Here is a 517,431-nt window from a genome sequence, read left to right on the forward strand (position 1 = left end):
TTTTATCTCTAAAATTTCTTTTATAATTAATTATCTGATCTATAAACTGCTTAATATCCCAAACCAGAAAATATTAAATTGACTACATTCCTTGTGCTTCTCACACTGTCAAAATTTGTCTGTAGAGATTAATTCAAAGTTGACTACTTTCAGACTGAAAATTATAATAACCTTCATTTCTTTTTTAATTTCCCAAATGTTCTGCTAACTTTAGTCTTGTATAATATATTTTTACAAGTACTTTCCCAAACCAGTTGTACTAGTATAATATGTGTTTTTAAAAATAAAAGATGGCTAACTAATCTTGCAAATAATGATACTGGATATAAACATTTAAAGTGACATCAGCCCTGTGTCATGGTTGAAAATAGAAATAGTTCATTTCTGTGATTCAACATGACTTACACTTGTTTACTAGCAACATATATTAAAGCTTATTTTTAACCATCAAAGAGTATTTCCCAGCACATAACATAAGGGTTTGTCCAAGGGTAATGAAATTATTATAATAGGGTTCAATCAAGGATTATTTTGCTTCATATAAATGATGTATACTGATGAAGTGAATTAAACATTGAGCTGAGCTGTACTTTTGCATGACCTGCTACACCTTCCAGTGGTAAGAAAGGATATAAGGAAGATAAAATCAATCATATGTTATGCTTCACAAACTATCTCCATAGAAATACAGAGTTCATTTTCTTTCCTGGTCAAAAGTGTTTAAATAAGGTTCCCTACTGATTTGAAATTTAAATAAAAGTTTTCTCATGAATGAGAGGATTTTGTTAGTCATGCATGCATTGTGATTTTTTTTAATATAACTTCTGTTTTCAAATGAATGACTTATTTGTGTTCAAAAGTTGATGGATTCTGTGAAGGAGAAAAAAGCTACTATAGTTTTGAAAGACAACTATATGCCTTAAGTGCTTATTTCAATATTTTTTTATGTAAAAGCTAAGATGCATCAAAAACAATTTTCTGGTTTTATTGGCATCAGGTTTGCCATTTTGGAAGTGTATGAAGTATCAGGATTGTGGCTTCTCATGCAATTCTAAACATGGCTCTTAATTTAAACATACCAAAAATGTGGGTGTGTGAGACAAAAAGTAACATTGTTTTCCCTACATTATACTATATCGTGGGTCTCTATAGTTGTGCTACATGGCTGAGAAACAAAGCGAATATAACAGAACTTATATTGTATTATTGCCTCTTTTACAGTATGAAATTAATTAAATTCTTTGATTAACCCAATTTTAGCATCAAAAGAGACATAGCTTATTTTACTCTGTTTAAAAATGGTTCTAAATGCAAACTCCAATCCAATATATAAATACAGTTACCTAGGTACTAGATACACAACCTTCATGTAGCACAAGGAAATAGACTCATTTATTTTGTAAAATAACACTCTTTGATACTCTCTAGGGATCTGTGAGGTTTAAAAATTAACTCTGGATTTAACGCTAACATTTATTTTTGTTTATAGAAAATTATATTTACAGAGCAAAGACTGACCATTTTGATCAGTGTTGTTCTTAAGACTGTTTTCATTTTCAATTCGTATTTGCTATTATACTCAGATTATGTTATAACTCAGATAATTCAAAAGATAAGCATACATTTAAAAGCTTAACCAAGGTTTATTATTTTAAAACTAGAGGCCCAGTGCCTGAATTTGTACACAGGTGGGGTCCCTCGGCCTGGCCGGTGATCGGGGCCGATTGAGGTGGCTGGCCAGGGGGAAGGACTGTGGGAGATTGGCCGGCCCAGGGGAGGGACCGCGGGAGGTTGGCTGGCCACGAGAGGTTGGCTGTGGGAGCACACTGACCACCAGGGGGAAGCTCCTGCATTGACTGTCTGCCCCCTGGTGGTCATTGTGTGTCATAGCTACCAGCTGGTCATCTGGTCATCATAGTCAGGCTTTTATATATAGAGATTCTGTAACTATTTATGTACAATGGGTAAAACTATAAAACAAAAATTCGTTCTTGAAGAATAATTTATTGTTATTTTATTTAATCATTAAACACATATTAAGTGCCAACTCATTATATGCTGGCTACGGCATTAAGTCTGTAAGAAACAAAAAGAAATGTATGAGCACATTTAACCCACCTTTGTACTTATTTTAGGGTACAGTTTATAATCATAATTATATTCTCAATTTGATAGATGAACACACTGCTATTATCTTGATTTGATAGATGAACACACTAATGTTCAGCAATGTTATGTAATTTTCCCAGATTATACAACTGGAAACTGGAAAGTGGCAGAAAATGAAACTGAACTCATACTTTTGGCACTATATCATAAACACTTCTTTTTTTAATTGTATGCTTTGTTTGTTCATCTCCACTTGTCTCTAATCTTGAATTTTGAGATTATGTTTATACATTTTTCTCCTCTTGCAAATGCCTTATGGCCACACATTATCTGACATACAATAAATGTGGTACTCACAATAAATGTGTGAGCAATCTCAGTTAAAAAGTCATTTTATCAGTGGACTTTCCTGACCATCCCACTAAAAATTAAACCTCCACCCCACCCCATTCTACTTTTCCCTAAATTTCAACCCTCCTTGTTTTCCTCACTCTACTTATGACTATCCATCACATATATATTTTTACTGGTTTATTATTGTTTCTTCACTAGAATTTAAGTTCTATGAAATAAAGTGGTTTCATCTGTTTTGTTAACTTGTGTACTTGCTGGACAAAATAATGCCTGGAAACTACTAGACATTTAATAAATATTTGTTGAATGAATTAAATAATGATCAACCTATCATTAGAGTGCAGACTAGAAATCACAGAAAAACCAGCTTGGAAGTCAATGCAGTGGGAGTAAGCAATGACTCTAAGAAACATTTAACTAGATAGCAAGTTCAGATGTGCTTACCAAGCAGATAAATATTAGACACTTCTCTTTTAAATGTGCAAGGACTCATATAACTTCAAATGGATTCGTGGGATCTTAGAGCTGGGAAAGCTTTGATCCCAAAACCATCTCATTTATCTCCTTAATGTACAGAGTAAGAGATTGAGAGTCCAGTGGGTTAAGTCACATACAAAAGGCACACTAGTCTCAGAATTTTCCTTATATGACATGCTTCTGTGGTAGGCAGCAGCAACTAGACTTATAATTATCATTGTAATTTTTTAAAGTTAAAATGTAATGGGAAGCTTTGGTTAACATTGATGTGCACCAAAATCAATGTGAACTGATGACTCTTCCTAATTAAGTTTTACATAATAATAACCATTATTATAATAGCCACTCTTCTCTAAACCAAATATCAATATGTTGAATATAGAATTATAAAATAGCAAATTTCAGCCTTGAACAACATCCTTATTGGGTAATGAAAAAATAAAATTGTAAGCTATAAAATGCATTTTGTACTTGCAATATATCTATTAAATGTTAAGGATTGATTTTTAGAGCCAACTGAGTATGAAGGCTTTTTTAGTACTTAAAAATGTTACAAGAGAAAAAGTCTCATTTTAGCATGATTATAAATGAAATAAAAAGGTCACTTAATAGTACAAATTTAAAACACACTAGAGTAGAAACTCTAGCATTTTAAAAACATCTTCCTGTTCATAAAATTCAACTTGAAGAAGTGGTTGTAACAACATGCTCTTCCAATGTACGCAGTTGCTACACATTAAATAAAAAGCCACAGTGATGTTAAATGAGTCTTCACAAAATTTTTGTAGATAAAATTAAGCATACATTTAATCCACATCCTAAGAAGATAATCAACCAACAATAACCAACAATGAAGTGATGATGTTAACCAGGTCCCCTTCTATATGTTTTTTCTTAATTTTGCAATTAACATGGGTCCTGGAGAAATGACTAAATTGGGTCTAGAGAGATTAACCATAGAACCTATTAAAGGAAGAAGGTTTGTGGACGTTCTAAGATCTTAATTTTACCCAGAATTCATTTGGTTAACAGAATTTGTTGCTCCATTAAAATAGCACAGGAAAATCATAGCTTTAAATTTAATCTATTGTTCGCTATTTACATATTTTTCCCTATACTCCTCAGACTGTCCAATATCCCCATGCTTGTTTCCCACTAAATTTGACTGACTTCCGTGCATTGGGAGGGTTAGCAAATCAACAACCTGCCCAGAGCCAGAGGGTGTCACTCTCTTCAGAGTCCTTTCAAAATTAGAATAGGTGCTATTTTCTGCTATTAAATGAGGAAATCAGGTTGTTACATGTTTTCATGTTTGTATAGCCCACACTAGTTCATCCTGTAACATCTCCTGAATCTGAAGCTTAATGCAAGTCTGAACACTCATGGTAAGTATCACACCTTTGGGTTTCTGCTCTATATACATTGCTTGCAGGACCGGAACTCCATGAGCAACTACATAGACCTCTCTCCTGATCTGGCCCAGCCCCCAACCTGGCCATTACCTAGTTCACATGCATTCTATAATCACTCTTCAAGCCTGCAACATTTTTTTCACCTATCTTCTCTCTTGGCTGATGGCCCTGGTTCCTTTTACACGAAGAAAATAGAAGCAACCCAAAGAATTTTCACTCACTCTTGCCACCACTTTTTATGCCTAGCGGTATTTCTCCTTTTATCAGGATGCCTTTTCCATGATAACTCCTCTAATCTTTCAATATCATGCATTAAGATACACTATTTCTGCCATTGTCCTTTCCCCTTCCGCATTTTAAATACATCCTTCACAACTCATTCTCATCAGCATTCACATATGCTAAAATATTTCCCTTTACAAATGTTCCCTTAAATGTATATACCATCTAGTTGTTAGTCAAGTTCTCTTATTTTACTTTATAATAAAACCCCTTTAAAGAGGAGTTTACTCCCGAGAGTAATTGGTTTCATATTTCTTTCTCTCATTCTCTGTTAAACCTCCTCCATCATCCCCTGCTCTCCACCAAAGATTACTGATGGCCACTACATTGCTAAACCTAACGTTAACTTTACTCCATATTAGCAGAATTTGACAGAATTGACCATACCTTTCTTGACATATTCAATTTCCTTTCTTTCTTTCCTTCCTTCCTTCCTTCCTTCCTTCCTTCCTTCCTTCCTTTCTTTCTTTCTTTTTTTCTTTCTTTCTTTCTCTCTTTCTTGTTTTTTGTTGTTATTGTGTTGTTGTTAATCCTCACCCAAGGATATTTTTCCATTGATTTTCAGAGAGAGTGGGAGAGGAAAGACAGAGGGAAACATGCTGGTGAGGATGTGAAGAAAAGGGAACCCTAGTACACTGCTGGTGGAAATGCAAACTGGCTTCTCTTTCTCAGTCTCCCTTCATAGCTATAACCCAGAGCTCAGTTCTCAGACATCTACTCTTCTAAGCACACTGACTTCCTGGAGCAACTCATACCATTTCATGCCTGTAACAAATTAAAAAATGACAACCCCCAAATATATTTCTGCAGCCCAAACCTCTCTCTGAATTGTACATTCATCTGTGTCTTCCACATCTCCACTTAGATTTCCAGTGGAATTCTCAAAATTAAAAGACCAAACTTTTTATTTATCCTACATCTGCTTTTTCCACATTTTTCTTCATCTCAGCAAATGTCAACTTCACTTTCCATTTGATATGAACAAAATCTTTATAGTCATCTTTGAGCTTTTCTTTCTCTCATACCTTGCATCCAATCTATAAAAATTATAGGATATAGCTTCAAAATATAGTATGTTCTTAAAATAGTCATTTCTTACTACCTCTAATGTTACCACCCTGGTCTTGACCATCATCTTTTCTTAGATTATTGAAATGTCCTTCTAACTAAAACCCCAGAGTTTATCCTTGACCTTCCCGCTCAAATTGATTCTCGACAGAGTTAAGTCACAGTTATTTTTTTACTAGTAAAGTCTACGTCAGATCACTTCTGTCCTACACTAAAAGCCCCTGTGGCTTTCTATCTCATCTATAATAATAAAAGGGTAATATGCTAATTAGACCAGACGTCCTTCTGGGCATCACTCCGGATGTCCTCCCAGACAAACCTGGGGCCGGAGGGAAGCAGCCGGGTGCCAGCCGGCCAGAGGAGGGAAGCCCGGGTCCCAGGTGCTGGAGGGAAGTCGGTGCCAGCAGCTGGGGGAAGGAAGGCCTACTCTTGCAAGAATTTTTGTGCATTGGGCCTCTAGTTTTCAAATAGAAGGCAGTGATGTCCTCTAGATCTGGTTCCATGCTGCCTCTTTAACCTTGCCTTCTCCACTGTAGGAATCCCTTTCCACGTCCAGCATGGTCCAGGGTTCCGGTTCAGGGTTCGAGTTCTGAAGAAGGGCCGCACACAAATGAATGGAGACTTGAAGAGATTCAATTTGGCGAAATGGGGGGCCAGGCGGTAGTCCACCTCTAGTGGGAGAACTGACGACTGCTCTGGCTCTGCCATCCCTTTTATTTGAGGCTTTGGGGAAAACATCTTAGTCAAGATAAACAGAAATATACATGTAGCCCTTAGGCAGGAAATAACAAAAAACTTAATGGGACAAACCAAGGTGGAAGCTGCTTCAGCTAACAATATCTCAACTAAAGGGTGAGTGGTTAGAGTAATTAAAGTTGTTGACCAGCCTTCCTGGCTTCCTGTCAACATCTCTCTTTTAGTGAAACTGATTTGTTTCCGACATCTCCCCCGTTTTCTTTTCTTAAAAAATCTTGCATATGCAGACTAGAAATAAACATATAAGAACAAAAAAATGAGACAAGCAACAATGGCTATGCTGAGAGTTCAAATGAAATCAGTCTGCAGTAAGTTTCTTTCTGGGCCAATCAGTTTTTGAATCCCAGTTTCAATGTCCAACAGTTTTTTGAGAACATGTCAGCAGTGGTATCTGGATGGTGGACAGATGGTGGTAATGCAGGTCCGACCTCTGGTTTGGTCCTGGGCAACCTGCAGCGACGCACAGCTGCTGACTGCTAGCATGGCAAGGTGTCGTCAGCGTCTTCCATCTCTGGATTGTTTTTCCTCTTGTCTTCATGGCTGGAGCATTCCTGTCAATTCCTCTCTGTTGCAGGAATCCACATGGTCTTGGAGTTGTTTTCTGAAAATATACAAACATATTCTCGACCAAAAGTTAATAAAGGAATCTTTTCTATAATTTTTTACTTGGGATCCTTTTTATTTTTTGCCCAAACAATTTTCCTTTGGCTTATTCTGACACCATGTGTGTTTTTTCATAGGTGTCCTGCTCTTAGTATTACAAATGAAAATTAGTTTTCAAAGAAAAAAATTTTTTTTTTCTGGATATTTTTCCTTACATAATATTTTCCACTATCCCCCCTTTTTTGATATAATTATTAGGAGGCTTTTGGAAAATTTTTATAATACAGTCTTGATCACTTTAAATTTTAATTTTTTGTACAAAAATATGACTGTTTTAGGTTCATTACATATAAAGCAATTTTACCATGAAATGAACTACCAAAAGAATTTTTAGTTAATACTGTAGAAACAGCTTTTTGTCCAGTATAATTAAATTTTCTTGAATATTTACTTATTTCAATTAGCCAATTTAAATTAATCTGAAAATTTGACTATTTTACTGTCAAATTTAATACTCTAACAATAATCTTCATTTACCCTGTAAATATTAATGCAAAGGATTATTTGCATCCTTGAGAAGAATCTAAGCATTCCAGGTATTAGACTGGATTCAGATATAGGGCTGCTGCTGTCAGCCAAGTCTCTGTTGCCTGGGTCCTGATTTGAGCTGGACAAGTCTCTGTCGGCCACCTGGGTCCCGATCTGAGCTGGACAAGTCTCTGTTGGCCACCTGGGTCCCGATCAGAGCTGGACATGGGAAGCGCGAAGCAGCCATGGGGCAGGAGACCTCCCTCAGAAGGGGCGAGTGTTCAAGCCCCTGCAATGTTGGGGGGGTGAGGATCTGTGCCCCACCTCTGTTGACCCCCAAGTTCTCTCCTGATGGCCCCTCTGCGACTGTGCCTGTCTTAGGTTGTTCCTCCCTTGAGGAATCTTACCCGTCTTTGACTAACCAGCCATCCTCCGGGGCCAAGCAGGGTGATGTGAGGTTCAGTTCTGTCTCCTTGGTAGCCTATGCCCCTATGGCCTCCATGCCCAGCACCTGCCTTGGGATCCCCTCGCCTGCTGGCGGGGCCCTGGCATTGATCACATATCTTGGGGAACCCAGGTTTCTTCTCCAGGGAGGGCCCAGCTCACGCCATTGTGCGAGAGACAGATCCATGGTACCAGCCACCACGAGGCTTCAACCTCAGCAGGAACAGAGCGCTCAGGCAACAGCTGTGGGCAATTGGATGGTGAGAAGAGGGTCCCTCTTGGCAAAAAGAGCAAGAAGGGCCAATATAGAATACTCAAGTGCCTTCCCAGGGGGCCTTCCACACAGTGGAAGGAATTAAATCCTTTCATGTGCTTTAAATTGCTGCCAAAATATTCAAATAATTAGTTTATAAGTTTGTTTGGTATATGCTGTTATAAAATATCAAAAATTATAATGACATTGTAGAAAAATATCATGTAAGGATTTTCTTTGCTCTAGGCCATGGCAATTCAATTTTAAACTGGAAGAAATATTTAGTTACTTCGTTTTGCCCTTTTTGGGGCCAAAAACCTTCATAACATTTAAAGTATATTTATTAATTTTTATTTAATAAGGCTTTCCATGCAATTTCAAGTATATTAGATATGTTAAATTTAAAAAGATTTCCTTTAAGAAGAGAGGATAAATTTCTTGTATTACTCCGGGCCCTTGGAGCTTTCCAAGAATCATCTCTGTTAAAGCCTTGAAATTTTAACATGGAAAAAACCATCAAATATATATATATCCATATATGATTTACAGATTATAATATCTTTTATAATTATCCTAAGATATCAATTAGATTTTAAACTAGTTTTTGCATAGAAAAATTTTGGTTGGGATCACAGAATTAATCCTCTTTTTTAATTAGACCAATAATAAGCAACTTATTTTGAATTCCTAATTATTAGAGAAACCACAACATTTTTATTTTCTCAAAAATAAGTTCTTATACTTTAGGCATTTAAATTACCACAACTATATAATTTCTCCTAATTTAATTTGCACTTTGAACTTGTAAAGCTGGCAAGTCAAATATTTTTAGCATGTCCTAGATTAATAACACAATAACACTTTATATTTCTAAGAATAAATACAAGACATAATCAATTAAGAGCTTCAATTCTGTCCTCTAGGTTTTTTTATGAGGCAAATTTAAACTTTACTTTTCATTTGCCAGTGGCTCTGGAAAACCAGGTTTGGTTTATTCGAATGTAAATTACCACATTTCTTAGCATTCTGGGAGAGTGGGCTTCCATATAGGATCTCCACTTGTTTCCCTTCCTTCCCCACAACTTGCTTACTTGGGGGAAGCATTAGCAACAGATCTGGCCTGATTTCTTTTCATGCTTAAAAGATAAAGACAGATCTTAAATTTTTTCTTTCTTTTTCGCTTTCCGAAGTAATAACTAACACCCAGTTTGGCCAAGATATGCATTTCTCTGCGAGTTCTTTTATAATTTTTAAACAAAACTTTGAGTAACCTTACTGCGGGAAAGCAGCTAGCCTTGCCCTCTCCTGCCACTTTTGAATTTCTCCGCACCAGAGGCGGCTTCAGCAGTGGAGTCCCACTTCCCATTACAGACTTCAGACTCCAAATATCAATCAAGATTCCAATTTGAACAAGAAACCACATTCTTTAAGCATGCAAACCAAAAGTCTATAATAGAGTTTTCTTTATATTTATAACCTAATTCTTCCCCATTAGCCTGGCTGAAAAAGACTTTCCCACCCTACTTACAGTTCGCGACTCTGCAGCTGGCCGTGGGCTTTTGTGTGCGGTGAACTTCCCTCACCTTTTTCCGGTGAATTTTCCACACCTTTCCTCGGTGTACTTTTTCCTTCCTTCGCTCTTAGACGAAAAATACCTTCTCCTCCAGAAGTCCCTCGGTAGGCGCCAGAATGTAGGAATCCCTTTCCACGTCCAGCGTGGTCCAGGGTTCCGGTTCAGGGTTCGAGTTCTGGAGAAGGGCCGCACACAAATGAATGGAGACTTGAAGAGATTCAATTTGGCGAAATGGGGGGCCAGGCGGTAGTCCACCTCTAGTGGGAGAACTGACGACTGCTCTGGCTCTGCCATCCCTTTTATTTGAGGCTTTGGGGAAAACATCTTAGTCAAGATAAACAGAAATATACATGTAGCCCTTAGGCAGGAAATAACAAAAAACTTAATGGGACAAACCAAGGTGGAAGCTGCTTCAGCTAACAATATCTCAACTAAAGGGTGAGTGGTTAGAGCAATTAAAGTTGTTGACCAGCCTTCCTGGCTTCCTGTCAACATCTCTCTTTTAGTGAAACTGATTTGTTTCCGACACTCCACTCTCCCCTTCTTCCTCTGCTCAGTTGCAATGACTTATTTGCTATTCTTTGAACAGACAAACGGTGCCACTTTAGGGTCATGGCTCTTGCAATTCCTTCTTCATTAAATATTCCTGTTCCAATGTCAATTCTCCCATTCCTTCCTCTCTGATCTATTGTCATCTCATCAGCCAGACTGTCCTTATACTCTCCATGTGAAATAAGAACTCTTTGAGTCTTCTTATCTCCCATACTCTATTTTATTTACCTTGATGGAGCTTACCACCACTTGACATATACATACTAGTCTCCCACACTAAAGGGAAGGGTCAGAGTGGGGGCATTATTTTGCTCATCATTTCATTTCCAACACCTGGAACAGTGCTTAATAAATAGCAGATGTTCAGTGAATTGTTACTGAATAGATAAAGATCACTGCTCTTCTCAACCAAAAGAATATTTCTATGCTTTCTAAATGCAGTCAACTTTCCTTTCAGGCCTTTTAATCAAAATAACAGAAAATTCAGTGGAAGTTTCCACAGTTTTATATTTCTGCTGACTGTGCCTTGGCAAATTGCCTCCCTGGGTTTTATAATCCCCTGTCTTCCCACCTTGGCCCACCCTTCTCATATTTTCCAGCATGAATTCAGAAACTTATCTCAGTACTGTTTATTTATAAATGATCCTCTATGAACTCATAATAAATTGTTGCAAATAATTGCCACCAGACCTAAGGTTCAAAGAGCTAAGGTCACAAGCACTGTACTGGCAAGTCCAAAGTAGTACTCAAACTTTCTGCTCTGATTAGAAGAGCAGATATGATGCGTTTGGGGGTTTCATTAGTATTTGAAATGGCAAGTAAAACTTGTTCCCCAGATGTATGTAAGAAATCACTTTGAAAGAATAAATTCCTGGTACAGAAACCAAGGATAATAGAGCTAATTTCTTCTATAATTAGGTAAATAGCCTTCTTTGGAGGTTAACTAGCCATATCAGCGCAAGCTTTTGGCTGTCGGCTAGTGCACCTATGGGTGTTAGCACCACGGGAGCTGGATGGGTGATTTTAGAATAGGTTCAGCAATGTTTTTCTGCAAAGGGTGAGATAGTAAATATTTTAGGTTTTACTGGATACATACTGCCTCTATCCTATATTCTTTTTTTTAAAGAACTTGCATGCATATATATGCATAACCCATGGACACAGACAATAGTGTGGTGCAGACCTGGGGCAGGGAGCATTGGGTGGGGTTGGGCTAGAAGGGGTCAATGAGGGAAAAAAGGGGACATATGCAATACTTTAAACAATAAAGATTAATATATATATTTTAATTATACATATAATTTGCATATTATAGGTATAATTTGCATATTACCTCATATATATATAGATTATATATAATTTGCATATTACCTCATATATATATATATACATGTATGTATATATATGTATATATACATACATGTGTGTATATATATATATATGTATGAGGTAATATGCAAATTGGACCTAACCGTGTCACAGTAATGACCAATTTGCATATTGACAGACCAGCGGGAGGTTGCGTGCAGCAGGGGGACTTGCATGAGGCTCGCTTCCCTGCCCCTGGTGCTGGACTCCTCTTTTTCTCCTGAGGTGCATCAGCAGTGACCCCCAGGAGGGGCTGCACATGCAAATTGAGAGGGCGTGGACCCAACACAAAGGAAGGGCCCGGGCACAATGACAGAGAGTGGACATCGAGGTAAGGCACCAGACCTGGACGGGCCACCAGGTAAATAACACAGGGATACCACCGCCACAGACCCACAGGGTGGCTCTGCAACGCCTGGGACACGGGTTGATCCTCCCAAGTGCACAACCTCGAAGCCTCTTCCCGCCATGAAGACCCGGCCGGTGGACCCGGCCCCACCACCATGGAGACCACAGGCGACCCTCACACCACAGGGAAGCCACCGTGGATTTCTCCAGTCATCCATCCATTCATCTGCCTTGTCTGACCCAGATGGGGGCTCGCATCCTGGGCGGAATGGCCCCTGAGGACAAGCCAGGCCCGACCGTGCCTGCCCAAGCACGGCTGTCACCTGAAAATTCCCGAGGGGAGCAGATGGAAAGCTGCTCAAGGCTTAGAAGCCGGCATACCAGGGGGCGGGAAAGGCCTCCACAGCGCCCCCACTCCCCCACTTCAGCCCTCAATGGGAGAAAAGCCTCATGTGCACATGAATGCACATGCGCGCCCACGTAACGATGCGGTCCCTGCGATGGACACTGGCCCAACTCGGACAGGGGAGGCATGGCCACAGTAGGCAAGACACAGCTGTGTCATCGCCTGGCCCTTCAAAGCCAGTGCGAAAGGGGCCCAAGTGCCCAAACAGAGGCGCCTACAGGTCCCAGAGATGAAAGCAGTCAGTACTAATCACTTTGACAGGACTTTATAAATGAGCCAGTAGACAAACACCAGAGTTAAAGAAGGAAAGAGGATGTATGAGTGAACTGTAGGAGCTATAATGAAAATCAAGTATAGTTGTGTACTGGGGACAGGTTTTAAAAGTAGGAGTCAGAAAAGAAAAAAGATAAAGGATAGTGAATAATTAGGCAAGTAGATAGATATAAAAACAGTGGAAGTAAGTAGAGAAGAATGTATGGGAAGGGTAGGATGAGAGAGAAAGAGGGAGGGAAGGAAAGTTTTAAAGGGGAGTTGGTAGAACTTAAAAGGAGAATGGGAAGAAGGAAGAAATGGGGGAGGGAGCAAAGCAGGTCCGAGGGAGGAAGTGAAGGAAAAAATTAAGGTGGGAAGGAAGGAAAAGGGGAGGGAGGGCAGGGGAAAGATAAAGGAAAGAAGGAATGTGGGGAGGGAAGGAGGGTAGGAGAAAGATGGGAAGAAGGATGATGGAACAGAAGTAGGAAATAAGGAGGAAAGAAAAGTATATAAATGATGAGTCAGTAGAAGAAAGTGTTACATAAAGGAGAGAGAAAAATTGTGTGAGAGGGAGAAGCCAATAAGGAAGTGAAATACAATTGTGTGTGAAGGGGATAATATTAAAAAAAAAAAAAGTTAATAGGGGTGACCAGGCCAGCAGGGGAGGGCAGTTAGGGGTGACCAGGCCAGCAGGGGAAGGCAGTTAGGGGGATCAGTCCAGCAGGCAGGGTGGCTAGGGCAGGCAGGCAGGTGAGCGAGCATTTAGGAGCCAGAGGTCCCAGATTGGGAGAGGGATGTCCAACTACCCCGAGGGCTCCCGGATTGAAGAGGGTATAGGTCAGGCTGAGGGGACCCCCCTCCCCCATACATGAATTTTGTGTACTGGGCCTCTAGTCCTACCTAATAATAGACAAATATGCAAATTGACCGCACCTTTGCTACGCGCCAAGCCACGCCCACCAGCTAATCAGGGTGAGTATGCAAATTACCCAACCAAGATGGAGGTTAATTTGCATACACTGAGGGAGGGAGGTGTGAAGACTGAAGACAACTTAGAAGGAAGAGGGAGGAAAAGCAGAAAGCAAGGTGGCTGCCAGAGGGAAAGCCCGGGCGGGGCGGGGTGCAGCGGGCGGCAGTGGCGCGTGCGTGCAGGCGCTGCGGTCGCAATGGTGGCAGCAGCGGCAGCGCACGCGGCCGCAGCGGCCGCAGCGGCCGCTTGCAGGATTCTTCCTGCAAATGGGCTACTAGTATATATATAAAAGCCCAAGCGACTGGCGACTGACCGACCAGTAGCTATGAGACGCAATGACCACCAGGGGGCAGACGCTCATGCACTCCAGGACCCCTCAGGGGATGTCAGACTGCCGATTTTGGCCTGATCCCTGCAGGTCAGGCCGAGGGACCCTGCAGGCCCTGCCGGAGGGACCCCGCTCACTCTGCAGATGCCCTTTGAGCCTTGGCACTACCCCAGGTGTGGCCGGATAGGGAGGGACCGTGGGAGGTTGGCTCCAGGGCGTATCTGGCCCTTCTCACCCAGTTCCACCCTGCCAGCCACCTTCTAATTAATTTATTTTCAATGTGCATGAATCTGTGCACCGGGCCTCTAGTATATATATAATTCTTAATTCCAGGAATATGCCACATGCTGAATTTGACCCATTATCCATCATTTTCTGACCTCTGTTTTAGAGTTTGGCATTCTTTTATAATAAGTGAAATGGGTCAAGTGTATGAAACCCAGGACCTGGGAAAGGACAGTTTTATAGAGATGAGTTATTTAATAAAGGAAGCAATAATTAACAAGCAACTGAGGAATGTTCAAGCCAACTAACAATCAGTAGCAGACAAGGCAATGCAAATTATAAGTGTAGATCACAGTAAGTTATATGGAATTTATTTCAAGTGGTTCTACAAGCAGTATTGGATGAAGTTCTAAGCAGGTGGAGAATGTATATGGTATAAGATAGATCTTACATCAGGAAAAAAAGAAGATCTGAGAATGGGTGTTAAAAGCCTGAATCTTATTTCTGTCCTTATGAAAAGCCTGGTGCTCATAGATATTCCTGCTGGGAGATGCCAGATAAAGTAATTTACTAGGTATGTAGCTATCATTTATTGTGTTCATGTTTTTATTGAAGTCCTAGTATATGCCAGCTATTCTTCTAGGCACTGCAGATGTAGCAATAACCAGAGCAGACAGGGTTCCTAGAATCATGGAGCTTGTGTTCAAGTCAGTAAATTAGATCAATAAGTAAACAAGATAACTTCAAATAGTGACAAATCCTTCATGTGAAGAAATCATATATAGAGGTGGTCATTTTGGACAATGAGCCAAACTGAAAGTAGCAATCAAGCCAGTACTCACTGACTGCAACAGTTCAAGCAAGAAGCCTAAAGTACCAGCTCACCAATGTCCCATTTTTCCCCAAGGAACAGCACAAAAAGGGTCAGATGGGTGAAGCGCAGGTGGGGGAATCATCTCAATGAAGAGGAACCTCATACAAAAGGCTCCTTTATCTTTACAGACCCATGGGTTGGGCTGGGGGAGGGGGGAGGGCTAGGAGAAAGGAAAGGTACTGAGTCAAAGTATACACACCCCAGCCAAGGTCCTCTATAAGGAGGCCCTGGATGGAGAAGACTGGGCTAGAAGTGCAGGTGTGTATATGAGAGTATGAGCACAGTTGGCCTGGTCAGGGAAAGGAGGAACTGAGTCCTGACTGCAATTCCCTCTGGAAGCCTGCAGTGCACTAGCTGTGGGGTGCAGAGGGCAGTGAGGCCTGTCATGCAAAGCCTTGTGATTGCCCGTGGTTGGGACTGAGGGATCACACAGAGGATTTGGTCTTGAGATGGACTCTTCACTTAGAAGGACACTGTTTATATATAAATATTCCTGGGAAGGCCTCCACCAGAGGTAGACCATTAAGCTGGTACCCAAATGACATGAAGAAGGTCACCACATGAAGAGCTGTGGGACTAGCATTCCAGCCAAGGAAAGAGCAGTTTTAAAATGATGCAGTAATGAATTTGAATGATGCAAGGAAAAGTGGGAAGGCCAATGTGTCTGGTGCATTATGAATGAAGAGAGGCTGTAAGGACATGAGAAATCTCATTTCCTGAGCTCCTGCCATCTTCCTCCAGGCACTTTTCTAAGAGCTGGAGATATTGTCTGAAAGAAAACACAGCCGCTGCCACCACCACTCACACATTCAGACTCAGGTGCAGTTATTGCAGTTAAAAAGGGAAGGCAAAATAAAGAACAAACATTTAGTGAGCTTCATCATATCAGAGACTGTGCTGGGAGCATTATAATATTAAGTCGTCAAAGCAACCTTGTGAACTGGGCTTCATAATACATGATTTTGCCTATAAAGCAAATAAGTCTCAGAGAGGTTAGAAAAATTATCAAATACAACCACTTATTAACTGAAAAGACAGCCCATGTTCTTGCTTCTACACCACAAGTGACTGGGAGTTTGGAGACTGGTCATTATGAACTAGGGCTCAAAGCTGGACAAGGTCCAAGTACCAGGATGACTTGCTATTAAGCTTGTACCTTCTTTCCTGGGACTTTTTACCTACCTTTGTCTAAGGAATGATTTATTGGAGAGTCTTAGATGACACTGACTGTGGCTCATATTGCAAATGCTCAAAGCTGTTGAGACAAGTTGGCAAGCAGATCACAATTCCAGCGAACCCCACAGTACCCCACAAACAGCCCTGGACACCCTGGAGCCACCATATGCCTCATGCTGTGCTATGACAATTTTATGTCCACGTGGTTTCAGAAGCACCATCCCAGCTCACATCTTAAACTGGAACAGAGTCCTTTCAGAAGAACTGATGGCTCTTGAAGGAAAGAAGCAGTAGGACATGACAAAGCCTGAAACTCAAGAGCTCTGTGTTATTAGCCTGGTTCAGAAATTAATTTCACCTTCTCTCCCATTCGGGTTCTATATTACTAAGAATACTAATGTAAAATTACAGCAAAAAAAAAAGCATGTCTTATTGTTTTTATCTTTAAAATGGGAATATCATATGCCTACATTAGAGTATTGGAGTGGAACAGAGACAGCTTGTTGTATAAGTACAGAAGAGTCTGATTATACAATAATTAGAGTATTTTTCTGGTCTGAATATTTTCCCCCATTGCTTAGAACATTTCCCAAGGCTCTAGCGGAATGTCCCTATAATCACCTGCATTTGTTTCTTTATTTGCATACCATCTTCCAGATCTACAAAGAGAATGATTAATATTTTAAAGCAGCAGCACAGAGTGTTGTTAGGCTGTCATTCTAAGTAGGGCATTTTAATGCAATTGTACACTGTGACTGGAGTGGAGACCTCAGGTTAATGTCGCCTCTCTTTCACTTTCAATTTAAACAGTAGATTAAAGATCATTTGCTCTTTTTGAACATGACAGAGGCCTTTTGAAATGAAATGTCTTTGAGCCAATTTGGTTGCTGGAGTTGTTGAGCCCAAATCCCTGAGGGTAAACATTATGGCGACTGTTCAGAAGTACCTCTCAAGTTCTTCGAAATGACTGCTTTTCAACCACAGCAGTGACAGACAGGAATAGCAAAGCAAAACTCAGCAACAACTCCTTCACCAACATATCATCCATATCAAGCAAATATTTTCCTAAGGGAAAAGATTAGAGTTTCTCTCCATTCACTCTATCTTTTCCCTTGTATTGATTGAAGCATCAGCGGTTCTTTTTTTTTCCCCCCTGAAAATATGCTACACATTCCTATCTACCCTCGTTTTTAAAGGCTGCATCATCCAACTCTTAGTTTGTTTCCAATTAAATTCAGTGCTACCACAGGATGTCAAGCGTTTCTGATGCAAGCTTAAGCAATTAACCCCTCTTTTGTGCTGTATTTTTTCCAATTTTTGTGCTGTATTTTTTCCAATTCTTTCAGTGAGGTGAACCAATATAAATTAAAAAAAAAAAGTCTGATGCCACAAAGTGGATACATTCTGTGCTAGATAACCATAGGAAAAATTCATTATTCTAGTCATTCATATGCAGATTGATTTTTTTCCAACTTTTGCAAACTTTGCACATACTAAGTGCTCAAAATGTGGTTACTTTTGGCTTTATTTTGTTTTTGTTGTTTTAAGGAATATGAATGAAGAATGCATTTGTATTATAATTTCTCTCTGGATTAATTTTAACAAATCTCAGCATATTTGCTGGGAAGATCTGTGAGGTTTTAGTTATTGTTATCAGCATAATCCACTCAGTGACTAAGTCACATTTATAATCTAAAATCCTTTAGGAGTCTCAAGTTTCAGGAGACTCTCACTACAAAACAGCCTTCAAACAAAAATATTGACAGTGTTTAAAACAGCAAAGGACAGAAAACCACTTAAGAGAATGTACTCTAAAGAATTACAATGAAAGGGGGAAAACTAAATCCGTATAATATCTCAGACTAAGATAATCTCTTTTAATCTTTTCCAACTAATTCAGTGAGAAATGAGAAAGTTCAGCAGAACTTGATTACAAAAGATTCACTGAGGAAAAAAATAGTAAAATTGTGTCACATATTTGCATTCTATCTTAATTTCCTTCCCATAGTAAGTTTAATATGTTGTTTATTAAGTCATGAACATAACAAAATAAATTTATAAGTGCTTTTATACTTTTTTAATTTTGATTTTTAAAGATAACTTATTTAAAAAACTCAAATGTGGTTAAGAGCCCTAACATCAGAGGAAACTTAGACTAAGAAAAACAGGCAAAGGCTTAGTGTTCTGTTTGTCTTAAAGCAATAGATGACATCATTTCTCTTACTCCAGCCATTCAATCAGATGTACATCTTTCGCTCTTCCTGCTTCTAGTTTCAAAAGCATTAACTTCATCTCACACGTAAGCCGGGATGTTTTGCAGTGCACTTCCCAGATGGAGAGGATGCATAGCATTACTTCTTGACCATCTCTGCTGGGCGTGCTCCTCCTGCTGACTTGTCTGTATCACAAGTGAAGCAAAGGGCCCTGTGACCTTTTTGATCCCAGTTCCTTGAGATCAGAAAAGTAGGAAGGTCAGAGCAACAATCTCTGGAGCACAAAATTTCACACTTCACTTCAACTTGACTTTTAAAAAAGTTTTGTTTTGCTTTTTGAAAAGAGGTTGACAATACTTTTGTGACCTTACAATACACACTGTTGAATACTACAATACCTAAATATTGAGAAAAAAAATCTCTAAATTATCTATACTGTGACTTTCTTCCCCACATTTATTCTCCCCTTCCCACCCTCCTCCTTATCCCAACCCTCTTGAATTCCTAAAGTATGTAGAAGGCACACACAGCTGGACCTAAGAAAGTTGTATGCATATATGGGTTGTGGCTATTAAACTATTTACACTGGTGTGTAGGAGGAAGCGAGAGATTTTGTTGCTCGATAAAAAGCAAGGATAACACAGGAATGGGAATTGAGAATAAACGTTAAGAACCTCAGCAGCTGACATTAAAAATGTTTACAAACCACAAAAGTTCCATTAACATAAGTAGTGTTATTATAAAGCCATAAGAGGCAACATAAAAAGACACACAGACACAAATAATCTCTGTGTATTTTCTACATCAAAACAAATGGTACCAGATGACCTCTAAGATTCTTATGAAATGATGCTACCTTAGTTTTTGTTTAGTGTGGATACTGGTAGGTTTCAGAATAAGCATAAAGAATGAGGACATTTTCTTTTTAAATTGCAATTAATTTCTTCTACAGAACATTATGTCCCAGTGTTCCCTAATGGCATAGTCAACCCCTACTAAGTATCTATTTATATTAACAGATTAAGCTCTAATAATGTGTTTAAATTTTTTTCTTAGTTCTCAACAAAGTACATTAGTTCAATGAAGACTCCTTGATTTTTCTAATGATGTTTGCTAATCTGCAAAATTCAGTAATTTGCAATGGATCTCCCAGTCATTAGTGTCAATTAGGGAAACTCTCCCTTGTACCAGATGGTACTGAAGGAACAGAACGAGAGAGTGGGAATAAAATGTGTTTTCTGAAACCCTCCTACATGCTACTTTAAACCAAAACTGTGATTTTTTAAAGAAAAAAATATAGTAAGAGTTGAGAACATAATGCTTTGCACTTATGGAGCTTCTTAAACCCAGGGAATCCACACAAAAAAAGAATTCACTAATGACACTCTTAATGAACTGAGGGTAGAGAGTCCATATGGCAATGGTTTCCCTTTGCATATGTAACAAAAATGGTAGTCCATTCTGGCAGGGTCCTGTTTTATCTCTGCCCTTTGGTTATTTTTAAAATATCCATCATTTGTAGATGAAGAGTTAGCAAATCCTCCTTATCCCATCATGTCAATTGGGGGTTTGGTCCCAATGAGTGGAAGAAAAATAAATTGAAATAGTTTGTCCTTAAAAGGCCTGGTATTTCATTAACTATGAGCTCCCCATAAATAGAAACCAAGTATTGTTTATCGTTAAAAAGTCTACGTTAGTCATGAGTACATTGCAGGCTCACACCAAGTAAACGTAGAATGAACGAGTAGTAAATGAATGAATAACTGAATAAATGAATATGGTCTATCCTTATCCATAAGTTACTCTTTCTGACCATTCTAACCACAATGCTTCTGCATTCTTTCATGACTCTCTGTCTTAGGTTAGATTGCCTCCAGGAGAAGAGCTGAAGACAATGATTTGAGTGAAATGGTTTGTTTAGAAAGTGATCCCAAGAATCCTAAGTACTAGGGTGAGGGAATAAAACAGGACAGAAAGTTTATACAGAGCGTGACAATGAGTAGATTATCATGGTGTGATGTTTCAGTCCTGTTGGGGACTTCTGGGAGCTGAGCTCCAGAAAGTAAGCTGCATAGTCATCCCATCCAAGGGCATCAATGTCTGTCTATCATTGGTTAAGGTCTACTCCTAGAATTGTTAGCAACCAGGCACTTGCAGCTTAACCCACAAAAAGCTGAGAAAGACAAAACTCACAGGTGCTTATAATCAGAATCTGTTAGTATATACAAATGGTGAGTGCTGAGGAGATATTGGCAAGGCATCCATGGTACCTGGCACACTCCCCTATTTCAATAAACTTTTCAGCCTTTTTCCACTACTCCATGATAAAAATGGCATAGACGTAAGTATGGCAATCCAAGCCAATTATAACTTTACTGTCATTTTGAGGCAAATTACCTACACAGGTGCAAATATGCATGCAGGTACAGGTAGCATCTTTTTGCCTTAATAAGCAAGCAACTTAACTTCATAGCTTCTTTATTTTTTATTAAGACCAACTGAATCAAGGCCCATGTGTAAATATCAAAATGTCAAAATAGATTAAAAAAATATATAAAGGGAAGCCCATTCACCTTTGCCATCAGTCCTGTTAAAATCTGTGGAGTCTATAAAAAATAGGCAACTCATCACAATTAGTGCAAGAAAATCACATTCACAGATTCATCCAATATGGGTAACATTTTCCTAACCCTTTTAATTCTATCACTCCAGATGCCCCCAGCCGATTGTTATTACCCATCAGCCCAAAGACTTCAATACAATAGCTAATTAATATTTAAACGTGAGAAATTAACTAAGCCTTGGCAAACAACTGACCTCAGGACTTTCTGTCCCCATCCAAGCTTTTTATTAGAATAGCATCTGTAATACTTGATTTTCTCCCAGAATTATGTCATATATCTTCATACTTCACCTTCCTATTGAGAAAGTTTAGAGCTCTCAGCATGAAAAGACTTATGTGCTATGGTTTGAAGAAGGAATAGGCACCAAGTAGGAGTTTTTGGATGGAAGAAATACCCCAAGAAGGTTCTGAGCATGCTACTATACTTGTGCCTGCAGGCCCATATGGCTTCAACAGTCTGTGTCTCTGCCCACACAGGAGCTCCTGATGTGCTTCAGAAGATAATCAAATGTCCCACCCCCAAAAATACATAATTAGGGCATTTGTTAAAGTCCAAGCAGTGAGAACCACCACAGAAGGGCTTATTATTGTAGTTACTGAAAGATATAACAGCTTTTCTTAGTTATGACAGCAGCTGTTGACTCTTAAATCTGACCAAAATCCATGTCACTATTCTAAAACTCACTCCTTTTGCTAATTGTATTCAAGGTTATTGCTAGGAACACTGCTTTTTAAGATATACTAGTCTCCACTGTCTAGTCAAGGTAAATTTTGTGATTCCCCGTTTCCTATTTTCTTTCTTTCTTGCTCTATTCTAAATTGGAAAGCACACTTTAGAGATGAGAAAGGACTAAGGCTTACAAAGGTTAACCAAGTTTTCCTAGGACACACAGATGCTTGTGGCTGAGTCCGGAAGCTCACACATGACTGACACCCAGAGCTTGAGCCATTGTCACCATGCAGTCTGGCTCCGGCGTTACACCTGCAGCAGTGACATGACAGTGCCCAACAGAGATGCAGGAGGAGATTTATAGTGGAAGTAATAAGAAATTAATGGAGAACTCGTCAACAACTCAGAAGAAAAGATGACAGAAGTAAAATAATAGAGAAATAAGAAATGAGTCAGGGAGTTGCAATAATTTTTCCATGGAAATGACAATAACTTTTGCCTCAGTATTATCAAAGCATTTTGTACTTGTAAATTATTCAACATTCATACAATATTTGTTGGTATCTACTCTATTTCAGGAATTATTGTAGGTACTGCAAATATCCAAACAAAGCTCTAGGCTTCATAGATTTTCCATTGTACTGGGGCAGAGAAACAAGAGGGAAAGAAAAAAATGAATAGCTTAAGTAATATCAGGTAGTAAATGGATCATTGTCAGGGAAGAAGGGATATTGAATTATGCAAAACTATTGAATTAATTATGTAATTTATTTGACTATTGAATTAAAACTACTCATTTGATGACCTTAGTTCATTATTCTAATTCCAGTTCTAATTTAAGCATCTAGTTCAAGCATCTAGTTTAAGAATCTAGCTTATTGTTGAATTAATAAACTTGATGCTATGTCAGATAGGCAGGCTTCACTGAAGAAATAAACTTTTAATATCACTTTGTTGTTATTGCTATTCCAAACACTGTTTCTGCGAGGCAGTAGGAAGAGATTGTTCTCACTTTCCTAAGAGGAATTAAAGTCCCAGATAGTAAAGTGACTTCCCTACTCTGTCAGTATTATATAACTTGGACTGAAGTAGAGAAGTTCAGAGATTTAATTCACTGCTAATAATAGTTCTTTTTGTTTGTTAGTTCTGCAATCTCATTTGCCTCTGTTGGTTAGATGGGGCTTATATCATCATACCAATTTTTTAAAAACTGATGAGCAAACTGAGAAAAAGAATAAGTAACTTACACCAACATCAGAGAGAGAAGAGTCTGAGTCCAAGTAGAATTCCACCTTCACACCTCCGTTCCTATGTTCTTAGCACATACCCCAGTACCTTCCAATGGAGCAACAGGCTTCTAGGAAATACTGACTCAACCTTTCTCTTATACTAATTTAAGTAGTGGATATATTTCAATAAGTCTCACCCACTTACCAATCCAGGCTTCTTAAAAAGAGCAGTGCTATGTTTCAAAGGAATATGTGAACACAATTTCTTATTAGTTTGTCATGTTCATCACTCATGAATATTTATTGATTTTTCTGGAATCTTAGATGTTTAGAAAGCACAAATCCTTGTAAGATTTAATGAAGGCTATGAACACTTTCCCTAAATAAATGTATAAAGGTGCAGGATGTTCACAGGCTTTGGAGCATATTCTTGAACCCACTGGGGTCTTCCTTTTTGGTAAGGTCTGGAACCACACTTTCTTTCTTTAAAAAAATATTTTTATTGATTTTAGAGAGAGAGAAGGGGAGAGGGAGAGAGTGAGAGAAACATCAGTGAGAGAGAAACATGGGTCAGCTGCTTCTTGCATGTGCCCACAGGGGATAGAGCCTGAAGCCCAGGCATGTACCATGACCAGAATTGAACTGGCAACCTCTGGGTGTACTGGATGACACTCAACAAACTGAGCCACACTAGCCAGGGTGACCCATACCTTTCATAAAAGCATACAAATTAATCATCTCTTCTTAATTATACTTTCTATGTTTTTTAATCAATATAATGTCTATTAAGACAAATGTCTATCAAGGTTAAGAGGAAGACAGGCCAAGATACACATAATCTACAGTGGGGAAATAGAAGGCCAAAATCACACAGGTTTGGCTTGATTTTGTGAGCTTTATATCCTATCTAATAAAAGGGAAACATGCAAATTGACTGTACCTGCACTATACCCACAAGCCACGCCCACCAGCCAATCAGGAGCGAGTATGCAATTTAACCCAACAAAAAAGGCAGCAGCCATGGAGCTGGAGAGAGCAGGAGGCTTGGGTTGCCCCCAGCAATGGAGGAAGCCAAGCTTCCCACCATCCCTGGCTGGCCCTGGCCTCCACTCCAGGCTACAAAGTTTCAATTATAGAAGATAAATAAATCCCAACAAAAATGTCAGCAGCCATGGAGCTGAAGCCAGCCAGAGGTTTGGGTTGCCCCTGGCGATGGACAAAGTCAAGCTTCCCACCCGCCCTAGCCTGCCCTGGCCTCCGCTCAAGGTTACAAAGTTTCAATTATAGAAGATAAATAAATGCAAGATACCAGGGCCTCCGCTTGGGTTGCCGGGGGGCATGGCTGGCCTGCAAACCACCACAGGCCCCTCACCCAGGCCGCCCCACACCTCAAGAGAACCCCCACCCTGATCTGGGACACCCTTCAGGGCAAACCAGCCATCCCCCACCCATGCACCAGGCTTCTATCCTATCTAATGAAAGAGTAATATGCAAATTGATTGTCACTCCAACACACAAGATGGCTGCCCCCATGTGGACACAAGATGGCCACCACAAGATGGGAGGGCTTTTGGGAGGGACCAGGTCTGCAAGGGAGGGCAGTTGTGGGCGATCAGACCTGCAAGGGAGGGCAGTTGGGGGCAATCAAACCTGCAAGGGGGGGCAGTTAGGGGTGACCAGGCCAGCAGAGGAGGAAGTTGGGGGGGGACCAGGCCTGCAGGGAAGGGCAGTTGGGGGGACCCAGGCCTGCAGGGCAGGGCAGTTAGGGGTGACCAGGCCTGTAGGGGAGGGCACTTAAGGGTGATCAGGCCTTCAGGGGAAAGCAGTTAAGGGCAAACAGGCTGGCAGGGAAGCAGTTAGGCATCAATTAGGCTGGCAGGAGAATGGTTAGGGGTGATCAGGCTATCAGGCAGAAGCAGTTAGGGGCAATCAGGAAGGCAGGCAGGTGAGCAGTTGGGAGCTAGCAGTCCTGGATTATGAGAGGGATGTCCGACTGCCCGTTTAGGGATCGGGCCTAAATGGGCAGTCGGACATCCCTCAAGGGGTTCCAGATTGGAGAGGGTGCAGGCTGGGCTGAGGGACACCCACCCCTTGTGCACGAATTTTGTGCACCGGGCCTCTAGTTCTTCAATATAATGCTTACTACTTTTTAACGTAATTTCCTAATCACAGAAATATGAAAAAGATCACCAATCATTTTAAATTAGAAAATGTGTGTTAAGTACCAAGGTCAGTGCCAACACTTCTGTAAATAATCCATAATTAATCATTATTTGGTTTATTGCTATTGTTCCCATGGTCTTATGATTGTTAGTGAGTAGTAAATTAATACATTACTGTATCGACGGCCCCCACTTACGATGTTTGGACCTCTGATTTTTCAACTCTACGATGGTGGGAAAGCGATGCTCATTGAGTGGAAACTATACTTTGAAGTTTGAAATTTGATATTTTTCTGGGCTAGCAATATACAGTACAATGCTTTCTCATGATACTGGGAAGTGGTAGTGAGTCACAACTCCTAGTCAGGCACATGTTCATGAAGGCAAACAACTGATACTCTACAGTGTCCTGTGTTGTCTGCAATTTTTGAATATGGTGTTCTGAGCACATTTAAGGTAGGCTAGGCCAAGCTCTGATGTTTGGTAGGTTAGGTGTATTAAATGCATTTTTTACTTTGGATATTTTCAACTTAAGGTGGGTTTATCAGAATGTTGAAGAACATCCGTACTTCATTGTGATAAAGTTTTGAAAAAAGCTCCCATTTCATATGAGAAGTTATTAATAAACAGAAAGTTTTAACCTTACCCTAAATAATAAACAAAAGACATCATTAGAAGATGAACCTCTACATGCTGTATAGATATTTTGTACACCTAGGATACTTTTTAATTAAAATAAGTTCATAATATAAAACAAAAATAGTAGCTGATATTTTAGTATTTCACCTTTGTTGATATTTTAAAATTTTATTCTGAGAGCAAAACAGATTTATATAAATGAGTGTTTAGTTGGACACATTTTCCATTAGCAGGATTATATCTCCAAAATTTGAAACATCACGCAATGATAAAAAGGATTAGCAGAAAGGAAAGAACACTCCCAACATGTCTCCACTGCATCTGGGGATATGCTAAACAACATCTGAACAAAGAGATCTGACTTTTCACTGCCCCCTTGATATGTTTGAATTTATCTACAAGAAAGATGAGACACTCTGTGTTTATATATTAGGATATATTTGTCTTAAATATTTACACCGTGCAAACTGTTTAACATTTTGAGGATGTTTTGTGCCTTTCTTACCACAAAGTTTTAGTTCAAATGAAATTTGCTGAAAATGTCAGCATAAGTGAAACCATTTGTTGACCAGAATGAGCCTTACAATATTAGGGTGATAGGAAGTAAGGAAGTGTGTTGATATAGATTTTAATTCTAGCTGACCTCATTTTTCTCACTCATAAAATGAGATATAGTAGGGGGCACCTAATCAGAACTGAGTACTCAGGACTTCTAAGAAATGGCCCATATGTGCTTCATTCCTTCTATTTTCACTGTAAGCACCATATGGCAGAGAGCAATTGTCTCATACTCAGTCTCATTCTCCCCTTCTTTATTGATAACAGAATCCTAATTGTAGCTAGAAAACCATACTCCTGGCCCCATTGAAACTAGTTATGACCACTTAATATTTGGCCAACAAGATATAAAGAGGACTGTTTTATGTGGATTCCGGAAAATCTCCTTACAGAGAATGGTCATGCCCTATGCCTTTCACTCCTTATGCCTCCCATTCATCCTCCGCTGCCTGAGATGTGGACCTGTGGGTAGAATTTGTGTGGCCATCTTGGTTCCGGGGGTGGCATTCTTGGGAAAGCAGGGCAGTAAAATATATGCCATCCAGGAATCTGATGATTGGGGAGCTGCTGTGCCATTCTAGAATATGAAAGTGATACATTTCTATCGTTTTTTTTATAATTTACAACTGCAACAAATTTCAACTTTCATTATTTTCTTAATCATCAAGTTTTTAAACAATTTCTTTCATCAGACTTGATGCCTGGCTTTCATACATTAACTGTCATTCTTTTATTCACTTGCTCAACAAATATTTAAGAAGAATATACTGTGTGCCTATCACTGGCCTAGCAATTGGTTATTGATCAAAGAACAGAGAAGAATAAACTGTAAAATGTATAGTTATCAGGGAAGCCAAACATTAAACAAATAAGCAAAGGAAAGAAAAAAAAAAACATATCATTTCAAACTGCGATGTAAAAAAGGAAATGATGTCATGAAAGTTAAAACAAGATCTTTCTTGATGTGGATTGAGATTGAAAGCAGAAGTCTTTAGGAATGGTATTAATTGAAACCAAAGGATGATCAGTTACCAGAAAGAGAGTTGGAGGACAGGAACATTTGAAAATACCACCAGCCAGAAGAGAATTTAAGTCATTTCAGGAATTGGAAGAAAGTCAGTATGGCTGAGGATTAAAGGGTAAAGTAATGAGAGGCAAGATACACTCATAACAAACCTTTGCCACTGGAAAGGTTTGTTATGAGTGTATAATACAGTCTCTGCTGGTGATGTTGATTTCAGATTTCGTTTTAAAGGTCATAAGGAATGCCTAGCCAGCATGGCTCAATGGTTGAACATTGACCTATGAACCAGGAGGTTGAGGTTTGCTTCCCAGTCAGGGCACATGCCTGGGTTGCAGACTCGATCCCCAGTGTGGGACATGCAGGAGACAGCCAATGGATTTTTCTCTCTCATCATTGATGTTTCTATCTCTCTCTCCCTTTCCCTTCCTTTCTGAAGTCAATAAAAATATTTAAAAAATAAAAGTGATAAAGAGTGATGGAAGTAATCTAAGCATAGCATAAACTTACTTTTGTTTAGGAAATATTATTTTTGGTGTCGTGAAAAGGGTGGAGTGGGGGAAGCAAGAATGGAAGATGAGAAGAGTAGACTATTGCATTGATTTAGGTGAGGGAAATTGGTGACTTGAACTAGAAGTGGTAGCAGGGGAGATGAAGAGAAGCATGAACATTTGAAACCTGTTACACTAGCAGTATTGACAAAATAGGAAGAAAAGGCAAAAATAGAGAAGTAATGGAAACAAGGGCATTATGGCCTGTGCACCTAGGGCAGTGATGGCGAACCTATGACACGTGTGTCAGCACTGACACGCGTAGCCATTTCTGATGACACGCGGCCGCATGCCGTGGATGAAACATTTGCTGCTCCTGAGGATGAAACATTTGCGAAATAATGTTTTTTCCTCAAAGTGACACACTACCAGAGTTATGCTCAGTTTTTTGGCGAAGTTTGACACACCAAGCTCAAAAGGTTGCCCATCACTGACCTAGGGAAAAGGAAATACCATATCCTAGAATAGAGAAGCCAGGAAGATATTTGGAAGGAAGTCAATAATTTACCCTTAAAATGGTTCAGTCTTACCTGTCTTGTGACACATCTAAGTGGGAATGTCAAGTAGGGAGTTAGATAAAAAGGCATGGGACTTAAAAGAGAAACAAAATGTCAAGGAATTTATATCTCTTCCCTACTCAAAGTCTTTCAACAGCCTTTCATTGTCTACAAGTATGAAACATCAAAATTCATAGGAATAGTCTTCTTTTTATTTATCATTAACCACTAATCCATTTTTCCTATGTATCCTACTATGCCTCCAAAAGTCCTGTACCCTAGTTATACCGTTCCCTGAATACACCAATAATTTTCACAGCTATGTGCCTTCTTTGCTCATACTGTCTGCAGCTGGTATGCCGCTTCCACATCTGCCTCTCTCCCATATTTTTAGCCTAAAAATGATCCTCACATTTCAAGGCTCAACTCAGAACCCAAATCCTCTGAGAAGATTTCCCTACTTCCTCAATGTAGTATTCCTTTTTTTACTATGATGATGTTAGTTTACTTATTTGGGTCTGCAAGAAATATTTAACTGTTTTATGTTTTCTAACATGAACTATGATTCTATTTCAAGGTCCTCTTCTACTTGATGACAGAAAACTTAACTTAGTCAACGCCACAATTTTTCGTCATCAGGTTTAACTCAATCACCAAATTCTACACCCTTTCCTCATTTTTTTAATGTGACACATTTACTTTCCTAGGGTACTTACATGGTAACTGGGAAGTGGGTTATTTGTTATCCTATAACTTCCTCTCTAATTAACCAATCCTTCTTTATTTCTTCTGACATCTTTTTAGAACCACCCATCTTTCCTGGCCCATCGGGGTGATGCCCTTTCACTCTTATCCCTTATCCCTAACTCAAGTCTGCTCCAGAATTAAAGCTCCTCTTACCTAACTTCCACACTCTGGAACAGCACAGCAATGCAGTGTTCTTCCATGCTGACACAAACTCAGAAAAGTTGTTGAGTTTACCTCAAACTTTCTGGTTCTTCTGTGGAGGAATGTTTATTTTAGATATCCATTTCATAGATATACCCCTCCCATGAGGATCTTCTGAGAGGCTAACAATTCCTAAGGTTCCAGAAAAAAAAAAAGTTGACTCACATACGTGCTACACTTTAATTCCTTACAAGACTATCTGGGGCTTCTATCACTTTTCCCCTATTTCAGAACTTTCTGACCCAAGAGAATATATGTCCCTCTTATGAGGCTACAACTCTCTTGCTTCTTTTCCAACTCCTTTTCTCTGACCAGGCTACTCTATCTAATTTCTGAGTGGGGGTAAGCTTGTCTCTGTGTCTGCCCATTTAATTCCATCCTTAAGAACATAAACTTAGAACTTGTATGTAGCCCTGGCCGGTTTTGCTCAGTGGATAGGGTGTCAGCCTGTGGACTGAAGGGTCCCAGGTTCAATTCTGGCCAAGGGCACATGTCCGGATTGTGGGCTTGAAACCCAGTAGGGAATGTGCAGGAGGTAGCCGATCAATGATTCTCTCTAATTATTGATGTTTCTATCTCTCCCTTCCTCTCTGAAATCAATAAAGAAACATATTTTTTTAAAAAAATAACTTGTATGCATAACCCATGGACACAGACAATAGGGTGGTGAAGGCCTGGAATAGGGGGCGGGGGCGGGCTATAAGGGGCAAATGGGAGAAAAAAGGGGACATATGTAATACTTTCAACAATAAATATTTTTTAAAAGATATAAATATAAAGAGAAAGAGTACTGACAAAAAAAAGCAACACACAAAAAAACATATGAACTTTATTTCAATACTTCGAAGAACCTAACCATTTGAAATTCAAAAGCCCAGACTCTTACATATCAAACAATGTCCAGCTCAGAAGATTAATTACCTTGTCCTGGGTTTAAATGTGCAAAAGTCAAAATTTGGTCTCATTGTTCTTTGTATTCTATTATTCTTTATTTTCCTGAAGCAATGAAGCAATGCTCTTCTCTTAGGAATAAGAGGGTAGAGAGGGAAGAAATTACCAGATTTGAAATTTTCAAACTTGAATTCCACCACAGATTTTCATTATAGAATATTTTATTCTGCTTATATTGTAGCTCACTCTACAAATCTGTTCACTCTTTAAAGAGGTAGTCTTGTGAGACAGTTAAGAGAGCATCAGATTTTGTGTCAGATGGTCTAGGTTTAAATCTCAGCTTTCCCCCTGCCAACTGAGAGCCTTTGGGTATTTTAAGCATCCCTGTCTTTATCTGTACTATTATTTATACCAAAATGCAAAGGGTTGTTGTGAGGATTAAGTCATGTAATCCATATTAAGCACTTAAAATAGAGCCTTGACATGTAACTAAGAAGAGCTCAAAAAAGGTTAGTTTTAAAGGTTAGTGGCCCCTCCAAAAAAATTCCTTGAGTTATTAAATTATATGAGTCATCTAAAAGATATGATATAGCCCTGGCCCTGGTTAGAATGTTGGCACTCACACCCAAGGTCCCAGGTTTGATTCTGGGGAAAGGGCACATACCTGGATTTTGAGTTCACTCCCTGCCCCTGGCCAAGGCATGTGCAGGAGGCAACCAGTTGATGTGTCTCTCTCACATAAATGCTTCTCTCTCTCTCTCTCTCTCTCTCCCCCCTCCTTTCCTCCCCTCCTCTTCCTTCTCCTCCTCCTCCTCCGATGTCCATTCCACTCTCTCTGAGAAAGCAATAGAAAAAATATTCTCAATTGAAGATAAACAAAAAAATTAAAATAAAAGGGACTATATGGATCATGTAATCTAACACAGTCAACCTATAGAAAAGGAAAACAATGTTGCAAAGAGCACAAAGCCTGGACACATGCATTCTCCTCACTCCAGTGCTTTGATTTCTCTGCTCTACCTGTTACACCATATTAATCACTGCACTTAGTTGAGTGATCATGAAGTCTGATTTTATTTGAATGATTATATTATATTTGTTAGTGACAATCATAACCTAAAGATATATAAAGGGGTCATTGTACCACTGAACATTGATCATGAAAATATATAAGAATGTTTGGCTAGATCCTGAATATGCAAATCCATGAGCAGTCCTCTTTCTCCATATCCATGAGGAAGATCCACTCAAAAGACACTCAAGACAAGTAAATGCAGATTTATTGCTGACCCAACTTCAGAATTAATTCCCTACCTTGTTTTTATACCAAAATAATTCTTAAACTCCAGTCCCAGATTCAGAATCTAAGATTTCTCTGAATTTTAAATATATTTTTCTTTGATGGTAATCTAAGAATTACTATAAATATGTTCTGGGTCCATTTGATATTTACTTATAAGAGAATATGGCTTGTGTTTAGAATTTGCATATATAGTGCATAGAAAAAAGTTCGAGTCAAGAGATTACATTAATTGACATTGGTAATGCATAAGGCTTATTAATATGTTTAATTTTAACATGTCTGACGGAAGTAAAATGTGAATGATTTAAAAATTATAATAATCATCCTATCATCCTGTGCCTTTGTTTTAAATGGGAAATATTATATTACTAGAGGCCCGGTGCACAAAATTCGTGCACGGTGGGGGGTTGTCCCTCAGCCCAGCCTATACCCTCTCCAATATGGGACCCCTCGAGGGATGTCCGACTGCCTGGGATCGGGCCTAAACGGGCAGTCGGACATCCCTCTCACAATCCAGGACTGCTGGCTCCCAACTGCTTGCCTGCCTGCCTTCCTGATTGCCCCTAACCGCTTCTGTCTGCCAGCCTGATCACTCCCTGACCACACCGCTGTCAGTCTGTTTGCCCCCAATTTCCCTCCTCTGCCAGCCTGGTCACCCCTAACTGCCCTCTCCTGCAGGGTTGATCACCTCCAACTGCCCTCCCTTGCAGGCCTGGTCCTTCTCAACTGCCCTCCCTTGCAGGCCGGGTGCCTCCCAACTGCCCTCTCCTGCTGGCCATCTTGTGGTGGCCATCTTGTGTCCACACGGGGGCAGGATCTTTACCACATGGGGGCAGCTATATTGTGTGTTGCAGTGATGATCAATCTGCATAGTACTCTTTTATTAGATAGGATAGAGGCCTGGTACAGGGGTGGGTTGCCAGGTGGTTTGCCCTGAAGGGCGTCCCGGATCAGGTGGGGGTTCCCTTGGGGCATAGGGCAGCCTGAGCAAGGGGCCTGTGGTGGTTTGTAGGCTGGCCATACCCCCCGGCAACCCAAGCGGAGGCCCTGGTATCTGGAATTTATTTTCCTTCTACAATTGAAACTTTGTAGCCTGGAGCAGAGCCAAGCCTGGGGCTCCCTCCAAGGCAGGCAGCCATTTTTGTTGGGGTTATAATTGAAACTTTGTTGTCTTAAGAGGGTGGGCCTGGCCAGGGTTTGCGGAAAGCTTTGCTTCCCCTGTTGCCTCTGGCAACCCTGGCCTGCTCTCTCAAGCTCCATCCTGCCGCCATTTGTTTGAATTTGTTTACTTTCTATAATTGAAACTTTGTAGCTTGAGTGGAGGCTTAGGCCTGGCAAGGGCAGGCAGAAAGCTTGGCTTCCTCTGTTACCTAGGAAACCTTGCTCTCTGTGGCTGTAGCCATCTTGGTTTGGGTTAATTTGCATACTCACTCTGATTGAATGGTGGGCGTGGCTTGTGGTGTGTCGGAGGTATGGTCAATTTGCATATTTGTCTATTATTAGGTAGGATGTTTGTGTGCTAATGGGAATAATACATTAATATAAAAATTCCATGATGTAGAGAAAAGAGGTGACATATTTGCAGGAGCCAAAGTCCTTGAGTAGAAGAAAATGAATAGAATCTAAAACATAAGTATAGTCTCAATAAGAACAGGACTGCTGGATGCATTATAGCAGGAGGAAAGATAGTGTATACAGAGGTATATTTATATTGCACATTTTGTGGCAGGAAAATAAGTACGTTTTCTTCTCATTGCTTGTGGAACCATGTAGAAACTTAACTTTTTTTAATATGACCTTTTCTTCTTTCTTCCCTTTTGATTCAAACTGGCCTCATCCAGCACTCTGATGCACCTTCTTCCCGGTAGGACCACTCCTTTAAACATCAAGCCCTCAGAGCAATGAGGTTCTGATCAGCATCAAATAATCTTAAGAACAAAGCCTCAGGACTGGGGATCACAGAGACAGAGTTTCAGTCAAGCTTGAGATAATATCTAGACTTCAGTTGTATTTCAGCTCCAGACCCAGAAAAGCAGTAAAACCAGACAAAGCGACGCCATAGCTTACATCAGGACCAGATGCACTGCTCTAGCGCTGACCAATCAGTAGAGACCAGACCCCAATCACATCCTAACTCCGTTGGTCACTGTGGTTAATGATTTTCCCCCTATATAACCCATCCCCTGGAAGCTGGGGGCTAGGTCTTTAGCATTAGCTCACCTGTGTCTCCAGGCATGGTTCACTTCCTAAAAATAAACTCTTAGTTTCTTTGCTGCAAACTCCTGTTTTATTGGGCTGTGATGGTGCAGGCAAACAGACCCCTTTAGTGCAATAAAACTTTGCATATTCTTAGTGAAATAAAAAGCAAAGTCATCAGCGGACTTTACTTACTGGGAGAATGAATTGACAGGGAAATATAGTGAGTATCACCTGGAACTGCTGAGAACACACTGAAGTTTGAACTGATCCACAGAAAGGTTCTTATAAGAAAGAGAAGAAAAAAAATTGAAGAACTCATTGGAAGAAAAGAGAAAGCATGAATAAAAATGTAACCAGTCTGTTGGCACTAAAATATAAAAATGTTGGAAAAAATGATTTTTATATTTTTATATAGAAATGAGTAAAAAGATGGATGCAGAACAGCAAATATACTCAGATTGACACTAGCCTTGAAAAGGTTGTCTGTTGCAAGTTGATGATGTATTTGAGAAAAATGGGACAGCAAAATAATCCACTACAAGGCTCAAACAACTTGCAGGTATAGGAAGCTGCAGAAATGCCAAGCCAGACAATAAAGACAAATGCTTCCAGACATATACTAGAAGCATAAAAGCAAAATCAATGTTTGAAATAGTTGGCAGCAAGCAAAGAAAGACCTTGACATAATTGATATCCATGACATGTTTACTCAATTTCAGAAAAGAGAATACCAAAAGAAAGTGAAGCACTTGTTAGGGTAAAAATGAAAAGAGTGGATCTGACCACCTAAGGATAATTTTACAAATAATAACATGAGTGTGAACATTTAGGCGCTCTTACTTGCTATTTACTGTGTAAAATACAGGTTGTGAAAAAATTCTCTAAATAATTTTACAGCTGTAATTATTGGGGCCATTTGGTCTTTATGGTACCAAATTTATGCTCAAGAATAAGAATGAAATAGCAAAGACTCTATAATCTTTGTTTTGGCTTTTATTGAAAAGAATCTACTTAGAATATTCCAATCTCAAGTAATCTTTTCACAGACAAGTAAGAAGTAAAGGAAAATAGATAGAGACCCTGGTTGCTTTACATTAGTTGATGAACTAGATATAAGGAAAGCATAAAAACTGCATTTTCAACAAAAATTTTGGAAATGTGTAAGTATATATTTTATAAACCATGATTAATGTTTATGGCCTTTATTGTACAAATACCAACTTTCAGAGAAACAGAGGCTTGCCAAGGTGCATTCCAACTCTCAGAAAGTTTGCAGAAAAAGAAACAGATCACACTCAAATTAATTAGTCTTACCTCCATGGCAGGAAAGCATAGGTGTAGTGCTATTTTCAGAGATGCAACCTACTGAGATTCAGACAACATTAGTTCTCGCTAATCTAATAGAGTTATTTGAAAAAGACAAATAAAAAGTTAGAGAAGGAAGTTGCAGATACTTAGTTTTGACTGAAAGATTTTTCTAGATGTTAAGCCTATAATAAAATAGATTATACGATGGAATCAAATTATGTTGGCAAGGCAAGAAAGAAGGTGATTTTCCAAAAATTTATGTAAAATGGCCAGTTGAGCCCAAACTTCTTATTCACCTCACCTTCAACCTACTCCAGATCTGAAAGAAATCCTATATCATAAAGATGTAATATGCAAATGGTCGTTACGCCGTGAAGCATAATGACCGACTGTGTAACGACCGGAGCACTGATCAGCAGGAGGGTGGGGCAGTGAGCTACAAGCAGGTGGTGGCGAACTACAAGAGGAGGCAGGGCAACAAGCTATGAGGGGGTGGGGGGTGGGGGGGAGCTACAGGAGGGTGGGGCAGAGGGCGGAGAGCTACTGGAGCAGCAGCAAGCTACTGGTGAATTACTGGCACATGGATTCATGCACAGGGCTACTAGTTATAATTATAAAAATACTAGAGGCCCAGTGCACAAAATTCGTGCACGGGGGGGGGGGGCGGGTGGTCCTCAGCCCTGCCTGCAACGACGCCAGCGTCCAGCACCCTGGCCACTATGGGCGCCACCATCTTTGTGATGGAGTGATGGTTAATTTGCATATTACCCTTTAATTAGATAGGATTATAGCATAATATAAAAATAGGAATCAGTATTTGAAAATATCACCCATTAAAAAAAAAAGTAATGAGAAACAATTACTACATAAAGTGCAATTTGGTCCAAAAGGAGTCCTGACTCTTTTGCTTGAGAATGCAAGAAAGCAAGTAAAGGAGGTTTGGATTCCTCAAACTTGAAAATAAAGGGGCTGAAGTTGAGGGAAGATCCTAATACAAATTAGATGTACTTTTCTTGGTTCATTCTTCCCAAAGAAAGTCTACAACAGTGTGCTGGACAGCTTCACCCAGGGGAAGGACAGTAGGGTATTAACTAAAGAGACAGTGGGTTTCCTTCCACCCGACATAAGCATGAAAGCAACATTAATCAGGACGTCAGATATCATCATGCCACATATTTGTAAAAAAGGCCAGGCCAGGAGAAAGAGCAGAGACATTTGATCTTTCAGATAAAGGTTTGTTAAACATATATTCTCCTGGAATTATACACCCAGACTATGCTCCTTTCCCACACTAGCTCCCAGATCTCTCAACTAATAATATGAGCTTACATCAACCAGCCCTTCAAACCAAAAATAAGTAAAGAAATATATAAAGTTTAAAAATTTAATAAAATGTATACAAAAATAAAAACACAAACAGATACATATTTAAGATAACATTTCTAGATTTGGAGAAAACATGAAGTGTCAGCAACAGCCAGATAAACAAACAGACCTTTCTATTTGTATTTTTTGTGGGTTTTTCTATCATATATTACGCTGTTTTTGGAAAACAATAAAAAGTAACCAGAGAAGCAATTGTAACTAAAATGCAATCGTTTAATTTTCTTCCCTTAATAATGGTAAGAACAGTAAACCTCATCCTACAATCAGACTTTAATCATCAACATTTCCATGCCAGCATCAGCAGCTCATGCCTGTCTAAAGCTACCAAATCTGTTGACATTTAAATTCCAAAAATACCAGAGAAATAATTTTCATGTGATAGATAAGAGCTACTTGTATAACTTATTTATCACTAATCTGTCCAATAGACTGATTATATTTCAATAATAATTTGAGAAAAACCCTAAGCCATGCTGAGTGTCTAAATGTTTGTTTCAAAAACTTTATATTTTCTTGGACTTTCTTTCTAGATTATGAGTAGACTGTTAAAGAGAAAACCTTGAGCCCAAAATGACATTGCTTGTGTCAAAGCCCATGATACCAAACCTAGACTTCATACCTGACCTAACTGCAGTTTCAACCATAACTAGATATAATATTAATCAAACAGTCTGCAATTTTCTTGTCAACACCATCAAGATGATCTGTCACATGGGCCTTCTCAATCCCCTCCTCCCCACACAATACACACAAACACATAAGAAGGTGAGGCAATCTGCATGATAAAACCCTTGCTGTTTCATTCATAGATAACAGAGAACACACTTATGGATGTCAGAGGAGAGGTGGATTGGGGAACTGGGTGAAAAAGGTGAAGGAATTAAGAAGTACAAACTGGTAATTACAAAACAGTTATGGGGATAGAAAGTACAACATAGGAAATGTCATCGATAATGTGATAATAATCATGCATGGTGAGAAGTGATTACAGAAATATTGAGGAAAACCCTGTAAAGTATATGATTGTCTAACTACAATGCTGCTTAACCTGAAACTAATACAGAATCATCTTGAATGCAAACTATAATTGAAAAAGAAAAACAACCTTATTGTTCCCTTTCCTGCCCAAAAGATGCCCTGGCCTAAAAATAATCTTTTCTTTTCTTCCTGCTGATAGCTCCCTTCCCACCCTTCTTTGTATGAAAAACCTTTTATTTTGTACAACCCTTTAGCTCACCCTTCTTGTTGCTGGATGGGATGCTGCTTCATTCACGAGTCTCTTAATAAAGTCAATTAAAAGTTTACTGAATTTTATTTATTGACAGATTGATATGATCTACCTTTAAAATCTTCACAACTGCAGTGTATGCCTCCAGTCTTTATCTACCAAGATGTATAGAAATTTGCAATTTCCCAGGAGTGTCTATTTTGATTTCTACCCACTGTTCCAGTGATCATGTAAGTAGAATATAAAGGAAGTAGAGTACAGAACTATCTTCTTTCTATTATTCAAATGTTGTCCCATTTTCCCCTTGTGGCTCAATAAATAAGCTGAAGTCCTATGTTCTCTCATCAAATAACATATTCACTCTTCACAGCAGCCCCTAAAACTTTTGCACATTTCTCAATGTTGAATTTGAAACTTGGTGTTTTCTCCAGTAAAGGTCTCTTCTCTATGTCTCTCGTTGGCATTTAAAAATCTCAAACTATGCAATGAGCTGTAATTTAAAAGCTCTTTCCTACAAGATGTAAAATGCCAAAGTGTTATTTATAGAACTGTAAATATCTTCCTCATTGAATTTGGAACGGCAATATGTAAGGGCAAGAAGTCACTCCTTAGAAGTGCTGAGGAAAATCAGAACAAAGTCAAATAGGTAAATTTTCAGCCATAGTTCAATCTCTCAGCTGCAAATGTCTCCATTATGAAAAGTCAAATAAGTGAAATCATTCTTTGGCTGGCTGATTTCGCTTAGCATAATCTCCAAGTCCATCCATGCTGTCCAAAGGAGGTTTTATAAGGAAAGTTGAGAGCTCAGGTTCTGAAATAATAAGTTTGAAGTATGAGGACATCAGGTGATTTTGATGGGGAAAATAAGACATTTGGAGGGGGGGTGGGGCTAGCAATCTGAATCTGTGCCAGTAACCTAATGTACATTCTTGATAGCCTATAATTAAGTCACTGCCCCTTTCTCCACAATCTGGTCTTGCAAGACCTGTTTACCTAAGTACTCCCATTTTACAGAGGCCATAGACCATGAACAATACAGAACCCCTGAAGGGGGTTATCAGCGCTGGCACCAGGCCAGGCCTTTAGGTGTGGTCTTAAGGCTCCCACCCCAACACACGGGGCTTTTTGCAAAGCCCACGAAAGGTCCGGAAGTCCCATCCATATTTGGGGGACAAAGAAACCAAAGGGTATAAAGGGAGATCTTCCTCCATATTGGTTTGCTCACGATTTGGAGAGAAATGGTCTCCCCTGAGTCACTGTACTAGTACATGCGAAACATATGAAAATAAATGGGTTTTTCCTGTATCTCCAAGTACTCCTGTGTATTTTTCGGTCGCCTGGTAAATTCTGTAACAATTTTATTCAGTAGGTAGTCAAAAATAAGAATCTGGTATACAGGAGGGCCATCACGGTGAAGATGTAAATTTGAGAATGAATAAAGGAGAATGTTGAAGACCTAGATGTAGATGAGATCACAGAATATCATAGATTAAGAAGAAAGAGGATAAAAGAGCAGAAATTTCAGGAAATGTCTAGAGTTGCATGTAGAAGAAAAGTTATTTGAAGAGATATAATTAAAGAGTTCATGGGAGTAGGAAGAAAACCAGGATATAAAACAGTGCTATGAAATTGCATTGCATAGCATTTAAGAAATTAGCCCTGACAGGTAAGCTCAGTTTGTTAGAGCATGATCCCAATATGCCAAGGTCGTGGGTTTGGTCCTGGTCAGAGTACATAAAAGAGTGAACCAGAGGGTGCATAAATAGTTAGAATGACACATTGATGTTTCTCTCTCTTTCTAAAATTAATAAATAAGTAAAAATTTAAAATAAGAATTTAGAGAGATGAGGGTTCCAGTCCTGAATGTTTCTTCATCTGAATACTAATGGGGATAATAATGGTACATACCTGTAAAATTGTGTGAGATTAAATCCAATAACTCAAGACATCCATTTAGTAATGTGCTTGGTGCAGATTTAATACTTAATGGATTTTAATAATAAAATAATAAAGGGTAATTTTTTTTAAAAAATTACAATTGTGAAACTAATGACAAGTATCATTGTAGTCCCCATGTTACAGATGTGAAAAGAAGCCAGCAATGCCTTAACAGATGGCCCATGTTCTAACCCTGATGTGTCTGACTGGGTTATTTTCTTACCTGGTAGTAATTGCTCTTTAGTGAAGCAATTTGGGTTCAAATTCCTTGGGAAATTATTCTTAATTAAGTCTATTCAAGAGTGTGTCTTCCAGCTTACTTTCTGAAATTTCCTTTTTTTTTTTTTTTGTTCAAACTGAGTTTTGCTCAGAAGTCTGGAAAAAGTAATTTAAAATAACTTTATAATCAAATATAAGTTTTTGTATTATTAATGCATCAACTTGGCCTCTAGCACCCATACACTTAGCCTCTAAAAAGGTGCTTGGACAGCTTCAATTTGTTTCCTTGTACTGTTCCAAGGTTAATAAAAAAAAAAAACACACTGGAAAATTTGGCACTTTTAGTTTGTGAAACATTTATATTCAGAACTTTCATTTTGAGATTAAATTAGAAAATGAATTGACTAAACTAATACTATTAGCTCTACTTGACTAGACACCTGCTTTGCTGAGATATAAAAATATTCTCAGCAAAGGTGAGAACATCAACCATCCAAAAGAATCAAGCCTTTTTTATTATGTTGCCTATTGACAGCTTAAGCCAACATAGACCAGGCTAGAAAAACAAAGATAAGACAAATATAATCTCTACTTTTAAATTCTCTGAAAAGAAAATATGTTTTTTTCAAAATCTGATAAATACTAACCAATATGTTCTTTGTAAGAAATATACCTAAATGATAAGTAAAAGTATAGAAAAAGATATACATGCAAACACTAGTCAGAAAAAGATGGTACATAACTCTATTAATAGGAAATAAAATGGCTTTAAGGCAAAAAGTACTTCAAAAGATTTGGTTATTATATGAAAATAAAAGTTTCACGTAACCAGGAATCTAATAATTCTAAATGTATATGTCTTTAATGACATGGCTTTGAAATAGAAAAATCAACCACTATAGATGGAGATTTTTACAAATCTTTCCCAGTGGCTGATAGACTACGCAGGATAGAATCAGCAATGAAAATAAATTAATATCACTAGAATCAACATGGATAAATTTCAGAAACATATGATGGGTAAATTGAAAGTCACATAGAATAGAGATAGTGGCTGCATAGGGCAAGGGCCTCTGAGGAGGTAGAGAGAGAGAGAGTGGTTGCTAATGGATATAGGGTTTCTTCTGGGATTAATTAAACATTCTAGAATTAGGTTGTGTTAGTTTTCATAAGTCTGTGAATATACTAAAATATTTGAATTGTAGACTTTACACAATTTTATGTTATGTGAATTACATCCCAATAAAACATTTTTTAAAGTCACAGAAGAATGCCCCTGTGTGATATTACGTCTATGCATTTTAAAATATATTATTTGTGGTAATAAATATATGCCCAAGATAATGATAATTACAAATATCAAGATCATGCTACCTCTTATGGAGCCAGGGGAGTGTGATGGAGACAGGACATACGGGACGCTGCCACAGCAATGCTCTCTTTTTCTTGTTGGGTACTTCAACAACTTTATTATTACTACTTTATATAAGCAACATTATGTCCTTTAAATTGTGCACACTATTTCCTAATTTAAAAACACTGATAATATAACAGTTTCTTATCAATTCTAATTATTTTTCTACTTGCAACTAAATATGATGGATGTTGATACTTTTCAACATAACTTCACACATTATCTGAATACACTCACAAATAACTGATTAGGGACTCAAATATCTTCATCCAATTTTACAAATGAGGAAACAAACAGAAATTGTCCAGTGTAATTCATTTCTACAGAGTCATTGAATGAATCTATAACATCTTGGTAGAGTCAAGACTAGTGATTTATCTTCTGATTCTGGTTCAGTATATTTTCTAGTACACTGACATTCTGTTGTTTGTTTGTATTCTTTAATTTTCCTCTGTAGAAAATATAAAAATAATTACAACAAAAATAACTACCCCTCATTGAGACCTTACTATGAGCAAGAATCTCTACTCTCATTGTCTTATTTAATACTAAATAATCTAGTGATGCTGGTATTAGTATCCTGAATTTACAAGTCATGAAATGGAAAAATAGAGAAAAATTTACTTACCAAGGGTATAAAACTAATAATTTGTGATGATGCAATTCTGAAATCCAAGTTTACATTGCGTTAAAACTCACTTTTTATTCACTGCAATGTATTGTCTGCCTAAAATTCAATGTCAAAGTCTGCACTGCAAGTTAAGAGGGTGCAAAAAAAGATACGATTTTTTTTTGAGAATACATTACATGCAAATAATTGGCGGTCCATAACAATAATACAGGAAATAGTACTCAAGAATCTGAAAATTTTAACTTGTCTTCTGTTTACCTGTCCTTCAATTGAATAATTTAGGCCCGAAAGAGAACTCTGTCCACATCCATTCCCTGATACAGATGAGTATCATTCCTTAATGTTTAATTTTACATATTCTTTATCAGATAAACTTTCTAAACTTCATTTATATCAATTTAATCTTCAATACCTGGCATAGATAAAGGCCTGGGCTTAAATTAATTCATTTTAAGTTGTAGTTTAATTATTGTCCTCAGAGAAATGTCATGAATTAGAACATGAGAATGAGACAGGTGATGGGCTTTCAAAATAAGATAAAGCCATTGAGTTCAGACAATCAATGTATACATCAAGGGTTTGTTTAATCTGTAAAATTTGTAAAATGTGTTTGATTGTAAGTCATGCAAGAATGCTTTTTGCTATACAGGTGACTCTAATAGAATATCTGTCTTCTCCATAGGACTTACTGTCAATGAGAGACTATGATACCTGGCACTTCTAAGAGTCACCACTACCCCTATTACATGTCTTAATATCAAGTTCAAACTCAGGTGAAATTTATTTGAATATTAAGGTTCTTAATAGCATGTTCAAGCATTGCTTTCTAACAAATTTGTGCAGGGCACCAACCGAATTGCAACATCATCAGTCATTTTCAACTGCATTTGGGGATTTGGGTGAAAGGGAAAATTATGTATTCAAATGACACATGCCCTATACTCCCTTAAATTCTCACATACCTCTATGACAGTGATGGGCAACCTTTTGAGCTTGGTGTGTCAAACTTCGCCAAAAAACTGAGCATAACTCGGGTAGTGTGTCACTTTGAGGAAAAAACATTATTTCGCGATATTTATAGTTTAAATAACATAAATGTATAATTGTTATATATAATTGTATTTAATAAACCAAAAACTAAATATTTAACTTACCTGCTTAGTGACTTCTTTGTTCATCCGTCAGTCAGTTTCTTTTGTTGGTCTTGATATTATTTAGCTTGTGTGGGATGCCATGAACTAAGATAAGTGAGGGGGAGGGGGAATTCTTTAACTAACCTGCCTATTAGTGACTTTTTTGTTGCTGAATTACATTGGCTAAATCTTCAATTGAAGGTTGGTATTTTGTACACTTCAGGCCCAAGCAAGCGCTACTAACTTCATCAGTCAATCTATTTCTTTTGTTGGTTTTGATATTATTTAACCCTGAGAATCAGGTCTCACAAAAGTATGTAGAGGGAAAAATTGTGAGTAAACCCATTGCTATATTTTTTCAGGGTGCTAAAGTGTCTGGTAGTCGGTTCCAGGCACTCCAAATTTCCTGTTCGTAATGGCACTCCTCTTGATTCTCCAAGCGGCACCTTTCCAAATTCTCAAGCTTTGACCTCAAGTCGACAAACACCTGAGCCCAGATACTGTCTTGAAATTCTGAAAATTGCATCTCCAAATCATCAATTTGCATCCATTGGAAACCATTTAATTCCAAACTACTGTAGACTACTACATCAGGATACTTAATTATTTTCATGGTCTGTTCTAGACTTCTAAATTGACTAAATCTATCACTAAACTGGTCAAGTAACAAGTCTAAAACATGCTGGTACTTCATATGCAAGAGTTCCATTTCATTTTGTACAGCTGCACTGGCCTTCTCAAAATACTTTGTTACTCGAGGAAAATACTTATAAGTTTTAGTTTCTACATCTCGCTTGAAAATTTTAACTTTACTTTCAAAAGCTTTTATGTATCCAAACATAACGTCAATACTTTTGCCAAAACCTTGTAACTTTAAGTTCAGTTCATTAATATGAACAGAGAGATCTGTAAAAAACATCAGGGTGTTGACCCACTTATCATCATTAAGCTGAGGAAAGTTTCCCAGATCCTTATCATCAAGAAATACCTTAATTTCTTCAAAGTACTCCACAAAGCGCTCAAGAACTTTGCCTCGGCTCAGCCATCTTACATTATTGTACATCAGCAGTCCACTGTAGGTGGAATCAACCTCCAGTAAAAGTGCCAAAAATTCTCGCTTGTGAAGGGGGCGAGCAGCTATTAAATTAACTATTTTTGTAACAACTGACATTAAGTCATTTAAGTCGGTGAATCCTGCCTTGGCACATAAAGCCTCCTGATGGATAATACAATGAAAAGGCACAATCGGATGTCCAATAGCTTCTGTAAACAATTTGACAAATCCGACTTTTTCCCCCACCATATTTGGTGCCCCATCTGTTGTCACTGACACAACTTTAGAGATATCAATGCTTAGGTCACAAAATGTTTGTATAACAACCTTACATATTTCGCTTCCTGATTTACTTGTTGACACTGATACTAACTTTATCAACTCTTCTCTCATTGTGAGACCATCAGAATATCGACCAATAATGGCCAACTGATCATGTGATGTGACATCAGTAGTTTCATCAAGAGAGATTGAAAAATATTTACACTTCCTTATGTCTCTCTTTAATTGATGTTGTACGTTTGTGTTCAGTCTCATTATTCGGTCTTTTATGATATTTCTACTGAGTGGTAACTCAGATATTCTCTTAATGATTGCATCTTTATTTTGCATATTGTGAAATAGAACTGGTGCACATCTTAGGAGAGTTTCTTTAATAAATTCTCCCTCACTGAGTGCTTTTCCATGCTGAGCTATAGAGTGAGCAATGCTCAAACTTGCAGATGTTAAATTTGTAGAGCCTTTCATAAATTTAAGGATGGAATTAGATTGGCTCTTATAAAGGTGTAGCTGCCTGGAAATGTATTCCTTCCTTTCATCCTCACTTTTTTCCAAGAGCTGGGAATGATTAGTTTCAAAATGTCTATTTATATTCCACTTTCTGCTTACTACTGTTTCAGTACATAGAACGCAAAATGATCTGCCATTTTTTTCTATAAAGCCATACATCTCAGTCCATGTCTCTTGAAAGGGTCGGCCACTGCTACTACCACTTCCTTTACTTAACCTTAGTTTTTTATTTTTTGGGTTCTCCATCAGGGGGGCAGTGACAGAAGATAGAATTATAGATAGCTTGTTAGGCCTGCAGGAAATTAGGGGTTAACTAGCCTAACTAACCACAAAATGGTGCATATAAGTGTCTTTTAGGAAAGGGCAGGGTTAATAAGCAGAAATAGGGGTTAATAAGGATGCACAACAGTAATAGTGGTGAAATGGAGTCTGCACTATGGAGCAAGATGGTGTTCCTTATGTGAATTAAAATGGCTGTCACTATTTCTAATGGCGGGAAACAGCACCCATAGCACGCCACAAACCCTCGCCTCTCCCAGCCTCCCCCTCACTTATCTCAGTAATGATGGATTAGAAATCCATGACACCCCAGAACAGGAGATAATGGTTGCTGTGGTTAACTGTTATTTGGTTACTGGTAATGGCAGGGCCCCCAGAGATGCGTCCCCCGCTGCGTTCCGCTGCTCCCTGCTCTGCGGGCGGAAGTGAGGGCAAAGATCCCGGCTTAACCGGAAGTCCCAGAACTAGACGCTCTGTGCCGGACTTCTGTTGTTTTGGCCTACAGACCTCTGGCACAAAGTGTCTAATAGGGGAGGATGAAACATTTGCGACTAGAGTCTTGGAGTCTTAGACTCTAACTCCAAGACTCTAGTCGCAAATGTTTCATCCTCAGGAGCAGCAAATGTTTCATCCTCGGCATGAGGCCGCCTCAGAGGCCGCGTGTCATCAGAAATGGCTACGTGTGTCAGTGCTGACACGCGTCTCATAGGTTCGCCATCACTGCTCTATGAGGAAGTTGATTGATTATTCTATCTTGTGTATAAAGCTATATAGTATACTATAATACACATGCAAATAGTGTTTTGTCGACAAAAAGATTGTGAATTATACTTCACAATTATTCTGTGAAGATTTTAAGAAGGCTTCAGAAACATCAGGTTTATTTAATTACTATAGGCCGGGTGCATGAATTCGTGCACAGGTGGGGTCCCTCAGGGTGGCCTGCAGGGATTGGGCCCCAGCTCGCACTCCCAGCCTCACAGCCCCGCAGCCCCACTTGGCACCCTGCCTTGGCCAGATGCCACCCGCTCACCTGCTCCACCATTCCACCACGGTCCCACTGTCTTCGGGGCCCATCAGGGCCATCAGCACCTCCACTGCTGCCCGCTGCCAGTGCCCCATCGCCAATGTCCGCCATGTTCCACGCCACCACCTGGTGGTCAGCGCACATCAGAGCAAGCCATCGATCTCCAGGTTGAACAACCACCTGAGGTGACAATTTGCATATTAGGCTTTTATTATATAGGATTCTGGCATAATCAAATAGTAAAGAAAGTTCATGACCACACAAAAGTTCAAATATTCTTTTTTAAATATAAAACTCCAAAGGGAATGTTAGTATATTCTTCTTTAGTTGCCTATTACATTAGTAAGATGTTAAAATTTCTTTGGATGATTTCATTGCCTTCTACATTTATACAAAAAATAATCATTACTTTGGTAAAATGCCTGGAAAGTATTTATGTATATTTGCTCTAGTCTAATGTGTATGCTCAGTTTTCTAGTTTTGTTTCCTAATGTGTTTAATTTATTATAGTCTTTTAATCAATTAATGCATTTTAATTCTGTTTGAATAACCTAGAATATTAAATGTAGATGTATTAAAGGATTAGTGGTGAATAGATATTTATTTTGGAGTTCAGTAGATAATGAGAAAGTGAATAAAATATAAAAGTTTGAAACCAAAAATTATATTCAATTCTTTTAAATACTTTTATGTAAAATAAATGTATTTATGTAAAACAATTCTAGGACTAGAAGAATGTAGGGGTCAGAGAGTTCTGACAAGAAGTTCAACTTCCATTTAAACACTTGAGAATGTCTAAGACAGAAAGAAATGGCACCCTAACATCACAAGATGTGGTAATTAGGCCACACTCCCTTCCAGGACTTTTTGTCTGAGGGGTGGAAAAGAGATTCAGGTTTTTTTGTTTTGCTTTGTTTGTTTGTTTTTTAAATCCTTACCAGAAGATATTTTTTCCATTGATTTCTAAAGAGAGTGGAAGGGAGGGAGAAGGGGAATAGAGAAAAAGAGAGAGAAACATCCACATGAAAGAGACACATAAATTGGTTGCCTCCCTTTATGCACCCCTACTGAGGCTGGGGAACCTGCAACCCAGCTATTTGCCCTTGACTGAGAATTGAATCTGTGACCCTTTGGTCCTCGGGACAACGCTCTGACCACTGAGCTAAACCAATCAGAGCAAGAAATTCAGTTTTGCAGAAAAGATTCAAGGACTATATTTTGGCCATTTTATTAAATTGGATATTTGAGAATCAAGCTGCTTGCTTCTTGGTGCAAAAGCTCTCCATGAGGTGGGAATAAAGAGAATAGAAGGCTTATATGTGGATTTGCTTTATCTTCAGAGGCCACATGGCACACCAAGGCTAAGCTGAAGTGAGCAGGTACATTGGGTAATGGAGGTAATTGTGACTCTGATAATAGCAATAAGGCTAGGTTTTCATACTATAGGAGTAGACTCTTTTAACTCTTACATAATGAAAAGGACCTTGGGGGCCCCTAGTGAAATTTTAAAGTTTTACGTAAGACCAGTTATCAAAGGGAATATCATTGTACTGGCTGTTTTCAGAGGCTGTGAGTCTTAGAGCAAATTCATCAATTGTAATGGAGGCCCTTGAGGGAGATACAGATCCAGGTAAATAACAAGTGAGTATATTGCCAAGTGAGCTTTAGAATTGTGAAAACTGCAAACAAGTCATATGCTGCTTTGAAAAATGGGTCAGTGAAAGAGGACTAGAAGACCAGAATGAAGGGGACAACAAAAGACATCTAGCATTGGTTATGTCATAGAAATATGAAAAAATAAAACTCTCTGGGAAAGAGGAAAACTTCAAAAAGGATAGATTTTAGGAAAGAAATAAAGATTGATGGTTGGTAAAGAGAGGAGAGAAATAAAATAAAGACCAAAAAAATATGTTAAAAGTTTTACGGTCTTAAAAATAAAATCCAGTAAACACGGACGTATCTCACTACACTAACGTGACCTGCAATGTCCTCAGATCCCTAGAGGGAGGAGCTCTTCTCCAGTTCCCATGTTATGTCACACAGTCTCTCTCTCTCTCTCTCTCTCTCTCTCTCTCTCTCTCTCTCTCTCACACACACACACACACACACACACACACACACACAAACGCACGCACGCACGCACGCACACATGCACTGACATGGTATGACCAGTGAGAAACCACAAAAAATACTCCATGACTCTTGACCTCAAAACAGCTCCTTACGTAGTGCTGCCCTGAAGTCTGGGGAGCTGTACAGACACAGATGTAAGAGAACACAACTCCCAAGAGGGAAGGATTTGAGTTGTGACATTGTTCAAGTAAAAAAAAAAAAGATAAATTAATTTTTCTGTAAAATCTTTCCTCTCAGCATAAAGAAATGAATCCTCATTCAGTAAAGAATCAATCTCAGTAATGTGTGCATGTATTGTGTTGTTTTGCTCTGTTTTCCAAATGAGACCTCTGGATGTTCTCCTGACTTTGGTATTCACAACAGTTTTACAAGATGGCTGAGAACATTATACAACATTAGCAACTTATATTACTTTTAAATATGCATATGCCTAGTTCCAGACATAATTAGATATTTAATAAGTGCTAGAATTGATAATATTTTATAAAATTTTATTTTTAAATATAAAATCCTCAGAATACTTAAATAATTTTGATTTTATAATTTTCTAATTATTATATTTTTCTTTTAAAATGTTAATATAGCCCTGACCGGTTTGGCTCAGTGGATAAAGCGTCAGCCTGTGGACTGAAGGGTCCCAGGTTCGATTCCGGTCAAGGCCATGTACGTTGGTTGCGAGCACATCCCTAGTAGGGGGTGTGCTGGGGGCAGCTGATCGATGTTTCTCTCTCATCGATGTTTCTAACTCTCTATCCCTCTCCCTTCCTCTCTGAAAAAATCAATAAAATATATTTTTTAAATGTTTAAAAAAATAAAATGTTAATATATAATTAGAATACTTTCAGAGACTATATATTTATTTGTATTTACAGTTAATAGCATAGTAGGACCCAGTCAGGAAAACAGAATACATAACAGTTATTTTCACAGAAATAATTGAATATAAAAAATATGTTAAATAGTGTTAAGAGGACTAAGGTCAAAAATACAACACTGAGTAACATAGAGATAGTTACTGCTAACGTAAGTCAGTACTCCTTAGGGCTAAGGGAACAAAGAGAAGAGATTGAGTTTTTAGCACCTGGAAGTTTATATGAAGCCACACAGGGCTGGGACACAGAGCTCTGCGTGGGTATCTCAGGAGCTGGAAGAGTTCTTGTTGGAGTGGTGAATAAGATCTGAGGAACACACACTAGCTTTCTGCGGCTGGCATCTCTGAGGCAACACAGTGAGGTCTGTACTGGGATGTGAAACAAACAAATAAACAAATGAAAAGAAATAAGAACCTGAAACCAACAGCAACCACCAGGGTGGAGAACCAATGCCAGAGAGAAGCTGACAGAAACAGGAAGTAAAAGTAAAATAGACCCTAGTCCTCCTCCTCTCCTGCTTTTCAGTCTCCCTCTAGTGCCCCTATCTGAAGAACCCAAACAGGAACCAGTTTCCCTCCCCGCCACGCACCCCGCCCCAAAAAAAGAGAAGAAATGTGGATTGCCACGTTCTAGTCTCAGCAAAATAATGTAGTACAAAGAAGGGTGGTTTTGAAGCAGAGAACCAAAAATTTAGTAACCTACACAGCTTATACCCCTTGACTACTCAACATCTACCTTCTGCATGTATTTGAACTTCCATGTGATTATAAAAAATTCTTTTGCCTACCAAACTATGTCATTCTTAAACAAAACTCCCACTTTCTTTCCAAAAAGGTGAGGCATATATGTGAACAGTTACTGTTACAGTACAATCTATGGATGTACTGTGGTATACTTTGTGACAATCACAGTTTTCTTCTCTGGGAATTATTAATGCCTTCTTAGAAATCAGTCAAATTTCCACCTGTATATTCTCAAACCTCAGGATTCAACTGCAAAACAACCAGCTTTATATAAGGTGACATGCTTACATAAAAAGCAAGGGAAAATAAGTCCAGCGTTTAAATTCTCATTCCATAATTGCCCATGAGGCCTTAGTTATCTTTCGTTCACTATCCATTTTATGTTACCTTTGCCTCAGGCAGAACCTTGGATGATTAAGATTCATTACCTGTTGGAGATATCCAAAAAATACTTCCTAAAGAATCTAAAACCTCAGTGTTTTGTTTGGTATAGTTTTCCATTAACTTTCACTATTTGATGTATGAATACTAAAGGAACCTCAGGGAATCAACTTGGTTCCAGACATAGTCCTCCCAATTTCTTCATGATCATTTCAACATCCAACCTTGATTCTAAGATAAATTATTCTTGCTATAAGAGTAAATAATGTAATTAATTGGTCTCTGATTCAAGCTTCATTGTACCTTCTCCCAATTGCTGCAATAAAGTATTACAAAGTAATTTAATAACCAACACATATATGAAACATAATTTTAAATTTTTGACATTTTTGTTTATTTTATATTACTTTAATGTGTATTTTTATTAAAATATATTCAATTTTTATTTTTCAATGCAATTTCACTTAATTTTTGAAAAATTTTATATCATTGTGATTGATTACAATTTGAGATCATGATAGAAATAGAAGTTATGTAAATGCAACTCAAAAAGTGCTAAAAAGAAAAAAGAAACCTTTACAATTGATCTGCTTAAATTTTTAAATATATTAAGAATAAAAATGAGTTAACATCTATGAAATATGACATATTATATCCATAAATGGGACAGTACTAAATATTTAATGATGCTTTAGTTTCTAATCAAAATAATAAAAATAAACGTAAAATTATAAAAATTTATCATCTAATTTTCAGCTTAAATAGGTCAGATGAAATCAGACATATAATCTACTGGATGATTAATTGGTGATCAAAACAATGAAAATAGAAAGGAGAATTACTGATACCAAATTTGCATTTTATAACCAACAAATGCAACCCTGGACTGCTTGTTAGAATATTAAAAAATTATATTTATGAAGTTGGTAAATTAGACAAGAAAATACGAAAGTTCTTGATCATTGTTTATTGGATGGTAATTCTAGAAATGGTAATAATATCATTCTGAGAGCATGATAATATTTGTAACAAAACATAATCCTACTTAATTTTATTATTACAGTTATCTTTTCTATTATCCTAGCAGAATATTTATATTTAACTTTATGTCAAAATTATTTCAAATGGATAAAAACTGTAGAAATGGGCTTTCTAAAAATTGTGGTAAAATAAAACAAAATTTACCATTTTATTATCTTTGAGTATAGCTTAGAGTTATTAAATACATTTACATTATTGTAGAACCATTATTATCCATCTCTAAAATTTATATCATCCTAAACTGAAACTGTATACCAATTTAACAATAGCTACCCATTTTTTCCTCACCCCAGAAAATTAGGTTTTTAGATTCCAAATTCAAAAGCAAAGTATTTTGTTTCTACTTTAACATTTTCCACAACCAATCTTCAAGATCAACTTTGGAGCCTGATTTATGATTAAAAACATGTATAAACTGGCAAATAAAAGAATAAAATAGGAAATGTGACACAGAACACATATACAAGCAATTATTAGAAGGCGGGCAGAGAGAAGGAGGGAGATTGAATAAATAGTAAAGAATCAATAACATTTAATACAGACAAGTAATTACCAATATAGAACATAGCAATGCTGTTCTTAAAACATTACTAATGTTCCTTCAATATTGAGCTGAGCACAATAATGCTTTTATGGTAATAGCAGTGCATTATTTTTTAAAACAATGGAAAATCACTAGATTTAATAGAAGTGACTTACCAATATAATGGTAAAATAACCAAAAATGAAGACAGGTAAAAATATTAAACAGATAATTACTATCTAGAATAAACAATTCAGAATAATATCATTAATATACTAGTAAAGGCTATTAAAACCAGAAAATGTCATCATAGCCAAAATAAAAGAAGAAATGATACACAAGTGAACTAATTTGTAAGGAACAAAAATCATATTAAACAACTTATATTTATTACACAAACTATTAAAGTACCAGATAAAAATATAGAAATCAAAGTTAAAGATATTTTTATTGCTTTTCTACTTGATGTAAAAAGATTATGTTCTGAATGAAATGCAGAACTGAGAAAATAGCTTTCAATTTTAGGCATTGATTTCAAAGATATTTGCATAATGGTTCAAAGAAAAGGGTCTTCAAGCCAGAATTTTGGCTAAAACTCTAGGTTTCTGTGCCAAGCAAGGCTTATAGTGTGAAATAGTAACAAGGAAATACGGTCTCAGTGGTGCCGATAGCAATAATGATATTTGAAACAAAGATTATATGACATTTACGGATCGGCCCAAAGGTGAAACAGCTTAATAAAACATGTTCTCATTTGATTTTACAATGATGATGAGACACATTAGGGGATGCTGACTAAATTTTATTAATGTCATCATAATTAATGTAGACAAGACAAAATTCATTAGGAGAATTAAGGAAATAAGCTAAAGTTCCTCAAATCATGATTGAATCATGTTTTTTGGTAGAAATAAAATTAATTTTTAACTTGAGCTACAGACAGCTATTTGGTATGAACTATTAATAATATTGATCATGATATAGTTTACAAAACTAATTTAAACTTGATCACTTTAAATTTTTAAAATATTTTTTATTTAGGGAATTTTTCTCAATTGAAATAAATTTTACATGAGATATAACATTCTAATAAAATTAAGGAAATTATATCACATTTAAATCTTGAATTTAACTTCTATAGAGACTTTTCTGAATATTACAGATCAAGATTTAATCTTGAATTAAGGTATACATGGCCAAATTGAGCAATATATTATTAATTAATCATGCTACTGTCATAGCATTGAAATATTTAAAAGAAAACTATCTTAATAAATACTGTGTGTATTTATATATTGCTTAAGCAGTAAAAATTGTGATGGGCCAGTAAACTGCAAGATAAAAGTAAAATAGTTTGTAGTATTTTCTGTAACTATGATAATTTATATGAGATTCCATTACAGTATATAAACATAGTGTCACATTTATTATTTATGTTATATTTAAATATGGCTTTAAGGATTTTATTCCTTTCACTACTGCCTCAGCCAAGATAAAATTCTCTAACTTGAAATTAATAAATTAAAGAAATATAAGAATTATACGACTTCAACAAATGTTTAACAAAAAATATGAACATCTTGATTACAATAACCTAGTTGGTGATTATACTAAAATGAAGACAAGAAAATAAAATTTTATGAAATAAATACATGCAATATAAGAATTTTACATGAATTTATTACTTACGTAAACTTAACCAACCTATCATCAGACCACCCATCAGTAATAAACTATAATAACGGAATTCAACTGTCTTTGTGATTTTACTGTCTTTTATTGATTAAATAGCAGCAATAGCTCTACATTTGTTATCAACTTTGTCATTATAAAGGTACACTTGCTAAGGTTGGGGGAACTAAAAAGCATCCCGAAGAGTCCTCAGCTAGCATTGAAAAGTAAGGGACAGGCAGGAGGTGAAAGCAGACACAACCAGTGGACCAAACACAAAACATACAGGCCATTGAAGTCCAATTTGGGGGCATGGAGTATTCTCACCAGCTTTCAGATTATTGCTGGCACTGAAGCAAGCAAGTGCAAATGAAATAGCTCATGCTAATCACTTTCAGAAACTCGATGGGAAGCAACCTCATTGTGGCCCAGGAAAGATCTAAGGCCAAGGGCTGGGTAGCACACAGAACAAAGCCCTAGATGAATTCTTCTACAAGTAATTGATGGAGATTATTACAATTTTAAATTAATGAGAAATGTGAAAAAGGAAAGTGAGAAATAACATTACATCAGTATAAGGCTGATTATTAGATACATTTAGTCTGTGTGGCTCCAGTTTAGGACAGTTTTCTTTTTTTTAATCTTTATTGTCGAAAGTATTACATATGCCCCCTTTTCCCCCCATTGACCTCTTCTAACCCACCTCCAACCCCTGCCTCAGATAGATCAGTTTTCAAATAACTGTCACAACTCAGTAGAGATACATGAAATAGGATTAAACCTAGGCCCTTAGTAGGAGTCAAGGACATGGAATATGTCACCTGAGGCCAGACTCATCTGAGGGATAAACAGATACCTGGGTTTCTGAGCTTCATTCCTGTACTCTGGATACCTACAATCATGTCAACTTTTAAATTTTATTTCTAAATCATCTATACTAATAAAAGGGTAATATGCTAATTAGACCAGGAGACCTTCCGGGAGACTTTCCGGACATCCTTCCGAACAAAGCCATGGTGGCGGGGCCAAGGCAGAGGCGGATAGGGGTGATTATGCCAGGAGGGAAGGGCAGTTGGGGGTGATCAGGCTGGCGGGAGGGGGGAGGCCAGTTGGGGGCGAGCAGGCCAGCAGTGGGGGGCAGTTCTGGGTGATCTGGCCAGCAAGGGGGGGCAGTTGGGGGCAAGAAAGCTGGCAGGCAGAGTGGTTAGGGATGATCAGGCAGGCAGGCAGGCAGGTGAGCAGTTAGGAGCCAGTGGTCTCAGATTGTGAGAGGGATGTTCGACTGCTGGTCGGACATCCCCTGAGGGGTCCCAGATTGGAGAGGGTGCAGGCTGGTCTGAGGGACATCCCCTGCCCATGCATGAATTTCGTGCACCAGGCCACTAGTGTTTTATAAAACTGCTTGCATTTAATCACTTTTCTTTAGGATAAAATAAAGTCTCACTTAGAAACTTTACAGTTCATTTGAAAAGATATTAAGAAGATTATTCAGTATTCAGAAACTGCAGTTTAAAAAATGAAAAGGAGTCTTCATTTGGAAATTGAAAGTTTCATTGTTTAAGTTTGTGAAAGCCCTTCTCCTATGAGCATGTGTTTTGGAACAATTATGTGGCCTAGATCTTCCTCTGAGCACTCACCTATATTTGTTCTCCATTTCCCCCTTTTGCATGTGTCAAGAAAATACATTCAACAATGAAATCTTCCAGATGCTAGTAAAAATCACACAAGTTGGCACTCAGATTTGCTAGAGAAATATCTGGTTTTTGAGTAATTAAACCAAAGTTAGTTAACTCACATGCTTTGTTATTTTCTTTTCCTATTTTAGGTATGATTCCCCCATCTGGGAGAGCGTTAAGAAAATTTATGCATATGTTCTCTTTTATGAAATGTGGGTAAAGATATCTCTTTTAACATGTCCAAAAATTTTTCTTGTTTTATTTGAAGAATGGGCATTCTTTTTCCTCTTTAGGAGTAATTTCATTTCAATTTCATAGAAGAAATTTGCCAGCATCAAAACTACTGACTCAGTGAGGTGAAGTCAACTGCAGATAAAAATGCAAATATATTTGCCCAGCTAATGTGGCTCAGTAATTAAGCCTCAACCTATGAACCAGGAGGTCACCATTCCCAATTGGGGCACATGCCCAGGTTGCAGGCTCAATCCCCAGTGTGGGTGTGCAGGAGGCAGCCGAACAAGATTCCTTTTTCATCACTGATGTTTCTATCTCTCTCTCCCTCACCTTTCCTCTCTGAAATCAATAATATATATTGATTAAATATATATATGCAAATATATTTAAATGGCCATATGCCTTCAATGAGTTATTAGGTGGGAGATCTGAGCCTTAGAATTTTTTTTTAAATAAAAGAATCTTTAATCTATGAGCTTCTGGATATTGTTAATATCTATTCTTGAGCTTGTAACAGCAGAGAATTGTAACCCACCCTGCCATCTTTTTTTTTTTAATTTCTTTATTGATTAAGGTGTCACATATTTGTCCTCATCCCCCCATTCCCATCCCCCACCCCTCCCCACAGCTGCCCCCACCCCCCTGTTGTCCTTAACCATTGGTTAGGCTCGTATGCATGCGCACAAGTCCTTTGGTTGATCTCTCCCCCCTACCCCCACCCTCCCCTACCCTCCCTCTGAGGCCCGACAATCCGATCGATGCCTCCTTGTTTCTGGGTCTGTTCTTGTTAATCAGTCTATGTTGTTCATCATTTCCCCTAGATGAGTGAGATTATGTGTAACTAGAAATATGCTTATAAGAACCGAATGTGAGACAAGCAATAATAGTTATGCTGACAGGCAAATGAATCAGTCTGTAGTAAGTTTCTTTCTGGACCAAGAGTTCTTTTGAGACCCAATTTCAATGTCCACCTTATGTGTACATGTCGGCACTGACTTTTCAGCTCTGGATGGTGGATAAATGGTGGTAATGCAGGTCCGACTCCCTCTGGTTTGGTCTCGCCCGGACGCAGGGGCACGGCTTCACCCGGACTCAGGGGCGCGCGGCCTCACCCGGACCTGGGACCCAGCATCACCCAGGCTCCAGAGCGCGTGGCCTCACCCGGACCCAGGGGCGTGTGGCCTCTCCCGGAACCAGGGGAGCGGCCTCACCCGGACCTGGGACCCAGCCTCACCCAGATCCAGGGTGAGCCTTAGGATTTTTGTTATCTGAAGACATTTTTACTCTAAAAGAAAAGGGAAACAGAACAATAATTTTCCTCTTTTAGAGAATTCCAAATATAAAGTAATTTTTATAATTTATTATATTCTTTAAGGTTGCAAACGGATATGGCATAAAGAACTGAGAAGCATACCACTCCTCAGTTCAGTTTCTTTCTCAATGATCCCACCTGAGGTAAACCTTTCTGAGGTGAGAATGTGGTTCAGCTGTGTGATAACCTGTAACCAATACTGAACACAACATTCCAAGTAGGTATGTGACCTTTATAACTCACAAAAAAAGAAAAATCTGGAGATTTGCACCAAAATATTCAATGTTTGTCATACAACTCACTCTGAACATCTAGAGAAGTAGGAGGGAATAAAAGAAAGAAGGAAGGAGGAGGGTGGGTAGAGTTGAAATTGTGGAATTGTAATGTAAATATACCTTGTAATTAAGGCATTGGCAATTAGATTTTTTTTTTTTTTTTTGGTAGAGCTGAATGAGATTTAAAGTCTTATATGGAAACTAGAGGCCCGGTGCACAAAATTCATGCGGGGGGGGGGGGGGCGGGGACGGGGCCCCTCAGTTCAGCCTGCACCCTCTCCAATCCGGGACCCCTCGGGGAATGTCCGACTTCTGGTTTGTGCCTGCACTTTTAATAGATGACAGTTCCATTGTTGTTTCTTTTCTTTTCATGCTTAAGCCCATTGGAATTAGTAGGCATTCAAAGTGTGTATACATTTTGGGGGTGACACCCTGTATGTCTCTAGTCAGCGGTGAAAGGAACCAACGTCAGATTTGGAACCCCCAGACAGGGAACCTAGCTCACTCCCCGCATGTCTCCCCACTTCACTTTCCACCTTTGCGGGCAGCGGGAGAATCAATGTTTTCTCTCATTAACTCAGAAAAGCACGTCCTGTCACCCACTGCCCGGCAGGAGTGCACTAGGCCACAAGTGAGCGAGGCTCAGTCAGGGCAGCCTTCGCTCATGGGTGCCAGCACCCAAAGTGCACATTCCTCCTCTGCAGTCGCCCCGACTATCTCACTGTTTCACTGAGAGGACGGAACTCCTCGCCTCCTCTGGGTTCCTGATCTTGAACGCTGACCAAAGGCACCTCAGTGAGGGCTGCCTGCACCCAACAGGGGTGTCAGTTCACACCTGCTCCCACCTCAGCACCTGCATTAACCCCACGGAGGTGATCTTGTCGCTGCACTGGCCTCTGCGGGAACAGGGCATCACCTCTCCACCCTCTCACTGTCATCTCACAGGCGCCCACCCTCAGCACTCAGAACACCCAGACACTCTCCAAAGGACATGAGCATGCCGGAGGGAATGTGCGCATATCCTGTGCGGGACAAAGGCATGCTGGAGTTGATGGAAGTGTGGCAGAGGAGTGGGGGGGGGGGGGGGGAGAGGGAACTTGCATGCGCCATGGTCTGGGACTGTTGCAGGTGCGCATGTGTGACAGCACACTGGGGGACGTTTGCACGCCACGGGGGGAGGAGAGGATGCGCGCACCGGAGGCCTGCTGCTGCACAGATCCGCAAACCCCCATGGCGCAGCCAGGAGGACGTCAATCTGGCCCACCACAGTGGCTGTCTCTGCGACCAAGGAAGCCAAGTCCCCCCACATGCTCTGCTCCAGTCACCGCCATCTTTGTTGCATCCATTTGCATATTCCCTCCTTATTGGCTGTGGGCGCTGCCATATTTATCATGAAGTGATGGTCAATTTGCATATTACTATTTTATTAGATAGGACTAGTGACTTGGTGTACAGATTTGTGCACATTGAAAGGAAATTAATTAGAAGGTGGCCAGTGGGGCGAGTCTGGGAAGATGGGCTGGAGACACCCTGGAACTAACCTCCAGGTGCCTCCCCAGCATCTGCAGAGTGAGTGGGGTTACTCCAGCAGGTGGGGTCCCTCGGCCTGGCCTGCGGGATCAGACTGAAACTGGCTCTCCGATATCCCCTGAGGGGTCCCAGAGTGCGAGAGAGCACTCTGCAAAGTTGCTGTTATACAGGGTGTGGAATGCAAATGCAAGTGTGAAGTAAACCATATTTGGGGCCAACGGTGCCCCAGCAACAACATAACCCATGGCCAAAGGTGGAATTTCACAGCCCTGCAAGGAATCAGGCTCCCTCCTCTCTGGTTTCGGGGTGCGTCACCTGAGAACCGCAGCTGCCAAGTCACTGCAGCTCAGCAGTTCCTGCGTTGAACATCTGCCCCCTGGTGGTCAGTGCACATCATAGCAACCAGTCGGACAGTAGAAGGGACACTTAGCATATTAGCTTTTTATACATATAGATTGTTTCATGAGACATTTCTGGCTGAGAGTTTTTATGTGGTAGCACAAGTCGAAATTTTTCCCCACAAATTCTTTTTTAAATGTTTTTAATTTATTGGAGTGATATTGGTTAATAAAATTATATAGGTTTCAAGTATACAATTCTATAACACATCATCTCTATATTGCATTGTGTGTTTACCACCCAAAGTCAAATGTCTTTCTTCACCATGTATTTATATGATTTCAATTTTGTCCTCTAAGTGCTGATAAGCAACTGAGGTTAGGTACAAGTTCCATTGGGAAAACCTCAGTAGCTCAGATATTTTTGTCAACTGGAAAAATTAACTTAATTTTGTATAAAACAAAGTTTGCTTAGAATTTTTTTTTTTTCCTAGTAAGATTTGATGCTTTGGTCATGGGTAGGGAAGTTTTTAAATTTTGTTTTATTTTATTTTATTTTATTTTATTTTATTTTATTTTAGTCTAAGGTCAAACTACAAATCTTTAGAATACTCAGGAAAAAAGGGCACAGACCACAGCCATAACAAAAATTGAATGGACATTACCCGGGGAAGAATGGGAAGGGTGTTGTTTCTCAGTGATGCTAAAATGCACAAAGCTTTCAAAACGAGAAATAAGCATCTCTAAAGCTACTTGTGGAATAAGAAGAAGGGAGAAAGACCACCCCATACCGTCAACAGAATAGCAGAAGAGCAAAAAGCAGGGGGCTTTTTTGTCAGCCTAGGACTTTATTTCCTTATGCTTGGGGTCCAGGTTGAAAATGTCCTTCTTTCCAAGATACGGAACTCAACTCTGGTGTGGCTGACAAGAAATATCATGGAACATACACTTGCCTGGGCCACTTTCCAGATGCATAACTCAAGGTCAAAAAGGAGAGAAGAAAAAAACAAGGAAAAGCAGAAAAGCATTTTTATCACATATTCCCATAAAGGTTCTACTCATGCATTCTCTTTGTAAATCATATTAATCCTTGCAAAGCCAATAATAAAATAAAAAACACGCAGAAATGGTCCTTTATGGTGTAAGTGGATGATGCCTGAAATTAGACAGCACTATAATTTAAACACATAGCTTGGGAATCAGCTTCTAGCATTAAAATATTAAATTTAGCAGGAAAATTTATATATATATATATATATATATATATATATATATATATATATATATTAATTTAATTTATATATATATAAATTTATATAATTTATATATTTCCTGCTAAATTTATATATATATATATATATATATATATATATATATTGCCTTAATCAACCAATCATATTGAAGCAATAGTTAAAAAAAAGTACAGAGTTTTGTGCAAGTAGTTTGTAAACATCAACTCAAGTTTATTGTATTAAGGAATTTTCTTTTCTTCCCTCTCTACCAACGGTGGTCTTACTATCATTGTAATTAGTTAGTTATTAGTATTAATAATAGGAAAAAAGCAAGGAAAGGCCAGGCATTATAAGCATGTTCATTTGGGCAGCTTTACTAGGAAGCTACAAATTCACATTCCCTGGGGAACCATTGTCCACTCCATGCAGATCTCTGGGGAAGGGATGGAACAAAGAGGGAGATGGGTGCATGGGCAATAAGGTGTGTGTGTGCGGGGGTGGTGGGGCGGGGCGGGGGGTGTGTGCCATAGGGAAGGTGCTTGCTTGTTAGTCTAACCTGGGAGAAAGATAATTAGCTAGGGAGGGTGAAACCACTGGAAGTGCTCAAAATCTTGAAAGGTTAAGCTCCTGATTATAATCCCCAGACAAAGAGTTTTTTCCCTCTAGTCTACTTTTGCTCCCTTGCACTCTCTTTTTTAAAAAAAAAAAAAAATTTTATTGATTTTTTACAGAGAAGAAGGGAGAGGGATAGAGAGTTAGAAACATCAATCAGCTGCCGCCTGCACACCCCCACTGGGGATGTGCCCGCAACCAAGGTACATGCCCTTACCGGAATCGAACCTGGGACCCAAACTGGTTAGGGCTCCTTTGCACTCTCTTGATCCATGACCTGCACTCATTGTCTGCCATCGTAGCCATGTGGCCTCAAGCAGCTTCACACAGATAATGCTGGACTGGACTGTGCTTTAATATGGAGCAGGAACTCTGGCCAGTGGCCTTTATTCTAACCCCAATGAAGACAAAATTGGACTTTTTCCATGGAGGGACGGAGGGAAAGGGGACATTGGAAATCCAAGCTTTCAGTTCCATGGGAAAAAAGATCACTCATCCTCCCATGCCAGTCTCAGGAAATTCCTTTCCTTGCGACATCCCAAGAACTCCATTTCCACCAGTAACAGATGAGGATACAGAGGGCAGCCCACCGATAATAGCCACACCCAATCCCCAGTATGTCATGGCTAAAGAGGCCAGCTATAAACTCGTGTCACCTATACCCTGATCTTCCTTCCCGGCACCATTCTCCATTAAAATAAACTAAGTGTCTAGGAGGGTGATTGAACCAGAATTGGAGGTTAATAAAAGAGCAAGAAAAGGCAGAATAGTTTGGTTGCTTCAGACATATAAAAACATTATTTAAAAAAATGAGAATCCAGGCTAGAGTAACTCCCCTGGCAAGGCAGTGATATATTGTGAATTAAAAATAATAACAAAGTAATTATAATGCTGTAATAAATAGCATTTTTATTACTCATACTTTGTCAACAAGTAATTCACTAAAATTTATGTTTGGAAATGCTGAACTCTGATAAAAAGTTGTTCAGAGAGAAATGTATTTCATAAATGAGTTAAAATTTGCCCCCAGCTCAGCTCCACTTCACCTTAATTTTTCTACCTTTTTCATTCTGTTTGATATTGATAGATGCCTTGCTTATCTATGTTTCCCTTCTATCCTTTCTATTTCCCCCTAACTGCCCACTTATACCTCATTACTAATCTTAGGTAACATCTTCTTCCTCCCTTCTACATTCCTTTCCAGGCCTCATCCTGACCCCAGTTATTTGGACTTCTGTAATGCGATTTACATCTCTTGTTCATCTCCTCTTGCAAGTGGTTGTCTCTGAAGTGGGAGTTAGTTCTTTAATCCAACTTGCTTATCATTTTCTGAAGCAAAATTCCTAGTCAATTCCCAAAAGGTTTACCTCTCAAAGATAGGTTTCAGATCCTCTGATTCTGAGGAATTAAGCAGGAAGCATTTGGGTTAAACTCTCAATTAACATAACAAGGGGCACAGGTCCGGTCCTTAATCTTAAACCAGGCCCTACATGGCACCCCTCTGCCCTTCACATTCCCCTCCCCCTAGTGTGTGCTAAGTGCCTCCCTAGAAGCTCTCTAGGTTCTGTAACCAGACTGTCTGCATGGGAAATCCCGGCCTTGGAATTCTGGATCTGCTGCTCCCTAGATGTGTGACCCAGGGCAAGGCAGTCATCATCTCTGTGCCTCAGTTTCCTTACCTGTGGAAAGGAAACAGGAATAGCACCTTCTTCATATAGCTGCTGCGAGGACTGAGCATGGTAGTTAGTTACTGGCACCTAGAAAGCACTAAACCATTATTAGCTGTTATTTGATTTGAAGAATAGATAAACTAGAAATACCTCAAGGTTCCATTTCAGTTGAGCCCTCCAATTCCCCCTCTTGCCTCTCCTTTAAATCACTTATCCTTAATCTCAAGTACTACTTAGCCCTTTAACATGTTGCAATGCAGCTGCTCCCAGAAATCTTTTGTAATACCTAGTCTCCCTTTTATTACTTTGTTATTAGTCCTCAATTAGAATTGTATGTATATACTAGAGGCCCGGTGCACGAAATTCGTGCATGAGGGTGTGTGTCTCTCAGCCCAGCCTGCACCCTCTCCAACCTGAGATCCCTCTCACAATCCAGGACTGCTGGCTCCCAACTGCTCGCCTGCTTGCTTTCCTGATAGCCCCTAACCACTTCTGCCTGCCAGCCTGATCACCCCCTAATCACTCCCCTGCCAGCCTGTTTGCCCCTATCTGCCCTCCCCTGCAGGCCTGGTCACCCCTAACTGCCCTCCCCTGCAGGCCTGGGTCTCCCCCAACTGCCCTCCCCTGCAGGCCCGGTCACCCCCAACTTCCCTCCTCTGCTGGCCTGGTCACCCCTAACTGCCCTCCCCTGCAGGCTTGATCACCCCCAACTGCCCTCCCTCAGGCCTGCTCCCTCCCAACTGCCCTCCCCTGCTGGCCATCTTGTGACGGCCATCTTGTGTCCACATGGGGGCAGTCATCTTTGACTACATAGGGGCAGCCATCTTGTGTGTTGGAGTGATGGTCAATTTGCATATTATCCTTTTATTAGATAGGATTAGATAGGATAGAGGCCTGGTACACAGGTGGGGGCCAGCTGGTTTGCCCTGAAGGGTGTCCCAGATCAGGGTGGGGGTTCCCTTGGGCAATGGGGAAGCCTGTGCAAGGGGCCTGTGGTGGTTTTCAGGCCGGCCACGCCCCCTGGTGACCCAAGCGGAGGCCCTGGTATCTGGAATTTATTTATCTTCTATAATTGAAACTTTGTAGCCTTGAGCAGAGGCCTGGGCCCACCAGGGCAGGGGGAAAGCTTGGCTTCCTCCATTGCCAGGGCAACCCAAGCCTCCCACTCTCTCAGTGGCTGCAGCCATCTTGTTTGGGTGAATTTGTATACTTGCTCCTGATTGGCTGGTGGGCGTGGTTTGTGGGTGTAGCGGAGGTATGGTCAATTTGCATATTATTCTTTTATTAGATAGGATATATATACTAGAGGCCTGGTGCATGAAAATTCATGCACTGGAGAGGGGGCATCCCTCAGCCTGGCCTGCCCCCTCTCACAGTCTAGGAGCCCTCAGGGGTGGGTGGCGACCCGGCAATCAGGGGAAGGCAATGCCCCATCACACCTCTGCTGCTGCCACTGCCGGCATTGCAAGCTTGGCTGGCCTTGGTTACCTGAGCCTCAGGATGGCCCTGGGTGGCTGGGCAGCTGCCATCTGAGGCTTGCCTGCACCTCAGGCCAGCCCTGGGCGGCTAGTGGGCTGAGGGGACTGGGGGACTCCCAAGGCAGGTGTGTGGAGTGGCTGGGCCTGCCTAGGGGCAGGCTTGGCCTTGCCGCATGCCTGTCCCCCCAGGCAGGGCTGAGAGGAGTGGGCACCACCATCTTGTGGCTGTGGGCACTGCCTTCTTTGAGGGCAGGGCAGTCAATTAGCATATTTCCTCCTTATTGGCTGTGGGCACCACCATCTTTGTGATGGCATGAGGGTAAATTAGCATAGTCCCTCTTTATTAGATAGGAGATATATATAAATTTAAAATATATATGTTTTAATATATATTTTAAATCCTAATATGCAAATAGACCGAACAACTGAACAACCAAAAAACTGGTTGCTATGACATACGCTGACCATCAGGGGGAGCATGTGGAATATGGCTAGTATCAGCAGCAGGCGGCAGAGTGTGTAACATGGAAGGCATTGGCCTGGCGGGATGGTGGAACATGTGAGCAGGGACACCAGACCAAGGTGGGGCACGGGTCGCTGTCATCGGGGTGTATCCCTGCTGGTTACTGAAAATTATTTGCTCCCATGTGCCACGGTCCAGCCCAGCACATGTACCCGCTGCCAGTGCCCAGCGCTGGTCCTGATCGCTCGGCACCGTCAGCAGGTGTGAGCGACAGCTGCTAGCCCTGATCACCCCTGAGGGCTTCTTTACCTCCTCATGCTCCTGAGGTGCAATCAGGGCAACAGCCGCCACTCGCACCCACTGACAGCACTGGTCCCGCTTGCACCCACTGCTGGTTCTGGCCCCAATCGCTCTGTGCCATCAGCGAATGCGAGCAGGACCGGTGCCGTCAGTGCATGGGTGGCAGCGGGGGAAGCAGGGCTGCTGGCAGACAGGGAACTAGGGCCACGACAGGAGGGGCCGGGCGGGGGCGCGGAGGATGGGCTGAGACTCACCCCTGTCCCCACCATAGCCTTGCAGCCCACAGTTCCTTTCAAGGTGCACGAATTCATGCACTGGGCCCCTAGTATGTATGTATGTGTATATATATATATGTATGCATTACATACTTTAACATGCATTACAATTGTCCTATAATCATTTTATACATTTGTCCTTTGTCCCTCAATTATATTTTAACTTTTCTATTCACTCATCTTTCCCACCTGGCACAGATTCTGTCCCTAATAATAACATAATAATCCTTTCTAAAAACTCTTTCTCACTATGTGCCAGGTGCTATTATCCTAGACATCACACTGAATCTTCACAATGACCTATGAGATGAACATGATTACCCCACATTGATGAGTAAATGGAAACACAGAGACTTTAAGTACTTTGCACAAGCAGGACTTAAACCTTTCCTTAATCTTTTCTTCTCCTATAGTGAGTTCATCTAAGGTACTTAGAAAGTACTTCTAAACTAAAGGTGACTAATTTGAATGTTGTCATGAGCCAACATGATTTTCTCTTGGACAAAGTCTGGAGAATTAAATTTTAAAAGTTTGTGTACTTGTAGGAGTATAAGTTTTAGAGTCTGACTGACTTGAGGTTAATTCCTGGCTCCAACAATTTCTGATGCACAGGTTTGGGCAAGCAATCTAATCTCACTAAATCTCAATTTTCTCATTTATAAAACAGGATGCTTTCAACCTCAGAGTGTTTTTTAGGGAGTAAATGGAATAACATTTATACAGCACATAGCATGGTGCTTCAAGAGGGCTCAAGGTATGTGTGAAAAAAATCCATGGGAGACTTAAGGGTGAATTTATCTTTGAAATGAATAATAATTTTTTTAAAAAAGCAGAAGTTGAAAGGGCAGATGGGATGGGATGTGGATGGTAGGTTTAGGATAGGGGGCCAGTAAAGGACGTGAGAAAATTTGACGAAATTTAGTCTCAACCTCAAAAAACCAGTTTTGCTTCTGAATTAAAACATTAACACAATTTAGCATTTGTTTGGATGTTCTCAAGGAAACCTAATGATTCATTCCATAATTATGGTTGTGTAAAGTTGTCCTAGCAATACTCTATTTGATGTATCTTATTTATATATTCGTCCACTCAGTGTATACAAACAGTTTATCTCCAAGAACCAATAGGTTTCACAACTCAGACCAATAGTCCTCCTCACGCTTCCTGTCAGTTTTGAGCCTTGATTTCTATATGATGAGTCATACTGAATAAAGGAGTATGACCAAAATAACAACCTGAAAATCATGGAGAAGCAAAGAAATTTTGAGCTCCTAAGCAAATATAAACCTACTTCTGGTGATTCTCAGATGATGTTTTTCTCACCGAATTCATTCTAAATTTATGAGTCATTAATGTGGCAAAGTTTGAGAATACAAATTTCATAATTACATAATCTCATAACAATCTCATCCTGAGAATACAATTCTCATAATTACATCCTATATAATAAAGAGGTAATATGCAAATTGACTGTCACACCCTCGCACAAGATGGCCACCCCCATGTGGTCACGAGATTGCCACCACAAGATGGAGGGAAGTTGTGGGTGATCAGGCCAGCAGGGGAGGGCTGTTGGAGGGAACAGGCCTGCAGGGGAGGGCAGTTGGGGGCAACAAGGCCAACAGGGGAGGGCAGTTGTGGGTGATCGGGCAGGCAGGGGAGCAGTTAGGTATTGATCAGGCTGGCAGGGGAGTGGTTAGGGGGTGATCAGGCTGGCAGGCAGAAGTGATTAGGGGCAATCAGGCAGGCAGGCAGGCGAGTTGCTGGGAGCCAGAAGTCCTGGATTGTGAGAGGGATGTCCGACTGCCGGTTTAGGCCCGATCCCAGGGATCGGGCCTAAACCGGCAGTCGGACATCCCCCATGGAGTTCCAGATTGGAGAGGGTGCAGGCTGGGCTGAGGGACACCCCCCCCCTCCATTGCATGAATTTCGTGCACCGGGCCTCTAGTATCTCATAATAATCTCATCATCTTTCTCTTCCAGACTCATATTTAATTTCTTAATTATTTATATACTAGAGTCCCAACGCATGAAATTCATGTGCAGGTACAGTCCCTAGGCCTGACCTGCAATCAGGGCCATCTTCCCAGGCTGCCCACAACCACAACTGCCCCCCCCCCACTGCTACCACCCACCCCCGGTTCCACATTCGCCATCAAGTGATCGGTGCCTGATGGTCAGGGGAAGGGACAAAGAGGTTGGCTGTTCCCACCCGCTCGTAGGCCCCACCCCCACTGCAGATTGCCCTCTATGTGTGGGGCGACCAGTGGGGCAGGGGCCTTGGGCTGGTGCCACCCACATCCCCCGTCACCCACCCCTGTTCCCCGTTCACCATCAGGCAATTGGAGCCTGCTGGCAGGGGAAAGGGACTTAGAGGGGCAACCAGGTCAGTGCACCTCAATAGTGACTAGTCCAGTGGTTGTTCTGGTTGTTCCGCCTTTAGGGTCAATTTGCATATTACCCTTTTATTATATAGGAATAGAGGCCTGGTGTATGGGTAAAGACTGACTAGCCTGCCCTGATGGGGGCCCCAGATCTAGGTGGGTGGTCCCCACTGGGGGGCGAGGCTGGCCTGAGTGAGGCATGCCAGTGGTTTGCAGACCCCCATCAGGGTGGGGATCTCTGCTGGGGGTGGGGCTGGCGTTGGCAAGGGGCTGCGGGCAGTTTGGAGGCCGGCCATGCCCCAGATTGGTGGGGGTCCCCACTGGGGGGCGAGGCCAGCCTGGGCGAGAGGCTGTGGTGTTCTGGTCTCTGGTCATTCTGGTCGTGATGGTGTTAAGGTCCCTGGCTTTTTATATATATAGATACAGTATACACTGGACATAATTAAATCAAAAGATAATATCACTCTAGTGCCTTTCCAGGCAATTAGGCAAATGAACTTTCATATGTTTGCCATGAAAATAATGAAGATTACATGAATGAAAATCACAATCAACTGACTGATCTACATAATTATTAACATGTTTTATTTCAATCAATGGCAATATTATTACTTAGCTTATACAATATAGATCTTGGGCCTAACAGACTTGCATCGTCAGATCTATGCATTTTCACTTTTGTAAGAGTCTGGAGCATCTCCAAGGAGAAAAAGAAATTACTTTTGGTAAGAGTAATATGGTGCTCAAAAAAAGCTGAATGTTTGATACAAGTTGTTGATCATCTAAAATTACATATTAAATCATATTCTTATCAAAATATTAATACTGCTTCCTCAAACATAGATTTTTACTCACAAAGGGAAATTTATTTTTCTTTTTTTTCAAACCATAGTAGCAATACTGCTATTCTTAAAGATTGTATTAAATTTTGTAATATAATATTCTTATCTCCTTTCATCACACTGCAATATATTTTTTCATGTGGATAAGACTTATAGGAATATATCACTCTCTTTGTTGTAATATTCAGAATAAAGGGTGTTTAGATACATTTCAATATTCTAAAAGTTTATTGCAAGTGTCAAATTTAATGAAAATAAATGTACAAATAAAAGTTGTAAAAAAAATATCAGGCTGAATATATATTAACCCCAGATCTTAGAAATATGATTGTTGAATTAAAATAGGGGTGCTGTAAAACTTAATTTTCTGACATCAACTTATTTTCCTGGAATTTTTCTCCTTAAAAATGCAACATAAGTAAGAAGCTGATCAATAGAGTGCATTGTCATTGTATGCATTTGTGTGTATATATGTATAGGAGTCACTTAATAATTTTAAATAATTGAATTTGAATCCTTAGGATGTGGGAAGAGGAATTAAATAATGTTTTTATAATATAAAAAACTATTTGATTATACTGCTAAATTGGATTAAAATATCCTATAAATTCTACCTTGCTGATAGGACATTTTTTAAACATTATTTAAACTAGAAAACATTGTGTGTGTGGGGGGGGGAGTTTATACAACTCAAATACTTAGACAAATCTATAGAGTGAAACCTAAATAATTAAAGATAGCCTTATGAATATTTTATATGAAGCATGATGCAATAGATACTTTTTACTCTGATTTTTTTGTTTGCTTTTATTTTTGTATTGCTTGCTAACCCTACTTCATGCCTATACTAGATAAACATTGGTTATTCAGAAAGTTGTCTTGTGAATAGAGAGAGACTTTATAAAGCTGAACATTTATATAATCGATGTTTTATTCTTAATCTAGGCATTTTGGTATTATTTAAACATGAATTTAATGGTCAAAGCAAACAAAATATGCATCTATCTAGCATATGGTTGCCTCTCACAGATTAATGCTCTACAGCACTCACCTATCTTAACTCATATGAGACAACATTAGAAATAGATTTCACAACTCATACTACTCTTTTGGCCCTCAAACTTTCTTTATTAGAGTCACTTTATTACCACACAATTGTCCTATACAACCTATTTCGCAAAAGTCCGGAAATTGTCAAGAATGAACTACTTCAAATTAATATACTTCCTACAGCCACCTTCTCACCTTTATAAGTCTGTTACTTTCCCCTCCTCCTCCTCCTCCTTCTCTTTTTTTTCTTTTCTTTTTCTTTTTTCTTGTTAAGTCAACTAGATATCCCACTTTATTGATACTTTCATATGGTCAATGACACTTTCAAAAATACTTCTATTATATGGCACACTTTTTGAAATTCTATTTACATTTTAAGTCACATTTTTATTTGCTTCTTTCTTTTTATGAATTCATTGGAATAACCAGGGACAAAAATCATACAATTTGATCTATTGCTTCACTGGAGATTTAATTTTCTATGGTCCCTGCTTTTACATTTGGTTAAGGGTTAAGAGCTCAAAGTGTTATTTCTGACAACATGTTAAATGTTTGAGGTATGGATGTATAAAAAAACAATGCAATAAATGTCTTGTGTCCACATTGACTTTGTAGATGAATTTGCTTTAAAAATTCTGGCACCCAGCAGCCCAATATCACTTAACTATGGTAACCTTTTAGTTTTGTTAAAGAGTGTGGCACCTTCATACTTAGGTATAATCCCCAGGAGATTCTTAGTGACAGAAGGAGAATTGATCCTCGGCCTCTCATGCTACAAGGTCATTTCAAGGAATTAGGCTCTCAAGGACTGTACTTCCAGAAAAGCTAGCCAGTGCCAACAAGTTGAGAAACAATCTGATGTTTTCTACATAGTCTGGTATTATATTCTAAAAAAGCGTGTTCCTCAAAAATTAAGAAATTATTGAGGCATGTGGCTCTGAGACATGTGATAAACAGGAAGCAATAGGTCATACCTTGGCATTAGAATTATTACTATGAGATTTTTTATGATATCCTGATACACCTTAGAGAATTAGATAAACCTAATGAAATAATAAAAATACTTTCTGTTCAATAGAGTTAAATGAAGGTCCAAGAAAATGTGTAGAATCAAGGAAGGTATTTATTGTTCACACTCGATGCTTCTGGATTAGTGCAAAAGTGTCCTAGAAGAGAGAGACTGTGAAGGGGAATGAGCAAATGAAAGAAAATAGGGAAACTGTGTCTTTCAAGCTCTCCTTTATTTCCAAATTTCTGTACTTACCTGGACCATATCCTTAGCATCTGTTAAAGTGGGTAGCTCCACAAAATTACTTAGACCTATCCAAATCCCAGAGTAGATGTTTAAATCTTTTTCTATAGCTTCTTTTGTGTAAGGTTGGACAGGAAGGAAAGGAAAGAGGAAGAGAGGGAAGGGAAAGAAGCACAGGAAGAAGGAAGGAAGGAAGGAAGGAAGGAAGGAAGGAAGGAAGGAAGGAAGGAAGGAAGGAAGGAAGGAAGGAAGGAAGGAAGGAAGGGGCAAAATAATGAACAAACTGGTCTTTAGTGAAATATTTTGATGAAAGAATTGAAACCACCAACTATGTTATGCTGTAGTTTTGCTGTGGATTCACCACTTTCTTATTTCTGTCTTCTTCTGGTCATTTTTCCAACCAAAGAACAATTTGAACAATTTTCCAGAAATAAAAATAAGAAATGGTGTGCTCTTTTAAACTATTCCTATGATTGAAGGTACATAAGTAATTTTAAATTCATCTTTAGAGCAGTTTTAATATTTTATTACTCACTTTTTTCCTACAGAGCTTATGGTAGAAATTATTTGGGAGAATTAGAACATCTTCTATTCATATTGCATTATCAATTTGGCAAAACTTTGCTTTTACCATCCTGAACTCAATTTTACTGATAGTGTACCCAGAATGCTTTCATATTCAGAGTCATATTTTGCCTTTCTGTGGTCCTTTTCTTTTTAGAGACTTTACCCATTCATTCAACAAAATGTCTTGAGTATCTAAGGATCTGATGTATGCCCACAATTGTTCATCTCCTGGGGGCTCTAGCAATGAGTCAGACATCCCTGGTCTCGGAGACTTAAAAGACGAAGCCAATGGCACAAAGTGATTCAAGACATAAATATCTAATTTATATGAAATCTCTTCAATAACTCACCTAAATGGGAGTTAATCACATGTAATATGCTTTCTTTAAAAGCACCATAGGTAAGCAATTAAAAAAATAAGCCTGTCATTTTGTTAAAATAGGAAAAAATAATTTTTATAAACTTTTTAACTTTGTTTCCCATGTGAAATAAATTTTTGTTTGCTTTTCATTTTTCAACTTGGTAAAATGTCTATAATGTTAATTGGGCCATTTGTCAGTTGTCAGCATGTTAGTTTTTTTTCAAATTTAAATTCTGTTCTCAGCATTCATTTTTCATATTATTTAATATTACAGAGTGCACCCTTTTAAATGGTGTGCCCTACATACAAAACCATTTAGCATAAATAATAGCTGAAACCTGGAGTAACATTAAGTTGTTCAACTGATGGGACTGAGTCCTATGAAAACAAGATGTAGGCCAATGAACACAAGTTTGTTTTGGCCAATCCTGAAGCAAATAAAGATGTTTTTAGAGTATGAACATTATCAATATCATCTGCAGTAAAGATTGGTAATAGCTTTTTAAATTACCAGGTGCCCTTGGCCTAAATTTTATTGGATTAAGTAGCATTTAAGAAAAAAATGTATATATCTATTTTACATCCCTTTTATGGTATTTCACAACTGCTAGCAGTTTTTAAACTCTCAAGTGACCCAAAGGAAAAGCATTACAACTATGAAGGACTCAAAAGCAATTTGGGGGAAAATGTTATTTGAAGTCTCTGAGGCTGCTAAAGGTCAAACACATGGAAGTTTATTTTCTGTTTTTACTGACTGTAGTTTTATCCAGACCAATGGTCCTTTCATTTCATGGCATTTCCTCAATCCATTGCTCCAAGTTCTCAGCTCTTACCACAGTCAGGGTGATGGAAGAAAACTGAGCTGCAATTACCGCGAGATCCTATCTGGCAGTTGCCTGGACTGACACAGCTACTTTCCAAGCAGCTACAAATGTGTTAGACTGCCTTTGACCTTTCCCTCATCTCAGGGAGCTGCAAAGGAGAAACTCTTACTGAACTGTTATTTTTCTCTTAAGATCTATAGCTTGTAAAGCCTTCTAACTGATCATAAGAGAATACAATAACAATCAAATGTTTCCAGAAGCTTCCTGGAGACTCCAGATTGCTGCCTCTACATATTTTCTGAGTAGTACAAAACTCTAGTTAGCAGTTATTTCTCTACCGGAAATCACAGTCTTGCTAGTGAGTTTTATCTGATGCAACATAAATTCATGGCTGTACTGCTGTTATCTTGCTGAATAAGGAAGTGTATTGAAAATAATTGGGGTGAGGAAAAGTTTCCTTATTTTCTTTTTTTTTTAATTCACTTTTTACTATATTTTGTTGTACTTTGTGGCTATACTGCCTCATATTGTTTCATTTATGTTGTTTCTCTAGGTGGACTATAAATTCCTCAGACCAGTGAAGAGGATTCATAATTTGTTAAAGCCGCCCTTCATGCTCAACGCAATAAAATGTGATGAGTAAAGGCTTCCTGAAGTAACCAATTAGTTAGTTAATTAATGACCACTGGCTTTGAAAGAAGTAAACTTTATAATCAGTATCTATAAAATCATTAGTTTAATTTCCCAAATGTTATATCTAATTTTGAATGAATTCCTCAATACTGTCAAGGTAAAATACTAGTTTATATCCTTCTATGGAGACTAGTATAGAATCTACTTATGTTATCATACATAATTTACATATGCATTGTATATACTAATGCAGGGTGGGGCAAAAGTAGGTTTACAGTTGTGAGTACACAAAACACAGAGTTGATTCTTGTATTACTATTTATGAATTATTGCATTATTTTCCATATGAACCACTGTAAACCCACTTTTGTCCCACCATGTATACAAAGACATAAAATATACATGTACTCATACATATGCTAGAATGGTATCAACTTAGTTATGAAATCATAGGGCATGGAATGAGCTAAGTTCTCTATAAGTTGCAAATATAGAATAGTGTGTGTTGTTGTCAAAGAACCATCCTATATAATCCTATATAATAAAGAGGTAATATACAAATTGACTGTCACTCCAACACACAAGATGGCTGTCCCCATGTGGTCAAAGATGGCCACCCCCATGTGGACACAAGATGGCTGCCACAAGATAGCCAGAAGGGGAGGGCAATTGGGAGCAACCAGGACTGCAAGGGAGGGCAGTTGGGAGTGACCAGGCCTACAGGGGAGGACAGTTAGGGGCAATGGGGCTAGTAGGGGAGCAGTTAGGTGTCGATCAGGCTGGCAGGGGAGTGGTTAGGGGTGATCAGGATGGCAAACAGAAGTGGTTAGGAGCAATCAGGCAGGCAGGCAGGCAAGCAGTTGGGAGCCAGCAGTCCTGGATTGTGAGAGGGATGTCTGACTGTCCGGGATTGGGCCTAAATGGGCAGTCGGACATCCCTCGAGGGGTCCCATATTGGAGAGGGTGCAGGCTGGGCTGAGGGACACACCCCCCCACACCCCCGTGCATGAATTTTGTGCACCGGGCCTCCTGTTTTATATGTAGTCTTCTATCTAATCTTACATTTCTAGGAATTATTAGAAGCCCTAACATTGAAAAATCTGTGAGAATACATTTGTATATCCAATGAAATCAACTCTTTGATCTAAACAACTAGATAATGGCTTAACTGTCTAGATAGAGTGTAAATTATCAGGAATCTTTATTTATTCTCCCTCTATGGCAAGTGTCTCTGTTTTGTTTGTTCCTATAGTCCAAAGACATAGAATAATGCGTGGCCCATAATATGAACTCAATAAATATGTGTTAATTAAATAAGAGAAAGGCTTATGATTGTGTACAAGAAAGCAAAATGTGATTTGACATGTGATGGAGTTATCTAGGTGAAGGTAAATGGAATAAAGAACTTAGCAGGGAGAGCAGCATGTGCAACGGCCCAGTTGCAGAAGAAATAATGGTCCAGTGCTGGACATCCTCAGAGGGGCTGGAAAATAGAAAATGGGGAAAGTGATTTGTGATGCCTTGGAGATAGAAATGGACTACATTATAAAAATATTTTCAGGCCACATTGATAATGGTGGTCTTTATCTTTAGAGCAATCAGAAGCATTGCAGGATTTCAGGGAGGGTGGAGGCATGATATGATTTACATTTTGAGGAAATTATTCTTGTGAAGCTGAGAAAGGTTTAGAGGGCAGCATGAATAGAAACAGGGAGTCCAGTAAGTCAGCTGTGTGGTACGTCAGGTAAGAGATGATGCCGGTTGCACTAGATGGTAATGGTGAAATGGAAGAAAGCTTATAGTCATGATACAAGGTCACCGTACTGTGCATTTTCTCCATACCATTTAGCAGAGTTTGTAATTGCTCATTATTTTATGACTATTGGTAATGTCTGCCTCTATTAATCTCTGATCTTCATCAAGCTGACACTATGTCTAGTTTGGCTCTCTACTCTACCCCAGCACTCAACACCACCATTGGTACCTAGTAACTGCTCCATAAATATTTGTTGGTTGAATGAAAGTGTCTTCAAAATTAAAACTATCTTATTGCCATACATAAAAGTAAAGAGAGATTTTATTAATAAAACATGTGAAACACTGAATTTTAGAAGTTAAAATATTTCAAACTACTATAAGAACCTTAAATATATAGGAACCCTAGAGTTTAGTATGATTTACAGCATTTCTAAAAGAAGGTCAGCTTAGGTAATTCCACAATGAGTAGTTATCTCATGAGGCAATTTATCCCATAGCCAAATAGCTGTGCTTTATAATTAAGTCTTATAATCAGACAAAAATCTATATTCTTTTCACTTCTATTATTAAGCCAAGTTCTGAATTTTGGAACATGATAGAAAAATAGCTAATTCTTTCATTATTTCCAAAGTTGTTTAAATATTTAAAGATGGCTCTACTGAGTCTACTCTTTCAAGACTAGATGATCGCAGTGGCTTCCAAATGACATGCTTTCTGGACCTTTACAATCCTGAATGCCTTCTTCTAGAGGCATACTAGTTTGCCAATGCTCCTAAAATGTGTTCCTACATTTGCATCACATTGCACATGTTCATGTTTTAAATTTATGAGGCAAAGGTTCAACACAGTGCTGCAATTGTGATTTGACTACATTCTGTGCAATGGATTTAGTGGTTCCCATGATATAAACATCATCTTTAAACAATTTAAAAAACTACAACTGACTAAAGACAAGTCACATTCCTAAGTTGGAATCTTCTCATTCACAGCTCATGCTTCTATCTGTATAATTATCTTCTACTACATATGAATCTCAAGATTTTCACAGTGTAAGCATGATGATCAGAAAATTAAATGATCTTGCCATAATATATTTCCACTGATAATAATTATCAATATACTAGAGGCCCAGTGCATGATTGAATCCCCTACACGCTTTCGCTTTTGATCACAGGGGAGCTGGGTGCCTGTCCGCTGGTATACCAGGCCTTTCAGAAGCCTCCGGCGCGGCGGAGGCTTCTGAAACGCCTGGTGCCTGAGCGGAAAGGCACCCAGCTCCCACGCTTTTGCTTTTGATCGCTGGTGCACCAGACCTTTCAGAAGCCTCCAGCGCGGCGGAGGCTTCTGAAAGGCTTGGTGCCTGAGCGGACAGGCACCCAGCTCCCACGCTTTTGCTTTCGATCGCGGGGAAGCTGGGTGCCTGTCCGCTAGTGCACCAGGCCTTTCAGAAGCCTCCACCCTGCCAGAAGCTTCTGAAAGGCCTGGTGCCTGAGCGGACAGGCACCCAGCTCCCCCACTTTTGATGGTCCGCGGTGGGACATGAGCTCGCTGCCCCAGAGGCCCCTTCTGTGCCGCAGCACAGCCATGGCGCAGACTCTGAGCTTGAGCCGCCGCTGACGACTCGAGCTCAGCGTCCTGCCGGCCCAATTGGCCACCCTGGCCACCCCGAGTCCCGCCCCCCCATGCCTCCTGGCCAATCGCGGGCATAGCGAAGGTACGGTCAATTTGCATATTTGTCTATTATTAGGTAGGATTTCTAATTTCCAGGCAGAATCTGAGAACACTTTAAGTGCATTTGCACTTTTTAATAAATTAGACTGCTTGCCATATAAAAGCTTAGATAATGTCATTGCAAGTCAAGTCTTCTTTATGTAAAGCAGGGTTCATTTAAGGAATAAACATCTGTTTTCTGAAAAACAATTCCAAATTGAGAAACTTGTCAATTTTAGTTAGAATAATAATACAAACCACATTAGCATGGTTATTTTCTTTCATTTAATAACTACTTTTATAAAAATCTTAAAATATATTTAAAACACATAAAACAAAATTATTAAGGATAGCTACTATTTTCACCTGTTTGTAGTTTTTCAACCCAGATATAAATAATTTGTTTTAGTCATTATTTCTGATGTACTAAAATCCAATTACTGTAGGATAATTGAGTAGGTTGTTAATTGTGGAATCTAACTGAATCAGAATCCATTATAAACTATATTATCTATGACTAAATGATAATTACTGCTATAAGTATTACATTAGCATAATAAATATGAGAAAATGTTGAGTATCTTTAAATTTTGAAATGTATTACTTTGTATATTGTCTTATCAGCTCTTCTAATAGATAAAATAGGACTTGCATAATTTTGTAAAGGAACTGGTATGAATAAACAATGAAAAATTGAACCTGCATAAGAAAAATGTATGTCATATTATATAAAACAAACAATTATTTTAATCAACAATCTTTATTTAGTGAGTACCTACTAGATGTAGGTAATCTATATATATAAAAGCCTAATATGCTAAGTGTCTGTCTGACTGTTCGAATGTTCAACCAGTCTCTATAACGTGCACTGACCACCAGGGCACAGATGCTCCGACAGGTAGGTTAGCTTGCTGCTGGGGTCCGACCGATGGGGACTGGGCGAGACAGGCTGGACACCTCCTGGAGCCCTCCTGCGGTCCCTCCCTGGCTCCGATTGTGCACTGGTGGGGTCTCTCAGCCTGGCCTGTGCCGTCTCACAATCTGGGTCCTCTCGGGGGATGTCAGAAAGCCAGTTTTGGCCTGATCCCCACAAGCAAGGCTGAGGGATCCCACCTAATTCATGCACTGGGCCTCTAGTTTGTTAATAAGAAATTTAAGTTAACATCTAGTTTAGTTTATATTATATAATTTAATAATAACTAAAAATAATATTTACTAATATATATACATTTTATTTAACAATAGTATTTATTAGTATACTATATACAACTATATTATACATGTTTCCATAAGTGCATATGTTTCTGAATAGGATAGGCTGAGCAGTTATTAGTTTTTCAATAAATACTGAACTAATTAAATTTAGATTCATATTCAAAGCAGGTTTTTTCAGCATAATAAGTCCATGTGGTGTAATAATTATTGTTGTACAATAAATTATGTCTTAGTTCATAGAATTCAAGAAAAAAATACCATCTGGACAATCATCTAAAAACTAGACCAGATGATTGTTTGAGGTTCCATCCATTTATATTAATCTCCATTTCTGGGTAGAAATTTCTATTAGTTGAATAAATTTCCTTTGATTGTGGATAAGGAACAGCCTCTAAATACTTCAGAACTAGTCCAATGGTCTTCTAAGTTTTCCTTCAATACTTAGATACTATGAATTCTAAAAACCTATATACTCCTTCATACAATTTTTAGATGATGCTTACTGAGAGGAACATATTAGAGTCCTCAAAAATGGCGAGAAAGACAGTGAACTCAAAATAGGGTTCCTGATCACCACACCTGTTTCTTCATTCCTCCACCATGTGTTTGGGACATAAAGGAGGCAGGCTGTGGGGGTGGGGTGGGGGTGGGTATCACAGGCACATGCATTCTTCTCTGCCTTTACATAGACACTGCTAATGTAAGGCATCTAGATGATTTATCGTGTCCTTGTTTTAATTTCTTTTAAAGAAAATCATTTTTCTACTCTCTTCACTTTGAAAATATCTTTTTGACAAAAATGAAGCAAAATATTAATTTTATTAAATGAACTAGAATGTGCTGCACCTCCATACTAATTACAATATTAGAACTTTTAGTTTTAATCCATTTGAACAACAATATATTTGAATATGGCATTTTAAATATTGTATATTACCCACTTAAGCAGACACCCAAGCATGGATGATTAATGTGTGGACTGTAACACCCCATTTATATGAGCACTTAAGCCATTATTATGTATTCTGCTAAATGTATTCCACTGAGGCTGTTATTGTCCGAGCACATTACTTCCCTTAGGGGAGTTCTCACATTCTAATAATTGTCCTTATCATAGCAATTGTGGTAGGATTTTTTTCTTCTGTTATCTTCAATTTGATATCTCTTATTAAAACTTTACCTTAAAATGTTCTCCTAATGAAATCTTTTTAAAATAGAATTCACAAAATGATGTTAGTGTTTAACTCTAATAATTTTTGTATTGAATAGTTTTGTCAATGACCTAATATTCAATAATTCTATATATTTATGAATTCAGAATAGACTAAAGGTGAATTAAAATGTTTAAATTTCAGATTCTTAAAATTTAACATTTTCCATTTAGTTATTGAAGTAGTTCCGGGTTGTCTACTATGTGTCAGGCACTGTGAGAGGCACTGTGGACTCTGTGGAGAATAAGGTAGCTCACTGCCTTCCTGGTGCTTTCATTGAGTGGAGATGACAGAGAAGTCTCGGGGGGAAAGACATAAGAAGGGAAATGCAATGAAGAATGGAGATGGAGGTGGGCGCCCTCCTTGTGGAGCTGGTTATAGAGGACCTCTTTAGACACTGGGGCGTAAGAAGTGGTAATAGTGAAAGGAAGGGTACCTGCCAGTCCTTATTCACCTTTGATCTGCATGTTCGTCATCCTTTTAATTGAGTCCGTCTAATTTTACACATTTTCCTGCCCAGCCCTTTTTAAAGGAAAGGGAGACTATTTCTATTCTGTTTTTTTTTTTTTCCCTTCTGTTTCCTTTGGTTCTCCTTCTTCAGCCAGATTCTCATTTTTATCCCTGTGTTATATGGAGAAATATAGCAGTTTTATAACTCAAGATTTACCATGGGAGGCTGTAGAAATGGAAAGGCTGTCAAAAGTCAGAACCGGTTAACATTGACCAGTATATCTAATATAGAAATTCTCATGGGCAAAGAAGGGATCTCACACCAGAATTGTGGTTTTTACTGGGAAGGAGCATGAGAGTTGAAAGGCCAGAGTGAACACCAGATCCCAGGGATTGAAATGTCAGAACTACACAAATACTGGGTGAATTAGAGCACATGGTCCTTCTGTGCTTATATGTGTGCAGGTTTTGAATGGATGGATGTCAGGATAGGTACATCCCTAAACCAGCAATTTTCAAGCAGGGTGCTGCAAGGATGTTTAACACATGAATGCCTGACTATTTAGTCAGGGGCACTGATCTCTTTTCCCTTAGATTGTCAAATAAAAAAAAATGACAACAGCCAACACAGCAATAGCCACCCAGTGTGAATGAGTCAAAATTATACATAATTTTTGTCAGATCGGCAAAAAAGATATTTTTTGGTGCCCCACAGAATTTTGGCAATTAGTTTATGTGTGCGATGAGGTGAGAAAGGTTGAAAATTGTTACTCTAAACTGTTATCCAAGTCAATTGCTGTAGTATTTTGGGCAATCACTCTCTGGCAGGGACTGTGCTAGGATCTGGGGATATAAAGCTCAAAACCATGAAAGCAATTTTCAGTGTCTTTGCACTAAAGATGTCGGCACAGATATGCAAATACATAACAAGCCCAGGGCAGGGAGTGATTATCTCCTTCTCAGGGAAGGGCCAGTGCTTACTTCAGACAAGAACTACGTTGCTTTGATGGATGAGCAGCAATTTAACAGGAAACTCCAAAACAAGTGGACATTTCTCTTCTCCTCATGTGAGGTAAGAAGATGTCTTAGGAAGTAAATCAGGAATTTATGCAGGGCTGGGCCAAACAGAAAATCAGAAGAAGACTGAGTTCACACATTGCTTCATCCCCATTCCCCGCCCAGTCTAGCCACTGCCTATGCAAGACATAGTTTTGGGGATGGAGGTTTGCACAGAGTTAGAGGGTATAAAGAAGTTGGGGCAAAGCCTTCTACATTTGACCTTGAATGGCAAGAGACGTGCAGGTAGAAAAGTCAGGAGACATGGTGTCAACCATGAAATCTACCAGAGACCCAGGGGGGCATGGACTTAAATGAGATGCTTACAAAGGCAAAGCAGCACCATCTGGAAGGAACAGAAACCTACAGTTCTGAAACATGACTACTTACTTACTGTTCTGTATTATATTTTATACTTCCTTGTCATATAGCAAAACTACTTTTGAAAACGTCATGTTGTCTCAACTATTTTGAGGGAAATAGGCTGTCGTCCATGTCTAAGTCAAAATATTAACCCTAAGAGAGGATATAGATGGGAGCATGAAAAAAAAATCAAAAGTAAGTGGACTCTAGTAATATGTGCGGGCTGGGACTGAGAGTGGAAGATTCCGGAATCAGTGTTCAGTAATGTCTCTAAAAATATCACCCTGACTTGAAGTTGACAAGTGCCCTTGTAGAGAAATGATTAAACATTGATATCTTGGCTCTTCTATGAGGTAAACAGACTCAGGAAGGGCTGGAGAGGCCGCGGGCTCCATGATATTAAGAGATCCTGTGTGTGAAAGCCCTACACAGAGGAGTCCACCAGCCAATCACCAGGTGTAAGACACTCATTCCTGGAGGGGACGGGATAGGTACAAAGAGAAAAAGACTAAAGCAAATGAGACTCATACCAGAATCCATGGCAGTGCGGGGCGAGCTCATAACTGGTCAAGAAGGGCTCTGGCATCCACGGCCTTATCAAGGCAGAACTTCAAACACAACCTTGTCCGTGGCCCAGTCATCCAATTCCAGCAAATTCTTCTGTTTAGGTGTTCCAAATCCATTCAGTCCCAACACGTTCTAAACAAAGGTACCGGAGTGTATCCCAGGATGGGAGCCTTCCATGGGAACACAGCAAGGGTTCTTGAACCCTGTGGGAAACCAGGGCAACTTTCCAGCCCTGCTTCCTGGCCTCCCGCACTTCTTTGGATTCAAGCACCACCTGAAAGCCATGATGGTTTGAATGCTCAGATATCTACATATTGACTTTTTTCTCCTTTTCTTTAATTTAACAAGAAAGCTTCCAATTTTAGCATGCATAAGATTTGCTGGGCAAATTGACACACATAAAACATATACTATTCTCTATAATTGATTTAAAGGATTTTTTCACAGGTAAGTGTGGCTGTAATTATTTTAATTATTCTGACTCTCAAAACTTACTTTAATGGCTCCACTAATTGTATTTGTGCATGTGGTTGCTTTTATTATAATGCCACATAGAATGTGACCTATTTTTATTGTGACTTATGTATATGGAAACATAGCCAAAATAAGAATTATCTTTCAATGATCCTCTGGGACCTGCTATTTAACACCACAAAAGAAATGAAAATAATGTCATATTTGAACTAATCATTTTTACATGAGTCTATTTTAGTATGTGTTTGGGAGGTTCCGGCTTTGAAAACTATGACATAAAATGCAGAGAAATGCAATCAGACAAGTTTCTACCAGGAAAAGGGTTCATTTTTTACTCTGCAGCTCAAATCAGCTCCTACATGACATTTATGTATCCTTAAGCTTTAAATCAGCGCTGCACAGTGGGGCGAGGTGGGCAGCTATCAGAATCACCCAGGAAGCCTTTTCAAACAGCACCAGCCCTTCTCCCCGCATTGCCTCCTCCCCCTGAGATTCTGCCTAAGATGTGTCTCTGAACTTGAGGAATACCATCTGTTCACTTACAAATAGGCATTTTTATCTCCAAAAGGGCAGGTTTCTGCACATGAGCCTCTAACATGCATGGGGGGAGAGGGAGCTGAAACATACATCAGTGCCATAATTTTTCAATTGAATGCTGACAGGTTAAAAAATGGATATGTCTATATTTTCTGAGTGATATATTCAGGTGGTTAGCCCCTTGTACTAATGAGATAAATATTGCTACTCATAGAGGTCAATAAGCATCATTCTGTGAGACTTTCATAAATGCAAACATTTGTAGAATTAAGTAAAAAAGTGTGGCAGACTCAGCTCAAATTAACACTATTATAAAAGTGTGATGGGTGAGTAACATCAACTTTATATCACAAAGAGCATTAAAAGCCACTGCTATTATACGCACGTTTCCCGTTGTTTAAATTCCTGTGACGATTGTGTCACAGTCCCTGGGGTGTACTTTTTTCCATTTAAAAAACATTGTGAGGATTTGTAGATATTGTTCTGTTCTCCACAGAACTGACCTTCAAGGCCTCCTTTGATACAAGCTTTGTGAACATAAGGTACAAACGTAAACACTTTTGCTGCTCACATTTTATTTTTTATGTTGTAATCACATAATTGAATCATTTTGTGCTAGCATGCTTTTGCCAAATATCTGGAATACAAAATATGTTGAGTTTTTAAACTAAGTAGTCATTACTTACATTTTTCACTTCTGCCAATAAAAATGTTAGTATGAAAAGGGAGAGGGAGAGAGAGATAAGGTAAAACAAAAGTACTTATGGAATTATAATATTTAAATTATTACAAATATATTTAATCAGAGAAGTGTTTACTGTATATCTGTAAAATGACTAAAAGATTTCTCAAACCTCATTTTCAGGAAGATACTTATTTATTGAAATATGTTAATAACATTTTAAGATAGCTAACATTTATTAATGTTTACTCAATCCCATGCATGGTGAGTAGTGTTTTATGTGAATTAATTGGTTCAACTCTTATAACAGCATGCTAAGGTAGTTATTATCAGTATCTAAATTTAGACAAGAGTGCTGATGAAAAATTTATCATATTTTCTAATGTCACAAAGTAAGGGGTAGAGCAGGAATTAGAACCAGGCACTTTTAATTGTTTTGTTGTTAATCCTGACCTGAGGATATATTTTTTAAACACATTTTTATTGATTTCAGAGAGGAAGGGAGAGAGTTATAAATATCAATGATGAGAGAGAATCATTGATTGGCTGCATTCCCCACACTGGGGATCAAGCCCATAACCTGGGCATGTGCCCTGACCGGGAATCCATCCATGACCTCCTCCTGGTTCATAGGTCAACGCTCAACCACTGAGCCATGCTGGCTGGGCCCAAGGATATTTTTCCATTGATTTTTAGAGAGGGGAAGGGAGGGGGAGAGACACAGAGAAAGAAACACCAATGTGAGAGAGACACATTGATTGGTTGTCTCCTGCAAGTACCCCAACCAGGGGCCAGGGATTCAGCCTCCAATCAAGGTACATGCCCTTGAGTGTAATACAACCTGGGACCCTTCAGTCCTCAGGCCAGCGCTCTAATACTGAGCCAAACTGGCTAAGGCAAGAACCCAGCAATTTTGCAGTAGAGTGTGTGCTTCAAAACCCTTGATCACTGTCGAGGCCCACTGGTTCTCTGTGGCTTATCTGCTGAATGCTGCTTTCCCCACAGAACAGAATTCCTAGGCATTGTCAGTGGCCTCCCAGAGTGGATATTGTGGAAGTTCCCATAGCTTTCACATCAGTACTGCCCTGTTTGTGTTTTTTCATTATGGGCATTCTGGGTACCTCACTGACACAAAATTGCCTTCAGAATGTAGGGTAGTTCCCCTTTTTAAGTTGTTTTCCACCGAGGCCCATGGTGCTGATGTAAGGTGATCTTGCTGTTTCCTCCTTTTATCCCACAGGGTTTCTGTGTTCCCCTCCCTCACAAGTGGACCCCGTGGAAAACAATGGAAACAAGGCCCGACTTCCTTGCTCTTCTCTTTCTGCTTTTATGCCATAACTTTTAGAGATAGAGTGAGGTTTGCACTTCGGGGCTATTCACTTCCCCATATTTTAGCCTCTAAATCAGCAAGTTTAATGGCCTCAATCTTAATTACAAGTGGCATCTTTCTCTACACTATGCAGGCTAATTTTAAATTTTTATTGTTTTTTAAATTACAGTTGACATTAAATATTATATTAATTTATTTTTCCAGTAAATTGATATTTTTATTTTGCTAAACAGTCTTACCCTTTTTAGAAAATAAAAAAGCTTATAAACATTATCTCTTTATGTTCATTAAAGCAGTGATTTTCTTTTTTTTAAATATATTTTTATTGATTTCAGAGAGAAAGGGAGAGGGAGACAGAGATAGAAACATCAATGAGGAGAGAGAATCACCAATCAGCCAACTCCTGCACGCCTCCCACTGGGGATTGAGCCCACAACCCAGGCATGTGCCCTGACTGGGACTTGAACCGTTGGCCTCCTGGTTCACAGGCCGATGCCTGAGCCATGCCGGCCAGGGTCTTTTTTTAATATTATATTAAAGTGTACAGCCTTGTAGTTAGACATCGTTGTAAAAGTATTCACTTGGCAGCATACATATTTATTACAACATTATTGGTTATATTCCCCATGTGGTACTTTACATCTATGTGACTAATTTGTAACTACCAATCTGTACTTCTTAATCTTTTCACCTTTTTCATAGAGCCCCTCAATGCTCCTCCCATCTGACAACCGTCAGTCTGTTTTCTGTATCTGTGAGTTTGTTTGTACATTTATTTATTTAGATTCCACGTATCAGTAAAATCATATGGTATTTATCTTTCTCCGTTTGACTTATTTCACTTAGCATATACCCTCTATGTCTATGTTGCCACAAAAGGTTAGAGTTCATTCTTTTTTATGGCATATCTAAGCTAATTTTTAAAGCCATTGTTTGACTACAGACATAGAAATTCCATCTTGCAGTTCAGAAACTACATGTGAATTCTTTCTCTTATGCATTTCTGCTCAACTGAAACCATTATAATTAGCTAGTTATTAATAATAGAAAAAGAGTGATGGGAAGGCCAAACATTATAGGCATAACATTTGGGCAGCTTCACCAGGAAGCTGCAATTTCACATTCTCCAGGGAACCACCGGTCCATTCCCCACAGGTCACTGGGAGAAGGGGTCCAACAAAGGGGAGATAGATGGATGCTCGGTGAAGTTAGGATGACTAGGGAAGGTGTCTGTCAGCCACAGCTGGGAACAGAGAGCATTGGCCAGAATGGGTGTGGCCACTTCAAGCCAGTGAAAATTAGGGAGTACATACTTCCCTAAACAAAGGAATTATTGCTCTTGGCTCTTGGCTCTTGACTTTTGACTGTTGGCTTGTGGGGCTCTCTCCTTCCTGATTCTTTGCATTCATCCTTATGACCCAGAGCCATGGGGACCCACACACGATGGACTGATGGACTGCAGTGGGAAACACTAACTAAGCCAGCCAGATGATGTATTGGACTGGACACTGACTCTGATTCTGCTCCTATGAAAGCCACAGCTATACTGCTTTTATGGCAGGAATAAGGGAGAAAGGACCTTGGAAACTCAGGGACTTAATTCCATGCAAATAAAAATCACTTATTCTTCTGTGCGAATCTCAGAAAATTCTTTTTATTGGTATATTACAATAATTCCACTCCCATAAGCAACAGATGGGGACCTTTCCCCAGGGGTAACATAACCATAGGTGTGCCCATTTTCTGCACCTTTTCCTTTATTCCCACGTAGATGGGTGCCTTGCAATGGCTAGGAGAACTATTCTGTTTATGGAAAGGCAAAAGAGAAGAGCTCATTGATACATTTAAAAAACACTACTCATTTAGTATATGTTGACCAACAAGTTCACTGTTGTTACAGAGTCCAAGGTGTCTGAGACTCAAATTTGAATCACAAATGCCCTATAAATTAATAGAAGGAAACTATACATTTATCAGCATATCAATAGTAGGTGATATAAAAGCATGTGGACAACAGGAAAAGACTGAGCACTTCTAACTGTACGGTTCAGGGCAAACTTTATACTGGGATAGCACATTTGAACTAGATTTCAAAAAGTGGTTGGCCTACTTGTGAGGAAGGAAATTTCAGGTAGAGCAACTTTCATGAGAAAATGCAAAAAGACTTCAAGTTATCAATTTTCCAGGTAATAGGCTGTGACCAGACTAAAGACTTTATTCCTGGGAGAATGGAAGTTGGCAATGCTGAGGGCATGGAAGCAGAGGTAAAGTTCTAACACCAGTTTCCAGATGTCAACACCGTTCCTCAAATAACTTTTATTTTTTAAGGAGGGGAGCAAGGGGGAGGGAGGGAGGGAGAGAGAGAGAGAAAGAGAGAGAGAGAGAGAGAGAGAGAGAGAGAGAGAGAGAGAGAGAGGAAATGAGAGAGAGAAAGAGAAACATCAATGTGAGAGAGGTGAGAGAGAAACATTGACTGGTTGCCTCCCTCACGTGTCCTGATTGGAGGCGGGGAGTGAACCTCAACCCAGGCACCTGGAATCTAACCAGCCACCCTTCGGTGCTTGGGCCATTGCTCCAACCACCAAGCGACACTGGCCAGGGCTCAACAAACTTATTTTAAATATTCTTGGGATGTCTTAGCCTCTGCAGGTATTCAAATAGATTGTCTTTTAAGTTATTTGGTCCTATCTCCTACAATCACAAATTTGCTCAATAGACTCTTCTGAATCTATACCCAGCACAATTTGTGGCCTGTGGCTGGGATACTCAATAAGATGAAAAGTAAACCATTGCATGTAAATGGTCTCTGTGTTTTTAAAAAGCAACATGTCAGCAGACAAAAAAAAAATGGTTTTCTTTGACCTCACTAGTGTCAGAAATGTAAAGTGAAATATACCTTGGAGAATAATAATCATCAAGAGATTTTCCTGGCCCTAACATTAGATAAAATAGCAAATGACAACATAAAAAAATAATTGATTAAATTAAAATACACATTAGTGTATTATATCATTGACTCATTGACTTTTTTTTTCATTATGCAACCACTCTTTTTTTAAAAAAAAAAAATTTTTTTTGTTGATATCAGAGAAGAAGGGAGTTGGAGAGAGAGATTGAAACAGCAATGATGAGAGAGAATTATTGATCAGCTGCTACCTCCTGCACACACCCCAGCAGGGATCAGGCCTGCAACCCAGGCATGTGCTTTGAGCGGGAATCAAACTATGACTTCCTGGTTCATAGGTCAATGCTCAACCACCAAGCCATGTAGGCCAGGCTGTAACCACTATTAGGGTCTTGAGTTAGGCACTGAGGCAGATAATGCTAATGAATAAAATATTACTAGGGTAAAGTTAAAATCCTTCTTAAGAAGCTCAAAGTCTAGAGAATAATTACATATGAACAAGCAAGCCAAACATTGCATGGGCTTTCTCCTTGAAAGTACTTGAATTTTCATCTTCTCCTAAATCTTAATGCTAGCTAGCTCACTGAATGCTGCTGTATAATACCAGGCTGTTCTTGGCCAGTGGGGCCATCTGGTGGACAGTGGAGGATGTTGTAGATAATAAAAACGTTGCTTCCTCACTGTTCATTGCTTTCATCTCATTCTTTTTAGCTTTTGTTCCACACAGTTCTGGTTAAAATACTTCTGGGCAATTCTGACTTGAATTGTTTTGTTCTTTATTTCTTTTCTTAAATTTTTCATTTGTTTTCCTCAATGTTGTCAGAAATAAATGTGTTTCCTTTTCTATCTTCTTTGTTCTTTTTGATTCAATATATTAACCAAAACCCAACCATGATCAAGATAATGCTAATTAGTACTAGTGCAACATCTATGCTAAAGAAAACAAAATCCACTATTTCCATTTGAAATTAGGCATGAAGTTGAAGTGGCTCCATTGTTGAGTTATTGGAAATATCATGAAATGAGCTTAGAAATATCAATATTTTACATTTTCTTCTTTATTCTACTTTCTACCATAAGCACAAACATCATGTTTTTTATATTTGTTTGATTTGATTATAATTTATGGCTTCATTTCTTGATTGGATTATATGCTCTGCAATATTATTGTTTCCATACACCAGCTACATGATCAGCAGGATTTTTTAGGCTTATAATTTATGGCATGTTTCTATAATATAAAGCACAACACATTTCTAACAATGAACTTATAAATACATTTAGGAAAAACTGAAAATAAAATATTTTAATATGTAATAACTAATTTGTTTATATATTACAAAAAATTCTTATAAATTATTTCTTTACCTTTAAAATGGTTATTGATTAACTTTTTTGTGCCAGACACAAAGTGTTAAGGACTACAAAAAATAATCTGGTCATGTAACCAAAATGTTGGTGAATCATTATAATATATCAATATTGAACAAACCATTTGAAGTCCCGATTAACACCTGTCATCCCAAGAAATTTATGTGTCCCTCTCAACCTTTATATCTTATTTCTCATTATTTAATGCTTTTAATTAAGTTGAGGGTAGCTTACTGTTACAAGTAGCTTTTCAAGGTTTCATAGTTTATTCTTAATTATATCATGAATATTTAATGTTACAAATTTTTCATCCTGTGTTCTAGAATTAGTAGCCACCATCCCAGTTGAACATTGCGTATACTAGTACATCTCCTTCACTTTTTTTCTATTCCTCATTACATTTAAGCTCTCACTGTTTCTCATCTTGATTATTGAAATAGACTTCATGATTTTTCTTCCAGATTTAATCCACTTTGCACATTGATGCAAGACATGGTCATGATATAATTTCATTGCCCAAAACCCTTAGGTAGTTTTCTAGTATATACATAATGTGGGACAAGCCACCTAGCAAACCATGAAAGGCCTTTCAAAAATTAGTCCTATTTTCCTGTCTAAATTTACCTCTTGGTATTTGCCTGCATCCAGATAAACTTGAGTTCCGATCCCATTCTGACTATAATTTAGTGAGGGAAGTTATTTTACTCCTCTGAGCCTTAATTTTCTCATTCATGCTTAAAATGAAGATAATAATACCTACTTCAAACATAATGCTGTGTGTATTAAATGAATATATATATATATATATATATATATATATATATATATATATATATGGCTGACTAATGGTAGTTCAAAAATATTACCAGGTAGAATTGTTTGTAAATTACAATTAGTAATATTATTAAGTATAATGCTTTCTGGGCTTCAAAATAAGTCTTTTAATATTTGACATACATGTTCTACTCTTCTTTCCTGCTTTTGCCTCAGTGGTTTCTTCTGCCTGAAATTCTCTCCTCTCCAGCTCAGCAAACAGAAATTCTATTTATCCTTCAAGGACCAGGCTTAATGTAATCTCATTTAAGACTCTGATGATCAGTTCAATTTAAAATAAATTTAATTGAATTGAACACACCTCTCATAGCCATGTATCCATACTTCTCCCACTGCACTCCCCAGAGTCACCCAATTCAGTTCTGTAATCTGTTTTATTTTCTGCTAGCTTGTTAGCACTACAGGGGAGATTAGCATCTGATTTATCCTGAGCTTAATCTGAGGACATGATTTCTCACACTATGCATACCAGGCACTTCTTACTGTGATAATGCTACATTAAAAAATCACCCAGAACTCGGTATCTGAACACAACAAGCATTTTGATTTTACTCATGGGTCACTGGGTCTGCTGCAGTTCAGTTAAGCTGGGCTGGACCCAGGCTCTGGACTCCAGACAGCAGACACCAGGCTTCGGGCTGTACATCTCTCCATGTATGTCTCACTCACCTTGGACGGATGGCTCTTATAGCCTGTCATCTCATGTCTTCATAGCTTTCTCTTTGTAGCTTCCCCTTGTCCCTTCTCTAAGACAGAATTGTGTTCTCATGATTACTGGCAGGAGCACATGAAAACAGGTGCAGTGGAAGGAACTGGCACACTAGCATCTTCCCACATTCATTGACTAAAGCAACCATCAATGAGGCAGCGAACTCCATCCCACCTGTAGTGAGGAGGATTGCAATTGCAAAAAGCAATTCTATTAACAAGGAAAAAGTAAGGCCAGGCATCATGCAATCTAGCTCACTGTAGTTCCTTTGGTACTCCTTTCTGAAGACAGGAATTCCCTGTAATGGACTTTGAGAAAGGGGGCCTAAGACAGCAAGGATTTTGAACAGGATTTTAGGACAGTAAAATCACAGGATTTGTATATTGGAAGGTCATTCTGGGGTATGTGGAGAGTATGGATTGGAATGTGAGAGCAGACTGGCTACTAAGGAAGTAATTATGAGAAGCCATGTGGGACATGCCAATGTATTGTGTGTCTGTGGGTATGGAGATTATGGGGTAGATCCTGGAGATCTTTAAGAAGTAAAATTGCATGGGTTTAGTAATTGAATAGGTGATGTGAGCAAAAGTAAAGGAGATATGAAGAACAGCACCAAGTTTATGGTAGGATGGTATAATTCATTAATGTTATTCTTTAGATGATTATATAAATTAAGTAAAATGAGCAGTATAGAACATACTTCATCACAATAATGTCCTAAGTATTGACACATTATAAAGCATTTTCAGACACATTTCATTTTTAGGGCAACATTATGTGTTCATATTGTTCAGTGTAAAGAAGTTACAGGAATATCTGAGAAATAAATTAGATAAATTTAGACTTAAATCTATGTTTACTGATTCAGAATCACCCCACCATTGTATAGAGTCTTTTTTGTTCAATCTGTAACATGAGAAAAATGACTTTGGTCCAATTTGGCAATTAAATTTAAAATAAAATGAGGTATTTGAAAAGCTCTCATACATAATAATTATAATATCTATTCCCAGTAATTTTCTTCTAAATTACATATTCTATTATTTTGTTGAGCCTTTCATTGTTTTCTTCATCTTATAGCAATTACATCATCTTACACAAATGAAGAAATCACACTGAACTTTATTTCCTTCTTTTCATTTATTTCTTTTGTTTTTTGTTCTCTTTTCCCTTCTTTCCTTCCCTTGATCTTTCCTCCTTTCTTCCTTCTCAGTCCTTCATGTCATCTTTCCTTTCTTCCTTCTCAGTCTTTCATGTCATCTTTCATTATTTATGGCTTTCTTTCTATTTTGCAAATATTATCTCTATGCCCCAACTATAGAGAAGACCCTATCTCAGTGCTATACACTTCCCAAAAGTTCAATATACTTTAGTGAACTAAAGAATCTAGAGTCTACTCCATCCTTTCATTTTGCAATGAGATAGAAAAACACTCCTTCCTTTTACTCACGTGAAGAGAGAATTATTTTCCATCTACCACTCTCTGAATATATCCTGTCATCTCATGTCTTCATAGCTTTCTCTTTGTAGCTTCCTCTTGTCCCTTCTCTAAGACAGAATTGTGTCCAAAATACGTGCTCCAGCTAGTATTCACACACCCTTTACTTTATTCACCACAGGTGACTGGTCTAGGATGGCCATTTGACAGGCTATCAAGAAAATGGAAACGGCTTGGGTTGAGACCTCCCAGAAATGTTTTTGGAAGGTGCCTAAGGTGGCTGCAGCCCCTTGGGCCTGTTGCTCCTTCTTTCTGCCTGGGAAGTGCAACATGATGCCTGGAAGTGGAAAAGCCATCAAGCCACTGAGAGAATGAAAGCCATACGTTATGGGACAGGGAACCAAGGCATGAAAAGAGCATAAGTGAGCTGCTCTTGGTCCATAATGGCCCTGGACTGCCTACTTCTAGACGTCTTATTGTTAGAGATAAATACACCCTTGTGTGAAGCTTAGCATTACTAATACACAAGTGCTTAACTCTTACTCGTAGGTGATTTTCTTCTCAGATATTCTTTTTCAAACTTTTCTCTTATCCATGTGTTTCCATAACATGTTGGCCTTTATGTTTATCCATCTATATTGTTGTTAGTCTACAAGCCTTTGGAGCTCAAGGACTGTTACTCATGAGTACTCTTCCCCAGGGATTCTGGAATGTATCCATAATAGTAAAAGGGCTGAGTAAAAGTTTTGAAAATTAAATAGAATTGAGATAAGTTGAATTGAATTGAGTTGAGTTGAATTGAATGCATTCAATTCTCCCATGCATTGGACAAAATAATCTAATAGGGGCCATTCTTCAGTCCTCCTTAATCAATTCATTTGCTACAGTGATGTGCTGTTGCACAAAACTCAAGCCTGGAGAAGAACTCATTCTGCCTCAACACCATGGAATAAGCATATTTATTTTGGTTTCTATTCCTCCTTTTCACCATATTGATTTTACTTTGAGAGAAGCTGTTCTTCCCACTCTCAATTCCAGTTCCCACTTCCAGAATTGGGCACATGATCCAGGCCTTGCCATTGAGTATATTCCAACCATTTGGCCATGGGAAGGGTATGCAACCCAAGATAAGCCAAGAACATAATTCTGGAATTGTGATTGTTAGTTGGGAAAGAAAATGCTCTTTGTGCTGAGACTGATCATGGTAAAGACATCATAAATCTGAAAGTGCCAGGAATCCCAGTGTGGACACCACAGGTCTATGAATGAACTCCAAAGAGAAAGGGGCAGAACCAAAAGATTGAAGGGAATTGGAGGGAGGAACAAAGTGCTGTGAGTGGGGGTATTTCAGTTCTTGGGTCTAGAAAATGATCTCTGAAATTAGACTGGCATTCATAAATATTAACTGTGTGTGACTTGGGAAAAATTACTTAACCATTCTGTTTCCTTGTGTATAATATGAGGATGATTATAGCACTTCAAATTAATCTTCACTTTGAAGTTTAAGTGAGATATCACATGTAAAAAACTTAGAACAGTGTCTGACACAGAGCATGATCAATAAATATTAGCCTTTGTTAATATAGATATTTTAATATATGGCTTTGGAGTTATGTACAGCAGTAAGTTCTCTTTTTTGCTTACACTGGTTTGAGCTGGGGTTCTATCACTTTCAACCAAAAGGGTCTTGTCTAAAACAATTAATATAAAGCATAAAGCCCCAGAGTGTATAGGTTTATGGCAGGCCAAATTCCCTTCTGGGGACTGAGGCAGAGAAGGGGGATTGAACCAATTGACCCAAGACCATCTGGCTCTCCTTAGTTGATGTCTATCAGTAATTTTACCTCCAACTCGTAGTTTGGAAAAGAGTTTCTTCATCACCATCCTATTTATATTCACAAATATCCTCCTTCTATACTTCCTGCTATGATGATTCCTTTTAAAAATATATAAAATACGAAAAGTGTGAAATCAAACATGAGAGTGATAAAATGAAAGAAAATATTTCTATAATTAAAATATATTTTCTATTTCTTTTTATTTCTTAAATCTTAAGTTGGAAACTTTTCCCATACTGGTTTAGAGTAAATAATATCATAAGTAAGCAGCCTACATGCTAAATAGCATAATTTTTTTGGTGTCGATTACTGGAGGGATATGCAGGGGATTTGCATGCTTAATTCCCATTAGCACCTGTCACTGGGATTTATTATCCCAGAGTTAATTCTCCACTCACTGCAGCCAAGAAAAAGAAAGCCCTGGTACATGGATTAAAATTAAGCTTTTTTAAAAAAAAATTTCCAGAGCAAGATAAATTTCATGTCTGTTCCTTAAGCACCTACAGCATTCCAACCCTGAAAAATTAATAATTAAATTCATTTTTGGTAAATATTTACCCAAATTTGATTTTATTCAACAACTAGAAAAACATATTTCATAATTTGAAAGTCTGTCTTGGGGGTAAAATAAGTCTTATAAAGGGACTTAAATCAGTTTTCAAATCGATTGACTTTCATTCTTCCACTTAATATTGAATAAATGTTTATTGACCATCTATTATGTGCCAGGCAGTTTTCTAGGTTCTGGGGATAGAGCAGTGAAACTACTAGGAAAAAAATCCCTCTCCTTGAGAAGCATACTATGGGAGAGTACATACATATACATAGACACATATTTACACATATGTCTGCATACACCTATATGTAGATGTGTTGGATGGAAAATCAGACCAGGTGACTACAACTGAGCAAGGTGAGGTGAGTGCTATCGTAGGTAGTTGATCAGAGAAGGTCTCTCTAAGCAGTGACGACTGAACCCAGATCTATGGGAAGTGAGTTAGCAATTCTCCACTCAGAAGCCTAAGCAACACTGCCTTATATCTTTCATGAAGAAAAAAAAAAAAAGAAATCAAGGAAGGATGTGTCAAGGAAAGTTTTATGAGCGACGATTGATTATAGGAAACTCAGCTGCTTGGTAAAGCTGATCTGTTGGCTGGTCCTTTCCCTGTCCTAGTTCCTGTGCTGTCCCTCTCCCCCTCCCTTTTCCACTTCATCTCTACTCACCGTTCCCGGCCCCCTTGGGGCTGAGCTTCAGTGTTGAACTACTTCTCCTCTTCTTCTCTTCTACCTTTCTTTTAAAGGATTAATTTCATGCAGTATCAGTCATTGAGCACTTCAATGCCCCAAACAGGATTACGTGACAATTTAATTAATTTATTTTTTTTAACTAACTAGACTTTGAGGGTTCTTTCCTATTGAGCCGTTTTGGCATTCTATCAACCGATATTAATTGAACACCAACTATATATGGGGCTCTATGTTAGGATCTGGGGGTGAAATGATGAACAGGACAAGATCTCTGCCTTAAAAACAGTTTAATTCTAATTAGGAGAGATAGGCATTTGAATTGTAAACAAACCAAGGACTTTTAGATAGTGTTAATATGATAGTGATAAATGTGGGGGTTTCTTCCTTCCTGTTGCTGTCCTTCTTGGAAAAATTATAAAGACAAATATGGAATATAATTATAATCCTCTCTGGTGATGTCATCCTCAAAATAAATGACAGGTTATGAGTGGCCTAAATGCATTGCCCACCATGGTGGTCACTAGCCATGTGGCTATTTAAATTAAAATTAATTGCATAAAATTAAAATTCCCAGTCACACTAGCCACACTGCAAGTGCTCAGTAGCCATGTGTGTCAAATGACTACCATTTTGGAGAGCACAGATATGAACATATTCATCATTGCAGCATGCAGCTGATGGGAATCTGTATCAATGGTGAGAACAGCAGCTAACAATTTTATGTGTTAGACACTTCGCATACGTTTAACTCATTTATCTCTCACAAAACCATATGATAGTTATTGCTACCAGACTTACCTTACAGATTAGGAAACTGAGGTACTTAGTTTTATTGTTCAATATCTGTCAACTAGTAACAAGATATGCTAAGAATTAACCCAGCCAGTCTGGTGCTGGCAACTACACTCTTACCAAAATATCATGATCCCTTGGTGTGGGGAAACTACAGAGATTAAAGAGATTTTAGCATAGAAATGGGAAATGGCTAGATCTGTCAATGTCTTTGCCAAGGATGACCTGTTCAGATCTAGCAGACTCATCCAAGACACATTTTATTGAGTTGAGGTTTAGATGGAGGTTGGCAGGCAGCATCGTGGAATATTAGAATTGAAAAGAACTATGAAACCATCTAACAAAATATTTCACAGATGAAGAAACCGAGGCATGCAGTTTACCTGACTTGTCCAGAATGACAGAGCGAGTTATGAGCACAGCCAAGATTAGACAGGAAGCTTCCTTCCTCAGTGTGTGTTTGCACATTGCCTCCTTGGCACCCGAAGAGCTTAAATTTTCCTGATACATTATTTATTATTAGCTTAAAAATGTGCTAATTTGGGGAAGTGGTTTTCTTCTTCCCAGAATGTTAGCTGTGCAAGTGTGTATTAACCTTTAGAAAAAGCGATCATTTTCCTTTTGTCTAGCCTTCCTTATTTTATCCACCCATCTTACATTCTTGCTTAGCTGCCCAGCCAATTCTTCCCTGGAAAAAAAAAAGGGGGGGGAGGGGTAAAAATTCATAGCAGTTTGAGTCCTTACACACACCATCAAGAGTTTGGAAAACATGTCATAGGTTCCACCACCACTTTAAGTGGGTCCCTACAAATCGTGTGCATTGTTTCTGGGAGTTTCTCCTGGCATCGGTATCATCTGGCCAAGAGGCACGCAGGTAAAGCTCTGGTAAAGCATTAGTTTTCCTTGAGCTTTTAGTTTCTGTTCCACTACAGAGAGGTTATAGGCGCCTAGAGCATAAAGCAGGCTAAGTGGAGCGGACCATCCCCACACTGCAGCCGGTCGGGGCACTGCAAAAGCTTCCTGCCTTCTTCCCCGCCACGCAGGACTTCAGCTCCAGCCCGAGCCCGGCTTCATCAATCTCAAGACTGGAAGTGGTAGACCGAGTCCAGGCCCCGGGAGTCTGGCTCAGGCTTTGCTGGCTCCGTGGAGAAGCTGGCGGGCGGTGGGCTGGGCTCCACAAGACGCAGCCAAGTGGCTCGGGGCGCGCCGCTGCGCTCTCGGAGTCCGGTCTGGCGCCCCGCGGGAGGCAGGCGCGCTCCCACTCTCCGCAGCCGCCTCTTCCCGCAGGTCTCTCCCTCCCCGGCTGCCGCGGGGAAACCGACAGCCCGTCTCCACCTCCCGCACCGGGCGTGCATCCCCCCCGCAAGTCCTAGCTTACATAAGAAGGCCGGGCGCGCTCCCGCGCCGCTTACCCCCCAGTGGAGTTGGGCTGCGCCCTCCACGCCTCCTCGGCGAACGTCTCGGAGCATCCAGGCGCCCCACTCTGGGAGGTGACCCTCCCTGGCCGCACGGCAGCGGCAGTCGGGCCGTCTCCACGCGTCGTGAGAACACTGAGATTGGAGAGCGGAGCGCCTCACTGTGCCCAACTCTCTCTCCACTCCCTCCTCCTCCCAGTTCTCTCTTCCTCCTCCCCCTCCCCCTTCCCTCGCCCGCCGGTGCCGGAGAGTGTTCGGCGCGGGCGAGGGGACCCGGAGAGCAGTCGGGGCTGGGCGCGCGGTGGAGCTGCGGCTGCTCCTGCTGCTGGGGAGGAGCGCCGAGGTGGCCGCCCCGCGTCTCCCCGGACTTCCCCAGCGGGGGCAGAGCAGCCGTTCGCCGAGCCTCCAGTTAGAAGGCGCCGGGCAAGAGGGTCCTCCCAACTCCTCCTCGGCGTCTCCTCTCCACCCCCCTTGGCCCTTGCCCTTGGAGAAAGTGGAGTGTGCCTCTCGGTTATCATTATTTCTTCGGACTGCTTCGCGGGGCACGGATTCGGCTGCTGCCCAGTGGGGCTTTCCGCGGTTCGCGCGTCGGTGTGGTTCCCCGCTTGCCCACCTCGGTCGACGATGAGGAAAAGTCTGCGGGCGACAGCGGCCCGCTGCGGACTGGGACTGGGATACGTGCTGCCCATGCTGGTGCTACCTGCCCTGGCCCTGCTCAGCGCCAGCGGCACGGGCTCGGCCGCTCAAGGTAAGGGGGTTCGCCAGGCTCCAAGGCCACCTCCCTTCGCTTCTTCCTTCCCTCCTTCTCCCTCTCTTCCTCCCCAGTTCTCCGGGCTTCCTCAATGAGCCTCCGGTGCACTCCACGAGGCTCATTTAAATCACTTAAAATCCCGCTTTCCCAACTAGTCAAGAAGCTTTGGTGATTATGTTTAATTTGTCTTCCGAGATGGGCATGGATGGAGCAGGGACCCACGGGGTGTGGACATGCATCTGTCTCTGGGCATGCGGGCGCCTGGGGTGTCTTTTGCACTCCCTGCCCCACACGCACACGTTGTTGAATATTGTGCACGAGAGGTGTGGGCACTCTGGGTGTGCGTGCCGTGTGGCGTGCCTAGGGGCGCCCCGGTGCGCGGAGGCCCCCCGCGCTGGGCCACGTCTGGGGTTGCAGGATCTTCGGTGAGTCTCTGAGCGTGCCAGGCGCGGAAAGGCGCTCAGCCAAGGAAACGTGTCCATGAAGGCCGGGGACTCACAGCGCTGGTGCCCCTAGGCTGCTGCTCAGGGCGGCGTGGAGACACGTATCCCCCTCTGCCCACCCCCCCCCACCCCCCCAGACCCGCTCGACCCAGCCTGCTGCAGGCCAGGGGGTGCGCGCCTCCGCACCCACCGCCCCTCGGCGTCTCCCTCCCAGCTGGCGACGGAGAAACTTAGAACCTGTGAGCTCTGGGGAAACGGACTGCTCGCTCAAACCAAATCCGAAAGTCCCCGGGGTAACCGGCCGGTTTATAACTCTGACATTTTAATTTAACGCGTCTGAGCTTTAAAATAAATGTCCGGGGCCTTGGGCACCACTGGGAGAACAGCGGAGGGGAGTTGGCGGTGGGCAAGGGGGAGGGGAGGGAGGGGGCTGATCACCTAGCTCCCTCCTTGCCCCTGGAGTTTGCGTTGGTAGCGGCAGTTCCCAGCCTTCTGAGCCCAGGATGCCGCGTGGAAGAGAGACGGAGAGGAAAGAGCCCACGCTGCCCCCTCCGCGGTTTCTCTCGTGTCACCTGGGCTCCCAGCCTCCTGGCCAAGCAAAGCGCCAACCTGGGTCGTTTTGACTAGTTCTCGGATGGTCCGCTGGCTCTGAAGAGGCAGCTCAGCTTTTCCTCGGGGCGGCGGTGAGGTTGGGGGTGGGAATGGAGGAAGCTTGTGCAGCATTCGGAGATAATGCAGGCATCCCATCCTCTCGGTTACACATTTGAAACATCAGAGAGCAGAGAAGGTGCAGCGATAGCCTAACCGGCTGCTCGGACACTCTGGGGGGTCCCGACAGCAATCACTCTGTTCTGAGAGGGCGCTGGGGGCGAGGGCGTGGGAAGTCCAGGGCAGTGCTGAGCTTAGGCGGGCGAGGTCCGGGTAGCGAGGTGAGTGATTAGCGAGGCTTTGTGAATTAGCCATAGCTACTTCGGGAGTAAATTTTCCTGCTGCCGCCTTAAGTGGCCACGCTCATAAATCCTTTCCTCCTTGCCAGATGCCTCCCACCCCGAGGTTCTGCCCTGGTTTTCCTGTGCAAACTTCCAGAGCTCATCTGTCCATTGTACAAAGGAATCTCCATGGAGACTCCTATGAGCTTGTAGGTTTCTTGAAATTGGTTAAGAAGTTCTCAGAGTGTCAGCTAAGGGTGCTTAGAGGGGCTGTTTGGAAGTTTAAGTGGGCAACCTGATGAACAGTTGTGGAATCAACTGCGTGATTCCCTGTGGAATTCGCCTGCTGTTATTGGGTGCCCAAAGTCCTGGGGTGAGGGCTGGGAGAGGGACCTGGACCGTGAGAGAACTATTTGGAGAAAGGACAAGTTAAAGTCCCCAAGGATGCCAAGCAGGAGATCTGACATCCCTGCCCAGAGCTTACTACAGGCAAATTAAAAAGACTGCATAGGAAAAGGGATCGATAAAGATAAACTGGAGATGGTAAATGGATTACTATTGAAAGAAGAAAGAAGAGATGAAAATAAAAGATGCTCAGGATAGACAACTTTTGCCACTTGTGCTGTTTTTCTTCTTATAGACCAGAAGAGCCAGAGATTGAGAACTGAACCTGCTCTTCAGATCTTAAGTGGAAAAGTAAAATGTTTCCTATTGGATGTGTGTATTTCAGTACTGGTCTCCTCCATTTAGTTTATTTAGTTTTTTTTTTTTTCCCAGTTCCTGGTGAATAAACTGTGTTTGAATCTTGCGATCTTCGAAAGACATGATTTCACCTCTTTTATCTTTATTATCCTCCATGTTCGCTGATACCAGCTCCTCCTGCCTTGTCTGTTAGGTATCAAACATGTAGAAAGTGCCAAACTCTACTAGCAGCTATTATCAGCTGCTATCACCACCACTCTACTCCATCCCCCCAGCCTGCTTACTGTCAAAGCACCATGACAATGCCTTCCCAGAATCGGACTTTTATCATGGTCTTGTGGTCAGTTCTCCTTCTCCTTCTAATTTCTTGTCTTTTCTCGTCTTGGTGGACTACATGCTAGCGAAACACAAGATGTTGTTGTTCCCTGGAAGTATGATTTCCATGTGCTGGGCATTTAAGGATCAGAATGAACTATTTTATGAATGACAGTACATATGCAGTTATGATGAGAAAGTTAATTTAAGCATTTTACAATGTGGATGAGGTTTTTATTCTGTTCTTAGAGAAGTACTGGCAAATTAAAAGTTTTAGGAAATGTGTCTCTTCAGAGATAGCCAAGAAAACAACAGATGTTTAAGATGAAAAAGCATAGTGAGTGTTATTTGTGAGTGTACTGTGTTTTGTAACTGTGCTTTAAAGAAAGACAGCAGTCATTTTAAACAGGTCCTTGGGACATTCTCTAGGCTTTAGGCAACAACTTTCTCCTCTCCGGCTATGCCCTAATTGTTTCATTCAGGAATGCTGGGAACTCCTAGCTCTAGGGAATTTGTGGTGTTTCTGACTTTCAAGAATGAAAGATTTTAGTAGGAAAAGTGTGTGTGTGTGTGTGTGTGTGTGTGTGTGTGTGTGTGTGTGTGTGTGTTTGAATGGTGTGCCTCAGAATTAGTGTCCTGTTTCATAAATGCATTTTATTTCTGGACTATATACAGCATTGAAATTCTGCTTATCTAGCTCCAACTAGTGTTTCGAATGTTAACACCACCAAACTCAGGACAGAAAATTACTGAAGATTCTAATCATATTAGAATAATGCTCTACTGTCATAAACTGATTTATAATGTTTTTGATAAACAAGTAATATACTTCCCATAACATTGTAAAAATTGCTTTTGTGCATATATACATATTGGTATGGTACAATTGACATAAAAAAACACAACCTTGAATTTCATTACAATTATACTATATATTTTCCATTTTAGGAGCAGAGTAAATTCATAAATTCACATTTGGAATTTATAATAAAGAAAATTAGGCTAGCTTACCTTTGTGTAGACAAATAAGGTCATGCATTCTCACTTAGGGAATGCTTAAAAGGCTTCACAGTACAAACTTCTCAAGTACTTGCAAGGAGTAGGAATCATTATATTGTTCACATTTATTGACTCCTTGGTCTTTTGTGTTCCGGATACTGGGGATTCAGAGTTCAACAAGACAGGGTCCTCTAACATCTCCCCTTGCAGTCCTGATCAGAATCCATACTGATCTTTTTAAAGCAACCCCCAAGGACATGAACACGAATGAGGCATGAGCTCTACTAGGCAAACCCTCTTTGCTTATTTATAATTATTGTTGACACTTAAAAATAACTGTTCTCCAATGTGTGCTAAGTTCCCCAATTAGTGTGGACAGAACAGCTAGAGTGTGGTCTGTTCAGCCTTAACTGTGCCTAGCACTTTTCTGATTTAGGTCATGGCTTTGCTGGAGCAGCAGAGGGAGTCACTGGCAGAAGAAACACTAATGTTACAGGCTGCAGCCACTTCGGAAAGATAAAGGGGGGAAGTGTGGGGCAGGGACTAAGCCAGCACTCTTGCCTTCCGATTCTAGATTTCAGCCTACATCTTTTTCAGCCTGACTTTGTATTTGTGGCAGTTAAAAACAAACCTGCTCACGTTTCTTCACAAATAAAAAAACTTACCAGCTCATTTGGGTAGTGGTGGTATTCAAAGTCAAGTTCTTAACAAACAAGTATTGTACACTTAATCATGTCCCAGATTGTGTGCTGTTTGTTAGGGATGCAGAATTGAACGAGATAGTTTTTCAGCCTTTCAGAAAGACAGATTTATAAGCATATAGTGGAAATTCACATTCTGAAATATACCGTATTTTCTGGCGTATAAGACGACTTTTTAACACAGGAAAATCTTCTATATGCCCAGTCGTCTTATATGCCGGAAAATATGGTAACAGTGGGCACAGGTGTAGTACTTTCTGGACTCAAGCATCCAATGATAGTGAACATAGGTCAGGCTAGGGAATGGTGGTGGGGATTCTAAAATTTCTACACAGAGGAACTTGAGGGTGGCAGTTTGGTGGGAAGTTTGCATTGCAACTATCTTAAATCAAATCTTCCTTAGATTACATATATGTTTAGTCTGGTTTGGGGGAGGCAGTGGTGTGTGCCCATTCTGCCATATATCTTAGTGGTTACCACCTTCTCAAGATCCTGCCCCCACCCTGCCTCAGTGTTTGGCAATGAATGAGTTATTTAGTGTCCCTGTGCCTCAATGTCCTCTGATATAAAATGAGGATCATTACAAGTCATATTCGGATTGAATGAATTAATACACGCAAAGTATTTACAGCAGTATTCTTTGTCTTCCAACCGTGTAAACCATTGGCAAAGAAACCTAGAAGTTGAAGAAATTAAAGGTCAGTAATTTTGAACTCAGAGAGGGATGGCTGTAGCTGCTGCTTCCCCAAAAGCAGCACCGGGAGCCGTCTGAGGAGATGCTCCCAAGTGTATCGCTGCGAACTCCTGGGCAGTGCATGGAACCTTGAACAGCATGTGGAGCTCTCTCCTTTCATAGTCCCATTTCTTCCTTTCTGCTTTCTCTGCGAAAATTAACCCAATGCCAGTTCTAAAAATGCCATGTCAAGCCCTAGCAGGTTTGGCTCAGTGGATAGAGCGTCGGCCTGCGGACTGAAGGGTCCCAGGTTCGATTCTGGTCAAGATTCTGGTCAAGGGCGTGTACCTTGGTTGCGGGCACATCCCCAGTTGGGGGTGTGCATGAGGCAGCTGATAGATGTTTCTCTCATCAATGTTTCTAACTCTCTATCCCTCTCCCTTCCTCTCTGTAAAAACTCAATAAAATATATTTAAAAATAAATAAATAAAAGTGCCAGGTCAAGTCCCTGCCAGTTAGGTCCTGGCTACACACTCCACCCTTGACTTTCTTTCTTTACAATGAATATTGAAGGGGAAAAAAGACTTCCATACATAAATAAACACCTTTATTAAAAGAAAACACATGTCAAGTCCCATGTTTTCAGATAGGGTTTGGGGAAAACAGCCCTTTACAAAATGTCAGTAGGTTTTCTTAAAAAAAAAAAATGGATACAGGTGTACAGTCTGAAGAACATAATTGAATACATGTTATAACAACACAAACATATATAGAAAATTAGATTGATTTGAAGGCAAAGCATATTCACCAGGCCTTTTATATATTAAGATTATATTTGCAATAGAAAGTTTTAGTATCATAATTTAGAATAACATGAATAATCTAGATAGCATTTTTTGAATGTTTCACATTTAATTACTTCTACTTGGTTAGTGGTTATTGCTAATTTTTCACATTTGGTGCAAATTTTTTTGCCCAACTTTTATGATAAAACAAGATATTTGTTAGTTTGTTTTTTATGTTGGGACAAATCTTTCTCCTACAGTATTTTCATTCTGCTTTTAATGTCTGATTGCTTGGTGTGCTCTTACAGAGCCTGAACTTTCTCATTCTCTTTTTTTTAAACTATAATTTCTTAAAGCCATGTATGGACTCTTCTTGGACTTCATATTTTATTTGGATTTATAATTGCTTATGTATTTGTATAGGAAGGTACATGAATCTGAAGCCTTGGGTATTGCCCCAGTGGCACGTAGTTCAAGGACGTTTGAAATACAGCTCACAGAAACTCAGTGCTTTATTTCATGTAACTTTTTTTGAAGTGGAGTAAGTTTGGCTTGAGCACTGTTGCAATTCTACTATCTCTTTTATCCTAGTTCTTAAAAAGAAATCCAAAAAATTGAATAATTTATAGTTTCTCTTATTTTAAATATTTGTCATCTCCAATTTAGAGTTTTAAATAAAAAAAATTATAGTAATAACTATAAGCTATCAGGATCAGAGCTAGTAAGCTTTTTTATTCTTTCTAATTGATTAGAACTCTCAGAATTTCTGCCTTTTTACGAAAACCCAAAATATATTACGTTGCAAATATTTGGACTCTTTATAAACTAAATGTTGGAAAGTATTGTTCTATATTTGAGAAATTTAAAAAAAGTTTTGGGTTGAAGTTTAATATAGTTTCTAATTTTGACATTCCTGCCTCTAGAAAGTTGCTCCCTTAGGATTCTATATGAGGTTTTGAAATACACAGAAGATTGTATCTAGATTTTATAGTAACTTAAAACTTACTTCGCTTTCTACACGGAGTTGATAGTGTTAAAACAATTTCGACATTAATTAAATTGAAGTCATAATTTAAAAAGCAAACTATAGCTTTGAAAGTGCCAAATATGCAGATATTTGCCCTTATGTCAGTATACCTTTATTAGCCCTAAGCAGTGATTCAAAAGTGCTTGGTGTGGCAGAAGTGAAGTCTAACATCTGAAAACTCCAATCATTGGGGAATAGCCTCCTTTAATTAAATAACCAACCATATCTTTTGCCAATGTAGAAGGGCAATGTGAGAGTGACGGGAGCCAGGTGAGACTTCATTATATTGATGTGCCCGTTAGAGTTCTTATTTTAAATAGGAGGGCTCAATAGAATCATGCTAACAGATGATATTGATTAATCGAATTGAACTCCAGACTTACCAGTCTTATTTATTTAGAAATGTTGTGAGGATAGGGAGTTTTTAACCTTCATTAATCATTGTCATTTAGATCTTGTGGCTAGTTTCATTTCTCAGCAATTATGAGAGCCATAAAAATGCCTTAGGTAGATGAACATGTATTATCTCCTCTTCAAACTAAGGATGTTAAACAACAGAAACTCCCTTAGCACATTTAACAAGTTTATTGATGAATGCTAACATTTAGGAGTTTTAGTCAATGTCTTAATTGATTATTTAATCATGGACTGCCTGAACTCAACAATAATTTATTGTCTGCACTCTTTTTTGTTGTTGTTGTTCAAAAGAAAAACCTTGTATATGAACATTTTTTCTCAATAAAAAAAGGTTAGTACTTGCAGCCCAATTATAAGGGCATATATGTCCATGAATGGCAATGCAGGTGTTTTCTTTCAAAATTCAAGAAAATTGATGTTTATAATAATATAACATATAAAAGAGTAGTATAAAGAATATAATTTTTATAGAAAAATAATCATTTTAAATTAATTCATAATGTATACTCTATTAGACAATAGAAGTTTAGTGCAATATGATAGGGCATGTGGTATAATAATATTCACTTGTAATTATAGGCATAGTGAAATACATGCATGTATAAGATTAAAATTAAAGGGACCATTCTATTCTCTATGAATTCACAAATTTGTTACTTGTATTTAACTTGATATTTTATATAATTTTAATATCTTTTTGAAATTTCAAGAACCTAAAAAATCCTTTTAAGATCTAGGTGAAAGAATATCCTCTACCTTTTACAGGAACTAAAAGTGATAGTCAATAACAGAAGTTCTGTTGTTTTATTAAAAGTGTTTGTCAGAGACTTGTATTATCTCTAATCCATACCAAACCAAAAAAACAAACAAACAAAAAACCCCCACAAATTACTATCACAATAAAAACTTTGTGATTGGGAAGCTATAGTCAATAATGGCAATTTCACTTTGAACATTATGTCTGTGTGAAATTTGTTGACATTTGAATTTAGCTTTTGATAAAGGGAAAATGATATATTTTATCTTCCATTGACTAAAGAGTTTGCCAAATATGCACATCACAGCCACCAGTCGAAGTACACAGGTTTAGCAAGTAACAATCTAAAAGTCATTCTAAATAAAACAGTAATTATATTGCATGTCATTTTCTTTAGCAACTTTCCTTCTTTCTTCCGGATCTCCATATGATAATGAAAGAGTGTAAGCTATAAAATGTGTTATGGACCAAACCCAAGGATGCAAGGAGCCTAAGACATTTCCTTCCCAGCCACCAATGGCCATCACCAACACAGTATGCAGCTTGGTGGAAATCAGAAGCCCATTTTGGTAACCTCGCTCAGAAGCTGAGGAAAAACAGACATGTTCAACTCATTTATTTGTGCTATCCGGAAGAGAAACCTAAAACCAGTATTTCGTCATAATATTATCCAACAGGCCCTCTGACATGAAACTTTTATCTAAATAGAGTCTTCATCTGCACCTATCTCAATTAACAGAGCAAAAGACAGTATATAAAAGGCATATATTTGAAGAAAGTTACATTTGAATTATACTTGGACCTATTTGGGAAGGATGTGCTTGTTTGAGAAATCTAGACTTAAATCAGAGGTATGTTGATATAGAGTTAGAGTATATTCCTCTGAAATATATAATTAATCCTTTAGTTGTCATAATAGAATGCATTGCCAATTTCTGAGCTGCTCTGTTAAACATCCTATATGGTCAATATGCAAATTGACCATCACTCCAACACACAAGATGGCCGCCCCCATGTGGTCAAAGATAGCTGCTTCCATGTGGACACAAGATGGCTGCCACAAGATGGCTAGCAGGGGAGGGCAGTTGTGGACAATCAGGCCAGCAGGGGAGGGCAGTTGGGAGGGACTAGGCCTGCAAGGGAGGGCAGTTAAGGGTGACCAGGCCGGCAGGGGAGGGCAGTTAGGGGTGACCGGATCAGCAGGGGAGGGCAGTTAGGGGCAACCAGGCCTTCAGGGGAGGGCAGTTGGGAGGGACAAGGCCTGCAGGGGAGGGCAGTTGGGGATGACCAAACCTGTAGGGGAGGGCAGTTGAGAGGGATAAGGCCTGCTGCAGGGGAGGGCATTTGGGGGGGACCAGGCCTGTAGGGGAGGGCAGTTGGGGGTGACCAGGCCTGCAGGGGAGGACAGTTCAGGGTGACCAGGCCTGCAGGGGAGGACAGTTAGGGGCAATTGGGCCAGCAGGGGAGCAGTTAGGCATTGATTAGGCTGACAGGGGAGTGGTTAGAGGGTGATCAGGCTGGCAGGCAGAAGTAGTTAGGGACAATCAGGCAGGCAGGCAGGCAAGTGGTTGGGAGCCAGCAGTCCTGGATTTGAGAGGGATGTCCTACTGCCCGTTTAGGCCCAATCCCACCAAGGGGTCCCATATTGTAGAGGTGCAGGCTGGGCTGAGGGACAACCCCCCCATGACAAATTTTGTGCACCAGGCCTCTAGTTGTCATTAATAACAATACCAACATTGCATCTTAACTCTCACTCTTACATCAGAAATCGAATCACATTCTTTGTCCAGGGAAAGGTTTTAAGTGGAGTTTTATCTACTATTGCACACTTTTAAAAATGTTGCCAATATCTTTCTCTTATATACAGATTTATTTATTTTTGTTTATATTTACACATGCGTATATCTATATAGAATTAAAAGACCACAGTGAAGAAAGTTATGGTTTACTTACTATAACATGATGAAAAAAATAAAAGGATGACTAGGAAAAGTTTTAATGATAAGCATGTTTCCAGAGAGATGGGGGTAATCAGTTTATTGGATTTATTAGAAATGATGATCAGATGTAAGAGACACGTCATTTCTTATTGAATTAAATAACGGTGGAATTATTTCCTAGGAAGGTATTTCCAGGCAGTCTTAATGAAATGAAGAGTTATAAGGAGTGGACAAGTATAGTTCAATAATTCCTATGAGTATATATATATACTTGCACAAATTGTGTGTGTATGTGTGTGTCTGTGTAACCATTTTTATTTTAGAAATGAGAGCTCATTTTCAAATAAAATTGGCAATATCCTTAACAAAACAAAACAAACAAAATAGAACCTTTCAAGAAATGAAGACCAAACATTTTTACTTATAAAACGCATTCAAGAAGGTAGTCATTGAGTAGGAAATCAGATTTCATCAATGGGTCATGACTGAAAATCACACCCTACTTTTCTGCAAGAAGTGCCTCTTTCTCTTGCAGTCGCTAAGCCATTCTGTGCAGTGGAGATGCCTTTGCCGCCTTGGTGCAGTGGCTTATCTGATAGAATCACGTTTTCTCCTCTCCTCCAAGGACGGAGAGGGGATCTCCCTAATAACACCAGTCTATTACAGACCCCCGGAGGACTTCTGCTGTTTTCCTACAGAATGGACTAAATTTGTTGACCCCAGGAGAACTTGCACACATGCACAGGTAAAATCCTTCAGGGGCGAGCAGGACTCCCTGTCAGGGTGATCCCAGGAAACAGGATTTCCCTTGTATGTACCCCTCAGGAGGTGACCTCCTCTGTGGGCTGAGAAGGAAAGGCCCCTATGTTGTTCTTCCTGAATTCTGTGATAGTTTGTTTCAACTTATTAATCAAGTGGAGTTACACTCCCAGGCTGGGGGACATTTGGTTTTCTTGGACTCCCTCAAAGGCTGGATAGGTTTCTCCTATGCATTGAAAGCTTTATTTAATTGAGCAAAAAATGAAGTTAGTTGAGAGGGAAAGAAGTCGTTACTATTGAAAGAATATACAGAACTTCACTCCAGACAGAGGGATAATATGCTTCCTTGTTGAATTTAATATTGTATTGGAATGCAAGGTAATGTCTAAATATTTACAAGACACATCAATGTGAAAATATATATTAATAAGTACCACGTGTCCACATCACTTGGCATTTCTGAACTAGGATTTTAAAAGATGCAAATGCATTCTAAGGCTCAGTAAGAATTGTTTTGTATGTTCTTTTGCGTTTCCTACATTCATGGATGACACTGGGTTTTCATAGCAAAATGAGTAGTACTCTGCAAAGCCCAGCAAAGTAAGTAATAATGCCTCACAAAGTTTTGTGATCACAAGTCTAAATGCTAATGAGGGAGGTTGCCTGTTAAATGCTGAATGCAAGGTTAAGAAGAGGGTCTTCAAGATAACAGTGGATTCCAGAGTCCTTGAGTTTGTTTTCCATTCAGTGACAGTCACTAAATTAGGGAAAGGAATGTTCAAACAACACACTTGAGGAAAAGTGATTTTTATAGGAAGGAGCCATTTCTGCTAATAGCCAGTAACTGCACGTAACCCCACTGACATTAAAAGTCCATTAGCTAAGCCCAGTTTAAATAGCAGCTGATGCAGTGTCAGCTAAATGTACGTAGGAATTTTTTCCTATCATTCAGTAATAGCAGTTCTGTAATTTCTTCTAAAACTACATACATTAAGTGAAACAAATGTCATCCGATAGTAGTGGCAGGCTGCTACTAAACAGGCAGAGATTGGTGATGAAACAAAAGAAACAGTCTATATAACAAGGAGATAATGAGTGGTAACGATGGTTTAAAAGGGAGTCTTTGAGAAGAATCATATGGGGGAGCTTAAGCTGGTGTTCAGAGAGAGTTGTTTTCCTAGGGACACATAGTCATGTGCACGACTTTGAGATATTCACTTAAAGTGAACAGATATTTTACTATTAGCCTCAGCGTTTACTTTTTCAGTGCAATTTGAAACAACAGGAAGTCCCTTCCTTAGGCACTGCTATGTATATAAATAGTTGTGTGTAAAGGGTGGGAGACACAAGCTATTGAGAAAAGTGAAAACAGAGGTACAATTTCATATGTGTTCATATTTTTTTGAAAGTATAAGGATGTATTAGTACTGCCTGCAATGATATAAAAGGTGGAAATGTCCACCATTACGATCGTTTTTTATCTTTGAATATCTTTTACTTTCCTTTTAAAAAAAAAAAAAAAAAAGCAAAATATTTTTATTGATTCCAGAGAGGAAGAGTAAGGGAGAGAGAGATGGAAACATCAACGATGGGAATCATTGACCGGCTGCCTCCAGCACGCCCCCTACTGGGGATGTGCCCGCAACCCAGGCATGTGCCCTTGACCAGAACCGAACCTGGGACCCTTCAGTCCACAAGCCGACGCTCTATCCAGCTAGGGCTTTAATTTCCATTTTAATCATCTGAAAGACAAACACTTTTACTGCAAATATATGTTAGATTCCAAGAATTATTTTTTTGTCTTTTTAAATTTCATTTTATTTTTCCATCATGATTTATCCCCTCTGCTGTGGAAGTTGAAGAAGAATTCTTTAATAAGTCACCTTGAAGAATTCCCTATGACAGTGTTGTGTAACTCTGAGACCATTGTAGAGACACAGTGAGGGTTGCTCAGGAATCTGATGTGTGAGATGAGAACAGGGCAGTAATTAATCAACGGCTGCCATGCTCACCCCACTGTAAAGTATCATGAGAACCTCCCTGTCCAACCCCCACCCCTCATTATCAGACCATTAGTGAAGGCCTGGACAGGCAACAATGGGGAGTCCCGCTTAAGCTTCTGACCCCAGTCACTTGGGCATAAGCTTTGTGTACAGTTTCACAATCACACTTTCTAGTTCTCAGAATTATTCATCATTTCTAACCTGAGTACTATTTATAAGTCTGAAACATCACATCATTGATTTATTTACTTGTTTGTTTATTTATATTTTAAAATTAAGTCAATTTTTTTATTATGTTAAAAAAACCTCACATAACCATGTATTGCTTAAAAGGAGAAAAATGAAAATAAATAAATAAAAAGAAGAAAAGGACTACTATTTAATCATAATGGGGTGGCAAAAGCTTCCCTTTTATGTTCACAGATTTTCATACAAATGTTTCTTAATAAAATCAAGAAGTACTCTTTGGTGTTGTTAACTGTTTTAATTCAATTCAGGCCACTGTGAAGGTTTGTTTGGAATGAATTGGAAGCTTAGATGGACAGAGTTTATGCAATTACATTTCTAACCAAAATCCCGTTTACTAACTTATTATATGAGGGACTTGATGAATAATCTCATCTTTAATATGTAACTCAAACATTAATAACAGATGGAAATATGTCTCAGTTCAACCAGTGGGCTTTGATTTTTAATTCTAAACCAACTTTATTTTTTCCCCAGATTAAAACATCTGTTAAAAGTGACTATTTTCCATATGTTTTCCCTTTTCTATTGCATAAAACTTAATTCTATTACAACATGAAAAAAGAATGTCTTTGTATTTTGCCCCACAATAAATTAGTACACATCTATGAACTAGTATGATGAAATTGAATTATGTTGAAAATAACAAGATAATGCTAGACTGATTGAAATAGGACAATTATTACATTAGAGTTTGGAATAGGTTTTAGAAAAACTTACCCTGAAATATTAACATACTGTTACTTTCTTGGATAACTTTACAAGTGTATCTATTTTTTTGTATGAAGAATTATATTTCTTTAAAAATTAAGTTAATACAATATATCATGTAGTTTGGTTCAATTAAAATGTTTATGCTTAGAAAAATTTTCCTAAAATAATATATAATAATATCCATTTCATAGTGGGATTATCATGACTATTTAGAATAGTGAATGGTTTTAGGTTTCTTTTACTTTTTTAGAGAGAAGAAGGGGTGGGAAGAGAGAGAGTGAGAGGGAAAGAGAGAGAGAGAAACATTGATTTGTTGTTCCACTTATTTATGCATTCATTAGTCTGTTGTATTTGCCCTGATCAAGGATCGAATTGGAAAATTTGTCATATCTGGATGATGCACTAACCAACTGAGCTATCCTGCCAGTACCTTTCATTTTTTATTTTTGGAAGTTTAACATTTCCCTTTTCTTGACTGTTACGGAAGTAAAAATATATTAGATGTATGTATGCATGCAGATCTGATCATTTTTTTCTGTGCCAGATTTTGAATCTAGAATATATTCTGTTAAAAGTAGTACCTAATAAATGTCAATGGAAAAATCAGTTTATACTTTTCTCCACTATATTTTGGCTATACTCATAAAGACAAATATAAGTTAAAAGAATAGAAAAAACAATTAGCAAATTATTTACTTTTTGTTAATATTTAAATTCTTTCTAGAGGAATAGAGACAAATTCCTTAACTTATATCAGGAAATTTTAACACACTTAAGCATTTACTGATTCTAGGATAGACACAAAATTTATTAAACTGCTATTTCCAAGCAAGACCAGCATTGTTACATGTATAAGGGCCATATTATAATGTAGGCAAAAAGGGAAATTAGCTACCAAACTGTTAAATATATATGTTGTGACTGACATGTACTGCATTTAATAAAGTATTTTTCTAATGGATTAGTTTATGAACAAACTGTGCTGGACTCTATAGCTTTGCATTGGCTCACATGCATTATTTATGATATATAAAAATGAAAAGGGGAAAATATTCAAAGATCATAGTTCTGCTTGAAAAATGTTTTCCAACGTATATTTATAAAATGAAAGTGTATCATTGCTCAAATAACAACTTTATTTTGAAAAAAAAAAAAACGGGCATAGAAAATGCTTTTAGCTGCAAACAATATTCAGTGTTATAAATTTCAGTTCACTGTAACATCACATAATCAATCCTTTTTGTCCTTTTGTTCTTTAAAATGTTTCATTGTAAATTTAAAAATTAGACAAAACATAACATTTTCTCTCAAAATGTGTCAACGTAATAGAAGGACATAACCCCAAACATTTGTAACCCAAAATAATACAATAGATGCTTATTTATTTAATTACTACATTTATTACATTCTTTAGCCAACAGAATGTAGTAGATGCAGTAACTAAATAAACAAGGATAACTCACTTACCGCACCAAAATAATACCCAGACAGGAAACACTTTTAATTGGCCCATTGAACACTGACTCCTTTGTAATTTTCTTTGTCTAAAAAGCAAGTTTAACACTCTTTAAGGTTTTAACTCCAACCCTCCTCCCCCCGCTCCTCAAGTGCAGCGCTGTAGGAAATATCCCACTCTTTAAAGGCAAAATTAATAAGAACTCTGGAATCAGCAGTGTGGTTTAGTCCCTACATAATTATAAAACCTCTTATCTTTATAGGATCTTATTCTGTTTAAAGAACCCAACAGAAGCAACTTAGAATGATTTTGATGATTGATTAAACTGCTTATTTGGGGTTTTATGCTGTGTATAACATTTGGTTTGTAGTAGTTTTCTTTTGAAGATTTCCAAAGGGGGAAAAAACAACCACAACCACTAAAAAGATGAGACTATTTATAACCCCTTCTTCTAGGCTGTACCTGTTTTTTTCTTTCTTCTTGTTTTTGTTTTAATAAAGATAAGCTTCTTAAAACTTCAATTTTTTTCCTGGACATTGAACTGTCTGATACAGTCCTGTTGTGTGATTACTGAGGGTTTTGTGTGTTTTTCATTGATACGAACAATATTTATTTGTGCCAGAATGAATGTTTATTGCTTCGTATTTTCTTGAGGAGGGAGGGGAGCAATTTTAGAAAGCCACGCTGTTCAAACAAACAAAAAATTAAATTCTTTCATAGTCTCACATAATTATGTTTGCAACATTTAAACATATTCAACCCTTTAATGACATTCTCTTAGAAAAGGTGACCTATGTTACCTAGATATGTTTCAAATATGTCCATTTCTCCCAGATGGATCTCTGAAGAAGGTTCTTCCTGCTTCCTGCCTGGCCCCCAACTCTGTCCTCCACAGAAGAGGATCTGCCAGGCAAACCCTCACGGATGACATCAGTAGAGCTCTTTTGCTTAAAACCCTTTGATGTCTCTCTCTTTGCATCTAGAATCAGATCTAACTTTGTTAACTTGGCTTTCTGAGTCAACAGCCAACGTGGCTGACAGTGATATTTGTTCTCAGTCCTTAATTCCATTCCTTGACTCGGTGTGGGTATAGTCTCCTCAGTCCGGGGCACCTCCACCAGATCTCACATAGGGTGCTCCAGTGCAGCCTTCGGCGGGGACGTGCTTCAGGGTTTCCGGCCAGCTGTTAGTGAGTGAGCATGGCGGCCTACCCCTTTGCTGTGAACCAGTGTTCCTTCCTCACGTTCCATCCCTCCCTGCTGGCTGCCTTCCATCCCGTCCTTGTGATTGAGTTTGCGCCTTCATTCCTTCATAGGACTACCTTTGCCACGCAGTGGGGATACTCTTTTCTCTTCCCTCTGTCCCCAGCCAGCATGCAGGATGAGGAGGGCAGGAACCATGTTCATCGTAGTATCTCTAGAACAGGACGTGACAAGCTGCTTGACACACACAGTCAGCCTGTAATGTAGATCTTTTGAGTGATGTTGGATGAATGCATATTGTGTTCATGCATAAACAACATATCTTCCAGGGACTTGGGACTTGTCACGGCGGTGGTGGGGTTAGTGAGAACTTTCCAGGTTCTCTTCTGCACCCTTTTTTGAGAGCTCCTGGACAGAGTGAGCTGAATAGGAAGTTGTAGGCGGACCATGAAGAAAGTCTCAGGAATGAAAGTTCACTGTCCCTTACCTCTCCTTCAGAAATCCACTTCAGATGGTCTACCCTGTAATTTGGGGCTATTAAGTAATGAAGACCTGGGATTCTTTTGCAGTTGAAGGATATGAAGCTCAGACAATTGATGGGTAAGCAATATGGGCACAGTTGGACTCTAACTAGTTTGGTCAAGTTGCCTAAACACAGAATCAAGAGTTTAAAAGGTCTCCAAGTCAAACCAGTACCCTTTGACAGTCCTCAGAGAACCTTTTCTGTTTTCAGGTGTAGAATTCTAGCATGTAATAGTGCTAAAATAAACTGAGTTTCTACTGGTGGATGAAATTTTGTTTTATATAGATTATTCTTACATCCAAAATTGCTCTATAGAGTACTTCTTCTTATTTCTCTCCACTATAAACAAGCCTCTGGCAGGGTATGTGTCTTAGTCTATTCAGGCTGTTAGAACAAAATATCACAGACTAGGTAACTTAAAAACAACATACATTTATTTCTCATAGTTCTGGAGGCTGGGAGTCAGAAAGCGAGGCACCAGCATGGTCATGTGGGTAAGGGCCCCCTTCCTGGAACACAGACAGCCCCTTCTCTCTCTGGTAGGGGCAAGGGATCTCTATGGGATCTCTTTTACAAGAACACTAATCCCATTGATCAAGGCTCCACCCTAATGGCCTAAGACTCTCCCAAAGTCCCCATCTCCTAATAGCATCATATTTGGGCATTAGGTTTTCAACATATGAATTTGGGGACACAAGCATTTTCACCTTTTTCTAAAAGAAATGAAATATCATCAAAATACAAGGTCTATTTTAAGAATACACTTAGCTAAGTTGTTCTGAATATAAGGTTGGGGGCAGGAGTTTGTGATGGCGGGGACAGAGTAACCCAGAGTCAAGAACAATACATCTATTTGGAGCACATGTTAAACTCAGCTGTTCCCCTATAATTGACCATTGTCAGAAATATCATTTTTGCTAAGACCACAGCCTATGTTATCTTCGGGCAGGATAGTTTGTTGTTGTTGTTTTAGACTAGGAAATAGATAGTGAAATGCATCATTACAAAGCATTATTGAAGCAGATATTTTCATCGGTACTTTCAAGGTGACCAAAATAAGTTATGGATTATGCTACACTGCCAGCAAAGAGGAAATTATAACAAGTAACTGCTTCTTTTTTGTTAAGACTTCAGTAAACACAGACCCAGCTTGCCCTGAATAATTACCACAGAGAGCTACGCAGTGGTCTTTAACTGGTAGTTGTTTGTAATCATGCAGCCTGCACATTGCCTTGACATAAAGCAGAGGAAGTGGTTAGGACACAGACCTGTAATTATGGGCAGCAGGTGCCCATAATGGAATGCCAGAGAGATGTTTAAAGGGGCAAATATTACTTTGGGAAAGACTTCAAGACCTGTGTATACCAACAAACATCAAAATAAAAACTGGCTTGAGAGCAGTACTAAAAGAATATTTCTTTGGAAACAGAAGAAAATGTAATAAATTCCCTTTATGCACATTAACCACATTCTGCACATGCCTAAACATTGTCAAGGAATGAAGTCCGAAACAAGACGCGACTCCATTTTTAGAAAAGGTGATTTAGCAACATTAGATAATTTCTAGTTCTTAAAAGGTGTATTGATTGTGTAATCAACAGCTTTGCTCTTTATTTTAATGAGTATCACATGAACAAATTGAATGAATGGAAAACTTAGTTTTTTTCTAAAATGAATTTTCATGGCTTCAAAGGACACCAAATCATTGATTTTATTATCGCATATGACCAAAAGTTTTGATTTCAATTACATAAGTATTCTCTGTTATAACTTTTAAGTTGAAGAAGGAAAACAAAACAAACCCTGTATTTAATGGAACCCAAAACTTTCATACACATTTTAAATTTTACTAATTTACTGCATATTAATTTATTAGGTATTTGTTCATTGTTGCATAAAATTTCACCCTTCAGTGATACCATTTTTCAATTTTCCACCTTTTTCTAAAAGAATTAAATATCATCATCTTTTCTAAGTGGTACAGAGAAAGAATAATGATCTATAAAGTGTATACAATAAAAACTTCTAATCAAGTTATAAAAGAAATGTTAAACATGGATTTACAAAATACAAAGTCTACTTTAAGAATACACTTAGCTAAGTTGTTTTGATAGCACACTATTATTTTAATACTAGAGGCCCAGTGCACGAATTTGTGCATAGGTGGGGTCCCGCTGGCTGCCTCAATCAGGGCCATCAGGCCGGGCCAGCTGCGGGGAGGGGACACAGGAGGTTGGCCGCTGGCCCCACTGCCGATTGGGGTAATGAACTCCTTTACCTTTTTCTTCTGTGAAGCTCTTTATCTGGCCTTCAATTCTAAATGAGCTTTGCTGGGTAGAGAAGGGCGTGGCAAGAAATATTCAAAGTGATGAAAAGCAAGGACCTGCAGCCAGGGTGACCTTCCTTTTGAAAAGATGGGGCTGCTCCTGGCCAGGGGTTTAGCCTCCATGAAACCCAGGTCAGTCTTTGCATCGGGCAAGTGGAATCGCTGAGGCCTATTTGAGAGTTGCCAAGGCCGGGAGCCTGATCTCAGAACAGTTAAAAACACGTTCATGAAGGGATGTTATAGGTTCTCATAAAAAAGCCCACACATGTCTGTGTGACACCTACAGGGTTGCTTTAACACCGAAGCCTCCATCCGCAAGCCCACCTGCCTCCAGGAGCTGGGGGGAGGTTGAAAGTGGCCGGTGCCAGGCGACCTGGCAGGTGTCAGCAGTTTGGCCGTCTGAGTCCTGGGCTTGGGGAGACGTACTCTGACATCACCACCGCAGAGGATTTGACAGCATCGGCAGCGGCTTCAGAGCTTGTTGCTATTTTGTTTTATTTTTATCTCCTTTTCCCTTTAAACCTCTCCAGGTTGCATGTGTCAGGGAGAGGAGCAGCCGTTGCAGCCTCCTGGGTGGAGAGCAGGCCTTCGATCTGGGTTCACACCCAGCTGGACAGAGTCCTGTTTAGAAACACGTGTGGGTCTTGCATTATTTGTGCCATTACCGATAGAGAGGGTTTCAGATTCCCGCATGTAAATATGCTTCCTGCGTATCCACGAGGGCAGGAGGCCGAGCGCAGCCACAGGCACAGCCGCAGCTCTTCACTCACTCACAGCCCTCCCTCCGTCCAAGGGCGGCGAGGCAGGCACTTGGCACACGGAGGGGACCGGGGATCAGGGTCGGGTGGCAAACGCAGAACACGGCCCTGCTCTTCCCAGGCCTTCTGTCTCATCCTGATCTTCCCGCTCCGGGTCTGTAGCGTCTTCCTCTTGAGGCTGAGTCAGGCGTCTGCGGGACATGATGTTTATCACACACTGTTTCTCTGTGTGGGTGGTCAGCACAGGGTGTTCCTGAACCAGGCTTCCTTCGGCATTGTGGTGGTGGGTGGGGGGGGAGGGCAGCATGAAGGTGGGAACACAACCTGTGCAGACTCCTTGCTGAGCGCCTTCTGTATACCTTCTGTATACCTGGCGGCATCTCCCCTCAGAAGGGTGCCAACAGCTCCGTCGCATGCTCCTTGTGTCCGAGACCAGCAGGTTGGGCGTGGGGGGGCGATCAGGGGTAGGGCTGCCAGCAGTCGGGCCATGGGAGGTGGGCCGGGGGCTGATCTGGGTGGATCGGGTTGGTTGGCTGCTGCAGTGGCGTCATAGCCACTGGTCGTCCCAGTCGTTCTGTTCATTCCTCAATAAAGGTCACTGGGCTTTTATATATATAGATTTTTCTTTCACCTTAATGTATACACCAAAGGCTGGGGTTTACATTAACTTACAGGAAATGCTATTATATGAGGCATAGACAGACTAAAGCAAAAATCAACAAAACGAAAATGTAATTGCCTGGGTAGTCTTTTAAAATGGATAATTTTAAAATGGATCATTTTCTTTTTCTTTCTTTTCCAAGTAAGCATTACACTTTGGCTGTTTTTATGTCGTGGGATGAATGAACCTCATGAACTGGAACACCTTCTAATGGAGAGAGGATTTGTGCTGAATCTGTATGACCCCATTCATTCTCAGATGTGCTTAGCACGTATTTTGGGGAATATTTGTTTTCCTGCCTAATTCTAACCATATATTTATTACTATGAAAACAAGTGGAGAAGTCAGTCATCCACCGTTCTTGCCAGAAATTGCTTTAGCTCCCACAGTAGTTGTATGTCAAGATCTTGCCCTACTTAAAAGGAAGACGTAAGATTTATTCTGGAAATTTACCAGGACAGACCAGCCTTCAAACATGCTAAGGAAAAGATCTCTGTAGATAAATTTAAATAAACTTAAGTCAAGCTTGACACATTATGCTTAAGATAGCTCCATCTACAAATACATATGTAAGTTGTAGAGGGTCTCAGTCTTTCTTCAAAGTGGACACCAAATATGGAAGAGAGATTCAAGAATTATCCAAAAAAACACATGGGTAAGAAGAGGTGGGGATAATATATGTATTATTTGTAATTATCAGCATATTTTGACATTGGACAGTTGGGATTCTTTTGCTTCAGATTGTCAACAAATTAAACCATGCCTCATATAAGGCCGGCAATTTATACAGGTGAACCAAGCACCCAAGTAGTTGTGCGCATTCTCACTAGCGAAATTTTAAAAATTTACATGGAGGAGAGAGGTGTGATTGGAATTGGTAGCTGTGAAAGTTAGAATATATTTCTCATCATTTTAATATGTAGTATATCCTCTCAAACCACAGTTCGGTTTAACTTTTGTGATGGGAAAATAATTTGGTACAGCTGAGGTCAGTTCAATTCAGGAAGTATTAATTTCTGAATCCCATAGAGATAAATGAGGTAGAATAGTGTAGCTTCTTGTGCCTGTCTGTAAAAACCTTAAAATCATGTGAGGAAGATGAAATATTGCAGATACAATATATAAAACTTCAAGATGGGAAATTGACATACAAATAAATAAAAATATTTTGAAAGAGATTAAAGGAGAAGTCAATGTGATCTGGGGCTAGAACTTTTGGCAGGAACACACTCTTCAGCCAATTTTGAGGAAGGTATAAAGTACTGCAATCACTTAACTTAAAGGCCACTGTAATTGTTTTGTGATAGCTGGGCAAGATTCTATTCTCTCTTCACCTCTTCCCATTTTCTCCACCTTTCCACTTTGAGAGCAGTTCTGCCCTCCGGCTTTCTCCTATGAACACCTCTTGTCTTTGCCTTGAAGTGAGGCGGTACAGAGACCTGGTCTCTGATTTCTTCCGTCGCTCTTTGCCTTTGCTCTCCCAGGGCTACGTTCCGCTGGATGAGTGCAAAATGAGTCTCCAATCCAAATTTAGCTGTTTTATTACATACGCTGTAGCTAAGCTACTTTAGGCCAGACATTACCGCATCTGTCAGCAACAGTTTGAGTTTTTCAAGTTGTACAGGTTTGTTGTCTCCTTTTAAATACAGTTTTACATGTTTTAAAACTTATTTGGATTTTGAGTAATGGTCTCCTTAGTGGTCTGATGTTTGCAAAATGATGTCAGTGTTTGAAGGTAGAGGATTGCTGTGTTAGATATTTCCCCCTTCTCTCTAAAGGATGTATGAAGGGGAGGGAGGACCTGTTGCATGAATCTCCATGGGTGGGAAAGTGGATAGAGTTAAGCATAAGAACCCTGTAGAACTACTTCAAAGTCAATGGTAAACATTTCTATAATTAACTGAAATTATTCAGGTCATTTTAAATTGTAAGGGTTGAGGGATATATATGGATAATTCTGAAACTTAGATTCTAATTTCAAAACATAGGAATGTTTTGCCTAACATTGTTCACAAATGTTGGAAAAGATAGAAAGATAGTTGATAGATAATTACTTTTAGATTTGAAAGTGTAATAATTTTTAGAGCTGTAGTGCTCTTACTTCTTACTTTCCCTTTAGTAAAGGCTTTTTAAATGTTTCTTATGCCTTTTGTCATTTGGAGAAACTAAGAGTATTGCTAGGGTAAACAGTATCTGGGATGCCAATGAATATTTCTGAAGCTCTGGTATTTTCCAGGTTCAGAAATGTGAACATAACAATGTGGGAAGAATATGGGAAAAGAGTGTGACGTGATTTTGCAGTTTAGTGTCACCGCCATGCACCTGGTAGGATCTTATTAAAAGTTCCTGAACTCATTGTATTCAAACATACATATAAAGAAACTTTATATTTTAGATTAATAAGAAAATCACTCTGCATTCTCTCAAATGAAGTATTGATAATTTTTAACAAATGCTATGTTTCTCATTTGACCCACTAATCATAAGTCTATGAATAAAAATTTTATTTTTCCTAAAATATTTGAAAATAGTAATCTAAAATCAACCAAAGAACTTATATGCATATATGCATAACCCATGGACACAGACAAAAGTAGGGTGTAGGGCTGGGGAGGGGACAGGAGTGGGAGGGAGGGGCATCAATGGGAAAAAAGGGGACATCTGTATTACTTTCAACAATAGAAATAAATTTAAAAAATAATAATAATAAATAAAAATAATCATGAATGCTTTATTATGTTAAATGTATATATACAAAAATATATATTAATATTGATAACTCTATAGACCAGTGATTTTCAACCCTATGGCACACACAAACTAATTACTAAAATTCTGCTGCACACCAAATACCTATTTTTTGCCAATATGACAATAAAATTAGGTAAAATTTTGATTCATTCACACCAGATGGCTATTGTTGTGCTAGCTGTTGCAATTTTTTCATTTGACAGTATAAGGGAAAATAGGTCAGTGCTACTGATTAAATAGTCAGGTATTGCATGTTCTAAAAATTCTTGCAGCATGCCAGTGTGCTATGACATACTGTTGGAAATCTCTGCTATAGACTGCAAAGTTGAAGACCATGAAGTTACAGAGGCTGAGAACTACTCCAATATTTCAAATCTTAAGGTTGCAAAGCTTAACAAATAACAATCTGGACTAAAGAATATATATTTTTAAAAATTGAACATTATTAACTCAGTGGTAATACTAATCAGAAGCCCCAGATTTCAGTCATATACCGCTGTGATTAAAAGTGAGTTAACTATTATTTCTCAATAAATACTATTTATTAAGTAATTAGTATAAAACTGTAAAAGGCAAGAAAAAATATGACAAGTAGTGTAAAATTTGGGAAATACTGATATATGTTGTATATTAATGTGTGTTTTATTATTGGTTACTAAAATATTTAGAATTGAAATTGACCACATTGCTTAAGTTGAATTTAGTCAATCTTTGTAATTTTATTTTATTTATTTGAATTTATTTGTAGAGTTCTTATATTGATTTTTAATATTGTCACTTGACTCAAAACTTTACCCTAAAAAAGCTATGATGCCATGCTTTTTAGGATATCACAAAGACATGTTTTGGTTCCTATTATTGCTTTCTTCAGTGCTACATTTTTTTTTCAAAAAATTTAAAATTGAACTCTTAGCTACTTTTATTCAAGAGGGAATTAATGCAATAGTTATTCTTTTGGGGTTTTACTATTGGTTTGTAATGTTGGTAATATAACTACCTTAGGATCATTTCCAATCCACGTGAGTGGTTTCAGAGACCCTCAACATAGGGCAAAATTGACTTATTTTGAGAATATTATTTCAACTTTGAAAATGAGAGGCTCATTTAGGGCCTATATTCAACTTCGTTTTTAACTTGAATACATTTATTATACAGTGTTTGGAATATTGTTCTATTATGATTATTTAAATAGTTTGGGCTTTAGATTGTCAGACAGAAAGGTAAACCTTCATAGTTATTGCAAGTAATAGATTTGTTCTAATATTACTAGTTTAGTTACTTTAAATTATTTCTGACCATTCTTTATTAAAACTTGTTTTTCATTACCTAACTAACCTAAATTTAACCTTAACTTGACTATTGTGTAGAAATATATTTATTTGTATGGCAAACATTTTTTAGTGCATTTTTAAAAGCAAGTATAATTGGATCACTGAACCTACATATCTGTCTGCAGTGTGTTGAATGGACAACTTGATGCATTATAGTGACCTAGAGGTAGGGAGACCACATAATTATTGCTCAAATTAGGTCATGTTTGTGAGTGAAAAGGAAAGCTATTAAAGATTATTCCTGGACAACAAGCATAAACTGGGATTGTCCTGGAGAAATGGGGTGAATAATCACCCTACCAGGAAACTAACTGCAAAATCCTGCAATGCCTTTTCAGTCACTATGGAACAAGTTAGGTTATGTTCTTAGTGGCTTTAGAATTAAGTATACTTTATTCCATACTTTTGAACATTTATTTTATTTTCATGAAATTGAAGAGAATAATTGATTAACCAGAACAGCTAACTTTCTTGCCATGTCCAATAATAGACTATGCTTTACCTGTGTACCTTCACTCTTCATGACGCCTAGATGATGTTTTAAAAATAAAATGTGCTATGGAAAAGAAAATAGTTTGCTTCCAGTAATAGATTTTTTTTAAAGTAATAGACATTAAGATTTATTTTGAAAAACTAAAATATATTTTGCTCACTTTTCTTCCATTCTAGTTAGTTATCATTCTCCTACTGTGAGTTGTCACTAAATGGCCATCTGCTTTGAGAGGTTGTGTTAACATGTTGGTTTGGGGCAGCCCATGGCTACTCCACAGAAGAACACAAAGCAGAGAAAGCCGTGAGTAAGCGTCTATCAGTTGGTTTACTTGCCTTAGTTAATTTCTACTACAGAATATGTAGAAATCCAACTGTAAGGACTGAAATGGATTTTTGGACTGAAAAGAAGTAGTATTTCCAAACAATTACCTTGGGCAATAAGCAGATTATATTTGCTATTGTATGTCTTTGTTTTTAGAAATAGTCTCAGCTCATTGTTATGAAGATTACATAAGGTTATTTTTTTTCAAATGTACTTATTTTGGATGAGAATGTTGGTGACACATTTTGAGTTACATGTGTTTCACACCTTTTTGTCTTGTGAAATTACAGGTTATTTTATTAAAAAATTATAAAATGAAAAACACAGAAAGAATGAGTGATGATTAAATACCTCCTTTTAAAATGTAGTTCTGCAAAGTCAGTTTGGAATTTTGCCCAAGAAGAATTATCAAGCAGATCTAATGTGAACTAGTACTTGAACATTCATTGGTATTTTAGGAAGAAGAATAAACTTGGGGAAATAGTTATATTTATTCTAGAACTAATGCATAAGGCCAGCGACACAGGAAAGGGCATTCTCAAAATTGCTACTATTATGTATATTATGCTTCCTTTTGGCATTTGAGCTTCCAAATGTGATCCATCAACTCTGTGCAATGTTTCCTTTTTTGACAGGGCCATGTGGAGAGGGGGCTTTCTGTGATTTGGCCAGGCTTCAGTGACCCAGTAATTTGGCATCTTTTTCAAAAAAAAGAACACACTAGAAGCTGAAACCCAGATGGGGAGCTGACTTGCCTTGTGTTCAGAAACCTGACCTGCCCGGCACCTATATTTTATAGATGAGGAAACAGACCCCTATGGAGCCCAGAGCTCACACAGGTGTTAATGTGGAACTAGGGTGACAAGTCCTGCCCCTGGCTCCAAGATCCTGCCGCTTCCTACCACACAGCACTGCATCTTCAAAGGCCCTGTGCAAATTTCTGTTTCATGCCTCTGAGTCCTACTCTGCCTTAGCAAACTCAGGGGTCACCATCTACTGGAACCACTGAGGTTACCTGAGAAGGTGTGCTGAGTGGAGGATGACAGGCATGGCTGGGGACTATGACAAACCAGAGAGCACAGTCCTGCCTGGCTCAGGTCTTCACTGCAGGAGCATGGGCCCAATATGGTGACAGCTTCTAGTTTGTCAAGAAAATCCAGAAATATCGCTTTTTATTTGAAATTTCTCAGGCAAGCTATAGAAAACTTGCATGTAGGTGGACTTTTGCCAGCTGCCTGCCAGATTATGACCTCCACTTAAATGCATGTTGCTCATCTCCTAGCAGCAGCAGCAGCAGCAGCAGCAGCAATAACAGGCCCTGTTGCTTAAAACATGCAAGGTGCCATGTATGCATTATTTCTTCCAATCCTCTGAACAACACAAGGAAGTACTGAAGATGAGGAAACTGAGGCTCTGCTGTTTATAGTGATTTGTCCAAGTCCAACAGCTAAATTCAGGGCTAGGATTGAAGCCTAAACCTGTCTGATTTGCAGTTCTTAATCTTACCCTCAGACTCTGGCCTCCCTGGTGGCTCAGCCATCACTGGATTGAATTAAAGCTACTGGTGAATCTGTACAGTCTTCCAAAATCCATTTCAATTCAGCTTTTTGAACACCTTTTGAATTACCACCATGTCCCCGAAGATGAAGGGTAACATTGCACAGAGCAGGGTATTTGGCCTGCTGAACAAAATGGGCATGTAAACTAATAATTATTTTAAGCATGGGCCATGATAATTTCTAGAATTTAAATCACATCTCTGATGGAATAAGTTTCTAACTGCTTATTTAGCTGGCTCCTATTTAGGTTGACATATAGTTCTCCTCATTTTCTTTCTGGAAAAAAATCAATGCATTATTTGTATACCTTTAATAGAGGTGAAATTAAGGCTTTTAAAAATCTTATTAGGGTGTTGATACTTTTGACATTTATCCTGAAGGTAATGCTGTTTCGATTTAATTTATTGTATATTTGGAATTGGAAATCTAATTGACTCTTAAGTTTACATTTGATCTTTTATTGCATATCATATTAATTGCAACTACTGAAATTATTTTGGCCCTTGCTGATTTGGCTCAGAGTTTAAAGCGTTGGCCTGTGGGATGAAGGGTCCCAGGTTCAATTCCTGTCAAGGGCAAGTACCTGGTTTGCAGGCTCCTCCCCAGAGGCAACTAACCGATGTGTTTCTCTCACATTGATATTTCTCTTTGTCCTTCACTCTCTCTTCCATTCTCTCTAAAAATCAATGAAAAAATATCCTCTGGTGAGGATTTAAAATATTTTGTTATTAGTTATCCTGTTCTTTCAATTTTGAATACAGTAACATCCCTGCATCATTCTCAGTTTAGAGAGACTAGTACAGTAATGTTTTTGGATATTGCTTCTAATATTTTTATTCTCCCTCCCTCACTCTCTCTCTCTTTCTCATCGCCATACGTTCTTCCACAAATTATGCACCTAATCAGTTGCGCGCCCACATTCTATTCCAAATCACAATCATAACTTGCCTGTCCTAACGTCTGTTTCTGCTACATGAAGAAATAATCAGTTGTGTCAGAAGAGAGGTGATGGGAGGTCTCTGAGGAGCAGGACTACAGTGGATGCTGCTGGTCCACTGTTCTGATCTCCTTTACTGGCCCAGTGCAAACACCCCCAGCTGCTGTGATATTGGCGGCTAAAGGATCACAGCTGTCCCTTTCTTCAAAGAATTGCCTTTGGCTGAACTAGGAGCTGCCTTTCTTGGTAGGTTTCCTTAAGGGGAACAAAGCAACAGCTACCTGTTTTGTACCAGGGTACTTACGTTGTTGAAATACATTGTAATTTGCCTGAAAATGTAAGGGGGCCCTTAATTTCTTGTTCTTCGCCCTGGTCCCTGGTGTAGCTCAAAACCAGAAGACTTTGGAATCTTTTTGAATAGAATAATTCTGAGAACATATGGCTTGGAATACATGCAATTTTCCCCAGCAGTCTCTATTATAGGTACAAATTCACTATTAGGAGAAAAAGAAAGAAAAGGTTAAGATTAAAATACTGTAGTGATTTTAAGAATTCTTCTGTGGATGGCAATAGCCCTAGGCACTGAAAGTTAGTGGTGGTAACAAAATCCATTGTGATTTTGGCAGTCCACTCCCTATTCTGAACTTTAAAAGACTGCAAATACTGAACACTTTTCTTTCTCTAAGGGCTTAAAAAATTACATATTACATATTTTGTAGGTTATTTTTAAAAAATATATTTTATTGATTTTTTTTACAGGGAGGAAGGGGGAGGGACAGAGAGTCAGAAACATCGATGAGAGAGAAACACCGATCAGCTACCTCCTGCACACCCCCTACTGGGGATGTACCCGCAACCAAGGTACATGCCCTTGACCGGAATCGAACCTGGGACCCTTCAATCCACAGGCCGACGCTCTATCCACTGAGCCAAACCGGTCAGGGCTTGTAGGTTATTTTTTATGCTAATAATCTCCTCATAAAGATTAAATTGTTATTCCCTGGTGGGTGTGGCTCAGTTGGTTGGGCACTGTCCAGTGCACCAAAAGGTTGCTGGTTCCATTCCCGGTCAGGGCACATACCCAGGTTGTGGGTTCCATCCCTGGTCAGGGTGCATGTGGGAGGCAACTGGTCTCTTTCTCTCTCTCTCTCTCTCTCTCTCTCTCTCTCTCTTCCTGCCTCCCTTCTCCTCTCTCTGAAATATAAAAAAATATTAAATATAAAAACTTATAAAAATATAAAAATTTTTAAAGAAGATTAAATTGCTAAAATTTTAGTTCAAACTCTCCTTCTTTGCTTCCTCCTTTCTTTCCCCCAACCTTCCTACTCCCTCTCTGTTTCTCCTCCCTGCTTCCTTCCAGTTCTTCCCTCCCTCACCTCTCATTCACACTTGTGGGTGCTTTCATTCTCTTTCATACCTTCTTTCAAAATGGCTTTCCTCCAGTATTGACTGGTTTTACTGGGAAAAAAAATTAGCACCACACTTTCAAAATTGGATCATTTAAAGCTCCTGGTCATTCGTAGGGTACTAATATATGAACAAATGAGGGGTTTGGGATTTTAATTCTTTTATGGATAGGGTATTTTTCAAACATTGTTTTACATATAATTTAATATCTAGAAATCAAATATATAAACTAAACTTTTATAAAATGCTTCAATAATATATTTTTCACATGTAGCTATTCAGCCAGAGAAATATTTGTAGATGATCTAAGAAAATGGAGCATAATTAATATGTAATATGAAATTAAGCAAGAAATAAATTTGCTTATTTTTTCCCCAAACTCTTTGGATCAAGTATTTATATCAGAGTTCAGGTATAAACTTCTATCATGTTTTCACCATTCTGGATTATGGAGTTTGTTATAGTAACTAATATAACTGGACCAAATATGAGCCAGTCCATCATAAAAAATGAAAAAAGTAAGTATTGAAGTTTACTCTTGATTTGGGTTTAAATCTTACTTGAGACAAATCCCATCCTTTTGTCTTGGACTAACTGGATAATTGAAGAATCTTAGAACAATGACACAACAAAACATTGATACACGTACAAATATATTTCATTTTCTGTATGTGGAGGTAGTGTGAGCTGTAAAGAGATCTAAAGATCTTGTTCTAGGTTGAATATCTAGAGACCCAAGGAGCTCTGTGACTTTGAGAAAGAATCTACCTTTTTGGAGCTTCAATTTCTTCATGCATATCAACATTTTAGGGCGTTGATAGAGACCCCTGTGTATTCCAGCTTATTTGAAAGGCTAAGAATCTATCTTGGCATTGCTCATGGAACAGTATGTATGATTCCCAGTGGTTCAGGCACTTGTGATATTCCAGTTAATGACTGCTCTGGGAATAGACCTTCTTCATTAGGAAGTCAGCATGTTCCAAAATCTCTTTGTAAATCACTTCTACTAGTATTAAAGATGCAGGCATTTGCAGCTAGGAAAGACAAAAATACCTTCAGCTATGTTTGCAATTTAGGTTTGAAGGTAAGTAGGGCAGACAGTGGAAGAATTGGGAAATTAATAAAAAGTCTTTTCTTTCTGTTCCTTTATGCATTTGGACAATTAAAACATTTAATGAATGCTCCCACGATTAATTCCACCACTTGCATTGACATCAGAAAGTGTTTGCTGAGAAGCAGTTAGGCAGGTAGGTTGATCACTCCAGTGAGTTTCAATCAAAATGTTGCTTCAGTCAGCACTTGAAGGAGGAAAGGCTTAAAAAAGAAAACGGGGTGTGTGTGTGTGTGTGTGTGTGTGTGTGTGTGTGTGTGTGGTGTATTTATATTTGTTTTTCGGTGGAAGTTTTCTGAATTAATAAATGAAGCAATGTTTTGTGTCAATGGGTGTAAGTAATGGTGATGGTGCTGATGATGAAATAATCCGAAGTCTATTCTACGGTCTATAAAGGGGAGAAATCATTTAATCACTGTGGAATGATAGGGTGGTATGACGGCCTGAAGGGAGATCTCTGGTTTCTCCTTCCAAATGGATTCTCATTTCTCTGGGGGATTCAAACTCATTGCTCTAAAGTGGCACACCCAGTTCCATTTCTTAGTGCGTTCAGGTGTCAATTACCACACTCTTAACCAGCTGCTTGTAGCTTAACAATGTGCCCAAGCATCATCATAAAATTCTCTTTAATTCCCTTTTCTCTGTGTCCTGAAACAACATTTCCCCAGTGTTTATTTAAACTTAAAGCAACATTTCTGAAAGTGGGATTCATAGAAAATAGGGAACTGCTTCTCTAGTCAAATTTTCTCTTCCTCAACTTAAAAAAGAATTTCAAATAAGATACTTTTGGAAATAATACTGCTACCAATTCTCTAATACTCTAGCACTAAGACACCCACGTTAATATATTCTATGGGTGTTGCAATTATATTTTTAAATATTACATCATATATATATATATATATATATATATATATATATATATATATACATTTTTTTTTTACTGGAACTTCATCTATGCCTTGTTTTAAAAAATACATGTTTAGCTCTGGTGGTGTAGCTCAGTTGGTTGGAGTGTTGTCCTGTGTACCTCAGGGTCTCTGGTTTGATTCCTGGTCAGAGCACATACCCAAGTTTCGGTTTGATCTCCAGTCAGAGTGCATATGGGAGGCTGATGTTTCTCTCTCATATGGATATTTCTTCTCTCTCCCTCTCCCTTCCTCTTGCAAATCAATGGAAAACATGTTTGTAAGAACTTATATCTTAGAAAAGCAACCTCTTCGTCAAAGGAAGAGTCATATTTTACTTATTCTTTGAGCTCAGTCACCAAACACAAAGTGGGTTTGACCACTTTCCTCTAAAAAAAATAAAAATACAATTCTTGAAGACTAAATGGCTGAAAAGCACTTTTTGAAGTGAGATGATTGTTCTTGTGCATGTGGAATATGACAAATCTCCTCCAAGGTGAGCTATTAAACTTGTAGGTAATTTATTTGGCCTTTCTCCAGGTTTATGTATCTGATGTTGGATCTCCATATGGTTTTCCCTATAAATGTTTATATTTAAAGTCAACATTTAAAAATATTTTCACTCTGTTTTATGGCATAATTTCTAAGTCAGGTTTTCTCATGTATGTTATAGTTTATGGGATTAAAATTTTAACATTGTATATGGAGTCTTGTCTGCAGTGACCTCTTCTTTAGGTTATTCAATTAACAGATAAATGGAGTGTTGCTAGAAGAAAGGGAACAAGGATCATCTTCTTGTTCAATGTAAATATTGGGTGCTGTATAGCCTGTGATTTATTGGAGTGAGAAAATGGGCTTTGTTTTTTCAGACACTGTCACCATTGACACATAGGCCAAACATAAAGGCGATTGTGTGGCCTGAGTCCTGGAAATCTGGTGGGGTAAGGCCTTCTCTCTAGTGCTTTATCAGTTCTTGGACAAGAACTTCAGGGTTATGTTGAGTAACACATTCACTATCTCAGTTTTTTTCTCCTCATTAAGGAGAAAACATTCTGCCATCATGTGATCCATGATTAGAGTTAATGCAGTCTCTAACATGTCCCAGATGTTTTAACATCACTCTTGTCACTTGCAGAGTTTATAAATGTGATTTGTCTATTGGTTTATTCTTTTTGAAGCAAACATTATCTTTTTGCTTGAGGGAAAAAAAAGCTGTATCAGAGACTCAATGAGTTGCTTAACATAATTTACAGTATGTTTAGAAACAGTGCTAAAATGCAGAGTATGTAATCAATGACACATTCTCATAAAGAATTTATTTGCACTGAGTAACAGAAATGTGATCATGCCAAAATGACCAGATGTCCCTTCTTAATGGTATCCTTTTTTTTAATGCTGTGTCTCAATTCCAACTTTTCATGACCATAAAATATTTTCATTTTCCAGTATAGGAATAGAAATAGCATAATCCCAACCTGGAAGAATGTATCTCTGTGCTATTGAGTTAGTAACTTAATTCTTAAAATTGTATTTGTCATATGTATAGCAGCACTTTACTATGGTTATCCTTTTTCATTCTGTTTCAAGTTTCTGCATTGTTTTAGTTTTTAGTTGTGTGTGTGTGTGTGTGTGTGTGTGTGTGTGTGTGTGTGTTATGATATAGCTGCAACACCCTCTTTATCCTTTTTATTGTGTGTGCTAAGCATCCTACTTCAGGTAGTCATATATTTATATGTAATAATCTTGATTCCTTCATAAGGTCATTAGGCCTTGGAAACCTCCTAATTCTTAGATTAAACTATAAAAGAATAAGAAAATGAAGAAAGGGCAACTTTCAAAGAAGTAAAAAAGTAAAAATTTTATTTGGAGGAAGCAAGATATTTTGAGTTAGATTTAAGGAGCAAGATAATAGTGTCTTGCATTTGAATAACACATTAATATTTGTATTATTCATAGGTTTTGTATGTAGCTTTAAGTTTGATAAAGGAATGTCTATCTGTTATTACATTCGACCTTCAGAATCCATCTTTCAGTAAGGAGAAAAGGTGTTATGTCCCAATTCAGAGAAAAGAAAGCTGATCAGTGAGTGATTGAGCCATGAACACATGCTTTCCCTTCTTACTGTCTTCCATTATTTCATGCTTCATAGACCTCTATCCTGGGGTTCAGTTCTCCTTTTGTAGTGCTCTCTATGTGTATGTATCATGGGAAAACGTTAACTGGGCACTCGCTGTAGGTCCTTCAGGGCATGTAGGAAGTGTCATTTCAAGAAGAGATTTTTAAATGTGTAGTTGAAGTGATGCCTTCTGTTGCTTGGCTCTTCAACACTTAAAGAGACAGAGAACAAACTGACAGCTGTCAAAGGGGAGGGGTGTTGGGGGTGGTGGTGGGAAAGGTGAAGAGATTAAGAAAAGAAAAGAAAAACACCCCCAAAAACTCATAGACACAGACAACAGCTTGGTGATTACCAGAGGTAAAGGGGAGGGGAGATAGAAGAGGGTCAAAGTGGGGGCGGTAAATGGAAGTGGAAGGAGACTTGACTTGGGGTGGTGAGCACACAATAAAACATACAGATGATATATTAAATACCTGAAACCTATATAACTTTATTAACCAATGTAACCCCAATAAATTCATTTTTTTAAAAAGATGATAAACAGCAGATGCAGATGTTGATGTAAAAATGTTTATTCGAGTTGATGATCATGTTACTTTGATTGCAAGGGCAGTGGACTTAGAGACAGCAACTGGGGAACACCTGGGAGCAGTGGGAGATTTTGTAAATCTATCATGCCATCCACTCTAAAGATCATGTGCCCACTCCAAACAGGAAGCTGACCACCACCAGGTGCTCACACACACCCGTCCCTGAATTTTCACTGCCCACCAGTAAAAATTTTTGAAAAGAAGGTATTTGATCTTCATAATCTGAAAAATTGGCCCAACTCCAGAAGTTTCACCAGAACAGGGGGCCATGTGTGTTTTTACTCTTCACTGTATGCTCAATGCTTCGTATGTTATGCTTGAACGAACGGAGAATATTTCAAATGATGTAATATTCTATGTTTGTGAATATTGTCTTCGTTTGCTTAACATTTAGAACCTCTTGTTCAGAATTTACGTTCTGGCACTGTGTGTGAAGGAACTATATTCTGGGATTAGTTCAAGAAACCATATTTTATTCAAGTATGAGTTTTAATCACATTTTCTTTTAATTCAAATAAAATGATTGACTATAGCTGATTTCTTTAGGGATTATAATAGAAAATGTAGGTGTTATATTGCTACTATAATATTGAGGGAAAAAAGTAGTGAAGATGTTTCTGCCTGGGTGATCCAGACCAAAAGCATGTAGTTATAGTTACTTAATTTTGTATTTGAGTTGTCCTATGTAGGCACAGTTTACAAGTTATAATACAAAATTTAATATGTACATACATACCAGTACATGCCCTCCTTAAATTAATATATGTATACATGCACAATACCACCTCATTTAGAGATTGTTTAATGTTTATAAAAAAATTGCAACAACATCTATATGCACTCTTTAAACTGCCAAGTTTTTCTTGGCTGAAATCATCAGACAGCCCTAAAATAGAAAAATGTTATCTTTAAAAGTAAGAATTGCTGAGGTAGATTTTTTTAAGAAAAAAAATTGACCTTCATTTTAAGGTGCATTATTTAAAAAATTCCTGCTAGATATTTAAGTGTTTTCTTTTTCCATTAGATCTGTTTTGAACATCTGTTGACTATTGGTTATGCATAGTAGATGATTATAGCTACTTAGCTGCATTATTCATGCTTAATATTTATTTATTTCTCTATCATAAAGGAAAATTTTAGATGCTTTCAATTATCCATTTTATTCTGCTAACAAAAACTTTGGCTCACTGGGGGAAAACTTAGATACTAAGACAAATACATTATATTAAGGGCAAGATATGGAATACTCTTAGAATTCTGTCACTGGAATTTCATTCTGAGTAGAAAGCTGTACAGATTCTATTCTGTTTGTAACATCTACCAGCTGTTTTAATTTGGGCAGGACCCTTAATGTTCTAAGCCTCAGTTTGCCCAATGGTAAGATAGAGATAATAACATTTTGCCCTAAGACCCTTGTAATAATTTATTGAGAAGACGTATGTGAAAGCAACATGATCTATGAATGTACTATAATTAGGAATTGGATTATAATTAGTAAGTTAATTACATGTATAATAGTTAAAAGATATATTGCATAAGAAGTGATATGTTTTTGATGCTATTTTTGAATCATTGTTAGTTATTTAGGTTACTTATGTTTTTTCTGTCATTTATATATTGTAAACATCTCCTGAGTCTTTCTATGCAAATTGAAGGAATGCCTAAAGAAGTTGGGAGAACCATACACCTAATGTGTAAAAATTGCTTAGTTCAGAAACAAGAAATTAAATACCTTTAAGGTAGTATATTATTAAGTTGGGAAAATATCAAAGGATAAGCCACTATTTATATATTCATTCATTTGATAAATATTTGTTGAATCCCTACTGTTTGTGAGGCAGCTTTCTGGTATGTAAGGATTCAGTGTAAATATAATGGATGTGTGATTCCTACCCTCAAGGAACACACAGGCCAGTGTAATAGAGAAGCCATGAAGAGTGATTTAGATAATTATCGAATTGCAATTGTAATAAGTGTCTTATAGGGAATATACAGTAAATTATAGAAACATATAATAACTTGTGGAGATTGCCAAGGAAGGCTTCCAAAGGAGGTTATTTGACAAGAATTAACCCAGCAAAAAGGGAATTCCAGTGCACTTCAAGGGCCAATAGAACTATAAAATTTTATAAATTAGTCAAAACATACTAAGGTCAGATACATTTTTAAGTGTGTGTATTTACTTTAAGTTTGTTCTTAATTCAGAGAATAAAAAGTTTCTGTTCTCTTAATTTAGATATGCAAACTGTATATTGGACTTTAGATATAAATTCATACTTAGTTGAGTTACTACTTAGCTAATCAAACGTACCTATAATAAATTTGATCTTGAGTTACTATCTGCTATCTATAATCTTGGAACCATTATCCTATATAATAAGAGAGGAATATGCTAATTATCCATTACGCCATGAGGCGTAATGACTGACCACGTAACAATGGGATCAAGGATCAGCAGAGGGGTGAGGCAGCAAGCTACAAGTGGGCGGCAGAGAGCTACAGGAGGGAGCAGAGCACCAAGCTATACGGGGGCGGGGGGGGGGAGCTACAGGAGGTAAGGGCAGCGGACGGAGAGCTACAGGAGGGCAGCAGCGAGCTACTGGTGCACGGATTCGTGTGCAGGGCTACTAGTCTTGTATAAATATCTTTTGGTGAAAGAGGCCAGAGGAAAATGAGGATATGTTTCTGAGACTGACAAAATTGTTATTGTCAGAAAGCTGCTTTGGGAAACAGGGAGAAACAAGTTAAGAGGTTTGTCATGATTGTTGGTAATATATGAGCATCCAAGAAAAATCATTAGGTTTGAATTTTCCAACTCCCAGAAAACTCAAAGGGATTTTCCAAGCTGTTCTAAAGCTGTTGCCTTAAGACCCTCCATCCCACTTCACCTGTTTCTTAAATTTGGTGTGATCAAATTTGATGTATTCAGCTATAGAAATAAAGTAATTGAGGAGATGTACATTTGAATAGTTCGGTTCATGTGTCTTGATAATATACAGTATATTAAGCTTATACTTTGGGTGAAAATTAATATGAATTACTGTTAAAATTCAACATACTTTGTCTATTCAAGAGAGAAAAGGAAAAGTAGTGCTGATACTTAATAATGCTGACAGATCTTTACATTTCAAAAAGATTTCAGTCTGTATCCTGAAACAGTGTAACAGAAATGGAAGTTTATAAGAGAAAATTGCCCCCTGAATCAGTGGGGTCATAATATATTTGTTTCCCTAACCATTACCTTCTTATCACATTATGAATGGCACCACTTAGCACACCGGGCCTGTGTGCGTCTGGCATTCTGAACTTTAATCTGACTAATGCCCCCATTTCGAGATGTAAATAGATTACAAAGGAAAATTCAATATTTTCGCCCTTCTCCCACCAGGGCAGCCCACATTAGTTGTGTCCTGCCATATAATTGCATTACATGCTGGGATGTGATCCATGGTTAATGGCAGTCACTGTCACTTTGCTTTTAGCCTCAGTCATTCAATGTGATTTACATATTAAACACCGTGACAAGAACTAGGTGTGTTAAACTACTTGTGGAGGTGCTATGCTAACCTCTGTTAAGAAAATAGGTGTTTTTTTACACTGAGAAGACACCTTTGCCCAGGGCTAAAGGACATATAGACAGCATCTATAAGGTACATTAATTAATTGATCAAGGATTTTATGTCCTTACAAATATTGACTATATTAATAGTTGAACGCATCTGAGAAATGACTTTTATCACCTGAAAAATTGATTTTTATACTAATTTCTTACCAGTTAACCTAGGGATTTTTAAAAAATTATTTTTAAGCAGTAGCAGCAAATACCTAAGCATGTTTCCAGGAACCTGGCATTAAAAACATTGAAAATCTAATTTATCATAATCATTAACAAAACAACTATAATTTCAGGTAGAGAATCTCTGAGCCCTATTAAAATGTGAGAAATGGCAAATTTTAGATTTTATTTTGTATGTGTAAGCAGATATCAATTTAAATATACTTAAATCATTCAGTTATTTATATGAACGTTTCTTCCCTCGGTGACCTGAATGCCCAGAGATTTTGAGAGGTGAGTTTCTCTCATTGCTTTTTATACCTGAACTCTTTTTAGATCCATGACAAGTTGCCCTTACTACATTGTTCCTGGAGCAGAGGGATAGATGACTGCTAGCTGTGAATAAGAAATCCCCCATGCTTGGTTGAAAATACTGCAGCCAATTTCTCTGTCAATATCCTGATCTATAAACACAGGAAGAACTGCTGAACTCCAACCTATTCATACCTTCATCAGTTTATATTTTTGTACGTGTGAAGTGCAAATGTACTGTGTTTTTTTTTTCATTTCTTTTTTAATTTTAAAAATAATTTTTATGTGTTCCATCATCAAGGTCAAGTGTATCTCTCTGCTTAAAATACATAAATGGTCCCATATTACCAACTAAAATAAGTCACAATGCCCTGTAGGCATGGGGCCCCTTGACCTTCTAGTCCTTCCTCCTGCCTCCTTTTCCAGCCCTTTTTATTTGCATATTTCACTTGTATTGCCATACTCTTAAGCGGCTAGGTTCCCAGTACTTGGAATGCTGCGTCCTCCTAGTCTAACTAGTATTTTCTATGCATCCTTCCGTTTTCTTCCAAAACAAGATGATCTTGACACAGCAATCTTCTTCCTTCAAATCCTCTTCCAGACAATGCCCAGGATGTTACTTCCCCACTGCCATCTCCTCAGAAGAAAACATCCGCCTCTGCTTCAATATTTGCTACATATTTCTGTGTTTCTCTATATTTGCCCATTGCCTGGTTCTGAATTTCTATGTCTCCCCCCCCCCCCCCCCCACATGTGAGAGGAAAACCTTCAAAGGGACTTTTGTTCAGTTTTGTATCTTGTGCGTCCAGCAGGGACCATGCACTTTCTCTCTAGAATGCAGACGGGAGAGCAGATCTGTTACCGCTGTACCCATTGAGCCTGAACGGGAGCTCTGCGTATGTCTTCCACAGTGTGAACATTACGTGGAGCAATAACAGTAGCTAAATAACTAGATTGTGACCTGGTATTTCAACATTTCTCTATCAGTCTCTGTATCTTGGAATATTCCCCCCTTTGCAATTTAATTAAGTTGAGCATTTAACACAACACTCGTTATGTGAGACTTATTTTTGGCATTTGGAAGAGAGGCAGCTTCCATTTTCCTCCCTCGTTTGGCAGAGCATGTCTGGAGTATCTAGCGAGCCATGAAAGTGTGTTAGAAAGCACTTTGAATCTAAGATCAACAAGGATTAAAAGCGATTTCTTGTGGGAGAAAACACACACACATGCAAACACAATTAAAAAATATATGCATATTACTCCTTTGTAGTATTTAGGTTTGGTTTCTACCATGGAACTCTTTGCTCCTGCTAATTTGATGAGGTCAGCAGTGACACTAGCTGCCCTGTGATTATCAAAGCTTGTAAGGCGTTTCTCTTGGGTGACTCACAAAATCATTAACTTCTCTATCACCAAAAGAGCTTTCCAGCTATTCTCTCTGTCTTTCTGAATCAATATCCCCAGGGTGTCAGTGTCCTTTAATAACCAACAAAATTATGAAATCATCCCACCCCTTTCTCAGGGCACTGACTCATGGGGACTTGAGGAAGACTTTAATTGTCTCTTACAACAGCTCAACCACTTTTCTGTCTGTATATCAATACTGGACAAAACGGGTTAGGAACATTTTGAGGCCAATTTTGGACAGAGTTATAGAACATCCTATGGGCTATAGATTTTACTTATTAATATACTTAATACCAAAGCTGCACTGTGATGGTCAGTGTTGGGGAGATCCAAGTTCTGTACTACAACTTGTCTGATAAAGTCTGAATATCTGATTTTGCCATAGAATACTGTATTTATGTTAAAAAAATAAAGATAAGAAATTATGAAGAAATAAAAACTAAAGGAATGTACTAAAGCCATTTTTCCCCCCCAAATATACATGTATATGTATATATGCAGAATGAGAGACACAGGGGTAGAGAGGGCGGTATTTGAATTCTTAGTGTCCGGCACACAGAAGCACTGAAGAATAGTTTTTAAATGAAAGGATAAAGAGAGGGAGAAAGGAAAGAATGAACATTAGGCATAACTACTCATTTATTTTAAGGACCTACATCCATTCACTTGTAACTGAGATCATTGCCCTCTAGTGGTCTGTTTTAATGAAAGAGAAAAATAAAACTGTAGCCTGCCTTTTAAAAGATAAACATATACTAGATAATCAAACGTATTTATAAATGGATAGCAGGGGTATATATATATATATTTTTTTTTCATTATGAGGGAGACTTTGGGAAGCCGAAAATAAAAGGAACATGCAGATATTTCATATGTGACATTGGTATCTTATTATATTTTAAGTTTATTTTCAATTTTTTGTGCCTTAAATAAAATATATAGACATATTTGAGAGGTGAGTTTCTCTCTTTGCTTTTTATACCTGAACTCTTTTTAGATCCATGTTTATATTGTGTCCTGTCTTGCAAGAATCTAGTGTTTCACAGATGAAAAACAAAATATGTCGAACAGAGTATTGTAATTATCAACATTAAATGCAAACATACTCTTCTTTTGGAACATTCTGATTATAGCTACGTAGAAAACTGACAACTGACATAGTAATGTGCTTGATTAATATTTACTTAGGTTTTTTTATATTATTTTTGTTGCTTATGTTTGGTTACTGGTAATGCAAATAATGATTTGGAAAAAATTGGGCTGCTATTCTAACATCAAGATAATTATCTAATGAGAATGAAATTAAATGAACATTTATAAAAAGTTACATTTTGAGAAATGTTTTTCTCTTATCAACTCTCTAATTGTCAAATAATTATCTTTAGTCTATATGATTGCAGTTATTTTAATTGAATTAACAGGGTACATACATTTTTAGTAAGCAGCAGTGGTTGAATAATTATTTAAAAGATTGCATATCATCTCTCATTTGTGGAATATAATGAACAGCATAAAATGATGGACAAAAATAGAACCAGAGCCATGGAAGCATCGAACAGACTGTCCAACCTATGTCGGAAGTCATGGGGGGGGAGGGAGGGGCGGTGTCCGGGGGTAAGAGATCAACCAAAGGGGTGAGGACATGTGTTGGGGTGGGGGTGGCTGGGGAGAGGTCAATGGGGGGAAAAGGAGACTTAATGTAATACTTTAAACAATAAAGAATTTAAATTAAAAATAATAAAATAATAAAAGATTGCATATCAATCTTCAAATTTATATTAAATCTCTTCCTCTAATTTGTTTCTATTTTATCATCTCCTTGCCTTTCATTGTTTCAGTTTATTCTATCTAATAAAAGAGTAATATTCAAATTGACCATCACTCCAACACACAAGATGGCTGCCCCCATGTGGTCAAAGATGGCTGCCCCCATGTGGATACAAGATGGCCTCCACAAGATGGCCAGCAGGGGAGGGAAGTTGGGAGGGACCAGGCCTGCAAGGGAGGGCAGTTGTGGGCGATCAGGCCAGCAGGGGAGGGCAGTTGGGAGGGACCAGGCCTGCAGGGGAGGGCAGTTGGGGGCAAGCAAGCCTGCAGGGGAGGGCAGTTGGGGGGACCAGGCCTGCAGGGGAGAGCAGTTGGGGGGGACCAGGCCTGTAGGGGAGGGCAGTTAGGGGTGACCAGGCCTGCAGGGGAGGGCAGTTAGGGCCAAACAGGCTGTCAGGGGAGCAGTTAGGCATCAATCAGGCTGGCAGTGGAGTGGTTAGAGGGTGATCAGGCTGGCAGGCAGAAGCGGTTAGGGGTAATCAAGAAGCCAGGCAGGCAAGCAGTTGGGAGCCAGCAGTCCTGGATTGTGAGAAGGATGTCCAACTGCCCATTTAGGCCCGATCCTACTGGGATCCGGCCTAAACGGGCAGTCGAACATCCCTCGAGGGGTCCTAGATTGGAGAGGGTGCAGGCTGGGCTGAGGGACACACAGCCCTGTGCACGAATTTCGTGCACTGGGCCTCTAGTAATTTATATAATAGAAATAAGGATGGAATTATTTTAGTTACAATGTGGGACCCAGAAATTAAGTCAAAGGCTAAAATGTTTGCAAAAGACCATAGACGTATAGATTAAGAGTGTCTATAAGGAATCAATCCATAGATAAGGAAGCTTAAAACAAAACTTTAATCAATATTGAATTATACTTCTTTTACTAACTGCCATCAGATATGACATAATAATTACACTGAAAAAATGTGGGTAGATATGTTTATGGTTAATTTTTAAAAAAGCTTTAAAAAGTCTTTATCTGGGCATTCAAAGTTTTTAATTGATATGTCAAGAGTAAACTTTTTCTATTGTTGTTATTCCAGTGGTATCAGATGTTGACATTTTTACTGGGTTTAAAATTAAATTTCCCACATTCCCAATTCTCCAGGATTTACTTGAACTCACTTCTGAAATTTAGGATTATAGTGAGATACTGTGAATAAAGCACAGTTTAAAAGTTAACATTGTCAGTTTTAGCCCTGGCTCTGGAATATTCATATCTTCATTTCTAATAGATTCTAGAAGGGGGAAAATATTTTTCATCTTCAAGTAAATTTGGAACACTGTGTTTTTAAAGAGTTGTTTATTGCAGGACTTCTCAGAACCCATTAAAAATTAATGTGCATTTTTAAGCTCTAAGATGCATTATATCAAACAACTTTGTCCAAATTTGAGGAACCATTTTTTTTCTGGAAACTTTGGGCCACAAGAAATGCTGATCTGGTCCATCCTCTCAGAAAATCAACAAACTTGGGTAGGGCATTTAAGTATGAATAGTATGTTAAAGATGGAAAGAAAAGGAAACACATTAAGCAAAGAGGGGAACATCATGAGTCACAGCAAAAATGAAAACATAATTTCAAAAGTGTGTTTTATTAGTTCACCCTGGCTGGACCAGAGAATTCCTATTGGCAAATGTTACTCATTGAATCTGAGCCATTGAAGTGGAGCCAGACTACCAATCCTAATTGCCAGGTTGAGGGGTTTGGGCTTTATCACACGTTGAACAGGAAGCTGTTAAAAGTTTTCAATGAGGAATATGATAATGGCAATAATAATAATGGCCATAATTTTCTGAGTACTTGTCTTAGAACTTTTCTAGTGCTTTATTTGTATTAACCCAGTTATGTATCTCAACAAACCCTCTCTTATAGGTAGGCAACAAAATATCAAATATTTTTACCGGATTAGTAACCTAGTGAAAGAGCTGGCATGCATGCTTTCCCAAGCAGTGTGATTCCAAAACTTTTGCCCTCAAAACTCTATTCTATGGTATAAAGACAGTGTGCATAGGAGATTAATCTGGATTCATAAGAAAGGGGATCAAGAGCAAGCAGACTGGAAGAAAAATTGGTTGGTCAGTAGGTTCTTGCAGTAAAACAAGTGTGAGATTCTAACATCTTTAATGTGATGGTGGTGGGAATGGAAAGGAAGAGCTGAAGTTTAGCGATTATAAAAAAGAATCATTAGAGCTAAATATCTTTACCTAATTGATGGCTTCACATTGGTCCAGGGAAGTTCCCTCTATCAGTTATAGCTGACTGTGGCATTTTGAACAAGATGATGGGAAAGATTATGATACCACTGACAAACCAAGGAACTCATGCAGAACAAAAAGTCATAGGGGAAATGATGAGTCTGAGTTTCAAAGATCTTTAATTGGAAATGATGTCAGCATTTTGGAATTCTGAGACTGTTTATTGGGAGGGAGACTTGGAGTCATCAGCACCACCATGGTGGTTGAAATCCGGCGAAGGTATGAGTTTTTAAGGCCAAGTATTAGATAAGAAGAGCTGAGGTTAGGGAAAGGGATCTTGGGAACTGCTCAGTGTTGCACGTCTGAGGAAGAAGAGACGTCAGGGAAGGAAACTAAGAAGAATTTTAGAAAATGGAAGTGATGAAAAATATATCTGTAGTGATAACAGCAAACATTGTTAAAGAATACCAAGAGAGAGAGAGAGAGAGAGAGAGAGAGAGAGAGAGAGAGAGAGAGAGAGAGAACGAGAAAGAGCGAGGAAAGGGTTAAGTCATTTCATTGGGTCAGTCTGTTTGGCTGTCATTAGCAAGAACTTAGTCATTCCAGAGCTACCAGCTGTCATTTATCTATCCTAATTATCAACTGGTGTATCATTAGCTCATTTTCATTAGTCAGTCTAAATAGTTGTTCACTTTCCATTGAATCTGTCAGTTCATTTGCACAATATGATATTATATCAGAGAAGAAATTTAAATGATTATGCTTCAGTCTTTTCTGGTATGTTTGATATTCTCAAAATTCATGAGAGTAAAAACGTTGAAAACTAAAAAATGTAACACATTTATTAAGTCCTCAAATATGTGTTCAGTTTCTACCATGTACCTCAAAATAAAATTATAATGATTTTCAGGTGGTTTAGAGTACAATTTCTAATCCTATAATGTATATGTGTGTTTTAAGTATACTCATATATACATACACCACTTATTGTTTATGTCACTAAGATTATACTTTGTGTTATATTTATTAATATGCTTTCCCTCAGAATCAGAGTGATGACATTATGAGATAACAATTGTGGAAGAAAATCAGTTGTATCCTGGACATTATCACTGATATTTACATTAGCAGGCATTTTATTCTATTTCACTCTTCTTATTTATACAGTACAGCTATTTTAAAAAGCCCATATTGGTGATGTGGGTTCTGATTAAGTTATCTCAGATTTATCATCTGTCTAGGCCAACTACATAGTCATTTTGTTAGATCTTCCTTCCCTCTAGCAATTAGCCTTATTCAACACTCTAGGCTTAAATATATATGTATATTGAAGACCATTCAAAATAGCAACTTTAAAATGTGTGACAGGATAAATTACTACTGAGTATTATGTTTTACATCCCTGTCACCTAGGGGCAAAACCCATCATGCAGTGTTGGTTTTTTGGTGACATATTTTGACTGGAATGTGCTGTATTATTGGGCATCAGTCAAATGTAGTAATTTATGATACTTACTCATCTGTAACAGATAAAAACAACATCCTAAATACAATTACTCTCATGATACTGTTGCTCTGAACTGATTGTCCAGAGTTACTTTCAAGTGATTTTTATTATTTGCATATAGCAGAATCTTGTCTGCTTTGCCTACATTTCCTGGGAAGGTTGTAAAAATAAATCCAGCCCCTTGTTAGGATTAAAATGAATTTATAATGAAAATAAAAATGAAACGAATGAAACACATTTTTCGTCCTTTTTTTTTTTTTTTGTCAGGTATTAGGAGAAAGGATCTAAGTCAGCACATATGCTAGTCTTCTGGTAGCACTCCCAAGCATAAAGCACTTTAGAGTTACTGTTCACCCTTGAAATGAGTTCAGTCTTGTGTTCTTTGAATCCTTTCTTGGACTTCCTCGGTGACAGAGATAAAATCAAAGCTGTGTGACCTTCCTGCCTCGTCTTTTTCTTTTCAGAAGACATAGTTCCCCACTTCTTGCAGAAACTATGGTATTGCTGTTTCAACATTCCCTGTATTTCAAATTGTGGGGCAGTAGAGGATATAAGAAGATATAAAGTTATCTGGACACATATTTCCCCCCATAGGATAGTAAGTGTTAAATTCATTGAGAGATCATTCTCATAACCTACATGTGACATGTGTTGAGGAAGAACATTTCATAATAATGATCAAACCAATTTGCTTTACTTGCTTAAAATATTATGTCACCCAATGACAGAACAAAAATGTGTTTATAAGGCATACTGCATAATTAGGAAGTAAATTCCTAAGATATATGGCTAATACAGCAGGGTTTGAATAGCACCATTTCTAAAGCTGAATCATGGTCTTTGATGAGAGTGGGCTATAACAATGCAGGCTTTGAGAGCCTTGCAAAATCTCAATTAAGTTGCTGAAATGTTTCCACAGTTTATTTTTTTAGGATCTTTTCCACGACTGCTTGCTCATAAAGACCTGGCTGTGGAAGGAAATTGGGCAGGAACTCTTGAATTGGCCTCTTGTTTGCCTAGCTCTATTGACCTGTACCAGGGTGGTAACACTTTGGGGGCCTTAAGTTGTTCATTTGCTACTGTTTTTCATCAATAAATTATTCCCCACTAATGAATAATTAAAACCAAACTTTGATAATGGACTAATTGAAATGGAAGCAAAATTTTTAAATTAAGAAGTGAATATTTGTTGATTCTTTTCTTTGATTCCCTGCTGTATCTGGCATTATTTTTTAAGACAGTGCCATGAATAGTCAGATAAATAAGCTACGCTTCTGAGTTCAGACTGGTTGAATTGAAATAATTCCTTAAAATATAGACATTTTTATTAAAAGTAATTGTAAAAATTTAAAAATATCATAAGAAAATATTATAAAAATTATAAAACAGACCATCTCCAAATTTAAATTAGAATTAATTATATCATAAGGCAAAGATACTAGTCAGTGATTACTAGTGATTCACTAGTCAGTGTACGCATGTATAATGTCTTCGCAAAAACATTTTTAAAGAGCTATTCATTTGATTTCGGCACAAGAGTTCATTATAACTACCTATTCTAATATGTTGAGTGTCATTTTTGAAACCACAGCTAAATTTTGTTACTATTTTTATAGACTTGAAATGATGTGTGATTTTCTCCTCCTTTTATAAATTTTCTTCTTTAAATAATAGATGAAATCAGTAATGAAATACTCCCTAAATTATTCACTACCAGGGTCATTATTATAATGTATACTATTTTTAAGAGTACTATTAAGAAGTTAGACTCACAAAAATATGATTCATATAACAAATTTATATGGTCTTTATATATATATGGGGTTAAGAGGAAATAATAGGTGCTCCAAATGGACAATTGAGGATTTGAAGACAGGTTAAAGAAATGCTAAAAGTTTTCAGTTTATATTCAGAACTGAGCAGCGGGTAAATTTTTTCAGCTGTTTGCAATAAGAAAGGGGAAAAAGCCCTAGTGTACAAAGGCAGAGAAAAATGGAAAACCTTTTCCAGGATCTGAACACCAGGAAGTACTGTCTTCTATTACCAGCCGTTGAATGTTGATTATTTCATGGAAAATGTCAGTGGGGCTTTAAGAACAGAAGTCTTCTCTTCTGTATAATGCGAATGGAGTGAAAATCAAATCATGCATTGTGAAAGCGACAGGAAATAGATTTTCAGGATTCTTCGTGATATTAAGTAGTGATGATTGATTAATGACATTAATGTGAAGTTCCTCTTACGTTGATATGAAGTGATAATTAAGGACTCAGGTGAAAGAGGAGAAAATGCATAGGTCTCTGAAACTAAGGTGGCTTTGTTGCGTTGAGGCTAGGAGTACAAATTTTCCAGTGAGTATAAGCAAAATGACATGGGAGAAAACAGACCCAGTATTAAATGTCTGACAACAATGAAGAACTTAGCGCAGTAGGACGGGGACCATGCTGTTCTATGCTTTTTTAAAGAGTTGGTTAGATGGTTTTGCATATTATCAAGTAAGAAGAGTAGAAATAAAATAAAACACATAAATCATATGACTGATATTCTATAATTTTAGAGGCTCTTAATAAATTTTCTGGGTTTTATTTCATTTGGTTTTTATTCTTCAATAGCTTTCAGAAGGTTGGTGTCCTAATGACAGCCAAACAATATTAGAAAAAAAGGCACTGAATGTATTGCATTAGGAAATACATAATGACTCTAATAGACAATAAATCATAATAAGAATCAAAATGAATGTCAACCTATTAATGTTAAGAAAGGGAAAAGTTAGATATATTGTCCAGTAATTACAAATATAAAGATAATGGAAGACATGAATTAAACGTTTTTCCTCAATAAGAAGTTAAGGTATGGAGTGCATTTTGGGAATATTAATAAAAGCCAAAATAATTTTTTTATGAAGAAAGAAGGGCTATAAAGCTAGTTAGAATCCAAGGTAACATAATTTGAAAAATCTGGGATAAGAGATGTGTGGGAGTATTGGCAAGGCAAAAAATTTAAAGATTCTGGTAATATTTTATATCACTATAATATTTAAAATAACCCAGGCTCAAATTCATGCTTTGCCTTAAAAGGAAATTATGGGAGCAATTTTCTTAAGCATTTCATAAAATGAAAATGTTTATTTCCATTGGTAATAATGGCAAAAATGGTGACTGACATATACTCAGTGCTATGGTTGTCAAGCTTATGCTGAACATCAGCCATTTTCATGTAACTGTTCTATAATTATGTCATGTAACTTCGTAATTATGTATAAGTCACAATTTATATGAGAAACTAACAAAGTTTCTAATTCAAAGTTTTTATAAGGTGATCAGAGCTCAATCAAAAGCATTGTAATAAGACAACCAGCCAAACTAGAAAGAATAGGTTTATTAGTAAAAGATCAAATTCAAATACTCATTAACTTCTGTCAAAGCTAGGGATGAAGTATTAATTCACAGCCATGGTAAAAATTGAAAATATAAGGATTCTTCAAACTAATGAAGTACATATTTGAATTTTAAAAAGACCACTTCTTAGAAGCCTAATTTGTTCAACATAAAAGTACAATTCATTTGTAATATTACTTGACATTTTTAATAAATTGATTGAAATAAAACTCTTTTTACATAGCATTTATCTGTGACTGCATCACCACAGGCTTCTAATAAAGAACTAAACATTTCTAATATAAGAGGAAAAAAGCTTTGGTAAATATACATATGTATTTTAAAAACTGTTTTACATGGAAGGAGTCATTCATCTTTGAGAATATTTTCAAAGGAGGTATCAGATGTGAAATTCAAAACTGCCTCAAAGCTAAATCCTCAAAATGAATTATAATAGACAAAAGAATCCTTTATAAAGATTTTTCACTTCTAACTTATTTTGTTTCAGTTGTATATGTAGTAACAAGGGTCAAAAGATTTATTAATTTAACAACAGTGATTATTTCTATACTCTTTAGCATGTAATAATACTACTATATGATATGCTGGAGATGACCTTTTGGCTATGAAAGTGCTCCTTAAGCATATGATAAAACAACAAATACATTGCAAATGGCAGTGATTAGCTTTCTTTGGAAGCAAACTCCATTCAAATTTTCTTAACTAAAGAATACATTTATATATAAACTAGAGACCTGGTGCACAAAATTTGTGCACTGGGGGGCGGGGGTCCTCAGCCCAGCCTGCACCCCCTCGCTGCCCAGGAGCCCTTGGGGGATGTCCAACTGATGGCTTAGGCCTGCTCCCTGTTGTATGCTTCAATTTCTCTGGATCTATTTTGTTCATCAGTCCATTTTGTTCTTTAGGTTCCACAAATGAGTGAGATCATGTGATACTTGTCTTTCTCTGACTGGTTTATTTTACTTAGCATAATACTCTCCAGGTCCCTCCATGCTTTTAATGCCCATGAGTACAGTGTTTTATCGCTAACCCCCAATTATGTACATTCTACAAATATTTAACACATAGAAAATAGTATTATTCTAGAAGTTTACTTGCTAATGGTTATGTTGTACTATTTACAATAGCTGTTAATGTTAGAAAGTGGGAGTGTTTATTTATTTATTTTTTATGTTCTAGTACATGGCTGGCCTAAAAGAAAGAATATACCATTGTTGTACATACGCCAAATCAAGGTGGTATGAATGGGACTGAATTTTCCCCCTTAAATAACCAGTAAATTAAAATTGTTCTCTAGTATTTCAAAGAAGAAAATGCTAAAAACTATTAGTTAAAAGAGCTTTCTGCCTGACTGCATTAATTTCCTATTCATTTCATTAAAGGGAAAGTTTTGATAGGACTTATAAATTACACCATGTTCCTAGCAGACTAATAGCTTGAGGAAAAACATGTAATGGCTCTCCTTAATCAAAAATAAAAGCAAGTTGTTGTTTATTCAGCTGAGGAACCTTGGATCAAGGATACTCATTTTATTATTTCTACGCTAAATCAAAAGTAACACATAGAAATATGACCAATGAAATGAGTGTAGAAAGTTTAGGAGAAGGGGAGACTGCCTGGGGTGATGGGTGCATGATGCAGTGTGCAGCTGATGTTTTATTCAGTAGTGCACTTGAAACCTGTATGGTATTGTGTACCAATGTCATCCCAATAAATTCAATTAAAAATATTAATGTGACTATGACAGGCATAGGTTTTTGGGAACTCATTTATTCATTAATTGACTTATTTATTTAGGACTTAATGTGGGCCAGTTGTTGTGCTATTAGCAATAGGATTATCATGGTGAGGAAAACAAGTATGGTCCCTGTCCTCATTGAGCTTATTATCTGGGAGGAAACTAAATGGGTGGGACAAGGCTTGTAGGAAATTTTAACTGCTTTGAAACTAAAGAGCCTCTCACTAATATTCTTTGTGGCATGATGAGGTGCCAAGAATGAAACCAAAATGGAAATTAAATCTATTTTCTACTTAAAAGGATATATTACCGCACTTCTGTGAACTAGGTGTTAAAGGATTGGCTGCTCCAGGAACAAAATGAACCTCCAAAGTTTATGTTATTTATATTAAGTCTCCATGTGAACGGGCTTGACAGACTACCTTCAGAGTGCTTCAGCAACTAATGAGCCAGACAGGAAAGGTGCATTAAGTATTCAGATGGTGGAGGGATTCATCCTCATGTACCTTCTGTTTTCTAAAATCCAGGCCTGCACTTAGTAGCCCAGGATGTAGCCTGCTAACCTTTCTGAAACAGGGCCCTGTCTTTTCTTGTTAATCACAGTGAAGAACTGCTCTTTCCCTCCTATGTTTCTCTCCCCAGTGCCTCCACTTTCCATATGTGTACACACATACCAACTTCTAACTAAACATCAGTGTAGACACCTTAACAACTTTGGCACATATCTGTGACTGAGGGGAGGGGGCCTCATTGGAATGTGGTTGGTCTCTTTAAAAGGCTTTACAAGGCTTAAAGGTGTTTAGTTTTCCTGTGATGGACCATTGTGCTCCTCCCTTTATTTCCCCATAACTTCCCTTCTCTGGCCCCGATCAATGTCAGTAGTTAAGGGAATCAGTTATTAGAAAGCTGTCAGTTGACCTTTCCTTCATGACTGATTCAATGAATAGTGCACAGGAGTGAGGTTTCCAGGCGAGAGGACCCTTATGCTGCCGGCCCTTGCCACCCTCCCTGAGATCACTAGGGTTTCCCATAGAGTCATAGCTGCTTATGCAGAAGCAGGACCTGAGGATGCTCTCAAGGAACCGTAAGGAAGCTGAGAGCCATGTCCAGCCTTTGCCCCCACAGCCTGTGGAAATTATTTATAAAGGAAAGACAGGAGTTGAGTGGTTTGTTGGCCTTCAAAAGATTCCTGAAGGGCCTCAGTTGCCTAAGGGTATGAAGCTGACTTTTTAGTCCACCTATTCTATCCATCTCCCAATTTGAACTCTGAGAACCATTGGGATTTGTCGATTTTCAAGTTGGAAACAACATAATGAATGGGATCTGACCTAGAATAAGAAGTATATTTTAAAAGTCTGTGTCTGAAAATATTTTCCTCACTTGACTGCATTTCACATGGTCCTTGATAAACCTTCCTTTTCCTCCATTTCCGTAAGGGAAAAGAGGTTTCATTACCCAGACACTCTACCAATAGAGAATGATGCAAACTTGATTCTTTTTCTCTTCCAAGCATAGAAAAGTGCATTTTTTACTTTAACAGAACAATAGATTTACTGCAGCCAAAGATAGCAAAGTATCAGCATTTAAAGTAGTATTTCCGTGTCTTGCTCCACTGCAGTAAACTTTAACATGTCATTTCATAGAAATCAACTTCAAAATAAAATATTTAAAGATCAAATCTGAACTCAGTTATAATGATACCTCATCCCCAGAAAAATTGTACTTTCCAATATGAAAATATTTTGGAAGGAATAAAATTATATAACAGAAGGGATTTTCTACTTTCTTTTCAAACATGTGGAAGTTGACTCAAAATTTGAGCCACAACCAATCAATTAAGAAAAGATCCTATAATTAATTGATAGTGTTAGTTAACATTTGTGTACATATTTAAAATTTTAGAGCACTTTGACAGGTAGTATTTCATTTGATATTTTTATAGTATAATGTTTTTCTTCTTATGTAATACATACTTGTCAACTAGTCAAAGGGAACTGTGTAATTTTAAGTACATCCACAGTACTCTTTCCCATCATTTATGGCTTTGTAAATAATCAGTTTTCCCCCAAAATAATTACTGTATTTCTGCTTTTAGGTTAAAAACAATAAACTCAGTGTCCATTTCTTCTAGGTTGTCCAGTTTGTTGGAATAGAGTTGTTCATAGTATTTTTTTACAATCCTTTGTATTTCTGTGGGGTCTGTTGTTATTTCGCCTCTTTCCTTTCTGATTTGGTTTATTGAGGTCCTCTCTCTTTGCTTCTTGGTGAGCCTGGCTAGAGGTTCATCAATCTTATTCTATCAAAGAACCAGTTCTTGGTTCATTGATCTTTTGTATTTTTTTTGTCTTTATGTCATTTATTTCTACTCTGATCTTTATTATTTCCTTCATTCTGCTCATTCTGGGCTTTTCTTGTTGCTCTCTTTTCTTTACTTCTTCTTCTTTTTTTTTTTTTTTTTTTTGAGGTAGGCCTGTAATGCTATGAACTTCCCTTTCAGGACTATTTTCACTGTGTCTCATAGATTTTGGATTGTTGTATTTTCATTGTCATTTTTTTCCAGGATGATTTTTATTTCTTCGTTGATCGCTTTGGTAATTCAATCATCCTATCTAATAAAAGAGTAATATGCAAATTGACCATCACTCCAAGACACAAGATGGCCGCCCCCATGTGGTCAAAGATGGCTGCCCCCATGTGGACACAAGATGGCCACCACAAGATGGCCTGCAGGGGAGGGCAGTTGTGGGCAGTTAGGGGTGACCAGGCCAGCAGAGGAGGGCAGTTGGGGGAGACCAGGCTGGAGGGGAGGACAGTTAGGGTCGACCACACTGGCAGGGGAGGGCAGGTAGGGGTGACCAGGCTGATAATGGAGGGCAGTTAGGGGCAATTGGGCCGGCCGAGGTGCAGTTAGTCATCCATCAGCCTGGCAGGGGAGTGGTTAGGTGGTGATCAGGCTGGCAGGCGGAAGTGGTTAGGGGCAATCAGGCAGGCAGGTAGGCAAGCAGTTGGGAGCCAGCAGTCCTGGATTGTGAGAGGGATGTCCAAGTGGGACATCCAGAGGGATCGGGCCTAAAAGGGCGGTCGGACATCCCTCAAGGGGTCCCAGATTGGAGATGGTGAAGGCTGGGCTGAGGGACACCCCCCCATGCACGAATTTTGTGCACCGGGCCTCTAGTTGTTTAATAACATGCTATTGAGCCTCCAAGTGTTTGAATTTTTTCATTGTTTTTATTGTAGTTGATATCTAATATTATGCCCTTGTGATCTGAGAAGATGCTTGATATGATTTCAGTCTTCTTGAATTTGAAGAGACTTTGCCTGTGTCCCAATATGTGGTCTATCTTTGAAAATGTCCCATGTGAAGTAGTTTTTAAGTTTTTTTATTGCTGTACTTCCTAAACTGTCTTTAACCCTTTGCACTCGCTTGCTTTTGTTGATTCCTTTATTCTACAGCTAAACGAGTCGAGTCACACTCGACATCCAAGTGCAAAGGGTTAATACCATTATAATTATACCAGGGGCCCAGTACACAAATTCGTGCACCTTGAAAGGAACTGTGGGCCATGTTGCTGCAGTGGGCGCAGGGATGGGTCTCTGCCCATCCTCCATGCCCCCACCTGGCCCCTCCTGCCACCGCCTCTGGTCTCCTCTCTGCTGGCAGCCCTGCTCCCGCTGCTGCTACTCCCATGCACTGATGGCGCCAGCCCCGCTTGCAGCAGCTGACTGCGCGGAGCGATTGGGGCAGCACCTGCAGCGGGTGCGAGCGGGAATGGCGCCATCAGCGGGTGCGAGAAGGCTGCTGCCCCAATTGCCCCTCAGGAGCATGAGGAGGTGGAGAAACCCCCAGGGGCGATTGGGGCCAGCATCCACCGCTCACACACACTGACGGCACCCAGCGATTGGGAGCAGTGCTGGGTGCCAGCAGTGGGTGCGAGCAGCAGTTCCAGCACCGGCTGTGGGTGTGAGCGGGGCCAGCACTGGCAGTGGATGCAAGCAGTGGCTCTGGTGCCAGCAGTGGGTGCAAGTGGAGCCATCCCCAACAGCAGGTGCAAGAGGCGGTTGCTGACCTCAATCGCCCCTCAGGAACAGCGAGAGGTGGAGAAGCTCTGAGGGGTGATTGGGGCCGGCGCCATTCACCAGCAGCAGGTGCAAGCAGGGCCAGAACTGGCAGTGGGTGCAAGCAGTGTCTCTGGCATTGGCTGCAGGTGCAAGCAGGCGAGACTGTGAACCCCGGCGCGTGGAAGCAAAGAATTTTCAGTAACCACCAGAGGCTCACCCCGATCACAGTGACTGGTACCCTGCATTGGTCTGGCGCCCCCACTCATCTGCTTCACCATTCTAACTTGGCCGATGCTCACCATGTTCCATACACGCCCCTGGTGGTCAGCGCACATCATAGCAACCGGTTGTTCCTTTGTTCCAGTTGTTCTGCCATTTGGTTTATTTGCATATTAGCCTTTTATTGTATAGGATTGCTCATAAATTCCTCTTTTTAAATAATAATGAATTAATAGGTTGAGTGATAAATGAGTATGTGGAGAATAGTAATTGTTATTTGTTTTACCTGTGTGCCTTTTGCAAAATTAGTTTCCACTAGGTCTTACAATTTGTTTACAGCTCTAGGAACTCATTAGTGATTTCCACATGAGTATGGCCTTCAGAATCCAACATCGTGATTGGTCCATAGTGTTCACAAAATAAACCCCCAATGGTTGAATAAACCAGGGTCTTTCTTAAAACTCATTAATAATACAGAGTGTGTGAAATAAGCATAGAATTCATTAATATATAGCCCTAGCCAGTTTGGCTCAGTGGATAAAGCTTCAACCTTGGACTGAAGGGTCCTGGGTTCGATTCCTGTCAAGGGCACATGCCAGGGTTGTGGGCTCCATTCCCAGAGGGGGGCATGTAGGAGGCAGCTGATCAATGATTCTCTCTCATCATTGTTTCTGTCTCTCTCTCCCTCTCCCTTCCTCTCTGAAATCAATGAAAACATATTACAAATAATTAATGAATATATTCTCATAAATTCCATACATGACATGTCAATATGGATTTATACTTTTAAAGAAGTAGAAATATATATTGATTTTCATACTTGTTCTCAGTACTGTTTTCTTTTATGTCATTTGATCAAATGAAGGTTCTCCTGGATATGAAATAATGTCTCCATTATAAATACAGTGATTCTTTTGTTAGTAGCATACTTTAAAATATTTTAAGTTAGTTTAAAAATGGACTGAAGATGGGAAGTCCATAATTTTCTATTTAAAATAAAACAACTTATAATTATTTCTCCTGTATTCTTCAGATACCTAGCATATGACACTATTCAGTTATGGTACATTTTGAACTACACTCAACACTATAAATTTTTAATTAGATACTTATATACCTGTGGTTGGTCAATCTGAGTCACTCATTAGTTTGAAAAAAATAGCAGAAAATTATTGAGCACTTTTGGTTAAAACCTGATTTCTTAGTCTCAGTAAATTCTTACTTGTAAAATCAGAAAAATGCCAAAATATGCTTTAAAGTAATGTGTATACCTATCAAAGAGGATTCCATGCTGCTGCTAAATTTTGATAAAGAAGGATTTATGCAAAATAATTTTGTATAAAATGGGCAATACTGTTTTTCTTTAGAATAGTCTAAACACCAAGTGCTCAGATTTTCAATCTTTTAGTTGTAGTAGTTGGCCATTATTTATTTTCATTTTTTTTAACTAACATGTATTGAATCGCTCCTATCAGCAATATAAATAGAATTATGTATACAAAATGCCTTAAAAAGTATAAAGTTATATGCAAATGAAAGTGTTGCTATTAATATTAATATTGTATCCCTGAATAATCTCTGATTTCTCCATATAAATAGAGTGTTGTATGGAATCCAGATCCTTTGTCATGTACTTGAACTTTGGTAAATCTTTAGATTCAAGCTTCTCTTTCTTTTTGGATCTTTATGTTGTTGTTGCTATGATGGTCAACAAAGAGAGTTCCAATAAATTAATAATTTAAAAAATGAGAATGACTGTATTGTCAACTAAATAAATATGAACTTTTCAGTCAGAACTCCCGATTTTAAATCCTAGATGTGCCATTTAATATCTGTTTGAACTTGGGCAGCCATTTAATCTGCTGGAGCCTCTGCTCCCTGTCTATAATATATGGATTATTCACTCACTGAGATTGTTCTGAATGTCCAGAGAGATAGTATATGCAAAGCTAATGTGATCTTTATGATAACTACATATCAATTATCATCTTTTTATTATAATTTTGTAGATCTCAATTCTCTTTTCCTCAGAGGTCCTAGAAATGCCAAGAAAAAATCAGTATTTAATTTGATCTTGAAATTGACACACTTTTCCCTTCTGCTGTGTCAATTTCAGGCAGCCTCTATACACCAACAGAACCTGACCTCTATAATGGTACAATATGTCTGTTTTAAATTGACAAAAGTTACAGATAATAAAAAGAATAGCTTGTGGAGAGGGTAGTGAGAAATGTGTTATAGTTTTCCTTTAATTTAGGCTTAGAAAACAAGGTATTATGTAGAAAGAGAAAAATAGAGAGCAAGAATTTCCTCTCTGAAATAAAGAAAATGAAAATGAATATGGGACATTGGGGAAAAATAGAAAAGCTCTTTCCAGCTTAATGACTAGCTGACTTCCATTAAAAATAATTAGAAATGCCTGTATAAATGATAAACACAAGTGTATGTAACTGGGTCACTTTCATTACATGTTGAGACATATCCTAATACATAAAAACCCTGGGTTGTAATGACCAGTAATGACCTGGAGGCTGACCAACCAGAAGTCAGTGCTGGCCCCGCCCCCAAGCAAGCGGTAAGGGGACAATCAGGCAGGCAGGCAGAGGGGTTAGGGGTGATCAGGTAGGCAGACCAGTGGTTAGGGGTGATCAAGTAGGCAGGCAAGTGGTTAGGGGAGATCAGGTAGGCAGGCAAGTGGTTATGGGAGATCAGGTAGGCAGGCCAGTGGTTAGGGGTTATAAGGTAGGCAGGCCAGTGGTTAGGGGTTATAAGGTAGGCAGGCCAGTGGTTAGGGGTTATAAGGTAGGCAGGCCAGTGGTTAGGGGTTATAAGGTAAGCAGGCAAGTGGTTAGCGGTTATAAGGTAGGCAGGCAAGTGGTTAGGGGTGATCAGGTAGGCAAACCAGCAGTTAGGGGTGATCAGGTAGGCAGACCAGCGGTTAGGGGTGATCAGGTAGGCAGAGAGCCCCTCACCGGGCTGGCCCCACCCCTAAGCAAGTGGTTAGGGGCAATCAGGCAGGCAGGCAGAGTGGTTAGGGGTGATCAGGCAGGCAGGCAGAGTGGTTAGGGGCAATCAGGCAGGCAGGCAGAGTGGTTAGGGGTGATCAGGTAGGCAGACCAGTGGTTAGGGGTGATCAGGTAGGCAGACAGCCCCTCACAGGGCTGGCCCCACCCCCTATAAAAGAAAGAGGGAGGCCCAGGCCAGCCAAGCTACTGCACCCCAACCTGTCGCCTGCAGAGGAGGCCACTGGTGGCAGGGGATGGGGGGGGGGCGCGCTGCACAGATGGCAAGCAGTGGCAGTGGCTCGGGTGGGGCCAGCTGCCTGCAGATCAGGGAAGGAAAGCCCCGATAGGCCCAGATCTCAGCCAGGCCTGGGACCCTACCTGAGGGGTCCTGGATTGTGAGAGCGTGCAGGCTGGGCTGAGGGACCTCCCGAGTGCATGAATTTTTGTGCACCATTCCTATATAAATCCAATATCCAAATATTTTCATTTATGGTGATGATATATATAAATATAAAATATTCTAATTTATAATGAAATCAACTTTTTTCCACAATTAATTTTTTCAATCAAATTTAAAGAAAAGTAATAGTGAGTTATTTCTGGGTACTGACGTTATCTTTCACAATAGGTATTGACTTAAAAAATTGTATTGTTCCTACACGTTGAGAGCATGCGAATGCATTATGTGAACATCTTTATTTTAAATTGGATTTTAAAATGTTTTTATTTTAGCTAAGATTTTGTTTAATAAGTTTTAATTTTAGCATTGCCTCTTAGAAACAGAAGACACCCCCATTCCTTCCCCTAATTTGTTTTTTCGCATCTAAGCTTTACATATTCAATTTAATGTGGGAAAGTGATCTAAACACAGGTACATCTGTGAGGGGCACTCCATGCACTTCCTTTAAAATAAACGCAATAGATTCTTCTAGCTATACTTAAGGGGATGTGACAATAAGATCTGAAAAAGTTCTTTAGCACCCTGAGCAAACTATGGGATCTCTTTAGTATAATTTTTTAAAATTTCAGTTAATTTTATATTATTTTAGAAAATAAAATGTAGAGTTTTTGTTTGTTTCATTAGGCAATGTTTATTTTGGTGGTTTCAAATTGAATTGAAAGCCTTAGGTACTCTAAAAATAGATTATTTTCTGACAAATTATGAACCCAATCAAGACAATGTGTTGTCATATTTATGCCTGTTGGGAAAACATGATTAATGAGAAAAAGTATTAATATTTTTAACAGCTGAAAAATCTCATCAGTAGTAATTCTTTTAATGTTTCTGAAATCTATAAATGAATCAAAAGATGCATTATTATTATGCCAGTTGTATAGCTGAACATAGACACTCCCTCTTAACAGTCATTAAATTATAAACACTTTGCTCTTTCATAAAATGCAAAAAGATTCAAATCTCATTTATTTATGCTTTCACATTCACCAAATAATACCACTGCTTAACCCTTATCTAGTGATTTAAGCCAAACTCAGCTAGTTATCTTTATATTTTTTAATTCACTGATCATCTGAGTGATTTTTCTTTCTTGCTCTTTTCAATCTGAGAACATTTTTCAAGAACCCAAGAGTGAGTCCAAATAAGTGAATATCTTATTTGCAATATCTCCTTATTAAATTTTTATATCATAATTTTAATTTAATCATAAAATGTACCAGATATCTGCCATCTTTGGCAGATTCAATTTTTTAAAACTAAAAAAATGGCATTGAAATTGAAAGAGAATATTAACTGGGAATAGAAGTTGAAATTTCCTATCTATCATTTGCGTTCAGATTATTAATAACAGGATTGGCCTTTGGGTATCGATATTTGTTGATTAGTCAGCCATCTTTAACTTTGAGTTAACAAATTAATGATTTGCAAAGCTCTCTGAAACAAGCAGGAATATGCAGCAAACTTTTCTCAACATTTTAAGATTTTCCTGACCCAGTTACTGAATGACTTAAAAACATAGAAAACTGTTATCCTACAGTACATAGTTGGAAATGAATACCTAACACAATTTTAATATTTTTAAAAGATATATTATAAAATGCAATATGTTTGTTTTTTCACATTTTATACTAATAATAGAGGCCCGGTGCATGACATTCGTGCACTGGGGGAGGGGAGTCCCTCAGCCTAACCTGCATCCTCTCCCAGTCCTGGACCCCTTGGGGGATGTCTGACTGCCAGCTTAGGCCCCTTGTGGGAGCGCTGCTCAGCCAGAAGCCGGGCTTGCTGCTCCTTACCACTGCCTTGGAGGCAGAAGAGGCTCCCACCACCAACACTGCGCCAGCCAGCCATGAGCCTGGCTTCTGGCTGAGCAGGGCTCTCCCTGTGGGAGCCCACTGACCACCAGGGGGCAGCTCCTGCGTTGAGCGTCTGCCCCCTGATGGTCAGTGTACGTAATAGCGACTGGTCGTTCTACCATTTGGTTGATTTGCATATTACCTTTTTATTATATAGGATTGATTGTTTCACAGATTTAAAAAATTGTTGAAGTTTAATAAAGCTCACCATCTACTGATTAAAAAATGCAGAAAGGTACATCTGTGAGGGGCACGCTATGCACTTGGATAAAGAAATTTAGAAAGCTCTTTAAAAAAAGTGTACACAATAAAACCTTAGTTTGAAATTCAGTGTTTAACATTCTGTTTCTATTTCCTGCCATCTCTCCAACCAAGAATTCTGCATTACTGCATTGCTGTATTCAGTTTTCCAGAGGGGTTTTTTTTAACTCTGTCCTTACTCTTGGTTTGGAGTTCCTTATACCCTCTTTCTACTGTTTATTATCTCAGATTCTAGTTCCAGGAACACCTCTCCCCTAAAAACCTATACCCATGGCCATTTCACATTCACCTAAACTTAAGTAGCAATTATTCTAATTAGATTAATTTGGTATTAAGCTTTCATTACATTATAATGATTTTGGCTTCCTTTAAAGCTGCCCTCCAATATGTCATATGCAATTTAAAATTCTCTACATGTAGCACAACATATAATGGAAGTTTAATAATTATTTCTGAGCTATTCCATTATTGAAAGAGTAGTTTGAATTGGCTAGAATCAGAATTATTTATTAATTGAAAAGAAATGTAGTTATCTAATACTAAATATATCTATACCTAGCTATCCAGAGTCTTGAGACAACTGCTTTAAAACAGATTAAGAATGAGGTAAACAAAACTAAAAATCTTACCTAAATTCATTGAAAAGTTTGTCCTGTTAAATTAATTATTGCATTTTTAAGAATTTGTTTTTTTAAAATCTCATTTGAGATTAAAATGAATTTATTTTAGAATAACAGTGAACTTTACCACAGGCCTTTCCACTAATAAAGTAATCTCTATGAAAGGTGAAGTTGAGAATTATTGTGACAAGTTCTTTTTGAGAGTAGAACAAATCAGCGAATGTCTCAGGAATCTTTCCCAATAATAGAGAAACATGTAAATTGACCGTACCTCTGCTACACCCACAGCCAATCAGAGTGAGTATGCAAATTAACCCAATAAAGATGGTGGTTAATTTGCATACATACCTGGGACCCGGGAACCTCTTCGGCACCCAGGTCACTCCCAGCCGGCCATCCCGCGGAGGCTTTAGGCTTGGGGGGTGGGGGTACCCCCTTCCCAAGCCTAAAGCCTGGGGCGGAGGCTGTAGGCTTGGGAAGGGGCCGAGACTGGAATCAGAGGAAAGGGGAAAAAATCAATGGGAACATATCCTCAGGTGAGGATAAAATGAAAAATAAAGAAAGAAATGTCATATCTTATGAAAGGCACATCTTGAAAATGCCTAAAGAAAGTTGTCATTTTTTCATGGTGAAAGAACTGGAGTCCATGTTGATGAAAATACCTTGGTGGCTGCGGTGACTGGCAGTGGATGCAGTAGCAGGGTGATGGGGCTGGCGCCTTCCCCTGATCATCCTGGTCGCCTCCCGCAAAGGGAGGCCAGACTGCTCCAACAGGGAGTGGGCCTAAGCCATTAGTACTACATCCCCTGAGGGCTCCCAGTCTGTGAGAGGGGCAGGCTGGCCTGAAGGACCCCTCCCCAATGCACGAATTTCGTGCACCGGGCCCCTAGTATCATACTAAAAAAAAATACAGAAAACAAAATGTAGAAATAAACTCATTTTGTTTGGAGCACAACTCTAACACATTTTAATATTCATAATGTATAGACTGCTTTCATTATAAGTGATCTTATTTGATCTCTGGAACTCTTATATGGAAACTAGAGGCCCAGTGCACAAAATTCGTGCTCTTGGAGGGGTCCCTCAGCCTGGACTTGCACCCTCTCGCAGTCCGGGAGCCCTCAGGGGAGCAGGCCTAAGCTGTCAGTCGGACATCCTTAGCACTGCCACAGAGGCAGGAGAGGCTCCCACCACTGCCACTGTGCTCGCCAGCTGTGAGCCTGGCTTCTGGCTGCATGGCACTCCCCCTGTGTGCACTGACCACCAGGGAGCAGCTCCTGCGTTGAGAGTGTCTGCCCCCTGGTGGTCAGTGCGCATCATAGCGACCAGTCATTCCACCTTCGGGCCAAAACTGGCTCTCTGACATCCCCCGAGGGGTCCCAGATTGTGAGAGGGTGCAGGCCAGGCAGAGGGACCCCACCAGTACACGATCAGGGCTGGGGAGGGACATGGGAGGTTGGCCAGCCAGGGAGGTGCTGTGGGAGGACTCCAGGGCATCTCCAGCCCATCTCGCTCAATCCCGATCTTCCGGACCCCAGCAGCAAGCTAACCTACCATCGGCCCCCTGGTGGTCAGCCTTAGCATATCATTAGCATATTACGCTTTGATTGATTGAACGGCTGACCAGACAACTGGACACTTAGCAATTAGGCTTTTATTATATAAGATACTACCATTTCTAACCTTCTAGCCTAGTAAACTTGTTCCCTGAGTGCATAAACCAGGATTTGTCTAGTAGCCTCTCTCTCTCTCTATCACAGTTTCACAGCAAACCGAATGAATTGGCCCAGAAATAGAATGAATGTTTTGCTGATTTGTTCATTTATGGATAGTCAATGTTTCCATATATAAGTCTTTAACATGTTTATTAAAATAACTTATATTTGGCTATTTTGCCTAATCTAAATGTTTCTTATCTTAAATTCTGCATTTTTTTCCTATCAGTGTTTAAATATGATCACCTTTTCAAAATGCTTTCCCTTTTTCACTTTTAAAATGGCAAAGCAGTACGATTTGCCATTTGTGTCTGTGATTATTTTGTCAGTCTCCAGTTAAATAATTTGTGTTCACATTTCCTTCCTTGTTTCATATAAATTCTTAACACACACACACACACACGCACACACACACACACACACACACACACTCAATCTGCTTTTCAGACCAGTCATTGAAAAATGTTTTGTTTGCTAATATTAGGCCCTTAAAAAATAAGCAATTTTGTGTATTCCTTCTATCGTACTTTTATGCTCCCACCTGTCCATTCATTTATTCATTCACCAAGTATATATTAAGTTCCTACTCTATTCCATGATGTAAACTTTGGGGAATTAGACTAACCCAGTTTCCTGACATGAGAATCCTTTCAACTAGCAAGAGAAGCAGGAGACATATAAAAATTACAGAAATAAATGATATTCTATAATTGATCTAGTAGGTAAAATGAGTCCTGCCTACATGTATAATAATTCAGTAGTTGTTCCATTTAAAACATGTTTTATCCACAGAATATTTTACCTTTTATAGTATTTTGTTATTTATCCTGGAATACAATTTAAAAACTTTAGAGACTTAATGGACTTTTGTCTTAGATGTTCTTATAATCAATATGACTAAACAGATAAATGATTTCAGGAACAAAATTTCCCCTTAGTATGAAGATTATTGAAAGATAACCATCGAATGCTAATTTTCTTTTCCATTTATATATGTGGTTGTGCTGACATTTCAGTAAGGTTTTATTGAGGCAATAAGGTCACTCTCTAAAACACAGATGATGAATCTAATACGAGTGTTAATTATGCTTTACTTCATAGATCTAGACATGCAAATTCTGAGTCATAGTCAAAATGCTAATTATTTTATAATGATTAGAATGAATCAATGTAGGCACTCCTTTTATATATTAATTAAAAGTTCACAATGGAATCAGCAATTCAGATAAGCAATGAAATGTGATTGGAATGCTTGTTTTACTATGAACTTTATGAGGCTTATTGGCAGAAATACCTTGTAAAGTTCAAAATTATTAGCATTGTCACATTATAATGCCTTTCTTCAGTTACTTCTATAAAGACTTTGATAACTTGCTATCATTTGAATTTGATCAACGCAACCCCCTTGCTTCTTCTCAAAATAATTTCTTTGACTGCCATGAAATGGTCTTCTCCCTCCTTTTCCCTCTTCATCTCTATACCTCTTAGTTCTGTCCTTCTCAGTCTCCTTTACTGACTCTTCTTTTTCTCCACAATCCTAATAGTTGAGGTCTCTGGGCTCCATACTGGGTCTCTCTCCCCTTTTTCTACCTTATTAGGGCTTCTGCATATGCATATATTTGTTTGTGTTATGTGCCCTGGCTCTGATGATTTGTTTCAGCATTCTCACTTAGTTTCATGACATTTCATGCTCATGACTCCTAAATCCCAAATGTTAGCCCTGACCTCCCCCCTGAAATCCAGAATTATATATTCAACTACATACAGTAAGTCCTTACTAAATGTCATCAATAGTTTCTTGGAAACTGCGCCTTTAAGTGAAATGACACATAACAAAACCAGTTTTACCAGAGGCTAGTTAATAGAAATAAGAGTTAAGTTCCTAAGGCGTATTTCTAAGTCACAAAAGAAAAATCACCAAACATCTAAATACTCAAAATACTTCTAATGTTAAACATTGAAAGAAATATGAGCTATACATTCATTTGAGAAAGATGAATAAAAACCAAGTATGATAGTTATTTCCCAACTGGTGGATTCCAGTTCAGGGTCGAGGGTGGCCATAGTCTGTCCTGGCAGCTTACGGTACAAGTCAGGACCCACCAGGACAGGATGCCCCTCCATTGCAGGGCCACTCACACCTACACTACACTTACTCAGCCTAGGACAATGTAGGCATGCTATTCACCTGATGCACACATCTTTGGGATGTGGGAGGAAACCAGAGTCCAAAGAGCAAACTCATGCATATATGGGGAGAACATGAAAACTCCACACAGGCAGTTGCCTTGGCTGAGATTTGATTCCCCCCCCTCATTTATGTTATAGTGAAACTAGAGGCCTGGTGTACGAAATTCATGCATGGGTGCGGTCCCTAGGCCTGGCCGGCGATTGAAGCGTGAGCGTCTGGCATGGAAGGGCAGGTCCCAGCTGACCTCTGGGCCCTGGGCAGCACCTGGGCCCCCGGACTCCTGTGCACCCCACTCCGCCTGAGTCATGTGCCCAAGTACCCACGTGGAGATGTGGTGAGCGTGGCTGGACATTACTGGCTGGGGCACAGGATGGCCCTCTAGGCCGCCCAGCAGTACCGCACGGAAGCCGGGCAGGCAGTGTGCTCTCTCCTGGCTGGCCTCACAGACCGGCTCCTGCATGAATCCACGGGGAGCCCGACCGACCCCTGTGGTCCTAGTGGCTATGCCCAGCTCACCTGGAAGAGGCCACACGGGTGCTTGGCAGGCTCCTCGCAGGCGCCTGGCACCTGAGTGTGGGGGCTTCTCTGGCGCGTGAGCCCTGGCATCCTGGGGGAGGGTAGCAGGGGGAGTAAGAGCGGGCTTGACGGACACCCCGCATTCTCACAACACCTCCGTCCCTGTCACCCCCACCCCCAGGTAGCCACTGAGAGGTTGTAGCACGTTGCCGACACCCGCCCTGTTTTGCATCGCCTCCTGGTGGTCAGCGCATGTCATAGCAAGTGGTCGAACTCCCGGTCTCCTGGTTGGGGAACTCCTGGTCAAACGACCACCCAAGGGGACAATTTGCACATTAGGCTTTTATTATATAGGGTGATGCTGAATGAGATGACATTATCAGAGGGCCTGCTGTATTCGACATATCCACCTGTAATAGGCTGTTCATAACAGAATTCTTGATTTCTCCCCATAACCACTCTTCTACATCCCAGCCCCTTTCCTTACTTTCTCATGTGTACTTCACTACCTCTCAATGACCTACACTTGCCTTGATTTTTGTTTCTTAAAAATGCCATTGTACTTTCTATCATAGAGACTTTTATTCTGCTTGCAATGCCTATAATCAGAAGTCAAATTACCTATGATTTCTTAACAGGTATCTCGGTTGCATTAAACTATCAAAAATCCTTAGATCTTGAAAAGTACTCTTCCTTCCTTCCTTCCTTCCTTCCTTCCTTCCTTCCTTCCTTCCTTCCTTCCTTCCTTCCTTCTTTCCTTTCTTTTTCTTCCTGATTTCCTTCCTTCCATCCTTCTTTCCTTCTCCTGATTTCTCTCATTTTTATTACAACATTAAGCACTCATTCCCTCTGGGGATAACACAATTTCACATATCAGAGAATAAATACATATCTGCCAAATTGCATGCTTTAGTCAAACTCTCATTTTTCTCCCTGATCTTTTTTGAGGATTCCTCTGAGAGCTGGAGAGCATGCATGTCCATATGAGCATGAGCTACTACTTTATCTAACGTTATCATTATTTAAAGTTATCTAAATATTTGAAATATTCTGTGCTAATAACTCTTGCCTCCTCCTGAGACTGTGAATAGAATTATTTCCAGATGGCCCTGAAGTTTCAGCATATTGCTACGGATAACAAAAAGCTTTTGTAAATGTTATATTAACCACAAAAGAGCATGTGCTACCATTAATTTGTGTTATGAGTTCCTGTTGTTAATGGTAGAATTTGCCTGTACATGCATTTTCTCCTTAAACGATATATAATAATTAGAGTAATGGTTGCAAAGAATCACAGATGCCAAAGAACTGATATAGACATACTTAAAAAAACATGTTAGATGTGCCTTTTAACAAAGAACTAACTTCAGGAGCTATGGAAGTATTGTGCTGTTTGATCTTGAGAAAAATTTCTTTAAAAATCTGCTAAAACAAAACTAGGAAGAACTGGACTATTGTTGTTAGGAAGTGTACGTAGAATAATTCGTCTATCTTTTTTTCCTTTGCATTTATATCCAGTAAGTTAATGCAAAATTCTCTTTAGAACATTGTATTTCTGTTTAATTGTTACTATGAATACAAATAATATTATGAATAATAGTGGTAGTATACTGCATTCAGTATTACATTATTTTTCAAGGTTCTATATGTTCGCAGAAATTACAGTAAGGAAATGTTGTTTGACATAAATACTTCTCCTGTTAACCTAGTGGTTATTTCTAGAACATTTTCAGGATAGAGGGTTTAAAAAGTCATTTGAGCTCACTGCAGTTTGACTGAAGGAGACTAAAGATTGCTTTATTGATTGGACAAGTGTATTAACCTCAAAAAAGAAGAAAGGTTGTCACCATTGTTAATCCTAATATGAAACATCTGAAAAATGTTGAAGAAAACAGGGTGGGACTTTCTAAGCTTTTCTTCCATCTACTTGTAAGCAATTGACTTAAATGGAAAAGACATACCAAAAATTATAATGCCATAGTCCAGGAGGAAGGAGTTAACCAGTAACGGATTCAAGGTCATAAAGTATACTTCCTATTTCTTTACAAGAACCTAAGGCTATAGTTTCTCGTGCTGCTTGCCAACTTATATACGGTTACCAGGGAAACTTCCTGTTCTAAATTATGCTTGCATGTATTCTCCTAATTTAAACCCCAAATTTAGATTCCATTTAAAATAACTAGGATGTGGTAGGAAGCAGTTCTCTAATATATCACTTTACATTTGTAGTTTCTTTCTGAAAATGAAAAACGTTTCATTACATGCCAAATTTTGGTGGCACGTTAAGTATTTATAATAGTGTAAGTCAGTACATAGCACGTTTAACCAGCTCATAAATTTAACCAGTCTGGTTTCTTTGTCTAAATAGAATAAATTAGACAAAAAGCAATGTTTTACTTTGAGTGATTTTATGTTTGAATATTTAAAAGTGTACCAAGAATTTAGTGTTTATATAGCATTTTCTTTTTGTATCTCTTGTGGCAAAATATGTGCTAGAGATTTATGGGCATATTTTAAAATAGGAACAAATATTTATGGAGTCTTAGAAAATATGCTACCTCAGTCCTTTAATAAAACCTTGCATTCAGGTATTAGAGATGGCTATTCGTTCCTTCATTTGTTTATTTAACAAGCACATACTTTTCAGGAGTAAGTAAAAAGTAGTGTGCCAAACAAAAAGGGTCCCCAATCAAATCTTTTACTTATTAAAAGAGGGAAAGGTGCTTCCATATAGTTGAAAACACAGGCGATATTGTCAGTGGTGAGTGTGTAATATTTTCAAGAACATGTATACTATGGTTAAAATAAATAAAAAAACACCTAACTGCAGAGGGGCCATGTCCCCTCTTATACATTTTATAATTATATATCTTATAATTATACATTTGGAGTCAAAGACTATTAGAGATGAAAAGGACTATGGATGGTGAAGGTCTGCATCTTATAGGTTAGGGCAGTTGGTCGGCAAACTCATTAGTCAACAGAGCCAAATATCAACAGTACAATGATTGAAATTTCTTTTGAGAGCCAAATTTTTTAAACTTAAACTTCTTCTAATGCCACTTCTTCAAAATAGACTCACCCAGGCCATGGTATTTTGTGGAAGAGCCACACTCAAGGGGCCAAAGAACCCCATGTGGCTCATGAGCCGCAGTTTGCCGACTATGGGGTTTAGGGAAATAATAGGCTAAAAAATGATGCTTCCATATAGTCGAAGACAAAGGCTATGTTGTCAGTGGTGAATATGCACTGTTTTCAGGAACATATTGTACACTAAGGTTAAAGTAAAAAAATAAACTTCTGTAATGGTTATAAATTATAAAATTATACATTTTCTTTTCTATTATGTATATTTGACATTTTGAATTTGAACAAATCCAAAACTAAAAAGGTAAACCTGATAATGTTTTTTTTTTAAATCAAAGCTAATTAAATCAGACAAAAATATTTCAGCAAAAGGTTACCCTTACGTAACTTGATATTTTTAGAAAAAAAAAATTTAGAATTTATTTCCAATATAAATTTGTAGCAGCATATGATGTCATGCTTTTTAACTATCACAATAACCTTAATGGAAAAGGTGTTGGGAGATTTTATAATTAAAGGCATGATTGAACCTGTGGATATTCTGTTACTAGTATTACTCTTAAAAGTGACCATCTGGTTAGAGCAGAAATGTAGCTTACAGAACCCTACCTGCAAGTCTTGACCCTTTTAAAACCAAGCTGAGATTTAAGTGTCAAAATATAAATTGGAATAAATGACAAGCTTTGATCAAAACATCTTTTTCCCTTCCCTTTTAAAAATAAAAAAATCAAGATATATTGCATATATTGCCTGTTTTAATTTAGATCATCATTGTAATCATCAGTATGATAATCATTCAGTTTTCAAGTACTTATGTTGTGAAATGCACAGAGCAAATGTGAAATATTTCACTTATTTGTGAGGACAGGGGCTATATTATATAATATTAGGACACTGTTAATTTACTTTGGGACCACATAAGGTTCTTACACATTGTGTTGTAGGCACTGATTTTAGAAAGGTCAGTAATTTCTGTATTTGATCATGATGCAAAGCACAGGTTCTCACTACATCATTGTTTCCTTATTATGTGTTTGCTAAGTAAATAGGTTATGTTATTTAACTTCAGGCAAAATTTTAAGGACACTCATTTATATCACTACTAGAGGCCCAATGCACGAAATTCGTGCAAGAGTAGGCCTTCCTTCCTCCGGCTGCGGGCACCAGCTTCCCTCCAGCACCTGGGACTCGAGCTTAGTCCGGAAGGTCATCTGGAAGGACATCCAGAAGGATGTTGGTCTAATTAGCATATTATGCTTTTATTATTATAGATCATAGTAGACATTGTCATATTATGTCTTAGCTTGAGGTATCTACCCAATGCAGTTTAGTGCATTGTTTTGGTGGGGGTTTTTTGTATACAGGGTGGGGCAAAAGTAGGTTTACAGCTGTTCTTATGGAAAAATGATACAATCCTATCTAATAAAAGAATAATATGCAAATTGACCGTCACACCAAGACACAAGATGGCCACCCCATGTGGTCAAAGATGGCTGCCCCCATGTGGACACAAGATGGCAGCCACAAGATGGCTGCCACAAGATGGCCTGCAGGGAGGGCAGGTATGGGAAGTTAAGGGTGACCAGGCCAGCAGAGGAGGGCAGTTGGGGGAGACCAGGCCTGCAGGGGAGGGCAGTTGCGGGGGGCAGGCCTGCAGGGGAGAGCAGTTGGAGGGGACTAGGCCTACAGGGGAGGGTAGTTGGGGGGGACCAGGCCAGCAGGGGAGGGCAGTTGGGAGCCAGCAGTCCTGGATTGTGAGAGGGATCCCAGATTGGAGAGGGTGCAGGCTGGGCTGAGCGACACCCCCCCTCCCCCACCATGCACGAATTTTATGCCCCAGGCCTCTAGTAATTAATAAATAATAATATAAGAATAAACTATGTCTCACGTACTCATAATTGTAAACCTACTTTTATCCCACCCAGTATGTTTTTCTTATTGGAAAATTGTTGCCAGAATATATAATTAACAATATAAGGTGTCCCATTAAATAGAAATTTACATATTTTTCAAAATGTATGATCATACTAAAGAAAGGAAGACAAAATATAAATGTCAGATATTCACCATGACATTTGTTTTGGGACTACTTATAGGACTATGTAATACCAGTCCAAAGAAAGTATATATGCTTGCTTGGATGGGTTATATTTGTCACTTGTCAAACATTTTAGAACCAAGGACACAGATTTAGAAACTATTTTCAGGTTAAAAATTATTCTAAAGGTAGCAGAAATGCGTCAAATGGTTTGGTTTTACCTTCAAATTGTATCTGGAATCTTCTCTCCACTCCTCTCACGTTGGTCCAACCTACTGTCAACATTGGACTGAGTTGTTATAATAGCCTCCTGACTAGTCGATTTCATCAGAACAGACTAGGTTTCTGCAACAATGACTTCCAAATCTCCAAACCCAGAGGCTTAACACCCTCCAAATTCAGACAACGTCTGCTTTTATTTTGGCAAGATTAAGGGGCTGCGGGGAGCTTGTTTCAGTCCCTCAGGGATCCAGGCCGACAGAGGCTGTGCTCCTCACAATGTCGCCAGCTGAAGCAGTAAGGGACAAGAGACAATGGAGAATCTCGAAGCCTACGCAAAGAAGTGACACACCTCCCTGCTGCCCACATGCCACTGTCCAACACCAAACCTGTGGCCCCGCCTAACTGCAGAGGGGCCATGTCCCCTCTTATATACCCAGGCAGGGAAAGAGAACCAGAAGCTGCCGAGCACTCATGTCTCTCACACTAATGTCAAAGATTCAAACCCTTCCTTGCTACAAGACAGTCTCAGCACAGCAACCAAGAAGATCATTTTTATGTCACTCTGCTCGGAATCACTAAATGTCTCCCTATTTTCCTCAGAAGAAAAACCAAGGTCCGTATTGTGAACCAAAAAGCTGAATATAGATCGCCCTCACTTCCTTTCATTTTCCTTGTTAGAGAGGCTCTTCTTCATGGCCCGTTTTTATTTTTCTTCATAGCACTTACTGCTCTTTGACATACTGATAAATATGCTTGGTTCTTGGTTTTGTCTGTTCGTTGTCTCTTCCTACGACAATGTCAGCTACAAAAGGGCAAGGATTCCATTTAGCTCATCATTTTAACCCCAATGCCTAGAATGGTGCCTGACATGTCAGAATATGAATGAATGAATGAATGAATGAGATGTCCTAATAACGTATTGAGAATCTCATTTCCTCTGTATGGTTAACTTGTTTCTCATACACTATTCTTTAACAACCACTTTTTTAAAAATTGTTTTTCTTTTCATTTTTTCCCTGTTTTGAAGAGTATGACTAAAATTACAAGGACTTGCTCCATGCTTAAAGGGATCCAGGTTGAAAACCACAAAGATGAGGTATTGCAGCCAAACCTGGGGTACATTTACTCTATTGAGATATTGTGTCAGTGAGAGGGAACCCTGCAGGTAAGCGGAGGCCTGATTTGGGGTGATTGTTTAAGGTGCCTTCTGAGCCAAATTGAATTCATAAAAGACTATAGAACAATACATAGAACTGTTTTATAGCTTTATTTTATTCATTCTTACAATGAGACTATCCGATTGTTAAAGTGAGAAAGCTAATCAGGATGATTTTTTTTTAATACTAAAGTCATGTTCTACCAACTTAAATTTATAATTATGTTTAAGATTTCTAACCAACAGAACCGTCAGAGCAAAATACACATTTTTATACATATGCAAAATTTATATTGGTAGAGTTCGGAGTGAGTATTTTTAAAATAAGCAGAAAGAGTTAAAGATAATGTGAAAAGTGCTGATGTGACTTTAATATTTGCAAAATGATGAATGTGATTACCCTTTTTAGTTCACTTGACAGGAGATGAACAGTCAAAAAAGGGAAGACAGAAGGGAGCCTGGGTGAATTATTTGCCAGTGTGAGACTGATGATTTATTATGCCTGAATGGAACTTGAGTTCTTTGCCAGTGGACAGTCTAATAAACCAGAACCAAAACCAAGGCATTTTCTATTAGCAGGAGGTCTTGAAAACAAGGTAGTGATGGGCTGGTGCTAATAAAGGACTGGCTTGTGAGAACTGCTGAAACTCCCTGCTGCTGTTCCAGTGAATTCCATTGTGGTTATCTTAACATCCTCTTCCCCCACCCCTCTTTATTTTTATCGGAAGCAAAACAAGCAGGCTATGTGCAATGGCAGGAGAAAGACAGAGGGTGGTTTTTGAGAAAATTCTCAGCCACTTTCCATCATATATACATGCAAATGGTAACATTTATTGCTCATTTCTGAGGACATGACAATTAGTATTTTTAGGCAATCATTTCCTAAAGTAATAAGTATTTCAGAAGTAATAAACTGAAGCCCCATTGTATGTCAGAGTTCTTTAAATATTTATTATAATGAATTGGGTCATGTGGTTATGGAGGCTGAGAAGTCCCACAATCTGCAATCAGCAAGCTGGAGACCCAGGAATGCTGATAGTGAAGTTCCATTCTGACTCTGAATGCTTGAGAGTTAATGGAATAAGCTCCAGTTCAAGTCTGAGTGTAGAGGCAGGAAAAGACCCATGTCCCAGCTTGCAGTCAGGCAGAGAGAACAAATTCTCTCCTAGCCTTTTTGTTCTGCTCAGGCCTTCAAAGGGTTGGACAGGCCCACCCACATTGGGGAGGGCAATCTGCTTTATTCAGTCTACCGATTTACATGTTACTCTTATCCAGAAACACATTCACACTCACAGAGGCATTCACAATAACGTTTAACCAAATATGTGGGCACTCCTTTGCCCCATCAAGTAGACACATAAAATTAACTATCACACCCATGACAAGTAAATTACATTTCTGTAGGGGAGGAGGGCATATGGGTGAAAAAATACATTCATACTCTTGGGTCTCTCATGAACCCCTTATGGAGATATGCATAAATTCTTGACCCTAGATTCTGTACGTAATAGACTATTGTGTCTATTATTAATATAGTTAACTAAAAAAGTTCAGGTCACATAAAGAAAAGTCTCTCGTACCAATTTAAGCTACCTGAATGGCTTGTGGGGAAGTGTACACATCGGTTTAATTTATGACATGGTGTAGAATAGAAGCAACCACCCAAAACATACTTGAAGGGCTGTCACTGTCAACACTGCTGTCCCTAAAGATGACAGGATGGCTATATGGTGACTAGGAAGAGTCCCGAAGCATTGAAATCGATGGAAATATTTCACTAGCTGACTACAGAATGTACTTGTCAGGTAGTACAGATGTCAAAAGAGGAGAGGTTGGGGGGAGGTCTTGGGGAAAGTGATAGTGAGAAATAAGCAGGACAGTCTCTTACCCTTGTCCTGTGAGTCAGGAAGGTAGACTACAGAGGCTCTTAGAAGGCACAGCCTTAGTTAGCAAGGGTTACTAGAGAAGAGATGTTATCCAGAAGGAATTGGGTGGTGGAAAGAGCTTGACAATAAAAAAAAACACACTAAAATGTAGAAGAAGTTGCCAGAATAGAGAGGGCATGGTGTACAGACTGAATAAAGGGTTAGGATTCAGTATTGGGTTTGGGGAGTGGTAGAATTGAGCTAAAACATCTAGTAATAATCACAATAGAGTCAACAATAATAATAGTTAAAATCTGTTGAGCTCTATGTGCCATGCACTATTTTTACTCTATTACCTTATTAATTTGCATATCAACCTATATATTAGATGCTACTATTGGCCCCAGAAAGAGACTACCTACTTTGTACGGATTACTTTTCCCCACGCTTGGCTGTGGAAAAGAGCACCGGCTCTGGAGGCAGGCAGACCTGGATGAAACAACCCTGGGCGACCATAAAGAGTTACTTAATGTCTGTCAGCCTTGGTTTTCTTATTTTGAAACTAGGAGTAAAAATAGTACATACCTTAAGGAGTAAAGAAGATTTAATAAAGAATAGTATAGAAAATTTCCCACTGCTATGATATGCATCATTTAATATTAAACAACTATCATTTTTATTAGTAATAGTTGTATATCTTTCTCCTTTTCAAAGCAATACTGTTGTTGTTTTTTTATAAATTGGAACTCTGCAGAACAGTAACCATGTACATGATCACATTGACTTGATCTGATCTGAACAAAATGTCATCCCAAACCAAAATGTACTGGGGATTTTTTTCATACACGTGAGTTTTCAGTTCCCAATTTAGTAACAAATGATAGTTTGCTTTTATTGGGCACTTAATTGGTGTCATGAGACACAAGTTAATACATGTAAAGCAAAGGATTAATAAGCTGCTGCTCAATCTTCATGACAAATCCTACTCTTATGAAAGAGGATGTGAGGAACTTGCCCAGCTTCCCACCGCGAGGAAGCGCCAATAATTTGGAGCTTGGGCCTGGTTCTTAAGTTTGGGCCCTGCTCATTACTTTAGCTGCTTTCAGCCTATGCGATCTTTGTTTTACATTGGATTTTTTGCTAGTTTTTATTTCTCTTTTGTATTTTGGTTAATGTGAGATATATGACATATGAAGAAATTACATTTTAGAAACTATATCAAAATATAGTTTTCATGGTTTTAAATTCAGAAAAGCTAATAAAGGAAATGTTCTCAGACAAAATTAATGGACACCACAGTTTGAAAAAGTTATATATTATTTTTCATTTGGTTCTGTGAGATTTTATGTAATTTGTGTAATGTTTTTACCTGTAATCTTCTCGGGTAAAGAAAATAGCTCACTGACTTTCATCCCCAAACTCTGGCATTCTTTTGACAACTGCAAAGTACCCTGCAGAGATGGTAGATGCCAGGCTTTTTAAGACTTTACAAAGACTGGAGACCAACTGCTTTCAAACAGAAATATTTACTGAGAAGCTAATCCGTGTATCAGAGATCTGAAGAAAAGGAGCATGACTAACAGCTGAAAATAGGGCTCATTACTGAAGCAATCTGCAATGAGCCCAGAGGGAAGTTCTCTTAATTCTAGAAAGGATGTGTTTAAAAAGAAAGGCCAAGCAATGGACTCAGATCAAATGATATGTTTGAAGTAAAAAGTTAGACAAACTGACTTAAGTGATGAATATTAATAAAAGTGAATAAACGGGGCCACATTCGGTTATTACATTGCATCACATGGTCTCCATTCAGAAGTATTAGCTTATCTGACTAGAAATGGTGTGTGTGGCTTAATTACATGAACATTTACAAACACTTTATTCCTCTGAAAAAGGTAGTGGGGAACTTTTTGTTTCCATCAGTGATCTTGCTGCCTATTTAGGGAATGAAGAAGCTGGAAATAGTTTTGATTCAGAGTCAAGCAAAAAATTATTAAAAGAAACAATTTCTCTAAGAAATAGGAAATGCTGACACAGATGGTTAACAGTAAGTTCCAAGGTCTCCCAGGTGGGTAGTCATGTAGCATAGGAGAACTGATTTTTAAAATCCTTTTGTGACTTTAAAGGGACAATTATCTGAATTGCTGTGATCGTGCAAAATGTCTTTTATTCTGCATAAATTCTAGCTTTATATAGTTTTGAAATATTTTGATATAAATTAAAATGAAAAGGCAAATAAAACAAATGAGACCTCCAGAGAATTAAAACAAAAAGACAGCTTGATTGTATAACAAATTAATACTGACCATAGAGGTTTCCTAGTCATCTATCTATCTATCTATCTATCTATCTTATAGATCTATCTAATAAACCTAACTATCGTATCTATCTGTCTGTCTGTCTATTTGGAGTTTGTGGCACAAGGCCAGTCACAAGGCAAATCAACTCTGAGAAATTCAAGCACATTTTTGTGCCATGTAAACAAAGTGGGGGAAATAATGACACTAACGTTTTCTGATGAAAGGAAAATACCAAGTACAAAGCCATTGAAGGAAGAATTTATCATTGACAGTTTAGGTGATATAAGTAAGGAATTTGATTATATGAAATATCACTCTCTTCAACAGAGAAAATTGAAGGCTGAGGGGAAAATGTGTTTTGTGATTGTTGCCTACCAGGGTTGAAAAACCCTGTGATCTATGTCAGGTAGTTGGACCTTGAGAAGAAACAGATTGTCAGGTGGGAACTATTATCCTGACAAACATTTTCCTTCCAGAATTCTGCTATTTCAAGACTCTGGGCTAACCTCACTCTTACATAATTAAGCCATTTATGGCTACTGTCTCCCTCATGTAGAATTTTTCAATGCAAGTGTTACTAGACATGGAATATGCCACAGTCTACTGGAGATCTTAATACTTCTTGAGTAATTTCAGCATTGAGCACTACTTTTGAAAATCTGCCTGTATGTGACTCTCTCTAACAAGAATTCATCTTTCGATAGCTTTCCTGAAAATGAATACTTAAGAACAGGTCACCTCAGTTTAACATAAAGCTATACTTGCATCAGGAAAACATGAGAGGAAATTAAACTATTGTTAAAGATAGATGAATTCTAAATGGACTTCGCTATTATCAGATAATCTGAAGATAAATACAGGGAGATTTCCCAGCAAAAAGAGGAAAGGATACAACACATTATTCTTAAAGCACAAAGAAGCATTAAAGCTCTCAAGAGGGAAAGACGGAATATGTTGCTCAGTGATATAGTGAGAACTTCAATATTCACAGATGAACTTCCCATTCATAGATGTTAAAATAAAACAGGACCGCAGACTACCACGACTGGAGATAGGGCAGAAATCGTAGGCAAGTGTGTATTTTTATTAAAATCATGGTGCATATATTTGAGGTTCAACAGGTCCATGATCATATGTTCCAAGGGTAAATATTAAGGCAACTTAGGAGTAGGAAGTCAAAACACAAAAGAAGAGGATTCAGCATTAATTAACACCGACTTCATCTATCATCAGATTAAACTTTAGAATAAAAGAATTTATCACATTCTAAATTCACTACTATTGGCAGCAAATATAAGATATTTGAGTAACAGTTTTGTTACTAACAAATTGATTATCTTTTCATTTTAGTGAAGCATAAGAGACATGATAAGAACTTGCTACAAATAAAGGACAGCTTTGTTGAACAGGAGCCTGCGTTTATTTTTTAGTTTTGTTTTTTTAGATTTTACAACAATAGAATGGGCCAAATATCCTTGTAAATTACATTAATGAGATAGATTGCTACTTTTAATGGAGGTTCTGTGCTCTATGCAGTGCCTTATGCAGATTTGCTAGTTAATAAGCCTGAACAGTGTTTCTGTTCGTGGAAAATGAATCAGAAACGATTGTCAGATTATCTGTTTGGCATGCCTGGCTGGTGTCTGGAATGGCACTTTGCTAATGTGCTATTACTCAGTGTCATTAACCCGCACAGATGATTGAAAGGTGAATTTGTATGAGTACCATGGGGCTCAGCACAGGGAACAGGCTGCAGTGAAATGATGCTGCAAAGGATAAAATGAGTCATTCACTTCGGATTTCCATTCTTTAGTCTTCATGTCCTCACTTTGGAGACATATGCTATTTAAATATATGGAGAATAATTAGACAAAACTATTACCTAAGAAACACAAATCTGCACTGTGTCAATGGCTGAGAAGTTACATAGCTGGAAAGTGAGTAGTCATCTATCTCTCAGGATCCCCATATCTGAGGGATTTTGGCCAAAAGTCAGATAAATTAAATACTTTGGAATTTATTTCATGCAAGAGTATTTTGGAAAATTTAAATAAAAAGTAGACATCACAGTGAATATGTGAAATGGAAAGCCTCACACTCTTCATCATAGGAGTTTAATTTACAGTTTTGTGACTTAATTAAAATACATTAGAATGAAAAATATTTTTAAATATCACATTTATGACAGATAATGACAGCAAAGCCATCAAATGGAAGCTGCAAAATATTTTCCATTTCAGTCATTAAAGTAAGTTTTGTTTGCTATTTCTTCAGTAGCTGTTTCGATGCACACCTATGCTTTTCAATTCCAAAGCTTTGGAAATTTTGAATAGATTCGTAAATAACAGTTTGGGCCTGTATTCTTAAAGAAACAAACAGGAAATACAAAAATATGCCCTAACTTATTTGAATTTTCTGCAAAGCTAAAGGTTTTTTAGATTTAACAGAGGCACTGAATGATTTATTGATTGATCTATATTTATAATATCATATATGTATATTATTTTTATTTAACCAATTACAAACTAGAATTAACATTCCCAAGGAAAAAAATTGTTATGCTGTTTAACTCCATCCTCTCACCACTGGCTTACTGTGTCCCTTCCCTCTCTTGACACTCAGAAAACACGAGTTTTCAGTTTCAGCCATTCTTTCTATTTTTAAATTGAAGAAGTTCTATGAGGGTATTTCTAAATTTCCTAATTTGGCTTCATTTTATTTGGATAATAGTTTCCATCTTTGTATCCTTTCTTTGATAAGGATAAAATAATTTAAGTGTTTTCTGATATTCATGATAGGTAACTAGCAAATTTTCAACCCCATTAATCAATCTTATTGATAAATTAAATATTGTATACTTCTTTTTTTTAACAAAGCAGGTTCTTGCAATTTATAACAGATAATTAGTAACTTCTGCTTATCTAAGCAAATAGACCATCAAGTAATTTGGACTTACTGGAAATGGGTTTACTTTATCACTTTCCTAAAATATCTAACAAACCAGAATGCTGCTTATTTTCCTGTTCTAGTTATAAATTATTTTTAAGCATAAAATTTGGTAAATATCTGATCCGTCTGAAAACCTTTTATGAAATAGCCTTACTTTCTTTCGAGTACTCACTTTGTTCACTCATAATGTGTGAGTGACAGCATATGATGGCAATATCCCTGCAGTTTTGTTCCTGACCCTTCTTTTTGCCCTTTATTTTCCATCACCCTCCTCTAGCCCCCAACACTGGAGTTACTCAAGGGAGCTACTCCTCCAAGGTTACTGTCTCATTCAAAAGTGCAGTCCCCTTCTCCTTCCCAGGTGCTGTGAGGTGCTTCCAGTGTGGTTCACCCGCTGCTGACCACGTTGTCCAAGTTAAACTGATAAATGGATTCCTGTTAATTTGCTCAATTTCCCTTCCCTTTAAGCTATCGACTCTTCATCAGAGGCCCTCCTGAAGACAAGTACTTAATGCACGGCTTCATTTAACTTCCACATAATTTTGTGGCTCTTCAAAACATATCTTTAGAATCTATGTAGCAATTTGGCAACTTTGGTATATATTGCTACAGAATAATGATTAAAATTCAAGGGAAAAATCTGAAAAGAAAACAAGTGCATATTGCAGGGGCTCTTCATGCTCTCTGTCTCTGTCTTTGTCTTTCTCTAGCGCATACTTTTGCTCTTTATATCTATGATTGGTATTTATGTGACTCTCTTTACATACACACACACACACATGCTTACACACATACACACACAACACTCACATACACTCACAAACATGCACACTGATTGTATTTCCTGGAATCCTCTGCCTTCTCTACTTTTCAAAAATGTGATTACAGTAGTTATTTACTACTGTGTAACAAGTTATCCCCAAATTGTGCAGCTAAAAACAAAAACATTTATTATGTTTACAGAGGTTCTGAAAATAAGTATGCTGGAGGAGCTTGGTTGATTGGTCCTGACTCAGGATCTCTCCTGAGGTTGCAGTCACGCTATCAGCAGGGACCAGAGACATGTGGAAGCTGGCTAGGGCTGGAGGGTCTATAGCCAAGTTGGCTCACTCACCTGGTTGACTGCAGGAGGCCTCAGTTTCTCATCTTGGTTTGAGTGTCCTCACAGCATGACAGCTGGCTTCCAATGAGCAAGTGATCTCACAGAGAGCAAGAAGGCTAGCAGCAAGCCCCATGCCTCTGATTGTTGTACCACACATACCTGGTATTCGTCTTGTACCACTGTCTAAAGTTCTACCACACGTATTCACCTTGCTCTGTTCATTAAAACTGAGTTGCTAGATCCGATACACACCCAATTGGAATGCAGTTCAGCTACACCTCTTAAAGGGAGTAGCATCAAAGAACTTGTGGACATGTCTTAAAACCACCATGTTTATTAAGAAATAAAAAGTCTCTAGTTGATAAAATTAATACCATAATGAGATTTATTAATGGCTTTTAAAGGTATAACAGTATGAGATTCCTTCGAGGGTTAGGATGTATATTATTCATCCATGTATCCATCATTCAAGTTAAGCATAGAACCTGATGGATAGTAGGTGTTGAATAACTATGGAATTAATTAATCAATGTCTCCAAAGCATGGGATGTGTTTCTTAAACATCTAAAGATTAACTGCCAACATTTTGTTCTTCTTGCTCTGCTTTCAATAATGTTACATGGGGAAAATAGAATTAAATGAGCTTATTACTTTTACTTTTAAACATTAGTTTTACAAGTTACAAGTGTCCCAATTTACCTCCCACTTACTGTCCAACATATGTAGTTTATATATAGTATGTTATGTAGTATTATAACAGTTGATTATCAGTTAATATATATCTTGTTTACTGTCTGTTACCTTTACTATATTTTTTTGTTCCATAAAAACCAAGATTTTTGCCTGTTTTGTTCAAGGCAGTATCTTCAGCACTGAGGCATTATTTGACACTAGAGGCACGGTGCACAAAATTCGTGCAGGGGGGTTCCCTCAGCCCCACCTGCACCCTCTCCAATCCGGGAGCCCCCAGGGGATGTCCTACTGACAGCTTAGGCCCGCTCCCCATGGTTCTCTGCTCTCTGCGGGGCCTGCCTGCTCTACACTGCGGCAATGGGCAAGCAGGCCCTGCTGGGTGCAGCCTGTGGGCTGCGCTTGCCTGCTCCCGGGTCACCGCAGCGATGGCCAAGCAGGCCCTGCTGGGTGCTGTCAAGCTGCGTGGCTGGGCCCTGGAGTCGCTGGTCAGGCCCTGCCTCCCTCTCTGGCCCTTGAAGCTGCCTCGGTGGCTGCTGACCAGGCCCTCCCCCAGGCATGCAGATGCCCTTGCCTCCCCGCCCCCGACGCTGTGTGCACAACCTCCTCCTGTCCGGTCAACCCATTACAGCATCCCAGTTAATTAGCATATTTCTCTATTAGATGGATAGATAGATAGATAGATAGATAGATAGATAGATAGATAGATATCAGGCCTGTATTAATGTTTATTAAATAAATTAACTGAAATATTCACTAAAATAAAGATGTCAGCATCTTAATTTGTCATTTGTAGGGATTTAGTTTAGTCATAGTTATTCTTATTTAGAGATCTTCAAAATATTTTTCCTTTTATGTGGGCTGAATTTTTTCATTGTTAAAGAGTTTATATGTAAATATCTATCATTGGAATACACACTTATAGCTGTTACCCAGATATAGGCCCTTGGGAATAACACAGTTTACTTGGCTAGCTTACTGGCACCTTGGGAAGTGTATGGTCAGATATGGGGCAGTCAGGTTTTATAGTCAAAGTATAGCTGAGAGAAGCCTGAACAGGGGTGAAGATAGAATACATGTTCCAGGGCCGGCACAGGGGTGCAAAAGGAGGAAGATCAAGGAGAAATTACTCATTTGTAGTTCTGGCCCTGAAATTAGAAAGGAAATAGATGTAAAGATGTAAAGATCCAAACTATTGTTGTTGTTTTTTAACTTTGGTACTTTGGATCCATCCTATATAATAAAAAGCTAATATGCAAATAGACCGAATGGTGGAACAACCGGTTGCTATGATGTGCGCTGACCACCAGGGGGCATGTGCAGAACATGGTGGGTGTCGGCAGCAGGCAGCAGAGTGTGGAACATGGCGGGCGTTGGCTGTGGTAGGATGGTGGAGCAGGTGAGCGGGGGCGCCAGACCAAGACGGGGCGCTGGTCGCTGTCATCTGGGCAAGGCTCTGGTGGTTATTGCACATTCTTTGCTCCCGTGCTCCATGGTCCCGCATGGCACCGGCACCTGCTGGCTCCGGCCCCGCTCACACACACTGCCTGCGCCAGAGCCACTGCTCACACCCACTGCCGGTGCCTGGTGCCAGCCCCAATCACTTAGCGCCATCAGTGGCTGCTGGCCCTGATCTCCCCTGAGAGCTTCTTCACCTCCCCCTGCTCCTTAGGGGCAATCGGGGCAGCAGCTGCCACTCACACCCACTGCTGGCACTGGCCCCAACTGCTCTGCGCTTTCAGCGAGTGTGCTGTCAGCACTTGGGAGCAGCGGTGGTGGGAGCGGGGCTGCTGGCAGACAGGGGACCGGGGGTTGCGGCGGGAGGGGCCAGGAGGGGGTGTGGAGGATGCGCTGAGACCAGCCCCTGTGCCCACCGCAGCCTCACAGCCCACAGTTCCTTTCAAGGTGCACGAATTCATGCACTGGGCCCCTAATTTATGTATATTTGTCACCATTAGATTTTCTAATTTCTAGTATATAAATTACTGCAGATCCTAAAATAAACTACTGAATATTCTCTATTCATTTTTACCCATCCTACATGTTACCCAAAATGATGGCGCAGATCTACCTTAAAGAACCACCAATTCTATGCAGAAAGGATGGGAGGGAAAAGGAAAGGCAATACGTATGGAGGAGCAAGGACATCTTTGAGAACCCCACACAATATCATAGTGTACCACAATGATTCATATTTTAGAGTTCCAAGGGACTTTAGAGACTGCGTATTCTAATCTCCTTTTATTACATGAGAGAATTTGAATCATCGTCCACCTTAAATTGTGTCACTATGACAGCTTTCACAGTTAAGCCTATGCATTTCTTCATTTTGGGGGAAATGAAAATTAAGGGTTGCAATGTGGCTTGAGATAGGCATAGGGATGGATCACATTGGGAGTCTATTCAAAAACACTGGTCCTCTTCCCTCATGAGTGTTTCTGTGGCCATTTTTCTAAATTTCCTGTCATTTAGGCCCCAGTTGGTTAGAGTATCTCTCTCTCTTTCCCCCTCGCCCTCTCTCACCCTCTAAAAATTAATAAATAAAAACTATAAAAAATTCTTATTGTTCACTTAACATAGCCTGCAGGTGGCCCATGAGGGGTTCTGTGCCTGAGGAGTAGGATGCCAGGTAGCCGCGTTGTTCTCACCATCACTGGGGATCACTTTAAGCCTGGGTCGTCTCTCTGTGAAAGGCTGTAGAAGAATTTCTTTTTCATTATTTAACATCCAATTATGTCATTTCATTTGAACATTGGAACTCTTCAGGTGCACTTATTTTGCCCAAGGTTGAAAAATAGCATTTAACCAATTCAGAAAACTAGTAAATGTTCAAAGTTTTGAAAATGATTATTTTATTTATTAATAGTTATTATTATTTTTTAGTTTTACTATTTGCACAGAGAACACATGGAAAGACACCTTAAATAGCTTCAGGTTGAAACAAAAGCTTGTTTGGAATTTTTTTTCATGTTCATGATAAGAAAATAAGACAGCAATTGGTAAGAGAAATTCAAACAAATAATTCCAATAAATCATTTTAAATACAAAATTATGTGAATTTTAAAATTAAGAAAAGCATCTATGACATTTGGAAGTATTATTAGTGAAACGTTACTCTGTATTACACTTTCAATAGATAACACATGAGCACATATGATTATGTTCAAGTAAAGGATTTAAAATGGCACTCTTTTCATATTCTCTTACTTTTCTAGCTAAACAAATGCCTTTCACATACCACACAGGATATTGTCAAATAACAATTCCAAAGGCCTGGAAAGAAACTTCTCTAATCAGACTCCTCTTAATGATGCTGCGCTCAATACTTGTCGTCTTTAACTGTCTTTGACTAATTCCCATGTCCCCGAGAAAGATGGAATGGCTCTCAAATGCTAAGATTAAAATGCCAGATGCAGAACATGAATCAATTGTAAATGACAAAAACGAACAGTAACAATTTCATTTCCTTAGGAACCAATTCATTATTGTGCAGCCTGCCAAGGATGCCTGTTGTCCCAATTCCTCCCAGCAGGATGACTTGGCCTTCGCCAAATGTTTTTCCTTAAAAGTAAACCAGTACAGAGCTTTTTAGATGAGCCTGATGGTGGAGTTGAGTATCAGTAGTTTTCAAATAGATTTTATTGAGTAACAAAGTTGAGATGCTGGTCTTCGTCCACATATCCAACTCTTTTCTGTGATGTGATAAAAATGGTACCCTGTGAATAATAAGGCATGCGATTTTCTATGTAAGCTCATATTTTCAGCTTGTATAAAAGTATTTACATTGATGTACTTCATCTTGCCCTTCCTGAGAAAGCCTGTTTGTAATAAGGTTCAGCGATGATTGTATTAAGATGCTCCTTTATTTAAATGGATATCAATCATCTATATATATATAAAAGGCTAAGCGACCATCCAGCCATCCGACCGGTAGCTATGACGTGCAATGACCACCAGGGGGCAGATGCTCTGACCAGTAGCTATGATGCACAGTGACCACCAGGGGGCAGACGCTCAGTGCAGGAGCTGCCGAGCTGCAGTGACTTGGCAGCGGCGGTTCTCAGGTGATGCACCCCAGAACCAGAGAGGTGGGAGCCCAATTCCTGGGTGCATCACCTGAGAATCGCCCTCTCTCAATCTGGAACCCCTTGGAGGATGTCGCAGAGCTGGTTTGGACCTGATCCCCACAGGTCAGGCCGAGGGACCCCACCTGCCAGGAGGACCCCGCTCACTCTGCAGATGCCCTTTGAGCCATGGCGCCTCGCCAGGTGTGGCAGGCCTGGGAGGGACTGAGGGAGGTTGGCTCCAGGGCGTGTCTGGCCCGTAACGCCCAGTCCCGCCCCACCGACCACCTTCTAATTAATTTCCTTTCCATGTGCACGAATCTGTGCACCAGGGCACTAGTTTAATAATATAGTTGTAGAGTTTAAAAATACTTAAGACAGAAACCTCTGTTTTGTTCACATATCTTTTTCCCTCCCTAGAGTGTGCCCAGAGGTTAAGACCTGCTTCTTAGCCATCTTTGTATAGGGAGTACACAATGCTACAGTTTGAAAATGAGGAGTCAACCTAAGTCTGTGAGAAAATAAATGAACGGTTAAATGGATGTAAATGTTGCTATGAGGTGTGTGCCGAGATCTGCATCTACAGTAATCTTGACAGTTGCAGTATCCCACGTGTTCAAGATTACTTTCATCAAGTAATCTGGAGAATCAAAGAGTACAAATATATACACTTAAATACCTTGAATATACCTGCCAACAAGAGGAGTTATTTTAATACATTGGAAGTAAACCATCTGCTTAAGTTCTTTTTACATTTGCAATTTAAACTGAGGATATATGCTAATGATAATTGTAATTTTTTACAATTACCCTCTCTCTTTGTCTCACAAGACCTGTGAGTAATGCAGGTTCCTCACAGCCTCGACTAGGAGGATTGTTCAGTACTGAGATTCCCTAGGCTTCTAGCTCTTTCCTCTATGACATGCTCCGCTTTCCAGCTTTCATTAGAATATTCCACGCGTCCTTCTGCCTCATGGGTCAGAAGTCACCTGAGCTTTAGCCTCAGCTTGTGCCTCAGTCTATGTTCACCATTCATTGCACATTAGGGCTAAGTCTTGCCCTTTAACTCTGGAGAGCCTGGTGTCCTCCTTATATAGACACATAAAATCCTACGCTGAGACACCCTCCCTCTTAGCAGCAGAAGCCTCTTGTTCTCGCACTATGAATGCTTCTACACCTTTAGCGGCTCCACAGTCCCTGTGGCACCTGTCCCTGTGCAGAGGTCACAGTTAGATCCTGCAGCCTGGTTGCCACTCCAGTCACCAACCTTATTCATCAGCCCTTTCTTCAACTGTCTATGTGACTGGAAGCCTGGCTTTTCTCCAGCATAAAAGCGCAGGGGTTAGCCAGTATGGAGAGCACAGCATGTCTGAGGGTGGCAGCTACAGGACTATCTGCCCCACGATAAACAGATCAAATGACCATTCCTGATATTTCCAGGATTCCTTGTTTAAAAGGCAGACAGATCAAAGACACTGCCACCCTCAAAGATTTGAAGACTAGCAGAGCAGCCTCAAGGCCTTTACCCTTTCCTGACCCGTCACTGTTCACCAACTGTGTGTTTTTTCACAGTCTTTACACAGTTCAAGTGCTTGAGTGTGGTGACTTCACAGTATGTGACTCGCCGCTCTACGTTAACCCAGTAATCTGGAGAATCAAAGAGTACAAATATGTAAACTTAAACACCTAGAATGTAACTGCCAACAAGAGGAGCTATTTTAACACATGGGAAGAAAATCATCTGCTTAAGTTCTTTTTACATTTGCAATTTAAACCGAGGGTATATGCTAATGATAATGGTAATTTTTAAAATATTTTCAAAAGGTCTAAAACATCACAGATATCAGTTCTTCCTCATTTAATCTAGAAGGCTATCCCTGACTTTCCCTTAAGATGAAATTGCCTCCGGTGTGTTTCCATATTACAAGAATTACCCTTGAACTGGGAATTACTACCGAGGATTTCATGTTTATATTCAAGGTTAATTTGACTATATTCTCCACTAGAATGCTTTAAGCCTTTATGGGTCTTGTTTATGATTTTATCCCTAATGCTTAACCCTTTGCACTCGCTTGCTTTTTTCTCGAGCTGCTACCGATGCTAACCGTGTCGAATCACACTCGACATCCGAGTGCAAAAGGTTAATATAGTACCTGTAACATATTTATCACTCAGTAAATATGTTACAAAATAAAAATAAATTTCTTAAATTTATAAATAAATCCATAATATACTTCATGCCATTATCCTGTGACTAATTTGCATGTTCCATTTTTGTTGTCAAAATTTATAATTATTTAGCATGTATCTGCTTAGGTATAATCTGTATACACATACATATGTCAAACAGAAGGAATTTACATAGAGAGAGGGAGGGAAAGTGAGTGAATATCAAAGAACTATTTTGCCCATTCAGTAATGCTTATAAAGAGCAATAGCTATTTTTAAATTGTGGTTATATTTTATGGTATGGTGAAATATCATTTTCTCACCCCAAAAAAACCAAAGATCGAAGAAAAGATGGTAGGAATCAGTAAACAAATAAAAAGTCAATAAATATATATAACCACATATATATAACCACATTTAACCACAATCATATAACCACAAAATAAAAATGAGAAAATCAAAAGAAGCAAAGAAATGTTTCCTCTAATTGGACTAAATGTGCCCTTATGAAGGGATATGTGGGTTAGCAGGGAAAGCAGTCTGATTTTGCCCACAGCATTACAAACATCATCAGTATCATCACCCTGCTTCCACTCTGACTTCCTCCTTTGTGGCAGACACTGGGTCAGGGGAGGGACCAGAAAAACACCGCGTGTGAGCTGTGCATCAGCATGCTGAGGGAGACTTGCCCCATTACAGACACAATTAAAGTAATTGGCTTGGGTTTTTTTTTTTTTTTAATAGAAAAAGACTAAGGATAATGTGTCAGAAAACAATTTAACTGACCAGAAAATGTATCATTTTTAACATTTCTGTTAATCCCATTTATCATCTTCAGTTTTTGGAGTACAACTGAAATGGCATTTAGATTAAAGTGCATCCTAGATTCTCTCTGGATTTTATCTGTATTTTGAAAAAGCTAACAATAATGTATAATTTTACTTAGGGTAACATTTATTTTTTATTGATTTCAGAGAGGAAGAGAGAGAGAGAGAGAGAGAGAGAGAGAGAGAGAGAGAGAGAGAGAGAGAGAGGAGAGAGAGGGAGAGAAACATCAATGACAAGAATCATTGATCGGCTGCCTCCTACATGCCCCCCACTGGGGATCAAGTCTGCAACCCGGGCATGTGCCCTTGACCCACATCAAACCCAGAACCCTTTAGTCCGCAGGCCAATGCTCTATCTTCTGAGCCAAACTGGATCCGGCTAGGGCTAGGGTAACATTTTTATATTTGCATTTGATTATAATGTGTTCATAATAAAATATTTTAGTCATAAAGAGAGTAACATCTTCTTTCTCTGATTCCTCTCTTCTGACACCTTTTCAACTCATTCCTGCCTTCTGCCCCATACTGGAAAAAGTCTATCACATCTTAACTTGAGGGGAAAAATCAGTATAACTATATGTGAACTATTATTAATTTAGTCCCTTACAATATCCTTGGAGGAAGAGATGTTTTGCATTAAGAAGTCTTCCATTCAAGTTTTTCTGAAAGAATTAAAAAAGGACCTGTTTATATCAACAGAGTACTTAACTAAATAGAATAGATGTCATGGTCAATAATTTAAAATTAAAATTCATGAATATTTGTATAATAATAAAATGTATATTTTCAGAATGTAATAAAGCATAATATCAGAAAATATCAGAATTATTTTCATCCATCAATTGTGCCTATATATACAATATTGTGCTGTTTATAATTTTTACAGATAATAAGCATCTTTTGTCTACCTGTGTGGTAAGCAGAATTTTAAGATGGCCCACAAGATTATATCCCCCTGGTGTAGACAACCTGTGGAATCCCATTGAGTGTGGGGGAATCTATGAATATGATAGGATGTCACTTCTATTATTATGTTACATTATTTGGCAAAAGGGATTTTGCAGCTATAATTAAGATTCATAAACAGTTGACATTGAGCTAGCCAAAGTGAAACAAGCATATTGCTAACTGTTTAAGTTATTCTATGGAGAAAAGCTATTACTATGTTATTAACTATTATTATATACACTGAGTGGCCAGATTATTATGATCTCTGAATGCATAATAATCTGGCCACTCAGTGTATATCCTATATAATCCTATCTAATAAAAGAGAATCATGCAAATTGACCGTACCTCCACTATACCCACAAGCCATGCCCACCAGCCAATCAGGAGCAAATATGCAAACTAATCCAACCAAGATGGTGGTGGCCATGGAGCTGGAGCAAGCAGGAGGCTTGGGTTGCCCCCGACGATGGAGGAAGCCAAGCTTCCCGCCTGCCCTGGCCGGTCCTGGCCTCTGCTCAAGGCTACAAAGTTTCAATTATAGAAGATAAATAAATCCCAGATACCTTCTTCCAGCTGGCCCTGGCCTCTGTTCAAGGAGGTGCTAAAAAAAAAAAAAGCAAAAAAGGAGGAGGGGTGGGAGCTTGGGTCGCCGGGGGCCATGGCCAGCCTGCAAACAGCCATCAGCCCCTCACCCAGGCTGGCCAGGCACCCCAGCAGGACCCCCACCCTGATCCAGGACACCCTTCAGGGCAAAAGCTGGCCCTCACCTGTGCACCAGGCCTCTATCTATACTAATAAAAGGGTAATATGCTAATTAGACAGGGAGACCTTCCAGGAGACCTTCCGGACGTTCTTCTGGACAAAGCCATGGTGGCAGGGCCGAGGTAGAGGCGGTTAGAGGCCAAGAGGGGAGGGCAGTTGTGGGTGATCAGGCCAGGATGGGACGGCAATTGTGGGTGATCATGCTGGTGGGGGGCGGGGCCGTTGGGGGTAAGCAGACCAGCAGGGAGGCCAGTTGGGGGTGAGCAGGCCGTCAGTGGGGGTCAGTTGGAGGTGATCAGGACAGCGTGGGGGGGCAGTTGGGGGTGAGTAGGCCAGCAGGGGGGGCAGTTGGGGGTGATCAGGCTGGCAGGCAGAGTGGTTAGGGGCAATCAGGCAGGCAGGCAGGTGAACGGTTAGGAGCCAACAGTCCCAGATTATGAGAGGGATGTCCGACTGCCAGTTTAGGCCTGATCCCTGTAAATCGGCAGTAGGACATCCTTTGAGGGGTCCCAGATTGGAGAGGGTGCAGGCCGGGCTGAGGAACACCCGCCCCCCCCCCCATGCACGAATTTCATGCACTGAGCCACTAGTAAAAGGCTAATATGCAAATTTTCCCCTTGACCAGGAGTTTGACCAGCAGGCAGGCTGGCCAACCACCCATGTCCCCTCCCCCTGGCCAGGATGGCCAGACCCCGCCCATGCACAAATTCATGCACCTGCCTCCATTATTATGCGTTCAGAGATCATAATAATATGGCCACTCAGTGTAAATGTATTTATATATTATATGTTCATATATGTGTGTTTATATTTTATATATAAATGTATAATATGTTATATAAAATAATTATAACTATTTTAAATTTAATTTTTATGTATTTGTATGTATAAATGGATAGAACTCTTCAAAAAGTGAGTTTACTATAAGGACATATGAAAAACACACTTCATACTTCTACCCCCAAAAGTCTGAATTTTGATATCAGACACACATTTTAAGATGTAATTACCCACAGACATTCACGATGGGGGCTCTCTGATAATTTATTACTCTTATCCCTTATTAAAATGAAGTTTTCCTATATTTTAACCAAAGAAAATTTATTTTCACATGTAAAAAAGGGAAAATGAATTTAGTACTTGCCAGTATATTTTGACTCACTGGCAATTAATAAAAATAACTTCAATTGCTGTTTAATGTTTTATGAATTACTAGTGGTCCAGTGCATGAAATTCGTGCACATTAAAAGGGAATTAATTAGAGGAAATATTTTAATATTGCTATTTGCCCTTTCTCTATAATAGAAGTGTCAGAAATGAAAGAAAGTTAGTAAAATGTATATGAAAATCTTCATCCTGTCAGAGTCTGGGGTGCACCGTGGGACCCAAAGTCAAGTCCCTGCCCACCTGCGCACGCCTTGAAATTGCGCAAGACCCAGACCCAGCCGGTCCCACCCCCATTGGGTGAGATCCAGACCTGGCCTGCCCCACCCCTATCAAGGCCCGCCGGGCAGGGGGTGCAGCCTCAGGTCCCCTGGTGCACCCTCATGTCCCCAGGTCCAGCACCCAGGTGGGGGGCACAGCCTGAGATCCCCCATCAAACCCTGCTGGGTGGGGGGGGTGCAGCCTCAGTTCAACCCATCCCGGCCCAGCGCCATGCAGCCTCAGGTCCCTGCTGATCGCTCGTTACGGGAACCCCACCTCCACTGTGGTCGCAGCCATCTTGTGACGGCGTAAGAGTTAATTTGCATATTACCTCTTTATTATATAGGATAGTTCATATAAATTCCTAATCCATGAGTAAATAATAAATATGTTACATTTGTAGAAAATTATTGAAAAGTAGAAAGACATTTTTAAGTGTGCAAAGTTGACGACAGTGTTATTTCAAAGAATGGATGTGTTCGCCACATTGTATTTCAATAAATAGTATCACATCAAATGATTGCTATTCTACAATCAGGAGTCTTTTAGGAGAGTTCTTTTAAGCCATCCTAAGATCACTCAGTCAACCATGATTGTAAGGTGAAATGAATTAATGTGACATGCAAGTCCTCATTTATTTCCAAAGGAGTTGGTGCCCACATTAACTGTTCTGCCTCCAGTTGTATTTTCTTTGATAAAACTGGGGGCAGAGTCATTCGTAAGCTTGTTAAAATATTTATAACTTATAAAGAAGTTTATCAAATCCATTGTATTGAAGTGGGTTGTAATTATAGTCTATTTGTATACATTTATTGTATTTTACCCACTTACAATGTGAATTATGAGTCTGATATAGTCTCAATCAATTACATGTGCATAATCATTATTGAACAAAAATGCACAATGGCAGGTCTGGAGCCAGTATAGTCCGATACCTTAATGAGCCCTTAGGGACTTTTAATACACTGATTTCTGGAATGATACAGTGTCCATCTACTGAATGACTGTACATTTTTCTTTCTTTTTAATCTTGTATAAGGCAAAGTCATTTTTAGAGCAAAGATCATAAAGTAATAATTACAATGCTATATGAAAGGATTTGAATTGAATTAAATATAGGAAAGGACTAAGGAGATGAAGGAAATTCAAGACTTGGAAGGGGCAGGAAAAACACTGAACCATCGTAGTACTTTTACCCCTAATTAAAGAAAAATTTCCAATGGGAAATGGTTAATTTTAACTTTATTCTGAAAATTGTCTGAGGTGAGAAAATAACCCAGGCAAATTCCTAAGTGGCTAGCTGTGGTATAAATGAAAAGGTGCTAGAATGTTCACATAACTTTTCTGGAATTGCAAAATACGAGATGTAGAAATCTTTTTAGAACAAGCCAATTGAAATTGTAATTTTAGAATATATTAATCCATCTATATATAAGTGAATAAATGCTTGGGATAAAAGTTAACTGATGGTTATAAATTCCTGCCATACCAATTAAATTTGGGGTCCACTGGGAACTTCAGTATGCTATAAAATAATAGTAATAACAGCACTCTGAATCATTATGAGGATTAAAGTAGTTAACGTGTATAAAACTATAGTAAGTACTCAATAAAACTTAATCATTATTATTCACTTATTCATTTAAACCAAAATTTTGTAAGTATGAATTACCAGTCTGACAGAGAAGATATATTTTTATAATAAATCGACCCTGAAAAAATGAGTGTTAATTTTGGAAGTCCTTAGAGTTCTTTCTTTTCTTCAGTGAGGTCTGCTAAGGGACTATAACTCTTGCGGTTATGAAGAAAAAAATGAGAGATAAATTTTGTATATTTAGAAAGAAAAAGGGAGAAATAGAAAAGGCAAACTGAAACTACTTGTTAGCTGCTGTGAAAAGAGACACAGATATGCAAGGGAGAGAGAAAATTATATTGTCACATTCAGTTTTCACCTGACTGAAAATCATATTTAGCAAAAATGCTATTGGTAGAAAGATGTGATGTTGACATCCTCTAAACCATCTTTTTATCTCAGTGACCCCTATTTTCTGGCCAAACAGAAGTAAAATTAACATTTAATGTAATATTACAATAATATTTAAATATCATTATAATATTTTTAAATGTAATGTTACTGGGAAGACATGTTCATGCCTACTCTAGATTCTGTTTTTGTTAATTTGATACTCCTACAGTCTTAAAAAAAATTGGCTTTATATTAATAATAGGCATTTTGGAGCCTTATCTCCTTGTAAGTTACACTGAAAAATGTAATAAAAAATTGTAAATGAAGGATAATGTGTAGACGCGCGCGTGCGCGCGCGCACACACACACACACACACACACACACACACACACCACATTTTAAAACAGAAACAGAAACATAAAAGAAATATAAATGAAAATACAAAGATATCTTCATAAGAAGTAAATATTCTTAGATACCAGATTCCATATAATACATTATATGCTATTCATGTTTTCCTTTTGTTTATGAGGCAAAGAAAGTGATCTTAGACGGGAGATTTTTGACTCACTTCTAAGGATAGATTCTTCTAGTTTAGCACCAAAAGAAAGCTGTTCGCTTTCCGAGTTCTGTAGGACAGAATCCAGGAATGAGTTAGCAGGGATCTCTTCTCAGTCTCCTGAGGCTAAAATCAATGTGTTAACTGTGCTGCAATCCCATCTGATCCCATCTGGGGTTCAAGTCCTCACACCACGTCTTTGGTTGTTGGCAGAATTTAGTTCCTGTGCTTCCTATGATTTTCCTAAGGTTGTAGGACTAATGTACTGTTTTCTTGCCTGCTGTCAATTCTTAACAAGGGAATTTCTCTCTCTCTCTCTCTCTCTCTCTCTCTCTCCCTCTCTCCCTCTCTCCCTCTCTCCCTCTCTCCCCTCTTTCTTTTTCTTTTTCTCTGACTGTCAATCTTAATCTTCATAATTAATATATATGAAATTTTCAGTTTGACCCTAGTACCACAACTACTGAAATATTAACAGCATTAAATATGCAAACAGAAAATGTGACATACAGAAGTGTTGGTTCTTTACGGTATTTTCCCTTGTGCTTTTTACAGACAAATGAAAAATGACTAAGGTGGTAAGAGTATTTGATCTGGTCACCATGATTGACAGTATAAACTAGATGATGGATTAAGAGGATGAGGAGTTATTCTTGATGTTTGCATGTCTGTTTATTTCAATAAACATTTTTTTTATAAAATCTACCACAAATCTGTGCTCTATATGGAAAATTGCTTCCTTCTCTACATTTAAAAATATTTGTTTATAATCAATGTGCGTAAGAGGTTTGAAAAAAGGAAATAACAGAAAATGAGTGAATTCCAAATGCTTCTGAATTCAGGTTGAATGAAAAACCAGTATTGAAAAGTGTGATTTAGATTATTTTTAATGTGTTTATAAACATGTAGGTGAAGGCATTTTTAAATTACATCAACTGATTTATAATTCATTCAAGAGTAATAAGTATAAAAATGTGTAGTATTTTCTGGAAATATTAAAGTTAGAAATGAACATACTATTTTATTGCTTATGTTACTCATATTCAATTTTTTGGCTTAAAGTACTTAGTGCATAGAAAATGTTCTCATTTGCTTTTAATTTTCTAAAGAAATAAATCTCTATTTAATATTTACATAGGAAATATAATATCTAATAGTATTTGTTTAATCTCCTATCAATGAATGTGCTGTACCCATTTAATGTGACAATCCTATATAATAAAGAGGTAATATGCAAATTGACCCTCATTCCCTCACAAGATGGCTGCCTACGACCAGGCTGGCAGGGGGGTTAGTGTGGGACGACCAAACGACTGAACAAGCAGGCTGCATGGAGTGACGAGGCCAGCAGGGGAGTTAGTGAGGGATGACCAAACAACTGAACAGCAGGCTGTGGGGGGTGTGAGGGGCAACCAGACCAGCAGGGGGGAAGTTGGGGCTGACCAGGCCATCAGGGGGGCAGTGAGGGGTGACCAGACCAGCAGAGGGGGGCAGGTGAGGGTGACCAGGCTGGCAGGGGGAGCAGTAAGAGGCGACCAGGCTGGTGCGGGGCAGTTAGAGGCAACCAGGCTGGTGGGGGGTGCAGTTGGGGGCGACCAGGCAGGCAGGGGGGCAGTTGCGTGCAATTAGGCTGGCAAGGTGGGCAGTGAGGGGCGACTAGGCTGGTGGGGGGGCAGTTAGGGGCGACTAGGCCAGCAGGGGAGGGGCAGTTGGGGGTGACCAGGCCGGCAGTGGGGGCAGTAAGGGGTGACCAGGCAGGCAGGCAGGTGAGCGATTAGGAGCCAGCAGTCCAGGATCGTAAGAGGGATATCCAACTGCCAGTGTAGGCCCAATCTCTGACAGTCAGACATCCCCCGAAGGGTCCCGGATTGGAGAGGATGCAGGCTGGGCTGAAGGGAACCCCTCCCCCCCCCCGTGCACGAATTTCGTGCACCGGGCCTCTAGTAAAATTATATTTTTAAAAAGAAAACCTTCCTTTTTGTACACAGGTACATGATTTCTCCTTCTTCAACTTACCCAAAATTTTCAATGTCCAAATTTTAGATAAGTCCTTGATTGAATATTTGTAATTCCTTAATATGTCTTGGCTCAAAGAATATTTTTTTTTAAATCAGACAATATCTGTTATCTGAAGCCATTCACTTCATTTTCAGAATTTATATTATACACCAGATCCAAATTAATACCTTACATCCAAAAATTAGGATAGTTTTAATGACACAGTCAGTGACAATATATAAATTTATGATGGCTGAGTTTACCATAACGAGTTAGGCCATTTCTACTATCCCTATGTTCCCTATGTTACGCTTGTTCAACTCAGTGAGCTCTCTACCCCTACAACCTACTTTCCTGCACTCCTAGTATCCTACTTGTACACCTTCCTTATACTGCCAAGATTTAAAGTGAACTTAACTTACCCTGTAATTTTACTTGAGCAGATTTTCTCTTCTTAATTTTATGATTTTTAATCTCTCTTAGATAGTTGGTGGTCTGCCCCATTTGCTAATATTACATTCTGAATTAATGTCCCATTGCCTTGCTATAATCATTACCATAATGCACTCAGCAATTAAAGTTTGAGGAAGGTGTACCCCGCCCCATGCAGTCTCTCAGCGATATTGAGAGCTGTATGTTGTTCACCTGGGATAATCCTTCAACTGTCACCCTCAAGCTGCATGGGACAGCGGTCATTCTCTTAGCAAATAAACTGGCATCTGGAGCCTGGCTCTCACACTTGTAGTTTCAGACACGACTAGATTTAATCTTTTCTCCTGGGTACACTGAGGTATCAACTCCAAATTCCAGTTTGAAATGAAACACAGTTACATAGAGTGACATACTCCTAGGGACCATGGTGGTGCATTCTCTCTCAACATGGGGAGTCAAATCATATAGAATACTAAGTTAATTCAGGTACAGTAAGAAGTAAGATCTCAAGGGTAGAATATCAAAGTCTGTGTGACAAAAGCATTTCCTCTCTGCAGGTGAATGTGCATAGAAAAATAAGCAATAAAGATTGCTTGAGATCAAGGCAAGGAGATAGGGATAAACCACATGGCTTTGGGCCATTGCGGGTGGACACCAAATGCAGTGCAGGAGGTGTTGCTAAAGGAAAGGGAACAGGCCCCACATCTATCTCCAGCTTAGACATGACTTTGCCCATGGGAAGAAATTCTTAAAGTTAATTGCCCCAAGTTCATACTCTCCTGAATAATGTTTAAAAGATACTTTGAATATTAAACTCTGTGACTCCCCTTTCCGCATGGCCCATGGATGATTAATGGTCCTCTGCATCTCCAGGGATTGAAACGCTATTTTGAATACATATGTACATTTTGCATGCTACTTTTTTTTGTTCCCTTTTGTTTCCATATTTTAGTTTAACATGAAGAGGACAGTATAATTTATTGCTTATTTCAAGGTTGTTGTTTGTTTTTATTCCTCACCAGAAGCATGTTGTGTTTTGTTTTGTTTTTTAATTGATTTTTAGAGAGGAAAGGAGAGAAACATAGATTGGTTGCCTTCCGTAGGTGCTCTGACTGGGGATTGAACCGGCAACCTAGGTATGTGCCCTGACCAGGGGTCAAACCCACAACCTTTTGGTGTGCAGGATGACACTCCAAGCAACTGAGCCACCTGGCCAGGGCTAATTTCAGTTTTTTTTGAGGAATATCTCATTCTGGATTGCAAATATTGACAAGTGTGTGTTTCTTAATGCCCTTCCCCTAGCCTCCATTGTAAAATTATAAATGTTGAGCAGATATTAGGATACTAATATGTTCAAATCATTAGAAAATGTGTTCCATTGATGCAGACACTTTAAAAATATATGTATGTGTTGTTAACCACAATTGCAACCAAAAATGATTAATTCTAAGTCCTATTCTATGCTCAAGAACACCAAGATATTTTCTGCCAGGTTAAAAAATGAATCCGCTATACCTGCAGCTAATTATATAGTACTTCTAATCATTTTTTCAGTACACCAGTACCCCTCCCCCCGGAGTCCCACTTGCTTCTTTTCTTGCAAAGTTGCCAAGAAACTGTGAACAAATTTAATGTCTGAATAACTTCTTGCTCTCTCAATGATCTTGAAAAATTACTTGCATCATTAAAAATTCATAGAAAAGGACATTTTTGAGAAGACTGGCATATGCAATCATAGTACCTCCTGTTATTACTACTGTACTATTACACTCTTAAGAACTTTAAAAAGTATCTCAAAGGCATTATCTTTTCTCTAGTTTTTCAATTATATAAAAAAGTTTCTCGGATTTTTTTCAAAGAGGATCACACAATTTTCTGTATATAGGGAAAAAGCAAGAAAAACAGAGAGAAGAAAGAGGCTGATTAATCCTATAAATTTTTGTGATGCTACAAAATGATTATTTCAAACAGTGACACAAAATTTCAAATGAAGTAGTATTTCAAAAGTTTATTATTATTTTTTAATCTTTATTGTTGAAATATTACATATGTCCCCTTCCCACCCCCCATTGACCCCTCCTTGCTGGCCCTGGCCCCTGCCCCAGTCCTAAGCACCCTATTGTCTGTGTCCATGGGTTTTGCATAAATTTGCATAAATAGGCATACACATTTTTAGGTTGATCTCTTCCCACCCACCCACCCTTCCCCACCTTCTCTCTCAGATTTGACAGTCTGTCCCATGCTTCTATGTCTCTGGATCTATTTTTGTTCACCAGTTTATTTTGTTCATTAGATTCCACATATGAGTGAGGTCATGTAATACTTGTCTTTCTCAGACTGGCTTATTTCACTTAACATAATACTCTCCAGATCCATCCATGCTGTCTCAAAGGGTTAGAGATCCTTCTTTTTTTACTGCTGAAGAGTATTCCATGGTATAAATGTACCACAGTTTTTTAATCCACTCATCTACTGATATGCAGTTGGGCTGTTTCCAAATCTTAGCTATGGTAAATTGGGCTGCTATGAACATAGGGGTGCATATGTCCTTTCTGATTGGTGTTTCTGATTTCTTGGGATATATTCCTAGAAGTGGCATCAGTGGGTCAAATGGCAGTTCCATATTTAACTTTTTGTGAAAACTGCTGGTGGGAATGCAGGCTGGTACAGCCATTATGGCAAAACAGTATGGAGTTTCCTCAAAAGTTTATTTTTAAAATTTTAGGTGGAGGTCACATACACTTAACCATTTTAACTGTACAATTCAATGGCGATTGGTGCATTCACAATGTGGCTCTTTAGTTTTAAACGTTTTTCATCACTCAGAAGACACCTTATACCCATAAAGTAATAACTTTCCATTTTTCTCTCCTCCCTTCCCTTGGCAACCACTGATAGGCTTCCTGTGTCTGTGGATTTACTTAATCTGGCTTTCAGTGATATGAAATGTAAAAATGTATAATTTTAAAATTCTGTGTATGCATTGATATTTTACCCCGTTTTTCTTGAGGAAAGAGATATGGAGGAGAAGGATGTAAAATCCTAAGAATAAGTACCGAGAGCTGTGGCATGCCTTCTGATACCTCTCCCATAGCAAATACCACACTGTTGTAACAATGCGTTCCTTGTCAGTCTTCTATTCGAAACTGTGATCACTGAGGTACTTTTTTCACTGTAGCCCGAATGCTTTGCACAGCACCTTTAATACACCTAAGTGCTATTTGCCGAAGGGAGTGGGAGGGGAGAAGAGGTAGGGTAGAGCTCATTCATAATATTTTAACCTAAATTTATAAACAGATAAATTAGTATACTGGATTGCTTTTATTTTATTTTTTTCATTTCTCTCTCTTTGTGTGTGTGTGTGTTGTTAGTTTTTGAGGTCCGACTTTCCTGAAGTTCCTTAGAAGAATATAGAATTGGCCCAAAAATGTATTAATAGAAATGAAATTGACCTTACTTTGATGTATCTAACTTTAGCTTTATTGGCAAGTAAGCAGTGATTGTGCATCATGTATATTACCTACACTAATCTACACTAATAAAAGAATAAGATGCAAATTGACTGTACCTTCGTGATACCCACCAGCCAATCAGGAGTGAGTATGCAAATTAACCCAACAAAGATGGTGGGTTAATTTGCATATGCAGGCGTTCCGCACCGCCTTAGCCGCTCCAGGCCTCTGGGCAGCTTGGGAAGGCGGAAAGGCTGCTCCAGGCCAGAGCAAAAAGGCATCTCCGGGCTGGAGTGAAGGCCGTGCTGGAAGCCGGGGGAAGGAAAGCCCATTCTTGCATGAATCTGTGCATCGGGCCTCTAGTAGATTATAATGTAAAAGAGCTACATGTAATTATCCCAGGTGATGCAGTCTGATTTTGCTTGGTCTCTTTTCTTTCTCTGGGGATTCTTTCCTCCTTGTCTTCCAACCCCATCCCCACCCCCTTGCCCAAAGCATCAGTATTCAGTCTGTGGGTTCAATCAGTGAACACTCACCCAGACCTGGAGTGTGACATATAGTTAGCGTAGTGCTAATGGAAAAGAGAGAAAAACTAGATCCGCATCACCTCCTCCTATATATTTTCCCCAAAATATGATTTTTATTTTGCATGGGTTAGTGGGAAACATGAGTATTTAAAAGCCCAGTGTCAACCCTGTTCATTTTCTTACAAGACAGCATGCTTTTAGTAGTCTAATTGCCCACCAAAGAGAGTGATGGGTATTGTGGCAGCAATGAATAAGATAAACATGTTTCTTTACCCTTTTTTTCACTTCCTGTTTGAAGATAATTCTGCTAATGCTGGCAGATCTGTTTGGTATGCCTGAAAAAACTCAAAGGGAAATAACAGCCTTTTTCATAATTCTTTAAATGTCATGTCCATGAACTCTCATTCTGTGTTGGATTAGACAGACAATTCCTTCACAGGTGGGGCATTAGAAGTGGATGCTAATCTTCTGTGAAGATAGGGCTACATATTTGATTTGTAGGCAAGAACAGGTCATGGTTGGTTTTACTGAATTCCTAAGGACATTGTTTTCTGCTCATTTTGTCTTTCCTCTGGGTAACACATCACAATATCTTGTGTGGGGTGTCTGCCACTCGCTGCTGAGTGCCATTAACATACATCTGGGCCACCCTTTGTGTGGAACTGTCCCCTGGTGAAATCCTCAGTGGGCTGGGATGGAGAGAGACTGCAATTTACAGAGTCCATTATCACCTCTGGACGTGTAGAATGATAATGGAAGTGACAGAGGTGCAGCTGAAAATTGGCTCTTAATATTTTATGTGTTCAAGCACAGGATTGGAAACCTCATGTTGCTCTTTAGGGAAAATGAAGTATGTGGAATTTTTTTATTCTATTAGAAAGTTATATGCAAAGGGTTTCAAAGAAAGTGTTACAGCATATTCATTTTGTGTTAACCAATCCTCATTAGAGGTTTAGAGGGGGAAAATACTTCAGTGTGAAAAATTAATATGTGGAAACAAATTATAACCAGTGGAAGCAAACTTTCAGGACTGACAAGTTTAAAATCATGCAGCATATACATTACCACTCTGTTTTCATCAATGTGCTATGACTAAGGAATCATAAATAGATGCCTAACATGATTACATAATTATCTTCAAATTTGGTGGAGGTTTTTTCTTATCCCCCCTGCCCCATGGAATTTTTTCTGACTTACAACTTGGAATAATGTTTCATGAGCTATCATTGTCCCATTGACTTTGCAAACAGAAATTCTGTCAGAATTTTTAAGTGTTCAGGACATATAAGATAAAACATAAATACAGCTTCTGAAATAGCCATGTTAATAATTTAATATTTATCTCAGTATATTACAATGTTTGTAATAGCCCCAAAGAGACCTTGATGAAAGAGTTCTTTCTTGAAAAATGTAGTTACTTTCTGGCTTGAGTAAGCGGAGAAACAATACAGTGCCCTTTTTGTAAGTATTTTATTACTTGCCATCCATCTTATTTCAGACAGAAGCAGTAAGGTAATATATTTTCTTAATAATGAAAGACTAAAAATCATTGAAATTTAGCAGATATTAAGTCCCGTTGGTATTCCTTGATGTGTATTTATGACATAAAACATTTCTAATTTCTCTACTTTACCACCATACATTAGTGGCATTACTGTATTGCTGCTGCTTGATGATTTCTAGGTTTTACATTTTCAGTCATTTGGATATGATGGTATAAGCCTGGCGGGCTTTTATTTTTTTTTTCTTTTTCTTTTTCTGTTGTTTTTCAGAAATGACAGCGTACCTTCTCTTATAGGTTCCTGTTAATGTTTCCTTTCTGGAAATGAGCATCACTTTACTCAACTGTGAGTTAGAAACGTTTCAAGTTGCTATGGTGGATTTCAAGCCTCATTTAAATCAGCAACGCCTGCCATTTTGAATAAGGTCTCTGTAGATCCGTTTATTTAGATGTGTCATTTGATTCAGTTGCCACTGACAGGATCAAAGTAACAAGACATTCACTTTGAGACTCCAGGAGAATTCTAAATGCTATAAACAGCCTGTCAGTGACTTCTTGGATTATAAATTTCTCATATTTTTATGACACACAGATAGTCTTTATGTTCTATGGCATCAATATTAGTTAATATCCTTAAGTTTCATCACTATAAATGCATTGACTATTATGTGCTAAGCAAATTTTTAGACACTTTAAAATATATTCTCCATTCTTCATCAATCTTTGGGTGATTCCAAGTTTTTGAGGGAAAAGATGGTTGTTGAAAAAAAAAGTCATGCCTTTTTTTTTTATTGTTAATCCTCACCTGAAGATATTTTTCCAATGATTTTTAGAGAGAGTGGAAGGGATGGGGAGAGACAGAGAAACATCAAGGGAGAGAGAGAGACATTGATTTGTTGCCTCCTGCACACACCCTGACCAGGACTCGGGTCAAGCCTGCAACCTAGGTATGTGCCCAAATCAAACCCATGACCCTTCAGTCTGCAGGCTGATGCTCTATTCACTGAGCCAAACCAGCTAGGGCAAAAAGGCATGACTTTAATGCTAGGCATGACACCAGGGATCACTGTGTAAATATTTTAAGGGATGGTTTCATAAAAGGCCTGGAATTCTGGTGTTGGTGACAGAGCAGTGGTCCTCTCTTTGCTTTTGGGCACCTAGAATGTGAATAAATAAAATCCCAGAGCTAAAAACTTTATCAAATTCGGGTCTTAATGGTTTGTTCTTTGGGGGTGGCCAGGTAACAGTGGTCTTTCCTTTTGATACCAGATAGAGCTGCTCCCTTAGGTCTTGTTGCCAGGTCTACAAAAAAGTGTCACTATCTCTTGTCTCTTTCTTCTTTTTAAATAACGTAAATCATAAAATAATAAAGTCTTCATTTCCAAAGTGTATCTAATGCTGACAAATTTTTGGTGTATTTCTCAGGTGTCATGACATTATCATACTTTCATGTAAAAAATCTGCAAGCATTGTTGGTAGTTGTAATTTATCAAAGGAAAATCCGTAGAAAATTCCATTGCTTCACACTTTCTCACACCACTGAACGTTATGTACTTGTAACGTGTCTACTAGTACATCCGCTACCATCATTTTTGCTCAGCTCCATATTTGGGCTGTGCATTTGGTAAAGCCAGACTAGGAAAACAGATATATTTTAATAGTCTTTACTTAAAATGATTCATTACGTGCTATTATTAGAGTTTGAACTTTATTATATCTATATAATTATATACATGAAAAATGTATATGAAATTATATATATATGATATATGATTATATATGTAAATTATGTATATATGAAATTATATATAATTTGATCCTCACAACCATCTCAAGAGGTGGACAGGGCAGATCATACTGTCCTGAACTTTTTCATAGATTAGTGAACTAAGACCCAGCTGCGTTATATGATTGGCCGCATGATGAGATTTTCAGGTGCTACATGTGGGACTACAACACCATTTCAGTCTTCTTTCCACATATGTTATAATACAGTGTCCAGTAATCAAGCTTATGTCTCCTTTGGGGGTTAGCGAAGATCCTCACCATAGGAGAAATCACATTTCCACTGGACATCAGGTAGAAAAGTGTTAGCAAAAATGTGGTTCTTCTCACCTTAATTTATCAACGTTGTACCCATCCGCCGGGACCAGATACAAGCCCCTTCTTTCTGAAGATCCTTTTCATGCAGATTCTTTTTCCTCTAATATATATATATTATATATTCTTGTTTTAGACTTTTCTGTTTTCTATCATTGGGTCTCAATGAATCTAGAGTTAGACAGACCTGAATTTTATTCTTAGATGTGCCACTTTAACTAGCTGTGTGTCATCAGGAAGGTTGCTAAATTGGCTAGTACAAGTTTTCTTGTCTATAAATTAGGTCACCTACTTCATAGGAGAGTTTTCAACCTTAAAACATGTCCATAGCCTGGCAGAATGTGACTCATAGTAAGTGCTTAATAAGTAATGGCTGTTACCATTTTTGGCCTTTGTATCTCACTAGAATTTTATTCAGATAATCTTTTTATTAATCTAGCACAGTTTAGATATAGAATTATATAAGAATGTCAAGAACTCTTGCCCAGGTGGCATGGCTCAGTGGTTGATCATCCACCTGTGAACCAGGAGGTCATGGTTCAATTCCAGGTGAGGGCATATGCCTGCATTGGGGGCTCCCACCCCAGGAGGGGGCATGCAGGAGATAACCAATGATGATTCTCTCTCATCCTTGATGTTTCTACCTCTCTCTCCATCTCCCTTCATCTTCTGAAATCAATAAAAATATATTTAAAAAGAGAATATCAAGAACTCTTTTATCTTGATTTCATGGTTCAAAATACTATGAATATATTTAAGTAAGTATGTTTATAGTGTCATTTTTGATTGGGTCAAACAGAGAAAGAAATAAGCTCAGATGGTAATGACCATGGTAAGCTTTTCCCAATCTACTGAACTGTGATATGGGATGATGGATAAATAAAATGAGAACCACCTAGCGAATAGATAGCTAAGATGTAATATTGGTACCCTAGTCATAATCAACAAAAGACATGTTTGATGCTCCACCAATTACAAATCAGACAATCTCAGAAAATGAACTAATTCTTTTTTTATTTTTTTGTTTTAATTTTTTTCTTTATTGATTAAGGTATTACATATGTGTCCTTATCGCCCCATTGCCCCCCCCACCCCCCACTCATGCCCTCACCCCCCTGATGTCTGTGTCCATTGGTTAGGCTTATATGCATGCATACAAGTCCTTTGGTTGAACGAATTCTTTTAATGTACATAGAGTCAAAGTCAACCTTTTTTAGTTTACAGTTACAATAGGTTTGACAAACCCATTCAGTTATGTAACCACCACAAATCATATAGCCAACATAAGGAAGATATAGAATATTTATTATTGACAGTGAATTTATCATTGACAGCCTAAATTTAAACCTGAATCTGCAACTTTCAGGCTAAATGTCACTGAACATTTCCCTCACCTCCAAAATACCCTTTTTTAAAAAAATCCTCACCCACCCAAGATTATGTTTTTATTGATTTTTTTCTTTCTTATTTTTCTTTTTTTTTTTTTTTAAGAGAGAGAAGAAGGGAGAAAGAGAGAAATGTTGATGTGAGAGAAAAGCCAATTGGTTGCCTCCCACACACACCCTGATCAGGGATTGAAACCTAGCTATGTGCCCTGACTAGGAATAGAACTGGCAACGTTTTGGTGTACAGGAGGATGCTCCAATCAACTGAGCCACTGGCCAGGTCAAATTGTGCCTTTATGACCACTTTTTGTCAGCCTGCTCCCTTATTCCCAGCTCTGGCAACAGTTAGCTGTTTCCTGTCTTCCAAGTTTTGCCTTTTCCAGACTATTATATAAATACTAGAGGCTCAGTGCACAAAATTCGTGCAATGGGCTTAGCCCTGGCTGCTGGGCTGCCTTGTGGCTCCCTTCCCCCGCCCCCCCTCCCCACCCACTGGTTATTCTGGAAGGTCTTTCCAGAAGTTCATTCCGCAGTCTTATCTAATTAGCATATTAGCTCTTTATTATATAGGATAATCTATAGTATGTAGCTTATTTTCTCAGTTTTCTTTTATTTAACAATTATTTTGAGACTCAGTCAGGTTTTTGGATGTGTCAATAGTCAATTCCTTTTATTTCTAAGTAGTATTCCATTGTATGCATATAACATGCCTTGCTTATCTACTGACGAATTTAAATTTTCCTGCAGCTGTCTGTAACTATGAATAAAACCACTAATAAGTATTTGTGTACAGGTTACTGTCTGAAAATAAGCTTTCATTTCTCTTGTGTAAATGTCTAGGAATGGATTGTGAGGCTTCATGTAAAGTGTTTTGAACTATATCTTAGAGTGATTTTTTAAAATTATAACTAAAAACATGTCATACTGATTTGACTTATAATATTAAGCACCAAATAAGCTTTTCTTAAATAGTCATCATCTTGAGCATAGCTTATTGACTATTGAGTAATCACTGTATGTAATAATTTGTATTATTATATTAAGTTGTGTCTCAGAGTGTATCATTATACAGGATGTTAGTTTTTCCTGAATGAACTCAGACAACTATTTTGGGATTCTCATCTTCCATTTTGTAGATTTTTTTTTCCTTCTATCTTTACAACTTACTTTCAGTTTTCCCTTTTGTTACTCTTTGTTTTACTCTCCCCTTCTTATTTACCACTTTTATCTACTGTATCATTGTAAGTCCGGTTAAATAACTTGTAAAAGTGTTGGTTACTTTAAGAACTGTATTTGGGAACTGAATGAGGGCCTGTCTCTTTTTAACACTCAGTAGAGAAGTAATGTATCTTTCTCTCATTCTAGATACCTTATTAAATCTCCTTTTGTAAAAACAAAACAAAACAAAAACCACAAAACAAACAAACAATCACTTCTTTGCAGGTTCTTTATCTTCCAAAAACTTGATATTCTTTATAAAGTAACTCCTGGGCACCCATTGCCCTGAACTGGATGACGTGGGTTGGAAAATCATTATCTGATTAATTTTAATTAATCTTTCTTAAATCTATGTCCAGCTCACATTTATTTCAATGTTTAGTATTAGAAGAGTTTGAGGTCTTTATGTGGAAGTTCACTGATGTTTTTGTGACCAGAAATATACTATAGGAACTTGTTTATAACAATTACCTATAAACAAGATTTTACCTATGGAAAAATTAGTTTCATTGTAAGTCTCACTTTCCAAAAGTCTATCAGTGACTTATTGTACTTGATGTGATAGGTCAGTGGTCGGCAAACTCATTAGTCAACAGAGCCAAATATCAACAGTACAACGATTGAAATTTCTTTTGAGAGCCAAATTTTTTAAACTTAAACTATATAGGTACGTACATTGTTATTAACTTAATTAGGGTACTCCTAAGCTGGCCTTTGCTAAAAACGTCCTCAATCTGATTGAGGCATGTGGCTCGGGACCCGCGGTTTGCCTACCTCTGTGCTAGGTTATTACAGGCTACTGTTGACAAAACAATAACACCTGCATTGTGGCTGTGGTTATCCCCGGGTGAAGCCCTCTCTGATTCCAGAGGGAGAGGAACATGTCCCTAAACTGCATTCGGCTGTACCCCTCTCCTTTTTTGACTGTTACCTAAAAGAAAAAAGAAAGACTCATCCCTATAATTAACATATGTAAGAAAAGGAGGTAGAGTGATCAGATAAAGTCAAACAGAAAAGAGGTAAGAATGCAAATGACATACACTTACAAGGAAGGAGGGAAAAAATAAACCTTGGTAATTTTGTTTTCCAAGCATCCCCTGAAATGTGATATATATTTGATATATGAATGTCTCTAAAGTCTCTCTGTTGCAAAAATAGAAAATCAAAAGACAACTAATAATGAAAATGAGTCGAATGAGGTGACAGCTTTGTCATTTTTTTAATTGGATTTGCTCTCTCCTTCCCTTCCAGAATGAGGCACCCAGGCTCTGCCTCCACAGCTGTCAGTTTGGTTACCTCCAATATTATTAAGCCCTGCGCTGAAGGCTCCATTGGAATAAATCTACCGAGAGTGGCTATTTATATGCTTCTTAGTACATTTCTAAATATAATTGAAGACTGATTCAATATAATATTTCACTTAATTTTTTAATGAGAGCAAAATCTTGGATTTGCAGAGTGGTGATAATTCACTTAAAACACACGAATATCTGAGCTAGACCCAGAGACTGTGAGTTCCAGCAGTCAGTGGAGGAAAGAATTTTAACCCACTGCTCCAGTTCTAAGGATTATTTTCCTTAAAACTGTGGCATATTTAATGTCCCCTGGGCTAATTGTACAGGTTCCTAAAGGACTTCACAAGGCTATCGGTGCCGGCTACCTAGTGTCAAGTATTCCCATTTTACAAAGGGGGTTGCTGAGGCCCACAGTGAACTTGCCAGGATCCTGTAGTTTAAAAAAAGGAAGACGAGGTTAAGGAGAAGCAGGTTTCTATCTAACCAGTGCTGTTTTCACTGTGGAACCCCACGTTAATGAGGGTAACCACAATTCTTTTGCTTGTCTGATCATTTCCAACATTATGTATGAAGAGAGATCTTGCTTTCAAACGTTCAATAGCCTATTTGTGATTTTGTTGTTCAAGGTTTCAGTTACCCACAGTCAACTGTGGTCCAAAAATATTAAATGGAAGATTCCAGAAATAAACAGTTCCTAAGTTTGATCTTGCAAGTCATTCTGGGTAGTGTAATGAAATCTAGCACAATCCTGCTCCGTCCCTCATGGGATGTGAATCATCCCTTTTCATCATATCCACACCATATATGCTCCTTGCTTGTTAGTTATTAAGTAGTCATTTGGGTCAGTGATTTTCAACCTTTTTCATCTCATGGCACACATAAAGTAATTACTAAAATTCTGCGGCACACCACAAATACATATTTTTTACCGATCTGACAAAAAAAAAAAGGTATAACTTTGACTCATTCACAGTGGATGGCTATTGTTGTGTTGGCTGTTGTCATTTTTTGATTTGACAGTCTAAGGGAAGAGAGGTCAATGCCCCTGACCAAATAGTCAGGGATTGCATGTTTTCATAATTCTCTCAGTACACTGTTTGAAAATTGTTGGCTCAGGTTATCAGGTCAGATTAACTGTGGTGGTATCACAGTGTTTGTGTTCAAGTAACCCTTATTTTACTCAATACTGGCCCCAAAGCACAAAAGTAGGGATGCTGGAAATTCATATATGGCAAAGAGAAGCGAGAAAGTGCTTCCATTAAATGAAAAGGTGAAAGTTCTCAACTGAATATGGAAATAAATAAATCATAAGCTAAGGTTGCTAAAATCAATGATATCAACAAATCTTCATGAAATTATGAAGAAGGAAAAAGAAACTCATACGAGTTTTGCTGTTGCATCTCAAACTGCTAAGGTTATGGCCATAGTGTGTGATAAGTGCTTAGCTAAGATGGAAAATGTGTGATAAGTGCTTAGTTAAGAAGGAAAAGGCATTAAATGTGTGGGTTGGAGACATGAACAGAAAATGTGTTCCTATTGACAGTAATGCCTTGTGCCAGAAAGCATGAAGTCTATATGAAGACTTCAGCAAGGCATCCCCTAGAAAAGAGTGATGATAAGCCATTCACTGCAAGTAGGGGATGGTTACACTAATTCAGGAATAGGTTTGTAATGGAAAATATAAAAATTGCTGTAGAGAGAGAGAGAACACATTTACGTAACTTTTATTACAGTAGATTGTTATAATTGTTCTATTTTATTACTAGAGGCCCAGTGCACAAAATGTGTGCACGGCTAGGGTCCCTAGGCCTGGCCTGCGATCAGGGCCAATAGGGGCCTTCTGGCTGCCAGCCGGGGACTTCCTTCATTCCATGCCGCCCCCTGGTGGTCAGCACACGTCATAGCGAGTGATCAAACTCCAGGTCTCCCGGTTGAACTCCAGAGGGGACAATTTGCATATTAGGCTTTTATATATAGAGATTAGTTGTTATTAATCTCTTCTTATGTGCCTAATTTATAAATTAACCTATATCATAGGTACGCATGTATAGGAAAAAACATTATATTTATAGGGTCCAGCAGTATCTGTGGTTTCAGGAATACACAGGGGCTTGGAATGTATCCCCCTAGGTGAGGAGGACTATTGTATATGGAGACGTACTATTTTGATAACAATCTCCATGATAGAAGACCAAGGAAATCTTTCTTGTGTTTAAAAAGGATGAAGGATTAATATACAACTATATAAACTAAAATATTCATAATTTAATTTAAAAAGTTTTTGTAAACTTGGCTTGAGTTTATCTTTAATGAAAAATGAAGAATTTGTATCATACAGGAAGAAACAGATTAAATCTTATCAACATTTAGAATTAAAATGTCATAATCCTAAAGAAGCCCCATATATAAAAATATTCAAAAGAGACATATTTAGCTTGAAAAAATTTGCTGTTTCCCTTAAAATTGGTAAAATTTTATTCAGAAATATCAATTTTCATGTTGTATCACTGAAAAAGTATAAACTTAAAGTAATAGAGTAAAATAACAAATGGAAAATACTGTTAAATATCATATTTTCAAATATGATAGAGTTCTAAAAGGAGGAATTATTTATTAACTTCTCAAAGGTTCTAGATTCTGCTGAAGCCTGATGAAGGAAAGATGACTGGCCAACTCCTTTAATTGTTCGTACAATACTGAGGTATATTTAGGGTAGCAAGTAGCCTTAGATGATCCAAAAGAATCTCTTGTAAGTTAAGAAGTCTTAACCCAGAGTAAAGATTAAATTTCTTGAAAGTTAAGAAGAAAATTATATTTACAACACTAGTTCATACAGCAGGTATAGTAAAAATAGGTAGCTTATTGCCCTCCAGTAGCTTCCAAATACACTTGAAAAATAACAACAACAAAAACAAAGGGCTCTGAGGCAGTGTCCCCTCTGGTCCAGTCCTGTACGTCCTCATCTTGCCTGTGTCTCACCAGCCTCCCTGCTACTTCTTGGCTTATCCACGCTGATTCCCAGCTCTGCTGTTGGCTGTTTCCTCTCCTTGGAATGTTCTCCTGGTTCTTTGCCTCTTTATGCTTATCATCTAGTTCTTTCCTGAGAAGTCTCACTTCTCTAATATATCACAGCTTCCTATTCACACTTTATTGCCGGTTAGCTCATTTTTTCATGTTCCCTCTACTGGAATATAAGCTCTTGGAGGGCAAAATCTTCCCTGTTCATCATTATGTCCCCTCAATCAAGGAAACACCTGCCTGAGTTACTAGCATAAGAAATGGTACAGGAGGAAGCTACGCATAGCATATATTTGTACACATATGAGTGACTGTGCGTGTGTGTGTGTGTGTGTGTGCCTACTATTTAGAATATGTTGCTAATTATTCTTTGTGAGATAGCTCACAAAATTATTTCACCTCACCAAAATTTTTCCTACTGCAAATGGTAGATACAGAAGAGAATATACATTGTTAAAAAACTTAGGGACCTTCAAGACTTCATAATTCTGTCTTTTTCTATCCACCTCTGTTGTACAGTTAAGGTAAATGGAACCCAAAAAGGTGACACAGTGCATGGTGTCACATGTCTAGTAAACTATACAAGCCATTCCCCAAACTGGATTCTGAATGGAAATCTAACACCTTTTCCATCAACCAAGCTGCCTGTCTTTCCTCTGTGCTGGGTTACCCATTGATTTACCTTCCTGGCATCTGTGGTCCTGCAGGTTTTCTATACTATGTGGCTTCATGTAAGTGACTTACTCTGAAACAATGCTTAAGAGCCCAGGCTCATTAAACAAACCTGTTTGAATTCTAACTGCACCATTCACTAGATATATCATTCTAGTTAGGTATGTTACATGACTGGCCTCAGTTAATTCATTCATAAAATGAAAATAGCAATATTATTTTTCTGTGAGAATTATATATAACTAGAGGCCCAGTGCATGAAATTGGTGCATGGGGGTGTGTGTCCCTCAGCCCAGCCTGCACCGTCTCCAATCTGGGACCCCTCGAGGGATATTAGGATCAGGCCTAAATGGGCAGTCGGACATCCCTCTCACAATCCAGGACTGCTGGCTCCCAACTGCCTGCCTGCCTGCCTTCCTGATTGCGCCTAACCGCTTCAGCCTGCCAGCCTGATCACCCCCTAACCACTCCCCTAACAGTCTGATTGATGCCTAACTGCTCCCCTGCTGGCCCGATTGCCCCTAACTGCCCTCCCCTGCAGGCCTGATCATCCCTAACTGCCCTCCCCTGCAGGCTTGATTGCCCCCAACTGCCTTCCCTTGCAGGCCTGGTCCCTCCCAACTGCCCTCCCCTGCTGGCTTGATCGCCCACAACTGCCCTCCCTTGCAGACCTGGTCCCTCCCCTGCTGGCCATCTTGTGGCAGCCCTCTTGTGTCCACATGGGGCAGGATCTTTGACCACATAGGGGCAGCCATCTTGTGTGTTGGAGTGACAGTCAATTTGCATATTACTTTTTTATTAGATAGGCTAGAGGCCTGGTGCATGGGTGGGGGCCCGCTGGTTTGCCCTGAAGGGTGTCCTGGATCAGGGTGGGGGTTCCCTTGGGGTGTGGGGTGTGGGGTGGCCTGGGCAAGGGGCCTGTGGTGGTTTGCAGGCCAGCCACGCCCTCCGGCCATCCAAGCAGAGGCCCTGGTATCTGGGATTTATTTATCTTCTATAATTGAAACTTTGTAGCCTTGAGCAGAGGCTAGGGCAGGCCAGAGCAGGCGGAAAGTTTGGCTTCCTCCATTGCCGGGGAAACCCAAGCCTCCTGCTCGCTCCATGGCCATAGCCATCTTGGTTGGGTTAATTTGCATACTCACTCCTGATTGGCTGGTGGGCGTGGCTTGTCGGTGTAGCGGAGGTATGATCAATTTGCATATTACTCTTTTATTAGATAGGATAAGATCTTTACACAGGTCTTTGAACTTTGGTTTGTAACATTATTTAGGATAAAAAGTCAAGTACTAACATATTAGACAGATAACAACACCTAGCCAAAGTAATTTAGAAATGTCTTATTAGTTAAATGTCAATTTAAGAAACTAACACTCTGGACTCATTTTTTACCACTGACCAAGGAGTTCTCCATCACTATTAATTAAATGTAAAACAATTTCAGTATTATCTTCTGAAATATATACAATTTTAAAAATTAAATTTACTGCCAGGAGAGTAATAGATTCATTTGAAGTCCATTATGAATGGTTTTTATATTATGCCTTGCATTAGCAATGCCATCACTTCCTTTCATTAAACTGGATAATGAGAAGATTGCCATATTTGTTTAGGGAGTAGATATATTGAGGCACAAAATGGAAGTCTGGTGGCTATAAAATGAAATTAGCCCTTTTGTATCAATTTTTGAACTAGCTTCTCAAACACTCTTGAATGTAAACCACCTCCATGAAGTAAAAGAAAATTTGGAATTCTAAATTCTAATGTTATGTTAAGTCTATTTCCAATGGCCGGAAAGGTTTTATTGTTTTTGTTCCTGTTCTCCTTTGTAAAATCAGTTGAGTATGATTTCAGCTTAATATTTTTGAAGTCTTTTTAGATACTTAAAATGAGTAACTATAAAAATAATGCAAAATATCATTGTTAATTCTCAGGTGTGTTATAAGATTACTTAATGTTTGTAAAGTACCTTGAAGAAGAAATTGTGATGTAAAGTGCCAAGTATAAGTTTTTTTTTGTTTTTTTTTTAAGAAAAGCATTTTAGAGTTAGGTTTGCTGATGAGTACTTTTTAAATTTCATTTCACTGAACTCTTTTCAAAAGTCCACTGAGGCATGTGAAATGCTATTCAAGCATTCCAGAAAATGTTTCTTTCTTTTTTTCTTGTTTGGTTTTATTTTATTTAGTGTCAGGTCTTAGGAATTCTAATTTTCTCTTTTTAACCATCACCATAGCTACCATCTGAAAAACTACATAATAACAACTTAAAATTATATGCAGATGAGATTAACTATATATGCACTATTATCTTTTTACTATGAAGAAATAAGTACTGTCTCCACTTATGTTTTAATTATGAATTTTTAAAATTATTTGTTAATTAAAAATCATACTAATATATGAAATAATTATAAGAGTATTGAGCGATTGGGGAAAATCTACCCATCCTCCCTTAATGGTAAATGATATGAATTATCACTACTAACTTATTGTTAATGACGATTATAAAACTGTAGTCTGTTTTGTTTTAATTCTTTGCATTTAGAAAGCAAAATACTTTCATTAGAGGTGACTAAATTCATCTAGGCTCTGTTATTTCATTTTCATTTCCTTCTCTACAATTAGTGCAAAGGGTGTAAAAAAGCCAACAAACACAGGGAAGTCACTTCCCATTGAATAGAATATAGAAGTTAAAAACATTTTTCAGAAATTATGCAATTACGTATATTTCCACATCTCTATCCATGTAGAAAAACAATGGGTCTATCTGTGATTCTGAAATGTCCATACAGTTACACCAACAAAAGCAGCTGAGGGTAGATGTCTTGCCAAATAGAGAACAGAAGTGGCAGTACCATCAATAGAAAGCAAAAGCAGCAACAGTTGCCCCAGTTTGTGCCACAGAGAGCTGGAAGTCAGGAGATGAATGTGAGGAAGAGAAAATAACCAGTATCATGGGTGTGCGAGCTCTGGGCTTGGTCCTCTCCTGTGAGGGAGCAGTGCCGTGAGATGACAAGAGAATGAATGACACCCCATTTTTTAGTGCTTGTGGGGTCACTACACACTCTGCCATACGGGTTTACGTTTTCCATCCAATTAGCCAGTCAAAATCAGAATGTCCGATGTTTTAAGAAAATCCAAGTTGACATTAGCATCTCCTAAATTCATTTGACCTCAGAACACTCCCCCCCCCCTTATATACCATTAACATCCCACTTTTAGAACCAGTGTTCTAGAATGCACTTTGAGTAATGATGCTTGAAATAACCCAAAAAGGTTTTTAATTGCACTTTCAACATTCCACATAAACAAGGAAGTATGTGATATGTTTTTGGAAAGTTTCCTTCAAAAAGACTTTAAATAAAAAATCCTTTGTCTTTGAAAGTGTTCCTCTTTCATCTATTAAAAACATTACTATGACCCTAACCATATCAGATAACTAAGGGGATGTTTATGTGTTGTGTTAAATAGACTTTGTCTAAAAACATAAAAAGGAAAAGAAGAAAGAAAACAAAAACTCACTTAACACTTATTTCTGCTAAATGCTTCCCATTTTTCCTCTCGAGTTTATGGCTCAGATGGCCTCTCCACTCTCCTGGCCATCCATGCCAGCCGTGCTTATAAATCTTTTACATTTTAGAAGCCTAGCATGCTTCATTATTTATCTGTATTTGTTGGGGCCAGCTTTGATGAATAAGACTGTTTATAATGTACTGCTTATTGAAAGAGCCAGTAAAAGAAAAAATAAACTGAACTTGGCCTGTGTAATTTTTCTTGCTACATGACAGGACAGAAGGAGACTGAAGTCACTGATAGAGTTTTTGAGGATTTAGAGATCAAAAACAAAGCTGCCTTGTATCATCATCATCTGGGGAGAAGCAAAGACACCTAACATTTAGGCTTGACCTGGTACTGCATAATGCTCCTCAATTTACTGCTGAGTTGCCTCACTGGTTATGGATAACATGAAAAGGAGACGGTATCTGTAGCTCATTTCTGGAAAACTAAATATCTTCAGAAACTGGAGCTACTGTTTGCAAATTTTATAAATAAGTGGATCAATAAAAACAGTGGTTTAGATACTGTGCACATGGTAAGCATTTTCCATTCTAGCACACCTTAGGCAACATGTACTTAGATTTCTCAGATGCAACATGCAGGGAAAAAGAACACACTTCTCTATTAAGGGATAATTGTATTTTTGCTCTCATTATTTATCAGTAAAAAGTTAAAAACATTTTTCACAAATTATATTTTTGTTTTGAGTAATAAAGGTTGCTTCATATATATTTTAATGTATTTTATTCTCTTTTCGTATATAGAAATTTTCAAAAATAAACTCACATGGTTGTATTATGAAGTGAGAGAGTAGCTGATGTCAGACAGTCATCTTGACGTCAAAGCCACTACAATTAATTTTCCTAATCTGTACCTTTAAATAGTGGTATGTAGTTATTTGGGAGCTTTGTGTTAATACAGAAATGAGAGATAAGGTTTTTTATTTTTATTACTTGGAGTTGGTTATGGAATCACCAAATTCAGGTCGAGGGCCATCTTTATGAGAAATGTCATGTTACTGATAAAGCTAGAGCAATCCCTATAGAACAAAGTTAATGATGATAGGCTTCCCCCAAATTCTGATCTAGTAGAACAGCATCAATGTCCATTTATGGTTTCTTTGCACAAAGTTTCTCTCACCGTGGGTTTTGTTGTAGGGATGGGAAAAATAATCCATATGGGTTAGTAATGAATTTAGAACCATGAATGTACAAAGTTTACCAGCAGCTCTGCCTTGTTCTCTACACTCCAATGAACTACGGCTAAATTGTGGAATTAATGCCATGGAAGTCCGGGGCTCGGATAAGGACCCTGCCACTCTTCTGATGCTGCAAGCCAGTTTAGCAAAGTTGTCTTAGCTGGGCTTTTGCTTTTATAACAGAAGCATATGGCATCACATTAGAGCTCATTGTTGAAGCTGTATCATTCCAGTGATTGGATCCAACTTAGTCAACCTTTTTGCTAAACTGCAGTGTTGCAGGAAAACTAATTATAGTTTTATTTTGGACTGGCCCTTAATATCTACTCTGCTCACTACAAAATATGGTGATCTGTGCTAATCAAACATGTTCAGTAGTCTATTTTTATAATTTCTTGTAAAATCATGTCAACGTGAGAAAGACAGTCTATATCCTTTATTACACATTATTGAGCACTTACAAAATTCTATAGTTTTTTTCCCTAGTGCTACAGGTTCCTAATACAATATGCCACAGGCTTTTATTTTCTCATTTATATAATATTATGACTTGTGAATCTTCAATAACAATACTGACCTTAAATTTTAAATCTTGTATTTTTTGAGCCCTTGAGAATTTTAGATTATACAAAAAGAATTATGGGGATATAACATCACTAGTTCAAGTATACAGGGCCATCTAAATACAAATTTTTAATAATATTTTAATAAAATATAATGAACATATTAGAATTGACATGATGGCACACTCATGTAAATTTCACACTTAGAGCTGTATATTATATTCACATACATATTAGACCTATATTTGATGTTCAGCTATGCTTTTATTCACTTTAAGATGGTTTCTGTTCTGCTTACTTGGTTTGGATTTGCTCTGTCAGGTTTTTTTCCCTTTATTTCCTTAGTGAGAAAGTTGCAGATCTGCTGTTTTAGAATAAGTCTCTATTTTTTATAAGAAAGAAAAAGCCAAGCAAAATTTGTCTTGACTAAAAGTAGTTTATTCAGAGTTTTTAAATACTTCAAAAATGTTTCCTGCCTTCATTGAAGCATTATAAAAATCCCATGATACATCTTTCATAGAAAATATACAATAAAAATACATAAGCCACAAAATCACACTAATGATTATTATTCCTAAAATAATAATATTGACTAAGTTCTAGAAAAATGTCATAGGAACATCACCCTGTACCCCTTCTTAATTTTTTATGAGTGTTTGCTAACTTTCTTTACATTTCTATTGGTTGTAGACCAATTAGCCCTATTCTCATATATGTTGGTAAAATATTCTATCATCATGGTAGCTTGAAAGTGTTTTCTTTTATTCTGAATTATCCCCAGAGTTAACCAACAGAAAAAGCTAGGGCCTTTTGTCATGAGTGATCTGGCCAGTCTTCACATTTTTAGCAAGATGATTGTCTCAAAAATAAACAAGAATTATACCATTCACCCATAGCAGTTTCTGTACTTAATTGTATATATTTGCTCTATCCACTGTAATGCAAAAACCATCAGTGAGGTTACTATTTCTCTTTAATTTCATAGTTGTATTTTTCCCCACTCTCTCATACTAAGGAATCTTTTTTTAGCTTTAAAAAAGATTGAGTCCACCTCTAAGAAAATCACTCATGGATTCTTTGAAGATACTATTATGAACTAGAGGAGCATTTTCTTAATTTCAGAGAAGTAGCGTTATGGGCTATTTTTCTTGTTGTTGTTAATATCCAACTGAGGATACTTTTTCCTATTGATTTTTAGAGAAAGTTGAAGGGAGAGGGAGAGAGAGAGAAACATCCATGTGAAAGACCACATTAGTTGGTTGCCTCCTGCACACGCCCTGTCCAGGGCCTGGGATCATGCTTGCAACCGAGGTGTGTGCCCTTGACCAGAACAGAACCTGAAGCCCTGAAGCCCGAGGGCCAGTGCTCTTACTACTGAGCAAAACTGGTGAGGACGATGCGCTATTGTTTTTAACCCATCAGTTAATGATTGCTCCAGTTAGTATTCTCTTTGGACTTTGCATGAATGGAATTATAATTTCTTATATTCCTAGTTAGTATCAATCCTGCATATGGATAATCACAAGAAATTATTAGTACAAAATTATTTAAGCTAAATTTGCATTTAATATCATATGGCGCTTTTAAATTGTGGAGAGGAGTTTCATAAAAATTATACAAATAAATATAGGAAATTATATAACATATATGTTCCTAAAAGTCACCTCAATATGCAAAATCATGAAATAAAATCATAAATACTTATGGGGAAAATGTGTTGGGCATAACACTCAAATTTTGAACTAGGTACACACATATACAAATACAGAAACTTAATTAACATGGTAGCATAATTCTATACATTTTAAATTGTTACAAAATACATAAATGTTACAATAAATATGGACTTTATCTAGAAAGATACCTAAACTTTGCTTATGGAAGAGCCTCAGCTTGAGAGTTATTGAAAAGAGGTGAAAGGATTATCTGAAATCCAATAGGAAGCTGTATAACACCAGATGTGAATGAAGTAGCTGGTAGATTTGAAGGATGCGTGTGTGTGTGTGTGTGTGTGTGTGTGTGTGTGTGTGTGTGTGTTTGCATTTTGTGTATTCCTATGTGGTTCAGTTCAGATGGGTGCATTTTTCTGTGTTCATCTTTCAAGTAAAATAAAATGCATAATCAAATGAGAATTTTGTGTCATGCCTAGATTTTTCCCTGTTGGGAATTTGCATTTAAAAAAAAAGAGTTATAGCAAAACTGACTATAATTTGAAAGATGGACACACTAACTTTCTAATTGAAGATGATGAGCCTCATGTTAAAAAGGTATGACTGATCAATACTGTCACTAACAGTACAATTACTATGCAACATTTTTTATATTTCCATCTACTGCTATACAAAACTGAATTCAACCTCTATTGATTCATTCGTTCAAATTTGTTTTGCATTGATAAATAACATGGTACCTAGAAGGGTTATCAGAATCAGAAAGACCACTGAATGTTTATTTAAAATTTAAAAACCTTTCCTTTGTCTGCTTCCTCCAGAATTTGTGCTTATAAAACCAGTCAGTACAAGCAAACATATGATTCTTTATTTATTTAATGATGGAATGAATTTAAAGAAGTGAACATGTGGGACATGCAAAGTGTATTCAATGTATCCAATTTCCTATCATATGTTTTTTTTGCAAGAGCAAAAATTTCCTGTGATGTGTTACTATACTCTAAGAGAATTAACAAATATTGGAAGGGAATGGGCTTTGACAGACTACTGCTTCTGTGGCCCTTGCATTATGCTTTCATATTCTCGAGCTAGACTTCAGTGCACTCAGTAGAAAAATAAGAAGTTCTTTGAGCTGAAACTTCACAGTCACCATGGGATATTCAAGAAGGAGACCAGTGGGGAGAAAGATAATATAGTCATAGCTTTGAACTTGCCCTGGATTTTACTTGCTCGAAACCAAGCAAGTCACTCTGACACATTACTAGCTCTTTCTCCATGTAGGGAAAAGTGCTCCAAAGTCCTTGTTGATAAAAGTGAAAGGGAGTTCACACATGAGAGAGAAGGGGGTCTTGGATTTAGTGTGTAAAAGAAGTATAGTAACGCTAAAATCTACTCCAAGACTCAGCTTGGAGGCTACTTTCAATGGAAAGTCTTTCCTACCCTTCTGATCGAAGTTACATATCCCTTCCTGTATTTCAAAAGCACTTTTCATGCTGTTATATTTCTCTGTTTCCTGTTACGGGATGAAGACAGAAACATGTCTGCTTCATTCCCTATTAAATGCCCCAATATTTAGTTAATTGTCTGGTGCAGAGTAGGTGCTTAATAAACATATAAATGGATAAGCATTGGAACTAAAAAACTTCCTTTCTACAGGAAGAGATAAAAGGTCAGCATACAAATTGGCTGAGAAATAATATGGTGCACTATTATAGAATAAATAAGTAGCCTCTAAGAAGAAATCAAAGAGACTATAATTTATTCAGTCAACAGTTATCTGCTATCTGCCTACTATATTTCACTTTTAGATGGCATAGTGAATTAGAAATATATAGTCCCTGAAATCACAGAGTCTATAGTCTGGTAAAGTGTACAGGTATTTAATAAATAAAACATACTAGTAAACAAATGTGTAATTCAGGTTTTCATAAAATGATTACAGAGCATAACTTGGAAGACTATATAAGCAGTCAGGATGGGCATTTTTAAGGAGGTGATATTTAAAAGTGACAGTTGAAGAATGAGGAGGGGCAAAAGGAAGGATTAACCTATGGATGCACAGGCTGTGAAGACCAGAGGAGCTCAACTTGTGTGAGAAGCAGAAAGAAGGCCAGTGTAACAGGAGATGAGCTAGGTAGGCATGATCGACTGGAGTTGTGGTTAGAGAAACAGGCTTCAGGCAGATCATACTTGGTAGAAGGTTTGGATTTTAATTAGGGATGAGGTCACATGCATTTGTCAAAGCTTAGAAAATTTGGACTTAATATTTGTGCCGTCTATTTTGTTTGACTATTACATAAAAAAATAAACACATTTCAAACTCTTGTTAATGATTTTCATCCTTAAGTATTTAAGAAAAAGTATACTGGGGTCTGTAATTTACTTTTTAAGAAATATACATTTTTATTGATTTCAGAGAGGAAGGAAGACAGAGAAAGAGATAGAAACATCAATGATGAGAGATAATCATTGATCAGCTGCCTCCTGCATGCTCCCTACTGCAACCCAGGCATGTGCCCTTGACCGGAATAGGGACCCTTCAGTCCACAGACCGATGCTCTGTCTGTTGAGCCAAGCTAGCTAGGGCTGTAATTTACTTTAAAATGCTTTAAAAAAGTAAGATTGATTGACAGAAGAATCAACAGATATATAGAAATATAATAAAACAGGTGAAGTTACTGGTAAAATCTAGGAGCTATAGACAGATATTCACTGTAAAAATCCCTTCAAATTTGACATATATTTGTGTTATTATTCATAGAAAAATGTTGAAAAATATGCAAATGCTCAAAAATGATAATAAGGAAAGGCATATAATAAAAAGGAAGGATTATTCTAGCATATTACCATTTGACTCTTTTTCTATGGATTTTTATAGAATTGGTACATAATTTTATAATAATAAGCATATCCCATAAGCTTAAAAAAAACACTTCAAATTATTTACATGGTTTTATGTCACTTAAACTATCGAATCTTTTGACAAGATATTTCTTTGGGTGAGTATAATGACAACTATTCGACTAAAACTCATCAGTCCTCAGCTGTCCACCAGCACCTCTCAGCATAGCAGGAAGGAAATGAGTCTATCAGTGTGATCACCTATCTGCAGAAGATTCTACTTTAAAATTTTTCTTTTCAGGTGTGTGGTTGGCCTAGATGACATAAAAGAACTATTGTTTCCTTGAAAGTTGGCTAAGTGTGCCCAAGAGTATCAGTATACTAAGTAGTTTGGCTTCTAATCCTTTTGTGAAAACTTAAATAGCACCACCTGAAAGCTGTGGAATAGAGATTGCTATTTTCCTTGATGAGTTGTTACCCACCATGAGCATTTCACTGATAAATTAGTGCATCACAGAATCACATTAGGAACTCGTGCTTGATCTCCCTATGTTTTCAATGAAAACATTTCCCTTTTATTGATGTTTGTTCTTATTGACCCTTGGAGGTCAGAAGACAGAGTTTCTTTATTAAATCGGTAAATCAAGGGTATTTAATTGGCTCTAGAAACTTCTGAGTGGTCTTGGCTTATTCCAGCCCTAAACAGAGTTCTGACCAACCACTGTGAATTCTGCTTTTCCAAAAAGGTAGGGGGTGAGAGATTATGACAGTTCCTGTGTGTAAGTAGTCAACCGCTTAGGCCTTCAAAGCACTGATTTTCTTGGTGTAGGCAAAGGGCCAAAACCAATGTTTTTGACACACATGAAGAAGTAGTTTAGCATTTAGAAAACTGTATAGTTACTTCCCTTTTTCTGAAAAGCCATCAGACATTGTAAAAATAAAATACGTTGTACGTTTCTACAGAGAAACTTATTTTTATTCTCCACATTGCACAGAAAATAATGAGATGATTGTTGGCATTAGCAACTGTGCTAAGATCAATGGTACTGCAGGAACCATGAAAGCTGACTTTCATAATGAGACCAAATGGCCTGGAGTCCACGAGAAATTGCTGGGGATTCGTTCAGGGTGCCACCACTGCTAATTAAAACCTGAGAAACAACACCAAAATTGTTCAGGAATCAGGAATCCTCATTGCAGAACCAACCTTGAGGGTCATTCCAATTTCTAAATTATCTTTATTAGAATTTGAGTTTTAAAAAATGTCTTCAGAGCTGCAGCACCGCATTTATATTCTTTTTTTTTTTTTTTTACATCTTTTTCATTTGGTTCGCTCAGTTTTCTGTTCCCGTGATTGACTTCATTCTTACTTGATTTGAGGCACTGAGAAGTGTGGGAAGCAAGTTCAGAAATCATGTCTGTGACAAGTATTTCTAGACTAGAGGATGCAGCCTCATTTATCATCATCATTATCACTAAAAAGCTATAGGTCAGGAGTGTCTTAAGTCCCTTGTGTTTCAGCATTGTCTATTAAATTAGGGTTAATTAAAATGTCTCTTTTAAAAGTCCTTCTCTGCAACACACACACACACACACACACACACACACACACACACACACACGCTCTTCTCCAGTCTTCTTTAAAGGGAGGATGAACTGACATGTATAGGGCATTATTTCATTTTTCCAGATTAGAAAGGGAAGAAAATTATCCAGAGATGTGTGTCTTTCAGACACACACATGATTCTACCCCCATGGAAAGGCTATATTCAAGTTTTAAAACTATCGTTAGGTTTTTGAGTCTTTACTCGGATTCTCTTGCTATGTTAAAAAAAAAAAAGCAGAATTATCTGTAATCTGTTTTCACTCCCCCAGCGCACATATTTCCCCCTGTAATGGTTCTGAATGGGTAGGAATGACCTGGAAAGCCTATTTAAAGTGCAGATTTCTCAGCTCCATTCCCAGAGCTTTTGATTCCATAGGACAATGGGGCACCCAGAAACGCTGTTTCAACAAGCCTCTGAGGAGACTCTGATGCACCTGACCTTGGGACACATTTTGAAAACCTCTGCTTTATACCATCCACTGTAGAGTGCCGCGGGGGTGAGGAAGGGGTGCTGCAAAACTACACAGGAGGGGAACCCACATTGACATGGTGGGAGCACTGTGACTCAAACTGAAGGCTGAAGGTGGGGAGAGAGTTACCAGTCCCACCGTTGGGATTAATGTGAATGAGAGGATGAAGACATTTTAGGTAGAAGTAAATTCAAGTGCAAAGGCTTAGGGACTAGGGAGGAGATGGTAGGTTCTAGGGTCCACAAGTAGATCTATATGGATGAAGAAGGGTGTGTGAATGGTTGAGGAAGTGTGATAGAACGATGAGGTTGCAGAAGTGAGTTGAGATCAGACTACAGAGTTCTTGTAGCCAAGTTAAAGATGTAGGGAAACATCCTGCCAGCCACCACCAGAATCCCTATAAGCTGCATGTCCTTGTCACTCTTCCTGTGTTCTTTGATGTTCATAGGCTCCATATAATCTTGGGTCTTTCAACATTTTGGGAAGACAGCTGCTTTCAGTGTATCCACCACAACTACCAAGGGTAGAAGCCCTACAGAAATAACAGGTCAGGATGTAATATGTGGAAGAAATGGCTTTTTGACTGAATTTTATTTGAGGATACCTGCTACCTAATAATTCAAGTTGTTCTCTTCATTGACTTTGTCTCATAAATATCAGGAAGAGAACAGTAGCAGTGTGGTAAAACAATGTCATGTGATAAAGACAAAAGGAAGAAACTAGTCTAAAATTCTGCCATTTGGAACCTGGAACCTGTATTCTTTTTTCCTTTTTATTGAATTTATTGGGGGTGACACTGGTTAACAAAAATATTCAGAATTCAGGTGCACAATTCTACAACGTGTCATCTGGGTGACCTGTATTTTTTATTGCATTTAACTGAAGGTAAACCAGGATTTTTCTAATCATTTATTTTGAATATATTTTAACATGAAATTTAAATAAATAAGTATATATCATTATCCTACTCCACAAATTAATGTTAATATATACATTAACCTTCAAACTCAGGAAATCCCATGTTTATGTCCTTTGGCTATTAGTTTTCAGTAAGTTATCCATACTTATTTTCTCTTCCTGGTTAAGGATAAGTGTGTTTATATGTGTGCTTGTGTGTTGAGAATAGCCAGTCAGGAAATGGCAAGAAAATATGCAATGAAATATAAGGAAACAGCCAACTCGAGCTTCAACTTGATGTGTTGACTCCCCTGCTGTGAACATGAGTCCTTTGGCCCCACTCTGATCACATTAGTGTACAAACACCTTCAAATGGAAAGCTTCGAGCCTGCCAGGAACACATTTTTTTCCTCTCCCTTTTTCTCCATTTAACTTTGAAAGTGGGAGGATTTGAGTTTTTGATATGCCAAGCAGCTGTCAGCTCAGAACAACTAGATTTTATTTCATGTTTCATTTCTTGATCTGGATTAAGACTTGAAAAAGAAAACAGCTACCAAGCAAAACAGGTATTGGAACAAGAAAGAGCTTTTACTAGTATTCTATGGTGTCTTGAGGGAATGCAGACACAACCTGTAGTCTGTATGACTAGACAGTGAGCTCCCGTTTGGGTTTTGTGTGTGTATTTTTGAAAGAATTACTAACTATTATTGAAAGGAAGATGCAAAGTGCTCCTTCAAGTAGAAGTCAACTTCTCAGGACAGACTTTAAAACCAGTTTTGGACGTGTTATCTAAATGCTACTTTTAAAGGGCCACCTAATGCACCAGAGGAGGCTTTCATTAGCCCATGTCCTTGTATTTGCTCTACTAAGTAGCGAAAAGCTTGTTTAGGGTGGGCTTTGCTTTCTCAAATTGCTCTCCTTAAACAAACAGAGCAAGGGAAGAAAGCTTTTAGATGTATAACATGAAGCCATTACAAGAAGCTGAAAGTCAGCCCATGAAAGGAAGGAGCTGTTTAATGGGTTTCCAGTTAAGGATCTGGGTGGTGCTGGACACAGAATCTGAGATAATAGACTCCTAGTGACGAGGCTGTCAGGAGACAGAAAACTGTAGCAGCTTTGTGGGAAAATAGAATTGCTGGGTTTGCCCACTTGACCTTTACTCTGAATAGATGAGCTTAAGAAGATCACAAAGGGCTTTGCAAAAAAGTGGTCTGCTCAGTTCATTTGGTGCCAAAAACTCCTCTTTTTTTGTCTGGGGAGTTTTATGTTTGTTTCTTGGTGTCCTTAAAGGGATTTGTTGATATCTCTATTATTATACCATAGGTGTGTTCTTTAAAAGAAAGTATTGCTCACTCTGTTGTCATCACGTTTCGGTATGTTTATGAGGAATAATTACTTAATAGAGACTGCGGTATCTGTATATTCCACATTATCACACTTATCAAAGTCACTCATTGAGTCCCCTTGTAGGTTTTAAGGTAATTGCATAATTGTGTTTAAATCATAAACACAATCACCATTTGAAAGCATAATGTGTATCAAATGCATATATATTGCCCCATAGATGAAAGTCTTGCAGATTAATTGCCTGCATTTTCTGAAAATAGGGCTGGACAATAGTGGTTCATGTCAAAAAGATCTGGGAGATTTCAGTTAAGTACCAGTTGAATATGTGCCAAGGATATGATGTGGAAGCCAATAACCCTATTTAATTACAGTTGCATTTATGGAATTATAATTTCCTGCCCTAAAATGCATGGATACTGCATACTTTAAAAATTGCATCTAATTGTAAACAGCACACTTTCTAATAAGATTGTTAAGTTTGAGAACATATAGAGGAGAGTACTTTTAAAATTCATTTGAAAAGAGGAGGAATTGATCATATTTAATATAGAGAATTGCTATTGGATGGAAAAGAAATAGGCATGATCACGATTTCAAATATCTATCCTATTAATAGACAAATATCACTTGTAAGGTTTCACAAAATTTATAGTTCTTCAACTGCATAAATATATGCCAGTATAGATGACAGATTGATTACAGAGATAATTAAAGGGAAATACTAAAAAACCATAAAAATAACATAAGAAAATAGAAGCAAAAATTTGACTTCTTTTGGAGTAGAAATGAATTATTTTAGATAAAGAAACTATAAAAGAAATGTCTATAGTTATGAGTAGGATTATCTGAATTATTCAAAAAACTTAAAAGGCATAAAACATTAAAAATATAAAAAAGCTGAAGAAATTATATAAATCATATTCACTAAGAATAGTTACAGCCATGGATAAGTGTTCACATTAAAATATTGAGTAAAACCTGTGGGCTGTGCCTTTCATTGGAAGAATTACGTAGAAAAATCATTGTAAATCAAAGATACTATAGAATAGATTTCCTTACTGGTGGGAGGGAGCTGGGATTTGGTGATTTCAAAAGTCCTTTCACCACCACTAAACTTCTTGGGATGAGGGAGGCAATTTACAATTTGAAAGATTATGCAGATTGCAACTGAATAGTGACATAGAAATCTACAACTTCAAGTAATTTAGGTATTTTTGAAATGAGAAAATGGAGATCCAGAGCCTTTATAATGGTCAAGAATGCAACTGAGTAAAATTTTCAGAAACCTGTTGCAGTTCTTTTCCCTCCAGTAGAGACAGAATAGTTTGGCAGTTAGGGGTTTTGATCCCATTCCAGTCACTTCTAGTTTCAGTATTTCTGTTTGCCTCAGTTTCCTCATCTGTAAAAGTAGCTGAGAGCATTGAGCATCTTAATATACACAAAGCACTCAACAGAATTCCTGACATGTGTGAGAAATTGGTATTACCTATTTTTCATACATTAAAAAATATCTATATATGATGGTTGTGGTATTTCAATTTTGGTTTCTATGGCTAGGCATGCAAACATAGGAGGGAGTTGGGGTGTCAAAGTCTATTCCTGTTTGTTTATTTATTTATTTATCTTAGTACCTTCAGAAATCACTGACCAGGTTTCTCATCCTTCAACATGACTTACTGAAAATTTCATGAATCAGAGAGAAAAAATAGAACCCTTAATAACTTTTCCCTCATGTCAAAGACAACAGCTTTTTATGGACGCCGTCTCATGCTGGCCTTTTCAGCTAGTTTTTAATGTTGGTGGAAATTGATTCATTTTCTTGTATATCTGTTTATGTTAAGACCTCTTACTTAGGTCAGGAGCATATTTCTATTCATTCTAGAAATAATAAAGAACTATACTTAAATGCTTCTTTTACTGTAGTTTGTATCTCCAGTTGGATAAGGTTACAGAGGTGTTAGAGAATATTTACTTTAAAGGTGCTGGAGCCTGTCTCTTAATCACACCGATGCCATACTCACGTGGACAGGCACGTCCCTCTCAGGCATGAGTACATAGTCTGAGTTTTTTTTTAAAAAAGGAGATTACTTAGGCTGTTGGCCACCTACTCTCCATGTTAAAGCCCATCACTCCCGGAATGCTTTATAAGGTTGTGATTTACCTTCCCCAAATTCCAAGCATATTTAAAATATTGAGAGCTAGGACAGGAAAACAATAACCCCAACCCTTATTTGCTTGAATGGAAAAGAACAATATGAAAACGTAATTTTCTGTAGTGCGAATGTACTTTATTTTCTGAGCTTTTTTATTTTTTTCCCGGTGGTGTAGTGATCCATTGATAGAATCCCTTACATGCAATTTCATGACCTCTTCCTTCCACAGTGCTACTTACAGCTATTTAAATTTTTTAAATAAAGCTGCATTGGGGAAGATGAGCCCAGAAGGCACCTTGCTTCCATCTCCATTTAGCAGCATCCACTGGATAAGCTGTCAGTGAACACAGGTGGAGAATGTGCCCCTGTATGCTGAGCGGCATGGCCACACATCCCTATGGTCTTTAGTGTCACAGAGGTCCAAAATGCAATTTTATTTCCTCCAAGTCCCAGAGAGATATTCTTGCTGGGATACTGACTTGAGTTTCGGCTCAGGAAATTCTCTCTGGCCAAAGACATAACCCTTTCATATAAAAGTGTTATTTTTGCAATGGCTGCTTGTCCACGGCTTTGCCTGCACTAGTAAAGGTATCCCCAACAGGTAGGAGGGTGAAGCTTCATTGCTGAGTGCAGACCACCACCACTTTTGTACCCTATATAATAAAGAGGTAATATGCAAATTGACCATCACTCCAACACACAAGATGGCCATCCCCATGTGGTCAAAGTTGGCTGCCCCCATGTGGACACAAGATGGCCGCCACAAGATGGCCAGCAGGGGAGGGCAGTTGGGGGCAACCAGGCCAGCAGGGGAGGGCAGTTAGGGGTGTCCAGGCTGGCAGGGGAGGGCAGTTGGGGGTGACCAGGCCTGCAGGGGAGGGCAGTTGGGGGTGACCAGGCCTGCAGGGGAGGGCAGTTGGGGGTGAACAGGCTGGCAGGGGAGGGCAGTTAGGAGTGACCAGGCTGGCAGGGGAGGGCAATTAGGGGCAATCGGGCTGGCAGGGCAGCAGTTAGGCATTGATCAGGCTGGCAGGGGAGTGGTTAGGGTGTGATCAGGCTGGTAGGCAGAAGTGGTTAGGGGCAATCAGGCAGGCAGGCAGGTGAGCGGTTGGGAGCCAGCAGTCTTGGAGAGGTTGCAGGCTGGGCTGAGGGACACCACCCCCTGTGCACAAATTTTGTGCACCAGGCCTCTAGTTTAATAATAATGTTCCTGAGGTTTAAAAATCAGCACATTCATCATGCATGCAAGTACATACCTACAAGTACAGCAGAATTATCCACTGACAGCCATTATCTGTAAAACAATTAAAGGGAAAAGCATATGAATATGTACACTGTGAAGCAAACTCCATTCTCTCCAGAGTATTCTCTCATTGAGATACAAGGACTTTATCTTTGGTACAGTGGATTTGAACTAATTGAGATATCATTTTTGAAAAAGAAGTTAGTTAAGAAGGTGGGGGAGAGTGGTGGTGTGGCACAGTTGTCCATTTGCAAGAAGACATTCTTCAGTAAAAATGCAGCCCCCAGTTGCAAATCATTGTCAGGGATGGGGGTGGGGTGAGGGAGAGAACACAGCGAAAAGGAAAGTCTCAAAGAGAGAGAAAAGAGCAAGACCCTAATTGAAATGAGAAGCACTCTCATTTTAGAAAATGTTTCCTTAACAGATTGCTGTAGCCCTCTGCCTCAAGGATTTTGATTAAATTAATGATGGGAGTGATAAGCTCCATTAGCGTTGCTGTTTCCAGAGGGACATTTTTTAGTTTTCTCTTTTCCTCCTTCCCCATCACAGGTATGACAATAGAATTGCTAATTGAAGCCAGAACAAGCCAAGGAGATGAACTTATTATTACTATGCAAATGCAGACAATCCAGGAAATTAATCTTTCATGTGTGCCTACCTAAACGAGTAATGTTTCCATTATGGGCTTTCCTGTCACTCAGCTGGGAAGCTGTGGCTGCAGCTTGTTGTCGGCAGTGAGGTCTTGAACTTCTCTTTTTTGTTGCATGTTGCCTACTGTCTTGGGACCAGTCAGCACATCTGACATGTGCTCGGCTGGCCTTTGCTGTTATCTGTCTGCAAAGCCATTGATTCAGATAGTATCCTTCATAGTTTATTAGGTCTTTCTTTATCATTCCGAAGAAAGCACTGCAGCTGCAAAGTGGAATTCAATAACAGGGACTTTGAAGGTAACTGGAGTCAGGAAAGTCTGTTCCAAAAAGATCAGGTGGAAGTTCTGAGGATGCAGAGTCATTTGTTTAGACAGAAGTAAGTGGGAAATACATGTCTGCTAATTGGAAGGTGAAAAAGCATTGCTTATATTTATATTGTTTATATTATATGGAGGAAAAACTCTGAGCTACAACATTATAGAAACTGAGAACAGTTAGATCATTCAGAGAACTGGCCCCAAATCTCAATATCTAACAGGTAGTAGACCTGGAATTAAATCCCAGGATGGCCTTGGTTTGTTAACCTCAAGAGCTAATTATATGATTTTATAAAATTTGATCAAAATAGCCTCTATTCTTCTTTACTGGAACTTTTTCTTTATTTAAGCACTTTTAAAAATGTTACTGGATTATTTACATCCCCTTTTCTGTTCCGTGCCTCTCACGTATCTTTCCCATGTTACAGTGACAATGTACAGATATCTCCAAGAGAGATGAGAGTATGGTTTTGAAAGGGCAAAGCAAAACTGGCTATCCTCCATCTTGTAGAATGACCCCCCCCCCTTGCTGGGAGTGGCCACAGGAGCACCAGGAATGTCCTAACTCCCCCAACCACTGCCTGAGTGGACCAATGAAGCTCCAGAGGTGCAGCTAGGTCCTAATAAGGCATATCTACAAGATACTCCCTATACATCACTGTTGACCAATCAGGAAACAATGGGGGACGGCTCCAGCCTCAGAATGTACTGGTCACTGCTGGTCACTTCCTGACTTTTGTGCTGTAAGACCCTGCTGAAAAACCCTGGCCTATTAGGCAATCTCTGTAACCCTCGTCACTTCCCTAAGCCCACCCAAATATCCAACCCTTTATAACCCATCGCTCCCCCTGGAATCGCTCTCTTGCCCCACTGCTGCGTCAGGAGGAGGCTGGGAGCCAAATCCGGGTTTGAATAAAGACTCTTTGCTTTTGCATCGGAGAAAAGGCTCCCTGGTGGTTGATTATTGGGGACCCTGAACTCTGGGCATAACAGTTTCTACTACGTTTACAGAACCTTTGTGTTGAAGCCAATGATGTGTTGAAAATTTTTATTGCAGCTCATTGTAATAAAATTGTAAAAAGACTCCCATCTAAAGGAAAAGAAAACAGCCCAGCCAGCATGGCTTAGTGGTTGATCGTCGACCTATGAACCAGAAGATCATGGTTCGATTCCCGGTCAGGGCACATGCCTGGGTTGCCGGCTCCATCCTCAGGAGGCAGCTGATCAATCAATGATTTTCTTTCATCATGGATGTTTCTATCACTCTATCACTCTTGCTTCTTCTCTGAAATAAATAAAAATATAGTTTAAAAAAGGAAAGGAAAACAAAATAAATGAGTTTAAAACAATTTGGAAATCTAAAAAATATTTATATATTTTAACAGATGCCTCAAAACATAGTTGCATAAAGTATTATTAGAAAATATTTAATAAGCCCCCTTTAAAAATAAAAGGTTGCAAATACTAGTAGCTAAAACAAATTAAATTTGTTGAATCAGTAGACATGAATATATTGATTTTTTTTGTAATGTGTCCCCTTTGATACAAATAATCTGACATTCTCAATAAAATTGCTTATAAAATAGACTAAAACTGCCTCAATTTTATATTAGACATCCCCAATGAATATAACAACAAAAAATAACTAGAATTGGAACCTAAAGATACTGACTTGGTACTTGTTCAGTGAGTTTTTATCATATTTTGGAGGGTATAGATTCATAACACTTACCAAATAAGACACATTATTTAACCTGATCTATCTTTTTTTTTGTCAGAAACACACAGTAAGTGCAGAATAAATTAGCAACCTTGAAATGCTCACCAATGCTTACCAATGCTTTGTGTTCACATCTGATTATTTGTATTTACCAGTATTCTCAGGAATCTTAAGCAGAAATGTTGAAAATGCCATTTCTTCAGAGAAAGACCACCAAACATTATGGAAATATTGTGTTGCATATCAAGTTCCTTTTATTTATAAGCTCTTGCAAGATGCAGGCTGTCCATTTCTATGGAAACTATTGAGCTATTCTGAGCTTATATTTTAGAAGTTATGTTCTAGGAGGCAAGAATCTTTTGTGTGGGGTGTTTTATATTATCCAGTCCGTCCATTATAGCAGCAGGAGTAGTTCATGTTGTGTACGTGTGCCACGTGCACCGGAAAAGCACCCCTGGAGAAATGAGTTCTCTGGGTGTGGAACTCTGAACCAGCCACAGTTTGAAGGTCTGTAGGGTAATGAGGTGGTGACTGCGTTACCATGTTACTGTAACACTCTGTCTTATGTATAGTATCGCTCAATAAATATCTGTTTACTTTAATTGAATGGGCATAAATGACATTTACCAGAAATCCTTTGCTGGCAGCCAGCTGCATTTGGCTGGCTGAGAACCATAGCATATTCTCTGTGGAATCGAAGGGAACACAACCTCTTTTTAATGTCCACCTTTGCTCTAAGGGGAGACTCAAGCTGTAAAACCCATTATGATTTCATTCTGATCATCAGTAAAATGGTTTAATAGAAAAAGAATGTTTATGTTATCATCGGTCTATGGACAAAAAAAGGCAAATGGAGTACAATATAGGTTTTCAGATAATTATTTCAGTTCTTCATGGTTTTCCTCATCTTAAGAAATTAAGAATTACTTGCTCTTTATGCGTGTGTACATAATAGCAAGGTCCTTTTGTCATCTGAATTTCCCGATATAAAACTGTGTGAGCGAGAGGGAGTATTTAGAAACCGCCAAAAACCACCTGGATGTAGTTACCTCCCTCGCCATCAATCATTTATCACAAATTTGATATCTTACTGTTTCAGCTGTTGGAATATTGACTTTAATCTAAGGCATAATATATTTTTGTTTATATTATCTCAAACCCACATATTTCTCTATGGGAAAAGAACTTAAAAAGATGTAAAAAATATGGAAGATTATTGTGTCTCACCTAATGAGGTGGAGCTCCCAAAACAAAGTGAAGGCAGTGATACAGAACGTGAACAGCAGAAAAACATTCAAAAGCCATGGGAGATGGGAGTGGGGGAGGGCAGCAATCTGGGGAGGAATGGAGTTCGTCTGGGGGCCTGGGCTGGTGTTGGCCTCTGGTTTGGGTGAAGAACGGGCACTGTCTTGTAATCGTTTCTCATCTTTGTAAAGAACGATGTTCTCTTGTTAGCCCTGCAAGCTTTGCTTTTCCTCCACAATGGTGGGCAGTGTGAGCACCACCTTTTCTGTTCATGCACGCTCAGGAGCCACAGCCGCGCAGCTGGTGCTTGTTCAGTAAACAGATACTCATGTTGTGGAGGAAGACAGGCCTCAGGTTACTACCCATACTTCCCATCCACCCCCTGCCTCCCTGTTCATGTTGTACATTTCAGATCACAGCATGATGACTTGTGATGCATTTGCATTTCTTTCTTAATTTTGTGTTTCTTACCATCTCTAACCAAATCTATCCTAAAAATCGCTTAAAAGAAAGCATGAAACTTCTTCTCATTTCCAAAAATATCAGCACATCCGAGTGAAAACCCCTTGTCGTGGCATTTCTAATCAAACTTGGATATTTTTAGAATCGAATTCTGAAAGAGAACAATAGCCAAAATCTGATGTTTCAAAGGAGGCCACACTTGTTTCTGAGACATGTAAAGCATTCCCCATAGCAGCACTAAGGCTATAGAGCCATCAGCATCTACCATCAAGCCCAAGAGGGTTGACTCCTTACTGCTCCTTCACTGAAGTGGAGGGAGTGGTCATTAGATGACTATGGAGGGTGTGGCCCATTCAGGAAACAGCCACCCCCCCCCCCCGCCCCAGACTTTTTGCTCATCCCTAAGCTACCCCTTCTTCATACTAAAGAAGGAACAAAAATAAAGTCTCTAATCACATCACGTGATCATTAAATATCTTAATTTATCGGTAAGTCCTTGGGAGAAGCAGCAGCCAGTGACCATCTGGTGCTTGAGGGAGAGGTCTCCCTCCTCACCCCCACCCCGTGAGGGGGAGGAGCCGGACAGACCCAGAAGCACAGCAGACACCTTTCAGTTGTTTAACTTTCTCCAGGAACTTAGTGAGCAAGTAAGTCCATTTGGAACCATTTTAAGATGTTTGGAGAAGATGCATTTAAGTCAAATAAAGTAAAATACATATTAGGTTCCACAGAAGATTCTAATTGTTTTGAGGAGATAAAGCTAAAAACATAAATAGATGCATAAAGCATTTCGCTAAATTCATGGGTAACCAAAAATATTTGTTTGGGGAATGTTTGGTTATATATCTCTAATCTTATAAAATTGATGTTCTTGGAGCGAAAACAGGTGCTGTTTATCCCCAAATGCCCATTGTGTACAGAATTCTTTACATAATATTGATAGAGCATGCTTAGATTTTTAAGGATTTTCTGTCTCTCTCGTATGCTTTGTATTTCCTGTGTTCATATATAGTTTTTTATTATTATTGATTTTTTAGAGAGATAGAGGAAGGGAGAGGGAGAGAGCGAGCATAAGAGGACAGAACAGCCATGGGCTGCCTCCTGCATGCCCCCTACTAAGAATCAAGCCCATAATCTGGGCAAGTGCCCTGACTGGGAATCAAACCAGCAACCTTTTGGTACACTGGACTACCTCCAACCAACTGAGCCACACAGCCAGGGCCATATATACTACTAGTTGTTTTAGTTGTGCTTGATAACAGATCAGGAGAGAGGCAATATCTGGTTTGGCTTTGACAAAACAACAGCTAACCACATTTTTACTTGGATTTGGCATAGTGCCAGAGGCATATACTCAGTCCTGTGTGTGCACATTCACCTACTCATTCCCTTTGTGCCTGACCCCATTTCCTTCCAGCCTTAGCAGTGTTTTATGAATAATCATCGAATGAATGATGAAATACTACTCTGAAATATTATGTCAATTACAGAATTTATATGATGCTAATTAGCTTAGGAACTGAAGATGCTTGCCTCCTATTTTCTCTAGATTAGTTTTAATCAATCTGAACAACATCCCAAGGAAACATTTTAAGGAGAATTGCAAAATGATTATCAAGAGGATGATTTTTTCCTGCTCACTAAATGTGAAAATCACTATGCAACAAGTGCATGATATCAAACATTGGGATTTTATTAATAATGAAAGTAACAGAACAGAAGTCAAAGGGCTGCATGTGGGGGGAGACACATTTAAAACGAATGATTAAACTTAATGCACATTTAGAACTTTCAGTGCTAATTTATGTAAAAAGATGCATTAAATCTCCACCTGGGAAAATCATTTCCATATACATTTCATTTTTCTGTGTCCTTGGAGTTATGTTTCTTCATACCACAGAGGTCCTCAGGGGGCTCATTCTGAAATGTCTAACAAAAAATTCTGTTAGAACATAAGGAGTGTATGGAGATTCCTCAGCCCAGACTGCGAGTAAGCATGTGGTTGGGGCATTGAACAGACTTGGTTTAATTCTTTTTTTAAAAATTTCTTTATTGATTAAGGTATTACATATGTGTCCTTATCCCCCTATTTCCTCCCACACCCCCACTCATGCCCTCACACCCCTGTTATCTGTGTCCATTGGTTAGGCTTATATGCATGCATACAGGTCTTTGGTTGATCTCCCTTACCCCCACCCTCTCCTACCTTCCTTCTGAGGTTGATCCCCCTTACCCCCACCCTCTCCTACCTTCCTTCTGAGGTTTGACGGTTTGATCAATGCTTCTCTGCCTCTGAATTTGTTTTTGTTCATCAGTTTATGTTGTTCATTATATTCCATAAATGAGTGAGATCATGTGATATTTATCTTTCTCTGACTGGCTTATTTCACTTAGCATAATGCTCTCCAGTTTCGTCCATGCTGTTGCAAATGGTAAGAATTCCTTCTTTTTTACCACAGCATAGTACTCCATTGTGTAGATGTACCACAGTTTTTTAATCCACTCATCTGCTGATGGGCACTTAGGCTGTTTCCAAATCTTAGCTATTGTAAATTGTGCTGCTATGAACATAGGGGTGCATATATCTTGTCTGGTTGGTGTTTCTGATTTCTTAGGATATATTCCTAGAAGTGGAATCACTGGGTCAAATGGGAGTCCCATTTTTAAATTTTTGAGGAAACTCCATACTGTTCTCCAAAGTGGCTGCACCAGTCTGCATTCCCACCAGCAGTGCACGAGGGTTCCTTTTTCTCCACATCCTCACCAGCACGTGTTGTTTGTTGCTTTGTTGATGATAGCCATTCTGACAAGTGTGAGATTGTACCGCATTGTCGTTTTGATTTGCATCTCTCCGATGTTTGAGCATGTTTTCAGATGTCTCTTGGCCTTCCTTCTATCTTATTTTGAAAAGTATTTATTTAGGTCCATTGCCCATTTTTTGATTGGGTTGTTTATCTTCCTTTTGTTAAGTTGTATGAGTTCCCCGTAAATGTTGGAGATTAAACACTTATCGGTGATAACATTGGCAAATATGTTCTCCCATGCAGTGGGCTTTCTTGTTGTTTTGTTGATGGTTTCTTTCGCTGTGCAAAAGCTTTTTGTTTTGATGTAGTCCCATTTGTTTATTTTCTCTTTAGTTTCCATTGCCCTAGAAGCGGTATCGGTGAAGAAATTGCTTTGGCATATGTCTGAGATTTTGCTGCCTTGTGGATTCCTCTAGTATTTTTTATGGTTTTCCATCTTATCTTTATCCATTTTGAGTTTATTTTTGTGTATGGTGTAAGTTGGTGGTCTAGTTTCATTTTTTTTGCATGTATCTGTCCAATTTTCCCAGCACCATTTATTGAAGAGATTGTCTTGACTCCATTGTATGCTCTTGCCTCCTTTGTCGAATATTAATTGAGCATAGTGGTTTGGGTTGATTTCTGGGTTCTCTGTTCTATTTCATTGATCTCTATGTCTGTTCTTGTGCCAGTACCAAGTTGTTTTGAGAACCGTGGCTTTGTAATACAGCTTGATATCTGGTATTGAGATCCCACCTACTTTGTTCTTCTTTCTCAGGATTGCTGCAGCTATTTGGGGTCTTTTTTTTATTCCAGATGAATTTTTGGAAAGTTCATTCTAGGTCTGTGAAATATGCCATTGATTCTTGCACTTACCTTGGGCAAGTTCCTTGGTCTCTGTGTCTCAACAGCAAGAGAAGTGTCATAGAACCTTCCTCACAGGGCTATTTAAAGAAATAAATGGGACACAACATTTAAAACTCTATGGATTCCTGGGACAGAAGTTAGAGCTATCATAGCATTCATGTAGTCCTAATCCATGCATTTCATACATCTTTATGGACTGTTTACCTTTGGCAGGATAGACATTCTTCTAGGTGCTGGGTCCTTTCCAACAGCTTTGCATTGCACCCACTGTTAAATGCTTGTTTTTCCAAGAAGCACAAGCCATTTAATTATGCCAGATATTTTGTTCTCTTTCTCTGGACTTGGATGTGGCCATGTGGACAGTTTGAGGATGATGTCTTAGAAGTTTTGAAAGTGAAAGTATATTTCTGTACTGCTGATAAAAGCATATTTAAGCAAACTAGAAATAACTTCTAATTGTCAGAAAAAATCTCATTTATCTTGAATTAAATTATGTGTCTTTTCAGTTTTTGCACATTCATTTTCTTTCTATCCTGTAGAGCCAGGGAATCAAGGCCGCACTTATCCATGACAACAGAGAATTTGCATCATTGTATTTACACAAGTTTTTCATTTAAGTTAATGTCCCCAAGGCAGTTTTTCGTTATTTGGTGTTCCACTGGGCTTAAAGGCAGACATAGTTCTGTAATGTACTGAAGATTAAACTTTCCTTAAATTAAACTTTCTAATTCTTTAGGGAAGTTGTAGTATACATCACTTCAGGAACTGCCTCACTCAAAAAACTCATATATAGCCTGTGATCTTTCAAAACCCATACTCTGCATTCCCACAGAAACCCCGACAGGTGGTCCCCCTGCCTCTGCTGATAATCCAGTCCTTTCCATAACATAAATGCTTAAAAGTTCTTTCTGACAATGACTTAACCCTTCTAACTTCCACATGCCAGTCGTACTTCTGCCCTCTGGACATTTATACTAAATTTATTCCAAGGACCCCTTTCTTAACATGCCCACTTCCATCAATGTTTATACATAATCTAATGAATTTTGAGGGGGTAGGGGGAAAGGGATATTAGCATCCTTCAGTTATTGCTTAAATTTAAGCAATTTTAAATTTAAAAAAATTAAAATGATTTTCAAAGTACTTGAAAGTGGTCTCCAAGTAAGTGTTTCTTTTCAAAATGATAGGGCCACACTTAGGGTTGTCTTTCAGCACCTGCACTCCTGAGCATGCAGTAAGGCCACCCTATGTATCCCAAACTTTCTAGTTTACTCATCATGGACTCCCATCAAGGTGGTTAATCATCAAGGTGGTTTTGGAAGTAAGATCCAATACATGTAATATGCCTTATTTTTAAAAACCAACTTTGCCTTAATAAAAATGAGGTATTGCACTTATTAAAACCAGACAATGCACCTTATCAATAGAGTCTAAATAGTTCCCAGGGACTAGAAAAGTGGTTGGCATGTAAGAGACCCTCAATAAATATTAACTCAATCAACAAATAATCAGTTCAGCATATTCATTCTGTTTTTATTGCCTTGCTTTTCTGTTTGTTTGTGTGTTGTTGTTGTTTTAATCTGTGTTTTAGAGGGAACTCAAAGTGTTTGCTATGAATCATTTGTGTCCTTAGCCTCATCTGAAATTTGGTTTCAGAAAGTCAAATTAGAGGTAGGAAGCTATAGTTTTAATGATTTAAGAGATTCCTTTTGCCAAGTAATTTGAAGATCATTGTCCTAAAGTATCTGGGAAATTTGAACTACAAAGTTGTGGCTAGAAGAAGGAAGTAGGATGTAAGTAAAGGTAGAATAGGGTGAAACCAATATTAATGACTAAGGAAGTTTCTGAATGTCTAGTATTTTTAAAAATCATTTATTTTGCTCTTTTACATTCATGCTTCTGGAACTCCCTTTAAGTTTTAAAGAGGTCTGTGACAACAGCTCAGGCTAAAGTATCAAAAAGGTGAGAAAAGAAAGAAGTCCTTAGCTGTAATGGCTAGGGCTCCGGTGGATTCATAATCAAGGGAGAGGCTTACGGTTATGTGAATTTAATATGGTGAGTAAATATTGTACTGAAGATTTGGACTTTATTTTATTTCCCACTTGTAAAGGAAAGGTCACAGTAATCTCTAAAATTGTTTTCTTTATATTTTCAGTATAATTATCCAGATCATTTTTTCTCCTTCACTGCACTATATAACCTACTCGGTGAAAATGTGTTTAAGTTCAAAGGCATTTTACTGAATCTGAAAAAATTACCTCAAAGTATTATGTTGTGAGTGTCTGCTTGCCCATTTACATCATGTGGATAAGGTTATAGCATTCATATTCTCAGACAGAGGAGTATTTACCTTGAATTATATTTTACATATATATATTTTATTAGAATAGATTGTGGACTAAACATTAGAAAAAAAATGACAGCACAAATGTGGTCATAGTCCCATGGTCACACAGTAATAAGCCTTACATTCATATTAAATGCAGAAACACTTGGGTCTAAGCACCTTAGTTGCTAAATAATTTTTTAGGCAGAAAATTCAGGTAAGACCACCCTCTGCTTAACAGAATTCAAATCCTTGCTGACAACCTTCATAGCGAAGATACTCAGCTCCTGTCTTCAGAAACTCCTCGCAATCATGGAGGTGTTGGGAGCACAGCGTCAACTTTGCAGGCCGAGTAGACCTTGGATGCTTGACTAATTTCTTTGTGAAGATGACCTTTCACCTTTTCTTCTTATCTGTCCTTTTTGTGTGTGCCTTTTTCTCCCCACAAAGACCTATATTGTGTGTGTGCAGGGTGGAGAGCTGGAAACTAAAACATAAGGAATTTGAGGCGATTCTAAAGAACTGATAAAATAATGTCTCCTTAATTTCAGAATTATTCCCATCATGTAAACTGTTTAATACATTAATTTGCTGTGCTTTTCGAGATGATGCATAGGCCTGTTACAAAGAAACCGGCATTTGTCTAAAGTGCCTCCATTATTTATTAAGGTACGATGAAATTTGACAGTGTATTTGTGTCTGAGTGCCAATTAAAAGCAGGTTTTTTTCCGAAGGTGGGGACTCCTCCTTCCCATTCGCAGGATGTGTCTCCACAGGTACTTGAACGCCTGCCCATTTGCAGGGTGTGCAGTTGGGAGCCGTGCGGCCTAGTAACTCAGGAACAGGGAACTCGTGATCTGCTTCCTTGGCTGCTGCACAGACTCATAAATAGGCTATGAGGAAGAGTTTTCAACTTTGTGGGAGAAACATGTTGTTAATGCAAAATTATTGTCGTGAGAAAGAGGAAAAACAAATATACACAGTGCTAAGAGACACTTTCACCAATCCGCGTAGCTTTAAAGCCTCTCATCATTGGGAGAATGAATTCAGTTGATTTTTCAGAAGCATCTTGTCTTCAATAAAGTGGAAAGGTAATAAAGAGCCTCCGCAGGAATGTGGTATGATCAGAATAATTAGATGTTAGATCTGATCTGAATTTGATGAGATTGAAGAATGGCAATTCTGGAAAGGAGGGTGGCCCTCTGTGGAGAAATGTTGGAAGCTAGGCCCCACCATGGGTAGCCCTTGAGAAAGCAAGGGTGAGGAGGCAGGCAGGGAAATACAGATCAGTGCTCTAGTCAACATCTCCAGACAGCACACGAAAAATGCCACTTGGGTCGCATTAATAATGTGACGAGAGATACTGGGAGCAGAGAAGATGCAATACAAAAACTGAACAGGATATGTTTCAAGTATAATAAAGTAAGTAATAACTCCAAAAAATCAAGGTACTGGCAAGGGAGTGGGATATGGGTTTGGGGAATTGAGTTTAGTGAGGAAGGATGGTGGGTTTCTCAGTGGATCACATGGGGATGATTCATTCTTCACTTGCCATCTTTTGTGCCTGTGAAAGAGAAGTTGTCCCTTTCACTTTTGTTCAATTCCCCAAGGTGAAAGAAACAGGGAGCATCCTGGCTGAGAAGATAGAAAGCAAGAGCTGGTACAAGGGAAAGCGATGAGGCTGATAAATACACGTTTGTTTTTCTCCTTTGCTCCCCAGACAGTCTGACCTCATCCTTTTGCTACCTGCCTTTTCTCTCACCACCTATATCTTGGGGTCTTTTGCTCTCAGTTCTCCCTGTGGTCAGTGGAACCCTAAAAAGTATTCAAGGTCAGGAGTTGCTGACTTATTGTGCTAACCCTCACAAGATTATTTACATTTTAATAGTCTCCCAGGTAGAAAACAATAAATCATTTAGGAAATAAATCATGTATGATAGGTAGATTTTTAGGCATCAGTACATTTTTTAAAAAATGTTTGACTTCTACCGCTTCTCGTATTATACCTAATACAGTTACTTTTAACTTAATATATTAATTTATGCAACACTCATTTGTTGAGTGTCCACTTATATATGCCAGGCACAAGTCTTGGTTCTTAAAAACAATTATAAGATAAAAGTCAGTTCCTTCAAGGAACTTTCAGTGCAGAAAGATTACAATCAAGTGTGAGAAAAGTAAAGCAGATACTGTGAGGAACCCCCCTCCCCACCCGTCCCCGCCAAGACGGGACTGCTGTCCACAGTGAATATGTTCAGAGAAGCCTTCATGGAAAGAGAATATTGGAGTTGAATTTTGTGTAAAGTGATATGAACCTGGTGCAGAGAAATGAGAATGGGGAGTTTTTGAAAATGAGTAGTATGTATGAACATAAAGAGGCTTAAAACAGCACCCTACATGTGAAGAATTGCAGTCATTTGTCCTGATTTGAACATGTGATGTTGGGGGAGAGAAGTGGAGAGACAAGAGATGACACTGAAGCTCATGTGTCACCCCGGTTCAGGATGCACCTTCTGCACCCTGAAGGCAATGAAGAAATGGAGATGACATGATTAGAATTGTGTTTTCGAAAAACCATTCCACAGCACTTACGGAGAACTAATGGGAGGGAGCGAGGACAAGAGGCCAGGGGAGGCCAGTTAGTTTCTGCAGTTGTCAGGCAACTAATGCTGAGGTTCTTAATGATGGCAGTAGCGATGGACACAGGTGGGAGGAGACCTATGTGAGGAAAAATAATGACTAGCCTGGGATGCATGGTTGCTGCTGCTAAAAGCCATCCGAAAAGCGCCAACTTCATAACCAGCTGCATTTAGCTCCTAGATATCATTTAGCCACTACGAGGATTTAAAACTTACTAATAAGGAGGTTGAGATCCAAGTTAATTGTGACTTTTTCATTTGCCTAATTTTCTTCATTGTAATACAGGTTCATACTGTGATATGTGAATTAAAATAACATGTATATACTTTTCCTCAAATGTAGAGCCTTATGGGTGGGTACCAAGGAACTTGATTATTAAACATATGTCTACATTCATTTTTGAACATCAGGAAACTAGAGAGTTAGTATTTCCTGCAGGAACTTATAACAGAAGCAACAACAAAAAAGTAATCTAATGTGTCAGAAAGCTCAAGGGAATGTATAAAAGTAAACTGCAAGGAGGAGAAAGCAGGCCACCCAAAGGAAGATAACTTTCTCTTTAAAATTCTGCTCTATGTGCTCCTAATCAGATAGGCTGAGTGCCTGACACAGGACCCTTTATGGGCATCCCAGTTTCTTCTGCCCCCTAGAACAAAAACATAAATCTTGTTTCTCTAATAAAGACATCTAAGGTGGAAAGTTATGATAGTGTCCTCAATATCTTAAAGTCAGATGTGTCAAGACATTGGAAGACATCCATCTTCCCTGTCCTGGCGGTTCTCTGGTTTGTCCCCAGGGGCTGAGGCATGTGTTTTCTTTGAAATTTTCAATAAAAGATAAGAAAATAATTTCTTTTGGATCATCAGCTTTCCCAGCTGAACTCCTGCGAGGTTGGCTTGTAGAGACGATTAAAGCGAGCATTTGCTCAGTTTACATGGACATTGTTATTGCAGCATTTGTCCCTTTCCTGACAAATTGCATTATGCCTCTGCCCTCTGCACCATTAGAAGGTCCAAAGGGAACCAGGTTGTGATGGGGAGGGGCCGGCTCCACATTTGTCAACCCTGAGGCAGAGCCAGGCTGAACTCCCTTTGATTCTTTATCCTGGGCAAAGGGGGCAGGGGCGGAATTCGGGTGGGACGTGCATTTGAACGCTATCGTTTGCCTTTGAGCAGAAGGCTGTCATCTCTTTAGTGTTCAGAGTGAATGTGATGCCCCCAGATTTGTTCAATAATTGCCCTGATTTGTGCCTGAGGCTTGACTTTCTTCTAGCTAAACGCTGTGTCCCCTAACACTCACTCCCTTTACTGACAAAGTGGCTCTTTCATTTGCTCTGGGCGGTAGCAGCATCATAGACCTGCGCTTCAGCTCTGAGGCTGATTCAGCATCACAGGCCTCCCTTTGTGACCATTTCCCTCTCCCCCTTCTCTCCCTGCCTCCAGGAGGTGAAAAAAACAATGGGAGATTTTAGTTATTGCTGAAGCATCTGTTAAATTCTAAAGAGTAGATTTGTAATGAATACACAGAAGTAAGAGAGGACAGATAGCCTCTTAAGTGGAATCTTTTGGTCTTCTATTATTCATTCAGGAGACTGTGACCTAATATGAGGTGCCATGCATTTGGAGTGGTACCAGGGACAATATAACCCGATGTATTAGGATAGTTTTAGGAACATGAAGATGTCGTTAAAAAGTGCATGAGCACTTCTTTCTAGTGTGGCCCAGAGTACAGTACCTAACTCCTCTGAAAATCAGTTTTGTCACCTGCAAGAAGAGGTAATATCACCTGGCAGATTTGGAATTAAATACAATGAAAGGTACTAACTTAGCAGTCACTGTTTTTTACTGGCATAATTGGGTGTTTTTTTTTAACTTATACTGTAATAATGATCACCTACTTTTTAAGGGGGTAGAGCCAGGAGCCAGCTGAGAGCATGCATGTGGCAATGCTCTTTCCACAAGAAGTCACAGAGCTGGGTGAAGCCCTTCCTTTGAGCCAGGCCAGTGTGAGGTGCACAATACAGTGCATAGAGCAGCAGTGCCTCTGTCCCATGGACCACACCCTCCTGTGATGGTGGGAGATGGAGCTGAGTACACAGAACTTCAGAAAAAGTCACAAGAGAAATGGAATGCGTGTGGGACTAGTAACACGAGGAGAAAAGGGACAGAGAACAGTGGTCGAGCAGGTGCTTACTTGAGTTTGGATGGTGAAGGAGGGCCTCTCCAAGAACAGGGCATCGAGCTCCCAACTTCATTCTCCCTTTCAATGAGTAAGTGTGCTTTTAATGTCCACTGATTTGAAAACACACAAAGATAAAAGGCTGTTGTGAATTCAGTAGGAAGCTTTTACACAAATGTATATTTTATTCACCAGAGTGACATGGATGCACATTTAAAAATCAAAGCATACATATGTGTAGGATATATTATTGACTCCTCTGAAGATAATGCCATGTTTGCATTTGGAGCTGAGGATTCAGACACCTTCAAATTATTCTGCGTCTCCCGAGTTGTCTGCGGCCAGCGGGTTGGGAGTCACTGACAGAGTACAAAATGTACTGGATGGGAAAGAAAGGAGACCTGAGCTCTATTTTCTTTTTTCAACAACTAAACAAAGAGCCAATAAGCCACTTAACCGTTTGAGTCTGTTTTCTCATTATTGAAATGAGGATAATGGCATCTGTTATTTAACCTCCTGATGATTATATGAGGCTGAGCTCATCTGACAGATAGGAAATTTCTTGCAAAGCAGTTTGAACTATATAAAGATACAAATATTAGCAACGGCTTGAAATATGGAATGCAATTTGATCATTTAAAAAACTTTTTTATACCACCCACTTCACTTGCCTCTTTCTGGATTAGGGGCCTTTATTACTAGAATAAAGTTGGGTCCTGGCAGCTGCTGCTCTAGCCCATGTCCACTAAATGATGGGAATGTGGGTCAAATCATGGGCTCCAAAGGGAAGAGGGACTATTATCCTTAACCCTGTAATATTTGAGGAAGTGACACCATGTAGGCTATGTAAATACTATAGAAGCTCACCTTTCCTCATATTTGAAGTAGCTAGGAATGTCTCTTTCTCTCTTTTTCCCCTTATATATATTCCCCGCTCCTTTGTAATAACAAATGCTTTGCAATTGAAAGAGGCAAGATTTCCTTTAGAAATCTTTCAGAAAATCAGCAGTTCAAAAAGGATTCTATAGTTCATCATCTATATATATAAAATCCTAAGTGACCAGATGACCAGCCAGTAGCTATGACACGCACTTACTACGAGGGGGAAGACGCTCAATGCAGGAGCTGCCCCCTGGTGGTCAGTGTGCTCCCCCTGGCTGTGGCAGTAGGCGCAGCGAGGCTGGGATGAGCTGGACCAGCACCCAACCCGGCTTGGGCTCCTCCACTACCGCCTGCCGCTTCCCGCACTACTTTGTGCTGTGCGGGATCGATGCAGACAGCCGGCTGGAGCCCCAGGAGCTGGTGGGGAAGCCCGGGCTGTGGTGGCAGTCCACTGATTCCCGTAGGCCAGGCTGAGGGACCCCACTGGTGCATGAATCTGTGCACTGGGCCTCTAGTATCTTTATATTTTAAGTTGAGAATGAATCACTCCAAAGGGAGAAGCATGAATGAAAACAGACTGGGTGCATTTATATGATCAAGGACAGAGAAGGAAGATTGCAGGTGAGAATCCCTGTCATCTTCTAGACAGAGAATTTTAGCCAGACAACCAGAACCATTTTTATTCTTCAGAAGTCTCAAAAACACCTTAAATAATTGAAAACACAGATTAGAAGAATATGCATATTTGAGAAGAATATTCTGTGACAATGAAATATTCTTGCTACAGTTTTGCATTCAATGGTACAAAATACTTGCTTTGAGATATTTACAGAAAATACCTAACAATTCATCTATAATAATCTATAATAATAAAAGCATAATATGCAAATCAACTGAACGACTGAACAGCAGAATGACCATCCAGATGACCTTCCCGACGACCACGCTATGACATGCACTGGCGCCAGGCCAACCAAGGCGGGTACAATGCGATTGGTTGGGGGGCCCTGCCATCGCCCTACGATTGCCCCACAGAGACTCAGGCCACCCTCTGCAGGGCAATCAATGGGGGGCTCCACGATTGATCGCCCCACAGAGGGAGGCCAGGCCAGCCAAGCAATCGCACCCCATGCCTGTCGCCCGCAGATGGAGGCAACCGGTGATGGGGGAGGCCAGTGCTACACAGATGGCAAGCAGTGGCAGAGGCAGGGCAGGGCCAGCTGCCAGCACCCAGGGGAAGGAAAGCCCAAATAGAACCTGATCACCAGCCAGGCCTAGGGACCCTACCCGAGGGGCCCCATATTGCAAGAGAGTGTAGGCCAGGCTGAGGGACACTCCCCCATGCTCAAATTTCATGCACCGGGCCTCTAGTTTAACAATAACTGCATTTAACAATGTGGAGGCATTTACCTTAATTTGCATATTAATTAAAGTGTAATACATTTTTATTACAACAGTCAAATATGTGACATTTTAAAAATTCAAATCTATACCCTAACCTCTTGTAACCCCTGAGCCAACCACTTTCAACTCTTGTGTTTATTCTGGTTTTTACATATTTATTCCTAAATAAACTGTTATTCTATTATTTCTTATTATTTTAGCCATTGATGATTGACTTTAACTCTTGCAAATGTTAGCTCAACTCTATTATTACCCCTTTTCCTCCCCTATCTCCCAATATAGTAAACCGTTTAGATTAATTTGTGTTGTTTATAGCTTCATGATTGTGTAAAGATGAATTTGTTTTCTTGTACAACTTTTTGGTTTTACTGAAGTTAACAATTGCTTCCCTGCATCTCTCGCTCCCTCTCTCCATCTCCCTCTCTTATGCTACCTTTCTTTGTCTCTCTCTCTCTCCTTAGAATTCTAAGTATAGTACTAACATTAATGTAGCCCCAGATGTTCCCACCAAATTCTAAAGCTCCTCTCAGTAAGGCCAAACACATCATGGGATTTATCTGATGTCCCTTGGATCCAATCCTTTTGCAGCCCTCTGCCTTGTGTCCCAGCTCCAAATCCCTTGGTGACCCATCCAAGCTTGCTGCACAACTTTCTATGTAAGATTTCCCTGCCCGTTGCCTTGGAAATACCCTCTGCTTCTAGCTTTTGCTGGGTACCCTGACTCTTGAAATACCTCACATCCTCTCATCTATGCTTTACTCTTCAGCATTGGTGAAACCCACGCTTCCGTATTTTCTTAAGAATAGATAAGTCTAAAATATACAATTTTAGTTCCCTTTTAATATCTGAAAGTGTCTTTATTCTCCACAAATAGTCAATGTGCTGTTTATTAAATTTTAGATAAGAACTTTATCTGAAAATCTTAGCTTTAAATAATTCATTATCTCATTTCCATAGTTCATTTTTTTACAACCTTCATTTACTATTGTCAACTATCCCATTCTCTTTGTTCTAGTGCATTTGTAGTTTTTCTGTTTCTTCATTGGAAGTAGGAGTTTCAGGAGCAAGGTGCAGTTATTCATGTATAACCAATAAGTTATACCTCCTTCATGAAACCCCTGAAACATGCCCATTTAACATGTTTGTTAAATTTGCCATCTATAACCATTGCATTATTTTTATTTAAAAGCAAATATGTGGGGGGAGGTGTTTTGAACAGTCATATATTTTCTTTAATAATGACATAGCTGAAAAATAGTTTGGAGCAAATCAGCTTTTGAACAATATGTAAGTTGCTTTTCTTAATAGTTTTAAGCATTAAGATTTGAATTTTGCTTTTATTCTTCAAAAGCATATCACTTTATTTCTCAGTGTTTGAGTTGTTTTATAAATTATACTCAGAACTTTAAACAGGGAAATAGGGAATGAATAAACGTGGATAATGAAGTAGGGTGGCTTAAGGAACTAACAGTAAGAGAAGTCTGTGGTTATGACCTACTAGAGGCCTGGTGCCCGAATTTGTGCATGGGTGGGGTCCCTCGGCCTTGCTGGGGATCGAGGCCTATCAGGGGGCCAGTTGACCAGGGGGAGGGATCCTGGGAGGTTGGCCATCTGGTTCCCCAATCAGGGCCTATTTGGGGGGCCAGCTGGAAGGAGGGAGGGACTGTGGGAGGTTGGCTAGCCAGGGGGGGTGTTGGCCAGCCAGGGGGAGGGGCTGCAGGAGGTTGGCTGTGGGAGTGTACTGACCACCAGGGGGCAGCTCCTGCATTGAGCATCTTCCCCCTGGTGGTCATTGCACATCATAGCTACTGGTTGACCAGTCGTTCTAGTCATTCTGGCTGTTCAGTTGTACTGATCGCTTAGGCTTTTATATATATATATATATATATATATATATATATATATATATATATATATATATGGAGAGAGAGAGAGAGAGAGAGAGAGAGAGAGAGAGGGATTTTGTTAGACATCATATACACTGAGTGGCCAGATTATTATGATCTCTGAATGCATAATAATCTGGCCACTCAGTTTATTTGTATATCAAATGGGTACCAAAAGTATTCTAGACTTTTGCTGGAGATCAACCACCTATTTTCCCTGAGCTTTCTATCAGCCAGTGCAAAGGGGAAAACTGATCAGGTGCATGATTTATAGTATCTTTGATATCAAATAAATGAGGTACTCAAGAGAAGTACACTGAGTGGCCAGATTATTATGTGTTCAGAGATCATAATAATCTGACCACTCAGTGTATATGTGACATTCTGATAAACTTGGACTATGAGTCAAGTCTACTTTAGTTGCATTACATAAAAGCTATGCCTAAACTAGAATCATCACTCTTCATTTTAGAGAAATGAGATCAGCGCTGACCCTAATGGAATGAACCAATAACTTTTAGGATAAATCCAAGGTCTTCAAAATACCTGCCACAGTCCCTGGGGATCATGGCATTGCCTCCAAGAAGCTTATGGCATATAGTACAGCATATTAACTGAAGGCAGGAAACTTCTTGCCCAACCTAGCATTGATACAGAGGAAGTGTGTATTTCAACAGATGGGCAGCAGGGCATTGGAAAGCAGGGATATGGGAACTAGAACCAGCAAATTGTTATGTGAGGGTGGTGTTAGAAGTCAAGATATTGGAAAGGCAATAATCTTGGATTCAGATCTTGATCTATCATGAAAGTATAGTCTTTGTATTTTTAGTTACATTAAATTTAAACAAGGCTCTGTGTGTGTGTGTGTGTGTGTGTGTGTTTTTTTTGCTAGTAGTATGGCTGACATCTTTTCACATTTGCTAATCTCTATTTCTAATTTCTAACAAAGAGAGTCTGCCTTAAGCTCCAGGCCTATGGCAAGCAAAAGTATCTAAATGACAAAGCATTCTTTGGCATTAATTTTAGATGTTATAGTAATCTATTGATGGCAGTTGATATAGGTTTCCAATTGCTGTGATGACATACAGATTCCTCTTACAATAAATATATAAGTCAAAACATGAATTGATTTGTCTTAAAAAATCACAAATAATAGTTCAAATAACAAGCAAATATATCAGAAATTGTAAACACAGAGCACAGACAGCTGAGGTCTGGGAAACACTGACACAGGATGAGATGACCGGTGTGGACTTTGGTTCTCTCCTTAGCAAATGTATGACACAGTCAGGTCATCTAACTTTTCCAGCTTCCGGTTCTGTATCTAAAATGAGGAGTCAGCCCTGGCCAGTGTAGCTCAGTTGGTTGGAGTGTGTCCTGTGCACCAAAGGGTAGTGGGTTCGATTCCCGATCAGGACACATACTGGTGTTGCAATTCCAACCCCCGTCCAGGTGCATATGGGAGGCAACCAATCAATGTTTCTCTCTCATATCAATGTTTCTCTCTCTCCATCTCCCTTTTACTCACTCTAAAAATAAATGAAAAACACATCCTCAGTGAGATTAAAGAAATAAAAATAAAATGAGGAGTCAGATGTCTTAATAAGCCTCCCATATGTGATTTCAAGGATTTTTTTTTTCTGGCCCTGGACATACGTATAGGTTGTTTTTAGTATGATGCAACTTGGAAAGAGTGAAAAATTATGAAGAAGCTGAGGATAACCATCCACAGTATCTCACTAAGGAACAGAGAAATTATAGGAGAACAAACTAACTTTTTTTCCATAGAATTTTAGAGCTGGTAGCACCCTTAATGAACATAAAGACTCACTCCCCCTACCAACACTCATTTAATAAATTGGAAAATTAAAATGTTAAGGAAAACTTATGTGGCTCTTTATCACACAACTGAGTAGTTAGAGGCAAAGAACTACTTGGATCTTTGGACCTTGTCCTAACATCGGGTCTGCTTTGGTCTTCTTTATATACTAACATTATGGTCTTTTGATATGATTTTCTTGAACTTAAGGATCTTGTAAGAAGGGAGGGCTGAAAAATGCTTGGATGCTGAAAATCTTTTTATCAAATATGATCAGAAACGAAACAGAGCTCAGCCACGTGAGGACTTGATATCACATGACTAGCTTTATCAATACCAGCAGCTCATAAAAATAACTCAAAAGACTACTAATATTTTTTTCTGGACACACTTTGGACAGTTTTGTCCAGAAATATGCTATTTCCCTTTAGTGGTTATATCTAACTGAAATATGGAGTATAGTCAAACCCCTTCCAGGAGAGCATTATGAGGATTAGCAGACATTATAAACTACTTCAGAATTACGAACAATTGCATTATTAATTTGTTGTTCTAGTTGATCACATAAAAGTTATTCTTAAAGCAGAATGGAAGAGGGGAGTGTTTATGTGCTTTTGGTTTTTTCCTCGCAGCCATTTAGAGTCTATTGACTCTTCATCAATTTAATTATTGTGTTATATATGTCTAATGTACTTGCCACACAGGAGGCTAAGTACTTTCCTTCCCCCAAGGTAGCTTTCTATTGCTGGAGAGCGATCCATCTGTGAGCCATGCTGGCTTCTTTGGAAATATCCTCCTATTGATTATTCTATAAGAAAGAACTTTAAATGATGACTCAAGAAACACTCCCGAGGAAGCATACCAGTGTTTCCTTCTTTAATTATGACCTGAAGCAAGTCGTTGAAACGAGGGATTGAAAAAGACCCGTGCAGCAGGGAAGAGCAGTGCGGTGACATGGACACTGAGCAAAATGGAAGGCGATGGGCTTGGGCCAGAAGAAACGAACTTGTGAAATAGTGAGCAATCTGTAGCTGGCTGTGAATATGGAAAATATAGACTTATTTTGTTTCCACAATAAGTCTATTATATTTGAAATATTTCAGTGGCCCCCAAAGGGGAACAGGGCTTTGAAAGGTGGTAGAAATACAACAAACGTATTAGTAAATACGTAGTGAGCACTACCGACTTCCCTGCAGAGAAGCTCTCAGGGGCTTCCCACTGACTGTCAGATTACATGCCCGACCTAACACTGATACAGAGGAAAGCAGGGAAATGGGAACTAGATACAGAACCAGAAGTTGTTAAATTTAACAACTTCCCCTCCACACCAAGCTTGTCTCCAAGCGTGAGTCCTAGCCGCTGCCCTGGGGGCTGTGTTCCTGCTAACCTCACTCCAAGAACAGGCTCTTGGTTGCTCTACCAGCATGCTTTTGCTCAGGCTGTTTCCTCCTATGTTCTCTCCCCAGCCAACTCCCAGTCTCTGGCTTTGGAAATTTCAGTAACACTGATAGGTTTATTTCAAAGCCCTACCTGGGGAAGCCTGACTTGATTCTCTCAACCAGATGCAATCTTTACCTCCTCTTTCATTTGTAATAGATACTTACCGCTCTTACTCCTGTGTCCCACTTGTAGTTACCGGCACACCCCTCTAAAACTCCCTTTCTGCCTCCAAGGCTGTGAAGTTCTTGACATCCTCTTGAACATAGAAGCAATTTATACTTAGCACATTGGAAAGATCTCTTAACGCTTTGCAATGTATTTTTAAAGAATTGGTGTCTAATACAAAAAAAAGTAAATAACCCAGAATTTCTATCACTGTTAGGACCACAGAAGAAGAGCCCCCGAGAGAGTTTAGATTAGTTTCCAACTTTAGAAAAAGGAGCCATCTCTTGCGACTAAGAGCCTCTAGAGAAATTGCTGTCAAGGAACCAGGGTTTCAAATAGGTTTAGAAAGATTTAGCTCCGTGGAGATAATAATCTAGAGAAGGGACATGAACTAAAGTGGAGAGGAGGGAAACATGGGGTATAATTATGAAATAGATAATAAATATTTGTTTGTTATAGTATATTTATATGGTGATAGTAGGTGTTATAGCTTGTACATTTTTTAATGTATTATATTTGTCTCCAAACCACCCTGGAACACTTAGGTACTTACCTAACCCTTTAAGGCCTCCTGGGATTATCTGTTTACTCCTCCCCCCTAATGTCTTGTGTGATTAGAAACAGGGGAAACCATTTACATGAACTTTTTCCCCCTCAAGGCTAAGCATTTCTTCAAGAAATAAACAAATGAAGAATGATTATGCCTATTACACAAAATAAGTCCCTGAGAGAAGTGTGCTTGATCACAGAGCCCAGACTTAAACATAGGACTCCTTTGTCCATGCCCAGAGCCCTTTCTTCATGTCAGAGCCTCCAGTGAGCCAGGACAGCAGGCCCAGGCTGAAGAGAGGAACCTGGAAATGCACATCTGATTGATGCTACACAGAGGCAAGAGCCATTTACAAATTATAACCAGCCAAGTGAAAAGATGATATCTCTATGTTGCTTAATAGCATTGATTAGAAAGCATTCTGAAAAAAATTTCAAGTAGGTAGAAGTGGAACGGAATGAAGATGTTGCATTAGTAGGTTTACATTTCATGAAATGAATAAAACTACAAATTATACATTTTTAGAAACAGATTTTAGGGAAGAAACCTAGATAATTGGTACCTGAAATTATAAAAAGATAGGAGAAAAGCTGTTTTTCCTTTATCTCTAACTAGAGGCCCGATGCACGAAATTTGTGCAAGGGTAGGCCCTAGCAGCCCCGGCTGCCTTGGCCCTTGTAGTCACCCCGGCTGCTGCCTCGGCCCTTGCATGAAATTCATACACGGGGGCGGGGGGGTGTCCCTCAGCCCGGCCTGTGCTCTCTCACAATCTGGGACCCCTTGGGTAGGTCCCTAGGTCTGACTGGCAATCAGGGCTTATCAGGGCTTTCCTTCCACTGGCTGCTGGCAGCTGGCCCTGCCCCACTGCCGCTGCCACTGCTTGCTATCTGTGGGGCGCTGTCCCCACCACCACCACCGGTCACCTCCCTCTGCAGGCGATAGGTATGGGGTGCAATTGCTTGGCTGGCCTGGGCCTCCCTCTGCAGGGCGATCACTGGCTGTCCCCGCATACCTGCCACAGCATCGCTGGCCAGTAGCCTGGGCCTCCCTTTGTGGGGGTGATAGATCGGGGGGGGGGGGCAGATTGATCGCCCAGCAGAGGGAGGCCCTGCCTACCTGCAGTAGCGCCACCAGCCGGGTGGCCTGGACCTCCCTCTGTGGGGTGATCATAGGGCAATGGTGGGGTCCCCCCAACCAATCACATCACACCCACTTTGGCTGGCCTGGCACCAGTGCGTGTCATAGCATGATCGTCGGGAAGGTTGTCCAGATGGCTGTTCTGCTGTTTTGCCATTCGGTCAATTTGCATATTATGCTTTTATTATTATAGATAATACACTGTCCACATCTCTAATAACCAATGTTAAGATGCTGCTTTCAAGAAGCTATACTTGCCATGTTCCATCATACGCTAATATCTCTTGGGCTTTCAGTTAAAAGTCAGTATTTCTTGAATGTTAACTATGCATCTAGGGGATACACAGGTAAATAAAATATTTTTCCTGGCTTCATAGGAAAGGGGGAAATCAGTCAGCTCTGTGTGATCAGATCCAATCAGTCTCATCTCTCTCAGGCCCTTGGCCACTTGTTCTGTCCCCAAACACCAGCAAGAGCTCCAATCCAACGGCTCTGGGATAAGGACTAGAATAAAATTATCATGAAAGCACTGAATATATATGTTGACTTCTTTGCATTACTATTAAGTCCTATTGTTATTGGACTACATATTTCGTCCAACAGCATCACACCCACCACAGGTTCTGAAAAGTGCACTTTAACTTATGAATCCCGTAGTGCACATGGAAGACACTTCATTATGAACCAATTAAATGTGAATAGTTTAAAGTAGTACCCATTTATTATCACCTCATTTCTGCAGGTGAGGAGTCCAGGCACTGCCTACCTGGGGGTTCTACTCAAGGCTACAACAGGTTGTAGTGCAGGTGTTGTTCAAGAGTGCATTCTCATCATTTACTCTATTTGGGGGATCCACTAATAAGTTCCCTCAGGTTGTTGGATAATTTATTTCATTATGACTGTAAGACTGAAGGCCACATTTTCTTGCTGGCTATTGGTGAGGGTTACTCTCATCTCCTATAGTCTGCCCACAGCTTTTCTCCCCAGGCCCCTCTCAGAGCACAGCAGCCTATTTCATCAAAACCAACATTCCATCAGCTTTACCATGTTCTATTAGAAGCAGGTCACAGGAAAGTGGATCATTCAAGGATATACTAATAACTCATAGGGATCAGTTTAGGATATGTCCAATACAAAAACAGTTTTGTCCACTAGCAGTTCAGTGCATGAAGATGCGTGCACAGGGGGTGGGTCCCTCAGCCCGACCTGCACCCTCTCCAATCTGGGAGCCCTCAGGGGAGCCCTCTCCAATCCGGGAGTTTCTGTCTGTCTTTGCAATCATATGAGCAAATTGTCTGAGACCCCAACCCAGTTTGGTTTGTTGCTCACAGAATAATAGAGGCTTCTTTTTTTTTATTTGCTTCATTGGCGGAGATTTCCTGGAAGTTTTAGGATATCTTCCTTTTAATTTTTCCTAGACACTCTGATTTTACTTATGTCTCTCACCTTTGTTTTCCCTCCATCCCCCACCGCAACAGTAACTTGCTCCAGGCTCACTTTGCTCTAGTGTCTAGGAGATCCGTCTGCCACCAGAACTATGATTCCCAGAATTCCTAGTGCTTCCCGTGCTCCCTTCCTGCTCTGACTCCTTCCCACAACTTCCCACTCTGCCAAGTCCTCCAAGCCGCCAGCTCTCCCTCTCTGCTCTCCGTCTGGCGGCTTGGGGAGCCAAGTTCCCCAAGCCACTCCACTCTCTGCTGGCTCTCCCACTCTGCTCTCCGCCCATCGCCTGTGTATGCAAATTAACCCACCATTTTTGTTGGGTTAATTTGCATACTCACTCCTGATTGGCTGGTGAGCGTAGCAGAGGTATAATCAATTTACATGTTTCTCTTTTATTATATAGGATATTCACATACATATACGATTGATTACTTTCATCTGTAGCAGTGTTAGGAACCAAGAACAATGATTGAAAATTTAACCTTTATTTCCTGAAATATATGTGTGAATATATGCAGACATTGTGCTAGGTTAGGGCTAAACAATGAAGACACAGTCCCTGTAATTGAGGAACACATACTCTGATAAGGGAGACTAATATTAAAGACAAACAAAAATCCTACTCCTATACATAAAATAAAATTTAGTTTAGACCAAGCAGTGAATATGTACCTCTTGTTTCTTGTTTCTGTTGCAAATTATGTGTTTCTAGAAGACAATAGGGCATTGATTTTCAACCACAAGTAAAGCAAGGCATCTGGACTTTGTCTTAATGAGATAAAGTTTAGTCTGTGCTTTAGTCAGTACAGTTTCTCTTAAGTACTGTGAAGAAACAGGGTCCTAAGAAATACATTAATTAAGAAAACCCACTTGGGTGTTAGAGAGGATAATAAGAAAAATGTACTCCGGATTTGGTGATCATGGCATGCTTCCCCAAAGAAACATTATTTGACCGCCTAAAGAATGCCTATATGCTATTCAAGAAGAAAGAAAGGGAACTTTAGGCAGGAGAACATAAGTGCAAGAGCTCTGAGGCAGGAAAGGCAAAGTCCATCTGAGAGATTGGCAGGGGACCAGTGTAAATAAAGGAGATGGAGTCTGGATGCATGAAGATGGTGAGGTAGGAAGGAACTACAGGCCTTGGTGGAGATTTTTCATGTATCCTAAGTGCAGTGGGAATCCATTGAGGGGTTTTCAGCAGGAAAGACACCTGATGCAATTTGAAAACACTAATGGAGAAAACATATTTTCCACATGTTTTTTTTTATTATTATTCTCAATAACTTAAAAACGGTTTTTGCCTTTTGTGTGCAGTTTAGTGTAGTTTTTTTTGTGTGTGTGAAGTTGTTGACAAGGTTGTTCTGCTATTCTCCAGGGAAGGCCCTGTTTAAATTAAAGTAATGGTACTTAATCATGTCTCCGTTAGCATTTTTAGAATACTGGTTCTGGCATGATAATTCCTATGTCATTTTTTTTCTTATTTTAAGGTGATTGCATTTCTATTTCAGGACATAGATTTCCAGGTGAAATACTTCTGTTCATATTTGGTATCCTAATGTTGTCTAAGCTAGTAGAAAATCCTGTGATAAAAACATCATGCTTAAAGTAAATAGGCCTTATTTTGGAAGACTTCAGTGGAGAAATACAGAACCTAAAGTCTATGTTTTTTCTATGTTATTCAGGAAATTCATGGAGTCAAATAATGTTTTCCGTTTCCTCTCAAGTAATAAACAAGATTTTTTTCTGTGATTTTTATCTAATTAGTTATAAAGCTGCATTTCTCCCTGAAAGCCTTCTGCAGCAACCTCATTTCCACTGTTGGCAGAAAAAGGACAAGCTGCTGAACTTTTTTGCTACCAATTAAATAGCAGAAACCATCCCACTGAGAAAGCACAAACTAAACTTTATCTCATTAAGACAAAGTCCAGATGCCTTGCTTTACTTGTGGTTGAAAATCAATGCCCTATTGTCTTCTAGAAACACATAATTTGCAACAGAAACAAGAAACAAGAGGTACATATTCATTGCTTTGTCTAAACTAGTAATTAAAATCTAAGTTTTATTTTCAGATGGACAGTTTTAGCAAGTCAACAATGGTTTACAATGACACACACAATGGGGAGCATTCTCTGCTGTGGTAGAACTTTACCCATGCCTTTGCTTAGCTGACCCTCAAATAATTGAATGAATGAACAATGAAGGATTGAGTGAAGTTAGACTTGTGAATTGCAGCTATTCTCACTAATTTGGTAGATGGTTTGCGGAATCTGGCCACCAGAATTGGGCAGGACTGGTGTCATAATCGGAAATGAGGGTTTCTTGCTTGCAACTTTGGTAAAATTCGGAATAGATTCAATTACTCAGCAGTAGAGGATGCTTTTTGTTAAAATTCTGGGGAGATAATTTCTTCTGGTTACCAAGTCATTTTGATGACCAAGATAAATGGTTTTGACTATAAGCATGGACTCCTTTGTTTCCGTTTGCATGTGGTTAGTGATATAAATTTTCTTCCTGTTCTTTGGGAGCCAGGATGTATGTTATCCACTGTAGCATTTCACATAGAAAGCAAAAAAAAAAGCTATCTTTGGCTAGTTCTTATTGGGAAATTGTGTCCCAACGGTGCAATAAACATGCCAATTTTCTGAAACATATGTGGAACTGGACACATTGAATTATGAAGATGGAGCAGACTGCAGACAATTAATAATACCACTGCTCTAAAATATACATGAGAGTTTTAAAGAAATGTTTTTGATAGTTGTCTTGATGTTGTACAATGAGGTGATCTTTACTCTCTGCTTTGCACAGCTAATTTAAACGTGCTTTATTCCCTGAAGTCTATGTCTAAAAATGTGAAGGGCAGTAAAAAATACATTATTTCTTCCATCTATGGATGTTTGTCCAAAGAACTGAATTTTAAGAATGGTACTGGTCACATTGAGTATATTCATTTCTTAGGCATCCAGTGTCACAGATAAAATACATTAAAAGAGCTATTTAAGTTTCTACTTGCAGTGTATCCTGTCCAATGTACTTTTTTTTTAGTGTAAGAACAAATTTGGTGTTTATTTGAAAACTGAGTGCTAGTGTAATATCTAATGAAAAATTATGAGAGATATAAAGAATTTTTTTTTTGTCTAGGGCATAATTAACTCCTTTAGGTGCCTACATGTTTTCTTACTGACTTTTCTCTAATCTTACTACTTAAAAATAATTGTTGGAATGAGAGTAACAGAAAACCAAATGTGAGTTCTCATACCCATCCTCATTTAGTTGAAAATATAACCAATCGACAAAGATTTAAAGGCATCAATTTATTAACCATGGGATTCATTAGACTTTCTCACTTTGTGTAAAACACTTGTATTTCTCAGAACTATGAGTAGAACCTATTGTAGGTTCTCTAAGAAAATTTTTCTTACTTCCCACTTGTCAAACCACATTTCTTCTGTATTCTACTCCGCATGGCGCCTATAGAATATACACAAGACTTTGTACCCTTTCTCTTTCTCCCACCCCTTTCTGGTGGTACTCAGCCTGCTGGCTTCCTTGGGTCTGAATGTACTGAAACCCCGGGTTCTAGCACACAGTAGGAGCTTAGTAAATGTCAGCAACCTTAAGCTCTTTGGGCCTCAATTCCCTTACCTAGAAAGTAGGCATAATAACAGTACCTACCACATAACGTATTTATGAAGTTTAGATTAAATAAATGTAAACTAAATTAGTTACATGGAACATGTAAATCACTTAATCAGAGCTCAGCAGGTCGTCTCCTCCTCTTCCTCCACCTCTTCCTCTTCCTCCTATGAAATTAAATGACCATTGAAAATAAAGATGTTTCCCTCTTTGAGAAAAGAAAATCCAAGTAAGTATCTCTCTTTCTTTATCATCTCACAGACTTAGTAAACATTTCAAGAACCCTTGTAATCATATCCAACACTTTTACTTTATAAGTGAGAAACAGGAGTTCTGGAGAGTTGGACAATCTCACACAAGATCATGTAGCCCTCGAATGAGCACCATATCCTGAATCCAAGTGTTCTGCTCTTACGGGGTCAGCACATGTTTTCTCCACTGAGGATCTCTCTTTCCTCATAGCTTCCCAGGGTCCTGGAGACACAAACCCTCCGAGTCATATGCTATGGACTGATCCCAAGCTGAAACACCTTGTCAGTTGTTTATAATAGCCTGCGGGTTATTTCCTATGGCTCTTACCACAAAGGCTGGTTAAAAGAAATAAAGAAGTTGCTTCTTGGTGGAGTCAGAGGAACTGTGCTGCTCTGAAAGCTTCCAGCATGCTCATCCTGCCTCAGAGAGAAGCAGACAGGGCCAGCTTAATGGGTGTGTGACCAGGAGTGCAGCCCAAAGAGCTGGGTACTGACACTTACTAATGGGTGTGTGGGCCATTTAAAGGACCCCATTTTAGTTTAACATTCTGCTGTTGCTATATTGAAATTCTTAATAGTTTTTGAACAAGGAATCCCATATTTTCGTGATCTCTCAGCCTCACAAATTGCTTAGCCAGCCCTCCACAGACATAGTGGGTCTTTGCTGTAAATCCTTGGGCACTCAGGAAACTTTCGATCTGCTTTGCAGGGGAGGAACCCAGATGCTTTTAATAGCAAAACTCGGGGACTGTAGACGCCTCCATTAGTACTAAAGATGAGAACTGCCTTTCACTGGAGCAGCATGCTGCCTTCTACTTCAGAAGAGGGCTCTTTAGCTTCGGGATGTCACAAAAGAGAGAACTCTAAGACTCAAGACTCGAGAGATCTAACCAGGACTGATTCCTCTCTAGCTCTGCATAAAGGAACTTTGTTCTGATTTTTAAAATAAAGAATATAGCTTTATATAAAAGAATAAAGTTAATTATGCTTTATTAGAAATTGTGCAGAAGAAAAAAAGCTTTCCTGTGATGAAAAGCAGCATTTTAACCATCCAACCAAATTAATGGCTATATTGAAAAGTAAGGCAGCAAGGTAAAAAAATCTCAGAAATACATTGCTAAGAGGCAAATAACTTTGGATCCAATCAGCAGTCTGTTAGCATTTCAATGTAGACAACTCCCAGAGCTCAAACTAATAGTCTACAGGACATGGGGCCACTTTTACACTGATGTAAAGAGAGGCTTGTCCAAGTGGCCTGCCCAGGGTGGAAGGCTCCTTCAAGCCATTTACCTGGTGGCCAGGGGAGGTCTGAAGAAGCAGACTGGTGGGAAATAGGGGGCTTGCTGTGAATCTTTGCCCTTTGAATTAATTCTAGTTGACCTACTTGAGCAGTGATTGAGGAATTTTTTATTCAGCTTGCCCCGACTATCCCCTGGTGAGCATGGGCTTGTTATTTTTTAATGAAACCATTTTCACAGCCTGTTGTTTAAGGTGTCAGCAGTAGAAGTGAACGGGTTTTTTTTATTTTTTTTGTTGTTCTTATTCCAATTTTTTTTATCAATTTTTCTAGTGCTGTTTGTGCCACAAAATTGCTTTGAGCCAGCATCTTGTTGCAGAGTGTATTTTGTAGCAAACAGCAGAATAACATTAACAAAGGACAAAAATAATCTCAGATAATGACAGAGGAGAAAAACATACGTATATGTAGCAAATACCTTTCCAGAATGATGATTGCGTATTTTTGTTACCCCTTGTGATTTATGTAAATAAATCTGTCGGGAGGTACTTATCCCAGTATTAAGCTTTTCCAGCCCAATTCATCTCCTATCTCTGGAAATCAATGGAAAAGTATTACATTATAATTTTAGCTGCTAAAGTGAACTCTGTTATATTTACTCCAGTTTTCATCCTTTGGCAGTTAGCGTAGGTAAAGGTCGATCCTTATTCTACCAGGAGGAGTTTTCCAATTAGAAACGTTTATTGCCAGTGCAAGGAGGGACTAACTGCACAGCTAGCTCCCCCAGTGTGTGAGGTTTCATTACCACTTTGCAAAAATTGCTTTAATAAGATTGAAGATATCTTCACAAATTATTCAAAAAATCTCAGGAGTGAACAAGAGACTTAGATAGTTAGAAAGCAGCTGGGTACAGAAGTCAAGAAAAAGGAAAAAAAATTGAAGTAGCAATACTTCGGAAAATAGTAGATTTATTTCACAGCATCAGTATAACCTTTAGGACAACAGAAGCATACCAAGGACAATGCATTAACCGTACCCAGTACAAGTTTACAGGTAAGATGTCCTTAGCTACCCAGCCATACATCTTCATTTGTTTTTCTATTTGTTTTTCTATTTCTTAATGAAACCATCAGAGATTAAGTTTTCCAAAACTGAGTGTCATTATCATAACTTGAATCTTATTTACTTTCAATTGTCCTCCAGGTTGATGCCTAGAGGATAAACATACAGTAAGTGATCTTGAAAAAAGGAGGTTGTATAGAAATTGCTTATAAAATTCTGTTGTGTTTTTTTTTAAAAAAAAAAACAAAACAAAACAAAACACAACTCTGTAATTTATGGAACAGCTGGCTCTAATAAAACATCAGAAAAATGCCAACTTTATATTTTTAATTTCAAGTGAATAAGTGATCACAGGAAGAAAGTATCAGTAAGCTAATTCTTCTCCACATAAACCTGATAAAATTATACACATGTCCATATTTCAGACATGAGGGTGGGTAATTAGACCACAGAAATAATAGCCTCATTCAATATTTAGAAGCAACAAAAAATATTTGGGAATGTTAATGCCACTCAGTGGAACCTCCTAATCAACTCTTAAATGCCAACTGGAAGAACTCTAATTTAGAAAATACTCCAGGAGAACCTTAAGGTATAGTTAGTGTCCTGTGAGTTACCAGTCCAGCCCACATAGTCCATATAGGAGAGGCATTTTACCTCCTTTCTTGATGTTTCCCCCGTGATTTCTCCAACACTACTTACTCTACAGGCAGCTAGTACTAGTATGATCGGGTCACAGAAGTTCCATCTTGGAAAATTCAAATTATTTACATTTATTCAACATTTTATGTTTTATCCTATTAATAATTCCTAATATCTCAGTGGGGGGAGGTGACACTGCACTTAATAGGCATGGCTTTAGATTCCTTCTGAGCCCTCTGATTCCTCCATCTGTTCTACTCCCACCTTGCATTTTATCATGAAGTGACACCAAATAGAAGAGCAGTACAATAAATCTAAGCCAGTGACTTGCTATGCTTCCCCAAGGGTGGATATCCCTTCTGTTTCTTTTCTCTCTTGTTTCCAGGTTAAAGGGTGCATTTGTGGACATCTAATACCGTACATACTGATCTGAAGGAATTTCCCTGGGGGGATGTGACATGTATATATCTTCTTTACAGTCTCTTGGGAGATTTTTACTTTTAGATAGTCATGGTTAAGTCAATGTGCCATCAGTCCTTCAGAACCAGTAATATATATTTAGCATATAAATATATATGGTTTATAAAACATCTGATAAATTAAAATTCTCTTATTTTCTATCTTGTGACACTTTTAATCACTTCACAGTGATAATATTTCTATAGTTAAATATTCTATTGGAAAAGTGTTTAGATAATCCAAACTCTCTTTAAAAATTTGCTCTTCCAATGCTGAAATTATGCCAAAAATTGTCCCATTTTAGACAAATTAGTTCCTAGGTATTTTAATTGGAATGTTTTATCTTAACCTAAAAATATTTCAGTTATATAATATATTTTACTGATTCACAGAAAATGTTAGAAATAACTGTATAATTACTCAATAATGAACCAAGCTTTTTTTGGGGGGAAAGGGTACTTGGGTGAAAATTAGATACATTTTTAAGCTATTTAGTTCTTCTAGGCCCAAAAGATACATTTCTATAAAAAGTCTTAAGTTATTATTCAACCTGCATTAGTAAATATTATTAGTAGTTACTTAAAAATAGTTTTACCATGGAAAAAACATGGCTCACTTCATAGTTTGTACATGTTAATTGAAAAAAGTTGAGATTTTCCATCAATAGTTATGACAGAGTCTACTAAGTACTATTTATCTATGTTTAGATGTTCCTACTGAGTTCTAAGAGTTTACATATAAAATGAGTGGTGTTGACAATGAAAGAAAAGAGTTCAAGATATATTAGAAAGAAATGATAGTTATCTGTCTAGCCCATCTCTCATAATGATTTAATGTATGAAAATTGTTCAGCATAATTTCTGCAATTCTCAGAAAATGACAATCAGTATAATATACTGGAAAATGATTTAGATTCGTTGCAGTCCCAGGCTCCCCAGTTTCTAAAAGTGTGTCAATTTGGAAGACATTTAGCCTCTTTGTGTCTCAGATTTCTCCTTAGTACAAGAGTAGGTTAAGAAGCCTGTCACCAGGTTGTTGTGAAGTAAATTCGGAATGTGCTATGAAAAATGAAAGCACCCTGTAAGAGTTAGCTTCTTAGAATCCATTTAGAATCACCAACTTTTAGAGCTAAAAGAAGCCTTTGGAGATAATGAACCTCCCCATCTCCATTTGAGGAAGAGGTCCAGGGAGGTAGTGACTTTTGCTTCAGGTCATACTGGACTTGGACCTCATTTCAAATCTCTTGACACACTGAGCCATCTCATTTGTTTACTTTTGTGTTTATTTGTTTGGTTATATTTCCCTATCAAATATAGCCCAAATGATAAATGCCAGTGGAATCTTGAAGAAGTTTAGAGTTGTAACTTTATTTCTTGAAAATGTAAAAGAAGCCAAGAATGAAAATGCTATAGAGATTTCTTCAGTTGCAAACTCCCCTATTTATAAGTCCTAGGGAGTGTGCCTGCTTTTGAACATGTTTGAAATTTTTCTGACACTAGTTTCCAACTAAGTATTTCACCAAATCCTGACTTTAACCCGCCAGTGGAGCAATGGGTTGAGTTAGACACCCTACAGAGTCTCCCAGTTTCCCTTTTATCTGAGATGATTTACCTTTTGTTAATTCTGCTTAATAAAGAACCAGGATGATACTTCTTATTGTCCAAAAACTGGAAAGGTAATTATGATTAAGATACAATATGGTCATTTTCCTAAGTTTGGGGACACAATTTTAAACTCTTTTCAAAACAAGCAATGGAACTGTACTATGGGTGACACATGTAATTTTAACTTTTCTTCAAGTCACACTAAAAAAGTTTTCAAAAAACAGGTAAAATTAACTATAAACATTCCTTTTAACTGAAGATATCTAAAATATCATTTCAACATGTAATCAATATTTTAAAACTATTAATGAGATATTTTACATTTTCTTTTAATATGTCTTTAAAATTTAATGTGTATTTCATATAGTACATCTCAATGCAGATACTGAAGTTTCATTGAAAATACATGATCTGTATTTGCTTTCATAGAATTTTCATTTGAAAAAAGTAAATTTATATCTCCAAGTCGTACCAAAGATAATTTAATATTTTCCAGTTCTGGGGGCTTCTAGCAGGTCATAAATGCAATAATTTCATCAAAAGGTTGGTGAACCTTGAGGCTTCAGCAGGGCTGAAGATACATACTTTTGCCTGCTGCCAGACAGCTGAGGGCATTTCCCCAAACCTTAAAATCTATTACCTACTGCTGGCAAAACAGCTGAACAGCCGAAGGCAGTTCCCCTAACCTGATACTTTACTGTTTACCAAACTTTACCTTTGATATGTGTATTTGCTTTGCTTTAGGGCAAAAATTCTAATATATAAAAACCTTGGGTCATAATGACCAATAACGACTGGAGGTTGACCAACCGGAAGCCAGTGCTGGCCCCACCCCTAAGCAAGTGGTAAGGGGCAATCAAGCAGGCAGGCAGAGGGATTAGGGGTGATCGGGTAGGCAGACCAGCGGTTAGGGGTGATCAGGTAGGCAGACCAGCGGTTAGGGGTGATCAGGTAGGCAGGCCAGCCATTAGGGGAGATCAGGTAGGCAGGCCAGCAGTTAAGGGTGATCAGGTAGGCAGACGGCCCCTCGCTGGGCTGGCCCTGCCCCCAAGCAAGCAGTTAGGAGCAATCAGGCAGGGAGGCAGAGTGGTTAGGAGTGATCAGGTAGGCAGACCAGCAGTTATGGGAGATCAGGTAGGGAGATGGCCCCTCTTGGCCACCGGGCCTCTAGTGTATGAATAAAAAGCCCTGGGTCCGGAGATTCAAAGAGAACTTAGTCACTAGAGCTAAGCTTCCTCTGGCTCCCTCTAAATGCCTTCCAAATTCATATTTCTTCTCTAGTCTCTTTAATCCATTTATGCACAGCCCCTTTTCCAGATTCCTGAACCCTTCTAGATGCTGAGTAAGACCCCAGCATTCCAGTAACTGGATTGAGTATCAGTCAATTTTAAGTTTAAGTAAATTAACATAATTAAAAATTAGAAATTCAGTTTATTAGTTATATTAGTCAGTTTCAAGTGCGCAATACCACATGAAGTTAGGGGCTACCATTTAAGACCAGAGACCCGGCGCATGAAATTTGTGCACGGGTATGGTCCCTAGGCCAGGCCTGCAATCAGGGCCATCTTCCCCAGCTGCCAGCAACCAGCCCTGACCCCTTCTGTCACCCACCATTGGGCAATCGGAGCCTGCCGGCCAGGAGATGGGACCGAGAGGTTGGCCGTTCCCACCTGCTCACCAGCCCCACCACTGCCGAGGGTCGCCCTCTGTGTGTGGGGTGACCAGCTGGGTGGGGGCCTTGACCTGGCACCGCCCATGTCCCCTGCCACCCACCCCCAGTTCCCCATTCGCCATTGGGCAATGGGAGCCTGACGGCCGGGGAAAGGGCCCGAGAGGTGGTCAGTGCACCTCATAGTGACTGGTCAAGGGGTCATTCAGGTCGTTCCGCCAGTAGGGTCAATTTGCACATTACCCTTTTATTGTATAGGATAGCACAGTTCTACAAGACTGCAATGCTTTTGTTTAGCACATCCCTATTTATGTGGGAGAAAAAAGGGACAAACCCATTTATCCACCTATTTTATCTTATTTTATTGAATGCTTTATTTTGTTATGCAAGTATCTTCCACATAACTGTAGTAAATATTTAAGTTATCTTTTTCATGCTGAATAGTAAAACATCTACTAGCATATATATAAAACCCTAATATGCAAATAAACTGAATGGCGGAACAAGCGAACAATCGAACAATCAAACAACCAGTCGCTATGACATGTGCTGACCACAAGGGTGCGCGCGTGGGACATGGCGGGCATCGGAAGCAGGCTGCAGAGCATGGAACATGGCGGGCATCGGCTGCGCGGAATGGTGGATCAGGTGAGCAGGGGCACCAGACCAAGGACGGGTGCCAGTCACTGTCATCGGTGCGAGCCCCTAGTGGTTACTGTAAATTCTTTGCTCCCACGCACTGTGTTCCCACCCAGCTCTTGCACCTGCTGCCAGCACCCGGCGCCGGCCCTGATCACCTGGCGCCATCAGCGGTGTGAGCAGTGGCTGCCAGCCCTGATCACCCCTCAGGGCGTCTCCATCTCCCCCTGCTCTTGAGGGGCGATTGGGGCCGGCAGCCCCTCTTGGACCCGCTGCCGGTGATGGCCCCACTCACACCACTGCCAGCGCCGGTCCTGATCACTCAGCGTGGTCAGTGTGTGCGAGCGGTGGCTGCCGGCCCCAATTGCCCCCGAGGGCTTCTTCACCTTCCTCTGCTCCTGAGGGGCGATCAGGGCCAGCAGCTGCCCCTCGCACCTGCTGACGGCACCAGCCCCACTCACACCTGCTCCTGACACTGGTCCCAATCTCTCCTCATCATCAATGGATGCAAGCGGAGCAGATGCCATCAGCGCGTGGGAGTGGCAGTGACAGTGGCGGGAGCGGGGCTCCAGCAGACAGGGGACCTACCAGGGCCACAGCGGGAGGAGCGGGCAGGGGCGCAGAGGATGGGCTGTGACCCAACCCTGTGCCCACTGCAGCCTCGCGGCCCACAGTTCCTTTCAAGGTGCACGAGTTCTTGCACTGGGCCCCTAGTTTATTGTAAAAACAGATGGGAAGATAAATGTTGGGAAACTGCCCTAACTGTGATTGCTAGTATTTGAATTGCCCAGATTTCCTTTCTAACAGCTTTGAATGCTTTGTGGGTTTGTGTAACCATGAGCCCTGCTTTATAAACACTTTTAAAGTAACCTGTTTTATTTCACTTGATTGCTCTATTATGGTTAGGGACAAGTGTTTTTGAATAATAACAGGCCTATCAAATTGCTAAGTGGGAGATCCATGGAATATACTTAGGGTGACTTTAAAATATATATATTATTGATTTCAGAGAGAAAGGGAGAGGGAGAGATAGATAGAAACATCAATGAGGAGAGAGAATCATTGATTTGCTGCCTCCCACACGCCCCCCCCCCCCCACCACACTGGGGATCAAGCCTGCAACCCAGTCATGTGCCCTTGACCAGAATCGAACCTGGGACCCTTTAGTCCTCAGGCCAATGCTCTATCCACTGAGCCAAACCAGCCAGGGCTTAGGGTGACTTTTTGCAGCATTCCCTGTACCTGCCACCCCCCCAAAAAAAACACACACAAAAAAAAACCAATGTTCTATTGTACAGTGGATGTTTGCCTGGCAGATTCTAGAAAATACTTCTTTATTTAATATATGTGCTTATTAGTTACCACTACTTTAAAATAGTGGTGTTTTTTGGGCCAAATAGGTGCTATAGCAAAGGAATTGAGAGCATGGCTCTGGAATCAGACTGGCTGCATTTGTATCATGATTCCACCATTTATAAACTATGTGAACGTGTGCTGTTATTTCACCTTTCCAAGTCTTAGTTTCCTTGTTCTAGAATGGAGATCAGAATAAGATCTAATTAATAAGGTTGTTAAAGAATTAAATGAGTATATATCTTCAGCCCTGTGCCTGGCACCGAGTAGATGCTCAGAATATGAATTATTATCAAAGGAGACTGCTTGAACTCTAGGCATCTTTACACTTTACACGGTCACCTAAAGGCGAAGTGTATAAACCCTGAGGAGGGGAGAGTGTCAGTTTCATTTTGTCGTTGTCCTTGTTGCTTAATTAGTGTGCAAGAGCTTTTCTCAAAAAGCAACAGGGTTTATCAGCTTCCCTGTGAAAATGTTGCTTTGCCTACCTGTTCCAAGATGATTAGTTTGCATGTTTTGTTTTGAAACAAGACTTTATAAACAAATTTTTGAAAATTATTCTATGAATAATAGATCAGACTTTTAATCAAGGTATGGCTTTATGTTCTGAAAATTATAGCAAAAATAAACATCGTGAAGTACATTTGCTAGTTTTATGTAGTGCCAGATTGGTAAATTACTGTTCTTTTTCGCTATCTTATTATTGTTGTTGTTGGTTGTCTCTTAATTTACATCATCCTTCACATACCTGGATTTCTATTCCTCAGAAACCTTTTCGGTATTATTATTATTAATGTGGCATGTGTAATGTTTATAGTGTTTGCATAAAAATAGATCATCACTAGTTTTCAATGTTAAAGCCAATGTGCTTACTCATTGAACATGAAAAATATCCTTCTGGAACAAATGTAGAACCATCCATCTCCTGAACAGAATGTATATGGGTTTTGCTTATCTACCTAACTGCCTTGAAAACATAGCTTGGAAATCATTCCTATACTTTTGGGGAGCAGTCAATCATTTAGGCAGTTTCCACTGAACAGCAAATTCATTGAGATAATCAGGTTATTACAAGTAAGAATATTTTAGGGAGGAGGTTTCTGTCAGCTCAAGTGAAAACCTACACTGAACTCACGTTTAAGATGTGTTATCACAGGCAAAAATAATATTTTCTTGCTCTTGTTGGTTACAGAAGTTCATAGTCAGGTCAGCAGTGACAGAGCATGGGGTTTTAGAATGCACTTGGCATTATTTTTAAAACCATTAATGTTGAATTGTTAGCATTGCTTCTAGGTGGAATTTCAGAGCACTTGTTTTTTTTTACATTTTAAAAGTGGAACTAGGTCAGAAAGTTGCACAAACTTAGAAATGTCAGAATCTTTCCTTTGAGTATGTCTGTTTATTCTTAAAGATATTGACTTTAAACAAATAAGGCTTCGTCACATAAAACATGAATGTGTTTTAAAAATATTATTTCTTTATGAGTTAAAATATATTTTCCTTCCAGATTTTAATTACTATTTTTAAAATCTCATATTTTACTTATGTGAAGACTACAGAGAACTGTTTCTAGAAAGCTAGAGTTTATGTTAGCTTAAATATTGCCATACATGTCCATGCCTTGATAATGCATCTTGCATTTTGTTGACATCTTGTATCAGTTTCTAATCTTGGATTATAACCCATGTGAATGTCCATTAAGATCCACAAGAAAACCCTCATGGAAAATAAAACTACTTCACTACATTGAATTAAGCAAAATAGGAGCACAAGACAAAGACCTTTTTGTTGGGAAGTGTGAATAGCTCCAGCATTCACCTTCCCCAACAAAGCAAGTGAGGGCATGGTGTTGGTGTCTCCTGCTCTCACCATTATTGTCCCCAAGAGAAACTAGCAAGTCACAGCCAAAGCAGAAGTTTGGCTGTATATGTCAGGGAGAGCATCACCATCAGTTAGACTTTGAGATCACCTGCTTCTGAAAGATAGACAGGAATAGAACAGAGGGCTTCAGCTAGAGTGGTGGAATGATCAAAGTCTTTCATGTTCAAACTGTGCTAAGTGTGCTCAGAAGAAAGAAATATTTGAGTGCATCAAAAGATCAGTGTTTGGTCTGGGCTGGGTAGCTCGGTTGGTTAGAGCTTTGTCTTGATATGCTGAGGTTGTGGGTTTGATCCCCATCATGGCACATACAAGAATCAACCAATGAATGCATAAATAAGTGGAACAACAAAACTCTCTCTCTATCTATCTCTCTCTCTTGCTTCCTCTCTTTCTCTCAAATCAAAAATTTAAATTTTTTTAAGAGATCAGTGTTCTTATAAAAAAGGAGATAACATTGAAAAAATGTGAAGACATGAATGTTTAGCCAACAGGATATGCAGAAAATATATGTGAACCTAACTTCAGAGACCAGTTAGGAATGGTTGTAATAATGCAAGAGGGAGTTATGGGCAATGAAACAACAAATGGGAAAAACATTAGAAAAGTTACAGGGAGAGACACTGCAAATTCTGATAGATGATTAGAAATGAGTCAGGACAAGTTTCAGAATGGATACCAGCAATAACTGCGGCACCTTTAACAGACGCTATGTAGAACGAACATTAGATGTCCTTTGGAGGGGACTGAGGCTTTTGATGTTTCTACTCTATATAAATCTGAGGAAGGTCCTGAGCAACTTTTAGGTTTTGCTTTATGCAGCAATTGTTATCTTAATATAGCCTGATTTTTTTTAGGTCATTACTAAATATGGCCAAAGAAAAGAATTCTGGACATAGCAGAGCTCATAAAGTTATTAAGTAAAAAACAAAACTGGGGATTTACATTTGTTAAACGTGTGTAATCTGAGGTCCCAGCAGGACATCTAGGTAGGTTGTCTACCAGAAGCTGTCATCACAGGAATGAATCTTCAGCCACTGGCCAGCACTGGAGATAAAATGTGGGTAGCCATCAGCAAATACAATAATTTTGTTGTAAGGATATGAAGATTGGCAAGTTTATAAGCACTTTTTTATTTCCTCCTTCTAATGTAAAAACTGTCCACTTGATAACAATGGAAACTTCTGACACTTTTAATAGCAGTACTCTAGAATAAACTATTATGCTATTAAAATTCCTCTTTCTATGCTCTATAGATCTGTGAAGTATCATTCCAAGACATTTGGCTTTAGTTCGTACTTGTTTAGTGATGATAAAAATGAATTTTAATGAAAATATAAATTTTTATAAGAAAAAATGAAATTGAGCAGTACAACATTAAATGTTCTTCTATCTTTCTAAAAAATGTAATCTACAATTTTATAGGTATGAGCAATTCAGCTTATCTACACAATAGGGGAAAATAATGAACAGCACAGTTGTGTTTTCAGAGCATGTCTGAAATAAAATGAAGTCTTTATGAGCATGAAAGTTTTTCTTTCTTTAATTGAGAGTCTACAAAGCAGTGAGTGAAGAGAGGATATAAACAGGGAACGCATAATTGCTCCAGTGTTTGAAGACATTTCACTTTACTTTGGGAGATTTCCCACTGACACTTCCAAATGGGCTCCAGACCTCCCTCTGGGCACAAATGCAATGTGAGGAAACTCATCTTTCTTCTCCCTTTTTGAAACTCTGTCCTTTTCTTACATTCTTTGTCTACTTTATTGGTAGCACCAATCAGCCACGCCAGACACTTCATCTCTTTCCTCTAGTACCTATAGCCAATCAAAGATTTAATCTTCTCAGTTCAGCCTTTAAGGATCTCTTTATTTATTTATTTATTTATTTATTTAATGCCCCATGAGTCCTGAGGATATTTAAAGGAAGAAGAAATGTAAATAAAGTGAAATTTTTTTGTATTAAAGTAGTTATTTTATTTTTTAAAATTCTTTATTGTTTAAATTATTACATATGTCTCTTTTTCCCCCCCATTGACCTCTCCCCAGCTGTTCCCAACCCCCAGCACATGCCCTCACCCCCCTACTGTTGTGTCCATGGTTGATCTCTTACAGTATGGCGTTTCCTCAAAAATTATAAAGAATCTTTTAAATGTTCTTCCTCATCTTCTCCAAAGCCACGGTTTTGGTACAGGCTTCCATAATCTCCCACCAGATTAGCAATATTCTTCTGTTTACATATCCTCTTTCTGTCTTCTATCCCTTCCAGTCCCTTTTCCACACAACCCTCAGAATAATCATTTTTAAATGGAAATCTGGACTTGACCCTCTCCTCTGAAAAAATATTTAATAGCCTCTTGCGAGGATGTTTTTCGGTTTCCTGATTCTACCGGCCAGGCACTTATTTACTCTGGAGCTTTTATCCACAGTCCGGGGCATGAGGTCAGTGTCCCAGTTGTACCCATCTCCCCATGTTTCTTCACAATGGCTCTGTTTGGGCTGACTTCAGCAACATGGCAAGTGAACAGAGTGCCCTTTACCCACTTGCCTATCTAACCAGGTGGTCTTTCAAGATTCTGCTAAGACATAATCTCCTCTGACTCTTCCCTTGAAGGCACAATTGGTTCCCTTTGCTTTATACTTCTGTTATTCTTGCATTTGTAATTATTTTTCAAACTCTCTTTTCATTATACTATGAACAATTTAAGAATAATGACTATCCACAAGCATGTTGTATTTGGAAGACCAAGCACGGAACGTAGTATACAAGGTACAATCATTATTTAATAATATTTCCTTCATTAAGTTGATTTTAAAAGGAAAACTTAATGTTGAAATAATATTTAGTTTTTTCTTAACCATCACATTGACAAGCTTTTATATAAAACATGTTGAAATATATATATTCAGTTGACCCTTGACCAACATGGGGTTTGGAGCATCAACCTCCCACTCAATAGAAAATCACCATACAACTTTCAACTCTCTCAAAACTTAACTACTAATAGACTACTGTTGACCAAAAGCCTTACCAATAACATAACCAGTCGATTAACACATATTTTGTATGTATTATGTACCATATATGTATTATATACCATACATATTTTGTATGTTATATGTATTACATACCATATATGTATTATATACCATAAAATTTTATTAAGAAAATCATAAGGGGGAGAAAATAAATTTCTAATATTTACTTAAAAAAATCTGTGTGTAAGTTGACTTGTGTGGTTCAAACTTATGTTGTTTGAGGATCAGCTGTATATATGTCCACATATACATATGTGTGTTACATATATACTTGGGATATATACATAGTTATATTTATATATAATAAAATATTTGGGTTTGAAATGTACTGTTCTAGTTATTATTTTCTTTTAGATTAAATCACATTCCAACATTATAACACTAATTTAATCAATGACACTTTATTAAGTAAATTAATGCTATTTACAAAAATGTTAAGTGGACTAAAGTAAAATAATACTTTGGAAAATCCTATTTGTGTTTTTTAAATGTAAGATGAAAGAGACAAATTTGAGTACCCTATTGTGAAGAGGAAACCAGTGGTTCTTATTGAGAATGAAGGTGAAAAGGTTACATGTACAGTTATTTGCCAGTGTAATGAGAATGTCCATGGCTCAGCTTATTAAAAATTGGGAAGTTTGTATTAAAGCCAGTTGTCATGCTTCAATTAAGTTAGTAAATATGGATGTCGATATTATCTATCACAGATTCAATATTAGAAGTGATGTTCGGTCCTGTCTTGAATGCAATGATTAAATTAAGTCTAGTGCTCAACTCCCTCATATTGAATAGAGTAAGCATCTGGCATCATCACAGAATTCTTCTTGGTACACTGTTTTTCAGTATTTATATAAATAGGCAGTTAGACAAAGGTAAACAGACTCATCATTAAGTTGTTGTGTTGAATCGGTAAAGGGATAATTGAGACTTTACCCAAACAGAAATCTTGAGGATGACTATTATGGGAATAGTTTTTAAAAAGGAGAAAATATTAAGTCACCAAAAGAGATTTCTTTGTAACATCCCACTATTTATATGCCATTAACAACAACAATAGAGAAAATCCATACACATTCAGTTTGGAGTGGCTATCCTTTATAAGTGTTTATCAGTTTGGAAAATATGTCTGACTAAAAGTAAATAGATAGCCGATAATTTAGGTGTCCTTTGTTGAAAGAAGAAAAATACGAGAAAGTGTTGGGGATTGAGCTTCCTCTTTTTTCTTGTTTATTCGTTATTTTCACGCTTATCTTCAGCTTTGATAGTGCATCAGACTTTGGCAGCATTGCTTGCTGTTTATTCTAGGATGTTTCCTGTATAGAGCCTTTGTTATCATATCCTGCTGACAATACAGCAAATGGAAATTTGGGGAAAGCAACAGTAGAAACTGCTGTGTGTCTGCAGTAAGTTAATCAGATTTTGATACCCCAAAACCAACACAACCCACAAGACTGATAGCCCAATGCTACAGTAAATTGTTTCTTCGCAGGAAATCTACAGTAGCAGTGTAATTTGGACAATGGAGCATTTGACAGCTAACCCATCAAAAGCAGTGCTGCACCCTGAGGAAGTCGCTCACTCCAGCTTTACATTCAGCCAAGCATTGATAAAGCCGTAGCTAAGTAGGAGAATCAATTTAGAATCAAATGATGGCAAGCTATTTATCGCCTTGCCAAAAAGGGACACAGGCTGACAGTACACTTCTCTGCCTGGGGACCCTATACTATGTACTTACCCAAATTAGGGGATGGATCACCAATGCCTTATAAATCCCTTCTGAGTGCCAACTTGCTCATATATTAATAAGCATGATTAAAAGCTAAGCTATTATCTGCTCCCAAAAGATTGATTTATGCAAAACGACACATGATAGCTCTAAATTGTCTCTTATGAAGGGCACTAGAAGTCATCAAGTATGCAAGATGATCATGACTTCAAGAAAAAAAGATCTTTGGAGAATGTGTACATTATGTCTTTGTATGGAAGTTTCTCTCAAATAGTGGGCCAGAAAGTGTTAAAAGATTGAAAGGTAATAAAGATGCTTTCAATTAAAAAATTGGGAGAGCAGTTCTTTGAATGTGAGCTTTTTATGTTTTTTTTTCATATTAAGCAAAGTAATTTCCCATCCCCCACAGCAATCACCAATGCTTTTCTGCTTTAAAACACACACACACAAAAAAACAAAACAAAACAAAAACCAAAAAACAAAAATCAAAACATTTCAGGTTCTAGATCCCCAATCCACATCTTAACTTGCTTTAAGGAAAGTCCAGAAATGACAGTGGTGTCAGGAAAGACAGCAAAGCGGTGGCAGGGAGAAACCGGTGGTGAAACCCCCTGTCCTACCTGCTGGGCAGTGAAACTGAGAGGAGTGACTCACTGTAATAGGTGTGCTAACCGGCCCACCGCTGCATGTCCTCAAAAGTAGAACCGAGCACCTGTGCTTAGGAGTAAGAAGCCAAAGGGAAACAGTATTTGAAAAATGATTCAAAGACCAGGAGCATGGGCTGCTGGCTAGAAATTATAGGATGTTATTATAACCTGGGGAAATGAGAGACGTCAGGTTCCTACACACTAAATGCAAAACCGTTGTCACACGGAAAGGCCATCAGAGTAGACAACAAGACAAATGCAAGAGGAAAAGTATTAGAGAAGTGTGACAAGCAGTTATTTCAGAAGAAAATAGTGTTACTTTTCTAAATTTTGTGATGTTTGTAATATATGTCATTATCCCAACTTTTAATTTATGACTTCCACTCTCATTCCAAATAAAATATTTAATTTGTATTTAAATTTATATATATAATTTTGGATTCTTTTCTTAATGAGGCCTCTAAATTCTGTAAGCTGAAGTTCCCACAAAACCTAGACATATTCCTGCAGGTCAGAGAGGGTGATTCTGGTTAAAAGGACTTGGCACTTGCCAAGTGCTGACACTGGACTTTGAAACAGGCAGCTCTTGACCTGAACTTACTCATCATCATAAATCGCAGATCGCCTGGGAAACTGGGAAAACAGACTTTTACTCAGCTGCATCTGGGGCTCCTGAGCTTGCAGGTGGATGCTGTAATGATCCTAGATGTGGAGTTTGCTCTTTCCTGCTACTCACACTTTGTTAGTGAACAGCTGCCCCTCACATACACACACACACTCAGACCTACATCCCAGGTACTAGTATGTTGTGGCCAACTGCCAATCATTATTAAACTGATATAATATCACCATGAGAAGATCCCATTGTCTGATTATCCTGGTAGTCTTGTAAATCTGTAGTTTTTGTGTAATGTTTTAACCGGTTTTTTCTTAATATCTAAGCACTTAGATTGCCATTTAAGTAGTTGGGAAGTGTACAGTATTCCTTATTCACAGGGTACATTCCAAGACCCCTGGTGGATGCCTGAAACATCAGATAGTACAAAACCTTGTATATCCCTGTATATACTCTGTTTTTCCCATATATGTGTGATGTGTGTGTATATATGAAAGTTATATATGTATATGTATATAAAATCATTACACATATATAAAACTATGTAAGATTTATTCTTACAGTAGATCTTAGAACCTCAGCATACCATTTTCTTTCCTGATTAAGTTGAAAACATTAACTTTTTCACTTAAAAAAAAGCACTCATGGCTTCTTTTTGGCATACCTGAATTGAATTGTCAGCCTCACAACTCATGTGCTTTGGGACCATTATGAAATAAAGTGATATTTATGTGAACACAGGCACTGTGCTATTGGGACAGTCAATCTGATAACTGATATGTTACTAAGTGACTGAGGGGCAGAGGATATGCTGGCCACAGGGAAGTTTCATGGCTTGGGTTCAGTAGGACAAAGAGTAAATATACGAGGTTTCAACAGACTACTCACAACAGCACAAAATTTAAAACGTATGAATTGTCTATTTCTGGAATTTTCCCATTTAATATTTTCAAACTGCTGATGACAAACATCAGAAAGCAAAATACTGGATAGGAAGGGACTACTATGCACTATTTTATGTGGTATTTATAAATCTCCATTATTGATAGTAAAGTACTCAGAAGTTAGTATCAGATAATTAAGTTGTACAATTGACATTCTAATTTCTAAGCTTTAGACATATTTTTCAAGTTTTAATTATTTTTAGTTAAAGTTAAATCTTCTCAAGGTTATTCTCTCACAGTCAGGAATATTGTGGCGGTAGTGTGGTTTTTCTTCCTTGGCAAAGCTAGAAAATGCATGTTTATTTTAAAAGATAAAAAAAGAATTAGAACAGTCCCTCCTTCCATTTTTATTTTCTTCTAGCATCATGGCAAACACACAGATACACATATTTTCCTTTCACAGCAGATCTGCTGTGAACTTCAAGCCATTCAGCACTTTCATGAATAATTTCACAGAAATATAGTCAACACAACCAGCTCCATGTTGTAGCCCTTCAAAGTGGCTCTCCTAGAAGCACTGTGATGTTCAGTAATGGTGTGTGTTCATACTCAGAAGCAAAGCATGCATCTCATCTGTGCCTATAAGAGGTTCAAGTTGTTTCTTGTTCTTTGATGATAGTATAGTAATTTTTTTTCTAAAAAGCATGATTCTAAAATACAAAGCTCATTAAGAACATATACAGTGTATATATAAACATTAATGATATTGGGTATTAGAATTAAAAAAAATTAAATGGATCTTGTTTTCTGTATCTGGAGTAAAATCCTCTCTGGTGTAAATTACATATATAACAAATAAATATTACAATGCAGGTTTTAAATTGGTATGGTAAAATTGAATAAAATAGGAATTTTAACATTTCACTGATCACGTGGTCCCTGGGTAAAAGAGTCTTCCTTTCATGAGTTGAGTTCATTAAAGTGGACTCAGTGCTATTAGATACATGCAAAACGTGAACTTAAATGCCTAATCATTTAGCAATTAGAGATGGTCACTTAATGAATTCTGAAAATTCACAAAAGGAAGTTGTTTGTCACACATTGAAAGGAACAGGAGAAAAAATAGCATCACAGCAAATCTGGGGATTTGGTTTGCAGAGTTTGTTTGCTTGGTTTTGTTTTTCTTCTTTTGTAAGTGACTAATTTTAAGAAGTCATGTTAAAGATAGTCACGTAGGGATTATAAATTCTTAGACCTAAGGAAAATAGTAATTTCTAATACAAATTATATTAGCGAACTCGTGTTCTTTATAATGTATTATGAATATTCTATTCAAATTTGACCATATCAATGAGACATAAATGCAAATTAATAACCTTGATTTTATTTTTAAATAATTTCAAATGTTCCATATTAGCTTAAACATTAAAATCAAAATTATATTTAAGATACACTTAAAGTACATGAAAAGAAAGTAGAAATGAGGATATAGCTGAAACAAAAATGTGACAAAATATGATTGCTTTCCATCAAAGCACATGAAAATAAAGTAAGGAACTAAGAGAATTTTCAAAACTGAAACTTTAAAAAAGCATGTTTCAGAAAGTTTCCACATCACAGAGTAGTGTAGCAAAGTAATAAATGCAAAAAAAAAGCTGCAATAATACTTATTATTTTTATGTCATCAAACCACAAGTCTTCCAACAACTATTCATGGCTCTTATATATCTACTGGCCCAGGCTAACGACCCAGCTTGTCACCTCCTTCTCTTAAGCCTGCACTTGCCAGTACCTCAAAAGTGCCAAGTCCTTGTTATTCTGATGGCTGCTAAGCACTGATCTACTACCCTGTGAAATTAAATCATGTGAAACTAAATCCAAAATTCCACAAGGAACGGGGTCAACCTATCAGTGAAAATAATAGCCCATTTGAGCACTTCTTCTTTCTCTGACCGGAAGGCAAGCTCTCCGGAGTCCACTGGGGATATTTCCTAAAAACACTTTGAAAGCTCACACACATGTGCTGAGATTTTCAGAAAGCGGGATACTCCGCTTGGGGAATAGGAAGGACTCTGTCACAGTGAAAAATGGTAAAAACAGGAGCGATTCGTAAACATGCTCAGAGAGGAATTTGCATAATGTAATGTTGTTTTATGTTTTCTAAAGCTTAGATAATTGCTTATTAAAGACTTCAGCAAGTTTATACAAAGAATGCTTGCTCTGTGGTAGCTGCCGTATGACATAAACCTACTTTAGCAAATTTTCCAATAGTGCTCAGCATGCATCTGTGACTGAGACAAAAATCAATGCTTATGGATTTAGCAGTGTAATCCTATCACTTGTTCTGTGAGATATGATTTGAAATGTAAAGTCCGTTAAGACTTAAGTGAACTTGGAGGCATGTCGTCTCTGGGGTGTATCTTAGTATCCTATTTATTATTGATCAGACTGTTTCTTTATTTGTCTCTCCTGGTCCCAGTTATCCTTTTTCCTCTATTCACTAATAGTTTTCAAATTATGTGTATCAGAACCAATAAACTATCCTCAGTATTTAATTCCTACTTTCAAAACAAGTAATAATTTTGAGTTTTAAACCCAAGAGCATTATCATGTGGCCAATCGGGTTAAGTCTTAAAACAAAATACTAGTAAAATATTAGGTGAATTTCTAAATGTTACCAAGAAAAATGTAGTGTTTTCTCAGAAAGATAACAAAAATTCAGTAGGTCAACTTGTTTTAAGGAACCTTAACCCTACTTTATTGGGTTTAGTATTCACAGGAAGTCACTAATGTAAAATTTAAGGAGTTGTAGTTTTTAATTTAATGACAATGCTCAAATCACACACTTTCCCTCAAATTTACTGTGAAAGAACAATTCAGTACAGTTTGAAATAGTCTCGGCTACGTGGAGCCATTCATTCATTCATTTATATCCATAGGACACCGATGATAGGCCAGGCACTATCAGGTACTGGGTCAAAGTCCCCAACTCTATAATGCTCATATCCTAGTGATCCCTCAGACACTCTCTAAGGAAGGTATTACTAACAGATATTTACATAAGCCCCATTTGTTTGTACATGCAAAAAATTAGACTCTATTGTTAGCTCCTGAAATGATCATCAACCATAATAGTTTTAGGATACCAAAAATTGCTATAGTTACACGGGCTTTTATCAGTACTTTAATCTAGCCTGATTTGAGATAGCATTCCATCCAGTTTAGTAAATGTCCCTACCATTTATAGATTATATTTCTATCTGAGAACCTGATTTTTTGTTTCTATTCTGAAAGTAAGTTACACTTTCCATTTACTATATACTTTTTATTTGGACAGTTGAGTTGCAAAATAATATGAATTCTCAAAACTGTAATTTTCATTCTCATTCAAGTGTTCTTAGTTTGGGGAAGACAAGAAAGGCCACTTGTAAATATGCTACTAAATCTTGAGTTTCTATTAATGAGGTGGCTTTTAGACGTAGGCAAAGAAAAGAATATAGGTTCCCTTGTAAGATAAGACATGAGTGAAAATTATTCAAAACACGACTGTGTCCAGACTCTGTGTGTGAAAATAATACTGAGACAAAACGCTGTCCCATGGTGTGAGCTCTTCCTGCTTGGATGCATGTGTATGTATTTAAAGCTAGTCACTTATGCAGAGGGAATCCTGAACACTGTGAACACTTACACACGCAGTCTGAGTCTTTTAAAAAAGTTATTTTGCCTTTAAAAGACCAAATCCACAGAATGACCTTCAGCTACTATTAATCCACCTAAATGTAGGCTGTGAATGCAGAACACATCTGCCATCTGTCAGCTGAGAATTCCCCTGCCACCTCCCCAGAACCCACTCCCCACCCAGTCCTCTGGGGACTAAGATAACTTAGGGAGAGGTCTTTCTTTGCTGGCAAGGAAGGAGTACATTTAGACTAATCATTAAAACCCATTACCTAACAAAGTGCATGTTCCTAAGGAACACAGTGATACCTGGCAATGAATTAATCAGCAAAATAGACTATGAGAGCCTGAGGTTAGCGTCTCAGAAAAGATCAGAACCCATGAGATGTTGAAGCAGTTTCTAGTTGCTATAAACCTTAGCCCAATTAGAGGGATTTTCTCTTAACAATTTAGAATTCTACCAGGATTTGGTCTCTGTACCGCTCCACAACTGTGTTATATCTGGAGCTGGAACAAAGACCAAGACTTTCTTGGAGCTTGATAAGGAGAATCATTTATTTGAATAATTGATCATTCAATTAGTAGAGCAAATGTTGAACAGTTGGACAGATCTTTTTATCAGTGTTGATGGGAAGTAATTGGCTGTAATTCATTATAAAGCATAAAATTGAAGTGTGATTTTAAAATAAGAATATTAAATACAGCCTTCCCCCCACTGTAAAGCCTCCTTACCTGCTCTTTTTGTCATAGCTGTTTGATTTCCTTTTCCCTCAGTGCTATTACATTCCAAAATACAATCAAGCAACAGATTATGTTCCCTGAATATTACTGAAAAGTGATTTGCCTATACAAATTGTGTCTCATGTTTAATAATTCTTCACATAAAGGCCTACGAGTAAAGAATGATATTAGCATTTCATTGGGTTTAGCTGAAAACACTAGGCAAAAGGCAGGTTAACCAAGACAGCTGTCTAAGGACACTGGTGAGACCCTGGGGCCAGGCTGAGACTCCTCTTGACTTATAAGAAGAAACTATATTTTCAAGAAAGTACTTACATCTTCAATGATCAAATTTGAATTTTAACAATAAAATAATAAAAGGATGTGTGGTGTGTGTAGACAATAGCATTGCTTTATCTTAAAAGTAATTTAAAAGTACTTAATCAAAGAAATCCTATGTAATTGTGGCCTATGCTTATTTCCTATTAAGTTTAACCTAATGTCAAAAGACTGCAATTTGACTCAAAGTTATATATTCAGAATTTAGTTATAATAAAAAGTATAAAAACACTATTTTATTTCTTTAAAAGGAAACATCTAAAGGTAAAAAGTTGAATGCTGTTTTTCAAGCTGACTCTATTTTAAACCAACATAACTAGTGATACACTAACATATCTAATTTTTCATGAAAACAATTTTAATATTTAAAAACAGTCTATTTCCTTTTAGTCTCTAATATCAGATAACGTTTTTAAGGATAGGAATTACGAATCACCTTAGAGTTCAACAATACAAGATGTAGCACAAACATATTTCACAGAAAAGCATGTTTATGTGTGTGTATATGTGTGTGTAGAAATATGTATGAGGTGTATCTATATCTCAAGTGTAAAATTCTAAAAAGGTATAGCTATATATAATAAGGACATTAATACAAATGAAAAAATTAAATATCTTTTATGTTTATTTCCTTTATTTAAAAACATTGTATAAGAGATTTTAAATAATGTTATAATTATATATTATAAATAATCTATACTAATACAGAGCTAATATGCTAATGGTTGGGATGCTGTAATGGGTAACAAACAGGTCATTAGCATATTAGCTGGGGCGTTGCTCCAGAGATGGGGCGGGGAGGCACCCAGAGAAGGCAGGACCAGCCCGAGGCCACTAAAGGGTCTGAGGGCGGGGCTGGAAGCAGCCAGAGAAGGCCAGAGGGTTTGGGGGCTGGGCCAGGCACGCTGGAGCTCTGCATGGACATGTTCGGGTGTCAAGGCAGAGCTGCAGGTGGGTGGGCGGCACCACGCGATTTCGCACGCTGGGCTCCTAATAAAATATAAAATAATATAAAATAAAGTGAGGACTTTTATTTTGTACCTGGATTTAAAGGGACTTCCTTAAGAATTTTGCCATTGACAACATTCCTTTCACTTTAAAATATGTACTTTGTTATAGAAAACTCTTCTGCTAGCCTTATTTTCAATAGTTTTATTAGGAATGAGTGTTAAAGGTTACCAAATATCTTTTGGCTCAAATTAATGATATGCTGTCTGTCATTCAGATTAGTAGGTTGTATTAATATGTTTATAACCATCATTTTTGCACTACTACTATTGTTCTGTTATTCTTAGTTGCACAAATACTATATTCATTTCTTGGTGATGGTTTCTTTCAGAATAATCTATTGTTTTTTCACCCTCTTTGGGAGTGTTAAATTTTATTTTTTTATGAAATTAAAGAATCTTAATAGGAAGTACTTTGATAATGGTTTCTTCCTGCTAATTTTAACTAAGTTTTAAACTAGTTTCTTCAATTATGTCCTTAATAAGCAATTCTAATTCATTTTGATGTTAATTCAGAACCCTAAAATATAACCTCTATATTTCAGGTTTGCCACCTTCTCTCACTCTTTTTCTAATTTAACTTTTCATTTGTTCATTTACTTTTTACCCATCTGTTTGTGTCAGCTGTGTGACAAGCTTCTAGGCAAGGTGGATGAAGGAAAGCCAAATATGATAAAATGTCCACTCCTAGGCTCTAAGTATTTTCAGAGTGTGTTACTCCAGTCTATGTTGTTTTCCATTTCAGTTCTGCTGTTTAATGCTTGAAGTGCTGATTTAACTATTTAGGATTACAATTCAACTTGTCATAAAATTTCTAGTGTCCCGGTGCACAAATTTCAGGGTTCCCTCAGCCCAGCCTGCATGCTCTCCAATTTGGGACCCTTTGGGGGATGTCCAACTGCCAGTTTCACAATCTGGGACTGCTAGCTCCTAACTATTCACCTGCGTGCCTGACTGATCGCCCCTAACTGCCTCTGCCTGCCTGCCTGTACGCTCCTAACGGCCCTCCCCTGCGGGCCTGATATCGCCTCCAATGGCCCTCCTTTGACAGCCTGATCTTGCCCCCAACGGCCCTCCCCTGCCAGCCTGATCTTGCTCCCAGTGGCCCTCCATTGCCAGCCTAATCTCATCCTAACTGCTCTCTCCTGCTGGCCTGATCAGCCCTAACTGCCACTGCCTGCCTAATCGCCCCTAACAGCCCTCCCCTGCTGGCCTGATCTCGCCCCCAAGTGCCCTCCCCTGCTGGCCTGATCTCGCCCCCAACTTCCAACCCCTGCCGTCCTGATTGCCCCTAACTGCCTCTGCCTCGGCCCCCACCACCATGGCTTTTTCCGGAAGGAAGTCAGACATCTGAAAGATGGCTGGTTGACCTTTTTAATTAACATATTACCCTTTTAGTAGTATAGATAGATTATATAGGATAGAATTGCTTAAATTGGGTAGGGGGAGCCTTTTTCAGCAGGAGGAGATGCTCTTGGCAGACAAAAATACATAATCCCTATATCTGGACTGATAGACAGCCATATGCACTATACTGCCAAATGGGTCATTAAAAAATTGAACCGCTTTCTTACACCTTACACCAAACAGCTGTTGCCCTTAATACCCCTCCTCAGCCCCCACCTTAGGTTCTGCCTTCGCAGTTCACCCAGGTTAGGTTCTGATTGGTCAGTTTCTATGATAGTCAGCGTCAAAAGCTCCGCCTCATAGGCAGCCAGTGGCTCCTCGCAGTTCACCCAGATTTGGTTCTGATTGGTTGGTTTCTATGCCAGTCAGCGTCTCTGGCCCTATCTCTGGTCCTGATCAGAGAGGCAGGCCTGATCAGCAGCCACCCCACGCTACTGGCGAGCTGGCTAAACTGGTGACCTCTCAGAGAGAGAGAGAGGCGTGGCTGCTGGCGAAGCCCAGAGACAGAGAAAGGCAAGGGCTGATCTGCAGTTGCCACCGAGGCTGCAGATCAGACCCTGATTCTCTCTCCAGGACTCGCCAGCAGCCACAGCAACTGCTGTTCAGCCCCACTTCTCTCTCTCTCTTCAAGAGGTCAGCAGTTCAGTCCGCTCACCAGTCCTCGCCCGCCCGAGCCTGCTGCGCACGCAGCCTGGCATTCGGTCATCCCTTTGGTCGTTTTGGATGTTACAGATCCTGGCTCTTTATATATATAGATTGTAACTTATGTTCTAAACTTTATATATACTTCACGCATTGTGTTTGATTTTCATACTTTTTGGTTTTCTTCTTTAACTACTGTATAGAAATATTCTGACTGGCACTGGACCATATCACACTGAGGCCTGGGGAAAGGGCTTGTACTCCACAGGGTCCCTTTCTGGCCCTCCTCCAGTTATGCCCCTCCTCACCCACCCCTTATGTTTCGAGTACCCATGGCTCTACAATTCTCTGCCCAAATTGCTCTAGCTTGATTCCAGGACCACCTCCTGCTAGTTCTCTCAGTTTATCCTCTTGAGGGCAAACCTTGATGTCACTGTGTACATCCTTATGTCTAATGGGTGGTCAAGAGACAACTGTTCATAAGAAGTGTGGACAGAGCTTCTGCAGGAAGATAGGGATAGCCATGCAGGTGCCTGTAAGGCCACTTAGGGCAACTAAGGGATCTAGGGGTGGAAAGAATGCTTTATCTCTTTCCCTGATGCCCCCTAGACTCACCATGGAACTCAGAGCACTTAAAGAATCATAATTTAAAACTTAGCCACATAATCAATCCCTGGGGGATATATTTGTCAAAATCAAATATAAACAAATATTTTGTTTAATAGTTTGTTAGCTTGATGTATAACCTTGAACTATTTAGATGTATGGTATTCATTTGCACCCTTTTTCTGAGCCTGAAAATGTTGGAGCAGGTCTCAGTTGAAATATTATTTTCCTTTGTTTTCTTGGGTTATTTTCCTAATTCTTTGATATCAATATGTTGAGGGTTGTTGCTATGATATCCCCTTCTCTTTTTAACATCAGAGAGCACACTTCCCCAGTTTGTGTTGGGACGTAGATCTGTTTATAATACCTTTGAAAGGCTAATACAGACTCATTCTTCAGATTTGATGAAAGATGACTGTTATAAGCCCACTAGAGGGTAGGTCTTATCTATGGTGATTCACTTAGAGAGTGTCATGAAAACAACTGTTATATTTAGAATTACTTCACAAACCAATTCTTATTTTAAAACCTAACATATTTCAACAACCAAAGGGGAGTTAATGGAAGTATCCTACCCTTTTCCCAGTTTTGTAAAATAAGTCAGTGTCTTTCATTCTCTATCCTGTAGTCTAACAGCAAAGTCATTTATTTCCTATGAACTGGAGGCCTGTTCTCTTATTTAGTAGTCATGTGTTGAGTACCTAGTATGTGGCAGTCACTGTGCTAATGCTAAGGATACAGCAATGAAACAAACACTTTGAGGACAACTAAGATAAAGAATTAGAGAAAACATATATTAACAAATCAATATGTGTCATAATATTGGGTGAAGGGGTCATGAAGAAGAATGAAGTAGTAATTAAAGAGAGAGAATGGTCAGGGAAGGCTTCTTGGTGGGGTGCAGGGGGGCGGGGGGGCACGTGACAATAGAGAAGGGTCCTGGATGAGTTGGGAGAACAGAGTGGAAAGAGAAATGACTAGTAGACAGAACTGCTTGGCAAGTGTTAGATGAACACCAAAAAGCCTGAGTGGCTGGAACAGAGTTGAGGAGGGAGAGAGTGGTAGGAAGTAAGGATGGGAAGCTAGTGTCAGGTTGTGTAGATATAGGGCATTCTAGGCCATGATAAAATGAAGTGATGGCTGGGTTTAGGTAGTGTAGTGGCATGGATCCATTTATGTTTTAAGATCATTATGGTGTTGGGGAATAGTTGTATTGTAAGAGTTTCAAGTCAAAATAGGGAAAACTGTAAGGAGGTGATTATGATAGTACAAGACAAAACATCAAGACAAAACATTATGATAGTACAAGACAAAACATCAAGACAAAACTGTAAGGAGGTGATTATGATAGTACAAGACAAAACATCATGTGGGTAGCAGAAGGCATTGTAGGAAAAGGTTGAATTTTTGGTATATCTGGTTTTGCAGAAATCAGTTCTTAGGTACTGGCAGAATTCTGTTTGGAGGGTTTTTTTGTACTTTTCTGTCATGTGTTCATATATCTTCCTGAGAGTCTAGAGATGTCACCATCTCCTACACTCAACTATAAAGTAATCTAGATTGTATTCAGTTGAGCACTATAGAATTAATTTTGGGTACTTTGCTTAGAAACAGAGCAAGAAATTCTCCAGTATTCACAAACCAGAAATTACACATTAGTTCAGCTTGATTTTAAATGTTGTGCCTTAAATGTATTGCTACTGAAAAATGCCTCGGATCTATTTTTGAATGTGGAATGAATACTGATTTTGAATAAAAATGTAGTATTACCCAAACAAGCCTAAAAAAAGGAAAATCGGGATGTTTATTCTCATAATTTTTTTATTTTTATTTTTTTTACTATATCTCAATTTTGTAGACTAAGAAAGTGAGAAGAAGGATTAAGAAATCTTTTTGGAATCAATGTTATCTGAATGAGCAAATTTTTCCTGTTTGAAAATTGCTTCTGTGTATGTGATTGGGGAGGGGGACTGGATATAACATCGGAAATATCACGGAGACTATTACATCAGCACTTGTGTACGTGCTTTCATCTAATTTAGGCCTCAGCTACATAGATGTCAAAGATTTAGAAAGCAGCTGTTCTTCTAAATTTATTAAGCAATTTACTTTAGGTAATGTAGCCTATACAATTTTAATTTTGTATTAAATAAACCATATCCTTCACCGTGCCTATGGCACCTTGGTATTCAAAAGATGAAATACGGGCATATTTAGTGAATTTCTTCTCAAGATGCTCCACTGGAGAAGGGTCAATAGTTTCCTAATGAAAGTGGTCAATAGCAATTCCTCTCTGGAAACTCAAGGAAATCAGCTTTAAACCACAGGCATGGGTTTTACACATTCTGTGATAGGATTGTTACATGTTTTAGAAAATGGTTTCAGGAGACATTGCATTGAAGAGGTAAATTACAGAAAGCAGTGTAATTATCTAGTGCCAATTGCATTATAATCTAGACACCAAAAAGACAGGTACCTTGAAACCCAATGCTAAGAAATGAGGAAAATGGTCTTTATAAATAAATTGCTAAGGGTTAGTAAGGGTTATTTCATTTTAATTTTTTATTTGAAAGAGAACAGATGTTGTACTGAGTGAAAATTTGAACTAAATACCCATTTGATTTATTACATCTCAAGTGTCTGTATGCTGTGAGATTTTGAGCTTGCTTCCTTCTGTAAACAGCGATTTATTTAACAAACACTTTTATAGTCCCTGTGTTCCCAGTGCTTTGTACATATTAACTCATTGAACCTGCATAACAATGTTTTGAACTTGGTAATGAAATTATCTCCATTTATCAAATAAAACACAAAACAAAACAGAGGAACAGAGAGGTTAAGTAACTTGCCTACATTCACACAGGTGTTCATTAAATGGTGAAGTCAGGCAATGTAGATGCAGAGACCTGGCTCTTAACCTCTTAACTGACAGATTATGCTGCATTTTCTTTATTATTTATTCATTTATTTATTTATTTCGCTCTAAGAAATTTTATTTTTTTTTAAAATTCCTACTTGTAAGAAATTGGGGAAAACAAAAAAGAATAAAGAGCCATATATATATATATATATATATATATATATATATATATATATATCCTATCTAATAAAAGAGAAACATGCAAATTGACCATACCTCCACTACACCCACAAGCCATGCCCACCAGCCAATCAGGAGTGAGTATGCAAATTAACCCAACAAATATGGTGGCGGCCACAGAACTAGAGCAAGCAGGAGGTTTGGGTTGCCCCCAGCGATGGAGGAAGCCAAGCTTCCCGCCTGCCCTGGCCGGCCCTGGCCTCCGCTCAAGGATACAAAGTTTCAATTATAGAAGATAAATAAATCCCAATAAAAATGGCAGCAGCCACGGAACTGGAGAGATCAGGAGGCTTGGGTTGCCCCCAGCAATGGAGGAAGCCAAGCTTCCCACCCGCCCTGGCCAGCCCTGGCCTCTGCTCAAGGCTACAAAGTTTCAATTATCCTCTCTAATAAAATGGTAATATGCAAATTAACCATCACTCCGCTACATAAGCCACGCCCACCAGCCAAGCCACGCCCACCAGCCAATCAGGGCGAGTATGCAAATTAACCCCAATCCAAGATGGCTACAGCCACAGAGAGCAAGGTTTCCCAGGTAACAGAGGAAGCCAAGCTTTCCATAGCCGTTGCAGGCCTAAGCCTACACTCAAGCTACAAACTTTCAATAGTAGAAGGTAAACAAATTCAAACAAATGGCGGCAGAATGGAGCTTGAGAGAGCAGGCCAGTGTTGCCGGCGGCAACAGGGGAAGCAAAGCTTTCCGCACACCCTGGCCAGGCTCACCCGCTTAAGGCTACAAAGTTTCAATTGTAGAAGGTGAATTAACTGCCACAGAAATGGCTGCCGGAGCCCCAGGCTTGGCTCTGCTCCAGGCTACAAAGTTTCAATTGTAGAAGGAAAATAAATTCCAGATACCAGGGCCTCCGCTTGGGTTGCCAGGGGGTTGTACCAGGCCTCTATCCTATCTAATAAAAGAGTAATATGCAGATTGATCATCACTGCAACACACAATATAGCTGCCCCTATGTGGTCAAAGATCCTGCCCCCATGTGGACACAAGATGGCCACCACAAGATGGCCAGCAGGAGAGGGCAGTTGGGAGGCACCCGGCCTGCAAGGGAGGGCAGTTGTGAGGGACCAGGCCTGCAAGGGAGGGCAGTTGAGAGGGACCAGGCTTGCAAGGGAGGGCAGTTGGAGGTGATCAACCCTGCAGGAGAGGGCAGTTAGGGGTGACCAGGCTGGCTGAGGAGGGAAGTTGGGGGCAAACAGGCTGGCAGGGGAGCAGTTAAGCATCAACCAGGCTGGCAGCAGAGTGGTTAGGGGGTGATCAGGCTGGCAGGCAGAAGTGGTTAGGGGAAATCAGGAAGGCAGGCAAGCAAGCAGTTGGGAGCCAGCAGTCCTGGATTGTGAGAGGGATGTCCGACTGCCCGTTTAGGCCCGATCCCACCAGGATCGGGCCTAAACGGGCAGTCGGACATTCCTCCAGGGGTCCCAGATTGGAGAGGGTACAGGCTGGGCTGAGGGACAACCCTCCGCCATGCACGAATTTCATGCACCGGGCTTCTAGTAGAAGATAAATAAATCCCAGATACCAGGGCCTCTGCTTGGGTCGCCAGCAAACCACCAAAGGCCCCTCACCCAGGCTGCCCCGTGCCCCAAGGGAACCCCCACCCTGATCCGGGACACCCTTCAGGGCAAACCAGCCGGCCCCCACCTGTGCACCAGGCCTCTATCCTCCTGTCTAGTAAAAGAGTAATATGCAAATTGACCATCAGTCCAACACTCAAGATGGCTGCCCCCATGTGGACACAAGATGACCGCCACAAGATGGCCAGCAGAGGAGGGCAGTTGGGAGGGACCAGGCCTGCAAGGGAGGGCAGTCGGGGGTGATCAAACCTGCAGGGGAGGTCAATTAGGGGTGACCAGGCAGGCAGAGGAGGGAAGTTGGGGTTGACTGGGCCTGCAGGGAAGGGAAGTTGGGGGGGACCCAGGCCTGCAGGGGAGAGCAGTTGGGGGGGACCAGGCCTGCAGGGGAGGGCAGTTGGGGGGGCAGGCCTGCAGGGGAGGGAAGTTAGGAGTGACCAGGCCTGCAGGGGAGGGCATTTAGGGGTGACCAGGCCTTCAGGGGAGGGCAGTTAGGAGTGACCAGGCCTGCAGGGGAGGGCAGTTAGGGGCAAACAGGCTGGCAGGGGAGCAGTTAGGCATCAATCAGGCTGGCAGGGGAGTGGTTAGGGGGTGATTAGGCTGGCAGGCAGAAGCAGTTAGGGGCAATCAGGAAGGCAGGCAGGCAAGTAGTTGGGAGCCAGCAGTCCTGGATTGTGAGAGGGATGTCCGACTGCCCGTGTAGGCCCGATCCTACTGGAATCGGGCCTACACGGGCAGTCGGACATCCCTCGAGGGGTCCCAGATTGGAGAGGGTGCAGGATGGGCTGAGGGACACGCACCCCCGTGCATGAATTTTGTGCACAGGGCCTCTAGTATATATATATATATTGTGACTTAACTAGAATCTTATTGTCTTGTATTCTATTTTTCACAAAGCACATCAGTGGTAATTCTTCTCATGTCATCATTATTCTCAAAGACATGACTTTAATGATGGCTCCTTTTACCTTTATCCTTCAGAGTATCACCAAAAAAAAAGTTAAAAAAAATTTTAAGTGATTTTATTTATTTCTTTTCATAAGGAATGGTTCAGCAAATGTTGAAAGACAATGACAGGTCTGCTTTATGCAACGTGTGTTTGCTTTGTTTTTAGTAGTCTGGGTTTTCTCATCCTTTACAATCTTAGTTCTTTTATGACACTATTTCTGTCAAGATATATCGTACAGGGGCAGGGGAGAATCTACCAAATGGCACTATGGCAAGGAGCCTGTTATAATTGGGGAAAACTTGCTTAACCAAAGAATAACTGAAAACAGGCTTTTGATTCACCTTTCAAAAGGTGAATGTCCTGGCTTCTCCAGTGAAAAGAAAGAAATTGGTCATAAATATTGAGTCAAGAAAGTTTATGTTTCCTCTATAGCATTTTAATAAATAAAAAGTGAAAAGAAAAATCAATGCTTGCCTCTTTTCTAATGCCAATTCTGGTTTATGTCCTTGTCTAATTAACATTTGACATACCATGTAGAGTCTTAGCACACAGAATTCACTAGTGGCCTGAAGCAAATTCCACTGCTGTGATGTCCTTAGATCTCTTAAGCTAAGCTGTGATGGACAAAGGGAGTTGAAAAACAACTAAGGACTATGTATTTTCGTTCTCTAGAAGTCCTGTTTTTATATATGGCGTTAGTTCTTTTAAATATATCTAAAATTAACATCAGCTCTTCTAAAAGTATTAAATGATAATGAGTCTCCAAGTTCTATGTTATTGACTTAATACAGGTTATTCAATCTTTTCTATTTCTGTCTAAAGAGTCAGTAGAGCTTGAGGAAATTACACCTTGTCTCCCTGTGTCTTTGCTGTTTCTCAAGTAAAATAGTATCCTTAATATGTTTCATAAACCCTTGTTTTGTTTTTCTCAGTTTATGTCCCAATTAGAGTTCTCTTTAAACAATTTACTGAACATGCATTAATTCCACTGTGTATGCATAGTGAGACAGATGGGAAGATATATTGCTTTCATTTTGACAGTGGACACAGCAAACCATAATCCAAATTACTGTGTTAAGTGCTCTGGAGGTATGGAATGAGTATTGATTAATTACACCTAAAAAAACAAGAAGTGCTCCAAAAAGAAAGCAATATTAGATCTATGAGTTTAAGGATAGGTGAGATTTTTCTAGCTAGAGGATGGGCAATCAGGCAAGAGATTAGGATGCCTTGCAAACAGATGATAAATGAACAATGTCATTCAGGGACTTCATTCATTTATTCAACAAACTAGAGGCCCAGTGAACGAAATCTGTACACAGGTAGGATCACTAGCAGCTGCTGGCTGCCAGCTGGGGCCTCCCTTTCCCTGGTTTCCAGTCGCCACAGCAGGCCGGGGCCTCCATCCGCACCCACCTTGGCTTGTCTGCTCTACCATCCCACTGTGGTCCTGCTCCCATCAGGGCCCATCAGGGCTGGCAGTGCCTCCACTGCCGCCCGCTGCCAGAGCCGCATCAGCAGATGCCCACCATGTTCCACGCCGCCCCCTGGTGGTCAGCACACATCTAACTCCTGGTTGGTCGAACTCCTACCCGTAGAGACAATTTGCATATTAGCCTTTTATTATATAGGATATTTACTGAATACTTACTATGTTTTAGAAACTGTTCTAGTAATTCACAATGAAAAAATACATAGATAAGCAAAAAAGACAAAAATCCCTGTTCTGGTATGGCCCTGATTATAGTGAGATAAAAATGAACAGTAAATGATAGAGAAATAAGTAAATTATTCATAGGTATGACGGTGACGGATGTTGTGGCAAGAAAAATGTGGAGCAAAGCAATAAGAATTGCGAGTGCTGGATGGGGGAGGAAGGGTTGCAATTATAATAAGTTAAATGAGATTAAAGTTAAGAATAATAGGCTAAGAAGTAAGGCAAAGAGTAAAAGTCCTATATGATCAGTATAGTGTGGGAGATGTCAGATGAGGCTAGATAGCTAGACCAGAGCCATATTATCAAGGACTTGGAATATAAATACAAGGTGACTGACTTTAATGCGAGAGGTAAAGGGGAGACAAGAAAAAATTTTGGAGAAAGCTGGTAATATGGTTAGAATGCATTTTAGAAAAACAAACAAGCAAAACCCATAGGCAGTGAGGTGTTTTGATGATCTAGACAAGAAAAACAGACAGGTGGTTCTGGTAAAAATTCAGGTGAAGCTGGTGAGGACCCAACTAAAAACTGGTGGGGAAAAAAAATGGAGTGGAACTTAGACACATGTCGGAGGTAAAAATGACAAGACTTAGAAAAGGAGTAGCTGTGAGGAGTAAGGGAGAGGAAAGAATTAAACTTGATTCCTATGTTTATAACTTTGTCAGCTTAACAGAAAATTATATTTAATTAACACTATTTGAGCTAAGGAACACAGGAATATAATTGAGCTAGTGGTCATGATATGAAATTTGTATAAACATAAATTACTTTTTCTCATGATAGGTGTCTAAAAATGCCAGCTTTTTGCATTCTGCCTTGAACAGGTTGAATTGGGATACGTGAATCACATATTTAAGTGAAGATGTCCATTAAGAGGGCAACTTGCACTTGACCCATAGAAATCAATCTAGAAATCCAGATTTATGAGTTATGGACCTAAAGTTAGGAAAGGGGATAAGCGTACATGGGAAAGAAAGGGAAAATAAGTCAACATTAAGGAACCAAACTATCTTCAGTCAAATAATCACAAGAATTGAAATGTTAGCCCAAACATCAAGTCTTTGCTTTCAGTAAATTTTCCTTCCAAGGTTTTCCACAATTTTCAATTATATATAAAATCATAAATATCTACCTAATTAGTATCCCTCTCATAGTTCTGAGCATTTAACACTTTCATTGTGAAACTTTTATTTTTACTCCCCTCCCCCAGCTCATTCGTGATTGGTTCAAATCAAAAATTGAATAGGAGGAAAAAAACACAAAAGTTCATGCTTTGCTTTTTTTTAACTTAATAATCTTACGCAAAACTGGCTTATTTTCCTTTAATGCTTTCTTATGCTACCTGAAGAGTGTAATAGAGAAATGTAAATACAGAGAGAAACAAACATACAGAATTTGAATTACTAGAAGTGTTAGGAGATTTCCTTTGGATGACCATAAACTTGGATAATTCATCATTTAGATAGAGGGTAATTCCCTGAACAACCTTTCAAACATTTGTTGTCTGACTGGATTTAAGGATTGTTCTGTTGCATAATTAGGATACCTACCTGTGAACTCATTAAAATTTGTGTTAATGATGGAGGGTGAGTTATGATTAAAACTGTTATGGCTTTGCCCTACCTGGTTTGACTCAGTGGATAGAGCGTCAGCCTGCGGACTGAAGGGTTTCAGGTTTGATTCCAGTCAGGGGCACATGCCTGGGTTGCATGCTCAATCCCCAGTGGGGGTGTGCAGGAGGCAGCCGATCAATGATTCTCTTTCATCATTGTTTTTTCTATCTCTCTCTCCCTCTCTCTTCCTTTCTGAAATCAATAAAAATATTTTTTTAAATGTTGTGGTTTTATTAAATGTCACTAAAATATATCCTATTGTGCTTTATATGACTAAGAACATGTTATAGTTTCTTTATAGGTTCATTTCTTATTTATCTATATTTAGAACATTTTTTAAGCAAAATGTCATAGGGATTAGAGACTTCTAATTTAATGATAGTCATTGTAAACATTATTCAATCCAAAAATTTTACCTCACTAAAATCAGTTCTAAGTTTAATGAACATGCTATTTCAAGCAATTTTAAAAAATCATGATATCACCAAGCTTTAAAAACCAACCTCAATACTTAATTTTGAATAATTGCTGCAATAATGCTAGTTGGTAATAGGCATCCACCTTTATCGCAGGTGAATCTTTTTCAATATCAAGACAACTTATCTGTTAGTCAATAGAAATGAGTGGTAGAAATTACTAACTTTATGAGTGGGTTAGAAAAACTATGGTACATCTACACAATGGAATACTACACTGTGGTTAAAAAAAAGGAGTTCTTACCATTTGCAACAATATGGATGGAACTTGAGAGCATTGTGCTAAGTGAAATAAGCCAGTCAGAGTAAGATAAATATCACATGATCTCACTCACTTATGGAATATAATGAACAGAATAAACTGATGAACAAAAATAGATCCAGAGACAGAGAAACATCGATCAGACCATCAAACCTCAGAGGGAAGGTAGGGGAGGGTGGGGGTAAGGAGGAGATAACAACCAACGGACTTGTATACATGCATATAAGCCTAACCAATGGCCACAGACACCAGGGGTGTGAGGGCATGAGTGGGGGGAGTGGGGGAAGGTAATGGGGAAATAAGGACACATATGTAACACTTTAATAAATAAAAAAATTAAAATTAAATAAATAAATAAAAAGAAATTACTAACTTTAAGGTTTTTTTAAATGTTTTTATTGATTTGAGAAAATACTAACTTTAAGTTTTTTTTAAATGTTTTTATTGATTTGAGAGAGAGAGGGAAGAGACAGATACATAGAAATGTCAATGAGAGAGAAATATCGATCAGCTGACTTTTGGATGCCCCCTACTGGGGATTGAGCCTGCAACCCTTGCATGTGCCCTGATCAGGAATCAGTCTGGTGACCTCTTAGTTCATGGGTCAAAGCTCAACCACTGAATCACCTCAGCTGGGCCTAACTTTAAGTTTAATGATAGACGTCAAAGACATTAAAAGCTTAGATCATTCTTGAAATCAGATTAGATCACTCCTTTTGTAAATTCTGTAAAAAGAATTTTTGCTTAAGGGCTTATGCAGGCAGAAATTCTAGATTAATACTCTGTCCACTGGTAACAATTAGTACCATATTTTTAAAATTTTATATTTATCATTCATAACTTCTTTCATGGTAACAGTGTAGTTTAAAAGAAAACCCCATGTTCTACAGTCAGACAGAACAGCATTCACTTTATGGTATATACAAGTCTCATGACCTTGAGGAACCTGTTCTCATCCTTGTTTCCTCATCTATATATGAAGCTCATACTTGAGCTGATTGTTGTAAGGATTAGGAAGGCCATGTACTTAAGTGCCAAGTACTGTACATGGATACAGTAGGCACTCAACAAATGTAATATTATTTAATTCAAAGTCTTGGAAATTCTGAGAAAAAAAAAGTGCCAATTAAATGAATGAAAGATGATAGATATTGACCATAACAACAAGGAAAAGATATCAAACTACTTAATGATGTGAGCTCTATATTATTCAAGCCATAAATTAATTGACAGATGTTAGGCATAGTCCCCTGAGTGTATTCCTTCTTTTCCTTCCAGCTCTACCAATACTTGTCAGATTTTTATTAGAATAATAAGTGTCTCAACATTTCATGCCTTTGGCTTTCTATTCCCAAGGATATGCTTTTTCTATTTATAGTTGAGATTTCAGGTAAATAATTTTGAGAGAAAAGGGCATATATTATGTAATTAATACAGCAGCTGGACTCTTTTCAAAATTCACCGGAATTAGTAGTTAAAATATCATTATTTATTAAAACTAGAGAATGTATTGTTATATGCATTTAAAATGTACATGGATACCACATGGAGTGCTAACGTCAGTGTTTACATAAACTGCCAGTCAGCTTCTTGTCTTCCAGCAAGATTAACCTTTAGAAGGTGAATTACATTCGCTGTTTTCCATTTCAGTCCTACTGGCAACCTTATCAACCCTTTGAGAGGAAGTACTGACGTTGATGGTCCTCCAGTAGGCAATCATTCTGTATAACTCTGTTTTCGGTTTCCTGTTGAAAGTCTGAGGTTGTAAATGGTGTTATTAAATGGTGTATTTTTAATGAAGTTTGACTGTTTTGCATTCTATGGGCGTCCTTCATCGGATCCTTAGAGGCACATTAGCACCGTGTGGCAGGCAGGGTAGAAATCTGCTTCTTGTTATCCGGGCCAAGCAAGAGTGTGTTGTATTAGAGCCCCAGGGCCCCCGGCAAAATTCCTTTCAAGAGCCAAACACAGAGAGTCTGTGGGGTAGGAGCAAACTTTCTCTGTTCCTGAGAGGTGCCAGGAGACTTCGGGAAGCACAGTCGGCATCAGAAGTGGTGCTGGCACCTCAGCAACATGAGCAAACACCCTCTGTGTCAGGTTGCTTTGAGGAACTGGAGACAGTGCCATGTGCTAAGATAGAGTGCAGAGGCCAGATATGGTTGAGTTATTTATGCAAAGAAGGTTCTGGAAAACCTGCTATGATAATGCCACTTTATAGGCTCTCCATACTCAAGTTCCCAGATGCCACTTCAGTATCTATATGTACAACCTAAGCAATCCAAATCCAGGTCATCGCTTAGTGTCTCTTGGTGTAACGTTACAGAGGCTACATTTCCCTCCTCATGGCTCAGCAAGAGAGAGGCAGTGCAGGCAACAGGCTTTCAGCTTTCCTGCCAACCTCAGGATCGTGCTACATGTATGGTAACCAGATTGACAACGTGAAGACTGAGGCCTAAATAAAACTACAGACTGCCTGCCTATTAAGAAATGAATGATCCCTTTGAACTTCATTTTTAAAAATCACTTACTCTTTTGAGCACCCTGTGAGTCATAAAATCATCTGTGCAGTGCTTTTTTTTAATAGTGCCTTGGTCCTACTGTGATAAAAATGTAAAACTGCATGCAGTAATTGCATGGAGTCGCCCACCGTGGGTGGTGTATTGGCTAGTACCTTTGCAACTCCTAACGAATGAAAAGCACAAACCAAGCTGCCACACGGATGTGAGCAAAGAAGGTTAACAGAATAAAAACAGCAATTAGCTGAAAATGAACACAGTCATGGTGCCACATCACATTTCTGTCAACAGTGGACCATATATAGGGTGTCCCAAAAAATGTATATATACACTTTGAAGAATTATAAAGATAGTGCTTATTAAAATGCATCTCATTTTCAAAAATTGAGCTATCAGCTGGTAAAGTGTGTATACAGTTTTAGGGGACACCCTGTGTACAGCAGAGGTCCCATAAGGTTATAGTGGGACTGAAAAGTTACTATCATCTATGACGTCATAGCTATGGAAGCATCCTAGCACAACACATGACTGACGTGTTATGGGGATGCTGGTATATATGAACCTACTGCACGTTAAGTCTTATGAAAGTATAGCACCTACAATTATGTATAGTACAGAATACTTGGCAATGATTATAAACAACTAGGTTACTGGTTTATATATTTACTATACTGTACTTTTTATCATTGTTTTAGAGTGTACTCTTCTACTTATTAAAGGAAAAGTTTGCTGTAAATCAGTACACTGTTTCGCTGGCAGCAGCCTCATACATCTCATGTTTACTTCATCTCTTTATTGCATCACATTATCTTGTGCTTGATTTAATCTGGTGTTGTTTTATAAATTTGGTATTGCACAAGTGTACATGTTTATGAAGTCTACAGTAGTATGCAGTAATGTCTTAGACCTTCACATTCACTCAGCATTCACTCACTGACCCACTCAGAGCAACTTCCAGGCCTTCAAGCCCCATTCATGGTAAATTCTCTATATAAGTGCCGCATTTTTAAATCTTTTATACCATATACTTATATGTGTACCTTTTCTGTGTTTAGTTATGTTTAGATACACAAGTGCTTCTCACTGTGTTATAATTGCCTATAGCATTTAGTATAGTAACATGCGATACAGATTTGCAGCCTAGAAGCAATAGCTATACCATCGAGCCTTAGTGCATATAGTAAGCTATACCATTTAGGTTTTGAAAGTGCACTGTATGACATTCCCAGAGTTACCAAATTGCTTAAAGATGTATTTCGCAGAATGTTTCCCTGACAAAAATCAGCACATGACTGTACAAAGTTAAGGGTCCATCCTAACTTTACTTGCAAAAGCCAATGACAAGAAAGTGGGTCATCAGGCCCCACTGTGACCATGAATATGTGGTCTTTGTTTGGCAGCATGTTGGTGAAGAGTAGTTCTGTGAAGATTAGAAATCACATGCCCAGAGTAAACCAAAAACCAAGCAATGCAGCCTCAGGAATCAACTCTTTGATGCAAGCAAATGCAAGCTCTCTCTCTTGACAGTTTGTCCCATAAAAATATACAACCACATATGAAATTTTCAATTTCTAGTAGCTGCATTTAAAAATAGATGATGCAAGTAAAATTAATGTTAATAGTATAATTATATAACCTAACGTATTTAAAATATGATAATTTAGCATGTAGTAAGACTTAAAACATTATTGATGAGTCATTTTACCTCTTTTTTGTGCTAAGTCTTGGACACCCAATGTGTATTTTATATTTTATACTTACACCACTTTTCAATTTGGATTAGTATGGTAAAGTGCCCAGTAGCCACGTGTGGCTAGTGTCCAATGTACTAGACAGTTCAACTCTAGACTAAAAATGTTATTACTAACTAGAAGCCTGATGCCCAAAATTCATGCACTTCGGAGAGGGGTGTCACTCAGCCTGGCCTACGCCCTCTTGCAGTCTGGGAGCCGTTAATCACCATCGCTGCACTCACCAGCCATGAGCCCGGCTTCTGGCTGAGCAGCACTCCCCCTGTGGGAGCGCACTAACCACCAGGGGGCAGCTCCTGCATTGAGCGTCTGCCCCCTGGTGGTCAGTGCATGTCATAGTGACCAGTTGTTCTGCTGTTGGGTCGATTTGCATATTAGCCTTTTATTATATAGGATAAAAAGAAAACACATTTTAAAATTAGGTCTGCAAAAGGTAACCTTATGCATATTATCATATCTACTTGTTTTTTTCCTCTAGAACAATGGTTCTCAACCTTTTTATGCCGCGACCCTTTAATACAGTTCCTCATGTTGTGGTGACCCCCAACCATAAAATTATTTTTGTTGCTACTTCATAACTGTAATTTTGCTACTGTTATGAATCCTAATATAAATATCTGTGTTTTCTGACAGTCTTAGGCGACCCTGCTAGCGGTTCTCAACCTGTGGGTCAAGACCCACAGGTTGAGAACCGCTGCTGTAGAGCCCAAGACCATTGGAAAACACAGATATTTACATTACAATTCATTAACAGTAGCAAAATTACAGTTATGAAGTAGCAACGAAAATAATTTTATGGTTGGGGGTCACCACAACATGAGGAACTGTATTAAAAGGTCGCAGCATTAAAAAGGTTGAGAACCACTGCTCTAGAATGTCACAATCTTCTTATTTCTTCATATTTTAGAGTCAACAAAAATTTTAATATTTTTATTACAGAAGGGTCAAGTTAGAAAATAATACTATTCCAGTTGAAACTTCTGTTTTGTTTAATTTGTTTAGGTTGATGCTGTCCAATATATAACCCTATCTATATTGAATGATTGAAGACTTAAAATATTGTTACTGTTACAAAACAATGAAATCCTTCATTTTATTTAAGTTTCATTAATTTAAATTTAAAACTGATACTAGATTCACTTATTGAAAATGTTTAAATACATTTGGAATATTTTAGGTGTGTGAGTGTACTACAATTAGTTTACTATAAACTTTGTGAAAACCAAATTCAAATCAAGTAATTCCAGTGAAAATTTAGTTCTCAAACTGAGATTGCTAAAATTATCAATAAAATTCACATTGGATTTCATAGATTTAGTATAAGTAAAAGAATGTAAAATATCAATAAATTTTCATGTTGAATATATGTTACAATGACAATATTTTCGATATGTCAGGTTAAATAAAACATGTTATTTAAGTTAAATGTGTTTCTTTTTATTTTTGGTAATGCAACTACTGGAAAATTTTAAATTGCCTATGTGGTTGCATTATATTTATATTGGATATTTCTGGCTTAGGTCCTTAAAATTACTTGGGCTTTGGGAATGTCTCAAACACTTGGTTTGTAGAGTAATGACTGAGAGTAGAGCACATTCCTAAAGAGTATAAATCATAACTGATTTACAGGTGGCCCCTTGAAAAAGTCAAAGGTTTTAATGAAGTGCATCATAAATAAACATTAGCAGTCATCAGAACTGGCCTACCTTTCAACATATTGCTCTGTGAAATGTTTTTGCCTCTTTTGTTTCTCGGTTTGTTTTTTTCCGTGTATTTATGTTTTTTATTCAATTAATAATTCATACCAATGCCATACACTGACCTGAAATGTAATAGTATGTCTATAATTTTTAAAGTGTTTTGAAATTGACAGTTTAAAAAAAAAGATACTATAAAAACATGCGCTGTTTTACTTGGATTCTGAGGGTAGGGGTGAAAGAAAACATAGATTTATTATCTTATTGAATTTGTGTTTCTAAATACTTCAGTGTCCAACTGAACTACTCGGTTATACAATTTCATACATTATAGATAACTAGATTTCATGTTATTTTAGACATCAAAATGCTTTTAAATCATGAAAGGGGTATTCATACACTGTGCTGAGCAGGCTGTCAGCACACCAGAGGCTGATTTCGACTGTGTCTGTGTTATTTTCATGGGCTCTAATGTTTCTGTGAAAGCATCTATTCACTGCACTGTATCTGTCTTTCATCAGAATGAATTTCTCAGCCATTTCTAGGAAGATAATGTAAAATAATTTTCTGAATATACTTTTTGTGTTCCATTTCAAACACATTGTATAAACGTCTCCTTAGATAGAAGCTGGTCAATTCAAAGAGATTTTCTTAAAGAGCTTCTATGGGCTAAGTATGGTAGGCCATGCAATCCATTTTCTTGAAACAACTAAAATGGACATGAATCATCCAAATTAGCCTATGCAAAAACATCAGAACAAACAAAGGTAATATTAAATTAGTATAACACATAGTAATGTCCAAAAATCTGATGTTATTAGGAAACCATACTTAATCTCAGTATATGCCAGTTTTCTGGGAGTAACCAATAAGGTTTGTGAGCAGAAGAGATCAAAATTTTAGAGGATAAGCACAGGTACTTAATATGTAGAATGTTTAGAATATCTAACATCTAAATTCAAATGAAGTGGCACAGGGCATAGTGTTAAAGAGGACTGGAGACAAAGTGAGAAGACCCAGATTCTAGTTCTGACATGCCATTGAGCAGAGGTAGAATTGGGGGGATCTAGTATTAAGTTTTCTGAGCCTCCATATCACTGTATGTAATACGGGGATTGGTAAATCCTTCCACGCATGATCTACAGAGTCTTAGTGAAGGTGAAATAGCATAAGTTTGTGATGAGTTTTTCTGAATTGTTAATGCCTAGTCAAATGCTAGACATTATAAAGGTAAGTTCCTAAATTCCTTTGAAGGTTTATAATATCCCTTTACTTTCTTCAGCTGCTTGTAGACTTGATATCATTGCAAATTAGACTTGGGCACAAAGAGAAATGTTTTGGCATGAATTGCCTCATTGAGAAAAGCTATTGGTATTTTAAAATAAGCTAAATGTTCAGCTCTGCTGTTTAATGTGACAGAAATAAGTTTAACAATTAAAAAATACAAAGTTAGGTTTGACTGGACTTAATCAGAAGATCACAAGGGCTTCAAATTAGATGTACAGCTAGCACTTTGTTAACCAGGGTCCTTATTATATTTTACAATGAGTTGTATGATGAGTTCAAGATTTGACTTTTTATTCAAATGGGAGATTTTAGACTATGAAGCATTTTCTCAAGACTTAGAAGAATCCAAAAAAAAAAAGAGTGGGATTGTAATTGTGTTTTCTTTGTTATTGCTGGATGCTTCTGGCTGCTTAGATTCCTCAAGAAGTTTAGGAGAAAAGGATATAGTGACTCATGTCTCATAGTACATTTTGCATGAAATATAATTTGTACAGTGACTAGTGTTTTCAAGATTGCATATATTGTATTAATATAGAAGAATTAATATAGAGGAATGATCATTTCTTAAAAATCATAAACTCATACCTTTCTCTTTTGAAAAGTAGGTAATTCCAAACTCTTTTTGTGAGAGGACCAGATAGTAAGTTTTTAGTAGCTTTGCTTCATGATATTCCATAGGATCACATTTAATTTGTCTTCAAGTAGTGGAAAAACAACATATATGATTGCTTAAAATTTGGCTATGAGCCCTGGCCAGGTGGTTCAGTTGGTTGGAGTGTCATCCCATACATCAAAAGGTCATGGGTTTTATTCTCGGTCAGGGCACATACTTAGGTTGTGGGTTCAATCCCCCAATAGGGGCTCATACTGGAGGCAACTGGTCAATGTTTCTCTCTCACATCGATGGTTGTTGTTGTTGTTTTTTCTCTTTCCATCTTTTCTTACTTAAAAAAAAAATCAATAAAAGAACATAGCCTGGGGTGAAGATTTAAAAATTTTGAATATGTAAAAACTGCTTCTCAGGAAATTTTTTAGTGTGGAGAGATATTGGGGAGGGGGAAATTACTTGGGACATGACAGTGAAATCCAGGATAGCAAAGAAGATATTGCCCTGTGGGTGAATGCTGGAGCTCAGACCCCTAGAAATGACTGGTCATCCCAGACAACCGGTCTCCTTATTGCACTTTCTTCTCATTTTAATTCTCAATAGTTTTTCATAAGCATTGATATTTAGGGCATGATCCTTTTAAACTCTGTTAGAGAGCTAAAACAATAAATTATGTATATTGTTTTGTTTTATTTTGCTTTGTTTATACTGTACAGTGCTCGATAAAAAGAACTTGGCAATGCTTAGAAAAATACATAAACCACAGTGAGTAAGATAAATCATTGAGGAAATTGGTAAGGCAGGAAAATCATCAAGACAATAATGGTAATTTATGATGATGATGACATGTTTGTTCAGTGTGTACTAAACGCCAGGCACTGTTGTAAACTCTTTTCATGTAGAAACATTTAATCCTCACAGATGAAGAAAAAAAAATATTAAGATACATGTCCCAAGTTACAGAGCTAAAGAGGCAGAACCGTGTTCAAAACCTGTCGCCTGGCCTTCAAGCCGGGGTCTGGGTCGCCGAGCTCCAGCGCCTTCTCTGTAACACAGCACACAGAATTACTCAGTTTTCACCGGCTCCACAAATTTGGTTCTAAGACTTTGAGCAGCTAAACCAAACCTGGAGACACAATCATAGCGTCAGTAGGATAAAAATATCAGTCATCCTGGGGAAATAAAAAATGGAACACTTTAAGCACGTATTTGAAACAGTCTCACTGCACCATATATTGCGCCATACCGAGAGTCAAACGCTGTCCCCGCATCCATAAATTTCTCTTGAAAGTATCCACACCTCTGAGCGCCAGCACAAGAGCCAGGCGGACACAGGTGTGCTTTGCCAGCTCAGCTTAAAGCTGGCCCTTTCGGCCTCCGGACCTTCAGTATTTCAGAAAGTTTCACATCAGGGGTAAGGGCAGCAGCTGGAGATAGGTAACTATGAACATGCTCCCAAGCTTGCGGCAAACACGGGTATGAATGCATGAGGATGTGGCGGCCCTACACTCTATCCAAAGAGTTCGTCCAGCTTGGTTCACATTCGGTGTTACACCTGCTTCCTACAGAAGAGTGAGCTTCAGCATGGAAGGCAAACAAAGCAATCAGCCCAAACCCGGTGAAGCTGTCTTGCCTGTGAAGGGGAGGTGGCCTGTCTTGCCTGTGAAGGGGAGGTGGCCTGTCTTGCCTGTGAAGGGGAGCTGGCCTAGTCTGAGTCTGACCCCAAGAGGGAGGCATCAGGAGAGCTCAGGCCGGTGACCAGGGGAGCTGTGGCTGTCATTCCACCAGAAAAGAAAAACAGCGTCTTCCTGAAGGTCTCCGCGTATTTTCCTGTAATTAAACAGTGAACTACCTTGGCAATGCTTCAGAAGGGGCATTATATCAAAGAACCTTTTTTCCTCTCTCTCTCTTTTGTGACTGAGAACAAGAGAGATGCAAAGCCTCTTTTTATATGGCGCATATTAATCACTATCAAAACACACAGCTGGTGGATTAACTTGGATACTAATTTACTTACAGTCTGATTTTGCCACTTAAAATGAAGTATTATCGCTGAGGCGACAGTGTGAAAGTATGTTGTTGTAAATGACCTCTGAGTCATAAAAGTCCACTTGTTTTGCCAAATAATTAATCTGGTCTTCAATGAATCTCCCGCTGCCCGGAGACCTCTGTAATCCTGAGATGCGATGTGTTGTTTGCACGTGCTTGATTTAGGGGCGCCTCTGCCAGCTGAGCACTCACAAACGATAGCACAGCCCAGGCAGATCACCAAGACTGGCATCTGGTTTGTGTAATGGTAAACCTGTGGTGCCAGCTGTCTGCCAGAAATCTCCTTAAAAACTCAAAGACAGTGGGCCATTAACCGTTCACTACAAAATGCAGTAGCCAAGATCTATCACGGAGACTGAGAATACTTGCTAGTACGAGTGTTTGGCGGGCCCAGCCTGCCAGCTGACAGAGGTGTCGTTGAGCTAAGGTTTCTCTGTGTGCCACAGGGGATGAAATGTACATGAGCTATGGTGTCAGCGGTGCCCCCTAGAGGTGTGTCATATGGTAGCCCTGCTTGTGATCGAGTCCAGAGTTTTTACCTTTTTATAGTTTCCTATTAACACATGTTAGTGCTCCTACTTGCCTGTAAACTTCTGTAGAATATTTTCTTCTTCTTTAAATTGCCAAGCTCTGGTAGAGTACCTATGCTTCATTTAATTGAATAAAAGTGCAAATATATTTTGAAAACCCAAAGATTTTGGCTTTTGAGTTTAAATAAGAACTCTACCAAATTATTATTCATATTGGTATGTCAGCTCAGTCTCCTCACTATAATAGTTAGGAATATCCAGGTGCAAGTGAAAGAAGGCCAAACCAAACATGATTAAATTTTTTTAAAAAATGAATTTAGTGGTTCAGGTAACATAAATGCCAGAAATAGATCCATTTGAGTTCAGTTGCCACCAGACCCATTGCCCAAATGATGACCTCACTACGTTCTCTCTACATATCCCAGCTCTGCCTTTCTGTGCTTGGCTTCATTCAAGCTTGCTCTTTCCATCCCACAGCAGTTGGCCAATAGCAGCACCATACCAACAGCCAGTCCTTTCAGCAATCATTTCTTTCCATCACGACAAAATCCCAGGTTTCATTTGATGACAATACCTTGGGTCATGTGTTCACCTTGAACCAGTAATTGTGGTCACAGGATTGGAATGTTCTGATAGGCTAGGGACCTGAATGGAAACCGGAACCTCATGGCCTGAGAGTATAGGAGATATTTCTATCACAAAACAAGAGGAAATGGATGATGGACAAAAAGAAAAAAGAAAACATGTTTTGTTTCTGCTACATTATCCTCCATTTAAAAGGTGATGAAACTAAGGCTCAGAGAGGATGTATGTCTTGATAATATCAGTCTTCTGACATTGAGTCCAGTAAGTTTTGCATGTTATCTCTCATGCAATCATTTCTGTGAAGTATCACGTTTGTAAGTAACTAAGAGTAAGGACATTTTTTAGGCTTGTAGCATGGTACTCTGAGAATATTGAAGAACCAGAAACAGTGCATGGGTAAATGGATAAGTTATAAGAATACTTTTTGAGTCTATGGTTCAGTAGGATTCAACATGATTATCCAATGTATGAAAAAAAAGGCAGCTGGATTTTCTTGACAGATCATATAAGTGGAAACTTTCCCTGAAGCACTGGCAGTGATTTCAAAACTGAAACAACCAAATTCTTACAGCTTCCTTGTGTCTCTGCTCTCCTGACGATTGGAAGGATTTGTTTGCTTTGGTTTGGACCTGGTTCTGGTTTTGGTGAGAGTAAAGTGGCACTTTGGCCTGAGGAACTTGTGTGTATTTTTAGAGACACGGGCATTCGGTCTGCTTGCAGCCCACACTGCATCGGTTGTATTTCCATGAACGCTGCCTGACTCTGCATCCACATGTGCACAGAACCGCATATCCTTTGGTGACCATGTTTTATTTTCCTTCAGTTTTGTTTACTTTTGGATTCACTTTGTGTAGCAGTCAGTCTGGAAGGTATGAGGAGGATAATGATTTCACAAGAACTTGAGTTGAACCCATACTGAGAAAGAGGGAGTTAGGGGGTCGGTCCTGAAATCAACCTGCTTATTTAAGTAGGTTTGAAGAAACACAGAGCATGGAAACAACAAATCAGCCTGACTTATCTGAGAGGAGTGGATAAAATAGTCCCTGCAGGAGGAAACGTGTAACCCAATCCAGTAGTTTATCACATCTTCATGAAACCTTGAAACAGCTCTATGAATTGATATTGTTTCCGAAAGCCACATGAGCTGTATGTCTTGCCCTGCCCCGCTGTGAACCCTGAAATCAATCCATTGCTCTCTCAAACTTTGGAAAATGATATGTTGCTCATGTCAATGGACGAGCTGTATTCACAGAATGACTCTTCGCTTCCCGAGCTTACTGAAGGGGAAGACAGCGAGGGTAGGCATTCCTGAAAAGAACCACATGTGCTCAGAGACCTGGATTTTCTAGGCCTGAGTGCATTTCTGATAAAACACCTCCTTAACATGAGGAAACCTTGTTATTCTTCCTTGCCACAAACCGCTGGCCTCCTTTATATTTGTAAAGATTGTCAACTCCTATTTCTCTTTTTGGAGGTTTGACAAAACAGAGACCTTGGTGAAAGGAAAACTGATACTGTTCGAAGAAATCCACCTCCTATAACAAAAAAATCCAGAGCCGTACCCTGGGTGTGCCTGTCTTTATTCAAACCACCCTTCTCTGTCTCAGTTTATATTACTCCATGAGCATTATTTATATCATTGGTATTCTGAAGAAGCACTTCAAATGCAAGTTAAGATTTTTGGTCAAAAATAACAGCTAAAAGTTGTTAAACTTTGCAGTTGAGTTGTATTGCGTATCTTAGAATACTTTCCTTACATCCTTTTTGCACATTGTCTTAGCTTGTTATTACTTGCATGACAATAATTTAAACAGTGCTAATACCTTATTCTGGGAGTCAGTTAGCAGTTTTCAGATTGCTTACACATATTCGTGTCACTCCTATTTGATTGTCCCCCTCCATATAGGGAACAATGAATTGCTAAGTCTCTTTTTTCTTAGAGACTTAGAGGCTAGCTTCTACAGGTAACTGCTTTAGCAGTTATTAGGAATATGGAGGCTTAATAAGTTAGAAAGTAAACCAAGTAAAAGGGCAATGAGAACATACCGCTGTGATCTCTGAAGAGTATAGCACATACAGGTTGTACAAAATTATATATTGAAAAATTAGCATCTGTGTATTACTCATTTTGACCTGGAGCTAATAAATAGATGTTGGTACCACCTTGAGAAACTCCACAGAGCTGCTTATTCATCAGGTGGTTCTCTAATCTGTGTGTTGAGTGATAGTCAAAAGAAATTTCTGCTCCTTATTAGCTGTGTGGACCTTGAGCAGTTAACTGGCCTCTCTGTTCCTCTGTTTTTTCATCTTTACAATGAGATAATGAAATTTTCTGTTGTGAGAATTAAAGGAGGGAATAAATTATGAAGTACTTAATGGGATACCTGGCATTTTGTAAGTGCTTTTCAAGTATTTATTGTTTAAATGCTTTTTCTAACAATAGCACTATAAGAAAATTGCCTTCACAAACAAGTTTTCATGCTGAGGAGGCAGCATCACCTATAGCGTTCTCAGAATCACAAAGCCAGAAGAACCTGGATTCCTTTCACACTCAAACTATCAAAACTCGTGTTTTCATCTATGAAAAACATAGGGAGCTTATTATAAAAAAGTTGCATACTGTCCTAGCATGTTTGCTCAGTGGTTAGAGCATTGGCCCGTCAAATGAAGGGTCTTGGGTTCGATTCCAGTCAAAGGCATATGCCAAGGTTGTGGGCTAGATCCCTGGAAGGGGTTGTGCAGGAGGCAGCTGATCAGTGATTCTCTCTCATCATGGATGTTTCTATCACTCTCTCCCTCTTCCTTCCTCTCTTAAATCAATAAAAACAAAAAAAGAAAACAGCAAAAAACACACTTTCCATTTTGAAAAAGTTGCATTCCTCATGTAGCTGAAAAATGAAATCCCAATATAATATCATTAAACAATGTAGAAAAACAGTTTTATATAGAAATCTTCCCTTACCTCTTCTTAGAAACTGTACAGATAGCAATTGCTGAACTGAGAAACACTTCTCTGGCTTTAACCGGGAGAAGGTAGATAGAGCCTATCAGTACATCTCATTCACTCTTTAGCCCTGGAGCTGAGCCCTCTGATCAACAACAAAAGTTACACTCTCCATCTTTACATTTTCGAACCAAATAAAATGAATATTTTCTGTTTATTTGTAAAACATGGTACTAGCAACTTGGCAAATTTAATTTTATCTCAATTAAAAAAAAAAAAAACCTAAGTGGTGCCACATTCCCAGACTTATTTCCTTATTTCCTTTGATCTTCATTTTTGTCTTTTCTAAATTGACAATATTACAATTGCTGCTCAATTCTGAAGTTCAATATGATTCCCAAAAGAAACTTATTAGGAATCAGTTCTGCTACACTGGTTACTTAATTCTCTTTTTGATGTCCTTGCAGGATTTAATTATAGTTCTTAATGTAAGAATACATTTTTTAAAGTTTAGCTGTCTTTAGTGAGACCAGAGTCTTTGGAACTTTTTGTTTACTTGTAAACTTCTAGAAATGCTGAAGCATTTGTTGTCATATTTCAAAATCTAGTCTTTATCCGAAACATTAAGGTAGACTTAGGTCCTGGGAGATTTTTTTATCTTATAAAAATAGTTCATCTCTTTCAACTTCATGTAAAAATAGCAGGTGAGGCCGAAGTGACAAAGAATGCCTGCGGGGGAACTTTGAATGAACACTTTGAAAGAAAACTGTTTTCACCAAAGACTGTCCAGTTTTAATTAGTTGTGGGGGTTAACGCAGGGAGAAAAGGCCAGGCGCCTAAAGGGATTTCAGGAGGAAAGTGTCAAGGAGAAGTGAAGTCTCACGTGGAGAAGGAGGGTGCTGCCTTCAGGTTTAATCATTTTGTGACCCAGTGTCAGCTGGTGTGACTCCCAGTGGCAGGGACCTGAAAATGTGACACATTAGCCATCCCTGCATCTTGTGGTGGTACATTGAGGTGATTCAGTCCCTTCCCATCTTCATGATACTGGGTAGTTATCCTTCAAAACAGTAAATTTTGGAAGAATGAAATTTGCTCCATCAAAAAGGATAAAAAATGGAAATACTGGTTCATAATCAGTACCCTCACTCAAGAAGAATTAATCCTTTAATCCTTTCCCAGCAAAATCACAAAGTATGAATTTTATCACATGCCACATGGAAACTATGCACAGGGATCCAGCAGCTAAAGATATGATTTTTAATAAAGGCTCTGATGTTCATCTTTGTTAGAAAACATCTGCAGACATTTTGGTGTCATGCAACATTACCAAAACCATAAAGTTACAGTGGCTTTGGGTTTGTTTTTTTTAAACATTGGATGTTAGCTTAAACTAAACGTTGTAGGATAGTGGTTGGCACATAGTAATCATAGCACCAACTCTGACAAATGATGGATCAAGTAAGGCAGATAATTTATTATACAAAGCAGTAATGAAGCCCTGGCTGGTGTTGCTAAGTGGTTAGAGCGTATGGTCTCAGGTTCAATTCCCAGTCAAGGGCATGTACCTGGGTTGCAGGTTTGCTCCCTGCCCATAGTCGGGGTGTGTGCAAGAAGCAGTCAGTGGCTATATCTCTTACACGTCTCTCTCTCTCTCTCTCTCTCTCTCTCTCTCTCTCTCTCTCCCCCCCCCCCCCCCACCTTCCACTCTCTCTGAAAAACAATAGAAAAAAATATCCTCATTGAGAAGTAAAACAAACTAACTAAAAAAGCAATGGTCAACACAAAACAAGTAAGCATCATCCCATTTGTAGTTTTAGTGCTATATATGTACCCACATACATTTATACACACACATCTGCATAAATAACTGTATAGAGAAAGATCCAGAACAATGCACACTAGTGTCAACAGTAGGTAGGTTTGGGGAGTGGGATGGCAGGAAGTGATATTGTAACCGCAGTTTGTATATGGAGATTATTAATGAAAAACAAATTTGGAAATTTTATTTATAAATTATGTCTAAAATTTAAAAAGAGAGAAAACAAAGGTGAGATAAAACTGTATACCCAAAGAAAAATAATGGGAATTCTTAAGAAGTTACTAATTCAAAATCTAAAGTTCAATAGGGAACAAGGCATTACGTGTGCAGAGCAAATATACAAAAGTGGGGGAAATTTTAAAAACTGCTTATGGACTATGGGATGGCCAAATTTGGATTTGGTGAAGAGGTGGTAAATAAGCTAAAAATAAAATCAGTTTTGGGCCATGTTTTGTTGAGCCCTGAAGGTTTCCAGCAGAAGCTGTTAGGTTTCCGCTTTCTATTTAGAAGTGGTCATATAGTAAGTGGTAGCGATGGAATTAAGAGAGGAAAGTCGGGATCAAGGCAAATCAATAAGAAGGCCCTTATAATAATCCAAATGAAAATGGTAAGGGCTTCAAATTGAGTTCTAATGATGTAAAGGATAATAAGGGTTGATGGTGAGGGAGACAATGCAATGCTGTACAAGTAGATGGATTCAATCAGATGGGGAGATAGTACTTCAAGCTTTTCACTATGAGAATGATATTATATAGTCAGAAAAAAAGGAGCTGAACAAAAAGGACAAGCTGGCTTTAGAGTGAAGATATGTTCAACTGATGTTGATGCTGAGGATAGTGTTGAAAAAATAGATAAAATTTCCCATCCCATGAAAGCTGTTGTTTTGTGGGATGGAAAAAGAATATAAGCAACTAACTTAGCGAACAAGCTAATTAGAGATGGCGATAGGTGATCCAGAATCAAATAGAATGATGTGTTCTTGGAGAGAAACACCAAGAGATTGAGAGTAGGTGGTCAAGAATCTTACTCTGTCAAGGAGACATCTTGAACTAAAGCCTAAATGGCAAAAGGAGAGGGAAGATCTTTTCTAGAGGGACGAAGAGCAAGTGCACATGCCCTGAGGTTGGTGTGTTCAAAGGTGTAAATACCAGCCTGTCTGCTTGAGAATGAAGAACAAAGGTCAGGAGGGTAGATCATGAGACACAGAGAGAAGCTAGCAGCAATCAGATCAGGTGGGTCCTTGTTGGCCTTGGTAAAGAGTCTGATTTCATTCATGGTTAATGCAAAGACATTGAGGGTTTTACGAAGTAGGGGTGGGGGAGTGGAAGGTTGTGCCTGTGACATGGTCTGATAATTGAAGTTAGTGTTGTGGATGAAATGCCCAAGGGAGAGACTAAAGGAATGAACCTTAGTAAGTGTTGAACTGTATTCAAGCAGCGAAGAAGAAAGAGAAAGGTCAAAGAGGTGGGACAGGAAGCAATCTAGTGCTAAGGCATGCTCCCCGAGAGAGGAGAAAGTTTTAAAAAGGAGGGAGTGGAGCATTGAAGTCAAGTGTCAAATGAGGCCAAGAGGTTGAAGAGGCACTGTAATCAGATGCATCATATTATTTCCCACTCACAACATGTTTTAAATTAAACTCATTATTTACTGAGGGGATATTCTTAATCCAAGGCAGTGCACACCTTATGATATATGGTATTAATACTTGTGTAGAAGATAGTTGTAAATTGTTGTTGTTTTTTAAATGTGGGAACTGGTTCTGTACTTATAAGTACTGAAGGACCACCTTTTTAAAATGTATGTTTCTATTGTATTTTGTGCAAAGATTTCTTTTTTTTTATCTTAGAGAGAGAGGAAGGGGCAGAGGGAGAGAGAGAGAAACATCCATGTGAGAGAGAAATATAGACAGATGCTGGGAGATGAACCTCCAACCTGGATATGTGCCTTGACTGAGAATCAAACCCAAGATCTTCCGGTGTACTGAATGCTGCTCAACACACTGAGCCACACCAGCCAGGGCCAAAGATTTCTTCTCGTGATTTCTATTGATAGAGTAATTCCTATATACTTCTATCCTATTGTATAGCACTTCGTTAGGAATAGCAATTCAAATGGAAAGAAAAAGAAACGTAAAATCCATGCCTGACACTGGACTACATATCAGTAATGCAGAAATTAATAAGATAAACATTGTTTTTAATGTTCTGAATTTGCCTTGCAGTGGGGGAGAAATATAAACAAGAAGAGTAGAGAGTAATGGAAGATGATAACAGGGGCTAATGTCCAGGACTTTGAGGGGGGAGGCATTTAGAGGAAGGGCTGTTTGATATCTGAAGCATGAGCAAGAGTTAAGAAACGGGATGGCTATGAACTTGTAGGAAGTATGATGGCACTTTTAACTTGGCGAGGCTACTGTTGCTGTTTATTCAATCAAACACTGATCTGGCCTTTCAACTTCTGGAATGAGACACACCCAGACTATCTCGGATAATGTCTTTTTTTTTTTTTCAGTTGTTTTTTTTTTGTAATTTATCTTTATTGAAAGTATTACAGATGTCCCGTTTTCCCCATTGATCCCCTCCACCTCACACCTGTCCCCCAAACATGGGTCATGCATATAAATTCTTTAATCTTTCTCCTCCCGCTCACCCATCCTTGCCTTCCCTCTGAGAATCCACAGTCTGTTCCATGCTTCTATGTCTCTGCATCTATTTTATTCATCAGTTTATCTTGTTCATTAGATTCCACATATGAGTGAGATCATGTGATACTTGTCTTTCTCTGACTGGCTTATTGTGCTTAACATACCAATTATGGACTTAATCACATGCACAAAATACCTCCACAGCAACACCTAGATTAGTGTGTGCTTGAATAACCAGGGAATGTGTTCCTGGCCAAGTTGGCACATGAAACTGACCATCACAGAGTTTCCTATGAAAGAGATCAGCATGTGTCCTGTGAATATATTATAATATTGAATTTTCAAATCTTTGATTCTCTTAAACTATAAATAATTCTTTTAGTTAACTAGAAAGAGTTACCCCTAATTTTATGTTGTCTTATTGATCTATTGATAATTGCTTAATTTTTATAATTTTCTTCTGAACTTGTTTTGTTCTTCAGATTCCTGAAGTTCATAATAAGAGTACAGGATTTGTAGCTCTAACTATTAATAGAGAGTAAGAAAATGGTAATAACTTTTCCTTAACTCACTATGTAAGTCTCTACACATCTTAGCAAACCTTTCTAATATCCTAAAATTAAAGCACTTTAAGGTGAATGTCAAGTACTAATCTAGAAGCTCAGTGAACAAAATTCTTGCACTCGGGGGTTGGGCCTAAGCTGTCAGTCAGACATCCTTAGCACTGCCATGGAGGCAGGAGAGGCTCCCACCACCGCCGCTGCACTCACTAGTCATGAGCCCAGCTTCTGGCTGAGCAGCGCTCCCCCTGTGGGAGCGCACTGACCACCAGGGTGCAGCTCCTGCATTGAACATCTCCCCCCGGTGGTCAGTGCATGTCATAACAACCGGTCATGCACCGATCCATGCACTGGGCCTCTAGTAAATTATAAACATCTTCTTTACATAATTAGACTAATAGACCAATTTTTATATAAGTTTAGATTATCATAAATGTAATGTCTTTTATTTCATTTTTTTATAAGTAAAAATACTTCACTGAGAGACAAAGTGCAGTTTCAACTACCAAAGCAGTGACAGACAGTTCTAGCATATAAAAGGCAGTCAACAAATATTTTGTTTTTGAACAAAATATAAGAAAGATAGTAAACTATTTTAGTTCAAAGTCAGAGGTCACAGAGATAGGAACATTAGGGCAATGGAAAATAAGAGGAAAATGAAGTAAACCAGGTAGAATGAAATAAATACTATATAGCTACAAGTAATGAGTTTTAATGGAGACATCATGTAAAGCTTTATAGTGTCAGTATAATTGATTTGTGTAGGTCTAATTTAGTGAAGAAACCTGAAGAGGTTATTCTAGACTGAAGCAATCGCTTGCACATGGGATTATTTAATTTTCTTAATTTGAATAAAAACTAAAAAAATACATTAAGTATATAGAAAAGTATTTGGGGGGGGGGATGATGTGGCATTTGTAAAACCTAGTTCAAATAGAAGGTAAAGTTTCCCCTTAAGGCCTTCAAGTCCTCTTCCCAGAAGTAATTCCTGTTAATATTTCTGTGTGTGCAGCTTGTAGGCTTTACCTTACACTTCTTGTGACTTATTGAAGCAGCCGTTTACACACACACACAAACACACTAACATGCTTCTTTTCTCTTTTCTTCCTTTCTCCCCTTTTCCTTCCTTTCTTCATCTTCCTTCCTTGCTTTACAAAGAGTGGCATCATTTTAATACAGATTGGCTAAGAACTTGCTTTATTTGCTTAGTAATAATGGTTGTCCTTCTGATTTTATACATAAAAAAATCTGCTTCCTTATTTTTACTGTTGAAACAGTATTCTCTAGGGAGGACATATCTATAATAATAAAAGTTTAGTATGCTAATTAGACCGGACAGCTGAACGACCTTCCGGACATCACTCCGGACGTGCTTTCTGACGAAGCCGTGGCGGCAAGGGCCGAGGCAGAGGCGGTTAAGGGCAATCAGGCAGGCAGGCAGGCAGGCAGGCAAGTGGTTAGGGGTGATCAGGCAGGCGGGCAAAGTGGTTATGGGTGATCAGGCAGGCAGGCATAGTGGTTAGGGGCGATCAGGTGGGCAGAGTGGTTAGGGGTGATCAGGCAGGCAGGCAAGCATTTAGGAGCCAGCGGTCCTGGATTACTAGAAGGTGTAGGCCAGGTTGAGGGACACCCCCCCCACACACACACGAATTTTGTGCACCTGGCCTCTAGTTACAAATAATTATCTAACCATTCCTCAGGTGATTTTTAGTTGTTCTCAGTTTCATTCAAGTAGTTAATTCCAATTGCCTTTTGTTATTATGTTACACTTATTTTTTAAATAAATAATGCTGCAATGAGCATCTTTGTATGTGTGTGTGTACTTGTGTGTGTGTGTGTATGTTTGTGTGTGTGTGTGTATGTCATTGTGTCTGTTAATTCCAAGAAGGAGGATAATCAATTTGGAGATATGCAGAGATTTAATTTTTATTTATATTGTCAAATGATCTCTACTATAATACCAATTTACACCATAGCCAGTATATAGAAGTTCACATTACCTTAACCCCGCATCAATCATTCAATATTTTTGAGCTAATCTGAAAGAAAAAAAAATATTGCCATCTTGCTTTATATTGTATTTATTAAATTACTTGAGGGAGAGAGTAAATAAATTGTTGAAAAACTTTTCTAAGAGCACAATATATACACATGGCAGAAGTAGAGAGGGTATGCAGGAAAACCATAGAAAAATGTTATATTAGTAAAAGTCAGAGATCATAAAGTCCTAAACTGGGGCAGAAGGAGAAACTGAGACAGAAGGAGGTACCTCTGTTTCATGGGTAAGTTCATGTCAGATAGCATGTTGACTTCATGTCACTGTGAATAGTGTATGGACATGGCTTAGAAAGTGTGTCTTTAAAAGAAGAAAAGTTTTTTTCTTGTGGAGTTGGAAATTATTCAGTATCTCCAAATTGCACAATACATTTAAGGCATTATATATTCAGCTACTTAAATTTAAATGATGAATCCATTAATATGTTGCTTGAAATATAGACCATAGTCTTTGGCTTCCAAAGGATATTTTAATCAAAATATTAAAAAATAAGCTGGAGTCTCATTCAAATAGTTAATTCCAGCTGCCTTTTGTTGTAATATATCATGAATTATCTCTCTGATGGATGGGCAGCCAAATGCAGATAAAATTAGCTTTGCAGTCATTCATTTTAAATTGCTCTTGAATCATTTGGAAGTAAATTCCATTTCAGCAGAATATGTTTCAGGTCTCTGACAAAGAGATAATAGTCCTATATTTTATGATATAAGCAATAATAGTTTAAGTCTTATGATTCTGAAATACAGAAACTTATGTATTAAGTTGATGAAAATTAAGGCTTGATATATAGCAATAAAACCAGCAACCAAAGCTTCCTAGATTGATGTGCCTAGCACAATATTTTCCTGTTGAGAATTAGGTGCAATGAAAGTCTATAAAAATAATACAGGGTGCAAAGCTTTATTTTCTTGTATATAAATGACCAAACAAAAGGCTGTGTGCGATAACAGAGAAAGGAAATACTGAGATTTACCTGATTTCTAGATTAGAATGCCTATAGCACTATTGAGTAATAGTAGAAAGTAGGAAATTAAGTCAAGTATTACAGGAGAGCAAAATGAATAATTATATTATATCTAAATCAAAAAGACAATGATAGCGTGAAGTTAATACTGAATTCAAAGTACAACACAAAGCCAACTCAGAAAATTTTATTTTGTTAACTTGAATGAACTTCGTGTAGAAAATGTATTTAGCAATGTAATTAATCAGTCATTTTGCCCAAATAGCATCATGTAGTCAATGACAGCATCTGGGTGTGCCTTTATACACCATAAAGATTTGGAATAACTGTGGCGTGTTACCAGAAATGAGTTTCTGAGGTTGTTACTTACACATTGAGTTCCTATGATCACCCGAAGACTTCAGGAACCTCTTCAGATATTTTTATCCTACCTAATAATAGACAAATATGCAAATTGACCATATCTCCAATACACCCACAAGCCACGCCGACAAGCCACGCCCACCATCCAATCAGAGCGAGCATGCAAATTAACCCAAACCAAGATGGCTAAAGCCACAGAGAGTAAGGTTTCCTAGGTAACAGAGGAAGCCAAGCTTTCCGCCTGCCCTTGCCAGGCCTAAGCCTCCACTCAAGCTACAAAGTTTCAATTATAGAAGGTAAACAAATTCAAACAAATGGCGGCAGAATGGAGCTTGAGAGAGCAGGCCAGGGTTGCCACCAGCAGCAGGGGAAGCAAAGCTTTCCGCACACCCTGGCGGGGCCCACCCGCTTAAGGCAACAAAGTTTCAATTATAACCCCAACAGAAATGGCTGCCGGCCTCTGACGGAGCCCCAGGCTTGGCTCCGCTCCAGGCTACAAAGTTTCAGTTGTAGAAGGAAAATAAATTCCAGATACCAGGGCCTCCGCTTGGGTTGCCAGGGGGTGTGGCCGGCCTGCAAACCACCACAGGCCCCTCACTCAGGCCGCCCCACGCCCCAAGGGAGCCCCCACCTGATCCGGGACACCCTTCAGGGCAAACCAGCTGGCCCCCACCCCTGTACCAGGCCTCTATCCTATCTAATAAAAGAGTAATATGCAGATTGATCATCACTGCAACACACAATATAGCTACCCTCATGTGGTCAAAGATCCTGCCCCCATGTGGACACAAGATGGCCACCATAAGATGGCCAGCAGGAGAGGGCAGTTGGAAGGCACCCAGCCTGCAAGGGAGGGCAGTTGAGAAGGACCAGGCCTGCAAGGGAGGGAAGTTGGAGGTGATCAACCCTGCAGGAGAGGGCAGTTAGGGGTGACCAGGCCGGCAGAGGATGGAAGTTGGGGGCAAACAGGCTGGCAGCAGAGTGGTTAGGGGTTGATCAGGCTGGCAGGCAGAAGCGGTTAAGGGCAATCAGGAAGGCAGGCAGGCAAGCAGTAGGGATCCGACTGCCCACCTGGATCTGGCCTAAACGGGCAGTCGGACATCCCTCGAGGGGTCCCATATTGGAGAGGGTACAGGCTGGGCTGAGGGACAACCCCCCTCCGTGCACCGGGCCTCTAGTTAAGAAATAAAGTAGTAAGAGGAAGCACTCAATGTTCTCCCTACTGAAAAATTAAATCATTATTTCATAGCATCCAGGTTTTCAGCATGACCTTAATAATATCAGAAAGTTGGCTTACTTGTATAATAAAATGAAGTGCATGCTAGGAACTGATCTCAGTGAACAGTCTACCAGCTCAAAGAAGACTCTCCAAGCTCATTATCCCTTGTATTATCGTCCCCTAGTGACTTGACAGAGTTTCCCTCAGTGGGGCAGGGATTTCCTTGTTTTGGATCAGGCTCAAGATGGGCACTGGGGTACGTCCAAAAGGAAAACATGAAAAGATAAAACTGCACGCTTTCACTTGCACACCATTGCAGACACACGTGCTTAGAGAATTGATTGGAGTCTCAGTTTTATAATTTGAAAAGCCATGTCTTCTTCCAGAAAACATCTAATCACCATTAAGAAGCTGAGAAACACCAAATGCATTCCAAAACGAATATTCACTAACAGAGATGTAATGTCATTTCTCAGACATCCCGTGAAGTAGAACGCACAGTAACTGACATTGCAGACAGAGCTAGCTTCCTGGCTGTGGGGCCCGTCCTGTCACCCAGGACCTGGGCTTGGTTTAATGCTCTGCCATCATTAGCTCTGAATTCTTAATACATTTTTAACAAGGTTTTCCAGATTTTCACTCTGCAATGGGCCACACAAATTTTGCAGCCAGTTAGTTTGTAGATGTTATTTTTACAACACTATATTTGTAACTGAATTTGAGGTATTCTAAGCTCTAAAATACCTTGTGAATCTTTTAGGAATGATCAAAGTTGTCATAATATTTATGCTTCTATAAGATGTTTATTGACCTCCTGTAATGTGCCTGGTACTATGCCAGACTTATGGAAAGTAAACATGAAAACAACATAGTCCCCGCCTTCAAAGAGCATTTATTCTAGTGTTAAGCACTTGTTTCTATATAGTCCTGGCTTTTGAAAATTGGGAATAGTTTCATAAAACTGGCTGCAAAAACTGAGAAGTAGATTCTTCCACATATGTGCGAGGCAAATGCATAGTGCAGAGGAACTAAATGTCCCTGAAGAGGAATTTGTACATGGTCCTATTTTTCTTGCTAAATACACATGGTATTTAGCTAGGATCATTTTTTCCTTGTTAAATACATATATATGTAACCATGCTGGTTATTTAAATACTCAGAAGTTTTCCTTTATATGTTCAGTTGAAGAGAATTGGGTTGCTTGTTTGATTTTTAAAACTTACTCTAGAAAAAAAATCCAGAGTACATTTCATAAAAAGACAATTTCTGAAATACCATTTTATTTTAAATTTAATGCTGACACCATGTTTGTCTAGAGCAGTGGTTCTCAACCTTTTTAATGCCGCGACCCTTTAATACAGTTACTCATGTTGTGGTGACCCCCAACCATAAAATTATTTTCGTTGCTACTTCATAACTGTAATTTTGCTACTGTTATGAATCGTAACGTAAATATCTGTGTTTTCCAATGGTCTTAGGTGACCCTGCTAGCGGTTCTCGACCCACAGGTTGAGAACCACTGCTGTAGAGCCTAAGACCATCGTAAAATACAAATATTTACATTCCGATTCATAACAGTAGCAAAATTACAGTTATGAAGTAGCAACGAAAATAATTTTATGGTTGGGGGTCACCACAACATGAGGAACTGTATTAAAGGGTCGAGGCATTAGAAAGGTTGAGAACCACTGGTCTAGAGCAAGGAAAGTGTCCTCTTAGCAGGCTTAACCTGATGGCCAGGGAGCAGTTATCTGGGCCGATTTCCATGGTTGGGCATGGTACCCAGGCTAACAGTGGTGAATGGAGAAGTGAGGGATTCCTCAATGGCCCATTTGCATTTTGTTATATCTTTCCCACTATTCATACCTTACTGACACAGAATCTCAAAAATTATCTTCATAAATGTCATTCCCAACACCTGAATTGAGTACTAGAAATTATGTGCCATATTCATCTAGAGCAGTGGTCGGCAAACTCATTAGTCAACAGAGCCAAATATCAACAATACAACGATTGAAATTTCTTTTGAGAGCCAAATTTTTTAAACTTAAACTTCTTCTAACACCACTTCTCAAAATAGACTCGCCCAGGCCGTGGTATTTTGTGGAAGAGCCACACTCAAGGGGCCAAAGAGCTGCATGTGGCTCGCGAGTCGCAGTTTGCCGACCACGGATCTAGAGCATAGACTTAAATAAACTGTATGCATGTTATGAGAAACATTAATAAACTCATATGCTGTGGTTAGTTAAAGTATCTTTCTAGATCAAATTTAAGAATGAGATTCCTACAGAGCTAGAATGATATGCAAAAGAAACACTGGATTTACCATATGATGAAAACATTTCAAATGATAGAAATAATTCCTATTATAACTTGCACCTTAAATGTTATTAAGCATATTGAAAAATCAACACTTTATAAAGCCTCGAACCAAGACATAGAAATTATTTTTCTTTATTTGTAGTAATCCTCATGTCTTAAAACCCCAAATTAAGGAAATACGAAGTTAGTTTGTCCATATATTTTTTTAAAGTACATTATTGAATAATTACTTTTTCCCCCCTGAACTTAACAGTGTCTCTTTTGACTTGAAGACATGTGTGACTTCCTCAGCTTCTCTTAGGCCTCACAGTAGTTTACAGTAAATAATCAGAAAAAAGAAATACATGCTTTGGCAAGGCAGGGTAATCAATGTTTAGTGCCTCTCTATCTTTCTGTAGAATGTAAATGTATAAGTACTTTTGTTACATTATTGAATACAGTAAGGAAATATATAACCTTCAGATGTCTTATAATCATCATTCCTTCTAAAGGAACAAGTCTCACCTTCTAAATCAATGACTTGGAAGGCTTTTTATATTTTGCATACCTAAATAAATATATTGTTATGAAAGGCATGTGCAAGTTCTTGTGTGTCTGAATATACACCAATAATAAAAATAAATACAATTGACCCTCTGCCTTCATGAACAATAATTAAAACCAATAGCTAACATTTTACAGCATTTGAGTCTGATATTTTATGAAGCTTTATTGATTATCTGCAGTCTGTCATTACATATAACAGGAAGTGCCTCAAAAGAAAAAAATTGAACAATGCCTTCAAGACATCAGCTCCGTGCTGATGGATCGAATACCTCAATTCCCCATTCCTATGCCTTTCTGAACTATTGTTTATTTAAGCAGTTTTGAGTGTTCTTGCATATTGACTAAAGAAGCTGAAATTGACAGAGGCAAAGTTATCCTCTGGTTCCCTGACAGTTTGGATCCTGCTGTTGAACAATAGAAAAACCAGAAATGATGCTCTGCCTACAGAAAGCAAATTAAAAAAATAAAGTGAGAAAGGAAGCTAGCCACAGGAAATGTCATTGACAGCCAGTGTCAGGAATTTATCATTGTAGAGCAGCTTTGAAAGCTAGTTTTGTGTGTGATGCAAGTAAAGCCAATTTTTACTGCCAAACAAATAGGCAAAGACCGGATGAATTACTGATTGACAGCTATCCCATGACCTACATGAAAAGTCCCAGGCCAGGGTCCTTAGTGGACAAACATCCACATAGTCAATGGCTGTCTGCCAAAACTGGTCAACAACTGAGTGACCGATGAAATGAGTTTCAAGGTAACATCTGAGCAATCAGTCTTTAACTACCAATACCATACCCTCTATTTGCTACTGAATATACATACTTTATAGGACTTATAAAAAATTTTAATTTTGACCTTGGAGTTTTAAATTTACATATTAGCCTGGGGTGCTTAATCAACATAGAGAATTAATAATAAATTTAGTCTCCTCTGTCCCTCATAGGAAGAGAATTATCAGGCTTAACTTATTTATAGTGTATGGGAAGACTTTTCTAAAAAAATATGTTTTTATTGATTTTAGAGAGAGAGTAAAGGAGAGGGAGAGAGAGAGAGAGAAACATTGATGGGAAACATCAGTTGCTACCTCATGCATGTCCCCTATTGGGGAACGAGCCCACAACCCAGGCATGTGCTCTGATCGGGAATCAAGCCAATGATCTCTTGGTGCATGGGATGACACTCAATCCACTGAGCCACACTGGCCGGGCTGGAAGACTGTTTTTTTATTTCACTTTCATAAAATGTAACAGGACTTTTTAAAAGGCACTTTTATTATTTTTTTAATTTGGAATTATGCATAACCCAAATTAAAAGAAAATGTACCTTAAAGTGTGCAAATATCTCAAGGGTTTTTAGGTTTTGTTTATTCATCAATGTTGGAACAGCAGGTGACAGCAATATACTTGAAAATTTTCAGTGATATAAAAATGAGATGATTGTTCTTCATAATAATATCCTACATAATAAAAAGGCAATATGCAAATTGCATCACTCCACTACGCCCACGATTGGGCCGGCTGGAGGCGCGGGGGGCGGGACTCAGGGTGGCCGATTGGCTGGCGGTAGGAGCGGGGGGCAGGGACTCGAGTCCCCGCCCCCCCGCTCCTACCGCCAGCCTAAACGGCCAACGCTGCGGAAGGACCCATGCGGCAGGCGGAAGACGCTGGTGGCGGAACTCGGGGTGGCCAATTGCGTGGCTGCTGGCACCAGTTTTCCGCCAGCAGCAGTTTTCCACTGGCCACCCGCCATCAGGGCGGGGCGCGGCGGAGCGGGGCGGGGCGGAGCGCGGTGGGCGGCAGTGGCGCGCAGGTGCAGGTATGGTGGCCCCAAGGCTGCGGCAGCGGCAGTGCACGCGGCCGAAGCGGCTGCTTGCAGGATTGAATCCTGCAAATGGGCTACTAGTTTAGTAATATAATGAAAATATGTTTGACTACTCATATAACACATATGACATTTGAGGTGTAGTTTCAAAATAAGATCAAACAGTATTGCTAGATTCTAGGCTCCATTGTGGCTCTCCTTGCCTGAGTTGAAGTTATCATCTATATTTCTAGTACTTAGCATAATTCTGAACTCAATAAATATTTGTGGTTGAATGAATGAATATTTCATGTGGTGCATTTTTTAAAATAATGGTAGATTTTTATCCTTAATTCATGTTTCTAATATTCCTTCTCAGCTCCTTGCAAAGATTTACCTATGAACCTTGTACTTTTCAAAAGAATTTTTCAAAATTTGCTTTTGCTTTTTTCAACTCTCAAGGGTAGCACTGTACAGTGGGAGGTGTAGTCCTACATCTGGAAGATCACAGTTTTAGAGGAAGACAAACCTGGGTCCTGATGGCACTTCGGCTATTTTCTACCTTTGTGCTCAGGGCACGACATTTATTCTCCCTGATGTTGAGTTCTGTCATGCCTAAAAGTGAGAATAATCTAAATCCTTAATTGAGTAACCAGTCAACAGACCTAGCGTACTGCCTGTGCATAGCAGTCATTCACATTGCTTAGATTACAAGGCATTATTTTTAAGTGGGTGGCAAGTAAAATGCAGGTAATTACTATGTTTTGAACATTTTCTACTTTCTTCTTGTTTTACCAGACGACGACTTTTTTCATGAACTGCCAGAAACTTTTCCATCTGACCCCCCGGAACCTTTGCCACACTTCCTGATCGAGCCTGAAGAAGCTTATATTGTGAAGAACAAGCCTGTGAACCTGTACTGTAAAGCCAGCCCCGCCACCCAGATCTACTTCAAGTGCAATAGTGAGTGGGTTCATCAGAAGGACCACATAGTAGATGAGAGAGTAGATGAAACCTCTGGTAAGTTTTCCATTGCATTTGGACTACTACTTCGGATCCACTTACTACTTTAGCATGTCGTCATACTGTCCTTTCAGTTAGTAAAACTGAAAGTTGAGTTATTCTGTGGCCAGAAGTTTGAATCAGTTTGGTTAGTATTTGGTGATCTTTCATGCATTGCAAAGAGAAATGTGATAAATAAACCTTGACTTGATTCCTGTTGAATTACATGGAACTAAAACACGGTTCATGCTTAGATAAATAATGAAAATTAATAGACTGAAGAAGTGGTAAGTGCCCCAGTGAAAGATGCTGTTGGATTTCACTTCTGTGTCAAGACTGGTGTCAGGTCTAAATAGCCTGTGATTGTGGAACATATTCAACTCAGGATAAAGTGTACTTGTGTACATGGCTCTCTAATGTTAATTCACATGGATAATTTCTCCTTATACTTTTTCAAACAATCTAAAAGGTTATAGATTCAAAGTATTCTGTATTCTTAACTTACATCTAAAAAAATGAATCCTAATTACTTAGCTTAGCTAAAGTTAAACTGAGGGTGATTGAGAATAGAGGGTGATTGAGAATAGAGGTAGAATAGATTGAGAAGGGGAGAAAAGGTGAGTACAGTCACCATCTATCAAGATGCATCTTGATCAGCCTATCTTTACTCCTGGCATGGTTAAAACTCCTGCTTGTATTGCTCTGTAAATATTCTTAACAGTAATAATAAAAGCATAGAGAGGATGAAGTTGATTTTAATAACCTGTAAAATTTAGATTGGCTATAAAGGAAACTTTTTTGATAGCAATTATTTACTCCACAGTGGGAAACTTAAGAGAGTTGTGGAATCTCCTAGAGTTATTTTAAATTGGAAAAATATATATCTTTCTGCAGTGGTTTAAGTGTTTTTGCTCTCCAGCAGGGAGAATAACAATGTGAACTTTCAGATCACTTCCAGATCTATGATTTTATAAGATGAAGACATATATTTTAAATATTAAGACTTCACTGATCCATATTTCCAAGCTAAAGAATGCCATATATGACAAACATGGAAGCATTGAAATATCTTCTTTTTCATTCTTAAATATGGATACATGTTTTCAAAATTTTAATTGATCATATTTGTATCCAAATGTGGGATTAACCAAGGGCAAGCAGAGACCAGCACTTGAGGGGGTCTGCTTTCAATGTCTCTTAAAACATAAAGAGCATGTTGAGGTGATGGGACATAAAGAAACAGACTGTGGGCGGGCTGAGAAGAGGCATCTTTCTAAAACGCATGTGAGGCATATATTTCTATAACACAAATGATCTGAGAAAACTCAGGTGGCAGCTCTATGCAATTGTTTGTCAATTTGTGAATCAATATGCTCACTGCATGCGAGCCGATGACTGCAGAAATGACTGGGTAGCCAACTGTATGGTAGCTGACTTTAGGGAACTGTCCGACCTCTTGGTCTAATTACTCAGAAAATAACTTCACCAGATGTCTTCAAAATCTCAAGTGAATTGAATTTTATTTGTTTTAGCTCATTTATTTGTACAGATTTCAAACACAGAAGTTTTAATGGTAACAAGAAAAGAAGGAAATCATAAAAGCTAAAATGAGAGTCACAAACATTTTTAGGCGTCTCTTTACTAAATTAATGAAAATGCCTACATAGGAATCTATATATATAAAAGGCTAATATGCAAAGTGACCCCTCAGGAGTTCCACCGGGAGACTTGGAGTTCGATCGCTCGCTATGACAGCAGGCGGCGTGGAATGAAGGAAGGCCCCGGCTGGCAGCCAGAAGGCCCTGAGCCCTGATTGCTGACCAGGCCTAGGGATCCTACCCATGCATGAATTTCATGCACTGGGCCTATCGTATTAGAAATAAAAACAAAAATGCTCTGATATTGAGAATGTCTGACCAGAGAATACTCAAACTTCTAAGGCATTTTACAATGCAATAAAGATGATTTTTCAACCCACAGGTAAGCAGGTGGAAAAGTCAAAAAGGTCACAGTTTAATTTCTGGTCAGGATGCATGCCGGGTTGTGGGCTCAATACCCAGCGTAGGGAGTGCAGGAGGCAGCCGATCAATGATTCTGTCTCATCATTGATGTTTCTATCTCTCTCTCCCTCTCCCTTCCTTTCTGAAATCAATAAAAATATATTTAAAATAAAATAAATTATAGATTTAAGGGCTTTAATGTCATCATTACCATCATCATCACTAGAAGACAAATTCACTTGGTTGGTTGGTTAATTGGTTGGCTGATTGGTTTCAGTGGTGGACAAAGCCTTTTTAATGAAGATAACATGAAGAAGTCTTACGAGAAAGCACTAGAGGCCCAATGCACAAACATTCATGCAAGAGTAGGCCTTCCTTCCCCTGGCTGCTGGCACCAGCTTCCCTCCGGCACCCAGGACCCAGGCTTCCCTCCTCTGGCCACCAGCAGGCACCTGGGACCCAGGCTGGCTTCCCTCTGGCCCCGGCTTCATTAAGAATGATGTCCGGTCTAATTAGCATATTACCCTTTTATTATTATAGATTATTAATTTGAACATCCAAAGAAAACCACAAAGCCAAGGTGCAGACCCTCCCTCTGCAAAACACAAACAAACAAACAAAAAACACTAAAACAAACATACAAAAAACACCTGGTTATATCTGTGAACATATATAAATCAAAGGGCTAATTTAATTAACATATAACTATCTCTCTTTTTTATTGAATTTACTAGAGGCCCCATGCACGAAATTAGTGCACTGGCAGGGTCCCTAACAGCTGCTGGCTGCTGGCTGGGTACTCCCTCCCTTCCCCTGGCCGGCCCTGCCCCTGCCCCCTGGTCAAACTCCAGGAAGAACTCCAGTGGAGGAGACAATTTGCATACTATGCTTTTATTATATAGGATTGGGTGATATTGGTTAATAAAATTTATAGGTTTCAGGTGTACAATTCTACAATACATCATCTGTAAATTGTACTGTGTGTTCACCCAAGTCAAGTCTCCTTCTGTCCCCATTTATCCTCCCCTTACCCTCTTCTACCTCCCTCTAACCTCCTTTCCCTCTGGTATTAGCCATACTGTTGTTTATGTTTATGTGAGTGTTTGTTTGTTTGTTTTCTTAATCCCTTTACCTTTTCCACCCAGCCCTTCAACACTCCTCCCTCTCTTAAAAGATATTTAATCAAAAGATCAGCAACCCATTAGAAAATTCAGCAGAGTTGGAATATGGAGATATAGGAAAAAATGCAAATGATTAAAAGGCATCTAAGGAGATGCTGTCCAGATCAAAACAGGCGTTAGTATACAGTGCTGAAGAAGGAGTGGATAGAGAATGTCTCATACTTTGTTGATGTGATTGGTACAATCTTTTTGAAGGACAGTTTGAAAATATCTATCAATACTTAAACGCATCTAGGGGAAATAATGAACAACTTAAACTGATGAACAAAAACAGACCAGGAGACAGGGAAGCATCGTTCAGACTGTCAAACCTCAGAGGGAAGGTAGGGGAGGGTGGGGGAAAGGGGAGAGATTAACCAAAGGACTTATATGCATGCATATAAGCCTAACCAATGGACACAGACAACAGGGGGCTGGGGGCATACGTGGGGAGGGGTTTGGGATGGGAATGGGGGGATGAGGACAATTATGTGATACCATAATCAAGAAAGAAATTTTAAAAAATAATAATTAAAAAAATCAATGGAAAAATAAAAAATATACTTAAATGTATATACCCTTTCTTCACTAATTACAAATTTAGACAGTCTAAAGATAAAAGATTTCATGCAAGGTTGTCCATTGTACCCTTGTTACAGTAGTGTATCAAAGGCTGTTTGTTCATTCCTAGGCTGGAATACTATGACACCTTTTAAAGCAATGAGGTTTCTCCACATATAAAGCTGTAGTAAAATCTCTCAGATAACATTTTAAGTGAAAACTGAAGTAGAAAACTGGGTATATTTCCTCATTATGTAGGAAAGAGGATACACATACATTTGCCTATGTGTTGGGATTTTCTAAAGAATTATAACAAGTAGTTGGCAGCTCAGAATCTGGGGTGGTAGGAGATTTCTTTTATTCTTTTTTTCCTATTCTGTGAATGTGTTATTTTCATAATAAATAATGAAACCTGGGGGAGAGGGGATAAGCCCAAAGCACTTTATTGCATCTTTTTGCCTGCTATCATAAATCTCCAGTCTCTACAGTATTGGGGGAAATGTGTAGGTCTCTAATATTTAAAGCTCTTTGCTTTGCTGTGAAATCAGAAATACTGTGAATGGTATTGAAATTGAACTGCTTGGTTTTATTGGTGTGTTTTTTCCCTCTGAAGCTGGATACACCTGAAAATCTGATCCTCAAATCTCCCCTTAAAACAGTCTGATTAGAGTTTTGTTGGGGTCTTAATGATTCCTAATCACAAGACATGTTAGAATACATTAAATCTTGAAATATATTACAAATTGGAAAAATCTTCTTGGTATTTAACAAATCAAATTGGTTCTCAGATGACAGGACAGAGAGAAGTCATTGCAAACCAATTAATTTTTATAGATACCTCACTTTAGAATAATGATATTGAAAGCATGTTTACTGGCAATCGTATATACTGCCTTGCAGCTGAAAATAATCAACTGCACTCAAATATATCCTCATCAAAGATAACTTCACATTGAAAAACTACAGAATAATAATGACAGTTCTTCTCCAACTCACAAAATGATTCCTTTTAAATAAGGAATATTAAATAGACTCACTTGTTCTGAAGTATGAAGCAAACAATTATTTTACTCATTGAGCAAAGCTATACCACCGATCATAAAATGTACTGATTCAAGTTCATTCATTACTGGTATTGTTTGCCTTTCCATCACTTAAACCACATTTGCATTTCTTGCAAATATGTAATATTAGAAACAGAAAAGTGGAAAGCAGATCAGATGGTTTAGAAATTTTCAATATGCAGAAGCTCTTGATTTGGTAATATACAATAAGTAACTATGTCTCTTCAGAGTTCCATTGAAATCTTGATCTGTTCAAAAATTTAAGGTTACATTTTTAAGAAAAACTCAGGCTTGGCTGCTTGCTTGCTTTCTATTTACTTAAAGTCTTTTCAACCCTTGTTTCCAGGGTACCTAAGATTCATCATCAAAAAGCAACTATTGCCCCTCCATGAAGAAGCAAGGGAGTTTAGAAAGATTTTCCCTTTACATCCCACATCAGCCGAATGTTATCAATAGGAGCAGCACAACAACAATAAAATGAGTGCCAAGCTTTATGCCGGACGCCTTACACGTATTAGGTCATTTGGTCACCACAACAATTGCATCAGATAACTTTAGGGTTTGTTTGTAACTGAGAATACTGGGGCACTTCAGGATAAACTAACTTGCCTGACTCACAGGTAAGAGGGGACAGAAGCAGGAGGTGAACTCTGATTTCAAAGCCCTTCCTCTTGGCCCTTTTACCCAGCGTCTCCCTAAATTCTGCCCAAACTACTATACACAGACAAGACAAAAAGAAATAAAAGAGCTATCTATAATAATAAAAGCATAATATGCAAATTGACCAAACGATCAAACAGCAGAACGACCGTCCGGATGACCTTCCAGATGACCACGCTATGACACGCACTGGCGCCAGGCCAGCCTAGGTGGGTGCGAAGCGATTGGTAGGGGGGCCTCGTCATCGCCCCATGGTTGCCCCACAGAGGGAGGCCCAGGCCACCCTCTGCACGGTGATCAATCACGGAGCCCCAGCCAGGTGGGCAGGGCCTCCCTCTCCTGGGCGATCGATCATGGGAGGCCCAGGCTCCTCAGCTGGTGGCCACAGAAGAGGCCCAGGCCACCTAGCTGGCAGTGCTGTGGTGGGTGGGTGGGGCCTCCCTCTGTGGGGCAATCAATCTGGGGCCCCACGATTGATCGCCCCACAGAAGGAGGCTCAGGCCACTGGCCAGTGACACTGTGGTGGGTGTGCGGGGCCGGCCAGCAATCACCCCGCAGAGGAAAGCCCAGGCCAGCCAAGCGATCGCACCCCACGCCTGTCACCCACAGAGGGAGGCAACCGGTGATGGGGATAGGGGTGGTAGCACCACACAGATGGCAAGCAGTGGCAGCCTAGGACCCTACCCGAGGGGTCCCAGATTGCAAGAGGGCGCAGGCCAGGCTGAGGGACACTGCCCCCCCCCCATGCACTGGGCCTCTAGTCCTATATAACAAAACCCCAATATGCTAAGTGTCCGGTCGACTGGTCAGCCGTTCAATCAATCAAAGCATAATATGCTAATGATATGCTAAGGCCACTCAACTGCTCACTATAATGTGCACTGACCACCAGGGGGCAGACACTCCAACCAGTAGGTTAGCTTGCTGTTGGGGTCAGGCAGATCGGGACTGAGTGAGACAGGCTGGACACACCCTGGAGCCCTCCTGAGGCCCCTCCCAGCTGGCCAACCTCCCGCGTCTCTCCCTGGCCCCAATCATGCACTGTGGAGTCCCTCGGCCTGGCCTGTACCCTCTCACAATCCAGGACCCCTCAGGGGATGTCAGAGAGCTGGTTTCGGCCTGATCCCACAGGCCAGGATGAGGGAACACACTGGCACACGAATTCGTGCACCGGGCCTCTAGTGTAATATAATGACCACTTTTCTCAGGAAAAGAAAATCTGATTCAGTATGTCAGCTAAACTTTTATCTTTCGTGCTTTCATCTGCCTTCCTTGCCTTATGTCAGGTTTCCCAAATATGGTCTTTTGTGATTCTTTAATGTAATAAGTTAAGATAGTGCTTCTGTTTTGATTCTTTTTATTCTTGAGTGTATTTAACATTTGTCCAAATAACAAAAGGTGAGCCCTGACAGGGAAAGAAATTGATGAAGTGAAGTTATAAATGGGCACAAATTTAAGTGAACTGCATTTCCCAAAATGGAGTTCTCACAGATATGCTGTGCTCACTCAATTCCCTGTTTATTGCAGGAATGGCACAATTGATATTCTTTCTCCTCTTGTATTTCTGTCTCATATGCCTCTTCTTTCCATTCCATCACCAAAAATAGACATCTTAGCTTCATCTTTTACTCCAACGGACAAAGTGATCATCAAATACAGACAGGTTCACCTCAGAATTCTTCCACAAAACAACCTTCATTTTTAATTCTTGCTGCTGTTCCCAGTTATAGGCCTCCATTATATACCCCTTAGTTTATTTATGAGGCCTCCCATCCCTTCTTGATTTCGGCCTTTCTCCTAGCCATCCATTCTCTAGGTAGTTATAGGTCTAAGTGACTAAATCATTTTAGTTTCTTAAAATACATAATGGCTTTCCTTTCTCCATGGAACAAAGTACATCTTCTCTGGTAATATAGTCAAAAGCTTCAGTACAGTCTGTTCCTAATCAAACTCTCTAGCCTTATTCTAATAGCTTCTCCCCCAGTACATGCCCCATATACTAGGTCAATATGGTTTTCCCCTTAAACTTTATTCAGTGAACCACCAGGATCTTATCAATGCTATTTCATGGAAAAAAAAAAAAGCAAACCAACAAAAGCTTTGTGGTCAAATAATTCAGGAAATTTCAATAGTTATATACCCCTTTTTGAGAAAAAAAAAAAAAAGTCAATTTGCATGTAAAAGTCCTGCAGTTCTGCAGTGAAAAAAACTTTTTTTAACCTCATATTTGGCAACTGAAATCTTTTTCACAGAAACCTTATCGTGAGAACTTAATGTCACCCCATTACATGATTTAGAAAATGCTGTTTATATAATTTCAGTAGGAAATTGGGTGGGATTTTAAAAAAATTATTAAATGAAGGCAAACACTCTTTATACCATTATATCTTAGAATCATAGAAACTAAGTTGTGAGACTACAACAGTAATTTAAACTCTGAATTATCAGCATGCTCTTCATTAAATTGAGTGTGATTGGTTTTTCGTTATCTTGACTTAGTGGTCCTACTTAGGGCACATGGAACTTTAGGAAATAGGTCTGTTCACCTTCTGGCCTCTTACTAATCTTTAATAGTTAAAAGGGACAGTTCTCTTATCAGTCTCCTTTCCCAAGTTATTGCTCCTTGTCAGTGTAAACATTGAGTTGAAGCATAAGCTCCGTGAAATCAGAGATTGTGTCTTTTTCACTATTCTAGTTCATGTATAACTTGGTGTTGGGTACTTATAGGTGCTCAATAAATAAGTGTTGTAGGAATTAATGACTTAATACCATACTTTCTCCCATCCCACCTCTGTTAAAATCCTACTCATTCTTAAAGAAGTATCTAAAATGAAACCTCATGGATGAATCTTTCTATAAAACCCAAGTCATACATGTCCACATTTCTCTTATTTGTACTTCCATTTTCATTATATTTATAAATGTGAAGTGTAAATGTGTAGTAGGTTAAGCCATATGAAATTATCAATATTCAACCATTTTGAGAAACAAAATGGTAATTTTTTATAATTTAATATCATGTTATTTTAAAATGTTATATACATCTATAATAATAATAAAAGAATAATATGCTAATTAGACCGGACAGGCAAACGACCTTCCGGATGTCATTCTGGATATCCTTCCGGACAAAGCCACAGCGGTGAGGGCCAAGGCAGAGGTGGTTAGGGGCACTCGGGCAGGCAGGCAGAGTGGTTAGGGGCAATCAGGCAGGCAGGCAAGTGGATAGGGGTGATAAGGCAGGCAGGCAGAGTGATTAGGGGCAATAAGGCAGGCAAGGGAGTGGTTAGGGGCAATCAGGCAGGCAGGCAAGTGGTTAGGGGTGATCAGGCAGGCAGGCAGAGTGATTAGGGGCAATAAGGCAGGCAGGGGAGTGGTTAGGGGTGATCAGGCTGGCAGGTGAGCAGTTAGGGGTGATCAGGCAGGCAGGTGAGTGGTTAGAGGTGATGAGGCAAGCAGGCGAGCAGTTAGGAGCCAATGTTCCCAGATTGCGATAGGGATGTCCTACTTCCGGTTTAGGCCCGATCCCTCAGGGCCTAAACTGGCAGTCAGACATCCCCTGAGAAGTCCCATATTGTGAGAGGGTGCAGGCCGGGCTGAGTGACACCCCCCATGCGCAAATTTTGTGCACTGGGCCTCTAGTATATTATAAATACATATTAGAGGCCCGGTGCACGAAATTCATGCATGGAGGGGGGGCTGTGCCCCTCAGCCCAGCCTGTACCCTCTCCAATCTGGGACCCCTCGAGGGATGTCCGTTTGCCCATTTAGGCCCAATCCCAGTGTGATTGGGCCTAAATGGGAAGTTGGTTATCCCTCTCACAATCCAGGACTGCTGGCTCCCAACTGCTTGCCTGCCTGCCTTCCTGATTGCCCCTAACCGCTTCTGCCTGCCAGCCTGATCACCCCCTAACCACTCTGCTGCCAGCCTGATTGATGCCTAATTGCTCCCCTGCCAGCCTGTTTGCCCCCAACTTCCCTCCTCTGCCGGCCTGGTCACCCCTAACTGCCCTTCCCTGCAGGGTTGATCACATCCAACTTCCCTCCCTTGCAGGCTGGGTGCCTCCCAACTGCCCTCCCCTGCTGGCCATCTTGTGGTGGCCATCTTGTGTCCACATAGGAGCAGGATCTTTGACCACATGGGGGCAGACATATTGTGTGTTGGAGTGGTGTTCAATCTGCATATTACTCTTTTATTAGATAGGATATTTACGTACATATTTTATATATATATATATATATATATATATATATATATATATATATATATAACCTCTGTCTCATCCAGCCTGGGTGGCTCAGTTGGTTGGAGCATCATCCTGTACACCAAAAGGTTGTGGGTTCAATTCCCATTCAAGGCACAAACCTAGGTTTTGAGTTCAATCCCCAGTTGGGGCACATATGATTGATATCTCTCTCTCTCTCTCTCTCTCTCTCTCTCTCTCTCTCTCTCTCTATTCCTCTATCTCTAAAATCAATAAACATATCTTTGGGTGAGGATTAAAAAAACTCGGTCTCTTCAACTAGATTGGAATGGTATGATATGATCTATGTTTTCTAAAGCTTTTGTCTTTCTGAAATTTATAACACAAGCCACTGAGCACAGGGGATGATTGATAAAATTTTGTTTTGTGGGGTTATAGCCACTCATCCTACCAAATGTAGGTAACTCAGATTTAGTGAGACATACTGATGATGTTTTATTTGGAATATTTCATGAATAGGTCACTTAAGGAATACATTAAGATAGCATAATCTTCTGTAAGAAGAGTTATTTTACACATTAAGTACACATATCAGACCAATCATTATTCTCCATGCAAAATAATTACTTTCAATTCAGTTCTTGTTGACATAGTGAACATTTTCAAAAGAAAATTGGATGGGCTTTATTTACATTTTAGTAAATGATGCATAAAATGTGTAAGCTCTATTGGAATTGTATTCCATAATCTTTTGAAAATTTAAGTCAATAGGAGTATTGCCTTTGCAAGAATGGAGGCTAATATCTATAATACTAGAGGCCCTGTGCACGAAATTCATGCACAGGGGGGTCCCTCAGCCCGGCCTGCACCCTTACAATCTGGGACCCCTCAGGAGATGTCTGACTGCCAGTTTAGGCCCGATCCCTCAGGGCCTAAACCAGCAGATGGCCATCCCTCTCGCAATCCGGGACCGCTGGCTCCTAACTGCCTGCCTGATCTCCCCTAACCACTCTGCCTGCCTGCCGGCCTGATCACCCCTACCTTGCCCCCCTGCCAGCCTGATCGCCCCTACCTTGCTCCCCTACCGGCCTGATCGCCCCAACCCTGCCCCCCTGCCATCATACTTGACCCTACCTTGCCCCCCTGCTGTCCATATTGCCTCTAGCCGCCTCTGCCTCGGCCCCCAGCCTAAGCCACAGTCTGGCCTCCCTCTGCCAGAGGCGACCTGGCCGATCAGGGGAAAGCGTCACCCTCATCACCCTGCTGCTGCTGCCACTGGCGGCCACCATGGCTGCCTAAACCTCGGGCCAGCCTTCCCAGCGGCAGCCACCATCCCTGGCTTGCCTGAACCTCAGGCAGCTGCTGCGGCTTTGTCCGGAAGGATGTCCAGATGGTCGTCCAGAAAACGTCCACCCTAATTAGTATATTACCCTTTTATTAGTATAGATATGTGTCTGCCAATGAAGAGATATAAATCAATTAATATGTTATTGATATCCTTTTCAGAGGTATTTATTTTAACTTTTTTTTTTCTTTACAGTATGAGGCTGGCCCCAAAATAAAAGTAGAAAATAGGCAAGGTTCCATTTAGTACTTGAAGACGTTTCCACTTAGTCAGTCTTACAACATGGCAAGAAAGTAGCTGGTGATAATACGGTATCAATTATCCTGCAATAAATACTTTCTCATAGTCTTCCTCTGTTAGTGCTCACAATTGATTTATCCTAATTTCACATTGACATTAAGAACGTAAACACCTAGGTTGACATTGCCTATATAATCTCAGCTGCAATTACAAAAACATGGTTGGATCAGAGTTCCAGAACTTAGCTTTTTAGCTGTTGTTGTCATTCCATTTTAGCTCAAAGATACTGTCAACTAGCTGCATGGTTTGGGCTCTCTCACTGTCTATAAACCTGGTATGTGTCTCTGCTCTTTTCCTAACTTTCAAACAGAAGTGAGTACTTAAAAAAGTTTAGGCTACACATTTGGAATTATTTTTTGTTTCAAATCTACTTTTGTTGTAAATTATTTAATTGTTGTGATTTATTCATTTTTATTAACTTCCGTATTTGAAAATATTAATCTTATAGACCCTGCATATACTCCAAAACACCCTGAGTATACCATATTTGTAGAACTGTGTAATTTAACTTAATTATATCCCATGGGGAAGATTTTTAATGTTTGCATTACATACTGTATAGAAAATGTTAATAGCATGTATTTATTGAACAGATCCAGCCCAGAACATGATTGTAAAGTAGAAGCAAGAAAACATTACACCTTTCAATGCAGTTTTAAGCAAGCTGTGTTTCATTAGAGGAAAACAGAAATTTTCTAAAATTATATACAGAGAGACTGTTTAATGTAATAAACACAAAGGAATTCTCTCCTGGCAATTAACACTTAGGGCAAGGTTACTTGTGATGCATTTCTCTTTTGTCTTCCCACAGCTAAGATGAAAACATTGATTAATACAGCTCAGTCAAGAATATGCCTATAAGTAGATATGTAGGTACATACATATGTGTATGTGTGTGGGTATATTTGTGTTTGTGTATTTTCCCACATTTAGAAAAGAGTAAAAATGGGTTCGCTTTGGCAGCACATCTAGTAGAAAAGAGTGAAATCCAGTGCTGCCCATCTTCAGGCCCACACAAAGGCTACATTAAGAAGCAAGAGTCCAAGGCCCATTCTTCATCTAGATTACTTGCTACCCAAACAGAGCATTTCAAGAACAAAACTAGTGATTGTGTTGCTATAGCAATTTTGCCATGGGCTCAGCAACCATGCATATGCTGTGGCTTCAGCTTTTAATATGCCCACTTCAAAGCCAGGATAGCACAAGTGTTAAAAGTCATGATGTATTTCTAAGCTAACCTTTGGCTAAACCGTGTGAGGGTTTTAAGGAGAGTTTCTTCTTCTTCATTCTCATAGGAAAAAAACATGCTTAACAGATTTCTGGATTGCAATATGCAATAGATTGATCATCTTGTTTAAGGGACTTGAAGAAAAATTTCAGTTTAAAAGAGAGAGTTAGCTTTCTAAAAGAGCATGACTTTTTCTCAAAATTTCAGTGTTCTTTTTTGGTGTCTGTACCTATTGTGTTAAATATAAGTAATTCTGGTTAGTAAATATGAGATAATGACCTAGATTGTTGTCCTTTTTATTCTGTGATGTCAAAAAATATTATCCATTCTCTTTGAGGCTCTGTGTCACTAATTCTTACTATTCAATATTCTCTCAATAATTTGCTTAAAATTCAGACACTATTTTCTCTCTTCACCCCAACATATTTTGGGCATTTAAAAAGACACAGCAGAGATTGTTTTAGTTAAAAATGCGACAACGAATGAGTAATATAATGCTAACCTTGTGGGGGGGGGGGGGTTAGGCTTTACTGGGTCTGGGCCCTTTTGTCTTCTTCCCCCAAACCCAGCAGTCCCTCAGCTAGGGATTCTCGGGGCCCTCCTGTGGATGCCTTTGAAATATGCACTATTGCCACTTCCTCTGAAAAGTACTATTTGGAGCTACATAGCCAGCATGCATAACGTCAGAGCTACAATTAGCAAAATATCAGGACCTGGTCTAAAAGCAAGCATAGCATGTGGGAAATATAATATGCAGTAATGAAAAACGATTCAGATTAGGGAAGTCTTGGACTCATTTATGATTTCATTGAGGGTTTACCCTGGTGTTAAAAAAAAAACAAAAAAAACACAACTCTGTTTGGGAAGAAATTTCCAAGAACATGAAGGCAAGAACAACAAAGAACTGCTAGGGCATTAGCTGTCAACCCTGGCTGCATATCATATGGAAGGGGGTGATAGCTGAATACCCTATGGCCTGGGCTCACCCCCAGACTTAACTGGGACAAGGCATTGCTTTTTTTTTTTTTTTTGCTTTTTTGGTCTACCTGTTTGTATGTTTCAAGCTCTCCAGTAATGCTGGCTAACCAGCCTGGGGAACTGGGGAGACAACGGTGGTGAAAACACAGCAGAGAGGCAGTACAGTGAAGTGCTGTTCAAAAACTATGGCCCAGCTATTACTGGGTGCTGTAAGCAGAGACACAAGTAAGACGTATGCACTTAATATCACAGTCTGGAGGGGCCAAAAGCGAGAAGGGAAAAGAGAGAGAGACAGGGAACAAAGTGTATGCTTTACCACTTGCCCAGGTCCTCCTCTCTTTGTGAGCATTCCTGAAACCTTCTGGAGGTCCCGTGGTATCCTGTTACCTGGCGGAGCAACCCTGCTTCCTTCAATATCCTTCCGTCTGTCTCTGCCTATTAAGCTTCTCAGGCTGAGGGATAGCAGCCTCCTGAGGGAGAAGCGGGGAGCGCTAGGGCTTGAGTGAATTAAAATTTAGCTGGAAAAACCCAGGGGAATGTTCTGTACAAGGCAATTCCGGGAATGGCAGGGAATGAATGACATGCCTCTTTTCATAACCACTGCCGCGGTGATCCTAGACAATGATGCCCTCTGTGTGAAGTGACGTTCCTGACTAACAGGCTGCCTCCGCACACCCATTCCACTGGGGATTTGTGAGACCAGAAAAACACCACACGGCAGACTGCTTTTCCTCACCTTTTGCTCTGTCAGATTCCTGAGGCCCCTCTTCAAATGTAGAGACAGAGAGAAAATGCCCTTAGTCACTGTATTAGCTTCTTAGGGCTGCCACAGTCACTTACCAGGAAAGCCATGGCTTAATACAACGGACATGTACTCCCTCGGTTCTGGAGGCTAGAAGTCTGAAATCCAGCAAACCCCCACTACCGAAGGAGACTCCAGAGGAAAATGTGTTTCTTGTCATTCCCGGCTTCTGGTGGCTGGCCTGACATTCCTGGGCTTGTGGCAGCATCACTCCTATCTCTGCCTCCGCCTTTCCATCATGATCTCTTCTGTAGCTTCCTTCTTTGTGTATCTCTTATATTGACACATCATTAGATTTAGGGTCCACCTGGGTCATTCAAGGTTGCAAGATCCTTAATTTAAACATTCACCTGTTCTGGGGATTCATTTGTGGACATACATTTTTAGGGGCCCCCATTCAGCCCGCTAGAGTCATCAAGCATTTATTAAGAAAATGTCACTTGATATCACTGTTCAAAAGGCAACGAACCTTAACAGACACTTCACCAAGAAGATGTATAGATGGCAAGTAAGCATCTGAAAAGTTGTTCCACATTGTACACCATCAGGGAAATGCAAATTGGAACAACAATGAGGCACTACTACCTACCTATTAGACTGGCCGAAATCCAGAACCCTGAAAACAACCAATCCTGGCAAGGATGTGGGACACCAGGAACTCATATTCATTGCTGGGGAGAAAGGACAATGGTACAGCCACTTGGAGTGCAGTTTGGCAGTTTCTTACAAAACTAAACATACTCTTACCATATGATATAGTTTATTGCACTCCTTGGTATTTTCTCAAAGGAGTTGAAAACTTATATCCACACAAAACCACAAATGTTTATAGCAGCTGTATTTATAATTTCCAAAACTAGGGAGCAAGCAAGATGTCCTTAAGTAAGTGATTGCATAAATAAATGGTAGTACTTCCAGATAATGGAATAGTATTCAGCACTAAAAAGAAATGAGCTGTGAAGTCATGAAAATACATGGAGGAAATGTAAATGCACATTACTAAGTGAAAGAAGCCAGTGTGAAAAGGCTACATACTGTATGATTCCAACAATACGCCATTCTAGAAAAGGCAAAATAATGGAGGCAGTACAAGGATCAGTGGTTGATGGGATTAACAGGGAAGGAGGCGTGAACAGGTGGAGCACAGAGAATGTTTAGGGCAGTGGTACTCATATGGTATTATAATGATGGATACATGTTATTATACATTTGTCCAGATCCATAGAATGTATAATAGTAAGAGTGAATGTTCAATGAGGACTTTGGGTGATAAGGATGTGTCAATGTAGCCTCATCAGTTCTAACACATATACCCCTGTGGTGGAGGATGTTGATAATAGGGGATACCATGCATGTGTGGGGGTAGAAGGTATATGGGAAATCTCTGTGCCTTCCTCTCAATGTTGCTGGAAACCTATAGCTGCTCTATTGAATACCGTGAGAAAAAAGACCCTGATGATGGAGGCAGGGAGTAGGGGTGGTGGGAGCTGAAAGTGAAGGCATTACCTGGCTGATTTCCCTCATTTAGTGAATAATCTCTAAATGAACTATAAATGGAACAGGCAATGAAAGCATTCCCTCGTGTTCTTTACCAGCTTGCTGAAGCCTCCCCCAATCTGTTGCATTGTACTGTGAGCCAGATATAGGAGAAGCACTGCCCAGCCAGGCTCCTCCATATCCCTCACTCCCCTTATGCCCAGGGCATCCTTGCCAACCTCTGCACTTTAGCAATCATCCTGCCTCATGGAGACCTAAAAATGCTCATGCCCACGATGCTTATGAAGAATTTTCCTGACGGAGTTGCCAAAATTAAACCAAAATAGCCAAAATAATCAAAAGGACTTCACTTGGTAATTGTCTGCACACAAGGACACACACACACACACACTCCTGCCTGGCCTAACACCACAATGGGAATGTAAACAGGGTGTTAATGCAGTCGCTCTCAGTTGGCTTCCCAGATGGCTTCAGTTCAATAGATTTTTCCCCCTGATTTCCTCGGCTTCTCCTAGCAAGTGCTAAACAGCCATTATGCCTTTTCCTGAACATTGAGATTCATCTGCAGCTACTAAACTGCCTCCAAAGTGCTTCAATTTTGCATGAGCGCTAAGCTGGGGACTGGGAGGCATTACCAGTGCTGAAGGCCCAGATCATTAGAAAGAGCATGTAAATCCTCTGAACCAGAAATAAAAAGCGCAGAGACTTCCTTTGTGAAGTCCCAACTGCAGCTTTATGGAAAACACAAACCTTTGGCAAGATTGTATGTGTTTTCTTTTAACTTTCTGCATTTTATTTTTGCCTTTTATTTTTTAACTTTGGCCCATGTGGTCTCCTTTTTAAAAAAAAAAAAACAACACAGTGAGATTTATTTCAGAGTCAGGAACATAGGAAATAATAGCCATGCACTGTTATTAGTTCTCTTCTTAGGACACTAGATCCCGCTTCACTTCTAATAGGGATGGAACTTCAAAGTATTGCTGGTTAAAACATAATAGATGGTTAAAACAAACCTGAAGCTGGATGAGTAGCAAGAAGCTTGCAGGCAGATGGGTGACATTTTTGAGGCATGTGCAGGGGACATAAATCTATATTATTTAGTAAGCATAGATGTAGGAAGTGGACAGGTATTGGATTATGGAGAGAGGTTGGGGTAGAATGTAAAGGCAATTGTGAAAATTATTCATGAGAAAGAAATTGTACTTCTCATTTTTCTTCTTTTTTTAATATATTTTCTATTGATTTCAGAGAGGAAGGGAGAAGGAGAGAGATAGAAACATCAATGATGAGAGAGAATCACTGATCATCTGCCTTCTCCATGGGGGAGATCAAGGCACACAACCCAGGCATGTGCCCCTGACTGGAATCAAACCTGGGATCCTTCAGTCTTCAGGCGAATGCTCTAACCAATAAGCTAGGGCTTATTTTTCTCTTTTAATTGATCGAGAGGGGGAGGGGGAGAGAGGAGAGAGAGAGAGACATCAATTTTGTTGTTCCACTCATTTATGCATTCATTGCTTGATTCTTATATGTGCCCTGACCAGGGATGGACCACAACCTTGGAGTACTGGTGTTATTGGTGGGGCCGCCTCTGTGCTCTCACTTGTTGCTGGTGGAAGTTGAGCTCTTGGGGTGCTGGGGGAATAAGAATTTCCTGAGGCCCCCAGGGGTGGATGAGGTAGTGTGGAAAGCTTTCTTTCTATGGAATTAAACCCCTGGGTTTCCAAGGTCCCATCTCCCTCCATCCCACCATGGAAAAAATTCCATTTTTACTTCAACAGAGATAGAACCAGAGCCACTTCCCAGAGTTTCTGTATTATTAGGTCACAGTCCAGCCCAGCATCTGGCTGGCTTTGGGGTCTTCCTGGCCGTGGGCTACACTGCTTCTAGGACCACCTGGTGGCTAGTCTGGGTCATGGAACAAACGAGACACAGCAGCACAGGCAGCAAGAGGGATGAGAGAGCAAGAGGGAGACTTCCTTTGTTTCTGGGGATCTTGTATTCCCAAATTTCTGTGCACTTGCAGTGCCTCACCCCCTAGCCAATTATCTTTGTTCCCAAGTTAGATTGCCAAACAAGCACATCCCCTGTATCATCCCAGCACGTGCTCATCTTCCTCTTTGTTGGACCACTTTCCCTAGTGAATTGCAGGGAATGGACCCGTGATTCCCTTGGGAGTGTAAACCCGCAGCTTCCTGGTGAAGCTGCCCAGATGACCATGTTTATTATCTCTGGCCTCCCCTTTGCTCCTTTTCTATTATTAACATCAGCTGGCTAGTCACGAAGGTAACGTTGGGATGGCACTGTAACCAACTGACCTATGCTGGCCAGGGCCCTTCTCATTTTTTAATAACTACATTATGTACATTATTACCTAAAAGTCTTGTTTTTATTTATCAAGGTGAGCATATTTTTATCAGTACTTGATCTGTATTTCCATCCCTACTGCCCTCCCAGTCTGCTTGCCAAACCATCTTGCTGCAAATTGAAAGTGTGCTGGTGGTCAGCTGGAGCAGTACCCTTGAGAGGACAGGCATGGAAGGGTTGGCATTCGGTGTGCCCTGCAGCTGTCTGCTGTCACGCTGGCCCAGGGCCTTAAGCCCATGGAGTTGGGGGAAAAAAACACTTATGATGGAAAGGTTGACCCTCCACCTCATTCAGTATTTCCTTTGCAGGATAATTTTTGAACTGTAATGATAACACTAGAGGTCCAGTGCACGAAATTCATGCACAGTGGGGGGGGGGGGGTTGTCCCTCAGCCCAGCCTGCACCATCTCCAATCTGGAACCCCTCGAGGGATGTCCGACTGCCCATTTAGGCCCGATCCTACCTAGATTGGGCCTAAACGGGCAGTCGGACATCCCTCTCACAATCCAGGACTGCTGGCTCCCAACTGCTCACCTGCCTGCCATCCTGATTGCCCCTAACCACTTCTGCCTGCCAGTCTGATCACCCGCTAACCACTCCCCTGCCAGCCCAATTGATGCCTAACTGCTCCCCTGCCAGCCTGTTTGCCCCTAACTGCCCTCCCGTGCAGGCCTGGTCACCCCAACTACCCTTCCCTGCAGGCCTGGGTCCCCCCCAACTGCCCTTCCCTGCAGGCCCAGTCTCCCCAACTTCCCTCCTCTGCCAGCCTGGTCACCCCTAACTGCCCTCCCCTGAAGGCTTGATCACCCCCAACTGCCCTCCCTTGCAGGCCTGGTACCTTCCAACTGCCCTCCCCTGCTGGCCATCTTGTGGAAGCCATCTTGTGTCCACATGAGGTCAGTCATCTTTGACCACATGGGGGCAGCCATCTTGTGTGTTGGACTGACGGTCAATTTGCGTATTATTCTTTCATTAGATAGGAGGATTAGATAGGATAGAGGCCTGGTGTACGGGTGGGGGCCGGCTGGTTTGCCCTGAACGATGTCCCAGATCAGGGTGGGGGTTCCCTTGAGACATGGGGCAGCCTGGGTGAGGGGCCTGTGGTGGTTTGCAGGCTGGCCACACCCCCCGGCGACCCAAGCGGATGCTGGTATCTGGGATTTATTTATCTTCTATAATTGAAATTTTGTAGCCTTGACTGGAGCCATGCCTCCTGCTTGCTCCGTGGCCGCAGCCATTTTTGTTGGGATTTATTTATCTTCTATAATTGAAACTTTGTAGCCTTCAGCAGAGGCCAAGGCAGGCCAGGGCTGGTGGAAAGCTTGGCTTCCTCCATTGCCGGGGAACTCAAGCCTCCTGCTTGCTGCATCTCCGTGGCCACAGCCATCTCCGTTGGGTTAATTTGCATACTCGTTCCTGATTGGCTGGTGGGCGTGGCTTGTGGTTGTAGCAGAGGTATGGTCAATCTGCATATTACTCTTTTATTAGATAGGATGTTTTTGTCTATAGCGTATCCATTCAAGAATAATAAACCAGGATCCTTTTATATGACTGCTCTAATTTTTTTCTCTTTTTTCATATATGTATACTAGAGGCCCAGTACATGAAAATTCATGCACTGGAGCAGGGGTCCCTCAGCCCAGCCTGCCCACTCTCATAGTCCAGGAGCCCTCAGGGGTGGGAGGTGACCCGGTGATCAGATGAAGGCGATGCCCCCATCACACCTCTGCTGTTGCCACTGCCAGCAGCACAAGCCTTGGCCAGCCCTGGTTACCTGAGCCTCGGGTGGCCCTGGCCAGGTGGGCAGCTGCCATTCAAGGCTTGTCTGCATCTCGGGCTGGCCCTGGGCAGCTGGGGGACTGAGGGCGGGTCCGGCCACACCGCACACCTGCCACCCTCCTCCTCCCCTGGCAGGGCTGAAAGGACTGGGTGCCACCATCTTGTGGCTGTGGGCACCGCCATCTTTTGTGATGGCATGAGGGTCAATTTGCATATTTCCTCTTTATTAGATAGGATAATAGGTCAGATTATGTTTCTTTTAGGATTCTGAGAGTAAGAAAGTATACATTTATGACCGGATATAGTAGTTCATTATTAACCTCAAAATATATTTCCAAGGACATTTATTAAACTCTGATTTATTCAAAACTGCATATGCAAGTGGGACTTGACAGAAATGTGACTAAATGGGCTCCTGGTAGGGTATGAAGTAAATGCATTTCAACTTGTAGGTAAAAAGGAAATACAGGATGAATGATATGCATATAAATAGACATAGCAATGTTAGGTGCATGTGTATACTGTCTATGTAACATATCTATTTTATGCTGAAGCCCAGTTTCGTTTGTCAGCATGTTGTAAGCATCCTTCAGACAGAATAGTCTTATCCATTAATTTCCCTTTTCTAAAAACATAGCTAATCATGAAAGTGTCATCATCTTTATTAGCATGAGTGCCATCACAAAATATTATTTACTGTGACTCCACACCTCATGACACTGAACCGCACATATTAAATAGCTAGCTTTCCTGTGCTCCCATGGAGATTGTTTATCTAGTAGGTATGTGTCCTTTGAAGGGAATACATTTATAAAAGGAAGAAAAGAGAACAAAACTTTGCTTGGAGATATGAACAACACATGATTGAAGCTGTTTATTCAGTTGGCAGCATTATACAGTCACATAAATATATCAGGAAATCAGAGCTCAGAGTGGGAAACAAGCACTTTCCCTTCCTTCTTTTTCGTTGTGATGTTAATACAGAATGGATCTGAAGACAAGTAACACACAGCAGCCAGAATCAGGTATCACTCTTCTAATATTTTGAAACTCCTATTTTGTTACATAATAAGCAAATTCCTCTGTTTTATAGCATTTCGAGCATATGTGACAATTACACGTTCAGATATTTGAGAAGTTGGAATGAATATAAATGCTTCTCTGTGTATCTAACAAGACTTTGCCCAATAAAAAATAATTTAATGATTTGGAGCTAAGCTCTAAATCATAGTGTTTACCTGCGATGTGGGCTCTCTGTTCTTAGGTTCAGCAAAGAACGAATTCCCAGCCAAGGAAGTTTATGTAGCATGCAAGAGGAAAGTACACTCAAAGAGAATCGTTGAGTGTGCTGCTTAGAGAGCTACCCTGGCCTTGTAGAGAGAAAGTCAGAGACAGAAGTGAACCAAGTGGGCTGCTTGGACTCAGGAAACAAGTTACAGAGGCAAAAGAAGGGCCCTTAGAGATTAGGAGAAAAGGAAGCTAAGATACACACCTGAAGAAGGAAGGTGCAGGGACATGCGCTGTGTCCTTTATCTTAAGAGTTTTTATCTTTTTCCTAAAGATAGCAATTTTAGGAGAGGTCTCAAGGGAGGATCTCAATATAATATCGATTGGCTTTCCAGGTGTGTCCTTCAATATGCTGACTCATCAAAATGAGCTTATATGCTCAAGGTTTTGATCTCTACTGATTGTGGTAGCTAGAGAAAGGGGTCATTGGTCATTGCATCTGGTCCTGATGCAGCCATGGCATCACTTCATCTGATTTTGCTGCTTGGCTGGGCCTGGACCTGAAACACAACTGAGGCCTAGATGTTATCTCTAGTTTGACCAAAACTCTGTCTCTGTGTACAACCAACCTGAGACTTTGTTCCTAAGATGATTTGATGCTAATCAGAAACTCATTGTCCTGAGGGCTTCATGCATAAGGGAGTGGTCATGAAAGGGGGAAGAAGGCAGGTGAGTCAGGGTGCTGGATGAGGCCAGTTAGAATCAGCTATCTGTCTCAGTTTCCCCATTCCACTTGCAAAGGAATTTTCCCAGCTTCTTAATTTCCTGTCTCAATAGTAAAAATTGAACCAAAGTATCATGAGATTTATAAGTATTTTCTTCATCCACTTATTCAGTAGTCATTTATGAAGACCCATTATGTTGTTCCAAGCACATTAGAATATATCATTTAAGTCTGTGCTATGCTCAATTGCAGTAACAATTAGAACACCACAAAATAGAATGGCTCAACCACGGTAGAATGGTACATCTGTCCTGCAGGAAGGTACCCTTGTTTGCAGGACAGGACAGCACAGTTCCCTTTGGTCAGGCATGGACCCAGACACCTTCCATCTGTGGCTTTGCCATCCTCCTAGGCCTCATCCTCTTCTGCATCCAGCCAGCAGAAAAGGAAAGGCAGCAAGGAGGACATCCACCCACTTCTTCAGCAGAGTGGCCAAGAAAAGGGACACGTTCCTTCCACTCACCGTCTATTGACTGGAATTGTTTCTGTGGCCATTTCTGAAACCAAGGAGGCTAGAAAATGTGATAAAGTCATATTCCTAGGAAGAGGCAAGAAGCCGGCAGTCTTTGACATGCAGTCTGACTATAAAAGTACTTTCTCTTACACATTTCTTTTGATCTATCCTTTTTTTAGAACTATCTATTTTCATTTTCCTGTTAAGTAAAAATCTTATGAAGTACACTGGTAAAGAACTATCAGTTTTTATTGATTTAAACTAAGAAAATAAGAAATGTAAAGGCCTGCTCAAAATTACTCATGACGGTAGCCAAGCTAAGACCAAAAATCTGGTTTATGTTCTTCCTTTTTGTCAAATATTCTGCTTTTCTACATTTAGCTCTTTCTATCAGTAAAAACTTTCACACCACAGAAAACAAACCCAAATTTATTTTTACTTGGTAACTATGAATATTTTAATGTCATTAGGATTTCTTAACAATTCAATTCTTTGGTTTTTCGATTTAAGTAGCTGTATCAACTCTACTGGAGTAGGACTTCTAATAGGTCCAATTCTGCTCTCCCTCCTGGGCACACAGGAATACTGCAAGTCCTGTCATCCTTGCTATTCAGCCAAGCCAACTGATTACTTCTAGCCAGCAGGCTATGAGCTAAAGCTATGTCGCCATTGCTGAGCCAGGTCATTTAAGAGCAGGTGTGAGCTTTCTATTCTCTCTTCTCCTCACTCAGAGACCCTGGTAGCCATGATTAAGAGGATGTAGATTCAACATAGATGCATCCTGAATCACTAAGAAAGCTCATGTGGGACAGGTTCCCTGGGGACTTTTGTGATAGAAAAATAAGCTTTTACTTTGTAAAGCCCCTGAAATGGGGGGGGGGGGGTGTTATTTAATACACAGCATAGCATAAACCATTCCAGCTCCTGAAATTATATTAGCTTATTTTACATGTATCACTTCATTAAATCCTTAAAACAACCCATTGAGTTAGGAATTTTGATTCTTATTTCCTACTAAGGAAAGTGATATTTAGTGAGGCAGAGGAATTTTCTCAATTTCGTACATGTAGTCACTGGGAGAATCAGAATTTGAACCAAAACCTCTTCAAAGATCATACTCAAAGTTAATGGCCAAGGATTAATTAAAAAATCAGGTTTTACTGGCATATTTATAGCAGTATTATCTTCTGGAATTCTACCTAAAGCTTTGTGTTTACCAAAAATGAAGTATGTCTAACTTAGAATCATCAGAAGAGCAAGGAGACATTCTCTGTATTTAAAATAAAAGGGGGGGGGGGGCTGAGGATTTAAGTGCTTTATACTTGGTTGCATTGTCTTTATTAAATTATCTCTGTCTTTGGAAAGTTAAAAGAATGATCTCAGAATATATAGAAATATTTTGGAAATATCAGAACACATACAGATTGCGGCAAAAACAGGTTTACAGTTGAGAGTACATGGAAGTTTATTCTTGTATTACTATTTAGTAATTATTGCATTATTTACGTGTATTATAACTGTAAACCTACTTTTGCCCACCCTTGTAGTTATTTCTCAGACCCTACATAAAGCTAAAATTGAAAATTTGTGTTTCTGTAGAAGATCAAAATCCATAGTCTGGGCTTGAAGATATTAAATGCTAATATTTTTCATCACTGCTTGGAACTTCACAAGTTAAATTTTTTCTTCTTGTTGTGAATTAGTCATTCTTATATATTGGAGCTCTTTTTAAAAAAAGGATAAACAATATTTTCATTGGTACTTAATCTATGTTTACTCATCTATTTTGAACAATTGTGGAGGCCCTAAAAAAAGCATTATGATAACTACCCCCCCCCCCCCCCATTCTTAGTGTAAATGCCAAGCATGTTCAAAGTTTAAGTAAAAACTTGTGTGTCATGATGTTTTTCTGTCAGGGTAGCAGCTACAGCTGCCATCATGACTCCAAGTTCCTTTCTTCTAAGACATAACTAGACACAACCACATATATTTTCAATAAATGTGTACTAGAGTCCTGGGGAAATATTCTTCTATTAAGTCAACAAATATGTGTTGTATGCGTACAATATGGGCCAGGTATTATTCCAGGCAACAGCGGCAGCAGGTGACAAACCACAAAACCCTCTACCCTGAAGGCACTCACATTCTATTTGGAAAGTGAAGACCCTAGAAGACATCACTGTGCTCATCAATTTCAGATCTTCATTTCAATATGAAAGTTTGCTTATCCTGCCCCAAATGACTCAGAGCTCACTTACTTAGTCATTTCCATCCAGTCGCTGAATGTCCTTGTCTCGCCTGTATGGTGGAATGAGGATGTAAGGAATTCCTAATAGATGAGATGTGCAAGCATTTTAGTTGCCTAAATAAGTGGACTCTTCCACTCACCGTGTCACGGTAGCACCACCCCCGCCACCTGTACTTCAGTAGTGGGGGACTTAAGATATCGGTGAAATCCTGAGTGAACTGGCTGAAGTATAAGAAATTTCAGGGCCATTCACTAGAACTGGTTCCTGCTGCTTGAACACCATGTCTAAATGTGGTAGGCATATCTGCATTTCCAGGGGCACTTAATGTCCCTACCCAGACCTAACTCTCCCAACTCTGTTGAAGAATTTTAAAACCAGTTATTTCTTTCTCAGCTGGACATGTGCCTAATATAATTTCTAATCAAGGTACTCCTCCCATTAGTACCTCCAATGGTAACTTTGTGAATAGGATGTAGTTTTATTCTCAAAACATTTTTGACTTTCCAAAATGATTTTCCAAAAGTCTGATGGTAAATACAGGGCAGGAATTTATTTTCTTATCTAAATAAATGAGTAGGTTATTGTTTAGTGGATGAATATTTGTCTAGCCCCCAGCTGTAACAATATTTTTGGATGAGTTAAATTTTAAAGTTGGGTTTAGAAGTTTCATTAAGGTAGGGGAGGGTGGGAGTAAGGGGGAGAGATCAACCAAAGGACTTGTATGCATGCATATAAGCCTAACCAATGGAAACAGACACCAGGGGGGTGAAGGCATAAGTGGGGGGATGGGAGGGGTAATGGGGGAATAAGGACACATATGCAACACCTTAATCAATAAAGAAATTTAACAAAAAGAATATGAAATATATTGCTTTTAGTATAAACAAATAGCTGTCCCAAATATATATGATGTATGTGAACTGTTATGAGTGGCAATGACTCCAGAGGTGATGGCTCTTAATTCTTTTTTCTAAATCATTTGGAGTAAGTACAAAAGGAAAGCCCAACAGGACGAGTAATTACTGTTCTCTCTATACCTGGCATGTGCCTGGCTTTCATTGTCAAACAGTGTTTTCAGAGGGTCCAGAATATTGCTGTTAACACTTCTGATTAATGACAATGTAAGACCAGAGATATGAAACAAAGTTTGTAATAATAATAATAATTAAACTTATTTAAATAAATCAGATTAGTCTTGTTTACTGGTAGACACAGATTAATATTCCTAAAGCATATGTCATTTTTTAAAATGTCATTTCTCCAATTTACAATTTTCAAAGGCTCCCTGCTCCACACAACAAATTTCTCTAGCTGCCATTCAAGGCTCTCAGTGAATCTCTGTTCCATCGAATTCTATTGTTTTATATAAACTACTCTCCCCTCTAATATTCCATGCTTTTTCATCTTTGCCCTTTGGCTTTCTGCTATTCTCTCCTCCTGAAGTATCTCTGATTCCTCTCTAAATCTTTAAACCCAAACCATGCTATAGCATCACACTCAAATATTCATTTCCCAGTTTCCCCTGATCACCCTCTCTCATCCATTTCACTACAGCTTTCTTCATAGGATTATTAGAATTTTCCAAACAATCAATTACTTTTATTCAATAAGTGAATGTATGGAGAATGAAAACAAAATCACATTCAAAGCCATGATAAGATGGGGTTCTGTGTTTATGTTAACTATAGGATTCTATGATTTAATAAATTTGGGGAAAATGTTGGCAATACAAATTAAACAGACATCTTTATGGCAGAGGTTCTGACCAATGCCTCAATATACTGATGAGCATACTGAGCTTCTAAGAGGAGGGTGTACTAAACAGAAATTCCTCAAACTCATTTGACCAGAGAACACTTTTTGGAGACACAGTTTGAGGGATATTTGGTGCAGTGAAAAGACTAAAAATATTGGATTTAGACAAGTGCTAAATCCTGATTTCAGTAATTATTACCTGTGCAAAACATTGTTTCAGTTCCGACATCTGCTACTTGCCCATATTAAAGATATAGCAACACTAATCCTCAAGGTTTATTATACAGGTTAATTGAGATACATGGTAGATGCTCAATAAATACCACTTACCTTTACTCTTCTGGATTAGAATTAAATTTACTTAATATCTGGAATTTAACACCACTGTGTGTTATGGCTACAAAGATACAAATTATTCACTCATTACTATACTGATATACAATGCATATGACAGAGTTCCTTTACTTAGTAAACTTCTACTTTTATCTCTAGTAATAGAGAGTACACTTTGAAGAATCCATAAGCAGTTCATCTCTATAGCTATCTTAGAAGTTACTGTGCACAAAATAGATGCTCAGGAACTACCTCCACAATGGAATGTTGGAATGACAGAAACCTTCTCTGTCTTCTTTACCACTGTATTCGCAGTGCATAGAGGAGTGCATGGCACGTAGAATCTCAATAAATACCTATTGAATGAATAAATGAACAAGAGTAATTCACATGTATACAGTCAACAAGAACATGTTATTATTCCCCACCCTTTTTTGACAGGAATCTTTTTTTTAAAGTTTTGTTAAAATTGCTTCCATTAATATTACTAATAAATTACATGAAATTATGGTACATAGGAATGCATGTTGTTAGATTTAGATAATTATTAAACACTATAATTTTGAAAAAAGTGTTTGAATTATACATTCATATATATATATATATATATATATATATATATATATACATATGTATGAGTATATATATACGTATACACACACACACACACACACACATACATATAAATATAGTAAGTTAGGTGTTTAATGGAAAATATTTAGGAAGAGTAATGCATTTGCTATCTTAATGGAATATGCTCTGTCCTTCCAAATTAAACAAATTACTGTCATATTTTCACAAAGTTGCTCCTTTATATTTTAAAGAACATTAACACACAAGGCAGAGGTAAATTACAAAAAGCATTTTGATCTCAGAAAAACTTCTTGAAGCAGAGATTAAACAGGGTTTTTTTTATCACCAAAGGTAAGGACAGGAATTAAATGATGGGCCAAAGCAGGTAGGATTATTTTTCTGTCAACTCATTACTAGTACAACTCTATATGTAAGAAATGATATTTTGCATACCCACACTCCAAATACCCTTCATATTTGCATCTCTAAGCTTGATGGTGGCTGGAAAGAAAAGGGAAAATGGTGTTAATTGTCACTATATTTTAACATTTGTCACAATTTTAACATTATTTTGCAATTAAAATTTCAAGTTTCAAGAGGAAAAACTGAATTTATATATGGTTGCTATATAGCTTTCTGAAGTCTCCTCATTCCAGATGAACAATCAATGAATATTTTCTTCTCAGTTCTAGACAAAACAAAAATGTAACAAAAAAACAAAAAAAACACAGGTCCTCATTGGACACAGGATGCAGACAGAACTAAGTGACCAGAAACCACCACATAAAAAGGAATCAAGGCAATGACCTAGGTATGAAATATTTCCAAACAAATCCCTTGAACCATTCAATCCCAGCCGTGTCATCCTTTAACTTTTCAGTAAATTGATCTGGATCACAAAGACAGTAAATGTAACTGAAACAAAATGATACTCATGATAAATCTAATGCACCAGTAAATTCTAATCCCCAATTACACAAAGTAATTTTAGTTAATTAGACAGTCTACTTACATATTAAATATTATATTAAAAATTTGAGGAAAACATTTCAGAGAAAAGTTTGTAGATTATGTGTCCACAGTGTCTCCTTTTCTGGATGTAGTTTAAAGGTTGTCAGATGACTTCATGTAACATGAAACAGTGTCTTGATTATAAAGTTCTGCCTTTCAAGCCATCGCATTTCGATTATTTTAGTGAGTTACAAATTGTGAAAATAATTGTCAGTTTTTATGGCATGACATCCTTTTAGATAATGATGGTGTTTTGTGTGGTTTCATTTATATTAAGAGATCTAGAACTGATATGTTTCATATTTTAGATCATATTAGTGAAAACTAATAGGATTAGGCTCTGGTAGAAAACATGAAAAAGAGACCACACTAATTCAATAAAATGTAATATATTTCAGAACATCCCTACCTGCAGTTTTGTACATTGTCCACCAACCGCTAACTGTGAATGTCTCATAATGAGATTTTGTCCAGTGACCTCTGCAGCTCTTCTCGCAAAACGAAGAGGGTGGGAGTGATTCTGCAGAACATGATATCTCAGAACTTCAATTTTCCAGATGAAAGATAAAGCAATTAGGAGGAATGAGAAATACAACTCAGGCATCTAAATCTAACGTGGGGCTAGGATGCTTTTTAGTGAAACATACATGGGATATCAGAAGGTACAAATTTAATAGCCACATTTTAAAAAATCTTTTAGGATGATGCATGATTTTTTAAATATCACTTAATAGCCCAGCCAACGTGGCTCAGTGGTTGAGCATCTACCTATGAATCAGAAGGTCACAGTTTGATGCCCAGTCAGGGCATATGCCCGGGGTTGTGGGCTTGATCCCCAGTGTGGGGCGTGCAAGAGGCAGCCGATCAATGATTCTCGCTCATCATTGAAGTTTCTATCTCTCTCTCCCTCTCTGAAATCAATACAAATATTTATAAATAAATAAATAAATAAATAAGATAAATGAACAGCTGAAGGCTGTAGATGATGTTTGACCCATCTTTACATTACTGAATTTAATGTAATTTTGACATTCATTGACTTTTCATAGCTGTTGGAAGCATTTTAGGTTACATTTCTGGGGGAATATGGATCATGTTTTAAATAATTATACTACAGGATTCATCATGTATTTGTGATCCCTTTATAGTATTCTCTTAAAAAAACAGCACTATTTGTGGTGCCTGACCACTCTTATGAAATTAAAATTGTGCTAGAGATAAGGTATAAGTGTCAATTAGCAGATTTTATTGCCATAATCATGGATAACCTCACAACAATCCAACCAGAGAGTTGCACTTGCATCTGAATTTTTAAAACCATTTGAAACTCCCTATTAACAAGTGCATATTTGTACTCATTATAAGACTTCTTGGTATGCCATGCTAATTACTTTCCTGCACTCTGGTTCCCAAACCACAATGAATCCTATTATAAAAGCAAATCACTGCAAACTTCAAACAACATGCCTCCCTGAGATGCCACTATTAAGGGAAGAACAGTGATGGGAAGTCTTTGATGTTATCAGATGTGATGGGAAATACACATTTGTATTTGAGTAAGTCCTGTAGATTGAAGCATTTCCTCCCCACCTTTAAATAACCTGAAACCAATTTCAAGTTCCCAAATGCTCTTCAAAGCAGCCCGCATTGGAAGTAATGCTGATGGCATTTCAAATTTCAAGGCAGCTTGTTTTTTTCTGTCTCAAGACTTCAAGCAGATTTGCAATTTTACTTTCAGAGAGAAAGGATATTACCTGCTTTTACCCACACCACTAGCTTCTGGTTTGATGAGCGAAATGGGATAGGCCGGGAATGAATGTACCTGTGGTAATGAAAAGGTGGTATGTAACCAAGTAGCTCAGAATTTGAGTAATGCAGCAGTTTCTAAGGCATTCTAAGCTGTGTTTAATTACTCTGTGTTCAGTTCTTTCTTGTTCTTGTGTTGTTAACCAAAATTTGGAATGTAATCTTTGAGCTTGTGGTAGGACAACTGTACACAACTGTAATCCATCCCCTTCTGAATGGGGCGTCTGAGAAGCTGAGGACGAAAATTGGTGTGTGCATGACTCCGGCGCCCACAGGGAGCCTGGGCCACACAATTCAGAACATTCATACTACGAGTAATTCCTGTACAGGAGGGTCAGTCTGTGGCTTCTTAAAAGGCTTCAGATCCGTGGTCAGTAGAATGTACTTGAGCTAAAAGGTTACAGTGGCCCTAGTGAAGTTCCCCTAGCATTTAATTAGGTTTCCTGTAATTGCTTTAAGTAAAAGGGGTGAGGGGAATGAAACCTAAAGTTATCATCTTGGGGCAGAAAATATGTGTATGTGGTTTTAATATCCTGAGCCCATTTGTGGCTGCTCTGCATTTTGGAAAGAGCCATAATAGGTCTAAGGAAACACAGACAGCAAGTTTATCAGCCCTTTGGTGACTGTAAATTACTGCAACAACTTTATAGGAAGAGCTTTGCTTCCAGTAAGTGAATTTCTGCACAAAGAGAGAAGGTGTAAACAAGTAAAACAGGCAAAAGTATTAAACACCAGAAAGTGGAATTTTTTTAAAGGTGGGGGGAGGGATAGAAAAGCGGTGATCCATCTTTGCATGGATTTCTAGATGTCGGGAAAAGGACAATAATTACAGTAAGATAGGAAAATGAGGGGCTTAGGCAGGGGCCAGGAAAGAGGAAGGAAAGTAGTATTTGCTGATAAACTGGAATTTTTGCTGTGGAGGGTATTTTGTTAGTTGGACATTGGCTAAAATATATACTAATCTTTTCATAGAGGAGTGAGGGATTGGGATATTCCAGTTACTTGAAAAAGAACTTTAAGTTGATCATTATATAAACATAAGAGAATTACTAATTTTCAAAATAATGTTAAGTATCCTCAGTAAGTCTTGACAATAGACTTGCCCCTCAGGGTCTTTCCTTGACTGAGGATTGTAAAACCCACTTTCCTGGGCTTTATCCCAGTTCAGAGACTCATGAATGGACCTAAGGGCTTAGTCATTCCTGTGACTCAAATCCCATCAGCTTTTGATTGGAAATATTGTTTATTCCCCAGTGGGTCAGCAGCTACTTTTATTGGGTAAGTGTCCATTTCCCTAAGTGCTGTTCTCCTTGTTTTTTAGGGTAAGTTCTGGGATACCTTTTTTTTTTTTTTTTTAATCTCTAGATGACACCCTTTTCACGTCACCTATACCAAGAAGTCATAATCAAACATTTTAAGAAATCATAACTTGGAGGCACTAATTAAACTCCAAAGAACCAGTTAAACTATATATTGTACTTATCATATATGTATTTTTAAAAATTTTCATCTGATTATATCACCTACTTGCTTAAAACAATTTAATAATGTCCATAATCTCAGGAAGAAATTAAAAATCCTAATCATGCTATACAACAGTGGTTCTTAAACTATAGCATGCATCAGAATTCTTGGAGGGTTTGTTAAAATACAGATTGCTGGGCCTGATTCTCAAGGTTATTTATTCAGTGAGTCTGAAGTGGGACCCAATAATTCACATTTCCAACAAATTCCAGGTGATGTTAGAACAGCTGTACTGGGGCCCACATTGAGAACCACTGGTCTACAAGACTGTGTAAAAACTGGTCCCTTTCTCATCTCTAGCTGCATCCATGCCATTATTTTCTGTGTCTGGGGCTTGTCTTCTCCCGGGACCTCAATCTTCCCATTCTCTTTCCTGCTTCTTTCCATATGCCCTATCCCTCTCCCCATATAATTTAACAAACATAATTCATGTTGGGTCTTTTATTCCCCTTGTTATTCATTCTGTGTCCCTATATGTCTCCTTTGCAGCACTGAACACAATTATAATTAAATAATAAATTATACAATCTGTAGTTAATATGTTCCTTCCTCACAATAATATCAGTTCATTGAGGAAAATCACCATCTTACTCTCATTTCCCAACAGCCTAGTGCAGTGTCTTTTATATAATGGATACATAATAAATATTTGTTGAATGAATGAATGAATGAATGAATAGACGATTGAAAGCAATATGTTTAAACTTTCTTCCTGTGCTCATACTTGACGCAGAGCAAATTCTTCTACTCCCCAAGGGTGCCTCTGTTAGTTCTCTCAATAGACACTCCATCTGGAAAGTGCAAGTTCAGTCTCTAGGAGAACTGACAGTCACGCACATATATCTTGTAGATCTCTGTTGTTGCTCAGTGCAAAGATGCAAACTGCAGAATGAATCTCTGAAATAGGCTTTGAATCCTCAAGATAAACACCCCTAAAATGATAATCCCAGATTCTCAGTACAATTTATGTTATGTAGGATTATGTAATTCTGTGAAACAAATTCTAAGTACTCGAGCATTTTAGCTGGAGACCACTTTATCTTTAACAGGATTTTGGTTACATTACAATTATAGAGAAACATTTGGGCTTTCAAAATATTATGCCTGAAAACCTTAAAGTAATACATTCTTTGGCTAGAATAGTAGAGATTTGATACCTGGGGCTACTATATCTTTCAAGGAAAAGTGTGCCTAATAACTGAAACACATCTGCTAACATAATTTAATTGTTAAATAATCACCACATATTTATAAATTACTTGCTGATATGATAAAATGTGATGTATAGGTATACATATTTCTAACTTACGCACTTATGATTATAGTTTTAGGTGGTTCTCTCTCATTTTATGTGAACTAAATCTTCTTAGGAAGATTTAGATTTCTAATTCTGAGTATAGCACGTGGGTCTCTTACCCACAGCCTATATAATTGAGGTAGAATCCTTAGAAGCTGTGAAATTCAAGTTCACATTTAAATATACAGGAGGAGATAACTTGGTGGAGGATGATTATTAGGCCATATGGGGAAAAGTGTAATTTTGTGGAATAATAGATCTTCACTTTCATCTTCTGATGAATCCAGAAGATTTGAGAAAGCAAATAAGAGAATGAAAAAGTTGTGAGTCAAGTTACTGGAGCCAGAGGAAAATCAGAGGAGATGAGAGGCAATATCTGGGATGTTGATCGACGGCATCAAGATGGATCATGGAGTGGAAAAAAGCAGGGTATGTTTTGTATTTCCTTAGTACAAATCTTCTCCTGACTTAAATCTTCCTTTCTCTGGTTAGGTCTCATTGTCCGGGAAGTGAGCATTGAGATTTCACGCCAACAAGTGGAAGAACTCTTTGGGCCTGATGATTACTGGTGCCAGTGTGTGGCCTGGAGCTCAGCGGGCACCACCAAGAGCCGGAAGGCCTATGTGCGCATCGCATGTGAGTCATTGTGCATGGACCCTGTGGGCTTGGGGGGCCGGTGGAATGTGGGCAAATTTAGAGTGCGGCTGCTCTAGCATCAAAGAAACCGGTCAAAAATGGCTCTCAGATTTCTGCATTTGAGATACACTTTTCCCTTAAGTCAGCAGAATATTATTATTTTTTGTTTGTTTGTCTCAAGGCACTGAGTAGTTTTCCTTTTGGGACATGAAAAAAAATAGTGCTACTTTCAAAAGATTCTGATATTTTGAAAATCTGGTAATAATTAGGCTATGGGAAAACCAACTATATTACTTTAATGAGTTTATGCTGCCAATTTAAGACAATGTTGACTAGATTTGCTATTGGGGACAAAGATTACCCAGACAAAGCTTCTCTGTTTATTTTGGAAATGTTCTACTGCATCAAAATTACCACTATTTTCCACGCTGTGTTAATTTCTAGAGTATTCATGTTCAGGGAGAAGTTCAGCAGTGCCTCACAAAAAGGGTTGTATAATCAAATCAATGTTGAAAATACCCACCCACCCACCCCTTTTTTTTTTTTTTTTTTTTTTTTTTTGGCCAAAGTTACAGAAGTTTCTTCATTGCAGAACTTCCCAGATTCTTTAATATGCTAATGTTAATATACTAGTATGATATTATTATCCCCCAAAGGAGATATAGCCTGCAGCTCTTCCTGCAGACTCCTTTTCTCAATGAATACTACTCACATCCTAAGCAGCATGAATGCTGCTATAATCTGCTTTAAGGTTCCATTTTGAGAAATTTTCTCAAGTATGAAACCAAAACTTACAATCCATGCAAGTTTTATTCTCTGAACCCCTTTGCAGGTCTGCATTTTTCTAAATCCCTCTTTGTGGCAGATGTCACTATCACTTATCTCTACGGTGTCACTAAGTTTCCAACAGTCCTGGCTTAGATGCTTCCCCAATTCCATACTTGCCTCTTCCTTCCCTTCACCATGATGTAGACCACAACCATTGTAAATACTTCCCAGTTAGTGTTTGGGCCTCAAGCCTTTGCCTTCCTCCAGCCTTCTTCCATATTTCCACAAATACAATCTTCCTAAAACCCAGGCCTCATCTCATCTCTCCCTGCTTAAAATTTACAGGGGCTCGTGTGAAAAGTCAACATTCCTTACAATGGCATATATCATTATGTTAGTGTTTTAAGGCTGCCAAAACAAAACACCACAGAGCGGGTGGATTAAACAACAGAAACATCGTTTCTCGCTGTTCTGAAAGCTAGAAGTCTGAGATCAAGATGCCAACAGTATTGATTTATTTTGAAGCCTCTGTCCTTGGCTTGTAGATAGTCCTCTTTTCTGTGTCTTCACATGGACTTTCCTCTGTAACAGTCCAGGTCTAGATTTCTCTTCTTAATATGATTATTAGTCATTTCATCCATTATTGCTCAGTGGTTGAGCATCGACCCAGGAACCAAGAGGTCACACTTCGATTCCTGGTAAGGCCACATGCCCAGGTTTCTGGCTCAGTGGGAGCGTGCAGGAGGCAGCTAATCAATGACGTTTCCTCTCTCATCGATGTTTCCATCTTTCTATCTCTCTCCCTTCCTCTCTCTCTAAAAACCAATAATAAAAACATTTTTTAAAAAAACTAGTAGTCATTTTGAATTAGGGCCACCCTAAGGCCTCATTTTAACTTAATTACCTCTTGAAAGGCCTTATCTCCAAATAAAATAATATTCCGAGGTACTGGGGATTAGGACATCAACACACAAATTTTGGGACACACAACACAGCCCATAATTACATATTTCATGTTTTATATATCCAGCCTATGTTTCCAACTCTGACCACAAAGAATTTCTCCATATTAATCATGCTACATTAGAAATATCTTGATTTCTATGCTTCCCAGGAATTGTTCATACTGAAGGAGCTCACCCTTCTCTTACTTCCCTTCATTATTTGTAAAAAGTCAATTATTTAACAAATATTTAGCAAACATGTTGTCTTTCTTGGAACAAATGTAGGTATTTGGTATGGTATGAAACAAACAAACAAAAAAGTGATGATCCCTGCCCTCATAGAGCTTATGTTCTGGTGAGGAAGGGAAATCTCTAAATATAATCAATAATAATCAGGTACACACAATTGGTAAGTTCTATGAACAAAGCAAGAAATGGTACTAAGCAGTGCTTCGGGGTGATGTTCAAGGAAGGCTTCAGGAAGAAGTTGGCAATTGAAGGAACCTGAAGAAGGAGAGGGAGGGAGTCAGGCAGAGGGAACAGCAAGTTGGAGAAGTATGGAAGGATATCCTGAGGCAGAAGGCAGGCCAGTTCCAAGAAAACCGCATTGGCCACAGTGGCTGGAAGAGACTGAATGAGAGGAGACTCCTGCATGAGCAGAGAAAAGTAAGGTATGGAGACATATGTAACACTTTCAACAATAAAGATTTAAAAAATAAAAATAATAAAACTGTCCTAGCCAGTTTTTCTCAGTGGATAGAGTGTCAGCCTGCGGACTGACGGGTCCCTGGATGGATATCTCGGTTGCAGGCTTGATTTCTGGCCCTGGTCAGGGCACATATGGGTTGATGTGTTTCTCTCACATTGATGTTTCTCTCTCTGCCTTTCCCCCTCCATTCCACTCTAAAAATTAATGGAAAAATATCCTCAGGTGAGGATTAACCAAAAAAGTTAAAATTAAAATAAAAAAATAATCACGAGGCAAAATTAATTTTGAAAATATATTTTATTTAGTCCAGTCTTTCTAAATAACTGATATAAACAAGTAGTAAACACAATTTTTTTTCCATATTAATCCTTGAGATCTGGTGTGCTTACATCAATTGTACTTCCCAATTAAAAGTAGCCACAGGTTGCCCTAGCTGGTTTGGCTCAGTGGATAGCGTGTCAGCCTGCAGACTGAAGGGTCCAAGGTTCGATTCTAGCCAAGGGCACATATCTAGGTTGTGGGCTTGATCCCCAGTGTGGGGCATGCAGGAGGCAGCCAATCAATGATTCTCTCTCATCATTGATGTTTCTATCTCTTTCTCCCTCTCCTTTCCTCTCTGAAATCCATAAAAATATTTTTTTAAAAAAGTAGCCACAGGTCAATTGCTCAAGAGCCACATGTGCTTGGTATTGGGCAGATGAGTTCTAGAATAATGATAATTAGGGAGGCGCTGTTCCAATTAACTTTATTTTTCACCTCAGTTAGGTACCATTTTCTTTTATGGTGACAATACTTAAGATCTACTGTCTTAGAAAATTTCAAGTATATAATATGGTATTATTAACAATAGTCACCATGCTGTATATTACATTGCCAGAATTTACTCATTATATAATTGAAAGTTTGTATCCTTTGACCAACATTTATGTGGATTATCTCATTCCATCCTTGGGACAACTCTATGTGATAGATGTTATTATCATCATGCTACAGATGAGTAAATTGAGAACCAACAGAGATTAAAAATCTTGCCTGAGGCATGAAGCTTGGAATAGACAGAAAGATCACAGAGGGGAGGGGGCTGGGGTCACCTCTACAGAGGTGCAGACCTTGACCAATTTACCTAAAACCTACTGACATCAGCTCTATCATTCTCCTAACCCCAAGCCTGCATTTTTTTCCTTGAGAAAACTTCTCTTAATCATTATTTTTTTTCCTTTCATGTTGACTGTGTGAATCACTGTAATATAAGCTTCACAAGGACAGGCACTTTATTTTCTTCATTATATCCCTGTGAAAATGAAGAAACTTCATTTAAAATGCATTCAGGAGGCTAGAAGAGAAAACTCTCAGGTATGGTCACCCAACTGACTCCAACAGGAAGTGACCTGCCCTAAATCTTGGATAAAAAGTGACACTACTTTACCATCTCAGCCTGAGGAAGAAAATTCCTCTTTGCCCATAACAGTTCAGCCAATGGGAGAATGATGTAACTCAGCCAATGAAAAGTCATTATACTTCAAACTTTCCATTTCCTCCAATGGACTCTTTATTTACAGTAGACCCTCCCAAGTCTGTAGAAGAGCATCCTCTCCTTTGTTTCTCTGCATTTGCCATTAGACTGCATGTCCTGAATTGCAATTGTTTGTTCTCAAAAAAACTATTTTGCTGCAGAAATATCTGGGTGTCTATTTGTTAAAGGTTAACATCCCCAATACCTAAAATTAGTTTTTTGCATGTAGATGGCGCTAAGTAAATGAAGACTGAAATTAAATTGAAAACATATGATAGGGCAAAGTGATGATGCTATTGAATGCTAATCATTTGTTCTTTTTATTGGCCAAGGAATTTGATGCATTTATTGCACAAGGAATTAAGGACATCAGATAGCCTGAAGTGATTGCCTCTGTGCTCCTCCCCCGCCACACACACACATACACTTCACACCCTCATTACACTTCTGTGCTTATTTATTTTCTCCATAGTACTTATTAACTTCTAAACTCTTACATATTTACTTATTTATTATGTTTATGCTTTTTGGTCTATCATTCCCACCCCCTTAGAGAGTAAGATCCCTATGGACAAAGATTTTTGTTTGTTTTTTTTCACTGATGAATTCAAAATGCCTACAATGATGCTGGGCACACTGTGGGAACTTAATAAATATCTTAAAGGAATGAATGAATTGATTTTTCTATAGTAGTGGTAATAGCATCTCCAATTAAATATACACTGAGTGGCCAGATTATTATGATCTCTAAATGCATAATAATCTGGCCACTCAGTGTGTGTGTGTGTGTGTGTGTGTGTGTGTGTGTGTGTGTGTACACACATATATTAGAGGCCTGGTGCATGAATTCATGCATGGGTGGGGTCCGGCCAGCCTGGCCAGGGGGAGGAGACATGGGCGGTTGGCTGGCCTGCCTGCTGGTCAAACTCCTAGTCAAGGGGACAATTTGCATATTAGCCTTTTATTATATAAGATATACACTGAGTGGCCAGATTATTATGCGTTCAGAGATCATAATAATCTGGCCACTCAATGTATCTGTAATCTTGTGAATTATTGTGTTGATTTTTTTTAAATATAGAACTCATTATTCATGGTCTTTTATGTCATTTTTTTTCCATTTCCTATCTACTCTACCTAGCAAAAACAAAATTAATTAATTATGGAATTTAGCCAAATAATGTATTTCTTTAACTAGGTATTCTGAAAGATTTATATTATACTATGAAAGTATCTAGATGTTTAATGCCAAATGTCCTGATAGAGCTTAGCAGGCTTACTAACACATTGGAATAAATCACCTATTTATTAAAGTGTTGTTTGATTCTTTGTACAACCATTTAAGCCCCTAATAAGCCCATTATAAACTACAGAAGCCAGATTTTGAAATAGAGGAGATTAATTGTAGAATTTAGACTTTTTAGATAAGAGAAAATTTTAACAATTAATTTCTTCTTGTGTTATATAAATCTCAGCTATTATGTTAAATAGTATTTAATCATGTTGTTTCTATTTCAAGATTAAATGCTATAATAGTATCAATCTATGTTTTTCCAAAAATATTTGCTTTTATATATGGATAGAAGGTCCCAAGATTTGTAGAAGACCACAAATCTATAGACATTTATAGCCCATATTTATTTTGAGAGCTAGACATCCAATTGATTGAAAACTGTCTCATAAGTTATATTTTGGGGGAAATCATTTATTTATTTGCTATAGGAAGAGCTGGTAACCCACCAGACTAAAATGTGGCATTAAAATAATCTTTTATGCTATGTGAAAAAGCGAAGTTTATGGCTAAAAGGCTTGTTTGCAGAAAAGCTTGTCTGCAATCATTGCATTCTTTTTTGTACTCTGAGAAAAAGAGTCCTAACTTTTTGATATGTCAGGTACTCATCCATAAAGTTGGCATGTTTCTTATTATTTATCCTTAAGACATGCCTTAAAAAATGTTGTGATGACATATAATCATTTTTTTTTCTGAAATGAAAGATGCAGTGTGAATTATAAAAGAATGGTTCGTATGTGTTTTTTCTCTTCCTCTTCTCTGTAATGGATGTCATTTGGAGTTCTAGCTCTAAAATACTTATTTGAAAAAAAACTTTAGCAGAACTCTGTGAATACAAATATGTCCTATAAATGCCCCAAAGCCAAGAAATAAAGAAGAATGGCTGAAATGGTCCTTCCCTTCTGCAGGGACTATGTTCACGTGAGATTTCTCTGTTGAAATGACCTCAGTGCAGCAAGGAAGTAGCTATACCTCAGCACAACTTAACCCTTCACCCCGATAATCTTCAGCTTATTTGCTTAAAGATCATTCTAACCTCTGTCCCTAGGTGTAGATTATCCTATCTAATAAAAGAGTGATATGCAAATTGACCATCACTCCAACACACAAGATGGCTGCCCCCTTGTGGACACAAGATGGCCACCACATGATGGCCTGCAGGGGAGGGCAGTTTGGGGGGACCCAGGCCTGCAGGGGAGGGCAGTTGGGGGGGCCAGACCAGTAGGGGAGAGTAGTTAGGGGTGATGAGGCTGGCAGGGGAGGGCAGTTAGGGGTGACTGGGTCGGCAGGGGAGGGCAGTTGGGGGGGACCAGGTCGGCAGGGGAGGGCAGTTAGAGGCAATCAGGCTGGCAGGGGAGCAGTTAGGCATCAATCGGGCTGGCAGGGGAGTGGTTAGGGGGTGATCAGGCTGGCAGGAAGAAGCGGTTGGGGGCAATCAGGAAGGCAGGAAGGCAGGAAGGCAAGCGGTTGGGAGCCAGCAGTCCTGGATTGTGAGAGGGATATCCAACTGCCCGTTTAGGCCCAATCCTACCGGGATCGGGCCTAAACGGGCAGTCGGACATCCCTTGAGGGGTCCCAGATTGGAGAGGGTGCAGGCTGGGCTGAGGGACACACACCCCCGTGCACGAATTTTATACACCGGGCCTCTCGTTGTATAATAAAAGGTTTGGTGATAAATTCCTAAGAGTCATGAAAAACAGCTTTTTCAAAGGTAAGATGAGGTTACAAAATAACAGAAACCAATCAAAGTGTTTCATCTTCATTAAACTTTTAAAAATTCTCTGTCCTAGTAGCCAACATTTATGGTGTCCTTACTGTGTGCCCAATTCTGTTGTAAAGCCCCTTGTGCCTGTTAACAGTCTCGATGCCCCCAACAATCCTGAGAGAGATCCTGGTATAATCCTTATTCTGCAAATAACAAAACAGAGGCATGGAAGCAGGTAACTTGCCGGAGTCACTTGTTTAGGAAATGGTAAATCTGAGTTTTAAGCAAACTCTTCCCTTTGCAGTCCAGTTCATTGTGCAGATTTTCAGAAACGTGACAATTCTTGACTTTTCTATCTAACCATAGAGGAAACTTCATTTAGTTTGTTTTTGTTGGTTGGTTGGTTGGCTTTTGTCTGCTTTGTTTTATAGTTTCCAATATTCTAGAAGAAAAAGCAAGTGGAAAAAAAATTCCATCTGTTTTTTACATACTGTATTCCTTACATTTAAAAATTACAGACTTTCTGATTATAAACATTTTCATGATTTACCCAGCTGGCGAGGCTCAGTGGTTGAGTGTAGACCTATGAACCAGGAGATTACGGTTCAATTCCCAATGAGGGCTCATGCCTGGGTTTGGGCCTCGATCCCCAATGTCGGGCGTGCAGGAGACAGCTGATAGATTATTCTGTCTCATCATTGATGTTCCTATCTCTCTCTCCCTCTCTCTTCCTCTCTGAAATCAATAAAATATATTTAAAAAATAAATGAAAAAAATAAAAATTTGCATGATTTAAAAAGAAATCCAGCAAAGGTAAGATGCTCAATTCCTGAAAAACAAGACTATGATAAACTTTTTAAGGTTCTGTGGCCTAAACTCAGGCATTTTTCACTTTTAATAAGTTCACAAAGCGCAGAAGACTAATCTAGTTCTCACAAAATGTGCTGTACTGGTCTGTTCACAGCAGTGATTTCCTGTTAGCAGCCATATCTGGTGATTTAAGCATACGTTGTACTCTACTATGACAACATAATTAGCCTCTTTTACCATTATTAAAAGAAAGGCACATTTTCCCCTTTAATGACACAAGTATTATTACTATATGTGACCATAGAATTATTTTATTCACTAGAGGAGTACTTTGAAAGTACATTAAAGCAATTTTTTAAAAAGTTAAAAATGTATTTAGCACCTCTATTCATTAAGCATGAAGAAGAATTAATTGAAAAATAATTTGAAAGTAGGAAAATGTGAATCATTGTAAAGCAGCTGTACTTGCTTAATGCAAGATCAGGCCTGAGTCACAGAGTATAGATGGCCAGCAGCAGATAATTCCACATGAATCTCTTCTAAGTACAGAATTTCCCGAAATCTAGAGTCGTTTTGTCAAGACCAGCTCAATTTGGGAGGCAAGAAGCTTAATTCTGATACATGGAGTGTGGCCTCTTGGTAGAAATAAATAAGTAAATAAAGTAATTAATTTATTTAAGTATCAGTACAACCATGAACTCTGAAAGTTTGACAGCTACGCTGATGGAGACTGAATGGAGTGGTTATCTAAATGAGGACATTTGTAGAGGGTTTCTATGTAACAGCACTGACTTAAGTGTGTTTACTGTATCACCTTATTTAACCTCTGCTATAACCCTATCCGTACTGGAATTGCCTTCATTTTAGGATAAGAAAACCAAAGCACATGAACCTTATTAAGTACAGAACCAGGATTAAAGCCAGGCATGTGGATCCAGGCTCCACACTCTTAACCCCTGGTGGTAGGCTGGATAATGGTCCTAAACCCTGGATCCTGTAAATCTTACTTCCCATGGAAAAGGGGTCTTTGCAGATGTGCTTAAATTAGTTATCTTGAGATGGGGAGATTATCGTGGATTATCCAGGTGGGCCTTAGATGCCATTACAAGTGTCCTTTTAAGAGAAAGGCATAGGGCGACTTGACACAGACAGAAGAGGAGGCCATGTGACCACAGAGGCAGGGACTGGAGGGATGCAGCCATAATCCAAGGAAGGCTGGCAGCCACCGGAATCTGGAAGAGACAAGCTGTGGATGGATTCTCTCTGAGAATCTGGAGTGAGCACAGTCTTGCTGACCCATTGATTACGGGCTAGTGAAACTGACTTCAGATCGCTGGCCTCCAAACTGTGAGAAAATAAATATTAGTTGTTTTAAAGCACAAAAGTTTTTTTTTTAATTTATTTACAAGAAATAAAGCCACTAAGCAGCACTCTTCCTTCAGCAGACCCATATCATGGGGTCGCACACTTCCAAAAAGCTTGGGATCTGGAACAAGTGAGTTAGCTTCTTAAGGTCCTCGTTGTATCGCACCATAAGAGAACTTGTTTTCTTCAGACCTTCAGTATAGGGGATGGAAGATTATTTTGGAAATTGAATTGAATTTGGCATTTATTCAGGATGTATAATGCGCTAAGAACCAAGATATATTTGACCTCAAAAAACTCTAGGATTTATAAATTAAGCAATGGACTGGGATTAGTTCATCTTTTTGAAGTGAAATTTAGTTGCAATGTAATATGTGATAGAAAGACAGCCACAACTGTGCAGACATACCCCACATCAGGAAGTCCTGGACAGTGAATGTTAGGTTGCGGATGCAAATGTACCACATCTTGAATGCTAACTGCTGCTCAGCTGTGGCCTCCCACACAGGGGAGGATCCTGAGGCTGAGTCCAGACTACAGAGAAGAATATCATGATTGATTACTTATGGGCACACTAGCCGAAAGGGAAGGCAGCCATTCCTACTCTAAAAACAAGAATTGAGCCCAGATCATAATCCCCTTTGACAGTTTACTTCTGTACATGAAAGAGCTTCAGGTTTTCAGACATAGCAACTGTAGCAATAAACATATTGCTTCAGAAAAGAATGTGGGGACATTTTTATTTCATACTAGAGGCCCAGTGCATGGATTTGTGCACCAGTAGGGTCCCTCAGCCTGGCCTGCACTCTCTTGCAATCCGGGACCCCTCGGGGGATGTGGGATTGCAGGTTTCAGCCAGGCCCTGCAGGCCAGGCTGAGGGACCCAGGCCTCTAGTATGCATATGAGATCTTTGGTTAATCTCTTCCCGCCCTCCCTCCTCTCCCCTTCCCTCTGAGATTCATCAGTCTGTTCCATGTTTCCATGCCTATGTGTTCAGTATCAACCCCCTGGTGGTCAGTGCGCATCATAGCTACCAGTCGAATAATCGCTTAGGCTTTTATATATAGATAGATAGATAGATAGATAGATAGATAGATAGATAGTCATCAGGAATTACAAGAATAATAACAAAGTGCCTTTTCAGCCATCAAGAAACTTTCAGTTCTCCTGACAGAGGTGCTAATAGTTTGCATTTTTAAGAGAAATATTGCTTAATCTTCTGAAGTCCTGACATTTATTGCCTTCCATTTTTTCTGAAAGTAGGTAAAGGAGCATAAACTAATAATTATAAAATACTAATTCAGGATATGTTGCGTATGCTATCCTACTAACAGAAACAGCTCTGCCACTGAGACCTCTTGGTCAGCTTTCCTGATCAAGTGTCTGAAAGTCAGAAGGGGGAGGAGCTGTGAGGACAAGTCCAGAGGATTATCTCTGAAGTGGGAGAGAAGCCACAAAAGCTATTAATATAACTGTGACACCCTCAGCACTGAACTTGCTAGGCCAGTGGTCGGCAAACTGCGGCTCGCGAGCCACATGCGGCTCTTTGGCCCCTTGAGTGTGGCTCTTCCACAAAATACCACGGCCTGGGCAAGTCTATTTTGAAGAAGTAGCGTTAGAAGTTTAAGTTTAAAAAATTTGGCTCTTAAAAGAAATTTCAATCGTTGTACTGTTGATATTTGGCTCTGTTGACTAATGAGTTTGCCGACCACTGTGCTAGACCAATACCTCAACATGGCAGTCCACATTTCCAGTATAACCCACTAACTTTTTGCCCCTTAAAATGTTTGCTCATATAGGTATTTTGATAAACTTTTAAGCAGTTGACAACAATTTTAAAATTTTACATAATAGGATACATTACTAATTTTTGTTAGCAATCATCTATGCTGCCTGTGATCCACTAAGCCTGCATTCCGGTATGGCAACATACAACTAGAGCTGAGCAGCTAGAGGAAAAAGTTAAAGGGGTTGGTTTTATACCCATGTCTCTATTAGAAAATAATAGACAAATCATGTGGGTGCCATGTTTCTGGGCAAAAAAAAAAAAAAAAAAAAAAAAGATTGTTCCTAACATTCTCTCGGTTATGGCCTCTAGATACAAATAAAATGTCAAGTCCTGTGCTAGACAATGTAAGCCATCGTCCTGTGCAAAAGGGAGTCCTATTGACACTGTGGAAACACCAGTAGGGACTCACTGTAAACCAGGTGGCAAGAGCCACGGTGCAGAAGCAGGTCGGCTTGGCTCCCACAGGCTCCCAAGCTCCCGCCTCCCACAGCCTGCAGGATCTATCACAGTGCCATGCATGTTGTGGGTGTTCCATAAATAAGCAGTCAGTCAATCTGTGGTTCTCAGATATTAGTGTTGTGCATAAAACACATCTGTGGGACCAGTTAAAATTGCAGATTCTGCCTTGGCCAGTGTGGCTTCATTGGATGGGTGTCGCCCGTGCACTGAAGGGGCCCCAGTTAAACTCCACTTGGCCAGGTTTTGGGCTTGATGCCTGGTTGGGGAAGGCAGTTGATCAGCCAATCAATGTTTCTCTCTCACATTGATATTTCTCTTTCTCTCTCCCTCTCTCTTTCTCTCTCTCTTAAGTCAATAAAAACATGTTTAAAACTATAGATTCCAGGGCCCAACCTAAGGATGAAATCAGTTTTTTTGGTGTTTTTTTTTCAAGCACAGCCTGGTAGTCCCTGGGTTTCTCTTTGTGATATATCGCCTTCAATCATTAGTCCTTCCACACTCCTAATTGTTTTCTTTCACTCTTTCTCAGCATGATAATACCTAATGTTTGTGTAACATAATAAAATTTACTAATGCCATGGGAAAAGATGAGATGGGGGAATTACTCTCTTTTGAACACAGATTATATTCAAGGCATGATGGTAGAATTTTATAGGTGCTTCTTCCTATATAACCTTATTATGTACTAGAGGCCCGGTGCATGAAATTGTGCACTTGGGGGCAGAGGGTCCCTCAGCCCAGAATGTGAGAGGGCGCAGGCCAGGCCAAGGGACCCCACCAGTGCATGATCAGGTCTGGGGAGGGACACAGGAGGTTGGCCAGCTGGGGAGGGACTGCGGGAGGGCTCCAGGGCATGTCCAGCTTGTCTCACTCAGGCCCGACCAGCCGGACCCCAGCAGCAAGCTAACCTACAGGTTGGAGTGTCTTCCCCCTGGTGATCAGTGCATGTCATAGCAAGTGGTTGAGCGGCCTTAGCATATCATTAGCATATTATGCTTTGATTGGTTGAACGGACGACCAGATGACTGGACACTTAGCATATTAGGCTTTTGTTATATAGGATGATAGTCCCTAGTATCAGAGACATTTTTCAGTGGAATAAACTAAGGTAAGAAGTTAAGCAATGTGCTCAAGGTCACACACCTCATTAAGTGGTAGAGTTAGGACCTGAATCCTGCTCCCCACCACAATGTTATTTTGCTTCCCAGTTGTTTTCAGATAATTTTCACAGTGATCTACAATAAAAAAAATATGTTTATATCATGATCTACTAAATAATGCCCATCTCTTCACACATACAAATATACACAGATCTGTGTGTGTGTGTGTGTGTGTGTGTGTGTGTGTGTGTGTGTTTGGCTGTTAGTACATATATATGTATATAATAATACTGTGTATTATATACCTTGACATCTTCTATTTATTCAATTTCATATTTTAATGCTGGTTTTTAATACACTAAATTGATATGTAAGGAGTCATGACTCAGATTTGGAAAACACAGCAATAAACCCTAAATTCCATAAGAATAGTAAAGAATATAACATGCTATGGTTTATGAGTTATATGGCCAAATTATGTAAGAGCATGACATACTGAAAATTCACTCATATTATTAATCATCTTTCATGCCAGAACTCTCTGAGTAACAAAAATAGAAATACTTGTAATTATTTATTACATGTGTTTTGTCCTTTATATTCTTCCAAAACATTTTCAGATTTACTAGCTCTTAATATTCACCTAACCCTCTGATATTTAAAAACAACCAACATTAGTAATATAATATTTTATTTATCTTATTATGTGGAATTTAAGATTTAATTTCCACTAGAAATATCTATTGAAATATTCCCATGAGAGAATTCTTGTGTTCATAGTATTAGTCTGTCATGTCGCCAAGATTTTGTCTTTTAAAAAATATTTCATTCTAATAAATAGTCCAGCATAATGAAGTAGCATTGCTGATGGGATAATAAATGTAAATTTTTAATAAATGTAAATAATGTTTTAAAACTTGGAGTAAGAACAGGTTTATTATCTTTTTCAAAGACAATAGCATCACCAACCTGCCTGCTGCACCATAGGGAGACCTTTTTGCTGCTTTTTTTTTTTCTCTAGTTTCCTTCCAAACTCAGCAGGGCTCAGGGGAGCTTGGATGGTAGTAAGACCCATTATACTCTAGCTGTGGCCTGTCTACCCTCAACTTTCCTAGTGTAGGTCACACTCACCCTGTCACATGTTTTTAAGCAAAGTAGCCTGAGGGATGTTGGTTCGGTACAGGGATGTGATTTTCTTCCCATTTCATAAATATTCACATTGACATGGTGGCTTTCTTGCATGCAGTTTTGAGTAGGCATTTCTCTTCCCATCTCTCCATGGAGACAGAAATTTAGTTTTCTCAAAGTAATCCCAAATGCATTCATAATCCTCCAACCTTTAATACTAGTAGCCCTGCGCATGAATCCGTGTGCCAGTAGCTCGCCAGTAGCTCACTGCTGCCCTCCAGTAGCGCTCCACCCGCTGCCCTGCCTTCCTGTAGCTCCCTCTACCCCCTTCCCCCCTCATAGCTTGCTGCCCTGCCCCCTCCTGTAGCTTTCTGCTGCCCACTTGTAGCTCAATGCCCCACCCTCCTGCTGATCCGTGATCTGGTTGTTATACGGTCGGGTAATGACCATTTGCATATTACATCTTTATTATATAGGATTCATCTGCTTTTGTGATTCTTCCTTGGATTTGTCTGAAGAATTTTCTGATTTTTGTAACACTGAATCTTCTGAAACCCACCCTTTTCCCATTGTCACACCCTTACCCATATCTGTCTATCCAAGTGTCCAAAAATTCCATGAAAATTGTCCTGAAAGGAAAATTATTAGCTGTTCTCTTCAAAGATGCATCAAAATAATTTCTTGCCCCGGACATTGTGGCTCCGTTAGTTGGGCATCGTCCCACACACCAAAAACTTTGCCTGTTCCATTTGTGGTCAGGACACATGCCAGGTTATGGGCTCAATCCCTGGTAGGGGGCGTGCAGGAGGCAGCTGATTGATGTTCCACTCTCACAAAGATGTTTCTCTTTTTATCTCCCCCTCCTTCCTCTCACTCTAAAAATCAATAAAAATATATTTTTAAAAAATAATAATTTATTCTATTATTACTATTGGACACTGATAATTGGTATATTTCCTTAAAGATATAGCCAAGATGTGTTTTATTTAACAAAGGATAAGCTTTCCCCCCTAAAATATACCAATGTTATATGTTAGTCTATTCAGTCATACACTCTTATGACAAAGGAGACCTGCAAAAGTACCCAGTCATTCCCTTTCATTTTACAAATGAGGAAGGTGAAGGCCACAAAGTCTTTGAACTCCTGGTTAATCTCCCTTTCTATTTACCACATTGTCTACGAGCAGAGTCCATATTTGGAGAATGCCATGAATTAAGGTATTCCACATCATAAAAAATTTGTAACTGTAGTGTTATTCTTGTGCAAAAAAATCATTGAATGCATCAGAATTCTCTAATAGAAAATGAGACATTGTTTGCACCCACACATGTGTTTGTGTTCTAAAAGCCTTTCTTTGATTACTGTGTAAATGGTAAATAGGAATCCTTATCATTTCAGGCCTAATTCTACACCTGCTAATTGGATTTCTCTTTATGGATTTAGTAAGCCAATATTCATGTTCCTAAGTAAACAGCTCTCTAATCGCATGCCTATGACAAAGCTGTTTTTTCTTTTAATTGGTGGAATCAATGACCAAATCAGAGGTAGGCAAGTTGACTTTGCAAAAGTCATCTAGGTTATAATGAAAGGACTTTATACTTATTTTGGTAGTGGCCCTAGAACTAATGGAAAGAAAGCACAAATTTAGAATCATAAAGGTCTTCCAAGGGCTGAAATTCATCTTTTTTTCCTGACAGGAGTGCCCACATTATTCTGAACTGTTCTGTTTTACATCTAATGCCTGGCTGACAAGTGTCCGTTTTTCATGCTTACTCATTCGTCACCCGTGTGTTCTCTCTGCCTGCAAGGCATTGGGCCTGCCTTCTATCACATCTTCCCACAATACAGGATATGCTTAGAACGTTACCCCTCCTCTGCTTGCAGAGTAATATGGAGGCATACTGAAATGAGCAGCTGCTGTGCTGGGCAGCCACAATATTTTCTAAGCTCATCATTCTACCTGAAAGCTAGAAAGGAAGTTTTATGGCAGGAATTAAAAGGATTTTTCTGGAAGAAGTATTGCTTTGTGGAGGGTTACATGTGAGATCATTTTAGAAATTAGATAATATTTATAGTGAGTTTGAAGTCAAACCATTAAAACAAAATAATTATATGGTATTCCACGGTAGTTCAGTTAAACCTGTCTCTTGCAGTACATACCTCTGTCATATGGTCATTACTGGTATGCTCAATTAGGAAGCAAGGATCCTCCTAAGATGTGCCCTCACGGGGCAGGAATGTAAAAACTGTGCCAAAAAACTACACTATATTTTAAGAAAAATTATAACAATCATCATTCAAATCCATCCTCCATTAATGGTGCTGCTGACTTTTGTCACCATAAAATTTTACAAAAGAGCAAAACTTCTCATAATGGTCATTTTCCCAGTTCCTGTCCACCCCTCAACACAGCTTGGAGTCTACTCTGGTCTCTCCTAAATTTCCCAAGCCAATGACTTCTCCCCTTTGATTCTTTGCTATATTTGTCCTGTTGGCCTCCCATCTTCTTAAAACTTTATTTTTCTCTTGGTTCCTCTGACACTTGTCTTTGCTTCTTTCACCTACTTCCTGGTTCGCACCACGTCATGTTTACTGGCAGCTCTTGAATGCTGGTGTCCTGTGTTTTCTGCTGTTGTTGTTGTTGTTTTTATGCTTCAGTCTTTCCCCTGTGATGTCATCTGTTTCTAGCACTTCAGCTATCTCTTAGACAACGAAGCACAAATCTTCTACTCCGACTTCTCTCCCAAGCTCTAGATCCAGTGGTTCTCAGGTTGGGTGCGTTGTTGTTTTTTTCCTCTCAGAAGACATAGAATTGTCTGGAGCAATTTATTTTGTCACGGCTGGGAGAGGTGTTACTGGCTTCTAATGGATGGATTCCAGGGATGCTGCTAAGTACTATGCACAGAGAATTACCTAGTGCCAAGCATCAACAGTGCTGAGGTTGAGAAATCGTAACCTGGATGTACTGGACTTTTCCATTTGCATATCCCACAGACACACCAAACTGAATATGGGACAAAATTAATTTCCTTTTTCTCCTCGCTTTGCTGCTCAATTCATTAGTTGTATTTAATAATGGTACCAACTTAACAATTGCAATAGCTAGAAATATAGCATTATCTTTGCCTCATGGCACTTTTCAAACACCTAGGTCTTCTTTCGAATGTGTGATCTCTTTATTTCTAGAATTTGCTTTCTCCTCTTTCTGTTCACTATGAGAGGACCTGATCATCCCTTGTGGTCTACTCAGATGGTTCCCAAACTACTTTCTGTCTCAACCCATCTGTCACACGGAGGGCAATATGACATCTGATCTCCTTCCTTTGCTTAGAAACCTTTTAGGGTTTTCCATTCCCTCGCATGGCAGAAAGGCTTTTCATAAATAGATCTCTACTTACCTTTCTCGTCTTGATTCTGTATCTTTCACATCTTCATCCTAAGCACCTAGTAGAGTGTTTACCTTAAGTAGATAATCCTTCATAATAAAAAGGCAATATGCAAATAACCATCACTCCGCTATGCCCACGATTGGGCAGTGGGAGGCTGGGGGGCGGGACTCGGGGTGGCATATCCGGCCATTGAGAGGCACGGGACTCCCGCCCCCCCCCCCCCCCCCCCGCCTCTCAACGGCTGGATTGGCGGCCGCTGAGGGGGGCTGCCTCGGACACCCTGGACACCCAGCTCCGCTGCCATCGGAGGCGGGGAGCCGGTTGTTCGCACCCGGATCCCCTGCCCAGCTCCGCTGCCATCGGAGGCGGGGAACCGGTTGTTCGCACCCGGATCCCCTGCCCAGCTCCGCTGCCATCGGAGGCGGGGAGCTGGTTGTCCGCACCCGGATCCCCTGCCGTGCTCCCCTTCGTCAGCGCCTCAAGCCCCAGCAGCAGCAGCAGCGGCTGGGGATGAGCTGGGGATCCCAACAGCCTGGCAGCTCAGTGGCGGCGGCGGAGGCAGCATTGGGCCTGGGGACTGGCGAACAGGCAGAAGATGGCCCTGATCGCAGGAGGCTAGGCCTAGGGACCCTACCCGCACGATTGAATCGTGCGCTGGGCCTCTAGTTAACAAATATTAAAGTAATTTGTTTTGACTATTTAGATACATATGTGCCTTACTTTTTCTCATTCTCAGCTTTCATTGTGTGATATGCTAATAAATTTTACCAGAAGGGAGTCAAAATATTATTTGAGAACTAACTCCAGTCATCATGTCTTCACTCTCCCCCACATCAGATGGATGTTTTCAGAATTATATTTCAAAAAGTAGATATACTCTGTCAGGAACCTTTTATCCCATAAAATGTATTCATTACTGCTCTTACTTCTATTAGTAGTTAGTATTTTACCAAAATTGTTATCTTAATGCAGATTGAAACAGAGAAGCTACAATATCAGAAGAGAAAGAATAGGAGTACTTTTAATGTTTCTGTTGGAAGGACATGGCTTAACCAAAAGAGATGTTAAAGGTGTGGGGATGGCAAAATAAGTATCAAATCAGGGGTCACCACGTTCTAATGCAGCATCCATTATTTTGCTGTGAGGCTTTGAGTAAGTTGCTAAACATGTTCCTTATGTGTAAATTAAGGACATGATTTAGATAACTTTCCATTTTAATAACTGTGGATTTTCAATGCTCACTTGTACAATATACTCAATTTTTGGATAATCCAATGAGAAGAGTCCTTCTGACAGAAATTCTGTCACTATTTGGAAAGTCTCTTGTCTTACCTCAGACCCACACACATTCATAATTTTCTCACAAACCCTAAGCTCTTGAAGGTTTTCTTTTGCCAAGAAATTCAACAAAATGACAAGTATGTAACAATAGATTTTTTTCTAAGTGCATTTTCCAGATGGTGCTTTCTGATAGCTCCGTGAAAGACAGAGGTATATACTTCTAGAGCTTTGGGGTTTTTACTTATTAGTTCAACAGGCTAAAATGGTGCTTTTAAGTTCTTAAGTTTTTATCAGGGATATGAGTTAAAAGGACAGAGACATTAGTTTTTATTAACATGAAGTGGATAAAAATTCCAATAACTTTTTATTGAAAGGAGCTGAATTATACAAGTATGAAATAAAAATTTTTGGTGTGCTGCTTCAAAGCGCTATGGCTGAATCGTTTATTTTTTTAACGTTGGTATTTAAAATGATAAGCTAGCTTCTAACATTTTTGTGTCCATCTATAATAATTTTTAAAAGTCTCCATATTGCAATGGCAACTACAACTATATAAATACATAACTAGGTACTTGGTATATTTGGGCAGAAAAGACTATTTAATTGTCTAATTGAAGAATAGCCACATTATTCTATAGTGAGAGATGCCCAGACTCTTTCGAACAGTTACCCTTTCCCCTGCCTCATGTGTGAGCTACCTCAAGAGGTTATATTCATGATTTTAGGATTCCAGCATTCTGATTTTAAACTTGCTTTTGAGCTCTTGATCAAAAGATATCAGAGTTATTACAACTCTAATATTATTCATTGTGAAGAGAGAGGAAAATATTTATGTACATAAAGACTCTGTATGTATAAAAATCATGACAATGGGGTTCTTTTGATTAAAAACATGATCATCATCATCATAATGAAATGCAAGGAAAGAATTTCACTAATTGTTAATATGATCTTCAAAGCATTCCAGTGAAGATTAAAGTAGGAACTGTTAATAATCTCTGAGTTTCATAATTTCCACCACTCAGAATATAGTCACCCAGGTGGCAGTACAGTATTGACAACATGTGGTTTAAAAAAAGGCACATGAAATAAAAAACTGGAAAAAGTTTATTGCACTTTCTATAGATGAATACATGCAGATTAGCTTTGTCATGTATTTCATTGCCTCCGCTTTCCAGATCTACGCAAGACGTTTGAGCAGGAGCCCCTGGGGAAGGAAGTATCCTTGGAACAGGAAGTTTTGCTCCAGTGTCGACCACCTGAAGGGATCCCAATGGCAGAGGTAACAAAAATTCTTTGCATTTAGCAACTGGCACTGAGTTATTCTAACAGAGGCCTAATCCGTGGCTAATGGCGCAGTGAATTAGGATATGGAATGATGAATGGTTGGTAATGGAGTCCTAACTGCCTGCTGCTGGCAAAATAGATTGATTGGGAACTGATTAATGACTTGGGAGTCAATTAGAATGCCCCACTGGACAAAGCCAGTCAGTGTGGTTTGATTTTTGTCATTCTCTTTCAAGAACTCAGAAATCCTGCTTTATTTTATCTGGAGCTTATCATAGAGAGAATGGTATATCTTAAAAATGTACCATCAATTTTAGTACTATGCTTGATAAATACGCAAAACGTATGTGTGTATACATGTGTGTGTGTGTATGTGTGTGTGTCGGTGAGTCTGTGCACTCCACATATGTATTTCCTATTCCATGATCTAATCATGAACATATACCTAAGAGCCATATTCATACACCAGGAATTAAAAACATGCTTAAAGAATGACAAGTGTCAATTAATTTCAACCTATAAGCTTTCCATCAAACTCTTCATGTTCATTTTCTGTTTTTGCTAAAACAAAGCCTATCGATTGCCAATGAAGTATTATGAATCTGATTCATATCATGACTTTTCATTAGCACCATGCAATCCAGTGTTCTTTTAAAATGCCTGTCTAGGTGGGACAGGCCTACCAAAGAGCACCATGCTCTTCTTGAGATACCCCCATCATCCTAGAGCATACTATTGAGGAAAATCATCTAACACCGTGTCTTTTGTTTGTTAACAAATAATTTTAACAAACTGAAAAAGATCACCCTTTTATGATTATTGGGAAACATCCTAATATGCATGAAGACACTATTACCCTAGCCGATCCAGTATCCTAGAAGCCCAGAAAAACTTTAATTTGACAAATGACATAGTTGTCAATTGGTTGGTGGATCTTGTTAGCCTCCAAACTACCTTGAGTCCTTTGGGATTTTTACTTGTTATCGCATACATGGAAAGAGGCATTTCTGAAATTGTTACAATTTGGACCTAACTATGGGTCAGCTGATATTTTGTAAAAATAAGCCCTGAATTATCCGTATCTAAGAAATTGCAAAATACTACTACTTTGACTTACAACTTGTCCAAAAAACTGTTTAATAGCTAACAGTGTACTTACTATTAGGTTTCCGTTGTTTTTTACTTTTCTGAAGGTTCAAGCAAAGGTGGGAGCCAGCTCAGTTAACTGGTCCCATGGGCAACAAAATTAAACATCTGATTGCTCTTCACTATTTAATAATAATGAATTAGTTAGAAATTTAGGCAGTGCCTTTACAAAACGACTCAATTTTTCTGTCACAGCCATTCATATCTTCATGTGTCAATGAAAAGACACAAAGTGACACTCTTAATAAAATTTCTTTTTTTACTTTGAAATAAGAGAGCTATTTTTGCCTTGTAACTGGCATTCCAGGGCATTTTCTAGTATCTCATCAGAGATTTTTGCATAGTTAGAGCTGCTTTTCCCAACCATACCAAATTATCTTCCAACCCTGACATGCAAAATGACTTACTGTGATTAGGAAGGAGGCAACTCTAGTGAATATTTCATTTCACATATTATAATAGTGCATCTGTCTCCTAATTGTATTTCTAAAATTCTAATGCAAACTCATCCACTAAACTACCTTAAAGATCAAAACACATTCTGGGGAACATAGGTATCCATAGCCTCATTTTGACTTGATGTTTCTTAAAGATAGCTGATCGCTACAAAGATGTTCAGTGAAAGAGCTTAGTAACTTCTTCATGTTTTAGTGGTTCACTTTGTCAAGGAGTAAAAGATTCGTGACTGCAAGTGAAATGGCTATAAATTTTACTTGTATCACCACTGGGGAAGAGACCAATTAACACTTGGCAAGCTCAAAAATCATATACCCATTGGCATTCAAAGAGCTATATGTAATGTGCTTTCCTTTTTTTGAAGTCAGAGGAGTGATCAAACACACATACTGGAGAGCAGGCTAATAAACTCCTATGTAGATTCTTTTCAAACCCTTTGAATCACCAAGATCTGGAACCTAATGAGTATCTTAACAACGATGATTTACTCAAGAGTGGCAGATAAAATTTTTTTTAAAAAGGGATGAAATGTAACTTTGTGAGTTTAAAGATCAAAGATTATTTTAACTTAATGATAAATGCAGTTATTATTTAATATTCTGTTTATTTTTTTGAGGAATCTAAATGCATAAAAGTAGCATAGGGTGGAATATTAATCTTAAATAAAAACCAGCAGGTAAAACTCTTATATTTTACCATGAATAAAATCTGTCCTTATGCTATCAGGCCGCAGGGGCAAGAATTTTTGCTCCTTTTGTGCCAAAGGCAAATGATGCTGTAGAATTGGAATAGTAAATGCTCAATGAACACATGGAGTCAATTGATCTTTGGTTTATGTTTCACTCCATTGGAGAAGTAGTCAGGTACATTCTTTGCAGAATATCAGAAAGCAATGATTTTCTTTCTTCCATGCAAGTTGCTAAGTTTCTAAAGAACTCTACTAATCTTAAGTTAAATGGTACCTGTTTGGTGCAAATAATGTCAGAGGCATTCTGAGGTAATAAATAACATTTCACTTCCTCCACTCTTTTGGCTTTAGTCTTAACTGCAGAATATTAAACTAATTTCCTTACAAAACTCTAGGTTTAAGCCCAGCTATCACCATTTCAAACTCTGACTTTGAGCAAGGTATTTCAGTTCTCCTTGCCTAAGTTTCCTTAGTTACAAAATGGAGATAATGATAGTACCTATCCAGAACATAGTTGTAAGGTTTAAATGAGATAATATATGCAAACAAGTAGAAAGATCTCAAGAAATATCAACCATGATTAGTGCTAGTATTCTGTTATCACCTATTGATTCACAGAACACTGACTTCAACCTCTAGAAATCAAAACAGTCACTGAGCACATTGTACCTCTGCCGGGAGCTGCGGGTGTGAGGGGCGAAGTCTCTGTCCTATGAAGGGTCACCAAGATGCCCTCCTGTGATCTCCAGCCAGTGGCTCTGGTTAGAATCCATAAATGCTACAGTGGAAGGTATTGTGAGCTGTAAAGCAAAGAAACGCCCTTATTAATGTAAATGTCTAATGTATCGATGACCAATATCTCCAACAGGTCACGGTGTACTGCTGTCCTTACTCTGATTTTTAAAGTTACTGTTCTCCATTTAGTCATCATGAGCCCAAGAGACTGGCCCAGCCCTCTTATTTCCTGAGTGTGAGGAAATCTGGGCTGGGGGTACTGCCGGTAGTTCTTTTCAGAGAGAGGGAAAGAGATGACAAGGAAAGCCTCAGGGGAGGAAAAAGGCCCAACCAGGGTCCTTCTGCTCCATGTCTCCAGGGGGTGACAGTTTTGACTAAGACTGGTCTCAGTAGTCCTTGGTGAAGGAAACCGATGTAGTGGGCACCGTGGTTCAGGGCTCTAGACCTGGTCGTTTCCTCCTCTGGTCTCCTTACTAAGCCCTGTCTTTATACCTATTTTATGTATTCGAAATATTTAACAGCCCAGCCAGTGTGGCTCAGTGGTTGAGCGTTGACCCATGAACCAGGAGGTCACCAGTTCAATTCCCTGTCAGGGCACACGCCCAGGTGGTAGGCTCCATCACTAGTAGGGAGCATGCAGAAGGCAGCCCATGGATGTCTCTCTCTCATCCATGTTTCTCTCTCTCTATCCTTCTCCCTTCCTCTCTCTCTAAAACCCATAAAAACATATTTAAATTAAATAAAATATTTAACAAGCACACTGCTTCCTTAACACGGGACAGGGTCCGAGGGCCTCGTGCTAGGACAGCTATAAACACTTCAGCTGCTTAATCCCAGGGAGTCAACGGGCACAACGGGCGAAGGGGGGGGGGGAGCGCGAAGGGGGGCACCCCGTTATTTAGCAGCAGATACAGAACGATGGTACTCAACACTTGGTGTGGACCAACCAGTGTGACTGGCTGAATGTCAGCCCCTCTGTACCATGACTTTAAATAGCTCTGACTGCGACTAGTGTTCAAATGTGTCTGTTTACTCCTTGGCTGCCTAATTAGATGGCAATAAAATAGGAGCAAAAGGGGATTTTATGTTTATCTCTAATACCAGCTGACTGTAGGTTCCCTAGTAGATTCTCTTAAGTATGTTTAACTAAGAAATAAAGAGTCCCCAATGGATGTGGCACAGAGGCTGCAACTCGGGGAATGGAGCATTCCAGAAAAAGGGTATTTGTCACCTCTGACGATGCAACCTACAGAGAGAACGCAGTGTGCAGCGAAGGTTCCAGCCCACCAGGACGGGAACTAAAAGGCCATTGGGAGTTACTTCCGTTCGAGGACTATAGGGCAGGTTAATAGCAATCATATTAAAGTGAAAAGTCTAGACTGAGTGAAAGAAAGAAAAAGGATGACTAGAAATACTCTAAAGTGGTATTGCTCAGTATTTTTGATAACACTTTTGCTAGGATCTCTGCAAAAATATTCTGGGGAGGCATTCACCCCGCTTTCAACAGAAACCTCCCCATCTCCCTGAAGCAGCCAGGAAATGAATGCTCCCATGCGCAGGCGCGGGGCGGCTCTGCCCGCAGAACCCGGGCACTCTATGAAATGAACCCCTCTTTGCTCCTTGGAGTTTATGCCTAGAAAATGTTGCTGTCACTTGGTGAGCCAGAAATACACCCAGCGATGCTGTATGTCCTTGGATTGTCTCCTTTGGGGAGTACCGGGATCAGGACAGCAATGGATACAAGGTTTGTTGGCATGGCAGAAGGAACGACACTGAATTTTGCACTAAAACCCGCGATTTGTTTCACCTTTAACAAGGGGGTAATTGCTCCTCTAATTATAATGGAGCTATTTCTCACAGGAGTTTAATTGGAGGCACAGGGCACAGTGTTCAACTTACTGACCCAGTTGTGCTCCAAAAATGGCATCTTATTTATCAACATTTGCATCTTTAATTAGCAAGTGGGGAAATATGGGGTGACATGCAAAGGAATAGATTATTTCGCCGGGTTTAGTCCTGATAAACAGGGAACAGATTTCTTAAAAGCCGATACTGCCAGAGCAAAAAGCTGCTGGCCGCTGGAGGCTCAGCCAAATGAGCAGCATCAGGTGGCTCTCCGGCTAATTGATTATTAATGTGGCCACTGAACACTTTGTTTCGTGAGAGGCGTGCGTGCTTCGCTGCCATTCCTCATAACTGGAGCTTCATGTTGCCGCATTTCCATGCAGGTGCGTTGTCTCCGGAGCGGTGCTTTCTATTCTTTGCAAGCAGAGGAGATTTAGAGATAAGAGAGTTTGAATACTAATTTGGAAAGAGACATTGCTTTCCGTGCCCACTAACACCTGTTGGAATGTTCTCCTAGCATGCATATACCAACAAGAAGGGGTTTGATTTTGAGATGATTATCAGCCCTGCAAACAGGTTTGCTCAAGTATTAAGTTCCCTGATCATAGTCAGCTGGCAAGCTTTGCATTGGTCCCATCGATGTTTGCCATTGTCACTTTAAAAAAAATAGTTTTTATTGATTTTTAGAGAGAAAGGAAGGGAAAGGGAGAGATAGAAACATCGATGTGAGAGTATAACATAGTTTACACTCTCCTACTTGCCCCCCCTGAAGGTCGAGCCAAGAACCTGGGCATGTGCCTTGACCAGGAACCCAATCAACAACCTTTCAGTGCTCGGGACTGCCCAACTAACTAAGCCACACTGGCCAGGGCAGCCATTGTCACCTCTTTATTCTAGTAACCCCATGTTTTTCTGTCATTATCTGTCCTTTATATATAACTAGAGGCCCGGTGCACAAAATTCATGCACAGGTAGGGTCCGAGGCCTGGCTGGCGATCAGGGCCGATTGGGGCCTTCCGGCTGCCAGCTGGGGCCTCCCTTCCCCGCCTGCCAGCTGCCGGCTGGGGCATCCCTTCGTTCTGTGCCACCCCCTGGTGATCAGCGCACATCATAGTGAATGGTCGAACTCCCACAGGGACACTTTGCATATTAGTCTTTTATATATATAGATATACACAAAGATTACTGCAAGCCCAGATAACCAAGTAAACCAAATTTACAATAATAATAAAATTAAATAATATCAGCATCATTTTTTTAAAAAACAATAAGAAATAACAAACCTTCTCTGACTTATAATAGACTAGGGGCCCAGTACACGAATTCGTGCACCTTGAATGGACCTGTGGGCTGCAAGGCTGCAGTGGGTACAGGGTGGGTCTTGGCCCATCCTCCGCACACCCACCCAGGGACCCTGCCACCGTGCCCCTGGTCCCCTATCAGCAGGCAGCCCTGATCCCACCACCGCCGCTCTCATGTGCTCACACTGCCAGCCCCACTTGCACTCGCTGAAGGCGTGGAGCAATTGGGGCCGGCACTAGCAGCGGGTGTGAGTGGGCCCAGTGCCATCAGTGGGTGTGAGCAGCAGCTGCTGCCCCGATCGCCCCTCAGGAGCACGGGGAGGTGGAGAAGCCCTCAGGGGCGATCAGGGCCAGCAGTCGCTCACACCCACTGATGGCGCCAAGCGATCGGGACCGGCACTGGGCACCGGCAGCAGGTGTGAGTAGCAGCTCCAGCACCAGCTGCGGGTGCAAGAGGCGGCTCCAGCACTGGCAGCGGGTGTGAGCGGCGGCTGCCAGCCCCGATCTCCCCTCAGGAGCAGGGGGAGGTGGAGAAGCCCTGAGGGGTGATTGGGGCTGCTGCTCACACCCGCTGACAGCACCGAGCGATCGGGGCTGGCACAGGGCGTCAGCAGTGAGTGCAAGCAGTGGTTCTGGCACTGGCAGCGGATACAAGCATCGGGTGGGACCATGGCACACAAGAGAAAGGAATTTTCAGTAACCACCGGAAGCTCGCCCTGATGGCTGCGACCAGCACCCCGCCTTGGTCTGGCGACCCGCTTACCTGCTCCACCATCCCACCACAGCCAATGCCCGCCATGTTCCATGCATGCCCCCTGGTGGTCAGCACATGTCATAGCAATCGGTTGTTCAGTTGTTCGGTTGTTCCAGTTGTTCTACCGTTCGGTTTATTTGCATATTACCCTTTTATTATATAGGATTTGTGTCCTGGTTTCTGCACATACATAGTTTCTTTGGGCCTATAGCTTTTTTATTTTTATTTTATTATTTTGTAATACGTTTTTATTGATCTCAGAGAGGAAGAGAGTGGGAGAGAGATAGAAACATCAATGATGAGAGAGAATCATTGATCAGCTGCCTCCTGTGTGCCCCACACTGGGGATTGAGTCCACAGCCCGGACAGGTGCCCTTGACTGGAATTGAACCTGGGACCCGTCAGTCCCCAGGCCAATGCTCAAACCACTGAGCAAAACCAGCTAGGGCCAAAATGTAGTGTTTTTAAAATCATTAATTCATTTAGTCAAGAAATATTTATTCTCCATTCACTGTACACCCAACACTCTTCTAGCTGCAGGAGATACAAGTCTAGTCCAAGTCCCTAAAATCTAATAAAATGAAGCAAAACACTAAATAAGAATAGAAATAAATGAGAAATATATTGTCAGTCACTACAAATTAGAGGAAATGGAACAAGATGATATCTGAGAGGCTGATGGTTGCTGGGGATTAGGAGTCACTTTGCAATCCAAGGAGAATCTATCTGAGGAGATAATGTCTGAGCCGAGATCTAAACTATAGGAAAGAGCCAGACTTGAAAAAGATCTGGGTCCATAAACTCCAGGTAGGGGGAAGAGACTCAGAAGGAACTGATGTGGTTACCGATGAAAAAGGAGGCTAGTCTCTGAGACACTGAGCTATGACAAGGGCAGGACACCTTCAGTTAAAGTGCAGAGGATGAGCTTGGGGACTTACAGACTTGGTGAGGGGTTTGGAGTTGTTGTTGAGTGCATGAAATTTCATTGGAGGTCTTCAGTAAGGGTTTATCCTGTCCTAATGCATGTCTTTGAAAGATAACTTTTCCTGCTCTATTGAAAACAGCTTTTGGAAGTGTGAGATGAGAAGCAGGGACACCATTTGGGACATCTTGCCTTAACCCAAGCAAGGGGAGACGGTTGCTGGTCATAGGGTGAGAGTAGACTGTGCCACGCCAGCACAGCCAAGGGTTCGGTGAGCCTGAGGGAGGGCAGGTGAAGGATGAAGAAAAGACAGACAAAGAGAATAAGCTGGGTCTAGGTGGATCTTCTGTGCCTGGCTGAGGCCACAGAACAGATCCAGACTGCAAGCTGATGGTTTATTTTATAGTCAGAGGTAAGCAAGGTAATTTACAATGTTCTTGTAAGTTTCACTTGTTTTGGCAGCACTTGCTGCCCCTCCCACAGCCCATTATCTACCCAGGAAAGATCTAGGGAGCAGTCACAAGATCAAGCTTAATTATGCTTAGAGGGCTATGCCCTCCAAGCTGGGACTTGTTTGCAACTTTGCCAGCAGGTCAGTCTGAGGCTTAACCCTATAACCGCTCCCTACAGTAGATGAGATGAAAGAAATGTGGAGCTTAAGGGCTTATTTTCATTCCTGTGGAAGAAAAAACTCTGAACATTGTTTTTAAATTTGACTTTATTAAATAAACAAAATCTAGAAACTACTTGGCCTTTCAGAAGAAAGTGAAACCTCCCATGTTAGAGCTCAGTAGACCCACCAGAGTGAGCTTTCCTTCGATGACCTCACATCTGTGGTCAGTAGATCTCACTTATTTTCACACACGGCCTCTCTCAGCAACAGGCAATGACCTGGGTGTGCCTATCATCACAGGGCAAAAAGGCCTTCTATTTCCACAGACTTTATTTCTTGAAAAAATTCATGCTACTTCCATAAATTGTCTAGCTTTGGAACTTCTTTTAATGATTCTCCATATGCCTCTAGTCAATATGTACTACAAATTCATTGTGGATGAAAAATGGCAGTCACAGAGAGCAAAAGCCAGTATTTTCTACAGGTGGTCAGACTTAGCCAGGGTCTTGAACACGCTGTGTGTGTGTGTGTGTGTGTGTGTGTGTGTGTCTTCATCACCCAAAGTCAAGTCTCTTTCAATCACCATTTATCCACCTTTACCCTCTTCTACCTCCCAGCTCCCTCCCCCTTTCCCTGTAGTAATCACCCTACTTTTGTCTGTGTCTATGAGGTTTTGTGTGTGTCTATGAGGTTTTGCTTAGTCACTTCACTGTTTTCACCCAGCCCCCCAATGCTCCTCCCCTCTGACAGCTGCAGTCTGTTCTCTGTATCAGTGAGCCTGTTTCTGTTCTGTTTGTAAGCTTATTTTGCTCATTAGATTCCACATATAAGTGAAATCATGTGGTATTTGTCTTTCTCTGTTTGGCTTATTTTATTTAGCATAATATTCTCCAGGTCCCTCCATGCTATCGCAAAAGGTAATATTTCCTTCTTTTTTATAGCCAGGCAGTACCATTGCTTTTATATCCACTCATCTACTGATAAACATTCTTAATCTATAATAATAAAAGGGTAATATGCTAATTAGACCGAACGTGCTTCCGGGCATCATTCCAGACGTCCATCCGGACGAAGCTGGGGCCGGAGCGAAGCCCAGGTCCCGAGTGCCTGCCAACAGCCGGATCGAAGCCTGGATCCCGGATGCTGGAGGGAAGCTGGTGCCAGCAGCTGGGGGAAGGAAGGCCTACTCTTGTACGAATTTTCATGCATTGGGCCTCTAGTTGGTAAATAAGGAGAAATGCTAAGAGTTACTTATCCTGAAAGGGAAGTTGATAGCAAAGACTGGTTAGGAACTGTCCATGGACTAGTCAATTTATAGCCCTTTTACCCTGGAAAATTTAGCATGTTGAGGACTTTTCAGTGCCATTTTGTTCCCTTGGAAGGTGTTAGGTATAGTCATTCTACTTTTGGGTTCTTTGGTAGTTTCCACTATTCATTTATCAACACACTTTTATATCCTCATAGTCAAACTTAGGTTTTAAAAATGGACAAGTTTTAAGACAAGTTTCCCTCTCCAATATGGTCTGTGAACACTCAGCTCTCAAAAGCAATGAGCCAGGCATATGTGCAATTAAGGGAGTGTTTCCCCAGCAGGAAAACAAATTCCCTTTCTTAGCAAATCCTTTCCCTTTACAGAAGTTACAACAACTGAGCAAAATGTCACTACAATTTCCACATGCTTGTTTTTTATCCTTTGGCTATTTTTTGCAATTATCTAGAGATATGACTTTAACTGTTTTAAAGACCAACCCTTTTCAAACACAAAAATACACATACTTTTATAAACCTACTGAAAGGGGGCAAAGTATATTGGACAGTGGTCAGCACATTAAATGAGCACCTTATTTCATTGCAAATCTGAGAAGGAAATAGCTACATAAACAAAGAAGCCTTGGATTCTTGACCAGAGAGAACATCTAGAACAGTCTCCATGATAGCATGGGAGTAAGGAATTCTTTGCATACTTTTTAAAATGGCCTTCTGCTTCTTATATTTTAAGACTCTTCTTTTTACATGGTAATACTCTTTATTTGTTGAGTTGGATATAGACATTAATCATTTGGCTACATGTTTTTCACTTTCATTTTCTTCTTTTTTTTCAATTACAATTTACATTCAGTATCATTTTATATTAGTTTCAGGTGTACATCTTAGTGGTTAAGAAAATCATACATTTTACCAAGTGTCCCCCCTCCCGATATTGCACGTACCCACCTGGCACCACACATAGTTATGAAAATATAATTGACTATATTCCCTATGCTGTACTTTACATACCCGTGATGTAACTATTATGTAACTACCAATTTGTACTTCTTAATTCCTTCACCTTTTTCATCCAGCCCCCCGCTCCCCTCCCCTCTGAAAACCATCAGTCTGTTCTCTGTATCTATGAGTCTGTTTCCATTTTGCTTGTTTGTTTATATTGTTCTTTAGATTCCACATATAAGAGAGATCATACGGTATCTGTCTTTCCCATTCTGACTTATTTCACTTAGCATAATAGCCTCTAGGTCCACCCATGCCGTTGTAAATGGTAAGATTTCATCATTTCTTATGGCTGAGTAATATTTCATTGTATATATGAACCAGAGCTTTTTATCCACAACTTTTATGGGTAAAATTCACTCGCATCACATAATGAAGACTTTCTTGGTCATATGAAGGTACCTTCCAGGGGTGGTAAGAAACCTGAAGTTTCCATTGTGAGAAACCAGAAGAAAATAATTCTGGGATTTCAAACTCTGGAACAGTTGGAGCTAAACATTATCTGGTGAATGTCTATAGAGGTTTATTCGCTATAGTAATCTGTTAGAACTGTCAAGGCCTTTCTATTCCAAGTGTCATGCATAGAGTATCTATGTTACCACGACCTGGGGGCTTCTTAGAAAGACAGAATCTCAAACCGCCCCACCCCAGGCCAGTTGATCAAAATCTGCATTTTAGCAAGATCATCAGAACCAGCCTGCAGTTCCCGTTCTTGAACTTGGATCCACATTGGGATCACCTAGGAATCATTAGAAAATACTCATGCCTATATCGCTCCCCAAAATGCTGATTTACTAGGTATGAGGAGCAGCCTGGACATCAAGAGTTTTAATAGCTTCCCAGGTGATTCTAAAACGCCACAAAATTTGAGAATCTGTGGCCTAAAGGACAAGGTTAAAACAAACAAATTACAGGAAAAGCTTCAAACTTGTCCCTTCCTAAACCAGTCAGTAAAACTTGGCAGACTCCCAACTTCTAACTAATTCTTCTTCTAGAAGCTTGGCTTGGCTGAGTGTGCATTTGATAATTGCCACATAATTGCTTTTCCCATTTGTTTGATTAATGTGGCTGCACACAATGACTCTAGGCCCAGTCTCCGTTCTCTTAGGTGTGCACACTCTTCTCAGCTCTGCCCTGTCCTTTGTACCCTCAGCGTTCTGACTTTAGGGCCAGTTTGGGTTCAATGGTAACCTTCCTGATAGATGTGGATTTTTCTAGCTAATGGTTGCTGGGCTCGCTCTTCATATTGGGTGGCATGTGGCAGTTTCCCTCTGTTAATTAGAACAAATGTGCCAATTATGTTAATGTTTCTCCCGATACCAATCAGAGAATAATTAGACACAACACATCTGTCTTTCACAGGGGAGTGGAATAGGAAAGAAAACTGCAAGGTGCTCTGCTCTTTATTATTGACATATATGATTAGACGATCCCTTAACCAGTCACACAGTTAAAAAGTTCATACATCATAAGGACAAAGGTTGCCAATAGCTACTCGGGCTGGGGCTGAACATCTCTTATTGTTTGTAATTTCCTGACCAACGTCCAACTATCTCCAAAGAACTTCTGCAAAGGATTTAAGTGGTCTTTCCTTCCATTAAAGAAAATAAATTACCTTGCCCTATCAGTAAAATGCAGGTAATGTTATTTAACCTGAACTATGGAGAGAAACGAGTTCTTAAGTAGAATTATTTAAAACTCTCCAAAAGTATTCAGCAGTATTGATATAAAAGATCACACCTAAAGAAATCACAAAATTCAGCCTTTAGGATTATATTGCAGGTGTTGTAAACATATGTCAGTCACCACTGGATTTATAGTTTGTGACAATTTCTGCTTATCTGTTTCCTTGTGTCTTAACTTTGGAGCTTTCTGATTAAAAGAAAATTGATAGTGTTCCTTTGGATTATTGGCACTAGTGGTCCAACTTGGCAGGGTTTTAGAAGATGGAGATGCAGCCAAATTATTTCATAATACGATAATGCCTTTACCCTTGTGTTGATTCTGACGGTATAGAAAAGAGAGTTATGAAATCATCACATTAGTCTTCTTGTAGACAATCAAATCAAATCTTAAGCACTTTTTAGCTAAAGCTTTTTGTTTAATTTAGAATTTAAAGTATATATGCTGTAGCAAATATGCCTCACATTCCTGATATTTAATGATATTTAACTATGTACTTTTGTCATGTAGAAATAAAGCATCATCATTGTTGTTATAATGTCTGTATTATTGTGGTTTCAAATATATTTTCACTACAGCTCTTTTAGAAACAGTTGGTCAGAAAATAAGACTGGAATTTCAGGTTATATATTTTTTCTCTTACTGTGACATTGATTTGCTGAACAAAACAAAGGAACAACTCAGAGAAGACGTTTAACATATCTGCATTTGATATAGGATCAGACATTCCTAGAAAGCCTTAATATGAATCATTCTGCAATACGTTCCTTTTGCCCAGGGGTTGGAAAGATGAAACAACAAGAAAGAGGAGATGGTTGTGATTTATTGTAATTGCATCATTCTACCCAAAATATGTGTACTTTATTTTTTGTAATAAAACATGAACATATTTATGTTCTAAACAATTCTAGTAGTAAAACACGAAAAAATTACTGGAGATACAAAATGTTTGGAAAATAATGGTCTTGTGTAAATGGGTCTCCCCCTTCATTGACACAACATTGGAATTGTTGGAATCTGTCTTAATGGTCTAGCTTGTATGCTGTTAAATTAGGAAGAGGAGAGGGGAGGGAATAAAGGTGAGAAAATGAGTATGGGAATTCAAGATTACATCGAGGGTTATAATTTATCCATACTTATTATGAGCTATAAATGGATAACCCATTGGGAATGTTAATCTACTTTTCTCTGTCTTCACTGATGATAAATAAATCAAATATTAAATTTAAACTGAAGAATTACATTTTTAGGGAAGATATAATACAGAATTTTTGAAACATGGGGGTTGTTGAATGCTGGAGAAGCCTCTCAAATTAAGTTATGGAAGCCTGAGCCATTGAAAAGTAATTTCCATGTTTTGCTGCCAAACTTCTCTTTCCCGGGCAGTACTTATGTAACCAATAGTTCTGGACTTTATAAAATATCAGTAACAGTAAAACTATAAAACCATGCATCTAGGAGCCATAAAAAAAAAGTTGATCCTTAAATCACGCCACACAGAGGAAGGGATGGCAGTTTTATAAACCTTTTCTATGAACACACAGTATGGGGCCAATATGTTCCAGTCCTAAAACAAAATCAAATTGGGAACCACTGGTCTTCATTAATAAAATCATGTTAGTGTTTTGAGAACTCTGTGCCAGACTGAAGGTGCCAATAGAACTGAAAGACCTAACTGTTGGAGGGTCTTCTAAACATTTTATCTTCCTACTCTGAGAGCTGGAGCCACTCCTCATACAGGAAGGCTGGAAATAGGACAGCTCTTCGGGTACCTACACTAAAAGGAAATGAGGCTGTAAATAAGGAAACTTTCCTCACCGGGAGAGTTTTATGAATGAAGACTCATAAACCAGTACAGAGAGCCCGATGCAGTGGTAAAATGAAAGTTAGATTTCTTCCATGTTTTGTTTTTCCTGGTTGGTATTATGAATTTGAAGATACGTAATTCTTAATAGAGACACTTATCAACACTGAATCCTCAATGTTTAAAATACAGTGATACAGCCCGGCCTGCATGCTCAGTTGGTTGAGCATCATCCCATGCACCAAAAGGCCACCAATTCAATTCCTGGTCAGGCTCAGTCCCTGGCTGGAGGTAGCCCATTGATGTTTCTCTCTCACATCGATGTTTTTGGGTGTTTTTTTTTTCCTCTCTCTCTCCCTCTCCCTTCCTCTCACTCTAGAATCAATATAAACATTTTAAAAAATGCATTGATGCCCTAGCCCAGTGGTTGGCAAACTGTGGCTCTGTTGACTAATGAGTTTGCCGACCACTGCCCTAGCCGGTTTGGCTCAGTGGATAAGAGTATCAGCCTACGGACTGAAGGGTCCCAGGTTTGATTCCGGTCAAAGGTGTATGCTTGGGTTGTGGGCTCAATCCCCAGTGTGGGGCGCGCAGGAGGCAGCCAATCAATGATTCTCTCTCCTCATTGATATTTCTTTTTATTTAATAATTTTTTATTTTTAAATTATAGTTGACATACAACATTAGTTTCAAGTGTACAACCGAGTGATTCGACATTTATATAACTTATATAAATGATCACCTGATACATCTAGTACCCATCTGACAACATACATGGTTATCACAATATTATTGACTATATTCCCTACACTGTACTTTACATTCTTACGACTATTCTGTAACTACCAATTTGTACTTCTTAATGCCTTCATCTTTTTCACCCAGCCCTCAAACCCTCCTTCCATCTGGCAACCACCAAAATGTTCTCTGTATCTGTGAGTCTGTACAAGTGCTGGCGAGGATGCGGAGAAAAAGGAACCCTCATACACTGCTGGTGGGAATGCAGACTGGTGCAGCCACTGTGGAGAACAGTATGGAGTTTCCTCAAAAAACTAAAAATGGAACTCCCATTTGACCCAGTAATACCACTTCTAGGAATATGTCCCAAAAAGCTAGAAATACCAATTAGAAAGGATATATGCACCCCTATGTTCATAGCAGCACAATTCACCATAGCTAAGATTTGGAAACAGCCTAAGTGCCCATCAGCAGATGAGTGGATTAAAAAACTGCGGTACATCTATACAATGGAATACTATGCTGTGGTAAAAAAGAAGGAATTCTTACCATTTGCAACAGCATGGATGGAACTGGAGAGCATTATGCTAAGTGAAATAATCCAGTCAGAGAAAGATAAATACCACATGATCTCACTCATTTATGGAATATAATGAACAACATAAACTGATTAATAAAAACAGATCCAGAAACAGAGAAGCATCAATCAGACTGTCAAACCTCAGAGGGAAGATAGGGGAGGGTGGGGGTAAGGAGAGAGATCAACCAAAGGACTTGTATGCACGCATATAAGCCTAACCAATGGACACAGACAACAGGGGGGTGAGGGTATGAGTGGAGGGGTTGGGGGGTAAAGGGGGATGAGGACACATATGTAATACCTTAATCAATAAAGAAATTTTTAAAAAAAGAAAAACAAACTGGGATAGCAATATTTATACCAGACAAAATAGACTTTAAAGTAAAGCTATACAGCAAAAGACAAAGAAGGACCGAACAATTCCACTTCTGGATATTTATCTGAAGAAACCCAAAACATTAAATAAAAAAGACATAGTCATCCATATGTTCATTGCAGCATTACTTACCATAGCCAAAATATGGAAGCAACCTAAGTGTCCAACACTAGATGAATGGATAAAGAAGTGGTACATTGTATATGGAATATGACTTAGCCATAAAAAAAAATAGTGAAATCTTGCCATCTGCAACAACATGGATGGACCTAGAGGGTATTGTGCTCAGTGAAATAAGTCAAACAAATAATGCCAGAAGATATTACTTACATGTGGAATCCTCATTGATATTTCAGTCTCTGTCTCCCTCTCCCTTCCTCTCTGAAGTCAGTAAAAATATATATTTAAAAAATTACATTGATGCAGATATAGCTTTGTTTGGATCACCTTAGTCTTAGAGAAAAGGCAATTACATTTAATGTATTGACTGTTTCTTAAGTCCAGTTACTTTCCTTTCCTTCCATACCTCATTAAGTCCTCCCCCAACACCAGGAGGAAGGTCCATCCCTTTGTGCAGGTGAGGACTGTGATTTGGGGAGTTTACAGCAAACACAATGCTGCAAACTCTGCCAAATCTCGCCAATCCAAAGCCCATGTTTTTTCCTGTAACCAAAAAAAAGTTTCATTGAATGTATGTTTTTGAAATTTAGTTCATCACAATGATATGATATCTGATCAATTTTCATATCCTAACAAAGATACCTTTTGGGAATATTTATTTATTTAAGAAGTGTTACATCATCTCATCAGTTTTCTAAAAGTAAGCATGATTATTTTTCTCTTTTCATGTTGCTATTGTCTACACTTCATGAAATATGAAAAATTTAGAATTTTAGAATGCAAAAGAGAAATTAAACTCAATTACAGGTCCATTTAATTAGAATATATCAGTAATTTTTTAAAATATATATATTTTTACTGATTTCAGAGAGGAAGAGAAATGGAGGGAGAGAGAGATAGAAACATCAATGATGAGAGAGAATCATTGATTGGCTGCCTCCTGCACACCCCCTACTGGGGATCGAGCCTGCAAACTGGGCATGTGCCCTTGACCAGCATCAAACCCGGGATCCTTTAGTCCACAGGCCAACGCTCTATCCACTGAGCCAAATTGGTTAGGGCAGAATATGTCAATAATTTTTAAACATTTCATTTTAGTGATGTCTAAGAATTTTTTCCAAATATTTTTCTAAAATAAAGTTAATTGGTATGTTCTCTATGTATCCAGATCACATATTTTTGTTTTGTTTTGTTTTTTATTTATTTTATTGTTTAAAGTATTACATATATTAGTACATATATCTCCTTTTTTTCCCAATTGACCTTCCCCCAGCCTCCCCTACCCCAGATCACATATTTTTGATTTGTCACAATACTGCTCTTAGTTCTGCGATAATCAATACTTTCTTAGTACTTAGAAATCATTTTCAGCTTCTAGATATCAAAATATTGTTATTGAAACTTTACAAGTGGTAATTATTAAACATTTTGTCTAATCTCTAGCACCTGTAGTAGTCCTTGCTACATAGTAGCTGTTTACTAGATACTTAATTAGTGAGCCAATTTTGAGTAGATCCTACTGACTTTTACTTTATTGTGCAATCATGTCTTTGTTTATTCTCTTTGAATGTGGCTATATATCTCGTTTTAGGCAATGCTTCTTTACAAAATTTTGTTGCTTATGGTAGTTTTTATTTTCTGTGTAGGTAAACTTCATTCATTCATGCCTCTGTTCATACATTCATTCATTCTTTCTTTCACCACATGTCAATCACAAAGGCCTTATTTCTGCTTCTCAAACAACAATGTGTGCAGTTGCTTTTCCCTGTACCAGCAACACTCTGGCTCAGGATGATTAGCATTTTTTAGGTATTCATGTCCTATTGTCCTATTCATGTCCTAGAGGCCTTCCCTGTCATTCAAAACAAGAGTCAGCAAACTGTAGCCTGCAGTCCAAATACAGCCCACCACCTAATTTTTTAAATAAAGTTTTATTAAAACACAACAATGTTCATTTATTTACATATTGTCTATGGCTGCTGTTTAGAGACCATATGGCCCACAAAGCCAAAATATTTACTATATGGCCCTTTACAGAAAACGTTTTTTTGACTCCTGATCTAAAGCATGGTATAAAGCTGATTTATTTTTTTCCTAGTCCTTAAGACCACTGAAATTATCCAGTATGTTTTCTTATTTACGTATATTGTTCTCTCTCTTGAGAATTAGTTGATTTATTGTTGTATTCCTAGGTACCAGGAAGAGTGAGGCCACATAGTAGCTGCTCCACAAATATTCATTGGGTAAATAATCAAAGCATTTGAACATTTCTGTTGGGGTTCTGTGCTAGGTACCGTGAACATACTAGTAAAATGAATATACACTGAGTGGCCAGATTATTATGCGTTCAGAGATCATAATAATCTGGCCACTCAGTGTATATACAAATGAATATATGTCCAAATGTATCATACTGAATGTATCATATACATATGCATAGTTATGTTCTCAAGGGTTCCCATGGGAGGAGTCCACAAATTTTATACAAATTATTACAGTACAGTACGATAAATGGTTTGTAAAGAATGCTAGAGCTGCATATGAAAGGAAAACACTGACCCTAATTAGCAGACACAAAAAGGGCTACAGAAAAGAAGCATCTCCTGAGGAGAATATTGAAGAATGAGTGAAATTCTCTCAGCAGAAAAGGAAGAAAAAGGCATTCTGGGTAGAGTACACAAAAAATATAGAGGTCTGAGTGGCCATGTTAATGACAGTCACATGCTGAGGACAATTCAGGAAGTGTAATACGTCTAGAGAGTAGGATTAAGTTTTCAAGGTTAAACAATGACACAATGGAGAACTGTTTTGATGAATTTACTGTTTTTAAGATTTATTTTTTAGTGAGAATTAAAATAGTGTCACAATAGCCAGAGCATGGCTATTCCATTAAATTATGAATACTACCATTTTAGGTACAATTCATAACCTAATGAAATAGATTGAAGAGAGGTGTGAGGGCTACTGTAAGCTTTGAGTATAAGAACGGGAGGAGGATCATAACTCCACCAATTAGGAAGAAGACCTGGAAGACCAAGGTTATAGAGAAGGACTGATGTGAAGAGATATTGAGGTCAACTCAATACCTGTTATGTGTTTGGTATTTGTTGAGCATCCAGATGGAATTATCTAGGAAATAATGGAAAATATGAACGGAGCTTGCCAAAAAATTTGACTGAATTTAATGATGTTTGAGTTAGCCATGAGAGTGAGTGAGATCACCCAGCCAAATGTGTGCCAGTTGTTCCAAAACCTGGCTGAACAGTAGCATCACCTGAGAAGATGTAACACCACCAATGTGCAGGTCCTTTATCAGCCAGATTAAATCAGATCCTCTGTGGGGGGGGACCCAAAGTATTGGGAGGTCTTAAAAGGTGATCCCAAGGTGATCCCAATGCACAAAATTGAGACCCACTGCTGTAATATTAAACAGGGAGAAAATTAAAGAGATTCCTGAAAAGAACTATACAAAAATAATGGATGAAACAAAGGGACCAGTGAAAGAGGTTTGAGCAAGAACAGCTAACGAGGTGGCAACCAAACAACAGAGGGAGAGAAAATGCCCATGCACTGGAGAGTGAGGATGGCCACTGGTCATCTCTGAAAGGAGAGCTTGAGTAGAGTGGTGAGTGTGAATCCAGACAGCAGTAAATTGAAGAGTGGATGGGTGGGTGAATAGATGGAGACTATGAATATTCTGCTCTTCCAAGCATTTTAGCCACTAAGGGAAAGAGAATGTGGAACCGTAGTTGAGAAGGGCAGGCATGTCAAGGGGTAATTTTGTTGATGGTTTGTTTTTAGAATGGATGAGAAATATGCATGTTTGTGGGTGCCTTGACACTCAGAAGAAAGAAAGACCTTGGAGAGGAGTTTATATACCTTTTGGTTTCGTTGTTCTGCTAGAAAAAACACACATATAGCATCTACTGATATTAAGGAAGATCACAAAATATTGAGAAATGTGTTGATGGCCTAGAGTTTCAAAGAGCCTAGGAGGTAGAAGTGACCAATGAGTGTAATTTCTAATTACAAGGTTCAGCAAGGCAGAGTTGGGAATAGTCTTGGCTGTGATACATACACCCTCAAATTTGTGTCTTCTGGGTACATTTTTCTCCTTTTTCTATTTGCTAACACTTTTCAGCTAGAATAGGATGACCTTATTTTTGTTTGTCTCTCCTTGATTGAGTGTGGAGCAATATCTCACAACGTGAAGATAAATCTTTGCTATATCACAAGGCTCAGCGTCCTTACCAGGAAGCATGTTGCCTAAGAAAATAATAAACCGCACAGCATGTTCGTTAGATTTAATGTGGGTGGATCACAGCATCCAGATGTCCTCCAATAGAAGATGTCTTTAGGACAGAACTTAAGGGAATGTGTTAGGTTAAAAAATGTGCCCAGTAAAAGCATTTTAAAATATCATTCATTTTGCACCAGATATTATTCTTTCCTGTTTATTAAACTTAAACCTTAATTTATAAAAGTCATTTAAACTAGTAAAGACACTAACATAATGTCTTGAAATAAATTATTTACTCTTTTGAAAAATAATCATATAATACCAGCTTAAAGTTGTACAGCAGTCATAAAAATACTTTTACGTATTATGATTTTCATATCTCACAGGAACCTTATGAGGGAGTTAGGATAGATATTAGTATTCTTATTCTAAAGACAGAAAAATAAGGTTTAATAATGTTACATGACTTGCCTAAAAGCACAGAACTGATGAATGGGACAGCTGAGTCTTAACTCTAGACTTTTGTACTTGAGACTCAAGTGTCTTTTGTCAAGATTTCATTGGCCTTATGCAAAAAGGAAGCAATATACATAACTGCAGAAGCACCCGGGAGAAATACATGGAGGGTTCCATTCACTGGCCTCCAACTGCCGCTCTTATTATCCTGTAATTTTGTCTTCCTATATTTCAGCCTCCCTCAATCTCCCCTGATAGAGTTCACTCTTGAGGACAAAATCACCATGTTCCCATGCCTTAGTGCAGTGATTTTCAAATTTTTGCTAGCATATACCTAAAAGAATTTATATATACATATATTTTATTATATATAACTAGAGGCCCAGTGTACAAAATTCGTGCGCTTGGGGGTGGGGGGTCCCTCAGCCTGGCCTGCACCCTCTAGCAGTCTGGGAGCCCTGGGGGCATGTCCGACTGATGGCTTAGTGGGCCTAAGCCAGTGGTCAGCAAACCGCGGCTCACGAGCCACATGCGGCTCTTTGGCCCATTGAGTGTGGCTCTTCCACAAAATACCACGCCCTGGGCGAGTCTATTTTGAAGAAGTGGTGTTAGAAGAAGTTTAAGTTTAAAAAATTTGGCTCTCAAAAGAAATTTCAATCGTTGTACTGTTGATATTTGGCTCTGTTGACTAATGAGTTTGCCGACCACTGGCCTAAGCCATCAGTCGGACATCCTTAGCATTGCCACGGAGGCGGGAGAGGCTCCCACTACTGCCACTGTGCTCACCAGCCATGAGCCCGGCTTCTGGCTGAGTTGCGCTACCCCTGTGGGAGCCCACTGACCACCAGGGGCAGCTCCTGCGTTAAGTGTCTGCCCCCTGGTGGTCAGCGCGCATCATAGTGACCTGTCATTCCACCATTCGGTTATTTGCATATTGGCCTTTTATTATGTAGGATATGCTGTAGATGAGGCCCCTTAGAACCATAAAAAATGCAAAAAATTCACTGTTAACTCATTCTCGAATTTCCCCCACTTAAAATCAATTGCCCTCCCCCCCCCCCCACCCCCGTGGGGCATGTGCTGCACCTTGGGAACCACTGGGCTTGACACTTTTCCTCTCTGAGCTTCATTTCTGAATACATACCCATATACCATGGGACTTGTGATCTCTTCTCCGCCTACCTCACTGGGTTGTCATGAGGAGTTCTGAGCTAATAAACCTACAAATGTTTCATCAAGCAAGTGATGTCTAAATGGGAAGGGATTGTTATTTTTAAGCTCATGGGTACCCTTGCAGGTAGCAGATGCTGATTAGGGGAGGAGGGCATGATTGTTTCCTGGGACTGTAGCTATGGAAGCTTTGCAGAGGGTTCCACAGGCCTCAGAGGGGCGGGCTCTGGCCAGCAGCCCTGGAGTTGCTGGTGGGGGGCCGGGCATTAGGGGGATTCTAGGGGGGCGGGGAGGCCAAAGGGGGAGTAACTGTCAAACCTTCCCGCTTAGCGCCATTCTTTAAATTGTACGTGGCTGTTTCGCAGCTGTACCTGCTCAGGGCGGGGCTCCAATCTCCTGGAGAGGAATGGGGTCCGGGCCAGGGCCCAGCCAGGCAGGCTAGGAGGGCCGATTTAACCACACCCCCAGCGAGGTTCAGCAAGCTTCCACTGTGGAGAGGCGCTACTGCTGTCGGGGGAAGGGTCTGACCCTGTGGGGCCACTCAGGCCTGCCTCCACCTGGGTCTGGAGTTGTAGGGAGGAGAGTCATGCCCGACCCCAGCAGAGAGGGCCTGGCAGCGGCGGGCCGTGAGCCCCAGGTGCCTCAGAGGTGCTGACGGGTGGTCACTGGTGTGCTATTGTTGTGGGCACCCCTGGTGGGGGTGGTGGGGGAAGAGATCAGGAGTCGAAGGTTCGGGCTGCAGCTACCCCCGAGGCTGGGTCTTCTCCCCATTCAGTCAGACTCCCCGTCCCCCTGGGGGTGCAGGGGCTGGAGTAGGGTGTCGGTGCAGGGGGATTGGAAGAGCTCCCTGTGGCCGGCCGCTTCCTCTTCCTTCTTTGCAGTCCAGGCTCCTGTCAGGCAGTCTCCTCAGACCCCCTGAAACTTGGCTGGGGCACAGCCTCCTTCTGGTCTGTCAATATGCAAATTGGTCATTACTGGGATACCATAACAGACAATTAGCATATTACCTCTTTATATGTATAGATATATAAAATATGTAACATTTTAAGTTGGTACCTAAAATTTTACCATAAGATTAAGTAATGAGAAAAGATATTATGTCTGGTTTTATTATAAATATTTAGCATCTTTTCAAACCTTCTAATGATTTCTTACCCAACATCATCCATTGACAAAATATGAGAACAAATCCTTTTTTAGTAGTAGGAATATTTGTAGTGTGTATTCCTTTTCTATTTTTGCTTATACTTCTACATTATTTTCTCTATAGATTTTTACCCTAATATATTTTGTGCATAAAATTTTTTATTGATCATTTCATGTTTTTTGGTAATAAAATATGCATATAAATTTTATTAAGCATAGATATTTGTCTTAAATTTCTTTTGGATTAAGTTGTCAGTATATTCATTATTAGTAGCATATGATTTGTCTAAACAAACAAAATACACTGCAAATTTCAAAAAATAATTATTTAGCATAAATACTGAATTTTTATTGGAAATAGATTTTTAATAGGTAAATGAAGTTGTACTCTCCATCAGTTAGCTCATTTAGCATGTTGAATGTTACTTACCACTGACTTGAGACAGAATAAAATACATTTTGTTTCTATTGGTTATTTATAATAGACACAAATACAGATGATATTCTTTCCGTCCATAGGAATACTCCATATATTACTCATTCTCTGCACATCTTTAGAATCACATGCCAAAAATCACATAGTGTTCTATCATCAAAGTTTATGTGTAGTGACACATCAGCTGGCATCTTAGGTCCTCCTTCAATTTTGATGAGAGCAGTGAATTGTAAACCACCTGATTTGCAAAAGGATTTGTTACCCTGTCATTACAGATCCTTACTCTGTCTACTATCATACTTATATTCCCAATTATTCACTTGTTTGGCACCCTGAAGGTTTTTAAACCTTTATGCAATAATCCATGGTAAGACTGGGAGGCAAGAGGTCCTTTATTTTGAAAAGTAGGGGGAAAGTTATCAGGGCAATTGATTTTAGAATGAAATACATATGGAAGTTAAGGATATAAGTACTGATTTCCTTAAAAATATTTTTGCAAGTGTACCACTTAGAAAATTTTGCAGACTGCTGCGTACTTGAATCCCAGTTTGAAGTCCTAATGCCTTTAAACTCCTCTTTATCTAAACTGGAAAGCATTCTCCCTTAGTCGTTTATACTCCCGTGATTTATAATCCTTTATGTGGTTTCAGATGCTATTTCTTCAGGTAATATGCATGTGAGGAGAACCTTCTAATGGTAGAATTAAAAACTCCTTCTTCTTAAAGACATTTCAAGTCACTGCCAACAATGTGGGGAGTGATTTTGGAGTGCAAGAAGGCTTCTCAGATGCCTCTGAAAGCAAAGTGCACCCAGTTCTATGGCCAGCTCTGAAAGTAAACCTGTGTCGGTTCCAAGAGTCAGCTGGGCAGCGGTGATAACAGAGGGTGGGTCCCATGCCTCTTTCCTATGGATGGCACCACTTTCCTGGGGAGCACCAGCCAGAGGCTAGCCCAAGCCCATGCCTGGAGTGGCTAAGGTGTGTCCTGGTGTCACTGGTTCTTCCCGCCACCATCACGTGACTCTGAGCCCACCCTGTCCAGGCTGAAGCCTGCCCCACTATAGGTGCCCCTGGCAGCTCTTGGCTTGCTAGACAAGGAGAGCCCAGAGCTGAGCCAGTCCTGACCTGTGCTCCCTCAGGAGCTGTGTAAGCCGTGCTAGTTCTTCTCTGTGGGCATCGTCCTTCTCATTTGAAAAGGTGGAATATAAATACCTTCTCAGTGCAGTTTTGGGGTATAGAGATCATAAAATACCTAGTGGGTACCTGGAATGCTCCACACTAGTTCACTGACTTCTTCCCTTTTTCACTCCTCACCAACACACCCCATCTCTCTCACCCCCTTCTCTGTCCTCCCAATTTCAGCACAGGGAAATCTTGTGCTTTTGGACACTCTTCAACCAGGTCACGATTCACATTAAGGGTGCCCTCTTGCCCTCCATGTCACATCCCCTACTTCTCCCACACCAAAGGATGGAGATGATTCCAGAACCACAGGACGTGGGTCATAATTTATCTCTTCTTTCCCACCACACAAGTCCCTCTGCCCCAGAATCCTTTCTGGGTGGGGAGAAGGAGAAGCAGAGAAGAGCTCAGGACACTTGCTCCTGGACTTGCAGGCAAGGGGAAGAGCTGAGGTGGCTAGGAGGAAATTCCATTTCTTAGGGAGGTGGACAAAGGTGCTGAAACTAATGATGTGTGTGGCATTGTAAGGGGATGGGGTGGAGTAGAAACTTATGTTGTTAAGAGAACCAGTGATGAGGACGAATTGGAAACAGGGAAAAAAAGCGAGAACTCACAGAAATAAAATAAAAACTATAAAAATGTGATGGCCTAGGTATAGGTAAAAGTAATAGTAGTATAGAAATTTCCCATCCTTTATAACAAGTACAATAATGAAAATTTCTCAAATTAATGTTATAAAATTTTTTCTATTAAAAATCTATTCTACTTATACATTTAAAAATTAATGTAGTGTGATGATTGGCCTATAACCCAAAAGAATTAGAAAATATTTATACAGGCTGATTAAAATGTCATGTTCTAAAGCACATGCATGCTAATTACATCTCTGGAAACATGGATTCATAGAGTTTAAGTGGAAATGTGTACTTAAGTTTAGCATACAAACTAGATTGGTCAATTTTATACTTAATCATTTATATATTCCTTGTACAATCTTAAAAAGATGTAATCTAATGGTAAGTTGACTTTGTCCCAATGGCAATGTCAGTGAAAGATAAAGCAATTAGACATGAATATGTTTTAATTTTTGTTTTTAGATTAACACCATTTCTCCAGTATTTTTTAGAGTGGTTTGGGTTCTTTCCCCTCTTCTTTAGTATATCCTTAATCATCTAATATTAATAACTAGAGGCCCAGTGCACAAAATTTGTGCAGGGATAGGTTCCCTAGGCCTGGCCAGTGATCAGGGCCGATCAGATTCCCCACTTCCCAGCCTACCCGCCTCCTCCTTCCCTCACTCCCTCAGTGCCCCACCACCGCTGCCACTGGTCGCCCACCATGTTCCACATCGCACCCTGGTAGTGAGTGCACATCATAGTGAGTGATCAAACATCTGAACTCCTGGTCTCCTAGTCGAACTCCCAAGGGGACAATTTTCATATTAGCCTTTTATTATATAGGATAATTGAAGAATATTTACGGTATGCCAGGTGTGTGTATTAACTCATTTGATCCTAAAAAACATTATGAAATGGGTTTGCGAGAATGATCCTTATTTATAAATGAGTATCCTGAGGCACATCCTAATATATAAAAAACCAGGGTCCATAACGACCGACCAAAGGCTCGACCAAACACTGGAAGTTAGTCCAGCAGTCAGTGCTGGGTTGCCATGGCGACCCAGAACTGACTGCCATCAGTGCGGGTGGAGCGACCCAGGACTGACTGCCGAGGGTGCTGCGGATCAGGCCTGGAGAGAGGCCCAAAGAGAGAGGCAGGGTCTGATCCACAGCCTCCGTGGAAGCTATTGATCAGCCATTGCCTCTCTTTCTCTCTGGGCTTCACCAGCAGCTGCACCTCTGTCTCTCCGGTCCTCTGCGGGGGCTGTTGATCAGCCCCACCTCTCTGATCAGGCCCAGATATAGGCCCAGAGATGCTGACTGGCATTAAAAACCGACCAATCAGAACCAAATCTGGGGGAACTGTGAGGAGCCAATGGCTGCCTAGGAGGCAGAACTTTTGATGCTGACTGGCATAGAAACTGACCAATCAGAACCAAATTGGCCGGCAGGGGAGGGCAGTTAGAGATGAGATCAGGCCTGCAGGAGAGAGAAGTTGGGGGCAACCAGGCCAGCAAGGGAGGGCAGTTGGGGGCAACCAGGCTGGCAGGGGAGGGCAGTTGGGAGTGAGATCATGCTGGCAAGGGAGGGCAGTGAGGGGTGATCAGGCAAGCAGAAACAGTTGGGGGCAAGATCAGGCCAGCAGGGGAGAGCAGTTGGGGACGAGATCAGGCTGGCAGGGGAGGGCAGTTAAGGTCGATCAGGAAGGCAGACAGAGGCAGTTAGGGGCATACAGGCAGGCAGAGAGGTTAGGGGTGATCAGGCAGGCAGAGGGGTTAGGGGCAATCAGACAGGCAGGCAGAGGTAGTTAGGGGCGATCAGGCAGGCAGTCAGGTGAGCAGTTAGGAGCCAGTGGTTCCAGATTGCAAGAGGGATGTCCGACTGGGATCTGACCTAAACCAGCAGTCGGACATCCCCCAAGGGGTACACGATTGGAGAGGGTGCAGGCTGGGCTTAGGGGAAACCCCCCCTCCATGCACGAATTTCGTGCACCAGGCCACTGGTCTATAATAATAAAAGTGTAATATGCTAATTAGACCGGACAGCCTAATGACCTTCCTGACGTCCTTCCAGATGTCTTTCCAGATGAAGCGGAGGCTGCGAGGGCCAAGCCCTTTGCACAAATTTCGTGCATCAGACCTCTAGTGGGAGATAAGAAACTTGCCCAGGAGAGGAACAGAAATGGTGGAATTAATGAGAGGAAATATTTTAATATTGCTATTTGCCCTTTCTCTATAATAGAAGTATCAGAGATGGAAAAAAAATAGTAAAATATATATGAAAATCTTCCTCCTGTCAGAGTCTGGGGCGCTCCATGGGACCCGCCCACGTGCATGTGCCTTCAGAACCCAACACCGCCAGAAAAAGTGACAGACCCAGGCAGTCTGGCCAGAGAGCAGCCCTCTTAGCTGGTGCTTTAGGAACTGCTTCTTACAGTAAGATTCCCTATTGCATATAATGGGATTAATCAACAAAACATAACAACAGGATATGCAAATAGGACATCCTAAGCTCTCCTTGTAACTATTGTATTACCTGTTAATAAAACCTCATGTCTCTATAAACACTTGAATCAACTACTTCAAATATGCCCCACATTATTGAAAAGACTGCAATTACTGAGCCAGGACAGAATCAACACTTTGCCTCTTTGCAAGCTTAGCAATGAGTTATGGGCAAAGCCTCTTATTGTCTTCTGAACTCCAACCTATTTTTTCTCTCTTCTTGAATGTTTTATGCAAAGCAAAAAATAACTCCTAACTCAGAAAGACTTCTCCCAAGAGTAAGTCAGATGGTTTGTGAAATAGGAAGGATGAGAGGAATTAAAGTCTCGGTGAAATCAACGAGAAGCATTGAAATGACTGAAATATGAACTGAATTCAGAGGCGAGGCCGAAGTGCTGACCCCTGAGTAACTGAGATTAGTTTACAAATAAACAGCATTGCAACAATGTAATTAATTACTATTCAATACAATAAAATTCTAGCATGATGAAAGATACTGTACTGTTTCTTGGGATTTTACTTAGAGTTTATGTAAGGAAACTTACTGTGAAATTGCCTTCAAATGGAAGAGGGTCTGTCACTTTTTCTGGCGGTGTTGGGTTCTGAAGACACTGCATGAAAAGGATATCCTATTAATAAAGAGGTAATATGCAAATTAACTTTCACACCACTACAAGATGGCTACGCCCACATCAAAGGCGGGGTTCCCATAACACAAGATGGCTGCACCTATAGCAGAGGCGGGGTTCCTATAATGAGCGATCAGCAGGGATCTGAGGCTGCATGGCCAGGCTGGGGCGGGGGACTTGAGGATGGGCCCCCCACCCAGCGCCAGGCCAAGGGACCTGAGGCTGCACCCCCCAACCTTGTGGGGCTTGATGGGGTGGGGCCAGCTGGGTCTGGGTCTCGCACAATTTTGAGGCACATGCACGTGGGCGGGTCCCACGGAGCGCCCCAGACTCTGACAGGAGGAAGATTTTCATATATATTTTACTATTTTTTTTTCATCTCTGATACTTCTATTATAGAGAAAGGGCAAATAGCAATATTAAAATATTTCCTCTCATTAATTCCACAAGTCTTTTTAAATAAAAGGATATATTTATAAAGCTCTTATATGGATTCATTTTGCTGATTCAGACAATCCCTTACACAATAAACAGAATTTTCCTCACACATCGTTTTCCCTTCCATACACTCCCCCTCAAATTTTCACTGAACACTTTATCATTTTAGTCTAAGCCCAAATGGGAATAAATTATTTTTTATCAATGCCCACATTCAGTTACATCTTAGTGCTAAGATAGAGATGATTTAAGAGAAGCAGAAGTCTTCCAGGTTTTGTTGTCATTGTTTTAATAGTTCATGAGAGAGAAAACAATCACTCTATTCATGGAATCAATGGGAATTTTGAGCAACTTAGCTGTTGTTGAAATCATGCTGAGCTACCTGGATTTCTTGTAATTGTAGCCAAATCTGAACACCTCATTATCCTTTCTGTCCTCAAATCTTTTTTGCTTCCTTCATCCGTGACCCACACATAAGGGCCCAAACCAGAAAATGGAGATGGGTCCCTCTTGCACCCTCCTTTCCACATACAATCAACTCTTATGCCCTATCCCTTGTCCAATGAAATTCCTTTCTGAACTCATTCTTTTTCCGGAGCCTTCTCACTACATCCTTAATTCTCTCTTCACGGTCTGAGGACTATGATAAGAGTCTAGAACTGGTTTCCAGCTTTCCTTTCTACTCCTCATTGCCCCCTAAACCAATAACTTTTAAATCCGTGTCATTATGCTTCCTCGCTTTAAATGCTTCTCTGGGTTGCAGCAGTTATAGTTAAAGACCAGATGTGTGAAGGGCATTGGAGCCCCTGGAATGATTTCCTGAAAGCAACTTCACCCTCACCCCACTCCCCCAACTGCAGTTAGCACCCAGCTGTCCAGGGCCCAGACTCCCAAGACGCTGCACGCCCGTGCCAGAGAACCTGCTGTGTCCTCTTCCTCACATGTCCTCCTCATCTTCCACTTTCCTCTTTGCCTTCCCAATAAGCTTAATTTCACCTCTCAGAAAGTAGCTCAGACATTTCCTGCCCTCCCCACATTACTTGAACCTCAGTTTACTTTCACCGGGCACATGCGTGTATGGTTTCTCTATCACACTGCTTATAGCTTTGTCTTCTTACCCAGAGCTCCAGGAAGCAAGCACATATCTGATTTGTCTCTTTGTCCCCCTGAGCTTGACACAATGCCTGACATATAGTAGGTATTCAGTGTTTGTGGAATGTAATTGAAATTACAAGATGCCTAACTCTTTGTTGAAAATCAAAATTCTTGGGAAGCTGTGTTGTAGGCTCAGGCTTACTATGAGCACCTAGGTTCTGTGTTTACTATGTGAAATTTGGTAATAATGACTCAAACTCTTTTTTCCCCCCCAGCAAGCACATAGGTATCACGTGGTCTAGAGAGGTCTGCCACTTTCAAAGACATCTGAGCTAACACAGGCTGGCCACAGGACACTTTAGATGTATAAATGGCAGAGAAACATGGGGGGTTCCCAGCATAATGACAGAGGCCCTCCTCTACCTCATGATTTCTCCAGAGTCCACTTGGAATCCAGGCCAGCTCTGTAGGAATTTTCTTCAGGCAGCGGAGATGTGTGTCCTTAATCTGAAGCAGAACTTAGTGAGAAAGGGTGTTTAAAATATGTTTAATATTAATTTTGACAGTTAAAGCACCAAGTTGATAGAGACCTAAAAATGTATGTGCTTAAACAGACTTGATCCCACTACATGGCTTGTTCATACATTCAGCAACACTAATTAAGCACCCACTATATGCCAGTTCCAGGCCTCAGGAATATAGCAATGATGAAAAACAGACCAAGCCCTGGCCAGGTGGCTCAATTGGTTGGAGCATTGTCCCATACATCAAAAGGTTGTGGGTTTGATTCTCAGTCAGGGCACATACAGATCAATGTTAAATGGGCAAAGGGAGAGGAAGAAAGGAGTCAAGGCCAAGTCTGAAGTTTTGTCTTAAGTAGCTGGAAGGATGGAGTTGGCACTGACTGAGCTAAGTAAGGCTGTGGGAGGAGGAGGTTTGGAAGTGCAGTTCAGAAGGGTGTTATTGGACAACCAAGTGGAGTTGCAAGACAGCAGTTGAAAAATGAGTCTGCAGTTCAGAGGTGGGGTCTGGACTAGAGATAAATTTAGAAGTCGTCTGCCTGGGACTGGATGAGTTCATCAAGGAAGTGATTATGGATAGAAAATAGAAAAAAGAAGAGGTCCAAGTTCTAGTGCAAGGACTCTAAGGCTGGAGTCCACTCAGGGAACAGTCCTCAGCCCAAGGAAGCCATGGGGGATGGGATGAGGTAGGACAAACACCGGGAAAGTGCCATGTCCTGAGAAAGCAAGTGAGGAGAGTCGGACCAACCAGGTCAAGCGCTGCTGCTGAGCCAAGTAAGGAGAGCACTGAGCCCTCATCAGCACGTCTAACACAGTGAGAGTAATGGATGACTTTGGAAATAGCAGTTCTGTGACATGGTGGAGGCGGATTACAGTAGATTCAGTAGCAGTGAAGAGGAAAGGAATTGGAGAGAGTGAATACAAACAACTCTTCCACGGCATTGTGTGAGGTGAGCAGAAAAATGTGGGGGTAACAGAGGCAGAAATGAGTGGGAGCGATTCTGTTTCACATTGTGAAAATAACTGCACGTCTGAATGCTGATGGAAATGCCTCCGTGGAGAGGGGAAATGAATGATTTAAGAAAGAGAGAGAAGAGAATTGCTGGGCTCACCCTTGAATAAGAGAAGACGATGGGATGCAGAGCGCACATGCGAGGTGACGGGAGCACAGTGCAGAGCTGAGGTGGCTAGGCAGGTGGCGGGAGCTTTGGAACCTGTGATTGTCAGTGTTCTCAGCAATGCAGAAACTTGGTCATCAGCTGAAAGTGGTGATAGAGGGGGAAGCAGTGTTTAAGAGGAGGGGAGAAGGTGTGAAATAGCTGTCTAGGAGTGCAGTACAGTGAACAGAAAGTGGAAATAGAGTGCGATTATTTTGGCAGAATAAAGGTCCCACTTGAGTTCTGTTATCATGACATTAAGATACGCCCACAGCCATTTTCCACTGCAAGGATAAACAGTGGTGTAGGGGAAGAGCGAGCAAGTGAGCACCTTGCAGTGAAAAAGGAATGAGAGACTTGAGGGTATAATTCAAGGGATTGTAGAAAAAGTCAGAAATTTACACTTGATAAACAGGAATAAGGAACATGAGAAGGGGAGAGATAAAGTCAGTAAGTTCAATAGCTTGTGGGTCCTGGTGCAGGTTTGTTAAGATAGGAGTCCTAGTGAGAAGAAGCAGGAAAGTCAGAAAATGGTGAAAAGAGAAGATATTGAAACTGCGTTTAGGAAGGTTTGCAATTAGTGGTAAAGACAAGAGCTAGGCCAGTTCTGCTCAAACTTTAATGTGCATAGAAATCCCCTGGTGATATTATGATTTACATTTTGAATCAGTAAGTCTAGGGGGACAGAGCCTGGGACTCTGCATTTCTATCAAATTTCCAGGTAACATAGATACTGTTGGTTCATGATCTCACTTGAAAGGCAATGGTCCAGTGTGGTATTCCTCAACCCTCGCAGCAAACCACAGCCCCCTGGGGAGTTTGAAAAATACTCTTATTCAACTAGCCTTGACCAGGGAATGAGAGTTTCTCTGGGTTGGATTTAGAATTGATATGTTGTAAATGCCCTCCACATTATTCTGCAGGGAAGTCAGGATTCACAACCTTTGTCCTGGAATATGTGGCTGTGAGTATAGTTGACTTAGCCGTCGAGGTCATCACAGGAGGAAGGGTTATGAAACTGAGGGGCCAAGATGTTGAAAATGTCATCTTCTGGTTATTAAAATCATCAGAAATGATGACAGAAGTTGTGCTGGATAAAATGACTGTGAACCCAGAGGTAGGTAGATGACTACAAAATTATGGCATTTGGGTGACATAATCTGATGGCATGAGATGCAGAGCAAAGGTATTTGGCCAGAACGGTCTGGAATAGACAATGCAGAAGCAGGAGGACACTCACTGGAGCCCCTGGCGCAGTGGTGTGTTGATCTGGGGAACAGCCCACATTTGAGTTGAGTCCAGAAGAACAGTAGCATCATGAAGAGTGTGGTTTTTAGTTAGAGGAAAGTGAAAAAAAACATCTGAAAAGAAATGGAAATTTTGGAGGATTTTACTACTCCAAGGCCAGATGGAAAGGCTTTGGGGGTTTTGGAGGAGGGGTGATGGGGATGTGTAGACAGGATGAAGATTCAGTACAGGAGGGAGCGATGACCTGTAGACTGGACCTGAGCTCCTTGTGCAGATGATGGCCTTAAAGCAGGCCATGTGGCATGACGGGGAGCACTGAGAGGTGCAGAACGGAGAGAAAGAGTCTTATTAGAAGCCGGAGAAGTCCTGAGCTCCCCTCTACATTTCTACAGATATTTTCCAGCAGTACAACCCTTCGTTTCTGCAAACAAAGGCATACAAATGAGCCCAGTGTGGAAAACGGATCAAAGATGAGCTTCTCTGGTTAAAGTCAGAGTTCAGGGAGGAGGGCAGTGCCCCCACAGCAATACTGGGGCTCCTCAGGGGTCCTCAGGGCTCAGGCCATAATCACCTCTCAAAAGTTGGTAAGGAAGGAAAAGGCAGCCATATATTATTTAAGAACGTAAAGGCCATATACCCAATAATCATGTAAGTCTTTTTAAATCTCTTGTCAACTATTCCAATTGCTCTCTTTCCTCCATGTAATAAACTCTTCAAATACAAAGTGGTTTGCAATATCCCTTGGGATTCTTTATGTTGTTTATGACCAGGATAATGATACTGTTGTAATGGATATTACATGCATAGAGGAAACCATGGTTTTGAATAGTCGTGACTTAGGGAAGGTTCTCCAGAAGCAAATCACAAGGCAAAGGTTTTTTTGTATGTTTGTTTGTTGTTTTATTTTATTTTATTTTTGATATCCAAAGTTGTGAAAGGGGTATTTTATTTTATTTTTTATTTTATTTATTTATTAAGGTGTTACATATGTGTTCTTATTCCCCCATTACCCCCTATCCCCCCCCCCACTCATGCCCTCACCCCCTTGTTGTCTGTGTCCATTGGTTAGGCTTATATGCATGCATACAAGTCATGAGGCAAATGTTTGAATGCGAGTGTTTTTTATGGGAGCACTCCCAGGACAGCCTCCGAGATGGAGCAAGCAGGAGAGAAAAGGAAAATACTAGAAAAAAAGTGAATTCAGGTGAAGGCTCCAGGAGATAGTTTCAGCCTAACTCTGCAAGGAGAACTCTGGAGAGTAAAAGCTCAGATTCCAACTGGGATTAGCCAATTTCCTAAGGTTTTCTCCACACTCTATAAGACATTCGGAGGGGGAAATTGGGTAGGGTGGAATGGGGGAGCAGGGAACCTCTAGGCACTTGCAGGCAAAGAGCCCAGGAGCCTGATGGCTGTCCTTCAGAACACAGTAGCAGGTATAGGTCCTTGGAAGAAAAGCACACAGCGGACAGACAGACACAGACTCACACATAAGTAGGAGGGACCCAAGACCTGGATCCAAGATCAGCTCAGGGGAACTTCACCGTGGCTTCTATACGTGGAAAGCTTTCTTTAAAATGCATAGATAACCTAGGCAATGATTAGATGAAAATATTAATGTCAGCTTTCAATGACTGTCAAGTCGATTTCTGACTCTATGACTTTTGCTACCTTCCCCTTGCACTTCTAGCAGGATCACATTGCCACACACACAGGCCAAATGTGAGAAAATCCAGGTCAAATGAGTATGAGCATCTGATCAAATATGCATCTCCAAGGATGGCCCTGACTGAATGTACAGTCTGTATGTGAGGACAAAAGGCATGCTTTAAAACTCCACTGTTTTAATGGATTCTGTTCTCATTCTCACTTCCATTACTGTAAACACCAGAACAGTTACCTATTTCAAAATGTACATTCTTACAAAGAGTTGCTCTTAGCTACTTTCTCACACTTTTTTTTTTTTTTTGAGGATTGTTGTTGGTTTTTGTTTTTCTCTTTAAATGTGGCCCTTCTTCTATGGATTAGAGGAGCATTATCTTAGAGTCCCCGGGTTAGATTTAATTTAGAGCTTTGCATTGTCAAGCCCACTGACAGACTTAGAGATTAATTTCCACACTGCCTGTGGTGCTAGAGAAGCTGCTTAAGATTTTGAAAATGGCAACACTATTGACTCCCTACCACTAAAGGTTACCTGTATTCACATCCGCAATAATGCTAAAGGAAAGTTTAAATGTGGTAAATATCAATGTTGTTTTGCTTTATGGAAAAACCTGTGCATGAGGGAAGGGGGTGGGGTGGGAAAAAGAAGCGATTTACAAGACAAGAAATGGTTTCTCCCTCAGAGGGCCGCTTATACAGATGCAGCTCCCTCTTTTCATTCTGCAGGGATAACATCACTTGCTCAGTTGGTATTAATTGCATAGAAAATGATTAGTTTACTAGTTTTGGACAGTCATGCCTGCGATCAGGTTCCCCAGAAGCAAACCTTGAGCGAAAGATTTGCTGCTAGTAATACACAAAAGGAGAGATTTGGGTTTGACTTCCATGCTATTTGAATTATATTGAGAGTTGGTAGAAAATTTCTTCCCCCCAACTATTTTGGCTCAGATGCATCTCCAAATATGTGTTTACAGCATTTTAAAGTGAATGCATTTTCAGGGAAATCTAGTCCATATGTTTCAGCAAGGGCTGCGCGGAAATCATCCAAATGTTGTTTTATTAGAGCTACATGCGGAAGCTGCCTCTCGAGCTTTTTACGTCGTTCTTACACTCTCCCCTGAAAAGCTGCAGGTCGGTTGCCACAAGTAAACAAATCAAATAGCAAAAGGTTTGAGTTCAGTTGGAAATGCATAGCCTATTATTTTTGATTGGGTTCTGAACTTGGCAGCGGCACCTTCCCTGTTCCTGCCTGCGGGGCAAAGTGAAAACAATTTGAACACTGCATTTCCCAGTAGGTTCATTGACATTTGAGAATACCGCAGCACAGACAGAATCAGCACGCCTGGCAGGTGAATGATACTTCACATGACCTCCCAAAGTTACTTCCTCCCGGTTTGCAGAAGTTCAGAGCTCGGAGCAATGTTATCCACGTTGCAAAGCCCAAGTTAGGACAGGCACCCGTCCGGGGATACATACTGGGGAATTATCTCTTTCTCTTGTGCCTCTTTAGGTGGAATGGTTGAAAAATGAAGACATAATTGACCCAGTTGAAGATCGGAATTTTTATATTACTATTGATCACAACCTCATCATCAAGCAGGCCCGCCTCTCAGATACCGCAAACTATACATGTGTCGCCAAAAACATTGTTGCCAAGAGGAAAAGCACAACGGCCACTGTCATCGTCTATGGTGAGTGAGCTTTTGGGGTCTCGATCTAGTTCCTGTCAAGGTGCAGATCTCATCTTAATTTTCAAACATCAGATGAGAGGCCCCTTGGCAATCCCCATGGCCGGTCTCCTCCTGCTGCTCACGTAGACAGTGAGGTCTCACTGCTTCCCTGATGCTCGTGGGAAGACTGCTCTTGGAAATTCCTAGCCCTTTGTCAGTCAGTTTATGAGAAAATGAAGGAAATCTACCGAACTGCCAGCTGCTTTGCTGAGCCTTCCTCTCTCCCTACCCTGGGCCACCGAGATATAGAGTGAATTTGGAGAGAAGATGCTTAAAGCAGTCTGTTGTCTCTTCTGTGAACGTTGGCTCAGTCCAATGATTGCAAAACCCCAGGTAAACTGGAGCTGATATGCCCCCTACACATTAGAGCAACGTTAACTTCCTGAAACTTACTTTACATGCTCCATCAGGGCATTCATAGTGAGGAGTATTTTCCAGAGTAAGATCTCCAAGGTAAATAATGAGCAGAGTATAAGAGGGTAGGCTTCATAATCTCATCTATAGTGACATCTCCATCAAACACCATACAAAACTAGAGGCCCGGTGCACGAAATTTGTGCACGGTAGGGGTGGGGGTCCCTCAGCTTGGCCTGCACCCTCTTCAATCTGGAACCCCTTGGGGGTGGGGCCTAAACCAGCAGTCGGACATCCTTCTTGCAATCTGGGACTACTGGCTCCTAACTGCTTGCCTGCCTACTGGCCTGATCACTGCCTAAACCGCTCCCCTGCCGGCCTCATGGCCCCCAACTGCCCTCTCCTGCCAGCCTCATGGCCCCCAACTGCCCTCCCCTGCCAGCCTCATGGCCCCCAACTGCCCACCCCTGCCAGCCTCATGGCCCCCAACTGCCCTCCCCTGCCAGCCTCATGGCCCCCAACTGCCCTCCCCTGCTGGCCTAATCGCCCCTAACCGCCTCTGCCTTAGCCCTCACCACCGTGGCTTTGTCTGGAAGGAAGTCGGACGCTAGGAAGATATCCAGTCTCCCGGTCTAATGAGCATATTACCCTTTTATTAGAATAGATAGGTGTTCATGTCAATTACATCAACTAATTGCCAATTCAGTCAAATAGCCACTCAATTAGTAAAAAACCCAGCAATGTAAGATTTCATTTTTTTGACCAGGTTCAGTGATTACTTACTAAAACTGACAAAAAATCCTTAAAAGGTTGCAAAGTTTATATATGCTAAAGAAAAGTAATCAATCATCTGGTATTAAGACAAGACGGAATGATTGTATTCAGCTCCCATGTTTCAGATCCACTTACAGCCTTGGCATAAGGGTGTAAACATTTATTATTTGAGATAAGCTGTCAAAAGTAATTTTTAGAGCTTGACTAGGTAAGTGGATGTATTTTGTTTTAAAAAGAGCAATGGCCAAGGAAAAGAGAACACAATCCTATTTGCTTTTCAGGGTAGGTGAGTAAACGTTGGTAATTCATTTTTGTTTTTTGTTTTTTATCTCTGTGCTTAGATTCTTCAGCTCTGTGATAAAACTTAGAATGATACGAAGTCCATGGTCTCTTCTAGCTTTGAATTTTAGATGTTTTTATAATCCCTTGGGGAATAACTTTGTGTCGATGTGTTGTGTGTGGTTTGTGTGTGCACGCACAAACATGTAATCCACATGTTATTGTTTACCTCCTCCCAGTAAACGGTGGCTGGTCCACCTGGACAGAGTGGTCTGTGTGTAATAGCCGTTGTGGACGGGGATATCAGAAACGCACGAGGACCTGCACCAACCCAGCACCTCTCAACGGTGGCGCCTTCTGCGACGGGCAGAGCGTGCAGAAAATAGCCTGTACCACGTTGTGCCCAGGTAAATAAATGCGCTCTCATTCCAGATGTCTCCTCCCATTCCAGAGATACATTTTAGGGGATCTACACAAAGCCTTATCCTTGACCTGCATGTGCGATAAACATTATTTAAATGCATCATCCCATTCAAGGCTTACATTGCTGGGAAACCAAATATTTCCCCCCAAAAGAATACTTAACTTTATTGCCTAGCCATGAAAAATAATATAAAACAGGAGATTAAACACTCATCAACAGAATCCCTCTCTAAACAAAACTGCTGGAGCCAAGATTGCAGGTTCTATAATTCAAGAGATGTGAGCACCACTGAAAGCCACACATTTTAGAGAAAAACAACCCTTGGTCTCCAGAAAGCCATGGGAACTAATTGGAACTAAAATTCAGATAATGTTTAGACGGAAATATTTGATATTTGGTGTCAGTTTCTGGGCAAGAGCAAATAAAACATTTGGACTGAATGAAAAGGAAGTCTAAGCTTTGTGACACATGAGCTAATGGATTTTGAAAATACAACGCAGTCAACACTTTATTATCTGTACAGGTCGGCCACCTGTTTTGTGAGTTATGTGCAGTAGTACCTATGCCCAGATTGCATCCCGCTGCCTCTGAGCATCTCTCTGTGCTATTTTATATTGTCACCTGCTCTTATCCCCAGGTAACTGATGTTAGTATCCACTAAAACCAAAACTCCCTAAACTCTAATCAATAAGTTGAAAAGTTTAGCTAGAGTTATTTTGAAATAATCCATAAAGTTAGTGCACTCCATTGAGGTAGCTATTATACTGTTAATTTCATTGTTTAGATACACAGTCTTTTGACTTCCCTTTTTTTTTTTTGCCTGGTTTTTGTTTGGTTTATCCTTTAGAACAAACTTTCTGAGAGATGGGTTGAAGAAGTGAACTGAAATAAAAACATAATCTATATTTTATATTCCTGTGTTGATTTCCAAATATCAAAATAATAACCTACACTGAGTCCTTTGAGAGCTTTTATTTATGGAACAAATTTTGACACCTAGCTAGGTTTACAATGTCAGGATCTTATCTTGTACTCTTCAATATTTTACCTAGATGTTGACTCCCACAATTAAAAATGCACTGAGTATTTTGAGTTGAAATAGAAATGTGTGAGTGTGTAATTTGGGATGGTCTAGGTCCGTGGTCAGCAAACTGCGGCTCACGAGCCACATGCAGCTCTTTGGCCCCTTGAGTGTGGCTTTTCCACAAAATACCACAGCCTGGGCGAGTCTATTTTGAAGAAGTGGCATTAGAAGAATTTTAAGTTTAAAAAATTTGGCTATCAAAAGAAATTTCAATCATTGTACTGTTGATATTTGGCTCTGTTGACTAATGAGTTTGCCGACCACTGGTCTAGGTCAAAGCAAATGCCTTTTCTTCAGATAGCTAGGAGATGCTTATATAGGCAGCTCTGTACCATTGAAGTATTAATGCTTTCATCATTTTTCATGTGGGTATGTGTATATCTCTATACATATGCATAATATATTTACACAATAATTTGAATATAAAATCATATAGTAAACTATTAAAATTGTTATAATTTCTATCTATATACAGGTATAAGATGCTATGTATATTAGATGTTCAATAAATTTACTACATATTTTTAAACTTAGGAATGGAAATTGTTTTTAAAATAGAGATATCTCAGCTCATTATCATTGAAATTACTGCCAAGGCAGCCATCAAAAATAGGAAGAAAGTGAGTCAATTGTAAATTACTGAATTACGGCAGAAAATTTGAAATGACTAAATATATTTTTAATAAAAATAGAAATGGATATATCATAAAATAATGGACTGGAATAATCTAATAATAAGTGGAAAATTGTCTTTTAAGAAGGCATTGAAGATCTCAAGAGAACCAATTAGCGCAGATGAAAACATAAAAAGAGTATATAGGACATCGATAGATGATAGATGGATAGGTAGGTAGGTAGGTAGGTAGGTAGATAGATAGATGATAGATAGATAGGTAGATAGATAGATAGATAGATAGATAGATAGATAGATAGATAGATATTGATGAATGATAAATGGATGGTTAGATGAATGGATGGAAAAATAGGTACATAGGGAGATTTCTTCCCCCACTCTATCAACCATTTCTCCCACATAGGTTTACTGCATTCCTCATATGACACTATGCATAAAGGAATTTGGGGTCCAAAAAGAAGCCCCCTAATTTTCAACACAAAATCCAGAAGTTAACCATTCGCTAGGACAAGGGGCAGCACCATGACTTACTCTCATACAGCTTTGGTGACAGTTCTGGTCTGTGTGCTCCTTTAAGCTGCCCTTGCGTGGTCCCCGAGGAAACAGGCACACAGCTCACAGGAGAGTTCACAGAGCCCAGCAGCTGTGTGCAGAGCATGCTCCACGTCCGCAGCCGAAACAGATAGAGGACTCCACGGGGGCATTTTCTTCGGCTTGTTTGTTTGCTTTATAGCTGAGCTCAGCTCCTCCCTGTCCTCCAAAGCTCCTGTCCCTTTGACCTGACGCTGGGTTTTCTCTGTGGCAGTGGATGGCAGGTGGACCTCCTGGAGCAAGTGGTCTACCTGTGGGACGGAGTGCACACACTGGCGCAGGAGGGAGTGCACGGCGCCAGCCCCCAAGAACGGCGGCAAGGACTGCGATGGTCTGGTCTTGCAATCCAAGAACTGCACTGATGGGCTTTGCATGCAGAGTAAGTCTGTGTCAGCAAAGGACACACTGGGAGACCTGAGATTTCACCGCTTGGGATCATTTGCAGGAAATATTAGAAATTAAAAATTATTTGAACAACAAAAACTTCAATAATATACCAATATACTAGTTACCTTCCCAAATTGAAAAGGGTAGACTCCCAGGAGCCAAAAGGAATAACTGTGTCCGGTTATTCCAAGCGACAGAGGGTGATTTGCTCACATGTCCATACAGGGGCTGCCATTCTTTCCAGACCCACGAACCACTACTCAGTTTTGTGAGTGCCCACAAAAGGGCACCCTAACCTCCTCACAGAGTCACATGACTTCCAACAAATAAGCTGTTTATTCCTAACCCACGGCTGTGACTGAACTAAGGTCCCTGGGATATGTAATATGTATAAAGACAGGAAACATTTCTGCAGGTAGATTTACCGATTTAGACATACTTAATGGGAACATCGTCACAGCTCCTTGAAAATGCTGGGTTTTGTTAGAAATTATGGTTTTTGAAAGGAAGCAATGTTAATAAAACATCAATTTTAAAATTGGCGTAGAAGATTGGCTTACGAATACTATGGGTGCTTTAAGCTACATAGTCCCCATTTCTCGTGGCTTCATTCCTTAGGTTTTCTTAATGAGATGGGTGTCTGATTTCCATACCTACAAAGTCTTACCTTTTTATTAAGGAGCCTTTAGATAGACAAAATTTACCACCTCTTTCATGACCATGAATTAAGATACTATGATTTGTTCTGCATTTACACCCATACAGAGGAATAGATCAAACGATGTGATATCTTTATATCTTAAACTAATGGAAGGCAAATGTTGACATTTCATAGAATACATTACAAATTGCTTACAGAATCCAAACAACCAAATATATCTGTATAGAAGTTTTTATGAATAAAATATTTTATTTTTTTACCATTTTTATGACATTCTGTTTACCTTCCAGAATCTATACACACAGGGACCTTTTAAAAAGAAACCTTTCTTAAAATAGAAATATGTAATTATGTTGCTGACACAGAATAAAAATCCAATAGGCCTCTTATTTCTCTGTCTATGGTAGGTTACATTCTTTAAAAATGGGCTGCTGCTGAGTGTAAAAAGCACAGCTTCTGGTTATGATTTGGGGGCTGCATCTCACTAAGTTTGTACTCGAAATGAGGAATGAAAGTAACACAGCTGTTTTACTAACCATTTATCCAGACATGCAGGGTTTGTTCCTCTAGGCCTGGTTTGAGTGAGAATTAAAATAAAAACATATGTCACACGAGTTCTTTTAGCATTTTAATGATTTACTAGTCTTCCTTTAGTGTTTGACAAACTGATTCATGTGATCAAACACAGCAAAATTTGAGGTTGTTCCCTCTCTCTCTCCCTTTCTCTCTCTCCCTCACTTCTTCTTTCCTCCCTCTCTCCCTGTCTCAATATTATATTTCAACTCTGGGTGATTTAATTGCCTGCTGCTTCCACTGTGCATATTTAAAATTTCCCAAAGCAACCTATTTAACAAGAATTACAAAGCCGCAAGATGGAACACTGGGCCTTTTATTAGTTATACAAAATGGCACATTCTAAATTATGACATTTTTCAGATACAAACATGAAATATTCTAATTAATACTTTCAGGACATAGCATTCCCTTAACACCTAGCTTATTTCTTCCAGCATTAATGGAATTTTTTCTTATGATTGGATACTTGCCAATAATGATGGCATGAAGTGTGTATGTAAATAAGGAAAGGGAACAAAGCTACAAGAGAGTTTTTTGGTTGCTGTTGTTTGTTTCTTTTATTTTTTATCAAATCTCTTATTAGACTGAATCACTTGGGTATTTGGATTAAAATCAGTTAAAAATCTATTTTCTTTTACAATTCTGCTTTGCTATAGTAACAGCCCCTATTAAGTCAATAAACTCTTTTTCATCTGCCCTCTATGTCTACTCTAGTGCAACGGAGAATTGTAGTCTGTATTATTGATTTCCTCCCTGATAAAAAGCACAGAGATATTGCTGCACTGTGTAATTATAATATTTTACAGTGAAAGCTATAGTTTCTGTTTACCAGTAAACTGGGTGTTTCTGACATAACATTGTTGCCAAATTCTTGCAAAGAATTATTATTGCTCTTCGCCTTTCCTTTGAAAAACAAAAGTCTTTCTAATAGTGAAAGTACTAAGCTTGCAAGAGGGACAGGCCTGTATTAGGAAAAAGAATGGGAGTAGAAAAGACAGACAGAAAGTTGCAATTGATGGTTAGGAATTATCATTTAATGTTTATTTACTTTAGGAGAATAAATGTCTTCAATGCAGTAATAAATAGTTCTTCATCAGAATTGCAATATTATCTCAAAATAAAGCTAGCCTGTTTACCATGGAACCAAGTATGCATTACAACCTCTGAATTCATTTGAAATTGTCAAATATAGATGAGCTGCTGGGTAGGGCAAATTCAGAGTTCATAATGGATGTCCGTAGAGTTCAGAGTTACCTAGAGAACATAGTGTAGTATATTTTAAAAGCCAAAGTGGTAGTTAAAAGCAATACAATGTGAAATATATAGAAAATATCACTATCAATGCTTGTTCACTAATTTGTTCAAGACAGTTGTATTCAGACATATTGCTTCCTTATGTATCTCCCTTATTATAAAATTACAAACACCTTTTACTCAGATATGTAGAAATCTTGGATAACATATTAAAACCTAAAAGACATACACACATATGGTGTATGTGCATATGTGTGTGTGTTGGAGGGAGGGAGCGAGGGAGGCAGAGAGGGAGGGAGGAAGGAGAGAAAGAGAAATGGAAATAGGAGAGAGAGAGAGAGAGAGAGAGAGAGAGAGAGAGAGAGAGAATGAGAATGAATCAAATTCAAAAGAAAGACAGGGGATTCCTCAAGTGCCAGAAATGAAGTAGGAACTAAAAGCTAGAGAGGTAATGTTCTGAGTAGACATGGGAATAACCAAGAGGGGCCTTGAACATGGATGTAGGATGAAAGATGTATCCTCATTGGACATGGACGTGGGGTTGGGAGTTGGGGTTTCAGTTTTGGCACAGAGGCACAAGCCCTGAATTTGCAAGAGCCTGAGGCCAGGAGTTGAAAGCAAGAACCCTGAATAAAGCTGGATTTCATAAATGGCAGCTCCTTCCATGAAAAATAACTAAAAAATATTCTACCCACCAACCTAGGGAAGCCACAGGAAAAATCATGGTAGGGAAAAGAAAAATAAATAAAACCTATAGTAAAACCACAGTCCTATACCCAGCTTTGGAATGGAGTCTAAGTACAGGGAGCAAAAAATAAAAGATGTGTAATTTACATATTTGGTAAAATTTCTGGGGTACCAGCAGAAACAAAGAGCAAGCCATTCACATATATATTGATTATTGATTTCATAGTGGAAGGGAGAGAGAGAGAGAGAGAGAGAGAAAGAGAGAGAAACATCAATGATGAGAGAGAATCATTGATTGGCTGCCTCTTGCATGCCTCGCACTGGGGATCAAACCTGCAACTGGGGCATGTGACCTGACCAGGAATCGAACTGTGACCTCCTGGTTCATAGGTTGATGCTCAACCACTGAGCCACGCTGGCTGGGCACACAGCAAGCCATTCTTTAGAGTTCTTTCCACAACCCAGGTGCATTGGTCTATGATAAAAATAGCTCAGTCTGGAAAATGAGCCTATAATACAAAGTTTCATATCACCCAAGGGAACAGTCTGCTTAAAGGAGAGTCAGCAACATAATGTATAGGTGAATTAGCACTCTCATAACATGGATTCATAGGGCAATCTGAATGAGACTATAAAATAAATAAAAATAAAACTGCATTTTAAAAGGAATATAAGCACAAATGAAAGAATAGAATATTTGGGAAAGAAATCAAATGGAAAGTCTATAATTATAAACATGATGATTAAAAGTTAAAACTCAATAGATTAAATATCAGATTAAATTAGAGAAAACTTTTAGATAAAGTTAGAGAGAAAATTAGTAAAATGAAATGTAGAGCTCATGAAACTTCTCAGAATACAGGCGGGAAATATAGTGAGTGATTACATAAAAGGAAGGCTAAAACCCATGGAGCAGAAAATGAGGATAACCACAATTTACTATGCAAGGGAGCGAAATTGAAAATATCTTGGAACAATCAAGAGGAATTGCCTTAGTCAGTTTGGCTCTATAGATAGTGTGTTGGCCAGCAGACTAAAAGGTCCCAAGTTCGATTCTGGTCAAGGGCACATGCCTGGGTTACTGGCTGGATCTCCAGTAGGGGGCATGCAGGAGGCAACCAATCAATGATTCTCTCTCATCCTTGATGTTTCTCTCTCTCTCTCTCTCCCTCTCCCTTCCTCTCTGGAATCAATAAAAAAAAAAAAAAAAGAGGGCTTACTACTCAAAAACTCTCACTAGTAAATTACCAAACTATAAAAACTGATTACTTTTAAAAAGAGAGAAACTAATAAAGGAGCAGTTGAAAAATAAGAATAAATTAAATTATAGACAATAGTAGCACAGAATATGGGAAGGTGTGACTGAGTTACAATTTTCTAATTCCACATCTTGTTCAAGGAAAGAACAATAACACTACCTACATTAGACTCTACAGATAAGATCAACTACACACATAAAAATTGAATGCATAAATTCAAAGTAAGATTTTTAAGGGCAGAGCAGGAACAATAAAGAAAGAACAAAAAATATGGTAAATGAAAACAATAAATGAGATGGTATGCATCAGGGATCGTCATATATCAGGGATAATAATGTAAATGAATTCAATTCACCTGTTAAAGGAAATTCAAAATTGTGGTAGGAAAAGAATCCAGTTGTATACTGTTTATGAGAGAAATAATTAAATTATAATTATGGAGAAAGACTGACAGTTAAGAAGTGGAACTTACAATAGAGTTCAAACTTTTATTTTCAAATGTCCAATTAATGGCTTTGACTAACTATTGGACCATTCCTAATTTAATTTCATTTCCCATTGTGCTTAAGTAATACATCTTAGAGATTTTGTTTGCTTGCAGTTTTAATTTAGATTTTTCTTGATTTAAAGTTCTTAGAATGTTTAATTTTCCATTGGATATTTAATCAAAAGTTTTCTAAATTGTTTACCTGGCTATTAGTTGTTTGTGTAAGAAGTCTTAGAAATCAGATGTTTCCTCAACACAATTTAAATTTTTTAAAGGATTTGAGGTTTACTTACAAAATTATATAGTATGTTAAAGATATAATAATGCTAAATGTTAGCAAATGTGCAGTAAAATAGGATTTCTTATATTTTACTAATGGGAATACAAATTTTTACCATTATTTGGGGACATGATTTGACAATATGAATTAAGAGCTTTTTGCTGAAACCGGTTTGGCTCAGTGGATAGAGCATCAGCCTGCGGACTGAAAGGTCCCAGGTTCGATTCCAGTCAAGGGCAGGTACCTTGGTTGCGGGCACATCCCCAGTAGGGTAGGGGGTGTGCAGGAGGCAGCTGATTGATGTTTTTCTCTCATCGATGTTTCTAACTCTCTATCTCTCTCCTTTCCTCTCTGTAAAAAATCAATAAAATATATTTAAAAAAAAAGAGTTTTAGAAGTGTTCATAGCCTTTGGCCCAATAATTCTACTTCAATGAGTAAAATTTCAGTAATAGCAATACCTAAAAAGATATATGCCAAATATGTAATATTCTTTGTATTTTACTGTAAAAAAAAAATTCAAAATCCGAAAGTCCAATATTAGAGTACTGGTTGAGTAACAAAAGCTACTTCCATAAGTTGGAATATCATAGAGCCACAAAAATATGTATATATGCTGGTTGAACAAGAAAAGTATAATATAGATTTGTAGACAATCTATATTACATTTCATCATAAGTATCTAAAAGTAAGCTTTAGAAAAAGATGAATGAAATTTAGGCATTTATGCTTGTGAGATTATAATTGATTATTTTTCTTTTTCCGTATGCACTTTATTCACCATATTCTTTATTTTTCATATTTCATTATGTTTATAACTGTAAATGACTTTTTGAAAAAGAGATGTTGAGGATTGCCTGAAACAACTGCATATCTTATAAGCAGAGTCTCAGGATTTGAAATGTAGCAAAATCACTGATGCATCCTGGGAATTTGGTCACATTGATTCAAATTAGATTAGATTTAAATTAGATTACCAAAAAATGTATTTGCACAAAATACTTGCATAAAGCTCTCCTTGTATAAAACCCTAGGTGACAACAGTTACTTATAGCCAGTAAATCAAGTGCATATATAAAAGGAATTTGAAGACATGGGGATTTGGAACTGAATTATAGTTTTGCATTATTTCCCAGTTGCCTGTTTTATACACTTGCAAACACACTTATCCTTAAACTATTTGATAAATTGGATTCATTATGTGACGCTGTGTAATTTCATTTGTGAAACAAGGTCATGGTCTTTAAGCAATTTCAGAAGCTCAACTAAGGTTTTTAGGCAATTTATACACATTAGTTGATATTGAAGTATAATATATATCATGTATCTGTTACACTGGATATATAGTTATTGGCCTGAAAAGTAGTTCCTACACTGGAGATACTGCCTTCAAATTAAGAACTTCTATAAATTGGTGTTATTAACACATTCTTAAAAGTTATTTAAAAACTATCAAAGTCAATTAATGTCCCAAAAAAAATTGGACATTTTTGGTTTATAAGTACATTGTTATTTAAAAAACCATTTAAAAATTGGAGTTCTTTGGTATGCTGAAGGGTATGAATTGCATTGAACAAGAAAGAGTAGTTGAATTGGAGTATTTTTCACTATTGAAAATAACTGAACACACATGTCTGATATGAGAAACTTAGCATTAAAAACAAACGAGACTGTTCTTTCTTAATTAATAATACTGCAGAATAATGTATCTAATTCAATGGGAGATCCATTGTGCTGTGTACCCATTTAGGTTTCTTTATATCATTCCTAAAATTATATTACAGTAGTCCCTGTTTTGCCATGTAGTTTTGAAATAGGATTTACTTGAAATAGTTCTGGCAAGAGAGACACAGAGAGAGAGAACTTTAGACAAAATTGAAAAAGATACAGAAGAAAAAAAGCACTTAGGACAATCTCCAAAAATGCTATGTCAATAAGCATATTTACCTTTTACCTTTTATGTTGAAACTAGAGGCCTACTGCATGAAATTCATGCACTGGGGGGAGGGAGGAGTTCAGCCCAGCCTGCGGCCTCTCACAGTCCTGGAGCCCCCTGGATGTCCAACTACCAGCAGTCAGACATCCTTAGTGCTGTTGCAGAGGCCAGAGAGGCTCACACCACCGCCACTGCGCTCGCCAGCCGTGAGCCCAGCTAATGGCTGAGCAGCGCTCCCCCTGTGGGAGCACACTGACTACCAGGGGGAAGCTCCTGTGTTGAGCATCTGCCTCCTGGTCATCAGTGTACATCATAGCAGCCAGTCGTTCCACCATCAGGCTGAAACCTGCTCTCCAACATCCCCAGAGGGGTCCTGGATTGCGAGAGGGTGCAGGCCAGGCTGAGCGACCCCACAGGTGCACAATTGGGGCCTGGGAGGGACCCAGGAGTTTGGCCAGCCAGGGAAGGACCACGGAAGGGCTCCAGGGTGTGTCCGGCCTGTCTTGCTCAGTCCCAATCAGCTGGACCCCAGCAGCAAGCTAACCTACCAGTCAGAGCATCTGCCCTCTGGTGGTCAGTGCATGTCATAGCAAGTGGTTGAGCGGTCTTAGCATATCGTTAGCATATTACACTTTGATTGGTTGAACAACCAACTGGCTGACTGGACACTTAGCATATTAGGCTTTTATTATATAGGATACAAGTGTATTACCAAGACCTGACAACTTTGAACTTTTATAATCTCTGTAATGAATATGTAGTAAGATCTACCTTGTCATGATTATCATATAATGGTTTAATTCATGCTACTTTTTTATTTTCAAAAAAGCAATCCAAGGACTATACATATGGCTTAGTCCAGAAACAGTGCTTTATATGTATTTATGAATACACTCAATTAGATTATTACATTACTGACTCTAATCCTATAGACTTTAGTTTTTAATCCTATTTGAAGATTGGAATCCCATATAGGGATATGTAACAATTCAAATCTGAATTTAGAAATACTCCTTCTTGCTGAGGAGGGTTTATGCCACAGTAGACAAATTAAAAACTGCAATTTACAAACAAGAACTGCCTGGAATTGTGTCTGCATCAGTGAACTTCCTGGCTTCGGGAAATTAAAATGTTATGCAGTCTGCAAATTTAGCACTTTCTCCTCATTAAAAAATTTACATGTCACACAGCTCTTCCCTTAATTCTGACACGCAGAGGAAGTGGCGGAAGTCTATGTGTAAATTGTGGTATGGACACATTGCATACCCGGTTCCCCAGAATCCCAGGTGCATTGAATGTGAGAAAATAATTTACTTTACAAATAGCATTTTCTTGACTTCAGAATGGTGTGTTTATGACTGCTAGAGCAGGCATTTGAGAAGGTGCTAGTCAGTTTCCAGTGCAATTCTTGTCAACACCGCAGTTTGATAGGGAATGCAACATCGTGCGTGTCAGACAGTGCGTGCTTTCATCTGTAGTTTGGAAGAAGTTGATGTCATAGCTGCATTGATACCGTCCTTGATAGGCGTAGTGTCCCAGCTGGCAAATAAATTCCCTGCCTGTGGACTGGCCGCCCGACACAGTGCTCTGCTGTCTCCCGGATAATAAGTGCGGTTTGCTTTTGCTTTTCCCCTTTCTGGTAAAACATTTTCCTGCTTTTGAAAGCAGGGATGTGGTTAGAAACCGTAACCCACAGAAACCTGTTGAACACCTAAGGAGCCCCCACACGGGTTCGTGTGAGAGGACGAATGGAAGGTCTTCAGCTTCTATGATGGAAAGGAAACTCCTAGGGGTTCAAGAAAGGTGGCACCTCTGACAACCACAGTAGAGTGTGGACTCCTTCCAATCGCAGGGGTGCAGGGCCAGGGCTCTCAATCACATTTTCTTTTGCCTAAAAGCCCAGCAGATAGGGTGATGCATGCTAGAAGAAGTCAGCCTCTTCGGGACTCTGTTATTTTCCCACCAGATGTCTTTACTGCCATGGATTATAATGTCATTGCCTTTGGATTTAATAGTTCATTATTCTTCCTAAGGAATATTGATGGGGATAGAGTCTACTTCATTAAAAACACTTGAGCAGCTGAACTGAGGATTTGATTCAACTGTTGAGTTAAATTTCAGCCATTCATTCTTCACCTACTGTGAGTCACTAGATAAGACTTTTGCATCCTGAGAGGTTAATTCCGAGCTATTCATTTTCAGAGGGTGTGGCTGTCGCTGTCAGGGAAAAAAGGCCAGTGTAGTCCGGACGGCCTCCTAGCCTGTGAAAGCTGCAGCTTGAATGACCACAGCAATTTAGGCAACTGACATCAGTGATAAGCAAATGGTCTTTGCAATTTTTGTTGGCAAGTCCTGGAATTTATGTATTCATTTATTTGGAGATCCTTAAGCCCCTGTCAATAGATAAACTCTCAGAAGAGTGGTAAATTATAATAAATGACCTGAGTGTCTTTGACAAACCTGACCTTTGACATCATTAGTGCAGTCCTGATGGGCTGGCTAGATAAGAACTGACCTAAAAGGAAAAAACAAAACCTGGACATGCTTATTCTGAATGGCCCTGGGGGTTTTCAATAAGAACATTTGCATCAGAAGAAATGTAACCCGAGTGAGAAAAATCACATTTTTTGGATCAGGGTAAAGTCACTGGCAAAAAGAAAGACCAAGCAGCTAGGTTGAGGAGAGGGGAAAAGATTAAAGATTCTTCTTAACTCTAAGATCATAAAAATGAGGACAGATCTTTTGAAGTGCTCAAGTATACTTCAGATAGATGAATATGACTCAAACTCAAACAAAACTTAATGATTTAAAAACATGTATTTTTATAGAACACAATGCTTTTTATAGACTATAATTAAGTTGTATTCATAATTTACATTCAAACCCCCATATAATATATGAATTATCCTCTATTTTTTAAATTCTCACAATATCATAAATCGATTCACCTGTATTAAGGTCATCAAAGCAGCTCCATATTGAAATATAATGAGTAAATCTGAAGGCAGGCAGGAACACTTTATAAAACTCCACCCATCTTCCTTTGGCTAGGAATTTGATAACTAATCTAAAGAAAGAGAGTTTTAATCCCCAACTTTCGTGGACATAAATATTACTGTATCACATGTATTTTAATTTAAAGGAATTACAGATGTAATTTTAATTTTATTCACTTTCTACTGCATTGGCTTTAGGCCCTGGCATATATTGCTTCTGACTCCCATCCTATATAATATAGAGCTAACATGCTAATTAGACCGAACAGCAGAACGACTGTCCAGACATCCTTCCGGACAACCGTCTGGATGACTTTCTGGACAAAGCCAGGGCTGCAAAGGCCAGCCAAGGCAGCTGGGGCTGCAAGGGACTGCAAGGGCCTGTGAGGGCTGGCTGAGGCTGCAAGGGCCGAGCCCCTTGCATGAATTTCGTGCACCAGGCCTCTAGTCTACTATGTTAGACATGGCCACGCAGAAGCAAACTTGAGCTGAGTTTAATCTAATAAAACTCAAAAAGTACAAAAAAAAAAATAACCTTACACACAGAACTTTTGATAAGCCTCTAATCATTGCTCTCTCTTGTAAAGGAAGAAACGGAGGTGTAAAATTGAAACAGCCCACCCAATGTCCACTATAAGTTAGGGCAAAAGTCAACATAGGAACCCAAATCAGTCACATTTTAAAATACTCCTTTTTTTCATTTGCGCTCTTAAATAGTGGAAACAACTGGCTATCGGCTTTTTATTGCTTTAAAATACAATTTTCTTCTGATGGGTAGTGTCCTTCCAATTATTGGTGTTTATTCCTTTCTCACATTGGTATCATTTGAGGAAAGCAATGTTTCTCTTTTAAATATTTATTTATTGCAGGGTTTTATGCCAAATACAATGTGATGATCATACATTAACAACTGCATTATTCTAGCTTGGCTCTCCAGTAACAACAGAATAGAAATATCCAACTTTGGTGTACCTCTTCCCTTGCCCACACTTGAGACAAAAGCCACTGTTTGGAAGTAGTTTCATTTAAGGGTGAAAATCTCTGTTATTTTAGCACTAGAGGCCCAGTGCATGATTGAATCATGCACGTGTAGGGTCCCCTACACACTTTCGCTTTTCGCGGTGGAGCTGGGTGCCTGTCCGCTGGTGACAGAGCAGACAGGCACCCAGCTTCCCCACTTTTGATGGTCCGTGGCCGCTGAGGGGGGCTACCCTGCTGTTGAGAGGCGCAGGGGGGCAGGAATCCCCTGTGCCTCTCAACAATAGGGTAGCCCCCCTCAGTAGCCCCCCTCAGTGCCTCTCAACGGCCAGATCCCCCCCCCCTGTGCCTCTCAACGGCCGCTGAGGGGGGCTGCCACGGACACCTGGCTACCCTGCCGTTGAGAGGCGCAGCTGGGTGTCCGCAGCAGGCCCCCTCAGCAGCCGTGGATCTGGCCGTTGAGAGGCACAGGGGGTGGGATCTGGCCGTTGAGAGGCACTGAGGGGGGCTACTGAGGGGGGCTACCCTATTGTTGAGAGGCGCAGGGGATTCCTGCCCCCTGCGCCTCTCAACAGCAGGGTAGCCCCCCTCAGTGGCAGTGGATCCGTGCCTCTCAATGGCCAGATAGGCCACCCCGAGTCCCGCCCCCCAGCCTCCCGCCGCCCAATTGTGGGCGTAGCGGAGTGATGGTAATTTACATGTTACTCTATTATTAGATAGGATTACCTCATTCAATCACTGAAATGCAAAGTAATCCATGAATATACCAAGCCCTTTTCTATTATTTCCTTGCCTCTCCTCATTTAAATCTACCAACTAATGCCCAGTCAACCCTTAAAAAGGCTGTTGGGCTATTTAGCCTAAGCTCTGGGCACCCTGTCTGCTGCCCACCATCTTTGTGATGTTAGACAAGTCCTTTCACCACTCTACGCTCCTGCTCCTTAGGCTGCAGATAAGGAAGGGTTACGGGAGGAAATTCTAACCACTGATCTGTTTTAACACCAACATCCTGGGGGTTGTGAGGCAGTGAAGGCATAGAGTGGTTTTGAGGACTTCAAACCTGCCTAGTGATGCTCAGAAGTTCTGACACTTCTCACATCAATATTTTTGCTTGATAATTTTTTCTATTAAATATTATCTATAGCATAAAACAGTTTACATTATCTTTTTTTTTTACAATTAATCACAAAATCATGACCATTTTTGGCTGTCACTGTCATCTGTAAAGCAGGAAAATAATGTTCTTAAGACTGGAAAAATCAAACCAGTTGCTGTTTACTGGGGAAATTAAGATTTACACATGGTTTCTGGCAATGTTTCTGAGGTTTCCCAACTATAAACCCACCAAGTAGCTTATGTTTAGACATATCGTTACACAATTAGGAGCCATGTACGTAGGGGCCAGGTACTAGACAACCAAGGAATGCTCTCTTTCCTTTTTAAGCTACTTGAGTACGGACTCTCATCTTTTGTAACAGTTGGACATCTGCTGAGAAATATGGGCAACCCCACCTCTGGTCTAAAGGGTGACCTTGTGAATATTAGAAAAAAAACACTCATCCTTTCCTCAAGCCACCATCAGCCACAAGACTGCTATCGTGACAATCCAAATCTACAGTCAACACAGATGTGAATGGAGTCACCCAGAGTTGAACAATGCAAAACTCTCACATCGTGAGCTTTACTGCCAAGAGGGTGAAATCAAATTTCAGTTTCAACATTTTTGGTAACTTTAAAACATCACTCCTCAACTTTGGAATTTTGTTTCCTCATCTGGAAACGCTGGAATAAATAACCTCTTAAAACGCCGTCTTGAGCAACAGTGAGATGGCTTCCTGGCGGAAGGAGCACTCAGTATCGGAGACAGCCTCCTCTTGCTCTGTCTGTGCATGTCTTCACTTCAGTTTTCTCCACAGTGAAACTCCTCCCAATCCCTATTCTCCCAGGTCAGGGAAATCTCTCCATCGGAAAATATATGTTCTTTAAAATTACAAAAAAGAACACAACAATACCAAAAAGCCAAACACAAAAAACAACAACAAAACTAGGAGGTCATAGGGCATGAGCATGTCCCATAGTAGAAGCACTAGCTTGGCCTAGTGGCAGTTGCTAAGGCTACTGAAATCAATGGGCAAGCAAGTCTCATTGAGTGAGTAACCTCAGCCTTCACTCACTAAATGCCACTAATAACCCCCTGATCATTATGGCAATCAAAGAACACATCCCCTGCCCCATTTCCAAATACCCCTTTTAGGAGGGGCACTGGCTCTGGTTGACAAACCGTTTTAGCATCAAGTTTCACTCTGGTCTTGGAAATTTGCTTCTGAAACACGCCACTATATTTTTGCCAGAAGCCACAAAGGCCAGGAAATAAACCTCTTTAAAAGGAGAGGGTGAAAAAGTATACAGGACTTAGAAGAGTGCGTTGCTCATGGTTTCTCAGAAAAACTGGGCTTCTTATCTCTATAATTACTAGGGAATCTGAAATTCAAATAAATGTCCTAAGGTCACTCATTAAATAATAGGTTGCCTTGACTCTACAAATAAAATCCATTAAGAGCCCAGCATCTCAATGTACTTATAATGTGCAAGATAATGTTATTAATATAGTTGCCATTTATTGATTGCTTGCTATGTACCAGCATTTTACAAATCTCATTTCTCCTTTTCACAACTGTGTGGAAGTGATTCTCCCTGTCTCCTGACACAGATGAGAAAACTGATGCTTTGGGAAGTGCAGTAGTTTGACCAGGTTCTCATGGTTAAGGAAGGGGCAGAGCTAGGATTCAAACAAAAGTCTACACACTTGAAGAACTCAATTTCGCTGCCTTGGCCAAGAGCCACGGTGCTTTTTCATTTGGCCTTTCTTTCAAGAAGTAGGAAAAGTAACTGAAATCTCTAACTTATGAACCAGGCTACTGATAGTGACACGGAAAACAATTATTTTGTACTGTGTTCTGCCGGAGATATTATTTTTCATTATGGCTGGGACTACTCTCAGCAGGGTCACCTCATTAGCAGAAGAAAATGGCCCCTGTTGTTCTGTGAGAGATGGAGAAGTTGTAAAAACAAACTCTAGAAAGTGATTCTGTTCCCCTTGTTTAAGCGAGGGAATAGTCATCCCCTTCTTTTCTGACTCCCAGCCTCCTAAGTGATGGTTTAGTTCTCTAGTAGTGTTTTGAAAAGGATGGAAAAAGTTTTACCGAGCTGCCTTCCGAAACCCTTTATCAGTGTTCCCATAACAGAGTATTTTGGGGTGTTGACCCACTGGTGAGGATGCTGAGCACGGCTCTGTTTTAAATGTGCCCATATAGGAAAATAACAGTTCGTCTAGATTGGTCCTAAATGGTTATGAGGAATAACTGTTAGTGAGACTTTTCTTAATTTTATCTTCCAGCAATCTCAAATGCAAACATTCCATCAAATATATTGATATCACTATTGATAGACATCTCCCAAGCCATGTGTTGTAGAAACCATCCATAAAATGATGTCACGTTGCTGTCTATGGAGAAACCCAAATGATCTTTTCAAAATTACATTCGATCACAGGATTTGCACTTCATTTAGAATAAATTCGAGATGCCTTGTCATGAACTACTGGGCCTGTATGATCTTGCTGCTGCTCACCCCTCTGAGTGGCCCTTTGTCCTCTCACTCATTGCCCTCTAGCCACTCTATTCTTATGTCAGGACTTTTGCATTTACTGTCCCTCTTCATGGAACATCGTTCCCTCCTGATCTTTATTTGGCTGATTCTTTCTCATTGTTCAAGTTTCAGCTCAGACTTCATTTCAACAAAAAATTGTTCCCTGATTCCCTAGGTTTGCCATCCTTTTATATCCAATCACATTGTATTCTTTTGTTTTATTTCTTAAAAGGACTTTTTTCAGCATTTGAAATGACCTTAATTTGTCATTTTATTTTCCTGTTTGTTTTTCTGTTAAACTAGAATGAAAGCAGGGACTTTCCCCATCTCACTTGTCATTGCACCCCTATGGCTAATATAGAACCCAGCATATATTAAGGTTCAAGAGAATTTATTGGATGAATGAATGAGTGAATGGATGAATGGATTCCAGTTCTGTGCCTGCAATGAAATATAAGACTCAGATAAATACCAAAAGGCACAAAAATGTTTATTGAGTGGTCCAGATCTACATAAATGTGGGAAAGTTGAGATTAAAATCAAAATTATTTAAAAAAAATTATTATTCCCTGGCTAGCCTATCAAAATCAGGGACTCTATTGGGAAGTAGGCATAAAAGCCAAGAAAACCCAGAACGGCTTTACAGGGAGAGATTCCAGCTCATGCTCTGTTTCTCTGGAAGTTGGCTTCTCCCTTTATGAGCTCCAGCTCTTCTGTGTACTGCAGCAGGCCCTCACGATCCTTATCAAAACGTTCACGGTGAACATCAAAAATCATACCCAAATATCCTACTTTACACTAATTTCCAGGCCCCCTCACCAGCCAAAAACATATCTCTTGGCATCCCGCTTTAACATCATCCCTACCAAAAGGACAACATTAGTGATCTGGTCTCCTCTCCTAGCAGTGAACTTGTATTGTCTTAAGTCTTTGGGGCTCAGAAATAAATAACCTTTTCTCTAGTGCCTGAATATGTCCCAGATGTCCTATTATTGAGTTCACAGAATACAAATGGAAAAGGGTTATTACCAGGCAGAAGCTTTTAAAATGAAAATCAGACCTAATACATGGACTCAGACACCTGGAGTAAGGAATATAATATTTATAAAACTGAGTTGGAGGTTGCAATCATTGCTCTAAAGTAAAGCATTAAATATTAATTCAAAGCAAACCTGTCTGTGCTGCAGCAAACCTCTCTTTCATTACTTCCCCCAAATAGGTAAATAGCTTGTAAGAACCGAGTGTTCTGCAAACTACCAAAAAACCTACCTGAGGCACGATTTAGAATTAAAGCATTGCACACCTTTAATTTTGAACCAATTAATTGTGATTCTTGTAGATCCTCTACATGTCTGCCCTTGGGTATCACTAGGAAAGTTTAATGCTTCTTATTCATCTCCATTTGATTAATCCAAACGGTGCCAGATCATTTGATTAACTCATGTTGCAGCATATTAAATATTAGAAAACTGCGGGAGCCAGTTACGAGTTGTACATTTTAAATTTCCGTAATTTTTTTTTTTATTTCAAAAAGTTCATGTTTCATATTTTTAAATCTTTTCTGCCAATCTTCTACTTCACATTGGTATTTTTATTAATAACTATGACTACTGTCATTTCCTGTTTCCTACCTTGAGATATACTAAAAAGAAAGAAAAATAAGATTGCTAGTTATTTCTGCCTTTACTGTTGAGATGAGGTTTCTGTGTTGCCCGATTCACACCATTCCTCTGAAGCCCTGAAATAAATAACCTTGTAACCTCTAGGCCCTATTGATTTTTTAATGATTTCAAATAAAAAGTTTCCAGTTTCCATTGCATTGACAAACTGCTCGTCCCTGGGCGAAACCTATTGGATTCCCATTAAATGGAGGGGGCAGGAAACAACAGCAAAAAAATCCAAAAAGGGGTCTCCGAAATGGAGCAGGGAGAGGTGGTGGAGGCTCAGCTCAGTAAATGGGTACTTAACCTTTGACCAATGACGACAGGTCTCCTTTAGTTCTATTAGACCCAGAGCAAGCTGTTATGATTTAATAAAAAAGAAAAAAAAACTGTTTGGAGCTTTACTGAATATGTCCTGGGAATTAAAGCATATGGCAGGGATAAGGAAAAAAGATTTGCCTTATGCTAATGACCCATGATGTCTGAAATAAATTAGATCCATTAGAGTTATGCTCAATAAAAGAAAGACTTTAAGCACTCCAAAGTTAGTGACTCGAGACCAGTTTTTGCTCTGAAATTCAATCTGCCTACTTATTAATTCTTCCTGAGACTCCAGAGCAGACAGGAGATGCAAAAGCATAGTTCTGTACTGAACCTGAATTTTAAAGGACCCCGAGATGCTTTTCCTTTTCTTTTCATTAACCATCTTTCATGCTTCTTATTTTGTGTTCCTCGTTGATTTGATTTTGTTCCCATTTTTGTTTCATTTTTTTGTTTCTTTTCAAGGTTTCATTTATCCTATTTCAACTGAACAGAGAACCCAGAATGAATATGGATTTTCTTGTAAGTCTGATGTTTGGTTTTTATGTTGCTGAATAATCTTTTAGCGTTATTGCCCCCAGTTCAAGTTTACCTTTCCTTAGATCACAGATGTGCACACAGGAAATAGGTGCCTAATATATTCGAACACGAAAAGCAAATTAGATTTTCACTGTGGAAGAGAAGAAAGGGTCATTTCGAGTGTCTGCCAGCTTTCAAACCTATCAGCCTACTTCCAAAGCTTGGGTCCAGTAGCTGACAAAACATATTGTAAAAAATGCTGATGTAAATAAAAGGCTGGGTTAAAATGCTAAAAAAGTAAAGGGTTGAGAAAATGCAGATCTATTGCGTTAGAAATCATAAATGTTGAATAAGTAATTACAGCCTGGTAAAATAAAACATTAAGGATTTTGATATCATATGCCGACCGGAGTTCAGAATCCTGCTGCAGGGCCTCAGATAGGACCCAGCAGCAGAGTGAAGTCAGCACTTTGAAAGCAGGGCTCACACAACCAAGAGTGCTCGGGATGCCACTGGTTTTCTGAAAAGATCTGTGCATACTGACTTGATTGATAGGAAAACAGATATTCTGGACACTTTGGGAAAAACAGTGGTTTAAAAAGAAAAAAATAATAATCCTTTCACATACAGTGCATTTAAATACAAAATTCTAAAAGAGATGTAGTGATTTTTCAACAGAGAATTTCTTTATACTGTCAGTGCCTCCAAGAAATCATGACATGACTGTGTAGGTGGTTCCCTGGGCCACTGGCAATTTGAATGAAGTCATTTCACTGTAGAAAGCTTGTGTCTGAGAGTCTTAGGAGAGAGCAGTGGTTCCTCAACTCTTAGGAGGTAACTCCGACCTACAAATCTGCACTCCCCCCAATGCATGTAGATATAAAATTGAGCATTAAAAGGCTGTTGACCACCTGAAGTACCTGTTTAATCACCTCCTTTACAGTGAGCCAGGAAGCTTCTGTTAACATTGCTGAAAATTTTTGTGGGTCCTAGAAAACTAAAAACAGATTTAAAGATGTCAGTAGGATTCAAGAAAGGTTTACTTTTGTTTGTTTTGTTTTATTTATCACCTTTTGCCGTTGGATCAAAGTATGTCCCATGCCACCAAGGCAACATGCAATATTTACAGGAATTTTCTTCTCTCTTTACCCAGAAACAGCCCTCCCCCACCCCCCGCCCCCCCGCCGCCATCTGACCACACACTGTGTTGGTCAAATGCTTAATTGCCTTCAGGGCTAGTCAGACCTTTCTGATCACTGAACCAGGCCTTTATCTTACCCAGTACACCGTAGAGCTGTATTTTATTCCAGTAATGAGTAGCTCAAATGTAATCTCTGACAGGAGACCGTGAGAAGCTCAGGGTTCTCAGAGGTAATACTGAGTCTGTATAAAAGCCCAGAGTTACCAGTGGTGACCCCTGCTCCTCAGACCTGGGTCTTCTGAAAGCCCACCTTTCAGGTCCAACATGTTTGCCCCTAATATTTGCTTTGCGTAGTTACACCATCCCCACCCACCCACTCACTGATTTAGGGGAAAGTTATTTTATGACTTGGAAGGATTCTAGGAAAATATTCTGGTTCGATAAATATACAGATTCAGAACATGCCAGATATTTCTAGCAGAGTGTTTATGTTTATGTTTTTAGAGAACTATCAGTGAATTCAAGCCACCTTCCAAACTTTCCACCCGAAATTTGCAATAAGCTTTTTGTCTCATATGGGTCAGGAAGGTTTTAGCTCCAGTTTCTTTTGATGCCTTGGAATAAACGATCTGTTATGGTGCCCCATTTAAGATAGATGAGTGGGTGGATAGACGCCGAGTAGGAAAGGAAAAGAAATCAGGAATAATTTTCCACTGAAAGGCCACAGTTGTATTTTATAGCTTTTGGATTAGATTTGAAATTAACCTATAAAAAAGGACAATAAATGTCTGAAAAAATTATAGCAATACGTATGTCTACTGTGGGAAATTTCTCTAACCAGTTGGCCCAATGTCTCCTTCTCCCATCTAGCTGCTCCTGATTCAGATGACATTGCTCTGTATGTTGGCATAGTGATAGCAGTGATTGTTTGCCTGGCCATTTCTGTGGTTGTGGCCCTCTTTGTGTATCGGAAGAATCACCGTGACTTTGAGTCTGATATTATTGACTCTTCGGCACTCAATGGAGGCTTTCAGCCTGTGAACATCAAGGCAGCAAGACAAGGTCGGTTGACATTGAACTTCACATCTACAACTTATGCAAATAAGTAACCTCCCTGTGTGGCTTTAAAATCAGTGAAATAGCCAGTTCAGCTCCATGAAGTTAGGGGGGTTGGTCTGTTTTGTTAATTACTGTATTAACTTCATTCACTTATGTTAGAGTTGACAAGGTGCATGAATCTTGTGGGGGGTTTTTAATTCTCTAACAGGTTTCTCTGTCATACTTTTTAGCTTTTATTTGAAAAAGTATATGGACTGTTCGATTCTTGAATCCCCTTTTTTCTCTTTTGACAGGACGTCGTGTATTGCTATGAATACAGTGGTCTACGGATGAACCAAAATCCAGTAGAGACAAGGGAGGCTATTACCTATAGTCACCTGGTGGGGATCACTGTCTAGGATTCTCATCTGTTGAAATAGTTAAATACCTTCAGAGCAATGAGTAGGCTTCAAGGCAAAATACAGAATCTGTCTATTTATTTTTAGCCAGTAATAAAATGGATCCTCGTCATCTAATTGTTTTGTTTTCAGCAAAGCTATAGAGTCCATACATCTCTAATAGTTGCTGAGTTTCTTTTGCATTTGACTCAGAAAGTGTCAGGGGGAGACTGACGAATGTAAGTTGACCGGATGAAGCATTCAAGTAGATTCCTTTTCTCTTTCAGATCTCCTGGCAGTACCCCCAGACCTCACATCAGCTGCAGCCATGTACAGGGGACCTGTCTATGCCTTACACGATGTCTCGGACAAAATCCCCATGACCAACTCTCCAATTCTGGATCCACTGCCTAACCTGAAAATCAAAGTGTACAACACCTCAGGTGCTGTCACCCCCCAGGATGACCTCTCTGAGTTTGCATCAAAGCTGTCCCCTCAGATGACCCAGTCCTTGTTGGAGAATGAGGCCCTGAACCTGAAGAGCCAGAGCCTGGCAAAGCAGACTGATCCGTCCTGCACTGCGTTTGGCACCTTCAACTCCCTCGGGGGCCACCTTATTGTTCCCAACTCAGGTAATTCCTAAAGGCTTAGAACACAAAGATAGAGCTTTAAAACCTTTTTTTTTTTTTTGTACCAAAATCTTTTTTGTTTGTTTTTGTTAGGCCTGAAAAGTTAAATGTAGCCTACCTAACCCAACTCTACTTTCAATGTAAATCTACATTCCTTCAGACAAAAGCAGCAAAACCATTCATCTTCCTGCAACCAATTCTGGAAACACTTCCTCTATAAATATTATGCTCCCCAACTTTCTGCCAAGGTGTCATTTAGAACTGTCATTGACCTTCTTTTAACAGAGCTTCAGAAGGCACATCCAGCCAGAAGCTCTCGCTGTTGTCAACGCACTTAAAAAGGACAAATTAATTAGAAAACTTATCAGTTGGTTCAGTTCCAAATCACTAGAGGAAGCAATACTTCAGAACACTAATTTCTATATGATCAAAGGACATCCTAACAGACATCTAATCTTTATTTATTAACTCTTTATTACACAGTCTTTAGCCTCAAGGTTTTAGAAGACACTTACTCCTGCTTCTGATATAGCTATCTAGAACCACAGCTTCCACGTGTGTCCTTTGGTAGTATTATTTAGTTCTCAGTTTACTGTTGAGTTATCAGCCTCGAGAGAATAAGCCTCATAAAGGTCTTAAATTATGAGTTTAAGTTAGTGACTGATAGTGTGATTGTTAAACTTTGGCATTCATTAATCAGTAGTAGTAATAGGTTTGGAACTATGGAGTCTTAAGAGGGTTAATGGATTTCTCTGTGAATCAAACTTCTCTCTTTGGACATGACTGAGTATTTTGCAAATGCAACATTAAGAAACAATTTGTTTTTCATGTAACTTAAGTAAACCATATAATGTGTCAATAGCCATGCAGCCCATATACAGAACCAATTGGTCTTCAGGGTCTGAATATGAGCGTGTCTTTGATTCTTTCTCTAATTCAGTCCCCCATTTCAATGCCTTGGTAATTTTTCACCCCATATCTTTAAAGGTATATTTTAAGAAATTGAAATAGTTGATGAAATATTATTTTTTTCTTTTTCTATACATTTTACATAGTTTGGATCATACATTGTATGAAATGCTTTCTTTACCTTTTTCTCGTTAAGTTTCATGCTCTTATATGTGCATTAAAAACCATTATTTTAAATATATCTTAATAGTCTATCAAACGGATAGGAAAACATATCCTTTATAGCTCTTCATTGTTTAAACATTATATTATTCACAAGACAGTGGGGTTTTTTTTAATCATATTCACTGAAGTCTACCTTTCCTTCCGATTTCTACACCTGAGACTTTTTCATAGATTAATTATTATAGAGGCTTCTCAAGTGGAAAGGAGGGAACAGCATATGTTAAATACTTTCTATGTACTAAGCAAAGGTGACTTACATACCCTGTTTATTTAATAGCGTAACAATAGTTACCTAAAGTATGTCAGGCCTTCTTCCTGTTATTTTACATCCAGAATTTTATTTCATCCCCATAACACATACACAGGTACATTTTACTGTTCCCATCGGAAAAAAAGAACAATACTGAGGCGTGGTAGCCTGAGGTGTGGCCTGCCTGCTTCCCCTCTGTGCCTCAGTAGACCATTCACTGCACCAGTGTGACACTGCAGGTCCCACAGCGGCACAGCTCTCACACTACGCACCTTCTCAGCAAAGCCAGGCCTCAACATTTTCAACCAGTTTTACACAGGCCTGAATACCTACTTCTGCTCAATTCTCCATTCTTTCTTCTCGAAACTTTCCAATGTGGTCAGGCAAGTTTTCTTATTGCGCTGCGCTCATTTGGCATATTCCATTTCCTTGCTAGTTAAATTATAAGCTTTTCAAAGATAAGAACCCTATCTTTTATTTCTTGGCATTCACAACAATGCCAAAACTCTGTACTCACACTGGTGCTCCATGAATTTTTAGTGAGTTGGAATAAGCTGCCTTTATTGGAATAAAATCATGAAGCTGAGTACCTTCAGGTACTCACCCTGAATTCCTCTTTGAGGTGACGCTGCAACAGTGCAGGCCAGTGGTTCTTGCAGTGTGGTCCACAGGCAACAACCCTGGCATCACCTGGCAGCTTGTTACAGCTGCAAAAATGTATATAATTTTGTTAGAACTGGCCAATCAGAAACTCCGGGGGTAAGATCTAGTAATCCATGTCTTAGCAAGTCTTCCAGGTGATTCTGATGCAAGCTCAAGTTGCAAGCCATTGCTATAGGCACAGTTAACTAGAACAGAGGTCAATGCAATGTCCTACAAAATGGCACCAATTCACAACTAAGTAAAACCCTGCTTGGTGGGTTGTGAGTACAACTAGTAGGTTCTGTTCACTTTCTGCAGTTATGTATGATGAAAGGAATTCTTCATCAATTATGATTCTGTTCCGGAATAACGCTGATGCTAACCAGATATTTCAGAAATATATGTTTTTTATATTGTTGAAGTTAGTATTTCTCTGACTTTGAATCCTATGGGCATTTCTCTTTTAATTAGAAACAATGCATCATCACAGCTGTTTGAAATTTTAAGAGCAGTGGTTGGTCTTCCCCTCCTTTTACAAGGAAAATGACACTGGAATCATCTGTCTGTTCCTTAAATAAAACAAGAGTTTAAAAAAATCACATCATCCATTTAATTCTATAACAGTTCAGAGGGAGCTGTGGTAACAAATGAGGCCAATAAAGAAAGAAAGCCAGGCAGCCATGAATATCTGCATGTCTTTAGAGAAAGAGTAGGCTTATGGCTACATGACCACAAAATCTCATTCCCTTTTACTTGCTTCAAAGGCATTCTGTGAAGATTCCCTTTGATTCTATACGTCTTATGTAACTTCTCCTCTTCTCTTTTGCTATTCAGGAGTAAGCTTACTGATTCCCGCTGGGGCCATTCCCCAAGGGAGAGTCTACGAAATGTATGTGACTGTACACAGGAAAGAAACTATGAGGTAAATATGTGTGTGTTTTCTGGTGCACTTGACTTTATCAATCATGTCTGAGCTGAAAGAGAATTGTACAATAGAAATAATAAACCCAAAATATTGTGTCTTGAGTGCCCTGCTTCTGGCATGCCCTTGTTTCCCAAGATGTATAAATGTGAATGCTTACTGCTCTTGATCTTTGAAGCTGCAGACACTTTTTGAAGATCTTGGGAATGGACAGAAGACCAGAGATCTCTTCCCAAGTAGACTTGTGGCCATATTAGCTGTAAAAAAGGCCAGAAACATGATCCAGAGGAACATGACCCATAGATTGATCAGAGAGACATGTGGGTAGACACAGAGACATCAGGTTCATGTGGCCTGGTGCAAGAATCCAACCTTTTCCCATCATAGAATTAAAGGTCACAAAGAATTAGACAAACCTAAACCTGTAACTGCTACCCCCACTTCAGCCTCGCACTCTCTTCTCACCTGTAGATTCTTCTTTTTGTGACCCTTTCTAACTGAAGTGTCATCAACCTCCTTCTTATGTTTACCTCCTATGAATTCTATGCTGGGCCTTTCTAAATGAAGCTAGGTTTGATTAAAACTAGATTGAATCAAAAGGTTCCATTTTGAATATGTCATAATCATAAAGATGCAGCTATTTTAAGTGAAAATAGCAAGAGGAGTTTAGAAGTCCTAAATTCAATTTTCAGTCTGGCCTCTAACAAATCATGGTATTTCTTGCTTAGTTCCCACATAAAGTGCATGCATTCAATAGTGCTTTAGAGGCCTGACTGATGTATGCTTCCAAAGTACATGCATCTTAAAATAAAAGATGTTGTTGAAATAATGATCCTTACATGTAATTTCTGCTGTTTTTTCCCAAGGGGAAAGGCATCCGCTCTTTAGTCCTGAGCTCTGAATACAAAGCATTAGTGACAAATGTAGAATTGGGTTATCATTATAACACATTATACCTTTCTTCTTACCCTCTGTCATCCTCAGAACAACATCCACTTTTAGTCTACTTCTTCTTCAGTAGCCGGAAAGCTCTTTTATCATGCTCGCGGGTGGAGATACTGATATTTATAATCTGTAGGACCCAGAACATTTTTCCCCAGGTGGTGTGCTTTCACCTACATAAACACTAGCCTCAGAAAATAATAAAATTCCTTGAGCATTATTCATGCCTTAAATTTGAGCAACAGAAAATCACTAAAAGACTTATATTTACTCACATCAAATATTCATTTTTTTCATTCTCCAATGCAAAGTAACATTCATGGGCCCTCCGAGGCCTTCTCTTGCTGCAGCGGAAATGAAGATTAGCAAACTCCAAGATCCCTTTGTTGTTTTGTTTTTCTCCTTTCTCGTGTTCAGAGTCAAGGTTAGTGCTAAGTACTTCCATTTCTCAAGGCCATGCCAACATGGATATTTTGTTTAAACAAAAATGAGTACTGGCTGGTACTTTATCCCAAGAAGCATGGAGGTATTCACGGCCTCTTATTTTCCATCTGGTCAGCATCATCTTTAGCTGAACATCAAGCCGGAGGTGGCCTGCTGAAGCTGAAAGATGTGTGCTCTCAGCTGCCACCCACGGTTCCCCTTCCCATCGTTTAGTCGGCATCTAACCAGGATAATTGTACCTTTTAGATGAAAGAGAGAGAACACAGAAAATTGATAAAGTGACAAACTTCTGCTTTTAGGTTCCTCTGCCTTTGACTTTAAAGAAAAGGAAACAAAATCCCTCCTTGTCGTGCCTACCACCTGAAGTTACATGCAGAGGGAATTATTCTATTGAATTTGGTGTACATCAAAGAAGTTCTGTTTGTTAAAATGAAGACAGAGAAACCTCAAGATCTTAAAAAAAAAAAATAGGCACAAGAGACCATGAAACAAGGAACAAACACAAAAAGATAACTGTCTCCAATAAATGAGAAAGTTACTCTTTCTGTTGTGAATCAGACGGGTTTGCTCTTGTAAAAACACAATGACAAGAATGTGTTTTAGGGTAGTCATACTACAAACATAGCTACCATTTATTCAGCATACTTTTTTAAAAAGTATGTTTTTATTGGTTTCAGAGAGAGGGAGGGAGATAGAAACATCAATGATGAAAGAGAACCATTGATTGACTGCCTCCTGCACACCCCCTACTGGGGATCGAGCCTGCAATCTAGTCATGTGCCTGAACAGGAATCAAACCGTGACCTCCTGGTTCATGGGTTGATGCTCAACCACTGAGCCACACCAGCCAGGCTGTTCAGCATCCTTCTAATTTTACCTATTCCTCCCTACTACTCTGCAAGTTGTGATGAGCTCCACTTTAATGATGGAAAAACTAAGCTCGGGGAACTGAAGTCACGTAACCAAGGTTTCACAGTTAAGGGTGAGATAAAGCAGAATTCACACCTGGGTTATCTCACAGCAAAGCTCTCAGCTCGCTCTCACATGCCGTCAGTCCTCCATCTCACCTACATCAGGCAAAAGCCACACCTCAGCCTTCTTATCTAGTGTACGCTGGACCACAGTTTCTTTCTATTGCTCACTACAGACCCTTCTAACCTCACATGATGTGAGAGACAACTTCTTGCAGAGGAGACTCTGTGAGAACATTAGGAGCTATGAATGTTACTTTAAGGCATTGATGGGAAATTCGGATTATTTTTCTCCATTTTCCTTCTCTCTCATTCCCTTTATTGCATCCAGAACTGGGTGTTTTTCCAGCTGGATCCCATCTAGCTGGTCATCTGTCACTGTGAACTATCCAAAGGGAAGCCTGAACTTAATTGCATGTGGCACAGTGAATGTGGCGAGAGGGGCCTTCTCATTACCGAGTATGCTCTACGAGGAAGCACGGGTGGCACATGAGCAGCCCAAGTGAGCTGCAGAGATGGGACAAGCTGTCTCTGACCAAAAGGGAGCAGAGCTGCAAGGCTGTGCCCGGGAACCCTACCTCCCCGGCCTTATGGGTCTCTGGAGGGGCTGCAAAGCCTCTTTCTCCCCCCGTGGATACAATTTCCACAATTAAATGGCACCCACATGGGTCTTTTGCCTTGTTTCCAGTAGCAGCTTAAAAACATGAGCCTCAGACGGAAATTTTACCCGTTGTCATCGCTTATCAAAAAACAATTTGAATTGAAGATATGAACATTACTTTTCCCTTTCTGTGTATTCTCTACTTGCCTAGCAGTTTTCTCAAAATACTAAAAAAACAAAATCTATTTAGACATTGCAACTATAAAGGTAAATAGAACTTTTTTTAATAAACTGTAGGGGAGGCCATGGAAAGGTTTTGAGTAACCAAGTGATACAGGAATAGCAATGCTTTTTGAAGATTATCTGGCAAATGGTGTGTGAGATGAATTGGTAGAGGGAACAGAAAGACACCTTGGAAGGCGGGGTGCCTGATTAGGCTGTGGCGATACTCTAGGTGTGAGGGAAGAGGGGACAGAGCCAAGGTCGAGTCTGGAGGATGGAAAGTGAAGTATATTTCAGAAGAAAAAGTATTTCACAACTGGTTAGAAGTGATGCAAAACACAAAGAATACAGACTGAGGTACCAAGCCTTGGGCACTGTGAGAATTGTGAGAGCAGTGAGAGAGGTCAGAAGCAGCAACTGGTTCGAGCAGAGAAAGGACAGTTTCTGAGTTAAATGGGCCCAGGGTGTGTGAGTGCGGGGATCTGGGATTCCTGCTAGAGATGCAGATGGCAAGTCACCAGTGAGCGGGTCCTCCCAGGGGAAAGATGCAGAAGCAGAAAGAGAACTGGGGAACAAACTCTGGGAAATATTCCTATTTACAGTTTGGATTTGATGAGTGAAACTAAATAGAACATGAAAGGATAAGGCAGATAAAGAATTTGCATTTGTCATGGTCCTTAGCATATAGTGGCCCCTCAAATTAATGTTTTAAATGCAAGAATAAATGTCTGTGTCATAGGGGGAAAAACCAAATGTAAAGAGAGTTTCAAGAAATGGTTGATAGAGGTGTTATTAAAATTAAAATGTAAGGAAAGAATAATAATTAAAAAACTATTAGATTTGTCAACTAGAGGACATTGATGGTCTTTAGGTACTTTTTTAAAGGATGAAATCCCAGTAGGAAGACTTTAAGGTGCGAGTTAGTGGTGAAGCAATTAAAACTATCTATACTAATAAAAGGGTAATATCTTCCAGATATCCTTCTGGACAAAGCCACGGTGGCAGAGGCCAAGGCAGAGGCAGTTAGGGGTGATCAGGCCAGCAGGGGAGCAGTTAGGGGCATCAGGCCGGTAGGCAGAGGTGGTTAGGGGTGATCAGCAGGCAGGCAGGCAGGCAGGCAAGCAGTTAGGAGCCAGCAGTCCCAGATTGTGAGAGGGGTGTCTGACTGCCGGTTTAGGCCCTATCCCGCTGGATCAGGCCTAAACTGGCAATCGGACATCCCCCAAGGGGTCCTGTATTGGAGAGGGTGCAGGCCAGGCTGAGGGAGACCCCCCCTCCCCATAGTTCCAGTGCCATTAGTAACAGGACTCTTTCTGCTCACAAAGGTTTGGGTAGTAAATTTATAACCGCTCTAAAGAATCCTGATAGAGGTTTTCCAAATCTAACAACAATGTCCAAATTTACATGAAGATTACAAATGAGGAGTTGTAAATTTAATTTTCTAAACCAGAAATTAGCAAATTACATCCATGAATCAAATCTGCCCATCAACTATTTTTGCATTATTGGACAAATCTAAGAGTGATTTTTACTTAGTTACATTTTAAATGGCTATACAAGCACCTATGTAATATTGTCGATGTTGGCCCACAAAGACTAAAATCTCCACTATCTGACTCCTTAAGAGAAACTTTGCCTACCAAAGTTTTAAACAACATATACTAATAAAAGGGTAATATGCTAATTAGACCAAACATCTTCTGAACATCTTCCAGTTGTCCTTCCAGACAAAGCCACAGTGCTGGGGCTGAGGCAGAGGCGGTTAGGGGCAGTCAGGCCAGCAGGGGAGAGCAGTTAGGGGGTGATCAGGCCATCAGGGGGGAGCAATTAGGGGGCAATCAGGCCATCAAGGGAGGGCAGTTAGGGGCGATCAGGTCCACAGGGGAGCAGTTAGGGGGCAATCAGGCTGGCAAAGGAGAGTAGTTAGGGTGTGATCAGGCCAGCAGAGAAGAGCAATTAGGGGGTGATCAGGCCAGCAGGGAAGAGCAATTAGGGGGTGATCAGGCCAGCAGGGGAGCAGATAGGGGGAGATCAGGCTGGCAGGCAGAGGCAGTTAGGGGCAATCAGGCCAGCAGGGGAGAGCAGTTAGGGGGTGATCAGGCCATCAGGGGGGAGCAATTAGGGGGCAATCAGGCCATCAAGGGAGGGCAGTTAGGGGCGATCAGGTCCACAGGGGAGCAGTTAGGGGGCAATCAGGCTGGCAAAGGAGAGTAGTTAGGGTGTGATCAGGCCAGCAGGGAAGAGCAATTAGGGGGTGATCAGGCCAGCAGGGGAGCAGATAGGGGGAGATCAGGCTGGCAGGCAGAGGCAGTTAGGGGCAATCAGGCCAGCAGGGGAGCAGTTAGGGGCATCAGGCCAGCAGGCAGAGGTGGTTAGGGGCACTCAGGTAGGCAGGCAGGTGAGTGGTTAGGAGCCAGAGGTCCCAGATTGTGAGAGTGATGTCTGACTGCGGGATCGGGTCTAAACCAGCAGTCGGACATCCCCCGAGGGGTCCTGGATTAGAGAGGGTGCAGGCCGGGCTGAGGGACTGCTCTCCATGCACAAATTTCATGCACTGGGCCTCTAATCTATATATATATATAAAGTTAATATGCAAAGTGTCCCCTTAGGAGTTTGACCTTCGCTCGCTATGATGTACACTGACCACCAGGGGGCAGCATGGAATGAAGGAAGGCCCCAGCCGGCAGCCAGAAGGCCCCCATCGGCCCTGATTGCTGGCTAGGCCTAGGGACCCTACCCATGCACAAATTTCATGCACCAAGCCTCTAGTCATATATATTTACTGAATATAAATAATAATGTGTTAGGATAGTGAGCCAAAATCTCTTATGTAGGTAATTATATAGTAGGAAGCTTTCATTCATTTTCACATGTAGTTTGGAACTTTGTAAACAGTTCACATTATAATTTCTCAGTGGAACCCAAGGTATTCTCCTTTTAAGTAGCACCCTAAATTCTCCCTTTGAAGGAACAGCTATAAAGAAACTAAAGGTACAGGGGGAAGGGAGACGAGTCCAGGTAAACTTAAATCTTATTCTCTTACTGTTCTCTGCAGTGTGTATTTATTGAAATCCTACTTACAAAGAAATGATTCAAGGTGATTTATGAAAACTGTCTTTTCAATGGGAGAAAAAAATGTTTAATAAGTGGATAAAAAAATGGGAAAAGTAAAATTTAAAAAGATAAGGTAAAGTCAGATAAGAGTTAAAATATAAAATGTTCCCAGCATATTTCTGGTAACAGGTCTAGGCCTTGGACTTACTATTTTAAAGCTTTCAAGAGGGGGACGTAGTAAGTTATAAGATCCATGTGTCCATATTAATACAATGAGCAACGTCCTTATAATAGAGACAGCAATGAGTTTCATAGGGCTGCTTCTGTCAGTGGCCCGCAATGTAAGTGGATGGTATAAAGTCCAAGTATAAATAAAGTGAAACAATTACACAAGGATTTAGTAATTCAGTCCGGGGCACGATACTCAGCTGTTCTTTCTTAATCTGGGGATATATTTAGGTTAGGGAATTGGTGACACTCCCTTTAGAATAACTTAAATAATTTTTTTTTTAATTTTTTAGGTGTTAATTCTCACCTAAGGGAGGAGAGACAAGAGAGAGAGAAACATCGATGCGGCAGAGACACATTGATTGGTTGCCTCCTGCAAGGCCCAGACCAGGGCCAGGGATTGAGCCTGCAACCGAAATACGTGCCCTTGACCGGAATCAAACCTGGGACCCTTCAATCCATGAGCTGACGTTCTATCCACTGAGCCAAGCCACATAGGGTCATAATTTTTTTTTTCCCCTCAAGTGAGCTTTTGATAGCAAGTGAGGTAGATATTCCCTGTCAGATACCTAAAGTTAAAATATTTCAAGTTGCCAGTTATATGTGAAACCACTTTAAAATGCAGCTGAGCCCTAACCGGTTTGGCTCAGTGGATAGAGCGTCGGCCTGCAGACTGAAAGGTCCCAGGTTCGATTCCAGTCAAGGGCATGTACCTTGGTTGCAGGCACATCCCCAGTAGGGGGTGTGCAGGAGGCAGCTTATCGATGTTTCTCTCTCATCGATGTTTCTAACTCTCTATCCTTCTCCCTTCCTCTCTGTAAAAAATAAATAAAATATTTTTTTTTAATTTAAAAAAATTAAAAGGCAGCTGAGCCTAGGGTTGGATTGTCACCCTGGAGCACCTGACAAAAGACATGCCTGTTACTAGAAGGCATCTGGCCCACACAGAGGTGGATGGAGACGGCTTCTTTTCGATAAGCAGCTCTGAACCTGCTCTAGCAAACAGGCAAACAAATTTCCTCCAGGCCCTAAACCCAGATGAGCAACCCCAAATACACCTTTAGGTGAAAGAAACCGAACGATTTTGTTTGCATTCTAGCTTTGCCTGTGACTAGTGCAGCCTTAGGCGGGTGTGTTAATATCTCCGGGTTTCTATTTCCTCTTCTGGAAAAAGAGGTAAGGTAAATCCTTATCCTAACCACCTTACAGGTGTGCCATGAGCAGCAAAAGCAATCGCTCTTGTGAAAGTTTTGTAAATGATGCCCTTCTGTGTAAGAGATGTTCCCCTCACTGATAGCAGCAGGCAAAGTATGAGAAAAGCCCTCTGACAGGAAATGGGAATGCCTGTCTCACAGCTTGGTACTGGAGGCCTCAGAACCCACCCAGCGTTACCGTGATATTGTCGTTATTGGGCTTTGAAAAGCCTGTAAAAGTTTAATCGGTGTTCACTACTGAAATTCTACTTAATTGCTGCTTCTGCAGCTAATTTTTGCTTTGTGTTCATTTCCATATCATCTGCAATGAATATTTACTCAATGTTTGCTTAAATAGCTTACATAACACGAGATATAAAAGAGTCAAACCCTTCTCTGCAAACACGTGAATCAGACCTGTTTATATTTATTTTCTACTATTTTTGTGTAATGGATTTTAATATCATCTCTTTATATAAATTAAAAAATGTAAATTTAAACACTCTGACCTTTGGTAAATCTTAACGGTTGGTCCTAAGTCGCTCCTGTAAGTGTTTGCAAATGTTTCCAATTTCAACACCATTTTCATCTTGAAAACACAGAAAAGATGTCTATCATTATTGCTTCTTTGTTTTTCACGCCCTGTTATGAATTTCACTTCACCACTTCCCTATTCATTACATTCTTGCACCTCACTGAGTTAATAAATTCTTTTGACACCTACTGCCCCTTCCTCTTCTTGCTATCCATCCCCTAAGGATGGCGCCCATCAATATTGCATGCCAGGGTTATGCTTGGAGAGAGCAGGTCTGACAGCTCCCTGGGCCAGCAGGGAGTCTTCTCCCTTCTGTTCCAACTCAGTGATGAGAAGAACCCCTCCTCCTTCTGCCTCAAGCACCTGCTGCTAACAGCAGACTGAGGGACAGCTGTTTCCAATCCTCACTTGTGTTGCAAGGACCACTTGAAATGGTTTCCACTTTAGTTTCCTTCCTTAAAAGTTTAATACTCCATAGACACATACAGCAGTATGGTGATTACCAGAGGGAAAGAGGGTTTGTGGGAGGTAGAAAGGGGCATGGGAGGCAGGGTGGAATAAATGGTGACAGAAGGAAACTTGACTGGGGTGGTGAACACACAACACAATATACAGATGACGTATTATAGAATTGTACACCTGAAACCTATATAATTTTATTCACCAATGTCACCCCCAATAAATTCAATTTAAAAATTAAATTACATAAAATATATTTTTAGAAAAGTTTAATGCTCGAGGTATAATTGCAACTAAAAGGTAAGAGTAGTGCTTAGGAAAATGCAATCATTGCTTTCCCATCACCACTCTCTCTGGTAGGAAAAGTTGAATTTTAAAAAGCTCAGGGCAGATAGTGTAATATTAACTATGACACAATAAAAGCAAAACTTCACTCATGATCTAAGAGGTTGAATTTCAGATTGGAAGGAAAGAGGGAAAACTAGGTTAAGAGGAAATGAAAATGAAGGGGCAAAGAGGATAGTAATGAGTTCTTAAGCTGCCAATAACCTTAAAAGTCCAAATATAAGTACATTTCCAAGTACCTTGATAACTTTAGATTTAATAAAACTGTGTTGTTATTAAGTGAGAATGGAGATGATATTAAAAGGCTAAAAGGAGTCAAAATTGTTGATTTCTTAAATGGAAGGGGAGGGGGGAAGCCATAGGTTGGCGAGATGTTAGTAAAATTTTAGAACGAGACTAGAAGCAGTGACAGCCGAGTTTTATTAAGGGGAAAATATGCCAAATTTTAATTGAGTTCTCAGAACTTATAAAAATAATTGTCAAGAACTAAGATTTAACCTTATTTGTGAGCTACCAAGTAGACTGCCAGTTTTGTAGACGCTGACACATGGCACAAGAATCCTAGTCAGGGACAAAGTGCACTCATTCCTCACAACCACAGCGCCATCCAGAGTATCCTCATTTTTGTGCCAGTTTCCTGAGCCCAGGTGCTACAGGAGTGATGCAAAGAGGGCCAAACAACATCTACACACCCGGAGGTTGCAGCTCAGGAAAGGACTCCTAGGCTTAGGAAACCTGAGTCTTTTATCATGAGAAGTAGGCATGTCTACCATTTACTCCAGAGGTAAGCACTGTCTTATCTTCCAAGGTGTGTGCTATGCAACTGCTTTGCAAAGACAGGAATGTGCAAAAAACGTGAGAGCTCCGTGGAGACTTTTCTTCCAACAGTATTTTAAAAAAAAAATAGTAACAACTGCTACCGCTCATTGAGTGTTAAATGAGGCCATAGAGATAACTTAACTTCTAGATTATGTAGTATTTAATACATGAACCACAAGTAAAGAGTAGAGAAAAATCCATATGAAGTGCCCATTGCCATTATAAAGGAATGTGATATGTCCCTGCAATATCCACATGAATGAAATGGAAAGAGGCGAACAAGACAATGTGCATTTTAATGGGTTTATATTTGGCTGAACTAAATAACTCAGAGTATTGATGTCAGACCGGAGCGACATCTCAAGTGGTGCCCTTGAAAAGGTCTCTGTCTCTTGCCCTATTCTTGTATTACAATGTTACCAGTGATTGGAATGAGAACATAAGTGGCAGGCATATCAGATTTATGGAGGATGAAAGACTGGGTGAGACAGCCAATATTTGGAGGAAAGACATAGCATTAAGAAATAGATGTCCTGAAATTTTGCCTGAAACTATTAAGGTGAAATTAAAGAGCTAAATATAAATGTCTGTACATAGGTTCAAAAGCCATCATCATTGCAAACACATAACTGTAGAGACTTAGCCCAAGAGCCTTTCATGTTAGAAATACATGATTGGTTAGTTTAACAAATTACTCAACCTTCCTGGGGCTTTATTGCCTCATTTTATACAGAAGATGCTTAACCATATTATATCCATCTTCCCATCTAACTCAAGCATACTAAAAATATTTATAAATAATTACTTGATTGAGAATAACCTAAGGCAATGATTTTGTGAGGTATTGATAAAACTACATATTCCAAAACCCAGAAAATAGTAGTCTTCCTGTACTGTCTACTTGAGCATTACATTCATTCCAAGATGACTCACATTAGTGAAGATATTGAAACACTGATAGACATCTATATGAAAGTGAAGGTAGAAATATAGGGAGAGATTGGGAAACCGTGATTTTCTAGCTGAAGTTTAAAACATTAAGGAACTGAGAGAACGTTTGCTCTGAAATACAGAAGACTTTTTAGAGACATAATAACAATCTCTAAATATTTGAAAGGCTTTTATGCCACAGTAGAAAGAAAGCAGGTCAAGGATTTATTGAGAGGAGTCAGGAAGGGAGATTGTGTTCATTCTAAATAAGAATGTGTTGTATATATAAGTTGATAATAGATGAAATGAGCCTCTGCAGTCGTGGAGTACAATTTTTGATGTGTCAAAGCACTAACCAGCCCTGGCCAGGTATCTCAGTTGGTTGTAGTGTCATCCTGATGCACCAGGGTTGTGGGTTTGATCTCTAGTTGGGGTGCATACAGGAGGCAACTAATGGGTACATGGATGGGTGGAGTAGCAAATGGATATTTCTCTCTCTCTCTCTCTCTCTCTCTCTCTCTCTCTCTCCCCCTCTCTCCTCCACGCTCCCATCTCTCCCTCCCTTCCTCTCTTTCTCTAAAATCAATAGATGAAAAAAAAATTGAAAAACTAAAAACCACATGTCAGCTATTATAGAGAGGCTCCTGCTTTGGACGGAAGATGGTACTTATTGATCCCAAGGACCCTTCTTCCTCTAAAATTATATGAGCCAGTGATACTTAAGCCACATTCGCTGACAGAGTAATATTGAGAACTGTTGTTGAGAAGACATTGTTCTTAGTCCCAGCTATAGCACTGTGAGTGGTGAGAATTGGGGCAATCCACTCAACATCTTGGGACTACATCTTCACATGCCAACTGATAACTTGGGTTAATTTATCCATTTGTTTGTTGATTACAATCTTGTTGGAGAAAAGATTTAAGGCAATTAAAAAAGAGAGATGTGAAATAAAGATCTTGGATCTTGAAGGGTTTGTTTTTCTATTTAGGCTCTCATAGTATGAAGTATACAAGGAGAGAGATTTCATTTTACTGTAGAAATTCAATTCTGTAGTCTGTCTGGTCACTTTTGAAAGAATGAATTTGCTATTCTAGCCTGAATTGTTCCCAAAAATCATTTGGAGGAAGTTTAGCTCTAGGGTGTCCTTGTTTTTAAGTGATATTTTTTGAAGTATTTTTTCAAGTTAGTTCCCCAAAACACAAAAGTACTTAAAACCCTGTGAGGCCAATGGCAAGTGTTACCAGAAAGCATGGTTATGTAACCTCCTAAGTACTGTTCCTTCTCATTCCATCCTGAAATTATGTGTACATGAATTTCAAAGGAAGTCTCCAAAGGCAGACCTGTATCTGAGGGAAGGGGATCAAAGGGATGCTGGCAGACCCACTGTTATCATAGAGACCTCCAGTCTGGCAAGATCAAAGTCTCAGGATAAAGAGCATGTCTTCCAGTTTGGTTCTGCCTTAACTCCCATTCCACCCCCGCCCCCCAAAAAAATACTCCTCCAAAAATACTGTTCAATTTTAGATCTAAAATCTCAGAGTACATACACATAAATGCTATGGAAATGTCACTGATGCTGTTCTGTGCTCTCCTAGGCCACCCATGGAAGACACTCAGACACTCCTGACCCCTGTGGTGAGCTGTGGGCCTCCGGGAGCCCTGCTGACCCGCCCGGTCATCCTCACTATGCATCACTGCGCAGACCCCAACACCGAGGACTGGAAGATACAGCTCAAGAACCAGGCAGCACAGGGACAGTGGGAGGTGAGCGGCTGTTGGGATAAAGATGGAATTCAGGAGCAATCCATTCAGATAAGCAGGACCAAGCATGGGAAGGCTTTTATCTTTAAAACAAAACATGGATGGAATTTTATCTTACACTCAAAATGAAAGAGAGAGAACATGGGGAAAGGGGATCAAGAGACAGGGGAAGGAGGGAGAGAGGCAGGAAGGCGGGAAAGACAGACTGTTTATTGAATGCTTTATCTGTTGACTGGTAGACACAGAAAATTATGGTCAAGCATGAGCTAGCTCATAGGGAAAGTGCACTTAGGAATCTTACACATTTTGGAATATACATACTGTACCTTGGGAAGGGAAATTTATTTATATACACTTTGATTATAAAATCAGTGTTTATTAACATATAGTTCACTTTCAAAATGGAAAAGAATCTACAGAAATGAATAAATTATTTTTAATCAATGCCTATTTTCAGACTGATGAAGTTCTGGTCCGGCACTGTTGATAATGCGAAGCAATGGAATCACAAACATCAAACATCATTTGTGTGTCCTCGATTCATCAGCTGTTGCCGGTTTTATACCGTAAACATTATCTCTTATGTGTCCCCATAAAAAAATCTAGTGCATAAATTTTCTTTGTTCAAAGCTTAGTCTGGCTTCACCCATTATTTAAATCAGTTAAACCTGAAAAGGAGTGGAAATTAAGTGAGTTATCAGCTGTTAAAATGTGTATACATTTTTGGGGATATTTTGTGTCCCCAGAAATGTATACACACTTTGAGTAATTATAAAGGTAGTGTTTGAACTTCAACTACATTTTTAAACTTCCAGTAGCATGTTAAGATGAATTTCCTTTGTTCAAAGCTTAGTCTTGACTAAAAAGAAAAAAAAAAGTCAATTGAGCTATCAGCTATTAAAGTGTGCATACATGTTTTGGTGGATATATATAAATTTTAAATTTACAGGTAAAGAAACATTGCACCTGGCTCAGAAAATGTTAGGCTCTTACAGAAACAGTCTTCTAAGCGCCACTAGGATGAAGCACACCTGTGGCATCTTGCCTCTCTGTGGCTGTTGCCATCCTAACTTCTTGAGGACAGAGCCTTAAGAAAATCCTGTTCTTGACATCAGAACCCTTCAGTTAGCACCCACAGTTAAGTGCCAGAGGATTTGTTATGCTTCCCATGAAGGTTTTATACCTAATACCTTTTTAAACGTTTGTATAGTTTCATTATTATCCCTTGAATAAACAGTGTCTATTGTTTATATGGAAAATAGCCAACTAAAAATTACATTTTAGATTATTCTCAGGAAAACACATTTCAGGAATTTTTTTATCAAAACCTAACAATTTTTTAAAATCAAATACTTTTAAAAAGCTACCCCTGTATTTTTGTGTAATCATTACAAAGACAAGTATCTAATCTATATGTTATATATTTTGTGATTACATATCATATTTTTCTTTTAGGAAAGGAACATTTGAACAAGCTATACATATATATTCAAGACTGTAATATTTTAGGAAAAAGTCATATTAGACTTAGAAGAGCAGCAGAGCACCCCTGGATTGACTGGAATTTCCTGCTATGGACATGTTCTTTCAGCCACTTGAGGGGATCACTCCTTGTTAGAGGACCTCCAGTCCAAGACTGAAGTCTAGGAATATACTCTATGTTGAGTTAAGACCAGACTTAACCAAATCTAACTTTAATTTAATTAAATTTTAAATGATTTATCTCATAAACATTCCAAATTGCACAATTAGTGACCCCAAATTGCATAATTCTCTACACAATTACACTATGCCTGGGTCATTTGAATAATAATAATAATAATAATAATAATAATAATAATTTGAGTAATAATAACATCAATAATAATAATAAAAGAAAAGAAAGAGATGTGAAGAGAAGAGGACAGTCCTTATGAAAACACTTAGATTTGGGACAGGGACAGGGACATCTATATTCTTGACCATATCTTCCAGGAGGCTTTCTGTAACATGCCATGATTAGATGATGCCCGAGGCTGACGTTCACCCTGCTAGAGAAAGCAGCTTCTTGCCAGGTGTCCTTTTGGGCTGGAATAAACCTGGAGATGCTGAGCTTTTCCCATTCAGTTTGAACTTCATCTTTGGGTATAGGTTCAGTTGAAGAAACGGTTTCATGGATGCTATGAAAAGACAGCTCTTACTGGAGCTCAGATGATGTTGCAAGGCCTCGCTAATAAACAGCCACCTGAGGGGGCTACTTCTTTCAGATCTTTGTCCAGCCCCAGGGACTCAGTTTATGGTGAAACATTCCTTCACTTTTTGGACAAATAACCATTTGCTCACCATCAGCCAGGCCCACTGAGACACAGTGGGAAGCAAAGTAGATATAATTCCTGCCTCTGTAGAGATGAAGTAGCCTAATGCAGAGGGTGAGTTGTACCTGCACATGTATTTCTCCCACATGAAATTTTCTTTTAAGTTTGAATTAATAAAAGGACGATTTCACATAAAAATCTAAACTTCCAGTTTCTCTTGAAAAATTAAAGGCTGTAGGCTCAGTAGCCCTAAACTTATGCCAAGCTACAAAGGGCTGCAGCCAAGTGGAGACTCGGCTCTTTAGACAGGCCCATGTCCTGCTTTACCACAGTCTCCACCACTCCTTATTGTCTTCCTATCACCTTGATGTTTTGGGAAGCATGTGGAATTGTGACCCTTGGTTTATGGATTCTATGCTTGCTCTTTCAGATAATTTCTGTTGCCTGTGTCATTTGGATAAATTTAAAATTGTATGGCCCAGTGGTTGAGTGTCAACCTATGAACCAGGAAGTCATGGTTAGATTCCCGGTCAGGGCACAAGCCTAGGTTTCAGGCTCCATTCCCAGTAGAGGGCATGTAATAGGCAGCTGATCAATGATTCTCATCGTTAATGTTTCTAGCCCTCTCTCCCACTCCCTGCCTCTCTCTGAAATCAATAAAAACATATTTTTTAAAAAAACTGAGTTACTATTTTCACAAAATTCATCACTTCCACTTATTTTTATTTCTTGCTAAATATTTTCAACATCTAAGGATAGAATATTTAAAGGCTTACATGAAAAATAACACAGAAAATTGTCTTAAAGTCATGGAGTTGTCCATACTGTGCTTTCTGTAGAGTCCAACAGCCCAGATTATTGAGGAAAAGTAGTTGTTTTGCTTTAGAAAGTCATTGGCAGGTGAGTTTGGAAGAACACAGTAGAATGATATTGCATGATTCCTTAAGTTTTCTAATTATTTTCAAACCCCTAGATTTTTAGGAAAAAGAAGAAAAAATGACTATGCTATAATTGCATTGAAATAAAATAGTACTTTTGGTCTCAAAAATATTTTGGAGATTAAAACATTAAATTCTCATAAACACATAATAAATACAGCTACAATGAAAAAAAAAGATAATTCATGAATTTGTTTTGGAATTTTATGTAGATTCTCAGGTCAAAACATGCTAAATAAATGGCATCTAAATAAAGAATATAAGCAGTGTAAAGGCAAGGGAAGTAAGGGAGATAACAAGGACAGATGGAAATAGAGGGATGATAAAGCCTTAGAAAGAGAAAAAAAAAGAGTAGGAAAATTAATAAGAAAGCTCAGGAGAAGAGGTCCTGCGGCCTTTACCACCATTGGTCCGCATCAGGGTCCTCAGGGCTCAGCCACGCCCCTTCCTTCTTGTCCCACAGGATGTGGTGGTGGTGGGAGAGGAAAACTTCACCACCCCCTGCTACATTCAGCTGGATGCAGAAGCCTGCCACCTCCTCACAGAGAACCTCAGCACCTACACCCTGGTCGGCCAGTCCATCACCAAAGGGGCCGCCAAGCGCCTGAAGCTGGCCATCTTCGGGCCACTCTGCTGCTCCTCTCTAGAGTACAGCGTCCGAGTCTACTGTCTGGATGACACCCAAGATGCCCTGAAGGTAAGTGGCTCCTGCCCGACTTGCCCTTTTCACCTTCACACCAAAGGTTGGCTGCGCACACCTAGAGTCAATGTGTGTCCAGTGTGTGAACACAAGTGTTTGGCCTCAAAAGATGCAATTTTTTTTTAAAAAAATGAGACATTTCTCTAAGACGAGGCTGGTAAATGAGCTGTTTCCACTACACTGATCCCTCCCAAGAGCTACTTTTGTTTACCTTCCTTGATTTTCTTTAATGAAAAATTAAGAAGGTAGAATTTGGCAAGGAGACCTGTGGATGGTAAATAAACTGCTTCCATGTTTATCGCAGCTGTGTTCTTCCTATAAAAGGAATTGGCGTAATTGCTCACACTGTATGTTCCTCTTGTGTGCTACTGCATTTATATGCGTTCCCATTCTTTTTATGAGGAGTGCAAGGGAGAGGCTGAACATTTGACAACAGGCTGCTGATTTGCAGAATAAATGAGCTTAATACCTGGTGCCATTATTGCCACTCATTGTATCCCATTTGAAGCTGTAAAGGATGTAGTAAGCGCCTTTGGAGAAGTTACAATCTAAAAGGAGGAATAAAAGAAGCATGCCAAGGACTAGGAGACAAGTCAGAGTGTGATAAATACCACTGATGAATGCAAAGTTCTATGGAAGTTCAAGAGAGGGAGGCATCATATTATTTTAAGGAAATATGAGAAGAAGCTAACATTTTATACTGGCCCTAAAGAAAATATGGTTTGACCAGCAATAATGGGGGAAAAAATACAAGATTTCTAGGTGAAGGGAACAGCATGAAGAAACAGAGGGGGCAGTGAACACAAACTCTATTGGTGCATATTAGAATGATAGATGGGAGTTTTATTGGCTGAACCTTGACTGCCAGGTAGAGGACCTGAGATTCAGTTTCTTGAGTTAATGGAGATTCACTGGAGAAATTTAAACAGAAGAAAGACATGGTTGGAAATAGATGTTTAAAATATTAGTCTGATGTCAGTGGAAAGATAGAGTCAAGTTAAGAAGAAAAGCATGGAAGACCTGGGGTGATGACAGAGGCATGCGAAGAAGAGAATAGGTGAGGAAGGTCCTGTTCAAGTAGCTCTTGCTGGCCTGCTAACTAACACTGAATGCGTGGAGCAAGCCCGCCTCAAGTCACAGTAGCAAACCCAGGTGGTAGGTAGCAGCTTGGGTGTGGATCTGGTGCCTTTGCTTTGGGTGTATTGAGTTGGAGATATGAATTAGATATCAGGAGAAAAATGCCCAAGGCATAGAAATATGGGTGTGGCTCTCTGAACAGAGTAAATCCTGAGATAGAGACTCAGGAACCAATTGTATATTGATAGTTGTCATCCATGGTGATAAAAGGTAATATCCAGGGAGAGAAGAGGGAGAAAATAATAAAAATAATAAACATTACTGAGAACTTGCTATGTGCTGGTCAAGTTTCTAAATATTTTTTATTAACCCATGTAATCTTCACAACAGCCCTGTAAGATATCATTATCCCATTTTTAAAAAGTGCAATCCAAGGCACAGAAAGGTTGAGTAATTTGCTTGAGGTCACACAGCTATTGAGTGTAGAGTACACGCCTCACTCCCAGGCCTCTGGCTGCAGTCTGGACTCTCCAATCCTAAAGTGGGTTCTCAAAGGGCCACTCCCTTGTCTAAACGAGGCATGCAGCCCACAGGCAGTGAGTTTGACCTGCTTGCCCTAGATCATAGGGACCAAAGGGAGCCCTGGCATTGCCAGGGAGGGTGAATGGAAGCGTTCAAAGGAGCTTCTGAAGGATGAGCACCCAGAGAAGGAAGACGAGAAGTGGAAGAAAAATGTGTCAAGTAAAGCAATTTTTCTGAAAATCAGGGTATTTCCGTCTGGTGTTTCTATCCAGAGAGTATTTCTGGGTCATGAAGACTGAGTGTGGCAGGTTGGGTCCACGAAGAGAATGAGACAGTCAGTCACTGGATATATTTTCGGTGGTTGAGCCTGTAGGAGTTTCTGATGTTGAATAAGTGATGTGAACACACAGCTCAAGTGTAAAGCCTAAGGTTATTTCTCTTATATTCTTTGTAAATGTGATACTTCTAAGGCTCTGTCAGGATAGAAACCATCCTAGGCTTAAATTTTTCTTAGGGAAAAGTGTATTTGTAGAGGAGTCGTGGGATCTGATTAAGGTGAATCTTTTTAATGATTCCAAGGAAAATCATTGCAGAAGATCTACATCATACTTGAAATATTTGATACACGTATTTTGTATTCACACACATAGTTTTTATACTCAGGCTCTCTTGACCTTTCTTGCCAACAGACACACACACATCCATGCAAACAAAATAATAGTCTATAAATAATTTTGATTATTTTAATTAGTGGTCAACACCAAGAAAGACTGACGCACAGGTTTAAGCCATGAAAACAACCCAAGAGCAGTTTGTGTTGTGGTCAGGGCTTTCCAAGTAGACATCTCTAAATTCTCAGCATCTGGGGATCCAGCATTTAGCCTGAAACAAACATGAATAATGGATAAGGCGTCTTACACCTCCTGGCCTTTGAATAGTGCAGAAATACCAAAATGCTAGTTACAGTTGAGCAGTCTAAGTTGGGTAACTTAACAAGGAGAATATTTGTTCAGCCACAACCCAACTGGAATTGGAAACTGGGGGCCGATAAACCCAGAAAAAGGCCCTTCATTACCTCAGTTCTGCCTTTTTGGCACCCTGCCTGCCGATGTTCCCTACCAGTCTCTCTACCAAATCCCTACTTCTCTATTGTCTGTTATCCATAAACACTGTCTTTTGCAAATACCTCCTCCTTCTTCAGCCCTACCCCACTTCTCACTTATGCTCGTCCTAAATCTGTAGCTCTCTATCCCACACACAGAGGAATCAGGTGGGGAGCTTTAAAAAAGATTTGCTCTGGGATCCCAACCCAAAAGTTCTGATCTAATTGGTCTGGGTATTGGTTTTAGTTTTTATTTTTGTTTTCAGCACTTCCTGGATAATTCCATTGTGCAGCCAAGATTCAGAACTCTTATCCAAAACACACAGATCTTTTTGGAACTTCAATCCTATTAAGGACAAACTTTCCTACATCCTCAAATCATTCTCTTCCTCATTCCCTTACCTGTTCACATTAACTGCAACAGGACATGTCTCACCATCCCTACAGTAAGGACCACACCCTCTAACTAACCGCAGGACCTGGAGGGAAAAGTGCCAATACTCATACCCCATGACCACTTCTGGGCATCGCTGTATTTCAGGGACTAGTTCTCTGTTCTGTTATTATTTCTTATGTTACTCTGTTATTCACCACCCATTTTAGTTCCTTGGTGCAGAATACCCTTAATATATAGGGTGGGGCAAAAGTAGGTTTACAGTTGTAATTCGTAAGTAACAACACAGGAGTAAACTCTGTGTTTCCCGTACTCATAACTATAAACTTACTTTTGCCCCACCCTGTATATCCCCACGCTAGTAGAATTGCCTCATGGTGTTTTTTTCTACTCATTTTATTCCCAGAATCCTCTCAAATTCAAAGTCACCACGTAATCACAGTTCCTTTGCCCAAATTTATTCTAGTAGCCTTCACATCATCCCATATTATCTATCCAACAGTGTGGACACACTGTAGATTTCATCCTCATTACAACCACACCCAGATCTCCATTTATGAAGCTGCTCCTTTCTGACCACAATCACATGACCTTCCATCTCTATACACAAGGTGCAAGCAACTTCCCTTTGTTTGTAAGGAAGAACTCCCTCAACCTCTTGCAGTCTCCTGATCCACAAAGCCTTATCTACTCACAGCCATATCTACAGGGAACTCACTCCCACTCTGAAATGTCTTACCGTCTGGAACTGCCGCAGGTTTTTCTAATTCCCATAGCTAAAGAGGACCTCCACTGAACGAGCCTTCAACTTCTACTTCCAGAATGTTGAGTTGCTCTAAAAATTCATAAATTGCTAATTGAGTCTATTATAATCTCAAGATATCTGCCCTAAGTTTATGTTTTCCCCTGCTTCTCTGCAATCCTTTCATTTATTATTCATATATATATATATATATATATATAGTTTTTAAAAATATTTTTATTGATTTTTTTTTAACAGAGAGAGGAAGGGAGAGGGACAGATAGAGAGAAACATTGATGCCCCCTACCAGGGATCGCCCTGACCAGGAATCAAACCGGCAACCTTTTGGTGCACAGTACGATGCCCAACCAACTGATCCCCACCGGCCAGGCCTCATTTATCGCTCCTTGACACATCCGATTTCACAGAGCACTTCTTCTAAGTCTCTCCTGCTCTCTCGAAGTCCCTGATTTTATCACAGCTCCTTTGTGTTTCACAAAGACTCAACTCCTATTGAGCCACCCGAGGGATGCTCCCTCAGCTGCTGTCCTTTACCCTGGAAACCTTTCATTTCAGCCTCTTCGCACCTAGTCTGGGCTCTGATGAAAAGGAGCCCCACTTCTTTGTTTGTGCTTTAATTCTCTCCTTCCTCTACCACCTGCACCTCCAGCACAGCAAATGATGCCCCAAAGTGGGTCTCCCCAGACTTGATATTTTCTTATAGTTATTGCTGTGCACTGGGGATTCTTTCTGAATTGCAGAAGCCCTCACAGATGCTGGACTAGGGCAGAGAGGGGAGCCCAGTGGGGCACGCCTTCTCAGGGCTAAGGACCCCACAGTCTGGAGAGCCATTGGAAGGAGATGATGTCTGCAGCTGAACATAGCCAGCATATGAATTTCCACTTATTATCATATGTGCTTATATTGTCCACATGGATGGGGGTTGCAGGGACAAGACCACAGCATTAGTTTCCAGCAACCCTGCTGCATTCTTTTATCTTCCCACCCACCACTTCCACTTCAGCAGCTTTCATAACAATTTCCTTGAGTTTTGTTAAGCCTGAGGGCAAAAATGATCACCTGAAACTTAAAAGCTGCGATTTAGCAATTTGGAAGCACTGATGTAGAATTAGAATGCCGGCAGTGACTGCTGGAGGAAAAGGCAAGGCTGCTGGGAGACAAATGAATTCTTTCATACGCCTTTCACGTGGGTTGTTGTTTCCCCTGCTCATGTGCTCGAAGAAGCTGTGAGAGCCATGTGCAAGTTGAGTTCATGGAGAGAGAGGAAGATGCTGAGAATCATGAGAGTAGTTTAGAACCAATCCCATAGAGGTCACATCTATTGAAAAGGTTGTATTGGGTGTTACCACAACTTTCCTCTTTCCCTCCTGTTCAGGTGATTAAATTAAGAATATTGGTGTTTTTCATTTCATTATTTGCAAAGACTTAAATCCTAATGATAATAAACCAGAAATTAATAGAGAACAAGGTTATATTTGCAATAAGTTTAAAAACACTCCAGGAGAAATATTCATCTCCGTGGAAATAAGTAATTTCTGCCCCCCTTATCCTAATGGTATAATTTATGAGATTTTTTTTCCTGTGTTAATAAAGGGGTTTATTCTGAACTCCAAGATTCAGAACCTAAAAGAGGAATTATTTGCATATGAGCTGGGCAGTCTGTGATGGTTATTGAATTTCTGGCAAATGTATATGCCTATGCGACACAAACAAATGTGTATTAATATAAGCTGGCTTTCTTCATGTAGTCATTTGCCATGAGACGAGTCTTCTTTGCATTGCTTCATTTTTCACACACCCTTCATTAGGCTACAGCTTTGGTATAGTAACTCTGTGAAATATCCTATTTTGTTTAAAAATTAGAAAAAAAAGAAAAGAAATACTGAAAATTAAAGAAAGTAGGAAATCCAGTAAAGGATTGTGCGACGCACAGTTTTTTGGGCTGAATTTCTAGATAGTCGGGTAGCCTGTAAAAGGAGTTACTGTCACCCTGCGGGTGCTTCCCTCACTATGTCCTTCTGATGCCCCCTCTGTGGCAAAACGTGACCCTACTGACCTCGGAACACCTGAGGCCCTGACTCTTCTCCCGCCCCAAAGGCTGGCCTTCTATTGAATTGGCCCCATTAACCATATCTTTTCTTTCCGTTTCCTCAAACAGCCGCAAAACTAGCCTGATGTAATTTCAGGATCCTGGTCTCGGGGCTTAAATTAATATATGCATACATGTAACACATACATTAGATAACATCAACAAAAAATGCGTTCAAGGTTACAAATGTGTTTTCCCCGCCGAGTGTTGGAAGGATGTGGCGTGAAGGAAAGGTCTGTCAGGCTGGCTGGCTCCACTGGTCCTGCCACTCTCAGCTCTGTGGCTCTCGTCATCTAACTTGACCACTTTGGACAGTCATTTGGTCTGCACCAGGGACCCTTAGAAGATTCAAGGAGACCAAAGTTATTCAATTTCCTGGCACAAGATAGAAACTTGATAATGTTAATTATCCTTAGGTGGGCAGTTAGATTATACTGGCGTTTTGAAGACAAGGGCTCAGTGAAAACATTAACTCTAATTGCGATCTAACTGTGGGATGACTTTCAGGTTTGGTAGCAGGCTGGCAGGTCAGCCGTTCAGAGGCATGGATCATTTTGGTGCCTCCAAATGTACTCACCTTTGTCTTCTCATGAGACTTGGCCCTGGCCCTTGCCCTATCATATATTCTAGAAATGACCTGCCATCTATACTAATAAAAGCCTAGGTGGCCCTCACATCATCACAAGATGGCCACCCCCATGTCATCACAAGATGGCTGCCACAAGATGGCCGCCACAAGATGGCCAGCAGGGGAGTGCAGTTGTGGGCAAGCAGGCTGGCAGGGGAGCAATTAGGCGTCAATCAGGCCAGCAGGGGAGTGGTTAGGGGGTGATCAGGCTGGCAGGCAGAAGCGGTTACGGGCAATCAGGCAGGCAGGCAGGTGAGTGGTTAGAAGCTAGCAGCCCTGGATTGTGAGAGGGATGTCTGACTGCCGGTTTAGGCCCGATCCCACAGGGGGATTGGGCCTAAACCGGCAGTCAGACATCCCCCAAGGGCTCCCAGATTGGAGAGGGTGCAGGCTGGGCTGAGGGACACCCCCCAGTGCACAAATTTTGTGCACTGGGTCTCTAGTTTTGAATAAATTTTTTAAGAGATAGAGAAAAGGGGGAAGATAAAATAGAAGTTGTAGTCGGCAGGCATATCTTCAGTGCTCATGTCACGCAAAGATATCTACACACAGTGCTCTGAACCTGTGAATGTGTCACCTTCCATGGCACAGAGACTTTGCAGCATTCTCCCTAGAGCCTCCAGGAAAGAAGGCTGCCCCACCAACACCTTGGTTTTAGATCAGTGGGAACCTGTGTCAGACTAACCTGCAGAAAGTAGGGTTATAAATGTGTATTTTTCCAAGGCCCTAAGTGTATGGTGATTTATTACTGCAGAAACAGAAAATTAATTCAGAAATCCTATCTAATAAAAGAGTAATATGCAAATTGACCATACCTTTGCTAACCCACAAGCCACGCCCACAAGCCAATCAGGAGCGAATATGCAAATAAACCCAACCAAGATGGCTGCGGCCACAGAGTACAGGAGGGAGGCTTGGGTTTCCCTGGCAATGGAGGAAGCCAAGCTTTCCGCCTGTCCTTGCCGGCCTCAGCCTCCACTCAATGCTACAAAGTTTCAATGATAGAAGATAAATAAATCCCAACAAAAATGGCGGCAGCCACGGAGCTGGAAAGAGCAGGAGGCTAGGGTTGCCAAGCTTCTGCAGACCTGGCCGGCCTAGGCCTCCACTCCAGGCTACAAAGTTTCAATTATAGAAGATAAATAAATCCCAACAGAAATGGCTGCCTCCACTGAGCGAGCAGAAGGCTTGGCTCTGCTCCAGGCTACAAAGTTTCAATTGTAGAGATAAATAAACTCCAGATACCAGGGCCTCCACTTGGGTCACTGGGGGGCATGGCCGGCCTGCAAACCACCACAGGCCCCTCGCCCAGGCCGCTCCACGCCCCAAGGGAACCCCCACCCTGATCCGGGACACCCTTCAGGGCAAACCAGCTGGCCCCCACCCATGAACCAGGCTTCTATCCTATCTAATGAAGGAGTAATATGCAGACTGACCATCACTCCAACACACAAGATGGCTGCCCACATGTGGTCAAAGTTCCTGCCCCCATGTGGACACAAGATGGCGACCACAAGATGGCCAGCAGGGGAGGGCAGTTGGGAGGAACCCGGCCTGCAAGGGAGGGCAGTTGGGGGCGATCAAGCCTGCAGGGGAGGGCAGTTAGGGGTGACCAGGCCGGCAGAGGAGGGAAGTTGGGGGTGACTGGGACTGCAGGGAAGGGCAGTTGGGGGGGGACCCAGGCCTGCAGGGGTAAGCAGTTGGGGGGGACCAGGCCTGCAGGGGAGGGCAGTTAGGGGTGACCAGGCCTGCAGAGAAGGGCAGTTAGGGGCAATCAGGCTGGCAGGGGAGCAGTTAGGCATCAATCAGGCTGGCAGGGGAGTGGTTAGGGGGTGATCAGGCTGGCAGGCAGAAGCGGTTAGGGGCAATCAGGAAGGCAGGCAGGCGAGCAGTTGGGAGCCAGCAATCCTGGATTGGGAGAGGGATCGGGCCTAAACGGGCAGTCGGACATCCCTTGAGGGGTCCCAGATTGGAGAGGGTGCAGGCTGGGCTGAGGGACCATCCCCCCATGCATGAATTTTATGCACCGGGCCTCTAGTCTAAAAATAATGTGCTAAGGGTAAAAAGAAACACAAGATGACTTCAGAAATCCTAGAGCAACCTAAAAAGTCTTATTCCTGACACATAGATGTAAGAATCATCTTTCCTTAGAAGTATGAGCAGAGGTAGACAAGTGACACGGCCACCTCCCTGAGTGCTACCCTTTGGCATTTTTAAAAATATATTTTATTGATTTCCTACAGAGAGGAAGGGAGAGGGATAGAGAGTTAGAAACATCAATGAGAGAGAAACATCAATCACCTGCCTCCTACACACCCCCTACCCTACTGGGGATGTGCCCGCAACCAAGGTACATGCCCTTGACCGGAATCGAACCTGGGACCTTTCAGTCCGCAGGCCGACGCTCTATCCACTGAGCCAAACTGGTTAGGGCCCTTTGGCATTTTGTTGCACAAGCATCACAAGCCACCATGACCAGGACGGCTAGAAGGGGCAGCTCAAACCAAGCATCCGTGGCAGCGGCAGCTGTGGCAGAGTCCTGGAAACCGAGTGGCTTGCTGGGAAGTGTTTGCACGTGGTCACAGGAGCCCAGACTTATTATTAAGGTGAAGTATGACAGAAAAACTCAGGGGGAGAGCAGAGCTCCCCAGCGTGAGCACTGGAAGAGTAGCATGGCCAGGCCTGACGCCAGCTGCGGTGACCAGAGCCAGGTGGGGGCGGCCAGGCCGGCTGACAGTCAGATGTTCCGGCAGCCAGCTCTGCAGCCAGAAGCCTGAGGCCAGAGGAGGAGTGGGCATGTGGGGAGCTGACAGCAGCAACCTGGCAAGCTGGCGGGGAGCGGGAGGGAAGGATGGCACTCTCTCTGGCCTTTGCTTTGGAAGAGTGCAGGCCCGTAGCTGTGACAGCGACAGCGGTGCCAGCTTCAGCAGCAAAGACAGAAATCCCTCATCCCTGAACAGCAAGGACAGGTTTCAACACAGGATGGAAGAATGAACAGAAGCAAAGCAGGCTCCATAAAATCTGATGGGAGATGTGATTTTTTAAAACACCAGTCAGCACAATTTTTGAAGGTTGGTCTTTTGAGGTTTCACGGGCATGGCACGCTGAACAAACGTTTGCCAGTTTGTTCTTTGTGCCCCCGGAGCTCTGTGTCCATATGGCAGAGGCATGGGGACGGTAGGCACGGGTCTGGAACGGCCCAACTCGGCCTTTGGTGCTTGGTCCAGAGCCCTGGACAGGGCGTGAATGTGAGTTCCTCTCCAGGGAGCGGTACAGTCAGACCAAAACAGACCCCCTGGCATGCCAGGCTGGCCGCTGTTTCATTCACTGCCCCTTGCGCTCTCACGCTGGGGGGTGTTACTAGTGGTTTGCCCACAGTAGCTGCCTCCACCTGCTCCGGTCCTGGCGGGCTCCTTGGCAGCACTAAATACGGGCTCTGTGTTTCCATCAAGAATAAAGAGTGTGCCGAAACCGGTTTGGCTCAGTGGATAGAGCGTCGGCCTGCGGACTCAAGGGTCCCAGGTTCGATTCCGGTCAAGGGCATGTACCTTGGTTGCGGGCACATCCCCAGTAGGGGGTGTGCAGGAGGCAGCTGATCGATGTTTCTCTCTCATCAATGTTTCTAACTCTCTATCCCTCTCTCTTCCTCTCTGTAAAAAAATCAATAAAATATATTAAAAAATAAAAAAAATAAAGAGTGTGCAGGCAGATCTCAGCCAGACAATACCGAGAAAGAAGCAAGGCAAAACCAACACAGCCTTGATTTAACCTCCTCCAACCTTCTCTTCCAGATGAGATTTTAATGAGTTACGTGAGATTTAACCTTAATCTTCGGTGTCTTCCTTTCTCTAGCTGATAAGATTTCTAATAAGAAAGGAAAGGAGTGATAGGAGAGATGTGGGAGGGAAGACAAGACAGAGGCATAGAAGGAAGCTAAAGGCCAGATAGCAGAGGAGGAACGTTTCTCTCTTGAGAAACTGGAAGGTAAGGCAAGTGCCTCCATGGGAGAGGAGGAGGCACAATGCAGAGCCGTGATGCTGGTGCAGACAGGAGGCAATTCCTGAGCAGGGGGCGGTGGTCAGGGGTAAGTTTGCGCACACAGCGTGGAGCACGGAGCCAGGGCCCCAGCACCTCACAAGGTTTCTGGCATCAAGTCATTGCCCGGCGCTCAGGCAAAGTGGTCCTGTCCTTAAGTACAGGCTTCGTGAATCTCCGGGTAAGCAGCTCTGTCGCCCGGGGCGCTCATGCGCACTCAGTGAGACTGACACTTAGGGGAAACCGGCCCGAGCTGGGAAGGACCTGGAGGAGGAGGAAGAACAAGAGTGGCAGTGGAGCCCTAGCCGGTTTGGCTCAGTGCACAGAGCATCAGGCTGCGGACTGAAGGGTCCTGGGTTCGATTCCGGTCAAGGGCACATGCCAGGGTTTCAGGCTTCATCCCCAGTATGGGGCGTGCAGGAGGCAGCCAATCAATGATTCTCTCTCATCACTCATGTTTCTATCTCTCTCTCCCTCTCCCTTCCTCTTTGAAATCAATAAGAATATATTTAAATTTAAAAAAACAGTGGCAGTGGAGGCGGATATGGTCTAACCCAGGCCAAATGCAGGGACCCGTTCTGGGGTAGGGAGACCCGGGTGCTGGAGCTGTGGGGCTCCTCCCACTGGCCTTGCCCTGTCAGCCCCTAATGAGGGAAGAGCCTATCACCTCCGGGCCTGGGAGAGAGCCCTGGGTGCCGGCCAGAAAGGCTCCCTTTGTCAGTCCAGCCTTTTAAATCAGCTTGGATTTATTGTGGCTCTTAAGTGGCCCAGGCTAATGGCTCGACATGGATAATGTCTTGGTTTAATTGGTTATTGTGAAAGCTGCTTGTTTCTACTGTGGAATCCCTTGTTCCTGCCTTCCCTGCAATCCCTCATAAGTCCCCCGAATCAATACAGCCCTCCACCAGGGTCTGTCCTGGGCAGCCATGGCGCTGGGGACGCAGCCAGCTCACTGGATCGCTCAGGTCTCCACGGGAACCCAGCTCTGACACACAGGGGCCTGCTCCTGGTAACGTTATGCCGCGGGTTCTAGTGTGCGTTACTGTGAAGCCATGGGCTAGCAACACCTCTATTGATAACTGGCCCCTGAGAGAGCCTTTCAAGAGTCAAGTTAGAGGGGTGGAAATGGAACGAACAAAGAAAGTCAGAAAGTGACCTCTCCTACAGGGGCAGAGAGTGCAGGTCAGAGCAACAGGTAGAGCCACCCAGAGCCGAGCAAGGCACCGAGGTGGGGTGCTGCCAGGAGGGAGGACAACCTTGGCAAAGGAAGGTGGCATTGATATTTCTGAGAACAAAGAGCCTAGGTGATCCTGATTCCTAGTACTGCATTTCTTTCCAAGGTCATGATACTTTTCTTAAGTCTTCCTAAATCTTTTGACCTTAAATATATTTTGTTCCTATTCTCTTTTAAGGTGTATGGAATATCCTAATGGTTGGATCAAAAAGCGGGCTGTGTTGGAGCTGAGCACTCTATGTTGGGGTTGCATATTTATGTGTCAGTCTCCCTACCATGATCCATGAGTGGCTTCCTAGGCGGGGACGCACCGGGACTTACTTGTCTGTGTGCCCCAGGGCCTGGCATGGTTCCTGGCAGAGCATGAGGCTCCATTGAAGTTGAATGAACGTGCCCAGGAAGATTAAGGAAAGGAAAGCACTGAACTGTGACGCTTTATCTTACTGATTCAGACAACTATTACTTTTCTGTTCTCTTACTTATCTGTGTCATATGTATAATAACCAAAACTTCATGCAGAAGGAATTTCAGAAATCAAGCTTTTTGAAATACAAGTTATAGTATTTTAAGTGAGCTCGGCTATAAAATATCTGAAATTATAATACTTAAACCATAACAATATGGAGTAAAAGCCTGATTAGCCCATCAAGGAGGCTTGCTTCTTCTGTCTTCTGACTCAAAACATATATGGGATTTACTGTCTGTGGCAAGTCATCTCCAACTCATGTATGGTTTTAGGTTATTTTAGTTGTCAAGGAGTTGTTTTATTTATTAATTATAATATCTTTAATTTCTACTTTAATACATTTAATTTGTGCTTTAGTTATCATCTTTTCCTTTATTTTGTTGTTTCCTTGAGGTTGAACATCCTGAGTATGATGATACCAGTTCTTACTTTTTAGAAAAACACACACACACATACACACACACACACACACACACGCACACACACGCACACACATTTAATTTAAGTTAGGTAAGAATCCTTTTAAATGAGTCATTTACTCCTGGGCTGATTTCTCCCAAAGGTATGAGTGAAAGAACAGCTGCCTAAGCCAGCAATCTCCAAAATGGAGTTCACACACCCCAGGGTGAAAACACAGCATAAATTATCTGTGTTTGTCTTTGCTCATGCTTTTATAATATACTAGAGGCCTGATGCATGAAATTCGTGCAAGGGCATCGGCTCTCACAGCCCCGGCTTCGTCTGGAAGGTTGTCTGGAAGGACGTCCAGAAGGTCGTTCAGCTGTCCGGTCTAATTAGCATATTACCCTTTTATTGGTATAGATTAACATGTTGATGCTAATATAGGTATCTATATATATAAAGAGCAAGGGGCCATCACATCCGTAACAACCAAACAGACAACAGAACAGGCTGCATGGGACGACCAGGCCAGCAGGGGGGGCAGTGAGGGGCAACCTAACGACCAAACAGTAGGCTGCATGAGGCGATCAGGCCATCAGGGCGGGCAGTGAGGGGTGACCAGGACTGCAAAGGGAGGCAGTGAGCCGTGACCAGGCCAGCAGAAGGGGGCAGTTGGGGACAACCAGCAGAGGGGGAGTAAGGGGTGACCAGGCCGGCGGTGGGGGGGGGGGGGGGAGTTGGGGGTGACCAGGTTGGCAAGGGGGCAGTTGGGGGAAACCAGGCAGCAGAGGGTCTAGTTAGGGGTGATCAGGCAGGCAGGCAGGTTAGCAGTTAGGAGCCAGTGGTCCTGGATTGTGAGAGGGATGTCCGGATTGAAGAGGGTGCAGGCTGGGCTGAGGGGACACCCCTGCCCTGTGCATGAATTTCGTGCACAGGGCCTCTAGTATGATTTATAAATAAACATAATGCTCAAAAAATGCATGCTCAGAATTTTGGACTGATAGGCATAGGCAATCACATATATTTAGAGACCTCTGCTCTGAGCATGGATGCTCTAAGCATGATGGGCAGTCTATCATTCACCAGGGTTCACGTCCAATTGAAGGGGAGAAAAGTCAGGTTCCTCCAGCTCTGTGCAGCAGTATAGTGTCATTCCTGGTTGGTGGAGAGATGGAGAGCTTAGGAATATGGAAAGTGTGTGTTTTCTGGTCTTGTTGTCTAAAATGGTACTTTCTTTATAGCATAGGGAATATAGTCAACAATATTTTATTTTTATTTATTTTTTTATATTTTATTGATTTTTACACGGAGGAAGGGAGAGGGATAGAGAGCTAGAAACGTCAATGAGAGAGAAACATCAACCAGCTGCCTCCTGCACACCCCCCACTGGGGATGTGCCCACAACCAAGGTATATGCCCTTGACCGGAATCGAACCTGGGACCTTCCAGTCCGCAGGCCGACGCTCTATCCACTGAGCCAAACCGGTTTCGGCTAGTCAACAATATTTTAATAACTATGTATGGTGCCAGGTAGGTACTAGACTTATAGGGGGGGAGGGAGAATCCCTTTGTAAATTATATTAATGTCTAGCCCAGTGGTCGGCAAACTGCGGCTCTGTTGACTAATGAGTTTGCCGACCACTGCTAAGGCATTACCCTTACCCAGAAGTTTTGACTTCAGGTTAAAGACATTAGAGCATTATTAAAATGTTTTTTAAGTGTTTTTCCCTAAGGCAGTGGTCGGCAAACTCATTAGTCAACAGAGCAGCAAACCGCATGTGGCTCGTGAGCCGCAGTTTGCCGACCACTGGTCTAGCCACTACGCTCTACACCTGAAACTAATATAATATTCAATGTCAACTGTCATTTTTTTAAAAAGAAGTAACTACAAAAATTAAATTAAAAAATGTAATAAAATGGCACTTTACTTGGGACTTTCTCTCCAAAAAAGGACTCAAGCCAGCCCAGTCCCTTTCCCCGCTAAGAAGAACTCTACCATGACTGAAGGTCAATGCCGAAGCCACGGACTGAGCCTTATTCTTGGGCTCATGCCAACCCAGACTTTGTGCTTAAAACGTGGCATTAGATTTCTTGACTTCAAGGTCATGGCCAGTAGGCAATTTAGGTTGTTGTGGGGTTTTTTTTCAATTGTCCTCCCTGCCAAGAAAACTGACAATGCTCTCTATATCCTCTGCAATCTATGTTGATTGTAGGAATGGAGTGTGGATTATACATCGTTGGGTACAATTACCTCCCAGAATACAATGCATCTTTTTTCAGACATCCCAGGGAGATAATTTGGACATAATGAAGATCTATAGTAATCAGATAATTACTATCGATTGCTCTTTAGACGTCTTGATGAGGTAATTAGGGTCTACTGGAAAGAAGCTAGAACTGATTGATTGGCATGACTGTAATCTCAAAGATTTCTAATTATGTTTCTTTTCTTCTAATGGCTTATAAACAAACATCATTTTAGCTTTAGAATTTGTCAGGTGCCAGGTTCACTGGGAACATCAGCTTTCTCTATTATGCTAACTAGACACTGAGCATGAACATGATCAACATAAGCTCATTATACTTTCCTGCTAAAGCAAAAGAAACTGCAATTAACCCTCACTTTTCTTATGCGTCTTCATTTCCACGTGGCCAGGCTCTTATCCGGAATGAAGTGTGAAGTGCTGTAGGAGGAGGTCCGTGGGGAGCACGTGATTCTGGGCTGGGTGGATCTGTGCAGCCGACTGGGGTCCCTCAGAGCCTGCCGAGCTGCAGGCACAGCAGAGCCAGGGCACCATGACACAACATATGTGTCCGGGTGGCCCACTGACTGGTTGGGGGCTGGCTGACTGCTCAGGCTCCTGTCACAAGTAATAGCTACTCATCAGCCAGAGAAGTTGAATAACCTCAGCGTCAATACTCTCAAGCAGCTGGACCATGCTGGTCTTTCCGTCAATGTGCTATTGCCTCATCTCTTCCATTAGACACTAATTAGAGGAGTCCCAGTCTGAGACCATTTCAGACCCAGTCTGAAATCCTAACATTTCCTACACCTTAGAGGACCTCTCAGCAGCTTGCCTTGTTCAGAATAGTGGCCTGACTCAGGGATGATGGATGCTGAGAACCACTAAAGAAGCAGCTTCAATGAGCTGTTTACATCGAATCAATGACGTTGGTGAGCCCTACACTTACTGGACTGCAGTCTGGTTCCATGGTCACAATTCTCCTCCGTGACCCATGTGTGCTTGGTATCCTGGTAGGGCCCAATACGTGTGTGTGAAATGGCCTGTGTTATTGAACACCATGTTTTCGGTTGAAATCTCACCAAAGAAGAAAGTTACATATTTATAAAATCCGATATTTTCTTGAACTCCTATTTATAAAATAAATAAAAAAGGTTGCAGTTTACCTCGTATTTGTGTCACTAAAACTTTTAAAGCATGAGGGGTGCACAGCGAGCAGGGGTGGAGCAGAGGATGTTGTTCATTGATCACCTGTGGCTCGATGCTGTTTGGATAATTGCAGCTGTAGTGGAAATGCTCCATTAACCCCCATTAACCAGCTTCAGGGATGTAAGTACATATAGAATGTGTCTTCGTTTTACATCTTCAGAGTATAAGTAAAGTTATATAGCATTTTTTTTTATCAGCCACAGTTACTGAGATGTTCTTTTTAAATTTTAAGCTAAGTAATTGCTTAGTTCATTATGATACTGAGAAAACTTTCTAATCTACATCAGTATATTTTCTTCTAATAAGACATAGAGTGAGCACATTTCAATTTTTTTTTGATAACCTGAAATCCTGCAATGGATTATTTTAAGCAAAATTTTACTATTTTATTTCTGTAGGTATGGAAACTACAAAAGATTGAAAAAAATTCCCCAAACATTGAAAATTTTTGTTCATGAGTTGGTTTTACCAAGTCTAAGACACGGGTTTGTTTGCTAGTTACTTGCCCCTTTCCCTAAAAGTTCACTGAAAAACTACTTATCTATTTATATTTCCACCTATTTTTTTCCTTTTTTCTGTTTGTTTGTTTTTTTTTCCATTTGGGGTTCTTATGGTTGTTCTCCTGTATGTGAATAAATAGTCGCCTTGTTCATCGGGAAGTGCACTCTGTAATGAATTTGCCCCCAACAGTGTGATTGCTGAAGCAGAGTTGATGGTCAGTGGGACCCAGTCACATACACACTGGCAGGGGCTTCAGCTGAAGGGCCTCCAGGCTGCAGAAGTGGAGGTCACCTATTGCACAAGTTAGCAGGGTGGCGGGAAGGCGCCGTGAGGAAACACTCATTGGGTGAGAGAGCTGATGAAAGTGATACAATCCAGTAACTTGCTTTCGGTTTGGGTCATGTCATTGCAGGAAGTTTTGCAGCTTGAGAGACAGATGGGAGGACAGCTCCTGGAAGAACCGAAGGCTCTTCATTTCAAAGGCAGCACCCACAACCTGCGCCTGTCCGTTCACGACGTCGCCCATTCCCTCTGGAAGAGCAAGTTGCTGGCTAAGTATCAGGTAAGGTGCCTAAGACCAACTCAATCAAGGCTTGGAGCCAACTCCATGAAAGAGGACTGCACTTATTAGACATGACATATTCCCTTCCCTGAAGTCAATCAGACAGACGTCAGCACTTGTTTCTCCAAAAGGACTTAGGATCATTTAAGATTTTTGAAAAATACTCTAGACATACTTGAAGGAATGCCTTTTTCTTAATTCCCCTTCAAATAATTGAACTATCATTGTTTTAGTGCTAGCAAATAAGACTTCAAGTCCCTCATTACGTTTTCAGGGTAAATGTTTACATTGGCTTGATTTTAAAAACTCTCGAAGGCATTCATAAGAGAAACAGAAGAACACTATTAGCCCACATGACATAAACTTAGCAGAAACCCCAGTTTTGAAACTGAAATAGAATGTAAAATAAAACCTGGGCCCTGGCCAGTGTGGTTCAGTTGGTTGGGCATCATCCCCTGCACCAAACGGTTGCTGGTTCGATTCCCAGTCAGGGCACATGCTCAGGTTGCAGGCTAGATCCCCAGTAGGGGATGTGCAGGAGAGAGCCGATCAATGTTCTGCTCTCACATCAATGTTTCTCTTTCTCTCTCCCTTTCCTTTCCTCTTACTTTAAAAAGCAATAAAAATATTTTAAAATAATAATAAAACCTGGTCAGGATTGTAGTAAATATTAGCATACCAATCCCAAGCCCCATTGTATGTTCCTGTGGAAAAAGCATAGGGACTCTTCAGAGGTTTCCACCTCCTCCTCCATCAGCCTGAGCCAGTGGTCGGCAAATTCATTAGTCAACAGAGCGGCAAACTGCGGTTCATGAGCCACATGTGGCTCACGAGCCATGGTTTGCCAACCACTGGCCTGAGCTATCAGGAGACTATGTGGCAGGATCTCTAGCCTCATTTCCAGTTCAGGAGATGCAGACACACTTCGGTAAGCTGTGAAGATTGGTCTACATGCATGTAAATCCAATCCCATGCCAGCACTGCAACTAGACTGGTTGTGATTTCCTGGTATAAGTCAATGAAGATACTAGAAGGAACGAAGTGAAGATTTTCCATCTCCATTTTTATTTTCATATTAGAGGCCTGGTGCACGAATTTGTGCACAGGTTGGGTCTCTCAGCCTGGCCGGTGATAAGGGCCAATCAGGGCCTGTCTCACCCAGTCCCGATCAGGCTGGATGGTTGGCTGGCCAGGGGGAGGGACCGCAGGAGTTGGCTGGCAGGCTCCATCGGGGCCAATCGGGGCCACCCGGTCTCGGAGAGGAATCACAGGAGGTTGGCTGTGGGAGTGCACTGACAACCAGGGGACAGCTCCTGCATTGAGCGTCTGACCTCTGGTGGTCAGTGCACATCATAGCTACCGATCGGTCATCTGGTCATAACAGTCATTTAGGCTTTTATATATAGAGATGTTTAATACTCACACATACATTGTGGGAGACAATTGATAACAGTCTTTAGCTTTGATGGGGGTGCATGCCAGACTCTTCTTTATCCCTCAGCACTTGACTGAGAGATCTGGCTTTTAACTTCCTCATGAAATCTCTTCCTTTACTTTCTTCTTCTCCCTAATTTGCAACTGCCATAAAAGTCCACAAATCTTCCCCTTTTATGAACAATCTTCTTTGTGTAATCATAAGGGAAAATCGTATGTTTATAATAATGATTATCTGATATTAGTTCAACTAAGCCTGGCTGAATTCTTGCACTCAGCCAGACACTCATGCACTTTGGTTTACCTCTCTAACCCCAGCTGGCGTATGACTTAGGTGTTCTTTTGCTTACTCTTTCGCAGATGAGGAAACCGAGGCATGGAAAGGTTAAGTAACTTGTCCCAAATCACCAAGTAGGTGAGGGGAGCGTGTCCTCATTTGCACTTCATTCTCTGCCTTTAGCCACCTGTTCATCCATGCTTTATGTATCAACCTTTTCTTTCCTTTATTGAACCAGGTTTGAGGATGGGCTCTGTAAGGTGGTCTAGACTTTTTAAAATGCATGCCTGTTAGAGGCTCAGTGCTTTTTAGGCCAAGGGCTTTTCTGCGGCAGCTAACCGAGCCTCCAGTTTCCAACTATAGTACGTGGTGCTTCCCCCCTGTCCTGTGCAGAGGGAGGATATAGGCATAAAAGGGACCCGGATCAGCCCATTATCCTTTAGAGCTTCTTTGCTTTTCTCCAGAATACCACAGCAGGGTTTCCTTTTAATGAGCAATGACTGGAGTGTACAGGTTTTATTTAAACCATTTACAATGGCTTTTTTTTTTTTTTGGTAAATGAGAGACAAGTGGCAGACTGGTATAGAGATTGTAGAGGCTGACTCCCTGGGTTCAAGTCTCAATTCTGCCACTTACTGGCTGTGGGGCTTTGGCTGGTGAATTTAACATCTCTGGGCCTCAGCTTTTTCATTCAAAAAGCAGTTTGGGATGGATTTATAGATAGGTAGGCCTGTTGTGATTAAATGAGGTAATATGTGTAATACTGAGAAGAGCTCTTGGCAGCTCAGTATCTGATAGTTCGCCTTTGGTATTAGTCACTTATTTGTGATTAACACGTTTGTATCCTTTAGGAAATTCCTTTTTACCACATCTGGAGTGGGTCTCAAAGAAACCTCCACTGCACATTCACTCTGGAAAGATTCAGCCTGAACACGGTGGAGCTGGTTTGCAAACTGTGTGTGCGACAGGTGGAAGGAGAAGGGCAGATCTTCCAGCTCAACTGCACCGTCTCAGAGGTAAGAAGCTCTGAAATCCGGAGACAGAATGACCGTGGGAAGGAAAGACAATGTGGAGTACATAGGTATCTCAATACAGGCCACATAGGATGTCCTTAAAAGCTTTCTACAGGTCCTTTTTGTTAATAACATGATATTTTTAATGGACACAGAGAGCTAGATACATCCTATATAATAAAAGGCTAATATGCAAATCGACCAAATGGCGGAATGACTGGTCATTATGACGTGCACTGACCACCAGGGGACAGACGCTCAATGCAAGAGCTGCCCCCTGGTGGTCAGTGTGCTCCCATAGGGGGAGCACCGCTCAACCAGAAGCCGGGCTCAAGGCTGGCGAGCGCAGTGGCAGTGGCAGGAGCCTCTCCCGCCTCTGAGGCAGTGCTAAGCCGTCAGTCGGACATCCCCTGAGGGTTCCTGGACTGTGAGAGGGCGCAGGCTGGGCTAAGGAACGCCCTCCTCCAAGTATACAAATTTTGTGCCCTGAGCCTCGAGTAAAGGAATAAAATAGGGAATCCTTTTTGAAAAACAAGTCTTTTACTTTTTATGACATAAATTGAAGGATCATGTTCTAATGTTCTACAACAGATCTGAGTCCCAAATATAAGGTTAATGTAAGTAATGTGCACATGGAGTAACTTTCCCCAAAGCATCCCCTGTTGTGCTACATCCCCACTCTGCCACCTCTCCTCCCTGCCCCCTTCTATCCTTAGGGAGCTCGCCTACCTTTTTGGAATCATGTGCTGCCTACTAAGGTGGAGGAAGAGAAACTGGCCTCTGCCCCCACCCCTCCTTTTTTCTTCTCTTTCCCTTTCCTCCGTGTTGAAAGGAGACATCTCTGGGAAAGATTGTTCTCCTAATATAAGAAGATATGCCAGAGACAGGGTGGGTGTGGGCAAATGGGTGAGGGGGTCAAAAGGTGCAAATTTCCAGTTACAGCAAAGTAAGCCATGGGGATGTCATGCAGAGCATGGTGACTGCAGTTAATAATAAGGTATTGCATCTTTGAAAGTTGGTAAGAGAGTAGATCTTAAAGGTCCTCATCACAAGAAAAAAAAGTAACTATATATAAGAATGGATGTTAACTAGACTTACTGCGGTGATCATTGCACAATCTACACACATGTTGAATTATATACATAGTATAAGGCTCTATGTCAATTATACCTCAACTAGAGGCCTGGTGCACGAAATTCGTGCATGGGGTGGGGGTGTCCCTCAGCCCAGCCTGCACCCTCTCTAATCTGGGACCCCTCGGGGGATGTCCGACTGCTGGTTTAGGGATCGGGCCTAAACCGGCAGTCAGACAACCCTCTCACAATCCGGGACTGCTGGATCCCAACCGCTCGCCTGCCTGCCTGCCTGATTGCTTCTAACTGCTTCTGCCTGCCAGCCTGATCACCCCCTAACCACTCCCCTGCCAGCCTGATCGACACCAAACTGCTCCCCTGCCAGCCCAATCACCCGCAACTGCCCTCCCCTGCTGGCCTAGTCTCCCCTAACTGCCCTGCCATATCTTGTGGCAGCCATCTTGTGACCACATGGGGGTGGCCATCTTGTGTGAGGGTGTGATGCTCAATTTGCATATTACCTCTTTAATATATAGGATAAAGATAATTAAGGAAAAAGAAAAAAAAAGATGTCTCCTTCCCCAGGATAGGATAAATGTTCCAGAAATAAAAGTAACATCTGCGGATTTTCCCAGCTACTTGCCGCACTTTGCCTTTCTCTGCTGTGATCCTCACTCAGTTCAGTTGGTCACTTTTCTGTGTCCCCACTACAGAGACAGCAATACACACTGCTATGTATACGCACTCTGTGTGGAAAGGGGGGCGCATGAGGGTATCAAGGTCTCGTGTCCCCTGGCCCCCAGGGCTGTGGTTTGACAGTGGACACCCTGCTGGGAACAAAGGACGCGGGATAAGCAGAGTGATCAGAGGCAGCTCGTCCAGGGCCTCACGGAGCTCAGGTCCGTGCTGTTTGCTGAGCTCCAGAGCCCGGGATTGTCATATTTTAACACTACAGCGGGACAGCACATGATTTAAAGACGACTTCTCCCTGGCTGTCTCGGCGCAGTGAGGAATGAAATGTCAGGCTGTGCAGCAAGCCGAGCTCCGCATGTTGTATTTAAAGACTGTCTTCCTTAGCCAGCCCGGGCGGGGAGCTTGGCAGCCCCCAGGACGCTCCATCCCTCTTTCCCACAGCTGCCGTGCGGTCATCATTTCCTCCTGGAGTTTCGGGAGACTTTTGACTCATAAACAACTTTAGTCACAGACCCCGTGACAGGGATCAGGAATGAGCTGGGTGACAGGGTGCCATGGCAACCGCAGGGCCCTCAGCACAGCCCTATCTCCCACGCACAGCACCACCCCTGCTGGCTCCGGAGGGTGTGTTCACTTTCCCGGCCCAGCAGGTCTGCAAAGTTCAATAACCACCCAGCCCCAGCCACAACAAAGGCTGCAGGATTTTGGAGGGGGCGGGAGGGCTGCCCCTTTGATGCTTGCTTTCTGTGCAGCGGGAACGCTGGCTGTGTGATGAAAAGGTGGATCAGATGCGCAGAGAATGAGAGAGCCACGGAGGCTCTTCCCCGCTAGGTCCGCCTCCCCCGCCCTCCGAGGGGAGAGACAGCTCTGCATAGTGTGCTCGCCACGTAAGGGCTTCCTCGTGCCGACGTGGGGGGAAGATGATTTCTGTGGTAACGTGGTGGCCGGCAGCTCAGAGAGGCCAGCCTCAGTCCCATCGAAGGCCTGTGCCAGCCTGGGACCAGAGGTAGGGGCAGGAATGACCGCAGTCAGACGACTTTGGGGATTAAGGGGCTCTGTGCCGCTCTTATTTCTGGGTCACTGAGTCCCACTGTTGTTAGCATTTGAATGTGGTGCAGGTGGCCCACCGAGGGGGTGGGTTCTGAGGTTGGAGAGTGAGCCTCAGCTCTGAGCAGCTTGCTCTGGAGAGCCTGAGCCCCGGATCCTCATCAGAAGCTCAGACCAGGGGTGTGATGGACAAACCATAACCAAGCAGAGGGAGGCTCCATCTGTGAGGTCTTTCTTCTCACGGGGCTCCTTCCTGGGGTCCCCCGCAAGCTGGCAGGCGGACAGGGTTGCAGTGGCCATGCCCTGCCTCCCAGGCCTGAGCTGACTTGCCAGGAATGTGCTGCTCACGCCCCTCCTCCCACCAGCCACCACCTCTCAGGACCTCCCCAGCCGTCCTTCACAAAGAGACGTGGCCCTTGGCCTCTGTAGCCAGGCTGAGGACCCTGCCCGCCAGGGAGGCCAGGCTGTGCTTGACATAGACCATGGTGATGTCAGGAGCCGGCCATTGTCCCTCTCCAAGTGCTTTGGCCAGAGATTCCTTAACTGGAAACAAAGCCCGAAGGCTGGCAGAGATGAGTTTAAGAATGAAAATGTCTGCCGGCTGGTGTGGCTCAGTGCTTGAACCAGGAGATCACTGTTGATTCCTTGTCAGGGCACATGCCTGGGTTGCAGGTTCCATCCCCAGCTGGGGGGCTAGGCCCCCAGTAGGGGGCATGCAAGAGGCAGCTGATAAATGATTCTCTCATCATTGATGTTTCTATCTCTCCCTCTACCTCTCTGACAAGAGAAATATATAGATATATTTTAAAAGAATGAAAATGTTTGAAAAGTATGGGCATAAATGAATGTCAAAATGTAAATGAGAAAAGTTTTGTGTGTGTTTTTTTAGAGGGATGGGAGAGTAATAAAAGGGAAGCTACCCATCACCGCCAAGAGAGAAACATACCTTCTTCAGGCCTTCCATTCAGTTTTAGCTACAGAGGGAGATCTTACAACCCCTGTTCACTATTAATACACAACACTTTTGTGTACACAGAGAATAAATAATATTTAAAACGTTCAAAGTAGATTCACTCTGCTATAGCCCTCCCGTCTATTGGCCTCTTCTGTTTTCTGCACTCTGTTCAAAACGACCATTGGAAAGCCTGGGTTTCCTCGTTGGCTTTCGGAAGAGTCAGAATATGGGAGTGGGAAGTTGAATCTGCTGCGGACTGGGTGCTGAAAACGCGTGTCGTCACCCATAGCAGCTGTTTGGTTAATGGTGAGAAACCATATGCTTAACTAAGGGACTCACAACATCAAAGACAGATGGTACCAATATCACCAACGATTATTGTAATAAGCATTCTGTGAGTGTAAACTCCGCTGTTACCTGGAAGTGAAGGAAGGGCTAATAGGAACGGAAATTACTAGATGAAATTTAAATGTAACCAGAGGTGTATTTTTCTTTACCACCAAGGCTGTTGTCAGCCATCTGATAAGAGAGACAAGACATTATGCCCTGTTGGGCTTGTTTCATCCACACAGAAGTAAACAGGCACAGCAGCCCGGACTAGGGACCCAGGCTGGAGGGGCCACCTGAAGTGCTGATGGTTCTCTATTCATTAGGAAAAGGATAGGTGAGCACAGTGGTCGGCAAACCGCGGCTCGCGAGCCACATGGGGCTCTTTCTTTGGCCCCTTGAGTTTTTAGCAAAGGCCAGCTTAGGAGTACCCTAATTAAGTTAATAACAATGTACTACCTATACAGTTTCAGTTTAAAAAATTTGGCTCTCAAAATAAATTTCGATCGTTGTACTGTTGATATTTGGCTCTGTTGACTAATGAGTTTGCCGACCACTGGGTGAGCAGACCTTCCTGAGAGCCACGCCTGCCTGGCCCTGGCCTCTGCCTTCAGCATTTAGCAGTGAGAAGAGCCACACTCTTAGTCACCTTTAGTTGGCAGGAAGCTCCACACACGGCTCTGTGGGGTGGGCTTCTGCCAGACACTGGCTTCAGACCCTTTCTGCGCTAGGCACAATATTTTCTTTCATTTCAACAAATACGAGCTCAGTAGCTCCCAGGTGCTGCGTATCACAGGAGTTCTGAGGATGACAAAAAATACTCTCATCTCCAAGAAATCTGAGCAATCAAAGGAAGTAATATATAAATACGGCCAACGTGCATCGGCAGACCCTGAGGGCTGCGGAAGAGCTGGGGGAAGTGCTGTAGGCCTCCAGGTTGATGGGTGTATTTGCTCCGGGGAGGCTCAGGGGACTTGGTTTTGGTCCTGACTTTGAGGGGTTTGCACGGCAGAGATTATCTTAAAGGAGGTGCTAGGGACAGTGAGGGATCCAACCTGAGGAAAGTTTGAGTCACGTCAAGGCAACCTGAGAAAGACCAGGGTCAGCGTGTCAGGCGGTGGGAGCACATGGGTTTGGGGCCCTTACGTCATGTCAGGCCTAGCTCTGCATTGTATGGGCTTCCCCTCTGGGATCTCATACCGGCTGACAAGGTAGATGGCGCTGCTACCCCTAACGGCCTGATTAAAAGTCGGGGCTCCCTGTGGCAGGAGGGTCATGAAGTCTTTCTGAATGAGCGGGGGGGGGGGGGGGGGGGGGGGAAGAAGCAGCCGCTTGGCACGTTAGAAGATCAGTGTGGCAGACGGGGGTGGGCTGCAGGTACGCAGGAGGAAGTTACTGTGGCCCACGGCAAGAAGAGTCTTTGGACAGCGCTGTACCAAGCAGACCCCTCCCTCTAAGAACTTACCCTCCAGGGAGGCACAGTCAGCGAGTGGTTGTATTTGAGGGACGTGGTGGTTTCCTCGGGACTGGTGTTACTGCCCACACAAGAAGCAAGCGGGAGCTCCCTGTGGCTGATGGCAGTAAGCTGTGGAACCACCACGCGCTTTCTCTTCACCTTCCCCTCCCCCACCCGGACATACATGGTTTCATGCCTGATGTGAGTTTGGGCACTTGGATTCAGACATCCCCAACGTAAATCCACTGAGGAACCCCAGGCGCTCTCTCAGGGAACGCTTCTGCTTCCCTTTGTGGGAGCCCCGTGCCCTGGAGGACAGGAGCCCTCTCTCCTCGCGGCCCCTGGGAAGGAGCTCTGTGCCCGCTGAAGGGACAGATTTGTGGGTCATGTTTTCATTCAGGGATTCCAACTCCCGTTGTTGCTTCTGTGTTTCATACCAGTCTTTTAAAATCCTGGCATGTGCTGCTGGAGTTAACACAAAGGAGCAAATGAAATCCTGGGCGGCTCCACTTGCCAAGCTTTGGGTTTGGAAGCCAAACACTGTGATGGCAGCCAACACCACTGCGTGTATTAAAACACAAAGAGTTTTGTTTAGCGCTCCTGTGCGTGTGCGCCCCGGGCGGTGGGATTACACACGCCCCGCCGTGACCACTGGCTGCTGATCCCGGAACGCAGGGTGCGCTGTCAGTCAACACTGGGACCCAGGCGGCAGCGACCCCCCGCGTACAGGAGCAGCAGGGGGTGGGGGCTCTGGGCAACGGTGGCACTGACCCCTGAGCTGAGCAGCGCCAGACACCAGAGTCTCCTGGATGCTTGAAGCTGTGTGTGTCTCGTTTATCCTCCAGCAACTAATTATGTGCACCAAGGAGCTACCTGCTTTAGAAAAAAAGAGAGAGAGAGAGGTGACATTTAAAGTAGATTAAGGAGATTTTCTTCTGTTATTGCTTTAATCGTTCCCAGGCAACATTTGCTTTTGCTTTTCCAACCAGCAGAAGATCAGAAAATGATTAGAGTTTCTCCTACAGATGAAATTCAGATCTTTGCATTTGTGCTGTTTTATGAGCTGAAACTATTTTAAAAGCCAATTTATGGTTTTCTCTACAACAATTCGATTTAAACAAAATAAGGGTGTACAGTCATTGGAAGATTCCATTAGCAGCTTGCCCTATGGCTATATATTGTGCTCACCATTTTCTTCCAAAAAATTAGTCTTAATTTGATATCATTTAGAGAAGAGCTGTGTTCGTTTCGTTCAGCAAAAGCAGCCGGAGCCATCTTCCTCGGAGGTTAGCGCAAGAAGGTACTTGGGCATTTGCCTGGGGCTTCCCCCTCAGGGTCAGACAGTCTCTCAAAGCTCTGAACTTTTGGCCTTGTGATCTCAGATCTGTTCAAGATCTGTTCACTCATAAATCCAAGGCTCTGCAAAGTCAGCCCAACATGCACCTTTCCTCTCAGCCCGGTCGCAGATAGCTAATCACAGCTCTCAGCCAGGAAGAAGCCGTTCTTACTAGGAAGAACAGTAGCCCCCATTCTCTTCTTACTGCTCAAAGCGAGGCGTGATGGTGACTGGGGCTGCTTTTGTCTCCAGAAATAATGCTGTGTTGTTCCTGTGCCTGAACTACAGGAACCTACTGGCATGGACTTGCCTCTGCTGGATCCGGCGAGCACCATCACCACCATGACAGGCCCCAGTGCTTTCAGCATCCCTCCCCCGATCCGGCAGAAGCTCTGCAGCAGCCTGGATGCCCCCCAGACAAGAGGTCACGACTGGAGGATGCTGGCGCATAAGCTAAGACTGGACAGGTGGGTGTGGCCAGATGCCAGGACTAGTTCTGTTAGACAGAAGGCTCCAGGCTGGTAACGGTTAGACACAGGGCAGCATTCTTTTTCTTTTTTTCCATCTATACATCTATTTACTTTCCTTCTGCAAACGTGCATTAAGCTTCTTCTTTGCATCGGGCACTATGGTTTTGCAAACACGTTGTTGAGAGACATTCTGGGCTTATCTGACATTTACAAGTATCCAAGTTTTGTGATTCACTCTGCAAAGCTGATGGGCTGAATCCCCCTAAGAAATATGTCCCCTCACTAAAGTAATTATTGTTCTCCATCTCCTGTAGAGCAGGACCTGCAGCTGCATGAGTCACTAATATGCAAAACGCAGCATTGACATTCAGTTACCGGGAGACCTCAGAGGCCTCTTCCTTGTAAAATGTTGCCATCGCTACCAAGCGGGAGACATGGCGCGACCTGTCAGAGATGATCGGAGCCTGGGCTGGAAAGAAAATATAAGTCTCTTGATTTCCTGTTTAGGATGTGACCCATGCACATGTTGTCTCTTAAATTACCTTACTCAGAGTTGAGGTTAACAAAGTTAAACCTTACATTTCCTGTCTGGGGCTGATCTAATTAAGTACGGGCTAGTTATTTAGGATGGTTCACTGTAAAACACAGTTTCTCTCTCAAGTGGGACCTAGATTCTTAACAGGCAAATGGACAGACAGAAGGGGTCGTAAAAAATAAAGAGAAAATTGCCCGGCTGGTGTAGCTAAGTGGGTGAGCATCGACCTGTGAACCAGGAGGTCACCGTTCGATGCCTGGATTGTGGGCTCGATCCCATCACGCAGGAGGCAGCCGGGTCCATCCATGATTCTCTCTCATCAATGATGTTTCTATCTCTCTCTCTCTTCCTTTACCTTCAGTTTGTTGATTTATGAAATCAATAAAAATATCTATTTTTTAAAGTAAAGAGAAAATAGATCTGTAAATAATGCCATTAAGCAGCACATTTGCCCATTCCCAATTATAGGTACTTGAATTACTTTGCCACCAAGTCGAGCCCAACTGGAGTAATCCTGGATCTTTGGGAAGCACAGAACTTCCCGGATGGAAACCTGAGCATGCTGGCAGCTGTCCTGGAAGAAATGGGAAGACATGAAACCGTCGTGTCTTTAGCAGCAGAAGGACAGTATTGACCCACGCTGGACTGGATGCACAGGGAGTCTGTGGCCGTCTGGGGATCACAGCTGAGGAGGAAATCCAGACCAGACCAATGAGCTTCACAGGCAAGATGGCAGCTGGAGAGAGAAGGAAAACAGATACCAACTACTGCTCTATACGCCCGCTTTATGGGACCTCATCACCGGAGTTAAGAACAATTATGTACATTTGTACCTTGAATTTAGAAACCAACCTAATCTTCCTCTTTGTTGGGCTGTATGCTCTGTGGTACAGGATCTTACAGTTTCCTAGGAAACGCTTTTTATTGCTATCCAGATATATGGATAAACTTTCTTAACAAACCCAATTTCTACAAACGTTGTTTACATCAAATTGGACAGGGATGCAGACACTGTCCATGGCTCGTTCTATTTTTGTTTAAATCATTTGAAGTTGAAGCTGTGGACGGTTTGTTGTGTCTATTTCAGATTAGTGATTCACAGAGAAATCACAGACTTTTGCTACAAATCATGTGCATCAAGTGTCTCAGATAATCCTCCCATCAGTGTTCTGTTTCTAGAACTCGTAAAACCAGTGTTACTGTTTGTATCAGGGAAGTGGGGAATCTAAGTGTGAAGGAGAAATAACTAAAGACTCCTTATTCCTTCAGGACACCCGCCTGGTGCCCTCTGGGAATAACGCTGCAGCATTGCAGGAAAGACAGTGACTCATGTTCAACCACACAAACAAGCATTTCTTCACAACATGTGTGTTTGTAATATGCAATTTGAAGTGGTGTTTTTTTTTTTAAGGTATCATTATTATCATTATTATTATTGATGAGTATTTACAAGTATTCTAGTGAAAGGCTTTTCTTTTAGCTTCGGTTTTTGTTAGCAGTACTGTTAGTATTTAGGTATTGACTAGACCTGCTTCACCTTCTCCCATAACAAGGTGGGCGTGGTCACCAGTTTAATTAAACAGGCATTGCTTCCTTGACCTTTCATCTTTTCCCATCATTCTGCCCCAGCAAGGTAGTGAATGCTTAATGGCTTTGTCCATCTGTTCTTGCGGCTTGCTCAGGCAGGGTCTTTCTCCTCTGAGTCCTCTATTCAAGTTCACTGAATATTGGGGTCATGTGGCCCCACACTGACTCCCCTCAGGACTCTTTCTCCCTTAGAGGCAGCGTGTCTGAAGGAACGGCCTCTGAAATGGAAATCAGGAAACCAGTTCTCATGCTGGGTTTGTCATGGTCTAGCGGCGCTACTTTGGGAAAGTCATTCAACCTCCCTAGACCTCCGTGTCCTCACCTGTAAAACAGAGGGGTGGGATCAGATCATCTCAAGGTTCCAACATGCTGGACCTCCACTCCAGTCCTGTTCTTTAGTGTGAAGACCACAGTGGGCTCTGAGCTGGGTCATTTAAAGATCCATCAAGGCTAGACTCTTGTCCAGGCTACATTATGCTTTTCAAATTGTTCCAACTTGCAAGACAATTATTCTAACTTGTAACATATTTGTTATGCTTTCAAGTCTTGTCTTTGTGTCACTGAATTATGCTGTTCCCTGAGAGATGGCATCCTTAATTATCACTTTCTTTCCTCTCTTGGAACTATTTGCCTTCCTGGTTAGTAGCAAATTATGTCCTATTATTGTCTTGGTCAAAATTTTTAAATTTAAAAAATTAACTGAAAAATAGTTCATCAAGGGACTATTTTGTATAACCTATGATATTTCCTTCGGACCATCACAGGCTCTTTGTTTTAACACAGGGACTCCATTCATTCAGCAGGTGGGGATTAGAGAGTTAAGAGCCCCATGGCCTAACCAAGATTGAAAAACAAGAACCCACATGTATGAAGAAGAACCTTCAAAACATGGCTGTGGTTTACTTTTGGGCTAGAGGTGTCCAGGTTGCTGAATGGATTTGAATTAGAAGTAATTTCATGCATTTCTCCCTTCTTTCCACGTATATTTCCTCTCCTGAGTATGTTGGTGACTTCTTGATATTTCCAGCCCCCTCCATCTTTGTCATTGAGAAAATATTGATACCTTGATATGGATGGAGCCTTTTCTTCCAGACCTTTTATTTCTCATTTTCTGTTGTAGGTATGCATTCCATAACCAGTCTCTCTCAGGCCACTCCCTGCACCATATATAAAATATGTTACACTTATCATGAAAGGGAAAGATTGCACTAATAAACAATTTCAGTGGATAATGTCTGTACCAATGCATATTTGACCAAAAGATAGTAAAATTGTATTCTACATAAAAAATTGTAAATATATATTTTTTAAAGTGGAGGAGAAGAGAGCTATTATCCATTGCTGCATCTTGAAATAACTTCTCAAGATTGCTCATCATTACTGGTTTGGGGGGTTGTCATCTATGGAAATCAAGAATTAGGAATCTGAAGGCTTCTCAAAGGAACTTTCATGCCTAGTGAAAAGTAGAGAGGAGCTAATAACCAGCTACCCAGAAAACCCATTCAAAACTTGAACTAGAAAAAAATCATTAAAAGTCATCAATGCAGAAATATTGAACGTAGCAGGCAGGGACTATATCATCAAAGCCATCGAAGGCCTTTGGCGTTCACTTCAGATGTTTCATGTTTTGGGATTCAGCCTCCCAGCACCAGAAACAGGAAGAGTGGTTGATTCTTTATTAAGTAAGGTGCTCATCTACCATCTGTTGTAGAACCCTGTTATGTTTCCTATCAAGTGAATGGCAACTTCCATGCGTATAACGTACCACTTGTGTCAGATAATCTTCACTATGAATTCTGATTTCCTTCTTTGGAAAAATGTAATAGCTGTTAGTTTTCTCTCAAACTTAGAAGCTCCAGAGCCAACATTTCATTTCAAGGGAGTCACTTCATCAACCATTCTATGTGACTAGTCCTGCCTTTCATGTTTATTTAGCTTGTGCAGAAAGACAAGGCTAACTGCATTTGGAAGGGAAAACCTATCACTTGTGCATGGTGCCATCTAGTGGTGTATAACACAATCTACCTTCAGCTTAATATAAAAACTCACTAAGAGTTGTTTGACAAAGGAACTGAAAACCTGCAGAGTCAATAGGGCCTTTATAACAAATAGATGTGCGGACACTTCACTTCAAATATAGCTTTCGTATTCTCATTTTTTTTTCTTCTCAATTAAAGTATCCATATCAAAAATTGCATGTCATTATGAGCCTATTATGTCATCAACTCATTCCTACATGACACATCTCAAGTTGGATTTTGATAATAGAAATACATAAACATCTTTATAAAACAGTCTTTGAAGAAATGTCATTTTAACATTTATATTTTTCATTGGGCTTTATATTAAATCTTTATTTTAAATCTCCTACTTTTGGTCCTCTAACATTTATTTCTGGAAATGTGAGAAGCATCCACTTGGAAAGAAATGTTTTATGTATGAAAATGAGTATGCTATGTCTAAGTGATTGAAAATTGTGCTTGTTGATCAATGAGAGAAAAAAAGAAGCTTCCTTCTTCTGAATTTGGGGATCTAAAGGCAGAAGTTTTCTTTTATTTCTTTTTTTTTTTTCCCTCACCACACTCATTCAAATTTCCTTAAAGTGATCTGGAAGGAATAGAAGTTGGATTCAGAATTGATAACTGGGCACAAGGTGATGCAAATGTGTAACACCAAGGTCCTCACAGCGAACAGCCTTTTCACACACAGTGTGACTACCAACGTGGATATCCACCTCAGTTACCTAGAAAAAAACCATCCCACATCAGCAGTGGAGGCTCTTCCAAGGCAGGGCAATGTCTTGGATGAGGTGTCCAATATTAAACTGCTTGACCATTGGCTATTTTCATCTATACTTTTCTTCTGTAGATTTTCAATTCACAACATTCAAACAGTAGACCATTCTTTAGGAAGACATCAGGGAGTCTGAGTTCAGGACACTCTGGAAACTACACATCTAAGCATATATTTGAATGGCATTTCTCCTATGTCCTTCAAGTAAGCGTTCCAATAATAGAATCAAACTTTTTACTTCTCTGGAAAGGATCAGACAAGGCTCTTTTCTTATGTATCCTATTTGTCTCCATCAGGGACACAGCTGTGCTCTTGGTCCACTTACTCCTCTGTCATCAATGTATGAGGAAGGGAGCCAGTCAGGGGATCACTATCTCCCCAGAATTCACAAGTGAAAAAAAAACATATGAAGACCTGCAAGAGAGTGTAAAGGAGGTGGGAAAAGTTTAGAGCTTCAGGTTGAATGTCAGCTTTAGCTTTTGCTGAGCAGTTGCTCGAGACAACTTATCCGTTTCACTAGGAGACCTCAGTACAACTCCAAGGCTGATGCAAGAAACAGCTGAAATGAAATGGGTTTTCATCCATCTTCTTTGAGAACAGAGGAGCTTTTTTGAATCAGAATGTTTTCGCTCAAAGCCAATTATTTACAAAGATGATAATAGTCAATGAGCATTAAAATTTATAGATCCAATAAGGGAATATTTTTATTATCTCAAGGTAATAAAACTTTTTTTTTAACATTTCGAGTGCCTCGTAGGACCAACTATTACACATTGGGTTTTTTGTTTGTGTTTTTGTATATTCTTTTGTTTTCAACTTTACAGAGCTAATGTTGACTAAAATTCTTAAAACTTTGCCACTGTGCAATGAAGTGCTGTTTCTCTACCCTAAGAAATCTATTTGTATAATCTTTGACTGTAATGATCATTTTGAAAGATTTCCCTTGTATCGCTAAAGATTTTTTTTAATGGAACAAGGCATAAGAGGAATAAATACATTGTAAGCAATGTTAATTTAAGCCTATGTCCCTACAGGTCAAGTAAACCAAACAAAGTCATAACTATTTCCAGAATTCATGCCTGATAACTTGCTATTTTTATAAAGTAGGGAGATGGCTTTATATGTCACTGGGTGGGTTTTCTCCATAGACCAAGTCTAACAATGAACTTCCTTATCCTTTAGTCTTATCAACCTATGATTGCCCCCATTTCCAGAAATCCTACTTTAAAATGTGTCTTCAGAAGAATCGATGGCTCCCAGATTTCCCAGTGGCCTGTCACCTTCCTGTATTGATCTTTGGTGGGATAATAATGGGTTAATTCAACCAAATGTAATGTATGCCCCAGATGTATTCCAGCTTGGTCACGGAAAACATCCCTGGGCTGACAGAAACTCCACACAGGGACTAGCACACACAACCCAGCCCTGAGAAGGGGCTATTTCCCATCCTCTGCCCATGAGGTACTTGTGTATTGAGATCTTCCAAGTCAAGAATCCATGCTGAACGTCTTGGGGGCCATGACGCACCAATTGTTGGGTAGAAAACAGGAAAGATGCCATCGGCTACCCACCAGCCAAAGTATATGCTACAATACACCAGCTTCTCAACGTGCCATTTCAGGTTTGTGCCTCAGCAAAATTATTAGCTCAAGGCCATAGCACTTCAGATATGCCTACGTCCTACGTGTCATCATCCTTCAATCCCAAAGGTCTACTGGGATTGACACTGTTGAACCGGACGGCACTGACCCCAGGTCCTAACCCTCAGTGCTGGCCTTCAGAACCTGAATGGTGGGCAGGTTTTGCTGATCAGTAGCCTAAAGGATGAGGAGACCTTGGCCTCTGAACCTCAGCATGATGACGAGGCAACACCCAAGCATCCTGACCCGAGCCATGTTGCCCATGTTAAAAGGCGTCTGTTTTAGAATGGCATAAAAGAGCAAGAAAGCCAGGGCCAGTGGAAAATGCCTTTGCTCTTTTATATGTTTAAAGTCTCTTACGACACCTGCTAACGTAGGGTTATAAACACACGTGGCTATTCCTCCAGGCCTTGGAGGAGAAAGAGGACAGCAAAAGGAAGGCGTTGGACGTGAGATTTGTGGTTTGCGTTCTCCCTTCATTCTGTCCTAGACCTGCTGGTGGCGAAGCCTCACCTCCCACAGCGCGTTAGCTCAGTTGCAGGGAACATCATCGCCCGGCGAGGGTGCTGGGCGCAGTGCGGTGTGCTCTCTGAGTTCAGTGTGGAGCTGCAGCAAGCTGCTGGCCTTCCCCTTTGCTTTCTAAAGAAGACGGCCGATGTGCGTCCGGGGAAGAGCAGTCCGTGTTGAAGAGCCGGTGTCGTCCACCTGCTGTTCCCTTTGGAACAGTTCAAGGGCAGGGATGTCAGATGGAGGTTCGGGGCTTGGTCGTTTTTCTTTTTTTAACACACAACAATGCCACCTTGGTTTTTCAGACATGGGACACTTCTGTTGTTGGTGCGGAGTTCCCTCTTGCTGTATCTTCTATGCAATTCCTTTTCTAGAAAAGCCCTGGCGGAGGAGGAGGGCTCCGGGGCGCCGCGCGGCCGCAGCAGAGGTGAGGGCCAGCTCCGGAGTGCCTCTGCTCTCTCTCTGGCTGCCTCTCCCCATTTTCCTGCCGTCCCCTGGGTTTGTAACTTGCCTGCATTTATTCTGTCAGCCTACATGTACAAAATGTAAGAAAGAATTTTTAAACAGGTAATAAATTATATTTATAAGCAACAGAGAACGCTGTCTCTCATTTCTTCCTAGCAAAGCCCTCCTCCCTGAAGAGCCACCGTGGGCTCCTTCGCGAGGACACAGAGCAGCCAGAATGTGGCTTCTCACATTGGAATCACTTGAGTGCCTGGGTCCCATTGCCAGAGATTCTGATTTCACAGTTTGGGGGTGGGGGGGTGGGGTGAGGGGTGCGTTAGAGTTTGAAGCACCCACATGATACTGCTGAGCAGTTGGTTGGGAGAACCAGAGTCTTAAAACTGCTGCATTCGGGGCCCCTGGGAGTTTGTGACTAAGAAGAGGATGAGGGCCTCCCCCGCCCGCAGAGATCTGATCTTCAACGAGGCATGCAAACCCCTGCACAAGAGGAAGGGATGACCGGTGAGCCAGTCACACAGGATGCCCCGAGCTCTAGCAGAAGCCAATCAGGTGTTCACCTTGGTCCAGGACACCGGCCACTCCCTTCGGGTGAGCAGGGAAAAGGCTCCCAGTGTGTGATGGGAAGCAGCTATGAGACGAGGCATGGCGGGGGAGGCAGGCCTATCTTTGGGGAAAGAACTCCCGCTGACCCTGGGGCGGCATGGGTTTGAACTGAGCGGGTCCACTTACATGTGGGGTTTTCTCAATAAATGCTGCATTTTCCCTTTTGATTTTCTGAATAACACTTTCTTTTCTCCAGCTTACTGTATTGTAAGAATACAGTATACTATACATATCACATACAAAATACCTGTTGACTGTTTGTTATCAGTAAGGCTTCGGTCAACAGTAGGCTATTGCTAATTAAGTTTTGTGTGTGGTTTGTTGTTTTTTTTGGGGGGGGGGGTCAAAAGTTACATATAGTTTTGATTGTGCCGGGTTTTGATGCCCCTAAGGCCAATGTTGTTCAAGGATCGATTGTACTTGGAGGAGGGTGTCAGGTGGACTGTAACCAGCCCTGACCCCTAACAAGAGAGTGTTTGTGAGCAGCTGTGCCAACACTAAGAAATACCCCCTCACCCCGAACTGGGAGAGTGACTTAAGACTGATTCAAAGCTGGGGTTACAAGCTCAAATGTTTGCCAGGGCTCAGGAAGTAGTGACAATATATAAACTAAGAATAAAAGCGAGGCGTGAGTCCTGTGGCTGAACTAGAGAATTCAACTCCATGAAAAAGAATGAAAGCTCAGTTACAGAACAAAACAGCACTTCAGGAAGGAAGCGCGGGTAGCGCAGACAGCCCCATGTCACCCGGGAAGCCCTACCTTGGAGCTTTGGCAGCCGGGTTCCCTGTTGGGAAAGCTGAACCCAGGAGAGCATGAAACCACTTCCAAAGTCACGGCTGACGGCCCGCCTCAAACCCGTCCCAGTGGCGGCCCCTGGAGAGTGTGAGGCCTGGCCTCCCTCCGTGTCCGCCCCGCTGTGCCACCATCCTGGGGGGCTTCAGAACCCACAAGGACAGACCCAAGGGTGACCACACCCTTCGTCTCGCTGCTTCCTCTTTGAATCTTCATTCTGACCACAGCCGCTCTCTCAGAAACTGCTCATGTACCACTCAACCCCCCTCAGGGTTCCCTGTCCTTTGACCCATCAGCTGGCTCCTCTTTAAACCCGCCCCTGGTGTGGACCAGATCAGATGACAATAATTTTTATTTTCTATGACCCATTGCTCCATAGGCCTGATAAGCCCTACCCTGAATGAATCCAATTACTGCATTTCCATGCCTACCCTTGGGGTTGCTGATAGACAAATAAAATCCTCAAACTATATGGAAAAGTGGCATTATGAATCTGTAACAACAGCTAATGCTTTGCAATGGATGCGGGCTTACTTCATGCTTGATACATGGATTACTCCGTTGCATCTTCAGATTCCCTCCATGCAGTAGATATCAGTGTGATTCCTATCCTCGAGGGGAAGAAACTGAGCCTACCGTCCCTCAGCCAAGGGAATGAGTAAGCCGGGAGTCACAGACAGGCTGTCTGGTGGTCCAGAGGCCACCCTCTCGGCCACTCGGCCACACAGCATCCATGCTGATTGGGCCCTCAGTGTTGCCCACAACCACCGAGCTGTCATTTTTCACAGTACAATTCTCACTTCTCCAAACCGCTGACTTCCTACCTTTCTTCTCACTCTCAGCCAATGACTGTGCCTCCGACTTACAGAGAAAACAGAAGCCATCAGACCAGGGCTCCTGCTCTCTAGCCACCAGGTGTGTCAACTTACCCGCCTCTCTCTTCAGGGCTGCCTTGTGACACAATGTGATCGCTTCCAAGTCAGAAAAGGGCACAACCATCAGATAACAGACGCGTTCTTGCCAAGGGGAGAACAAAACCGTTTTATTTGGGGGAATGTTCAAACAAAGCCATATACAATTTGTAACAAATACAATACAGTTGTTTGTTCCCTAGTCCTGAATAATTACAGTATATACAAATTCAATAAGGCACTGGTTCCCCAAAAGAACACAATGAGTCTTCTTTTGAAACAGACAACAAAACCCTTTATTGCCAACTCTTCTCCAAAAAAAAAAATATGGCATTGTTTTTTTCTGCCCTGTTTTACAAGAGGAATCGTAATTGCTCAATTAAGTCACTGCTGATGCCATTTCGTTCGTTTCCGCTGCTTCGTGACTGAGTTTTCCAGGGAGATATAACCACAGAGCGATTCAAGTTTAAGAACTGTACTTCCTTCAGTGCCTTTCCAACCGCAAACATGAAGCGCTACAACAGACCAGCAACATAAACACTGTAACTTCCAATGACTATGCTTGGCTCTAGGAACGTGAATTCTGGTTGTGACTCGGTCCTTGCTATACCCGACTACACAACAAATGAAACAAAGAGTTCCCTGTAAATAAAATCTTAGCATGTTTTCCAAGATGCTTTATGTTTTGATACGAAAAAGAATGGTCACTAGTTACTTGTGAGCGGTGCTTTCCAGGAGGTCAAAGGCCTGTCTCTTCACACACAATGTTCGTAGCACTGTTACTTAGGATTTAACAATCTACAACACTTTTATAAATAAATATTATGTTTCATTTAGTACTTTATCATCTCTAATATTTTACTCTCTAATCCACAAAATGGAGTTGTGCCAGACTCCAAACTGAACAAAATATTTATATAAACATATATATTTATATAATATATATACACATAATAAACTATAAACCTGAACATCTTAGCATACAAAACTTATATTAGCTAGCAACTAGTATTTTAGGATTCCTTTGAGGGGAGCAACTAGAAGAAAATCTTAGTCTTTGAAATAGTCCTGATAATAGGAAATCATCTACATTATTAATTTCCAGGTCCCCACTTATTCTATAGAAAGGTGAAACAAAAAATAAAATAAAATACAATTCACTTCTTCTGAGCTACTAGAAATTTAAAAATAAAAAAGGATTATTTGGAAGTAAGTAGGTAGTCTCTTTAAGAACAATTTAGGGTTCCTTAAGTAAGGTGAATTTTGTGAAGACAAAAACGTCTATTCATAAATAAATGCTTGTTGCATTGAAAGACTATACTAACTAAATAAGTCTTTTGAAGTATCTCAGGAACAATTTTTAGATATTCATAACGAGTAAATCAAATGGAGAATTAGAAAGTAAGCTACTGATTTTCCCAAAGCAACTAAACAAATAGTATAGAAGTTTCCTGCCATTCTTCATTGGAACCAACACCTCCCTAGAAATCTAGTTTACTTTCAAATCATCACTTCCCCACAAAATATTCTGATTTGCAGTTATCATGTATAAAAACTTACCTAAAAGAGCACACATTTTTATCTAAGAAGTCCAACCTCACTTAAATTTAGGGGAAAAAAAAAATCAAGAAACAAAAACATGTCCCCAATTATGGGCATAAATGTTGAGTTATTTGTTTGTAGATGATCTGATTAGAGGTAATGAAGTTTCTCTCCACGGCTCAGATGATTATCACACTTAGTTCTAGCCACATATTCCTTCTAAGCTAGCACAAAGAATACAATTAGGAACCGTTGCATTGCCATTCAGGTTATTCTAATGACACCAAAAGCAGCATTCTGATTGAAATTCTACTTGGAGCCCACTGTTTTTAATCTTTGTAAAAAAAAAATTTTGTTCATATTCAAGAATTTTTTAAAAACCCACTTATTTCTTAGTTACAAACAAAATGTGGCTATGAAGCATTGGGAAGTCAAAGCTGAATATAGAACACTGTGTTTCTGATGATGCTCTGAGACTGTAAGCACAGCTCACAATCACTCTCTGCTCTAGGGTGTTTTCTGAATGAACAAGTCACCAGCTGCAAGCCTACTTCAGAAGTGAGGAAAATACTTTCTCATTTTTCATGCAGCTGTCAAAATTTCAAAAAACTTCCATCCTTCAATCACCAAGTGGTGCAAATGTGTTATAAAACACTGCCCTCTGCAGGATTCTGGAAGGAATGCCTTTTATTTATTTATTTTTTTTTAAGACTAAGGGAGAAAGTATTTCCCAACTCCTTATTAAATTACAGAATTTCTAAGTAAAAGAAAGCCATAGTAAGAACATGTAAATGAATAAAGGTGATGGGGATGTGTACAATTTTGAACTTTATGTTCCTGTTGCTCAGGAATGTTGGCCCAGTCCATGATTGGACTCACGTGTCTCACTAGTGGAAACTCTGCAGAATTAAGTGGGTGAAGAGATGTTTTGCACAAGTGCCACAGAGAATACAAAAATAATAAATTAAAAAGTGAATTGAACATAATGAGAATAAAATAAAATAGAGTCGGCATTTCTAAAGATATGAAATTACCACTTAAATGATGTACATGCTAGATCCATATCTATTCTAGAAAAATAAATCACAGCAGCCGGAATATTTTGTGGCTTCTACTAACTCTCCTCTGTGTGTCCCATTTGGAGGACATAGTTATCTATTTTTAAATTAAAATTTAGTTACATTAACCTGACATATGCTTCCTCTCCTTCCCTTAACTCAGACACAAGAGACAGACAATAATGAAAAGAAACTGGCTTTACCTATAATACAAAGTAAGGTGTGCATCATTTACCCTCGTGCTTCTGAGATCGACTCTTCTGCATATATAGGAAACAAGCCATGTGCACCTCCAACCGCATCCTCTACCTCACTAACACGGTCATCTTACAACACAAGAGCCAATGATCTCTGTTTTAAAGGGCGTGGTCATCAACTCGACTGATGGCAATGTCATTGAATACTGATCCTTTCCTTTGAGAGATCAAAAGCATGCATCGGTCAGTTCTCTGCACATTAAAAAAAAAAAAAAAAAAAAAAAAAAAAAAAAAAAAAAAAAGCTTTGCTTGTGTTTAATGAAAAGGAAGAGATCTGACCACGAAAGGGAGGCCTAACAGAATCAGAAACTCAACGTGGTTCTGAAGAACACTGACACTCACTTCTAACAGAATCACACAAAATCTTCATTTGTTCCATATCCTCCGAAGCTGCAAAAGGTCACCTGCAGGAATCCCCAAATGGGTGCCAGACAGGTGGGATGTGTGCCCAGGTGCATTCACATTGCTGTGGCAGCCCCCCACGCAGGGCTGGCCGAAGTGGTCACAGCGGGCAGGGGCGGGCTTTTCAGACAGTTCCATTCTGTGGTCTCCAACCTCACAGACTGTCTTTGGGTTTGTAGAGTGCAACAAAATTTTACCAATTAAAAAAAAACCACATGATTTTAATTTCCCTTCTAGCAGAATTTCTGCAAAGAACTCTCATGGTTATTATTTAAACTAGAATAGTAACAACCTTAAAACATCTAAGTTCTTTGTTATATTTTGGCAAAACTAAAGCATCTTTTGAAAAAGAAAAAAAGAGGGGGCAATCCCAAAATACAGGGCTTTCGTAGAAAGCAACATGCACCATGTCTCACACAAGTTACCCGAGCGGTTTCAACCTCCTCCAGACACAATGGGCCCTGCTTCTGGGAAGTCCTGCCTTTGTCCCCGCTGCTCCCCGAGTGGTGACACTGAGCCCCCTGGGAAGCAGGGCTGTTGGAGGCTTGCACTGTGGATGCTTCGGGAACATTTTCTACTCCGCCCACAGAGAGGAAGAGCTGGCTTTCTCCATGATGCTTTCTTTTTCTTTTCTTTTTTTTCTTCATTTTGCCCCCCTGATATCAGAGTTTAATGTCCTGGGACTCTGACATCTTGGCGAGTGTTTTCTTCACGCGCAGGGCTGTCAGTCTGGATGCGGGATTGTGAGCCCAGCACTCGGTCATGAGTTTCCCCATCTGCCTCAGACACTGCAGGGAGGGAAACGGAAAAGTGGGAGTGGCGTTAGAGACGTGTATTTATTATGTGCCAGGCTGGCCCTTGGTATTTGGCTTTCAATTTTGAGTTTCTGGAGTCTGAATATATTTTCAAAAGCTCCTTTTAAAACCATGTAGACAACAGTTCATAACACTTCGTTTTTCATGAAAATTTTCAATGACTAAGACAGATTTTCATAATATCCCTCTGATAGGAGCAAGCAAGTGGCTTTGCTGATTGAAGAAGAGTGTCTTTGAAGTCAGTATTAAATAAATACAAAAATACGCAGGGAGTCTGTATTCCACTTCCCACTCCCGGTTTGTTTATAACATTTGATCAGCTTAAATCTTTTATCTCATCCCATACTATTCAAACAAACACGGTTATTCCTAAGTCGCAGCTGTCTGCTACAATAATAGCATCACACTGTCGCTTTTAACAAGATGCATGACCTGTGCCGGGCCTCGCAAAAACTTTCTCCGACATCAATTATTGGTCTTCCTGTTGAAAGCACAATTTCACTTCATTAGAAATCCTCCATGAAGGAATCTGGGGTAATACCAGTGCCTGTAACCAGCTTCAAAGTAAGGTAACTTCAGCATTTCATAAAGCTTTCTGCATAGCTCATTGGAAAGCATGTGTATTATTTAGCATAAAACCAATGAGCCAAAGGTTGTTTTTAAATGCATTTAACGGTGAAGAATTATTTCATAAACAGTGCTCTGCCCACATGTTTGCCCTGGCTCTGGTACATGTCTGATGCTCAAGCATCCCTGAATGTGCCAGCCTGCCAGAGCGCTCCAGGATGTGGTGAGTGTACAAGCTTAGAGGATGGATGGAGAGGATGCGGAGCAGATGAGTCAGGAAAGGCAAGGCCCGCCTCACTCAGTTCCTCCTTATGCACAGCTTCTGTGACAACCTGTTTTAGGTTAAACCTCTGTACCCCAATGGCCTCGTTGCACATGGATTCCTTCAAATCACATCTCATCATCCTTATTAACAAAGATCCACAGCATCCTGAGGCATCTCAACTAGGTCAACTTGTATCACTTCTATGTATAGAAAATGGCATTTTTCAGATGCCTATCTTTTCTCTCATCAAAATGTGAGAATGTTGCACATGGGTTTTTCATGGAGAAAAACTCATGATGCTTTAAACACACACACACACACACACACACACACACGAGGAAAAATGGCAGCCGAATAGGCAAACATGTCCTGCACCTTGTCCCAGAGTAGATAGAGGGAGCAACTGAATCGAATAACATCCACCTTGAATTGGCAAATTAGACAGAGTTGGTGAGACAATTCACAGCTGGGAAGGGCAGAGGATGCTTGGAGAATGGTAGAATGGGGGATCTGGCTGGAGAGAGATGCGTGACCACTGGGCCAAGAGGGTCAGAAGGAAGCTGCACTGCACCAAGTCTGCATCCATTGGGGACAGGCGTAACATCCGACTGTGGAAAGGAAGTCCACAGGGGTGCTGGCAGCTGGGGAATCTAGATCTAAGTCAATGGCCACGAGAGGCTGCGCCCAGAAGGGCGGCCTGAAGAGCTGCCCGAGCCGCGTGGTGCCAGGGGGAGAGAAACTGGCAGTCACATGGTTGTTTTGCCTCTGTTTTGTCTTTGATTTAATTTCCTAAACCTCGTTCATGGGACTTTCAATTGCAAACACTCACCCGAGGCTGTGATGCAGGTAGAGTTGCAGATTTGTGGAGTGTGGGGAAAGTCGGTGGAGGAGAACAGGACAGAGAGAGGTGACCAGGAGTCTGGCACTGAGACATTTGTGACCCTCCAAACCTAAGCAGCCATTTTTCTCCTGGAGAGCCAGCCTCTCCCAGCTTCCTCAAGACAGCTAATACAGCCACACCCAGCCTACACCTTGAGCTTTTCAAAGGAAATAAAGACTGAATAGCCCCACAGAGCCCTCAGGGACTGGGTTGAACAGGGGCTGTTCAGTACCAGATAGAGATACAGCACCACCCCCACCTAAAGCCCTGTCAGAAACAGATGCTTGAGTGATTTATATTGACAGCAGGCAGGCAGGCAAAGCTGGCAGATTGGTCCCTCCTGCTTGCAGCCAAGGCTGTGGAGATAGACACAAACAGAGGAGCGGAGGATCACTTGGAACTTCAACATGATGCTGACTACCTGACAGGAAACTGAGAAGTGGTAGACAGAACAGAAGAGTGGGGTCTTAAACTAGCCCCTATGGGGCATTAAAACTCAGCTGAAGTGAACAACACTTCACTTTTTTATTTTTTATCTTTTATTTGAAAAATACATTTTTTCTTTATATAAATTTTTGTTATTTTATCTTTTATTTTTTGTATTATTTTTTCTTCACTCTATTTTTATTTTATTTTTTCCACCTTTTCTTCCTCAATTCTCCCCTTTTCATCCTGTTTTCTCTTCTCCTGTCCCCACTTTAGTTTTTCTCTTTCCTTTCTTTTTATCCCTTGTTAAAAATTGACCTTCTTTATCTGCTTTAATGACGTGTTATTATTAATGTAGTCTCTGTTGGCTTACTCATATATCTAATTTCCTCTCCCCTATTCCAAGTCCATGCATCCTTCTCTTTTCCCTTTCTTTGCTAGTCAATTTTTTATGCTTTTGTTTTTCTTCTCCTCTCTTGCTCTCTACTTCTCCTAATAGTTTAATTAGTTTCAGTCACTCAACTCAAGCTTATCTCCTCCCTCCTCTATTCTCCTTTTCCAAAAATAAATGAATACAGAGATAAATTTAAAATATTTTTGTTTTATCTATCTATCTATCTATCTATCTATCTATCTATCTATTTTTATTTTCCTCTTATCCACCCATTCTCTTTCTACCTCCTCTATACTGAACTATGGTCCTTCCCCTATTGATTCAATTCCTTAACCTTACTTTCTGTATATAAGTTCTTCCTCTACAGATTCTACCCCCCCCCCTTTTCTGGGTGTTTGCATTATTTGGTTTATTTGTTTGTTATGTGGTGTTTCTCCCCATATGCATTTTTTATTCTTCTTTTCATTTCTCTCTTACCTTTTTTTTTTTCTCAATATCATTTTTGCTATCTTTTCTCTCTCGTAATTATCTTTTCTCTGATGGTCACTTTTATTGGGGTTATCGGTGCCGTGAGTGCATTCGTGTTTTGTTTCCTTTCTATTGTGTCTTGTCAAGTTGTATTATGTGCTGTTTGGCCAACATGATAGAGAGTGAGCCACATGAGAGGAGACTCTCACCCTGAGAGGAGACTCCATCCACAATGGGACAATAACACTCAAGACCCAACTATACTAAGAGAACACAAATATCCCAAGTAGGGGGTATCTCTAGAACACCCAGCCCAGAAGACCCAAGAGATTTCACCAATGGGTCCCACAAAACATCTACTACATAAGACAAATTCAAAAAATCTAGGTGGCATTGCAGTTTGATCTAATACATATAAACAATCACAAAGGAACAGCAAAAATGGGGAGACAAAGAAACAACCCCTATATGAAAGAAAAGGAGGAATCAGCAGAAAAGGAAATAAACAAGATGGAGGCAAGAAATTTGTCAGAGAAAGAATTCAGAGCAATTGTAATAAGGATGCTGAAAAGGATGAAAGACAAATTCAACATGTGTGAGAATCAAGAGGAAATGAAGAATGATATAGCTGCAATAAAGAACACAATGGAAAGTTTCAACAGTAGACAAGAAGCTGAGGACTGCAACAGCATATTGCAAGACAAGGCACACAAAAAAACACACACAAAAAAACACCAAAGCAGAGCAGCAACTGGAAAAAAAACTTAAAAAGCAGGAGGAAAGCCTAAGAGAGCTTTGGTATGACATGAAACAAAACAACATCCGCATAATAGGAGTGCCAGAAGGTGACAAAGCTAAGCAAGGAAAAGAAAACCTGTTTGAAGAAATAATGACAGAAAACTTCCCTGATTTGGGGAAGAAAAAAGTCACATAACTCCAAGAAGCACACAGAGTCCCAAACAAGATGAACCCCAACAGACTGACACCAAGACACATCATAATTAAATTGGCAAACACCAATGACAAAGTAAGAATCTTAAAGGCTGCCAGAAAGAGACAGAAAATTACCTACAAGCAATCTCCCATTAGACTATTAACTGATTTCTCAATAGAAACACATAAAGTGATGCAAAGCATACTATACCCATTCAAAATGGAAGGTGAAATAAGGAGCTTCACAGACCAAAAAAAAGCCTAAGAGAGTTCATTACCACCAAGCCAGCAATGCAAGAAATGCTAAAGAAACTGCTGTAAAAAGAATAAATAGAAAGGGAAAAAGGAACACAGGAATAAAGAATAAAAATGGCAAAAAACAAGTACCTATCAATAATAACCTTAAATGTAAATGGATTAAATGCTCCAATCAAAAGACATAGGGTAGCTGAATGGATAAGAAAACATGACCCATATATTTTCTGTCTACAAGAAACCCACCTCAGAACAAAGGACTCACATAGGCTGATAATGAAGGGATAAAAAAAATTTTTTTCAGGCGAATGGAAATGAAATAAAACCTGGGGTAGCAATACTTATAGCTGACAAAATAGACCTCAAAGTGAAGGCCATAACAAGAGATAAGGAGGGCCACTTCATAATACTAAAGGGAGCAATTTAACAAGAGAATATAACTCTGGTAAACATATATGCACCCAATAGAGGAGTACCCAAATACATAAAAAAAACTTCTGGAAGATATCAAGGGGGAGATCAACAGCAATACAATCATATAACAGTGAACTTTAATACCCCATTGACACCACTGGATAAATCCTCTAAACAAAAAATTAGCAAAGAAATAGCAATCCTAAATGACTCACTAGATCAGATAGAATTGAGATCTTCAGAATATTTCACCCTACAAGCTGAATATACATTCCTCTCAAGTGCACATGGTACATTTTCAAAGATAAACCACATATTAGGACACAGGCAAAGTCTCTTAAAATTCAAGAAGATAGAAATCATATCAAGCATCTTTTCAGACCACACTGGCATAAAATTAGAAATAAACTACAATAAAAAAAATCAAATACTTGGAGGCTGAATAGCATGCTATTAAGCAATGATTGGGTTACCAAAGAAATCAAAGAAGAAATAAAAAGCATCCTGGAAGCAAAGGACAATGAAAACACAACAACCCAAAATCTATGGGACATAGTGAAAGCAATCCTGACAGGGAAGTTCATAGCTCTACAGGACTACCTCAAAAAACAAGAAAAAATGGTAATAAATTATCTAACCCTACAACTTAAAGAATTAGAAAGAGAGGAACGAGAAAAGCCCAGAGTGAGCATAAGGAAGGAAATCATAAAGATCAGGGTGGAAATAAATGACATAGAGACCAAAATACAATACAAAAGATCAATAAAACCAAGAGTTGGTTCTTTGAAAGGATAAATAAGATTGATGAACCTCTAGCCAGGCTCACCAAGAAACAAAGAGAGAGGACCCAAATAAACAAAATCAGAAATGAAAGAGGTGAAGTAACAACTAATCCCATAGACATAAAGAGGATTGTAAAAAAATACTATGAAAAACTCCAACAAACTGGACAACCTAAGTGAAATGTACATATTCCTAGAAAAATACAATCTTCCAAAACTCAGTCGGGAAGAATCAAAAAACTTGAAAGAGGTCGATAACTACTGATGAAATTGAAGCAGTCATCAAAAAGCTTCCAGCAAACAAAAGCCCTGGTCCAGAAGTCTTCACAGAGGAGTTTTACCAAACATTCAAAGAACTAAAACCTATCCTCAGACTTTTCCAAAAAATTCAAGAGGAAGGCACACTTCCAAGCTCTTTCTATGAAGCCAGCATTACCCTAATCCCAAAACCAGATAAAGACACTACAAAGAAAGAGAATTACAGGCCAATATCCTTCATGAACATAGATGCTAAAATCTTCAACAAATTTCTATCAAATCTGATCCAGCATTACATTAGAAAGATCCTACACTATGACCAAGTGGGATTTATTCCAGAGATACAAGGCTGGTACAATATCCGCAAATCAATAAGTGTTATACATTATATCAGAGGTCCTCAAACTTTTTAAACAGGGGGCCAGTTCACTGTCCCTCAGACCATTGGAGGGCCGGACTATAGTTTAAAAAAAACTATGAACAAATTCCTATGCACACTGCACATATCTTATTTTGAAGTAAAAAAACAAAAGGGCAAAAACACCCACATGTGGCCCGCGGGCCGTAGTTTGAGGACACCTGCATTACATAAACAAATTGAGAGACAAAAAATCACATGATCTTATCAATTGATGCAGAAAAAGCTTTTGACAAAATCCAACACCCTTTCTTGATAAAAACTCTCAGGAAAGTGGGAATAGAGGGATCATACCTCAACATAATAAAAGCCTTATATGACAAACCTACAGCCAACATCACACTCAATGGGCAAAAACGAAAACCATTTCCCCTAAGATCAGGAACAAGACAGGGATGCCCACTTTCACCACTTCTGTTTGACATAGTACTAGAAGTACTAGCCATAGTGATCAGACAAGAAGAAGAAATAAAAGACATCCAAATTGGAAAGGAAGAAGTTATACTGTCATTATTCACAAATGAAATGATATTGTACTTAGAAAACCCTAAAGACTCCATCAAAAAACTACTAGATTTAATAAATTAATTTGGTAATGTAGCAGGACACAAAATTAACACCTAGAAATCTATGGTCTTTTTATACACCAATAATGAACTCACAGAAAGAGAAACTAAAAAAAAAATTCTATTACCATTGCAACAACAAAAAAAATTAAGATACCTAGGAATAAACTTAGCTAAGGAGGTAAAAGGCCTGTACTTGGAAATCTATAGGACATTGAAAAAAGAGATAGAGGAAGACATAAACAAGTGGAAGAATATACCACGTTCATGGATTGGTAGAATCAGCATCATTAAAATGTCCATACTACCCAAAGCAACCTACAGATTCAATGCATTCCCCATTAAAATACCAGTGGCATATTTCACAGACCTAGAACAAACTCTCCAAAAATTCATATGGAATAAAAGTAAGTAAGTAAGTAAGTAAGTAAGTAAGTAAGTAAGTAAACCTGAATAGCTGCAGCAATCCTCAAAAAAGAGGAACAAAGTTGGAAAGGATATATATGCACCCCTATATTCATAGCCGCACAATACCAGATATCAAAGCCACTGTCCTCAAAACTGCCTGGTACTGGCACAAGAACAGACATATAGACCAATGGAACAGAATAGAGAACCCATAAATCAACACAAGCCATTATGTTCAATTAATATTTGACAAAGGAGGCAAGAGCATACAATGGACAAAAATAACTACTGCTGAAATAGTCTCTTCAATATATGGTGCTAAGAAAACTGAACAGATACCTGCAAAATCATGAAACTTACACCATAGACAAAAATAAACTCAAAGTAGATAAAGGACTTAATCATAAGATGGGAAACCACAAAAATCTTAGAAGAATCCATAGGCAGCAAAATATCAGACATATGTCATAGCAATATCTTTACCGATACAGTTCCTAGGGCAGTGGTCGGCAAACTCATTAGTCAACAGAGCCAAATATCAATGGTACAATGATTGAAATTTCTTTGAGAACCAAATTTTTTAAACTTAAACTATATAGGTAGGTACATTGTTATTAACTTAATTAGGGTACTCCTAAGCTGGCCTTTGCTAAAAACTCAAGGGGCCAAAGAGCCGCATGTGGCTCGCGAGCCGCAGTTTGCCAACCACTGTCCTAGGGCAATGAAAACTAGGGAGAAAATAAACAAATGGGACTACATCAAAATAAAAAGCTTCTGCACAGCAAAAGAAACCATCAACAAAACATCAAGAAAGCTCTCTGCATGGGAGAACATATTTACCAATGTTATATCTGATAAGGGTTTAATCTCCAAAATTTACAGGGAACTCATACAATTTATACTAACAAAAGAAAGATAAACAATCCATCAAAAAATGGTCAAATGACCTAAATAGATACTTTTTGAAAGAGGACATACATAGGCCAAGAGACACATAAAAGCATGCTCAAAGTCACTAATCATCGGAGAGATGCAAATCAAAACAATGAGGTACCATTTCACACCTGTCAGAATGGCTATCATCAACAATTCAACAAATGACAAGTGCTGGAGAGGATGTAGAGAAAAAGGAACCCTCATGCACTGCTGGTGGGAATGCAGACTGGTGCAGCCACTGTGGAAAACAGTATGGAGTTTCCTCAAAAAATTAAAAATAGAACTCCCATTTGACCGAGTAATCCCACTTCTAGGAATATATCACAAGAAATCAGAAACACCAATTAGAAAGGATATATATGCACCCCTATGTTCAAAGCAGCACAATTCACCATAGCTAATATTTGGAAACAGCCTAAGTGCCATCAGCAGATGAGTGGATTAAAAAACAGTGGTACATCTATATAATGGAATACTACGCTGCTGTAAAAAATAAGGAACTCTTAACATTTGCAATAGCATGGATGGACCTGGAGAGCATCATGCTAAGTGAAATAAGCCACTTGGATAAAGATAAATATCACATGATCTCACTCATTTGTGGAATATAATGAACAACATAAACTGATGAACAAAAATAGGTCCAGAGACATAGAATCATTGAATAAACCGTCGAACTTCAGAGGGAAGGCAGGGAAGGTGGGGGGAGGGGTGGTCAACCAAAGGACTTGTATGCATGCATATAAGCATAACCCATGGGCACAAACATTAGGGGGGTGAGGGCATGTGCTGGGGGGTGGGAATGGCTGGGGAGAGATCAATAGGGGAAAAAGGAGACATATGTAATACTTTAAACAATACATAATTTTTAAAAGTAAAAACTAAAAATAAACACACACACACACACACATACACACACACACAGAGAGAGAGAGAGAGGGAGAGAGAGAGAGAGAAATAGAGCCTTTATGCCATTGTCAGGACATCACAAATAAATGAAACTAGGGACCTGTTGCAGGAATATTTCCTGCAAGACTTCCGGCAGGCTTCCCTCCCACCCCCCCACCTCTCCCGCTGCGGCGGGCGGGGCGGGGCAAGGCGGGCCGAACGGACGGGGCGCCTCCCGCCCGTCCCGCCCACCCAACCCAGCCCACCTCGCCCCACACTCCCGACCCTCTGCGCTGGCTGACACAGCTGCCTCTGCCTCTGATCACCCCGACTTGCCGCGCACGCTGCCGCTGCCTCCTCGGCCCCTCCCTCGCGCTGCTGCTGCGTGCCCCACATGCCTACCCGCCCCACCACGCGCCACCCGCCTCGACACGCCCCGCCCACAGCCACCACTGCCTCCAAGGCCACTGCGGCCTCGCATACCGCCCGCCACACCCCACCTGCCGCCTCCACTGCGCGCCCTGCCCACCGCCGCCGCCACCACTGTGGCCGCGTCGCCGCTGCTCACACTGCCCGCCACCGCCTCAGAGGCCACCATGGCCGCATGCTCCACAGCTGCGCCGCCGCCCACCCGCGCAGCTGCCATGCTTTCTGCTTTCTTCACTCCTCCCTCCCTCAGCATATGCAAATTAACCGCCATCTTGTTCGATCTGATTGGCTGTGGGCATAGCGAAGGTACGGTCAATTTGCATATTACTGTTTTATTAGATAGGATAGTAATGTTATCCGTTATGATGGCTAAATGTTAACCTAATAAATATATTTTGGAAGCAACAAAATCAAGTTAGGAAAAAAGGAACAATTTACCACATTACACTTAGCACCATATAAATTATCACAGTGAGGCATCACTACCATCACCAACAGAAAAAAGAAGAATAAGAACTCCTTCAATGAATATTTGGAATTTTGATAAAAAGGAAAAGTTCTATAGCACATGGCTTCCTGGAACCTTACCTCATCGCCACTCCACCGGCTGGGGAATGAGGGACGGAGCTTCTTGATGCACACAATCTCTCTCATGTCCTCGTAAGAGGGGTCACTGGGCACCAGGTCGTGGTAGGGAAGCTGGTATTCTTCCACTGCACCTGAAAATATGGCTTTATTGTTATACTTTTTTCTGTGCAATGGCAATAAAAGCCTAACATACAAACTGTTCTAAAAAAAAAAAAGTTCTGTTGGTACTAAAGACAAGCTTGAAAAACAGCAAAATAAATCTTAAAGAAAATGTTCCCAAATGACATTTAATCTAATTTTTAAATGAAAAGCCCAATGAAACGTATTATTTTAGGTCTTCAAACCTTTTCTTCTAATTTCCAAAAGCTAAGTAAAATAAGCACCTCAAATTTATTTCCAATTTTAAAAAGGCTCTTGTATGCCAAAATTTTTAAAAATCTATATTAAATCTCCATGCAAATTTGGCAGACACATTCCAAACTCTTACGTATAATATGTGATAATTTCTATTACTGTAATATGAGACTATGAATCTCATAATAAATTTGGCAGTGTATTCTACTTGAATAAAATGTCACATTTACATTTTTTTCTGCTTAATCATAAGAATGCATTCTTCCATATTTAAAATTTAGAGAATTGTACACACCTAAAAATATTAACCTTGATCGGCTACCTCCTGGCCTTTACTGGGATCAATCCTGCAACCTGGGCATGTGCCTTGACCAGGAAATGAACCAGCAACCACTTGGTGCATGGGACAACAACCAAGAAACTGAGCCATGCTGGTCAGGGTACCCCAGCTTGTTTTTAAGCTAAGAATCATTTTGCCCATATTCTAACCACAGGCTTTAAAATACAGTCTTCTTGTTGCCCTAATTGCTTTAGATGTTCAGGGAAACATAATTCGAAAAGTAATCTTATATTCTCCTATTCCTTCAACTCCTATAAACCTATCTCTCTCTATATAAAAGCCTAAGTGACCGTTACAACCAGTCTACCGAACAACCAGTCAACTGGTCACTATGACATGCACTGACCACCAGGGGGCAGACGCTCAATGCAGGAGCTGACATCTGGTGACAGTGTGCTCCCACAGCCAACCTCCCGTGGATGGCCAACTTCCCGTGGCCCCTCCCCCTGGCCAGCCAACCTCTCACGGTCCCTCCTCATGGCCGGCCCCGATCAGGACTGCGTGAAATGGCCCCAATCAGCCCCAATTGCTGGCCAGGCCAAGGGACCCCACCTGTGCATGAATTCATGCACCGGGCTTCTAGTCTTAAATAATTATAAACAGTTTATTCAAAAACATGCTCAATTACACTTTACAAAACATAAAATCAAAGCATAGGCAGTTAGTTAATTTATGTTTTGGTTACTCCTTTTCTTCTTCATAATATGATGGGAGATCTATTCAATATCTGAATCGGAAAAATGTTCTACATTAACTTCCCTTTTGGACAAAAAGAGTTCTCTCACTTCAGAGGGGATGTGCTCTATTTTAACTGAAGCCAATGAGAAGTTCAGAATCCCTAGAGTGATTAGAAGGTACCACATCACTGAAGATGATCTTCCTACAGCAGTATGAATGCCTCCTATTGATTAACTGTTTCTCCTTTATATTTCAATAGGATGCTAAATGTAAGTTAAGGCTCTACCAACAAAAATGAAAATTTAAAATAACAGCTAACATGTATTGAGTACTATTTATGGGTCAGACAATGTTAATTCTCTTTACAATCATGAAAACCTCACAACCCTCTGAGGTAGTGCAATAATCCATCTCCCTCTTAAGATAAGAAAACTGAAACAAAGAAAGGTTAGTAACTTATCAAAGGTTTACAGATACAAGTGCCAGGACTAGTTAACTGTAGGCTACACTTTCAGAATAATGGGCAAGCTCCAGTTTTCATGAAGGTCAGTTTAACTCACATCCATCAAGAGGAAGAACAGCAGTACCAGGATTTACTTATCAAGCACAACCATGACTAGAACCATAAACAATGTACTTGATACCAAAGAGCCTCAGACTCAGCTCCTCGCCTGAAAGGTGCTGGAATCTACTAAAAGACAAATTATGCAGCAGTAGGCACAATGCTACAAGCAATAATAACACCTCTGAATATTAAAGGATGTCTCCTTAGTTAGTCTTACTAGGGAAACTATGTTTGTAAAAAGATTACCAGGACTAATAATAATATTCTTATGCTTTAATTTCGTTTTGATAAAAACTGATGTGTCCAAATTGCTTTATGAGGAAGTATTGTAGAAAGTTAAGAAGTAGGGTGGGGGGTTAAATAATGGGTGTCCCACCCCACAGTTATGTCTTTTCATCTGAGCAGAGGAAGCCACAGGAAATGGGGCACTAGAGTTGGGCAGGGGGCCCAGCAGATTGGTAAGAAGAAGCTGGAAGGGGTAGATAAGGAGGTTACCTTGATAAAGCAATGGCTGGAGAGAGAGCTCAAGAGAGAAGTGAGACAATACATATAATAGAACAGGGTGAACTTCGAAGAGACAGAGGAAGTTGACAATGAGCCTAGAAGAGATGCCTCAGTCATAGGTGGAGAGAAGAATGCAGTCAAAGATAATTCTGTGAAGTGAAGTAGTATTTCCTGGAAGGATCATGACTTGGTCAACAGAAATCAAGGACAAAATTTGATTTTGTAGACAGAACTTTAATTTCTGATCAGAAAAAAGGATTTGGCCCTCGCCGGTTTTGCTCAGTGGATAGAGCATCGGCCTGCAGACCAAAGGGTCCCGGATTCAATTCCAGTCAAGGGCACATACCTCTGATACAGGCTCCTCCCGGGCCCGGGCCCTGGTCAGGGTGCGTGTGGGAGGCAACCAGTTGATGTGTTTCTCTCATATCGATGTTTCTCTCTATTTCCCTATCTCTTCCACTCTCTCTAAGAAAATCAATGGAAAAATATCCTCAGGTGAGGATTTAAAAAGAGAGAGAGAGAGAATAAAAAAGGATCTGTATAAGTCCAATGGTACCACTGGTACTTACCTCCTGATACGCATCTCCTAGTCACCTCCCAAAGAATGAGCCCAAAGCTGTACATATCGGCCATGATGTAAGACTGAAAGTGATTTCTATTCAAGCTCTCATCCAACACTTCTGGAGGCATATAGCGCTTGGTGCCAACACGCGTGTTGGGTGGTATGTCAACTTCATTTGTGTCGCTAAGGAAAAATAAAGCAGAGCACCGTCAGCATGGAAGAAAACCAAGTGTCAAATCAAGGTGATTCCTGAGCCAGAGCTTTAGTGGAAGATGGGAAAAGTTATCCCTTCAAGGAGAACCACTTCCTGGAAGAATATTTCTGGCCAAGGGTTATATTAAATATTCACGGGTAAAAACACAAGGAAGATGACAATCAGAATACAAGATTGCATTACCACTAGATCAAATATAAACTCTACATAATTGCTAAACATTAATTAAATACTTAAAAAATATCTTCCTTTCCTTCGTATTTCAATAACTTTCTTCTTAAAAATGGACTGTCCAATACAAAATTGGATTATTTGAGGCAGTATTTTTTAAGCCAAATATTATGAGGCTTCTAGATAACCAAACAAGTAAAAAAGGGAAGGGGAAGAGAAAACCAACAAAGACTTGTAAATGTTTTACTTTGATAAGCAGGGACATAAAAAAGCTTTTTACTATCACATTTCATGAATCAAATAGCATATATTTTTAATAAAAGGATATATTTTTAATAAAATATATATAAAAGAGTAAGTGACCATCCGACCATCCGGTACCGATGACACGCACTGACCAACAGGGGGCAGATGCTCAATGCAGGAGCTGCCCAGCTGCAGTGACTTGGCAGCAGCGGTTCTCGGGTGACACACCCGGAACCAGAGAGGAGGGAGCCTGATTCCTTGCAGGGACCCCCGAGGGGCCGCGCAATTACACCTTCGGCCGTGGGTTATGTTGCTGCTGGGGCACTGTCGGTCCCGAATCTGGTTACTGCACATTTGCATGTGCGTTCCACACCCTGTACCACAGCAACTTTGCAGAGGGCCCTCTCACACTCCGGGTCTCCTTGAGGGATGTTGGAGAGCCAGTTTCAGCCGATCCCCGCAAGTCAGGCCAAGGAACTCCATCTGCTGGCGGGACCCCGCTCACTCTGCAGATGCCCTTTGAGCCAAGGTGCCAGCCCAGGTGCAGCCAGCAGGGGGAGGGACCACGGGAGGTTGGCTCCAGGGCATGTCTGGCACATCTCTCCCAGTCCTGCCCTGCTGGCCACCACCCTGGACCGCCTGCATTAGTCCCTGCACTGGAGCCAGAAGACCCAAGCGTGAGTTTTCTTCCTTTTTCTATCCTCTCCCCAGATGCTCTTTGAGCTGCGGCCACCCCAGGAATTCCAATTAATTTCCTTTCAAGGTTCACAAATCCGTGTATGCAGGGAAACAAACCTGAGGGTTTTCAGATGGAAAGACAGCAAAAAGCCTAAATTATATTCCAGAACATTACTGCAAAAGGAAACGAAGAGCCATCTTAGCATGGGCCACACAGGAGTGCATTCAGGTCAAAGATATACTCTGACCACAACCGATAAAGATTTTAGGCAATTCCTTTCCATTCTTACCCTTGGCTCCTTAATGCATTATTTGTATTTGGGAGGTCAGGAAGAGCTAATGGAACGCGTGACATTGAAACATCAATGGGAAACTGAAAGTTCGTTGTTATCTTATAATAGAATCAAGATTTGTGATGGCCAGACTATATATAGTTCACCTCTAAGCTCTTAACCTTCAAACTCTGAAGAACATACAATCAAGGATTTTGTATGCCCATCAAATCCCCCAAAACCAGTTCCTACCAAGGCTAGGAATGCTGGGCACCACTGTCCCTCCTCCACCGTGGTGACTTTCCAACCTAGGTGATTTTCCTCCTGGTACCTGAATAAATATGCTCCCCTTGTAGTATCTGTACAAATATCTGTCTTCCGCCTAAGACTGTAAACTCCTCTCAGCCCTGACTATCTGTCATAACCATTTGGTCTGTTCCTGAAGAGGAGAGCACTGATCCATCTCCACTCGGAGACTGCTTTGCACCGGGGAGGCAAGTAATATACTTTAAATGAAAGACGGAAGAGGACTGTTTACAGTAAAGTTCACTTTGGATCATTTAAGGATAAACGTTAAAGTCTCCATTATGTATAGATCATAAATGAGACATTACTGGTAACTCGGAGGACAAATAGAATTTTGTTAAGCAAATTAATTTGCAAATGATTACTATTAACCTAACGGCAAACGCCTTTAGCACGACATTGAAACAACAACCATGTTAATTATAAGTAATTCAGATCTGATATTATAAAGCATCAGATCCTCCAAAACATAGAGCTCTGCCTCTTCTTCCCTCAGGAGGCTCTCTGTACTTGAAAGTAATTACACTGCATTTGTCTCTTGGGTTTCCAGAAACATTACCTTACCTGTCCTAAATAAGGAGAGAAAAACTGAGCTTGGTAATCTTCGAGGCCACAAACAGAAATTAGATTCATTGAGCACTGGGCCACCAAGAATAAAGGAAGAAAAAGAGACAGCAAGTAGAGTCGGATGGTGCAGAACATGCAAGCACGGGGCAGGGAGTAACTGAAGGAGGGCCCAAGGGCAAAGAAGGAAGCGGAAAAGGCAGAAAGGCCAGGGCACCTTCAGCGCCCCTCCCCCCTTTTCCACTGAGAGATGGGAAGGGGTGAGAAACAAGGCTGGCAAGGAGAGACGGACACTCACAAGGGAGCAGTCGGAGAAACAGCTCCAAACCCACAACCTAACCCTATGTACTGTAGTGGCTGCACACACATGGAGTCAGTTTTTAAAATCATGTGCAGGAAAGATAAATACCAACTTCAGGATTCTGGTTACCTCTGCCAAGGATAAAGAGGAAAAAAGTAGGGAGGAGAATGCAACAGGACTATCTTCAACACTGTATTTGTTTTTAAAAGAAAGACCAGATAAAATAAGGCAAATGGGTAACATCTGGTGACCTTAAGTTATTATATGAGCCCTGGCTGGTGTTGCCAAATGGTTAGAGCATTGACCCATACACTGCAGGGTTGTGGGCTTGATTTTCTGTCAAGGGCACTTACCTGGGCTGCAGGTCTGATCCCCAGCCCCAGTCAGGGAGTGTGCTGGAGGCAATCAACTGATAGTCAGGGAGTGTGCTGGAGGCAACCAATTGATAGTCAGGGAGTGTGCTGGAGGCAATCAATTTATGTCTCTCTCTCTCCCCCACCCCCTCTTACAGTCTCTCTAAAAATCAATGGAAAAAATATGCTCTGGTGAGGATTAATAAAAAAAAAATTATTACATAAGTGTTTCATCATTTTTTCTACTTTTTTATGTTTAAAATACAGGGTGGGGCAAAAGTAGGGTTACACTTACACTTGTTCCTATGGAAAATAATACAATAATTAATAAATAATAACACAAGAATTAACTCTTTGTTTTGCATACTCACAACTGTAAACCTACTTTTGCCCCTCCCCACCCCTATAAACTAGAATTAAATATATTTTAAATAAAAAGAACTCAGGAGGATCAAGAACAAAAAAGACATACATTTCAATGATGAAGGCACAGGTTAGAGGCATAAGGCTCTAAACATCAATAACTGTCTCAATAAACAACAAAATTACAGAAAAAAAATAAGTTTCTACCAGAAAGAGCTGAAAATATCCCATCAAAATCATAGGCACTGCATTCATTGTAGAGAAAACATAATCTCTCTTCTCACTTTTCATGATTGAAGAACTGGGTTCCAGATTTGCAGGGGTACTGTTTCCATTTGTGATTTTATAATTAACTAGAGGCCCAGTGCACAGATTTGTGCACTAGGGGGGGGTGTCCCTCAGCCCAGCCTGTGCCCTCTCACAGTCCAGGACCCCTAGGGGAATGTCCACCTGCCGGGGATTGGGCCTAAGCCAGCAGTCAGACATCCCTCTCGTAGTCTGGGGCTCTCACAGTCCAGGACCCCTCCCTCCTTACTGCTCACCTACAGCAGAGGTGGGAGAGGCTCCCGCCACCACTGCTGCACTAGCCAGCCATGAGCCTGGCTTCTGGCTGAGCAGCGCTCCCCCTGTGAGAGCACACTGACCACCAGGTAGCAGCTCCTGCATTGAGCATCTGCCTCCTGGTGGTCAGTGCATGTCATAGCAACCGGTTGTTCCACCATTCAGTCAATTTGCATATTATGGTTTTATTATATAGGATGCCACCACCAGATTCACCACAGCCTTTGTCCCTGTTAATGTGAGTACTGGTGTGATACAGACTTAAGCAGAATTGGAAGAGAATAAAATTATAATTTAAACAAAATAAAATAAATTAAGGGATGTCAAGTAGATTATTCTCAAAGAAAAAACTTTCTTTGTTTTTGAATCACACTTTAAAGGGTGTTTTTCTTTGTGAACTTTAGGGAAAGTGGTGCTGGGATAGGATAAAATAAAAACACCTAAAATTTTCTGAGAAATAAATGAACAGTAACTTGGGAGGTTGGAGGTAACGAGCAAGTCAGCTAGGGAGAAGAGGGGTCTCCCCTCTAGCCTAGGGTCAGGAGAAGATGTTAACCCCTGTAAGAAAAAAATCAGGAAAAATATTCTGGTAGCATGAATGTTATCACTAAATTTTACACAATACCCTACACAACATGAACCTTGAGCTGATGGTGTTTTGGGAAGAAAAGGAATAGCAGCTACATCATGTAGAAAAGGTGCAACATCCATGGGAGGGAGAGGGCTGATATGACAAAGAGGAAATCAAGCTCTTTACATGAATGACGTGGAGTTCCCTACTGTACTAGGTGAGAATGAGGATGCTGAAGTCTATCTGTATATGAATCTTAAAATGAAGAGTGCCCTCAGCTAGGATGGCATAAAGAGGTATGAAAACAGCTCATATTCCTGACCAAAGTCCCCGGGATGACAGTGGTATGTTAATAAAATAAAAGAAAAGAAGAAGAAGAAGAAGAAGCCAGCACGGAGGAGTAAGAGGTCTACACTGAAGACCAAGAGGCCTCCTAAGGGTGTGCACACTCTGAAAGGCACTTCTCACCCAGGAGGACACACAAGTGAGAGCTCTCAAGGCAACTGCTTCAGGCAGTGGGAAGGGAGCAAAGACTTTGATGCTGTGAGACAAAGAAAAAGGGGAGGGGAGGGGAAAGGAAGGGAGGAAATGAAATAAGACTAAGATGTTCCTCTTCTCCTCTGCACGTGCCAGGGAGGGGCTTACTGAGAAGGGGAAGGTGGAAGCAATGCCCTGCTGGGACATGTATGTCATCACTGACACTGTTTAGAACCTCACCACAAGGTGATAATTGTTACTGGTTTAAGTTGTTTTTTGTTGTTGTTATTTTTATTGAATTTTTTAAGAGAGGGAGAGAGAGTGGGAAAGAGAGAAACATTAATGTGAAAGAGACACACAGGCCCCAACTGGGAATTGAACACGCAACCTTCAGTGCATGGTATGCCTCTAACCAACTGAGCCAGGCATTATCGGTTTTAATGTCTACAGACAGGGAGCCGCCTTACTGCCTACATCTGGGCAGGCTGCCTGCAGTGTCCTCCTTGGTCTGGCCTGGTGCCTAGAGTGGTGTGTGTGCACCACAGGATTAGAGTAACTGAGGGAGGCAATCACAGAACTCCTGCTGAATCTGATAGGCTGAAAGTGGAGCCTCCAGCTAGGATCCTGCACGGTCTGAGGAATGAACCTGAGCTCCCCACAGGACTCAGTGGAACAGGGCACGCCTTATAATGTCAGTGTCATACACTGGATGAAGGGCAGGCAAAACATTTTTATATTGGTGTCCGGAAATAAAGGAGATCTTTAAAAACCTAGTATCTGTCTTCACCTTGCTTTGTATTAAATATTTTTCATGGTAATTAAGCCTCTCCATATTATATATCCACTAGAGGCCCAGTGCACAAATTTGTACACTGGTGGGGTCCAGCCGACCCACCCGATGGGGGCCATAGGGGGCGGGCTGGCTGGGGCAAAGAGCCGGGGGCATTCCTGTAGTTCTGCCATTCGGTCAATTTGCATATTACCCTTTTATTATATAGGACAGCAGGAATTCTTCCAAGAAGTGTTATGCAAAGGGAAAAGCCCCTGCTTGGTCCAGCACAATGCACATTCCCCCTGGACCAGCAACTGCAGGGAGACTGACAGGCTTATGAAAGTCACAGGCAGAACCCATTATGGCCCAGGGAGCCAGCTAGGAACCCCCCTGTTGACTGCAATGAGATGGCTCTATCTTGCTGAGCCTTTGAACATATGCAGGGTCTTTTGCTAGATGTTGCTGATGCCTAAAACAGAGAGGAAAGGTGGGAGAGAGGAAGAAGGGAGGTAAAAAGGTAACGGAGAACGAGAAACAAACATGTACACTTTAATAATCTAAACGGTTAAAAAAATATAAGCCAGGCAGGCATGGCTCAGTGGTTGAGCCATGGAGGTCACAGTTCAATGTCAGGGCACATGCCGAGGTTGCGGGCTCCATCCCCAGTACGGGGTGTGTAAGAGGCAGCCGATCAATGATTCTCTCTCATCATTGATGTTTCTATCTCTCTCTCTCTCCCTTTATCTCTGAAAGAAAGGGAAAAAAAAGGAAGGAAGGAAGGAAGGAAGGAAGGAAGGAAGGAAGGAAGGAAGGAAGGAAGGAAGGAAGGAAGGAAGGAAGGAAGGAAGGAAGGGAGACTTGAACCCTTAAGAACAGTGAAGGAAGGATTGGGGACAAAAGACATGTGAGGGAGGCCATGGGTTTGCTTGTGGCTTACAAGTGGTGTTTGAAATTAACCACATATACCAGATAATATTAAATCACCTCTGAGGGAGACCAAAGCGCCCTCCCACAGCATGAAGGATCCTCGGGAGCCCCCAGCAGAAGGGCTGTGCATGCCCGTAGTGTTTCTGGACATCTTGCAAACAGCTGTGGGACTGACTCGCTGCCCTGAGCTCTGCCCAGTCAGATGCTAACTAAAGAGGAGAGTTTCAGCCTCACTTTTCAACAGCATTTATTGCTTTTGTGATTAAATCCTGAGCAATCTCAGCGTTTCTTAGAAACAGAACTTCAGAACTGAAAACTCTTCAATAGGAGGTGGATGTGGCTGCAGAAACCTGGACTGGGAGAGCTGACTCAGCCCCTAATTAGCTTAGTTTTGTGACTTTGTCAAGTCATTGAGCCATGTCCCTTTTTTCAAAAAACCACTAAGTACACAAACCAGACACAGTGCTAAAAATAGCGACAGCAGAAAGACTCTGAGGAAATGTAGTGCCCTCTGGGCTGGGCCACTCTGTCTCCTTTGCACTTGGACAAGCTGACAATCACCGATTGGGAGACACGTGTGACAGCCCCGTTTTCATTGTAGGTTTTCTATTTAAAATTTAATGCCTGAGAGGCCCCAAGCCAGGATTTATTTCCCCCCTAAAAACACACATTACTCCGTCACTGTGGTACCAGAGGGGTTCCCTGGCCCTCCAGAGAACACAATCAAAAGCTTTGTTAAGTTCCTCCAAGGGATTTCACGTGTCCTGTTTCCTCCTCCCAAGAGAGACTGGGCAATAGTCATGTCTGCCACGGCATCACCTGGATTAAATGCGTGCTGGCCAGGAAGTGCATCAGCACTTACATCACTTTCAGGACAGTGTGTGAAGAAACCAATTCAGGATTAAAAAAAAAAAATCGTATGTGCAGGAAATCTCTAAAGCACAGTTTGTTCTCAATTTATCTGGGAACCTCCCAGAAATGACTTAAAAGCCTGAGAGAACACTTACCAGGTAGTGTAAAGTGTTCAGTTCTCACAGGAAGTTTACATATGAAGTCCAAGAACTCAAACTTGGGTTAGCTTGGACCCCAGTTGTAATAAAAACCTCTAAATATCTGTGCGTGTGCATACGCATGGACATGCACCCCTAAAATAGGTAAGTCAGAAAAAGAGTGGGAGCCAAAGAAATATGTAAAGCATGGTTTAAAAGTGAGGCTCAAAAATTGATAGGATCAAAGTTCCTTTCAAACATCTATAATAATAAAAGCGTAATATGCAAATTAGACTGGACAGGCGAACGACCTTCCAGAGGTCCTTCCAGATGAAGCCGCGGTGGCGGGGGTCCGAGAAAGAGGTAGTTAGGGGTGATGAGGCAGGAAGGCGAGCAGTTAGAGGCGATGAGGCAGGCAGGCAAGCAGTTAGGAGCGATGAGGCAGGCAGTCGAGCAGTTAGAGGCGATCAGGCAGGCATGCAGAGTGGTTAAGGGCAATCAGGCAGGCAGGCAGGCAAGCGGTTAGAAACCAGCAGTCCCGGATTGTGAGAGGGATGTCTGATTGGCAGTTGGACATCCCCCGAGGGGTCCTGGATTGCAAGAGGGTGCAGGCTGGGCTAAGGGATCCCCCTACCCCATGCACGAATTTCGTGCACTGGGCCTCTAGTAGAATATAAAAATGAAAGGGCATCTGAAATTATCAAATGCAACCTCTGCCTAACAGAAGAGAAGACTGAGGCCCAGAATGCTAAATGGTCCCACAGCGATTCCTCAGCTGTGTGAGATCTGTGCTTCCCACAGCCATTGCAGATGCACATCTGAACAGGCATCCTCAGATATTTCCTTTCTTGGTGAACTAGTCTATATATGCCAAACGCATTGCTGAATTATCCCTTAAAATATTCCTCTCCACTTTTTTTTTTAAATAAGTTTTGCAGCTTTTTAAAGAAAAACATATTTTTATTGATTTCAGAGAGGAAGGGAGAGGGAGAGAGAGAGAGAAACATCAATGATGAGAGAGAATCATAGATTGGCTGCCTCCTGCACGCCCCACACTGGGGATATATCCTGCAACCTGGGCATATGCCCTGACCAGGAATCGAACTGTGACTTTCTGGTTCAGGGTTGATGCTCAACCACTGAACCATGCCAGCTGGGCTCCTCTCCACTTCTTAGATTCAGGGTTTGCATGAAATTTTAGAGGTTACTCAGTTTATTTCCCTATATTCAGCAGAACTAAGTTTCAGAAATATAACAGATACTTACTTTCCTTGTTTGTTTTAAGGCCTATAAAGAAGATGAGTTCTCAATTAGTTTTATATGGCCAATATTATTGTATCAAAATGATGTTGGAATACCTATAATGGGTAACTCACTATGTCATGTCAAAGGGGAAAAACTAGTACATTGATTAAT

At 40.0% G+C, this 517,431-nt stretch overlaps 2 protein-coding genes across 3 annotated transcripts in view; one reads left to right on the plus strand and one right to left on the minus strand.

The window, feature by feature from the left end:
* Nucleotides 1–97,117: 97,117 nt before the first annotated feature.
* UNC5C (unc-5 netrin receptor C) lies at nt 97,118–485,987 on the plus strand. 2 transcript variants are annotated; one of them, XM_079773660.1, is made up of 17 exons: nt 97,118–97,591; nt 320,180–320,401; nt 353,835–353,978; nt 373,410–373,513; nt 409,557–409,737; nt 411,423–411,590; nt 414,131–414,295; nt 431,512–431,568; nt 433,577–433,768; nt 434,430–434,774; nt 437,632–437,719; nt 450,059–450,227; nt 453,920–454,153; nt 471,234–471,383; nt 473,946–474,110; nt 481,283–481,461; nt 482,468–485,987. In XM_079773660.1, the coding sequence occupies exons 1-17, from the start codon at nt 97,468–97,470 to the stop codon at nt 482,631–482,633; spliced, it is 2,853 nt and encodes a 950-aa protein (XP_079629786.1). In that variant the 5' UTR covers nt 97,118–97,467; the 3' UTR covers nt 482,634–485,987. The 2 variants fall into 2 exon arrangements, with proteins under 2 accessions (XP_079629786.1, XP_079629787.1); XM_079773661.1 differs by lacking the exon at nt 320,180–320,401.
* Nucleotides 485,988–494,388: 8,401 nt separating this feature from the next.
* BMPR1B (bone morphogenetic protein receptor type 1B) overlaps nt 494,389–517,431 on the minus strand; it is a 383,487-nt gene continuing 360,444 nt past the window's right edge. The window contains exons 9-12 of the mRNA XM_079800103.1: nt 510,702–510,706; nt 508,258–508,433; nt 505,248–505,378; nt 494,389–495,345 (exon numbers count right to left, since the gene is read on the minus strand). Coding sequence (XP_079656229.1) covers nt 495,220–495,345; nt 505,248–505,378; nt 508,258–508,433; nt 510,702–510,706 — 438 coding nt within the window. The 3' untranslated portion in view covers nt 494,389–495,219. The remainder of the gene's footprint in view (nt 495,346–505,247; nt 505,379–508,257; nt 508,434–510,701; nt 510,707–517,431) is intronic.

This window comes from Cnephaeus nilssonii, assembly GCF_951640355.1.
Source record: "Cnephaeus nilssonii genome assembly, chromosome: 1".
Classification (NCBI taxonomy): Eukaryota; Metazoa; Chordata; class Mammalia; order Chiroptera; family Vespertilionidae; genus Cnephaeus; species Cnephaeus nilssonii.

Coding starts and splice junctions, on each gene's coding strand:
- UNC5C (XM_079773660.1), top strand. CDS start 97,468: ATGAGGAAAAGTCTGCGGGCGACAGCGGCCCGCTGCGGACTGGGACTG. Junction 471,384..473,945: donor AGTTGCTGGCTAAGTATCAG/GTAAGGTGCCTA, acceptor TGTATCCTTTAG/GAAATTCCTTTTTACCACAT. Junction 481,462..482,467: donor CATAAGCTAAGACTGGACAG/GTGGGTGTGGCC, acceptor TCCCAATTATAG/GTACTTGAATTACTTTGCCA.